Source organism: Manis pentadactyla, chromosome 1 (genome assembly GCF_030020395.1).
Source record: "Manis pentadactyla isolate mManPen7 chromosome 1, mManPen7.hap1, whole genome shotgun sequence".
NCBI classification, from domain to species: domain Eukaryota; kingdom Metazoa; phylum Chordata; class Mammalia; order Pholidota; family Manidae; genus Manis; species Manis pentadactyla.
This window is the reverse complement of record NC_080019.1, coordinates 1,556,843-2,133,558: the sequence shown is the minus strand read 5'-3', so window position 1 is coordinate 2,133,558 and position 576,716 is coordinate 1,556,843. Positions and strand designations below refer to the sequence as shown.

Genomic DNA, 576,716 nt, shown 5'->3' with positions numbered 1-576,716 from the left:
TAGGAACCCTCGATTTTCTCTGCACAGCAGTTGGCCTCAGTTGATTCCCCTTCACTGAGTTGTTGTTTTTTTTCTATCTCATAAATTCTAACATGAGAAGTTTAACTCCAGGGGGGAAAAAAAAAGCCACAACCGATGCCCAGTATTGCTATTTGTGGTGTCACCAATCAGCCATCTCCCCATCACTTGTTCACATAAGATAAAGAACAAGTTCTGTTGATTCCCCCAAGTCCAACCTCTGGCTGTTTTCCTTGGGATCTAGTGGAACACAGGCTCCTCTGCGTCATGACTGCCTCCCCAGGGGAAGCACACCCATTGTTCCATCTCAGAATCTACTAAAGCCTGCGGCTTTTTTTACTAACACTGTGATGTCTGGTATAACATAATAAAAGAGCCACAAATTGTCATTTTACCTTGTGTTCTGTAACTATAATTACTGCCTTTAGGAATCCAGGCCAGCCTTTTCTCAGTTTTCTACCCCTTACTATTTTTAAATGAAGCAATGAACAGTTTTGAGATGAAGGACTTTGAGAGAAGAGTTTTTAAATCACCGATGTGAAGAGGCTATAAATAGCAGCAGCTCTTAAAGAGAAATACAGATGAATGCTCTGCATCTGTGGTCAGGGCACATTTGAAGGTAAGCTTAGAGTACACTCAGGGATGGATTTATATCAAACAGTTTCATTAAAAATTTATTTCCGGGCTTAAAGCCCAACAACAGTAAGAGCAGCTAATAGCTATTGAGTCTATTCCAGGCTATCTATTCAGAACTTGATTGATAAAGAAGAGCAGCAAATTTTGCTACCCCAAAATATGCTTCCTTGGCAAACTGAGTATTTTAAGGTGGTTTTTCTTTTTTAAGAAACCGCAGGGGAGGGGCGGAAGATGGCGGCGTGAGTAGAGCAGCGGAAATCTCCTCCCAAAACAACATATATCTATGAAAATATAACAAAGACAACCCTTCCTAGAATAAAGACCAGAGGACACAGGACAATATCCAGACCACATCCGCACCTGCGAGAACCCAGCGCCTCGCGAAGGGGGTAAGATACAAGCCCCGGCCCCGCGGGAGCCGAGCGCCCCTCCCCCCAGCTCCCGGCGGGAGAAGAGCAGGCAGAGCGGGAGGGAGACGGAGCCCAGGGCTGCCGAACACCCAGCCCCAGCCATCCGGGCCAGAGTGCAGGGCCCTCGATACTGGGAAAACAGGGCAGCAAGAACAGTGAGCAGGCACTGGAGGCTGGGCCACAGAGGACATACGAAAAGCGCGCGACCATTTTTTTTTTTTTTGCTTTTTTGCTGCTTTGTTTTGGCGAGCGCTTTTTGGAAGTCTTAAAGGGACAGGGACCCCAATACTAGGGAAACAGGGCAGAAAGACCGGTGAGCAGAGGCCTGAGGCTGGCACCGGAGAATAAAGAAAGAAAAACGAACGACCACCTTTTTTTTTTTTTTTTTTTTTAATTAAAAACTTTCTTTTTTTTTTTTTAATTAAAAAATTTTTTCTTTTTTTTTTTGTTGGTCGTTGTTTTGTTTTGGCGGGTGCTTTTTGGAAGTCTTAAAGGGGCAGGGCAGGTCACTTAATCCAGAGGTAGGGAATCCGGGATCTCTGGGCACCCTAAACCCTGGGCTGCAGGGAGCAGGGAGGCCCCTTACGGAGATAAATAGCCTCCCAGCACCTCCTGCTCCAACGCGACTCCACCACTTTGGAGCAGCTGCCCGAGCCAGGCCACGCCCACAGCAACAGCGGAGATTAACTCCATAGCAGCCGGGCAGGAAGCAGAAGCCCTGTCTGCGCGCAGCTGCGCAGCACAAGCCACTAGAGGTCGCTGTTCTCCCAGGAGAGGAGGGCCAGAAACCAACAAGAAAGGAAGTTCTTCCAGCCGTCACTCGTCCCAGATCTGCAGACTATTCCTATCACCATGAAAAGGCAAAGCTACAGGCAGACAAAGATCACAGAGACAACACCAGAGAAGGAGACAGACCTAACCAGTCTTCCTGAAAAAGAATTCAAAATAAGAATCATAAACATGCTGACAGAGATGCAGAGAAATACGCAAGAGACATGGGATGAAGTCCAGAAGGAGATCACAGATGCCAGAAAGGAGATCGCAGAAATGAAACAAACTCTGGAAGGGTTTATAAGCAGAATGGATAGAATGCAAGAGGCCATTGATGGAATTGAAATCAGAGAACAGGAACGCATAGAAGCTGACATAGAGAGAGACAAAAGGATCTCCAGGAATGAAACAATATTAAGAGAACGGTGTGACCAATCCAAAAGGAACAATATCCGTATTATAGGGGTCCCAGAAGAAGAAGAGAGAGGAAAAGAGATGGAAAGTATCTTAGAAGAAATAATTGCTGAAAACTTCCCCACACTGGGGGAGGAAGTAATCGAACAGACCACGGAAATACACAGAACCCCCAACAGAAAGGATACAAGAAGGGCAACACCAAGACACATAATAATTAAAATGGCAAAGATCAAGGACAAGGAAAGAGTGCTAAAGGCAGCTAGAGAGAAAAAGGTCACCTATAAAGGGAAACCCATCAGGCTAACGTCAGATTTCTCAACAGAAACCCTACAGGCCAGAAGAGAATGGCATGATATATTTAATACAATGAAACAGAAGGGCCTTGAACCAAGGATACTGTATCCAGCACGACTATCATTCAAATATGACGGTGGGATTAAACAATTCCCAGACAAACAAAAGCTGAGGGAATTTGCTTTCCACAAACCACCTCTACAGAACATCTTACAGGAACTGCTCTAGATGGGAGCACTCCTAGAAAGAGCACAGCACAAAACACACAACATATGAAGAATCGAGGAGGAGGAACAAGAAGGGAGAGAAGAAAAGAATCTCCAGACAGTGTATATAACAGCTCAATAAGCGAGCTAAGTTAGGCAGTAAGATACTAAAGAGGCTAACCTTGAACCTTTGGTAACCACGAATTTAAAGCCTGCAATGGCAATAAGTACATATCTTTCAATAGTCACCCTAAATGTTAATGGGTTGAATGCACCAATCAAAAGACACAGAGTAACAGAATGGATAAAAAAGCAAGACCCATCTATATGCTGCTTACAAGAAACTCACCTCAAACCCAAAGACATGTACAGACTAAAAATCAAGGGATGGAAAAACATATTTCAAGCAAACAACAGTGAGAAGAAAGCAGGGGTTGCAGTACTAATATCAGACAAAATAGACTTCAAAACAAAGAAAGTAACAAGAGATAAAGAAGGACACTACATAATGATAAAGGGCTCAGTCAAACAAGAGGATATAACCATTCTAAATATATATGCACCCAACACAGGAGCACCAGCATATGTGAAACAAATACTAACAGAACTAAAGGGGGATATAGACTGCAATGCATTCATTCTAGGAGACTTCAACACACCACTCACCCCAAAGGATAGATCCACTGAGCAGAAAATAAGTAAGGACACAGAAGCACTGAACAACACAGTAGAGCAGATGGACCTAATAGACATCTGTAGAACTCTACATCCAAAAGCAGCGGGATATACATTCTTCTCAAGTGCACATGGAACATTCTCCAGAATAGACCACATACTAGGCCACAAAAAGAGCCTCAGAAAATTCCAAAAGATTGAAATCCTACCAACCAACTTTTCAGACCACAAAGGCATAAAACTAGAAATAAACTGTACAAAGAAAGCAAAGAGGTTCACAAACACATGGAGGCTTAACAACACGCTCCTAAATAATCAATGGATCAATGACCAAATCAAAATGGAGATCCAGCAACATATTGAAACAAATGACAACAACAACACTAAGCCCCAACTTCTGTGGGACACAGCAAAAGCAGTCTTAAGAGGAAAGTATATAGCAATCCAAGCATATTTAAAAAAGGAAGAGCAATCCCAAATGAATGGTCTAATGTCACAATTATCGAAATTGGAAAAAGAAGAACAGATGAGGCCTAAGGTCAGCAGAAGGAGGGACATAATAAAGATCAGAGAAGAAATAAATAAAATTGAGAAGAATAAAACAATAGCAAAAATCAATGAAACCAAGAGCTGGTTCTTCGAGAAAATAAACAAAATAGATAAGCCTCTAGCCAGACTTATTAAGAAGAAAAGAGAGTCAACACAAATCAACAGTATCAGAAACGAGAAAGGAAAAATCACAACGGACCCCACAGAAATGCAAAGAATTATTGGAGAATACTATGAAAACCTATATGCTAACAAGCTGGGAAACCTAGGAGAAATGGACAACTTCCTAGAAAAATATAACCTTCCAAGATTGACCCAGGAAGAAACAGAAAATCTAAACAGACCAATTACCAGCAACGAAATTGAAGCGGTAATCAAAAAACGACCAAAGAACAAAACCCCCGGGCCAGATGGATTTACCTCAGAATTTTATCAGACATACAGGGAAGACATAATACCCATTCTCCTTAAAGTTTTCCAAAAAATAGAGGAGGAGGGGATACTCCCAAACTCATTCTATGAAGCTAACATCACCCTAATACCAAAACCAGGCAAAGACCCCACCAAAAAAGAAAACTACAGACCAATATCCCTGATGAATGTAGATGCAAAAATACTCAATAAAATATTAGCAAACCGAATTCAAAAATACATCAAAAGGATCATACACCATGACCAAGTGGGATTCATCCCAGGGATGCAAGGATGGTACAACATTCGAAAGTCCATCAACATCATCCACCACATCAACAAAAAGAAAGACAAAAACCACATGATCATCTCCATAGATGTTGAAAAAGCATTTGACAAAGTTCAACATCCATTCATGTTAAAAACTCTCAGCAAAATGGGAATAGAGGGCAAGTACCTCAACATAATAAAGGCCATCTATGATAAACCCACAGCCAACATTATATTGAACAGCGAGAAGCTGAAAGCATTTCTTCTGAGATCGGGAACTAGACAGGGATGCCCACTCTCTCCACTGTTATTTAACATAGTACTGGAGGTCCTAGCCACGGCAATCAGACAAAATAAAGAAATACAAGGAATCCAGATTGGAAAAGAAGAAGTTAAACAGTCGCTATTTGCAGATGACATGATACTGTACATAAAAAACCCTAAAGACTCCACCCCAAAACTACTAGAACTGATATCGGAATACAGCAAAGTTGCAGGATACAAAATCAACATACAGAAATCTGTGGCTTTCCTATATACTAACAATGAACTAACAGAAAGAGAAATCAGGAAAACAACTCAATTCACAATTGCATCAAAAAAAATAAAATACCTAGGAATAAATCTAACCAAAGAAGTGAAAGACTTATACTCAGAAAACTACAAGTCACTCTTAAGAGAAATTAAAGGGGACACTAACAGATGGAAACTCATCCCATGCTTGTGGCTAGGAAGAATTAATATCGTCAAAATGGCCATCCTGCCCAAAGCAATATACAGATTTGATGCAATCCCTATGAAACTACCAGCAACATTCTTCAATGAACTGGAACAAATAATTCAAAAATTCATATGGAAACACCAAAGACCCCGAATAGCCAAAGCAATCCTGAGAAAGAAGAATAAAGTAGGGGGGATCTCACTCCCCAACTTCAAGCTCTACTATAAAGCCACAGTAATCAAGACAATTTGGTACTGGCACAAGAGCAGAGCCACAGACCAATGGAACAGACTAGAGAATCCAGACATTAACCCAGACATATATGGTCAATTAATATTTGATAAAGGAGCCATGGACATACAATGGCGAAATGACAGTCTCTTCAACAGGTGGTGCTGGCAAAACTGGACAGCTACATGTAGGAGAATGAAACTGGACCATTGTCTAACGCCATATACAAAAGTAAACTCAAAATGGATCAAAGACCTGAATGTAAGCCATGAAACCATTAAACTCTTGGAAGAAAACATAGGCATAAACCTCTTAGACATAAACATGAGTGACCTCTTCTTGAACATATCTCCCCGGGCAAGGAAAACAACAGCAAAAATGAACAAGTGGGACTATATTAAGCTGAAAAGCTTCTGTACAGCAAAAGACACCATCAATAGAACAAAAAGGATCCCTACAGTATGGGAGAATATATTTGAAAATGACACATCCGATAAAGGCTTGACGTCCAGAATATATAATGAGCTCACATGCCTCAACAAACAAAAAACAAATAACCCAATTAAAAAATGGGCAGAGGAACTGAACAGACAGTTCTCCAAAAAAGAAATACAGATGGCCAACAGACACATGAAAAGATGCTCCACATCGCTAATTATCAGAGAAATGCAAATTAAAACTACAATGAGGTATCACCTCACACCAGTAAGGATGGCTGCCATCCAAAAGACAAACAACAACAAATGTTGGCGAGGCTGTGGAGAAAGGGGAACCCTCCTACACTGCTGGTGGGAATGTAAGTTAGTTCAACCATTGTGGAAAGCAGTATGGAGGTACATCAAAATGCTCAAAACAGACTTACCATTTGACCCAGGAATTGCACTCCTAGGAATTTACCCTAAGAATGCAGCAATCAAGTTTGAGAAAGACAGATGCACCCCTATGTTTATTGCAGCACTATTTACAATAGCCAAGAATTGGAAGCAACCTAAATGTCCATCAATAGATGAATGGATAAAGAAGATGTGGTACATATACACAATGGAATACTACTCAGCCATAAGAAAAGGGCAAATCCAACCATTTGCAGCAACATGGATGGAGCTGGAGGGTATTATGCTCAGTGAAACAAGCCAAGCAGAGAAAGAGAAATACCAAATGATTTCACTCATCTGTGGAATATAAGAACAAAGGAAAAACTGAAGGAACAAAACAGCAGCAGAATCACAGAACTCAAGAATGGACTAACAGGTACCAAAGGGAAAGGGACTGGGGAGGATGGGTGGGTAGGGAGGGATAAGGGGGGGAGAAGTAGGGGGGTATTAAGATTAACATGCATGGGGGGGCAGGAGAAAAGGGAGGGCTGTACAACACAGAGAAGGCAAGTAGTGATTCTACAACATTTTGCTATGCTGATGGACAGTGACTGTAAAGGGGTTTATAGGGGAGAGCCTAGTAAACATAATATTCGTCGTGTAAGTGTAGATTAGTGATAGAAAAAAAAAAAAAAAAAAAGGGCAGTTTCTGTGTGGTAACCTCCAACGAGTTCTACACAAGGGTATAAAGGGCATATAAAAGTGTAGGCAAAGGGTCTGTTTGTGTTTATACACAGGATCAAAGCCTAATTGGGCTACCCCGAAAATGAACTAAGATACGATATGAAAAAGAACTTCCAACATCTGCACTCTCTGGAAGACTCATGCCAGAAGATGATCATCAAAAAACCCCAACAAAGATCTACGCACTGCTACAGCTGTAGATGCACTCATCCCACCAGTTCCTGGACTTGCCATTGGAATGAGGAAGGAGATATCTAAGCTGGCCTGTGCATACAGTAAAACAACAAAATTGGACTGGATCTATACTGTTGGAACTCAACCAAGAATTTGGAGAAGTGCAAATTGTAGCGCTCCAAAGTCTTACAACTACAAACTATTTACTGTTAAAAGAACATATGGCATGTGAACAATCCCCAGGAATGGGTTGTTTTAATTTGTCTGATTTCTCTCAGACTGTTCAAGTTCAGTTGGACAATATCCACCATATCATAGATTTCACAAATCATTCACAAATGCCTAAGGTGCCTAACTGGTTTTCTTGGTTTCACTGCAGATGGCTGGTAATCACAGATATGCTTTGGTTATGTAACTATACTCCTATTATGTTAATGTGTGTGCGCAATTTAAGTAGTAGCTTAAAACCTATACATGCTGAAGTTACCCTACAAGAAGATATGTCAAAGAAATAATCAATCTTCCCAGGTTTTCTTCCGCCTGCTACTTCTATAGCTTTTCTTCTTCCTTCCTAATTACAACCCTTAAATAGAATTCGTGCCTCATATTGAATTTACCGAGTATCATAATTCTTCCAAGTGGTAAAGATACCTCAAGACAAATGCTGGGCATAGAAGCCACAGGGCATAAATATGCAAAGAAGTAAAAAGCTAACCTTTTCAAACAATAAGGCTTCCCTCTCACTTACCAACTTCACATTTCCCTGTATGGCCCCGGAAGATGACTGGTTAGCCAGAGACGGGTAAGATTCCTCAAGGGAGGAACAACCTAAGACAGGCACAGTTGCAGGGGGGCCATCAGGTGAGAAATTGGGGATCCACAGAGGTGAGGCTTAGAACCTCACCCCCCCTGTTCTGAGAGAAATCTTCTGTATACGTGGATGTTTTATTGCCCTTGTCTAGCTTGGATTAACACATAGTCTACAGGCACACACCTGATCATCTACATTTGCTCTCTTACAACACTAAACTATGTTTTCTACCTTTATCTTGTATCTACCTACCACTTCAGCATTTTATTAAAAATCATAATAATAAAGAGAGAAATGTGGTATCCACATATAAATCAAGTATGAAAACCAAATGAGTATTCATATTTGAACTGACTGTTTATAGTTCATAATGCATGAGCAAAACCGAAAGTTTCTGTGATGACTGCCCTTGTACTGTTCACCATGTAACTTATTCACTATGTAAGAATTTGTTCTCCATGTAAGAACTTGTTTGTTATGCCTCAGAAGATTGGAGACTGACGAAAATTAGGCTTGGGGTGGATTAATGATTGTGCATTGAGCATTGACTCCCCTATACAGAATTTTATTGTTGTTAACAACCATTTGATCAATAAATATGAGAGATGCCCTCACAAAAAAAAAAAAAAAAAAAAAAAAAAGGACAGACTTCCAATGGTAAAATAAATAAGTAACCGGGATGTAATGTATAGCATAAGGAATATAGTCAAGATATTGTAACAGCTTGGTAGGGTGATAGCTGGAACCTAGAATTATGTATATAAATGTTGTACCACCGTGTTGTACACTTGAAACTAATGTAATGTAATACTGTGCGTTAACTACCCTTCAATAAAAAATAATTATTAAAAAAAAAAAAAAACAGGAAACTCTAACTGAATAGATTTTGTTCAAAAAAAAAAAAGAAACCGCAGACAGAAGAAGCTGTGAAGACCTAGTAGAAACCCTTCTGTAAGACATTCACATGTGTAAGGGGAATCTCCATGTGTAAGGGTGTCTCCCTGCGGTGCAGGGAAGGAGGGGGCTACTCTACACCCCTAGGAACTCTGATCGGTGGGGAAGCCAGTGACCTGCATCTGCGCGGGCAGCCTGGCCCCTTGGCTCTGCTGCTCCTGGTCACCCCCCGCGACTGGCTCCCCACCCCCAGCACCCTCTGTGCCTTTAGCTGAAGATGGTGTTTAAGTTCATGTGGGGCATTGCTCAGTTCTCCTGGCTTCTTCCATGGATACAGGAGCTACACATTATTAAACTTCTGTTGGATTTTGTCCTGGTAATCTGTCATGTGTTGATTTTATTCTTAGACCAGCCAGAACCTCAACAGGTAGAGGAAAATGTTTCCTCCCAAATATTGACACCATATTTCATGCTCAAATGATCCCTTGAGGCAAATGTCAAAAATAGTAAGTTGGTTTCCAGAACGAGAGATGGCTCTCGTGAGGGAGAGGCGACGCAGTCACCCGGCTGTCCTGCTCAGTGTCCGCAGGTTCGCGGCTGCCCCTTTGAAAGAGGGACCCATGACAAAGGAGCAGAAGCTGACGTTCGGGGTGTCTGCAGATACCGACAGCGTGCGGCTGCATTTCTTAGAAGCCTCTAAATGAAGACTACAGTCCATGATGGGGGGCGGCACTGAAAACCGAGAGGTTGGACTGCACCCCAGATATCCCTCACCTAGAATGGAGAAGAGGGTGGGACCACACGGGCACACACGGGCACCTCTCAGACGCACCTGCCAGCACCCCCATCCCCACCAGTGGGTGGAGCCGACAGGAGAGGATGGAAACGGCAGCCAGCACAGAACACCCGATACGTCTCCTTGGGGCCCGCGCGACATAATCCACAGGAGGACTCTCGGCATTCGGGGGAGAGAGTGAGGGGTGGGTCTTCTCGTGCAACAGACGGTCATAAGCCCCGAAGAATGAACATCGTTTCTTTTTTGTGATCTGTTCCAGTTACTGTCACTGAAAATCAAATCGCTCCAACCTTTTGGCCAGAATCTCCATCTTCCAGTAATTCACCAAATGACAAACAAAAAGGAGAGAGAAGGGCCCCCGCTACACATTCCCTCCGCCTCCTCGGCCTCCTGGGAAACAAGGAATCATTCTTGGCCACAAACACGTGGACCTACAAGCAAGATGAAGGTATCCCATTGAGGGAGGGGGCACTGTTCAAAAAGGGACACCCCCCACAGCTCCCACAGCAAAACTGGGAGGGTCCCCAGTGCCGCCCGCCGTGCCCCCGGCATTCTTACAAGCAGACAGGCTGAGGGCAGGGTCCTGCAGGGAGGATCCACGTACATGTCAAAAATATTACACTCTTTAAGAGCCAGGGCAGCTGCCTGAAACGTGTGCAGAAAAATGACCAGAAAAAGAAAGAAGCCAGAGAGGAAGGGGCCTGGCTTCAGCTAAAGGGGCAACTTGCCCCCCCAGAGGCCCAGCTCGTGGGAGCCAGGGGATGGGGTGAGAGCGGCTGGAACCCCTCCCCGCGGATGCACCGTGTGGTAGGTGCAAAAGCACAGAGCATTTCTGGGCTGTCAAATAAAGGGCCACCCCCAAAATGCACTGGCTTAAAAGACAACAATTATTTTACTCTCTTTTATGGTTTCCATGGGTCAGGAACTGGGGAATGACTAGACTGGAGGTTCTGGCTGTGGGTCCATCATGCAGGTGCAACCAGACTGCAGTTAGGGCTGGAACAGACAGCGTGGGGCTGGGGCGGCCGGACACTAGCCGGGCATCTCGGTCTCTTCCACAGTCTCAGGCTTCCTCCCCGCAGCCCCACCACGTGGACCAGCTTGGATTTCCTCAGGGACAGGGGCCTCGGGAAAGTCGGACTGGTCACAGGGCAGGGGAGGACTTTCAGGGTCAATATTCCTGAAGGAAAGGCAGAAGCTGCTCCACCTTTTATGACCCAGCCTCAGGAGGCCCGATGGCAACGCTGTCACCATCTATCAGTGAGAGCAGCCCAGGCAGGCTCCCAGGGAAGGGACGCATACGCCCTCTCGGTGGGGCGTGCGGGGCTCCAGCAGAGCCCGAGGGGTGGGGGCACCGCTGTGGCATCCTCGGGTGTACAAGCACCTCCGGGCACCATCGTCACCACCACAGTGATGGCAGCCAAAGACGCCTGAGCTACAAATGAATGAATACACGAACCATGGAGCACATTCCTAAGATTTTCTCAAGAACTCCCCATTTTCCCATACTTACCCTCTTCTTCCACCGTATTAGCTACTTGGTGCTGTACAGAACATTGCTCATAGGTTTTCCTGATTCACCTTTTATTCAACTTGTGTGGCTTCCCTCCATTGTCCAATAGTCTATGTGTAGGGGCCCCCCCGACCCCAGGTTTTGTCCTTGTTCACCCCCTACTCTGTACTTTCCTTGGAAATTTCATCCATGCTTTCCCTCCTGTGGATTTACATACCATTTTTATACAGCTGTCACCAAAATCCATATTACTAGCTCTAACCTTTCTCTTAAACCCAAGATATATATTTCAAACTCAATAGTGAATATTTCTAATCAAATGTTCCAGAAATATTTAACACTCAATATATCCTCCCAATAAGGACTTCTTCTAACTTTCCTTCTTTTGATGTCACCACTACTATAATAATTCAGAAACATATACCCCAAAAAGTTATATAAGACATCTAATCTACTTCATTACCATCACCTTATTTAGTTAATTTCCTTATTATTTCTGTCACTCCAACCACTCATGGATTTATCTTCACCTGGTCATTTCTGCAGCTACCAGAATAGGTAATTTCCTCCTTTCCAATACCCAAGGGATTGTAATTTTCTTTCCAGCAGTTTTTCATGAGTAGGTTTTCCCCATCCAATCCATCCTACATGCTGCAATCAGTTTAAACACATTCTGAGCTTTATAACCACTGGGTAGCATTGCTTCTCAAAGTTCTTCAAGGCCCCACCTCACCTCTAGAACGAAGCGAGTTCCTCAGCAGGACGGCTGTCCTGAAGTTCTGCCTCTGTCTGCCACTCCTCCCTTCACACCATTTATGTTCAACAAAAAAAGTTTACATTTTAGGAACTTACTCCAAATTATTCTCCAACCACTACCTTTGTTTAAATCATTTCTTCCATGTTTTATGCAGCCCCGAAACGTCTACAGGACTCTTACCAATACTGCTACTTCCATTTTAAGTGCCACCTTCTCTGGGACCCCGTCCCTGAAAGAGCCGCCTGGAAGTGATATTTTGAGCTCGCTGCTCATTCGTGTATTTATTTTTAAAACACTCGTTGGGTGCCTTCTCTGCCACGCACTCACCCAGTGCTGAGCATAAGCCTAGAAAGAGGGCCGAAGCTCTGCTTTCCTGGAGCCACATTCTGCTTTGGTTCAGAAGAAAGGAACAGACCGCAAACAAGTAAACAAACCAATAAACAAGATAACTCCCAACACCGAGGCTTGAACAGAGAGAACAGGGTGCTGTGAGAGTGACTGAGTGTGGCTGAGGACTCTGACCGCGGAGGTCAGGGACGACCTCCCAGCTGAGACTGCAGACAGACAGGAAGGGCCGGCTGATGCGAGATCACGGCGCCAAGATCCCGGGCCCGGGGACAAGGAGTGCAAGGGCGGCCCTTAGTCGGGAGGACGTTTACCCTGCCGGGTGGGGAAAACAAAGGCAGAGGAGCTGGAAGGTGACCGCTAGGAGGAGGCCGTGCGGAGTGAGTGGCACGGGCACGTGGCCGGGGCTGCTAGGGCTGCCGGAGCAGTCCTGCACACCGGGTGGGAGCGACTAGGGACATTTATTTTCCAATAGTCCTGAGACCAGGGTGTCCACAGGGCTGACCTTTTCGCAGGCCTCCCTTCTTGGCCTGTCCACGCCGTCCTCTCCCTGCGCCTGCCCTCGGTCGTCCCTCTATGCATGTCTGTGTCCTGATCTCTGCTGATAAGGACACAGACATGCTGGATTAGGACCTACCCACCTCATGTTAACTACATCACATCGCTAAGGCCCCGGCTCCAAACACAGGCATGTTCCGAGGTCCTGGGGGTTGAGACTTCATATGTGAGGCCGCGGGAGGCACAGTTCAGCCTATGCCAACATGGCACATGGACTTGTAAGCCTCTGTAAGGGGTGCAAGTTGTGCTCCAAAGGCTACGAAGCCACAAGATCTGATTTACATTTTCTTTTTTTAAGGAGGACAGGCCTCTGGGTAGGAAGTCGGTTCTAGAGAAGCACAAAATAAAATGTGAAGACTAGTTAGTGGCCTTTGCGGGCACCCGCACAAGAGCTGGTGCAGCTAGTCTGCCTTGACCTCACCTGCGCTGGGACCATCAACGGTGCTGGCAAAACCAAGGAGCATTTCTTCACAACTTTTTTTTCCTTAACAATTTTTTTAAATTGCACTTTATCAAATGTGTAAGAGCAAATTTCAAGATTATGTAAACAATTGGTACCTTAATAAGCATATAAATTTATAGTTTTTGTGAATAACATGCTTCTACACTGTTTAAAGAAGTTTAAATGATCCAGAATGTCCCTTCAATTTCTAAACTGGTAGATTTGAACAACAACAAAAAAAGGATAATTCTTGGAATGTTAAGTCCAAATGTACTTGAGATGTAGTTCTGTGAACATTTTAATTATGTCAAATATCAAAGTGTTAGACCAGGAGTTCAGAGCTAATCTTGAATCAAAATGAATACCTTTCAAGAAGTCTGGAGAGAATCATTATAAACCATTGCTTCAGTCTCTCAGAAAAGAGGCTTTTTACAGGTCTTTAGTTTACCATTGTTGAGCTGCTGAATCTAAAATAGATTCGTCAACCTCATCTCTCATCACGTCAAAGGCTGTGCCTGTTTTTAGACTTGTTTCTTGTCCAAACCATTAAAATAATATTCACAATCACAGGCTTGGAAACATGACTAGTCACACGTTTTAAACCCTTTCATAAGAACAGAGTCCTCCTTCGCCCCCACTTGTACCCTGCCCGCTGATGGTGCTGCGTTCTGAGGAAACCTGCTGTTCTCAGGTGACCAGACTTGTCCTTACCATTAAGGCTTCTCCATTTCTGATTTCATCAGTCAAGAAAATTGAAAGTTTTGTAAAGGTTGAACAAATACAATTATACTAGCAAAAGCTGAAGTTTTCTTGTCATTAATTTCACTGGCCTAAAGAAAGCCTCATACCCAGGAGGTAACTCTAAGCTGAGAAAAAGCAAACATACCAGCTTCTCCTCCCCATGCACCCAGCCACGCCCCAAAGCCCGGGTACAGAACACTGACCTCATCGGTGCACAGGCGTGTCCTGGTGCAGCCACCTACCGCACACTTGTCCCACCTCCATGGAAAGATTAGGCTGATCAGGCAGCCCCCCTCAATAAGAAAAAAACTACAACTGGTCTTGTATCCCTTTATTCCTCAACCCATTTACCTTGCTAGTGGATAGAGTGGACAGTATAAGGCTGTCAGTTAACATGAGCTTTGCCTGTTTTGGTTCGGCTGTGGCCCTGGGGTTCCTCCCACTGTCCCTCACCACCGGTCATTGCTGGTTCTTGGATGCCTGCAGCCCAGAAAACACTCCTACTCGATGCACAACAATCCCAGTCTGAATTCCCGCCCCGGCTCCCCTTCTAAACTGGCCATTGTACTCGTCTTCCTCTCAAGCCATGGGGCGAGTTGTGATGTAAATGAGAGGGAAACTTCTTCGGCCAGAATTCTACACATCACCTACACCGCCCTCACGCCCTGCCTCCCAAATTCCCTAAACTCTTACTTTTTCCAGAGATTCATCCTCACTCTTATGATATTGACATTTGAAAAGGATTTCAGCCCTCTCACCCCATCACATACACATGTAAGGGTGGGACACTTACACCCTCTCTGTGAGTTTTCCAATTTCTATCATGATTGACATTCTCACAATCACCATCCTCTAAGTATTCACCTCACATGGCTTCGTACCACTTCCCTTGTACCTTCGTCACTACGTGTCTTCAACATCTGTTGGGCCTCCCCTCTGAGCAGGTTGAAATATGTACAGTAGACACAGAACCCGTAGCTCCAAAGTCCCTTGAAGACCTGCCTCCGGAAAACTCAACAGCCTTAAACTCTACTCATTATAAACCAACTGGTTAATTCAGTTAAGGGGGGAAGGCATCTATTGGCCCCACTGTTTAGCACCCTGAAATAGAGGGATGGTGATGGTGAAGACCGGGACACGACCATCACTCCTTAGCACACACCAGAAACTGGGGCCAGTTTTTAATTACATTATCTCATTGACTCTTCAAATGATGATATGAAATGATTCCTTCAAACCATTTTACAAATGAGGAGAAGAAGGTTTAGCAAGACTAAGGAACTCGCCAAGTCCCCATAACGAACAGGAGCAGAGGAAGTTGTCAAACTACCCCGGAGGTGAGTCTGAACCTCAAGGCTGTCTTCAGCAACGATGGGGGTGCATGGCGATACCTCAGAGGTCCCCAAGGATAACTTTTCTGAGTGCATTTTCTGGTCTCGGTCCCCCATCTGCCCACTGGTACACAATCCTTAATAACCTCCAGTCTGAGGGAGCTAAGATTGACTAAATCCAGCCTCCTCCAGACAAGAAAAAAGCAGCCTAAATATAGGACACCACTGAGAAGAGCCATTAGTGAATTCTTTCATCAGTGTAAGTTTGCTGAATACATGATTGAGTCAACTGAATGAAACTGATTGGAATTCTCTGCAAGAGTTAATGTACATAATGAAAAATACGCTTGGAATCAAAGAAAAATATCTTCCTCAAATCTGTACTTCTTGTATAGCTTCTCTTCTTCCCAAACACCGAGGGCAGCCTTCTCCTGCAGCCAGGCAGGGGGACAGAGCAGAGGGCTCTGGTCTGTCACACTCCTGTCACCTCCTTCACTACCGGAGGGTCTTGCCTATTCGCTCTTTAGGGGCGACCCTCCTGGCACTGCACAGACGGCCGTGGGCACCACAGGATAGGTTTTGCTGTTGGAGTCCAGTGAAGAGCTGTGAATAATGGTGTGACATGATCCCTTTTCCATTTCAGAAAGACCGGCCGCGCCGTTAGAAGGGCAATGAATCAAGAGGAGAGAGGGCGGAACCAGAACGGGCATCTCTGACCCCCCAAGACCAGGACTCGGGCACAGTTCACTCTGGGATGTGATCCAGGGAATAGGAATAGGGCCACTGGCTAAAGCACAACAGCAAGGGCCAGTCCAGGTCTGTGCTGTGGTGCAGATGGCGACTAAGGGCTCTGATGGCCTCTGGTTACTGGGCAGCTTCCCCAAAGGGGTGTCAACTCCTTTGTACTTCCAATTTCATTCAGGAACCAGCATGGGTTCACTGGACTCCCACAGGACGTCCAAACGGCAGCAGCTGGGATGGCTCAAGGTGGTGAGTAAAAGATCCCTGTGCAGTTGAGGTAAGGAGCTGTCAGACTCCACCTGCGTGCTGCTCGTAGCCTCAGGATGTAGGAGCGAACACTTGGGCACAGTGCATGCAAAACAAGCATTTAAAAAACGGTCAGCACGACCTTCCCCTTGTACTTCTTAGATGTGTATGTGCCCTACACTAAGTCCAGCTCATCACAGTCTTCGGGTTGGTATGTCTACTACCTCTAGGAAAGATTCTAAAAAGTCTTAGTAGGATAACCGGCGATGCTTCCCCCTGCATGCCACCCATTCCCAATCTCCTCACCCTCGGCCAGCACTTTCCCTTCTCAGAGCTGGAGCCCACGATCACCTAACCCTTGACCGTAGTGGCTGCAGTTGGCTGCGTACCGTCATCACTGTGCACGAAGCCACAGACAGACACTGCGTGAATCTGCGAGCTGCTGAAGAAAATCCCTTTTGCTCCCATCGTGCAGCGGCCAACCCTAAATCCTTATGCTAATCGGGACTGACTGCTCCCTTTACCTGTGAAAAGCCCAGCTGGCAGCTATAAATTCTGGCCCTGCAGAGCCCGTATCATCACCTGAAATAAGCAAACGGTGATTTCACTTCCAGTTCCGTGAAACTGCCACACCCACCCACCATCAGGATTTCTAATCCAACAGAATTTGAGACTGCAGAGACCCAACAGATAAGTTCTGACAGTTTGTCACTAGAAGTAATGGTCGAGAAGCCAAAACCTACTTCCTCCCCTTGGACAGAGCACTGCACACCAAACATCCAATACGATGGAAACGGCCTTCCCACACCACATGGGACTGTTTTTGACCTGCACCTGAATTAAGCCACTAACAGACATTCCATTATTTCAGTAGGGCCAGCGCTCCGGTGCTGCTGCATGTGGTCAGGTCAGCGAACCTTATGATTCTGGACCCATCGTCGTACCCCTTCCGGCATCAGAGAGGTCTGAGGCCCTAGTACGTGGGATCCCAAATGGGTAAAGCAGACATTCTGGAAGTCCTCGGATGGTGTTGTTTACAAAGACACATCAGGCAAGGAAGGTAAATTCCAGTGGAAATTAAATGCTGACTCCTCCAGGGGCCAAATGGTCCACCTCAAGGGAAGGTGAGACTGAGGGCTCAGTGCCTGCCTCTGCTGTCAGCAGACCCCACATCCACCAAGGGTAGTCTGGACACTGCTGGACATATTCACAGCCGCCGTCACTGCCGCCACCCCATTCGTGGGGTCCCCAGGCATGCCCTGGGATGGCTAAGGGCAGGGCTGACTCACCTTCACAGGAGGGGCCACCTGTTGTCTTAGCTGTCTGAGTGCTGAGTGCCTCCTCTGTGACAAATGCTCTCAATCACAGATCAGTGTGCTTTGTACCCACTCATTTGGTCCATCCACCTGTCCTGGCTCTAAACTTCCTTATCTTTGATCTTCCCATTTGGTTATTTCAAGCCCTCTGACAAAGCAGGCCAACTGTTGGCTAATGTCCTGGCATCAGTGACCTCCATTTCTCCCATATCTCTGGCTATTTCTCCCTCCATGTAAGGGGAACAACCACGTGCACTGCCTGAAGCTGGTTCCCTGGGAGGGTTTCCATCACTGCTGTCCAGAGTTACTCGTGCACAGCTACAGATCTGAGGCAGCAACTGCTACCGGCATATTGGGCCCACCAATCTACTCCACCTGTAGCTGACCTGAGTGCACCGACGGCAGCTGCAGAAGATGCACCGATGCCACAGGGACAGTGGGTGACGTGGAGTCTGGGCCACCTGCCACACAGTTACCCATGCCCTCCACCCTGCTTGCGTTCATTCCTGAATGTGCCACTTGTTCCAACAACATGCTACTGATACACTGGCCAACTTTACAATGTGGTGGATTGGAAATCACCCAGATAATGATGGACAGCTCCAGCTTCACACTCACTTTAGGTACATGGTCCGGTGGTCAGTCTACTGGGGTTGGCAGGACGTCCAGGGCTGCTTCTTCATATCAAGCAGGACTTCCTTGGGACAGAAGGTGTGGTCCTGCTCCAGAACCTTAACAAATTATGTTCTGACTCACGACACAGCATCCTTATCCATTCTGAGTACCTTTAGCACTGTCAGCTCTGCTGAGTGATACAGTCTGATTGCCTGGACAGCTGTCACCACAACCCTCACTTGCTGAGGGTCACACTCAAACTGGCAGCTTTCTGAGTTACTCAATAAAAGAGAAAGAATATCTTTCCCAAGTCTAGTATGTGCTATGTTCAGAATTCAAACAAGTCCTCCAAACGGTGTGCCTATTTCTTAGTGGTAGGAAGTGCAAGGTCCACCAGCTTGTGCTTTCAAGGCAGTGGCCAGGCGTGGCGCAGACCACTAGACAACTGGAGAGGCCACTGCTCTGGCTAGATCCTGACCCCTCACAGGGTTTATCTCCTGGGCTCCGGCACACAAGCATTTTACTAAGGTTCCCACAGGACTTTCACTTCTTACTCACCAAATCCAAAAAGTACGATGTCATCAATCATACTATGCAAAGTAACACGATATTCTGCAGAATTTTGAGATGATGGAGCTTCCTGAAGACTATATTGTGACAGACTCCTGAGTCCACACTGTGAACGCGTTCTGCTGTCCTTCACATGGAAACACAAACTAATCTGACCTCTTGATCACGAGGCCTGAGAAAATGTATTTGCCAGATGACCTGCCACACTCCACGTGCCAGAGCCCCCATTGCCTGTCGTAGTGAAGATCCTGCGTCCCACACAGTGCTTGCGATCAGACTAGCAGTGGGTCACAGTCACAGGCAGCCATGGCCAGTTGTCATAATCCATTTGATTTTTGCAAAAGCCATCAAATTAATTGAGTGGGGACACAAAAGGAACTTCCTGAGGAACTGTGTAAGGCGTGCTTTAGAACAGTCCTCCCAAACCAGGATGAGGGCAGCATTATCACCAACATCCGTCTGGACTGGCCAAGGGCCGGACAATGGGGTGACTGCTCACATTTCCCGGTGTGCGCATTCCTCAGAATGGGTGAGTGGGCCCTCACTGGCATCTCAAACAGCAGTGGGAGACCGGGGCTTGGGTAGCATGCGGTGCAGGCGGGATGCATGCTTCCAGGTGAGGGCCATGATCGTTGGAGCACAAAGGTCATTCAGGAAGATGTGAGACGAGGCCTAGAAACTGCCCTGGCCAGTCAGTGGGCAGACTGCTGCAATATTTTAGGCATGACTCTATAAAGGTCTGAACTAAGGTAATGGTGGCAGACATGATGAAAAGGAGAGAGTTCCAGATTTCCATGGGGAAGCTGTCAGAGAGGCAGAATGAAACGTGACTAAAATCTCATTTTCCTACGTCTTTGCCTCTGGATTTCAAGATACCCTGTGACAAAATGATTTCTTGGAAAACTCAAAGTTGAGAAATGCCTGTTTATACGTAAGTGGTCTTCCTTCCTGTAAGATTTCCTCATCAAAATCCTTACACCTAGAGATCATCTATGCTACTGAGTTTTGTATCAGAGAGAATAGTTTATGCAGTGGTGTCTGGATCCAAGCAAATTTAATTTGGGCATTTCTGGTTTTTTTCTTTTGCTACATTATAAGACAATGTTCATTAATTAAAGTAGAACTCAAATCAGTGAATAAATAGCTTAAATATAAAAGAAAATCAACCTAACACCTGGCAGAGTGAAAGTAGATGAAAGCTAGCACTAAGGTGGGCTCCTAATTCTTAAGACTATTTTGCAGCCAGGCAATATATATGTCTGGGATTCTCTGGACATGTGGTCCTTTAAAAATCTTTCCTCTCTTTTTAAAAATGTACATCTATCTGTGTTAACTTTCCAAGAATAATTTTAGTGGACTGAAAATCCATGCCTCAGATTTCTGGAGGCCCCAGAAGGATTCCCAAGTAGGTTCCTGCTGTATAATAGCAGTATAAATTAATGATGGGTGGACATCATCCTTTGTGCTAGAAAAAGAGGAAAAGAGAACCTGAAGATGGCAAAACTGGGTCATAAACAACAGTGGAAAAATAAACTTCAGTTGTGCAGTTGTGAAAATCAGCAGTATATATAGGGTGTAGTAGGGAAGATCCATGGAATGCCATAGCTTGTTTTAACAATGTTTCAGGAAAGTTTACTTTAGTCCCTAGGTAACTGTGAACTCATTTCTTATAAGAGAGTTGGAAACAAACTTTCTGAATAATCTTGAGGTGTTCTTACCAATTTCCTTCAAATGGAACAAATTTAAATCACTGGCGATAGTGACAGAAAGAGACTCAGAAATCCTAAACAATTCTCTGAAAAACTGTAGAAATTATAGGTAATCAGAATCTAGTCCTTTTCCCAAAACCACTGGAGATTTGTAACAGTTTTATCAAGCTTTCTATATCAAAGCCAACCATAACTTCTACATCTGAAGAAACATTGCTACAACATAATAAATAATAGCATTGGAGTGAATCGCAGGCTACAACTTGACCTTCCACAAGGAAGCTGAGTCAGTAATGGAGGACTGCACGCTAGGACATGCTTTCTGCATTCTGTTTTGTGTGAAGTGCCAACTATTTTTAATTACAAAAAGGCATACAAAAAATGAACACTTCAGGGAATATAGCTCATAATATTATAGAATCTTTGAATGGTAACAGATGGGAACTCCACTTTTCATGGTGACCATTTAATAACATATAATTGCTGAATCGCTAAATTGTCCATCTGAAACTGATACATATAATACTGTGTAAAAACTACATTTCAACGTAAAAAACTCAAAAAAAAAAGAAGCAAAGACTTGCCCTATGTATATGTTTTTGTCCATTAGCTTTCCTAATGATCACTAAGGAAGGGACCCAATACTGATTAGGTAAAACCATGAGCATTGATTACTTATTATATTCATGATAATTCCAAAACACATTCAATAACCTCTTAAGTTTCCCTTCAAATATTTACAGAGGTACAAAATTCTGTTACACAATTTCTATAATCAAGACAGAGGATATAACTTATAAAACTGCAAAAGGCCAAACTGAATGCCTTCAAATCTGAAGCACAGGATGGCGATGTCTGCAAGAGCAGGGGGCTGCCCTTGCATCTCAGTTCCATCAGGCATCTTTCTCCTCCCCTGAGAAAAGTGCCGAGGCTGACCTCTGCTGCCAGCAGAACAGAGAGCCACAGAGTTCCCAGACTCTAAGGCATGTCCCCTTAAAGTTGCCTTTCTTGCATTAGAAATCCCAAAGCCAGCAGCCTGGCCACAGGGGTCCACGTGTGCAGAGCCAGGGAAGAGAACAGAGGGGTGCTATCAGCGCACACTTCTACCATTTAGTGCCACAAGGTCACATGAGTCCCCTTGGCCAGCAGGCATTTTGCATGACAGGCTAGGATGGTCTTGAAAGGATAGTGCCCTGATAACTGCCTTCAAGATAAGTAAGCGCAGCAGAGTGGGAGCTGGGGGAGGGCCCGGCAGGGCTGCAGGGGAAGGGAGGGCATAAGCAGACAGCCGAGGAGGCCATTTTCTGGGTTGATATGGCAAGCCACCAGTTGTCCCCACAAATGTCTTCTCCCTCATGCTGGACCCAGGGCTGCCAAGCTACAGAGTATATTTCCCAACCTCTTTCCACTAACAGAAACCCCATGACTAAGTTGTCATTGGTACAATGTTAGCAGAAGGAATGGGTGCAACTTCTGCCTCACTTGCTAAAATAAAACTGTTTGCCCTGGATTCACCTCTTTCCTCTCTTCTCTCTCTGAAAACCAGACATGTTGGTGACAGCGTTTGATCACAAAGGCCGGGATGGCGCCCTAGATGATGGTGGGCAATAGATGGAAGGAACTCGGGTCCCCGAATGACCTCATGACGCAGAGATGGACTGTTAAGTGAAAAAGTAGTAGTAAGTCTCTTTTTTATTTAAGTCAGTCTTTCTCAACACTTTTTTTTTCATTGTTGCCCCACTAAGGAGAAAAAATAAATTCAAGTTAAATAATTACATTTTCAACTTCAATGTAATTTAATTTCTTCCTCGTAAGAGAGATTAAGTAGTAAGAAATCTGATTTTGTTGAGCCTCGGAAGGCCACAAACCATTTTAATGACTAAGACCTGTTCCACTCCCCTTCCCCCAAGAACCAGTTCTCACCACTACTGAGAGTGCACATCCGAGCAATCGTGTTTGCACACCTGTGAGAGTCACTTAGCATTGGCCCTCCCTGACCCTGTGAGACCTGTGCCTGCAGAAGTGCTTCGGGGCCTCCCGTGAACCCACTTCTCTGGCCCACGAAAGATGTCCGGTCACGAGGAAGCCCCTGGAGAACCAAGAGGCGACTGTGAAAACACCAGGGAGTCCACGGACTGGCTGGCGGTGTCCCCCGACATGCCCGTGTTGGCGCCCTGACCCCCAGGTTGCTGCATGCAGAGGAATGGTCTGTAGGGATGCGGCCCTAACCCAGGGAGGCTGTCGCCCTCACAAAGAGAGCAAGAGACACCACAGCCGCAGCGGGGAGCGGCCATCTGCCCCCGGGAGGGGGCCCACGGCAGCAGCCAGGCCTCAGGCACCTGGCACCAGCCTGCCGGCCTCCAGGGCGGGAGAAGGCACCCCGCTGTGTGTGAGCACTCAGTCTGGGGCATCCTTAGTTGAATACAGGGGGCCTGGCCACGTTTTCTCTCATGTTTCCTTTTCCCTCAACCACACAGAGGAGGGAGAACCAGGTGGCTGGCGAGCAGGGGAAGTGGAGGCAGACCAGGCCCTAGGCCCACCGAGCAGAGAGGGTGAGGGGCTTTCAGTGGGGTAAGAAAACAAGGGCTGCACTCAGACCGGACTGGACATTTTAAGACTTAAGAAGGAATTAAAAGCTATGGGTTTCACATCAGATGTCACCCAGAGGTGACAATGGGAAATCCACACAGACAGCCGGGGCAAAAGAAAACCGTTTCCCCATCATATTCTTCCAGGTCTGTACAGCCAACAACCTATCCATCCAATACCTAATAAGCAAAGCACGTGGGCTGCAAATATGTAAGAGCAAAGAAAGGACCTTCTTCCACAAACCTTGACTGTTACCAAGTCTGGCCAATCTAACTGTGGTTGCCCTTATCTTAAGTACAAACTTCCTTCCCTTCACAGATGCCCACAAGGAATCTAAAGTCCATTCATGGAGCCGAATTGCTTAACAGACCCATAGCCACTCTGCAAATCCTAAGAGAATTTAGACCTTTGCCACAGGAGTTGGTCTCATTTTAGTCAGAGATTGATTGTCACTCAATAATTAACTAATGAGATTTTCCACCAATAATAAATATTGAAATCTAATACCTCAGAGTGAGAATAGAATTATGGGCAGCATCCTTTAGAATATACCTATATTTTCAAATGTAGGTTTTCAAAATATTGGTAGTTTTTTAAATTTAATTTTAAGAAGCTTTTTTGTGTCTATCAAGTTTCAATGCAAAACCTGTTGTGATTGTTTCCTAACTGCAGGGGGAGAGAGAGTTGCTTTTAAAAAGCACTTTTGAAAAAGTTTTTCTTAAGTTACATAGCAATTTCTTACAAACTGCTGTTAGTCACAGAATTGGACGTGGTTTCCTCCATTTATCGACTGCTCGCTAAAATGTAGATATTATCCTTCCTCTGAAAAGTGCGAGTGGTAAAGAGTAAATAGAATGAAATGTTTAAAGGAAATTTGCTTTTCTTCCCTGGGCCCCACCCCAGCTCTTTCAAACCTCACATCCCAGGTTTAAATGAAAGCAATGGACAGCAAGGAAGGACCATTTTAAAAATAAAGGTTCTAAAAAAGCCAAAAACATCCAACTCAGAAAGCTCATCCACGAAAACACTGGCACCCCAAGCAAGGCTCAGCAGCCCAGAAAGGTAACTAACAACAGAAACTCTGCTCCACCCGCTCCCGGGTGCCCTGGAGCTTCCGTGCCCTTCGATCCTCGCAGTCGAACCCCCGTGCCCTGGGTGGCGGGGACATACGCGTGCCCCCAGCTCCCCCGCTCGTCCTGTGTCTGCGGCCCCCTTCACTGGGGCCCCGGCTGCCCGCAGGCCTCCCCTGTCCGCGGTGGTCAGGGAGCGCGGGTCCCCGGCCCGGGACCCAGGGCAGGCAGGCGCCAGTCTCCCTCCGCCCTGTGCCCCGCTGCCCCAGCACCGCGGTGCCAGCTGGAGCTGTGGTGTCATTTGCGTTTGTTCTGCACGAGGAGAGGCGCCGGACGAAGGGAAGGGGAGGAAACCTGCTGCTCCCGCCGGGGAGCCGCGTCCCGGCCCGGATCCTAGCGGCTCGCTGTGCGCGCTCAGATGCCTGCTGGGGGCGCTGCAGCCCCGATGCCACCGACCCGGCCGCGCAGGCCCCAGGGCGGCTCCAGCCTGGCCCCCGCTGCCTCCGGGGAAGCTGAGCGGCCTCGACCTGCCTGAGTGCCCCTTGCTCAACAGTCCCTCTCCACGGCTAGAGGTCACCGAGCCTCTATCCCGGGTCACTGGGCCGACCTGCCATTTCCACACCAACAGCCTTCCAGAAAGCTCTCCCCAGGGGAATGGACTGACGTACACGCAGGAGAGGCAGGGCGGAGAGGAGGACGGGCCCCAGAGGGCAGCAGGTCCAGGCTCACGCACCCCCCCCGCCAGCCTCGTCGCGCGCTCACTGCCTTTACTCGGACAGATTAGCTGTTACCCTGCCCTGGAAGGTCCTGGAAGCTTCTTTGGCCCATTGCTATTCATCACCAGGAAGAAAAACCACCTTCTTATCCGAAGCCCTTTTCTTCATCACGGCCCACTGGCCATGACTGATGCTGCTTCAAGCAAAGCCGTTGAAACTGCTTACCCTCTAGCAGCCTCGTAGGAAGCGCTGCTGCAGTTAAGATCTGGAGGAAGCCGGACTGTGTCAGGACAACAGGCACCTTCTTCGGACTTGCCTTTACCACCTTTCTGGTACCAGAAGATACAAGACCCTGCTCTCCAGACACCGCAAGTTATCACTGCCATCACGCAGACATCCGGGAGGTAACAGCCCCTCGTGCGGCAATGCTGACATCCATGCACCTTCCCATGGAGATCACACCGCAGGACGAGGGCACGGAGCTCATTTCCATTGTAAATAATAAGCACATTCTTTGTATTTTACTTGTCAGGTCTCTCCATAGAATATTTCTTTAAAGATCTAACAGTATCACTTTATACTTCATTTCCTTTTCCAATGCTGTCCCAATTCCTCTTAAAATGATAAAACACGGTTCGCTAGTTTCCTCAGCAACTGTATTCTTTTAACCATCACATTTGTTTATACAAAGTATTCTGTGATTTTTACCTGAAGATAACAGCTTCCACTACAGCACAGTCACTGTTTCTCTCAACATACTTGCACTTCACAGGAAGATGGAGGCAGTGAAAGGAGAAACACTCGCGGGAGTTTATTAACGTTCAGCAAGTTGGAAATCACTTCTAAGGCGGCCACCTGCACCTGCCCGCAGCCCTATTGCCACACGGCAAGGGTGAGGATCAGGGCGGCACACGCAGGGAAAGAAACCTACAGCAGGAATTACTCGGAAACTAGTCCAAGATGCATGAAGTAAACAATTTAAGAAAACCGTAAATAGACAGCTAGCTAATAGTTATTACATTCAATAATTTAGCATGATATGCATGACGGTTTTGACCTCCAAAATAATTTAGCACCTTGAGCTGAGATTAAATGCAGAACATTAATTTTTCCCTCTGCTTGTCAAGCCAACCAAGAGGCCCATCAGATCCATTTAAATAAAGCCTGCATCATGTAATAATATTAAAGGGAATGAAATATTAATACAGGCCTGTGGTTGAACACTGGCCAAAAGAGCTGAGTGAGGTGCCTTTAATTTATTACCTGAACAACCTGTCTTTGCACCAAAGTAGGAGTTAAAGCACCGGCTAAGGATGATTTTTCATGCTAGAAGATGGGCTCATCTAAGAAAGGTTTCAGATCCTCCAAATGCTGAGAACTTCCAGCATCTCCAAGAAAAGAATCTCATGGCTTCCATCTCAATCGTGTTAATTTGAAGAGATAACAAAGTACAAATACCAGAGATCGGTTGTAATGAAAATGAATCTTTTTTTAAAGGGAAATACTAATTCATTACCTGAGGCTTCATGGCTTCACTCATAATGAAAGTGTATTTGAATCAATGCATCGTTTACACGCCACACACACCATCAGAGCTTCCATCACACACTCTGATTTTCACCCCTGCAGGTTCTGTTTTCTGGGCCATTTTCCAATGAGTGTGTGCTCTGAAGAGTGGAGACTTTCAGTTCATATCCATAAGTATTAAATTCCCATTCTGAAGATGATATCATTGCAAGAACCTCACTTGCTCCATTTAAAACCTAGGAGCGCATGAGTAGGAGGTCATGGGCACAGGAGGAGCGTGAGAAGCATGCACATGCTTTATCCTGTTCAAAGAGTCTCTTTATTGATGTGAAACTCAACAGTCATTCCTTTCACTTAATGAGAAATTTGTGTAACCTTATACTTAAATAAGTTTTAAAATTAATTTTATATACATCAAGCATACTTTTTCCCTACTATGGTGCTACTGTTTCCCATTAGGTCACAAACATGGAAAACCAGAGGCTGCCTCCGTGCCTCCCGCCACCCGCCCCACAGAGCAGAGGCTCGCCGTGAGCCGGCCTCCCCCGCCTTCAGAGAAGCCTCTGCACAAGGGCACCAGGCCTAAGACGGGGGCAGAAACAGTTATCTGGCCCCGGGAAGAGAACCTTTTAAAATTCTAATCAAAGCCCTGAATTCTCCCAACGAGGCAGTTGCTCGGTGACAATCAGACCAGATGCGACATCACAAACCTCAGAGCTGAAGCCGGGCAGCTTACCCCCCGTGGCAGGGAGAGCGGCACAGCGGTGACAAGCGCCTGCCGCAGCTCCAGGGACACCCACGAGGACACTGTAACCAGGCTACAAGGGAGGACATTTAACACCAGTTTGATACAGTTTAGGTTAAAAAAAAAAAAACAATGGGGAAACAGGTTGTTTCTGGGTTACTAATTATTTTAGGACTCTAGAATTTAAACTTGAACTTGGCCTTGAAAAAGGAAATAAAAGAAGATCGAGAGAGCTAATGAATAATTGGCAGAAATAAATTGCTTCTTTCTCTGTTAATTGTACAAACGTAAACACACACTATCCCATGAACATTAAAAAAAAAAGTAAACAGTAACCTAGCTGGAAAAGGAGATTGGAAGACCCCACTTACTCTGTATGTAAGGTACAAAAAATAACAACTTAACTCAGAGGTTTTCATTTAGCAAGAAAGGAGGGAAGACAGAGAAAGGCAGGCAGGAAGAAAAACTGTTCATTGTTTTCTCAATTCTTCAGCATTGTTAGGACCACTAACTGAATTAGGGAATAGCTTACGTACTGTATGAGTCTGTGGTGAGGTCCTATACGCAGTACACATTGTAATAAATAATATTTGTTTCAATTGGTTGATACATAGAGTCACTAAGTTTCTAAGAACTCAAAAAATCCATAGAAGAGAAAGTAGACAAACTTTTTTAACTTACAGAAATATAAGCTCAAGAATTCACTAAGAAATCAGTCTAGGTCCTTGAGTGGGGCAGCAGATACTAAACCCCCACAGTTTTAAATTTTCCTTAGTAAGGAAATTTATCTTTCTAACAGGTGCATTGTTCCAGGAAGTATGTATTCCATCAACAGATTTGAAAAATAACAATTATTTTTCTAAAAGGCAAGTTTAACCTTGGAAATTTTCATTCTAATATTTCACATACTGTTACTTAAATTACCTTACCCTGAGTATAGTTGTCTTAGAAACTATTTCAGCAATAATCTGATGATGGTTAAAGACATTCCACTAGACAATTTAACTAGCTGCCTTGTACACCCTTTGAAATTATTTTTAAAGTGGAGTATTATAGCAATAAAAGAATTTAGAGACCAAAATAAGTATTGTTTTCAAAAAGCTGGCAGAAAGTAAATTGATTGTGAAAAGAAGAAAACATTGCACCAGAAAAACAAAGACTAGGTACTATTGTTTGAAATGAACAAAAACAGTCTGAAAAAAATGAATGAGTTGGGAGGATATGTTTTTAAAAATTAGTAAATCAATCACTATTTTTACTGGGAAAATGTAAACTTACTGTATAATGAAGACTTGATTTTGGTACAACTATACATAATAACAACAGAATTGCAATAAATAAAGAAAAGAAATATGTTCTTTGTTATGCACCAAATGGAGAATAAAGGAATTGAAGACATATTCAACCATTATTTTTAGGTGGGAACTCAAGTTCTGTTTTAAGTGCTTTACATATTGTTGTATCTTTGTGTTCACCACTGCACTTTGAAACAGGTAGATAATGTCATCTCCATGTTAAAATAAGGATATTTCCTGATTTTATACTTGTAAAATAAATAGATAATTCGAATATTCCTAAAGGGTAGTTTACTAAGACTCTGAAAAAAGGCAGATCACAAAGGATTATTTATTTAATTTGTTAACTTGTACCCCTTCTCAAAAATGATTCCAAACAGCATACAAAACACAGGTTTCAGATGTTAATAAATCGCAATAGTATTTTAGAACCATGAAAATAAAATGTAAGCAGACAAATCATAGTAAATTTCCTACAGCAGAAAGAAAGATGTTTAGCAATGAGTTCCTCAGGGGAGACAAATTTTTTTTTCCCAGAATCAAATTCTAAAAAAATGTCTCATATGAGGATTTATATAGGGCACATTAAATAATGTAATGGTGTCAGAGTAAATGAAGGAGCAAATTTCATATGCTCTTTCTTGTTGTGACCTCCATAAAAACTGAGAACATCCCATTACACTTCAGCACAGGGAGGGCGTCTAGAAAGGGCAAAGCTGATCGCCAAGTTCATCACCTTTCAGCCACAGAATCCGACTCAAGGACACAACTTAAAGCCTGCCAAGGAGATGATGTCAATTATTTCCTTGTGATGGTCTTTTCTAATAGATGTTTCATTCAAAGGGGCATTTTTCAAAGGCTGGAATAGGGCAATTTGGGTTTATACTCTTGGATGGCAGCCTAGTAAGCTCCTTGAGTTGGGCTGAGGGACAGACCTGCGTGCTGGAGATACCCCAAGAAGCTGAACCGGTATCTTAACCCTGAAAGCACACCTCCCCGCCCTGCATGGGACGCTGAGCACAGGTGACCCTCTGAGCACAGCTTTCCTCAGGTGGTCGCTTCTGGGTCACTCCTGGGCAGAAGGAACTCTGTGCAAGAAGAGAAACCAATGCTTACAAGCACTAGCAATACTACTTTAACTCAATAAAACGCTTCATTCTCACAACTGCTTTGTATTCAAACACATAAAGCTTAATTAAAATATTTATAGTAACACAATTAGAACTGATCTTTTCTTAAAGATTATTTGGACAATTATGGTTAGGGTTAGGTTTAGAAAAAGAATTAGGGTTATTGTTATTTCCAAGGGTAGCATTGAGATTAGGGCTATGTTCAAACCAAATTCCAGTTTATTTCTGTCTAACATTTTGTATCCTATTTTGAGTAAGCCGTATCATTTCCAATGCTATACTAAAGGGTTCACTAGCATTTAGAAATTTATAAGTTCAGGCAAAAGGAGATCGAATTTAAATAAGTTAGATTGATGACCCTGTGATTGCATCTGCTACATTCTTGAGTAGGAAACAGACATTTCAATTCAATTGCATAGATGTTAACAGGCTGGGGAAAGATGAAGACAGCTAAACAATAAAATCTTTGAAATCCCCAAAGCAGAAAAGACTCTTTTCATGGACTTGGCTCCTGCCCTGGCCAAGCCTCCAAGGAGGCTAGAGGCACTTTCTGAAAACAAGATAGGGGACTGGGGCATGGCGGCACCCCCAAGCTGCTGAACCAGGGCTCCTGCTATTAGGGGCGCGGAAGACTCAACTCTGTGTTACTTCATACTTCCAAAATACACACAACTGTATTTACTTACTTCAAAATCTTCCACATACTCGGAAAATCCTCTTTCCTACTTGCCTTTAGAGTCGAGATAGCTGGTCCACCTACTCTGTGCTCTTGATTGTTTTCCAAGTCAGGAAACTGCTAGGCTGAACATTTAAGACCCGTGTGTCTCCATCAGAAAATAACTCTCTTGTTTGTCCTGCAGCCCCTTAGACATGGGAGCCTAGTTCTTCCCTCGTCTCGCCCCTGAATGAAATCTCGGATAAAGCCCGCAACCTCCTCAGTCACTATTGGGTAACAGACGCCCATTCATGGGCAACCACAGGAATAGAAATGAGTACAGAGTACATCCAGCCCAGTCCAAGGCTCTCAAAGCCTCCGTTCTATTTAACGTTAACGCCTCTTGCCTCTCCCGGGTCGCCAAGCTGGGGAGGCTCTGCTGGGGCTCCGGGCAACTTCTTGTCTGCCTTCCTGCCTCCCTGCTCCGCCCCCAGCTGCTGGGATCTGTGTCCCTCCACGTGTGGAGCAATAGGAGGAAGGGTGAAGGGCTGACGAGCTAGCCTGGGTGGGTTTCCCCAGCCCCCGCAGGGGCCTAAGCTGGCTCCTCTCCTTGGAGGGCACCTGCCCGCGCCGACAGAGACAGTGGTTTCCTCGGGCCAGTGGGCCTGGCCCTCAGAGCCCCGCAAACCAGAAGCAAACCCGCCCCCGGTGGCAGAATCCCCCGAGCAGAGCTCAGCGCGGCTCCAGCGCGGCTCCAGCCCAGCTCCAGCCCAGCTCTGCTCCGGGAGGCTCACGTCTGGCCCCAGAGCAGCGCCCGCAGGCCCGCCACACCGCCCGGGGCTGCTCTGGGCTCTGCCCGTCCTGGGAGGGCCGGAGCCTGGGCCTCGGCCAGCCTCGGAGTCCGCCCGCAGGGCCCCTCCCCACCCATCCAGGGCCCTGCAGCGGGGATGGCCGCCCTCTGGTCCTCCCGTGCCCTCCCCCCGGACCGCAGCGTCCCCAGCATCTCTGCGACATCTCAGCGCCCCGCAGGCTCGGCCTCCTGACGGGACCCTCAGGCCACCGCTCTTGTGTCCTGGAACTTGGCCCTGAGGTCGGCAAAGGCGGTGAACTCCTAGGGCGGGCCCCCTACCCACCCACAGCGGGATGAATGGGCCCAAAGGTTTCTCCACGACATCAGGGCCAAAGGGAAATCCCAGTGGCAGCCCTCCAGGGCACTGGGAATCTAACTGGCAGACCACCCTGGCCCCATCCTCTGTCCTGCAGCAGGGAAAACATGCACACTTCCCTTTCTTTGGTGAACCTATCAGGTTAGCAGTCTCCCAAGGCAGCCGTTCCAGTGGGCCTGTACCTAGTCTAAAAGACCAGGTGAACTACTGCCTAAAACAGCTGGTTCACATCAAAAAAAACCCTTCAGTGTGTATACAACTTACCTCTCAGTTAACCCAGCATTAGCTGTGCAGGATGGGTGAAGTTACCACTGCACATCTGTTTCCTTGATTCCATCTGCTGGGTTCCAGTTACTTCTGACAACTCCAGGGCCATATGGCTGAACATGGCCTCTAGATAAGCTGGCCGTTGCAGTGGGCTGAGGACGCCCAGGGGTACGTTTGGAATGGCATCTTTAGCTACCTTGGGCCAAAAGGACTGTTACTATTCACCACCAAGGGAAAGAAGATCAATAACCTGGGCAGTATGCTGTGAGGGTACCTACTTCAGAACTGTCTGTGGCACTCGGTAAATATGAAGGTTTCCATGCCCACCCCAAAGATACAGAACCAGGATTTCTAGGGATTGAATGCTAGAAAGTACATATAGAAGAAATACTCCAGGAAATTTGTTGTTATGCACACACAGCAAAGTTTGAGAGCCCTAAGGTAAACAACCAACAAAGTAAAAGTCAGAGAAAGTACATTGTTTTTTAAAAAATCACATTTTCTTCAAACCTTTGTTACTGACTTCTTTGCCTGGTGGCCTCCTCTCTCCTTTTACATCTGAGGTTGACTTTAGCAATGAAAAAGCAAACGTCCTGATGAAAGAGGTAGAAGAGGGGGAGAGGGGCGGAAGATGGCGGCGTGAGTAGAGCAGCGGAAATCTCCTCCCAAAACAACATATATCTATGAAAATATAACAAAGACAACCCTTCCTAGAATAAAGACCAGAGGACACAGGACAATATCCAGACCACATCCGCACCTGCGAGAACCCAGCGCCTCGCGAAGGGGGTAAGATACAAGCCCCGGCCCCGCGGGAGCCGAGCGCCCCTCCCCCCAGCTCCCGGCGGGAGAAGAGCAGGCAGAGCAGGAGGGAGACGGAGCCCAGGACTGCCGAGCACCCAGCCCCAGCCATCCGGGCCAGAGTGCAGGGTGCTCGATACTAGGAAAACAGGGCAGCAAGAACAGTGAGCAGGCACTGGAGGCTGGGCGACAGAGGACATAAGAAAAGCGCGCGACCATTTTTTTTTGCTTTTTTGCTTTTTTGCTGCTTTGTTTTGGCGAGTGCTTTTTGGAAGTCTTAAAGGGACAGGGACCCCAATACTAGGGAAACAGGGCAGAAAGACCGGTGAGCAGAGGCCTGAGGCTGGCACCGGAGAATAAAGAAAAACGAACGACCACCTTTTTTTTTTTTAATTAAAAAATTTTTTTTTTTTTAATTAAAAAAATTTTTTTTCTTGTTTTTTTTTTTGTAGTCGTTGTTTTGTTTTGGCGGGTGCTTTTTGGAAGTCTTAAAGGGGCAGGGCGGGTCACTTAATCCAGAGGTAGGGAATCCGGGATCTCTGGGCACTCTAACCCCTGGGCTGCAGGGAGCAGGGAGGCCCCTTACGGAGATAAATAGCCTCCCAGCAGCTCCTGCTCCAACGCGACTCCACCATTTTGGAGTAGCTGCCCGAGCCAGGCCACGCCCACAGCAACAGCGGAGATTAACTCCATAGCAGCCGGGCAGGAAGCAGAAGCCCTGTCTGCGCGCAGCTGCGCAGCACAAGCCACTAGAGGTCGCTGTTCTCCCAGGAGAGGAGGGCCACAAACCAACAAGAAGGGAAGTCCTTCCAGCCGTCACTCGTCCCAGTTCTGCAGACTATTCCTATCACCATGAAAAGGCAAAGCTACAGGCAGACAAAGATCACAGAGACAACACCAGAGAAGGAGACAGACCTAACCAGTCTTCCTGACAAAGAATTCAAAATAAGAATCATAAACATGCTGACAGAGATGCAGAGAAATACGCAAGAAAAATGGGATGAAGTCCGGAAAGAGATCACAGATGCCAGAAAGGAGATCGCAGAAATGAAACAAACTCTGGAAGGGTTTATAAGCAGAATGGATAGAATGCAAGAGGCCATTGATGGAATTGAAATCAGAGAACAGGAACGCATAGAAGCTGACATAGAGAGAGACAAAAGGATCTCCAGGAATGAAACAATATTAAGAGAACTGTGTGACCAATCCAAAAGGAACAATATCCGTATTATAGGGGTACCAGAAGAAGAAGAGAGAGGAAAAGAGATGGAAAGTATCTTGGAAGAAATAATTGCTTAAAACTTCCCCAAACTGGGGGAGGAAATAATCGAACAGACCACGGAAATACACAGAACCCCCAACAGAAAGGATTCAAGGAGGACAACACCAAGACACATAATAATTAAAATGGCAAAGATGAAGGACAAGGAAAGAGTTTTAAAGGCAGCTAGAGAGAAAAAGGTCACCTATAAAAGAAAACCCATCAGGCTAACATCAGACTTCTCGACAGAAACCCTACAGGCTAGAAGAGAATGGCATGATATATTTAATACAGTGAAACAGAAGGGCCTTGAACCAAGGATACTGCATCCAGCACGACTATCATTCAAATATGATGGTGGGATTAAACAATTCCCAGACAAACAAAAGCTGAGGGAATCTGCTTTCCACAAACCACCTCTACAGAACATCTTACAGGGACTGCTCTAGATGGGAGCACTCCTAGAAGGAGCACAGCACAAAACACCCAACATATGAAGAATCGAGGAGGAGGAACAAGAAGGGAGAGAAGAAAAGAATATCCAGACAGTGTATATAACAGCTCAATAAGCGAGCTAAGTTAGGCAGTAAGATACTAAAGAGGCTAACCTTGAACCTTTGGTAACCATGAATTTAAAGCCTGCAATGGCAATAAGTACATATCTTTCAATAGTCACCCTAAATGTTAATGGGTTGAATGCACCAATCAAAAGACACAGAGTAACAGAATGGATAAAAAAGCAAGACCCATCTATATGCTGCTTACAAGAAACTCACCTCAAACCCAAAGACATGTACAGACTAAAAGTCAAGGGATGGAAAAACATATTTCAAGCAAACAACAGTGAGAAGAAAGCAGGGGTTGCAGTACTAATATCAGACAAAATAGACTTCAAAACAAAGAAAGTAACAAGAGATAAAGAAGGACACTACATAATGATAAAGGGCTCAGTCAAACAAGAGGATATAACCATTCTAAATATATATGCACCCAACACAGGAGCACCAGCATATGTGAAACAAATACTAACAGAACTAAAGGGGGATATAGACTGCAATGCATTCATTCTAGGAGACTTCAACACACCACTCACCCCAAAGGATAGATCCACCGGGCAGAAAATAAGTAAGGACACGGAAGCACTGAACAACACAGTAGAGCAGATGGACCTAATAGACATCTACAGAACTCTACATCCAAAAGCAGCAGGATATACATTCTTCTCAACTGCACATGGAACATTCTCCAGAATAGACCACATACTAGGCCACAAAAAGAGCCTCAGAAAATTCCAAAAAATTGAAATCCTACCAACCAACTTTTCAGACCACAAAGGCATAAAACTAGAAATAAACTGTACAAAGAAAGCAAAGAGGCTCACAAACACATGGAGGCTTAACAACACGCTCCTAAATAATCAATGGATCAATGACCAAATCAAAATGGAGATCCAGCAATATATGGAAACAAATGACAACAACAACACTAAGCCCCAACTTCTGTGGGACACAGCAAAAGCAGTCTTAAGAGGAAAGTATATAGCAATCCAAGCATATTTAAAAAAGGAAGAGCAATCCCAAATGAATGGTCTAATGTCACAATTATCGAAATTGGAAAAAGAAGAACAGATGAGGCCTAAGGTCAGCAGAAGGAGGGACATAATAAAGATCAGAGAAGAAATAAATAAAATTGAGAAGAATAAAACAATAGCAAAAATCAATGAAACCAAGAGCTGGTTCTTTGAGAAAATAAACAAAATAGATAAGCCTCTAGCCAGACTTATTAAGAAGAAAAGAGAGTCAACACAAATCAACAGTATCAGAAACGAGAAAGGAAAAATCACAACGGACCCCACGGAAATGCAAAGAATTATTGGAGAATACTATGAAAACCTATATGCTAACAAGCTGGGAAACCTAGGAGAAATGGACAACTTCCTAGAAAAATATAACCTTCCAAGATTGACCCAGGAAGAAACAGAAAATCTAAACAGACCAATTACCAGCAACGAAATTGAAGAGGTAATCAAAAAACTACCAAAGAACAAAACCCCCGGGCCAGATGGATTTACCTCGGAATTTTATCAGACATACAGGGAAGACATAATACCCATTCTCCTTAAAGTTTTCCAAAAAATAGAGGAGGAGGGGATACTCCCAAACTCATTCTATGAAGCTAACATCACCCTAATACCAAAACCAGGCAAAGACCCCACCAAAAAAGAAAACTACAGACAAATATCCCTGATGAACGTAGATGCAAAAATACTCAACAAAATATTAGCAAACCGAATTCAAAAATACATCAAAAGGATCATACACCATGACCAAGTGGGATTCATCCCAGGGATGCAAGGATGGTACAACATTCGAAAGTCCATCAACATCATCCACCACATCAACAAAAAGAAAGACAAAAACCACATGATCATCTCCATAGATGCTGAAAAAGCATTTGACAAAGTTCAACATCGATTCATGTTAAAAACTCTCAGCAAAATGGGAATAGAGGGCAAGTACCTCAACATAATAAAGGCCATCTATGATAAACCCACAGCCAACATTATATTGAACAGCGAGAAGCTGAAAGCATTTCCGCTGAGATCGGGAACTAGACAGGGATGCCCACTCTCTCCACTGTTATTTAACATAGTACTGGAGGTCCTAGCTACGGCAATCAGACAAAATAAAGAAATACAAGGAATCCAGATTGGAAAAGAAGAAGTTAAACAGTCGCTATTTGCAGATGACATGATACTGTACATAAAAAACCCTAAAGACTCCACCCCAAAACTACTAGAACTGATATCGGAATACAGCAAAGTTGCAGGATACAAAATCAACACACAGAAATCTGTGGCTTTCCTATATACTAACAATGAACCAACAGAAAGAGAAATCAGGAAAACAACTCCATTCACAATTGCATCCAAAAAAATAAAATACCTAGGAATGAACCTAACCAAAGAAGTGAAAGACTTATACTCTGAAAACTACAAGTCACTCTTAAGAGAAATTAAAGGGGACACTAACAGATGGAAACTCATCCCATGCTCGTGGCTAGGAAGAATTAATATCGTCAAAATGGCCATCCTGCCCAAAGCAATATACAGATTTGATGCAATCCCTATGAAACTACCAGCAACATTCTTCAATGAACTGGAACAAATAATTCAAAAATTCATATGGAAACACCAAAGACCCCGAATAGCCAAAGCAATCCTGAGAAAGAAGAATAAAGTAGGGGGGATCTCACTCCCCAACTTCAAGCTCTACTATAAAGCCATAGTAATCAAGACAATTTGGTACTGGCACAAGAGCAGAGCCACAGACCAATGGAACAGACTAGAGAATCCAGACATTAACCCAGACATATATGGTCAATTAATATTTGATAAAGGAGCCATGGACATACAATGGCAAAATGACAGTCTCTTCAACAGGTGGTGCTGGCAAAACTGGACAGCTACATGTAGGAGAATGAAACTGGACCATTGTCTAACCCCATATACAAAAGTAAACTCAAAATGGATCAAAGACCTGAATGTAAGCCATGAAACCATTAAACTCTTGGAAGAAAACATAGGCACAAACCTCTTAGACATAAACATGAGTGACCTCTTCTTGAACATATCTCCCCGGGCAAGGAAAACAACAGCAAAAATGAGTAAGTGGGACTATATTAAGCTGAAAAGCTTCTGTACAGCAAAAGACACCATCAATAGAACAAGAAGGATCCCTACAGTATGGGAGAATATATTTGAAAATGACACATCCGATAAAGGCTTGACGTCCAGAATATATAAGGAGCTCTCACGCCTCAACAAACAAAAAACAAATAACCCAATTAAAAAATGGGCAGAGGAACTGAAGAGACAGTTCTCCAAAAAAGAAATACAGATGGCCAACAGACACATGAAAAGATGCTCCACATCACTAATTATCAGAGAAATGCAAATTAAAACTACAATGAGGTATCACCTCACACCAGTAAGGATGGCTGCCATCCAAAAGACAAACAACAACAAATGTTGGCGAGGCTGTGGAGAAAGGGGAACCCTCCTACACTGCTGGTGGGAATGTAAGTTAGTTCAACCATTGTGGAAAGCAGTATGGAGGAACATCAAAATGCTCAAAACAGACTTACCATTTGACCCAGGAATTCCACTCCTAGGAATTTACCCTAAGAATGCAGCAATCAAGTTTGAGAAAGACAGATGCACCCCTATGTTTATCGCAGCACTATTTACAATAGCCAAGAATTGGAAGCAACCTAAATGTCCATCAATAGATGAATGGATAAAGAAGATGTGGTACATATACACAATGGAATACTACTCAGCCATAAGAACAGGGCAAATCCAATCATTTGCAGCAACATGGATGGAGCTGGAGGGTATTATGCTCAGTGAAACAAGCCAAGCGGAGAAAGAGAAATACCAAATGATTTCACTTATCTGTGGAATATAAGAACAAAGGAAAAACTGAAGGAACAAAACAGCAGCAGAATCACAGAACTCAAGAATGGACTAACAGGTACCAAAGGGAAAGGGACTGGGGAGGATGGGTGGGTAGGGAGGGATAAGGGGGGGAGAAGTAGGGGGGTATTAAGATTAACATGCATGGGGGGGTAGGAGAAAAGGGAGGGCTGTACAACACAGAGAAGGCAAGTAGTGATTCTACAACATTTTGCTATGCTGATGGACAGTGACTGTAAAGGGGATTATAGGGGAGAGCCTAGTAAACATAATATTCGTCATGTAAGTGTAGATTAGTGATAGAAAAAAAAAAAGGCAGTTTCTGTGTGGTAACCTCCAACGAGTTCTACACAAGGGTATAAAGGGCATATAAAAGTGTAGGCAAAGGGTCTGTTTGTGTTTATACAGAGGATCAAAGCCTAATTGGGCTACCCTGAAAATGAACTAAGATATGATATGAAAAAGAACTTCCAACATCTGCACTCTCTGGAAGACTCATGCCAGAAGATGATCATCAAAAAACCCTAACAAAGATCCACGCACTGCTACAGCTGTAGATGCACTCATCCCACCAGTTCCTGGACTTGCCATGGGAATGAGGAAGGAGATATCTAAGCTGGCCTGTGCATACAGTAAAACAACAAAATTGGACTGGATCTATACTGTTGGAACTCAACCAAGAATTTGGAGAAGTGCAAATTGTAGCCCTCCAAAGTCTTACAACTACAAACTATTTACTGTTAAAAGAACATATGGCATGTGAACAATCCCCAGGAATGGGTTGTTTTAATTTGTCTGATTTCTCTCAGACTGTTCAAGTTCAGTTGGACAATATCCACCATATCATAGATTTCACAAATCATTCACAAATGCCTAAGGTGCCTAACTGGTTTTCTTGGTTTCACTGCAGATGGCTGGTAATTACAGATATACTTTGGTTATGTAACTATACTCCTATTATGTTAATGTGTGTGTGCAATTTAAGTAGTAGCTTAAAACCTGTACATGCTGAAGTTACTCTACAAGAAGATATATCAAAGAAATAATCAATCTTCCCATGTTTTCTTCCGCCTGCTACTTCTATAGCTTTTCTTCTTCCTTCCTAATTACAACCCTTAAATAGAATTCGTGCCTCATATCAAATTTACCGAGTATCATAATTCTTCCAAGTGGTAAAGATACCTCAAGACAAATGCTGGGCATAGAAGCCACAGGGCATAAATATGCAAAGAAGTAAAAAGCTAACTTTTTCAAACAATAAGGCTTCTCTCTCACTTACCAACTTCACATTTCCCTGTATGGCCCCGGAAGATGACTGGTTAGCCAGAGACGGGTAAGATTCCTCAAGGGAGGAACAACCTAAGACAGGCACAGTCGCAGGGGGGCCATCAGGTGAGAAATTGGGGATCAACAGAGGTGAGGCTTAGAACCTCACCCCCCCGTTGTGAGAGAAATGTTCTGCATACGTGGATGTTTTATTGCCCTTGTCTAGCTTGGATTAACACATAGTCTACAGGCACACACCTGATCATCTACATGTGCTCTCTTACAACACTAAACTATGTTTTCTACCTTTATCTTGTATCTATCTACCACTTCAGCATTTTATTAAAAATAATAATAATAAAGAGAGAAAAGTGGTATCCACATATAAATCAAGTATAAAAACCAAATGAGTATTCATATTTGAACTGACTGTTTAGAGTTCATAATGCATGAGCAAAACCGAAAGTTTCTGTGATGACTGCCCTTGTACTGTTCACTATGTAACTTATTCATTATGTAAGAATTTGTTCTCCATGTAAAAACTTGTTTGTTATGCCTCAGAAGATTGGAGACTGACAAAAATTAGGCTTGGGGTGGATTAATGATTGTGCATTGAGCATTGACTCCCCTATACAGAATTTTATTGTCGTTAACAACCATTTGATCAATAAATATGAGGGATGCCCTCACAAAAAAAAAAAAAAAAAAGGACAGACTTGCAATGGTAAAATAAATTAGTAACCGGGATGTAATGTATAGCATAAGGAATATAGTCAAGATATTGTAACAGCCTGGTAGGGTGATAGCTGGAACCTAGAATTATGTATATAAATGTTCTACCACTGTGTTGTACACTTGAAACTCATGTAATGTAATACTGTGTGTCAACTACCCTTCAATAAAAAATAATTAATAAAAAAAAAAAAAAAAAAAAGAGGTAGAAGAGGGCAGAAGAGGCAAAAATAATGACAACAAAGGTAATATTCCCACTTTAAGGTAAGGTGTTAAAGATGCCACTTACAGGTGTTGAAACAATAAAAAAAAGCATGAACATGTTATTTTAAACAACAAAGCTCATCACAAAGACCTAAAAGTATTGAATAAACATGTCTATTGGCAGGAGCAGCACAGTGTTAAGCTAATTCTACAGTGCGATTTTTTAAATCTCAGATAGGTATATTATTTATAAAAGTGCTTATACTTTTTGAAATAAATTTTACTGAATATACTGGTATACAATAAATTCTAACACTGAGTGTGGCTGATATGAAATCTACCTCAGGCCCCAAGGGTCTGATTCCAGGCTGGTCAGGAGCCTGTCGTGAAACCTCCAGGACCTTCTCACACATTAGGTCCGCAGTGCTTTGCAACGATGTCTGCTTTTGAGCTCTTATTCATAATCTGATTGGTGAAATTGCATTCTTCATCTGTCAGAAAGGGAAGAGAGGATGATAGTTATTCTTTTTTTTTCAGAAAGTCCCTGGAAAGGAGCTCCCTATGCCCGTTAAGTGACGACACTCCACATGAGGCCCCTGACAAGCCCCTGCCGACAGGAGCACAGGATGTGACAGATGGCGCTGTGCCCAGCAGGGCAGGGGCTGAATGTCCCTGGGCACTGCCTGAGTGCAGACAGACCCTGACCACTGGTGGCCTGCGTTTATTTCCACTGACTTCTTTCCCGTGTCTCCAATGAGACAAATGTCACAGCAGCCGGATCCGTCAGAGGCTTTGCATGAAAGACGGATGGCAGCCTTAATTTTTGTGTAAAATGAGGGGAACATAGCAGAGGAAACATTAATTGAGTTCTGACAGGATGCTCAATATTTTTAATTACTTGATTTCATTTAATTTTCACCCTGTGAAGTAGGTATTATTAATTTCACTAATTTATTAGGTAGGGGAGACTGGTATTCAGGGAGGTTAAATAGTTTGACCAAGATCCATTTAGAAAGCAGTAAAGTAAGATTCAACCCTAAGTCTGCCAAAAGTCCACTCAGAGCTACTGGGTACAAGTGGACACGCCGTGGGAATGCTGTCCAGGTCCGGGCCCTCCGCAAGACTGGGGGTCATATGACAGACCGGCACCAAGTGAGGCTCCTCATCAAGACTCAGCAAACGTTCCCTTCTTAAAATACAAGGCCTCCCGCCAGAGTCCCTTGGGGCTGAGCAAGAGGAAACTGTCCCTGTACGTCCTCAGTCCCCACACAGACGCCTCGAGGGCAGTGAAGGCCGGCTGCACCGCAGTGTCTACCCAGCAGGTGCCTCCTATCTGCTGCATGGGAAATGATGGGCAAGATGAGAGGAGATGGTATTGAAGATTCAGTCCATCATCCCAAAGAACAAAGAAATGACTGGGAGTCTAGAAAACAGCAAAAGGGACAGGGCTGGACATTGGACGTGGCCAGCCTGAGGCACTCTGCGGACCCTGCCTCTTCCGAGGGCCACAGGGAAAATCTTCTGTTTCTTTCTTGAGCCAAGTGGCACCACCCAGGAATTCCCAGCCTCATCCTCCTCTTCTTCCTGAGGCCTGACTCCAGACAGGTTACCTGCCAACCTCTGTTCCCCCGCCCACGGGTCTGGCGTAGATCTGTGTCTAAACCCCATGGGGCAGCTTTCAGCCCACCTGTGCAAGAGCCAGGGCATGTGTGCCCCAGGGAATCCCAGCGTCCTCATGGCTGCTGGAGGCGTGGCAACAGTGCTCAGTGGTGGTGTTCGTGGAGGTCGGCGACCTCTGGGCTCTGAGTTCTGCAGGTCCCAACAGGGCCTCAGCCTGAGGTACACACAAGCTCGGTGTGGTCCCAGGACCCCTCCAAGGTCCTTAGCTGATGACCGAAAGCCCTCCAGACAACCCAGTATGCCCAGGACACACCGGAACCTGGTTAATCTGAAATTCACATTCACATAGTTTCTCTACACACACTGAACCCACATACACAGATGCGCATACACCACTACCAGTGAGTGCGGCCAGTCAGTGCAGGATGAAATATCAAAACATATTAAATGTAAGATTGAAAGCAAAATGTCCATTATTTGGAATGGAATTGTCACACTATGGTGAATATTACTTCTGCCCCCCAGTCTTTAATCAAATAAGACATTTTCCACCCCATTTTTCTAAAAGTTTCAGTCAGCTGTTTCTGGGGCACTTTTTACACTGAAATGTAATCCACAGTCTCTGCTATGTCCAACGGCTCCCATTATAACCAGCAGCATCTATGGCTATGGATTCAGGGGCCACACACTTGCAGTTCTGTGCCTTGGGGTCCCTTCCGAGTACCTCCTGGGGTCCCCGTGGCCCCACATGGCTGAGGAATAGAACCAAATCCACTGCGGTCTCAGCAGAATCAGGTGTGATTTTACTTGTCATCTTGAAAAAGCTCAGACCTTGCTTCCAGATTCAACTTTCTCTGCAACTTGGATGCCTGTTTTGTCTGGTTTGCTCTTCAGCAAGTCATCATTTCTCTTACTTAAATGCAAACCCTGCAAAATGCCGGCATGGCTGGACTTTTTTCCTGGCTACATTGGAACAGAGGTCTGCTTTACTGCCCTGATGGGCTCAATCTGCCTTCATGACAGCAAGTGAAGAGTCCCGACCTTTTACGGACAAGAGGGGTTGTTAATGAAAAATAAGCAAGGTGAAGTGTGCAAAGGGTCGTATGAAATTAGTGCATTTTTTTTCCTCTGAATTTTATTCACTGGGCACTTCACTCTTTAAATCAGCAGGTACTTACCTCAGTGTTGGGAAAGCAGTGACTGCACTGTCCAAGGTACTGAACAATTCGCGTTACAAAAGATTTACTGAATCATGCAACCCACTTTACTGGTCAAGATTCCCTTAATTAACAGATGTTGTTTTGTGTTATCAGGATGTTCAAGCTAAAATAAATTCTACAACTTCCCTTGAGGAAATGATAATATAAGCACCTTAATATCACTTTCCCCTTTATTTCCATATTATATATCAACAAATATCACACAAATGATCTGATCTAAATATCTGCCTAGCCTACATGTCTCACCTACCATTTAGTTTCTTTTATATGACATAGAATGTGATTTTCTTGTTATCAAAGAAGAAACAAAAAATTAACTGCCTCCCAGAGAGAAGACACACTTTGATTGCAAAAGAAAAAGAAGCCAAAAAAGAAGAGAACTCTGACCCCTTAACCACATCCACTCAAAGCTCCGCCCTCAGGGGCTGGCAGGACATGGTTAGACCTGTCCTACGCCTCATGTGTTTTGTGTATTTTAATGTAATTTATGTTCAGAAACAAGACAATCCTTCCTCTCAGAATTACAGTGAAAAGGAGGAAGACAAATAGCTCAATTCTAAATAACCATTCACTGTTCTGCTCCCAATCTAGTGATTCTTAACCCAGGGCCTATGGATAGAATTCAGGGGGTCCATGGGCTTGGACTGGAAAATAATACAACTTCATTATTTTAAATGCCTTTAGTGAAATTCAGCATTTAGGAAATTCAGCATATAGGAAAATAGTATTGGTGGCATCAGTCATTTTGTCACACACAGCAGATATATTTTCATATCACAGTACAGTCGTCTCATATCTCAAAATACCATTTTGGTCATGCATATTATTTATGCTCACGCTTAATTTGAAATTGTGGTAGTTGTTAAACCCACTTCTAGATTGTATCCATCTTTCCTGTCTAAAGATGCTTGTGCAACATAGCTGCCAACAATTGGATAATTCCTCAATGTAATTATTCACTTAATAGTGAAATCAAGTACTTGCATATTGATAAGACAATAACTTATTTTCCAGCACTCCACATCTACAATCGTTGTTAGCCAAATTTGGAAGGAGTTGAAAATGTAATGTTAAAGTTTAACAAATCTGGACAGTCAAACTTCAATTCTTAACCCCAGGAGGACAATCAACTTGTGTAACACGAACAGGTCACAGTGCACAAATAGTTAGCCTTCACAGTGATAAACATTTAAAAGGTAACATTGAACTTTAACTGTGCAGAGATACAGTAGTACATATGGAACTATATCACTAACTTGTTTGATCCTTGTGGAAAAGTATTTTAATATAACTGGTCCTTTTCAATCCTATGTACTTCATTTTATGCATTTTAAAGTATCATCCTGGGAAGAGATTCACCGGCTCCACCAGACTGCCCAAAGATGTCTGTATTAGTTCCCTATTAGCACAAATGGAGAGGCTTAATATAACACAGGTTCATTATTTCACAGATCTGGAGGACAGAAGTCCAAAGTGGGTGCCATGAAACTAAAATCAAGGCACCAGGAGGGCTGCGCCCCTGGAAGCTGCAGGAGAGCATCTGTTCCCTGGCCTTACCAGCTTGACAGGTGGCCACGCTGCCCGGCTCATGTCCCGCAGCCAAGCAGCGGCCCTGCTCCAGCGTTTGCTTCCATCGCTGCATCTCCTTCTCTCACCATCCAGCCTCCCTCGCTTTCACTTACTAGGAAACTGGTAGACACACCGGCCACCTGGACAGTCCAAGATGATCTAAATCCCAACTGCAAAGGTAACATACAGGTTCCAGGGCCTAGGCATGGGTATCTGGGGGCTATCTTCTGCCTTCTACAGTGTCCATAACATGCATTCACACGCACACGCACACACACATGCAGGTAAAGCCCCTCTCTCCTACCACCCTGACACTGAAGAGATATCAATGACACTCCACGACCCTAGGAATGTGCCATGCTCTTTGATTTGTCAAAAATGTTATTTAGCTAATAACTACTCCTGAGAATCACAGTCACATGCTAGAATCTAAGGTAAGATAATCAACAAAACCTGTGACACAGCAAGTCTAGAAACTCAGTGGAAAGCGGCCCTGTACACAGATCTAAGACACTGGAAGTCCAGGATGTACACCAGGTGCACCGAATAAGCAAAAGGGTTTCAGGGAGAGCGTCTGTCTCACGTCCCTCTGAGGGATCCATGTGAAAGCTTCTGTGAAGACATGCATGAGCCTGTTTTCCCCAAGAAGAGGACACCTAGACAGTCTGTCCTGAAAGTAAGGTCAAAGCCAGCTGAGAGTAGCAGCATCCAAAAACGAGTTAGAGTTCAATTCCATTCCTTTTCAATTTTATGAAAGTTATTTCAACTTGCCATGCAAGTGGGAAAATTGAAGCCGCGGCCATTCTCTCACACACCTGCTCGAGCTCTTCCTCTTTCTTCTTTGCCAAGCATTGATATGTTTGCTATTCTTAGATGTTTAAAACCCTAGAACAAAATGTGTAAGTACAGCTTCAAGCCTGTAACTGCCTGATGGATTGAAGCCACACTCTTTCCTGCCATGAAATCCTGGCCCCGGAAGGTCTCTGCCACGCCAATCCCTTCTCTTAGGCAGGTGGAAGGGTTTCATGGCAGGAAAGAGTTCTTACTTCTTCAATGTGGAACTGATGGTCCCTGCTGTGTTGTTTTGTGCATATCTGATTCCACGATATGGTTAAAACTGTAGGGTACCGCACATCCTTTTAGAGATTAGTCAATAATAAGCATTCAATAATAAGCATTAACATGAATTATTTTAACCCTGTAATTTGTTTAGATGATTTTAAAGCTCTAAAATATTTGTGAAGATCATAACTTTGCTCTTTTATATGAAAATTACCTTATTATGTGTGTACCTATATATACACATCATGTATGTACACATCATTTCAAAAGGTAAGATTTTTAAAAAAAGAACAAACTGGTAGAAACCTCTCCACTCACTGATATATCTGGTTATAATGCTTTGGCTTGGACAAGCAAAGTTTTCAGAAATTTTTCACCTTGCTTTTTAATTACAAAACTTGGGAAGAATTCATTTTACTCTAGAAAAAAAAAATCCATTATTCTCAGAATAAAATAATTTAATAGGAAAAAAATTCTCCAGATATCCTTAAACACTTTTGTAGTCATGGTTTCTTAATCAAACTTGAAGCTTTCTGGAATCCAACAGACTTTAATAGGCAATTTTTGTCCCTTTCCTCATTTGCATACAAATTCTTTTCTCCTACTTAAATGCCATCAAGTTATCTTAAATTAGTGATGAAGGAGGAAAATAGGAACAGGGGAAGAGTCTAGGAGATAAAATAATATTTAACAAAGGTGGCTGGAGAGCACGCTGGGCCCTGCCCGCTGCGCAGGGGCACTGTGGGCACTCAAGTGACTCGCCCGTAGTTCTCTCCTGCGTGATCTGCATGGTTAGGCCATATTGTGATGATGATTTTGGACAATTTTGCTCCACCAGATTCAACATATGAAATTCAGAGCTTGTTTCTTTCATTATTCTTTACTAGGAGAAAGTGAAAGGATGTGTGAGCCGCTGCTGTGAGGTGCTGGGGGTCAGGAAACCAGAGCCCCCGTCTTAGGTAAACCCCCACCACTCACTAGCTGTGGGGCCTTCAGTGAATCACTGCCTCTGTGGGCCTCAATCACCTCTTCAGGCCCTGCCACCCCTCACCTCCCACCGCCTGCCACATTCCTGATTCTTGGAAATCTTTACAGATGGCATTTTTTTGACTCTACCTATCAGCTATGTTGTTTCTCAAATACTTTAATAAATCTTAAATTTAGAGTGAAGCAGCTGATAATCATTAATGAAACCACCTTTTTGTTAAATGGTCATAAAAAGCATACACAGTAAGATGGGAAATGCAATTCTAGGCACACCTGGAACCAGGTTCCTCATTGGAGGCACATGTGCCCTGGGAAGGCCAGTGAGACTCCGAGAGACATTGCTTTAGGTGAACCTGGGCGTTCCTAGATACAGGGAGAGAAGTCGGCCAGATCCCGCAGACAGGGAGATGGGTAGGTAAAGGGGGGAGAGAACAGGCTGTAGACCCAAGAGGAAGTAAAGGGCCGTGACTGCATGTCTCCACAGGTCGTACTCCTAGCAGCTGCCAAAATGACGCAGGCCTGGTTGGGAGGGAAACTTGTGGGAGTCCTGGGAGGCAGGTCTGTGCCTCCAGACCAGAGATCAGCAAACTTCTAAAAGGGCTAAACAGCGAATATTTTGTGCTTGGTGAGTCCTAGAGTCTGTGTCCTGACAGCTCAACTCCCCATTGTATCATGCAATGTATTGTCAATATGGAAATGAGCCACATGGGTGTGGCTCATGTCTGTTCTAATAAAACTTTATTTTTGGACACTGACATTTGAATTTCATGTAATTTGCATGTTTCACAAAATATTACTTTAATTTTTTTCAATTATATAAAAGTGTAGCATCCGTTGAGTCCATGGGCCACACAGGCCGGCAGCGGCGGCTGTGAGCTGCAGGTCGTGGTCACAGTTTGCCGGCCCTTTTTTCCAGACCAGAGTGAGGGGCAGAAAAAACGAAGCAGCACTTATGTAGGTGACGAGCCAGTGACCCACACCTTCAGCGAGTGTTGGCTGACTTCTCGCTGTCACTGGCTGGGGAAGTCAGGTGCATTAAATCGGATCAAACCCTATGAAACAGCTGAGCTCCGAGGGGCATTCGGAGCACGGGCTGAACAAAGTGGAAGTGCTGATTGGACGTATTAACTGGAACTCTGCAAATAACTCAAAATAACTTTGACCAGTTTGGGGGGAAAAGGAAAGTAGGTTGGTGGACTCAGGATAAGTGAGTCTCCCTGAGGTCACGCACAAGACAGAAGGAAGCACATCTCTACACCTGCAGAAGAGGCCCCGGGCCTTGGCGTTGGTGACAAAGCCTTGAGAGATGGACTCGTCTTCTAAAGTCACACGGGAAGGGATTCCAGGGCGGAGGAAGGGCTTGCGGGCGGGCGCAGAGGCGAGGGTGGGTCAGATGAATCACCGCAGAGAAACGGGGCCGCGGGGGGAAGTGCCGCGGCCGCCCACCCCCTCCCCGGGCGGACTGCGCTCTGAACCCCCCCGCCGGCCGCAGGGCGGGTCGCGTCTGAGGCTCAGGGCCACCTCGGCTGCTCTCGGGGCGCCTGGGACACGGGACCGTGCGGGAGCCCAGAGCCCAGGTCCGCGGAGCTGGGGAGGCCCCCGGAGGAGGAGGCCGGGCCTCTGCCGGAGGCTGGCGCGCGCAGCAACATGGGGAAGCCCCGGGGCGTGGGGCGGCCGGGAGGCCCGGCTGTTTGCTTCCCGCCTGCGCACCTCGCCCACTGCACCTGCACCCCAAGAGAAGGGCCCCGAGGACACCATCAGCGCGAACAGGGGGGCACCCCGGAAACGCGAAGGAGAAGCGGTTTCGGAGCTCGTCATCCTGGGCCTCGCCCTGCGCCCCCCGGACGGCGTCCCCGGGACTGGGTCGGCGCCAGCGGCCGTGGCTCCGGGAGCGGCGGCGCCCTGAGGTCGCGCCAGGAGGGGGGGCATGCGGCCGGAGCCTGGCTCCTCGGCACGTGCCCTGCGGGGCCTAAGGACCCTGGGCTGCGGGTGGGTGAGCCGCGGTCCCACGGGGACGAGTCAGCGGCGGTGCCGGAGGCCAGGCTGCCCCTGAGGCCTGGGCCCGGCCGCCGCCGCAGGTCCCGGCACCGCGCCCGAGGCCCGGGGCTCCCCGGACGGGAGGAGGTGGGGTGGGCGCCGGTCTTGGCCCTGAGGAGGGCGCCTCCCCCGGGGCTGCCGAGGGCCGGGGAGCGGGCGGCGCGGCCCGGACAGGGGCTGAGGGCAGCCCGGGGGGTGCGTGCCGGGCCGGGGAGCGGCCTCCCGGACACCTGCGGGGGGGGAAGGCCGCGGGCCCCGGGCCAGCGAGGAGGACACAACCGGGGCCGTCCGTCCTCCGGCTTCCGATCCTGAACGGCCCGCGAGCTGGGCGGGGAGCCGTCTTTGTCCCCTGGGATCACCCACTAGACACGGCCCGGGAGGGCGGAGGGACGAGGAGGCGCGGCGCCCGGGCCCCAGGTGCAGCCCCGCGGAACGCGGCTCCGGAGGCCCGGGCCTTCCTCGCCCTGGGGGCCGCTGCTGCGGGAAGGCCTGCGGGCGGCACCAGCCCAGGGCTCACGTGTCCCCAGCGCGCTGCGTGGCATCCGGCTCGGAATAGAAAAGAAGATGCAGAAGGACAGGACAGCGTGAGCCCTGTGCCCGCGGGATCCCCCCCCCGGGCAGGGGACGGGCAGTGGACAGGCGCTCGCCGCCCCCGACCCCCGGGTCATCCCAGACGGAGGCGAGGGGCCGTGGGCGTCCTTGTGGGCGACTCCGCAAGTCCTTGGTTCAATGTTTCCCAGCTCCTGGTAGTTCTCTCTACAACGTGCCATCTATATTTTCTCAGCCACATTCTACAAGTAAATATTATGTAAATACCTCTGTCGGGCATAAACTCTGTAACACACACACACACACACACACACACACACACACACACACACACACACACACACACACACACACACACACACACACACACACACACACACACACACACACACACACACACACACACACACACACACACACACACACACTTCCTTTCTCCAAGGAGTGTACGAATGGTTATTGTCAATTACTGTTAAATTATTCAGTATTGTATTATATCAGATACCACTTCCAAACTTATTTCTTAGTCAACCCTCTTAAAGGCTAATTGTAGAGATAAAAACTCTTTTCAGGAAAAAATATCATTGGGAATTTCTAAAGATACAGTAAGATAATATACAAATAACATAGTGGAGGCACGAAGCAATCTTTACTGTTCCCCTTTCATCACCACCATAAGCCTTCGGATTGGTCTGTTTCGGCCTAGAATAGTTAAAACCATGATGACGCGAAGCCTCTTCACCAAACCATTTTAATCTCAAAATAAAACCATAATTCCTTTAGCTACTCTACTAACAAAGAACTGGTTCTCTCTGTAGCCTGACATTACCATCTCACCCATATTCTCTGTTTTACAAGGGCTACATGTTTTGTTGAAAACCAGTCTTTTTCCTAATATTATGTAACTGATCTCTTTTTTTCAGTGTGTTGCTGGCATTCACCAAAACAATAAAAGTGTTTTTACCTGAAGGAGCTGTGATAACTTCTGAACCTTTGCAGAGGCAGTTAATCTTGATAGGAAGAAAAATAAAAGCTAGCTACAGAAAGACAGAAAATGAGAGATCTAGAACACATGACCATTGTGTTGGAAATATCACACAGCCTCTTCCTCCTCCAGCAAGTGAAGTTATCTTCCAAATGAAGGAGAGAAAAATAATGATATAGTATTTATAGTGAATATTTCTTTTCTGTGAAGTAATTGGTAGAGAGCTGGAGAGAAGTAGTAAAAGGGGAATGACAAAAATGACACCACATGTCACTGGACATTCATTCAGTGTAAGGCTGGCACCGTCACTGTGCTGGACCCCAGGACCCTGGGGGACAAACGACCTGCCTGCCAAGGAGCGACTGTCTGTCACACTGGAGAAGACACTTCCCTGTTAGGAGAGCCACCTCCTCGGTGCCTGGCATCCCCGGCCACACCCTTAGACGCCACCTGCTAGCTGGACATCAACAGAAAAATGACCCATCCGTCTTTCAAACCTAATGCATCCAAACCAGCCATTTTCCCTAACACAGAGCAGCTGCTCATGTGCTGCGCCCTCACCTGACAGAACCACTGTCCAGTCCCTCGACACAGAAGACTCCGGGTCAGCTCTGGCCCCTCACTTCCTCTCCCGACCTCTCGTGTGGCTCTGCCTCTCCAACCACAGAAACAGCTGGAGTCCAGTTTCACCTCCCACTTCCTGCCCACTCCCTAAATGAAGTCCTCGTGATCTTGGTGGTGAACGAATGCAAACATTCAGTGCCTCTTCCAATCCCCTCCCTCCCCTAAGTCCTCAGCACCAGCACAAGAGCTGCCTTCCTAAAACATATGAAGATATGATCGTGTCTCACTATCCTACTTGAAAACTCCAGCAGAGACATGTGGCCAGGCTCTCTGAGTGGTACCCAAGCCCCTACAACCCGGCAGAGTTACAGTGCACCCACCACACTCTGTGCACCCACATTCGGAGCTGTGCTGACCTGCATCCTATTTTCCCAAAAGCAGTCTAGATGTTCACACACACCCCGCTTCTCTCACTGGCCCTTGTTCAGAGAACCCCTCTTGCTTACCACAACATCCCCAGACTACACAGGTCTAAAATCTCTGGTTGGAAGCCAGCAGAGTTGTCTTTGGAAAACTAGTCTCTGAAGGAGAAGCAGGTGGGTGGCCATGATGGGGTCAGGTATGAGCAAGGTCTAAGACTGAATGACAGACAAATCTGAATGGGCGAGGACCTTAAAACCTGAGGGAGACAGATCCAAGTGCAAAGCTGGAGAAATTCAGTCAGGAAAAAGCCATGCTTTCTATACCAGGTATTTAATCTATATGTAAAACAGTGATTCTTGGCTCGGTGCTTACTTGGAAGACCCAGGGCCCCTTCTCCAGGTTTTCTCATTAGCACAGGTGTCTCCATAGGCTCGAGTCTGACAGAGACTAAGATTACAGCCCATGCGTGGCAGGTAAACAGGAAATGTCGCTTGCTCAGAAAATAAACTATTTCTCCTAGGTCCACTGGCAGGTTGGTTTCAAATGTTTTTGGTAGCATTTATTTCATAATGTTCTCTCTTTGGCATATTTCCTAACTCAGACTTCTTTTAATGAAAAAAAAATTACTGCCTTGCTAGGGAGAGCTAAAAACAGCACATGCAGTTTTATATAAGCTGGCTTATCCCTGCGTGTCAGGTGACCTTGACCCCTCAGTGAGTAAGCACTAGTTGAACTACCGAGATATTTCCATCCATTATAGTCTCATTTCTTGACTGTCTAGGGTATCTGTAACCAAGAGCCAATTACCACTGTAGTCCATTAATCATCAGTACTGCTTAATGCCAAGAACTGGATGGGAGCTGCCTGCCCTGTTTTACTGAAGTTTCTCCACAAGATGCACATAAACGAATAGCTGGTCCTGTAAGGGGAGACAGTCTTGGATACACTGTGAATAAATTGCACATTGAACCTCATAAAGAGTTTCTTCCAACAAAAAGTGGTATTTCATGTAGTCTACTGTAACTTTTATAAGTTTTTGCAATACAGCATAAATTCAAATATCATATATAATACTTCTAAATCTCACAGAACACATTGGGCCATTCAAAACCATGCAAGATTTTTATAGTATCAAGATATCAGTTATGAAAGTGTTTTTAAAAAGTTGATGTGTGTCAAAAACTGCAGCCTGTAAATGTGACTTGTGAGCCCACAGTTGAAGCCTAATCAATATAAATTATAATTTTTCCAAAATAAATATAACTCCCATATGGAATAATGTTTTTATTTTTAAGGAAACTATGTTTAGTCAAGTATATCCAGAGACTTTTAATACTTTCATAGAGCCCTAGAAGACAGCTTGACACTGGAAAAGGGGCACTCTTTGTTCTAAATGGACCTCACAGGTTAGGAAAACTAATTTACCCAAAAGGGGTAAAAATTATATGACATGGATTTTGGCTCAATAATGAAAAGAATGACCTGTTAGATATCTTAAAACAGAACACAATATCTTGCAAAGAGAAAAAAGTGGGACCAAAAAAATGCAGGGAGGCTGGGCCTTGAGTAGAGGAAGCCACCGTAAATTCCTAGCACAGAAGCTAAAGACTTTTAAGAAAGCAGATACCTAAAATTTAAATTGAGGTGCTGTCCTATAATTTAGTTTTAGGTATTGTCACCTCCACTATTCCAATCTTTAACAACAAAGACTGTTAGCCACAGAACTTCAGGGAAAGGAGACCTGAATGGTGCCCAAACAGGGCAGATTCAGAGAAAGAGACAGCTCATGGAAAGGCAGAATGCTTGATGGAAATGGAGAATTCAGCAGTAACAGCCATTCAGAGCCAGTGGAAATTAAAAGGAAAATATGTTTCCCAGAACTCACAGAGATATTAGGAGTTTAACACAAAATAGAAGATTTAACCCATTTTTCTTTGGATTTCAGAAGACTTCATGAGCCCAGGATATATCTGGGCTACGATTTATTTATCCAGGACTTATTGAGCACCTACTCCGTGCTGGCCATTCTTCCGGGCTTTGGAGCTAAGGGTCAGTGAGTCCAGAATGGCTGGAGGATGGTCAGCAGAGAAGAGGAGGAGGCAGTAAGGCTGGAGAGGTGACGGGGCCGAGTACAGGACCGGGGAGCCACTGGCAGGGCTTGGCTGGTGGGTGGGCATCTCCCAAGTGAGACGGAAAGCCACCGAGCGGTTTGAACGGAGAGTAACATGACCTGACGCATTTTACCAGACTTCTGTCTGAGGTGTTTAAAATGGTCTAAAGGGAGCAGAGGAGGAAACGGGAAGGTCAGTTTGAAGGACAGTGGGAGCCTCCAGGTGTGACACAGGGCAGGGTGGATGTGCTCAGAGGAGGTGGTGAGAAATGATGGCATGGGGATGTGTTCTGAAAGTACAGAGGACAGGATTTGCTGGAAAATCAGAGGTAGGGTGCAAGAGAAAGAAAATCCAAGAAGATTCTAAGGTTTCCAGGCGGAGCAGCAACAAAAGTAGAAATCAATGCAGATTTCCAAGCCAGGGACTTTTTACCCTGATTTGAAACTCTCAGGAGAGACAACTGAAAACGTCCAAGTGGCAACATCAGAACATGCAAGGATTTTTCACCTCCTGTTTGCGTCTCCGTTCTCATCCTGAAACAAAGAAAGCCGAGGTTTCTCCATTTTTAGCCTGCGATTGGTTAAGGCTTAGCTGTTTTTAATAGTATTTGCACTGCAAATGATAACACTTCGTGAGTGTTAAGTATAACATCTTATTTGGATTTTAAATAACTTTTGAGATTTTCATTATTTACAATGTTCTCATTTGGAGGAGTGTACATTTACAAGCTCCTTGGACAGTGATTAAGGTGGCTCTGAAAACATGATCGTAAGTGTGACCGCATGTTAATTCTGGAGGGGGAGAAAGAAAAGGGAAGAGAGAGAACAGGAAACAGGCTATTAGAGTGCGTTTGGCAGGGTAAGACCACCCAAGACATAGTCGTCTCTGGGCCTGTTTTCCATTTTGTAAACTTGCAGGGAAAACCCTCCCACAGGGTTGATGTGAGGAAGTGTCCTACTCACCTACCAAACAAAGGCTTTAAGGAGAGTATTCTGATACTACCAGTGTTTAGGGCATATTGGTACTGAGCAATGAAGTGGAAGGCAGTCACAGGAAAGCCTGTGAGCACCTGCCAGCTTCAACACAACGAGCACTAGAACGCGCTGCTTTTTCGAGACATAGGGCCATTTTTAGCCACGATGAAATCCAACAGCTCCAAGGAGGTGTCCCCAGAATCAGTGGTGCTGGGCCCACCCCCCTGCATGGGGACAGGCGAAGTCTCCATGCAGGTAGCCCAGCCAGTCTGTCCTCCCATCACGAGAAAGGGAGGCCCAACCAGTACCACACAGATCATGGTTCTTGCTGTTCCCGTATTTAGCCACTCCATTCCTTTACCACGTTTGCACAGATCGCCGGTACTTCCTCACAGAGGCTCTTAAACTTCCTTGACTTGCAGACCTGCAGGCAGTCTGGGGAAGTTATGGGCTCTTCTCAAACCCATGTTTTTAAACTCATTAACGTAAAATGCACAAGATTGCAGAGGAAGTCTCTCACTCTGAGATGCCCTTGTAGCCTCTCGCCTAGGGTGGTCCACAGGCAAAGTAATGGTTCACGATGATTTCTTTTCAGGAATCTTAGAAATGCATTTCAAACTATTTACAGGTTAGCTCTCAGTTTTTATGTCAAAAAATGTTGCCCAGAGAAAGATTGTTCATAAGAGGCTTTAAATAAATCAAGAATGAACACAGACTTTGACAATTTTGGCCAGTACAAGGGCATAGTTAAACTGTCTGTGCCTCCCTAACCCTGAAACCGCACTAAGGTTCCGAGCCGCCTCCCAGCCTGTCGCAGTCCACATGGCCAGCACACCTCCTCTGGGGTCAGGATGAGACACATGCCTGCCTGCACACAGGCCGTCATTCTGGACTGCTTTTTCTAGCTACACATTCATGCACACATAGTAATACAATCTGGAATAGCAAGAGTGTAGCCAGGGAATGAGACAGGAGTTTCTGGAGCATTTTCACTCTGCACTAAGGCCTAGCAACCTCCAAGGCTTTCACAAGTTTGAATGTGGAACAACCTGGAACATAGCAGTGGTGCAATATTATTTTTTGAATGATTAACGATGAATGTCTAGCCTTTACTTCAAAGAAGAGATTCATACATTTTACTTTGATATGCAAGTTGTGCCCTCTAGTGAACAAATTCAAACAATCTACTCTTAGAGTTGCTGGTACTCAAAAAAAATAAAAAATAAAAAATTTATATATATATATATATATATATATATATACACAAACACACTGTTCGAACTGTGTTCCATTTCTTACTCAGTTTTTTAAAGAAGCTGACTGAAAGGTGCTGTCTGCAGCTTTCGAGGCAAACACACAGGATGAACAGCCACCTTTGGCACCACAAGGTCTGATAAAGTCCAAATAAGAGTTCAGATTTCTAGGACTGGTATGATCGTGAATTTCACATTTTTCTCAGTTTTGTGGTCTGTCAGATACACACAGAATTACGGGCGGAGAAAGCCCTCCAGCAGAGGGCATGGAAATACAGCAGAAAGTAGGCTTCTCCTGGGCAGTGACTGTCACCTGCAAACAAAAGCGGGAATAAGAACCACCTTCTTCCATGTATTATGAAAATAAAAAAGTCACTTATTTCCCATGGGTGGTCCAGGATGAACTGATCCTCCTACATCCGCAATTATTAACCCCACCACTTAAAGCACTAGGTCGCCCTAACCTAGAATTATCTAAAAACTTTGCTACTTTATAGGGTTTTTTCTTAAAGACTCTAAAACCCCAGTTCTATCTTTTGAGATGGTTTTAATGTGCCCTTTAATTAGAACAAGATGACCTAAATTTTAAATTCTAAAATAAATTATTTTATTACTTTATTCTAAAATAATTACTAAAAGAATTCCCTTCCAATATCTAATCATAGAGCTTTCTGCTTCTTTGTTTTACAATAAAACTAATTACTATCAACTAAATTTTATCAGTGGACCTTCACTAAAACTAAAAAATATTTAAAATTTTTAAATTTCTCAATTCTAAAAAAAAAGTGTTACAGAATTATGGTTGGCATTAAGTTGGGGATTACTTTTTATTAATTCAATGAAAATGTTTACACATATTTTATTTAAAATAGCCACACAGCTGACCCATCCCAGATGCTGTGACATCTACTTTTGCTGGCAAAGATATAAAACAACCCCAAGAGACAGGGTTGGGAGTATTTCAGACTTCCAGACTTTGTAGGAAATGAAAGAAAAGAACTCAGCAATCTGTAATCTGAAGTCATGTAAAATCTAAATTCAGTTTTTCCATAATTTCTGTGTTCCACGTTTTTTCCAATATATTCCAAGAAAATCTTTTTCTAAATATCAAAGAAATTTGTCAGTTCTTGTCAATTTTATGTTTTTATTTGTGCCTCACCGCTTGGAAATGTGTTTCCAAGTGCTTTCCAGAGCACTGGTCATCAATCACAGGCAGGAATGGAAACAGAAATAAATATCAGTGCGCTGAGCTTTTTTAATATCTCCTTGAATATTCACAATGAGCACACTATTCTATCTGGCCTAAATAAATGTCTCACCTTTTAGAGCTTAATAGTTTGCAAAGAACTGCATGCCACATACTATCTCATTTATTCTCACATAACTCCCCCACCCTTGAAGAGGCTAGGTGGGCAATTATCTCTATCCTAAAGGCGGAGATGGGTTCCGAGATACAGAGGCATGCGTCTGGGACTGTGGTAGATCTGCAACAGGACACGGGTCTTGGCATTCCTGCCATTATACATACACGGTGCAAGGTTAGAAAAAGTGGCTGGCAAACACCTTAACAGAAACACAAGTGAAAATCTAACAGCTTCATTCTGGTTTGTTTACACATAGACACACAGACACTATCCAGACAACCAAGAAGCCAAACCAAACAACGGATCTGTCAGTCAGTTCACTACACACACACACACACACACACACTTAAAATGAGAACTAGCACATGTGTAGCAATGTGAAAGGTACACAGATGTACTAATGACACTAACAGCAGGCATTCACCCTAGCACATGGGACGCCCACTCCACAGGTGGAGAGCGAGATAACAACATCCCGTCCCCAGCCCTCTAGAGGATAAGCTCATTTACTCCTGAGAAAGCACCGAGGGCTCCCCGGGAAAGAGCCTGCCTCCCACGCCCTGCAGTCCTGCCACAGGTCCCCCCGCCCAGGCTTCCTTCCCCCGGGGACCAGACCTGAAGCACACGACCTACACTCCGGGAGCCCTCGGGATACTGGCCTGAGTGCTCACCTCACCCAGGAGGTAAAATCAGGCTATTTTAAGGCTTTAGTCCCAAGGAAGCATCCTTTTTGGTGCATAAAATGAAAAACACATAAAGAACCAGCGTAACGGGGAAAGGAGCATAGTCTGACTTCATTCCTGCCAGGAAGGATGCTCTAACTTAGCGTTACAAAGTGGCAAAGTGATGACTGAGGATTTTCTACATTTACAACTTCATTGTCAAGAAAATGCACAGGTGTATCTGCTGTAAATCATGGAACAAGACTGAAAATGAAGGTGGCACGCCCTTTCTGGCACACACAACAGAGAGCCTTCCCTCAAGCTGCAGGAACCATTTGCAAAGCACTTCAAGGCAAGCTAGGGAAGCACGTTTGGAAAACAAAGGACTTTTTAATTGCTGCTGACATGAATGAACTCCCAGAAACAACAGCTGTGTCTTGAGATTACATTACAAGGCATGTGAGCAGGGTACAAAGCATCCCCGTGAAAAGACAAAGCCGAAGAAGCCTTTTATTGTTTCTGAGGAAAACCCCCAAGCTCCGGATGCCTAATTTCAACTCCTGTGGGAGGCAGTGATCATATGTTTACAGAATGAAATTGAGAAACAACCTTCGTATTTACTGTGGTTGATAAAAAACAAAATCCAGGTAGACAGCTTGGGCTGGAGTACGAAACTAGCTGTCAGTTAAAATATTGTCCCAGGAGATTATTGCCTGTCTTTCTAGGCACAGAGTATCTGCCACTGGGTATAAATTATGGACAAAAGAACTCATCTGGAGAAATACTGAGCCAGTCGTACTTCCTGGGTTTATTACTACCCTGAGAGAAATGAGCTTGTGAAATTATAACCACTGAACTACAACCAAGAGCCTTTCAAAGGCAGACCCCAAGGGGAACGTAAGAGAAGGGTAAGCGGGGGAGGAAAACCACGAGTGCTTCCAGGGGCAGAAAAGGGCCGTGGGGCAGGGATTTCGTGAGCTGACCGGATCTGGCCTCAAGGTGACGATCATTATGTCATTCCTGTCATCCTATCACCAGGCAGCCTCAGAGCAGACATTCGAGTCTTCAGGCTGCATCCCCTCCAGAACTGCACATAAACACGGTGAGAGGGTTTCATCGGGGTCTCAGAAGGCTCCGGAAACTAGAAGAGTTCAGAGGTTGAGAAAGCTACACCACCTTCGATCCTCCTTCCTCGGAGAAGCGGGTCCCCCTCCCCGCCTGCAATCCCTGCTGGACTGTGGCCACTTCCACCCACACGGGGCGTCAGGTCGAGGGGCTTCTGCACCGGCGCTCTGCAGCCCCGCGCTGTGTCTGGAGAGCACGGCGGGTGAGAAGCCCAGGCCCCTGCAGAGGGTCCTGAAGGGTCAGCAGCTGCCCGGGAAGGAGGAGAGGCCGAGGATCCTGAGGCCCAGTGCGTGAGCGGAGGAGCCATCTCCGAGCTGATGCTGCCAGCCTGGCCCTTCCAGAACCCCAGCCCTGGAGAAGGGGTAGCGAAGGAGTCGTTGACCAATACTGTGGAAAGTTCACTTCATGCTTTCTGGACCTAACAGGTTTTTACAGCCCAGTCTTTCTTCTGTGGATTCTTCAGAAATTCCTCCTTTTCTGCAGTTCCCTTGATGTGGATCATGCACCCTCATCTGGTTCACATTTCTATTGCCTGATAAAAACCCAACAGGAGTCCACCTCCAGCTCCTGCTGCTGGGCTCCTGTCTCCAGCCAGGCAACTCACTCAGGTAAGATCTAGGACAAGGTGTGCATTTCCTGAGCATAGAGATGATAGACACAGAGTTAGAGATAAGTGAATAATGATAGATACATACATACGCACATAGAGATAGACAGACCCCTTTCTTCCCATAGCTGAATTTCTTCTTTCACCTGACCATGACGATTGAACACCTAACTGGATAATAATGCAGTGCAATTCCACTCCCGAATGTGCACAACTGTGCTTGTATAACCATATAACCCATATAACTGCCTGCACTCTTTTTCTTTCTCACTGCAGAGAAAACATCCCAAAATGTTTTCTTTGCAAATAATAGTTACTTGTACAAAAGGTTACCTGATAACATTTTATAATCTGTACTACGTGGTATTGTGGGTCCAGAGTTAATGTCCATTCAAAAACCACTCTCTAAAGTTGGCTATAAATCAGCCCTTCTCAACTAGCAGTTACCAAAGGGAAAGAAGTTAGGGAGGGAGGGTGGGTGAGAAGGAAGAAGGGGATTAAGGGGCATTATGATTAATACACATAATGTAGGGGGGTCACGGGGAAGGCAGTACAGCACAAAGAAGACAAGTAATGACTCTATAGCATCTTACTACGCTGATGGACAGTGATTGCAATGGGGTATGGGGTGGGGGGACTTGATAATATGGGTGAATGTTGAAACCACAGTGTTGCTCATGTGAAACCTTTGTAAGATTGGGTATCAATGATACCTTAATTTTTAAAAAATTATCCCTTCTCTCATGGTTTTGGTATTTCCAAATCTATAAATTGAGTATATCACTCCAATGACACAAAGATATAATGAAAGGTATCTTCTAATCTCACCTTTCCTAGAACCAGGGCCTCACACAATCTTACTGCAAGCTCTACAGAGAGCTCTGGAGGAAAAAAAACATCTTTTTGTTTCCTGATGATAGCACCCAAGGAAAATAAGTATCAAAAAGTATGTTCTATCTTTCTTACTCAAGCTTTGTTTTTTAAATTATGGAAATAAAAATAAATATTATGCTATTTGCAAGTCATTTGCTGTTTCTCTTCTCAGTATCAAAAATGACAATTTATTTTCATCGCCTGAAACATGATATCTGTATTAGCGGTTTGGAACTTCTTATTTACCTTTTTCATTTATCACAGAACTTCTAACCCAATCCCTAACCTTCCCCAAAGGAAAACACTTGTTACCATTTCATTTCTTCAACTTTGCATTACTCTTCCTTCCTCAAAAATAAACTTATAAGAAAGTGAACTTCCTCAAATTCATTGAAATATGCTACTGGTATTTTGATAGGGATTGCATTGGCCATCTTGACAATATTAATTCTTCCTATCCATGACCATGGGATAGATTTCCATTTATTTGTCTTCTTCAATTTCTTTCATCAGTGTCTTACAGTTTTCAGAACACAGGTCTTTTACCTCCTTGGTTAGGTTTAGTCCTAGGTATTTTAATTCTTTTTGATGCAATTGTAAATGGAATTGTTTTCCTGATTTTTCTTTCTGCTAGTTTGTTGTGAGTATATAGGAATGCAACAGATTTCTGTATATTGATTTTGTTTCCTGCAACTTTTCTGAATCCATTTTATTTTAATAGATTTTTTGGTGGAGTATTTAGGGTTTTCCATATAGTATCATGTAATCTACAAATCATCTTGAGAAAGAATAGCAAAGCTGGGGGCATCATGCTCCCTGACTTCAAGCTATACTACAAAGCTACAGTAATCAAAACAGTAATGGTCCTAGCACAAGATCAGAAACATAGATCAATGGAAGAGAATGGAAAGCCCAGAAATAAGCCCACACATATATGGCCAATGATACAAAGAAGGCAAGAACATATCATGGGGTAAAGATAATCTCTTCAAAAAATGGTGTTGGGAAAACTGAATGGCTACATACAAGAGAATGAGACTGTATTACTCCCTAACACCACACACAAAAGTTAAACTCAAAATGTAGTAAAGACCTAAATATAAGACATGAAACCATAAAACTCTTAGAAAAAATACATGCAGCAATCTCTTGAACATAAGCATGAGAATGGCAACTATTCAAAAGACAAGAAATAACAAGTGTTGGCAAGGATGTGGAGAAAAGGGAACCCTTCTGCACCATTGGTGGAAATGTAAATTGGTGTAACCACTGTGGAAAGCAGTATGGAGGTTCCTCAGAAAATAAAATAAAAACAGAAATACCACACCCAGCAATTCTACTTCTGGGAATCTACTGGAAGAAAACAAAATCAGTAATTCAAAAAGATATGTGCATCCCTATGTTTACTGCAGCATTAGATACAATAGCCAAGGTATGGAGCAACCATATATAAACCATAACCATTGACAAGGTGTGCAACAACAGATGAATGGATAAAGAAGATGTGGTACATATATGCAATGGAATATTACTCAGCCATAAAAAGAAAGAATCCTGCCATTTGAGACAACATGGATGGACCTAAAGGGTACTATCCTAAGTGAAATAAGACAGGAAGACAAAAACAAATACCATATCATTTTCCTTAAATGTGGAATCTAAAGATAAAACAAAATGAATAAAACAACAATAAACTCACAGACACTGAGAAGTGACTAGTAGTTACCATGGGAGTGGGGTTGGGGTGGGCAGGTGAAATAGGTGAAAAAGATAAAAAGGCACAAAAATCTCAATCATAATAAAAATTAGTCACAGAGATTAAAGTATATAGCATTGAGAATATAGTCAATAGTTCTATAACATCTTTCTATGCTTACAGATAGTAACTACACAAGCTGGGATGAGCCTTTAATAACATAGATAGCTGTCAAATCACTATGTTGTATACTTCAAATATAATATTGTATACCAACTATACTTCAATAAAAAAGGGAACTTCCTCAATGTGACATAACTGCCTTTGTGAAAATGCTCAGCATTTGAGGCTTTTCTTATCTTATTCCTTAATCTAATTTGATACTTTCACATCACTATTTCAAATTCTAAAAATACAGGAACTTTACTCCCTTAATGAAATAAAATATTATTCCCTCTATATTCAAGTCAAAAGGGCTGATTTCAATAGCTCTCTTCTAAACTCAATCAACCAAAGTTAAATTTATTTTCTTTTCAATATAATGTGGCAATCAAAGTGTCTAGATATATTGAAATGGTTTGGTAAAACACAATACCTTGACCTGATGGAGTTTACACATTTAAATTCTCTGCAGAAATCTGGAAAAGGGTAACATTATGTTAAATTAAAAACCAGAATATAAAATAGTATCTGCACAATTATTAAAACAGGTTAGATATGGAAAAGAATTTCAAAGGTACTATATAAAAATAAAAACAATTATGTCAATTGATTTTTGACAAGAATGCCAAGACAATTCAATGGGAAAGGATGGTCTTTTCAACAAACTGTACTGAGATAACTGGATTTCCATGTGGTAGTGAATGAGAATGAATCCCTACCTATCATCATACATAAAAATTAACTCAAAATGGATCATAGGTATAAATGTAAGATACAAATCTATAAAACCCTTAGAAGAAAACATAGAAGTAAATCTTTCTGACCTTGACTTAAGAAAATGGTTTCTTGGAATCTTAGGCAAAGTACAAGTGACAAGAGAAAAACAGATAAATTGGACACCATTGAAATTAACTTTTGTGCTGCAAACAATCACAGAATAGGAGAAAACATAAATGTGAGAAGAGACTTTTACTCAGAAAATATGAAGAACACTTACGACTCAATAACAAAAAGACAAGTAACTCAATTTAAAAATGGGCAAAGGATCTAAACTGTTCCTTTTCCAAACGGCCAATAAGCACATGAAAAAAATGCTCCGTGCCACCAGTGTTCAGGGAAAAGCCCATGAAAGGCACACGGAGGCAGCTCTGCTCACCCGCCAGAACGGCTATGATGGGGAGGGCGGACAAGCAGACACAAGGGTCGGGAGAGAATGGAGCCCTCCTGTGAAGCTGATGGGCTGTAAAATGGTGCGGCCACCCTGGGAGACAGCTTGACAGGTTCTCCACATGGTAAACACGGAGATACCAGGAGACCCAGAGATTCCGCTCCTCCATATAATAAACCCAAGGGATAGGAAAACATGTGTCCAGACAAAAAATTACACCAGAATGTTCACAACAGCCTTGTTCCTAACAGCTAAAACGGGAAAAGACCCCGAGTGTGGGCCAGCTGGTGAATATGGATAAACGTGATGCAGCCACACAATGGGATATTATTCAGCAATAAAAGGGAATGAAATGACCAATAAATGCTACAACATGATCAACCTTTAAATCATTCTGTCAATAAAAGAAGCCAGTCTCAAGAGACCACGTATTATCTGACTCCATGTACAGGTAACATCCAGAATATGAAAATCTAGACAGACAGAAAGTGGATAAGCGACTGTCAACGGCCAGGGGCACTGGGACAGAGTGGGAGGGGCCGCAAGTGGCTACAGGGTCTCCTCTGGAGTTAGTTAAATGCTCTATGATTAGATTGTGAAAATATTTGCCCTACGTGAATACGGTATGATCTATACTGTAAGTACTAATGTGCTGTGGTATGAAAGTACTAAAAACGATTGAATTATACAGTATATATTTACAGTATATGAATTATATTTCAATAAAGCTATTTTTTAAAAAGGTGATAGTTTTTTTTTAATGTTCCTTAAAATTTGTTTGTAGAGTCATATATTTTAATACATTAATTATTTGTGGAAATAAAAGTGCACTGGTCATTAACATGTTAGAATTCTACTGATTTTTAATTGCATAATACTGATGATTATATTTAAATTCACGAAAACAAAAATGTAAGAGAAGCCTAAGCCAGGTTTTAGAAATAAATGTGCCAAATGAAAGGAAAACTGAGGACAATAAAAATATGGACTCAGAAAATTGATCACTATTAAAATCCTAAGTAAGACAGTTTAGTGCGTGCACAGTTGGATGGGGCCATGAAAAGCGGCAGCGGAAAAGAGGTGCTAGTATTCAAGTGGCTGCATCCCCGCATAGGCTCTCTGCTTCTGTCCTCAGGACCCCCACAACCACCTCAGCATCATTTTCTTGCATTTTTCCTTCAAGCTTGTCGATCCTCTGTAACCATTTCTGACAGGCAATGATATTCTGACTTTAATACTCTGATTTCTCATCTCTGCATTACCAATGAAATCAGAAGTCAGAGTGTCCAGATGTGGTCTGACCAGCCGAGACCATGAGGGGACTTCACTACTTTGATCTACAAGGGTGTGGCATACATGTCCCCGCTGCCATGTCTCAGATCTGTGTCTGCAGCACTCCTCCCACAAGGAGTCTTCTAACCGGTTACTGCTGGCACATGGGAAAGTAGCTAGCCATTGTCTGTTCATCTGCAGCTGGCCAGGGCACAGGGCTCGGGTAACCTCAGGGCATGAGACCAGGGAAAGAGAAGCCCTGGACACCAGAAACCTTGTAATAAGCTGGGTCCCCCTCTTGAGTGAGGGTTGATGTTTTGCAAGACCTCACATGTTGTTACTCCTGAGCTCGCATGCAAATACCTGGAGAGCAGACAGGTCCCCTAATAGCCCTCCTGAGTGACCTCTCACAGGTGGGAGGAGTGGGTGGGACCAAAAGGACAGGACAGTCACTACAGGCAGAGGGGATGCGTTTCCAGACAGGGAGTACGAGAGGCTGTGACAGAACGACGGCATTTCCGAAGGGAATGACTACACGAGAGCAGGGCCACCGGCCGCTTCATGAATGAACTTGACTAGCTCTGAACATGCTCTTCAGACGACTGCTCACACACACACCTGTCTCAGGGTAGTGACATAATGCTCTGGGAAGACATGGTCACATGACAAAGTCTGCATTTAGTGCCCAGACAGTAACTTCTCGACCCCTTCAGCCAGGGGAGAGCTGCAGGGCATTGCTGCTGACCTGTCGGCAGCCTGGCCAGTCTCTTTCCCTTCAGTTCTATGGCATCCCGTTTGTATACCTGACCTTCTTTACACTGTTTCCTTGTCATGCCATGGCATGCTGCAGGGCCAGACAGCCCTGCACAGAAGTAAAACAACTAAAACCTCAGACGCTGAGGATTCCCACAGCCTGACCATTGACTGGAAAAGGGTATCAGGGCCGGGGGCCGGCGGGGAGCCTCATAGTGCCAGGCCTGGGGAGCCACATCTGTCCTAACAGAGATGTCCACAGGCCAGGGTCAAACCTTCAGCCCCTACACTTTATAGATGAGAAAACTAAAGTCCACAAGGACGAAAATGCTAGTTACCTAGCTAGTTAGCAACAGTTAGTACTAGAATCTGCTCTTCACTTAACATATAGGTTGAATTGTACCTCCCCAAAAAAGATACGGTAAAGCTCCAACCCCCAGGGTCTCAGGATGTGACTGACTGGAAAACAGGGTCATCACAGATGTAACTAGTCGAGGTCACACTGGAATCAGGTGGGCCCCAACCCAGTATCATCAGGTCCTCCTGAGCAGCAGCCGAGTGAGACAGAAACACGAAGGGCGGACGCCTGTGAAGATGCGGGCAGCCTGGGTCGCCCACGCTGTGCAGGCCAAGGAATGCGGAAGGTTGCTGGCAAACACCAGGAGTTTTCTGGAAGCTACAGAGAGGCAAGAAGAGACGCACCTGTTTCAGAGGGAGCACGGTCCTGCCGACACATCGGTCCCACACCAGCATCCAGAGCCATGAGACCACGAATTGCTGTTGCTTGAAGCCGTGTGGGTGTGGCCCTTCCCTGTGGCCCCCTTAGGAAACCAACTCACCCAGCCTCCGACCCCCTCACTCACACTGAGCCCCGGGGACAATGACGAGACTAACAAGCTGCTTCTGAGCAGAATAATCTTGTCTTTGTGATAACAGAAATTATAGAAATAGTACTGCACATATCTGATTACAGCCCCCCTATCTGAACACCCAAAGTTCACAGGCCTGCAAGTGCAAACGCATTTTTTTTCTTTTTCCTTCATGCTGCATTTTAAGTCCTATCAGGACCCGAGGAGGAGGACTCACTGCAGCACTTGACTTAAGGGATAAGGAAGATACTGTTGATGCCCAAACCTGCCCCTTACTATCCAGGAGGACGTCATCAGACAGGAGGCCTTGGGGCTGAGCACTGAGTTCTCAGAACCTTCCCAGACCAACCGGGGAGGCGCTATACGTGTACACCTGTGTGATGAGTCCCCTAGGGTCTCAGGCAGAAGACAGGCACACACCAGCGGTGGCTCGGCTGGCACATGCCCTGGGGTTGCAGAGATCCTAGTGCGAACCATGGCTCTGCTGGGCCCCCATTTGACCTCTCTGATTTTCATTATCTATAAGTGAAGATATTAATATCCATCTTGCTGGATTAATGTAATGAGTACAGACAAAATACTTAAAACATGTGCCCAATGTAGACATATAATAAATTTAGGTCCTCTTGTTATTTTCATTATTGCTTTAGTAAACCGGTCGGTCCTAGACAAAGATATTAGTGGAAAACCTAACTTTGCCCGTGCTGTTGGTTTCTCTCCACCTATGCTGGCTGCATGAAGCAGACACCAGGAGGCCCCACCTGCCGCTGGGTCTGTCTGTCCCAGCAGAGCGCACATTCCTGGGGCCACAGGGGCGGGGCCGACGCTACGTTACAAACACTGCATACTGAGCAGTCAAAAGAGCTGCTGCCTGTTGAATACTTGTCCCAAGGTCACTTTCCTCAGGATTCACCTTCAAAGAGTCATTTAAAATGGGCAAATCAAAGATTCTTGTTCTAAAACACGAATTACTTTTGCTTTACAGGAGCTGCAAGGACAGACTTCATCTAGCTTCACCTGGACTCAATCCTAAAATCAGTCACACTGCACCAGAGCTTTCCAAAACTAATGTTGCATGGATGATATACTTTGCTTTAATCATATTTTAAAATAAGCCAAAGTCCTTTGAATATAGATGACAAGGAATGGGATATTCACACCATCTGGATTTTCTCTTGCCCCAAATTTGCATCCACAGACCCAAGCATGCATTCCCATAGAAGTTCCACTGGCCTGTTTTTAAGTCTGAAATCTCCAAGGAAAGCCCAGGGAACAAGGACTGGAATACCCGGCAACATGGAGCGCGATCAGATAGTCCCCGGGTCTTACTTCCCTTGACACTGTTCCCTCTTCAGGTCCCTTCCCTTCTTGTCTCAACGTACAGCCCTGAGAGGTGCATCATTCTCTGCTCTCTGTACTCGGCCAGTAGAGTCTGTGACATCAGCTCCCTGAGTTTAACAGCCCATCCCCAAGGCTGGAGGGCCACAACACCCAGGCCCACGGAGTCTGCAGGGTATCCTCGCCAGCCGTCAGCAGGCGCCATTCTAGAAACCATGTGGCTTGGCTGCTGCCAAGAGATGACCAGGGACACTGCAGTTACCAAGCCAACAACATTTCTCTAACTCTTTGGTGAAAAACCGTAAGGAAAGGCATTTTCAACAGGAAATGCAGGAAATATTTAAATGCTATATGCTGGCTTGAGATGGTACCATTAATTCATTTTTTGCAAAAGAATAGGCAGTATTGTTCTGAAGGAGAAATGACACTCTTAGTGGAAGCCATCTTCTTGCCCTTAAACTGATTTTATGGATTCCTTATGAAAATATACACCGAGGTAATGTAATGATTATACCTGCACACTTGCAATGCTGGGATTCAAACTGGGGCTGTTCTCCTTAAATTCCCCAGGTTGTCTGTGGTTTGTTTCCTACTGGCAGATAAGTTTTCGTGTTAAGCAGATTTCAGAACCTTCTATGCTGGTCTTGTTATATTAATACTGACATTACCAGACAAGAAAATCATCCAGCTTTGAAAAAGGACTTTTTAACAGTTGTATCATGAAGTGGCTTCCATAAAACTTAAAGACATGGGGAATTTTTAAATGACCTCTCTAAGAAACCCACCCCAAAGTTGCCTCTGTTTATATAGAACAAATATGTCATTTTTTGCAGGCTTCTACTACCTAGAAATCTCAAAGAATTGGTGGTGCCATTGTCTTTTACATTACCCTAGAAATTATCTGTCAGTCTAGTGCCAAGAGGTCGAAATTTGAGCTTATTGAAATTCTCAGCCACTTTCATAACAGGATTTTTATTTGTAACAGTTTGCAAATAATGGTGATAAGAGTGCTAAATTCAGAAAACTGGCAAAACTGAAATACAGTAGGATGAATTACAGTGAATGATGTACACCTGAAGGGTGTGCACATTAAAACAGGAAGGAAGGCACGTGAAGAGTCCACAGAGGATCAGTTTAAAAACCACAGACGACACTGTGATCCCATCCTACATTGCCAGGTATCACATTTTTTTGTGGATTGCAACCTCTTTGAACATTTCACACTTAAAGCTGTGAACGAGTATGCATATTTGAAAAGCCACGGATGCAAATCTAGTACAAGAGAAAATCCAGAGACTGTGAATATTCCTAGTCTTCTATATCCAAAGGAATTTGACTTACTTCAAAATGTGACTAAAGAATCATTCGTGGGGGACAAAAATGGAAAGAGAATAGGGCCCACCAGTTATTTAAGGGGCAAGAGGCAAAGAAATTGAGCCAGAGTTACTGAGAATGTTAAAAAACAAGATAACTGGCCGAGGGGCACGTGAACAGGGGAGCTAAGATGTCAATAAAAATAAATGGGAGTCGGGAAATACCAAAAGGGTATGTAAAAAGAAGCCAGTTAAGGCAGTTACCAAAGGGAAAGGGACTGGGAAGGATGGGAAGGGAGGGATAAGGGGGGGAGGAAGAAAGGGGGCATTACAATTAGCATGTGTAGTGTTGTGGGGAGGTTCAGGGAGGGCTGCGCAACACAGAGAAGACAGGTGGTGATTCTACAGCATTTTGCTACGCTGATGGACAGTGACTGTGGGGGGGGGGAACTTGGTGAACATAGTGTTCTTCATGTAATTGTAGATTAATGATACCAAAATTTAAAAAATTAAAAAATTTAAAAAAAAGAAGCCAGTTAGGTGAAAGGTTCTCCTTTGTCTCTCGGCGTCCGTGCCAGCTCCAAGGGGCAGGAGCTACGAGCGTGCTTCCTTCACTTTGCTTTTCTAATTCTGTCAGACACGGGAGAAGCAGCTAAGCTCCCTTGGAATTACATTTTTATTAATCGCTTTTTAAAACTTGAATTTTTCTCATGAAATGTAACTACTGCCTGTACTGGCTATCATGACATATATGATTTTCTAGAATATCAGCATGATGATAAAGCACTTCATCACACAAGTGTTGTGATTATATTAATAGACTTACAAAACTTGCACGGTCCAGGCTGGATGACATCCCTGATCCGTGGTCAGTCTGGCCATAAAGTCAGGCAATGTTTGCAGGAGTGCTATTACCTGTCCATAATTAAATACCAAGGGATCAGTTTTTAAAAACAGTATGTTCTTACGGATATTTATGTATATGGGGAAAAAAACACAATCTCCATTCTAGCCTGGCAAAAGTCCTAATAATTCACCCATCTCCCACCTGTCTATAAGTCACTGTACAGGTTACAGCTGAAAAAAAATCTGTAACATTTTGTCCTCTCCATCCTTTTAAAACTATACATTGCTTATTTAATGAATCCCCACAGCCTGGCTGAGACCCAGACACCTAGAAGGAAGAGAGGACTTAGGAAAGAGAAAATTACAGCTTTACCCACTAAGAACTTTGCCTAAAAGTGGAAGTTTTTCCAGAGAAGTAAAGGTCCTGAAAAGCAGAAGACAGCCATGCAGCATTTGCTATTGGTACCAGGTCCTCCAGAACGAGCCTGTACGGCCCCCACAGCTCCCCTCCAAATGGGCAGGAGCTGACGCTCGCGGCATGTGACCTACATCAGGCATTGCTTCAAACGCTCTGCCTCCAGTCCTCACAACGCCTCATAAATAGGTTATTTCTAGTGTCCTCATTTTGCAGATGTAGAAACTGAAGCAAAATGGCTAAGTGGCTCACCCAAGGGCACACAGCTGGTAACAGCCAGATCCTAACCTGGGCATTTTGGCTCCAAAGGTCACACTCTTAACATGCTGTTCCCAGGAAAACTGGGACTTTTAGAAACCAGTTTAGTTTAACCGATTCGTTACTAAAAAAAAATCTTAAAGATCACAAGTTAGCTAGACGGAGGATCTTCCAAATAAGGTCCCTGTAAAGGAATAACTCTGAGTGGATAGAAAGGGGGAGGGCCGTTACCATTTAAAACCCTAATACATACACAAATTTCTTCTAAAGGGTGAGTATCCTTAACTCAAACTGGTCAATTAGCTACAGTAAACTTTTTTAAATAAAGAACCATTGTATATAAAGGCTAATAATGGAGAACGATCCATCTGCCATTTTTCAGTCAGACATTTAACCAGTGTTACATAAATTTTCATCAAGGGTTTTATAAATTCGTTCACCAAGGGTTTAAAGGAAGAACTCAGGAAGGATACTGAATTTATTTCCAAATTCAATCCTTTCTGAAGAGCCACATCTCACCCATAGTGTTTTTCATTTACGCCCTCTTCTTGGAACAAGTATTATCTGTTTATAAAACAACTATAAGTAATTTTCCTACAATAAAGATCTTGAATGACCTTGAAACCAACTTACAACTTAGGTCTTGTTCCCAGGTCTCTCCCAAGTGAATCATTCCACACTGATATACAACAGGAAGGAAGGAAGGCTGCCCCACAGAAGCCAAATAACTGCAAGATGGACCTAATTGGGGCCTGCAGTCAAATTAAACCTAAAGGAGCTCCAAGAATAGCAATCCTCTGAACAAGGAACTCGCTGCATTCCCACCGCCTACGGCATGAAGCCAGTGCTCACGGAATAGCAGGACTGCTCTCCCAGGTGTGATTCCCATCACTCTTGTCCTCATTCCCTTCATGCCAAGCAGAGGAAACTCTATAGTTTTCTATACACACCCTGCTTTTTCTCATTTCCAACCTATTTTCACACCATGCCTTCCATTTCAAACATTTTTCCTCAACTCTTTTTTCAAAGTGCAGCTCAAACACAGTTTCTAACACACACACACACAATCTCCCAGCTATTTGTATGTATGATGGTTAATTTAATAAGTCAGTTTGGCTTGGCCATGGTATCCAGTTTTAGGTCAAACACCAGTTTAGATATTGCTATGAAGGAATTTTTTTTAGATGAGATTAACATTTAAATCTGTAGACTTTGAGTAAAACAGATTACACTCCATCATGCAGCCGGGCTTCATCCAATCAGCTGAGACCCTAAAAGAAAAGACTGAGGTCTCCTGGCTCAGGAGTGTGACCTCAGGTCTCCCAGAGTCTCCAGCCCACTGGCTGCCCTGAGGATTTCAGACTCGCCAATTCCCATGACCGTGTGAATTCCTTAGAATACATCTCACTCTGTTGATATATATAAATATGTAAGTTCCGTTTCTCTGGAAAACCCTAGCAAATAGCAAATACAGCATTATGTCTGATTTCCCTAATGGACTGTAAGTCCCTCAAAAGCAATAATCTAAAATGCTTTAAAGATAGAGCATGTTTAATAAATATGAAATGAATGATTAAATGTTTAGTCAATGAATGAATAAACATTTGGTCAATTCCACCTGTGAAATAACTCAATTTTTTTATCTTTCTTGCCTTCACCAGTAGTGTATTTCACACACCCATCCTCTTTACACTATTCGAGGTTCCTAATGGGTGTCCCTGCTTCCAGACTCTCCCAACCCTTGCTCAAGCACACCTTTCACGTTGTCACTTGGGCTTCTCTCCAGATGGCACACACACCGCGGAGCCCCGCAGCAACCCGCCTAGCACCCCTCTGCAGTGCCCACCGCACCCGCTCTGCCCCGGCACCAAGCATCGCCTCACCAGTCTTGCTCACAAAAATGCTCCCAGTGGGTTGCTTGTTTAAAAACAAGTTTTCTGTGTGTATTATCTACCTTATAAGCGTCCAAGGTAACTGAAAAACAAGTGATTTAAAGTTTTCAGCTATTTCCACTTCCAGGAATTGGCCTCTATTATACAGCGCAGAGGAGAGTGCATTTGGGCCACATCTCAGGACCTCCGCCACCTCGGGACCTTCGTCTGCCTGAGAATCGCTTACTTGTCTTTGAAGTTCAGAGGTAAAACTCAACTAGGGAAGCTTCCCTCCTTTCCTCAGCCAGGCAGCTGTTCCTCCATCCTCCACATACACTCTCCGTGTGTTTTGGGGAGAGAGCTGTCTGCCTCTCCAGAATGTGAGGTTCCCCCAGCCTGTGTGCTTTCCTCATTTATCTTGTACCCCCAAACATCTAGCCCAGTGCCCGCGAGAGCCCCGACCTGTCCCTCAACTATCTTTTTATGTTTTGTAGGCAGGCAGAAATGTGATGAAGTCAGCAGCAGCTGACACGGTATAAGGCCAGCTGGTAATTCTGAAACTGGAGCCTCTGGGCTTATGTTTATGCCTGCGGGAGTTCTGAGCATTGTCTGTTTTGCATCTAAGAAGACTGACCGCTGTTGGTCCTACACAAAGTTTAAAATATTGTTTGTGCTGTCATCCAAGAGTAGACCTGAATTTGCCAGGTCAGCGGCTAATATCACCTTTCCTTAGAAGTGCTGGTGTTGAATCTTCTTGTATACGCCTAACTTGTAAGATGGCTGAGCACAAACAAAGCCAGAACAAAGCTGAAACCCCTTGCAGAACGTGGAGCGGCCACTACAATGCAGCTCACAGGCTGCAGGGTATGGTCGGGGTCATCATTTTCACCAAAGAAGCAATTGCTTCCTCTCACTACCCTGACAGAGCTGCACAGGTCTGTAGATGATCGCTGCCCTCAGAACTCTCCATCATGTTTTACATCTGTTCAAGTATGAAAAAAATCAAGTGTGCTTCACAAAAAAGGATCTTAAAAATGAACTTGGCAAGAGCTGCCTTTGATGGAAGATCTTCAATCATGCTCTAGACAAATCAAAAAAATAAAAGGCTGGGGAGTCGGCTGAGGGCAGAATCAGTGCAGAAATGCTAAATGCTACTGTGAATGCTCAGGTCGGGGCAGATCAGGCAGACACAGAGGAAAGCCAGACTTTTGAGAAATTTTTTGCACAACAAGGTCTGTATAAATGAATCCATACTTGAGCACTTATACAGCTTAGATGAATGCTATCTACATTAAAGATGAATAAATACTTTAATCCTATATACAAAAAGAGCTCTAAACTGCCTTCTAGTTCACCTACCTACCTACATGTCTGAAGCTTTCTTTTCCTCTGTCAAACATGCTGAATGCCCGTGACACATTAATCCTTCGTTGACGAGTGCCTGCCCATTTTGTTCATCCACAAAAGTGTATGTGTCACTAGACCCCGTTACAACTTTTTATTAAACATATGTAAACTGATAAAATGAAAGGGGTTCTTTCTCAATTTTTCTTACAGCCAAGAAAAATCAATGGAATCACTTTTTAAAATGCTATTATTTGATGCATGGGTGAGACCACTGCAGCAGTAAGACAGTAATATTAATTCATCAGCCACAGTGCTGGAACACCAAAGGCCAGCCTCCCAGGGCGCCGCCCGGCTGCGAAAGGGGAGGGCTGTGCCTGGGCGCCTCCTCCGGGGGCGCTGCCCCGCCTGAGCGCTAAGTGGGCTCGAACGCCCTTCACCCGTCACATTCCAGGCCTGCTGCGCCGCTCCTGACTCATACTAGGGAGAGACATGCCCTTTCAATTGCCACCTCAAACCTATGCAAAGCCTTCCCTGATGTGCTCTCCAGCCTGGCCTGAGCTCCATCAAAGAAACAGAACTCCAGCTACTTGGCTGACTTTTCACACGGACTCTTGAGAAATCAGAGATGCTTCATGTGCCTGCAACACTCGAGGAAATAAAATAGCTCCACTTGGAGCTGTCTGGATTCACAGCCCTTTCATTTGTATTGATGTCTGGATTCACAACCCTTTCATTTTTAACATAATTTGTCACTTTGATGTCTGGATTCACAGCCCTTTCATTTTTAAAATAATTTGTCACTTTGCTTCCTATTTTATTTCCTCTGGTCTTGATTCAGAGACCAGGATTACTATCTTTTTAACCTCAAATTTTACCAACTATGACAATTCTAAATGTGTCAAAGTATAAAACTAATAACAACTTCATTTATTGGTATATGTGTGTTTTTATATTACGTTTTGGTTTGGTTCAGACTTGAATTTTGGAGGGTGTAGTTTTGAATTTTGGAATTTGTGAGGTTTTTCAATGAAGTGATGTCCATATGATTAAGTTTATAAAAAAAGCTACCTCATTAATATGAATTAATAATGACAGATAGTGTTATTACTGACGTGGAAGACACTGGCAATCCTAATATTTGGGAAAAGTGAGTAGGTGGAATTTCGGTGAGTCTGCACGACAGAAGTGAGCTTGGCCTCCCCATCCCTTCGTGTGACACACAGGAGGAGACGAATAGAGAAGACGCACAGGAAGCAGAGAGGCGCCAATCCCTGTGGCTGCTAAGCTGCCAGGGCTGCTGGAGAAGAGCGCTGAGCTACCGTCCTTGTGCCGCCTGTCCTGGGACAGCAGCAGGAGGGCCAGCGACACAGAGACCCGGGTGAGCAGGCCAGCGGGGGCCGGGCTCAGCCGACAAAGCACCCGGGAGCTGTCACGGAAGCACACACCGACAAACACACCGTGACAGCTCCCGGGTGTCCACGACCGGACCGCTGGCCTGCTTTGTCATCCGGCCCGTTCCCAGGTCACCCAGCTACTGTGCTGGAAACCAAATGTGGCAAATCTGCCTTCCCCGGCTCACAGGCCAGGAAGGAGGCCGAGGAGCAAACAAGACGCCTACACGGGAGGGAGAGGCCCCAGCAGACACAGCCCTGGGGCAGGTTCACCGGCATTTCCTTCTCCCATTTCCGCTGTGGGACTCAGGTGAGGTTCTGGACTGCACTGCGCCCCACACATTCATATGCTGACACCCTACCCCCTGGTGGTGGATTGGAAACAGGGCCCTGGGGAGGGACGTAGGGCCAGCTGAGGTCATGGGGTGGGCGTGACAAGGCCATGTCCTTGGGAGAAGAGACGCCAGAACACACACCCTGCACCGCGTGCGGCACAGCCCCGAGGCACCCGGCCGTAGGCCAGGGAGAGCTCTCACCGGAAACCAGCCTGCTGGCACCTTGGCCTCGGACTCCGGCCACCAGAATGGTGAGAAAATAAATGTCTATTGCTTATGCCCCCAGACCATGGTATTTGTTATGGTACAACCTGGCTAAGACAATGAGTATTCTTTAAAAATTAGAAACGTAATCATGGGAAGGTGCTAGGAAGGAATATTCTCAAGGGCAAACAGAAATCATTCTCAAGGACCATGACAGAGTAAAGAAAAGAGAGACTGTGTATCATAGGGGAGAGCTTCCGACTCCCCGGGACGGGCCACCTCGGGGCCCTCCGGCCTCTAAGGAGGTTTGGGGAGAGGACGCCTCCACTTTAATTGGCTGCTTCCCAGCAACAGGCATGAATGAGCCTACCTGGCTGGACGAGGGAGCCGGCAGACAGGTGGCCTTCCCAGGCACGAACGTCAGAACCAGATCCACCACAGCCAAGGCCACGGTGCCACGCTCGAGGACGACAGCCTCCCGACACCGCCATGGCGCACGAGATGCGATGTCACTGCCTCCTACGCCTACTGACGTGGAGACGGAGGGAATCTGAGCAAATAGCAGCCCCTCTAGACTCCAAAGCTCGGGGTGGGGGGGAGGAAGACTCTTAAGCACAACCAACAGTCTTATCAGTTCTGTGACTTGACAGCTGTGACAGCAGAAAGAAAAAACATGGCCAGAAGGGAGTAACGGTCCACACACACGGAACCAAGACAGGAATTTGGCTCCCTACGAAACACTGACACATTCCTGATAAAAGCCAAGGTGCAGATCACATAAATGGATAGAGTACATTTGTCCAGAGACTCAATAATCTAATCAAAGATGGTAATGAGAGGAAGAAAAAACACTGATTGGGTGAGAAAAGCACAACAGAGTAATCCTGAGATTACTAAGCAGGTGACACAAGGGAACATCAAACAGCAAGTTTCATCTAGTCTGTCTCACATGAAAACTGATCAAACGATGTGCCCGTATTCGCCCTGCACAGAACAACCACAGAGCAGCTGCTTCCTCCTGATGTCGGGGTGCCCGGCCACCCCCCGGAAGACAGACTTGGAACTCAGACTTCCCAAAAGGAGTTGTGGGAGGCGACCGGGCCTCCCAGCCCCGGGGGGTGCCCCATACCACCTAAGGCGTGGGAGTCACACAAATAGGGACGGTCACAAACAGAACACTGAGGTCCCTGCAGGTAAGTCCTAGTTTAGTAAAAGAACCTGAGTGTTCTCTCCGTGGATATGGGAATAGGGCACAGGAAGCCCAATCTGCCAGAAGCTCCAAATTCAGTGTGACGTCAGGGGTCACCGATAGTGACAAAGGTGTCTTGTAATGCTACTGTTTGCTAGATACACATTCACAATATAAAGACAAACCTCCTCAGATAAATAAATCTGGGGCAATTAAGAACAATAATTATACCATATCTAGAGAACCTAACGGAAATAGATTACTATAATTTAAAACAGTACATTATTGTTTTCAGAGCTCATCATTTTAAGTCTAATGAGCAGATCTCCAGGGGTGGGTTTTCCGCAGTCCTGGGCTTCTACTCCCTCCGCACTCCACGTCTCTTCCTCCCACCTGTGAGCAGGGGTGGGGGAGGCCTGGGTCCTGCCAGATCGGGCTTTGCTACTTTACCCTTTTCCACGAGGTCTTCTCTTTTCCCCAGATGCAGGCAGTCTGTCTGTCACAGCACTATTTCTGGTCACTCTTTCAGATTAGCTGTATTTGCTGTATTTTTGTGTTACCTGTGGTTTGGAGAGGAGCTTTCTGCCTCACTTCTCACACTGCCATCTTTTCTTCACAACACATTGTTCATATGCAAAATGACCCAGTGTCAAACATACCCATGCAACTAGGTGAGAAGAATATTGTGAAATCCATTTAATCTCATGGTCTCATTTAATTCATTTAACCTCATAAATTACATACAAGTATGATCACCATTTACTATGAGGAAACCAAATATCAGGGAGGGGAAGACTCATGCCAACAATAAAACAAAAGAAGGAAAGGGGAAGCAGAGAGGGGAGGTAGGGGAGGGGAGGGGAAGAAAGAAGGAAAGAAAAGAAAAGAAGAAGGATCCACAGAGCAGCCAGGATTTGTGATCAGACAATCCCACCCCAGGGCCTGTACTCCCAGCTATGACACCAAGCTGTAGACAGTACAGAGGGCCTCATGAGTAATGAAATGAGGCCATAAGGGCCACTTCAGAAAGCCCACAGGTCAAAGAGAAAAGGTGCCAAGAAGAATGCCAGGAATCCACACAGGTTCCCTCCTTAGAGGCATCACGACAGCCTGCACCCCAAGCACGGCAGACCAGAGGGCACAGCTTGGACATAAGGAGGCAGAACCCGGATGAATTGCCATGGCTTGAGAAGGATGACCAAAATCCAGAAGATTTTCAAATAATGGTCCCCAAGAGTGGCTGAGGCTTCCTCAGGGCTGGACATGAGTACTCTGACGTCCACAGAGACGACACAGCTCGGTAATGCCCCAGCCACAGCCTCTGCTGAGGAGCAGCCCAGCCAGCAGGGCGCTACGCAAGGCCGGGGGAGAGCTGGGAAAACCCAGGGACCACTTCCTCATTCTTCCAGACTCCAGGGGAACACTGGGAAGTCACTGACTGAGAGTCCAATTTGTACACATAAGTATTTTATCACCAGCCTACTAGCAGATACTGTCATCACCACCCTTTGCAGATTCTCTCGTCTGTGACACTCCTGCTAACACCCACTTAGACCCTCCCCTGGAATCCACTCCTGGCACGCCTCCGCTGAACTGCCTCCTACTTACGCTTGTCGATCCACTCCCCACCCAGACCCCAAATGTAGTTTCAAATTCTATCCCTTCTTGAAGTCTTGTATGACAATTGTGGAAATGATTTCTCCCTCCTATGAACTTACTCAAATTAGGGGCTGAGCTCTCAATCTATATTTACACTTGACTTTTTGTTATGTACCTTGTGGGGTGGTTGTAAAAATTAAATTTTATAGTTAAAGTAATTAATGTAAAGTTTTCAGCATAGTTTATGGCATATAGTAAGTGTGCGGTGTTAGCTATTATGATGATTATTTCTGATTTCTTGTCATTATTATATTATTTGATCCTATTGTTAAACTATGAAATTTTATTAATTTCATCATGTATATCCTTTGTCTTTCCAACAGGAATAAAGGTAACATGATATCCAGTTTTTCAAGAACTTCTAACACTGTAATGAACACAGGATGTGCAGCCAGTAAATACTTAGATGGTTAAAAACATGGCAGTAAAATTGTTCACAAATGTTGCCTTTTACACCCTGCAATATCTGAGCCATGCTCAGGTAGTAAAACAGGTGGGCCCTTTTTTATTGAAAGATTTACAGTACAAAGTAGTTGTTAAAATCTCTGTTAAGGCAATAAACTGTCATTCCAAGGAATAACTAGGTGGTCTTAACCCCAAGATCTCATGAGAGCTGTGAATTCTACAGAGAAGACAGTTTATAGCCGACCATCAGCCTGCAGACGTGTCTCCACATAAATTTCAGAAGGCTTGTGTCAGCTCACAAATTTCCGTGTCGGATGTAGTCCTCGGGATTCTAAAACCCCAATGAGGTGGACACATTTAACAATGCACTTATTTGTGTTTCAGAAATATCATTCTGGAAGCAGCTTAGAGAAGATGAATTGTACGTGGAGAGACAAAAACGAGGAGCGCACCGGAACGCCACACAGGGCGGAGGACACTTGCTGAGCAGTGAATCAGGAGCAATGCACATGAGGACCCGGATGTCCGAAATGGGCCCTCTCGGTGCCTTTCCAAGCAGAACCTCACACTCCAGCCCCTTCCTTTAAAAGCATTCTGGCATCTAGTGTCTGTGGGTGCAGTGAGCTCCACCCTCCCAGAGGTCACATGCCTGCTATCACAGACTGTGGTTTTCTCCTAGCTTACAGATTAACTATTATCCTTGGAGTTGATTGTTATTACTCTGGGCATAACTCAGCACTCTGAGAATTTCCATTTGATCTCTCTTCTCCCTTAACATTTTCATCCTAGATTTCTCTTTACTTTTCACTTATTCTTTCCCAGAAGGTAAGATGAAAAATTAATTAACAAACAAACATATGAGTATACTATTCCACTCTGCTAGTGATCAAATAACTTGAGGCATCATTGTTTAGCTGTTTAGCAAAAAATATTGTTACTTTACAAATAACGGCCAATAGTCCCAAAGGTGAAGTAAAGCTGGTAAATGCATATCTGCGGAAGGCAGAGCAAATTGATATAAACACTATGGAAAACAAATCAGAAAAGAACTGTAAGAGCCTCATTCCCCACAAGTGCATGTCCTTTGACCACCTATAGAAAATTATCCTCAAAAAATGATCAAAATGAAGGAAAAATCTCTGCTCACAGAATGTGTTAATTGCAATGCTGTTTAAAACAGGCAAAACATGGCAGCAATCTTAACCATCAGTTGATGACCTGTTGCATAACATAGCACCGTGTGTTTTTCCTTTCTTAGCAACTAAGACATCTCCAAAAACACCTTTCCTATGTAAAGCCTCTAAAGTAAATGGAATCAAGACGAGAAATAAAGCAAAAGCAGAAGGGAAGTTAGTATACAAAATGCACGTGCAGGGTAACTGCTCTTGTTGCACCTGATCCCACACAAAGGTGTAGGGAAAGGAACTGCAGGGCCTGGGCAGGGTCCAGAGACCAATTGGTACTAACCTCTTTCTACCAACTACCCATCATCACCCTTCATATTTATTGCTCATTACTTAAAAATATGATGGCTCAATAAGATTGTAGATGCCAGACAGAAATCCCCATATACCACTGCAGAAGTACAAATATTAAAACTTTTCTAGCGATCTTGAGGAAGAACAAAGCTGGAGGCATCACACCTCCTGGTTTTAGACTATACTGCAGAGCTACAGTAATCAAAACTGCATGGTATCAGTCTAAAACAGGCACACAGACCAATGGAAAATACTGGACAAGGGAGCCAAGAACAGTCAGTGGGGAGAGAATAGTCTCGTCAATGGACAACAGTGCTGGGAAAACTGGACAATCACATGCAGAAGAATGAATCTGGGTGCCTGTCTCATGCCACTCACAAAAATGAACTAGAAATGGACTAAAAGTTTCAATGTAAGACCTGAAACTGTAAAACTCCTGGAAGAAAACATAAGGGGAAATCCCTTGACTTTGGCCTTGACAACTTTTTGGATATGAAAACAAAAGCAAAAATCAACAAGTGGAATGACACCCACTAAAAGCTTCAGCACAGCAAAAGACGCCATCCACAGAACAAAAATGTGGAGGAGAAGAAAGTATTTATAAACCTGATGTATCTGATAAGGGGTTGATCTCCAAATATATAAGAAACACATGCAATACAACTGTAAAAAATAAATAAGAACGTTGATTTAAAATGGACAACAGACCTGAACAGAATTTTTCCTAAGAAGATATACAAATGGCCAACAGCCACATGAAAACATGCTCAACATCACTAATCACCAGGGAAATAAAAATCAAAACCACAGTGAGATATCATCTCAAATCTGTCAGATTGGCTATTTCAAAAAGACAAGAGATAAGTGTTGGTGAGGATGCAGAGTAAGGGACCCTCCTGCACCGAGGCTGGGAATGTCAGCTGGGGCAGCCACTGTGGAAAGCAGCATGGAAGTCCCTAAACATTTTTTAAAAGAACTACCATATGCTCCAGAAGCCCCACTTCTGGGTATGTATCCAAAGGAAGTGAAGTCACTGTCTTGAAGAGAGAGCTGCACACACATGTTCACTATAGCATACTCACAATAGCCATGACATGGAAACAACCTGAATTTCTGGTAGTGGATGAATGAATAAGATGTGGTCATGTGTGTGTGTGTGTGTGAGAGAGAGAGAGAGAGAGAGTGTGTGTGTGCGTATGTGTAATGAAATTATTTCACCACAAAAAAGGAAATCCTGCCATTTTTGACAACACAGTTGCACCTGAGGTCACATGCCAAGTGACATAAGTCAGATGGAGAAAAATAAATACTGTATGATTTCACCTATCTGTGGATCCCAAAAACACTGAACTCACAGAAACAATGATTAGATTGGAGTTGGAAAAACAGGTGAAGGAGGTCCAAAGTACAAACTTCTCGTTATAAGATGTGTAAGTTAGGGGGTCCAAGTACAGCCTGGTGCCTACAGTTAACGAGACTGTTGCATGCTTGCAAGCTGGGAGAGAGCAGAGCCTCCCAGCCCTCACACAGACACAGTCGGCAGCTCTGTGCGGTGATGGCTGTGTAACTAACCTCCTGTGGTAATTATTTCAGTTTATACATATGTCAAAGCACCACATTGTACACCTGAAACTTACACAATGTTAAACGTCAATTATGTCTCAAAAAACCTTGAAAATAAATAAATAAAAGTAGGTCTCTAATGCTGGGAAAACAGACAATTTAGGTTGAAGACGTAGTAACTGACCAAAGAGCAATGTAAACTTGGCACAAGTTTAGAAATTCTAGCCCAAAATCTCTGTCCTTCCTCTTCACGTATATTCATGACAATGTCGTGTGGCAAGTCCTGGCTAAGTGCTGGTGACTGGGAACGTCTGATCGTCACGTTCACCATCAACAACCAGCGGGCTTGCCTGGCCATTGCCTTTCCAGCAGTCTGAGTATTTTCTAAACACTGAGTTCATCCTTGGATTTAAAGTGGATGAAGAAGTCTTTGCAGCAAATGACTCTCTGGCCTTTGAACATGTGAACGCATGCAAATTAAAAACAGGAAAAGTCTAATCTCAAAGCAGTAGCTTCAGTAAAAGTATGGACTTTATGTCTCTCTTGCTGGGAGAACTTCACACTGTGTCTCCAGCAAACTGAAACGGCTTCTCCGTACACCGCGGTGCCTCAGCTTAGTGGAACATCCCGGAATCATTACAGATGGAAAGATAACATTCTTATCTGTTGATTCCTCAGTTTATAATCTTGATTTTTGTTTTTTGGCCTCAGAATTGGTCAAAAAAAATCTGCAACATCCATATGAATTTTTTTTACCTGCTTTATAAAAATCCTGTTAAATAAGTTCTGATCGTCCAGGAAAATTGCCATTCCTCTTTATCCTCTTCAGGGAACTGTTGCCCAGTGGCGCACATCACAATACAACCGTGCGCACCACTGAGGAAGGGAGGCTGAGTTCCCTGAATGGCTACTGTCCACAAAAACTCTATGCGTCCGCATCAAAGCACAAAATGTACTGATTGTGCCAAAAGGCTTCAGGCCAAATAATCTCATTTTGTGGGTGGTGTTTTGAAATCCTACCTTAAAGTCCTTCTACAAGAAGGAAAAAGCTCAATACAGCTCACCCAATTATGGTTACTGTTTTGTGTGAAAATGGTTACTCTTTTACGTGACAATGAGCATTTTGGAGTTCTAAAATAAATATCTTTCCTAGTCACACTGTGTGAGTTCCAGGAAAGAAAGAAAGAAACAGGTATCTGAATCAGTCAATGAGTCAGAAATTATCAGAAACTCATTTCATAATGCCCAGGACCCTTAGAAATCATACAAGGGAACCTCTGTGCCACAGAAGATTTACATATTAAAGTTCATGCTGCAACAAGCATTTCCCTACGATATCAATTTCAAATGACAACCTCAGGTTTTTTGCAACAGCACTTGTCAGAAGATGACATTTCACTTATTATTATTCATTTCATTTATACTAAGGTGTCCTAGCTGGAGACTTTATTGATCCTTGCTCCATCCAATTTTGGTTTTTACAACACAGACAAAAATTGTGTTTGAAAGATAAGTCAGTATTATAATCTACTCACTGATAACACTGTTGACATGACAAAATTATGGCTGGGTAGGCTGCAATACAGAGGAGAGGTGAAAAGAATTCCAGTTTCAGAAGAAAAACGTTGCCTGTATCTAAACTCACATTCTCATTCTGCATGTGTTAGTAGATAATTAATTGATTTTTTTAATGGATCCATGAACCAGAATAAAATATGGCCACATCTTATTTTTTTAATTATAAACAGCTTGAGTGCCACCTTGCCATATTAACAGGAAATCCAGTATTCGTTTATTTCACAAATACTGAGTATCTACAGCATGCCAATCATTGTTCTATGCTTGGGACACATTGAAAAAGATGCACAGGACCCCTGTCTCTGGTCAGCTTCCGTTCTAGTACCTCTGTCTTTGGAGACACACCCTCTCCACACACCCCCAAACCTGACAGCTCTCTCAGTACGAAGGTGAGAATGTCGGGCCAACTTCCACACCCAAGCAAAGGGAATCTGCATTGTTCTGGCAATTCTGTTATGCAATTATTTCTTGCTGGCACATGGTGACTGACACCCCTGGTCCCAGTTCAACAGATGATGTGAATTCTGATTTTGACACTGATCAGCTGGGCTGATATTCATTATGTTGCAACGCAGGCTGTAAGTGGATCTTAAAGGATAGCCCAACTCCTGACTTAGAACAAGCCAGAACAAAGTTCTCTGTTGCCTCAATTCCCTTAACCATCAATCCTCACCTTCCCCAAGGGGTCAAGTCCAGGAGAACTTGGCTTAACATCATCCCTTTGCAGACCTGGAGCCACTACCCTCCCCACTTCTGAGGAACCCACATGGTCAGGGGTCAAGCAGGCGCTCCATCCAGGAAACCCAGAGAGAGTGGGTATGGCTCCCTTAGCAAACAGGAAACACCTCCAGAAGACACCACACCACTCCTGCACCCCCTCACCCACCCGCCAGATACTTGCTCAGGCCCGTCTCCAGCCCCGACTACCTCCAGAAGGACCCTCTGTAGAAGAAGGTGCCTTCGTACCTAAAAGAAAGACAAGATGGCTTTCTGACACTTCTCTCCCAAGAATTCAAGGGAAAACACATGCAGGGAGTGGAACCTTCCGCTGGCCATCCTCTTACATATGTGAGTGAATTATAAAGAACCACAAAAAAACCATCTAAAAATTTTAAACATCCAGAGGATAATGAAAACAGTGACCATGGAAATCACTGTCAATTCCTTTACAAGAACACATTTCCATTAAAACTATTTTAGGAAGAAAATTTACCTGAATTCTGAAATAAACCAGTTTCAAAACCTGTTTGTTTGTTTGGCTTTATTTTTTTCAAAATGCCTTGAAAATTATTTCTACCAACATGGAAAAAAAACAACAAAAGGATGTAATTAAGTATTCTTTGAAAACTGAAGTAGAGTTAACATAAAATATTGGTTTCAGGTGTACAACATAGCAACTTGGCGTTCTGCATACGCTGCTGACTGCTCGCTGTGACGGGTGTAGTCATCGCAGTACTAGTGACGGTGTTCCCCACGCTGTACAAAATCCAGTCATAAAACACATCAGGTCCCAGGGCAAAAGGCTGGGAGGTTCTTTCCTTAAGATTTTCTGCTTAGGACAAGTCACTGACTTGGAAGGTAGGAGAGTGACCCGGCTTTGGCCCCGGAACACCTCAAGCTCGTTTCCTGTAAGTGGCAGTTGGGCCACTTCCCCCCCGAGTCGCCTCCCCTGAGCCCCACGTGCCCCGGGGGCAACACGTGCTTCTGCGCCCTGTGGCTCACCTCCCAGCAGCTTCAAACCACTGGTACTAAATAGCATATTTTTGAGTCATGTAATTCCTCTTCTCTCTCTGACAGGCTCTGAAATATGTGAAGAAGCTTTGAATCCCCCTTATTTTCTCCTTCAAGTATTTTAAATTATTCTCCTGTGACTACTCTCCCATGACCTCCTCCTTTCTGATCCCTTCATATAATAAAATACTGCCACTCTCTTTTGAACATACTTCATTTGTCCATGTGCCTTTTAAAGAATGACACCAATACTCTATTTTTTCCGGAATTTAGACTTCTAAGAATGTTGCTTTGAAAAATAATAGAAAACTTGAGCAAATATTTATCTATCTTAATGTTCATCACACCATTACTGTATTTTTTAAATGACAGGATGCTACAGTGTACCGAATGATAGAAGTTAAAAGCAGGTTAAGGAGGCAACAAAATCGTATTTAAATGTTTACTATATGCTGGCAAGTGAGAGGAAAAAGAAATCATTTTTTAAAATGTACAATAAAGTCATTTGTGTGTACTTATTTCTGTGTGTGTACAAACCAGTTGTTAATAATGGTTCTCTTCAATCAATGGAATTATGATTTTTTACTTGATGTATTTTTCTGTCCTTTCCAGATTTTTTGCAGTGAAAATATGCTGCTTTGCAATAAAATTAATAATGTTATTATCAAAAGAAGGTGCGATTGCTAAAAACTAAAAACAAAAACTGAACGGGTGACCTGACAGACTCACGGAGATGGCTTAGCGCCCCTCCCGCAGGGCCACTCCACTCACGCGGCGTTTCATGCTGACGGTTCTGCAGCCGCCTCACACCACTGATTCGTTCTGAAAACATCCCTCAGGGCCTCGAAAACATTTTCACAAATACTGCTGCTAAGTCTCTTCCATCTTCTTAAACATTAGCTTTGTTGTAACTGATAAAATTTTTATTCTTAAATTAAAAATGAGTGACTCCTCTTACTGCCACCTCATGCTCCCCCCACACCGAGGCTCCACCGTGCCCAGCGGGGGACGCTCAGCCGCAGCCGCCCCAGGACCCGCCCCAGAAGCTGGTCAGGAGGCACCCTGAGTCTGAGGGCGGTGGTCACCCAGCAGTCCAGCAGGTGGGACAGCAGAGCAGGGACCAGTGACAGGGGGCGAGAGCTGAGTGAATCAGAGAGACTGTGAGGAGGCGAAGGGCAACTCAGGCGAGCCTCCCACTGTGATCAGCGCTTGCAACACTTCCCCGTCACCCAGAGGCATGTCTCCATATGCCCAACCAAGTTTTTGAAAACATGGGCCATGCTCCAGTTTCTGCAGAACTTGTAACCAATATGATTTCAATGACTAGGATGGATACACACTTCCCAGATACAGAGATTTTTAAAAATATTCCTGTAGTTTATATGCAGAGCCTACAGTCTGCAGTGGATTCAACACTGCTGGGCAGAGGAACTGTAGCATTGTTTTTCCGCATGAAGTGGTTCCGGAAGTGCTACCTAACTGCAGACAGACAGACCCGACGCTGAATCTGCTTCGATTCACAAAGAGAAGACAACAGTCAATGAGACAGCTAGGCTGGTTTTATCTGGCGTCAAAATGTGTGTGGCTGGCCTCATATGATAAGGCTGTCACTCGCAGCCGTTGCTGAGCTGCAGACAAGGAAGCTCGGGGGTTTGAGGTGTTCCTCCCCACGGATATTCTCTGGCCGGCCATTTCCAGAGTGAAGGGCTCACTCTGAGACTCTCACTGTCAGAGACACAGTCCCAAGGAGGACAAAATGCAATAGGACCCTCCAGCCACTGCCACTTGAACGATCTTGGTGAGGCCATCCAGAACACACAAGGTGAATGCGTGTCCGACATACCTGGCCATGTCCCACTGTAAAACACTGTGTTCTGAAATACCGTATTAATTACATATGTTTTAGTGGTATGATTGTATGTGTTCATAAAACGTGTTTTTTACTCTTATCTTCTGGAATGTTTTTTGCTTGTTTCTGTTTTGTCATGTTTTTAATGTTAAGACTCAACAATAACGAAGCAAAGAAAAAGACACAGCACATAGTATTTATCCCCAGCAAGCTCCTTATAAAGCTTGGTTCGTCTCTCTACCACATTAAGACCACTTTCATCTGATTCTGTCATTTAATTTCCTTATAAATCCTCTTAACTCTGCACCACTCACAAATCTGATGAGTATGTCCTTCATATCTTCATCTAAATCCCTGATAAACATGTTCAAACAGAACATGGGCCAGGACACTTACCAGCAGAAAGATTAACTCCTGGATGTAAGTGTGCAACCAGAAACACATCGAGTCAGCAGGATTATGATCCAGCCCTTAATTCTCACTTCATGTGGAATCATATGATATCAACTACAGACTTTACAGAGGATATTTGACTTTTTCAAGAAATTAAAGTGACCTACTAATTGAAATCAGAGGTCAAATATTTAAGACAGACCTGAGACCAACCGGGAGAGTGAAGAAAGACCTACTGAAACTCGCTTGTTATTTCTGTCCCAAGTAGGCGAACACTTCACCCAAAGAGTCACTTCCTAACCTGACGTTTCCACGGACCCACAGTATTGCTTCTGCTCCACAAACAGGCATCAGACAGAAGGGCCATGCTTACTCATCTCCATTTATTCTGCAATGCTAACCATACCGCTTCATACCTGAGAGTGCCTTTCTCAGGTCAGGATGCTCCTGCCTGAAGAGCAGCTCCGCCACGGCCCACCCATCGCACCAGCACCGGGCAGTCACCGGGGCTTTGTCCCACCTGCTGCAGAGAGAAGCGTGTGTACGGGTCAGCCCACGGACGTGTCATGCTCAAGACCTGCACCCAGCACGGAATCCCCCCGGAACAGAGGAGGATGTGTTAGGCTAAAAATACCTCTAGGCGTAGGCAAGCAGATGCTGCTACTGATGGGCAGCCAGCACTGGAGCTGCTGGTATTAGCTGTGGAGGACTTTGAACGAAGCACAACAATGCGTCCATTTAATACCAATAACAGCGCCTTCCAGGGATGGCTTGCCCAGCTGGGCATCCCCGGCCACAGGCCTTAGGCACCCCATGGCATGTCCACCCCAGGTGAAACGGTCACGACTCCAGACCCCGCAGGGAGTGGACCCGGGCACCGAGAGCCCATCCTCCGCTCACTTCCCTCCTCCTTGGTCAGTCCCCTCCTGCTCTGCCCACACGCTTGCTCCCCTGCCACACGAGGTCCTCATTCTGCTCCTTTTCCTCTCTCAGTACAACTCAAGTGTCCTGGTTCCCCAAAGCATTAGCAACACAAAACGTGTTTATCCTTTTCTAAGGGAGAGAGTGCCTGTGCTTCAGAAAAGCTATCCAGCCTCCACACTGTGGTGCATAAAGAGATCCTTTTTATGTCTTGGGGAATTTCCATTTTCCTGAGATTCCTCTAAATGCACCAGGAACAAAACCTTGTGCCCCTCAATTATAACTCAAAAACCGTTTACCCAGTGCATGAACTCAGTGACCTGTATATATCACATAAGATGCTTTGGATCTAGTGAGGGAAAAGCACTGTGGCTGGAAGTCTAGGCCCGTAACACTGCAGGACGCTTCTCAGAGAAGAGCAAATGCTGCCGCCTGGAAGGCAGCGACGTGCAGGGACCCCAGGAGTCCCTCCTTCACCGGGCAGGCGGCCGGGCAGCAGAGCGGGGGGCTAAGCAGAGACGCGGATTAGCGGGTGGCCGGCACAGACATCAGAGGAGGTCTGGGCATGGTGGGGAGACAGAAAAATCACAAATCCAGGCCAGGTCTCCGCCTGCAATGGGCCGAGCCGAACCCTGGGGCTGAAGCAAGAGCTGGAGAGACGCCTAGTGCTCCCGCATCGGCTCTGCTCCTGCCCGCCTCCCCACCCCCGCCCTGTCCCTGTGGCCAGAGGCGCCGCTGGTGACCCGGGGAGGTGGGACTCTCCTCTCCGCGCACAGGACATGCACGCTGAGGGGTCACAGATCAGGGCGTTCGGGAATGTCTGTAACCATCCCACTTCTTAGCCCGCCCTCTCTTTCTGGATACAGGAAAACCGAATCCGAAAGAGAAAACCAGTTGCTGGATGGGAGCGAGAAGACAAAGCCAGGACGGGGGCCGAGCGGCAGGAGGCCTGTCCTTCCCAGGCCACCCCCCAGGCCCAGGCTTTCCTACCATGGCTGCACTGAACGGGAGCAGTAACAGCTGGTCAAACACGTCCACCCGACATGAATGTAGTCGCCTCTCCAGCTCGCCTCCAGTGGGCACTGTCCTAACAGTGTCCCAGGCCCAGAAAACAAGTGAGCCAGAACCGCCCTTCATGATCCAGCCAGTTCCTGGGAAGGTTACGGCTGCTTTTCCCCTTCTGCCTCCACTGACCAGGGCTGGCTGACACCTCCCTCCACGGGACACTAAACATGAACACGGAAAAGAGGAGCCCCTGCAGGGACAGGCCCAGGGCAGGCTGGCTGCTTTCTGGGCAATTACTAGGAGCACTGCCCACCGATTTCCAAGCCCCTCCAGGTGCCGCACGCTGCACAGAAAATGGTCAGGTGCCGCCTCAAACCCAGACAGCAGCCCTGACACCCAGACCTCAAACCCACGACACCCAGTGAGGAAGCGAACCTGGACACACACCCAGAGCTAAATGCAGACGTAGACTCAGATCTGTTCCCCAGAGGGGCGGTGCCGCCCATTCATGCCCCACTGCCTCCCTGGGCCTGTCTTAGTGCAGGAGAATGGGTGTAAAGGGGCATCTCACCATGAACACTTCACTGTCTCTTCATCAGAGCCCTGCTTCCCTTTAGAATAATTCCACTTATTTTTTATCTTCCAAGTCAGTACATATCGAATCAGTTTAGCAACCACTATAATTTTATTAGCACTTTTATACTCATTTTCACCTAAAATACTTAACATTTCCTCTCAAGTAAGGCTCCCCAATTCTCCAAAGAAGAACTAAGTAATTTGTGTCACCTAAACTCACAAAGCCTCTTAGGGGCTCCCATAGGCCAAAAATACATGTTTACTCTGTACTTCTCCATACACGTCTTTCCATACAGCACAACTCTTACATGGCTTCCATCCAGCCTCTGATTTCCTCTGTGATGCAGTTCAGCCCTACCTACGGACCCCAACTGCCAAACACAGGGTAAAACAACGGCAGTATTCATCTCTTCCAGAGGTATTTGAGAATTACCTCAGACACTCCCGACACCAGGCAAAGCAGTTAGTTCTGGAAACTCGAGGAAAGGAATAAGAAAGGGTGGCTGCCCCCAAGGAGAGTGCTGGCTCCGGGGAGAGGTGGCCCCACTCACAGGGGACGGGTGCTGTGATGAATCCGCAAAGGGTAACGGAAGGAAGGAGTGAGCTAAATCCACGAAGGACACTGAGTTTCAGAGAGGTGGTGACCTTGCGATGAGTGCTGGTGCATGTGTCCCTTTCCGGGCCACCTCCTTAGGCGGCCACCCCCCTTTCCTCCTGCTCACGCCTGTCCTTCCATCCATGTGCAGCGCCGCCGGTATACTCTGTTCTATACTCAGGGGCTCCCTGAGAGGTCTCATCTCCATTTTAACACCACACTGTCTAAACGGACAGCTTCTGTGAGTAACAGCAGTAGTAATGCATGAGTTTCTAAAACACGGACTAAAGAGTGCAAGAAAGCCCAAACTGAAAACCCCATCATCTCAGGACAAGTCCCAGAGTCACCCCGAAAGGTGGGCGTCAGCCCACAGCGGTCTGCTCATGACTCACAGGTAAGGGGGTCACAGGGAAGAGGCAGCCTCCCTGGAAAAGGCTCGTATGCTTTTCTGAACAACAATAGACACACTTCAGACACCTTCTCTTCGCATGGGCACAGCTGCATAGGGGCCAGCATGCAGCAGCTGGTCAGGGACGGAACCCCAAGCAACCACCAGCCAGTCCCACCAAGTACAGCCTGGAAGCACCTGCTGTGCCAAAGAAGCTGCCTCTGCCCTCCCCGCGCGGCCATCCACAGCCACAAGACCCCGGCCTGGAAGGGAGGGTATTTCTCTACTGTTCCTGAGTCCCGGGGTCATCTAGATGCACACTGTTCACATGGGTTAATGCTGTGCTCGCATCGGCAGTTTTAATTTCCACAATATCCTGCATGAAAACTCACTAAGGATATGAGCAAGTCCAAATAGGTCATCCTTCATTTTTAAAATTCTATAATAACAAAATTTATAATATGCATTTCTGTTAGGGCAGCGTCCACTGAAGGTGAGCTGGAGAGGAGACCAAGGTTATTTCATATGAGAATGTGTTTGATCATTTGCCAGCCCCATTAGGACAGCCTGAGGCGTGGGAGGTGGCCTGGTAAGGTGCAGAGGCCATTGTCAAGGAGCTTTTTCCTTGTTTTCTTGTAGAAATTTTATAGTTTCAGGTCTTACATTTAAGTGTTTAATCCATTTCAAGTTAATTTTTGTGAATGGTATAAGACAGGTGTCCAACTCAGTCTTCTGTGGGTGAATATCCAGTTTCCCCAACCCCATTTTCTTAAGAGACTATCTTTCCCCATTAAATATTCTTGGCTCCCTTGACTGTATATGCCGGGTTTTATTTTTGGGCTCTTGGTTTTGTTCCATTGGTCTATTTTCATGCCAATACCATACTGTTCTAATTAGTATAGCTTTGTAGTGTGGTTTGAAATCAGGATGTGGGATGTCTCTGGCTTTTTTATTTTCAATATTGCTTTGGCTATTTAGTCTGTCATTGTTCCATACAAATTAAGGATTTTTTTCTATAAAAATTGCCACTGGAATTTTGAAAGGCATTACACTGACTCTACACATGGGTTTGCATAGTATGGACATTTTAACAATATTCATTATTCTGATCCATGAACACAGGATACCTTTCCATTCATTTGTGTCTTCTTCAATTTCTTTCGTCAAAGTCTTAGTTTTCAAAATACAGATCTTTCACCTCCTTGATTAAATTTATTCCTAAGTATTTTATTGTTTTTGGTGCTATTGTCAGTGGGATTATTTCCTTTCTTTGTGAGATATTTGTTAGTGTATAGAAATGCAATTGATTCATCTATGTTGATTTTGCATCATGTATATTTACTGAATTTATTTATTAGATCTAAGAGTTTTTTGGTGCAGCCTTCACAGTTTTCTATATATACATTCATATCATCTGAAAACAGAGACAATTTTATTTTTTGTTTCCAATTTGAATGTCTTTTTTTTCTTTTTCTTGCCTGTTTACTCTGGCTAGAACTTCCAGTACTATGGTAAACAGGACTGCTAAGAGTGGGCATACTTGTCTTCTTGATCTTTGTAGAAAAGCTTTCAACCTTTCACCACTGAGTATGATGTTATGTGTGGACTTGATAAATATATGACTTTTATTATGTTGAGGAACATTCCTGTTATATCCAATTTGTTAAGAGTTTTTGTAATAAAAAAATAGCAAATGCTTTTGTCAAATGCTTTTCCTGCATCAATATAGATGTTACTTATTTTTCTATTAATGTAATGTATCACCTTTACTGATTTGTTGTATTGAGCCATCCTTGTATCCCAAGGATAAACCCCACTTAATCATGGTTTATGATTCTTTTAATTGTGCTGTTAAATTCAGTGTGCTAGCATTTTGTTGAGAGTTTTTACATCTATATTCATCAGAGGTATTAGCCTGTAATTTTATTTTCTTGTAATGTCCTTATCTGGGTTTCGTATCATGCTAATGCTGTCCTCATAAAATGATTTTTGGAGTGTTCCCTCCTCTTCACTATTTTGGAAGAGTTTGAGAAGTTTTGGCATTAATTCTTCTTTAAATGTTTGGTGGTATTCACCAGGGAAACCATCTTGTCCTGAGATTTTCTTTGTTGGAAGGTTTTTGATTACTGATTCATTCTGCTTACTCATAACTGGTCTGTTCAGATTTTCTATTTATTCATGATTCAGTCTTGGTAGTTTATACTTTCCTAGGAATTTATCAATTTCTTCAAGGTTGTCCAATTTGTTGATGTACAATTGTTCCTAGCAGTCTGTTATGATCCTTTGTATTTTGCTAGTGTCTGTTATAATGTCTCATCTTTCATTTATGATTTTATTTACTTGAGTCTATTTCTCAGTTAAGCTGAAGTTTTGTTAATTTTATCTTTTCAAAGAACCAACTCTTAATTTTGTTAATCTTTGTATTGTTTTCCTATTCTCTATGTCATTTATCTCTGCTTTGATCTTTATTATTTCCTTCCTTCTGCTAACTTTGGGTTTAATTTATTCTTTTTCTACTTACTTTAAGTGTAATGTTAGGTTGCTAACTTGAGATCTTTTTTTTCTTGGGGTATGTATTCACAGCTGTACGGTTTTCTCTTACAACTGCTTTCATTGCATCCCATAAGTGTTGGTATGTTGTGTTCCCTCTTCACTTGTTTCAAGGTATTTTTTATTTCCCTTTTATTTTCTTCTTGGACCCATTTGCTTGCCATTTGCTTAGACTACCTTTCTCCATTCCTTCACTCTCAACCTATGTGTATCCTTAAAATTAAAGTGAGTCTCTCATAGGCAGCATATCATTGGATCTTGCTTTAAATCCATTCAGCCATTCTGTCTTTTATTGGAAATTTCATTTATGCTTAAAATAATTATTGACAGGTAAGGACTTACTATTGTCTTTTAGCTCATTTTTTCTGGTCTGTTCGTAGATCCTTCGTTTCTTCCTTCCCCTCTTACTGTCTCCCTTTGTGATTTGATGACCTTTGGTAGTTTGCTTTCACTCCTTTACCACGATCTTTCATGTGCCTATTACAGGATCTTTTCTTTATAATAAATGTGAGGCTTACATAAAATACCTTTTAGTTGTACAACCTATTCTAAGCTAATAACAACTTAACTTTGATAGCATACAAAAACTTTATACTTTTACTTCTCTCCCCTACACTTTAGGTTATTGGTATTACACTTCACATCCTTTTTATGTTGGGTATCCAATAACAAATTATTGTGTTATGATTATTTTTGATACATTTGTTTTTGAAATTTAAAAAAAATTATATTAAAGTATGGCTGACATATCATATTATTAGTTTCAAACGTACAGCATAGTAATCTGACATTTACATACATTTCAAAATGCTCACCACAATAAGTACAGTTACCATCTGTCACCATTAAAAGTTATTACAGTATTATTGACTATATTCCCTGTGTTGTACTTTCTATCCTGTGACTTATTTCATACCTGGAAGTCTGTACCTCCTAATCCTCTCCATCTATTTCACCTATCCCTTCAGCCCCTTCTGGAAAAGAAGACAGGGCAGCCTGTCTTTTTCCTTGGTCAACAATGAACCCTGCCGACTATCGCCAATTATCTTGCCAATGGGTTTCAGCCCCCAGCAAGTTCACTATGGATTCAATGTGACCAAAGAAATGACAGTAGAATGCTCTTGGGGTGAAAGGGTTTATTACCCTTGTTCTCCCAGCAGTAGGTCGAGCACTAACATCTCTGCCTCCACCCAGAGCACTGGGCAGAGCTCTCTATATAGTGAATAGCTTACTGCCTACGGGTGTGGAAGTGGTAGCCCAGCAACAGGCCAGTTACATCATCAGGTGGTCTAGGTTCAGTGAAGATCCTGGCCATAGGAACCCCAGCTTTCCCCACAGTGCCCCTGAGAGAAAAGGTTGGGGTGTGACTCGAGGTTGCTGAGAACAGAAAACAGGCCAATGATGCTCAAGCGCATACTTACAGCAGGAGAGGTGGGACACCAGATACAGCCCCTGCCATGTACAGATCCCTGAGGGCCTGTGGGTCCCCCTCCTGCTGCAGCAGGACCCTCAGTCCGCCCCATGGGGTCTGACATACAGAACATGGGGCACTTGCCTGAAGGCCACTGATGCACTGATGCAGGCAAGCGGAACAAAGGAGTATTCAGCAAGCTCAGAACAAGGCAAGATATTCCCTCACCCAGCAATAAGCCCAGCACAGGGTGTGCGGGCTCTTTATCTCTTTGCAAAGAACTGTTCCAGGCCCAAGGCCACCCTAAGGCCATGCAGGGGAGAAGCCGTGCATGCCCACCCTTGCCAGAGATAAGCATCCCCCCTTCCCCTAAGGACAATTGCTCCATCTTACTCTGAACCGAAAATCCATCCACCCCGACACAGCCTGCAGCTGCTGCTCAATCCGGCTCCTCTCCTCCCATTACCCACCTTGAGAGAGCTACTGCCTCACCTGCTGACACCTGCTCATCTTCTGCCCACTCCAATCTTTCCTCTGCACCAAACTCGCCACAATATCCAAGTCCAGTTCAGCAATGACATCGAGTCATAAAATCAGAGGAGGACGCTGGTTTGACCTGGAGTGAACGCTGCACATCGGGCACCTGGCCACTCTCCCCTCTCAGCTCCCTCACCCTCGGTGTCTGTGCTGCCACACTGTCCTGCTTCTCTCCCACCTCACTGGTGAGGAGGTGGAAATGGGCCTCTGCTACCATGCTACTCTGCATGGCCCTCACATGTCACGCTTTGAGAGCATTTAGAACCTTAAGGCTCTGTCCTTTCTCTGGCGGAGCTCAATGGATTCTGTTACTCCCAGTATCTTCTGATAAATTCATTAACTGGCTCAGGCATTCCAAAAGTATCTACTGAGCACTCCCTATGGGGCAGGCCCCATGCATGGCGGCAGAGCGACCCCTCTGCACGACTGCCGAAGGCACCGTTCACTAGGAAGTGCAACGCAGCCGCGCTGCTCGGTGGGGCGCACACACAGGCCACCTGCCTTGTGAGCTTTACTGCCATGCAGAAGAAATGCAAACCCAACAAGTGACTGCAGAGGGGCTCACTCATTCCAGCTGGGACAGCACTCCCAAGGACAGGCTGGAAGGTTCCACGCAGAGGGGAGTGTCCAGGACAGAAAACAGCACATGAACGCGGCGAGGCAGGAAGGAGCTTGGTGTCCCTGACTGCTGGCCAGGAGGCCAGTGTACGGGGTGAGAAAGCAGGAAAGAAGGGGGGAGATGTGGGCCTGGCAGAGTGAGCACGGCTAGTCACACAGACCTCAGAGGCCACTTAGAGCATTTTACTCTTGACCTGGAGATTTTATGTGGGATTCCCCTCAGTGGAGAGAAATGTAACCCAATCTGTATTTTTCAAGGTTTCCTTGGCTGCAGTGCATTTATACTGGATATGAGAAGCCTGCTTTAGAGGCTTAGAGAGAAAGACATGGTAGTGACTTACAAGCTGTCAGCAGCAGTTAGAAGTAGACATTTTCAAGATATAATTTTGGGAGGGCTCTTGTTAGACTTTCTGGCTTAATCAACTGGCTACACAGTGGCACTATTTCCTAAGATGAAAAACACTGGGAGAAACACATTTAGGGAAGGCAGTATAGACTGTGTTTAAACAAGTCACTCTGAGATACCTGCAAAGCAGGGATACCTGCAAAGCATATGGATTGGAGATCAGCTGTCCGGCCCTGGAGTTCTGAGGCCAGAGATGGCAGTGTGCCCCCCAGCAGCATCTACTCCACCTCAGAACAATCCCTCCCTGTGTTGTCTTTCTCACTGTAACCCTCTGGTGGTTCTCTTGTCTCTCAGACTATTACATTCTAGGCTCCTTTAGTCACTGGCTATAGGTGGATTGCACAGCATCCCCCCAAAATTCACATCTACGCAGAACTTGTGAGGGTCCCCTTATTTGTAAATGACGTCTTTGCAGATGTAATCAGGTCAAGGTGAGGTTGCACTGAACCAGGGGCTCTAGATGCAATGACTGCTGTCCCTGGAAGGAGAGGGGGACACAGAGTCACACAGAGCAATGCCAGCTGCAAGCCGAGGATGCCCAGCTTGCCAGCAGGCGCCTGAAGCTGGGAAGATGCTCCCCAAAAGCCTGTAGAGGGAGCGTGGGTGTGCTGACATCTTGATTTTGGACCTCTAGCCTCCAGAACATCAAGGGAACAAATTTTAATTGTTTTAAGCTACCCAGTTGTTGCTCATTTATTACGGCAGCCCAAGGAAATCAACACTGCCTCACCCTTGGCTTCTCCCTCTCCACATCGACCCACCCGAACCTTCACCCGGTGTATTCAGAGTCTCCAGTCCACTCGCTTCATCCACTTCCACTCCCAGTGTCTCATGCAAGCCTCTCTCATCTCTCATCTCATTGCTTTATAAACCAGCTAACTGGCCCTACGTGTTTATTTTTGCCCTTCTCCAATCCATTTCCTACTCAGTAACCCGAGTGACCTTTAGAACACAAAGACAAGCATGCCACGCTCTGGAACAGAACACACTCATGTGACCAGGGCTCCATCCAACATCTTCCGTGTGCCAAGGGGCCCCTCCGGACGCCTCGCCAGCCTGCCGCCCTGAGGTGGACCCTCTGCCCCTCTTTGTTCCTCCTCCACTTCAGGCCTGCGGGGACATTTTTAGGCTCCTGATCCTCACCCTGCTTTCTCACCTCTTCTCACCTCATTCTGCTCAGCACTTGTAGTTACATATTTAATACGTAAATTCCACGAGCAGTGACTGCATCTGTCACATTCACTAGACTATCCTCTGGGTCTAACATGTGCCCAGAAAATAAAAAGTGCTAAGTAAACACTTGTTGAAATAATGGCACAGAATGCAGTCAGCTTTCCTCAGGTTACATTACACTAAACCTGATCAGATGCATTTTTCCAGAAGTCCAAGTTTCAACTCAAAATATATTTACATTCAACTCAAAATAGAAGTAAGGTTTGAAAAATTCAATCACACTTACATTATTTCCAGGGGATAAAATATTAATGTTCATTCAGCAAGTCAGAAAATGAATTTTTGCCCATCTGTTTGAAAATTAGGACCTCTCTGCTCCAACATGCTCATTAATCATTACCTCGTGACCTTGTCGTTCAAGCCAAGCCTTAAAGCTGAGCATGCACACATGCACGCTCTGCGAATGCCAGGGGGAACCACAGGACCCGGTGCTTTCTGAGAGGGCACCACTGCCCCTGAGCGTGTGACGGCCGGGAAGAATGACGAGGTGAAGGGGCCAGGGTCTCTAGCCTGACAGGGTCGCCCACTCCAGCCCCCTCCTTCCACTCACGTGCTCCGCACAAACTTCAGCACCAGCTGGCAGCCTAAAAGACAAGTCTGTCTCTGCAAATAAACATGGTCCTGTTTCTTCTCCTTCTCTGCCACCACCGTCTTACCTGCTCATACCACCAAGAAAAATGAACACAAATCCTATTGTACCCTCTCACCCCAATCCATTTGGCACATTCACGATGCCAACGGCCTCCATTCCTTCCCTGCTGTCCTGATGCATGTAAAATAGTAGGACCGCTGTCATTCCTTCCAAACCCACAGCAGCAGCACCCGGTTTGACCTCTGCCCTGGGTCCCCAGCTCCATAAGCCCCCCGCCACCCACCCCCTCGGCCACCAGGGCCCAGGAGCCCTTTTCATCTCTGCCTTCTCCCCTGAGCCCATTTCCAATCCAACAAGCACTATCTTTCACTTCCTGGTCTGCCCATTTCTCTTGATTTCTAGCATTATAACCAATTCTCAGCCAAGATACAGTCCCCTCTCATCTGGATTGTCATAATCATCTGCTTACTGAGCTCAGCCATTTTCACCCCCTCTAATCTATTCTTAACATTGAAGACAGATGTGCTTGTCATTAATCACTCCTAACTCTGCTTTACAAACGTCCACTACTCAGATACTTTACACTTTCCACGTTGTTCTATCATTATTTGTTGATTTTTAGTACCTACTGAATATACACACACATACACTTGCTCATCAATCACAGGAACTGTGCATTGTCTTAGTAAATTCAGTCCACAGTTTGCACTTGGTAAACATTTAATAATTCTTTTTAATATAATAGATTTAGTTTCCTTAAGCTTGAGAGAAATCCTTGTGTAAATCCTTCTAAAGTAGCATTTCTCAGAACACTGAGCTGCCAATTTTATCATTACTAGTATTGTTGATAATCAGCATGAAAACAGCTGACATTTATTAGGCATTTATTGTATGTCAGAGACTGCAAAGTAAACTCGATGCACTTAATATTCATAATAATCCTGTGATGTGGATAGCATTTTGACTTAAAGAGGTTGAGTCACGCGCCCAAGGGCACCCAGAGTGTAGGTGGGAGGCTGATGTGGAGCCGGGCAGTGTGACCCCAAAGCCATGATCGCCCCCTTGGCTGCACCGCCTCCTCTCCCTTTGAAAAAGCCATGGGCTCCCACTTTGGATGTAAACAAACAGCATCTACAGGACCCAAACCTCCTGAAGACAACAAATTTAAGCCCCACACAAAATACAAAGAGGAAAGGAGGAAAGAGGTGTGGAAGGGAGAAAGGAGAGAAATTAAAAAGGGAAGAAGGGAGGAAGAAAGGAAAAAAATGCTGAAGTCCCTTCAGAGTGAACAAAAGCCTGCAGAAACTGGAGGGAACCTGCACTTAGATGAAGAGATTCCCATTTTTATAACTTCCAGCAAAGAACAGGGCAAACCAACCTCCTGTGGGGCAGCTGGCTCCAGGGGAGCACCTTCAGGCTCTGGTCTAAAGAACGAAAGGATGGGGTTCAGGGCGACCATGGGCACTGAGGAGTGAAGGGCAAAATCCCAGAAAGGAGAGAGTCTGCCAGGGGGCATCTCAAGTTCTGTGTGCCGACTCTGCCAAAGTCCCTGGCCCATCCCTGGGCCATGGACGCACAGAGAAAAGGCAAAGCAGCCCAGGTGAAGATAAAAAAGCTCAACTGGCACTTGAAATGCTGCCTGATATATAGAAATGACACTTTGATTCCACCCAAGTTAATTGCCTGGTGAAACAGAAAGCTCAACACTCTTTGGAGGAATATAACAAAATTCAGAGTCTGTATCACATGAATGTTCATCAGTGTAATATTCACAATGCCAAGTAAATTCAAAATTACTCAACATACAAAGAACCAGGAAAATATGACTTAGCCTCAGAAAGACAAAGGGAACTGAGATGACCAGATGCTTGAATTAGCAGAAAAGGATTTGAAAGCAACTATTGTAAGTATGCTACCAACTACTGATGCTTTCCTTGGCCTAGAATGTCCCAGGAAACATGCTTACAATGAATGAAAAGAGTTAATCTCAACAGAAAAAAAAAACAACTTTATATGGAAATTATGAAACTGAAAAATACAATACCTAAAATTAAAAAGGCAGCCCTGCTGGTACAACTTCCTCCCCAGAAAAATTCTCTTTTCATATATATAATAACCCCTTTTCTTTAGTTTCCCTGAAAACTAACTGTAGCTATCTAACAACTCAATTCCTCCTTTCTTGAGTGTTCGGAGCCAGACTCCAGTATTTATGACAGGTACAATCTCCATGGCTTGGTTCCTGCCTTAACCTTATTCCACTACCCTGACCATTATTTCTGTCTAATTGCCCTGCGTCACTACTGTGGTGGTTTTAAAATATGTCCAAATCTCACGACATTCCTTCCTTCAAAAGGTAAAGCCTGATTTTCCTCCCCTTGGGACTGTACTGGACTTTAAGATTCACTTCTAATGAACAGAATATTACAGAAGTGGCAGTGCGATTTCCAAGACTAGTTTGTATAAGGTCATTGCGGCCTCACCCATTCTCTGTTGGGTCATTCAGCCCGAGGGAAGCCAAGCTGTCCGTGTCATGAGGGCATTCGAGCACCTCCACGGAAAAGTCCACATGGAAAGCCACTGAGTCTCTAAGATCAGCCAGCAAAAGGTCTTCTGCCAGTAATCATATGCTATGGGTGAAATCGTGTCCCTCAGGAAGCATACGTTGGAGTCTTAACCCCCAGTACCTAAAAATAGGGTCTTCTTTGCAGATAGAATTTTAACAGAGATAATCAAGTTAAAATAAGATCCTTAAGGTGAGCCCTAATCCAACAGACTGGTGTCCTCGCAAGGAAGGGAAATGTGGACACAGACACACACGTACAGGGAGGATGCGATGTGAAGATGAAGTCAGCGATCAGGGAGATGCAACTACAGGCCAAGGGATGTGAACGGCCTGAGAACCACCGAACTGTAGGCGAGAGGCCCAGGACACACTCGGTCTCACAGCCTCGGAGAGAAGGATCCCGGCCAACGCCTTGTGCTGGCCCAGCAACCCCCAGGACGGGGACGGCATGGTTCTGCATAAGCCACCCGGTCTGGGTGCTCTGCTACAGCGGCCCCAGGACACGCATTTGCTGCATGGACGAGCCCTCTGGAAGCCGACCATCCAGTGCCAGCCAAGCATCGGATGACTGCAGCCCTGGCCAGTACCTTGACGGCCACCAGCTAAGCTGCTCCTGAATTCCTGACCCACGGAAATGATGCTTGATGTTTGAACTGCAGTTATGGATCGAACTGCTAGCCCACCACCAGCACCACATTCAGATGTTGAAGCCTGAACACCACAGTGCCTGCGTTTGGAGCCAGAGCCTTTACAGGGGTCAGCAAGGCTGAGACAGTTAGGATGGGGCCCCAATCCAATATGACTGGCACCCATATAAGAGGATGAGACCTCAGGGAAGTGCACCCTCCAAGAGAAGGCCGTGAGAGGACACAGTCAGGAGGCGGCCCTCTCTGGGCCCAGGAGAGGGGTCTTGGGGGAAACCGAACCTGCCAACGCCTCCATCATGGACTTCCAGCCGCCAGAGCTGGGAGGAAACATTTTTCTGTTGTTTAAGTCACTCAGTCTTTTATGTTTTGTTATAGCAGCCCCAGCAGATTACTACAGCTGCTAAGTTCTGGGATCTCTTTGTCACACAATAGGTAATAATATACTTTCCTACCTCATCCCCAAATAAATGCACATTTTCCATTTCTACTCAGCACCCAAAATTGTCTCAACAGTCTAGCCCCAAAGTATACAAATTAGGAACATCAGCAAAATTTTTTCCAACAACTTCAGTGTTCTGGAGCTTGACTCTCTGACAGATGATGGAAAAGGCTCTGGGATAGACCTGTCAAGTGAGAAGCAAGTCTTCCCAAAGTGACCTCTCACCCTTAAGTGTAAGCAGTAATGGATGGCTATTAGCCTGTGTGTGGCCCTGTGTGGTTGTAGACTATGAGCGTAAGAGGAAGGCGAGGGGCAAAGAACCTTGTGTTTTTAACCCAGCTGAGAACGTCCATCCATCAGAAATAATCACTTACAAATAGTCTTCCCTCTGCTGTCCTTAGCAGTTTGTACCACCTCTGCTATGGATGTTGAATTACATGGAGTTGTTAACCCCACAACAGACAAACACCTGCCCTTCCAGAGCAGCAACTTTGCTCAGTTGTATTTCTAAATCTATTACCATCCCTCACACAGAGTAAGGATTCAGCAAACGTTCTAAGAATGAGTGAATGCAGATACCCAGGCCTGTAACTCTGTCCTCGGGCAGCCCTACACCAAGCCCTCCATGGGCAGCGCTCAGCTGTGACCACGCTCATTCATCTTACTCACACTGAGAACTTTGCTGTTCTTCCTTTTGGAAGGAAAGAACTTCCTTCCCTTGCTCCTGACAAAAAGTCTGGTCTGATTCTCCAGCAGCCAGTTTTCAGCTTCTGATCACCAGGTAAACTCTCCCCAGCTTCACCCTTGCCTGTCTCATTCCACCGCAGTGGCCATGTTCTGCCTCACATCTAAGCACACCGTCAGGGCCACGGGGTGCATTAGCCGGCCCCGGTGGGCCACTTCGCTGCCTCTCCTCCTGGCCTAAATCCTTGCCCAGTGTGCAATCAGCAATCAGCACCCTCAACCGTCTCACCTATCCAACTCCAGGCCCAACAGAAATTTCAGCAAACTGTTTAAGATTGAGAACCCCATCTGAGGACTGGTGGCCTTAAATCTCTTTAGTTCTGGTTCCTTGGATTGTTGGAAAGGGTGGGGGATGAGTTCTGAGGTTTTAAAAATGTCTCTATATAAAAAGTATTTTAAGAGTCACAGACCTGCATGTGAACGTGGTCGCAAAGGCTAGCTAACCTTTCGTGTTTTCTTGGCCCAAAACTCCAAACTTCTTTCACCAAACAGGTTCCTAGTACAAAAGGGAAGAAATTTAAGTTTGTGTTAAGTATCTGCGAGAACCACACTAATGGAGCCAAAAAGTAGCTGACGTTCCCAGTAACATCAATATTTCCGGTTGCATATCATCCTTAACCTTGGTCTGTACCTTATTCAGAGGTATTTAGAGCTTCTAGAGCTAACTTCTGGAAACATTCAGGGGGTAACCCTTTTTAAAACAGACAATCTGAAAAAGATCCTTAATCAATACAGGAATTAACCAAGGGCACAATTTGCCTTAAAGGTTGCCACGTAGTTTTCTCTAGGCAAGAACATTGGGAGGCTGGGTCCTTTAGGTTTGGTAAAAACCTGTTACTATTCATAATAACAGCTAACATGTATGGAGTGCTTTTACAATGTGCAGGCCACGGTGTTGATGTGCTTCATACGGATTCTCTCATTTAATCTTGCGAAAGTCTTGTGAGAAAACAAATGCCCAGAAACATTAAGTGACTCGCCCAAAGAAGCCCAGCTGGTAAATCAGCAGGCGGGGCTCGAACCACCTGAAGCTCTGAGCCCGGAGCTCTGTCGCCCCCTGGGTTTCCAGCGGCTTCCCTGATGACATTGCTTCGCGCCCGCCAGCTGCGGGCGCAGATGCCACGCGGAGTCTCAGCCTTGCCCGGCCAGGACCCACACCGAGCAGGTGACCCCGGCCGGTCTGCATCCAGCAGCCGCCCTTCGGCGGGTGTCAGCACGCACGCGGGGAGTACTCAGTAAATGCTTGGAGTCCGCTAAAAATAAATGGCTCGTTTCCACCCACCTGAGACTAACAAGAAGCTCGCCCTGCCGTCCTCCCTGCTGAGGCTCGCACGGGGATCCCTGCGCTCTCCTTCCCGGGGATTCCGGGAGCAGAAATCAGGGACAGCCCGGGCGGGAGGAGAGACTGTCAGGAGAGAGACGGGTCTCTGCACACACGCCAGCCACACTCGTCGGAAATCCGAGGGGCGCGGGGACGCTGGCCCGCCGGGGCCCTGCGCTGCTTGCAGACGTGCCTCGGCACCCACCCCGGCTCTGAATGCTCGGGGTCGCAGGTGCGACGCGGGGGGGTGCGTCGGGCCGCCGCGGGACCCGGGGCCGCGCCTGCAGGCGTGTCGGGAGAGGGCGGGACTGCACCCGGCGCCGCCGCCCGCGACCGACCCGGGATTCCACGGGCAGCGCTCAGCTGTGACCGCGCTCACTCATCCTAGGCGCGCCGAGACCCTGGCTTCTCTTCCTCCCCGTGCTCCTGACAAAGGCAAGTCTGGTCTGATTCTCCAGCAGTCAGTTTCTGACCGTCAGGTGGACTCCCGCCGCTTCACGCGTGCCTGCCCCTGTCCACCAGCGGCCGTGCTCGGCCTTACACCTCCGAAGCACACCGTCCGCGCCGCGGCCTGCGTTAGCCGGCCCCGCGGCTCTACCCCGGGCGGGCCCCAGGCCGCTGGCGACGCTCTCTCGCCGCCGCTCCGCTGCGAGGTCCAGGGTCGCGCTCGCTCGGACCTGCTCCGAGCACCTGCCCCGCGCGGTAAGAGCCTCGCAGCTGATCCCGGCGGGCTGAGGGGCGGGGCCATGGTGGAGGGGTGGGGCCACGGGGGAGGAAGGCCAAGGGCTGAGGGGCGGGAGGGGCGGGAGGGGCGGGAGGGGCGGGGCCAGGAGAAGGGTGGGTGGAGGGGGCGTGGACCCGGGCTGAAGGGACGGGAGGGATGGGGCGGGGCCACGGGCCGAAGGGGCGGTGGCCGCTGCGAGCTGAGGGCGGGAGGGGCGGGGCTACGGCTGAGGGGCGGGAGGAAGGACGGGCCCACGACAGAGGGGTGGGTGTGAGGGCAGTGGCGGAGAGGCGGGGAGGGAGGACGCGGCCTTGAGCTGGGGGTATGGAGCGGTTGTGCCGACCACGGGCTGAGGGGCGGAGACATAGGCTGAGGACGGGGGGCGCGGCCACAGCTGAGGGACAGTGAGGCGGAGACATTGAATGAGGGGGCGGGCCACGGCTGAGGGGCAGGGGCGGGCCTTAGGGGGCGGAGCGGGAGGGCTGTGGCAGCCACGGGCAGACCGGCGAAGAGGGGCGCGGCCACGGGCCGAGGGGGCGGGAGGGGCGGTGGCCGCCGCAGGGTGACGGCGGGAGGGGCGGGGCTACGGCTGAGGAACGGGGGCGGGGCTGAGGGCCGACGGGGCGGAGCGGTAGGGTGGTGGCGGCCACGGGCTGAGGGAAGGAGGCGGGGACACGACCGAGGGGCCGGGGTGAGGGCGGGGCCACGTGTGAGGGGCGTGGGGAGGGCGGGGCCACGGCTGAGGTTTGGGAGGGCGGTGGCGGAGAGGTGGCGGAGAGGCGGCGGGCTCGGGCCTCCTTTACCGGCGGGCTCTGCGGTGGGCGGTGCGGCGGAGGTGCGTTTCCGGGCCGGCCGGGGTTCGCGCCGTTGGGCTTCCAGTCTCTCACTCCCGCAGGGGCGCAGGCATCGGTCGCAGCCATGAACTACGCGCGCTTCCTCACGGCCACGAGCGCGGCCAGAGAGCCTTCTGCCATTCGCGTCCTGAGTGAGTCCGGGGCCGAGCCCTGAGCACGCGGCAGGGAGGACGGACGGGCGGCCGGCGGCGCGGAGCTGCGCGCGGAGGAGGGCCGCGGCCCCCGTCGCTCCCGGGCCGGGGAGGGCGCCTCAGACCGGCGTCCGACCCCGGGACACGGCTCGTCGGCGGGCCTGCTGACCGGGGCGGGTCTTCAGCGCGGTGTCTTCTCTTCTGTGCCCCGCAGCGGAGATCCTGAGCAGGGCGCCGAGGTCGCTCATCTCCCTGGCCGCGGGGGCCCCGAACCCGAGCACGTTCCCCTTCCAGGCCGCCGTGGTGACCACGCACGACGGGAGGGCCGTGCGGCTGGACGGAGCGCGCATGGCGAGGGCGCTGCAGTACTCGCCCAGCGCCGGGTACGCCCGCGCGGCCGCGGCCCCCTCCCGGGGCGGTGCGCCTCCGTCGGGTCGCTGTCCTGAGCGGCGGCCTAAGGCCCGCTGATAAAGTGACCCGTGCCCTTTGTAACTGGGTGTTCGGCAGTAGGAAGGTCGGAGGAGTCTTCAAAAAGAAGCGAAGGGCAACAGGTGCACTGAACGCCTAGCGCCTCCAGTGCCCGGCAGGGGCTGCGGGGGTCGGAGGCTGCGGGCGGGCAGTGCCCCTGGAGCCTGGAATGGATGAGAGCTGGGCGGGGCAGCAGGTCAGGGGAGCGGACAAGGATCCGGGAAGCGGCGATCTTAAGGCCTGGGGACACTTTCTCGTGATTCTGTTCCCACACTACTTTCAGGCAGCCATGCAAATGCCTTGGATTAAAGTTCAGATTTCTTTAACTTCCTAAAAGCAAGCTGGAATACATATTAAAAGACTTTACTAAGCTGATCTTCTTCCAAAAATGAAGGATAATTTATAGAGGGTCTATATATTACTTTATTAAAGCCACTTCTGTGATCAGAAAGTATATTGAAATATAATACATTATATATATGAATTATATGTTATATATGTAGTATATACATGAATTATACATACAGGCTTTTCTTTCCATGATACAAAGAATTTACAGAGCCTGAACTTCAAGGTAGCGTATAGAAATTTTCCTAAAAACACAGAATCCATTATGCAGTGAGTGCTGGACTGTGAAAGAAAGAACGTAGGCTTTAGAATAAGAAAGGCATAGATTCAGATCTTAGCTCACTTAAAATCACTGGCTGATTGACTTTATGTGAATTTTGAATCTCAAAGTCTGTTGCCTTGCCTTTTAATTAGGAATATTAATATTGGCAAAAGCATGTGAAGATTTTGAACTTGAATTTATAAAGTGCCTGGTATAAAGCTACCATCTAATTACTGTCTCCTATAATTATGGTTTTCACTTCTATAAGTTTGAAAATACATTTTATGGTTTAGAATCCCAGAGCTGTTGTCCTGGCTGAAACAGTTGCAAGTAAAATTGCATAACCCTCCCAGCATCCATTACCCGGCCAGCCAAGGACAGATGGACCTGTGTGTTACGTCTGGCAGCCAAGACGGGCTCTGTAAGGTAAGGCTGAATGCAGAGGGCATCTCACCGTGATCATCAGCTATGTTTGTAAATGCACATGTCACCTCACCACGAGAGATCATGCTGTGCATGTCCTGGTAGCCTTTCTTGTCTTCACCTAGAATTCTCAACAGGAAACTAAAGACATTCACCAACCTGATTTGTCTTAAACCTACATCATGTGGTCAGTGACCCAGAGCTACCAGGCATGAAGACAGATTCCCCTGAAGGGAGTACTCAGCTCCTGCCAGAGGCTTCGTGAGCATTCCTCCTCCTCATGTGGCTCAGAGAAAGGTTCAGGTTGCATCGTGATTTATGCCTAAAACAAAATCTCAGGATGGTTTTTAAGTTTTTCAGAAGGCAGTCCTGCCACTCCTGGGATGAAATGTTACTCATTTGCACGTCTGCTTATGTACACATCTGTGCTTGCTGCTGCTTCTATCTTGGCTTGGCTTGTCCAGATCCATGTGTAATGTTTGTGTCTCTGGCTTCTCTCTGGGCTGGTTCTCATGTTCTCTCTCTCTGCAGAAAGGTGCTCAAGACAGTTTCTTCTTTATCTGCCACAATATCAGTCATATCAAGGAAGGAAAACAGCATACATGGCCACATACATCAATAGCTCACTTACATGCATATTACAGTGGTTTTAGCCGGAATATTTCACTTTGTTCTGCAGGAGAGAGATTATTTTAGGCACCCGTGCTTGTCTACATCTGTTAAACGATACTGCCTGATAACAAACAGCCCTCCTTTTCATTTACAGTATTTGACATTCTCATGTCCCCTAAGTGACATGGAAGATGTACATAATCAGGTTTTCATTTGATCATTTGACAGTACACATGCCACCCATGTACTTTGGTCCTAGGCTGCCCTGGAAAACCCAAATCAACTAGAAGCTTTTCAGAAGGGCATACTGTTTGTCATAACGTGCCAAAAGCCATAAGTACAAGGTGAATGGAACATCCAAGACCAGACTGGAAACAAAATTCAGTCTTCAGTGTCAGTTGCTAATGACAGAATTATTTGTCATGAGATGTAGGTTGTTAAGATGTCAGGAAGGAGAGGCCTGAACTGGGGATCATGAAACATCACAAAGTGAGAAAGGTTTATTCTGTGGCTTATATAAGATGTAGTCACAGCAAATCCTTTGATATAGGTTGGGAAAAATCTATCTATCATCTGGCTCTACTGATGTCAGTGAACATCATACTCTCTGCAAGATCTAAGGTCCATCAAGCCTGTCTTACCTCTAAGTGTCCTTTAATGTCCACCTCCCCATCCTCTCTGGAACACTCCTCTCTGGTTCTCTCAGCACCACATTGGCCCACTTGCCCAGCTTCCTTTGCAGTGTCCTCTACACAGCCATGAGTTACCAGCATTCGAGGCTCAGTCCTTGAACGTCCCCCCTTAATCTGTGCTTCCCCTGGGTGCCTCCATTCACAGCCGTGTGATCGGTCCCAGGCAGTGACTCTCAGGCTCCTGCCAAATGCATTTATCCATCTGGAGCCCTCACGGAGTGTTTCAGAGGCACGTCCAACCAAAGCACCCATCTCCCTCAAAAACGGGCGCTTCTGGTTCTGTGTCTCGGTGAATGGCGTGGCGTCCCATCTCCGGTTCCATAGCCAGAGTCTAGGTGTCGTCCCGGGCCCTCCTCTTCCTCACTCCTCCAGAGCCCACGATCATGTTCCGGTGGATTCGATTTCCTGAACGCCTCTCAGTTCTCTCCAATCCCACCACCATCACCCTCGCCCAGACTATGCTCATCTGTCCCCCGGACTGCACAAAAACTCCCCAAACACTCCGAAGAACTTCCAAGACTTCCCACACATCTCCTCTCATTCCCTCCTGTCAGAGCCCAAAGGATCCCAGCGTGCACCTGTGACACCGTGACCGCCCCTCCCCAGCCCCCCCAAAACTCTTCCCGGCCCCACAGGTGTACGTGACATGGCATGGCCTCTGCCCACTCCTCTTCACACTCCACTGCAGGCCACAAGGTTCTCTCAGTTCCTCAGAATGTGTCTGTTCTCACCTCCAATGCCAACTCTTCGCTTCCTCAGGGAAGCCTTCCAGGAACGCCCAAGTCCCCCCACAATGAGCTCTCATGACATCATGTTTACGCTTGGTAGTGCCCATCACTGTTTTTAGAGATACATTTACTTGAGTAATTATTTGATTAGGGTCTAGCTCACAGCAGACTGGTAGCTCCACCGGGCAAGAGCCATGTTATTATGCTCTTCCTTATGCTCTCCATGCCATACAGAGGCCTGGCTTAACAGTAAATGGTTACTCAGTTTTCAGAGGGAATAAAAGGAAAAAGTGAATTTTAGGAGCCAAAGCAGTTATGTTATTTCTTACCCTAGAACAGAGGTAGCAGACTATTTTGAGAGCCGAATGCAACCCAAATCTGGCCCTCATCTGACCTTTAAATCGAGCTTTGTTGAAAGTTAGCCAGACCCTTTGTTTTACATATTGCCTGTGGCTGTTTTCTCACTATAGAGGCAGGAAAGAGCAGTTGGCACAAAATATGTATCATTTGGCGCTTTACAGAAAATTTGCCAACTCCTACTCCAGAATCCTAGTGGGCTCAAATTAAAAGGGGTTCTCAGAATGGAAACAGTGCTATCCAAGCTAACCTGTGCTTCTTTCCATTAGGTATTTGAAATGATCATTGATCCTGGAGATAATGTCCTCCTAAGTGAACCTGTTTATTCAGGAATACTTCAAATTGTGAGTACACATTTTTAGAAAAGGCAACTCTAAATAAATAAGAAGAAAGCATTGTACCTTTTAGAATTACCTGTCCACTGAAAAATAAAATGGCATCTTTCATCTGTAAACAGGAGAATCTTAAATGATATATGCAATATATATTAAATATACCCTCTTTATACATTTCATTTTACAAAATCTAAATGTATAGGTGATAAAATGAGATTGTGCAAAATTATGTCCTGTGTTCTTAATATTTCACTTAAAATGAGACTTTATTTACAAAAACTTATTTTTTCATTACCATCTTTATTACCATATGCCTAAATATAATCGTGTTATGTGTCAACTTAATATAGCTGTAAACTGATAGGATATAATTAGGACTTTCCTCTCCAGTGTTAAATTAATGGGACCATAGCCTCCAGACTGAGGAAGCTGATATCTGGCTCTGCTGTGCGCCAGTCAGAACACACTGCTGAGAGAATTGGGTGTGTCTGAAGCACAGTAATTTAGGATAGATACATACACAAACTGGAGTACAATCAGACAAGAATAATCCAAGTGACTAGGGGATTGGAAACCATGCCATATGATAAACCAGTATAGGAACTACGACTGTTTTCCCCAATAAGGGAAGGTTACACAGAGACATGACGATTGTCCCCGGATATATAAAAGTTGGCCATGGATTTATTTGTGCATGTCCTTAGGCTGACAGAACTGGAACCAAAGGGCGGAAACTACAGGCAAACAATTTCAGCTCAATGTAAGAACTTTCTAACTGTGAGCCTTACCTGACTCCCTAAGGAGGTGGGAGTTTGTCCCTCACTGCCTGTCATTAAGGAGGTGAACTTACTCCTGATTGACTTCTAACAGAGATGTTGGAAAAGTGGTTCTAGCTTAGAGTAGGGAAATTAAGTGAAGTGACCTTTATGCTTTATTGATTCCAACTTCAGGGATTATCTTTTTTTTTTTTTTTCCCAAATTTAATGTTATCTTTTTAAAAGTCAATATAAAAAGCAATTATAAATTTGAAGATTGGCTTTTCTATTTCTGCAAAAACAGCTACTGGAATTTTGATAGGGATTGTGTAAAATATGTAGATTGCTTTTGTAGTGTTGACAGCTGAACAGTATCAGGCTTCTAAATGATGAATAGGTGATGTCTTTTCCATTTATTTGGGTCTTCTTTAATTTTTTTTCAGCAATGGTTTGTAGTATTTAATGTCTAAGTCTTTCACCTCTTTTATTAGCTTTATTCCCCCAGATATTTTATTCTTTTGGTTGCTATTATAAATGGAATTATTTTCTTAATTTCCTTTTCAGATTGTTCATTTTAATATAAATTTTATCACTCCTTATAAGTATTGAGAAAACATACCTTTCCTTAAAACTGGCCGCCAATCTTCAAATTTATAAGGGATTGCAAGGGGCCCAAACAGCCAACATAATCTTGAAAAAGAACAAAGTTGGAGGACTCCCCCTTCCCAAGTTCACAACGAACTTCAAAGCTACAGTAATCAAAACAGTGTGGTATTGGCATAAGGACAGATATAGAATGTAGAATAGCATTCAAAGTCCAGAAATAAACCCATACATCTGTGGTCAATTGACTTTGACAAGGGAACCAAACCGTTCAATACAGAAAGAAGTCTCATCAACAAATACTTGGTTAATGGATTCTAATTATCAGTTATTTTTTTTAAGTCCTTACATATGGCTATATATGTAAAACCCACAAATGTTTTCACATACCCAAACAGAAACTGTGCCAAGCTCTGAGGAAACATGCTCATCAGTAATGTGTGTTTCATGGCCCAATATTAATTTGTATTTCATGGTAGATGTGTTTTTCTCACTAAGTACCGTTAAGTTTGTCTTAAGTTTGTCTGGATTATTTCTGCTTAGTACATAACTCTGTATTCGAGTGCTAAAAAGAGTGTGGCTTATCCTTTGAAAACTTTTTTTTCTGAGAACATCACTTAATTACTGTTATTTTTTAACTTCTAATTTTTTTCTTTGTGTTGATCCAAGAATAAGAGTCCACAAGATTTTACAAAATTATGTCTATAAGCAAGGCCGCTACTTGGCCATTTCAGCCTTAGCGATTGGTCAAATATGGAAATTCTTCCTTACCCCTTGGTGAACTGCTGCCCCAGTCCCCCCTGGGGCCCCGTCACTGCCCTGGCTCACCTGGCCTCTCCCCTGACACCACCCTGAGCCTCCCAGGGTACAGTCACCGCTGGTGGGGCAGGGGCCCCCGGGCGCTGTTCCAGCCCGCCGCTCTCTCTGATGTACCCATGCTATACTACTGGTTACATACTTTGGATATCACGTCTCCTTAAAACTACTTTATGTATTAGTGTAATAGATGTTTCATATCCTTTATTTAAAAAAATTCATTACTAACCATCTAGTTTATGAATCACTTATATTATGAAGATAATTCAGTCAGAAGACGCTCAGCTATGCCATGTAGCCAACGACCCCAGGGTCTCGGTTTCTCACGCCCACTGTGGGGCGGCCGCAGCCCTGGTCCACACCATTGTCCTCTCCACCCAAGGCGACAGAAGCAGCCTCTCTGGAACGGGTCCAGTCTTAGAGCAGAGGGAAGACCGACAGAGAGAGAACCACAAGCTGGATTTTAAAGCTGCTTTTCAGGGAACAACACATCACTTCTCACAATTTATTGGCCAGAGCAGGACACACGGCCAAGCCTGACAGATAAGAGCAGGAAGCATGATCGTTCCTCTGGCAGCTGCTGGGATATTTTTGAAGGATAATGGGATCTACCGCAGGGCAGTGACAGAATTAGAACGTGCAACCTCAGCCCTCTAGAGTGTAGAGCCGGGAGCACGTTTGTATGTTTAAAGGTGCAAATGGTCACATCTCAGGTAGTGTAAGAAGAACCAGTGACACACGTATTTTGTGATCCCGTCGTCTTTTCATTTGTGCTCAACAGCTGAAACCCCTGGGCTGCAATATCATCAGTGTTTCCAGTGACGAACACGGGATTATCCCAGACTCCCTCCAAGAAATACTGTCCAGATGGAAGCCAGAAGATTCAAAGGACCCCGGGAGAAATACCCCCAAGCTTCTCTACACCGTCCCGAACGGGAACAACCCCACCGGAAACTCGTTAACGGCCGACCGCAAAAAGGCGATCTACGAGGTGCCCGCAGTCCGAGGCGCGGCCGCCGGCTCCGCCCCTGGTCCCTGCGGCTTCTTGGGGGGCCCCGCGCGCGCGCCTGTCTTAGTAGCCTCTTAGGAGGAGATGATCCTTAATAAAGGGAAGTCCTCATGTCAAGTGTCTTAACAAGTTTAAACATAAGGAATTACTACATCCTTTGCTAACTGTGAGATTTTTCTTTTCCTTTAATTGGTATTTTCATTAAAAAAATAGCGTTTTTGCCCTGATGTTAAATTTTCTGAGGTTACTTAATATCTGACCCCAAGTTTGATTTTCATTATATTTTTATTTTCAACTTTCCTCTTTCCTACTCCCTGTCATTTCAGGTTACAAAGAAATTATTTTTTAAAATAAGAGGCAAGCTCCCTTTGTAAGGTCTCTTCTGGGTACCTGACTATGACGCCTAGCTTCTCACCACAAACAGTCTTTAAAAAGTAGCAAACACATATTGAGCAATACAGAAACTTTTGAAAAGACTAATGTCCCTTTGGTAAAGTCGCTTTTACTTACGTAACTATGCTCCTTAGCCAATCACTACAAATAGCTTTTAAAAACACATACCAAACCCATGTTAAACTATATAGAATTTGATCATGTGTGGTGGAATCATAAGATTCCAAACAGTTCCTTTCACTCACTATATATCCTTTTTTCCAAAAGTTTGTCCTGGTCTTTTTCACCCATTCCTCAGCTCTGTCCTGAGTGTTCTTATTCACACCCTCCCCCTAGACAGCCTCGCCCAGTTCTGTGGCTGTAAATGCCAGTCTGTATGATGGCAGTGCCTCTTCCTGAACGCCGGGCGTGTGCGGGCAGTTCTCTGTCCGGCCCCCGTCCGTCTCACAGGCACGCCAGCACTCCTGGGTCTGTGCAGCCCCACCCAACCAGTACAAAGGATTCTGAGTCCCAGTGGTTTTCACTTTAATTATCTCCTAAGAAATGAACTTACTGTTTTAACTTTTCTTCAGGTCGCAAGAAAATACGATTTCCTCATAGTAGAAGATGATCCTTACTACTTTCTCCAGTTCACCAAGGTGAGTGCTGACAGGAGCGCCCGGCACTGTTAGAAGGGCAGCTGCAGGTTACGGCGCTGACCAGATTCCAGCCTGGCTCTGCGTCAGTGATCCGCCTTCTCACTGAAGTTAAATAAATGACTGTGAATTTGCTACCACTTCAGTCTTCAGTGTTTCAGTTTTACCACGGGGTTAGTACCTCGCGCCTCTGGTAGTGCTGCCCCTTCCCGAAGCTACTTACTTCTAAAACAGCAGCCAGCGCTGTGGGCCACGGCCTTGGGCGAACGGAGTGAGCAGGACGGACGGTCTTCTTGGATCTGTCCTAGCTCCGGGCTCCTGCAACACCCCGGGATGGGGTGTGGGTTTCCTCCGGGGCACCGGCTAGAGCCCTTGGTGGCGGCTGACTGGGATGATGTCCAGGGTGATCCGGAAGCGGTGCCCGAGCTGAAGGAGAACATGATGTGTGCTCAGTGCGTGGCGTCCCTTACAGACCTGGGAGAAGGCGTTCCTAAGTACGCCAGCATTTGCCATCCTGTCGTTTAGGGCCTAGATCTTAGCTGCAGAATAATGGGTTTTTAGATTATTTTTCTATGTATGATGCCACTTTTCACAATTGCTGTTTCCTAGTAGGCAGTAGTATTATTGGAAAAGGCTCCCAAGGCCTGATTCCTCAAAATCAAACACTGTCTCTGTTTGTTCTCAGGACAGCAGAGGTACTTGGCTTCAGTCCCCCCCTTTAAATCTATTGCAAACAAACAGAAACGGGATTTTTTTCCTTCGGTTCACCTGGTTATCTTATCTACCCACCTCTCCCCTACCCTCAACAGGACATGATACCCTTTCTTGTATGCATCTATTTTTGAAGTAAATATTGAATCTTTCAGATTGACTAAATTTCTCATCTTTTTTTCATCTTTCCATTTGTTCTGAGGATCAGCATTCTGTCTCTAACCAATCCTGAGTGCTGCTGGCCCTCTTCATTTTGCTCTAATATAAACTAGTTTTTCTTGAATCTTTCCTCATAATCTGTCAATCTTGGATCTCAACCCTTGAAGCAAGAAGGGTCTACTGAGGCATATTGAGTGAATGTGTAAACCCTTCTGTGTGTTGCTGGTAGAAAAGCCATGAAGATAGGCAGATACTAATAAAGAGAACATGCATCTCTGTCCCTTAGTCCATTTTAAAAGTTGAGATTAAGGCAACAGAAGATGGCTGCATTTCTGTTACTCAATCTATGTCTTCTGCATCCTCTACAGGAAGTAATTATATACTCATTAGCAGAATTCTCAAACCAACAGTTGTTTTTTCCCATTTCAAGCCCTGGGCCCCAACATTTCTTTCCATGGACATTGATGGACGTGTCATCAGAGCTGACTCCTTCTCTAAAGTCCTCTCCTCGGGGTAAGGCGCCTCATCTCTGACTTAAGCCTCAATCTAAAAGAGAGAGAGATTGTACCTGAGTACCTTGTAGCCCAAACAACTCATCCAAGATGCTTGCATTCCACTTGCCTTAAAACACCAGTTCAGTCATCAATGTTAATCCAGGCCTTCTGTCCCATTATTCATCTCCAGCAATCAAAGGCACTTGGGCATTGACCTACACTTGTAGTGGGACTGGTCATGTTTTTGTTTCATATATGAAAGAACCTATTTAGAAATGCTTGGACTTGCATTATATTTTAAATGCACACTTGAACTTAAATATGAATTCTAAATAACAGGTGGTTGGTTTTTTTAGAATATTTTAATTGTCTGGGTCCATTTGTCCCATCATAACTGTCTTCCTAATGAAGCTGGTCAGTGACATATATTAGTGTTTATACAGAATTGGTACTATGCCTTTTCTCTTCTTGTGTAGGCTGAGAATTGGGTTCATAACTGGTCCAAAACCCTTGATAGAGAGAGTTGTTTTACACACACAAGTTTCAACAATGCATGCCAGCACTTTCTCACAGGTAAGGTCAATTTAGGAAATAGGAGTTTTTAAAAATTGGATCAGAATAGAAAATAGATGTTGTTAAGGAAGACTGAGTTAGGGTGGCACGGAGGGAAATAAACATCAAATCTCTAGTTCGAGTATTGTACTGAATTAGGAGACCAGATGCTGCCCACATCCTCTCTAAAACACAAACAAGGATTGACTTAACCTAAACTGGTGTCATTTTGCAGAGAATGCCAAACTCCTCAAGAGGTAGGGCATCTTCCTCACCTTGTACCACCAGCATGTAGCCAGGAACTCCACAAAAACTTTGTTGAACTGAACAGGACGGATGCTGGTATTCCACTTGCCTTAAAACACCAATCTGGTCATTAATATTAGCCCAGGATGGAACTGGGCTTGGTGAAGTAATACAACTTCAGCTTCCTTGTCTTAGAATCTATGATGAGAAGTCATCGCTTGCCTTCATGGCCTATGTCCTAGCCTCTCAACAGGACACTGGTCGGGATGTGTTTTAACTAAAATAAAGTTAATATGGAAGAATGTATAAATTTCCTCACAAGCTTTGAGAAATCATTAGATATGTTCCCAGTGCAATCTTGAGAATCAAATCTTAAGGACAGATTTTTGCTACTTAAGATTTCAAAATGAACAGACAAGCTTATTCAGAACAGGTCACTTGTTGGATACTTTACATTCCATGTTTTATCCACATTTTCCCACATTTTTCATATCTGTTACCAGTAAAACTTCACAATAAGCTTCATTTATCACATTTAGAACTTTGATTTTAGATAGTTACTTAATGTATTCAGAGACTTTACTATGTAACTACTGTATGTCGTTTATACTTAGAGAGGCAGTATGCGTGGCACTTAGCAGCGTAGATCTGTAGCTGACAGACTTGATGCAGGCTGTGCGGCCAGATGTGTGACCTCAGGGACGATCACTCAGTCCTTTTGCCTCTCAGTGTCTCACCAGTAAAATAGAATTATAGCCTGCCTAGCAAAGTTATTACAAAGATTAAGCTAGCTGAAATAAATTACCACATTACAATAGTTTCTGGCACATAGCAAGTACTATATAAATAGTTGTTATTGTCATTGTTATTAACATTTATTTTAAATCACTGTGTAAAGCTCGATTCAGATTGCTGTATCTTCTTATAGTGGTTTACACATTTTTGCTTTCACATTTTAGAGGCTGAACCATGACATTTGCTATTGTCTTATCTCTTTCAGGTTCTGGTATCAGAGCTTCTACACCAATGGGGAGAAGAGGGTTTCCTGGCTCATGTAGAGAGGTATTGTGTTTTAGTTTCCTTATTTTACTTAGAAAGGGACTTCCCTGTGTTAATTTTCATTTTTTAATTATTCCACAATAAGAGAAAAAAACACGATGGTAACAAGTTTACCACCAGACAAGTCAGACAAATACACTCTATTCCCTTATCAAGCATTCAACATTTTAATCAAGAGAGAACAGAGATTCTTCAAGACTGGTCTCCAAAGCCTCTTAGTTTCTGCCGTCGCTGCACTAAACACATCCTTCCTGCTGTTTTCTTCTAGAGTGACTGAATTCTATAGGGCCCAGAAGGATGCGCTGCTGGCAGCTGCAGACAGATGGTTAAGTGGTGAGTGCAATGTACGTCCTGTCCGGTGAGAAACACCAACACCCACATGAGTGGGTGATAAACACTGGGCAGTATGATAATTCTGGGGAAAGAAACGAGTCCAGGAGCGTTCTTGTCAAGACAGCGTTACCTGTGAATAATCCCAGAGGTAAGAGTCCGCAGCCCTGGCCCTGTCCTCCTGCTCTGTGTTACCTGTCTGCTGCAAGGCAGCTGTGCTTTCAAGGAGAAAAAGACCAAGTAGTCTAAAAACCAACTGGCATTAACTTGAGTTAAATGACATCTGTACTCAAAAGTTTTAGAGTTATTTCAAAATTTCCCCTAAATAGATTAGGAATTGTCAAGCAATATACTCCTTTTCTAACCAGACTGTATAAAGACAGAATGGCTTCATCTAAGGCAGATCTCTCATTACAGTTTACTTGCTTTCTAATCATTAACCTCATTTATCTAATATATGTTGCTAATTTGATGGGAGGATGGTTTGATTTAATTTCCTATTAAGAAAGTCAAATGAATTCATGGCTTTAACTGTATCATTAAAAATGCATTTGGTATGAACAGTAGTAAACAAAAAATATCAATTCCTTGTTTCTGTCATATCTTGTTTCCTATAAAGTCCTAATAAATGCAGAATTGTCTTTTGATAAGAATACATTTTGTACAGTGGAGTTGAAGACAAAGTTTTAATCAACAGTAAATTAAAAAAAAAAAAGAATAAGAAAATCACAATCATTATCCTCCTTAATTTCTCTATCCTGATGTTCAGTGGAACACAAAGTCTGTAAATGCACCTGGAATTCTTAAATTTTAAGTACTTCTTTTTATAATCAATTACATTCTGATAAAAATGCTAATCCATCAGACTGCTAAACTGTTACATAAATGATAGGATTTATTGAAACACCAGAACCATGTAGGAGCTGAAAAATCCTGTTCTGACGTTGACATGGGCTCAGGTTTGGGTCCAAGGGGAGCAGACCGGGGCCGGGTTTCTCCCACTCCCCTCAGACTGGCCAAGCTGTAAGTACACACGCGCGTTTCCCTCCCTCCCTCCACCTCTCACGCACTTCTTGAAATAAAACTAGAATGTCAGTTTTCAGGACTCATAGAAGTATATGTTTTTCAAATGCTGTCATTGAAGGAACTTTTTTGAAAATACTAGTTTACAGTTACAGATTATGTCATTAAGTAATATATTTGATGTGTCATAAAAGGCTACGGGAGATATGTATTCTCTTCTTTTGTTTGTAGGTTTGGCAGAATGGCACGTTCCTACTGCTGGAATGTTTTTGTGGGTTAAAATTAAGGGCATCAGTGATGTAAAACAACTGATTGAAGAAAAAGCCATTAAAAAAGAGGTAAAAAGGGGGAAGGAAGTTACACTTGTTCTTTAAAGTACTTTCTTAAGTAAAAATGGACAGAGATGTTTATCACTGCCTACCACACAAACTCATGTTTTAAATTAATATATGAAATTTTTGAGTTAAAATATTACTCTTCCGGTCCAGATTAGTGGAAATACAGTCATTCACCTAGGCTACCAGTTATTTAATAACTAAGAGCACAGTCTCCCAAGCCACATTCTGGAGGCTTGGATCCCAGCCCACCCCTTAATGGGGACGTAAAGTGGGATAAGTAACTCTCCCTTTTTCTGTAAAATAGAAATAATAAGAATCCCTCCCTCATAAGGTTACTTTGGTGATTAAATGAGTTAATATTGTATGAAGCACTTAGACTAATACCTGGCACATAGGAAATGCTTGGTATGTATTTCCATCTGTATTTGAAAAAGGGTTTTTTTCCCCCGATGATGAAAGTAAAGCATACTCATGGTAGCAAACTTGGAAAATGCATAAAAATGTAACAAAATAATTGTAAATAGCCCATAATGCCACCACCCAGCTTTTGTGGCCATTTGTGGTGTATTTTCTTGAAGAGCTTGTGTCTATCTAGTATTTAGCTGTGTAATTATTTTACATGGTTAACATGACACAGAAAGTTGGTGTCCTGCTTTCTTCATTTAAAATCGGCCTTCAAGGGTATCTACTAGATTCTTTTCTCCTTTTGTCCTCAAGTCGTAAGTCTTAGATACAGTTCAGGGACATTGATTACCCTGATAAATCTAAATATTGTCATTTGTAGCTTTCATTTACCAAGTAAATTATCCTTTCTCCATTAGTTACGTCCTTTGTCATGTTTGTCAGTCTTTTGTAAACACTAAGATCAGTTTCCAGGTTCAGTCTGTCTTGAAGCAGTAAGTACAGAAGAGCAGACTGTGTGGGTGTAGGCGAAGCTCCGCACCCGTGCCCGAGGCGAGGGGCCGGGGGTCGGGAGAGCCATGTGCTGAGGCCAGACCTGGACACTGACTGCCCGGACTTGGGTGCTGGCCCCCTACCCTGGGAAAGTCACCCACTCTCTCTGACCATCATACTTGAGTGCAGGCAGGCCTCCCGCTTCATTAATTGTTCTAATCCTAGTAACCCTACATAGTAGGTATTTAGTAAACACCAAACTGACTTATTCCAAAAAAACTATTTTAGTATAATAAATCAATTTTATGTTTTAAATGCTTTTCTGTCGATGTCATTATCATCAAGAGCATTTGGTAAGTGGCTGTTTTTATGTATCTCTGAGCTAAGTACTAAAGATACTGTAATTTTTTCAGTCTTCTCCATTTATCCCATATATCCTGTTGCTTGTACTTTTACTTCTAAATCATCTGCAGCTTCATCACCACATCTGCCGCCCCGGTTGGGTCCTCTGGTGAAGAGGCCATTTCCAACCCCTCCTGTCACAGCCCCCTGCTCACAGTACACCCGACCTTCCCACTATCCTGGGAGCGTGACGGCTTCCATTTTTTTGTAATCAGGACCCAAAGACCCACCTTCTGCCTTGACATCTTTTCCCCAGAGCACCCCAGACCGTTTCACGCCCAGCTCATCTTACTTCAGCAGGCAGTGCCCAGGTCTACGCCATGTACTGACGAGCGGTTACCAATGCTTCTGAATATCTCAAGACTCAACCCAATGCAAGTCTATTTCCAACTCACATAAAATTTTCAAAGGTGTGACCTACAGGTGCCTCTGCTCCAAGCACGACTGAGAGCCTGGTTCCTTCCATCGTGCTGTTCTTCAGTCTTCCACACACGGGTTCCATGTGGCTACAAAATGGAAAGAGCACGATGGAGCACACATGAGGTGACCTCTAGGCCTAGACATAGCACGTGCGACCCTCACCCTTTGGTGGTCATGTGGCCACAGGTAACGAGGAAGAATCTGGGGCCAGAGTATGTCTGTGTGCCCAGGACCCAGAGGACGTGGGGCTCGAGCCAGTGGGCCCTCCACCACAGTGGTCACCAGGAGCGGCAGTGTCCCCACCCTCCGCCGTGACACACTTAATAGCTTAATCTGTTTACTTGTTACACGTTTTACCGCCTTTCATTTCTCCAAGTGGACCAATTTCACTCCAGCCTCAGGCCTTTACACTCTGTACCTTCTCCCTAAAATATTCTTCCCCCACTTCCTGCTTGGTCAGCACCTACTTATCTATGGAGTCCCATCTTAAAAGTCATGCCCAATTTTGGTGACTTAAAAATGGTATCTCATTGTTTGAACTTATATTGTATTTCTATTTAGGCTAAACATTTGTTCGTGTTTATTGCCGTTTCTCTTTCCTTTTTAAGCTGTCCTTGGCCCGTCAAAGCCAGAATGTCAGTGTCCTCGGTTTCTGTGCATTCTCTGCATACAGAGCAGGACAGCATTTGTGGTGCTCGCTGTAAACGGTCTCCCAGTTTCTGCACTTTTGTTTACTGTGTGACATACAGTATTTTTATGTAAATTCATTTTTATCTTACAATTTGTCTTAAAACTAAAAAAGCTTTCCCCACTCTGAGATTAGGTTTACCTATATTTTCTTTTAGTTTCCCTTTAATGGTAACTGATTTTCCGTAAACTCTCAGATACTAATAGCTCCTGGGAACGTCTTCTACACCGACAGCTCGGCACCCAGCCCTTACTTCAGAGCGTCCTTCTCCTCGGCGTCTCCAGAACAGATGGGCCAGGTGAGCACCATACTCAGTTCAGACTAACGGGACTATCACGTCTGTTTCTTGGTGCAGCTGTTCATTTTGTGAATTACAGCATTCTTTAATGTCTCCTTGGGTTTCTAAAAAAAAACATATTAGTTGAAAAGTCATGAATCATCATTAGAAGACCCATTTTAATGGCAGTAAATAGGCAAACGCACGACACCAAGTTGGGGTCAGATTTCACCGTCTCCGTGAATAGTTTTCAGGCCATTGAACAGCGCTGGCCGATCACGGGCGTGGTATGCAGAAAACCTCCTCCTCCCCTCAGGAAGCTAACGTGAGCGGGAAGTACACACGCATGACAGCCGTCTCTTTCTCTGGAGAAAACCTATCATAGAGTAATACTCTTAGTGTAGGTTCAGCCAACACAGCAAACCAGAGACGAGCTCCTAAGGACTGTGTGTCTGGAGCCCGAACAGCACAAGGTGAACACTGGGAAGAGCTTACACGCCTCCCTGCAGACGGACTGGCCCTGGGAGGGTCTCTGCCCTTCATTTACCTGCTTTCTCATGTCACTGCATGTTTCTCCTGAGTTAGCACTGCTTCTGTGTATGAATAGAGTTGCGCAGTTGAAATTACAGAATGTAGGTGCAGGTGAGAGATTATATGAAAAAATAAAATGTTTGTATTGTGGGGAAAACAGGAAATGATGTTCTTGGAGGCTGTAAGAATGAAAAGTCATCCTGGGGATCTGGTGTACTTACACCTGCACGTGCCAGGGGACACTGGCAGCGTCCTGCCTCGGCCAGGCTGGTGTTAGACCTGACTGCTCATCGCCGCAGCTCAGCCTAAGGGGGAGGTTCTCACTCGGTTATGGCAGGCTTTTCCCAAGCAGCATCCTGATTTCATTATGTCTTATCTTTATCTTTTTTCTGTTTTAGGCCTTCCAGAGATTAGCCCAACTTATAAAAGAATCTTTATGAAGATATTAAACTTTTCATAGAACCCATGAATTTTTCCCATAAAGTATTTCTATGTTTTAGCAGAAAGAAATGATCATTTTGGTGTTAGACCTACAGCTCGGATTTCACCAAACATGTCATATCTGTAGTAATCAAGGCAACCTTTAAAGTGCCCTTAAGTCCATCAGAATGCCAAAATATATTTATAATCCATTTATACCTTTTGATAAATTTTCAACCTGCAAAAAATTATTTTTACCCTGGATTTTATTGTAAAGAATTCTGTAGTTACTTTATAATTTTCCATAGATTTTCTATGAAAATTTTACAGTAAATCATCTTGAAAATGTACAAAAATAAATACAAAATAGTATATAGTGGGAACTTTTTCTATTTTTAGGAAAGTTTAATGAATGCTTACTGCAAAAATTGTTAGAATTTGACCATTAAGAAGGATTTTCACTGGGAGTACCATAGACATTATGTTATGCCATAGAAATCCCTGTAAAATAAAATTCTGAAACTAAACTTACATAAAGATATCAGACTCATTAATTCTAAGTAAAGAAGAGAGACCCAGGACTTAGAAAAATCTACTACATTGCATTTTCAGAATATTACACAATTTACAGAAGCACATTCTTTTTTCTTACTATTAAGGTATCACTGATATACAATCTTATGAGGGGTCCACACGAGCAACACTGAGGTCACAACACTCGCCCTTATTACCGAGTCCCCCCAGCCCCACCACAGTCACTGTCCCTCGGCGCAGTAGGAGGTACAGAAGTACAATCCTAACAGTATGTGATTCAGACTTCCTACACCCCTTTGAAGTGCCTAGAACATGCTTCGTCATGACTTTTTCCCACCTTATAAGATCTTTATTTTTCCCATCTGATTATAAAATATATACTCAAGTAAAAGGAATAAAATAAAAGCCACCCGCCATCCCACCCCCTGTGATGACTGCTGCCAACATTCATCATCCGTCCTTCTCCGTGTCCTTCTGTGCATATAATACCTGTGATGTGTGACAGAGCAGGACCTCGTCATGACAGAGCCTCGTAAATGCCTCGTATTCATTTGATTTGCTCGGTAATAAATTACCAGTGTTCCGACGGTAATTGTAAAACTGAAAGTTTCTTTAAAGAATTAGGAAGTTTATGTCGCTGTCATTCCATCCTTTGTGTATATAAACATTTCCATCATAGCTATTATTTTCCAGGCATCTGTGTGAGATGTTATACATCTTCCAGCAGAAAAGCTATGTCCATATATTTAACCAATACTTATCGAATGCCCATATTTCCAGGCAGTTCTCAGTGTTTGTGATTCATCAGTGAATAAACATCTTTGTTGTTACGGGGCTGACATTCTAGCATGATAAACATAGTAAACAGGTACCTTGCACACTCTCTTAGGAGGTCAAAGGGCCGCGGGTGGGGCTGGCCGAAGAGGGTGGGGACCCTGGGAAGGCCGCGCTGCGGTTTAGAGAGCGTGGCCTACGCCTCTGCGACGCTGGGCCGAGACCCACAGAGGGAGCTGGCCGCACGGTGCCTGGGGGGCGGCACGGCCCCAGAGCGGGTGCGAGCCTCCTCTGCCCAGGCATGGCCGGCGGACACGTGGCTGCAGCCGGGCAAACAGGAGGGAGAGCGTCGGCGGGAGGCCAGTGGCCAGAGGTCTCCTTGTCCCCCAAGGGCTTCGGCCTCCCCTCGGAGAGCGGCGGGCGCCTAGGGTGACGTCTGCTTTGCTGACCCAACATCCACGGGGCGTGGCAAGTAGCAGGGGGCGAGGCTGGGCTGGAGGCGGCACCTGGGGGTCACCTGCAGGCGCCTTCCAAGCCTTTGGCCCGAGTGCCCACCACCCAGAGCGAAGCGCGGGAGGAGAACCAGAAGCAAACCATCGGGGACAGGCCGCAGGGAAGCGGGGCGAGCCGGCCGGGGTGGGGAGCCCGGGGCTGGGAGGCCGTGGGGACCCGGCCGGGGTGGGGGGCCCGGGGCTGGGAGGCCGTGGGGACCCAGCCGGGGTGGGGGGCCCGGGGCTGGGAGGCCGTGGGGACCCGGCCAAAGGCAGCGCCGGGAGCTGGGAGGCAGGGTGGGACGGATTCAAGAGGGAACCGGGGAAAAGAAACTGCTCACGGCTGCGAACCGCCTGGGGACGTGCATGGAGACACCAGCAGGCGTATCTCGGTCACAAGATGACAGGCGCGGCTTTGTCTCCCCTGCCTTTTTACTATGAGCTGAAATAAACACGGACTCCTTCTATAATAAGTAAAGATGGAATGATGGACATCCCTCTCTGAACACTTCATCCACCGGCCTGCCCTGAGCTCCAAGGGGCTCAGGCCTCAGAAACGGGGACAGACGCCCATTCCCGGGTGTCAGCCTGTTCCCACACATGGCGACAGCCCCCCGCCACCCCAAGGAGCACGTACATGCTGGTCCCGAACTCCAGCTGCCACACAGTTTGAAATTAAATGGTATCCTGACACCTTGAAAATTTTCAATAATTAAAACAGATGTTTACAGAACACTTTCCATGTGGCAAGAACTAGCTAAACACTGCATTTAAACAGATGAGGAGATTGCCAAATGCCTAATTTACACTGTGAGCACTTTACTCAAGACAGCCAGAGACCCTCCCTGTCAACTTGACTGACGAAGCTTGTAACACCTAAATGGTGAGAAAGAACCCTTGGGCTACGCAGCTGCGAAGCTCCATGATAGCCAGGAGAGCCACCTTGTCACCAGGGCTAAATCAGGACATTTTTGAGCACAGCTTCTAGGCAGGGGCTCTGGGTCTTCAGTTGCCAGCCTCTCGCCCGGTAATTAACTTTACTGAACTAATACCCCTCTTGCTCTTCTTTACTGAGGTAATAATAATGATGATCCCCTCTTTCTAGCAAATACAAAGTTAGGTTTAATGAGCACAGGCTGATTGACAGATGAGTAAAGCTGGAGACGCTTCAGATGTTTGGAGGACCCCCAGGGGCATTCCTCTCTGGCATCCAGATGATTTCTGTCATCTTAATGGTGGTGCATTACATTTCTAGTCCCTAGGACTGCAAAGTCTGTCTGCCAATAAAGGAGGTCTTCAAAGTACAAAAGGGGGAAAAAAGATTCAAATGAGGTGCAGGTCCTATTGTTACATGTAGGTGAATCTTCCAGCTATGATGGATGTGGGTAGTAGACGCTTACAAGGCCAGTGACAAGAGTGAAGCTAAGTGCTTTTCATGCATTACTTAATTTAATGCCAAAAACAACTGGAAGCAGAATTATTAGCCCTATTTCACAATTGAGGAGACTGAGATTCTGAGATGGCTTGAGGTATGGCTGACCCCAGGGCCGGGCTCAGGGCAGCCACAGGCTGGGACCCCAGAAGAGGACACAGCAGACGACCAGTCACAGTGCTCAGAAAAAAAGAAGGAGCAAAAGAGTAAAATTCTGCAGGGAGTTTAGCAGCACGTGGGGACCTCTCATCTACAGATGGAGTCTTGGCACACACAGAAAGAAACTTAATTGATCTTAGACTATATCAGACTCAGAAATATACAGCCATAGATTTGTAATGGTCATCAAGGGAAAGAATAAATGTGAAAGGCTTGTAGGAACGAAAACTGTTAGAAAGTTCAAGCTTCAATAATTTGTGACAACCTAGGAAATCTGAAAGGTCTGTATGTAGACGGGCTTCAAATTTTACCATATTCCTGGGCTGTTATGAAAAGTGTCTATTTGAAATGTAAAATGAAGTAACAAGTCTCGACCAGCAGGTGGCAGGCTTACCTCAGTATGATTTCTTCAACAGCTGGCAGAAAGGACTACAGCAAATGTTTGATTCTGACGTTAAAAAATACAAATGTACCTCGTATTTAGCAGTGATTATGAATGTAATATTATTTAATCATGCTTTGTCCCGCAGTGTCATGACTAATGTTAACTAAAATTGCTCGTGCCATTAACAAGGCATACAAGATATTACATGTAGGTATTAAGTAAATTCATCAAGACATTTCTGCACACTAGATACAAAGTATAATTGTAGACCATCCCTAGACATAGTGGGGAGAAAGTAATGTATTTAAGTGTTGATTTTCCCTTTAAGATATTTAATATATTTTGTCTTCCTATGTGAGACCTATATTGCATACTCCTGAAACTTTCATTTAATTCTTTAAAGTTTTAAAAATGTTTTTATTCATTCTAGAGAAACAATAAAATGTATTTTTAACTTTGAGAAAGTTAGTCTGTAGTTGCAATTTTCACAATATTGAAAAGTATTATTTCACACACTATTCAAAATTAAAATGGCAAACCCCAATGGATAATTATGGTTAATTTGTTTACTTTCAAAATACTTCCTGAGTCTAATACACATTTTTCTTTACTGACCTTCTTTACACTGGGACAACCTCTGGCTTCGCTCAGGACTGTGGTAAGTCAATAAGCATGCGCCGCCCTGCAGTGTGTGGGTTCTAAGGAGGAAAAGAGAAGGCCCCTGCTTCAAGCACACAGCCTTGTCAGAGAGGCAAAACCAGTCGAGTCTTAAGGTCTGGGGAACTCGCTAAAACCCCGAAATACATGGTCGCACACACATTCCCAACGCAGTGCAGCATGGCAGCCGCCTTGACTTTGGGGTGAGGCAGGGTCAGCGAGGCACCATTAGCTCAGTTAGTTTCTCAGGACCCCCTCCTCGACAGCCCACCCCCACGCCGCCCCCCAGCCACTCTTCAAAATTCAGGTCATTAAAACTTGTGTATCGGAAAAGTTTCGTGTGCCAACCAAGTATCAGAGTTCCTTTTAATAACAGAGCTGGAACACTCTTAACTACAAACGCCGGGAGTCCATACATGCACGGCGGGGTCACAGGTGCTGTGCGCACTTCAAACGCCAGGTAATAAAAGCTCAGGGGGCAGAACAGACCAAGGTACTGAAGGCTGGGGTGCAGGTCACAAGGGCAGAGTGCGGCGGGGTGCTGGGGGGGCCGTCGACGGGGGCTTCCTGACGGTGGCGACGGAGCCCCGGCCGGGACGGTGGGTGGGGGCTCAGGGGGACGAGGGAAGCCGCTGGGATTGAGGGAGAGCCGTGCGGGGCGTAAAGGGAACTTGATCTGCATGGAACGAATGGAGGGCCCTCTACGAATCAGTGTGTAAAACGCCACGCCCTTTTCTGCCCACTGACCTCACGTGCGAAGCAAGAGGGTGGAATCCAGCGACGTTCCAGGGCCCTTCGGAGCTAAGCCTCGCGGGCTGGGGACCCCCACGCCAGCCGCGCCGAGAGGGCCTAACCGGGTCCCCGCGGAGCTCGCCTGACGTGCTGGCCCCAGGGGCCCGGGAACGTGGCCCGATTCGGAACAGGGTGCTCGCGGGCGTGATGGGGTAGGCGGGATGGGGGTCACCGCCCCGCGAAGGGGCGGCGGGAGGCCGGGAGGCGCCCGGGGCAGGGCCTTCCCGGGCCCCCGGAGGGCGCGGGCCCGCGGACACCCTGAGCTGGGGCCGCAGCCCCGGGAACCACGACCCGGGTGTGTGGTCAAGCCGCCACCCTCGCGGACGAACGGCACCACCCGCATCCGCCACCGACGGCTCCTGCGCACGCCCAGCGAGGGCCTGCGGGCGGACTCGGCGCAGCCGTCACCCTGCAGACCGGGGGGCCGCGGCCGCGGGCACAGGCCGCACCGGGGCAGAGGTCCGGGGAAACCCTCGTCCGCGATCTAGAGCGAGGGCGGCTGCCGGCGGAGGCCCGCGGGACGGCGGCAGGGCCCGGGCCGCCCTGCAGGCCACGTCCCCGCTCGGCCGGCCTCCGCCCGCCTGGAACGGCGCCCCCGGAAGGGCGAGCGGGAGCCGGGCACCGTCCCCGCGCCCAGGACCCTCCGTCTCCACCCTCGGCGCCCATCTCCGCGCTCAGCGGTGACTGACTCAGTGACCGACCCCCTGACCTCAGGAAGGGGCTCGAGGTGACCTAAAGCAGGAGCCCCTGCCCTGCCGACGCGGGCCTGACCACCGCGCACCCCGCTGCCGGGGGACCGTGAGGCTCCCCGGATGCCCGGGGGGCGCGCGCCCATCCTGCCACCCGGGGCACCGGCGTCAGAGGGCACTCAGAGGTAAACTCATTGGTGAAAAAGAGAAAGAGCGGAAAACCAACCGTTCTCATTTCTCATTCTTAGATCCGCTGGTCACATGTCCCTGGAACAGTGTAACTCCACATGCAGGAAAACTCACTTTGTAGGAAATGGTTTCTTTTTACGCTTCTAACTGGTTCTTGTTTACACTCTAAAGGTAATACGACTTCTAAAAAAATAAAAGATACAGAAAAAAAAAACTATAAGAGCCAAACACGTAACAGGAAAACAATAAAAATGAATCTGGTGAATTTTTTTCCTCAAGAGATAACCACTCAAACACTACAACTCCTTACGAGTTTTTCACAGAGAAATGCAATTTGGGGTAAGAGGCAGGGGTGGGGGTGACGGATAGTTTCAGGCTTACTCCCGAGGGATGCTGCAGGGGGCTCCCCAGCTCCGCCCCCCCTGGCGGGGCCCTTATGTCCCCCAGGCTGGAGATACTACATGTGGTTAAATGGCAGGAACACATGGGATCCGCGCTCCCATCATCCCGCTTTTACTCAGAAGTCTGGCAGTGTCACTGCTCCTGTGACCCCCAGAAAGCCACTCCATCGCCAGAGCCCTTGAGTTCTGTCAGGAATAAATCTTGTTACTAAAATAAGCTGTCATGGCCACTGACACTTGGAGCCTAAGCTTGAGTCCACATCCCGGGCGTAAACCCTCACACGGTTTCAGGGTGAACCTCGGCTTTGATCGCCCAGGTCCTGGATGGCACTGACATTAGTGAGGCTGCCACTGAAGGGGTGGCTGGGAAAGGCACAGGGCACTCTGCACATGAACACAAATACTACCCCTTCCATCCAAAACATCCTAAATGATGAATTCCAGACACGTATCGACTTCAGACTACCCACCAGATTAACCGTTTTTCTAATAATGATGACAAGTTGCTCTAATGCACTTCGCCTCGTGCAGTCTCCCTCATGACCACCTTGAAACCTTTGAACCTTCCTAAAACCAGTACAAACTAAGATGAAATCCCAGTCGTAAAGCCTATTTTGGTTTTACTGTCATGCTCTAGTGTACTGAGCCCTGAGAGCAGTAACCGACTGAACAGGCCCCATCAAACAGTTCCAGCTGGTTCAAAGCCTCTCTGCGCCGACCCTGCTCCAGAACGGCCACTGCCTGCAGCTAAGGGACCCTCCAGCCACCTGCCCTGGACTTCCACTTTCCGCTCGCAGGATAAACAATGCTACTTAGAAGACAAAAGGCAGTGAAGCGTCTGACCCAGCATCTGGCCTTTCCCTACATAAGACAGAGAAAATGTGACTACTCACTACATTTAATGCTCATAGTGACAGCGATTAAAATTAAAAAGGTTTAACATTAAAACAGAAGGGAGTAAATCCCAAGGGTGAGCAGGAACCCTGGGACGTCTTCCCGTAACCTCCATCCACCTGGGAATTTGATAAACACTTTCCAGTCCGACGGGGCTGACTGCCCAGACATGTGAGTAGAAACTCTTCTTTCATCCTTCCCTTTGGAAATGTTATATATTAAACAGATCTGTTCAACTGTATGATCAGCGTAAAGCATTTTCTAGAGTGATTTTCACTATATACTAACTTTAGAGCCTAACCAACATGAAAAGCCATGTTCTCAAATACCAACTTGCTTCCAACCAAATAATCATTTTGTTCAGGTGAACGACTGTTTGACACGAGGTCCCTGCCTCTCTTTCTTCAGCCTCCCTCCTAACACAGTCCAGTCCATCTGAAAGCTGTATCGACCACCATCAAGCCCATGCTTATTCGGCAGACATTTAGCAAGTACCCACTACATGTAGGGTAAGACTACAAGAGGCGAGAGGAGTTTTAACTAGTTTGGGAAGATGGGCAATGTAGGTGAAATGCAGCTGGCATGACAAAACAACTTTAGTGTTGTACCAGATAAAAATAAAATCCTTCACTGTTTAGCAAAATTCTTTAGGCTGATTAAAAATGGAAAATCCATTATATTTTTATTGTTGCTGTTATTTATTCTTGCTGTGATCCTGTCACTGACAATTCATTCATCGTGCTAATGTTTTTATTGCTCTTCCACCATAAATAACTCATGGGATAAGAGTCACTCTCCAGTTAATAGCTCTATAAAAAAAAAAAGCCATCCGAGTTCTTTTGCAAATGAATTGTCACTATAAATGATACAATGTTCCTAAGCTTTTAGACAAATCTGGCATATTTACTTTACAATAAATTAAAATGTATGCATTAGACTTATTTTCCGACTTCTTTGCAATAAATCCAAAATATTGCATCCAGTCCATTCTATAACTCACGAGCTACCCAGCTAATTTCTTGTGCTGGCATTAGGAGCAAATCGTACTGAAGCTGCCAGAACATCACCCACTTGTGATCTACGGTCATGAGTCGAGGAGGATGAGGACTGACAGTTCACGCAACAGGTGAAAAACAGTCTCACCCTAAAACTATCAGCATTACTTGCAGACGTTAAAGATACACATCCTGTGTTTTGTTGCCCTTGTCTAGCTTGGATTAATACTTAGTCTATAGGCACACACCTGAACATCTACATTTGCTTTCTTATAGCACTAAACTATGTTTTCTACCTTTATCTTGCATCTACCTACCACTTCAGCATTTTATTAAAAATAATAATAATAATAATAAGGGGCATCTACCTACCACTTCAGCATTTTATTAAAAATAATAATAATAATAATAATAAGGGAGAAATGTGGGATTCACATATAAATCAAGTATAAAAATCAAATGAATATTCATATCTGACCTGATGGTTTATAGTTCATAATGCGTGATCAAAACCGAAAGTTTCTGTGATGACTGCCCTTGCACTGTTCACCATGTAAGAACTTATTCACTATGTAAGAATTTGTTCACCATGTAAGAACTTGTTCGTTATGCTTCAGAACATTGGAGACTGACGAGAATTAGGCTTGGGGTGGATTAATGATTGTGCATTGAGTCCCCTGTACAGAATTTTATTGTTGTTAACAACCATTTGATCAATAAATATGAGAGATGCCCTCTCAAAAAAAAAAAAAAAGATACACATCCTGGTAAAAAGCTGCACTCTAGACAGGACAAGAGTGTGAAGTGAAGATACACAGTCCCTTCTCCAGCTCGTTTCCTGTCACTCTGTCATTCCCCCTCTCAGCCTGTAGGGGAACTTCCCCAACTCCAGGTAGAGCTGAAACCCTGAGGGCCTCCGGGCTTTCCAGGGGCTCCAAGGAGACCCCCAGGGGTGATCCAAAGGATGCCAGGTACCTGTTCCAGGGCAGGGTCAGCACTGGGAACTAGCCAACCATCCACCTGTGCTTGGAGACCTAGAGATGACAGGCCAGAGAGAGTCATTCCAACCCCCACACCAGGCTTCAACCTAGTGCCACCACAAGGGACCGGGAGGTTGGGGGCTGTCAGTACCACACCACCCTCAACCCTGCTGACAGGAGGGGGCCAGGAAACAGCTGGAGCACCCAAAGGTCCCCTGCACCCTGTGCTTTGGGCCTCCAGCCTCTTGGCCCCGAGGTACTGCCTGCAGAGGTCCACTTAGACCTCTGGCGGTGGGGGGGCTTTAGGAGGAGCTGGGGACGCTGAGAAGGGGAAGCCTAAGAAGAGATTTGATGGCACAGCAGCCCCTTGAAGGGGACAATACTGCTTTCTTAACAATTAAATGCGTTTGCAAGTGGGTCTCACAAATACAAAAAAGTTTCATACAAGGTGCTGCCATCAAAAAGCCAGCGATCTTCGAATCATGTGACTTCTACATTCCTGCCTTGCCTGTTCTGTCACATTTCTAATACTCTAGGTTAGATAACTACTACTTAAAGGAAACCTATGCCTGAGCCAGAATCCTACAAGAAACAAGGCAAGCCTACCAGTAAGCATGCGGTCTTTGGGGGCTGCGCTGGAAGCGAGGCCAGTGGGAACACTGTCGGGGGGCCCCAGCCTGCCTCGCACCTGAGACGTGGCTCAGATTCTCCCAGTGGAGACTTGGGCTCCTCATTTTCCCATTAGTCTTCCCATAGACCAGGAAAGGACAGCAGATCACATTCCCAAGGAAAGTGAGTAGTGTAAGAGTAAATACAAGTGAAAATAAGAGACAAGAGACAGAAAGCCAGATAAAGAGCTTTGGAACCCGAGTCCTAGGACAGGACAGAGCTCGTGCCAGCGACCCCGAGCTGTGCCAGAGCGTGCGTGGCGGGGTTGGGAGTGGGTTTTCCTGGGCCAACTGCGCTGGGGCTCTGCTGTAACATGAACGCCTCCAGAACTGCCTTCGGTTCTTGGGCTCCTCCGGCGCCCTCAGGAGCAGGGGCCCGCTGCGAGATGAACTACAGGTTGGTAAATGGCTAGACAGCTCTGTTTCACGTGAACTCATACATACGGTGTCTCTTGTGGGCAATGAGCAATAGTGCACTTTAATGTAATTAAATTGATAATCATGTAACAGTGGAAGGTTCCTGAACACTGGCTGGGTATTCCCCTCGAAGCTTAGTCCATTTCCACTAATTGGTACTACAGACCAAAGTGCACACAGAATCGTAAATCACTGCAATCAATCACAGCAAGACAGATCTGCAGAGCCCTTTCATAGTCCACTCTGTCCTCTCTGTTGTTGCTAGCCAACATGCTTATCAACAATTCTTGGCTGTGCTTCTGAGCCACTTCACTCTGCGTCCCATACTTGTGAGCCACAAATCATAACTTCTATTCTGTGTAAGGAAACTGGTCCGTTTAGTTCACGAATATGTCAAAACATCCCTCAGTTTTTAGGGATGGTTAATTTCAAGACACCTTCAATATAGCTAATAAAACAAAAAGGAAGACTCACTGACATCAATAGCAGAAATGCTATCACATATAATTAATGACAGAAATGCTCTATTGCAACAGAGAACGCTTGAACCATGATGCTGAAAAAAACTGCCCCTAACTATTTCTTAGGAACCTTCTCCGTCAAAATTTTTCATGCATTCTGCCATACACTCATCCACAATTTATTAGCAGTTTGCCTTTTTGCCGGCTGACCCAAATCAGGGTGAAACAGGCTGGTAACAGATCTAAAACACTTCATCAGAGGGAAAAGCAGAATCAGTATCACGCAGACGGAGGCCAAAGTCTGAATGGTATTTCAGACCAACCAAGTGACCGACGGTATTCTTATTTCAAATGCCTGCCTCCAACATACTGCTTGTCGTTCTAACACCAATACCCAGCATGCAGCTCAACCAAGTTTACTGGCAACTATTATGTGCCAGAAACTATACTGGATCAGATTGAAAAGACTACGAAAGGGAAGCAGCAAAGGTTACATGTTCCTGAGAAGCAGGCATGGTCCAAACGGAGAGGCCCTTTCCCTGGGCCTGTAGCTGCAGCTGGGTAATTACACCTGCTTGGGACACACGTGAAGGGAGATGAGGCCTCGGCGGCGATGGACGGAGCAGAAACACAACCAGTCCTGTAATCACCTGCAGGGCAGCATTACCATTTGGGAGGGGCAGGGCAGGGGTCACCCTGCAGGGTCGCACATGTGCAGTGTCTTTTGTGATGGGGAAGAAAGGAGTTTCCGTGGCTAGGAAACGTCACTCCTAGGATTGGCTCCAACCGGAACTGTGACATCACCAACGGTGCCCTTCCCCATGGAGGCAGGTCAGGTGGAGGCCAGGGCCTTCCCGCTCCTGGCTGTGGAGCCCCTCCAAGGCCGGCCTGACAGCTCTCCCTGCTCCATGGGCACCCCACCAGCAGAGGGAGGCCCCAAGAAAGGAAGGAAACATCCATGGGGAGCAGGGCTTCTTAGCATCTCGTGTCCCTCAAATCCTCCAAACGGACACCAGCTCTTTCCGCCTCCTGCCAGGCCAGCATCTTACTTCCCATTCTTGCCCCCCTAAGTCTCCTGAGCCCCCAGAAGGTCTGTAACCCCTTCTCCCTCCCATGGCCACACCTCGGCGCCTCTTCCCAGCCTCTGCCCCCACAGCAGTCCCTGTGATCACACCGAGACTCCTGGTGTCACATTTATCCACAAGAAAAAAAAGAGAAAATAATTTCTCCCCTTCCCTCTTGATTCTGGTTAACAGCTACTTGAGAGAGAGCAGGGCGTGAAGCTCTCCAGCCCAGAACACCCCTCCAGCTCTCCAGGCTGACTTTGCATTTTCCTCCGTGCAGTCCTCGCGATTTTCCTGCCAGGGTCGCCACGGTCGCCGCGAAGCTGCAGAAGCCCACGTGGGCTGGAGAGCGCCGGGGCCTGGGTGCATCCAGTCGGCACTCAGACCCGTCCCGTGGCCACACTCCCGCAGGACACTGCAGGACACGCTAGCCTTCTTCGGGTGTTTGTTTTCCCACCTACCGACCAGCAATTGGTTCGTTTGATTACTTGCGTCCCCTGACCCCAACCTCCTCTGTCATTTGGTAGACAGGTGGTGTTTGGCCCAAGGGTATTATGAACCAGAAGAACAAAACTTCAAGCTGTGCGAGAGAAGAATCCAAGGGAGAAGCCCCTGTGAAGCCAGGTTTCTTACCACGGGGTTCCCTCCTGGACTCCCCCACCCCCCAGCCAGCCTTTCCAGGGCTCTGATCACACCTCTCGCACGCACCAAGCGCCCCTCCTCTGACCTTCCTCTACAGGTATCCCGCCCACCCTTTAGGAAGCCCCTGCACACGGAGGTGAGTGCTAGACCTGTCCCTCTCCTAGCAATAATTCACATCCCTGAGTCACGGCCTGGAGGCGTCCTGGGGGTGGGGGACTCGGCTGCGAAGGCCACGTGTGTCCCAGGCAGTGTCCAGGAGGGCGGGGCCTTGGGGCGGCCTCAAAGGGGCCTCCGGAAAGGGCGTGACGCTGCCAGCTGGGTCCCTGCCCATGCGACCCTTCAAGCGGGGCACCCTGTCCCCGTGAGTCGCAGACACCCCATTTGCTCTCCTGAGTTTTGCACCTGGCTAGCTGGTCAGACCACGCGCATGCGCACCTCTGCCCAGAGGACCACCGCCAAGGCTTGGTCAAAACCCATAATGAGGCGGAAGGATTTTCCTGATTCTGATTCAGACTCCTCGGGAAGCTTCACTCTCCGGCAAGTCACAAGACTTCAGGGAGGGGTGTTTGTTTTCTTTCACTCCTCCCCCGCCCCCACCCCACCCCCGTGCCCTTCCAGACGCCCAGGAACTCGGGGCGCGCACCTCGACCGTCCTCCTCCAGGAAGGGGTGAGGGCAGAGCTTCCGCTGTCCCACTCACGCTGTCAGAGGCTGGGCTCAGGATGGGCACCGGAAGCAGCACCAAGTAGAGCCCTGCGTGGTTCAGCACAAGGGAGACCAAGCCTCCCCACTGGCACCACCCAGACTCTCCAGGCTGTAAACTAAGCTGCAGCTACGGCAGGCACCGACGCGGAGATCACCGTGGCAATGGGCCAGAGCCCCCCACCCCCAGCCACACCCCTCTCTGCAAAAGGGACCAAGATGAGGCCACCTGAAGCTCCGGACTCAAAGCTACTAGTTTTCCACTCAAGTGCGATGTGCAGAGCGCCCTGGGGGGCTTGTTACAACTGCTGCCCCCAGACCACTCCCTTCAGGAGGTCTGGAGGGGTTCATTGTCCCCAGAGGAGGGGGCCCGGGAGCAGGGGATCAGCCCCCTCCACCGCGCCCTCCGCGGTGCTCTCAGCAGACAGTGGGAGCGGGCACAACTGGGGCCCTCGTGTCCACCCTTAAACGGTTAATCTTTCCTGCCTGGGTGCCATACTTTCAACAAAAAAATAAACAAAATCTATCGGAAGGAGTGACCATATAATTAGATGGTTATAACCCCACGGTGGAGGTGGAAGGAAACATGATGATAAGAGAACAATGGAATTTGTGGATTGATCAGCAACACAACGCTGAGCTGTGTGCCCTTACAGACTGATGCAACGAGTGCATCAGGCCAACTCATTCTGAAGCAAAAGGAAATTCACGGGGCCAAGGTCGAATCTGAGACTAAGCTTCCATCACCCAAAAGAGCATAACCATTTAGCATGTCGAATATGATGTGAGTCTGTTCTGGTGTTTTTTCTTTGCATTCTCTTTACAAATTTCAGGAATAATTTTAAAATTTAAGGAACTTTAAATATGACATGGTACATACATCTATCATTCATTTATTAAGTAAAATTGTACTGAAAACAAAAACACACAGATTGCTGAAACAAGCCCTTGCTGTCACACTGCCTACAAAGCAGTGGAGGAGCTGAAGAAAAATAAATCGAGGTCAGGTGTCAATATGGAGACAAGTACACGGCCCACATGAAGTATTCAAGAGGAAGTCACCATGGGGAGGTCGCAGGAGACCTGGCCCCGGCTGGTCCTCGAAGGCCTAACTTTGCCAAGGGGAAAGGGAAGACCAAAGATTCAAAGGAACACGGAGGCGTGGATTTGCACGGCAAGTCGTCTCGACTGGCCAGGATATGGGACACCAGGTTCTGACCCTGGAGTGCCAGGGGACACTGGCTGGGGACTGATTTGGAGAGGGAGATGGGCCAGGGCATGCTTTAACACTGGCCTTTATCCTGAAGGCACTCTGAACCCACTAAGGATTTTTAGCAGATGCACTGAAACGTAATCTGCTTAAAGAGAAGCCTGAAGAGGTACGGAAGGGGGGCGGCAGGGACCACAGAGAGAGGGCCCATCTGCAGGTGGGCCCTGAGGAGGGTAATGTAAGCTGAGCGTCGGGAGTCGGGACATCTAAGGGCAAAGGCAGTGCCAGTGACCAGCTGGATGACGGGGGACACACGGATGGATGAGTCGAGGTTGGCATCCATATCTATGGGGTGCAGAGCTGAGAAGATCGGGGTGCCAGTAACCCAGCTAGGTCGTTCAGGAGGAAGGGCAACCGCAGCTCCTGAGTTGTGTTTGGGACATGATGGGCTCAAGTTTCCGCAGGGTCACAGCAGTTAAGATATTTGGTTACACAAAAGGGTCTGATCAGAGGGAGATCTGGAGAGTATGGTGTGGGGCAAAGATGACATTCACGATATTAACAGCCATGGGGACAAACGGCCAGGCAGACACACTGACCAGTGAGAACAGGTGCGGGCGGACACACAGGATTTGGGCAACTACCCGCGGGCGCAGCCTACGTGCTGACCACCAACCTGAGGACTGAGCTGTGGAGTGGGTGAGACCCTCAGGCAGCGCCAAAGGGAGAAGCGCTACAGGCGGGGCGCGCCAAGGAGAAGGACCTGGGAAGGAGGACCAGCAGCAGTCGGAAGCAGGACGCACCAGGAAGGCCCGAGTCACGGGGCCCGGGGACCAGGAAGCTTCAGAGGCGAGGGCGGCAGTGCGGACGATTGAGAAGATGCCGTATCCACCTTCCCCCGGCCGGGGCGGCCTGGCTGTGAATGGGAACCGGGGCGAACTCCAGAACAGGGCTCAGGCGGTGCCAGCGACAATGGGGTCTCAAAGCTCAAGGACGAAGGTGACCCCAGCACAGATCAGGGTTTGGGGGAAAGCACGCAGGCTTCCCAGGGGCGACTGGTGTCTTTTAAAAGCTCGCAGAAAAAGGAGATTCGCGTGAAAAAAACACGGGCTGAAAAGTTACTGGCGCTCAAGTGTGTTGCCAGGCGAGACACGGTAAAGCTAACGTTCAATGTGATTTCTCACCTCACCTTTGGGGGGAAAATCAGGCTCTGACCCTCGAGCGCCAGCGCTCCCGGCCCCCGGCCCACCCGGAGGCCCCCCGCACGCCCGGCCCACCCCACCCGCAGGCCCCCCGCACGCCCGGCCCACCCCACCCGCAGGCCCCCCACACACGCCCGGCCCACTCGCAGGCCCCCCGCCGCCCAGCCCACCCGGAGGCCCCACACACGCCCGGCCCACCTGGAGGCTCTGCATCGCCTGCGGCGTCGCGGTGGGACCGCGGCCACCTCCACCTCGGGACGCCACCTGCGCCGCCCGAGCATGCTCAGTCCCGTCCCGACCGTCTCTGCGGGCCCAGCCCGGCGCCGGCGTCGAGGGCGCCGCTCCGTTTCGTTTGCCGGCACGCAGAGGAGGAAAGGACCTAGGAGCTGCCTACAGGCGCTCTCCCCGAAAGACCCGGACCCGGAGGCGGAGGGCGGACGGCCGCAGCAGCCGCCAGGGCCGTGCGGTGAAAGTCCACCTTTCCGGGCTTTCGCGACAACGCGAGAAGTGGGCGGTGCGGGAGCAAAAGAGAGGATGGGGCGTGGTCGGAGGCGGGGCCCGGGCTGGGCTAAGGCCGGGGGAGGGGAAACGGCGTGCGGGGCGGGGCCATGGGCGTGACAGGAGAGCGAAAGGGCGGACGGAGCGTGGAAATGGGCGTGGCCAGGGGCGAGCCTCAGGGTTGAAAGAGTGGGTGGGCGTGTTTGGGGCGTGGCCTAGGGAGGGCGGGGCGGAGGAGAATTGGAGGGGAAGGAGCGGGGTCGGGAGAATAGGAGGGCGGGGCCGGGCCTGGTCGCAGATACTCCGGGTCCCCGGAGTCTACGGAAAAAGCCGCTTACACCGCAGGGTCTGGAGACCAACTCCTGCAGGCGTTCGTTTTGAAAACTCATTTTAGAATGACCCATCTTTCTTGTTTAATAAGCACCATATTGTTCATTAGAGAAAACCTAGAAACTACAAATGGAAACAGAAACAAATTAAGCTCCCAGGAACGCCATCCTGCAGACGGCGACGGGGGACCCGCGCGGGCTGCCGACTGGTCAACGGAGTCACGGCGAAGGCCTAACGCGCTTGCCTTCCGGGAGGCCCGCGGCGGAAGGTGCCTCCCCGCCCCCCGGGGCGCTCCTGGAAGCCGGCCCTGCGCGCCCAGCCTCGGCGGGACGCGGCGCCCGGAAAGGTCGCGGTGGGAGCCGGGGGCACCCGCCGGGCAGGCACCAGGCACCCGCTCAAGCCACTCAGCGTCGGGAACAGATGCCGTGGGCGCGGCAACGGCCGCAGCCGTGCGAGGGGGCCACGGGCAGGGAGCGCACCCCGCCTCTGGGGCACCGAACTCAGCACGCTGTGCCCGCCCCGCCCCTGGCCCCGCCCCTATGCGGCTCGCCCCGCGGCTGCCGCGAAAACCCGGCGGCGACGGCGTCCGGCCCCGCCTCCTCGCTGCCCGGCGACCGCACTGGGCATGCTCGGCGCCAGCCGGGCTGCGGCAGGTGGGCAGCCTCGCGCTCCCGGCCCCGCGGCGCAGCCCGCATTGCTGCCCGGCGCCGGCGGAGGCGGCTCCCAGGACGGGCGGCTCGCTGGGCGCGGTGCACGGCAGCTCTCGGGTCGGCCATGGCGAGGGACCCACGGCGGCCACCTGCGTGGCAAGGCAGCTGCAGGTCGGCGGGGCGCCCAGGGCTGGCGGGGGCGGGGGCGCAGGGCGGCTGCGGGGGCGGCAAGGGTCCCCTGGAGGCTGCGGGGGCTCGATGTGCGCGGGGACCCGGGGGGCTGCGCACAACCGTCGCCGAGCTGGCGCCGAGCTTCCCTTCGCGGGGCGCCGGGGCCTTGGGACCGAGGGGAGGCGGCGGCGCGTCCGGGCTCGCGGGCCCCGTGCCTCAGTTTCCCGGACGGGGGCGGTGTGCTGTTCGAGCCCGGAGGCCCCGCGTACGGGGTAGAGCGCGTCCCGGGGCCGCGGGGGCCGCTGGCCGCCGCCTCGCGCCCTCGCTCGGAGTTTGTCGCATCTGACTCGGTAGCGAGTTGACCGGATTGCTTCGTGGCGTGGACCGGGCAGCGGGATTCATCGGCTTAAAAGCCAAAGTAATCGCAAAGCTGATTGAATTGACTTTAAGCTCGACCACTCACCTGCTTTCCTTTCCGGAAAACTTGAGCTTGCAAGTTACAGGATTAATAAAGCCGGTGAGCCGAAGAAGAAGAGGTGTGGGTCCCATCATGGGTGGGGTGTCCCTGTTTCAGGGAGCCTGTCAGCAGGGAAGTTGGGCTACCGGAGCCCCTTTATTTTGTGTTATCTCAGCTTTATATTAAGAACTTGGAAACCTAGCGTTGCAGTAGCGCAATGGTTTTTGTAAAGTTTTCTCACTTTTGTTTCTAGATGAAACACATTTTTTTTCCGTTGTTACTATACTGAACATTGTAAATTGTTCAGGTGAAATGCAAAATGGGAGAATTATTTTCAAAAGAGGGAAAGTTAAATCAACGTAGTTTTGCAGGCATTTTATTTTTACAGAAAATGCAATTTCTAAGTCCCGCTGCGGTTTCTACTGTTGGTTCTTCCTAAAACATTTAATACCATTACCATTTTCAGAGGTGTTGGATTTAATAGGAGCAAACAATCCTTACTATAGGGGAAATAGTTCTACCTCTAAAGCTGTATTCTCAAGCCTGTTCCATAACACGGGGTTCGCTTGTTTCATTTATTAAGCTTATTACAAAACTTTGTTTGCATTCTTGATAGGCCTTAATAGATTTTTGAGGTGCAGTAGCTTTTCACTGATTTGCGAGTAGCCTTCACTGTTTGCTCCTACCTGCGGTGGCTCCAGCTGTAATTCCATATACCCTGGGTGACCTCCCCAAGCGGGCACTAGGCTGAGCCTACACATGACCGAGATTTAATAACAGGAAAGGCTTGAAATGTCCAGTCGATAACAACAATACTAATAACATGATTAATGTTTCTACAGATTAGATGGGCAGCCCTCCATTTCAGCCAAATAGTTCAGTTGGTGGTGTTCATTGCTCCAAAATGTATTCCCAAGTACATTTATAGAAAAATTTGGAACTTTGAAAAAACCGAACCCTAATATTGAGAAATTTGAAGTCTACCATGGAGTGCTTCCTTTCTGCACGAGGAAGGATCCTGCACAGCCAGGCTTGTGTTCTCAGGCCACTTGCCCAGCTGGCAGTCAGCTTCGCACTCTTCCTGACCGAAGGGAAGCAGCAAGGCCTTACTTTCCCCTTTTTAAATGTGAGGTTAAACAATAGGCTGCCTTCTGGATCTAAAAATCCTACTTTCTCAATGTTGGGAAAAATGATGAAATTTAACATAAAGGCATATTCCAACACTGCTTGTGGCTTCAGGAACTCCCTGAGGGAATGGAGTCCCCTGACCTAAAACTATCAAAACCAACAGGATTTAGGTTGAAAAGGGGTTTTATTATTGCTAATAAACATAGCAAAGTAGACTTTGTATTTAAATTAGAAAACAGGTGATCCTGTGCCTTTGTATTCTTTTCAAGTGCTAGGCACCTAAGTTTTGGTTTTATTTCCATGTGTCTGTACAGTATTTCTGTACAGTATTGTTAGTGATGTCAGATATTCAGAGCAAACTATTGCCTTTAAAAAAAGATCTTCCCCCAATGCAAGTGGCCTTAATTTATTCAACTCTCCATTTGGCTTGCAGTTTAAATACTTGAGGCTATTTAATCTTTGCTTAACTTGAACTAACTGTTCTATTTTTCAAGTGCAAGAACTTCCAGATCCTGAGATACCAAATAAATATCGTGGCAAGGTCACTTATAGCCTCTAGCATAGGACAGTCAGATTTGTTCAATGACTGTCATTTTTTTGGAATTCAGAAATCATGCAGATGTCATTTCCCTCGCGTGACATCTGGCCAAGCCCTTGGTGTGCAGCTCGCCAAGCCTGAGAAGACACTTAAAACACTGACAGTGTGTGATCAGCGGCAAATCACATTAAAGTTGACAGTAGTCTTAGGAGCAAACGGTTGACTTTCAGTTTGCTGTAATACTTCCCAAGAATGGTTTAAATTAAAGGATTAAGCTATTGGTTCATTACGTGATAATAACCAGTCAAGAGCTGTCAGAACCAGTTTCTAAGTTCTAATCAAAACTGAAGTCCCGTGAATTTATTGGTCTTGCCTCTGCCTCCACCTGAGGTCCTGGCTCATTAAAAATATCACATTTATTTCTCTTCCCCACCATCTTTTATAGTTGGGTCCCTGAGGCTGCAGAAATGAGTAAGACACAGTCACTCACAGTCTAGTCAGAAAGACACAGTGGAGGACAAACCACAGTGCGGAGTAAGTGGTCCAGGGCCATGTCTGTACACGGGACCAAGGACCAACTGAGAGGGATGAGCCTCTGGAGCTAGAGGAGAAGGGGCCTTGTGCAAATGGGGGCCCTTCCATAGGCTGTTGAGGAATAGGGAGGCAGTCTTCTAAGAGAAGTGGCCCTCCAGGCAGAAGGCACCCTTAATGGTAGTTAGAATAATGCCCTCCCAGATGTTCACTTTGGAACCTCACAGGTGTGATTCAATCGAGGATCTTGAGAAGAGATTATTCTGGATAGTGGACCTCCTACAACCCCAGGGTCCTTACACATGAAAGAGGGAGGGGGTGACCCTGTGAGAAAGACCAGAGTGGCCAGTGCTGGGGTGGGAGGGGTCCCTGAGCCAGGAGTGTGGGCCGGGGCAAGGGAACGGGTATGCCCCTCAAGCGTCCAGAAGGGAGCAGCCCTGCCCCCACCTTGATCGGCCCATTGTGCCCCATGCTGGATTTCCAACCCACAGAACTGAAAGATAATACATTGTGTAAGTCCCTAAGTGTGTGACATGGTGCCCCAGAGAGGAGCCATAGAAAGCCGATACAAGTCTGTCCAGAGAAAGGTTTGGTATTGTGGGAGAATGGACAGGGCAGGGAAAGGGGAAAGTTGTGCTTTCATTGTGATGAACTTGATGTCAGGCAAAGGAGTTTGGATTTCACCCTATTAGATGAACAATGGGAACCCAGCTAAGGACTGTTAAACGGGAACAAACAGTAACGGAATGCTACCAAACGGAGCTTCCTAAAAGCCATGTACGGCTAACTCCCGGGTTTCTCGGGGCAGTTTGTGAAAACGTGTCTAACCAGAGGTGGTCAGTGACAAAATCTGGAACCAGCGTGTTGTGTGATTCAGTTCTCTGAAGTGCTGTGAAATGACATCTGTATGCCTGTGTGAAGTTAACTGCTTAAGGAAACATTTATTCGCTATTTGTAATAAAAGGTCATAGTAAGGCGGAAGGGCCAAGTCACATTGTGACTACTTTGCTTCTGCTCATTTTCCTCTTAGCAGGCAGCTGGGGCCTGGCTGCACACCATCCAGAGAGCCGTGGAATTTAACATCGTTGCCTGAGAATGACATGGTGTCGCTCGGGCCAACTCTGACCAGTCAGGAGCAGCTGCTGGCAGTGTGGTGCGCTTGTGCCGGCTCGGCCGGGAGGCGGCCGCGATCCTCGGCGCCATTTCCCGTGGACTCTGTGGTGGCGGGGGGTGAGGAGCAGCTCTGACACTAGACGGCCTAACTTCTGTGTTTTAAAATTAGAAATCCATTCTTTCCAAACATATCTATTCAGTCTCTCTGATGCATAAGGGCTAATGTCTATCCTGTAAAAACATTCAGTTGGCATCTGTGTGTGTCTAGAAAACCTAAACTGAAGAAATCTCTACATTAGTGTTGAAGAGTGGCTGTGAATGGAAACTCAGCTATGTGTTAGGAAAGTTAGTAAAAGGAAGTACATTTTTTTCAGACAACATGGTAAAGGAAGCCTCGGGCTGGCAAAATCTGATACTAGAAACAGCGGGATGTGATTAAGATTTACCTGAATAAAAACAGAACTGCATATTTATACTGTGTAGCATAGCTTTCTAAGACCCTCACCCACACTTCCCCATGGACTGGTGTAGTGATTATTCTTTTCAACTGTAAAGGACTAGCTCAGTGTAATCCATTCCTTCCTCCTTGAATGTCCTCTGCCCTGGTCTCTGGGGTACGTGCTCCTGGTTGTCTCCATGTTTATTATTTGCTCTTCCCATCTGTGGCTACTGTGTTTATTTTCCCTCACGATGCATCTGCAGCCCGTACAACAGTGTCTCCCAATCCCTGTGTTCAGGTAAGTCTCCCATCCATTCACTCATTATCCATCCATTCATTCAATAGTGATAACCTGAGAGCTTATAATCTAATGGAGGGACAGACATGCAAAAAAGTTATTGCAGTGGAAATAATGAAGTTTTGGGTAAAGGTCACTAGGCGCAGGGTGCGTGGGGCCACATGGAGCCCTGGAGGGCTTTCATGCCAAGGCTGGAGGCTGGGTAGGGGTCGGCAGGTACACAAGGTTATGAAGGGCAGCAGGCCGGCTGGAGATACAGAGGGGCTGCGGGACTACGGGACTGGGGTTCAGAAAGGGTGATGACGGGGGCCTGCGCAGGGGAGGCTCCCGACATGGGGTTGGAGAGGTGGACAGGAGTCGGATCCGGAGGGTCATGTACGTCCTGCCAAGGGCTGTAGTTCCTGTTTCCGACCTGATCTTGCAGAGTCAGCTGACTTCAGCAACACCATGGTGCATGGACCGGGGTCAGGCCAATGAGAGGCGAGTCTGTTAGAGGGGCACAGGGACACACCAAGGAGGCAGTAACTCTGGGCAGGGACAGCTAGGAGGGTCCTAGTTGCCTGTCCTGGGATTGTCTGTGTCCCTGCCACGGAAGTGCAGAGGGCACAGCCCCAGGGGACTGTGGCCCTAGAGCAGTTCTCAGTGCCCCTCCTGCCAGGACTGGCTGTCCCTGCAAGTGCTCAGCCGGAGGCCCCCGAGCCTCCAAGTGGGGAGCCCGCAGCAGACTGAGCGAGGGACGGGGTCAGTGTCTCGTCACGGCGCTCACCCTTTGTAAGGGACGCAGGGAAGAAAGGAGGTCTCAGTCCCGTGGTCCCCCAGCTCCTGCACAGAAGGGTTTGGGGCTTACCCGTGAGCCTGGAGGTGCATCCGTGTGGGGCAGACTTCCCTGATCCCCGCTTAGATGGAAGCGCGTAGAGGCTGGGCTGCAGCTGGCTCTTGGCAATCAGCAGAATCGCAGCAGCTTGCCGGGCAGGCACCAAACACACTCCCCACCCTCTCCTTCGTCAAGGATTCGAGCTGGGCACGGTTGCTGGATCCACCCAAATTTTGAAAAGTATTGCTCTGACGTACAAAATAAAAATAACAGTAATATTACAAATATTAAATAATCGTTTGCTGTTGCCAGCGTTAACCGCTGTGCCCAGGCTGGCCTCTTGCCCACGGATAACTGTGGCAGGTCACAGGAGCCCTGGAGAGGGCCAGCGGACCCGGTTCTGCAAGGGCTCGGGTCACTTGTCGGCAGCGTGGCCTCTGCCTCTGTCACTGTCCATGTAAACAGAACCCACAGCCTGCCCGTGTCATAGGGTCGTGCAAGGCTCGGACGGCGGCGTGTCTGTGGGAGGGTTTTGTGAGCTGTAATTGCTTGTGGAGTGTAGGGACGACGCCGGGCTCTCAGTGAGACGTCAGCTGGAGTTTGAATCATGGTAGCTCTTCTGATCCGTTTTTCCCTAAGATCCAGTTCTTAGTTGAGAGTCTATTAAAGATACTTGGCATGTGTGATCAGAGAAATGCTCATTATGCAATTCCACTTTGCGATAATGGGCTGCCAAAGGAGGAAGAAGGAAGAGCTTTTTTAACTAAGCTCTCCAGTTATTGAGTGTATGTTTCCAACTAGATGAGATTTTATTCTGATGAAAGAAGAAACTCCAGGCGAGCCAGGCTGGACGCCGTGGTCTGAGCAGAGAGGCGGGGAGCAGGGGCGTTTGACATTTTGAAGCGTGAATTAAACAGGCCACCGCGTTATCCCAACAGTGATAAGCACGTGTGTGCCGTGCGCAGGGGGTAGTCCTCTGAGGTTCACTCAGCCCAGCCAGCGGGTGGGCCGGGCCGCAGCCCCGCGCCCCCCTCCCGCCCGCCAAGGAGACCGCTGCTTGAAGAAGCCTTGGCTTATCTCAAAGGCAGCTTTGTGGTAACAAGTAGACAAAGTTACCTAGAATTTCAAAGTGGGATTTGTAGGAAATGCAGGGCAAATGTCAAAGCCCAGGAAGTTAGTGGTGCGTCCGAATGAAAGGGCATACATGATAGCAGCTCACGCAGCAGACACTCAGGTGGGACACTGGCTGTGAGCAAAGCACATTTCTAGACACTGGGGGGCATGACGGCGGGCGATGCCCACAGCCGAGCCCCGCAGGAGTGCACACAGGGTCTCCGTGCCACGAGAAGGCAGGCAGCAGCAGCAGAAAGCAGAGGGCTGGCTCCCCCCGGGATGTGCAGGCAGACAGCCAGGGGTCAGCACCTCAGTGAAGCATCTCCCCAATGTTTCCACGGACACCCCTGGCCACTCTGCCAGACCAGAGGAGAGTTCTGACTCCCTAGTGTGTCCAGGCTTCCAGATATCCATCAGCGCCTGCCTGGCTTCACTGTGGATGTATTAAAGGCGTCAAGACCATCTCAGGAAATGGACTTGAGATGAAATTAAAACAAGATTGACAGTTGGCAGAAGTGCTATAGGTGAGCTGGTGACATAACTATGGGGCTAGAATGAAAACCTGAATCTCCCTATGTGCACAGTCCAGATAAGTGGGGAATATGTTTGCAGAATCAGGATTTTTTTTTAAGGGGAGGAAATGCAAAAAAAAATGGTGGTAGAGACAAGTAGAGGAAGAGCAGCAAGTGGAGCTTCTGAACCAGCTTCAGGCTGAATATGGAACCTGATAATGACAGTGTCAGAGATTAAAGGCAATGCTGAGACAGCACCCCAGCCCTTTCACCTGCACCGTGATGTGTTCTGGGGATGGACTGGGCAGCGTGGACACATCCCCCCCATTTGTGCTCAGTTTCTGGGTTTAGTTTATTCCCTGGACCATCAGATTTCTGAGGAAATCTCTCTCTGATCAGTTGAGGATTTGCATTAATTGGGCCCCAAACTATTTTAGCCTGTTCATTTAGAATGAGAATTCGAAGAAGTTAAATACACACTCACACATCAACAGACTCTTCTAGAAGACAAACTTATGACTGGAAGAGCCCTCACTGCATTTCTTACTGCTGGAACACTTTAAAAATAGCCTTTAGGAAGCCAGGAGATTTTAAGGTAATCCAGGCCCATTGAGGGCATAAGCTTTTTACCCTGACTCCGAGCCGCTCTACTGTGTGACCATGGGTGATTGCTTACCTTCTCTGGGCCTCCCTTTCTCATCTTGAATAAAGAAAACCCTTCATGAAAAGATACCCAAGTTTTTCTAGATGTGATATTCTAGTTATGTGAACAAATATAGACCTGTTTTTATCTTGCCTAGTGATAATTTTATGTGTAGAGGAAAACCTTTAACATAATTCCTTTTGTCCTTTTTTAAACATATTGCTGAGAGCTTTATTTTATATCATTCCTACTTTTAATCAGGAAAACATAGCACGTAGAAAAAAACGTGCTGAAGAGCCAAGAACGGCCTCTTATGATCACGCGCCATCAAAAACACAGACTGCAAAGACGGTGTCTTGAGACACCTTTTTAGGCTTGAGAAACAGTGATCAAAAACATCCATTTTTACAAAGTATGTGCCTTTGGTGTATCAAAAAGTAACAGCGCAGAGTCGTGTAGAGGCCGTAACCCTCATGTGTTGACGGGGCAGGAATGGCCGCAGCTCCTCCCAGAGCACATGAGTCGGAGCCCGCCGGCCGGGCATTCCCAGCAGCCCCACATGGCAGGGCAGGTATTTTGTTCTCCGCTTTCAGTAGTTGGAAACTGTCCTGACACCACACAGTCCGCAAACAAAGGCGTTCCAGGAACACCAGAAGCCTCCTGTCCGCCTGTCCTCATCCCCGCCAACCCGAGTGCCCCCCCCAGCAGTGCTGCCCTGTCACTCTCAGCAGGTGGCTGCTCCTGAAGGGAAGGGCCCTGAGGCCTGTCCCGGGGACCGTCCCCAGCCAGGACTTGGGGCTGCAGTGGAGGATGGGCCTAGACCCGCGGGCCAGGTATGCTCTGCTGGTCCCGCTGAGCAACGTGGGGTGGCTGCGGCCCTTGGGGCAGTTCCCTGAGAGACCACGTCGGGGGGCATCCAGGTGGCAGGCATGCCGCAGACGGTGCTGGGCACTGGCCCCGGGCGTGTGGGCGCCCCTCACCGAGGGCCGCCGGGAAGCCTGCTGCGACTCACCTGGAAGCGGGCGGCCAGGCCTCCCATATGTCCTGCTTCCCGCGCCTCTTTCGGGTCTGCCCACCCCCCTCCTTCCCAGAGCCGTTCATGGCGCCGGTGCCTCCTTCCCTGCTGGCATCTACACCATCAGCCATGCTCTGAGCAGAACTATCTTTCTAAACACAGCCCTGGCCGTGCCGCTTCCCGCCTTGAAAACCGTGGGGCGCCCCCGTCCCTGGTTACGGCGCATTCTCATCATCTGGACCAGCTGCATCCCCCTTCTCTCTACACGCCATCTGGGTGCCTGTTCACATACATGTCCCCTTTTGGGCCAGGCCCTCCCCGGTCACCATTCTTTGGATGTGTTCCTCCTCCTCGGGCCGGCTTCCTGTCCCTGGTGCCAAGCGTCACTTTCCCTGGGAGGTTCTTCCAGGCCCTTCCAGACCACCTGAGCCTCCGCTCCTGTCCCCCAGTGGGTCCCTGACACCTCTCTGATGGGGCAGCTACCACAGTGTCTTGTGTTAACTCTTCTCCCTCCCGGTTAGGTTCTCGGGTGATGGGGAGGGACTGCGTCCCACCTCCACACTCCCCATCCCCAGCAGTGGGCCTAGTGCAGGGAACTTTCCCAGCTAAGTGCACCGATTGGGAATGAAATGACCTGCCTGGGTGTTTCTGAAAGTAGCCTGCAAACGGTGCTCTTGTGTGACTCTCCTGTAGCCGTCCCACTTGCCGTCCAAGTCCAGACGCGCCTTTGCGTGATGAGGGCATCGAGAATTCCTGCAGCGACTTGAGAACGTGACAGAAGAAAGGAGGACAGTAGGAGCCTCCTCCTGTGAGTGGGTGGACTCAGATGAAACCGAGCCGACTGGCTCTTCCGTGGTTCCGTCCTGGACCGCAGTGGTCACTACGGGAACGGCCTTCCGCAGGTTTCCTGACCTCTGAGTCTGGGTCCCCATAATCCACATTCAGACATGATTTTAACTGCCTGAAAACTTAGTACGTGTTTATCTCGAATGAAGTTAGAGGAGAAAATGGGCTGGTGAGAATTTTGTGTTACGATTTTTCCTGAAAATTGTGAAAGAAAATCCTTTAAAAATGCTTGCTGCTTGGAGGTCAGTGACAAGGACCTGCAATCATCCCAGGAGGAGACAGCCTTGCTGCACCAAGATGGTTGGTTCTGCAGGACAAGTGGGGACAAGTGGCAGAAATTTGGGGACAGATGCAGACAGGAGCGTACAGCTCACCACTTTGACCCAACTGTTCTCAGTTGTATGCAAATATAATTTAAGGGACAGAAATGGGTATTTTTCAGTTTTGGAGTTGTGTGTTTGTATGTGTATAAAAAGTTTAAAACTGTCAACAGTGGTTGCCTTTGGAGGGAGGCCTGAAGGCCTGGGACGAGCACAGGACTGAGTATGACTTTCAGTTCTATTTCAGTCCTTACTTTATATACAGCTCTTCCTTGACTTACAGTGGAGTCAGGTCCTGTGTAAGTTGAAAATATCATGCGTCAAAATATGTTTAATATACCTAACTTCCCAAACACCATTGCTTAGCCTAGCTTACCTCAAACATGCTCAGAACTTGGGTTCTGAGAACATGTACATTAGCTCACAATTGGGAAATATCATCTAACACAAAGACTATTTTTAAAGTGCTGAATCTCAAATGCAAAAAAATAAAAAATGCTTGCTGCTTAAAAAAAAGACTGGATAATTTTCATGAATGATAATATGTGAGCAAGAAGTTGCAGAAATATATTCGTAACTGAAATGGTCTCCATTTGCTCCCAGTTTTGAGAAGTGAGCATCTGTGATGCCGAGGGCATTTTAGGGCCCCCATTGCACATGCAGTTGGGATTTCCACTTTGTGCTGCAGGGGTGGAGACCTACCAAGAACGTGTTTTAAACTAGAAGGTAGCCTTCGGGCCTGTGGCATCGTTTATGCACAAATGAAGATAGTGGGGACCCTCACTTTGTTGTGACAAAATCCAGTTGTGTAACTAAAATTACTCATCACAGTTGATGGGAATATGCCAGTATGAACCCTGCCAAGAAGAAACAATAATGTACATTCATTTAGTCCAAAACATCCTTAAACAAGACTCTCTTTTCCTCCCAACTCCAGAAATACATGGTCAATAGTCAAGTTCTATTATAGGTGGAGAAACAAAAATAAAGACTCAACAAAGCAATTTACAAAACGTTTCTAGATACAGTTGCTGGAGGTAGGGAAGGGGTTGAGTTAAAGGACATTTAGTGTTTACTTAAACACTTTCTCTTTTGTTTCATTTATAGGAAATAAAGTATCCTAGGAAAGCCTTCTCAAAGGCCCTGAGCAAACACGTGATGCTTAACAATTTGTCCATTGTAGCTTTCGTTAAGCTCTGGTTTTGGAGTCCATGCCTTTGCTCTTGTATTTTGAAGGACTGCGTTTTATGGGACTTGTGGTTTACTCCTTAATGGCCAGATGCTCTCCCACGTTTCAGTTGTAGTGACTGAACTTTTCACCATGCTGTCTATAAAATCTGAGAAGCTGAACTAAGTGCATTTGTGGAATATTTCCCCGGTGTCCAAAGGGACATGAGGTCTTTGTGTTCTTCTGGCGACCCACCGTGCATTCACCCTTGAACAACTGCCACAGGATCCCACATGAGTGTGGCTGCGTGTGGCACGTGTGTGAGCGTTGCCGTGGGGTCCAGGGTGGAGGAAATACTGCAGAACCGTGCCAGGGTCCCTGCCATCGAGGAGCTCTTTTTGTAATTGAGACATTTCCTCAATACAAACCTGAGAGAAGCACAGGATCACAGCCAGGGAGTTACAGGATGCAGGGCCCTGGAGGGATGAAGGCCTGGGTCTGCGGGCTGTGGGACTCACGGCCGGGGAAGGTGGAACCGAGAGGGGGGCAGTCGACAAAGGTCCACAGCAGGTGTCACAGAGGCCGTGCTCCTTCCACCCGTGCGCCCTGAGCGCGGCTCCTGGGGAGCTGCAGAAGGTGCCTAGGCCTCCTCCCCACCAGACCGAGTGGGCTTACAGAGTTTACAGACGTCACTGAGCTCCCACCCCTCCCCCGGGCCCTGCAGGTGCCCCGTACGTACCAAGTACTTACACAAATCCGACCTGAAAGGGCGCGATATGAGATAAGGTGCGTTCCCACTAAAAACTATTAATTCATTAGTATTAATCAATTAAATGCTTTCTTTTCAAAAACAGATGTTCACAGAGAGTTGTAGAGTGAAAATGCTTTGGCGCACACCACCTGTAAATCACGCGTTGTTTTCTGTGCCTTAGTGACCTCCAGGATGGGAGGGGACTGGGTGCGGGTTCAGGACGCGCTGTCTCGAGCCCAGAGCGCCTCCTCACATTAGACCTGGCGGAGCAGCGGCGTCTCCTGCTCTTTTTTCTGTCCAGGGCCACGTGTTCAAAGTGGGCACCCACCGTGGCTCGCCTTTGGGAGCTGCTCTCGAGTTACGTGTTTTCAGACGCAGGCTGACCTGCCACTTGCCGCGCTCTCCCCGACTGTGAGGAAGTCATGGTGTATTGACCACACATAATATTAGTCCCTGTCTCCCACTTTGTCTTGTCTCTGGTTGTCAACAACACTTGAACATCTCCCTGAATTTGTGTGCTTGAGAATCCCATAGGTTTGCATTTTAGCCGGGTTTTTAACATTTTATAAATATCATTTTAAAAGTCATTTTTGTGTGTATGGGTTTTCTTTCCACAGGTTCTTCATCAGGAATCAGTCCTGTGGATCCAGGACAGCTCTGTCCCACCTCCTGTCCTGATCGGCGAGTCCGACAGAAGATTCCGTTGGCCAGCCGCCTCTGTTGCCTTCCAGAGCAAGCCAAGAAGATGGAAGGATGGAAGAGCTGTCTGCCCGTGTGCTTTCTGCCGTCTGTGCCCTTTGTACTCCTAGTGTCCACTCTAGCCACTGCCAAGAGCGTGGCCAACAGCACTTTAAATGGCCCTGACGTGGCCTTGGGCTCTGTGCCTGTAATCGTCGCCAGAACCGACCACATCATAGTCAAGGAAGGGAACAGTGCCCTGATCAATTGCAGTGTTCACGGCGTCCCTGATCCCCGGTTCAAGTGGTATAATTCCGTCGGCAAGCTGCTGAAGGAAGAGGCGGACGAGAAGGAGAAAGGAGGTAGGCTTTACGGTTTATCGAGGGCCGTGGCTCAGAGGGACCTGGGCGCCAGCGCTCTGACGCTGGTTGCTCTTAGGTCACTTACAGATCAGATCTCATGCTGTCTTCTTTTTCTAAGGCGAGAGAGAGAAATATACATCCTTAAGGATTCAAAGCAGTAATTAATTCACTTTATTCACTCTCTGACTCAGAAGACTAATGGCAGACATTAACGTCTTTTAAAAGGCCTCCTGGAATTGTGTGATATAATGCATACAAAATGTTATAGGGGCAAAAGGAAAATGGATTTTCCCCTCAGTCTGTGTTCCATTCATAATGGGGTTTTGTTCTGTTTCATGGGACTGTCTCGGATTAACTATATAGCGGTTGTTTGTCGTTAAGTGTCAGGGACTGGATTGAAAGCCCACACTTGTTAACAGAACTCTGTGCACATCCTCAGCCACCGGCTTGTGGTCATTCTTTGGGCTTGGAGACCCCGCCTGTGTTTCTAGACTCCTGCAGCCGAGGCCGAGAGGGAGGGAGGACGCGAGGATCACATGGGGCAGCGGGGGAATGCTTCATGTTTAACCAACAAGTTTCTGGCCAAAAGTGTGCCTCACCTCCCTAAGCACGGAGGGTGCTTCAGGAGGGGGCCCAGCCAGAGAGGACTGACCAGGGTGTGAGGTTAGTGCATTTCGTTTTAGATGTGAGAACGAGTCCTCTGAAAACCCAGGCCTGACAAGCTGCCCTGAAGGCATTGCTGTTCACCCTGAGCACTTACTGTGGGATGAAGCGGGGCCGGAGAGAAGGACCCTCGTTGTGCCCTAAGCACGTACCGTGGGGCCCAGAGAGAAGGGCTGTCATTCTGAAGAGCAGCTCCTCTCACTGCTGTGCCCGCCCCACGCTGCAGCCCTTCAACCCCGAACAGTCCTCAGAAGAGCTTCTGCTCCAGGAAATTCTCCATTTAGCATCTCTTTCCCTCCTTTTATCTTGGTCACTCTTAAACAGAATAGAGATGAGGGCCTGGTGCCTCCTTCGGAGCTAGTGAGTGGTGTTCCCTAATAGTGGCGTCGCTGGGTTCAGGCTGCCAGGCGTCCAGCCACCTGGGGTGCAGGCCAGCCCCTCCAGGACGCGCAGCATGATAAAGCTTGTCCTTTCTGTGAAGGGGGCACATTCAGATAATGTTTGTGGCACGTGTGTGTCTGTTTACCCCTGTAGAGAGGAACTCTCCCTACCAAGTAAAATTGTGGGACCACAGAACTTTCCAGTGAGAAGGGACCTGAGGAACAGTGCAGTCCAGATGCCTCTTCGGCTCAGTCTCAAGGCCCTGCTGTCTTCAGTGGCTGTGACTAGGCCCTTCACTCCCGACAGTGCAAGGGGGGCAGTACCAGCCCTACCCCCGGCCCATCTCCATTCCTGCACCACCTTCCTCCCAGGCTGCAGGTCAGAAGGCAGTGACATCACAACTGTGAGGGGCAGTCACCATGGAAACGCACAGGGTCCCTGTGCCTCCTCAGGTCCTTCTGCAGGGCCAGGCCACGGGGGTGCCAGGGAGGCAGTGCCAGGGCACAAGACTCAGGGCCACAGAGGCCCTGCAGCAAAGGTGTGCCCGACACATGGGGTGGGGCACGGCGCTGAAGCCCAGGTCCCGGGCGGAGACACCGCACACGCAGAGGGCGTGCACAAGGGGAGCTCCAAGGTGGCACTTCGGCTCAGAGGCCTTGTGCCGACCTCGCTGGAAGGTCTCGTTAGCGGCTTGCTCAGGGCAGAAGGACCCCTGCCTTGCCTCTGTACCTGGGTGCTTGGGAGGCTGGACTGGGTGGTCGCATTTGCTGTTGGCCCCGTTTGGTGGGTGCTGGGCTCTGTTGGAGCCCCAAGCCCGCGGCTGGTGGAGAGCCTCCAGCTCTGGCAGCTGCCACACCAGAACTCTGCTCTCATCGTGCTTGTGACCAGCAGCCCCTCCGGTAAATCAGCTGTTTCTAAATCTCATAAGGAAAATGCGCTGCAGACTCTTTAAAAGGCCTTACAATAGGCATGAGTACTGGACGTCCCAGCTGAGCTTCTGCATCTAGAATGCCTCGTAACGGTGATTTCAGAACCTCAGTAGCACAGGGCGGTACACACACACTGTGCTGAAGGCCGAGCCAGACACGGGCAGCCGCGGAGGGGGCCCCCGCCATGGAAGAGCCCCTTGTGCGCCGGAGAGGCCGCTGGGGGCCCGCGGAGCAGCCCGAACTCTGTGGGTCTGACCGGGACACGCCCGTATCACAGCCGCAGACGGAGATGGCAGTTTTTAGACCGACAGGCCAGACATGAACAGGGCAGTGTTTCATTCCTAACCCAGCAGAGGTAATTATATACTGTAAAAATGGTGCTGATACACTGGAGCGTTACATAGATACTTCGACTACCACTGATTCAGTGCCTGTACCAAGTTAAGCAGATGATTTCTAATCTACAGTGAGCATGCCGGTTGGGTATTGCTGGCCCTCAGGTGTACGGGTGGCTGGGAAGGGTATGATGGAGCTGGGGTGTGGCCACACTGATATCTGGTCTCCCTCTGAACCTGACCTGCATCTGCTCAGCCCTCAGGGCTCGGACACCAAACAGTGACGGAGAGCCTCTAGCCAGAGTGGGCGCATGAGGCGGCCTTCCTGGGGGAGGAGGCACCGTAGCCGCCTGCAGGGCAGGCAGCATGGGCTGTGGGCTGTGACACGTGTGGCTGCACACACGAATGTGCCGGCGGCCGGGTCATCCTGGGAGCACACTGCCATTCGCTTTGCGGCGGAGAGCCTGGAGAGGAGCGGTCTCGCTGCTTGTTGGCGCTGCAAAGCCGGAGCAGCTGTGACTCTGCAGGCTGCACGGCCCTGGAAAGAACGGGGCTGTCTGCTGCCGTGGGGGGGGTGGCTGCTGGTCCCGCCACAGGATCAGGACAGGCTCGCGCGGCATCTGTTTCTGGAGGAAGGCTTTTTTTTTTTGGTGGTTCACCAAAGGACATATTTGGGGTGGCCCACTAACCATGTTACAGAAATAGCTCAGAACTCAGTAACAGGAATAACCTTGAATGGCCGTGAATGTAGTTTACAGTTTTCCCTTTGCTAGAGGTGAGCAGAAATACGTACCTCAGTAAAAGTATTATGAAGTCCCAGTTAGTTCAGGTACTAATTATCCAGTGTCATTTCACTGTGGCTTTGCACTCTGACTTCAAACCATGTCAATGCATGTTAGCACCTTTGTCGGGTCATAAATAAGCCTTTCAAGAAAGTCAGCTGGTACAGGCCTCTGGAAACACGTCTGGCTTCCCAGCTATTTAAAGTTTGAGATTCTTCCTTAAGGTTAGGTTTTAGACTTTTCCGTGGGTGTGTTTTCCATACTCTTGCAGCATTCTGTCACCCAAAATTATTAAGAATCATCTTTGAAAATAAACCTGCATAGAGTGAACTGAGCTGAAATGCACAAAGTTCACAATTGTCAAACTGCTACCCCAACTTCGTGGACTTCGTTATAACAAATGTTGCATTTAATTTACAACACTGTTGTTTGATCTCTCCACCTTTCAAGTATTCTGAGTAGACTGAGAAATGCCTTTTAACTACTGCAAGGGACTTGTGCCAGCCAAGTATTGAGGCCACAGCGCGCCACCTCCCTGCTCCTCGTGTGCATGTGAGGGGCCAGTTCCCACATTCATTGTGAATGATCCTTTGCCTGGTGATCGGAGGGAAGCAATGCGTTCACTTATGAAAACATTACACTGAATTCCTCCCTTACATTAAATATCTGAGATAAACATAAGGTATTCAAAGGCATTAAACAAAGTTTTGTAATTATGAATATAGTACTGGAAATTCAGGAGAATTGCATGATACTGTTTAAGTTTCTTAACTTTTCTGAACCACAGTTTTCCTATCTGTAAAGCAGAGATAATCCTTTTTTACTCCCAGAGGGGGTTGTGAGTCGTGTATAAACGCAGAGTGTAGGACCTGGCACATTCCAGGCTGGCAGCAAATGGCAGCCACTGTTAGTTGCTGGTCACTCACTGCCCTCTGCCATCCCAGTCGTGGTTTACACATGCTTAAATCCCCGCTTCATGATACAGGGTGTTTTGAAAAGAAAGGAAATAATTTTCTAGGTAATTCTTCTTATTCTCTATCTTAATTTCCCACCCTTCAAAAAGCATTCAATACCCAAAGAAGATATGTTATTTGGAATTTCAGAGTGGTGTGACTGCATGACAGCTTGTTTGGGGTCCTTTCCTCGGTCAGAGCACCCCCCACCCCCTCTGCCAGCACCTCCTCCTACGCACAGAGGGCCACTGGTGTCCAGAGTGCTTCTCTCTGATCTGACCACATACGTGCCTGTGACAAAGCAGATCATGCACAGGAGGAGCATCACATGTGCCAGGCCCAGGGGTGCTCGGCGGGGCCCAGCCCCCAGAGAGGACATTTGGCCGAGTCTGGAGACAATTGGTCACAACAAGGGGAGGAAGAAAGGGCGATTATGCCACTCGCATCTAGTCGGGGGGACTCCAGGGATGCTGTGAAACCCTACAGTGCATGGGGTGACCCTACAGGGACAGTGGTCTAAGCCGCAGAACCACCCCTCAGCCACTAAGACTCACTCCAGACTTGATCTGCAGGCCGGTTGGTGAGCCCATAATGTATTCTCCCATAAAAGTGGTTTAATTTATGTTGCTTTGGTTCATTTTCCAAATTGAGGCCAATTAAGAGCCAGCCTGGTAACTGACGATCATTTGTAGTGTTTCTTTAATGAGCTGTGCTCCATTTGGGACGTGAGCTCAGAATGCATTTGTTGTAACCGTAGCGAGACGCTTCCAGATGGGTCTCAGATACGGCCATGAGCCCAGAGCCCGGGAGTCAGTCACACGTGCTCCGTGCCAGCCGCTCTTGCCCAGGGACTGCCTGCAGCCGACCCTCGTGGACTGACACACACTCGGCACTTCGAAACATTAGGATTACCAGATCAAATTAGCTGGAAGGTCACATGCTTCCTTTGCCAAGAAGAGAAAGACAGTATTATTTATACCTTTAGGTAGAGCAGCTGCAGGCTCTGAAGAGCACAGTCCTTCCAGCCCCGCCTTCCTGAGCTGAAAGCTAAACCCAGTTTCCCCAGGCCGCCTCGGCTCACATGGTGGGGAAACAGCTTGTTAGGGCCCCCCTCGCACTCTCTGAAGAGGCTCCCGGGAGGACTGGTGTTTGCAGCACATGCCTGCTACCACCCAGTCTTTGCCGCAGCGCAGGAGCTGACGTCCGCTGCAGACACCCTGAACGGGTGCAGCCATGCAGTACTGAATCTGTTTTCAGTTACAGTTTGTAAGAAGGCAGGAATCCTCTCTCTGAGGGCCTAGATTTCACATCCTGGAATACTACATATAAACATGCTACATTTATAAAAGTGTGCATTCATTTCGCTCTCATTCAAAGTGTCAATTCAGTGTGATACTCGTGAGTGTTGTGCTTCATTTACTTTTGCATAAATATTTACTGGAATTCTCACTACATGCACATTTTTACTTACATTGGTTTAAGTAAAAATAAGCTACTCGTTTTGGCCAATTGAACTCACCTCCTTGAAAAGCCAGGGGGTATGAAGCTCATATGTAAACCTAAATAAACTTAAATGTGTAAATGGGATTGTGAACCGAGTTTTAACCTTTACATGCCACTTGTTGGGGTACCAGCAAAACCATGCCATCAGTTACACGTACATGGAAAGATACCTCCAAGGAAAACATCCTTGTCTTCTAATAAGTAATTTGAGGGAAATTCTGAGAGATTAGTATTTGGTATAATGTTAATTTTTAATGCTCAGTGAGCCACAGGCACAGCTGGACAGATTGAGGATTTCTGCAGACATGGTGCTGGGAGAAAGCTGCAATCACAGTGTCTGGGCAGGTCACGCCCTCCCTTGCCCGCGGTTCCAGTGGGCACTCACGCAGCTCACGTCCACGCAGCGATCCTGGGCAGAAGGTGGTCGCGCATGTGCGGTTCTGCTCTGGTGCCGTGTGTGGGCTTCACCTTAGGTCGCGGTGCCCACTAGGCTGTAGCCTCCCTGATGCATACAGGTTCAAGGAAGCCGTCCGACGCGCCGGCCCTGCCTGGCTCCCAGCCGGGATACTCGACCCTGATCCGCTGACATGGCATTGTGCCATCTAGGCGACTTCCCGCCCCCGTGCGTGTGGCCCCACGAGGCACGCAGCACCCCCCGTCAGCCCCCTCCGGGCCAGGGACCCAGGTTACCTTCTCCCAGAGGACGTTGGCCAGACAGGGGGAGTTCCAGAACTGTGTCCCCAGGGAGAAACACTTCCTGAAAAGGAAATACCTTTCTCATTACCTTGATTTTCTCACATTCATTAATATTTTCCCAGCCAATTCAGGCTTGCCCTATTTGAAGAGCTTAGCAGGTCCCAGCGTAGGCCAGTGGTTACATTCGCTTTGCCTTGGGCAGATGCTCACACTGGCCTTGCAGAGCGCGGACCCCGGGCCCCCCTCCCCCGGCGCAGCACCTGGCAGCCGCTCTCCCTGATTCTTTCAGCCACACAGCGTGCAGCCGGTGCTTCCCCCGTTTTCTGGTCCTCTGAAAGGTAAAATAGTTTCCAGTTTTCAAAAACCAATCTACTTAAGCGTGACTATGATGTGATGTTCTCTGGTCTGTACACGCACACTATTTGCATTCTTTCCTCTGACTCCTCTGCCCATATCCTTTTCCCATTTTTTTCTATTGGGTCATCTTTATTGATAGGACTTCTTTTTGTTTTATAGTTATTAAGCATTTATCAGATATTCTAGGATTTTCTCCCATTCTGTCATTTGCTTTTAACTTTAGTGGGGCATTTATTACAGTGTAAAAATTTGGTCCATCAGTGTTTTCCTTTACAGTTTCTGGGATTCTTGAGATGCCTAAAAAAGGTCTTCATATCCCAAGTTTACAAAACTGTTTTCATATCCTATTAATCTGATACTTTGAATTTGCTTTGCGGATCTTCAGAGTACTTAGAATGTATTTTTATGGCTCACATAAAAAGTAGGAATTTCACTTTATTTTCTTTCCAGTGAATAGTCCATTGCACAATACTCTCTCCCACTGACTTGAGATGACATCTTCCTTATTTCTAAAATCCCATGCCTGCTGGCCTCTGTCTGGGCCGCCCGGGTTCTCCGCCGGTGTAATGGGAGGGCGCTTGCTCAGGGAGGGGGGGCAGCGTCCTCACTGCGCTGAGAGTGTGGGAGGGGCGGTCTGGGGGCTTCCCAGGCGGAGGAATCCGAGGGCCCGCGGCGCCTCTCAGCAGCGGGGCAAGTCCTGTCGGAGAGGGGCTCCCGCCCTCCCACAGCAGGAACCTGACCTCTGGCCTGCATCCCTCCCGCCCTGTCGCCACCTGCCCCTCTCAGCTTCTCTCATGGGCTGGCTGCAGCGGCACACGCGTCCCCCTTTCGCCCATCTGCCCCACCCCCCGACGCCACACCCCCTGGCCTTAAAAGCCCTTCTTCACCGATGCCCCTGCTGCCACACCTACCTGCCCCTGGGCCTACTCGGTAGTACTGGCTGGCTGTGTGAACGACATACAGGGAGGCCTCTGCCCTGCCGGCCGTGCGGCTGTGTCGTGCGGCACAGCTGGAAGAAGCACGTGCTAGGCTGTCTCTTTGCAGAGGAGGGAGTGTCGCCACGCCCCTTCCAGTCACGTGGGATCCCAAGGGTGGCTCTGCCATCTGGGGTTTCCCGAGGAGGCGGCGAGATCCCGGGCAGCGCAGGTCTCCAGTAGAGAGGTGGCAGCCAGGCCCTGGTGTGGGCACGCGGGCCAGCCTGCTCCCTGTGGCCCTGAGGCCGGCGGGGAGCAGGGGCGTGCCCGTCCGAGCAGGCGCAGGACCCGGAGGAAATACTTAGGCTCCTTCACGTTTTGTTCAAAAAGTGATGGTTGGACACCTGCCTCTTAGTTCCTCCAAGCCATTGCCTGTAGGACGGACTGAGCATCAGCAGCTGCCGTCTGAGGTTTTAATTTGTGCTGAAGTGACTCAGGTTAATGAAGATCAAACATGTAACATTCCCGCTTGGCTGCAGCTCATGCACGGGAGCGGCCCTGCAGGCCCACCTCGTGTGTGTGCACCCTGGGGGGCTCAAGTTGGGACCCTTCCAGAATGAGTCTCAGGGCCAGGCTTCTACAGACCAAGGCAAATGGTGATGAGTGACATGGAGTTGTTCTCAGGGGATCCTGGCCGGGTGGGCCCCATTCGGAGAGCCTTCCTGGCCTGGGCCCAGAGCCGCTGGGGGGAAGGCCCCACCGTGGGATTGGTACTGGCCTCGGAGTCCCCAGGGCAGCGACCATGCACAATGCTTTTCATTCATCAAAGGTCAAGCTGAGGCTGAGAGGAAAGAGTCTTAGTTCCTGGGAAGGAATGAATGCATCAGCCTTAATTACACTTAAGTGATACCATGTTCATCACTCCTAAGGCCAGAATCTTAGCTTTTCTGACATTATAGGCTGTGTGTGTGTGTGTGTGTGTGTGTGTGTGCGTGTGTGCATGTGTGTGTGTGTTTATCTTATAAGGACTCTCTCTGTGATCTGATAACAGAATGTTTCACATTTTCATTTTACCACGTCCTGAGAGGAAGCCTCAGTTGGCATCAATTACCATAATCCATAAATAAATATGTTTGTTTCAAGAGGAATCTAGTAAAGGACTGAAAACTCAAGCCATGTCCTGGTACCCATCCAGATTGGAAACGAGGTGACTTGCAGAGAGGTGATCTCAGTCGTATAACCAGGGAGCGACGGCTCAGATTACGGTCACCGGCCCAGCTGTTTTAGGATCCAACACAGAGATTCATGTCTGTCGTGGTTTTTAGCGAAGCATATACAGTCACTTAACAGAAACATGGCTGGGCTTCAGACTTCAAGAACAACATAAATTACTGAGCAGAGGACATGAAAGATGTTAGTCTAAGAACCCGCTGTCCTGGGCTGAGAAGCCGAATATGCTCCTATGCTTCTAAGTTACATATCTGCTGAACATCTCACAGGCTTCCTCCAAAATGAACCACAGATGTCACCTAATTAGGTTGTCTTTGATTCCACACTATGCCCCTTTTGACAGTGTAACAAGAAACTTCTGGAGTGTCTGAGTTGGTATCTGAATTGAATCCCTTGCGTCCAGGATAAATATATGCAACGGAGGATTAAAAATATGCCTGAAAATAACTATAAAATTCAAGTTCAAAAACATTTTCCAATAGTCCATAGAGGAAAGCATTGGTATGTTGTAACTAATACATATTTTTGCTTTTCATTTTTCTGTAACTTTTGAGGACAGCAGCAGTAAAATCACTGAGTAGTGAGAAGTTGCTTTCATTGCCGTCAGATGCCCGCCCGCCTTGGTTTAGTGTTCGCTGCTCTCCGGCACCCTGGCTCTGCCTGCCTGCCCCGTATTTAAGGGCGATTCCTCCACGGGAGGAGTGGGAGTGGGGGGCAGGAGGCAAGCAAAGCGATCCTAACCCTCCGCCCACAAAGAACCCCATCCTCTCACCCTCTTCTACCTTACTGTCTTACATTCCCCAACAAAGGAAGGTAAATATGAGCCACTACTGTAAGTACAGTCTGGAGTCTCTGGAATCCAGCCCTTCCACATGTGCGACAAGCTTTCCATTAACTTGAGGCTTTTTCCCTGTGGCTGCTGCACTTGTATGACACAGGCAGCTTTTAGGAAAATGAATTGGTAACTTCCCTTGCCTCCTATTATTGTATATCTGATTAAATCTGCAGCTGAGGTATCAAAACTCACACTCAGGGAATGGAAGGAGAGGAAGGCTCCCCTAAATGGGAGAAAATCTCACAGACTGGGAGCTGGGTTTGTCCATTTCAAATGTACACATTCACAAGAGGCCGAGCAGGCACCAGATCTTCCAACCAGTGTCCTGCTCTTGGGGAAATACACTGGCTGGATTGTTAGAAAGGGTTACGCAGGGACAGCAGGAACCACTCTTCACAGATGTTCTTTCAGAAAGCGAGTGATGTGGCAGCATCCAGAGAGGCGCCCTGCCAGACACCCCGGGCACGCAGGAGTGAAGGCCCTCCGCGGCTCACCCCACCGCCCCAGACCCTGGTCACGATGTGCTCACAAGCTCAAGACAGACAAAACATGCCACTGTTGCTTAATTAGAGCTCACTGCCAGAGGGGCAGGATCGGCACAGTGACGGGCACGCAAAGAAAGCTGCCTGTTAAGGTCGCCCATCTCCTGGACAGGCTCCTCAGAGCTCCAGGCACAAGCGCGCCTACTCTGCTCCCTACAGCTCCGAGGGGCTGGACGTGGGCCCTTCTTCCTCCGCAGGACGCTGTAGGGAAGGGAGGGTCTCAGAAAGGCTCTGCCCCAAGACCCAGAAGCAAACCTATTGTGTTTCCCGGGGCCTGTGACCTACAGGTACACAGGCACACTTAGGATCGACCCCAGCTAAGGACTCTCACCCGGTTCAGAACCTCACTCCGGGGACACTGCTACATCCTTTCCACACCAGAGAAAGCACTGCATTTGCCAATGCGCGTTCTCCACGTGGGAGGCGCATTTTGGTGGGTCTGGGACTCATTTGCAAGCCTAACCAGACCGACACTAACTCACACCTGGCCCTGAATCTTCACATTGTTTGCATGTAACATGAAATCGTACGGACAGTTCATTGTGGATTCTCAAGAACAATGGCATAGTTATGTTTTAATTAACAGGTCACACAAGGATAACTTCAACCTGAAATATAAGAAACCTGGGTAAACAATTCTAATGCAATTGATTTACTCAAGGTTTTACGTTGATCCTAAAATACTTAGGTTCTGAGGAGCGTTAGACTCCCCAGAGAGCCTGTCTTCAGGTCCACAGGCAGGTCTACCGGACGCCGCCATGAGGGCTGCCCTGGTGAGAGCACCATGGCCACAGGAGGCTCGTTCCCGCGTCTCCACTGGGGTGTGGACTCGTGCTGTGTGGCCTGGCCATCAGGAGCACAGCCTCTCCAGTTCGAGCTCATCTTCTGGCTCTGTCTCCACACCGGTGGCCTTGAGATGGTGCCTCTGTTTCCTATAATGCGGGACTGGTGTCGGGGCCATGGAGTGGGCGAGGCGGCACATGCCGCCCGGTTCGGACGGGGCTCGGCCGCGGCGGGGCAGTCGCAGCAGTGGGCGGCCTCAGTAGTGGGTGAGCTGGGGGGTCTCCTCGGGGGCACTGCAGCCCTAGCTGAACTCTCTCCTCTTCCCCCCTGACAGGAAAGTGGCAGATGCACGACAGCGGCCTCCTGAACATCACCACGGTGTCTTTCTCGGACCGAGGCAAATACACATGTGTGGCGTGGAACGCCTACGGCGCCGTGAACAACTCGGTGACCCTGAGGGTGGTCTTCACCTCCGGGGACATGGGCGTCTACTACATGGTTATCTGCCTGGCGGCCTTCGCCATCGTCATGGCGCTCAATATCACCCGCCTGTGCATGATGAGCAGCCACCTGAAGAAGACCGAGAAGGCCATCAACGAGTTCTTCCGGACCGAGGGCGCTGAGAAGCTGCAAAAGGCGTTCGAGATCGCCAAGCGGATCCCCATCATCACCTCCGCCAAGACCCTCGAGCTGGCCAAGGTCACCCAGTTCAAGACCATGGAGTTCGCCCGCTACATCGAGGAGCTGGCCCGCAGCGTGCCGCTGCCCCCGCTCATCATGAACTGCAGGACCATCATGGAGGAGATCATGGAGGCGGTGGGGCTGGAGGAGCAGGGCCAGAACTTCGTGCGGCACACCCCCGAGGGCCAGGAGGCTGCGGGCGGGGACGAGGTGTACACCATCCCCAGCTCCCTGCAGAGGAGCGACTCACCCGCCGCCGGCTCGGACACCTCGTCGCTGCACGAGCAGCCCCAGCAGATCGCCATCAAGGTGTCTGTGCACCCACAGGCCCCCCGAGGCCCCGGGGCCGAGCTGGAGGGCGTGCGGTTTGAGGTCAGAGACGGAGAGGAGACGGAGCCCTCAGCTGGCTCCCCAGAAACTGCAGAGCCTTCCACAGAGGTCACATCCACAGAGCTGACCCCCGAAGAGCCCACGCCGGTTGGGGCTTTAGACAGAGTCATGCCGCCCACTCAGCTGGAAGCTCCCGAGCCGGCCGTGGTGCCCGACAGAAACCCCTGCATCATCTATGAGAGCCATGTCTAATGCCAACTCCAAAAAGCTATGCATATCGAGAAAATCAGGGGCTGCCGCTTGTAGTGCGGATGGAGTGCGCACTCGCCACTAACGCCTTACCAGGGGACTCATCCCTCGGGCAGGAGCGATGCCATCTGGAAGGGGACACACCTGCCTGCACTTTATGGGACTCAATTTCCCTGTAGAAAAGATTGCAAGCAACACCAGCCGCAGGGCCGATGATAAGGCACGGAGTGTCTGTCCGTGTGCCGTGAGCTGCAGAGGCCGTTCTCTGCCACACCCTTGGTGGGGGACGCCCTTCAGGCAGAGCACCAGCTGAGCTGCTCTGCGCCACGGGCCCCGTCCGGTGCACACGGCACTGCTTTCCTTTAACAAGTACAGGTCTGCTAACAGCAAATGCGCGTACATGGGTGTGTTGCACTTTCTCAGTTTTATTCTTCCGCTGCCCCTCTCTAATGGAGTAGTTGTTAAATTAGTACTAAGCGCTCATCTCGGTTGAGGCCCCTTTGCCACTTTGTCCGTATTTTCCCCAAGAACATGTACCTCACAGGCTTTTTGGTGTCAGTCACCAGCACAGGGCTGAGACCTCCAAGTCACTTGTTATGTCCAAAGCAGTCATTAGGCTTTTTGTGTGTGTGTGGTGTTTGTTTTTTGTCATTTTCCAGGCTTATTTTCATACATTGCCTTTTTTGTTTCCAATGAAGCTGCTGTCATGAAACTGAGAACAGCTTTGCCCAGGAATAGCACTTTAATAGCCCAATGAAATATGTTTACCCATCTGATTCTGAAAGCTTCTGGTGAGCTTAGCTGAGGTGTGGAGGGAAGTTGGAAAGGGTGGATGTTCCCTTACTATCCATGAAAACTTTCTACATTGGAGTAGCATTGTCCTGTAAAGACTGGTTCTTTACCTAGGAAATGTATTGCTTCCAAAGTCAGGCATTCGATGAATCACTGTAGGGTTAGGATACTGGCTTCCCCGAAGGGCTTGCATGGACCATGTGCCATTGGGTAGATCAGCCACTTGATTTGGAGCAGCAAATAGATGTGTGAAGTTGTGTCACTAGTCTGCCTGTAAAGGCACAGCTGCCTTGTCCCTGCAGGGAGAGTGAGAGGCGAGAGTCACGGCATAGGCAGCTGCGCCGTCAAATTCCACGCTGTGTTGCTGGCTTATCTCTTAGTCTCACAAGAGAGCAGTTACGTGTGAGGCAGAATGACTTCAGAGGAAGAGGACAAACTTGCCATCCAAGGCGCACCCCTTCCCTGACTGCGCCAGTGACCAGCTGTTCAGTGTTGGGCAGGTCTCGGTCTGCCTCCTCCACCCGCTCAGCAGGCCAGGGAAGCCTGAGCGCCATTCAGAAGGTCGCACTCTCACACAGAACCAAACCAATATTGCCATCCTTGCACTTTCTCACAATTACTTTAAAGGTCTCCACTTGCATCTCTGTGTTTGCCTAATATTTCTTATGCTGCTTTACCTCTGCACATAAAGAGGATCAGTTTGAATAATCATAGCATCACTAGGACCACTTACAGCTGAGCTTTAATTGTGGTGAGAGTGAGTGGTGCCATCTCACCGTCACTCAGGAGCAGGGGAGACGTTGACCTTGACGACATACAAGGGTCACGGCCACAGCAGGGGGACTGCGTCCTCAGGGTGGCAGCCACCCGGACCTCGCTCTGTCACTATCTGGGCAAGTGACCTTGGCAGCTCCTTCCCCCTCCCCCGGGAGCTGGTCTTGCCTGGTCGCTAGTCCCTTCTAGCTCAGACATGGTTTTATGGGAAGTCTGTACGCCCCATTGTGAGAGCCAAGCAACACTGGGAGCGAAACGGGAATGTGAGTCTGGGTGCTTTGGCTGTTCGGGCTCACGGCAGGTGGACCCGAGCCCGTGGCCGGGGCAGCGGGTCTGGGTGGCCCTGACGGGTTTCCTCCCTCGCAGGTGACTATGTGGATGGCAATCTGACAAGACCCCCCTGGCCCTGAGTGAATTACCAGCATCTAGTTGGATGTGTCTTGGGTGGCTGTATAAAGAAACTTTTAATAGAGAACAATCAAGAGAAGCCACGACTCCCGTCTGGGTCTCTGGACTAGGGTTTTATGTTGCAGGTGCTGAACACTCTTGTCTGCAGCTCTCAGAATATAAATCTGTCCCCTTGTCATAGAGGTGAACAGATTCTTACCACGCATCAAACCTCAAAGCAGCAGCAGCAGAGGCTTTAGCTCACGTAATGATACTGTGTAAACGTTTCCCCGCTGCATGCAGTTCTCGTTCTACCCAGACCTGTGTGCAGATTTCCACATGGAAATTACAGGAGAGGCATCCATTCTGTTCAGGCATTGAATAGGGATAAAAAGTGTAAATGGGCAGATTTTTTTAAGAAGCAAGAAATACACAATGAAGAATGTTTCCAGATTGGTTTAGCCTCTTTAGACTGGGGAGATTATATAAAGTTTCAAAACTTTTTCCCCTCTTGAAGGCATCCAAAAGCTCTTGATTGAATAATAACTGGCCTAAAAGGAGGCTGGCTTACAATGGAGACTTCCCTTCCAGACATTCTACACACTTCCTGTCTGTCCTACAGCTTCTTTATGAAATGAAAAAGGCTCTCCTGCTAGACTGTGAACTGCAGAAGACCTCGTGACTTTCAGCTAATTTTTCAGATAACTGTTCAGAGTCATAGGAATTCATAGGAGTGTGGCTGGATGTGTGCGTGCACGCGTACACACACACGTCCGACTCATCTGCGTAGTTTTAGAAGCTTCCCACTAAATCCCAAGCCATGTCTTCTGTGTAGTCATTCTCAAAATCACTTTCTGGTTTCAGAGTCATCTGGTCATAGCTCTAGTAATTTTTTTTCTTGAAATTCTGAAAGTGATTCAGATATGTGTGCATATTTAATTCACTTAGATCTGTAAACTTGGATGGTATTTATTCTAAATGGAAAAAAAATTTTATACTGAAAAATCTATGTAATTTATAATGGTTTTGTTTTATATATTATATTTTCATATCTTTAGGGCACATCTATTCTCATCTTTTTGTATATCATACTTGGCGAAAAGAAGCACTGATACTTGACTAACATCTCTAGGAACAAAATGTGCTCATAAGGTATAGAAATGGCTCTGAAATGACCGGAACGTGCTCACCCGCCCAGGTGCTACTTGCCAAGTCACCACATCCAGAGTGATCCGTCCCACGTGCTCACGGGCATCCCTTTGCTCAGAGCTGAGGCTGAGAAAAGGCCTGACATCCCACACAAGGGATTCCAGGATCCCCTTCCCTTGTCTTTATCATTGTTTGTTTCATTCTTGATGGTAGAAGTCTGTGTTGTTTAAACGTCCCTTGGAAGGACAACCATCAGATAAGAAAGCAGCTGGACACAAGACCAAACTGAACTATGGCTGTGTAAATTAGTCAGTGGACTGATAACATGTTTTAAATCTAATGCTTGGATTGTTATTTATTGGTGATGTAGGATCTGCCTAGCTCTCTATGCACCAGGAAGCTGGAAGGCACAAAGAATATTTGCATGTCTTGAGCAAAAACCCTCCAAATGTAGCGGCCAACACCAACCAGCTTTATCTTAGAAACCACCCATCCTGGCCACTGAGGGGCCGTGGTAGGAAGGCAGTCAGACACCTTTTATCCACAGATTGAAGTAATGTATCCATGTTTGAATGCTTAACGGTGGCCCCTGTGGTTCCATAGGATTTCCCCTCGGTGTTTCATGATCTTTCGGATAATTTATTTTATGCTCAGCACAGTTCAACTCCTCTCCTGTACCCATCCTCACATGCCGTTTTGGCAGTCCTGTAAGATTATAATCCTTGTTCTATTCTTGCCTTTTAAACTAAGTTATTGGTACTCTTTAAATGCCTACCAAACCTCACTGCATATTCACGTACATGTTTAGAGCACCTGGTGTCTTCAAGCCATTCATCACTTTTGCATTCACCCACTCATGCAAAAATCCTTCAGTAGAAAACAAAGTTCAATTTCCTAATGACATTTTTAGGATTTCTACAGTGACTTAACAAGTTTGAATTAAGCAAATGAGTGGTGGGGGAAAAATTTTAAACAGACTTGCTCTTGCTTATTATGTTTTCCAAAGGACAAACTGTGTGTTAGGAAAATACCCTGCAGGGGTGATAATGACCTTTGAGATTTTTCAGAGACGTCATTTTTAAGGGGGCTAATACATAGAATACCACAATCAAAATTGAAGCTCTTAGAGACTGTAAAAATAGAAAGCAGATAGTTCTAAGAATATTCTGGCATAGATTATTTTTATTGACCCAGGATTAAAAGCCTTTAAATCTGTCTCTCAGATACCATAGAGCTGCTTACGGTGAGAAAGGACCAAGAAAGATGCTTGCTCTTAGGCTCGGTTTGCTGTATGTATTTCTCGTTCTGGGTGTTCCTTTGTTAAAATCAGAAAATAAGATGAAAAAATTTATCTGGATGGAAATGTCAAGCTGGTGATTTTGTGAACTATAAAACGTTCACTTTTTAAAAATGATTTAAAGATATAAACAAATCACTAATATTTAAGTTGATGTTACTGTAGCAAAAGAATAATTGTTGTCCATCTTGTATTTTGATGCTTTAATAAAGGGTTTGCGCAGGTGTTCGCGCAGGTGTGCGGAATGTATACTGTGTCCCTCCTGGAGGGCATGTCGTTGCGACCTGATTTATTCTTTCCACTGGTTTGAAATCTGTAGTCAGTTCTTATTCCTACCTTTTGCATCTGTGGCTTATCTTAGGGAAAAAGGAAAAAATGAGATACGTTTTATGTGAAACTACCACAAGCTTTTCCAAATTCAGACACCTTAACTCCACCCTGACAAACTTTATAGCAATTTATGTTTATCTATATCAAAAAATAATTTTTAATTTGTAACATCAAGCCTACTGTAAAGAATCCAAAAGACCAGGAAATGCATACCCAGAACATTCCAGGAGAGAAAGCCTGGTAGTGGTTCGCCCACACATCACTGTTTTGTATTTTCCACTCAAAACTCAGGATTATGCACAAAATCTACACACCGTAGTCTACAATGTTCACTTTTACTCTGAACTACCTAAGTTTTGCTCTATTCTCTCTGACATACTGTATTTCAATCACACAAAATCATTTATAGTCATTTACCAACAGTGGGATGTAACATTTCCTGTCATTTTTTTGTATCAAGAGTATTTGGATAAAGCCGGGTAAGGCCTTACGTCTCCTGTCTGTAACAACGACACCGTCTTCCTCCCTGTTGCACCAGCAGTGCTGATAGATGACCCAGAGAACACAAAACACTTTCCCCAAACCCAAAGCAGGCTCTTCAGCCACTGGACTGTGAGCTCAGTGTGGCAGGGGTCACACCCATGTCACCAACTGTGATTCCTCCGGAAACAGGGATTACTGGTTTTAGGAAATGTTAATTAAATGAAAACAATTACGTCTTCTAGCTGATTAGGATTTCTTGGAATTGGATGAAATGTCTTCATTCATAGGCCCAGTGAGGGGCGACAAGTACATTTGAAAGAATCTCTTTGGACCTAACACTACATGCCCAGACTCCCCTATTCTCAGGACTGTGTTTCTGCATAGATTTCTTTTTTCCCAAATCAAATAGAGCTTTACATTTCTTCCCACTGTCTCCTCTTTCACACTTTAATATTTTAAAGGACTGCTTAAAAGTCTCGTGTCCACTTCAGCGCTGTCCTGGTGAGACACTCTCCTACAATTAGAAATCCGCAGTGAATTCAAGAGCAGTTGCGCCCTTGAGAGCCCGTGGGTGTCCTGGCGGCCGGTGCTTCCCGCAAGCACTGCACAGTCGGGACACGCATCCCCTTTCCGCAGAGCAGACACCGGGGGGGTGGGGGGGCCGCCAGCGGCCAATGACCGCTGTCCAGGATGGCCTGGATTTCTGGGGTTCCTTTGCCTCCGAAGAAACAAAACGAAATGCCAGGGGGAGGCGGGCGGGGGAACCCAGGGGCTGCCCCGGGGCCGGGTGGTTCCAGCCAAAGCCGCCAGCTGCCCGTGAGCTTCAGTGCCCCCTCCTTTCCTGAGCGATCTGGACTCCTCTTGCCTGACTGGCTCCCGGGGCCCCAGGCGGCGCTCAGGTCCCGTGCAGGGGCAGCACGTGGGACCCCTGAAGTGAGGGGCTCATTTCCAGGTGGAGAAGGCGGGGGCCGTACACACACCAGGCGCGGCCAAGCGCGTGTGGCCCCCAAGCCCCGGGCCTGCGGCCGGTGCCCGCGTGCGTGTTGCCCGTACAGCGGGGCTGCGGGGGGCGAGGGGCTCCTGCGGGTGGAGGCTGCCCCGCCCGGGGGGTCCGGCTTGCAGCCCCGCGCCTCCCCGCCCCCCGCCCTGGCCCTGCTCTGGGTCACCCCGGGCCCCCGCCGGGTCGGGACTCCTCTGCAGCCTCCTCTGGCTGCGCCCCCTCGCCCCCCGTGGTCCCCGGGGCAGCAGGCGGGCTGGTCTCCGGACTCGGGGCTCTGGGCCTGCACTGCTTCCCTCCGGGGTGACCCGCTTACACGCCGCCTGCCCCGCGCCCCGTCACGCCCGCCGCCCGCCTCCCCACTGCCGGCCCAGGGCGGGCGAGGAGTCGGGGGCGCCCCGACGGCGCCGTGGGCCGGGGCGGAGAGCCCAAGGGCTGGTCTCTGGTGGCAGAACCGCATCGCAACACGACACACACTGGCCCACGATGGACGGATGGCGCAGCGGGCACATCTGCACGCCCCTCACGCCCTCCCCGACGCTGCCCGACGGAAACGTGCCCGGCCCGTCCTTGGCCCAGCACCACCGCCCACCCTGAGGCTCGGCGAGTTCCAGAGGCAGTTGGGGGGGGGTGGCATTCGGAGCTCCGTCCACACGCACTGCTGCCGGGGTCCATCCGCAGCCCCGTCAGGCCCCCCGCAGGGCCTAGGGCCCCACTCCCCGCGACACGGCCCTGGGAGGGGTCTGGGGCCTGCGCTCTCACCGACCCGCGTCCGGCAGCGTGGCCCGGGGCCGTTCTTACCTGATGCCAGGGGGCCCACACTGCAGACCCGCCTTTCCGGTACCTGCAGAGCCTCGAGAGGCCGGCCCTTCGGGGTCATTCACCTGTGGGGCGGCCGTCCTTTTGGGCTCCCTTTGTAAGTCACTTCTGGCTACTTGCTGTATTTCTCTGCTCTCCCCTTGACCTCTTTATCAACACCCGATAAAGGAACCGTTGTTTTAATTTTATGAGAATATTGCACAAATAAAATCTTTGATTTTGCCAATTACCAAGTGTCTACTTTGTACTCTGTCCTAAAACCGACAGACTCAGAACAAATCCCACTGTGTATTTAGTCACATTGTCTTCTTACCCCATAAGCCATAACCTCGTGGAAATGAATAGGGCGTATTTACTGCAGTTTTCCTGATGTACTAACCTGCGGGTCTGCTGCTCTCTTACACTTGTAAATTGAAGCTAAATGAGAGGAGGAAATGAAGGGCGAGGGATGCAGAGAGTAACCCTAGACGTTTCCCAGGACGTCCCCACGCCCGGGTGTCGGCTGCCTTAGCGTTCAGCTGACCAGAGACCCCGAGGCCCAGTGGGATCTCCCTGGTGTGAACCGGACCCACGTAATTGCGCTGCTCGTCATGACACCTGAGCTGCGAGCGAGCCGCAGTCCGCAGCCCTTGGTGACTAGACAGGCCTGCCCAGGGAAGAAACAGGCATTTGTTTCTACAAAAGTATCTGCCAGCCTTCATATCGATGCATCGGACTCATGACTCATTGAAAAATGGTGTTTCTCAGAAAAGCAAAACAACCTTTCTTGTGTAAAGCTCAAATAACCTGCAAAGGAAAGATCAAAAAGTACTTAATTTGGAGAATAATCCTGAAGTATGTATGTTACTCCAGCTCTCTTTCAGCTTAAGAGTATCTCCAAATGGGAAGATTATTTCCTGTTTTGTAGTCAATATGATCTGAATTCATTAAGGAATTCTCCTTCATGTGGTCAGTTGCTGACCAGCAGAACCAAACCACTGCCATTTCTTTCAAAATTTTATTACATTTGAATTAATCAGATGATGATAAACCTCAGACACCCAGAGCAGGATTCAGAAAGAGTCACTCTAGAAATTCAACTTACAGTCAAGGAAATGCTAAGCTCCAAGAAGAACACAGAAATGAACAAGACCTGGTTCCCATCCTCAAGAACTTCCCCTTTTAAGAACATGCGTAAGCTATGTAGGAAATAGCTCCAATAGATGCTTAAAAAGTAATAAATGCCTTCATCGGTGGATGGACTCCTAGTCAAATTCAAGGGAGAAATAGCATAAAACGTTGGAGACATCAGGAGAACTTGTGAAGAAAAAGACCATTGCGACCATCGGTGATGGGGAGTTAGGATTTGAACAGGTAAAGATAAGAGTCGATGTGGGGTGAGGGGTCAAGGCAACAGAGGGCAACCAAGGACCTTCTCTAGGGCCAGAACACCGACTGTAGCGCGCAGGGGCCAGAGGGAGTCTGGCAGCTCAGACGCAGCCGGCATTTCAGACCCGCGACGCCGGCGTGCAGGGTGCGGGCTTGATCCGGGGCAGCAGGGACTCATGGTGGGAAAGAGAGTGAGTGACGGAGCTCAGCCTCGGAAAGATGGAGGCACAGAAAGCGGGAGGCTCTGCACGGCAGTTCAGGAGGCTTTTGATGAGTGTCTGAACTAGGTTAGCGGCGCGAGAACAGAGCAAACGGAAGGAATGTAAGAGATTTCTGAGACGGCATCACTGGGGCTTGGCAACAGGTTGTTTCTGCAGAAAGCAAGTAGGAGGGGCCAGAGATACACCGCAGACTGCGAGTTGGACGACTAAGAACTGTGCTGCCATCAGCAGAGTAGGGGGAGATCTAAAGAAAACAGAGCATTTGGAAAGATTATAGTTATTAACACTGTGATCTTTAACAGTCCTTTTTAGCTGCGTAGGATTGATGCAGCTAAACACATATTTGGCAGAAAGGTTTTCTCTCAGTATATTTGGAATTATTAAATATCTCCTCGTCCTTGGACTCCCTCACAGAGCAAGACTTTAAGAGCCTGCCATGACATAAGAATATTCAGTAGCATTTTGTATACAGAAAATAAAAGACAAATAACTGAATTTTCTAGCATTTAAAAATAGAATCAATAGGCCATCTTCTGTTGGAAATAGAGACACATCATATTTGATAACTTACTTATCTGACTTAATTACTAGAAAGTCATATTATTGTTCAAAATTCCCCAAACCAGCACAGAGTGGGGATTATAAAGACGTAACGGGCGCAGAACTGGACGTGAGGTGCCCTGGTTAGGATGCTGTGCGCTGCCAGGTCGAGGATGCAACTCAGAATGACTTAAGCAACATTAGGATTCTTTTCCTCACGTAAGAAGAGCTCTGGAGGCGGAGGGTGCCTCGGCTCGGTCGACCCCTGGCATCTGAGCCCCAGGTCGTCTCCAGCCTGCAGCTGGCCATCTCTCTGTGGCCCGTCCCCTGGGCTCGCTCGTGGTCTCGGACGCCACGGCCACGGCAGAGCTGTGGGTTCCCGCTTGCCATTTGGAAATAGAAAATGCCAAAGGGCTATTCCTCCTTATCCTTGTTTGTTTGTCCTGTTTTAAGGACAGGAACTCTTTCCCCACGGTATGCTGACAGCCTTTCTCTCGCACCTCGTTTCCCGGGACTGAGCCACGGGCCTGTTGCTCAATTGGTCGCTGGCCTGGGTCAGTCATATCGGGTCCCCTGACCCCAGGGCCACTCTGCCCTGAAATCCACGGCTGTTAACAGGGGCTAAGAGGGCTGAGCAAAATCAGGGTTCTACTAGAAAGGAGAACAGTGGGGATGAGAGGGAGCTGGGGTTGACCCGGGCATCTGCTCTGATCCCAGTGGGGGGTGGGGGGCAGGAGGGGGCCAGGGAGGTGGGCGAGAGAATGAGCAGCTTGAGAGTGGATTCAGAGGGCAGATTTTGTTCTAACATTTTACATCCATAAATTCAGAAATTGAGAACAAGCTGCCCTTATTCTCTGTCCCACTTTCAGAGGACTTTCGTAGCCATAGAAACTAGGACTGATCGGAATGAAGTTCTTGGCCTCTCCAGCCACGGTCACCACTTGGGAGGGAGTCCGTCCCCAGAGAGCTGGGGCTGCCTTTTGGGGGAATGTGAGCGCGAACCCCTCGCGCTGCCAGACCGACAGGGGCTGCAAATGAGCTGCCCTCCGTGAACAGGCTGAGGGAAGAGCTTCGGGGTCTGAAGGGTCCAAACGTCCTCTTGAGAGATGAGGAGGCAGCCATGGGAACAGTGAACAAATCCTCTCCGAGAAGTGGAATCGTTGATTCCTATTGTGAATGACTAATAATCACCAATTTCAGTCACGAGTGGCTAATGACCATTGCGATGTGGCTGCGAATCGGAACACAAGTGCTGCGGCCTTTAGGACTCTGGCGCGTCTCCCACAAGGCACAAGGTCCCATTTACATCCACCTCATGCAAGCAGCCCCTCAGATCAGCCTGTCTCGGGTCTGCTTAGACGCGTCCATCTCAGAGTCATGGAGGTATATTTATCCATGGATCCGATTCTCATTTCCATTTGTCGTGCCTCTGAGGCTTTGCTCACCTGACCAAGGCCAGCTGATGCACACCTCAGGTGTGGGCAAGGTAACTACTGCACCCACAGCTGAGCTCCTGGTACCTCGCGTCCATGCACACAGCACTATGAGCATGTCGGTGTGACGGGCGTGTGCGTGCGCTGACCCGGGCCGATGAGAAAGTCGTGACACATTCTGGCCAAAGTGTCTGGGTCCAAGTGACTGGACACCTGTCCCAGCCGGCAAGGTGACAGAACACACTGTAGCTGCTCCATCGGGCACAGCTCAGACCTGGCCCTGTGAGGGGACAGCTGAGTATCTGGGAGGGGCTCTAATGTCAGGCCTGGGATCATCTGGAGGCTTCTTCACTCACAGGTCGGGAGCTCAGCTAGTGTGACTCAACAGCCACGGACCCACTGAGCATTTCTCTCTCTCTGTGGTCCTGTGGGACCCTCTCCTGATGGGCTCTTCACAAAACCGTGGCACATGCTGGCTCAGGGCTCCGCAAGCAAACGTCCCAGCCTTCCGTGTCACGTCGAGCCACTTCTGCCACGTTCTACTTTTCAGAGCAGCCACAACAAGCCTGCGGGACTCAAGGGGAAGGGGCACAGACTCCACCCCTCTGTGGCAAGGAGGATGTCAGACTCTGCAGCCGTGTTATAAAATCTCTCCGGGTGTCTATTAAACTATGTGCCATGAGGTTGTTCTGGGCTTTGCAGTCTCTACAGCCTGCGTATTCTGCCATTCTCAGAAATTCCCTAAAGAACTCTTTAGTTAAATTTTCCAGAATTTGCCTTAGCTCCTGGCCTCCAACAACACTGGTTGATGCAAAGCAATCTTACCTGAAGGCTTATCCCCCAGATATTCCGTGAAATGTGACGTGTGCGAATGACCCTAGGCTTGGATCACAGCTGACCTCCTCGGCCCTGGGGATCACGGCTGACCTCCTCGGCCCTGGAAGGCGGGCCCTCACCTCAGGGCTGGCTGCACGCAGTCTCCCGACGGCCGAGCTCACCCCACCACGTTCCCTCCTTTATGACCAGCCCGCGTCCAGTCCCTCGTCTCCCCTTGTGTCTTTGTCTACAATCTCATCCCTTTCAGGTACATCCTCCAGCTTGCTCCCAGAAAGGTCTGCCCATCGAGCTACTCTGACCCTGTTGCCCTCCCCCTGAAGCCCTCCTTGCCTGGCCTCCAAGGCCCATGCGGACCTGCCGCCAGCCCGTCTCCCGCCCTCCCGTGCTGCTTCCCTCCCCAGGCTCATCGGTCTCGCCAGGGGGCCTCTCTCCCTCACACCTGCCATCCCACGTCTCCAGTGCAGGAACGACGCACAGCCCGGATCCCAGCGGCTTCCCCCTCCTGCGTGTCTCTGCTCAGGGGAATACCTTTGCTCCCCTTTCTCTTTACCTCCCATGCCGACCTCCCCCTTCAAATCCCGGCTACTGCTGCTCATCCCAGACCGCCTCTCTGGGCGTCTCCCCTCTTTCCTAGTCTGAGTTGGGGCCCCCCTGTTCTGAGTATCTCCGGAGCTGTAGTTAGCATATTGCATCTGTCTGCTGACCTCTCTGCCCTTCGTGGCTGTGAACCTGTGATGATGAGAGACGGACCTTGAGCAACTAGGCTTCCTCCATTTCAGCATTCATATCAGCTCACGGCAAGTAAATTTTGGATAAACAAGTGAAAGAAACAGGCAGTGGGTTTGGTATTCGATTGGATTTGTGCTCATTTACCCCAGACTCCTTTATGATCACATGGACACAGAACACAGTGGAACCACCGAAACCCGTCAGCCTATAAGGTCTTAATGGGGAGAAACAGGATTTAACAACAGTGGCAGAGGGTGTTCAGTAGATGATGCTTCTTCCCATACGGTGACCCCTCTGGACGCCTGGGGGTTTTGAAGCATTGCACTGTCTTTCTCTGAGTCCTTCCCCCATTTCAATGAGATACAACTGATATAAATAGCTCATTGGTTTAAGGTGTACAACATAACGATTGGCTATATGAAATTGATTACCACAATAAGCTTGTCAACACCCATCCCTTCATATAGTTAAAAAATTTTTTCTTGTGATGAAAGCTTTCAAGATCTCCTTTCCTCATAACTTTCAAATACATAACAAAGTACTGGTAACCAGTCACCACGCTGCTCCTCACGTCCCCAAGGCTTATTTGTCTGGTAACTAGAAGTTTGTACATTGCATCCGTCTTACCCCGTTTCCCCACCCTCTACCCTCCCCCGCACCTCTGGAAACCCCACTCCGTTCTTGGATTCTGTCAGTTTGGCTTTTTAGGTTCCATATGTAAGCGAAATCACACAGTGTTCGTCTTCCTCTGTGTGACTTACCTCACTTGCCATAACGTCCACAAGCCCATCTGTGTTGTCCCGAGGAGCAGGAATTCCTTCTTCACTATGGATGAATAATACCCCATTTCTCACATTTCCAAATCCATTCATCCACCAGTGGACACTTAGGCTGCTTCTAGGTCTTGGCCATTGTAAGTAATGCTGCAGTGAACGTGGGCTGCCTGTATCTCTTCGAGATAGTGATTTAGTTTCCTTCAAATACTCAGAAGTAGATTTGGTGGATCATATGCTCATTGTATTTTTAATTTTTGAGGCACCTCCATACTATTTTCCACAGTGGCTGCACCAACTTACACTCCCACCAACAGTGGCCAAGGGCTCCCTCGCCTCCATGTCCTCACCCACACTTGTTACCTCTCGCCTTATCTGATGACGGCCATTCTGACAGGTGTGAGGTGCTGGCTCGCTGTGGGTTGATGGGCGTTTCCCTGATGCTTAGTGATGTGGAGCATCTTTTCATGTGCCTGTTGGCCACCTGGATGTCTTTTTTGGAAAAATGTATTTGGCTCCTCCAACTATTTTTGAATCAGATTGTTTGTTTTTTTCTGTTGAGTTGTATGAGTTCTTTTTATATATTTTGGGTATTAACCCCTTATCAAAGATAAGGTTGGCAAATACATTCTCCCATCTTCTGGGCTGCCTTCCCACTGTGTCGGCGGTGTCCCTGCTGGGCAGAGCTCTGTGGTTTGATGCTGTCCCTCTTCTTTATTTTTGCTTTTGTTGCCTTTCTTTTTGGTGTCAAATCAAATCAAAAAAAAAATTCATAGCCAAGAACAATGTCAAGGAGCTCACTTCCTGTTTTCTTCTAGGAGTTTTGTGGTTTCAGGCCTTAAGTTCAAATCTTTAATCCATTTTGAGTTGATTTTTGTGTGTGGTGTGATGTAGGAATCCCACTTTATTCTTTTGCATGTGGCTGTCCAGTTTTCCCAAAACCATTTATTAAAGAGACTATCTTCTCCCCTTTTTTATATTCTTGGTTCTTTTGCTGTAAATTCCTTGACTATGCAAGCAGGGAAAAGACTTCTCTGAACATCCAGCATTCCCATTCCCTTTTCATTCTGAAGTCATTACCTGGTTTTGTGACCATAGCACCTCGAGTCTATGGGAACCATATCCATATATTTTTGTCTTTTCTCTGAACTCGCATTCTGACTGCCTCAGGTGCCACTACAGCGAAAAAAAATTTCCAGAAATCCCTGCCAGATTCAAGACCTCCATCCATCCTCAGTCTGAAGGCTGCAGAAGCAAGCTGCTCACCAGCACTGTCAAAAGACAATTATTTTTCAGCCCCCTAGGTCCAAGGGCGCTGAAACAGGCAATCGGTTGAAACAACAGAAAATAAAAAGAAGGGATCTAAGAGTATATGCTGGACAGCTCGACTCTTAATGAAATTTGACGTCGAGAGCTGTCATATGCAAAGAGCAACATTTTACAGGAAGGCTCCTGTTTTTAAATCCCTCCTATCTACACAGATCTACTATTTATCAATAGCTTTCCACTTAGATGGCTGCCATATAATGAGTTATAAGAAAAACATATTTGGTGATTCAGATGACCTACTATTCCCCAAGTATATCTGGTCTTTATCCACAGTTCCTGAAAACACTGCAGAGCCTTAAAGGTGAATGGGTGTCCTGTCAGGTTAATGAGAGACTCGTGGAGCCCCTCCCAAGGGCGGGGGGCTGGAGGCTGAATCAGCTAATGGCCAGTGATTTAGCCAATCATGACCATGCAATGAAGGGCTCACAAAAACCCCTGAGAAGCTCATGTCCCCCTTACCGGGCTCCTGCCTCTCTGTCGGAGGGAGCTTCCGTGCTTAGGGGACCAGACGCCTCCACGGCCAAGCCAGGCCCCGAGCCCCATGAGGACAGAAGCTCCTCTGTTTGGGAACCTGCGCTGTGTATCTCCTCACCTGGCTGTTGTATCCTTTATTAAACTGGTGAACATAAGTGTTTTCTTGGGTGCTGTGAGCGGCTGTAGCAGATGAATAGAACCTAAGCTGGAGATGTGGGAACCTCCCATCTGTAACCATAGGTCAGAAGCACAGGGCACTGCCTGGGGCTTGTGATCTGTGTCTGCAGTTGGGGGTGGAGGGCAGCCGTGTAGGACCGAGTCCCTAACCGGGGGAATATGGTGGCGTCTCCACGCAGACAGCGTCAGAATGAGCTGAGTTCTCGGACACGCTGCTGGTGTAGGAGAACTGCTTGGCATTCTGTTTGGGAGACCTCCCACCCACACGCACACACATTGGAATCGGGTCCAGGGACCCAAAAGGAGTAATACTTTTACTGCTGTGTATAATACAATTGAAGCATAAGAAAAGACACAATGGCACAAGTTTTGCCTGGAAACAATATCTTCTTATTACCTTGTACTTCTCAACCATCTTAAGAATCAGTGAACAAATTAACTGTCAGGCATCATGAGTTTCCAGAATATCAGAGGTATACAATATTATCAACCGTGATTCAGGCCATTAATGGGAAATACTGAAAAAGATGCTTTTTTTGATGTCTTTGTGTCTTTGCTTGCCAGTGAAGTAGAAGTGTCAAATATCAGGGAGAAAATGCACTGATTCACCGGACTGAAATCCCTCAGGGGCTGAGACACATTTCCAGTGGTTTCCCACATAACTATTTTAGACCATAGTATTTGTACAGATTGGATTTGTGCCTAATCATACAATCATGTTGTTTCAGCCACCCAGATGCATAGGAGCAAAAATAGTAATTCCATACCAGGTTATTAATAGCTTTCCTGCATGAATCATGTCTAAGATCTATTTGTTTTTAGAAGGGATATCAACATGATCAGATGACAACCAATTTTAATATTTTCTTCCTAGCTTGTGCCCCTATTAGCTGCCCAGTTAGAAATCCTCTCCTGTGAGTGAAGGAGCCTTCCTTAAGCACTGTCAGTTTACCCGTAAAAGAGGAACCTTTAAGAAGTCTGACCTGGTGTGCATGTTATAGTAACAAGCTTTTTAAGTAAAGAACCTTGGTATTAGATGTAGCTACTATTATTTTAGGTCTAGGGTTCTAAAGCGGAAGCCAGTCGCTCAGCAAGATAAGAGATTCTGAAACAGTGATAGTTACATATTACACGAGTATTAGAATCAAAAAAGACAACTTCGTGGTGCATCATGACAATACCCTTTACCAGGGAGCATGAGGCGCTGGGACCATCACGACACAAACGTGGAGTGTGTATTTGTGTATTTAACGGGGGTGATGAGTTGGGAAGTTCTATTTCACTTGATTTTAAATAAGCTTCCAGTTCAGGCAACAATTCTAAACCACCGAAAATCCTTACTATTACTGGACATTGTATAAACAAATTAATTAGAAATGTAGCTAAAATCACAAGTGGTGTTTCATTATTCAGAAGGTGTGAATTGTGTGTTATTTTTTAAAGACGGTATTTGATGTTTTTCCAGACTAACAGTTCAGGTTTAACATGAGTTACTGGACAAATTACCCTTTTATAAAGTAGCTCTGTGAAGAAATCAGGCCAAAGTGAGTCTGTGTGCGTGTGTGTGCACACGTGTGTGTGTGTGTGAGCGCATGTGCAATGTGGGGGCTGGAAGGGGAACACATAATCTGGGTTTTGTCAGTTTTCTGTCTCCCCTTTCATCTCCCCCACTCCTCCCTGATGCCCCGGCTTTTCCTACGTCCTCATGGGGCATTAGACATACACCCGACTCCTACCAGGTCCTACATTCGTGCAGCTGGTCAGCAGGTCTCCACGTGCCACCTGGTCACTTTGTAAACATGATCAAAGAAATACCCCCGACAGTGGAATCTCAGGCAGGTGGTGATGGGAGCTGGGCCGGGCAGGGGTGGTTGGGGGGGATTTTAAATGGGGCTTTGAAGCACCCCTCCGAGGCCCTACGGGTCAGAGTTGAAGAACGTCAACGCCACCACATCATTACTGTTTTTGCCTTTCACAGGCTTTTGCCGGACCGACCCTCACTTAAAACCCTTAAAAGGGATAAGCCGGAAACACTGGCTCATCCTGACCTATCATTCTTCTGTCAATAAAATGTTAATAACCCTAAATAGCTTAGAATGCAATTACTGGAAGCAATGACAAAGCAAAAAGCTCATTCTAGTGACAGATAAAAGTAACGTTTTAAATCAGATCAGATTGAAGCACTGACAATATTTAATAAAATGTTTCTAAGCAACAGGATAGAAGAATCAGAGAGCTTCCATAGAGCTGACATTAACAGAACTAAAAGGAATCCAAAAATAGCCTCATTTTTCTCATAAGCAATTCAGTCTGCAAGGTAAAACAAACTCCTTCCCCAAACTCAACCCACTGAATAATAGTCCCTTTCCAAAGAACGGCCTCGGTCAGCGTGGAATAACCCCGTCAGCAGCCAAGGGTGATGTGTGTGTGACCCCGCAGAGAACGTGCTGAGCGGCAGCGACGTCTCAGCGCCCGGCTATGTGCTAAACGCCTCTTCAAACAGAAAGGAACGCACGCTCTCCCGTTTAGGTATATGCTGTAGGGCCACCTAAGTGCCGGCCTTGTCGTCCCACTGCTAGTGACAGCCTAGCTTTGGGAGCAAGGAACATTTTCTCATGAGAAACTAGACCCAAATGAATGCTTAATAGATGCTGGTCTAGAAAGAGTATGCGATCTTTTCAGGTCACCTTAATGCCACAAAACCAGGAACCCTTTAATACTTGTGGGTCAGTTTTCCCACCACTGTGTCTTTGAAATGACAGCTTAGAAATCACCAAGCATTCTCTTCTGCTTTTCCAAGAGATGAGTACAGGGTGTGTGGACGTCCTTTTTAAATATGTCTGGAGAGAAGGTTTGTGGCATACAAGTGTGTATTCTTGGCTTTTACTCTGAACAACAACAAAAAAGCATGTATTTTCGGCTCAAGAAAGACAAAAAAAGGAGGCCTCTGTTCAGGCTCCTGCTCTGATTGGATGTTTGATTTCTCCATTGCTGCTGCCAGCTGGGTGGACGTAGTAAGGATGGGGGCGTTTGGTGCAATGCATGCACACGTGCTGGGAGAATGGCCTTTAGAGTTGTTTATTTGGCAGTTAAGCACTTTCTAGAAAACCCACCAAAAATGCATATGTTGTGTGTCCACTTAAGCTCACCAGAAATGATCCGTAAGACTAAGGGCACGTGACGTGGCTTCTGCTGAGCTCCAGCCTGTGACTGCACACCACCTGCCGAAACACCTGTCAGCTCTCCCGCGTCATGACGTGATGAAATCATTACACAGATTCTACAACTATGGCTTTTTGAAACCTCCAGTTTCAAAATGATCAACATAGCCTGGTCCAGTCTGTTTTCACGTGTCTGCCTGGTGGACATTTTGGAGACAAACGTTATGTTGATGTTGTTTTCACTGTTATTTATTAGTCCCATAACTTTCTAATATTTCTCAGTGAAAGTGTAAAGTCATCCCAAAGTAAAATGTTTATATTTTTTTATAGAAAGTGAGTAGCACAGCATCCACTTAAAATCACTTCCATAAAACCCTAAATTACGTTGCCAAGTGATCCTATTGTTTTTCTAAGGTGGCCATGGCAGCTTTTAACCCTGGTGCATCCTAGGCTCTATAATAAATCTGCGAGGCAGTTAGAGATGTGAGACTGAAACTCTACCAGGTCAATGTTCTTTTATTCAGCCTCCAACCTAATACTCTGCTGACAGAGCCCCTCCCCGTTGTGATGCTGTGATGGTGTTTCCATGCAGTGCACGGCCTGCACCAGTGCCGCTGGTCCTGATATCGGTGTGTTTACTCGGACGGCATCGCTCCACGTGGCAGAATGTTAGGTTAGCCACAGCTCGTGGCTGGAAAAACAGTGCCAACTTGATGGGGAAATTAAACTACTTTTAAGTACACACTGCATTTTGTCTGTGAGAGTCAAACCACACAGTGGCTTTACGTCACTCCAGATTAGCAGTGAAACATCTCATGCAGGGAAGTCAACTGATTTGGCCAAATGAGGGGCGTGCCTGCAGGTAAATCCTGAGTGGCAGGGCCTGGGGCACCCCCTTGCTGCTGCTGCAGATCTCCATTTAAGAGATTCTGAAGCGGTGCTGAACGATTCACGCTCTCCAGGCACGAAGCTGGGGAGCAGCAAAGATCACTGACCTGAGAAGCAAGAGCATTTTCTTACCAGGCTCAGCCAGTGACCAGTGGCGTGGATGCAGTGTAGACCACGTTTACTGCCCCTGCAGATGCCGGGGGGTTCCCACCTGTCAGACCGAATTCGGGCTCCCAGTGTGGCCTCATTCCAGTCACTGTCCTGCTCCGGCTGTCCCTGGGGTCACCTCAGGGCGGGGAGGTGTCCACACTCTGCAGCCAGGCTGCCTTCCCTGGGCTGCCACTGGCCAGCTGTGTGACCCTGGGCAAGTTATTTAATCTCTCTGGGACCCAATTTCCTAAGCTGCGAATGAGCAACTGTAGCAATAGCAACCTCGCAGGGCTGCGGAGAGGAGAGATGAGCTGGAATTGTGTCCTTAGTAAGGTTCCCGACAGAGTAAGCGCCCTGTGTTTGTTAAAGAAAAAGTAGATGTGCTACTTCTCTCCTCTTTAAACCCCCTGCTCCGCAATGTTTTCCCGGACAAACGTACCTGGCTTAAGAACCAGTGGACAATGGTTGAGTGGCGCTAGCAGTTCGGACACATCGGTGTCCCTGGGGTGTCCAAAAGCAGCAAGCCTGGCTCTGTGACGCTCGGCCCACGTGGCAGCCAGCGCTCGGATCCCTCCTTATAGTTCTGGTTCCCCGTGTGCCGGCCCCTGAGATGCTGTTCCCTCTGAAGAACCACTTCCTGCCCACCCCACTTCTCCCAACAAACTTACGCTCCTCTTTCTGGAGCCTTCCCTGACTCGCAGCTAGTAAGGCATTCTCTTTTCACAGCAGAGAAATTTTTTGTTGTTTTGTGGCCATTGTTTTTTTAATGGCCACAGAATTCTTTGATACCCCATTGAGAGGTGGGGTCTGTGTCCTTTACCCTGCTTTTGGGTGGGCACGTAGCTGCTTCATCCCATGGGGTATCTGGAGGAGCAATAGTGTCTTATAAGGCTGGGTCGTAGCAGGTGATAGGTGCCCACCTTGCTCACTGGAGCGCACGTACCTGGACCCCGGGGCTGCCACACCGCAAGGAAGCCTGGCTCCACGGAGAGGCCATGTGCCCTATCGGCAGTCCTGGTCAACAGTGCCTGCCCAGCTGGTGTCCTGCACATTGTGGAACACAGACAAGCCATCTCTTCTCTGTCTCACGGCGCCCTCTCCAAATGGGTGCTTTACCACTAAGTCCTGAGGTAATTTGTTCCACAGCAAAGTACCTGGAACAATTTTCTAGAATTCCAAAAGACTTTGTATGTATCAACATCAGAGTGCTCTGTAACACTGCAGAACCCGCATCTGTATTTGTCCCATGCCCTGGATTGCAGGGTCCCTAAGGCAGGAGCTCTGCCTCGCTCAGTTTGCATGCCTGGCACCAAATACAGTGTCTGGCACATGAGAGATGCTCAATGTATATTTGCTGAATAAATTATTTCTTGGAGAGTACAGATAAATAAGATTAAATTATAATACAATCATGATATAATTTATATTTATAGTCACCAGAAGGCAATGAATTCTCAAATATGCACTTAATGTGTGTGCGTGCACACGCACATTTTGCGTGCATTCGTTCACCCCAGAGGGCCTGCCCCCATCTCACCAGCTCCTACGTATTGATTGGGACAATCATTCAAAGAGATCCCCTAACTTGGACTAGCTTAGAGAAAGCTTTTATTTCTTCCTGGCCCTAAATCGTGACTGAGCATAAAACTCCCCTCGAAGTCACCCTTGTTCAATTACACAGAACACGATAAAGAGCTGGCCTCTGGCTTCCAGAGCGAGGGGGCAGGTGGTAAGATTCTGAACAGGTTCTTTCACGGGACGTGCACACACCCGTAACGAGCAGAGGCTTGCACATTGTTCTCTTATTTTCATGCCGTTTAAGCAAGCCAAGGAGGGACAGGGTGTTTATTTTCATTGCCAGCTTTCGCTGACTACATATAGGCACGTGCTGTATGCTCACATAGACATGTGATGTGTCTGTGTATTCGCACCAGGTTTCTTCCATCAAGTTGGCAGCTGGGTTTTGGATTCGAGCTGAGAGCTGGAAATGCCTCAGGGGTGCTGTTCACCTGCCCCTCCAGTAGCTGCCTGGGGAAATCTGCCTCATCCCTGCTAAATGCCAAGCAGAGGCTCCGCCTGGCTTCCTTTATTTTGCTGAGTTTGAGGCAAATCTTTGATTCGGCATCTGCGTGCAAACCAATTTTCACCCCTCCTCAAATATCTGTAAGGAGAATTTCGAGAAACCATGTGAGTCAACAGGCAAGTGAAAGGCTGAGATTTAAGTGGCCATCAAGTTTACTCAAAATTGATGTCACGGACTCTGAGCCTGGAATTTATGGAGGGACAGCAGCCTGCAAGCCAGCAGCATAGAAGGTTCTGGGCGGGTGGTGCCTGCCAGACCAAATGAGGAGAGTGGGGGGCCATGGAGAGGGGGCATGCAGGCAGGGCAGCCACCGACCTCTGGGCTCTGGCCCAAAGGAGCCCGTCTTCAGGGCCCGGCCAGTTACACAGAGAAAACCAAATGGGGGTCGGACACTTACTGGGCGCCAGTTAGCTGTGAGCCAGGGATTTTCTAGGCACGTTTCTTGCTGGCCCAGCTTTGCACCAGCCTGGAGGTGAGTAGGTGGGTACCTGTGCACCAGCCTCCCCATTGGGCAGCAGCCTCCTCCGAAGGCTGGGTGCCTCCTCTCCCACCGCTCACTTCCGACACCTGCCCTCCCTTCCCCAGATCGGGGTGTCAGCGAGGAGCTCAGGGCTCCTCCATGTTCCTCATTTTCTTCACTTGTTTTTCTTTCCCAGCTTCAGAAAAACTGCAAGGTTCCATGTTTGATCCAATTTTCCAGTCTCTTGCATCTTCAAATATGACCTTTGAATTGTCCCTTTCCCCTCAGATGATAAATACTTTTAAATCCAGAAATATCCCCATTGACTGCTGTCTCCTCCAAAGATTCTTCAACACCCACTTTGAGAAACCCTGGACCCCTGAGCTGATGTTCAGGGCCTCTAAATATGGCTGAAGGCATTTTCTCAGCCTGATCTTCCCCTTCCCTCTGTCCATACCATATTTTCTACATCTGTCAGATTATTTTCTATTCTCTACCCTAAGCCCCAAACTGCCTGAATGTTTCCACATCTGTGTCTTTGCACTTAAGATATATAGTCTTCCTTCTGCCTTTGCTATCCATTGAGATCTTACATCTCAGCACTGAGACGATACAGTTGATCAACACATATTTTGTATATTACATGTATTATATACTATATACTTCCAATGGAGAAAGCTAGAGAAAAGAAAATGTTTTTTCAAATTGTTGCAAATCTCAAAAAACTTTTCCAGTACATATATTGAAAAAAATCCATGCAGTTCAAACCCATGTTGTTCAAGGCTCAACTGTATATGCAAAACAATGTAAAACTGTGTACCATAGGATTTTATCAACATAGCAGCATGTAAAACCTCATGCATGCTAAGGACTGTATGCTCCATCATTTGCTCCTTACCTAGTTTTCTGTCTTTTATGCACACCCTTATTACACCACCTACCATGTTGTATTCCAGTGTATCTCTTATTCTCTCATTGCACAAGATGATCGTGATTAATATGTGTTGAATCCGTGGCTCCCAGTTTCCCTGGGAATGAAAGTAACTAGCCCTCCTCCCCGCATACCCAGTCCAGGAGCATCTCCATAGACATCGTCATCTTTAAAACGCTGGGAGAAATCTGCTCTGCAGCGCAGAGGAAGCCCAGACATTTCATAGTGAACTGAGGTTTACTTGAGCTGTGAGTGCCCGTGGGGAATGTAAGGAGGAAGTGGGATGGGTTTTATAGTTTGCACTAGACATGCAGTGACAGAGACCCAAGACGTGGGATGCAGAAGGCAGAAACCAGACAGGCCCCTCCTGCTCTGCCTCCCTTCTGCCTGGAATTTTGTTAACCAAACTGTGTTCCACATAAAAAGCCAGCTGGCAGCCACTGTATTTTCTCAGGCTACTATTCAGTGCTTTAAAGATATGTTTTTCTTTATCATCACTTAATGAATCTAACTTTCGAAGACTCTTAGTAGCTGCCTTTTGGCAGAAGAGAGCAGAAAATTCATCTTAAGCATCTCTCAAGAATGGTCACTAAATGATTCATGTAACAGCCCAGCCCAGGCTGGCTCTCAACCTTCCCACGTTCCAGGATCACGTGGAGGGTTTGGGAACACAGACTGCTCACCCCACCCCCAGAGATCCTGATGTACTAGATCTGAGTTGGGGTCCAGGACGTCACATTCCTAGCAGGCACCATCCCAGGGACACTGATGCTGCCTGCCAGGGGGCCTCCCTTTGAGAACCTGCCCCTCTCACGCTGGTCTCCAGGCAGGACAGGAAGGCACGTGATTCTTCCTACGTCCTTCCTCTGGTCTAACAGGGCAGGGTGCCAGGCGGACAGTGTCAACCATACTCAGTCATGCTACATCGAAAGTAACAAAGAGATGGAGGTGTGAAAAAGGGAAGTGAGGAAAGATGTGTTTAGTTGGTAAGAAAGAAAACAAAAAAATAGGTGTTCCATACATTCTACACCAAAATTTACGCTCTGTCAAGGGTAGGGCACACTGTACTTGGAGCTCCTCTGCAAAGGCTTTAAAAATGACCTCATCCACAAAGTCAGTTCGAATCCTCCCAAAATATACTGTCCGTATCCAAACATACTGATGAGAGTTTTCTTCTTGTCCCTTCTGCAGTTTCTTGCAGCTAAAATGATGCTGTTGTGACATTACTGCCAATCCTGGACGTACATTTGATTTTCACAACTCGGGGACATCTGGGATCACTTTGTGCTTTGGGATTCAAACAAATCGGCTCAAAGCTCTGGCTCATATATTCTGGGAAAGCCTCTGGCTCTGCCAGTGTCTCTGTGGGATTCACGGGGTTAGGTTTTTGCCTGGTCATCTCTAGCTACATTTTTCTCTTCTACTCAATTCTAGATCTCTCTGTTTCTTAGTTCTTGAATTTGACCCTTTATCTGCACAGTTTAATCACCCAAGTGGGAAATATGGCTGTCGAACCTGTATTTCTTCCCATTCTTTGTCAAGGCTCCCTTGTATCGTGCGCTCTGCTGAGATCTGTGGGCAACAGTATGGTGTTTCATGACTTCCTAACATAATAAAACTTAAAATTGAATATTAGACAACTATTTTTTTTTCCAGAAGCTTTTTTTTTGTATCATTAATCTACAGTTACATGAGGAACATTATGTTTACTAGGCTCCCCCCATCACCAAGTCCCCCCACAAACCCCATTACAGTCACTGCCCATCAGCGTAGTAAGATGCTATAGAATCACTACTTGTCTTCTCTGTATTTAGTTAACTATTTTTTAAATGTGAAAAAAAGTTGTCAACATGAAAAAATAAAAGGAAGGTGTGGAGCCACAGACAGAGCCTCTTTTTTGAACTCTATCATCCATTTATTCAACAAATATTTATTGAGCAACTACCATGAACCCAGCGCTGTGATGGGCACTCAGGCAGGTGAGACAGAGCCGGGCTGGAGACAGCACATGAGAGGATCGGCCCTGCAGAGCACTGAGGGCATCACCCGTGAGACAGGCCAAGCCCGGGGTAGGGGTTCCTGGAGGCAGTGACCTCCCAGCTGATTCCTGAAGCATGAGATAGGGCAAGCCAGGCGAGGAGGGGGCGGCAGCCGGAGACGGTGCTGTAGAGCCACCGCAGGTGCCAATGGCGAGGGTCCTGAGACACCATGCGAAGGGATTGTTCTCTGACGTGTAATGAGGACCCGGGAGCACGAGACACATCCTCAGTAAATGTTATCCTCTGCTGTTTATGGAATATGGGTAACAGGAAGTCAGTGACGGGTTTTAAGTGGTGCACTAAGTTGGGGAGGCCTGGCTACACAGAGGAAAATGGGCTGCAGAGCTCGGTGTTACGAGCAGGGAGGCGGTGCGGGAGTCACACGGACTCACCGGACCAGACATCACGGCAGCTGGAGTGGAAGAGTGGGAGCAGAGAGGGGAGGGGGGCGGCCGGGCGGCCCCGATCGTGTGGGGCGAAGACAGGGCAGCTGTCGAGGGTGATGCTGAGCCTCCTAGTGGGGCTGATAGATGGTTCGGTGCACTCCCTGAAACAGGGGGCACTGGAGGAAGGGCAGGGGCAGGAGAGAGAGAAATGATGCTTTCTGTTTTTGGAACGTCTGGCTTTGGTGCCCGTGGGACATCCCGGCAGCTGGGCATAGGCTGAACCTAATGAGAAAACCTGGACAAGAGAGGTAACTCTGGAAGCTGGCGGCTGTAGGGAGTAACGACGTCCACGCGCGGGCACGAAACCACCCTGAGAAGGCAAGAGGGCCAAGCCAGGGAAGAACCCTGAGCACGACCCGGGGAACTAAGGTCCCCAGCAAGATCGAGACTCCAGACAAGTGGGGAGGAACCTGGGGGCGCGGGACGGATGCGAGGGAGGCACCGCAGGGAGAGGCCGCCGCCAACTGTGCTGGGAACCCAGGTAGGTGAAGAACTTCTAAAACTCTTTTTATTCCACTCTGCCTTGTGAACCCCATTATTTGCCTTCATGGCAACCCTTTGTTCTAACCATTTTTTCTTGTTCTGGACCGCACCTGTCTCCTTGAGCAGCTCGGATCCCACGGCCAGCCACCTCACACCGTCGCGGCCATTTTTGGCCATTAGGTCTAAATCAATTCAAGTCAAGCAACCTCAGCTAGTCCCGTCTGCAGTTTATTATCCTTTTCTCTCCCTAGTTGCACTTCCCATCCACATCTATGACATTCCCATAGTACCCAATTCAAATATTGACCACTTTCTTTAAAGCTCGATAAGTAACCTCAAATATTGTCCACTTTGTTTAATTCTCAGACCCGATAAGTAACCTCACCTCCTATTTACCAGGAAGATGGGGGTCCATGATCTGAGATTTCTTGGAAATTTTCCTCCTTCACACTTGAAAACTTCTATAATTTTCTCTGATTCCTTCCCTCTGCCTATATAATCAAAATTAAAAAGTCCTCCTCTCCATATCAAATTACATGTGACCTTAGCCCCTATCCACAGTCATTCGGACCTGCCTCTAAAGACGGAAAGGCAGATGGATGGGAAGCAATCCTCCCCCTACTCAGGCCATTGCCTTCCAGCCTGTAAAGAAGCTCAGGTGTTCTGGGGCAGACAGACGGTAGGATGGGCCCTCGCTCCCCGCCTCCACGTGTGCACGGCCTTCTGTGTTCCCTCCCCTTGAGTGTGGGTGGGACCTGTCACTTGCTCTCTGGCAACTGGGAAATAGCAGAGGTGACAGGATGGACATGATTACGTGTATGTGACTAAGGTGCATAATACCTGGCTTGCAAGGATGCCCACTCTTTTGCTTCGAGAAAGAAGTGCAGATTGGGAAACATCACCGGGCTGGGAATGGGCAGAGGTCCCCAGCCAGTAGCCGTCAGACGCGCGGTCCTCATCTAATGGCCAGCAAGGAGCTGAGCACGGCCACAAGCCACTGAAGCCTGGAAGCGGGCCCCGCCCCAGGTGAGCATCAGATGACACTGCAGCCCCCCCGACACCCTGATGGCAGCTCTGTGAGACCCCGACGCGGAGGAGCCGGCTTGGCAATGCCTCGACTCCGGACCGCAGCGGCTGTGAGATAATAACACCCGTGGTTCCAGCCACAAACGTGTGCGGACGCTGGTCCACAGCACTGCGTGGTCTGTATTCTAGTCTAAACCCTAAAAAAGCCCTTCCCTCAACCTCTGCGCTCTCAAACCACCACCATTGTTCTCATTTTCCCCTCCAGCGTTTCTTGGAAGGCAAATAGACTGTAACGGCTACATCCGCATTCCCACCGCCCACTCTGCGGCGAACACAACGGCCTCAAATTCCTGGCCGCGCCTCCTGCTGAACAGTGGAGTCTGTTCCCCCCGCCCTGGGCCTGGCTTGGCCGTGTGGCTGCCTTTCGCTACCGGAATATGGTGGAAATAATGCTATTAAGCCCCAGAGAGTGTGGGACTTAACGAGATCTACGGCTTTGACTTTGGGTGCTGGGAACCTACCTCCCACGCGTGAGAAGCCCAGGGCCGCACGGCGGGCTCAGCCCCGGCTGCTCCCGGCCCCCGGCCCGCCTGGCGAGTGAGCCGGGCGCACGTCCCTGCCTGGGCCCCTTCTAGAAGACGCCGGCCCCCAGAGCCGCAGGCAGAGCCGCGGGGCCCGAGAACCCGCGCTGAGCAAGGGAACCCGCGCCCGTGCGCACCGGGTCGCGCGCTGAAGGGCAGGCGGCGACCAGCACACTCCCTGCGCGGCTCGTCCTCCCCTGCCGAGGCCCTTCCTTCTCTCAGAACTCCGTGGATTTCCCTGGTGCTTTTCCTCCTTCCAGCTCCAGGACGTGGGATGCTGCCGGAGCCCCGCTTCCCTTCAGGACACGGTCTAGGACCCGGCCCCTTCCCCTCCCCCCCTGGACGGAGGAGCCGTGCCCAGAGCTGTGCTTGGCCCTTTCCCTGCGCGTTCCCTGCGGTCTCACCCAACCTCATCGTTCTAAACGCCGCTCTGCAGGTGACGCTCAGAAGCTCGAAGTCTGGAAATGGGCCAGGCAGGCCTTCCATCCTGGACCTGCCGGTTACTAGCCCTGGGACACTGAGGTGGCCTCTGGGGTGGTTGCACCTCCGTTCTCTCCTCTCGTAAGTCTGGGTGAGAACAGCCTCTTGCTGTAGGGATCTGGCTGCGGCCTGCTGCAGAATCAGCCTCTGCCACAGGGCTTTCCACTGCTCACATAAGCAAACCGGGAAGATCTGCACGCACTCTGCAGTCAGTGGGGCAGCCGCTTGGGTCAAAGACAACCGGCTGGGGGGCTCTGGCGTCTGCAGCCCGTGCCGCCCCCACCCTGGGGGCTGACCTGCACGCCAGGGGGAGGCTTCCCGGTAAGCAGCAGCAGGCATCATCCTTATAACTGGTTGTGGCCGCTCTCCAGGGCTCCAGACCCCTCCCACTGGGTATCACCTGCCATCCCCGAACGGGCCGGTGATTCTCCAGGTGCGTTCCAGCCGCAACGCTTCACCTGAGAGCTCATCACAAATGGAGATACGAGCCGCACCCCTGCCACGTGAATCAGCAGCCCCAGGGACGGACCCTGCAACCTGTACTGCAACAACCCCTGCAGGAGGTTCTGACACCGGCGCCTGGGAGGGTTCAGTGAAGGCGGTGGCTTCCCCTGCGCACCCCCCTGCACACTCCCCCAGGTGTGACCCTGACCGCCCCACCGAAGGGTCGCCGGTGCTGTCCTTGCCTCTAGCAGCCTTATTCCCACATCCTCTGCCTCTCGGTTCCCACCTCACCCCCAGAGGTCGGGGCCGGCCAGTTTCCTCCGAACCAGTCCATTTAAAATCCAGTTTGCCTACAACCAATTTCACCAACAGGCATTAAGATAAGCATATTTTATTTAAAGCTAAATAAACTCAGTTTTCAGCCTATTATGGTTTTATCCCCCGCCCCAGAAAGAAGCCAACGGGAAGCGAGGTGGGCCTGGGCTGATCTGAAGCAGGAAGACCGGCGAACAGGAGCCGGACGAGAGGTGCTGGGCCCCCCAAGAACTCAGGGAATTCATCCGATGAAGCCAGGGCCAGACAGGACTCAGGCCATTTGCAGCGGGAGTTCCTCCCACCCGCTCTGGGTCGGGCTGAGCTTGGAACTGGCTCTAGCCAACGCAGGTGAGATGGGCAGAGACACGGGACAAGCATCATGATTAATTTTCCCAAAAAAATGCCAGGATTCGCATAATAAGAACAAGAGGGGCTTATCTTAAGCCTAAGACGCCTTTGACAGAGAGTGGGGAAGTTAGGTTCCCTGGTAAGGAGCCAGTGACTTGCTGTGAGGCGGGGCAGGCAGCGCTGACTGGTGGGTTCCCAGCACTGGGGAGCGGCCACTACCTTGGAGACAAAAGGCTTGTCCTGCAGAATCACCGAGAGGCCTGGCTGTGGACTGTGACAGCACCTCTCAGCGGAGATAGACTTCACCAGGCCGCCCGACAGGCCTGCACCCTCGGACCCTGCCCTTTGTCCCCTTGTTGAAACCCCTGAAAAGGCGGAATTCCGGCCTTTGGGTGCGCCTCCCCCTCTCTGAGGCTGCCCGCACTCCCCTTTCTTGGACTGTGTATTTTCAAAGACCTTCTACTGCTCAACTTACTACCTTGTGTGTCTGTGCTCTCCCAGGGGTGGCTTTATCACTTTGCTGTTTCCTCCTACTTTCCAGACTTTAACCACCATCTTCACTCTCTGTCCCCAACCCCCCTCCCCGATTTACCTGGAGCTGTTCCTCGGCTCCACTCCTGTGCCTCTGCCTTTCCGCTCTTTGCTGCGGGGGGACAAGAATGGAGGGGAACAGCCCCAGTCCCCCAAGTTTCAGAAGCTGTCCGCGTTCCCTGTTTGCCTGACTTCCTCTGAGGAGCCACCTTTCTTATCAGTAGCTTGAAATGGGCGTGTTTGCTAGGAACCTGCTAGAGCTGCAGGTTTTTAAAGTTTGTACAGGTTCAGTCGTGGGTATTCTTTGGGGGACTCTTTTAGGTCAGCGTTTGGTCCCCAGACGCTTCAGGTGGTCTTACGTGGGGGCGGAGAGGTCTCCCTTCCCCTGAGGGTCCCCGGCTGGTGTCAGAACCACCCTGACCCCGGCGATGGGACCTGGGCAGCCCTGTCTCACCCGAGCGCTGAGCGACCCAGGGCCTTCACGGCTGTGGCGGAGGGACAGCCCTGGGCTCGGTGGCCTCTGTCCACGCGGGGACAGCCGGGGGCGGGGGTGAGAGGTGGCAGCAGGGGAGGGCAGTCTGCCAGGTGGACAGCTGTCGTCCGCGGGTTGCACGTGCACAAGGTTTTCCAATGGCGTTAAACCCGCCCACGTGTCCATCACTGGGGACAGACGGACATGTCGCTCCTCATCCTCGTCTTCACGGTCCAGGGCTTTGAGTCCCGTCTACCTGGTGGCATGAAATACATTCCACTGCATTATGTTCTCAGACGTTTTATTTTGAGTAGACTCACCTGCGATTGTTGGTGACAATACAGAGCCCCCAGCGCCTCCCCAGTGTCCCCGAACGGCAGCCTCCTCAATGCCTGGGCACAGAATCCCACCGGGTCCCCGACAGACATGCCCAAGGCCCACCGGACACCCCCTCACTTGAGTATTTACTTCTCGGGTTCAACAGCCCCCCAACGCAGAAGAGCTGAAGGATGGCATGAGGCGGACCCCCAGCTGCCACGTTAGCCTCACCTGCCCTCCAGCCCCCACCCCCACCTCCCAACACCGGCTAATCCATCATCCATTTATATCAGGGCTTGCTTTCCCATTTCAAGAGTGTCGTGCAAATGGAACCATACTGTGCACAGCGCTTGGGGCCTACCATGTCCCGCTCAGCATCCCCCTGAGGGCCGCCAGGCTGTCACGTCGTCGGGGGTCTGTGTCACGGCTGAGCAGGGGTCTGTCACTGAGCAGTGGGTGTACCAGCGTGATTAGCTGCTGGTGGGTTTGGGGAGACCCGGTTGCTTCCAGTTTGGGGCTATTATGAATGAAGCTGCTACAGACATGGATGTACAGGTTTTGTGTAAAGTTTCACGGTAATTTTAAGACAGACTGCCTTGGAAACTCAAGCCACGCACATTTTTGTTAGTTCTGAGGCTGTTTCGGTTTTTCTCTTCTCTGAAATGTCTGTTGCCCATTTTTCTTTCTGGTTACTTTTTCTGTCCTGATTCATGGGAGTCCTTTATAAGTTCTGAATACCAACCCCCTGTCAGTACTATAGGTGGTGAATATCCCCTGGTCAGAGTATGTCTTTGCCCCTCTGGTGTATTTAGATGAACAGAAACTTTAAAATTTAATGTGATCAGAGTAAACACACTTTCCCTTTAATATGCACCTTTTGTGTTCTCTTTAAGAAATGACGCCTCGTCCCAGGGTCATAAAGATAATCAACACAGTCTCCTAAATTTGCAGAGTTTTGCCTTTCCCATTGCAGCCGTTCACCCACCTGGAATCTGATCTGTGTGAGAGATGTCACGCAGAGTCCAACACCATTTTTTGAACATGAATGTCCTGTTGTGTCAAGACCATTTATTGAAAAGTCTGTTCTTGTCCCAGTGACCATATATTGCTCACAAACATTCTTGGGTCTGTTTCTAAGTTCTCTCCACTGGGCAGCAAAAAATGAGAACATGCCCTCTGCATTAGCCCAGAGCCTGGGGCAGGGGCAGAGCAGGACAGGTGTATTTCCTGGTGCCCCCTGCCCCTGGGACTGTGGCTCTTTGGGGCCCTAGCTTTATGCACATGGTGGAAATATCTCTTTCCAGAACCCCTGCCTTTAGAGGGCCTGGGCGCTCTCCACCTTAGGAGGCAGATGATTTAATGAGCACAGTATCCAGAAAAGAGAAATTCGGCAAGACTGCCCCCTTCCCTCTCAGGAGAAATGAATCAGAGGGCACGGCTTCCCCAAAGGAGGCCCAGTGCCTTCCTCAGCAGCTGGGCACCAGCTCTGCCTTCTATCTCAGGGAAGGAGAGACTTCCTATTTAAAGGCCTGGGGAGGATACATTCCGGTGGATTCATATGGGGATGAGAGGTTGTCTCTCTGCTTGTCAGGTTCCAGTCCCTGAAATATCTCCGAGCACAAGGAGCACCCCTCTTACGACCTGGAGGCTGATGCTCCCGGCTGAGCCCGGACGCTCTGCAAACATCGAAGGGCTTCACGAGCCAGGCTCTGTGGCTTAGCGTCCACCCGGCCTGATCCCCGGATACCTTTCCCAGGTCCCTGAAATGTTTCTCTTCCGTTATCAGTCACCAGTCACAGTGTTTGGTGTTCTTTATTTCTCACGAAACCTGGCATTCCTCCATCGGCATTTAAACGGCTGAAGAATACATTCAACAGTGTCAAAGTACAAAGTGTGGAGGCAGCCGGATCCTCCTGACTCCTGCCCACCTCCCCGGACCCCCCACCATGTCCATCACTGTGTCCCACTGAATTCTGTAAAGAGAGAAATTCTGAGAGCTTGTGTGACTTTCACACTACAGCCACGGGGGAAGAGAAGTAAGAGCTTCTCTGTGTTCGTGCTTTTATATCTACAACTGGCCATGCAGCGTGCAGGGGTGGGTGCAAAACAGAGCAGAGCAACGCTTGCCCCTATTTTTCTTGCTGCTTTGCTACTCAGCGGGAGGCCCTTGCGTGCGCCTGCCCATCTCTCTGCCTCTCCACCCTCTCTGCTAAAAATAACTTCCTAAAAGCCTGGTTCCTCTTGCAGGTGTTACACAAGGTTGTTTTTAACGTAATTGGTGTGGAAGGATAATTATGCGGCAGCTATCAAGGTCACTGCGTGGTTGTTCATCATGGCAGAGTATCTGTGGGTGACCGTGTGCCACTGGAGACATGGGGGGCGTCTAATTCAATAAGGAGAAAGAATTTATGAAAGCTCATCCCTGACTTTGATGAAGCAGAGGTCTTAAATGCCATCATAACAGAACTACAGGCCACATTTTTAAACCTACCCCAGAGGAAAGCAAAACAAACAGAGAAATAACTATTAAAAATCTCTGAGCATTTAGGCTATAAATATTAATTGTATCTTTTACTTGTAAGCCCTTTATGATTACAGAGAGATTGCTAATTCATTTGTTCATTTATTTCCCCCAATACCCTTGTGATAAAGGAAAAAAGGCTATTATTTTCTTCTGTTTTCCAAATGGCACAACTATGCCTCAAGGGCCTGAGGCCATGTGGCTGGTGTGTGACAGGGCTTGAACCCGGTCTAGCATTTTCTTCTTATTTGTTAATGACATGCTGTCCATCAAATACAAGGCCAATGGCTTTGTGTGGCTTTTTCCAGTGATCGTGACGTGCACAGGGGCCCTTGTGCAGCCCAGTCGCCTCATGTCCGGTGATGTACGTCGCTGAAAAGGCCAGTCCCTGTGGGGGGTTCAGTCTGTGAATGGGAACGAGGCTACTGTGTTCCACTGGCCGATGTGGGGGTCACACGTGATCTTGATTACGGCAGCACCTGCTTTGAGCAGATTGTATTTTCCAGTTGCTGAAAGAGCTTTATAAGTACCTAACCATGCTCCTGAGATGTATGATACAAATTTTTAACAAAAACAGAAATAAAAGCTCTGACAGAATGGAGACACAGGGCACTTCACTGATGGCAATCGTGATCAAACGTGCTGTGATCTTCTGAGACTGTGGCCTCAGTGGCCTGCCCTGTCCTCAGCGTCATCCACAGTAGCCAGAGAAGGGCTTTACGGCCATCTGTGTGTTTGATGATCCACCGCGGGAGGAAGCGCCGACTTGGAACACCCATAAAAGGACGGCGATCAGTGGAGTGGGGACGGGCTGTGCTCACCCAGGTCCGGAGCAGAGACCCACCGCCTGGGCGGCGTTTGTGCAGCAAGCTCTCTGGGCTTCTGCGTTTCATCTCACTGGACAGGGCAACAGGTCACCATGCGCGTTCCATTCTCACTTGGAATCTTAGTCTGCAGCATCCCCTCTTTTATATGCAGGCTCTACCTGATTCTGGTAGGTATTCTTCCCCATACAGGGGCTGACCAGTCGGGAGGAAATCTATGGGTCTTTAGATAACCTTGATACCCCAGAATGTTCTGGGGTCTGTCCTGAACATTTCCCAAGCCCCTGAACAGGGCTGTAGGTCAGGAGATGCGTGGCAAGGAGGGAGGAAGATCACTGGATAGAACCTCTGAACCGGACACAGGCTTTGGGTGCAAGCTGCTTCTCCCATCTATTTTAATGGTGACTTGATTCTTACAGTGGTTAGGATGGTAGGACTGTGGAGGCAAATGGTTTCCACAGGGAGAGAGTTTAGTTTTAGAAAACTTTGTCAAAATATATTCCTTTGACCTGAGCCTGGGGCTTCCTGTTGACCCCCGAAGACCCCAGCAGGCCGATGTGCCACTCTCACCACTGCCCGAGGGCCTCCAGAAGTCACAGAGGTGCAGACTCAGTCTCATTTTCCTGAAGGCACTGCAGGGGAAGATAGTGGGAACTGTAGAGGGAGGGAAATCGTGGGGAAGACGCTCATGGAGTCGGTGATGTTCCAAAGCAGCTCACGACCTAGGTCACTGCCTCCTGGTCATGACTCTGGAAACAGACACAGTGAAGGACCAAAGCACAGCCTACTTGTTTCAAATTAACAGGCATAACACCACGGACACACGCGAGGCAGGCGCTGCGTGGCCTGCACGGAGCGCTTAGAGGACTCAGTCGTCTAGTCCACGCGAGCTGGACATGCGACGGTCCCACCAGCACTGTGCCGTGACCTCCTTCCCCCAGTGAGGAAAATGATGTTCGGAGACGCTGAAGAACGTGCCTGAGTCACCCTCTGGTAATTCGACAGACTATTACGATCCTGTCTCTTCTTGATTCTAGAGTCCACAGGCTCTCTCACTAGACTTTTGCCAGAGGATGTTTCCTAAGGCGGCTTCTTGGGGATGTGGTGACAGGCAGCCGGTGTAGCAGGAGGAGGCTGAAGCAAGAGTCAGAGCCTCCCTTCCCAGCACAGGCACTCACAGGACACCCGGACCTGAGCGAACCAGGCAGCCCACGGAAACCTCAGACTAAGGTGGGGACAAGAGTATTTTCCCTTCCAACCTGCAGTGGCTGCTGGAAACAGCACATGAAAGAGCACCAGGTGTGTGCACAGGCCCTGAGACCCACAGGCACCGTTGGTGGTGTCAGCGTGGAGCCGGGGGGCTCGGGGCTCCGTGGTGCGGCTGACCCCGCAAGGCACCCTGGCCTGGTGGGGCGTTTCTAGGCATTTCAGGAGGTTCAGAATAAAGGGGCACAGTCTCAGACACTGACACAGTGACTCACGCAGCCACCCCCCCCACAGCCTCTCCCTGATGCGAAGTGGCTGACGGGAGCCGACCTGCATCCGGCAGCGTTGGGTGTCACATTGGGCCTTTCTTGGGACTTCTGTGTCTGTGCGGGAAGCGTGGTCTGCGCTGTCCCGCACACCTGTCGCTGTTTAACTTAAGTTTAACTGAATTAAAATTTCGATTACTGGGTCACACCAGCCACAGTTCACATGGGCCCAGGGGGGGTGGCCCCTGTCCGAGCCACACTCAGCAGCACAGGTCTCGGCCGCGTGCGGAGGCCAGCCCGGCCTCGGTCCTCACCTTCATTACTTGTCTGATACGCTTTGAGTTCATCGTCTTGTACTTGACACGTAAATACGTGCACACCGTGTTAAAAAGGTGATGGTGTTTTCTCAACAAAATACATAGCAAACTGGTACATTATATATGTTAAACATCTTTTTACAGTTCTCATTAAAACATTCCTGAGGCGATATATTTTCATTAAAATTCTGAAAGAGGGCTCCCTCAATGCGCTTAAGAAGAGGCTCCTTATTAAAATCCATTTTTTTCTCACTTTCTTTTGAATCTAGTGGGGCAGGTTCTCTACAGATCTTTGTTGTTCATTAACCTAATTCTATTTTAGACAAACAGGCCAAGTGGACAATTCTGCCGGGTGACCTTGTCATCTAAAACCGTAGCAAAACTCTCTGAGCGGCCGCTGCTCCTTCCCTGGGGTATCCAGCATTTCAAACGGTCACACTGAAGAAAAAGGACAGTAGTTTCTATTCCACTTTTTAAAATGCTGACACAAATATCACTTATTCGTGACCTGAAAATAACCATAACATTCGCCCAGCGCTTCAAGACCAAAAGAATCAAGGTTTAAAATTTTAAGGGTTTTTCACCGGGTTTTTCTCTCTGACCAGCCCACCCCTCCCTGCGCCTTTCCTCCCTGTTTCCCTAATAGCTGTGTTTACTTATCCTTCCTCTGTCCTGTTTCAAAAATAAACCACAGGCACAATGACAGCGCAGTATGGTGAGCTTGGAAAACGGGGAGCTGGCGGGGAGGGGCCTCCGTAACCCACTTCTCCACCACGCTATTAGCACTTTCATCTATTTCCTCTCAAATCTTTTCACATAAATATTGTTTTCATGCTTATTATACTTGTAAAATTATAACATGCAAATGTGTGCTCCTTGTTAAAAAAAATAACATTTCTATTTTTACATTTACCAAAATAAAATCAGTGCTGTGAGTAAGACACTTGTTACTCGTTCCTTCTAAAACTGGGGAAGAGTAGAAGCACCACCCCCTTCAAAAGTGCTGTTGAGCAGATTGGCCGGGTCCAGGCTAAGGTGCCCGGAGGGGGGCTTCCTGCCCAGGGAGGGTCCTGCGGAGCTGGGAGTGGTGCAGAGAAAGCAGGTCCACTCCCACCCTGGCTACGAGAACACAGGTCGGCCACAGACTGTAAGTATTCATTCCGCGTCCCACCGGTTTAGCCGAAATCCCACCGCTTCCTGAGGCGTATGTGGGCTGCGGCTCCAGTCTTAAGAATCCTTAAGAGTTCCAGGGGCCTTTACTCAGCTGAAAGCAGCTAAAGGGAACAGCAGAGGTACCCGTGTCCCCCGCCTCACCTCCTCTGACCTCGCATTGCCCTGACGGGCAGGCAGTCCTTCTGAAGTGGCCCTGGGACCAGGGACGGGCTAGTCCACGCTGCCTCTTCCGAAAGCCACCATCGGTGTGATTCAGCCCCAAACACCCCCAGGCTCTGGGCCCCTCGCGTCCAGATCTCAGATTCCCAGGTAGATTAGAACAGTTCACTTGGGGCCAAGCGTGTACCTTGTACCAACCAGCACGGGGCAGGAGACAGTGTCCCTTGGGACTGTCACAGGGATGGGGGACGGCCTCAGGGCCAGCCAGCCGGTGACCGCAGGGACCAACCACCCCAGCCTCGGGGAAGAACTGCATTTTACCCTGAGCGACACATTTCATCCTAGGTTCTCTCCCCTAGACCTTCCGTCAAGCTAAACGTAAATGTGACGGTCAGGGATCTTGTTTAAAAGGTAGGGAGCCGATACCGGATGCAAATTCTGTTCCGAAGGTGACTGACGTAAGTGTCCCAGGTTCCAAAGGGAGATATTCCTCTTGCCGCCCAAATTCAAGTGCCAGCTGAAGTCACTTTTGGCCATAGGACAGCCATCCTTCTCCCAAAGGCCCCTGGAGTGAGCGGAGGAGCGGCTTCCAGGCCGCTCAGCAGCCAGACGGTGTCTCTCGAGGGACCCGCCGTCGCTGCGCGGAGGTCTGCGCATCTCCACGCCCAGCCCCGGCACTGAAGCCCAATCAAGGACGTGCCCCACCCAGGATTGTTCTGCCACTTCCAAGTACATGTCGCCTTGTTCCTGGAGTCACCGTAGCTTCATGTAAATATGTATACTCCTCGGTCAACAAACAGTCCAGTAACTGGTCCATGTGGGGATTCCCCCAAATGTTTAGTGTTGAAAAGGGGCTAGTCAGGCTGTGACACGACAGAAAACAGTGGGATAGCTGGACAAAAAGAAGGAGACCCAAAGAGGGCCGGGGCCGACGCGTCCTGCCCGGCAGCACCGGCTGCGGCTTGGTGGGGGTGACCGGAAGCTGACTCTGGGGCCACTCCTCACGTTAGTCCCACTTTATGACACGTGAGACGGTGTCACATGAAAGCGATGTCCAAATTAGTAACTTGTTAAATAAGTCTGTTTACAGATACTTTAACCTTAGTAATTAAAATTGATTAATACATTTAACAAAGTTGAAGTTAACTAATAAAGTTAACTCAATAGAGGAAAAAAGTGGGTGGCTCGCGCTCACAGAAGTTGGGAGTCACGAGTCCGCCCCCTTCCTGTGGCGAGCGTGACGTTCTGAGTGGGTCACTGCCATGACGCTTTCTCTTTCTACTTGGCCGCCTGTCTCTCTCTACTTTGCATGTAGAAGTGCCCAATAAATGTTTGTTTCTGAAAGTTTGTACCCCCCTGGGGCGAATGAAATTGTCAGGCAGAACGGGGGCCAAGACTGGACGCAGGCTGGGCGCTTCCTCCGAGGCCTCCCCCTGGGCTGCACCGGCGGTGCCCGCAGGCCGCGCTGCTCTGAGCCCACCCCTCTCCCTCTCCCCCCTGCCCACCGGGAGGCTGCTTCCCCTCCCCTCGCAAGAACTTAGTTTTTCCAGTCTATGACTAATAAAACACGGTTTCCTTGAATCCGGCTGTGGGAAACATTTCGACTAGCAGTCATCTCTGTTTATAAATATTCAATCTGTGAGGAAAGCAAATCTAACAAACCAAGACCTTCCACTGACCACTTAACCAGTTAAGTTACTTAATCATACATAAAGGAGACCATTTACTCCTAAATTTATTGTAAATTCATATAAAAATATACTGCATCAGAGGTTCAGTCTGGTCTGAGGCACAGCGTCTAGCTCTGAAGCTGTGTTTGGGTTGGCCTGCCGCTGGAAGTGTGGTTTTCCTTGGGAGTGATGCTGACTTGAAACTTGATTTTGCTAGATTTTTTTTCTAGCAGTTCTCTTGATGGCTAAGTTCAACTTTTACCTAAATGCCCCAATCGCTGAGTCATAAAGCTGGTACAGTTCAGCAGCTTTTTGTTTTTTCAGACACATGACCGTGCAAAGTGCTGCTTAGCCGTCTCTGTCTGGAGACCGGGTGGCAGGGGCGTCCGAGGCAGAGGCGGGAGCTCTGCCAGCCGACACGCCAGCACCCTGACTGTGCTGACTCGCGGCACGCCGTGTCCCCAGGGATGGCACGATTCCATGTCGGGAGCGAATGAGGCCCCACCGCTGCAGGGGCTTCTCATTGCCCATCTCCTGTCCCCACGGAGCTCTCGAAGCCTTCACCTCCTATTGTGCTTCTGCAGAGAAATTACAACCCGGCGCCAGCACGCTGATCGCCGGCCCAGAGAGGAGCTGTGTTAGGGCCATTCCGGACAGGGCTCCCTCCCTCTTCTCTCCTTCCCATCACCCGGCACCTGCTGCCGCGCTCGGTGCCCATCTCCATCCCCCCTCTCTCGCTAATGCAATTCACACCGACAGGACTGCAGGCTCCTTGGACCTCGGGGTCCCAGTACACAGCTCATAGTCCAGAAGCGCCGCTCCGGGCCACACAGATCTCTCTGTATGAAGCACCTCGGTTCCCACCAAAGAAAAGAGAGAATGGATTCAGGAACATTCGAAGGGCATATTAAAGGATTTTTTGGTTTTGTTTTTTCCTTAGGGTTACAAACAGTATCTTTAAATCATAACCTTCCTGGGTGCTTGATATTTTAGGTCTAAACGTCTCACCCATCTTCTTGAAATAATAAGGCACCCAATCAAAGATAATATAGTCAGAACACATTAGAATTGACAATAACAATGATAATCAGATTTCCCCGTTTATTCTTAGTACAGTGAGGCGGGCACTGGAGCTCTCCTCCCAGCCCTGCGGTACCTGCTGTTTCTCATGATGCATGGACAGCAAACGCAAACTCCCTGCATCCTGTAACTGGTGGAAGGGGGCAGAGAAGCAGAGAAACGTGCGTAGACCAGAGCTGGTCCTCAGGAAGGAGAGACGCTGCCAGTCCACGCCGTCCGCACACGGCCCCTGGCGCCCAGGCCTGCGGTCTGCGCACGGTGGCGCTTCAAGGCAGCTGGCTGGCGCATCCACCCTGCGATCACGTCTGCATTTGCATTTACGCCACACGTGGGCTTCAGGATCCAAATGACTCTTTCGGTTGAGACTTTGGTGAGTCCTCAGCTCAGGAGCCTGAGCACAATGTGATGGGCCGACCAGTAACGCAGTACAGGCAGGGCAGAGGCGTCTCTTTCCCCAGTGGTTCATTCTGTTCTCGGGTAACAGATGGACCAAACTGGTCCCCACAGCTGTCTCTTTCCTCACCGTATCTTTTGCCATTAAATACAGCCAAGCACAAAGAAATGTGCCTTTGTATTTATGACCTGTCGAGTGCGATCAGAGACCACGGCCATTCTGCATCATTATCATCAGCACAACAATTACTTTAGAGAGCCATAATCATACAGATATGTAATGCAGATACTCAGGGAGTCAAATGCAGAAATGTGGCTGTGAGAATTTTATAGAAGCCATCATAAATGTTAAAAATTAACTTACATAAAGGAACAACTTTGTATAGGATATTGTTAGCTCAGTAGGTTTTGCAAAGACAAGAAATTGGTAGAGAGAAAATAAAAAGCCATACCCAGAACCCTGAGGCTTGAAATTCCACAGTCAGAAGTGATCTGTGTTATGTGGGTTTAGGAATCCTCTCCAGTCAGAATATAACTATCTTTGGGTGACAATGTGCATTGAGTCCTGGAGTCAGTAACTATGTGAGGAACTATGTAATTGCATTTATATGGTGAAAAAGAGAAATGGAGAGACATGTTCTGATCGCTTGTTCTTCCTCACTTTCTTGCCTCTGGCATTTCCCTCTCCAGCCAGAAGAGTCCGTCCACCATCTGCCTGCTCTCCAGGGTCCCTGACGCTCTAAGCCGTGGGCCTCTCTCCCCGGGGCCGCCTGCCGACCACCCACCCTGCGAGGACAGAGGCAGGGTCAGCCGCACCGCCTTCGCCACCGCCCGTCCCACACTGCGCAGGACAGTCGGGAAGCCATCACACGGGGAATTTCCTGGGACAGTAGGTGCCGGAGCTTCACCGGACGGCTGACTTACCCGTGGCTTGAGCCAAAGGTAGGAACAGCCATACACTTGTCAACGTCACCTCTGCTGGGCTGGGCCTCTTTACACTTTAAAAATCCAGGGACTGGGATTCAGTGGAGGCAATAGTGACAGGCAGGTACTGGATGCCTAAGAGCCCCGTGGCTGGGTGGGCCGTGCACACCACAGTCCCCGGGGACGGCCACCTGGAGCCCGGCCCAGACACAGGCACACAACCCAGTCCTTATAACCGCACCTACAGGTGAGAAAACCGCTCACCGAGATCACAGAACTGACTGAGTCACGCAAGCGATGGGGAACAGCCAGGTGGGAAACCGGGCTGAGGGCCAACGGCCCCGTCGCAGGCTGCAGAACTCGGCGGGTGGACCGCCTCTAAGGCCTCGGACGCACAGTTAGAGAAGATGAGACCGATTCACGTAAAATGAAGTAGCAATAAAATAATGGTTCGGGTCAAAAGAGAAAATTTGTCACAAGGCCGAACATGATTAGTTGCCAGATGGACCACCAGGCAATAACTGGTACAACCATTTAGAGGGAGACCTGTGGATACTTACAGTCCTGGGCTAACACGCTCCTCGGACGGGGCATTTCTAAATAAGTCCCTAAAACTGGAGGCAGGAGAAACAGAGAATAAGGGGAAAATACGACACTGTTTCTACCATAAAGGGCCTTATGGAGGAAGCCCAGAAGACACCTGTAGATGAGGAAGAATTTCCGAATTCCATGAGAATTATCTGACGTGATTCACTTTCCTGTTGAAAGTTTTTATTTCCGATTTAGCTTAGGCTTTGGAAGCTCAGCATTTAAAATGTGTGAAAGATATTCTTTGACATGAAAATGTAGTCTGTGCTTTGGGATTTTATAACTTAATATAAAATCAGCTTAAAGAGCTGTGGTTTTCAAGAACCTTGGAGGATTTTTTTTAGTTTAGGACTGATACATAGGAGTTGCACTAGAAGAATCTAAATAGTAGCTTCTGGTTTACTTTCAGCACCAACGTGTGATGATCAGAGTGTTAAGTTCCCCCACAGTCCAGTGTGTGGGTGAAAGAGATGCTGACCACTACTGACTTTCTCTTTTAAATCTGCACCACAGATGGTGGTCCTGTGCACTTTTAACTAAGATCAAGTGAAAAGGGGTTTACGAGAAGCAGAGAAACAGATGCCAGACTTCGACCTGGGCTTTGATCACTTCCTACGCCAGAATGTGGCTGTGACCCCAGGGATTTGCTCAGCAAAAACATGTTACAGTCACAGCCAAACTATGTAGCAGAAACAGTGTGCCCCGGCCTGGTTATGTATGACTAGAGAAGGACAAACGTTTTATAATATATATTAATATATAATGAAATGCAATACATACATTATATATTAACATGTTATATATATAAATTTATCTATACTACACATTATATGTATGTTATTGACCTTAGTAGGCCATCATTTTCACATGCACTTAACCCTGAAAACCATCTCTGAAGTAAATGTTATTAGCCTCAATTAACAGATGAGAAGTTAACTCATGGGGTGAAAGGGCTTGTCTGGTAAGTGGCAGAACCACACCGATGCTCACACGTCCCAGCTCTTCCTGGCAGCGCACAGCAAACCCGTGGCAGTGACTGACCCCTTTAGAAATGCTCACGCCCCTCTTCCCGTCTGCTGACCGCCATGGGAGATCCCAGCAGCCCTTCTAAGCCCATGTGACTCCTTCACTCAAGGCACAACGGGCTCCCAGACCCAACTGTGTCCACTGCAGAGTCGAAAGGAACAAAACTGGGGAAAAGCACTGGCTTTCGATTAGCCAGCTGACCTTGACCTCCACCTTCTACTAGCACTGTGACCTTTAGGAAGTTCTTGACCTCTCTGGGCCTCAGTTTCCTCATTTGCTAAGTAGGGGTAACAGGGCCTAGGCCATAGGGCAGTTGTGATCATTAAAGAAGGCGTTGTATACCAAGAGCTTATTAGTGCCTGGAATTTAGTATGTGCTCAATAAAAAAAATGTCAAGGCTGCTGCCCTCAATTGTTCATAAGATATTATACTGAGTGTGTATTACTGATGGAAACATGGAAGGAGAGAATGTGGTAACTACCCTCATAAATGATGTATTTTAGTACCAGTATAATTTTAATCATAAGCTCGTTATTAAAAAATTTCTGAGCAACACCAGTAAATAAATGTATATATTAATTTATAATTTACACGTACGTACTACTGTACTAAAAATTATGCACTTCATAAAATATACCCAATAAGTAACTGTGAAAGAATAAACAATTAAAAGCCCACTGGATTATCTTACACACTCCTAGGAATGCACACAGCCCACTTTGGAAACCATTGTTTTAGACCAAGAGTCAGCAGATTTCTCTGTAAAGGGCCAGACATTAAATATTTAAGATTTTTCAGACCACACAGTCTCTGCTGCATTTTTCTTTGCTTTTTTTTTTTTTTTTATTGAAACAATGCTCTAAAAATGTAAAGCAATTCTTAGCTCCAGGGCCAAACAAAAACAATATATACATTATATTGTGGTGTGTCCATCCTGTTTTAGACCATATACTGTTCTTGAATAGATGATTCCAGACGAAGAACTAGTAAATAAACAAATACCGTCATAAGTACTGTGAACGAAATCAGTTGCCAGATGTGATGAAGAGTAAAGGATAACAGGCCACCTTCAGCTCAGACCCTGAAGGACAGGAAGGCGCGCGTCACGGGAGGGCAGAGGGAACCTGCCGGGCAAGGGTGGGGCCTGTAAGACAAGGTGCTGAGGTGCAGAGGGCTCGTCAAGGACTGCGAGGAAGCGCGCGCCTGGAGCTCGGAGCTAGAACAGGGCAGGGGGCGGGCCGCCGTTTGGGGGCCGGGCGGAAGCCAGCCTTGGAGACTTCTGAAAATGATTTCCTTTAAATAAAGCACTTGAAGCAGAAAGGGAATTGGAGAATATAGAATCAGCAGCTTGTAGGTCTTGGGAATGTGGACCAAGTGAAATAATAACCAGAAGGTGGTGGATCAAGGACTGGCTCCTGCCGTGAAACTGCAAGTCAGGGCGAAGCGAGGGCTTTGATCACGTCCCCAAGCCATTCAGGACAATGATTAACCTGGCAGGCTCTTCACTGCTAGTCAGCCTTGAAATGCAGTCATCACGGAGGCGAAGTTCTGACTTTCCTAACCAAGCCAACCGTGTTTACAACAAAACCCTATATTCCCATGGACTTGTTCTTCAACAGTTTATCCTTTTCAAATTAAAATGGCATTAAGATGCTGGGAAGGCTGCAACAGAAGTGCCCCAGGCAGGGAAACTAAGGGTCTGTAGCACAGAAGGACAGAGGTGGGCGGGAGACAGTAGGAGCATCTTCTGTGCCTCTAGAATCCTGAACCATGTGACCCTCGTACCTATTCAAAGAGCAAATAAAGAAACTTAAATTAAAATTTTGAAGCTGAGTTAATTGTGTGCAGCTCCAGGAAAATGAAACAGTTCTCTAAGAATTCATTTGGGAAATAAATAGCGATTTTGCCATTGCAGTATTTTGAAAACGTGATTGAGATGACCACTTTGCAAAGTATGTGCATATGTGTAACAACAGTATGATACCTAGAAATGAATCAATTATGAAAAACTTTAAGAGAAAATGGAGGAAGGACAGGCAGTGTGTCTAAAGTCGTTACACTTTGGAAAACAATTTGGCATGTCCTCAAAAAGTTAAGAGTTACCATATGATCCCTGCAGTTCTGCTTCTAGGTATCTACCCAGAAGAAAGGAAAACGCATGTTCACATAAAAACTTGCGCATGAATGTTTATCGTAGCATTGTTCATAAAAGCCAAAAGGTGGGAACAACGCAGATGCCTCTCAGCTAGTGAAAGATGGGTGAAACGCAGCATATTCACGCAACGGGATTTTACTGGGCAATGAAATGAGATGTACTGAGAAATGTAAACACTATGCAAGTAAAAACAAACTAAGTTGTGTGGTTCCATTAACATAAATGCCCAGAATTGGCAAATTCACAGCAACAGAAAGTAGATTAGTGGTGGCCTAGGGCTGGTAGGGGAATGAGACCGGGTGGGTATGGAGTTTATTTTAGGGGGGATAAAAATGTCCTAAAATTAAATCGTGGTGATGGTTTCATAACTTAAAATATAAAATATGAATATAAAACACATTGGATTTTACTCTTCACGTGAGTTGTATGGTCTGTGAATTCTATGTTGATAAAGCTGGTTTTTTTTTTTAAGTCAATTTGTAAAGGGCTAAAAAACACCATGTTGTCATCTACGTTAGGCCAATTGCCACGTAAAACAAAAGATAAACAATGTCAATAATGTGGGTAAAATTGCAAAATTTCCAGAATCTCTGGCCTGGCTTTAATCCATCTCCGTATCAACAGGTGTTTACAAGGGGCGGAGAGAAGCTGTTCTCCCCTTAGTCCAGCCAGGAGGGGGAAGAAGGGTGAGCTGGGGAGGGGGGACGCAGCCAGGGAGCAGCGGGGCCGGGCTCTTCGTAAGCAGTACACGGGTTCCTACCACTTCATTTTTTCCCCTTGACTCATTTCACCTTCCAGGTTAATTTTGCCCTGAGCTGGGAACACACTACCCCCATCCGCCTGGAATTACAGATACACGCTTGGATTTATAAAAATGGAAACCAAAGGGAAACTTTTTGTTACAAAAGTTGAGTTTGGGTTTCTTATTCATTAGGCCGGAAGTTAGTCAGTCTAGAAACAGCAGGTTGCCTGCAGTTCTCTCCTCCCCCCACCGCCCTGATTGGGCCAGGCAGCGGGCTGAAGAGGGGAGACGTTTACAGAACTATGAACAGTCCTCAGACCGATGGGAATGCCCGTAGCAAGCACTCTGTACACGCAGACTCAAGCTGCGTGTGCCAGGGCCGCAACTCCCTCCTGCCCCTGAGAGAAGGGCGCGGGTCGGAACGGCAGCAAACCTGCCGGCAGCTCATCTACCCGGGGAGAGGGGAGAGCGGGCAGCCCTGTGTCTTGAGAGCCGGTTCCTGTAAAGTGCCCTCCATTCCTGATGAATTGTTTTCCTGACAAAGATGAACAAGTTTCCTTCTGCAAAATTCCTGCTATTTTACCTTCTATAGTCTTGTTTTGCCAATTTTATAAACTCCTAACATTAGTACTGGAGAGATCCGGATGGTAACTGATAACAGTGTATACTGACCATACTGACTCTTAATCTTGCCATATAAAATAATTCCAAATGAGGTATCGTCTGTGGGCACATTCAAATTCCCTATGAGAAAATCCAGTGGCTATCAAAGAGTCTACTCTTCTCTCTAAAGCTAAATGCTTAAAAACTGGACTCAGTCTTAATTTCATAATTTTATAAGAGCAGGTGTTCTCAAAATAATTTGTGCAAAATATTTTGCAAGCTTTTCAGGCACAGATTTGCAAGTGAAAGCAAATGTATTCAGTTCCTGTTACAAGGTATGGAAGTGTGAAATGGGGAGGAACTTGTTACAAGTGTTGGTAGAAAGCATGTGTTTCCTAATATCGTGAGCCATTAAAAAGTAAGCAATGGCTCACAGTAGCTCTCATGAAGAATAGAATTTGTAATGTACACCTTTAGGCTGGGCCTCTTTCTGACACTCCAGACCCATCGATCCCGCTGCCTGTGAGCCAGCTCCACACGGGGTCTAACAGACACCTCGGCCCCCAAGCCCGCCCCTCAGTCGAGGACAACGCAATTCTTCTGATGCTTAGGTAAAATCTGTGGCAGCAATCTTAACTCTTCTCCTTCCCTCACCCCCTACACCCGGCCTGCGGCAAATCCTCTCAGCTTTACTTTCAGAACATACGCAGAATTTGACTACGGAATGTTCCCCGTGTCTACCACCACCTTCCTAAGCCAAGTGACCGTCAGATCTTCCCTGAACGCCTGCAACAATCTCCAGACAGGCTCGCTCTCACACATAGGGCTGCCCCTGGCCTGTGAGGTGCCTTTGGGCAAGTTAGGAAAATACGTGCTTCTCCAAGACACCCATTTGCATTTGGCAGAATGCTGTAGAAATAAATATATAAAGCCCAGATGCAGACAGTGGCACGACCTCCCTCAGACGAGGCGCCCTGGAGCCAGCAGAGCCCGGTGACAGCACAAGGGCCTTGTCCTCAGCGTGTCACAGTTTTCTCTGCGTGCCCTGTTTCCTGCCAGTTCCCCCAGCAGGGTTCCTGTTGGTAAGGGTGGGGCTTTCTGAGTCTTGTTTGCGTTGTGTCCCAGCACCTGAACAATGCCTGGCACATGACAGGTAATCATCGGATGTGAAGAAAAAGCAACAGAAGATAAGAAGGATCCCATCCCCCAGGCCCCTGGGAACGAGCTGCCGGCAGGATGACCTAAACATTCTCCTGAAATCACTTGGGTAGATGTGTATCTCCAAGTACTCTTCATGTGGAAAGATGATTTGAAGACAGAATTTCTTTGAATTACTAGTACCATTGTAATGAACATTGTCACAAAGAAATTTTTTATGCTGTTAATAATGATAAGCCCAGCTGTGGAGAACAAGGTGAAACAGGAAGAGAACTGGATCGGGAGCTGGATGGCAGGGTGTCAGTACTGGCCAGGGTTCTCCGGAGAACCTGGGCAGGAGGGTGTGTGTGTACAGGTTTATTTTAAGAGGTTGGCTCCTGTGATTGCCGGAGCTGACCGGCAGGCTGCAGACCCAGGGGAGGGGGTGATGCAGCTCATCAGAAGGCAGTCTGACAGTGGAATTCCTTCTTCCTCGTGGGACCCCAGTCTTTCCTAAGGTCTTCAGCTGCTTAGATGAGGCCCGCCCGTGTTCACGGCGGCAATCTGCTTCACTCAAACTCTGCTGATTTAAACGTTAACATGGTTTTAAAAACACCTTCCCAGTGATATCTGGACTGGTGTTTGGCCAAATACCTGGGTGCTGGGACCTAACTAAACTGACATAAAATTCACCGTCACAGCCTCTGAGCCCAGCTTGAGGGGAAGCCTGTTCCATGCTGGGTGGAAATCCAATTGCTCCATAAGGAGAAGAGCAGGGAGAGAGGGTGGACAGATGGGGCCTGGGCCGCCTCTTCGCTGACCTTGAGAAGAGTCCATACTTAGGACCCATAACAAAACTCTACTGCAAGTTTGGAGACTAAGAAAGAAAAGAAGTGTAATAAACAGCCTTATTCACAACTGCTAATAGAAGGGATTGACCTTAGAGCCCAGAAGCCCGCCTGATCCTCAAGCCCCCGCTGAATTCTCAGGCTAGTCCAACCTCCATCTAAGAGTGCCCGCCATGTGCCCACATTGTCAGTCCAGGTCCAGCCCTGTGAGCACCCTCAAATATAAAAATTTTCTCTAGCAATTCAAATTTCTATTTTTACTTATCTTTCCCAGAATGGTTAACAATAGGAATGACTGACAACTCCCCCCAAATAAAACCCCATGTTTTACTCTCCATGTGAAATAAGATGGATCAAATAAAACAAAAACAAGTGCCGTGGGATATTTCTTGACATCTGAGTGATTCATTCTTATGTCACATCCTGGTCCTGGATTTAGTGTTCCTTTCTGGGCCTTCCTCCAAAGTGGCTTGAGGAGATTAAAGCCGCTATTTCTCCAGCCACGATCCAGCGGCAGATCTTACTTCCCATGTACATTAGAATAAGAATCTATCAGACAGCCAGACTGGTAGGTGGAACAAAGCCTCCAGTTCTACGGGGGCCTGTCCCCGCTGAAGGGGTGGCAGTGCAACCAGCCAGCAAGCTAGTGCTCAGGTGTGGCTCCAGAGTCAGACGACTTGGACAGCAAGCCCGCCCCACCTGTTTCTCACTGTGACCTTCGGCACAGTACTGAGCCCCCCGTCTCCTGTTTCTTCAATAGCAAGGGATTATAAAACAGTTATTCCAAGTATTGGATCTATTAATATACAGAAAAATCTTAGAAGAGTATCAGGTACATACGATTTGGCTCAATAAGTTTTAGTTAAAAGTATTACATTGTTAAATGGGGCCTTTAACACCTCCTCCAGCCTCTCTGCTTGGGATGGCTCCTCTATTCAGCCGTCCTTGGGACGGTGTCTAAGTCCATATTCCTTCTGCACCACTCGGAGTGACTATGGGACGGCCTCTCTGAAAGAGGGGACTCCCCCAAAGATGAATTGTCTCTCTGTTCCCAGAGGCAAGAACAAGCAAAACAGAACAAACTCATGTGCATACACACACACACACACACACACACACACACACACACACACACACGCTGCAACCTGAATTTGGTGACATACTCCAGATTCTTAAGGCTCCGTCCTCGCTGAGCCCCTCCTTAAGGAGTCTGGGCTTCTGTCGGAAGGCAATGAGGAGACAGCGCGGAATTTTAAATGAAGTGTGACTGATCGAGCTCGCGTTCTGAAGTCCCACTGGCAGCAGTGTGGCAGACAGACGGGAGGAACTGTTGAGAAAGAGGTCCGAGCACAGGGGCTGTTCCACTCATCCAGACGAGAAACAAGACAAACAAACTCCAAGGCCACACCCACAGAGGCTGTGCCGGACAGCGGCCAACGGCTGACTCACCGACAGACACCACAGTCGGTAGTCACCTGGCTTGGGTGGTGTTGGGACGTGACGCTCATTGCATGGGCACAAACACTTGGCTTCCAGATCTCATATGGAAAAATAGGAGCAAATGTCACCTATTAATTTATCTTGTGCTGAATGCTCATGAGTTGCTTTGACTTTCCAATGGCGATTACCTAAGAATAAAAGCACTGAGAATCGCTGCGCTATGGCGCCTTCCTCTGTCCAGAACCTCCCAGAACCGGCTCTGAGACTCTGGTCAGGCACAGCTGCTCTGAAGGGCCGGCGGAGTGCGGGGCCAGGAGGGCCGAAGGCCACCAAAAAGGGCCATTGCCGCTGTATCCGCAGCACCCCATTTTTAGCCCCTGAGGGCACCAGGGATTAGCAAGACAGCTGCCCTTGAATTGCAGAACAGAATTCAATCTCCACTTATCCTGCTTCCCCTGAAACAAGTACAAAATCAAGGAATCATCTCTTCAGTAATGTGCTGCATTAGCATCATATCTTTTTGGTGCTATTCAAATGGTTTTTAATGAATACTTTCATTAGCTACAGTCTAATTCCTATAGAACAAATAACGGAGGCACGGAGGACAGCCGCTAATTGGGGTGACCGCATATCCCACGTTACAGATGGTGCAAGTAGTGGATGTTCAGCAAGCCCTCAAATTTCAGCCCAGGACCCCACCTCCACCTCCACCTCCACTAGATACTGTTTTCATGAGCAAAAGTTAAGCCAATCCTATGTTTTGAAAGACAAGAAAAGCAGAAGAAAATAAATGTTAAAAACTAGAAAATCCCATAAGAAATAAATAAAATAGGCAAAACTTTTAATTGTCAGTGCCAGAAAAACATTATATTTTTATGCTCACTTTTAGCCAATAATGTTTCATAAAGCATGAAACTCCATGTATAGTATTTTAGTTCAAGAAATTTCTCAGATCAATCGAAATGGAACAATATCCGCATTATAGGGGTACCAGAAGAAGAAGAGAGAGAAAAAGGGAAAGTGTCTTTGAAGAAATAATTGCTGAAAACTTCCCCAAACTAGGGGAGGAAATGGCCTCTCAGACCACAGAGGTACACAGAACTCCCATGACAAGGGATCCAAGGAGGGCAACACCAAGACACATAATAATTAAAATGGCAAAGATCAAAGACAAGGACAAAGTATTAAAGGCAACCAGAGAGAAAAAAAAGGTCACCTACAAAGGAAAACCCATCAGGCTATCATCAGACTTCTCAACAGAAACCCTACAGGCCAGAAGAGAATGGCATGATATACTTAATGCAATGAAACAGAAGGGCCTTGAACCAAGACTACTGTATCCAGCACAATTATCATTTAAATATGAAGGAGGGAATAAACAATTCCCAGACAAGCAAAAGTTGAGGGAATTTGCTTCCCACAAACCACCTCTACAGGGCATCCTACAGGGACTGCTCTAGATGGGAGCACTCCTAGAAAGAGCACAGAACAAAACACCCAACATATGAAGAAGGGAGGAGGAGGAATAAGAAGGGAGAGAAATAAAGAATCTCCAGACAGTGTATATAACAGCTCAATAAGCAAGTTAAGTTAGACAGGAAGATAGTAAAGAAGCTAACCTTGAACCTTTGGTAACCACAAACTTAAAGCCTGCAATGGCAATAAGTACAAACCTTTCAATAATCACCCTAAATGTAAATGGACTGAATGCACCAATCAAAAGACACAGAGTAATAGAATGGATAAAAAAGCAAGACCCAGACATATGCTGCTTACAAGAAACTCATCTCAAACCCAAAGACATGCACAGACTTAAAGTCAAGGGATGGAAAAAGATATTTCATGCAAACAACAGAGAGAAAAAAGCAGGTGTTGCAATACTAGTATCAGACAAAATAGACTTCAAAATAAAGAAAGTAACAAAAGATAAAGAAGGACATTACATAATGATAAAGGGCTCAGTCCAACAAGAGGATATAACCATTATAAATATATATGCACCCAATACAGGAGCACCAACATAAGTGAAACAAATACTAACAGAATTAAAGGAGGAAATAGAATGCAATGCATTCATTCTAGGAGACTTCAACACACCACTCACTCCAAAGGACAGATCCACCAGACAGAAAATAAGTAAGGACATAGAGGCACTGAACAACACACTAGAACAGATGGACCTAATAGACATCTACAGAACTCTACATCCAAAAGCAACAGGATACACATTCTTCTCAAATGCACATGGAACATTCTCCAGAATAGACCACATACTAGGCCACACAAAGAGCCTCAGGAAATTCCAAAAGATTGAAATCCTACCAACCAACTTTTCAGACCACAAAGGCATAAAACCAGAAATAAATTGTACAAAGAAAGCAAAAAGGCTCACAAACACATGGAGGCTTAACAACACGCTCCTAAATAACCAATGGATCAATGACCAAATCAAAATGGAGATCCAGCAATATATGGGAACAAATGACAACAACAACACTAAGCCCCAACTTCTGTGGGACACAGCAAAAGCAGTCTTAAGAGGAAAGTATATAGCAATCCAAGCATATTTAAAGAAGGAAGAACAATCCCAAATGAATGGTCTAATGTCACAATTATCGAATTTGGAAAAAGAAGAACAGATGAGGCCTAAGGTCAGCAGGAGGGACATAATAAAGATCAGAGAAGAAATAAATAAAATTGACAAGAATAAAACAATAGCAAAAATCAATGAAACCAAGAGCTGGTTCTTCGAGAAAATAAACAAAATAGATAAGCCTCTAGCCAGACTTATTAAGAGGAAAAGAGAGTCAACACACATCAACAGTATCAGAAACGAGAAAGGAAAAATCATGACGGACCCCACAGAAATACAAAGAATTATTAGCGAGTGCTATGAAAACCTATATGCTAACAAGCTGGGAAACCTAGGAGAAATGGACAACTTCCTAGAAAAATACAACCTTCCAATACTACCCAGAAAGAAACAGAAAATCTAAACAGACCAATAACCAGCCACGAAATTGAAGTGGTAATAAAAAAACTACCAAAGAACAAAACCCCCGGGCCAGATGGATTTACCTTGGAATTTTATCAGACATACAGGGAAGACATAATACCCATTCTCCTTAAAGTTTTCCAAAAAATAGAAGAGGAGGGGATACTCCCAAACTCATTCTATGAAGCCAACATCACCCTAATACCAAAACCAGGCAAAGACCCCACCAAAAAAGAAAACTACAGACCAATATCCCTGATGAACGTAGATGCAAAAATACTCAACAAAATATTAGCAAACCGAATTCAAAAATACATCAAGAGGATCATACACCATGACCAAGTGGGATTCATCCCAGGGATGCAAGGATGGTACAACATTCGAAAGTCCATCAACATCATCCACCACATCAACAAAAAGAAAGACAAAAACCACATGATCATCTCCATAGATGCTAAAAAAGCATTCGATAAAATTCAGCATCCATTCATGATAAAAACTCTCAACAAAATGGGTACAGAGGGCAAGTACCTCAACATAATAAAGGCCATATATCATAAACCCACAGCCAACATCATACTGAACAGCGAGAAGCTGAAAGCTTTTCCTCTGAGATCGGGAACTAGACAGGGATGACAGGGATGCCCACTCTCCCCACTGCTATTTAACATAGTACTGGAGGTACTAGCCAAGCCAATTAGACAAAACAAAGAAATACAAGGAATCCAGATTGGTAAAGAATAAGTTAAACTGTCACTATTTGCAGATGACATGATATTGTACATAAAAAACCCTAAAGACTCCACTCCAAAACTACTAGAGCTAATATCGGAATTCAGCAAAGTTGCAGGATACAAAATAAACACACAGAAATCTGTGGCTTTCCTATACACTAACAATAAACTCATAGAAAGAGAAATCAGGAAGACAATTCCATTCACAATAGCATCAAAAAGAATAAAATACCTAGGAATAAACCTAACCAAGGAAGTGAAAGACCTATAGCCTGAAAACTACAAGACACTCTTAAGAGAAATTAAAGGGGACACTAACAGATGGAAACTCATCCCATGCTCCTGGCTAGGAAGAATTAATATCATCAAAATGGTCAACCTGCCCAAAGCAATATACAGATTCGATGCAATCCCTATCAAACTACCAACAGCATTCTTCAATGAACTGGAACAAATAGTTCAAAAATTCATATGGAAACACCAAAGACCCCGAATAGCTAAAGCAATCCTGAGAAGGAAGAATAAAGTGGGGGGGATCTCACTCCCCAACTTCAAGCTCTACTACGAAGCCACAGTAATCAAGACAATTTGGTACTGGCACAAGAACAGAGTCACAGACCAATGGAACAGAATAGAGACTCCAAACATTAACCCAAACATATACAGTCAACTAATATTCGATAAAGGGGCCATGGACATACAATGGGGAAATAACAGTCCCTTCAACAGATGGTGCTGGCAAAACTGGACAGCTACATGTAAGAGAATGAGACTGGATCACTGTCTAACCCCATATACAAAAGTAAATTCAAAACGGATCAAAGACTTGAATGTAAGTCATGAAACCATAAAACTCTTAGAAAAAAGCATAGGCAAAAATCTCTTAGACATAAACACGAGTGACCTCTTCTTGAACATATCTCCCTGGGCAAAGGAAACAAACGCAAAAATGAACAAATGGGACTATATCAAGATGAAAAGCTTCTGTACAGCAAAGGACACCATTAATAGAACAAAAAGGAACCCTACAGTATGGGAGAATATATTTATAAATGACAGATCCGATAAAGGGTTGACATCCAAAATATATAAAGAGCTCACACACCTCAACAAACAAAAAGCAAATGATCCAATTAAAAAATGGGCAGAGGAGCTGAATAGACAGTTCTCTAAAGAAGAAATTCAGATGGCCAACAGACACATGAAGAGATGCTCCACATAGCTTGTCATCAGAGAAATGCAAATTAAAACCACAATGAGATATTATCTCACACCAGTAAGGATGGCTACCAACCAAAAGACAAACAACAACAAATGTTGGCGAGGCTGTGGAGAAAGGGGAACCCTCCTACACTGCTGGTGGGAATGTAAATTAGTTCAACCCAAATTGTGGAAAGCAGTATGGAGGTTCCTCAAAATGCTCAAAATAGACTTACCATTTGACCCAGGAATTCCACTGCTAGGAATTTACCCCAAGAATGCAGCACTCCAGTTTGAAAAAGACATATACACCCCTATGTTTATCGCAGCACTATTTACAATAGCCAAGATATGGAAGCAACCTAAAAGTCCATCAGTAGATGAATGGATAAAGAAGATGTGGTACATATACGCAATGGAATATTACTCAGCCATAAGAAGAAAACAAATCCTACCATTTGCAACAACATGGATGGAGCTGGAGGGTACTATGCTCAGTGAAATAAGCCAGGCAGAGAAAGACAAGTACCAAATGATTTCACTCATATGTGGAGTATAAGAACAAAGGAAAACCGAAGGAACAAAACAGCAGCAGAAGCACAGAACCCAAGAATGGACTAACAGTTACCAAAGGAAAAGAAACTGGGGAGGACAGGTGGGAAGGGAGGGATAAGGGCAGGAAAAAAGAAAGGGGACATTACAATTAGCATGTATAATGTGGGGGGCACGGGGAGGGCTCTACAACACAGAGAAGACAAGTAGTGATGTTACAGCATCTTACTATGTTGATGGACAGTGACTGTGAACGGGGATGTGGGGGGGACTTGGTGAAGGGGGGAGCCTAGTAAACATAATGTCCTTCATGTAATTGTAGATTAATGATACCAAAATAAAATTTAAAAAAAAAAGAAATTTCGCAGATCAATTATTTATGAAGCAATGTTTTCTGCAGAAAGCCTGCCCCTCTGTTCTTCTCAGGATCACATCTCCCAAGATTTTCTTTTTATCTTTTGTGCTAAAAGAAAGTAGTAAGTCTTGTGACTAATGTCCCAAGATATAAACTCTCAAATAAACAAACAAAAACTACAGCATTTCAAGATATAAAACATTCTTCAGGAAACAAAATATTAATCTTATTTGGCACACTTATTCCACTGTACTTGGGGCCATAAATCCTGCTTCCCTCATCCCATAGATTTTCTTCATGAGCCTTTTTGTCAATGGACACGTGGTGCTTTAAACACATCGGCCAGGTCTCTGCAACCTCAGTTTCAGTGTTGTCTGCCTGTTTAGGAAAAGTGCACTAAGATGGTTCCTTCTTTTGTTAGATTTCCTTTAAATCTCCCAACTGACACCATCCTCCAGCACAACCGAGAATCAGAGAAAACAGAAGAGCATCTCCGAGGACCTGTGCCTGGCAGGGCTTTGTTCTCAGAAGTGCAAAGACCCAGCGCTGCTCAGGGGTCGACCAGAACTGAGCTGACAGGACACACACACGTGGACTCACACGCACACACACATGCACACCGACCCACATGCTCTTCCCATAAACAACAATAATAAAAAAGGTCACAACATCTCCCCTCCCTAAAAAAAAGATGGCGTTATTTTTAAGAAAAACTGAAGCTTGTATTCTGTTGTCATCTGAGCATCTCACTGAAAGTGGCGTTTCCATCGTACTCATAACTAGGAGGTTCACCACCACCCTGCACTCCTAGTTCAAGAAAAGTCACACAACCGGGTTTAGGCTGGAAAACCCTTCAGAGCTGTGGACAGCAGAGCGCAGATTATCTAAAATCCTAAACCAGCTGAAAATCACAGGCTTCACCTATCGGGCCTCTGCCAGGTGCCAAGCGCTGTACCAGGGGCCTGTACGGGCTCTGCCCAGCCTCGGGCTGCCGAGACAGGTGTGATCAACATGGCTGACAGATGACAAAAGGCCAGGTAAGGCGGTTCAGGAATTTGCCCTCGACAACACAGCCCATCAAGAGGCAGGCCTAGGTTCCATGTCACATCCACGTCAGTCGCATGGTCCACAAACATTTGGTGAGACCCCCATGAGCCAGTCACTGATTAGGACATGAGAACATAGAAGGGGGAGCTTCCATTCCCCGAGGGGGAGACAGCAGACAAGCACATGCGTGTGCAGATGGGTGGACGGATGGGCAGCCGGGGCGTGAGGACCGTCAGAGGGGAGCAGGGCAGACTGAGACGCCGCCGACAGCACAAGGGGTGGCATGGGTGAGCTGCCCGGGGAGGCTTCTCAGGCAAGGTGGTGCCCCGCAGGGCCTGCATGGGGCGGACTGAGGGCCCGGTGGGAGAGAGCCTTCCGGGGGGGGCGAGCAGGGAGGGCGAGGCTTTCTGCGTCTCCCCTGGGAAACACCACCCGTGTTACCAGGAGAAAACTGGGATAGGCTTCCCGAGACACAGCCTACCGTCCCCTCTTCTCTGTAAATAAAACATCCTCACTGCTTTTGGCTTGATTGTTTTCATCACAGAGCAAGATTTAGTCAGATTCACAGTCGTAGCTGCTGCTACCAAATACTCCACAGATTTTGTGAATTTTATTACCATTGAATAATTCAGTCCTCCTATGCTGGAGCCGTCCGACTTCGTTCTGCGGGCGAGCATTTGCCCTCTGGCGAGTATGTGTGATTGATCACATGGAAAAATCTTTTGGAAAAGCCTAGGAAAAGGAAAATCAGCTTCTGCTCTATTTTCCTCCTTTACTCATTCAGCCCCTCCTGTGTGCTGAACACTATTCCAGGAGCCAAAGGTACAGAGTGAACACAGAGGAAAGGCCTCTGCCCCATGGAGTCTGTACTGTGCCAGGTGGGCAGATCAGAGCCCGTAAATAAATGAGAGTACAGACATTCACGGCGGAGACAAGAAGCAGGATGGTACGTGTGACCAGGAATGACCACAACGGGTGTTTTAGCTACCGTGACCCAGGAGGGGGTTTGAACTGAGGCCTGATGATGGGAAGGGGGCCTGGCAGTGCCCGGAGGAAGGTCATTCCAAAAGGCAGCAGAGCTGGTTGAAGCCTCCAAGGGAGGCTCAAGCTCCAAGCATTTGCCCTGAAGGAAATTCTGATGGAAGAAAATACCTACCAAGTCATATCCTGATGAAAAATGTTAATTCAAAGGATAAATGACAAATCCTATGAGCTTCAGAATAAACAGGTTATCTCCTAGGAAAGACGTGCTGAAATGGAAGCTCTCAGAAATGCTAAGAGATGGTGGGGTGACCTTGACTGCCCTCCAGGCCTTTGGTGAGAAGTAGAGCAGCTACACACACACACACACACACACACACACACGCACACGCACACACACGCACACACACACACATGCAGGTTAAAAGGACCGCTCCTCTGTAAGCTCAAAGCAAAGTCAATCTCAGCACAGGAGGACCCAGAAAGTCTCTCTTCTATGCATCCTTTATGAACAAAAATACTCAAGGGAGTAGTCCGGTGAAATAATAAATGAATCAGAAGAAAAACCTCAGGAAATAGGAAGATGTGGTATAAAGGAAAAAGCAATGAGTTAGGATGCCAATAATAAGCTTACTGTTAAGAACAGGTGATGATACGCTTGTAGCATCCGAGCAGCTGCTCAGTAAGGATTCCTGACGAGAACAGACGGTGGTTAAACATTTTAATTTCAAACTGGAAGTAAAAATCCAGATATTTCAACTAAACCTGGACATTGAGAAATCTCTTAGCATTTCTGAGAGCTTCATTTCAATGAAATTCCAAATCAGGAAAAGAAGAACTAAGGAATGGTGCCACCCGCTCATCATTCCAGTGATGGAGGAGATTACACATATAGTTTAAATTTTTGTTTTGCTTGAGAAATATAGTTCCAAAATGACTATTAAAAAATAAGCATATCCAATAGTAGAATATATTTAGAATACTTAACTTCCAGATATCTGGAGAGGGGAAAACAGGAATAAACAAGCATAATAAAAGGGGGAGTCTGTGCATGTGTGGGGAGGAGGCACGTGGAAAATCTCTATACCTGCCCTTCAATGTTGCTGTGAACCTAAAAATGCTCTAAAAACATAGTCTTAAATTTTTTGCATGGAGGCAAAAAATAGATTTTTAATAAAGAAGGCATAATATGTGATTCCAGCTATATGACACTGTGGAAAAGGCAAAACCACAGAGACAATAAAAAGGTCGGCTGTCAGAGGCCAAGGACCAGGGGCAAGGAAGACGGTGGAGCAAGGAAGGTTTTAGAAATGTGGGCTTTTTTGGGAAAAGTACCCTAAGGAGACGAGGTGACATATGCATCTGCCAGAACCATAGATGTACAATACAGAGTGAACCCCAGAATCAACTGTGGACTTTAGTCAATAACAATAATCATATTCACTCATGACCTCTAACATGTGCACCGCACTGCACCCAGTATACTTCATACACGATGTTAAAATTGGGGACACCGTGGGGCACAGGGGAGGAGGAGACGGAGCTTGTGTACTGTCTGCTTGATTTTTCTATAAACATAAGCATGCTCCAAAAGTAAAGTCAACCAATAACAAAGGAAAGAAAGAAAGCATAATAAATCCGGGAAGAGTCAAAGAAAAGAATTAAGGAAGTATTATAACCACACACACACAAAAGCCTAAAATAAGATGATGGAAATAAGTCTAAAAGTTATACCTAAATCAAATTAATATGAGTGAGTAGATTAAATATTACCAAACTCATGGAAGGAGAAAGCAAGCAGCCGTGACTGTGTTAATACCAGAGTAAACTCATGAAACATTAAGTGCTTTGAAAGGACAGTTATTGATGAGTTATTGATAAGAGCCACCGAAGCAGCATAACAATCTTTAACACGTTTGCATTGCATCGAACGGAAAAGCTTGAAGAATGCTAAAGTGTGACATCTACCAACATATTTGGAGATTTTAAGGTTCCTCTCTCAGAATTTGAATGAGCATTCAGAAAACAAACACATGAATAACATAGATAGGAACAACCCAGTTACCATTCTCGACCTACATTAAAGCTATATGTAGAAATTTTCATCAGCAAACATACTTTTTAAAAATTACTTACGTAACATTTATAAAAATTGACCATGCATTAAGCCACAAAGATAATCATAATAATTATGAAAGAAAAAGTAAAAAGCCATAATGAAATGAAGTGGAAATAAACATAATAGGATCAAAAACCTCTAGAAAATATAGATATTCAAATGTATATTATATAGAGAAATTAAAAGTATTTGTATTGGCAATAACAAGATAGATCAAGAGAACTGACCAGCAAGTCAAGACATAGATCAAAATAAAAATGGGAATAAAACAGTGTTTCAAACCAGTTGAAGTAAAAATATTCATTAAATCATGTTTTACAATTTATCATAGCCATCTTGAAGAAATAATTGGATTCTTTCCTCACCCTTCATTCAATAAAATTCCAAATAGATCACCAATTTAAACATCAAAAGAAAAATGATAAAAGAGGAAAAATACAGGAATTTTAAAAATAATCTGAGAATGGGGAAAGCCTTTCCCAGCAAAACAAAACATAGGAAAGATTAAATAGACTGAGAAAACTGATTTAAAATTGTAAATTTCTATAGGAAAAATGCAATAAACAAACCCAAGTAAAATTTTTAAAAACCGGGGAAGAAATATTTATTACATTTATAGTAGGAATGAGTTAATTTCCTTAATATGTGGAAAGCTGTTAAAAAATCCGTAAGTCTGACCAACAAACTCCCGAGGAACATTATCCCGAGGGCGTGATCAGTTCACAGCAACAAAACACAATCACAAGGAAGCTCAATTATAAACCAAATGATAAACCACCTACAATTATAAACCAAAAATAGCAGAATCTAAAATTTAATAGACCAATAAAATTAGATGCTCTTTACTAATTCTGACCACCTCAAACATAAATACACACCATAGAAAACTGCTGGAAAATGTTTCAATTCTCTTTATGATCCCAATACCAAAATCTGATGGATGGCTAAAAAAAAACACACACCAATCTCACTTATAAGCATAAATATAAGAATGTTAACAAATAAAATAAAAACACACTAACACCAAACAGGATTTACTTCCCCAGCGCAGTGATGATTTAATGTTAGGAATCCACAAAGCTCATGACAAAAGTCGTGATCAAATCACATATGACGGAAAGAGATCTGGTATGATTCAGTATCTGTTACTGATTTTTTTTTTAATCTTAATAAATTAAGAGGAAGAAAACACTCTGTCTTGGAGGCTGGTATTTATAAGCGGCCAGGAGCAAATGTCATGATTAACAGTGAGACACAAATGACTTCCTTCCAAAGCAACAAGGGGACAGAACAAGGGGCTTCCGGCCGCTCTCTGCTGGGAGATCCCATTATCTGGAGGCTAAGTTTGTTTCTGTTGTTCGTTATTACTGTTGGCTCTTGTCCATCTGCCTATCATTTGCGGGCCTCCTCCCGATTGTATGCTATTTTATTTGAAAAATTACTTGCAGAAGTAATTTGAGACCAAAATGACGTCACCTTCCTCCAAAGAGAATTTTTGGTGAATTGCTCTTGCAGAGCCCCTGGGGCCCCAGCCGTCTGGGCCACCTCCACCCAAGTAAGGGCTCGGAATTTTGCTGGCCACCCAGATTGCTGGAATCTGGGTCAAAATCCATGCGAGGCTAGATTCTGACTCTCTTTCCTCCAACAGGGGGGGCTCTGAGGCGCTGCCCCACAGGGAGGGGGGTTTACCAGGCCCACACCCCTGGCCTGGACCGCAACCCTTGCCCCACAGGCCCCTGGAAGCACAGCTCACCTCTCTGCCGTCTCCTCGTGATCAGGAAACACTCACTGGGAAAAAGTGGACCCGAACGCCTGACTCGAATTCTGGGATTTTCCCTCTAATTCCTTTTTTTATGTTTTACACAGGATTTTTTAAATTGGCTCAAGAAAGTGATTGGTCTAAATGACTGAGTCTGAAACTTCTAAAGCAGTCTTTTTTTTTTTTTTAATTATTCTATGATCAGAGATTTTCACTGAACTGAAGTAACCAAATATGTCTACTAGCACTGACCCTCGGGTCACTCTATAGGGACCAGTGGTCACTAGTCATTTTTCTTTCTTTTTTCCAGTTTTATTGAGATGTACAGATCTTCCTTGACTTGCGACTGGGGTTACATAGCAATAAACCCATCATAAGTCGAACATATCATTAAGTTAAAAATGCATGTATCACATATAACCTACCGAATAGCATGCTTTAGCCCAGCCCACCTTAAACATGCTCAGAAAACTTACATTAGCCTGGAGCTGGGCAGGATCATCTAGCACAAAGCCTGTTTTACTGTGACGTGTGGAACACGTCATGTGATTCATTGACTACTGTACTAAAAGTGAAAAGCACAATGTGTGTGGGTTGTGAGTGCATCAGATGCTCACCTGTGCGACCACCTGGCTGACGGGAGCTGCACTCGCTGCCCGGCTCAGCATTACAAGAGGATCACACCGCACATCACCAGCTGGGGAAAAGATCAAAATTCAAATTGCTAAGGAGGGTGTCCACTAAATGTCTATTGCTTTCACACCATTACAATGTCAAAAAATTGTTAAGTTGAACCATTGTAAGTCAGGGACCATGTGTGATTGACCTACAGATTTCAAGGTGCACAGCATGACCATCTGACTTACATATACTGTGAAATGATCGCTGCAGAAAAGCCTCGTTAACATCCATCATCTCATTGAGACACAAAAAGAAAAAGGTTTTTTCCTTGTGACGAGAACTCTTAGGCTCTTTCTCAACAGCTTTCAGATAAACGATAGTGTTAACTACTGTCGCCACACTGCACATCATGTGCCCAGGGCTTATGTATCTTACAAGTGGAAATATGTACTTTCTGACCACCTTCATCCAATTCTGCCCCACCACACACCCCACATCTGGTAGCTGTCTGGTATCATTTTTTATATGAGTTTGTGTGTGTGTTCTTTAGATTCTACATATAAGTGAAACAACACAGTATTTTCTTTCTCTGCCTAACTTATTTCACATAGCATAACACCCTGAAGGTCCATAGAAGCAGAAGTCCTATCATTCTGTTCAAGATTTTTCTAAAGGTTCTGACCAATGACATAAGATCAGAAAAAATAAAAATATTGGAAATGAATATATTTGAAATCAAAAAGACAAATATAATTAAAGCATAGCGGCACAAGACACAATAAAAACCTTTTTTAAATCACTTCTTTTCTATTGAAAATCAATTAACAGAAAATGTGATGAAAAACCGAAAAACAAATATAAATGATATAGTGTTTTTTTTATGTGTCAACTGGGCTAAATTAATACCCTCAGTATTAAATCAAACACTAATCTAGGTGTTACTTTGAAGGCATTTTGTAAACATGACTAAAATCCATATTCAGTTGACTTTGAAGTAAGGGAGACTATTTTAGATGATCTGAGGAGCCTCATTCAATCCACTTACAGCCTTAAAAGCAGAATTAAGGTTTCCTAGGAGAAAGAATTCCCTGTGGTCAGTAGTTTCTGTCCAGGCCGAGGAATCCCAGCCTGCCCTTCTTAATAGCCTTATGGATTTGGATGGCCTACCTGGCCTCCACAATTGCATAAACCAATTTTTTATAACAAATCTCTTCATATATACCTCCTACTGGTTCTGCTGCTTTGGTTGAACCCTGACTGATACATTAGCTAAAAAGTATAACAAGATTTGCATGGGACCTCTATGAAGTAAAACGTTGTTACTGAAAGATATAAAAGTAGGTAAGAGACTTCACGAACCTCTGCATTGAAAATTCAAAATATTCCAAAAAACTAATGCAATTAACAATAAGATCCTACCAAGTCTTTTTTGGAGATTTTGACAAGCTCTTCTACATTAAAAACAAAAAATCATGGTGGTGGAGAAATTAACCTACCAAATAGTAAAATATGCCATAAAGTTACAATACTTTTAAGAGTGTAAGGTTACCAGAGGAAGAAGCGAATAGATCAAAGAAGCAGAAAAAGAACTCAGAATCAGACACTGTATAAGTGGGAATTTAGTGTATGGAAGCTCAGATCAGGACGGGAAAGATGGTTGCACCAGTTACCTCATTTTGAGAAACACACCACCTGAAAACAGGTTAAAATAAGAACAATTTGTTCAGCCCACGACTCGGTGCTTCGGCAATATGGCAGGGCCGGAGAAGCCGGGTGGAGGGCTGGGGCTGGGCCAGGCTTGGCCGATCGTCTGGGCTTAATCCTGGGCCCGTGGTGAGCTGGTGGGAGCTGACTGGTGTTGAATGGCTCCACTCATCAGCCTCACGACTCACTGGGAGTAACAGGAGACTGGGCTGCATGTCTTTTATCACCCAGCAAGTTAACCTGGGTTTGTTGATACACCAGCAGAGCTCTGAGTGACGTAACCGGGGAGGCCTCAGGGCACAAGCATTTCCAAGTCTCCACTTGAATCACGTTTGCCACTGTCCCACCAGCCAGAGCACATTTGTGTCCAAGCCCAGAGTCAGTGGGGAGCTGGGATTCAGGGAGATGTGAGCAGATTGGGGCCAGCACTGCAGTCGATCCACCACAATGAATTATTTAGCAAACGATGCTGGGAAAATCGAACCATCTGTGGGGAAAGTAGGTTAGATTCTTATATTACACCAAAATAAATTCCAGATATATTAAAAATTAATATGAAAATGGCCTGATTTTAATAACACAGTTGACAAATGACTGTGGAAAGAATATTTCGAACACATATGGCAATGAATTAGGAGCCATAATATAAAAATAGATCTTAGGAATAAATAAGATACACACTTGTGTTAAAGCAGTGGGGAGAATATAAGACAATTCACAGAAATACAAATAGACATTAATCAAAAGAAAGCATGCCCAACATTAGTAATAATCAAAGAAATACAAATGAAAACAACACCAAAATATCAGTTTCGCCAATTATTTTGCCTGAATTTAATGGGTGCTTAAGAGTATATGGGAAATGGGAATAGATGCACTCATATAACATTAGTTACAATATAAATTGACATGAAGTTTCTAGGAAGGAAAATTAGCACTACGTGTATCAAAAGTATTAATTTGCATGCCCTTTGATTCATATTCAAGTTCTGAATTTATCCAAAAGACAAGTGCAAAAAAGTAGATGAAATACGTGTATATGAAATAATATTTATGCTCTCCTGCACCCCCACTGATGCCGGAGCTGATCTGGGCACTGGTGAAACCGCGCTCTCGTCAGGAAGGGACCGTGAGCCAAGCCGCAGGAAGGTGAGGCTTTTCAACAGAGGCCAGGAGTCACGTTTTTCGAACGGTGCAGGCACAGGTCCACCCTGACCAGACTGTTCATTTATAAATTTGGAAACAATTGCCATGAGGAAAAAAAGACCTCGTAAGTCAAGGTAACAAAGGATCAAACTCGATGACGTTCATGAAATACGTAAAAGATTCATAGATGAGGAGGCAGGGTGGAGGGACAGCCTCCAAGACAGCGATTTCGTTCCGAAGGTGCAGCAACTGCCTCGTGACTCCAGCTCATCCCCAGGTAAGGACGCGGCTCACGGGGGAGCGCCGTCCACCTCTAAAGCTTTCAGGAGGAGGTGTGCAGTGGAGAGGCACAGATCTGGGGACCTCAGCAAGCACCCCAAAGCCCCTTTCTGAAAAACGGGCAAAAGAGTATTCACTTCATAGGACGCTGCGAGGATTCGATGCGACAACATGCAGATGGGGTCTGGAATGCTGCAAATATTTAGCGGCTCTTCTGTGTCCCTCGGCCTCCTCTGGCCACTCCCGCTTCCTTGTTAGGACCCCAGGTGTTCCCATCCTCCCCGCCCTCCAAAGCCTGCTCGAAACTCACCTTCTGAGCAGTGACCCCCCTTCTCATTCAGCGCCCGCCACGTGAGTGACATGCGTGCTCGGACGATGCAGGAAAATCCGCCCCCCTCAGCAGGCGGCACTGAGCCCCCACTCTGCAGCCAGGCCTGGCTTACGTCTCCAGCGGGACCAGAGGTTCCCAGTGTCCCAAGCATTCCTCAGGCCTCTCGTCTTCCCCGCAGCACCGGGGTATCTGCTTTTGGAGATACGTTGTAAACTTAGACTTAAAAAATATGAATAGTTGATCCAGAACGATAAAAGTAAGTTCTTTAAATATACTTTCAGAAGGTGTATTTTGTTTGCAAATTTTTTATGAGAAAATTTTATGTTTTCTGTGAACCTGATGAAAAAGGCAAAAAGAAGGAAGAAGTCAGTTTTCAGTCTGTTCTCAGGAAATGATATCCATATTATGCTCTTCTAATGTTCTTTTTTTTCAATATAATTAAATATTTCTCAAAACATCTCCTATGTGCTCCAGTTCCATGAACTTTGCAGAACTGCCCATAGTCATACTTCAGGTCATGTGCTGGACAGAATGTTTTTGTATAATTGAACAATCAGTATATCTGCTTTTGAAGATATATTGTAAACTTTGACTTTAAAAATATAAATAGTTGATCCAGAATGATGAAAGTTTTTTAAATATACTTTCAGAAGGTGTATTTTGTTTGCAAATTTTTTATGAACAAGAAAATTTTATTTTTTCTATTAACCTGATGAAAAAGACAAAAAGAGCAATCTTGGAATTGTACCAACATTTTAATAATCATTATATAACATCCATATCTCATAGAGAAACAGATTTTGTCCCCTGGCACTAGAATATTTTTATTTATTTATTTTATATCAAAGTATAGTTGACATACAGCATTCTATTAGTTTCAGGTGTACAACACAGTGATCTGACATTTATATATGTTACAAAATGATCACAATAAGTCATCATGACACAAAGTTATTACAATATTATTGAATATATTCCCTATGATGTACTTGATTTAAAACTGGGAGCTTGTACTCTTTATCCCTTTCATCTGTTTCACCCACTTTCACTGCCACCCTCTGGCAGCCACGAGTCTGTTCTCTGTATTTATGGGTCTATTTCTGTTTCACTTGTTTATTTGTTTTGTTTTTTAGATTCCACACATAAGTGAAACCATGTGATATTTGTCCTTCTCTGCCTGGCATATTTCACTTAGCATAGTACCCTCTATTTCCATCCATGTTGTAGCAAATGGCAAGACTTCATTTTTTCAGTGGCTGAGTAGTATTCCATTATGTATACATGCTGCTGCTCCTTTATCCATTCATCTGCTGATGGACACTTACATGTCCTGGCTATTGCAAATAATTCTCCAGTGAACATTGGAGTGCATATATCTTTTCCAATTAGTGTTTTCATTTTCTTCAGATTAATGTACAGAAATGGAATTGCTAGATCATACGGTATTTCTATTTTTAGTTTATTGAGGAATCTCCATACTGCTTTCCACAGTGGCTGTACCAATTGACATTCCCACCAACAGGGCAGGAGGGTTACCTTTTCTCCACATCCTCGCCAGCGCTTGTTATTTCTTGTCTTTTGGATGGTGGCCATTCTAACTCATGTGAGGTGATATCTCACTGTGGGTTTGATTTGCATTTCCCTGATGATTTGCGATGTGGAGCACCTTTTCATGTGCCTGTTGGCCATCTGCATATCTTCTTTGGAAAAATGTTGATTCAGGTCCCCTGTCCATTTTTTAATTCAATTGTTTGGTTTTTTTGGGTGTTGGGTATTCTTTATATAACCTGGATATGAATTCCTTTTTGGATATGTCACTTGAAACGTCTCGTCCCCTCAGCGGCTGCCTCTCCGTGTCGCTGGCGGTCGCCCTCACTGGGCAGAAGCCTTTCAGTTTGATGCAGCCCCGATTGTTTATTTGTGCTTTTGTTGCTCTCACCCAAGGAGACAGAGCCAAAAAAATATCGCCAAGACCAATGTCCAAGAGTTTGCTGCCAGTGGTTTGTTTTGGAGTTTTAAGGCCTCAGATCTTACATCTAGGTTTTTAATCCATTTTGAGTTTATTTTCATATTTGGTGTAAAAAAGTGATCCAGTTTTCCCAGCACCATTTATTAAATTGTCTTTTCCCCTTGTATATTCTTCTGGCATTAGAGTGTTTTTAAATTTATTCTTCATTACCTAGATATTTAAATTTTAGTTTTATACTTTCTGTTCATGCCAAGAATGATCAAGAACGGATGAAGAGTGGATTAAAACCACCAAGGACTACGCCAGAACATTCCACGGTGACCACCCTGAGCTAGCAGGACACAGGCTAGGCATCCACCACCAGGCAGGGAACTGGGTGACACATAAGTAATCGGGTAAGTGATTTCTGAAAGCAAGATCTGGGACAGGGACAGAGGCAAGTCCCTGCTGGGGCACAGGGCTGGGACCGGGCGGGAGAGGAAGGATAGCCTGGAAAAGTACCGCAGTGATTCAAGCCCCATTGCCATTAATTAGTTCAGCATTTATGTTACCAAAAGAAGCGTGTGCAGAGCAGGTAAGTCGTCAGAAATGAGACCAGCTCTGTCTGGATGAACACAGTTATTGTGTGGAATATTCGAGGGGCAAAGACTCCAAAGGAGTTGGGAAGCATTTGGAAATCAGGAAGGATTGTTTAAAAACACACATATATAAGCACAATGGGGATATAGTTGAAATAACCTAGATTTGGCATCAAAAGAGAAAGGCCAAGACCTCACTCTGGTCTTGATATACCCCTGAGGCTTATTTCTTCCTCCATAAAAGGAAGGAAATAATATCTGTGGCATTGCATTGAGAAGAGTGAGTGAGTCTTTGGGAAAACCCTTTATAAACTAGAATGACTACACCCAGTTTGCTTTGGGTTTCTAAATTATCTGCGGCCCATCTTTCCTCCTGCATGGATGGGTCAGGGTGAAGGACAAGAACATTTTACTGGCTCTTGGGGCTGAGAGGTGGACCTTTCCCTGTGAGAAGCTACAGGACTGAAGCTGGACCAACAGGAACGCAGTGAAGTAATTACCTCTGGAGATATGAACCCTATAACCTAGTTATCCATCCTGAAATTTCATTAGGTTTTTAAGCAGCCAGATCAACTTCACGGGTTATGTAGAACTTGCATTCATATACAATTGTAAAAACTTTCCTTTTTCTAAAAGTTACTAATCCTTACTTTAGCTGCTGATATTTAAAACCAGTGTGCAATCTTTTTATTCCTGTTCAAATGCATCCTGTTGACTACACCCCTGGGGTCCAAGCAGCTGAGATCTGGCAGCCTGAGTCTGAGCCACTCTCGTAAACTTACATCATCATGAAAGGCAGCATCTTCCCTAGAGAAGCTTTGAAACAAACTAAATTAACATAGTAAATTAAGTCTGGTAAACACTCCATCCCGGAGAGCCCTCCTGGAGATTCACAAATCTCCAAACCGAAGATTTGAGTTACCAAACCGAAGGCTCTGATGGTCTACAGTAAAGAAATCTAGTTACCTGTGTTCGACCTTGTATTTCCCAATTTTTTGACCATGGAGCACACCTTAGGAAGCTTTGATATTAAAAGGGGACAGGAGAATATGTTGCCATTAAAAAGAATAAGGTAGACTTTCTTGAGCTGACGTGTAAACATCTCCAAGACATATTATTAAGTGAAAAAAAAAGCAAATCCAAGACAGTAAGCATAGTCTAGCTGCATTTTCAGTAAATGAATGAATGAATAAATAAATGAGTAAGTAAGGTATATCGTGCGTGTATGTACATAAACACCAGCTGGAATGATAAATAACTTTGCACCTCTAGTGGTTACATCTGGAAATGGTATAAAAACTGATGGAATGGCCATGAAAAGAGACCTTTTTTGTACTGTATATGTCTCATATTGTCTGAATTCTTTATACTGAGAATGTCTGATAAACTATTAGTTCAAGACACATTTTTAAAATTATTATATGATTGTAGGGTACAACAAATCAGTATGTTAATCAGTGATATATATGCTACATTTGTATATAGTAACTGCCCAAATAGAATCATAGATGCCAAATAAACATACATATGGCCTTCCTACAAAATCAAAATAAAGAATGGTGTTACCTCTGCAGATTCTAAGCCAGTAAAGGGGGCCTTATGAGGTGAGTTGAACACATCTGAAGCATTGTGAAATATAATGCTTCAGTATTCAGATAAAAATATGGGCAATGTGTAGTGTAACTCTCAAAATCTGCCTGATGGACATGAGGTTAAGGTAAACAGAGAACCCCCAAAAATTATTAAAGATTAAAATAAGTATTGAATCTGCCATTTACAACAATTTGGATGGACCTGAAGGGAATTCCGCTCAGTGAAATAAGTCAGAGAAAAACCATACCATACGATTTCACCTACATGTGGAATGTAAAACATAAAACTAATGAGCAAACAGACAAAACAGAACGAGGCTCAGAGACACAGGGAGCAGAAGGCAGGTGCCATGGGGGGGAGGGGGAGGGGGCGAAATGAGTGAGAATGTTTGATATCTTGATCTGGGTGATGGTTACATAGATACACATGTCAAAATGCATCAAGCTGTACACTAAGACTTGGTGCATTTTGTTGTATGTACCTCAGTATTTTTAGAAAATGAGGGCATTGGAGAACAGGGCAAAGAACTGGCTTGCGAGTCAGGTGGCTCTGGGTGCAGATCCAGGCTCCTCCACTTTCTTTTTAAGCCTCAGTTTTCCTCATCTGTAAAATAAGGTTGTTTTAAGACTTAACTGAAAAATAAAGAGTAAAATATCTGGCTCAAATTCTACATTTAACATCTTTTCCTTACAACAGCTTTCTGGATTGCTCTCGGAAGCAGGCTAGAATTCTGAAAAAACTTAAGAGTGTGGTCAGAAATGAAACCAAAAGCTGGGCTTGGAGTCCATCAACAGCCGTTCCAGGTGCCTCGAAGCAATCTCAACACTAACGGCTCAGGGTTCAGCACCCAGCGTGAGGGGAGCAGCCTGAGCCAGGCCCTGGGTGTGGCCGCCGAATCCTCCCCAGGGCAGCTGAGCAGGAACACTAATCCCAACGCAAGTGAAATCAGATCGCAGACCCCCGCCGCAGAGGGTCCTTACTGGGCACAAGGCGCCTTTCGCAGGAACATAATGACAGGAGTGACTACACTGAAAGATGAGACTGAATCTACGGAGGAAGGGCTTGAAGAGAGGGGCTGAGCGGCAGCACGGACTGGTCACAGGCTTGGGGCTTACAGGAGCGCAAGCCAGAAATCATAGGGAAAATACATGATTTCCAGAAAAAGAATAGAATAGATTTTTTTGAGTACTGAAGTTTAAAAAGCAATGACTTCACCTCATTCAGCATCAACTAAAAGGGCGATGTCTTAGGATGGACGGACGTGACCCTTCGTGATTCCATCCGCCTCTGGAATCCTCCTCCAACCGCCAGCTGGTGGGGAGGAGGCAGCGCCCCCGGCGGCTGTGCGGTGCGCTGCATGTGATTTCTGCTCCCAAGGACGGTGGGCCTGGGAGACCTGTGTTCCGGCCGTGCTGCCTGGACCAAGTGGCATGGGGGCCCCCCCTCGTGAGGCTCCTCGGGGTGAGGGGCTGCGCTGCCAGCGATGGCTGCAGGGAGGCAGTCTGGGTACCCATCACCTGGTGGAGGATTTTTCACAGCAAATCTTTAAGCCGTCCAGTCCCACTCACGTACACTCGTGCGCCTGTCGTCTGCAGTCAGAGCTGCCGCGGGGACACATTTTGGCCTCTCCTGGTCTCCCCGGCAGGCTTTTCTCCAAGCCTCCCTGCAGCCCTCGCTGCCTCTGCTGTTGGTAAACGGAATACGGACCCGGGGTGGCTCAGCCCCGCTACGCTCTTTCTCCCGAGGAGCCGACCTCTGGTCTTCCCTGCCTTCCTGCTCACCCTCCATACTCGGTGCCAGGCGTTGGCCTTGGTCCGGGGTGCCAGGATCCAGGGGGCGACATCAGGCTCACCCTAGGGCTCAGTCAGGAGAAACGTTTGGCTTCCTGCTAACCCATACCCTCCAGCCTGACCTTTATTCAAAATAAAAAGGATTTTTTCAGTCTTTACACATTTTTAAAAATGTATCAAATTGTTGAGACACTGCGTGGAGACAGGAGCTCTGCCTGGAAACCTCTCAGAAACCCTAGCGTGCGCCCTCAGCTAGGATGGTCTATTTTCGCCCAGGCCCACATACCCATCCCACAGTCTCAGCCTGATATCTCCGGGTGGCCAAGACATCCATGCCCCCTGCAAGTGTGCAGAAATCTTCACGTCTAAGTGCATTCTCCTGCCCCTAAGAAAGGTTAAGAGGCTCTCGGCGGCTGCTTCCTCAGCAACCACATCTGGCACACCCCATATGGCTGAGATTGAGAAATTCGGTAAGCCGAAACTAAAGACAGGAACACGGGAGAAAAATCCACCGGCCGAGCAGAAGCAAGCAGGTGAATCGTAAGGCCGGCATGTCACCAGTATGCACCCTCCGTTACACCAGCACTGCCTTATTTGACTTCCTCTGGGTGTTTAACTGTAAGATGCAAAGGGCTCGGATGGAGACTAAGTGACTGTGCGCCCCTTTCCACGTCAGAGAATCTCCAGGACTCTGACAAGGAAGGCTGCTGCCTCTCCCATCTGCCTGGCTGCCCGGCAAGAAGGAAAAGAAACTGCATATTGGAGAAAGAAGCTGGGCAGGACGGCAGAGGAATGTGGAGTAAGAACCAGGCTGGTCCGAGGTGCCCCGCAGGCTGTAAAATGCAGTTTAATCAGAGCGCCATTTTCTTCTTGTCAAAATGATTTTGATTTTTGGAATGCACAATTTTTAAATGTGCAAATAAGTTTTAAAAACAGAAAAAAAAGGTTAAGAGACACCCACCTAATTATTAACAACAATTTAAAAATTCTAAATAAATCCCAATGCCAGGTGTTTTCAGCAAACCTACTGTTTTAGATTATCCTCACTACCTCTAAGCTTCAAATACAAGCATTAAATAAAAATTTGACTAAATTTGCTCTGTTTATGAATATAGGCCTAATTAAGTACCTCATGCAAGAAAGCCTCTATTATTTATATCGGGCCTGCAGCAGTCAGGTTTTTTTGCTTTGTTTTATTTTGTTTTTACTTTTTATGATGGCTCCATGGCTGATTCATTACCATCCTCAGGATAAATAACTAAGGAGTTGGTTGGGTTGTTTGTGTTGTGAGGAAAGGCTAAACATTGAACAGTTGGCTGAAAACTGAAAATTTACCATGCAGACAGATAGCAAAGGGTTCCAAATTGCACAAAATCTTGAATTCTAGGTTTAAAAAATAATACACACACATATGTGTGTATGTGTGTGTACAAAAATCACAAAAAGCGCCCTGTAAAAAACTGCAGGTCTAAATTCCACAGCTGAGAAATTAATGTAACAATTTGCCTCAAACCAGTGATAACCTGAGCAGAAACAATAGAAACAAACCCTAAACAGCTCAATAAATCCAAAGCATGTCAGTTTCCCACATTAAAAACAAACCTAGCTAAAAATCGAGGCAAATGTTAAAAACACACAAATGCCACAAAGAAGCAAAATCTACCCTAAGGGAGGGTCAGCAGGTACAACCACAGGAAATCAGTATCTCCAAAAACCCGAAATATTAGCACAAGCTGAGAGACTATACGATTAGTATGTTATAAGTTATTAAAGAAAGGATAATAATAGTCAACACTTATGTATATCAAGATAATAAACTTGATTTGTAGAAATATATAACTGCTGACATCAATGGAGAGGTTAAATGGCTCAGACAGATTCGAAGAAATTAATTAGAATTCAGCACAGAGAAAAGGAAGTTATGAAAAGTATGAGTTTAATAATGTAGAGCATAGAATTGGAAAGATGTATGTGTGTGGAGAGAGAGAGAGATCTTTTTAACTTTGAGTTCCAGAAGAAAAATAACTCAGGACTGAAGAAAGACAAAAGTCCTCAGGTTTAAAGCGCTCTCTGAGTGCAGAACCCTCTTAGACAAATGGTAGTGAGACTCAGTACATCATAGACAAGGGGAAAGCCTTAAAAGAAACAAAAACAGAAGGTAAAAGGCAGATTGCCCACAAAGGTATGAAGCTAGCAACATTCACCCATTTATGTCCTGAAGTTCTAGACCCAGCTAAGCTGTCAATCAAAAATTAGAGTGCATTAATACACATTTCAGAAAAACAAAGTTAACCAAGCAAAATAAAGTTAACCAAATCGAGGGGGGAAAAGACTAGATATATCAGACAAAAAAAATTAGTAGGAAAGGAATGATTAATAACAAGATCAAAATGAAAATTTCAACAAGATATAATAATTCCAAATCTGTGTGGAGTAAGACATAGCTTAAAATTTTTCAAAACAAAAACTCACAGAATTACACAGACACACCAGCAAATCTGCGGACTCAGAAATTTTATACCCCACTCTCAGCAACAGATAATACAAGCAGTCAATAAAGTACATGATGCATAAGAACTGAAAAACATTAAACTAGCAACCCCCAAATAATTCCCCATGGAGAGCAGATGCATTCACTCCCCGCCTTACAAGCACTGTCCTGAGAGAGAACGGAAAACTCACTGACTCCACAGGGACCAGCCAAATGAGGGCAGCTTGCCTCAGAAAAAGTCAGGACCTGAAACCCTGCTGGGGTTTAAGGAACACCCCAAAAAGGAGAGCTGAGAGCCCAGCTTGGCCCTGCGGGGAAAGGGCAGCGGCCATACCACCTGAGAAGGGTGGTCTCGGGCAGCTCCCCACGGACCCCAGGGAACCCAGCTTCCAGGCTCCCAGTGGGTCAGACAGTGTTTACAGGGAGGGCAGTGGCCTCAGGCGGGGAAGCCCCCTCCGGGGGAGGTTGCATGGGACCGTACTGTGCGGCCTGGATACTCGCCAGGCCGGGTGGTCATCCCAGTACGCCAGGAACCTCCTGGGAAGAACCTCCACAGATCACACCAGAGGCCCCCTTCCCATTTCTTTTCCCCTAACCAGACTTGCAGGGATCAAAAGGTTTTCACAAGGTAGAAATTTTAGGGTTTTTTAAATTGAAGTACACTGATATATAATTTTATACTGGTTGCAGGAGTGCACAGTGATCCGAAAGTCACGTACACCCAGGGTGCTCACTGTGGTAAGTGTGAGCACCTGTCACCATAAAAAGTTATGACAATATTAGTGACAGTACGCCCTATGCTGTACCTCATCCCTGTGACTTACTTAGAGATTTTAGCTCTTAGCACACCACGGCCTTCCTCTTTTCTGGTTCACCCATCCAACCTCCTAGAATACCTCACTCTATAGCCAGGAGGAGGCTGATACACTTTCAGAGGACTCTCTAAGCAGGTGTTGAAAATAGCCACTCAATTGGGTTCATTCTGTTGTGAAGGACCCCGAGGACACCAGGAGGTGCAGCAGGTCCTCAGACAGAAGGGAGGAAGGGGCAGGGGTAGAGTCTGGAGGCCCTCCTCCCACACACACACCCACACCCACACCCCACACCCGCCACACACACGTCGTGTGTCTCCACCCACAGGAAATGAGGGCAGAGGGATTAAAGATCTGGTTCAGCCGCACGGACGAGATGAGAACTCCAGGCTCCGGAGCCACTTCTCGTGTCACAGCGCCGGCTCATTTCCTGTTTTCCACTCAAGCTAATCATTACACGAATTTGAAAAACAGTCACCAGGCCCAAGAATGCAAAGCCTGCAGGTAATTAAGGGCTTTGTGTATAAAGGCCAGATGATTACAATCTATGTGAAAACTACTTCCCCATGTGTAAAGTAAATTAGATGTGAGCCTCTGCTATTAAGGTTAATATCATCTTCATTTTGCATTTGGCCGATGATCTGATCAAAACTGCGTCTGGGCGGAGCAGGCTGAAGTCATTTCTGCTGTTTTTGGTTTTAACTTTCCAACAAAAGCCACTACTTGAAATAGCAAGAAATGAATCAATCAATCAATCAACTAATCCAGAAACGATTATTTTTGCCAGAGCCTTAAAATAGATGTTTACTTATAACTTTGGTAATATGTAATGGAAATAAGGTAGCTTTTATGAGAACTAAGGCATTTAACCCTTCCTGTAAAAGGCTAAGCCTAAGGCATCCTGGTCACAGTGGACGGCTTGCTCGGCCATGTCTGCTCCCTGTTCGTTTCTATGCTCTGCAGCAGAGACTGACCAATTTCTGTAAAGGGCCAGATAGTGAGTGTTTTCAGCTCTGTGAGCCACGCAGTCTCTGTGGCTATTACTCACCCTGCCACTCCAACCAGAACGCAGCCGTGGATGGCATGGAAGCCACAGAGCGTGGCTCGGTGTGGCCCGGGGCTGCAGTTTGCCAGCTCTCTGCAGCTCTACAGCACAAACCACATTGCGTGGCACAGCAGGTGGCTTGCCGAGTGAAGTAGAGTCTAAACCAGCTGACAGACATTTTGCATGCAGTTAAATGTACTTAGTCTCTTCATAACGACTTGCTTGTTCGCCTTGTTCCACCAAGGAGAACATGAGCTTTCTGACAATGGGGACAATACTTCATTGATTTAGTATTCTCCCTGAACTTCACCCAGACAACATGTCCGTGAGGAAAGGGACCGCTTACCTGTCAAACCAGTCGGTTCAAGTCCGGGCCTTTCGGCTGATGTGTGACACCGGCCAGGTCGTTGCTCTGAGCCTCCATGTCTTCATCTGTGGTAACAGAGACCATCCGTACCTCGCAGTGAGGATGAAGGGAAATAATTACATAAAGTGCGTGCCATCTGAAGAGCTCACCTCCAGGCCAGAATCTCTGTGTGACCCACAGAAGCGGCTCCAGGCCCGCACAGGACCCTCCCTGCAGGGCCCGTGGAGGGAAGCCCACCTCCCCGCACTGGCCCGAGGACGAGCGAGCCCCGCGCATGCTGGAGGGAGCTGACGCCACAGGCTGAGACACCCCCGCCCGCCGGGCCGGATCACGGGCCGTCCTGACTGCAGGAGTCTCCATGTGAGGGCCGCCTCACCACGCCCCAGGTGCCCCCATAGCCACGAGCAGCTGGGGAAGGAGAAAACAAGGCTGAAGAAAGGAACGGCCCAAACCACGCCCGCGTGCGGGGCCCACGTGAAGAGGACCGAGGCTTTGCAGGGAGCTAACTTCCGGCCTGTGGGTCCAGCCGGGTCCCATGGCAGGAACAATGCAACAGAGCTATTGCACAACCACAGCTCTTCATAATCTCATTAAAATAAAATTTACATCGCAATTTTGCTCCTCTGCGGGCTTTTCTGTATGAATTTTGGAAGAAGACATGCACCAAGAGGAGTGGGTGTGTAACTAGGGCTGTCAGTCAAATGCCCTCACCCTGTCAATCAAAGAGGCACCCCAGCTGGGACACGGTGAAGAGACTGTCCCCTAAAAGCTGGGGGCCCTCGGCTCCCTTGACTCCGCCCTCTCCTCCCTTGGAGTGTTTTTAAATAAAACATTCTGCTTTGCTATTGTGTCTCTGCCTTTCAATTCTCTGTCCCCCAGCCCCCGGCAAACACCATCTGCTTCCTGTCTCTGTGAATCCGATTCCTGCAGGCACATAACAGAAGTGGAACCCTACAGTAGTTGTCTTTCTGTGACCGGCTTACTTCCTTAGCATAATGTCCCCACCGTTATCCACGCTGTGGCCTGTGACAGGCTCTCCTTCCTTTCTGAGGCCGAATGACACCCCGCTGTGCGCGCACCCTGCGTACGCCCTCACCCACCCGCCGGTGCTCGTGCCGCCTCCTCCGTCCGGCTGCCGCGAAGGGCGCTGCTCTGAACGCGGGTGTGCCAGCATCGCTCCAGACCCTGCCTTCACCTCTTCCGGGCATATACCCAGAGGAGGAACTGCTGAATTACATGGCATTGTTTCTGATTTTCCTGGAGGACCACCGCACTGTTTTCCAGCAGCTGCACCGTTTTCTATTCCTACCCACAGTGTGCAGAGCTTGCAGTCTGCACCTGCTCCCAGCATCACCTGTCTCCTGGTTCTTGGTGGTGCCATCCTGATAGGTGTGAGGTGGCATCTCACTGTGGGCCGGCTTTGCGTTTTCCTAACAATTAGTGATGTCGAACATCTTTCCAGGTGCCTGTTGGAAATAGCACAGATTCGCTGTGTATGTTAGCTTGATGTACATATTTTAATTATTTGGAGGTACAGCATGCAAACCTCCACTTGACATCTTGCCTGGAACCCTGTGAATGTCTGGGGCAGGCCTGGTTCCCAAAACCTCCCAAAGCCTTTTCCTGCCTATTAAGTATTGACTGTCTAATAAAGTATTTAGGAAAGCAGCACTTGACAGAGAGAGCTGATTCTATTAAAGACTTAAATTTAGGTAAAGAAGGTAAAACTAAGAAGCGTCTATCCATCTAGCACCAGGCAGTCCCTGGGCCAGCAGCCTCGGCTTCCCCACAGGACCACTAGCCAGCTGCAGGGGATGCCATCAGAATCTGCATCCACCAAGGTCGCCAGGTGGGCTTTGCAGCTTGAGAGGCAGGGGACCCCCTGATCATAAGGTACCCAGAAAGGCTAGAGGGGAACTTAAACGAGCAACACTTTCTGGGCATTGCTGTGAATTAAGAACCGGGCTGAGTGCTTTTGATACATTCTCGTAACAAAAGCGTAGGTGGGTGTACACTTACGGCTGAGAGAACTGAGGCTTCCTTAGAAAGGGTATTTGCCCAACATCACAGCTGGCGAGTGGCAGAGGCAGGATTCAAACTGAGGAAGTCAGAAAATAGGGTCTGGTGAATATCGCATGACATTTCATTGCTTAAAGAAATAAAAGGAACGAATAAACAAATCAGGGTAAGTCACATCACCTGACAGACCCTACCTACCATTGATCTAAATCTTCAGGTGTTCACCTCTTGGGGGGCCTCCGGCTCTCACACTGCCCTCCCGGTGGGGAGGGTGGGGAGTCCTATGTGGGTGTGGCTGCAGGGTCAGGTGAGCCCCGGCCACCTCCCCAGCCCGCTGCCCTCCGGAGCCAGGGTCAGAGGTCACATGCCAAGAAGCAAAGCACGGCAGCGAAAGGGCGTTGGGTCAGTGAGAACAAGCCAGGAGTCGAGCCCAGGGCTGTGGATGCCAGGCGGGCGCACGTGCAGCTCCATCACGAGCCGCCGGAGCGCCTGCCAGGACCGCACCGCTGTGTGTGGCGGGGGCCTCGGGCAGGGCACCAAACCCTAGTGCCCACCAGCCGCACACCGACTCCCGCGCGGAGAGAGCCTCAATCGTCAGCGGTGAAACTTGTGCCAGAAGTAGCCAAATGGGCGGCATGCGTGAGACGCATTGACCTTGGGGAGAGTGGAGCCCGCGGCGGCTCTGGTGCGGGTCTTCCTTCCGCAGACGGGGCGGCCCCGCGCGGCCCCCCAGCACCGCCCCCTCCGTCGGCCCGCGGGAGAACCGCCAGCCGAGGACGACCGGCTGCCTTCCCGGAACCCGCTCTGCCGAGGGTCCCCCTCGCGCTCGTTTCCCCAGAATCCCCACAGCCCTGCAGGGCAGCGGTCGGCCTGGAGGAGGCGGCGGGGCGCCAGCGCTGGGGCACTTCGCACAGCGTGGGGTGGGGGCGCCCCTCCCGGTACCCGGGCCTCCCGCCCCTGCCCGGCCCCCCGCCTGCCGCTTCCCACCTTCCACCCGCATCTGGGTCCTGTTTTTCTGTTCGGCCATTTACGTTTCCAGACTTGTTCAGATGTCGAAAGAAAAGATCAGGCCTTGCGGGGCAGGTTCCGGGCCCCACTCTGGCCCAGCTTTGTCATTTTTCTCAAAAACAGGTAACTCCCCCGCTGCGCCTGTCAGAACCCAACGGGAGGGTCGCCCGTCCCCTCTGCGCCGGCTGCGCGCCCCCGTGGGCGCCGGTCCCCCCTCCCCGCCCAGCGGCGCCCCACCCCGACCGGGAAAGCGGAGAAGGTCCCCGCAGCGTCCCCCCTGGGCGCCTGTCCTCAGCTCTGAGGGCCTGCGCCGCACCTGGGGCTCTGCCAGCCCTCGGCACCCACCCACCTTAGGGGCGGGAGACCCCAGCAGGCTACCCAGCTCCTCCGGGCCCCAGCACCCCTCCATCAAGTGGGTGCTGAAGCCCCGCCCCACAGAGAGCCACGAGGGTGGCAGTAAAGGACGCGGGGAGGTCACTCAGCTCGGCACCTGGCACTGCATGTGCTCAGCTAACCACCGCCTCCGCAGTGCCCCCCAAACGGCCGTTTCTAAGGTCTTGCTTCTGAGAAGCCCCAGAGTTTCGTCCGTATGTTAATAAAGGCCCCCCAGTGCCCGTGCCCGGCGCCCCCCGTGAGGAGTTCCCTGTGAGCTTTTCAGTGATGCCCCCACCTGCTGGCTTTGCCGGGTCCCCACAGACACGCTGCCCTAGAGGCATTAACAGGGTCTCCGGTTCTGCCGCCATCAGCAGCCCCATGCGAATCCATCCCCCACTTACGGGGGACCCCTGAACCTCCTTCCAGGGGGGCTGAATCCTTCACCCCTTAATTGTGACAAGGCTCAGATTACAAAAATGCCCTCTCCGCACCTGCCCTCGGCCTGGCACCGTGAACACCAGCGTCCCCTCTCCTAAAATCCATCTCAGTGCCGCCGCGGGAGACCAAGAGGCGGCAGAGGCCACGGGGGAAGCCACGGGCACCCACTCGGATCCGCCGGCACGCGGGTCGGGGCGGCCGCATCTGCCTTCCCTGCTGCCCTTCCGAGGGTAAGCGCGGTGGCAGAAGGCCCTGCTCTTCCCCTCACCCTGTCAGGGCCACCTGGACAGAGGCAGGGACACCCAGCCCGACTGGTCCTGGGAAGCTCGGAGAGGAGAGAGACGTTCTCTGCAGGTGGTACAAGGGGAAGAGGTTGTCCGCGTAAGAGCTCTGGACGCTGTCCAGGCCGCCCTAAAGATCTCCTTGTTGGCGAGCCTTTATTGATTGGGGCGTCAAAAGTGGAAAATGCTCTTTCTGCATTTATTGATACAATGCAGAAGGAGCCCGAGGCTGTCGGAAGGGAGGCGCTGGCCAGGGCTGTAAGGGCAGCAGGGCTGTGAGGCCAGCAGGGCTGGGGGGCAGCAGGGAAACGGGAGGGCAGGACCAGACCCGCCCTCTCCCCGGGCCAGGAGCATCACACCCACCTCAGGCTCCTCTGTCGGCCTCGGGCCAGGACTCCCTGGTCTGGGGTGAGGAGCTCCTGGAAAAAAGTGGTTCAACTGGTCTAATTTCCCCACAAAAGCCGAGAGAGCCGGAGAGCAGCATGAACAGTCTGAGAACCAGAGCAACTCAGGGGCGTATTAGGCATTTTTCTTGACGAACTTTAAGGAGAGGTTCACTGAATGGGAGGATTTAGATGCCCCTGGGGCAGGACACTGAGACTCACAGCCGACTGAGAGCACGTCGCTCCCCCACACCCACACGGGGCAGTGGCCTCGTGTCTACTGCTCCTCTGCCTGCTTGGCTGCGAGGCATTGCCTCCTGCACAGAGGGGAAGGTCCAGGGCTAAGTGACCAGGAACCGTGACAGCTCTGGAGCGCCCCAGATCCCGTGCACAGCTAACGGGCGGCCCCGGAGGGTGCAGCCTCGCGTTTCCTTCCCTGCAAAGGCCCCTTTCCCGCTGCCCACCTGCCCACCCCTCCCTGCATCCCCATAACAAAGGTGGCGAGGGACGGCCACTGGGGAACTGGCAACCCTCTATTCCACTTGGTGCCAACTTTGCCACTGGTTAAGAATAATACATGTGGTTTATCTTCTGGTAAAAAGTACATTTGAATTCATTGTTTTCTCCAGATTTTAATAATATTCCTTTAGACGATTTTTGTTCAGTACAACCACAGTGGGAATCAGTGGTGGACTGTTTGTGGGACACCTTCGTCGGCTTCTTCTCACAGAGGGAATTTCCTCCAGAGGCGCACGGCCGCATCCCACAGTCTGTCCAGGGTCCGAGACCCCAAGGGCTCTGGGGACGGGAGCTTCTCGTGACGTGGTTGGCAGCGAACGCAATGGCACCTGGAGTCAGACCTGGCCATTCATTTATCCCAACAACATAGTTTTAATGTAAATCCACTTTTCTGCAGGAATAGTAATGCACTTTATTGCCTAATGCTGCCCTAGACCCCATTTTACACACTATCTGGTCCATCGCTCTTCCAAAATCTGAAAACATCTGAATTCTGAAACACATCTGGCCTCACAAGCTTCAGATTAGGAGTTGTGGTCCAGTAAATACTTGTTAAACAAATAAATGAATAAACTAGGGACTATGCTAACCCCGGGCTGCTCTTGAGCAACGCCGGCCTCTGACCCCGGCTGTCATCTCATTAGACTTTCACCCAAAGAGGGAGGGACCCCGAGCTGCTGGCCCGGCCACAGCCCCCTGGGCTCCTCTGTCCACACGGGGACAAGCAGAGCTGAGCCCCAGGCCTCCCCTTGACCGTCACACCGCGGCATCCAGCTGATCTCTCCGCCACTCCCCCACCAAATGTTCTGTGTGAGCATCGGGAATACACAGATGAACGAGACGTCACCTCACCCTCAGAAACTCCCATTCGTACCCAGAGAACTCATGGGGGTCGCCAGAGGTGGGGGTGAGGGTGGGCGAAGCCGGCCAAGAGGACTGAAACGTCAAGCTTCCGGTTATAAAGTCAGTCAGTCCCGGGACGCCGTGCGCAGCACGAGGCCTGCCGCGGACAACACTGTCGGGTGTCCGAGAAAGCTGTTGGGACAGGGAGTCTGAAAGAGCTCATCGGGGAAAAGCACAGTGTGACTCCGCATGGTCGCCACAGTGAGTCTAGCTCTGCACCCCACGGAGAACCCGGAAGCTCCTGTGGCTGCCCAGGCCTCGGTCTCCATATTTGCAAAAACAAAACAAAAAAGATGGAATGAACTCTTCCTTGTCAACATTTGGGGATGGTTGCATGGTTTAGACCAGATGTTGGCCCACCCGTTCCGGCCCGCCGCCTGATTTTGTAAATAAAGTTTTATTGGAACACAGCCACACTCACTTGTTTATGTATTGTCTGTGGCTGCTTATTGAAGAGCTGAGATCTCATGGGCAGCAAAATGTAAAATATCGACTACCTTGTCCTATACAGAGGAAGTCTGCCAATCACTGGTTTAGAGGATTGTTGTATATGTGCAGGAATTTGAATGTAGCATATATATTTAATACCTGGCACAGGAGCCTCCCACACCACTCACACCCCCCGGAGAGGCCTCAGAGCAGTCGAGACGCACCAAGGCGGCGTCAGACATAAATAAACACATGAACATTTGAAAGTAAGCTTGGGGACAGTAGGATGTTACGGTACCTGACAAGGCTGTGCGCCCTGCAGGAAGTGAGACCAAAAAGCGCTTCCGACGGGGACATGCTGCAAAGGGTTTGCACCAAGAAGTCCTCTGTAGGCGTGTGTGTCCACAGAGATCCTTTCTTTTAAATTGAGATAAAATAAAGTGCTCAGCTTTCAGGCACACATTCCAGTGAATTTGCATCCGTGAAAACACCCTCATACCCAGATCAAGGTGTGGACGTTCCCAGGAGGCCCCTCTGAGCCCCCGTCAGGGACTGACCCCTAAAGCATTCTGACCCATGCATGAGTCACGCCAGGTTTATGAGCATCGTATAAATGGAGCAGGCGGTGTGCACTCTTCTGACTGAGAGGGCTCAGGACAAACAGCACGAGCTCAGCTGCCCCTCGCTTGGCTGTGCAGGCAGTCAGAACAACAAAGAAAAGAGCGGAAACTGGGGCAGTGGGTCCACACTGTCTGCCCGGACCTGGCGTGCTGCTTCGAGGTGGAGCCACCAGGCCTCTGCTCTCTTGCCCACGCACGCACCTCCCACATCTCAGGGCAAACGTGACACCATCCTGCCCTCTGAGCTCTGAAGCCCCTGGGGGGGCTCCTCCCTAGGGTCAAATGCCTGCCTGGGCCGTGCCTGCTTGGAATAAACTGCTGCTCGGCCATCTGCCCTCCGAGACCCTGGCAGACCTGCCCAGGCCCGTGCCTCCGCTGAGCCCCTCCAGAGGAAGCTGATCACGGCCTCTGGCAGTCTCAGCACCTGCCACAGTGAAGGTCGGTGTGGCCGGGCACCATTGCCCCACCAAAGGATGCAGCCAGGCACCAGCCCCCATGAGAGGCTATGCTGCCACCTCTGCCCTGCTTGTCACCACCCTCAGACAGCCTGCTGGAGCAGGGGCGTTTGGGCCCACGGGGTCTGGTAACAGGGACATCTCTGCACACTCAGTTCCCAGCCAACCGGAAATCGGCAAAAGAGGCCATCAAGGGACAGACCAACACCCCATGTTCACTTGCTATAATGAATCTTCTGTAATAGCTGCAATTTCTAAAGTACTTTTGAGCATATAAAAAGAACCAATTAAATTATAATAAATGACTCATGGACTCTTATAACAACACTCTCCTAAGATCAATTTAAGTATCTAATGCAGTGGAAAATGAGAGGTTTGCTGGTTGTCCGAGTTATCTATCAGTCAGTTCAAATGCTATCTTTTTTTTTCTTAATTCAGGGAGAACCTTTTCTTTGTAACATTTTTGCTTTGATTTACATTTCTTGCTCTTTCCCTTATTTTCACCTTGTAAATTTTTCTTGCCAGGAGCATTCAATCTGTTTGCAGACCACAGATTTTATAACAGCAAAAAATTTATTTCAGGGAAGAGCCTGAATATATTGTACCAGCTTTTTCTCTGTACTTATTTTGAATTATCCAGAATTGCTGAATATCTTCTATGAAACCTACGGATTTGAACTGTTTGCTTCTTAGAATCATTATAAATGAGGCTTAAGTCTGCTCACTGCTAAAACACTTCTTCACATCTTTTCTTTCTGAGGCGGGTGGGATGCTGAGACTTCCTATTCCTAACTGGGAGGTGGGCAGCAGTCTTAGGGGAGCTGCCTTATTTTGGTTATCTGATGAATAAATGCACATTTTGCTACTCTGAGAGATGCAAGGCATTATTTTGAGTATATGGGTGCAGTGAAATAAATCAGACTTAGACTAACTATAGCATCTTCTTGGAAAGTCTGTTGCAATCAAGAAGAAACTCAGAATGTACAACTTTGAGAACTAGATAATGATAAAATATTCTGTGATGCTGACATCTAAGGTTGAGATACACACAAAATTCCTCCCAGAATTATCCCAGATTCCTTCAGTATTTCCAAATCATGTCTATAAGCATATTTAGTTAGAAAATTTTAACTCAAGTCAGAAGAACTTTCCCTAGAATGGCGATAGTTAAGCAATCTCCTCTTTTCTTAACAGAAACAGGTGTCCAGACATCCACAGACAGGCGGCGAGCTGTTGGAGGACCTAGACAGACGTGGAAGTGAGAATCACAGTTCTGGTATCAGACACGCAGGGTGTGCGTGGGGCTGAAGTAAGCAGCAGTTAGAGTCGACCAACCTCAGTGAGGAAGTACGTGACTTTGGGAAATCTGGGGAGAGGTTTATGGTAAGAGATCGAATGTGTCTTGTCATGATGTGACAGCCAGCAGCCACCAGCTGGGCTCCCCTGTGTTTAGAATGTTTATGTCCTTCCGGCCAGCTCCCCCAGAGCCAGCCTTCTCTGGCTGTACTTCACCAGAAAGCTGACACTGTCACGAGTTCTTCGGGTAGAAGTTCAGAGAACTTGCTTTTCTCTCCATCTTAGAACTGGGCTCCCTCAGGCTGTATCCCCAGGAGCGAGGTGTCCAATAGCTCAGATGTTGCAAAACCAAACCAAAGGTTTCTGGGGGTCATAAGGAGGCTTAGTGGGCAAAGGGTTGAGTCTGCTCAAAAATATGTGGGCTTCCCCAGACACTCCAAAGGGCAAATATCAGGGCAGGACGGGCAGCAAAGCTGAGCGGGGGTCAGCACTGCATGGTCGGCAAGGGCTGGTGGCGAGTCCAGCACCCTGGATAGCTCCCTTCGGGCAATAGGTAGGGCAGCGTGCCTGGGGCCTTTGCACTCCCAGACACGGAGAGTGTGAGATGGGCTCCACCCCGGGAGGCCTGCTTGCTGGTAGGAGTCACACATTAGCCCCACACAGTTCCTGTAGCACACGGAGACTGCCTGTGCCCGCTGCCACAAGCATCGCCCAGCTTTGATCTCTATCAGGTGGGATGGACTCAGGATTCCGTCGGGGTGGCCACGCCCCTGGGGACTGAACAGGTCAGTTTGGGGGGCAGAGTATGTGGGAAATTCATCCCCTCGTGGGTGTATCTTTCCTAGTTGAATAATGGGTCTTTCTAGATTGTCCCTCTGATGCCTTTTATCGCTGTCAGTGATACTGAAAACAGCTGCTACCTGAAGGACCATCATGGACCCACTGACACGAGGACACTGTAACTGAGAATAAGGATTGATCGTGTCCAACAGCACCTTCCTTTCAAAGGGAGGCCTCCAACTGAATGAAAGAGATCAGAGTAATGAAAAGACTCAATGAAATATAAAGGCTATTTTCACTATCTTCTCACCAAAAAAAAAAAAGTCTCTGTTTTAGAGGGACATAGATACAGAAGCCCAAGAAGTGATGGTTCTCTGAACAAGCGTGTCATCTGGGAGCCCGAAGGCTTAGATTCAAATGTATTACAGAGAAGAGATATTCACAGTGATAATTTCAACAGGACCTTTTATGTTACTTTTGTTCTTCTAACAGATTTCTGACTCGACCTGCACTGGCAGGCTACGCGATACAAACTGGATGCTGTGCTCTGGGCCGGACTGTGAGCACCGAGCGCTCGGACCCGGGGGTTCTCGTGACGCCTCTCGCGCAGTAACTGCTTCGTGGAATTTAACTTGGAGACCATGGATTGATCTCTTTGAGGATGCTTGGTTTAAACAGGGTGGTAATTTGCCCAAAAAGTTCTCGAAAAGATGTGAAAGAAAATGCGTTTATGGCTCCCGTAACAAAATGCACAATGAAGAAACAGACGGTCGGCAGCAGCACGTGCCCTTAGTGGCACCTTCACCTCCCATGGGCCTGTTAGAGCTCAAGCCCAGAAGATCCAAGCAGCCTTGGGCTTTGCCCCAAATAGAACAAACTTCAATAAAGGGTGAAAACTGTAATCTTTTGCCTCTGGATTTTTTTTCTCTTTACATTGATTCTGAATCACATCACCAGGTTTGAAACTAAGTGCAAGTGGACAGTCGTACTGGACAATGTATAAATCATCCCCATCTGCGTAAAGCACACAGGATGTACATGCCAGAAATGATAGTAGAGACACTAAACTGATAGTTGCCAAGGAAAGCTCCTTGTATCTCTGCTGCTCATGCTGTTGGGGGGAAGGGGAGGGAAGGCCTTGGGTTTTCTGCAAAGGATTAATTTGGAAAAATCATTTTTTTATCATCATAACTCATTTATATGTTCTCTCACATATATCAACATTCATTGGTTTGCTGATGCAAAGAGCATCAGATCCTTTGGTTTATTTATTATTTAGATATAGCATTCCAAACCAATTTTATGAGTAACTTTTTCAATCGTTTCTACATCTTGATTATTACTCAGTTATAAGAGGTTTATTTTTAAATTTTCTTCTAGGTTCCAACTCTGTTTCCAAGGTAGCTATGTGGAAGTTGGTCACCACAGCCAAACTGCCTCCATGACTGCGGCAAGTGCAACAACCTGGTTTTCTGTGAAAATCATCACCTCACAGCAGTGCTTCTCAAGAGTGGGTCTCAAACGCCTGCACCAAAATCGCCCGGGATGCTCAGCACATGAGCAGACTCCTGGCCAGCGCCCCAAGTGCACGAGATGCATGTTTCTGAGAACAGAGTCTGAGAAGCTGCGTGTTCAGGAAGCTCCCGGGGGACGTGTGTGCACAGCAATGCCTGAGACTCACAGAGATGCTGGCTGGAATCAGCTTCTGCTCCTTCCCATCTCACCACTCGACTCATTCACTAGCACGAACTGAAAAAAGAAAAAGATTTAATTACATTTAAAGTAAAGGTTGTATCATTTTTCCTTTATTTGTTCAACAAATATTCATTGCACGAGCAGTTATAAGCAAGGCATTTGACTGGGCTCCAGGAAACACTCCAGAGAAACACAGAGAAACCAGTGCACAAAAGAGAAATGTTCCCTAGCAGTATGGGGCTAATTCGATCAGGGAAGGAAATCAACAAATAATTTCATAAGTAATTGCTTGATTACAATGTTGACAGGTGCTGCCAAGAAGAAACAGAAGACATTAATGCCAAGAGGAGATGAGCCTGAGAGTTTATTTTTGCAGGGTTGCCTCTGGGAAGGGGCACTCACACAGGGATCTGGAAACTGGGTGGGGGAGAGCATGCCAGGTGGAACCATGCCAGGCTCAAAGGAAGGGAAGAACTGACACAGCAGGAATGCCCCTGCTGCAGTCAGCAGGGCCAGGGCCTTCTGGCCTTTTGAGTCCTGTTGAGGACTTTGGATTTTATCCGGGGATCAATAAGAATCCATGAAAAAGTCTTAAATACCTGATTTTCCAGTGAGCTCTGCAGCAGCATAAATGCAGGAAAGAGGACAGGGCCATCAGAGGGCAGGGAAAGCTCAGGTAGAGTTTTGCCCGATGACAATAGGGCAGAAATAGGAACTATGCAGTAGAAGTAAAGCCTGTAAGTGCAGGTGTTCAAATTATGTGTGATGAAGGCAGGGCCCCAGATCATCTAAAGGACCTTAAAATCGCAACAAGCTAATTTTGCCAATTTTGAAGAGCTCTAACAACGTGTGATTGCCATGTGTAATCAGTGACAGTCATTCATAAGAACAAAACTAAGAACATGAATGGACATCCAAATTGTTTGTCCCATCCCATGCCACGGGACTTTACGTGGTTTGTGGCTCAAACCTTTGCTTCTCAAAGAAGTTAGATTTGGTTGGGCAGCGCTACTCCAATTAACATGTGAATTGTAATCACGGTGAAGTTGAGAAGAACAGCATTTAGATGCTGGAAAGTGTTATTCTACAAAGTAAACACCAGGTTTAAAAGGCAATGTGCTATTTTAAAAGAATCATCAACCACTATTTCAGTAAAAAACACAAAGTGAGTAAGAGTAACTAGAAGGACGTTCCAAAGGAAACATACAATGAAATCACTTTGGAACTCATAATTGTGTCAGTAGGCCAGCCTCTCTCTCTTTATCCTGGTTTGTAAGAAACAACGAAGCCCTGACTTTCTGTTCTCAGCACACTGATAATGTGGTTCGAAACTCTGACTTGGATAATACACTGTAGGAGTTATGCTCACACATTCAGCCATAACTGAGCTTCTCTGCTGATAGAAAGGTGCTCATAACAACCAGACTTCAAGACCAAGCTTCACTGACTTGAACACCACTGAGTCAAAATCTGTGAGAGCCAATCTGATCTGAGGTTTACATTTAATATGCTCACAATCAAAAAGTTTATCAAGCACATTTCTAACATAACCATGATTAGAGCAATGTGTAGAAAAATCTTAAAATATAGAAGAGCTCAATAGCAGTCATGATAAAAGCAATTAATATACTATTCACAAGTGTCAACTCATTAATACAACAGGGCCAGAGTGACCTCTACTGAAGTTCCTAAATATGTGAGAACATTTAGCAAGTTTTTTCTTATAGCCATAGTTAATTGATCATCCAGATAAATTATATATTAATTGATATATAATTAATCACATTGTTATATAATTATGTGTATATTAATGAAATTCATACATATAGACTTTTCATGTATACTACAAATGAGTCATCAATTCTTGAAAAATTGGACAAGAAATATTATTTTTTTTGTTATCCAATAGAAAACTATGTGGGCACAATCGAAATTTTTCTTGTTTATGTTTTAAATATACATACAATGAACTTGTTGACGTTCCGGACTGCAAGCTGTAACACACACACAGATTCTCACACCACCACACAGAGGACGTGAGAGGCTCCACACCCGAAGAATCCCTTCCTCCGGCCCTCGGCGGGCAGACCCGCTCCCCGAAGGCCGGCGGCCTCTGAGCGCACCCACACCTCTGCAGTCTTGCTTTTCTCAGGAAGTCATGTAAACTGGTTCGTATGGTCTGTGATCCTTTGAACCCGGCTCCTTCCACTGCGCACAGGCCCTGAGACTGAGCCACACCCATGAGTGTGCCCCCCTGGTGAGCCCTGGGCACTTTCCAGACCTCGTGCCATCGACACAAACCTCTGCCCACGAGGGACAAACGCAGAAAGTGTGTCAGTTCTGACCAAGGTCTCTGCACTGGCAGCGCCTCCGCCAGGCCCTCCCTCCCAGCGGCAGGGCCACGTGGAGGGCACCCCGGCAGATCTCGGACTGCGAACCTCTCCCTCGCCTGGAGGTTTTCAAGGCCTCCCCGTCGCCTATCAACTCGAGGCCAAACTGCTGCTCAACCGAGTGCTCTCAAAGCGTTCTTCCGGTCTCACCTCCACCGGCCCCCTCGAGCGGCCCACCTTCCAGCCCGTCTGGGCTGTTCATTTGTGCCCGAAACACTGCCAGCCTTGCCCGCTGCGCCTGCTCATTCCCCAGGGACCACCAGCTCCAATGCCGCCTGCCACACGCCACCTTCCCGGATGCCCCCTTCCCCTCCTCAGGGTGGACTTGCTCTCCGGTTCCCGAGCCCGCTGGCCGTGCTCTCCGACGGACGGGCGCTCACATCCCGCCCGAGGCAGAGGAACCCAGCACCTGTCTCAGCCCCGCCTTCTGCCAGCCCGGCCGCTCTCCCACCCCCAGTGCTGCAGGCTCCTCCGGGAAAGGTAAGTCTTTCTCATCTTTGTGGAACACGAGGAACCCAGCGCAGCATCTTCAGCTGTTATTAAAGTGACCCTTAAGGGTCCTACTACAAACAAATGTCTGGCCCTGGAAGTCCCAAGAGAGAAAAATGCAGGTATCTGAAAATCAACTGGGAAAGAAAAAAGGTAATCATGACGATGTTGCCACTGGAAAAATATTCTGCAGCATATTCCTGCTGTGACCATAGGACAGCAATTCCTGAACAACAATTTTAAACTTGGAAAAACGTACCCGTGAACTACGGGTGTTCTGTCTTCTACTAAACACGAGTCCACGCATTTAGGGCCCCTCGTCCCCTTAGAGCCACACACGCCACCTTAACGAGACTGAGCAGTTTTCCTCCCTGGAGTAGTTCAAGCAAGCTGGTTCCTCCGAGGACCAGGCAAACGGGGGCTGCCTTTAGCTTCCACAGCACCACTAAGAGCTGGCTGCCCGCAATAGAGCGAGTCCTCCCCCTCGGATGGCTGCATGCGGACTGTCCCATCTCCCCCGGGCCATTTTTATCTCTTCGTCTTGCATGGTGCCCATAAAACCCTCCCTGGGCAGCCCCCTGATCCTACACCCCTCACGCACTGGGACGCGCTCCATGGAAGGGATAAACTGAATGTATAAACCGCCAGGCAGCAGAACACTTGAAGTCCAGTCCCCACCATGTCCCGTTGCCTAAAGCTCCCTCAGCCCTGCGGGGGCTGCCTCCTCCCTCGGGGTCTCCAGCCCGCTGACGCTCTCAGCAAGGACCAGCCGGCATCTGCGGGGGACGCTTGTCTCACAAAACCACCGACGGCCAGAGCGCTGGGAGAAACGCTTCGGATTCCAGGGCTACCCGTGACCGGGTGCTTGGCCTGGGGGAGTGTCCAGGCTGTCCTGGGCCTGAACCGGCAGGCGGTATGGGATGTGCGAGGCCGTGCCTGCCTCCTGGCTCTGGCCCTGGGGCGCCCCTGCATGACGGAGGGGCGGACGGACAGCCTCTCTGGCCCCGCTCTCCTCCCCCACCCCGTCCTTTCCAGGCAAAGCTGAGCCCCGAGACGAGGCTCTGAGCTCCCCGTCCCATTCTTTGGCCTCTGCTGGAAATGCAACAGTAGCCCTCTGCTCCGATGGCCCACAGAGCAATCTTCACAGTGAGTAATAGGCTGGAAAGGAAAGCGCTATTTCTTTTTGTCCGGTTTTTAATGATTCACATTAGAAAACAGGAAGAAAGCCTCATTAGTATTGCAGACACTCGCCCTCAGTAGCTGCCGATTTCAGTGTTCCCACAGCTTCCCTATCTCAGCTGTTAATGGATAATAAAAATTATTAGACCTTCAATTTATATTCAACAGTCCCTCGGACATATCTGGGCTCTGCAGGAATAACTTTCTCCCCAGCACTCCCGTCTCCCCTGGGGCGGACGGGCCTCTTGGGAAGAGCCACGAACTCCCAAAGTGCCTCTGGGGGGGAAACGTCCACTCGCCACACGCTCCCGCCCGGGGAGGGAGCCCTCAGCCCTTCCCTCCGCTGTGTGCGGGCAGAGCAGAGGGCAGAGCAGAGAGCCCGGGCCGGGGCGGGGCCTGGCCAGGTGGCCCCAGGCAGAAGGCCTCCACCCCCAAGCCTCACAAGCTGCCAAGCCCCACCCGCCCAGGGGACAGGCCCTTCCCCCTACACCCCCGCGGGGCCCAGATCACCTCCTCGCCCAGACCCAGAACTGCTGAGTGAATCTGGAAGCTCAGCCAAAGGTCTGCACCACGAGGGTGTTGAGAGGGAAGCCATCCACGAAGGCCTCCTCTCGGTCGCTGTCTCTCTGTCTCTCTGTCTCCCTCTGTCTCTGTCTCCCTCCCTGTCTCTCAGGAACTCTCAAAGACCTGTCCACAGCAGTTACAGGACAAACTGCTGTATGTCCATCCTCTACAATCCTCTGAGAGTCCTGGTGACACGGAAGCGTTCATAAAGCAAGTTCACCCGTTTTGGTGAAGGAGGCTGTACTCTGCCGAGCGCCTTGAATATACTATCTTGTTTCGTTCTCGTAACTACCACAGTACCGTGAGGAGTTATCATTATCCCCAATTTTAGGGACAACGGCCCTAAAAACAACACTACTACTAATAAAAATAACAGCTAATATTTGCTGAGTAGTTACTCAATTGTCAAGTGCTTTAATGCATTAATTCATTTAATCTTGACAATGATTCTCTGAGGTGGGCGATTCTATTATTATCCCCATTTTATAGAAGAGAAACAAACCAAGCACAGAGAAGCTAAGTAACCTGATGCAGTTCACACGCCCGAGCAGGTCCTCCCAGCCCCCAACCCCGCCGGTCAGTGGGGCCTGGGGAGGAGCTGCAGGCTCAGCGGCTACACGACACAGGACTCCCCGCTAAGCGTGGACTTCAGGGAAACAAGGACGAATTTTTTTACTACATGCATCTCGCATGTACTACCCGGGACAGGATTATCCTAAAAAAATTGTGTTGTTCTAAAATTCAGACTTAATTGAACAGCCTATATTTAAAGTATTTCCAGGATACCTTCTCATATCTGCTGCTGTATTCGAACACGTTTCTAAATTAAAATGATGTCCAGGCCCAGTTCTGGGGCCGGACTTTGGTCACCGCTGAAATTTATAGGCAGCAAGCTCAATGCCACATTCACAACAGAAAACAGAGGACCCTGAGCAGTATGACCGTCAGTTCCTCTTAAAGACTTACTCAAACTCCAGGTCTGGCTCATAAGAAAAATTTTAATATAGACCTGGAGATACATGAAAAAAAAAAAAAAAGGATGAGACCGGGCCATTTGTTTTTCTACTCAGGAATGCCTTTTTGACTTACGAACAACAACACTCAGCTTTCCCAGTATTTAAAGAGCCCCCTGGAGCAGGGCTGGAGGAGCAGCAAGGAGACAGTGCAGTCCCCACGCTTCTCTCGTGACTTACGGGCCGCAGCCCCACCGGGCACCGGGACGATATTTAGGTTCTGCTCACGGGACATGTTTGAATAGTCCCTCGGAACACAGCACAGCCTCCAGATAACTCCAGTACAATAAAGGAATTTTTAAAAAAATCACCAGTTCGAACATTTTTGATGGCTTCTCTTTCAACATCAGATAGTGTCTTCATGAGTCACACGTTTGTGCACCCACACTCGACATTACACAGTGGGTCTGCAGGAAACGAGCATCTCTACAACACTTACTATTTGCTGACGACCATCCCAGATACAGCTGCTCTTTAAACTTAATTGAACAGCCTATATTTAAAGTATTTCCAGGGAACCTTCTCATAGTAAAAGCTGTCCTCTCCCCCTTAGCACAAAACATTTCAGGGAAGAAGAGAATCCTCACGGAATCCTGGTGTTCAACATGGCTAACAGTGCACAGGTCTGGCCCTCTCGAGGGAGGAACCAGTCAGCGCAGGGGTCCAGTGACATGACCCCGTCTGACCTGCCAGTGGTGTAGGATTCACTTACGGAGACGACTCTAAGGGGCGTTCGTATCGGGCTCGCCACTCGGCAGCTCTGTCGTCTTATCTAAGTCACTTACCTTTCTCTCTAAGCCTCAGCGTTCTCACCTCTAAAACGGGAAGAGTAGCCGTGGCAGCCCCTCGGGGCTGTGCGGGATTCACGGGCTGGCCTGTGCAATGGGCTTAGCGCGGAGCCCGGCCTGTGTACACTCAGTGAGCTTTACTGTGTCCTTTTATTTTTGGTCATGTGACGCCAAACAGTGCGCCTGTGGGCCTCTCCCAGCTTCTCCGGAGGACAAGATACTCCTGACCTTGGGCCAGTCCCCGTCCACAGGCCACCCAGCAGGTGACTAGGAGGGCTGCCAGGCGGCTGCCATACAGCTGAATCACAGTTATGAGAACGCACCCATAATCGGATTTCAATGTTCTTAAGAAACCACTTCTCAAGCCACAATTTGCTGGCTTCTCTAGGAGTCCTGATGATTTGCAGATATTTATTCAAATATTTAAAATCTTATAGATAGATCAGCTATTGAAGGAAACAGCAATTTTTTAAAAGAAAAACTTATTCCTCCCTAAGGCTATTTACTATGTATTTAGGAAATAGGTTCATTTTGGAAGGGATTTTCATCTCTGTCAGTTAGTTGAATACTTAAGACTTTTACACACTATTTAAATTGGACTTAAAATTAGATTTTAAGGCAAAAACAATTCTCTGCCTTTAATAACACCATTTAAAATGCAAATTACATTGCAGATAAAAGGAACTGGAATTTTTGTGTCTTAAAAATAAATGGAATTCCGGAGTCAATATCATATAAATAGGTGTCCATCTGGCTAACCTTAGGATTGCCAAATTTCTTCTTTCGATTGTTCATGTTTAACAAGAATTTAAACAGCTCCCTCTTGTGGCCTCAAAGCCACTGGCAATCCAGAGTTTGATCGACTTCTGTCATTTTATTCCCTGCACATTTACTTAATAAATTATATATTGTCTACTTGCTCCAGAGATGGAGAAAGAGAGCAGAAATGGGGGGCTTGGACGAATGCCACTGCCTATGATACAGTCTGTATGGCTGCAGCTGGCTTTAAAGTTTCTGCCTGGAACTGGCGTATAGTGTGCATGCTGCTTCTAAAGCAGGGCTGGATTTCTGCAAAATGAGGGTTGAGCTTTGGCAAAACAGCTCATGAAGTGACTGGCTACCTATGTTGATTGTTGGGCCGCAAGGTGGTCAGAAATCCTGGTACCCGACTCACCTATTTTCAGCTGAAAAGCTCCAGATTGCAAAACTAATGTCTGAGGAATGGGAAGAAGGGAGTAAGATTTTAGATATATTTGAAGACCGTGTTGACAGGATTTGATGAAGAAATGAAAGTAAGGGGTGCGGTAAAGGAAGGTTTAAAGATGACACCCAACACAGCAGAGACAATGAATCATCTACAGCCGTACAGAAAAAGGTGGATGTTGAATGAAAGAGCCCGACACGGAGAGAGAAGCCTGCAGTTTCCACTGCCTCCCCGGAAGCTGCTGCGTGCCCGGCCAGCACCCACTGGTGGCATCTTACACCCCTACGGCCCTCTGTCCTCCAACGTCATGCTGATGAGAACCAACATGGAAAAATCAAAGCCAAAGGTTTCGACAGAGGCGACTGACCCACAAAGTCATGTTTACTTGGATGTTCAAGGAACCGCGTAAGCTCCGGGCAGAACATGATGGGACAGGCTTTTCCAGCATTCTGGCTGGTGTGACACAGTCTGAACATCCTGGTATCCAGGTTGAAGGAGGTGAAGAGCAGAGAACTCATATATTTCTTTGGAAAGACAGAGACGCTCGGTGTGAATATATGACGAAAGACTTGCTGTGCCAGGCAAAACCACGGGAAACATTACTTAGAATTTCCTGCTTATTTATGCCCATTGTATTACAAAGTTTTCAGCTGCTGAGGTTGAAATAAAAATAGATTTTCTGGCCCCAAAGCAGAAAGCTTTTCCTAATCAGGAAAACAAATGCCAGCCTTTTAATTCTTGTCTGAGAGCTAGAATTGGTTTGAATAGGGAGCCTGGGCCTTTCAGCTGCGGAAAACTTGTTTGAATGTGGCAGGTCATCCAGGGACGCTGAGAACCCCATCAGAGGATCTGAGAAGAGGCGGAGAGAACAAACTTCCCATCCCAGACGGGAAAGCAAGTATGAAGAGAACAAGGAGCAAGAGGGCGCTCTGCCGGCTTGATGTGGTCAGTCCTTCCAAAGGCAGACGAGGGGAGAAGGTGTTTAAGCTACTTGTGTTAATGTTCTGACAGTCCTCTCACTGAGCCAGGAATCTCCATCACCTCAGCCTGCCAAGGGGAAACATTACCTTTCCTGTGGCTGGAGGGAGGCTCTTCTGTCTGCTTTAGATGGGGTGTTAAGCTGGCCATTATCAGAGTTTGGTACATTTGTCTCGTGTTTCATTTGGGGCTTCAGGAAAGACAAGCAACTCAGACTGCAAGTCTTCAAGGAGGACATGGGGAGACCCCGCAGGTCAGAGGGACGGGGCCTGCCGCAGCCCCGGTCTACTCGCAACTTTCACAGGCCAGCTCGCGCCTCCTAGACACTTGCTGGTCCGCCGCAGAAGCCCAGGACGGCGGGCCCGAGACGCTGCGGACAGGGAGCCAGGAGCCCCCGCGCCCCGCGGGGCCTGGCGAGGCCTCTGGGCGTCGGTCTCGGCTGAGAAGTCCGGCTGGCTCGCGGTCCTGCTCTCGGCTGCTTCTGCTCTCAGCCTGCACCCAGGGGCCGGTCAGTGCCGGAAATAAACGTCCCACCTCCAGCCCTGACATTTAGAAAAACTGAAGAAGTCTTCAGTGTCAGCGCTCCTCTGGGGGCAGCCGAGGCCCGGGTCAGGATCTCACCGCGCCCGGCCTCTTCTGCTGCACGACCCCCTCCTTCCCCTCTCGACAGGGGGTCCTGGGAGTCCCCCAGACCCGCTCTCCACCGGCCGAGCTCACTCGGACTCCCGGGAGCAGGGCTGGGACGCTGCGACCACCAAACTGGTGTCCTGCCCGCGTGCTTGTCTTCCTAGGTGCAGGGGTGAGGAACGGGAGGCTCTGAGGCCTGACTCCACGGCCTTTCTTTTCTTCGGCGAATTGAAGGGGTGGGATTATGAGAAGTCCCATCTAGGAAAATACTCAGAATCGACTTCTGGTGCTGACAAACCGAGGCAAGCCTCAGCCTACAGTTTAATCTCTGTGGAAACAAGGAACGGGGTCGAATGGCACTGCCCTCTTCCCTGGACGCCGGGCCTGGACGTCCTGTGGCCCACCTCCTGCGACCAGTCAGTCTGGGTGCCTTTTATTCCTGCTTATTAATGAATAGTAAATTACTCAAAGGTACGTAGAAATCAGTGAAAATATTAATTGTGAAACAGATCTATCACAATTTCTCCTTCTTCATCATTTCCACAATGGTAAAAATAAAAGACTAGCTAAGGAAAGCATTTATTTAGTTGAACAACTATACATGAACCCTCCTATGTACCAGAGGAAGCTTAGAGTTGGGGAAAGAAAATGAATAAGGGATATGCTTGCCCTTAAGAAATTTAACAGCTAGTAAAGAGAGACACAACATCTCTTTTTAAAACAAATATTTTGTAGTGCCACCATTATGATTCTGATATAAAATTCATTGGCAATTTATCTCTAAATTCAAAAAACCAAAGTAACACCCTAATTGTAATATAAATGGCAAAATATAATTGATACATTGTTACAATTATAAAATAGAAACAGAAAACAAGCTGTAATTTTTATTAATGCAGTTCAATATGTGGGTCCCAGAAATAATACACACAGTAGCACCTTCCAATAATTGTGGCAACCAAAAACTTCCAGAAATTTCTCCGATGCTGCAAGGAGCTGATCTGCCTTCACTGAAAGCTACTACCTTAACCACTTGAGAAAAGGACATTATTTCTATGTGTTTGAAAGGTTGCATGTACTTCTAACATTGCAAGAATAAGGTTTTGGGCTTATGCATCTTCAAGATAAATAGAACAAGACTAGGCAGGCGCACTATCGTCAAACGACACCCTGCTGTGGGCTGAATGTGTCCCCACAAGTTCACACTGAAACCCTAACGCCCTGTACCTGAGAACGCTGGAGACAGTACCTGAAAGAGGAGAGTTAAAGTGGGGTCAGCGGTCTGGGCTGGTCCAGTACAACGGGGGTCCTTATACGGAGAGGAGACTAGGACACAGAAAACGCAGGCAGTAAGACAACCGTGCAAGGACGTCAGACACGGAGGTCGGCTGCTGGCAAGGAGCGAGGCCTGGGGGGAGGCAGCCCTCCTGACACCTTCATCGGGGACTTCAGCGTCCAGAACTGGAGAAAATCACTTTCTGTTGTGCCAGCCACTCAGTCTGTGAGGTCTGCTGTGCAGCCTGGCAAGCTCACACTCTGAGCTGGGCGCTCAGCGGTTCCTACAGCCTCGCTCCTCTGCCCTGAACCGGTAAAGGTGAGAAGAAAGAAGGAAAAGGTCTGAGAAGGAGCACTGAGTGCAAGCAGAGGGCCGGGGGGGCTGCGAGGGCCTGTGTTTACGGGGTTCTGGCGCCTGCCCCCTCAATGAAGCATTGTGTTCAGTCTTGGGAAAAGGAAGACACGATCTGCATAGAGGAGCCTGTTCGCAGTGACGTCTCTGCCAAAGCAGCAAGAGAGAGCGACTGAGAGCAGAACTCCAGCCGTCAGTCGCCTTCTCAAAATGCGGCGTATGTAGAAACACACAAGGAAAATCGTGCAGGTGTAGCTGCTGGCGAAGGGTTTCCCAGGTCCAGGAAAGTTCACTATGGAGTCCACTAGCGGCAGTGGAAAGCTGTGGGTGAGGAGGGGCCCACACCAAGCTTTATTCTCAGCGGTAGGTCGAGGGCTAGACCCCGGTCCGCCTTGTCTCTGCCCCCGGCTCAGCCTCTCCTCTCCTCTCCTGTTCCCTGCTCCCCTGGCTCTGAGCACCGGGCAGAACTCTTCGTGAAGCGACACCCGCCGCAAGCGCTCACTGCCAACGGGCATGCGGGCCTGCGCCTGTGCGGCGGGCTAAGTGCTACTCATCACCCAGACACAGCGGGTGTCAGGTACGGATCCTGGCTGTGGAACTTCCATTTTCCCTACAGCAAGTAAATGTCTATTTGCATGGTTAGCAAAAGTGTGTTCCAACAAAATGGGAACGAAACGAGGTACACTCGCCGTGTAAGTTGATAAGGATCCATCTGTAAAGCCTTGTTTTTCACGTCTGCATTCTGTTCCTGCACATGTTCATTCTGATGCATTCGTCTGCTGCTGCTCAGACCATTCGACTGCCTTTGCGTTCTGCGTACTTTCACCACCACTGCTGATTCACAATAGGCCTGAGTTTAACAAGTAAAAGATGTCTCTCTTATCATCAGCTTTCCTAAGCATCCTCACTCCTTGTTTCGGAATTGTTGACAGGGCAGCCATGTCTTCCCTAGTATGGATCCGTACCAGCCACATTCCAATGTAAAGGGAGTGCACGGGACTAAACTAATCCCTTCCTCCGGCAGAAACAGGTATAGCAGCAAGAATTGTAAATGCTGCATGAATGGAAGGGAGAAAATGTTTGCTCTGTGCAGTTTTCTTTTTACAGAGGCAGTTAGATATTTATTAAGCCTTTGTTATGTTCTGGGCTCCGCTAACTACTACAGAAATACCCACAAGTGTAACAAAGGACTCTTGCTCCCAAGAAATGATCAGCTATCTGGAAAGACCTTAGCATAAAAGAAGCACTTGTTTATAAAGCAATTAAGTGCTAAACTCTAAGATAGTGATCAGGTCTGCCCTGACTGGGACAACAGAGGCCCGATCAACCCCAAGCACCAAGAGCCAGCTTATTCATTCAACAGGGAACATGGCAGAGAGGCTCACCCAGCCCTGGGATGGCACCTGTGACCAGCAGGTACCTCGGCGGCAAGCACAGAGGCCCACATCCTGGCTCTGGTGTTTTCCCAGCTCTGCTAATGATGTCTGTCAGCGTTCCCAAGGCCTATCCTATTCATGAGCAGTAAAGAGTCTGGAGATGAGGGTGGGAGCTCGGAGGACCCCCACGAGAAGGAAGATGAAACCTGAGTGGGGGCAGTAAACAAATATCCTCCGGCCTGGTTCCTGGCCCCCACAGATAACATCAAGGATGTGTTTGAAACCCAGATACCCAGGGAATAACCACGCGGTCCAGGAAGGCGGTAAAGACAAGAAAAGAGCAGTCTCTGAGAGGCCCTGCCAGCAGCTGGTAGCTCCCACGGGACCTTTCTTATAAGTACAAAGCAGTTTGGCATGGCCTCACCAGCATTTGCGTGCTGACGGGTCACATGGAGGTGTAGCTCAGGCCAACCTGACTCCTACCCCGGCCCTTATGACGCAGGGCTTAGCTCCTGGGACGTCCTCCTGCATTATTTCTGAGTGTTAGGGGATGGGGTCTACATGCACAAACAGCCTCTCAAGTTCTTCCGATTCCTGGGCCCTGCGCCCGTCTGCACTCTCTCCCGACGCCCCAGCCGTGGACGCCCTGGCGGCTCTGGAGTCTGTAGTCGTCGCCGCTCCAGTTGCGCCCTGGTCGTCAGAAGCAGAGCAGATGGTTCACTTCCCTTCTCCAGGTCACCCTTCTTCAATCGGGAATGGACACCGAGCTGCAGGGCCCCTGGGCCGCACGGGGGCCTCCCCTCGCCCAGCCAAGGCGCCCCCAGGAGGGCCCGGGAGACACAGCGAGGCCAGGGGCCGCCCTTGGCGCAGCCGTGTGTCGCGCGCTGCCTGCGGTGGTCACACAGACGGACTCAAAGGCCCCGGGAGGCATGTCAGCGCACTAGCCCATCCGATTACCAGGGCGCACCGCCGGTGAGGTGCCTTGTCGAGCCGCCCTCGGCCCTCCTCTCGGACCCCCCACAGACACACCCTCCTCCCCCAAGTCCCCGGTGAAGACCAGCTCCTTAGGGTGCTGGCTCTGTCTGGGCCTCCGCCGCAAGCATCTTCCAAGGGTTGTTTTTCCCATCATGGCTTAAAAACGGTTCTCTCAAGCCCCAGATGTCAGGCGTTTGGCCATTAACACTCCCTGTACCTTGAGTTTGATTTACACGTCATATTTCCTGGCTGTTCTCTTAGCATCAGTAAGTCATCGCAGGAGGACAGGAAAATCTGGCGTAGGGGCCGCTACTCCGGGATTCCGAACCCCAGCAAGGCTCTCAAGTGGAAAATAACGGCCCGCCAGGGGACAGGAGGGGCACAGGGGAATAGGACTTGCAGAGATGACAAAACAAACATCCTCATTCTAGTTTCTGCCTTTGGCCACTGACCCAGTGGTGGGCAGGGCGCTACAGCCAAGCTGGCATCAGCAATTATTACTCAAGTCTTGCAGATCGGGAGGGGTTGTGGGGGGGATCCCCACCCAGGGCAGGTGCTCTGTAAATTCGTTGGGACCAAAAATAGTTGGGGGTAAAGGGGGGTGCCCCGTGTGTTCTCACGGCGGCCACGGGCGGCTCGCACCCCCGGCTGCTCCCAGGCCTCCCTGGGCCGCTCCGGGCTCTGCTCCCCGGCAGCAGCCTGACCCTCTCGGCGGCGGCTCGCAGTCCCCCCGCGCTCCCCGCCTGCCAAGCTCCCTGCTCCCCGCTGGCCTGGGTCTCCAGGAGCTCAGGGGCTCCGGCTCCGCCCTCCTCAGCCGCCTGCTGCTTCCGGGCACCCAGCACGGGGCGTGGGGGGGAGCGAGGGGGGGGAACACACACTCTGTGGGCGGGTCCCCGGTGACTGGCAGACGGCTGACCAATCACGCACCAGGAACAGAGGGGAGGCGGGAATGGGTGTGTCCTCTCCACGCCTCCCCTGCGCAGGTCATCCCGTGACCGACCACGTGCTGTGTGTGCGGTAAACATCCCATAAACGTGCAAACATGCTCTTATTACACACACGATGGGCACTATTCAGACTAGGGGGAATCCTGGTCAGAAAGTTCCATTTTCCCCACAAGACCCTAGAAACTGAAAGGAAACAAGCCTCCTACTCCCTCCCTGTCTTTGGCAGCCCCCGACATGCATTTTTCCTCCCCAGGCCAACTCCAATGGACGCTGGAGAGGGCACTTAATTTCACATGTAATAATTTGTGGGCTCTGGTCTCAAGTGGACCTCAAGTGTAGCTAATATAAGTAATAAAATCTCAGGGGCTTGCCTGCAAGAGTTATAACCTATGAACAACTGATTTTAACAGCAATTCATTCTGTGACAGATGCTACACTATGACTTCCCTAAAAGCATCCCCCGGAAAAAAAGGACCTCTGTTTGCACTGAATATCATGGCAAATGACAATTACAGCCCAATAGAAACTTTTTAAAAGCAATCTAAGATTTAGAAGAACCGGAACTGTGCCGAGAGCCTGGTAAGCGGGAGTGCCGGCTCCACGTGGTGCTGTAGGCCCGGGGAGCGAAGGCCGGGCATGACTCGGCCTGGCAGCTGCAGGAGACAAGAGGGCTCTGCCACTTGGGGGCAGGGGAGAAGTAGGAGATGCAGACCGGTGCCACCATCCAGCTTCGGTGGGACGGGATTGGGTGGGTGGCCGTACAGGAGCATTTCCTTCCCCTCTGCAAGGAGCGGGTCTTCCTTTCATGGCCTTTGCTTCCCTCTTGATGGCTTTTATCCCCTCCCTGCAGCTGCTTCTAGTTGCTGTTCAACAGGCTAAAGTCAGCACTGTGGCAACCGCATGAAACCATTACATCAGCACCAGGACCCCGGGGTGCAATCAGAATACAACTTTGTTCCCCAGTTTGACCATTCAGATCCACGCTTGTGGCAGGCACTGCCCCTTGCATTTGGATAAAAACTCTTACAGTCACTCTCAAGTAACGAAGTCTTCTGGCAATGTCAAGTTGTTAATAATTAATCTTGATTCAGTGATGATAGGTCTAATCTGTTGCAATAAATTGAAATTTAATCTTCATTAAAAGTTACAGTCTTCCCTCTTGGCTAAGATGCCATGGGGAAATGGGGCTCATTGCTTCTCTCTCCTTGCTGGCCCCCATGCCCACACCTGGGCACCCACTCACTCAGGGGCTTCTGGGACCCCAGGAGTAGAATTCTCCAAACTCCCTTTTACTCCTCCAGACACTTTAATGCCTTCCACCTGAGTAATGGATTAAGAATGGCCAAGTTGGTTTTTGACTGCCCAAATCATCAATTCACTCAACCGGTGAATGAAAACATTCATTTGATTTAATAACAATCTATGGGATGTCTGCTTTACAGAGAGCACGCTGCTGGTTCCTGCATAAGACACACTCCCTACCATCCAGAAATTTTCCTTCTAGTTCAGACGACAAAACATACACAAGTAACCAGACCAAAGGGCCGTTGTCAAAAGACTTAGTGCTAGGAGAAATTAGCAAAGGAAAAGGTCAAATGGGAAGTCAAGAATCAGGGATTCAAAACAACACTGCCCACTGCAGAACCCTGGGGAGAACTTTCCAAAACGGGAGGTGGCATTGGAGGAGGACATAAACAAGGGAACACAGCAAAGAAAGGCAAAGGACGGTCAAAGGATGGGCTGACATGCATCCCATTTTGGTGGAGGGAATCATCTCAGTAGGAGGTCCTGGAAGATGGGTTGGTGGACCAGTGGGGATGTGTGTCCTGTTTGTGTCCTTCAGCCGCCTGCCCCCAACCCATGGTGACCGTCCAGCAAGTTTCCCTTGGGCCTCTCTGTCTGTTACAGCAGCAGGATCTGACCTGGCAGCTCCTGTGAGAGGAGTGCCTGCATTTGCACCGTCCTGTGTGCAGGGGCCTGGGCTGCCCATCACTCTCCTTGTCCATACCCCAGAGGAAAAAAATGCCAGTCAAGGGTCTCCCATAGGCAGCCCACTTTGGATGAATCTTGTGGCACGTTCAGAGGGCGGGATTGTCGGGGGAGACGAGTGAGGGGAGAAATAATACTCAACAGAACCACACAAGGGAAGACAGACCGGGATGACCTAGAGGATGCATCTGTCAAAACTAAGAAGTTAATTTATCTGCTCAGAGAAAAACAATCATTATGATTTTCAGTGAGCTCTCAGGCAGTGACATATAGCCACAAAGATGCCTTTATTTTTTTAAGTGCATATTACCTATTGTTATGTTTGGTGATTTATAAATGATATCCTTGTGAAATGCTGAAGACTAGTGACTTTTTCTTCAAAAATCAACAATTTGAAGTGCCTCCCCTTCATCTCTCCAGTGGGACCACTTCTTCCCCACAGCTAATGTCTAAGATCATTAACATGCATTTAATCCTAAAATACAGTCATGTACATCATGGAAATCTGGCATTTACTGGACTCCCTAGCTACTACTTTTTCTCCCTAAACTAAAAAGAAACAAATAAAATGCTAAGTGCAGCATTAGCAGCTACAGGAGGGTGAGTTAGAACTCAAACCTCGGAGTGAGTGGGGCAGGGTTGGGGGGGGCGCAGCCCTATATGTGATTCCTACAGGGGGTGCTGTGACGTCTGTGAGTGAGGTATAGAGGGAATTCCAAACGCATCAGGCATCGACTAATTTATGTTTTCCATGTGGCTTTTACCATTACTCAAAATAGATATGGTCTCGGATTTTGGATTCTCTTCTCAGGCATTTTCTTTTTAATATAGTATCTTTTGAAACCTTGCTTTTAGTCCCTAAAGAAGAGACCAAATATATATAAACTGCCTCTGTAGGAGATTCAGAGTGAGGTACAGATAAGTTCTGCAATAGGGTATTACATTCAATTTTGTTTCACCTGGAAGTCCGCATAATTTTCTTTTTATAATAGCTATTACCATCCTGTAGACACATGTTAGAAGCACTGGTATAGATTAAAATAAAGATATGCAGAACCTGGCCAGTCAGATTGGGTTATAATAAAAGTCTTTTTGGTTGACAAGAAGAAAAATAGTGGGTAATGCATGATTGTTGGTGTATTTTTCATACATTAGACATCTATCACTTGCATATTGTGAATATGAACTTTTGCTGTGAATTTTTAAATGTCCAAAAGAAATATAAAATAAATAAATTCGAGTTTTCATTTCAAGTCTCATTTTTATGGTATTTCCCACAGAAACATACTGTAGGTTTCCAGATAAGTCTCTGGAATTTTTCCTAGCGAATACTGTCCATGTACCTGGGCTACACACCCTGGCTTCGTATGCCATGTTTGTACATAGTTCTGACCTACTGAAAACTGCAGAGATACAATTCTGAGCCAGAAAAGTACCACTGCAGGGGTTTTCCTCCCACAAACTGCAGTGGAACCCTCCTGCGACTAATTCAGTCCAGCACATTTTCCCGGACCTAAGCCGGAAAGCACAGAAAGGGGTTTCACTGCCGCTGTAGCCATGCTGATGTGCTTTGCATCTAAAGGCCCTGGGAATAAACGGCACTGTGACAAATATGTATTTTCTTACAAAGAGAAAATAAAACCTAAGGAAAGAAGACCAGGGCTCACCTCTACTTAGCAGATGGCGTCTGAAACCATCTCCTTCCATTTCATGACTGTGGTTCCCCTAGAGGAAAGGCCTGGGATCCAGGAGCCATGTCAGCAGTGAGAAAATGCATGTATCTAAAAAAAGGAAAACTGCCTATTTCCATGGCTCAAAGTTCCCAAATGTTAAATGAGAAAACAGAATTTTCCATTTATCCAGAAACAATGCGGCAGGCACTGTAGACTGAGTGTTTGTGCCTCCACCCAACCCTGAGCCCCAAATCCATGTTGAAAACCTACCCCTCAGTGTGATGGTATTGGCAGGTGGGGCCCTAGGGAGGTGATTAGGATCGGTGCCCCTATAGAGGGCGTCCCCCGGCCTCCTCTGCCTCTGAGATTACAGCGAGAGGACGACCTTGGACGAGGGAGAGGATCACAGACACGGGGTCTGCCTACAACCTGGTCCGGGGCACCCAGGCTCCAGAATGGTGAGGAATAAATGTCTGCTGTTTAGATGCTCCCCTGCCTGTGGCGTTCTGTGACAGCAGCCGGGACAGGCCAAGAAACTGGTACCAAGAGTGGGCCCTCCTGTAACAAGTGTGTAGAGATGTGAGAGCAGATTCAGAACCGAGTAACAGCAGAAGCTGGGAGGCTTGTGAGGCGCAGGCAGGAAAAAACACACACCGCCCCAGACAGACCACCGTGGACAGCTCTGGTGGGAGCCCAGGAGAAGAAGGGAGCTGCAGAGACAGCCCGGGTCTTCTGGGAGAGAGTCTCGGTCTTCCCGAGCAGGATTTGGGTGGAGGTTTGGACAGTAAAGGCCATTGTGATGAGATCACAGACGGACAGTGGAGCGAGGGGTCCTTGTTATAACAGGGCAGGAACTTGGCTGCACCACGATCATGCTGTGGTGTTTTGTGGGAGAGAGAACTCGGGAGCAATAAGACTGGGCGTTCAGACGAGGAAGTGTCAAAGTGAAGCACAGCAGGAACGAACGGCCTCCTTCCTCTTGGCTTCTACCGTAAACTGCAGCAAGAGAGGAATGGCTTCAAGGGGCAATCGTTAATCCAAAGGGAAGCGGAACTTAAAGAAAATGTTGGAAAATTCTCAGCCTATCCATATAGGAAAAAATGAGAAAAGCCCATGTGGGAGGGAACACAGAGAACACACCAGACGTGATGAGGAGACCAGTCCGGGGCAGCCGGGTCAGCAGAGCCAGGAGCTGTTCCTCAAGGCGGTGGGGAGACTGGCCAGCCACCCAAACCCAAGCCCCCACCTGCCCTCCTGGGCCTCTCCTCTGCTCACCTCCTGTTACCGCACACAAGATGCCGACGCCAGATCTGCAGGGTTTCCCCACAACCAGCTCTCCACACCTGTGGGGTGTCCTGCACTTTAACTCAGTCTTGACACTGTCTAGCTGGAGATGCATCGGGTCCCACAGGGTGAGGGTCAGTCCCACCAGCTGCTCCCACCCACTTCAGGTGCCTCTGCAAGTCCAGGTGGTCACCTGCACTTCCGACCAACCACCTGTAAATCTGAGGTTCCAGAGACCCCAACTCAGGTTGTTAATTGGATAGAACGGCTCACAGACTCAGGGAAACACCTGACATTTACCAGTTTATAAGGATGCGATGATGGATACGGACGGACAGCCAGGTGAGGAGATGCCCAGGACGAGGGCGGGGAGGGCCCCGAGCGCAGGAGCGTCTGCCCCCTTGGCGGTGGGGTGCACCACCCTCCCAGTGTACGGGTGTGTTCACCCACCTGCAAGGTCCCTGAACCCCCTGCCCCTGGGCCCCCGGGACTTCACGGAGGCTTCCTCCTGTAGATTCCACTGTGACCTCCGAGTCCAGCCCTTCTTGCCTCCTGGGAGAGGCTGAAAGTCCCAAGCTTCCCATCATGGCTGGTCTTACTGGTGACCAGCCCACATCCAGGGCCCACCCAGAGCCACTCAGGGAGCAAGAGATGCTCCTCGTGCTCTCGTTGCTTAGGGACTCACAAGGGTTTTAGGGCCCCTGTGCCAGAACTGGGGCAAAGATCAAGTATGTGTATTTGCTACAACTCCTACCAGCCAAGACCTATTGTCCAAGGCGACGGAAGAATGACTCCAGAGACAAGGAGAGCCTCAGAGCGGCTCGTGGCATCACAGGCCCAGGGTACGGGCCCCGGGGACAGACGGTCTCCAGGCAGGCCCACTGCCTAGCGTGCCTCCCATCATGGCTCTGCCATGCCTGCTGGGCCACGGCAGGCCCTGGTGGAGCTTCTGCCATGCCAGCAAGGCCTGGGAGGTAGCTGCCTCCCCCATCCCTCTAAGGACACCTGCAAAAGCCTCAGGGTCCTGGCAGAGAACCAGCACAGACAGCCCCACAGAACTGAGGCGGTGAACCGCCTCCACGACCCCGGACTGGAGTTGCTGGTACGCAGTTCCACTGTAGGAGAGCCCAGGCACACGACGCCAACCCAGGAGAGCCACGGCATGGGCTGTGCCCAGCACATCGTGGCCAGAGCCACCCCGAGCACTGGGGCCCAAACTTCACACGGCAGAGGTGGGTCCCTGCCCCAGTGTGTCCGGAAGGCAGGCCCTCCACCCCAAAGGACCGAGAGGGAGAACATTAAGTCAAAGATCACTCTCGCACCTATGGGCTGCTGAGGTTGGCCCTGTGGGTGTTTGCCCTTGCTCAGAACCCTTCCTGTCCTGCTTCCCCACTGGGACGGGAGCGTCTGTCTTATGCCTGCACCACTGTATCGTGGAAGCACAGACCCGGCTTCATCTTGCAGGGTCACAGCTGGCCTGGGACGGACCACTCCTGAGGCTCCCCGCACCTAATTTAGGTGCCACCTAGATGATCGGAAATCGGCTGCACCCTTCCCGTAGCTGCACGCATCTCCTGTCTGCATGCCTCCCGGTGCTCAGCTGCCCGGTGCCTGCAGTGCTTCCGGGAACGTCAGCCAGTAACGGCCTAGTGTCAGCTGAGCATGGTCCTTGCGACTCTGCCCTGTTGTGTTTTTGTTATTTCCTGGTAACAACACTACTTGGTCAGAGTTTAGGTCTGATCAACTCTACGACATTCAAGGAATAAAATGACTGGGGCAGATCTTTTAAGGAGACTGATCTGGAGCAATGTGTCTGGAAGGCGGGTGTGTGGCGATGACTCACCGGCTTCCATGCCTCTTCCGTGGGAGTGAGGAGAACACTGACTACGTCTGCAGGACTCCCTGGGAGGCTGTGAGCCCCGGGACACGGCAGCTGGGTCACCTCGCCTCCTCCAGAGCCTGTCCCTGTCCAGTCAGGAGGTTTGCAGGGGCCAGGAGCTCACAGATGGGGTAGGCGTGTGGTGTCAGAGGTGAGCAGGAGAGCGTGTCTGCAGCCCTTTGGTCCGGCCGCCGGTGGGTCCGCCTGCCCAAAACTCCTGCTGACTGCTAACCTGACTCTTCCCACCTCTTCTTCTCCTCTGGACCTACCACAGTCACTAAATCTTTACCCCTAATTAGGTCCCTCATGTTCAACAGTCCCTAACAGGAGTCCTTTCTATAGGACAGGCCAGGAATCTGAAGGCCCTGGGGGCCAGGGTCTGTGGAAGCTGGTGTCACTCTTCAGGGTGGACAACAGCCTTACTCCACTCGTCTCGTCCCCGGTCGGTGGGATGCACGGTTTCCACTCAGAGCCTCGTGAACGGACTCGTCTAGGGCTGTCACTCCTCCCACGCCCTGAACGTGCCCCCTTGCTGAGGGTCTGGCGGCACCCCAAGGCCTGTTATCCTACGTGCACCCCATCTTGGCTTTGATTTGCAGCAGCTCTCAGGACAAATGCAGAAAGAAGTGTTTATTCGAGGGGCTAGATGTGACATCTGTGGTCTTGAAAGCATTTAAAAGATTAGAAATAAATATTTCTTTTAAAAAATTTCTCTCTGCTCAGGAGCTTAAAGTTAGCTGACTACTAGAGTCAGTCAGTCCTCTAAAGAACACATAGGGACATTTATTCCGTTCTCTTTCATTAATGTTTTCACTAACAGCCTCCCACCCAGCCAGTAAGTCTGGTAACTTGTGGCTCTGAGAGATCTGCTTTTCACAGCTGCCGCTATTGCTCTGCGTGTTTTCTAAATCTGCACTGTGGTGAGGATCTTTTTTTCTAACATTTTATGTGATTTAAGAACTTCAAACTAGGCCACCTTAACGTGTCACTTATTTATTTGTCACTGTATAATTCTGGTAGCCTGTGTTTGAATTATCATTCTTTAGAATTCTACAGAATCAGATCCATGTAACTTTTACATATACTTATATAAAACATATATATTTATTGAAATATAAGTGATATACAATATTAGTTTTAGGTGGGCAACATAGTGATCAACAATTACATACATTACAAAATGCTCACCAGGTGGTAAGTGTGGGTACCATCTGTCACCATACCGAGTTATTACACTATTATTGGCTATATTCCCTATGCTGTACATTTCATCCCCATGACTTAGTTTATAATTGGCAGCGTGTACCTCTTGATCCCCTTTGACTGTTTTGCCTTTCTCCCAACCCGCTCCCTTATGGCAATGACCAGTTTGTCCTCTGTATTTTGAGTCTATTCCTGTTTTGTAAAAACATATATTCTAAAATATCATATTATAATTCCTTCAGGGAAAATCAAAGGTTGGGGCAATCACTAATTGTTAGAGTAGCAGTTAGAAGTTAGACAGACCTGAGCAGGTGGGGAGAACGGAGGCGGCTATGCGGCCTCCAGCGGGTCTCCGCCCAGAGGCCACCTTGTTGCCTTTAGACCAGCCCTCTGTGGCTCAGCACAAACCGATGAGCAGCAGACGGGGTCCCCGGGACCTCCCCGACCTTAGAGCGCACGTACCTCCGGAAGGTCTAGCCGCTAACTCCCCGAGGCCCTCATATATGCCCTCATGTCTCATTCAGGCTGTGGTTCGGGCCCCGCTGCAGTGCCCTGAGACACCCGTGGGACGAGCACAGACTCGAGGCTGAAGGGGATGGAACAAGGCGGGTCCAGAGGACAGCGTGAGGATGACAGAAGGGGAGGGGGGAAACCAAGAAGCCCCATCAGACACATGTGAAGCCCGGCCGGCGGCCACCCACCCTGGGGTCAGTTCCTTTGCTTTACGGAATGAAACCCCACGCGGCTGTAACTCCCTGTCGGGCCTCTGGGCTGAATTCTGTCCTTTGAGAAGACAGGAGCCGAGGAATTCCACAATCCACCCCCCGTAACACAATCACTTCTACAGAAGCCCACCGGCACCCTCACCAAGAGAAACACCTATGGCAAAGGACTTTGGTGATAATTATTACCCTCAATTTGAAATTTTCTTTTCAAACAAAAGAAAAATAATCCATATAAATATAATTTTCTCTCCCCAGCAAGGTCAACACATTTGTACAAATCTATGGACATAGTGTAATTAAATTCTGGGGAAACTTCAGTTTGTCACAACTAACTTTTATTTAAAAATAATTATCTTTCAATGACACAAATCTCAAGAGGATCTTTTTAAAGACCAGTTCACTAAAAGAAGACAAAGGACTGGCAAGAAGAGAATTCATGATTTTGAACCACTCCCTCATGCGGGTGTTGGCAGAACGCCCCCAGCCCTATGCTGGCTGACAGATCGGCCCCTGGGCACACAGCGGCCACAGAAAGAGGCGGGCCGCGCCGGAGGGCAGGGGCAGGCTTAACAATGGAGGGGCCGACACAGGAGCCTGTCCCCAGCGGCTGCATGGCCAGATGTCTCCTCCCGCCCTCCAGGATCTTACCGATTATGCAGAGGCTTCATCTGGCTTCAGTCCTGTACCATCCAGAGGGTCTCGACACCACTTCACTGTCTCAAGGCTGTGTCCTCGGGGCAGCTTGTAGTGTGGGGAAGGCAGGCGGAACTCACATTCCAAGGGCGGGGAGGGGTGAGGTGCCTCCGACCGCACAGGTCCAGCTCAAGGGTTAACCGGCCGTCGCATCCTCCTGATGGCCTCCCCCGACATCCTGGCAGACAAGAAGGTAAGTGATAGGAGGCAGCAGAAAATAATTATTGTTGCATATCCTCATTTCCTGTTTTACTGACCATTTGGAAAACAGAGGGCCTAGAGCTCTCTGATTACAAGGGGTCAGAGAATACAGTCAAAAAGATGGAATCCCCAAGTCATTCCACAGGATAAAAATGCCAGTGGCTCTCCGAACTACGGATCTTTCAGTGCAGTTAGAGGGACGCTCCATAACTGCACTAACGGCTGCTGGGACAGTACTGCAGAGTGCTGAGACGACCCTGGCCTGGCAGACTATATGGGTACGAATCCACCTTCCGCACTCACGACCCTGAGCAGCTCACGCAGCCCCTCTGAGTCTTAGTCACCGTATCTGTAACCGTGAGACAGGGACCATGGGATTAGGCATAGTAGGGTGAGGGCCTCTGGAGAAAAAGCAGAGCAAGATAATTCAGTCAGAACAATGAAACAATATGCAAAGAAGTCCCTGCCAAAACTCTGTGTTAAGCATTATGCAAAGTCGGAGTCACACTAATTCTCTAGGGTAAAGATTTGTATACATGACTAGGAATATAGACATTCTTCAGTAAAATCACTTAAAGCTCAAAAGGCCAGGAGCAACTTGGCCTGGAATGTCTGAGTGTTCTGCAGATAAAGAAGGGTATCTCAGCACAAACCATCACTTTATTCTATCAATTACATTATGACAATGTAAAATTTACCTTATCCTGCTAAAAGGCCCAGTTTATTTTAATTGTAACTATGCGCTATTTTCCCTTCTCTACTAAAAGTAGTCTTTCGGTAAGCAACCTCAACTATAAACAACCCAAGCAAACAGACAACAGCCCAGCCCACCTTGAGGGCAGGGCAGGCGGTCTTACAAGTCTGCACTCCTAACCCTTTACCCTTCCTGAAAATCCTCAACCGCACATAAAACCCCTAGACAATGAGTCAACCACGGACTCTCTTGTCCCCTCGTGGCGTGAGCCGGGAGCTCTGTCCTCTCACTTTATCTCAATAAAAGCCTGTCCCTTGCTCTCCTACCTTGAGTGTTTGTGAAGCTCATTCTTCGGCTTCGTGAACAAGAGCCCCAGCATCAAACGGAGACAACAATCCTTGAGGTAGCTACTGTTTCACGAGGATTAAATGAGTCACTATGTCTAAGGCCCGAAGAACAGCGCTCTTGCACAGCTAATGCCGAGGTTGGGAGGGTGAAGCGGCAGAAAGTCCGAGGTCCCTGGCTGCCACGGGAACGGTGGCAAAGCTGGGCAGTGGGGCTGAGACTCACAAACCAGTTGCGATAGGAACTGGCTGGAACTAGACTAAACCAGGATGGTATGCAACTTGACCAGGAATAGACCTCTAACTTCATTAAAATCACAGCCCTCAGCCACAACAGTTTACGTTGTCATGATGACTTCCCAAAGAGACCTAATAAGGAAGAGACCCCCTCTTCCAAGAATCTTTCCTTAGAAACTGTGACTATTCCACCCCCTGCTTTACATACTCATTTACAGTGAAGGCACTAACGAGGCACCAGGAGAGGGCTGCTCTGCCTATGGAGTAGTCCATTCTGCTTTGCTCTATAATCTGTACCTTCCACTTCTTCACGAATTGGCTTCATGCTGTATCTGGACTGCATTTAATTTCTGGCCTGTGTGCAGCCATGAACCCTCCACTGCCATGCAGGCCCAAGGGCTGGGGCCTCCCATGTTCTCCTGTAACATTACTGTATTGTTATGTACCAACCCTGGAACACTTAAGTTGCACTAAATTCTGCCAAAAATTGCTATTCCTGTGGCTATATAAATAAAACAATGATAAATTAAAACACTTACCACTCATTACTTTGTTTCAAGATGGTGGACACTGACACCCTGAAGAAGTATTCCAGATTTGGTCAAACCTACCTGTTCTTTCAAAATCAGTGTGGAATAAATAAGCAAACAGAATGAAAGACATTAACTGTCAAATGTTGAATTAAAATAAAAGTTTCATTCACATTCTATCAAAAATGATGACAAAATCATCTGGACTATTCAGAGCAAAGTTGTAGTTATGAACTTATAATTACGCATAGTAAGTGGAGTTTTTATAGGTCTCATTTGCCAACTGGGTACAATTCAACCGAAGTATATCAATAATACATCCTCCAGTTAACATATCATATTGAAAACATCCACATTCCTCCACTCCTTGTGAAGCATCACTAAAACAAAATTAGAGAGTGTAAAACGGAGTAGGACATAAACCCACAAGACAAAGAGAACAGGAGGAGAGAAAACATAAAAATGTCCACGAGTTTAGTAACCATGTGCTGAGTTGTCTCCCTCCAAAAGATGCATTGACTGTGACCTTATCTGTAAATAGGGTCTATGCCGGAGTGATCAGGATAAAAATGAGGTCAGTGAATTACAGTGGGCCCTCACCTAACGACAGGTGTCCTTCTAAAGAGAGGAAAATTTAGACACAAACAGTTGCACAGGGAGAAGACCTTGCGATGAGAGGCAGAGACTGGGGCGATGCATGTACGGGACGAGGACAGCTAAGGGCTGCCAGCAGGTGCCAGAGCTCAGAGAGGTGGGCCCGCAACACCCCAGAAGGGGCCCCTGTGACTCCAAGAGACTTAACTTTCAATTGCTTTAAGCCACCCAGGTTGTGGTAACCTGTTATGATAGCCCTAGGAAACGGACTGAGCGGTACACATGGGCTAGTGAAAACTCAGCCCAGAGCAAACGGAGCCCCCGAGTGTCGAGTGTGTTCAAAGAAAGACAAAGCCGGGAAGCAGCCTGGTCACAAGTTGCAGAACCTCACAAAGGCTCAGGAATTGGGAACACCATACATTCCAGATGGGGCGAGATGAAAAGAGGTTACAGGCCTGGAAACACTACATCCCTAGACTGCCTCTTCCATCTGAGGAGGCCAGGGGAACGTGCTTATCCTCCAGTCCCAGCCTGGAACCTGTGGAATTACTTCTTTTTGGAGATACTGAACGCGAAGGCCCATGCCACCAGGGATGGCAGCCACGCCTGACGGCAAGGGCGCCATGACAGAACAGTGTTTAAGGGGTGTGAGACCAGACTTAGCCTCCCAGCCTCCCTTCCCCGCTAGGCTCCGAGAAAGCAGTGCCCAAAGCAAGGAATCAGAGGCTCACCCTTTGGAAGAAACAGCTGGGCTCCTGCCCCATCGTCCTATGCCGTGGGCAGCAACTGACCCCTGGTCCCAACCACCGTTTTGGAGCATCACCCTTATTCAGGCATTGCCAGCGAGGCCCACACCGCTGGGAGCACCTCCGGCACAGAATAGAGACCAAAGATAAACAACTGAAAAAAATATCAAAAGAATCAACATCCACGCAGGGTTTGTTAATTTTAAAAATAGAGCTGCCGGTTTTTTACCAGCAAAAAGGGTTTACTTGGGAACAGCAGAGAACTGCAATTCTGCACAAGGTATGGCAGAACGACAAGCACGTGGGAGAACAAAGGCGAGAAGGCTTTCAGAGAGATTGGGGAAGGTTGGGGTTGTTCTAACCAGAAAGCCCTTGGAGGAAACTCCACCTGTCCTGGCTGCTCATTGGCTGAGTTGTGAGCCTCTCTTGCGTGAACTGTTGCGAGGCCCTAAGGGGATGAGCTGGGGAACAGAAACTCTTCCCTTCTCCTACTGGGTGGGAAAGTGGCCAAAATAGTGCTGGTTGTAAGTCGCCCTTCTCTCCTGGGGGGTCTACAATGGGCCCGGAGGGTGGGCGTGAGAGCGCCCCCTGCAGGCCTCCCGCACCACGTCGGCCATGCTTCCCTCCCTCAATTTTCACAGGTTACATAGAAAGCCCTTTTAAAATAAAATCCCGTAATTTGTCTTGAGAGACAAGAGGAGCTACCCGCATGAAAAAAGAACACGATGTTATAAAAAGAGCAGAGATTAAAAAGAGCACTTAGAAATTAAAGTATAATAAATGAATGAAGATGACTTGATAGAATATTTGCCAAATTGAGAAAATTATAAAGTAGAACACAAAGACATAGAAAATTGCGCAGGCAAGAAAACCACCAGTCAAGAAGGCCCAACATCTGGACAATGAATTTCAGAAAAAGAGGAGAGAGACCACGAGGGAGGGGATGGTAGAGAGGGGTATCAACGACGCAATCCCAGGGAAAACTCCCGAACTGAAGAACATGAGTTTCTATACTGAAACCAAGGGCCAGCCCGAGACCCAGGGCGGAAGACGGCCCCGGGAACACGCCCGCCCACACCGCCCGCAGTGAAGGCGCGCTCAGCGACGTCCGGGGGGCGAGGGGGCTGCGGGGGAGCGGCGGCCCCTCCGAGGAGGCAGGAAGCGTGGGGCGGCTTCCCTACGACGGGCCTGGGAGTCGGCACAGCGGGCGACCGGCGCCCCGACAGTCCGACCGAGGCGCCCGCAGGGGACCCGGCCAGGGACGGGCAGGGCGGACGCGCGAGGCCCGGGGACAGCGCCGCGCAGACCGCCCGCCCGCCCCGCGAGGGACCGCGGGCGGTACGCTCCACAGGGAGGGTTGAAGGGTGACGGACGCTCGGGACAGACGCCGCGGCCCTGGAGCAGGCGCAGGGCGCTCGGGCGCGGTGAGACCTGGCAGGAGGCTACGCCCTGCAACCCAAGGCGGGAGGCGCCGGGGACGCTGGAAGACGCGGGAAGCGCGCGCAGGGCCCGGCACGCGGCTGCCGCCGGCTGGGGCTACGCCGCCCGGACAGTGCCCGCAGCAATGCGGGCAGACTAGCCGCCCGAGAGCACGGACGGACCTGCTCTGGGACGCTGCGCCCACGGCCCGGCGCACTCCCGGCCCCGCCCCCTCTGCCCCCGCCGGTCCGCTTCCCCGGCCCGCCCATCACCCCGCGGCCCCGGTGACGGAGTTGGAGGGTCGGGGAGGAGAGACCAGTACTCCGCAAATCAATCTGGGAGACGCAGCGCGGGCTGGGGCCAGGACGCGCCCAGCGTGCCGCCTCCCGCCGCGGGCCCCAGAGTGGGGGGCGGGGCCACCGTGTCGGGAGGGGTGGGGCTACGGCAAGGGAGGGACCACGGTGACGGGAGGGGCGGGGCCTCCCCCATAACAGGCGCTCTCGGGCGGGTTGGCGTCTCCGCTGGTGGCTCTTGACGCCGGAAGCAGGCGGCAAGCTCGGACCCGCGGGTGGGCGGCGCGGCATGGCGGGCTGCGGCGGGCGGCGCAGGCCCGGCGGGCAGGGGCAGCAGGTACTGCGGCGGAGGCCGTGCGGGCCCCGGGGCGCTCCGGGCGGCGGGCGGGCTCACGCGTCCCCCGCCAGGGCCCGGCTCGCGCCGGCCGGGGAGGCAGGCCGGGAGCGCAACCCCCGCGGCGGTACCGCGCGGCGGGCCGGGTGCTGAGATCCGAGGGCGAACAGGCCCCAGGGTGTCCGGGAAGGTTCGGGGCCGCCCCGGTCGGAGCTGCTGCTTGGCGGCGAAGGGAAGCAGGGGGTAGGAAGTGAGTGTGCGGGATGCTTGGGCCCCGCGGGGAGCTGGGCCTGGGAGACTCGGGAGGAGGGGGGACCCGACCACAGAGGCGCCGACGAGCAGAGGGGGAGTCGGAATGTGGATTTTCTCGTGCTTTTATACGGTTTCTGGAATCCTGTAGGCACTGCTGTAGCGATGCGGAGAGTCAGGCGGGAAAGCAGCGGCACGGAGGGACTTTGAGGGTTTTTCTGGCCGTATGCAGACTGGGGAGGGTGAGAGCGTTGGAGGGCTTCGTGCTCTGGCCGTTCTTTATGTCGGGTCATGCTTTCTGGGAACACGAGCGTAGAAAGTGCGGCCTCTGGAGGGGACAGCTGTCCCTGAACTAGTCCGCAGTGGGGCCGAGCTGAAGAAACCCTCCTCCCTCTGAAGCTGTAGTGAACTACTTAGACTGAGTGAGAGCATTGGAAATAAAATGCCAGCACGGCGATCCGTGAACACTGAAGCTAACAAGAGTACATTATGTGCTAGAACCGTTCTGTATAATTTCACGATCACATTCCGCACAGCAGCCTTGTGGTATGGGTACGACATGTCTACGCCCTTTTCGTAGATGAGCAGACAAGGCGCAGAGAGGCCAAGTACTCCCCCAAGTAACAGCTGGGAATCGGAGGTCAGGAGCCAATCCAGGCGACCTGACCATATGCAAAACTGCCTTTCCGGGAGGTAGATTATAAGGCTTTCTTCCTGTCATCTTAAATTTGGGCCAGTCTCTGAATCTAAGCAAAGATGGGAGCGGAAGGGAGGATAGTCAGGACTTGGTCTGTACCTCCTGTTCTCTACTTGGAATTAAAGAAGCACCACGAAGTGGTTGGATCTGTGCCCAGGAGCCAGCCCACCTGGGTTTAAATCCCTGATGTTCCACGTTCTAGTTGGGGACCGAGAGGAGTTAGTTCAGTTTCCTCGTCTGTAAAATGTGGGTAATGGTGTCTAGATCCCCTGTAGTTGTGAGAATTAAATGAGTTACTCCATAGAAAGTGCTTAGAACAGTGACCAGGCACATAGTAAGTGCACAGTCAGTGTTAGCACTTACTGTTCCTGCTGTTTGCTGTTATTACTGACATCCATTTTTGGATCTATATTTCAGCAACCTTTTTCAGATTTTTTATGGCCTCAGGCATGCTGTGATCCTTGGCATAAATTTACCATCCGTGTCTGCCTGGTCCTCTTTTCCGTACTTGTTAACAGTACGGCAAGCACCTGGGAGCCCAGTGCCGACTTGAGGACCGAAGCCCTGAGGGTAGCACTGCACGTGTTCCTCACCTGTCCTCCTGCCGGACTCCCTGCTGTCATCGCCGCTCCCTGCAGCTACCATCCTGAATTTTGTTTTCTCCTGCTGTTTTGTTACAGCTTTATCACCTAGGAGGGCCTGCCTAAACAATATTTGTTTTTGACCTTCGTAAAAGGGCTGTCGTGCTGCACACAATCTTCAAGGACTTTCTCCTCATTCATCATTATATTGAGACGTGCATATTGCTGTGTGTGGCTTTCCTGCTCATTAAGTGTAACAGTCCACTTTTGTGAAAATCCTGAAACTTCCTGCCCGTTCTGCCAGTAGATGTTTTCATTTGCGGTTTTCTGCTAGTACAAACAGCATTTATGAAGAACTCTCTTGTGTGTGTCATCTCGTTGGTAAATACATTGTGTAGGCTTTTAGTGACACAGAGTAACATCAATAAACTGGAGCTTCCTGGAGAAACAGAGGAATAGAAATATGAGAAACATCTAGATTAGGATTTTTCAACCCCGGCCCTGGGGACTTGGGGGCCAGAGCTGTTTGTCAAGGGGGTCTGTCGCATGCAGTGTCCCTGGCATCCGCCTAATGCCAGTAGTGCCCACCCCAGATTTGTGACAAAAAGGTCCCCAACATCACTGAATGTGTCCCCTGGGGTGTAGAACTGCTCCTGTTGTGGGCGGAAAGGAGGAATCAAGAGGCAGGAACTTCATCCAGAAAGAAAGGATCTGGGTTCCTAGAAAGAAAAGCAGATTGCTGCTTACACAACTAAAGATAAGTAAGCCCCAGGTAAGCACTTATCGTTGGAGAAACTTACCAAGTACCTTGGAGGCATTGTGGAACCTAGTGTACTTAGGTAATGAGCCTCTACTGCAGAGATTGCTAGAAGTAAGTTTTGTGACCTAGTCCTGGCATTAAGGATCCTTTTCTGAAGTGATGGTTTTAACTGGCAAATCCTCTTGTATCCAGTAATTTCTGACAGTTTGCTTCTGGTTCTGTCACACAGTCTGTTTAAACAAAGGGTGTGATGATACCCTGCTTACCAAGTAAGGCAAAATCCACCTTTTCCTTATTCCTCTTCTGCTCTTTTACCTCATCTACGTTTTGTTTGTTTTCTGTGTTTCTGTTATCTTAGAGAAATATATGTAAAGACTTGCTGTGTGGGTCCATCTTGACTATGTATTATAAACTGATCTTTTCCTTTTTTCTTTGCCCAAAAGAGTCCCCAGATTTTACTCAGAAATACTATTTACAGAGTTTTAAAGAAAACACGTGTATCTCATAGAGTTGGGTGAACAAAAATGAGCAATATTGTTAAGCAAGGAAAATTATTGGAATTACTTTCAGAGACACAGTTTTTTGTGCCAATTTTCAGTGTGGAAAAACAGTTGATGTGAAGAAGAGTAAATCCTGTAAAGCTGACGTCCCCATTGAGCTTCGAAAAGAAGTAGAAAGTCATTATAAGCTCTCAATGCCGGAAGATTTCTATCACTTCTGGAAGTTCTGTGAGGAGCTTGATCCTGAAAAGCCAGCAGGTGAGTCACTACAGAATCATTCTGCTGCTACCGATGGAAAAGACAGTAGGAAATGGGACCTAGGATCTAAGCGGTCATAGAAAGGAACTCTCAAAGATGTTTCTAGTAAGGATTACATAAAGTGATGCTCTAGTGATATGCCGCTGTCGCCTGTTTATGGGCAAAAGTAAACTATTGAAATGTTCTACCGTGAGGTGGAGAAGCAGTCCCTTTACGCTATAGAAAACTATGAATTGGGCCATATATCAGAACACTTGGGCTGTGCAGTGACTCCTCTGAACAGCATGCCCTCCCTTTAAACTATATATATATATATATATATATATATATATATATATATACACACACGTCTGCTCACAGAGGGCGAAGGTCGTCAGCCCTGTGCACCAGACCACTGACCTTGTCATCTCCAGCGAGTGAGAGGGCTGGTTTAAGGGTCTTGTCACCGTAAGAACTAGTGTATGCTGCCCTGGACTCCAGCCCAGCTGAAGCATCGCCTCCCAGGAAACTGTCTCCATGCCTTTGTTCATGTTTCCTCTTCCGAAGATGTTCTTCCTCTCCGCCCACCTCACATATCCAGGTCCTGCCTGGAAGGTGTCCCTCCCTCGTAGAGGAGCACCGGGGACCCAGCTGATGCTGTGAAAGCGAACGGACTTCATGTCTGTGTGGTTCTGTTTAAAACTCTCCCTCTGACCTGCGCATCTGCCAGGATCAGGGCTGGCCAAGGGGACTGCCAAGGACGCGAGGGAATGGAGAGGGCCATCTGCTGGGGTAGAGTGAAGGGAAAAAGATGTTCCCTGTAAATGCACTTTTTTGTTAAGTGTTTACCTTGATGCACATTATATGTGCCCCTTGGTCCAGGTGTGCTGTGGGCGCTCCGGGCCAACGGCAGCACGCTCACGAGACAAGGCGGGTGAGGGCAGCTCCAGGGTGCCCACAGGAGTACGCACAGTCTTGCTTTGGCCAAACTAAGACACAGTGGGAATGTTTAACATACAGTCAGTCATATATTTAAGAGGAGATCCGGCATAAGTGCCACCTTTTCATTGATTTCCATTGAGTGTTTATAACATCATGTAACTAACGATTTTTTTCTCCTTTGAAGCTTTTTAAAGACAGTTGCTTAGAAATAGTTTACAAATGAAAGGCATTGTTTACTATGCCTCCAGAAAGCCATTGTCTAAATAAACGAATGTCATTTATAGATTCACTTTCTGCAAGCGTTGGACTCAGATTAGTGGGTCCTTATGATATCCTTGCTGGAAAACATAAAATGAAGAAAAGCTCAGCAAGCCTGAATTTTAACCTTCACTGGAGATTTTACTACGACCCCCCTGAGTTCCAGACCATCATTATTGGAGACAACAGAACCCAGTTCCACATGGGGTATTTCAGGTATGGGACCTTCTCTCCTCTGAAGTACAGCTCCCGTCCTCCTGACGCCCACAGGGAGACTCGGGGCCCGCCCAGGCGAAGGGCGCGTGCCCCTCACCGGGGCCCTGGCCAGCCGCCCTTCCTGCTGGGCGGCTCCGTCTCCCCGGGGACGGGTGAACTCTGGGTCCCATCTCACTGGCTTTTCCTCCGTGCATTTTTCTCTTTGGGTTCAGAAGTGCTCTTTCAGCCCAAGAAAGATGTTTTTGAGCTGCCCCTGTGACTTGTCAGCCGTGAGCTCCCGGGGGCGTGGAATTAAGAGTGCGCTCTGGTCCTGCTGTTTATCTGGGTGGCCTTCTGCAGGCCACTAGTGGCTGTGACTTTCCTTGACACGGTTTCCTCTCATAAAAGTGAGGATAATCGTACATACCTAATGGGAATATGAAGAGCATTAAATGGATACATGTAAAATACTGAGAATGTTAAGAAATAGAAGTAGGTTAAGGGAACAAAATAGCTTGTCCACTGGTACGGGTAGAGGTGCTGTCATTTAAAGTGGGGACCGGCTGCAGGTGACAGAGGAAGCAGGGGACTGGGGCCTGGGGCGTGTGCAGTCGGGGGAACGCGTGCGGGGCCGGGAGCCGAGCGCCGTGGAATCCGCTGCCTTTAGTCACTTCACCTCTGTACGGGTTTCCTCAGTTTGAAAATAAAGGGATTTGGTTATGTGTGCAGATGGGACCCTTTCACCTCTTCTGTGTCCTAATCCTGTCCTGTTGCTTTTTTTGTTTTTGCCTTTTTTTTTTTCATAGACTAAAATTCAGGCTAAGATGTCCATGTATGATTTTACCTACTTCATTTGACAGGCCTTCTTCCCTTGTTCTTTGTATTTAGGTATAATAGTAACTGGGTTCTAGAAATCTTAATTTTAGATCCTGTTATGTAAGTTAGATTGATCGTGGATATTCCTAAGAAACTTAAGTTTCAACCTGGCAAATTCGTTGCAGCTTTTTAAAAACATTCAGATATAAATCATTGTTGACTTAAAATTCTGGTTGCCTGTCAGTAAAAATTTAGCTGCCCATTCCATGATTTATTTTATCTTTGGCTTAAACAGGGATTCTCCTGATGAACTTCCTGTGTGTGTCGGTACAAATGAAGCAAAGAAAAGTTGTGTAATTGTTCAAAATGGAGAGAACGTGTTTGCTGCAGTCAAGTAAGAAAATACTCTATCTCAATCCCTCCTATTTATAATACTTCTAGTTTTGTACTGTATCAGTCCATCACTAAGGGGAATTGAAGTAACCCCCAAATTTTATCTACGACATCATTTCTTTGACTTTTGCAGATAATTGTAGGCTTTTGCTATTTTTCACCGAACAATATACCTTTTATAGAAATGCTTTAATGAAAGTATTACTTAATATTTCCTTCATTTATCCAATGGTGAAGCAAAAGATTTTTTTAGCCCTCTTCATTAACACCATCGTTAAGAGTTCATTAAGAACCCGCTGTACATGCCTCACACAGCGATCTGCTGCAGCAAAGCAGGTGCTCGTAAGGCCCTGGGAAGGGCTGCCGGGCCTCCGGGAATGCCAGCTGTGTAGCAGAACTGGCTACCAGGGGGGTTCGCGGCTCGGCCACCCTCAGGAAGCTGGGAAAGGGTGAACTGCTGCGCGAGAGGCCTCAGGACCACACGTCTGCGATGTGATGTGTGCAGTGAAATGGGTGCCCTGCCCTCTGCCCCTCAGCCCCCAAGCGAGAGCCTGGGCACAGATCTTGCAGGTGTCCCTGGTGGGGAGGCAGCCGCACGGCCTCCACCTGGTGTGTCTCCTCCCGTCAGATTTTAGTGAGGTGCTTGAGAGAAGCGAGGTCCCGTGTGGGGCCAGGAGTGCAGAGGGGAAGTGCAGCGTGCTGCCGCGTGGAAGGCCAGTCCGCGCTCTCCCAGCCACGGGCCCGATGCAGAGCCCCTGGGCAGCAGCTGTGCAGCGCACACTGTAGCAGGGTGGGGAATGCGGCCTTCACCACCTTGGGTGTAATAAGAGGTCCCACTTCCTGCGGCCTCTCCTGGTACCCTGCTTAAAGGACTTACTCCTTGCGATTTAGTAGCGTATGTTTGCAGAAGGCAGGACTCAAACGACATCAACCAGTGTATCTAATGGGCAGCGGCACGGGAGGCGCCCAGAGGGCCCTTCCGCTCTTCCGATAGGTACTGTGCTAAGTGAACATTTATGCCCTATCTGAAGAAATTCTGGACAGTTACACAGATATGTGTGTATATTATAGGTCATTTATAAAAACAAAAAATTGGAAAAAAGGGAAAATCAAGTAAGTATAGAATGTCCATACGCTGTAATACCAGGATATTGATTTGTTGATTTGGAAAGATGTTTGATACATTATGTAAAGAGGTCAAATAATAGAATAGGGTAGAATGATTCCATTTTCGAATTATCTAATACAGGAAAAAATCTACATATACTCAGTTTTTAAGTACGTATCTTCAGATAGCAAAATTAGGTATGATTTTTTTTTTCTAAAACAATTGTAGCAACAGCTGTGACCTCACAGACCTCCTAAGGTCTTGGGGACCCCTGGGGGTCCACTGGCCACTCTTTGGTAACTGCTGTAGTTTGTGGCTTCAGGCCGGACTAGACACAGAACCTGCTGGTGGCAAGTCCTCCCTCCGGCACCATGGGGTCCCCACCAGGACCCCACTTCACCACATCCAGAGTGGGACCCAGGAACACTTTCCAAATACACGTTCCAGGTACATGTAAGTGTAGCCCAAAACGATACTTCTTAGTTTTAATTCTTGAGTGTGGAAAACTCACTGCAAGTAAACATTTTAAGTGAATGGACACTCATTTTGATGAATGGTTAATGAATGACTGCTTTGTGCAGAGCCCAAGGCTAACTGAAGTGTGTGGTGCATAGTAAAGGGTGCCAGCAGGCCCTCCGGCCCCCGGTCAGCCTGTTTAAGCTCTGCTCCTCCTGCCCGCCGCCCCGCATCCTGTGCCACCCTGTCTCACTGTGTTGGGTCGTAGGCTTACTGCCATAAACAATGGTTCTCAAACACGAGATTGCGGTAGAGGACTTCTGACTAGTAAGCTGGGTGGTTCCAGTATCCGGTCACACGTGCTGTGCCAGAGAAGTGAGGGCGGTGGGATTGCTCCACCCCAGCCTGCCGGCCAGCTCCTTGTGCGGTTAAGGTGGATGTGTTCCTGGCTGCTCTGCCAGGTGGGCTTGGGGCTGTGAGAAGAGGATGGAGATGGTGGTGGTTGCTGTGTCTGTGGCACTTTAATTGCTAATATCCATGCTACGAACTTGCCAAGTCGGCTCCTCTGTGCTCATCTCCAGGTTGTAAATGGAAGGGCAGCACCCGCTGCAGCCGCTCTGAGCACCTACGGTGCCCGGCCCGGAGCAGACTGCCCTGTGCCGGGAGTCCGGTGGTGGCCGCCCAGGAAGGGATCAGCTTGTACGCCTGGCTGCCTCTGGCGCAGCTGGTGAAGACTTTGCCCTGTTCACAGTAAACCACAAGGGTATTTCTGTAACTGGCATTTGTGTTTGTTCACGTACCTTGAAATCACTTAGGATTGTGACTCTAAACTTAAAAATAGCTTTGCTTTCTGTTCACATTCTCTTAACTTCATCCTAACACAGATCTGAAAGTAACGTTTCTTAAACCTGTTGGCCTTAAGTATTATTTGTTTTCTCTGGCTCTGTCTTAAAAACGCTTTTTGGTGTCTACATACTGTTTTCTTCTGTTTTGCCATACTTCTCCAAAGCAGTACGTCCTATCTTAGTACCAAGTACATAATTAAAAACCTTGGCTATGTCCCAGCTTTTTGAATATCCCTTATGTCGTTACAGTAGACATTAGAGAGATGATACAGACAGAATCGTGTTTGCTGTTTTGTGACTGGCAGCTTTTGGTTAATACTGCTTTTCTCGTCTGAAGAAATATGTCAGCGATTTGGCGAGAACTGTCGGTGGTCGCCTGGAGACCTCCTCTCGCCTGGGATTCGATGTCTTCAGCCCGGTCCGTGTGCTTAGTTGAGTGGCCTGCCTAATAATGAGAGCTCTTACTTCTTTTTCAGATTATTTCTGATGAAAAAACTTAAAGAAGTAACGGACAGGAAGAAAACGAGTCTCTTGAAAGACCTAGATCACAGACTCACAGCGGCAGCCAGCGGCCTGGGTTTTGCCCTGGAGCAGCGGACAGCGAGGATGGCACAGAGGGACAGGAAGGTACGGGTGAGGCCTGTCTGTCTCCAGCCAGTCTGCCGTCCACCGGGGTCTTCCTCTCGGCCCTCCCTGGGCGCGCCTTGCCCTGCTCCCCCACCCTGCGCTCCGCAGGGGCCTCCAGGGCTGCCCGGGGCCCGCCTGGCCGGGGCTGGGGTGGCCCCTGCAGGGCAGCGCACAGCTGAGCACAGGGCACGGTGCCGCCGCCACGGGGGTCGTGTCACGTACACCAGTATTTCCCGCTCTGTTCGTTCACCTGCTCATTTCCTAAGATTGAGGCAGGCAGCTTGGTATGTGACATCCACTTTGACTTCTTTGACTGGTGGCAGTCTGCTGACCAGTGCAAGATATTCGCGGGGTGACCAGGATTGGGTGCCAGCCTCAGAGCAGTGCCCCTCCGGAGGCGGCATGGGGGCAGACCCGTCATTTGCTCCGGTGAGCGCGGGTCCGCAGCCCTCTCCCCTCATGTCTGCGTCTGCTGATGCCTGCAGCCTGAGTGCGGTGTTGTGAACAGCAAATACTTCTGGATTGGGATCCCTTTGGTTTTTCTCTTAAAATTCCAGGGAAGTTAACATACAGGCTGAAAGAATTCTGCTTTAGGGAAAATTAGAAACCTACAGGGGTGTGTTGCACGAGCTCCGCGGGGAAGGACATAGGTTGCTGAATGTGGCCCCGGCTTTCCCTGCCCTGCCCTCTCCCCACGTCCACGGTGCTGCTTCTGAACACTCGGGCCAAAGGCAGGACTGTTGTTCCCCGCCGGCCCGGGTGCCCTCGCTACTGGACGTCCTGCTTCGGCCCCTCCTCTCCCTGCCTCCTCTGCAGGACGCTCCGCTAGGTCAGAGTCGCTCACTGGGCACTGGCCATTCTCTGTCTGTGGGTCTCGAGGCCAGTAGTTCCTCAGAGTGCGCTTTGGAATGAAACTCGTTGCAGTGGGGCATTTTTTACTTACTCTGATTTTTGTGGCCATTTTACATTTCTGTGGCTGGTTTTCATAGGGAGCCTCTCCCACCTTGAGCAGAAGGCAGCATTTCTCGGCTCGTGTGTTCCCGGCTCGCCCTGACCCAAGACTGTCTCCTGCAGACAGCGGCTGTCAGCACAGCCCCCCTCAGAGCTCTACTTCCCTCCATTGGCCATGATTTACTGCAGATGACATGTCCCAGTCTTCCCTGTAACTGTGAATAGATACGATTGGGCTTTAAAATCATGGGTGTGTCTGTCCTGGCCCTGCCCCAAGAAGTTTCTTTGTAGTATTTGTTCTTTTTGCAGAAATAGTCGGTAAAAACATAAAAAAGAACTTAAAGACAACCATGATTTTGCCCTCACAGAGATATGTTCGTGATTCTGTTTCAGATCCTTTGCTGTTATAAGTTTGTCATTTTACTGTTGTGAGAACTTCATTTAATTCATCTTTTTCTAGTCCTGAAAAATTGTTTCACTAGCATATGTGAGTTAGTGACTTTGTCCTTGTGTATGAGCGTAGTACTTCCATTTCTGGCGTAACCGAGCCCACACAGCCCACCGGAAACCAGCGTGTTTGTGCCGACCACATGGAGTGCTCAGGAATGCAGAGTCCCTGCAGTTACCACTCGGCCAGCCAGCAAATCGGCCAAGTAGGCATTATCCTGCTCTGTGGATGGGTAAACCGAGGTTTGCAGAGACTTTGTTCCTTGTCCAGATTGTAAGGGATAGATCTAAGATTTGAGTTCACACTTTTTTTACTTAGCATTCTTCCCACACCTTCCCACTAATTGGCTCTCTGCCTGCCAATTTACTTTTTTATACCTAGACTGCATATTTAAAATGAACATTTACTTAGTGTTGCTGTAAAATGAGGCACATCATTCCGTCTGCCCAACTCTGATGCCTCTGAACATCGCCAACCTTTGGGCAGGGTTTTCCTAAATCTGTAACCCTACTTTTCATAATAAAATCAGGATTCTGATGATCTCATGTTTTGCTAACAATTTATAACTCAATTAGTATAGTTAATCATCTGTGAAAAATGTGAAAATACCTACATACCATGGATTTTGCTGTGGGTCAGTCAGCCTGTGTGGGGAGAAGTCAGAAACTGTATCGCTGTTTTCTTTTTCTTTCTTTCTCAATACTATTTTATGACTTACTTTTTATACTTCAGAATATATTATGGTTATCACCTAATATTGCTAAACTGAAGATCTACCTCAGGGTTTTGAATGGCAGCAGAGCACTGTGCTTATGTTCCAAGTGTGGTTGTTTAAGACTTTTCACAAATAAACAACCCTGCCATGAATAAATAACCTTTTATACCTTTATTTGCACATTTACTTGATTATTTCCTTAAAAGAAATTCCTTGGTGTAGTACTGCCAGGTTGAAAGTGGTTTTGTATGTGTGTTATTTTCTCTGCTTGTCTTTCATTCTGCAGGGTCTCACTTCTTCACAGAACTGCCCTGTGTGAGTTACTAGTTTGCAGGCCCCTCCACAGGGTGCCCGTGTCCTGCCAGCCCCAGATGTTACCAGCCCCTTCAGTCTTTTCCACTCTGAGTATAAGGTGGGGTGTCACTGTTTGAATTGGAATTTCTTGGAAGATAAAGGACTTGGGTTTCCATGTATCTGCTGACCATATGTGTATGGCCAGAACTTTCATATTTTTCTTTCAGGGTTAGAATTAGTCCTTTCTTACTTGTGCTTTAATTTAGGTGTTAGTCTGTCCCTTTACTTAAAGACTCCTTTGTAGTTTAAAGATATTGGTCTTGTGTTGTGATATCGATACATTACAGATGTTTCCCATCAGCTAGTATGTCCTGTTCGCTTTATGTAGTCGAATGTCTAAGTCTTTTCCTTTTCCAACCCAAAATCATTTTTAAAATTTTGTGTTTTCCTATAGTAGTTTTGTGGTTTATTTTTACACTGAATCCTGAAATCCAGCTGCAAATTATTTTGATATGAATAGTAAGATATAAGCTAACTATAACTTCATTTGCTTTTCCCCCCAAAAAAACAATAGTGAGCAGTTGTCTGAGAACTTTGGAATAATCAGTCCCTTTTGTTGCTTTAATAAAAGGTAAGGAGAGAGCATGGTTGTGGAGAAAAACACTAGAGTGGACTCATTATGCGGCAGAGAATGGAGTTGGATTTTGGGGTTATGTCCACTTCTGTCTTGGGGGTTTTCAGTGGACTGCAAAAAGAAGTGCAGTATTTGAAGCAGGTGTTCTGTTAAGGAAAGACCTACAGAGTGTGCCACTAGTGTGAGTAAGAAGGTGCAGCCTGGCAGGGTTGTGGTGGCGGGGACCAGGCCCATGTTTGTCCCTAAAGGTCACCATGGGATAAAAGTTACCTGGTTAGGCATTTGCCTCCATGAAGGGCACCCAAAGCCGGAAGTTTGCAAACAGGCTGGAGTTTTCCAGGTAAAAATGGAGGACCTGAATTTGGCAAGATAGGTGAGAATCCTGTCCTACCAAATCTTCCTGCAAACACTGTTCTTCCCCTTTACGCCCAGTGCCCTCTGTCTAAGGGCGGAGGTGCTCACAAAGAAAAATCAGTGTTCCGGCTTCCCTTCTGTCCGGGGCGCGCTGGGCTTTCCCCGACACAGTCGGTACAAGCTGATTACTTAGTTTAATTACTTCAAATGCTTAGCTTATAGCTGATTTTAAAGGAAAGAAGTACCATTAAGCTTTTGCCTTGGAGTCCACATTTGCTGAAATAAAATGTCCTTGGATGTCACGTTTGGACAGAAGTGCTGAAAGTCCACGTGCTGATTCTGGCAGCTGTTTGGGGTTTGGTTGTCTGTTTACCATGATTAAATTTTACTGTTTTCTTTTACTTAGGTTGTGGCAAAGACCTTTCACAGTGCAGGCATGGTTGTCCCAGTGGATAAGAACGACGTTGGGTATAGAGAGCTTCCGGAAACTGACGGTAACGTGTTTCTGACATGCATGTGTGTGTCTGTGAGTGTGTCTGTATATGCCAGGTGTCCCTCATGCTGAGAAGTGGTGAGTACGTGTGCCTTTGGAGGGACTGTGATGAAGAGCCAGGTGTTAGGGCCAGAAATGCCAGAATTGACACTGGTTTGCAGCTTTTTAACCTTAAGTGAATAATTTGACTGCAGAAGACTTTGTCTTTCTCACCCGTGGAATGACTGATGGGCGAGCAGCTCGGGCGGCAGTGTGGCAGGTGTTTGCTGATAGTGCTTGGCTTTGCAGCTGTTGTTCCACATCAGGGTTGGGGCCTGGATGCCTGCATTTTGAAACGGTTCTAAAGCATCTGTGCTCAAACCTGGCTGTGCAGTCTGCGGCCAGTAGGTCAAGGTGCCTCACAGAAAAGCTGTTCGTGACATAGCTACTTCTGTTGTCCCCTCCACTTCAGAGGTGCTGCGGGGGAGACGAATAGGATGGGCCGCGCAGTGTGGAGCCCCCAGCCACGTGGCTGCAGAGCACCTCAGATGGGGCTGTGCCGCTGAGCCCAATTAGCCATTTTGCTTCATTTCAATCCATTTAAATTTAAAAGCTGAAACAGTGCTAACTTTTTTATATTGGCTACATATTAAGACAGTACTATTTTGGATATATTGGGTTAAATTAAGTATCTTTAAATTATTTTCACATCTGTTTTCTGGGTAGTAGAGAGAATCTGTTGACACGGAGAGCCTGCGTGCTACCTGTTGGCCAGGCTGGTGTGTCCCGTGCCCTCCCTGAAGCCAGAGCGGGCCAGGCCCGGGTGGGGGGTAGTGGGGGCTCTCCCACTGGCTGCCTTCGGCTGCGTCTGATCTTCCCTTCTGCCCCTGGGCCATCTGAAAACTTGAGAGGACAGGACTACTGTCTCATTTGGGAAAGGTTGGGACTGTCTGTCACAGTGACAGCAGTCTGGAAAGCTTAGGGGTGGTGGGTGCTGAATGAGTCCCTTGGAGTAAACGCCACACCCTCCCGGGTTGCGGTTCTCAAGTTTTACGCCCAAGATCATTGCTGTTTACCTCTCCTTTCTCCTGACATTCTGGGTGTTTGGGCCTTCTGTGGTTCAGTCACTTCTGGATGAGAAGTGGCGGCAAAGTACGAAAGGCCCAGGATCTTGCTATTGCCTCACATGTCTGTCAGGAAGTGTGGCTGGCCGGCAGCTTGTCAGTGTGGGACGGTGTCAGCAAGTCAGCCGGCTCGGCCCCCTGCCAGTCCACCTCTGCAGCTTCTTACACAGAACATTTTACCTGGCAAACAAGATACGGTCTAGTGAGCAACTCATAAATGCCATGTTTAGCAGGTCGAGTGACGTGTGCAGTGTTTTCAGCCCTCCCCAGCCTCTCAGGTGGGCCCGCTCCCGTCCTCAGGAGGCGCAGGCTCCCCGGCTGGGCCCTTCTGGCCGCAGAGGGCTCGCCACCAGAGTGATTGCGTAGCTCGTGCCTGGCTTACACTGATGCGACCACTGTGGCTTATTGAGTGTCCAGTTGGTGGTGGTAGCTGGGAAAAAATAAGAGTTAGTATTGAAGCTCCTTCATCGACTATTCTGAGGAGTCAGAAAGGGTTTTGTTTCTGTATAGTTAACTTAAGGCTTCATTTGGATATTCTTTTAAGTTTTGGCTTCTGCTAAGTGAATTTTTGTACAATTTTTTATTGATGGAAAAATCAATGAAGTTTTAAAACATGTTTTTCCTCATTGGTGGTGAGTTGAATCTCTTTATCTCCATTCTTTAGTATTTTTCTAATTTAGTAATTCCTGTAAATTGCTAATTCTTTTCTAACCATATATGAGTTGCCAGTGCTGAAGATAGGAAATATGGTATCAGAAAGTGATAAGCTTTAAATTATCTGCAAACAGAAGAGAGCTGGTCTTCACTCCACGCCACCGCTAAATGATTTGAGGTGCTGTCCGCGGCGCTGTGGGGAGACGGGACCCCAGGGCCTCAGTCAGTCCTCCTCCGTGGTGCAAGGAGGGGCCCAATCTCCATCCTCAAGAAGGCTCTGAAGGAAGCCTACGTGTTCCCTGGTAATGCTCGGCACTGACCCCTCCAAGGGAAGGAAGCTAATGAAGTTTATATAAAGTCATGTAACGTAAAGGTGTCAAACCAGAATCTGTCACTGTTTCCAGGCAGGACCACAGGTAGTAAGTGTGTCCTGCGTGGGACTCATCTGCCGGAGGTGGAAAGGGGGTGGCACACAGTGTGCAGCCTTCCTGGGCTGCCTGGTGTGGCTGGCGGGCGCAGGCATGCTCCTCCTGTGCCAGTTAGAGCCACTGATGGTCCTGTGCTTCGGTGTGTGGTCAGAATCACTCAGACGTCGTGCCTCACACTGTGACTCAGAATCGGTCACTCGTGGGTGTGGTTGTCACGTTGTTTCAATCAGTCCACCCTCCGGCCCAGCAGCCACTATGCCCACAGATGTCTCTTGGCTTGAGTAATTTAACCCATTTTTTCTGACCAGGGACCATCCTCAGGGAAGCGGTGTGTCGGGACAGCCGGCCCACTGGATAATGCTCCCTGCGTAATTCTCGTGTGCTCCTGGGAGCTGGCACATGTCAGCATCCAGAAATGGGAAAAGTGGTGAAAACCAAAACAGGAGTGTCTTTAAGATAAATGTAGATAAATGTTAGAAATGTCTATTCTTACCTCAGATAAGTTTGCCGGGGCCACACTTCCCATCTTTGGTAAAGGTTTAGCTCCGCAGACTTCTGTCTTACATCGTTGCCTCTTCCTGTGTTTCTTTTTTAAATAATTACGGTTGAACAGGGCAAAATTAATAAACTTCATTGTCTGGCCTTTTTTTTTTTAATCCAGCTGCTAAAATAGACTAGCCCAGGGGTGGGCTACTTGTGGTCTCTGTCCCCATATTCTTGTGGGTTTTTTTCCAACCATTTAAAAAATGGTGGAATGTTCTCAGCCTGAGAGCAGTTAGGCACGGGGTGGGCTGGGTCAGGCTGTAGTTTGCCAATTCCTGTACTCGGCTCTTAAAAATCTTTGAAAGCTAACATGAAATGGTGATCGCAGCTACGTCCATTGTGAACTAGTCACTTAGCTAATCTAAGAACTCTGATAGGCCATTTTTATGTTTGAATCTTAAGTAGAAAATTATGAAGCAGCTGTTTAAATTATGTGCCGCAGCTCTAGGAGGAAACCCCAGCTTAGCTTTTACCTTTGAGGGGGTCACAGACCCCTGGTGTCACTCCTTCCAGCCAACCTCCGGAGGATCTGCAGGGCGGTTGCCGAGGCACCAGACGATGAGGAGAGACTGAGGGCCTTCGCTCCTCTCCAGGAAATGACGACGTTCGTGCAGTTCGCTAATGACGAGTGTGACTACGGCATGGGGCTGGAGCTGGGCGTGGACCTCTTCTGTTACGGCTCCCACGTGAGTGAGACCATGCCCTCCTCCCACATACACACGCGCACACTCGTGGATGCGTCTCCAGCACGGGTAGGAGGTTCATTCAGCTTGTCTTTAAAATGAACTTTGTGAAGTGCTTTTAAAGGCACATTTCTAAAAATTTTTTTTATTTGGAGTTCATCCTGTCCTGACAGAGGTGAATAACAAGATAATTTCAGGTTGACACTAGTCACTGAATACCAGACGTACCACAGGACTGTGCCCGTTCATGTGTGGTGCCCCCGCTTTCCCAGGCTCCATCCCACCCTCTGGGGCGGGGAGCGCTCTTGTGTCTGATCCATGGGTGAAGAGCAGAGACCACAGTGCCTGTCTTTCCCGTGGTTCCAGGTCCCCACAGTCACTGCATCCAGACACAGGTCTTCCTGACTCGAGGGCACAGCACCCATAGCACCCTCTTCCCTCCATCGCATCCGTAGGCGTCTTGCCACTGCACGTCACTGTAAGGGCCGCACAGGAAGAGAGAGAGAGACCATGTCCACCCAGCCTTTTATTACACTGCATTGTTAGGACTGTTCTGTCAGCTGTTGCTAATCTCACTGTGTCTGACTTAGAAATTAAACTTTATCCCAGGAGTGCATGTAGAGGAAAAAGTGCATACAGGATTCAGCACTATCTATCATCTCAGCGTCCACTGGGAGTCCGGGATATTCTCCATGGACAAGGGGGCACCACTGTATTTTAAAATGCTTTAATTTATGTTACTTAAAATACAGGAGAGGCCATTTTATCTTTGCTCATTAAATAGGAAAAACCTACCTAACAGTTAAATCTGCTTCCTCGACCACGGTTGCTCCAAAGCATAGTGGCTGTGACACGTCTGGGGCTCACCTGCTTGGCTTTAAGTGGCAGCTTCCCTTCTCAGTAGCTGGGTAGGACCGGCAGCTTCTCCAGCACCTTCGTGTCTGTCTCCTTTCCTGTAGAGTCTGCGCACACACACCACAGACCATTCAGGCACAATGTGACCTGCGGTCTCCTGCGCAGAGAGGGGCTCAGGTTCACACAGGCAGGCTGCCTCCAGACGTGTGCAGACCAGTAGTTCCCACACTGAAGTGCAGAGATCTCCTGAGATGCTGTTGGAATGTAAGTTGTCTGGGAGGAGGCCAGGCACACATCGGAACCACCTGCAGGGCAGTCCAGATCGGTTCCCACCCCATGCCCCTCAGTTTGGGTTTCAGGTGGGTCCTGACCAGTTACCAGGCTGGGCTGATGGCACTGGTGGGGGAGTCTCCCCTGAGGACTCCACCCTGCACCTCACGACTGCCTCGTGTGGCTTTACCACGTGACAGAGCAGTGCCTGGCCCGCCAGCAGACCCAGGCCTGGGCACTGGAGACTGTGACTGGTGTGAGAACAGTGACGTGAGCGCCACAGCACTGGGCACGCTGTGAGCGCCGCCTGGTTACTCCCCAAGAAGTGGCGGCGTGGGTCAGCCTGAGGCCGGCCTGCAGACAGGCCTGTGTGGTGGGAGTCTGGAGAGACGGGGCCACAGCGTCCTTGTGCCTACAGTGCAGACCTTAACTGCTGGAGACACAGTGGAAGAAAAGGGAAGCATTTATAGTTTGGGGCAGAAGAAGTTGGTGAACCTCATCCAGGGGAATAAGGAAGCTCAGGATTTTAACGCGAGTTTCTTCAGGTTACACCGTTAGTCTTACGGCTACAGGACTGCCTCCGGGGCAGAGCGCCAGGTGCCTGGCCTGTCACTGCTCCCAAGGCCCCGAGCAGCTGCGGTGGTCTGGGGCTGCTCTGTGAGCTTTCTCGGTGTTTCTGCTGTTCACCTGGGCTTCTGCTGTATTCTCTGCTTCATGTTATGTTCCTTTATCTTTCAGTATTTTCATAAAGTCGCTGGCCAGCTTTTACCTCTTGCATACAACCTGTTGAAGAGGAATCTCTTTGCAGAAATTATTGAAGACCATCTGGCAAACAGAAATAGAGAGAACATAGACCAGCTTACAGCCTGAGTGCTGCTGGCTGTGGTGCAGAATAGTCTAGAGCGTTGCTGTTAACTTGTGACCTCTTTGTTTTTAAGGAATACAGAAAATAAATTGATAGAAACATTTACTAAAATTTGTATACAACTCCTCTGGCCTGGTTTTTTTCATGTGCACATCAACAGCAGTAGAATCCTCTGAGGGGGAAAGCACAGCATCATGGACCTTTCACAGGACGCCGCCGCCGGGGCCCTGGACCACTCCCCACCGGGCCCTTACTCGGTGGCTCTTCCTCCCTGTGTCTGGGCTAGTTGAGCTGTGCCCCAGGCATGGGACTGGGGGCAGTAGCTGGGGGACCCAACCAAGCCCGGGCACAGCATGGCAGCACCGGCCGCTCGCGGACAGGTGGGGCCCCAGGTGCATTCCTTCAACAGTCGTGTGGCCGGCATGGGAGGCTGGGATGGCCCGGACATAATCAGCACACCATTAGTGCACATGATGAAGGTTTCCACTGCACCTTATTCCACTGGATTCGTAACACAAACCTGTGGATAGCTGAGTGCTAGCAGATTAAGATCCTCCTTAAGCTGACAGTGTCCTTGAAAACAGCAAACCATGAAATGCGGGACAATGAACAGTGAAGTGGGCTACAGAGCCTGAAAGCCTTTTCCCTTTTCTCTGAAGTTTAAGGTAGAGAAGAGCTCGGGTCACCTAGTTCAACCCCCACATCTTGTAGATTGGTTGGACTTATCCCCAGAACATCTGTGCGGCTACTCCAACGGAACTCGCTGTCGGCTGTCAAAGCGACTTGAGGGCCTCTGAAGAAAATGCCCCAAGTGACGTGCAGGAAAAAATTGCGCAAGATTTGGGGAACTATTTTCATACCATGCCCATGAGTTAAGGATTCTTGATTTTCAGACAACAGAAGGTCCTGGGCTTGGGAAACTCATCTCCAGTGCACACTGCCCCTGCCTGCTGGGTCCGGCCCCCACAAGTCTGAGCACAGACCCGTCTGTGCCCAGCCCCCCCTCAGTCCCCTGAGCCCCAGCTTGAGGCCACCCATATTCATCAGACCGCTCGGCACTGTGCACCGCTGCCCACATGGCATCCCCACTTGGAAGACTTTTTTAAAGGCATCATTGATATAGACTCTTGTGAAGTTTTCATATGAACAACACTGTGGTTACTACATTCACCCATATTAATCAAGTCCCCTCAGACCTCACTGTAGTCACTGTCCATCAGTGTAGTAAGATGCTATGGTCACTACTGTGCTACAGTCTTCCCCATGATCCACCCACATCATGTATACTAATCATAGTACCCCTCAATCCCCTTCCTCCCTCCCCACCTGTCCTCCCCCAGCCCTCCCCCCTTTGGTAACCACTAGTCCCTTCTTGGAGTCTGTGCATCTGTTGTTTTGTTCCTTCAGTTTTTGTTCACTGTTAGACTCCAAAAATGAGTGAAATCATTTGGTATTTGTCTTTCTTCACTTGGCTTATTTTACTGAGCATAATACTCTCTAGCTCCATCCATGTTGCTGCAAATGGTAGATCTGTTTTCTTCTCATGGCTGAATGATACTCCATTGTGTGTATGTACCACCTCTTCTCTATCCATTTATCTCCTGATGGACACTTAGGTTGCTTCCATATCTTGGCTATTGTAGTGATGCGATAAACATAGGGGTACATGTCTTTGAATCAGGGATCTTGTTTTCTTTGGATAAATTCCTAGGAGTAGAATTCCTGGATCAAATAGAGTTTCCAGTTGTACTTTTTTGAGGAACCTCCATATTGCTTCCCTCAGTGGTTGGACTAATTTGCATTCCCACCAGCAGTGTAGGAGGGTTCCCCTTTTTCCACATCCTTGCCAGCATTTGTTGTTCCATGTCTTTTGGATGGTGGCCATCCTAACTGGTGTGAGGTGATATCTCATTGTGGTTTTAATTTGCATTTCCCTGATGCTTAGTGATGTGGAGCATCTTTTCATGTGCCTGTTGACCACCTTGAATTTCTTCTTTGGAGAAGTGTCTGTTCATATCCTCCACCCATTTTTTAATAAGGTTATTTGCTTTCTGGGTGTTGAGGTGTGAGTTCCTTATATATTTTGGGTGTTAACCCCTTACCAGATATGTCATTTATGAATATATTCTTCCATACTGTAGGATGGCTACTTTGAAGTCTTAAACGGCATTAAAGCTACTGTCAAACAACAAAATCCCTCTGTTCATGACCCAAACCGATCCTCCCTAGTCTTTGCAGTTCAGGTGCCCATTGCTCCATGGCCACTCAGGCCGACCCCCTGGGAGGCACCCCACTCATCACTCCACATTCAATCCACTGGCAAATCCCGTCCGCTCTGCCTCCCAAACCTGAGGATTCAGCCACATCTACCATCTCCGGTGGGCCCAGTGCGGTGTGAGCCTCTGTCATCTCCCACCCGGATCACCCCAAAGCACCCACCTCCACCCTGCCCCCCACAGTACGTTCCCCACAGGCAAGGGGTTACTCAGATCATGACATCTCCTGTCTCACTCCCCATTTCATTCCAAACAGAAGCCTAGCTCCTCCACCCCCGTCCTCTCCTCAGCTCAACCCCTTTGGTCACTTCCAGCCAGTGACCCGCTGCTGTTCCTTGAGCCTGTCAGGCACCTACCACCTCAGGATGTTTGCATATAGCATCTCCTCCTCTTGGAACATTCTTCTCACAAGATAACGGATCATCCCCTCACTTTCTTCAGTAGGTTCCTGCTCAAACACCCCCAACCTTGATCACCCACTACAAAAAGTGTCCTCCCCATTGTTAATTTTTCTCTGCTAGAATGGGAATTTTTCCTGACTTATGTATGCCTGTAACAGCATGTGGAACAGAGGAATCATTTTTTTTAATTCGCTGGACTAATTTGTGATGATATTCATCAGCATCTGACATACTACAAATCTCATTCCCTACCAGAATGTAAGTGTTAAGAACACAGAACAGAGCCAAGCACACAGTTATTCCACAAATGCTTGACGAATGATCAAATGAATTGAGTGATAAAGGATCTGTCCTCAACTTTCTTCTAAGGGTTTTCCTTTTTACTAGAAGTTCAGTATCGGATGACCACTGAGATCCTGACTAACACTGCAAGTGTCACCACCTCCTTTCAGGCAGTTCTATTTCCAAATGTCCAAGGTAATAAAAAAAAAAAAGTGTAAACTGTTTACGATTTCTCTTTATGCAAATAGCATTTTCTTTCTTCCTTAAAAAAGTTTTGAAAATGAACTGAACTGAAATCTTTCTGCACACCTGCAACTTTCACTTGACAGACAGAGGCTCTGAACTACTGCTGAGACCATGTGTGTGTCCTGCCGCTCAGCCCAGCATCTCTTCTTGTGTTGCCCCAGCCTGTGGAGTCCCGGGGGGCTCTGCCACTGGGGAGCCCTCCCAGCCCAGTGCTGTCCACACCGACCGGGTAGCAGGGAGAGTGGGAGGCTGTCAGACATGTAATCAAAGGCCAGACCACATATTGTTAGATAGATTTTAATCGATTTTCTGATTAATTCATCACAGTGATCACTTTTACTGTGATGATATGCAGCTTTACTACACTAGTATAAATAATAACATAAATACAGCTCTAGGCAACATCACAGATTAACAAACTGAGCGTTCTTCATGAACCATGGCTGAGAACGATGATCAGGAAGAGAAGCTGACACCCTTGCTCATTCTCATCATACCTTTTCAGAAAGGTACTCAAATAAGGCGCTCCACTTGTGGTATCGGCCTGTTAGTTTGCCAGTAAGCCAGGCACATACATTTCATAATCTGTACTATTTCATTGCTTGGTTGAAAAATCAGACACACCTCAACATATCAAAAAGAAAAGTGGAACAGATAGTAACACCAAAGAAAACCACTGGATGCATTAGAGATACAGCACTGCTCCTGCATGTCAGCAGTGAGAAGTACCAGGGGTGGCAATACATCAAGAAGGAAATTAATATCCACCTTGAATATCCACCCTGAAATGTAGTCTCTGAAGCAGGATGGGGCAGAAAGGAAGGCCTGAAATAAAAAAAAGAAACACAGAAAATAAAATCTGAGTTACGTTTAATGTCAGGAAGCTATCTGTAAAGAAACTGGTTTCTCCTTGGAAGGCTTGTAACTCAAGACAAGCAATTAAGTTCTACAACAGCTGATGCGGAGTTTGTGGTCCAGCCGTGCCCTGATGCGCCAGCGCACTTAGCTAGGGAGAAGATACGCAGAGCTGCCACTCCGAGGGCTCACCTGCATGCCCAATGGACTCTGCCCAGGTCAGCAGGAAACCCTGAGGTCAGCCTGAGGCAGGGAACGAGGGCCAAATACTCACTTTAGGCAGATGGCCATACTAAGGATGATGAAATTCCTAAAGTTTTGCTCAATTTCCAATCGTCATTCTAATATGGCTTCATGATCTTGTAAGTCTTCAAGATCGTACAGATCCTATGTGACAGATGCATTAAGAACCAGGAAGTGAAGAATTACTTCCAATATGTAAAACCTGCTCATTGCCAGTTGTTTCAGAAAACATCAGTCAGCAAACATGAATTTCCTACCAAAAGTGCACACTCACAGAATATTTAGGTCACCCTTCAAACAAACAGCCTTTGCCAACAGTGAATTAAGACCATGATTAAGACACATTTCCAAAAACAAAAGTCCCGAACATACACCAGAACATTTTCAGGTCACCCTGCAAAAACGTGCACTGTGGACATTCAAACATCACTGACACTTATGGGTGTAACCCGAAGAGTTAAAGATTAAGTTCACATTAAAATTTTAACTGCTACCTTTGCAATTTTACTGTTTTCATTGGTTTGATTTTTTTTTTTAAGGTTAGCACTATTTAATTTCTGGTTTTAATCAGCAAAGTGATTTGTAGTGTGTTTCAACTTTCCAGTTAATGAATCAAAATGGACATAATCCAGGGGATGGCAGTGAAATCAGAAAAGGTTTATGTACACACTGGATCATAAATAACCACAACCTCTTTTTAAACCCTTGCTCCCACTGTAAACTTTGTTTGTATCTCTATATTTGTAAGTCTGAATTAGTCTATAAAAATCACATTAAAAAGGTAAGTTTAAGAGCGATATTAACTGATCTGTATTTTATAAATTTTAATCCATAAAAATATAAATAAGAATGGTAAATTTTTAAGAAAAGAAATATACATTTAGTGCAAGTTATGAATTACATTTCCTCTTCAGTGTCAGCAGTTAAAGTATCTTGAGGAAAGAAAAAAAAAATGACTGATCTAATTTCAAGAACAAGAAATTCCAGTGTTTAAACATGCAATCAACACCAGACACAGCTGCACAGGGTTCTCCCGTCTCTCCTGTCACAGCGGCAGCCTGGCTCCTTACGCTGAATAGTACTTGTTATCACTATAGTTCTAGAGATAGAAACTTTGCATAAAACCAGCTTCACATTATCCATAGTCTGAGAAGAAAAAAAAACAGAAAGAAGACTGTTTACCCTTCCGGTCGAGTTTCACTGCAGCGTCTGACCCACACCGCACTCCGGGCTTCCCTGCGCATGAGCTCCCGGGGCTGGCGCGACCCCACGGCCAGTGGACCCACACCCTCTGTGATGGCATGAGAGTCACCGTGCATCTCAATGTGAGAAAGGACTGCGGCACACGGGCTCACCAACTCAGGGGGGGCTGCGTTACAGCTCCAGAGGGAGGGAGGGATCAAGGAGCTCCGAGCTCCGAGCTCCAAGACGCAGGGAGGTAATGCTCGGCTGTATGACTCATACCGTAAACAGAACGGCTCTGACACTCAGGGGCAAGGCCGTGCAGTCTTACAGACGGCTCACCTCGAAGGCACCCTCCAGAAGCGGGGCTGGCCATGCGTGTCTGCAGCGGCCGGAGGGCCAGGGCCCCAGGGCCACTGTGAGGCCTGCCAACCACAGCCGCATGCGTCCGGCAGACATGGGCCGATGCGTGGCTCTCTGGTGGGTGTGGACGTGGCGCCTCGTTTCCTTCTCTTGCCGTTCCCTCCCCAAGCAACTGCACTCCACCAGCATTATTTGCAACCTGTGTTGCAAAAGCCTGGCTTTCATACTTCCTTTTTTTTTGTAAAGGAGAAAACAAGTAGATGATTCCCTCAGGTCAAAGAGTTGTGCTATTCAACAAATGAACCTCCTCTTCTGTTTTGTCGCTCTCCTCACCTGTGCAGCTCAGTTGAACATTATTGACGCAGGGTCCTGGTTTGCCGTCTGGGCCATATGGCGCAGGATATCTTTTTTTGTTATAATGCCAAGGAGGCGCCTGAAAGGAATGGACAGAACATTGATATTAAAACGAACAGGAAAGAGAAAGCCCACATCTATAACTAAACCCTTTTGTTGACAGGAATAGAGCAAAGCAAGCAGCTTGATTCTATAATTTCAGGAGTTATTTCATTTGGAAAGAACCATCCTTTGCTATAAAAAGTATTATGGTCAAAATAGGACGATGTCCACTCCACTGAGACTGAGGACTGTGTCCTCAGTGAAGAAGAGCTATTTTGGGTAACGTTTGCCAACAAAAAAGTATCACAAGACGGGAGGATGTGTAACAAAGAAATGAAGCTGATCCCCTCTGCACAGAAAATTCATTCCCATCATGGCAAGAAAGCAGTAAAATGTCTGATGACCAAATCCACTCAACATTCCATGTTTTAAAACCAAAATTAACTTCTAAAAACTGACTCAAGAATTGCCCAGTTGTATGCAGAATCTTCAGGAAAAATGCGTACAATTGAGATAAATGCGTACAAAATGGTCAGCACAGAACTTCAATCCCAAACCTCAGAACCCCAGAGATAAAGGTGTAAGAGCGCCCGAGTTTCTAGTGCACTCATCAATGTTTTCCTTTTTTGATTTTGGCCAAAAAAGTTAGGATACAGCACTTCTGTGAAAGCTTTAGTTGCTCTTGCTCACATTAAAAGGTAGGTGAGACAGACCCTAGCTCATAAAAGATTTTGCAGGTGAAGCAGAGAGAATGATAAGCAGGCACTTATTATTCTGGTTAGTAAGTTTTTCAAAAAGGATGCATGAAACACTTGTGAAATATTAGCATAAACAGGAAACACAGTTGTGTACTTAAGAAAACTGGGACAGGTTTTATATAGGTGGGACAACTGCAGGGCAAAATAATTCCAGGCATTAGCTGCGAAAGCCAGACAATTTTTAAGTTAAAAGGTAATTCAAAATTTATCTTTGGTCATGAAACCACAATGACATAAAGCCAGCCAGTTAAATGCGTATGAACCTGAAAGCTGTTCACAGCATTCCAGAAACGTCATACAGAAGAGGCACACACACAATCTAAAATCTAAGTACAATGTGCTGATGAAATGGCAGGACACACGTCCTTAACACTGCAGTTATGCTGGGTACAACATTAGGGTCACAAACACATACACGTTATACTCTAGAGAGTGTCCCATAAAAAAACCATCTACCTGTCAGCAAGTCTAACACTGCTATGCTCATTAAAATCATGTATGAGCTTAGATTTATCACGAGACTACAAGATTAAGAAACAAAAAAGAAAAAGGGTTGGGTGGTCACGCAGACATCCCAGCCAGTCAGGCACCCTTCTGAGACCGGTATGCCCACTCAGGTAGCGGATGTACTGTGCGCACACCAACACTGCCCCATCAGTTACCCTTCAACTACCAGACTGCTGACAGCTCTAAACTGCAAGCCCCCATTCCGGGGGGTGAGCTAATGTCCAGTCCCTCCTGTGAGTGGGTCTTACACACCCCCCAGTTTGCCTCAGACACTATGGGCTGGAGCGAGGTGGTGGCATGCAGGTGTCAGGGAGGCAGACACCCAAGCCGGTCATGACGCACTTCCCACCCTCTAAGGCGCCTCATGAGGGGACCTGGCGCGTCTAGTCGCCCAGAGCGCCACATGCTGCTCAAGATGATCTAACGTGTTCTTCCTTGTGATGATCCCCAAGACAATCCTGAAACACATCATTTATGCTAATAACTGGGTGAGAAATTAAAAGAGGTTCCAAACATAATGATATAGAATGAGTGAGAAAATTAAAACATGAACTGTAAGAATGCTTTAATGGACTTCAGAAAATTAAAAACAAAAATGGTTTGAAATCCTAGGTCCCATTTGCATAAATTCTACTGACTTTCCTAAGTCACACACTATTATTATAGTATGTCACACTATTATATATATATATATATATATACACTATATACTACATAGTATGTCACACTATTATAAATATTGTTTTCCTTTTTAAATTAAAAATCAAAATTATAAAAGTTCACAATGAGGATGACTGCAAAGAAAAGTACATTAGAGACAATATTAATACAGCTATCAAACTCTTGAAATAGCTTCATTTTCAGTGGTATTTTCTAATTTCTAAGACATCACAACACAGCAGCTATAATTTCAATAATTAAAAGGTAGGACGAGGCTCAGCCTTCACTGCCTATGAGGAGACTTAAGAAATCCCTCGAGTTTTACCATTACTGGAATTAAAATTAAAGGCAATGCACACTAAATAAATAATGCTGACCGATACAAACACCACCTTGTTTCCTAGAGCTGCCCAATGCTACTTCTTTAGTAAGTACTAATGTGTTCATGAATGGGGGTCAAATGACTTTAACTCTGCATTATTCCTACATAATGACTTCTCAGTTATTACATTAGAACATCAAGCAAAATGGTGGACACAAATTCTCACAAGCATACTTCAAGATAGGCTGCTTTTAACAATTAAAATTCTAGTTACCGTAGTCAATGAATTCAGCTACAGTGTGTAGCAATAGAGACAGTAAATGTCAAAATCCTTAAAAAGCTTTATAATCATTAAATGCTGGAAGCCTGCCCAGGAGGCCCCTCAGGGCGACGGGACATGCCCCCCACGACCTGGTTATGTCAGTTTGACTCGTAAACTGCGGCTGAACATTCAGGCTTCTTCAAGAATGTCACCCAGGGACTTGGCTGAGACCAAGTCGCCTTGCCCTGCAGATATCACAAGGCAGCTACTGAGGACCACGCTGGCTGCAGGACCGGGAAAGTGGGGAAGGCAGGGGTAGGAAAGGCAGAAACAAGTGCTCTGCTCTTTCTCATTACTGAAAAAGAATGATGCGCTGATCCCTAAGAACAAAGACACACTGAGCACTTCTCAGACCACGGAACAAGCCCCCCACCACGGAAGCTCAGACACTGTCCCACACAGAGCGAACCTCCCTCAACAGGGTATCCCTGCCCGACTGCACGGGGCAGACAGGCAACAAACCAGACTCACTTCAATTCGAAGCTGGAGTCAGGAAACCCTAACAACTACACAATTCCAGCTTAATTCTTACACACTCTCTTCTGTCTGTCCAGTTACATCTGGTGATTCATTTCAGTTAGTAGATCAGTAAACTTTGCCACAGCTCACAGTACACAAAGAAAATAGTTACAAGTTTATGAAGGACCAAAAGGCAAATTCAGAGGTTTACATGGTAACAGCCCTGAAAAGGAGAAAATATATATACTTTTTTTTTTGCTCATGGAGATGACTGGATAGTAACATGGCCAGGCTCAGGGCTGCTTTACTAATTTCAGTGCAAAATTTGACTCATGTAAAGAACTACTAGCTGTTTTTTGTGGGATAACAAGTAATGATGTGACTTGACAGGGCACTAAATGTCCCATCTCTGTTCTCATTTTCTCCTTGCATCTAAGGTCCTTGACTTGTATCTCTTCCCCCAAATAGTTACTTTCTACCTCTGAGGACACACTATCAACTCTAAAATGTTGACAATTACCCAGAACTTTATACCTTCCACTAAAACCAGAAGATGTGATTTCTTTTCTGGGTTTAAATAATTTAAATGAGAATAAAACACTATTTCTTCAAATACTTCAAAGAAAACAAAGTCCCAAAAGCCACCACCACAAATGATCTATATATTGATATACATATATGTATCTATCTATTTTCCTTGAGGGACAGAAATAAGGAAAATGTTACCAAGGCAATTAAACCTACTCCTTTGGGAAAAGCCACCCTTACCCCAAGCTCTCTTATAAGCAGGCAGCATCAGGATTTTAGAATCCTCCCCACCCCGACCACCCTTGCTATTTTTACACTTTCTTTTAAATGTTTTCCTTTCTGATATCTGTGCTGAAAACCTGGGAATTAATCGGCAAAGTTAAAAGCGTTAATCAACTTTGCGATCATACTTAATCATGACTAGAGAATGACTTTATCACAGATTCATGTCATTTGATATAATAGGACAGACCAAACCAGAAACACAGAATAACCCAATGCAACCAAAAGTTTTCAGCTCAGCTTAGCTTCCAACTGAGCCATTTATGACTAAAAGCGTCCAAGAACCAGTAAAGCTTTATGAAAAGTTATTCCATTTAACGTGTCTTATTAAGTTTTTAAACAATGAAGTTTGGTACCATTATTTCTTAAATTGAACAACACTGAACAAAAGGAAAGTTATTTTTACTACATACATTTCTTCTCCAATCAGCATCTGTGGTATTAATTCCAAACTCCCTGCTCTTAATCAAGAGCTTTATCCTTTTAATGATTTATTTCAGATCACCTAGGGTTATTTTCACAGGTCACAGAGTGAGAACACCAAACATGGATCTAATTCTTTAGCTTTACTATTTCTAATCCTAACCCAATACAATGCAATATGCTACCCAAGAAACTCTAAGCAGTTGGAGAAATCACAAAGAAGAGGTCACATCCTGCCAGTTATTAACAAGCAAGTCAGCAACAAGAGACTGGGTTTTATTATCAGAGAGAGTCTCGATTTCCTCATCTATGATTTGCTAACCACGAAACTGGGCAAACACTACGCCTCTCCAAGCTCCAGCCACCACATTGGTCGAGGAGAGTCTCATACCTACTTGGCAGGGCTGTTATGAAGTAACATGAGCAACATGAAGATATTCAATAGGCCAACTTCCCTCCCTTCTGCTCTTTCCTCCTCTGTCTAGACAGGAGTCATGTGTTTCGCCACCCATGTGCTTTGTACAAAATGTTTTTAAAAAAAAAAAATCTGCTGTGATTCTAACTATTAATTTCGACTAGCTTCAGGCTGTGCAGGGTTAACCATCCAAGTTCCTCCATGACCCAAGGATGCCCTTTGTTTCTCACTTCAGGCCCTTCAGTTCTCAGGTGCCCCAACAGCAACGGGAAGGGACAATCGGGCGTGCATGTGGTGGGACCCAGACCCAGCGGGAGCACCGGGCACGTCTGCCGAGGCCACCTTGGCTCCTCAATCCCCGTGCGTCTGCCCAACAAGCCATCCCGTGACTGTCCTGGAAAAACACTACCAGTCTATGCGTGAAGGGCAGGAAAATAATCAGTCGATACATTTTAAGTACATGAGTGTTTATCTGTCCTTAGCAGTTTAGTGAAAGCTCTGTGGATGGAGAAAGCAGAAAAGCAGAAACAGAGCACTTGCCAAAGGAGGTTTCAGCTAATTTACAAATTTCATTTAATTACATATTATTTTCTTCATTACACAACAAATCAAATAATGGCTGAAATAGCAAATAGCAAAATATCTCAGAAGTTATTATTTATACTCTACAAACAAAGTACTTAGAAGAAAACAGGGTCTGGTCCTATTTCCTGCAGGCTCAGCCCACTGTTCCTCCAGGAGAGCACACGCTAAGTACAGCGCGCGTGGGGAGGTGTTCAGCGCCTCCCTTCCAACATGGAAGCGTACGTGAAGAGCGTCAGTTTGCGTTCTGGCAAGCAGCCAGCACATCTCTACTCTGCCAAGTGTGCACCTGGCTGGCGCTCTGCCATTCAGCATGCACTGGCAGGCCCGCTTCCCCATGGGCACCGACTTTCACTACCTCTGGAACTGCAAACGGGTTCCACTCTAAAGCATCAGTTCTGGAAGGGCGCTGGTATCCAGCCAGACTCACCCGTTGTGAGTGACGAGGCACTGCCTCAGCCCCAGCTTCCGGAAAATGTCCACCACTATCTCCATTGGGGTGTGGTCAGTCACTGTGAAGGGGCTCATGTCCAGAATGCTCCGGAGCTTCAGTGGCCGAGGGCTTTCTGCTGGGAGAGATGGCGTGTGCTGTGCAAAACACACACGTGAGCTGCCCACGATACCTTCCTGTTTTTTTCTGGCACTTTCTGAAAACAGAGAGAAGACCAAATATTAAAAACTGATAGGTTTTGTTTGGTTTGTTTTAAGGACAACCTACTTATTCAGAGATAAAAAGTTAAGTAAATGTATCCCATTACTTTTGGTCGCTGCATTTTTTGCCTATCTTCTTTACCAAGAAGGGAAGAAAATGAAAAGCCACTTAGCAGTTTCTTCCTTCTGACCGAATGAGGACCACCAATACAAATCAACTCTGGGTAAACGAAATACTCTGGTATCACTGTGTTACGGCACCATTTTCTCTGCTGGGGCGGAAGCTATTTCTAACTTTGGGGGACAGGCAGCATTTTGGAATGTGGCCTGTAACACCTGACACGTTCTGAGACCACAGTCCATGACAGGAACCCACCCCCGAGTGACACCTGCCTTTGCCAAGTGTCCCCTGCCCTGCAGTGGAGGTGGGACAAACAGCCCCTGGGGTTTAGCTATTCGTTCTCTTTTCTGATGTTAATTTTCTGGGTGAGTCATGAGCATTAACAGATGGGTTGAAACCTTGGTTAAGCACATAATGGGCACAGACTGATCTTTTGGTTTCATTTGCAAAGGTCTGTTCATTTCCCCTCCAGGGGCTCTGCTTCAAGTGTGTCTGTCCCACGCCTACTCCCACCTTTCAAACCGCTAGACAAGAAGTGGTTAAGGACAAAACACCACAGCAGAGGGACAGAGAGCACAGGAAGGAGGCGGAACCCATGAAATGGAGAGAACACCAATGTAAAAACAAAACTGTCAACTTCACATTTCTACTTTGAGTCAATATGTATGTAAAGCTGTGTACAAACATGGTACTTGTTATATTAAACGTATTTCAAACATGAATTTTGCTACAAAAATATTTAAGCAAAAATGATAAACACCAGTCCTAAAGTGAGAAGCAGATAAATATACGTGGCTCATAAACCCACATTGTGGGACATTCACGCCTTCCGAGCGCCAGGGCCGCCTTTCACTTACTCATTCACATAGGACGGCACTACGTGAAACCAGATGGCCAGTACTCACTGACCCACCTCAGAAGCCTGACAAAAGCACGGCAAAGAAGGAAGCCCACAGCAAATGACACAGAGGAGTCTTGAAAAGTGTTCCTTATGTTGCTTTGAACTCACAGAAGCATCTGGCTAATGACTTACAAATGGTGGCGTGTAAATAACTGTCAGCATGTCTGACAGACCTGAGCTAAAACTAATCCCAATCACCAATCTTAAACATCTTAAAATAACAAATACGTCATCACTGAAAAAATATGCTGGAAGACTGTTTAAATATTAAACACTTGATGATAAAACAATTTCAGAAAATTATAGAAGAAATGTATTGGCCTAATCAATTGGAATGTTCCCTTGCATAAGGCACAAGGCTAGTGGACATGCAGCCTGGCTTAAATCTGTCATATTAACATCATGTTGCACGGACACAGTGTTACTTCAGTCTGTACCACCCGCCAGGGGGTCACTGCAGTGCTGGGCCACCTGCTAGGTTTGCTCTGTTGTGAACAGTGTTTTGAACACCATTCATTCAAAGACCTTTGAAGCAGAAAACATTAACTGTATTAATTTTTGAAAGCAAAAAAAGTCTCCACACTCATAAAGAAGTATTTCAACTAACTAAGCAGGTATAAAGTTTCTTTCAACCACCGTGAAGAGGAACAGGCTAGTCCACTTCTCGCAGCTCACACTACCGCATGGATGGTTTTGAGGCCTGAGGTGGACGCTGCCATGGAAGGGGAAGCCGTTACCAAATTTGCTCTCCTTGGGACACAAGCTCAGGGTCTATCTGAACAAAAGATCTCGTGGGGAGGAGAAACCACTGTCAGGGGGCTGCTCATTGCCAGCTGCTCTGTGTGTCCAATTGCCACATTTCGCACATCAACAGTCTCCCTGTAAGGCCTACAGGACCGATCACACACATAGGAGTGAACAAGTACACTTTTATACCCTGAGGTGGAAACTGGGAAAGATGACTCAATTCACTCTATAAATGTTAAAAATGGTTCATTTTAAACAAATCTATGAAACGTTCAGCCTCACTTATATATCCTGACACAAAAATGCAGGAAAAAACGTCCCTCCATTTGGACTGAATTTGAACACAGGAAGCCATCCTTCACAGCTGGTGGGAGCCTATGGTATAATCATCACTTAGTGCAATTTGAAAATCTTACAAAATTAAAAACACACCTACTTTTTGATCCAGCAATTCCATTTCAGTAATTTTCCTACATTTGTACATAAGACAAAATGCCAAATATATGAGGCAGCAATTTCTGTAATAGTGAAAGATTGGAAACACCTTAAATGTTCATCAATGAAGAATTAATTTAAAAAATTATGATGCAACTGAAAATACTATTTAATAGAATACTATGCCACTGTAAAAAATGGAACGAAGAGCCTCTATACACTGATTTGGGCAGATGTCCAAGAAAACACTGCTTAGTGAAAAAAAAAAAAAAAAAGGTATAGAACTGCATGCCTTAGCACACTACTATTTGTTTAAAAAGAGAAAAAATACATATATACTTACTTATTTAAGAGTAATATCCACAATACAGATGAAAAAATACTCAAGAAAATACTAGCAAACTGAATTCAAAAACACATCAAAAAGATCATACATCATTATGATCAAGTGGGATTTGTTCCAGGGATGCAAGGATGGTACAATATTAGAATATCCATCAACATCATACAACACATTAACAAAAAGGACAAAAATCACAGATCATCTCCATAGATGCTGAAAAAGCATTCAACAAAATTCAACATCCATTCATGATAAAAACTCTCAACAGAATGGGTATAGAGGGCAAGTACCTCAACATAATAAAGGCCATATATGACAAACCCACAGACAACATCATACTTAACAGCAAAAAGGTCAGAACTTTTCCTCTAAGATCGGGAACAAGACAAGGATGCCCACTCTCCCCACTTTAATTCAACATAGTATTGCATGCAACAGGTCCTAGCCACGGCAATCAGACAACACAAAGAAATTAAAGGCATCCAGATTTGTAAGGAAGAAGTTAAGTTAAACAGTCACTGTTTGCAGATGACATGATACTGTACATAAAAACCCTAAAGAATCCACTCCAAAACTACTAGATTAACTGAATTCAGCAAAGGTGCAGGATACAAAATTAACACACAGAAATCTGTTGCATTCCTACATACTAATGAAGAGCAGAAAGAGAAATCAAGAAAACAATTCCATCTACAACTGCATCTAAATGAATAAAATACCTAGGAATAAACCTAACCAAGGAGGTGAAAGACCTATACCCTGAAAACTAAAAGAAACTCATGAGAGAAATTAAAGAAGACACCAATAAATGGAAATACATCCCATGCTCATGGATAGGAAGAATGAATATTGTCAAAATGGACATCCTACCTAATGCAAGCTACAGATTCAATGCAACCCTATCAAAATACCGACAACATTCTTCAACGAACTAGAACAAATAGTTCTAAAATTCATACGGAACCACAAAAGACCCCAAATAGCCAAAGCAATCCTGAGAAGGAAGAATAAATCTGGGGGAATTACGCTCCCCAACTTCGAGCTCTACTACAAAGCCACAGTAATCAAGAAAATTTGTTACTGGCACAAGAACAGACACATACATCAGTGGAATAGAATAGAGTCCAGATATAAACCCACACATATATGGCCAATTAATATACAATAAAGGAGCATGGATATACAATGGGGAAATGACAGCTTCTTCAACAGGTGGTGTTAGCAAAACTGTACAGGACAGCTACATGTAAGAGAATGAAACTGCATTACTGTTTAACTCCATACACAAAGTAAACTCTAAATGGATCAAAGACCTGAATGTAAGTCATGAAACCATAAAACTCTCAAGTAAACATAGGCAAAAATCTCTTGAATATAAAAATGAGCATCTTTTTCCTGAATGCACCTCCTCAGGCAAGGAAAACAAAAGCAAAAATGAACAAGTGGGACTACATCAAACTAAAAAGCTTCTGTACAGCAAAGGACACCGTCAGTAGAACAAAAAGGCATCCTACAGTATGGAAGAATATATTCATAAATGACGTATCTGGTAAGGGGTTAACATCCAAAATATATAAAGAACTCATGCCTCAACACCCAAAAAGCAAATAACCTCATTAAAAAATGGGTGAAGGATATGAACAGACACTTCTCCAAAGAAGAAATTCAGATGCTCAACAGGCACATGAAAAGATGCTCCACATCGCTAAGCATCAGGGAAATGCAAATTAAAACCACAATGAGATATCACCTCACACCAGTTACGATGGCCACCATCCAAAAGACATGGAACAACAAATGCTGGCAAGGATGTGGAGAAAGGGGAACCCTCCTACACTGCTGGTGGGAATGCAAATTAGTTCAACCATTGTGGAAAGCAGTATGGAGGTTCCTCAAAAAACTAAAGCTGGAAATACCATTTGCCCCAGAAATTCCACTCCTAGGAATTTATCCAAAGAAAACAAGATCCCTGATTTAATAAGACATAACCCTTTTACTGCAGCACTATTTAATAGCCAAGACATAGAAACAATCTAGGTGTCCATCAGTAGATGAATGGATAAAGAAGAGGTGGTACATATACACAATGGAATATTATTCAGCTATAAATCATTGGCAACAACATGGATGGAGCTGGAGGATATTACGCTCGCTGAAATAAGCCAGGGGGAGAAAGACAAGTACCAAATGATTTCACGCATTTGTGGAGTATAACAACGAAGCAAAACTGAAGGAAAAGAACAGCAGCAGACTCACAGAACCCAAGAAGGGACTAGCGGTTACCAAAGGGGAGGGCTGGCGGGTGGAGGGGTGGGGAAGGAGGGAGAAGGGGATTGTGGGGTACCATGATTGGTACACGTTGTGTGTGGGGATCACGGGGAAGACAGTGTAGCATAGAGAAAACAAGTAGTGATTCTGTGGCATCTTACTACACTGATGGACAGTGACTGCAATGGGGTGTGGGGGGACTTGATAACATAGGTGAAAGTAGTAACCACAATGTTGCTCATGTGAAACCTTCATAAGATTGTATATCAGTGATACCTTAATAATAAAAAAAGAGTAAATCTATAAATTACCTAAGAAACCAAGAAGACTGCTGCCTACAGAGAGTTCAACTGGTAACTACAAGGTCCTGGGTGAGATTTCCACTACAGATTCCCTTAAATAACACAGGTTTGTACTGCACAGGTCCACTTATATGTAGATTTTTTCAATAAATATATTGGAAAATATTTTGGGACTTGTGACAATTTGAAAAAACATTTTCTTTTCCCTGTGCTACTTTCTTCTAAGAATACAGTATCTAATATGTATAACATACAAGTATGTGTGACCCACTGTCTCTCTCACTTGTAAGGGTTCCTGTCCACAGTGGGCTCTCAGTGGTTCAGGTTTTGGGGAGTCAGGAGCTACAGATTTCTGGCTGCACAGGGAGCTGGTGCCCTATCCCTGTGATGTTCAGGTCAGATGTAATCCCCATATTAAGCACCACCTTAGAATCTAAAGGAATCTGAGGGAAAAGATTCCTATATTTTCAGGAATGTCAGGACAAAATACAACAGACCTATACACTTTTTAACCTGGCATTTGACCAAAAATAAAATTTCAAATTTTCACTTTAACTAGAAATGACAGGTTAATATTATAAACTTAAATCCAAAAACTAAAAAACCAAACCTTGTGAATCTGATATGAAACAAGCCAACTTTATTAAATGCAGAATGTACTCGGCAGGGTGCCCTGGCACTTGCTACTTAAGGCCTTCTATTATAGACTATTATGAATAACAACTAAACAAGGCTTATCTGACTGGGAAAAGAAAGAATTTGAGTGTCTCTGGTAATAATGCGAAATCAGAAGGTAAAACTCTACTTAGTAGGAAAACCACCGCAGAAGCAGAAATTCCTTTCCTAAAAAACAAGACTTCAAGGGATATAAACTGCAACTTTGTCCCCAACAACACAACAAATGAAATTTTACTGCTCTCCTTTCTTCCAGAAATCTACTATATAACTATATCTATCTGCGAAGATACCTAGATTCTAATGTATACAGATAGAGATACAGACAGGTGTGTGTGTGTCTATTTTTTAAGAACAGTACCTATTGCAATGGTCAGGTCTCTTCTGAGTGCAAATCCCACTAGTCTCTGCGATTCCTTTGACATTATGACAGGGAAACCATTGTAGCTGGTTTCGTTGATCATGTTTTCTACATCGTCCACTGTCATATTGTCCTGTGTCAGGACGGCCAAGGGGGGGTCATTCCTTCGAGGCCTCATGACATCGGCAGCCAGGGTGGTATGAGTGAATTCTTCTTTTGCATCCAAGAAAGGGTATCCATTTAACCGGATGTGTGCCTCATAAATGCCTTCCCTCCCGAAGGCATCACCGACCCATTTACTGGTCATCACTGCAGCCATAAGGGGGACAATGTATTCCAGGCCTCCAGTGAGCTCAAAAACAATGACCACCAAGGAGACAGTCATCCGCGTCACGCCACCTGAAAAAGATGAGCATGCTGGTCAGGAGGGACGGGACTCCCACAGTCAGGGGGGATGGGCTTCCCACAGACACTGGTGGGGCTCTGCTCTAGGCTGCTGAGCACGGTGTGAACGTAGGTTGGTGAAAAGGCTTATCATCAAAAACCACCACTGCTCTCTTAGGGCAATTAGCACTATTCTGTAAGACCTGGAGAAACACCAATTTCCTTTACTTAAACACAGAGGACTATTAAAATAATATTTCAAAACCTGTTTACTTCTTCATTCATATAAAAACGACCAGAGCCAACCAACTAAAACAAGTTTGCGTTTCAGTTTCACTGCTGCAGCAAACATGTATTTCACCCTTATTCAAGCTTATTATTCAGTATTACGGAATCTGATGAAGCACATCACAGCTCACTTGTTAAATGTCCATTTACAAATTAAACACCTATGTGGGTAGAATATTAATTCAACACATTTATTTCCTCTCAATCTTTTCAGAACAAGGGAAGTGTTTTGGTGCCTTGTGATCTATATGCTTCCCCCACTGGGAAGTCATTGCTCTGAACTGTCTTCTCTGCACAGACACCCCTGGCCCACGACCCTCCAGCTACTGCCGCACTTGCCCTGTCTTCAGCTATTCATGCTTTATTGCTGTGCTTGTCTCATTTTCCTACTATAAAAAGATTTCAGATAACTCACTCTCGCAGAAAACAGCACACTTAAAACGCAACTCCTCTTCTTGCCTGAAGAGCATCCCACTCCAACTCCAGTGACTCCACAGCGGGGTGCGTTCTTCCCAACAGCCGAGAGTCACTCTGGGCTCCTGCCTTTAATCCCCACACCCAGGCTCTCACCTAGTTCTACCTGATATGCTTGGCAAACTGTCTATCCGTAGGTCCCGTTCTCAATATTCTCACTATTACCAATCTGGTCCAGACCAGCAAGACTTAGTTCCATCATGCTAATCCTATTTCACCTTACCTCCTGGACACCAGGCTCCATCACCTCCCATCCCTTGTCCAAGCCATGTTCCCAGCTTAGCCTGTCCTAAGAACTACTTCCACCATACTGCTCCCTCTGCTCAGAAACCTCCCAGGGTACCATGCGGTTCCTACCGCATGAAGAGGAAGCTCTTCCTTTTTGTTTTTTAACCTAAAAACAGAAAGAAAGACTTGCTGTATACTGTGCAACACACTATGCCCAGCATGTCCTGGTCAGTTTGCAAAGGCTCTTTTTAAAGTGAGCACTTGTTTACTAGGCACTGTGCTAACAACTCTATGTGCATTTATCTCCTTTAACCCTCAAAACAAGCGTAGCAGATAAGTAGTTATTATCTCACTACAAAGATAAGAAAACTTAAAAATCAAGGAAGTTAAGGAACTTTCCCCAAGTCATCAACTCTTGCACAGATCTGACCAATCCCAAATACAAAGTCACCCTCACATAAATCACTGCCTTTTCGGAATCTGGCTCCTTCTTTCCAACGCAACTTCAATACTGTTGGTTTCTTCAAGGCCCTGCCAATACTAATTCACTCCGTCTCCGCTTATTATATCCTTCACCAAACTCCTGTCCCTTACACTAAGTAAAGCTTTCGCTACCCGACCCGCGCGCTCCGACCCCTCCCTCTGGACTGCCATGCTTCTCACACTCGGCACCTTGTGAACAGGCCTGCGGCTCACTGCCGCCCGCTCAGCGCCAGTCCGGTCTCCCCCACTGCAGCGCAGGGCCGTGCTCTCTCTGTGCCGTGCTCACTGCGCCCAGCACAGCACTGACGCAAGGTGGACCCTTAACAAACTGCTACTTGGGTGATAATGAATCTGTCCTTCACTTTCATTTGATATTATACTTTTGAAGATCCACAATTATACAATTTTTACTCACTGAACAAAATAAGTCAAAATACCATCTATTATCAAAGTTCAGTTGACATTTTAAATATCAAAAGAAATAACTGTTTTTCATGTCCAAGAGAATAAATGGACTCAAGTATTTAATGGAGATATTCTGCTTTTCTTTTCACAAAAAGAAGTTACCTTTTTTCACTTTGCTGTAAACGCCCCATCAGTGTAGGGCTGGTAAAGAAATCTCTTCCTAAGGCCGACAACACGCCACCGCAGAGCCCAAGTAAAGCTACTCTGAAGCTCTGATGAGCGAAAGCACAGGAACCCTGCTGCAGCTGCCACAGGTGGGCCGGGATCCTGGACAAGATCCAAACTGAGCCCACGCCATACACAAGGTTTGCCAGTATTAAGGAGACACTAACTATTATTACGTGTTTGCATTAAGTATCCAGAGACGGAAACAGTGAGGACTACACTGCAGGGCAGCCATCACCGACGGGCTGTGGCACTTCTGTGAAAGCACTCCCTCCTCTCCAGCCCGGCCCCAGCACCCCTGCAGGAGGCCTGAGCACAGCCTCACTGCCGCCTTCTCCCAGGTCCTTACCCAAGCACGCAGCAGCGCCCACCATGGCATACAGGCCAGGAGTGATGCAGTCAGCCCCCACCTCACACCACTCCTTGAAGATGAACCAGTCATGGTGGTAGTATGCAAGCTGTTCCACAGCAATGCCTACGATCCTTCCTGCAATCGCTCCGATGGCCATGCTGGGGATGAACAAGCCTGATGGAACCTGGAACACAAACCGAGGGCTGAAGGAGGCAGAGATCCGCCATTGACGTACTTGAAACCCACTGGAACGCTTTTGATTCTTTTCACATTCTGTTTATGCAATGAAGTCCTAGTACAAATAAAACTAGGGCAAAATCTTGTTATGAAAGTACCTTAACAATTCCATGAATTCAGTTACAATGCAACAAACCACATTCTCCAGGCCAAAAAGAAAGTAACCAAGGGTTATTTATCCTTTAGCTCAGGGGTTCCCTAATGCCAGTCCCTAAAAAAATCAGTCCATGGTGAAATGGGGAAAGAAAAAAAAAGGATAGTATGAAGCAGTTTCATAAAACTAAATACATTCAGTTTGAAGTATTAACCTTTAACCAAGATTAGGTCCTTCCTACATTATCTGCTGCTTGTCAAATGATAGAAATGCTATTCCTCTTAAAATGGTACGATGTAAAGTGGGCAATCTTATCAAGTGATATACACGCACACATATATGGATTAATTAAAAGGAGAAAAACATGTATTAAATTTAATGAGAATAATAGGAATAGCAAATACCTTGAGAAAGATCATTTAAAGATTATTAGAAGACCTGTAACTCTGAATTGCTCTGGATATGAAACAAGCTGAGCATAAATCAATGGCACATTAAGGGTGTGTAAGAATCATTAAAAGGACACCCAAACAAAAGGGATCAAAACACGGTTTATACTCTCCTGCTAGTTGGGATCCTTCAGCCGGAGTGGAGGGCAATGTGAGCTTAGCAAAGGCCTGCCAACTGCTTTCTGCAGCTCAGACAAGGCTAAGAAAGCTGAGATTTACAGAAAATCAACTTACTGCAGCAACAGAAGTTCGAACAGCTCCTTTAGCTTGACTTGCTAAGGAAAAAAAGGAGAACTTTGAGGTTTTCTTATTACTTAGTCTGACACCCTGGACAACTAAATACAGCAGATCCAAGGAGAGATTCTATTTCAAAAACTGACTCCATTCCTATTTTGGTGAAATTAAGGGGCTATTCTGCATAATTTACATCTGTGAAAGCACATGATTACCAGTGAATATAACTATTATTACATGAACTACAGGTGCAATAATTTAAAGAACAAGCTGATTCCTCATATACATCATGACAGTCATATAAAAGAATTGTATTTACCGGCAAATCACTAATTAACAAATGTTACTTTCACTTTTATAAGTTCAAAAGAAACAATGTCCCTGGGCATAAGGCCTAGATGCCTTCAGTCCTTCATGGAAAAAGGCTTGGTGTTCACAGACCTGGTAACTTAACCCTGGGTCTGTAGTGTCCTTTGGAGCTAATGCCATATGGAGATATGGGAAGCAGAATGACAGCTCCTCAAAGACATCCATATCCTAAACCCTGTGAATTCACTATGTCACATGGCAAGGAGAACTAGGTCACAGACGGAATCAAGGTGGCTGTCAGTGGACCTAGAACACGAGATTATCCTGCATCACCTGTGTGAGCACAGAGTCATCAGAAAGATTTTTTAAACGTGGAAGAAGGATTTAGATGAGTTAGTGCCAAATGATGAAATAAAAGACTCGACCAGCCATTGACTAGTCTTTGAAGAGGGAAGAAGGGGGGGCATGAGCTCAGGAATGCAGGCGGCCTCTAGGGGCAACAAAAAAATGGACTCTCCCCTAGAAACTCCATAAATTCCTGTGAACACATTGATGAGACCCACTTTGAACTCCTGACCTCCAGAACTATCACAAATGGGTGTGATTTTAGGCCCCTAAGTTTGTGGTGACGTATTACAGCAGCTCTGGGGAACTGATATGTTAGGTCTTGAAACATGACCACAAATCACCTGGCATTCCTCCCCAAAGGGGGTAGTGTCTGGCCCTCCACCTGAACCTGGGTGGGCCTTTGTGACCACCTGGACAAGCGGAGTGCAGCAGGAGACGTGCTGCGCGCCTTCTCCAGCTTGATCAGAGATGCCCCTGGTGCGACACTTGCTGCTGGAGCCCTGAGCTGCCATGCAAAGCAATCTAACCACCTGGAGGTGACCACGCTGGAAAAACCACAGAGTGAGCTGTCCCAGGGGCCCAGAGGTCCAGCCCCCGTATCTGCATCTCCCAGCCCAGGGGCTAGGCGCATGGCAGTCTTTGAGACAAGCAGCCCCAGCCACGTCCCGTGACGACTGAGTGAGAGCACACAAACAGAACGCGCCGGCTGCGTCCTTCCCAAGCCACTGAGCCAACAGAAGAATGAAAGCAGGAGCGCATCTGGGCAGCTCTATCTGGGTGTGACCTGCCACCCAGACACCACGCTCAACAACGTATCCTGAGGAATTACTGTCATTATTCAAAATTAAACCAAAAAGATAGGGAAGAATGTTTTCTGCCTACACGTATTAAACAACCGCCTTCAGATAAAAATTCTCACTCCACATACAAGTTCTGAACTGGCCAGGATGACTCACATGTGCCCTCACACCAGCACTTACCTTGATACCGAAAGTGAACACCGTCATCACAATTTTAAAGATGAGCGCCAAGCACAGCTGCCATATAGCTGAGTATACGCCAAGGCCTGCTGGGCGGTCGGGGATGTCATCAACGATCCTGCTGGCATTCATGTCATTCCTGTAGTCGCACAGAGAGGAGGCCTCCAGGGGGCCGCAGTCCGTGAAGAGCTCCCTGATGAGCTCACTGGTGTTGAGCCTCGTGTACGGGTTCGGGAAGGCGATCACGGCGGTGATGGCCGCCACTGCGATGACCTCCAGGACAGGGTACTTCCCAAACCGGGTGGATTTGCGCCGACGGCACCAGGCAATGTTTGCCCTGATGAAAAAGGCTCCCCACAGCCCTCCAAACACCCCGAGCAGGATGAAGGGGAACAGTTCAAACAGGTACCATGGTGTGTGATACTCCACATAAAATAGGACCAGGCGACTGTTACCAAACGGGTTGATGGATCTCAAAACAAACGCAGCCACCAGGGCAGCAAAGAAAGACCTCCACAGGGTTTTCAGAGGGAAGTAATAGCTGACCTGGGAAAGGAAGGCAGGGGAACCAAGGCTTTGGCTTATACAACACTCCTGACATGACCTGAATGGTGAATAGTACAGTTCTCAATTTTTGCTGCAGCAAGAATTTACATGTAATGGGTTTTAAGTGTGCTGAGAAAAATATCTATGTCTTATTGACTTTTGTTATCTCATGATTACAAATTTACTTATAAATAGACTGCAAGTGCTAATAATTATTTAAAATACCCAGCATATTTTTATTTTCAAAATGAGTGTCATCTCCAATTAAATCATGGTAGTTAAGAATAAATGTACCACCACCAATTCCGGTTAGCTCATGAGGAAGCATTTAAACTGCCTCTCCTATACTGAAGAAAAAGAAGGAAAGAACACAAATGACTGCAAGAGAAAAGTACATTTTAAAACATTCCTAGTCACATTTTTGTATAAATGTGTAAAAAGCCTTATGCGCCAATGAAAATACAAAAAAACTATTCTGCTGAAGAAACTAAAATTACTTTCTTAAACATCAGCAACTGCAACAGAAATGATCACCAGGAGAACTTACAAAGCCAATTAAGGAATTGATTAGACATTTTAAAACAAAAACTGGAGCTATAATTCAGCCTAGAGGGACAGAGCGTTTTAAATGTTTTAATGAGTCAAATTTGTATCTGCTTACTTTTAAGTATGTCAACAAAGTTAAAATTTTAAATAATCACTAATATTTATAAATGAACATCTTATTTCCCCAAGGTAAGAAACACAGCATATTACTTTTTATGTAAGAAGGATTGAAAAATAACTTTATGAACATAAATTTGAAACCTTGACAACAAAGTCTATACCTATTATGCTAGCTGTCAAACTGAAAAGTGCGCCAAAACACACGCGTGGCGGCCGTCATGCATGACCTCAGCCACGGCGCGTCTCTGCCTACCTCCTCCAGGCTGAAGAGGACGCCTCCAATGGGCGCGCCGAAAGCCACGGAGACACCTGCCGCCGAGGCAGCCGACAGCACCTGCGGAAGGGGTGCGGCCGCTATTACCACCTCAGATGCCCCGGCAGCTACCACGCTGCTTGGACTTTTGAAGTGCTGCTTCTGAATTTAACTCACATGCCTCCCTCCTCCCCAAGCAAAGGCAAATATTTATTTCTCCTAAAAAGATTTTTTTTCTCTTCTGCTTTAATTGAAAGGTCATTCATTTATCTGGTCAAAAAATATCTGTGTGAGACATACTAATGTGAGTAGGATGTAAAGGAACAGAGGCAATGAATACAGACAACGCCCAAGAGGTGTATGTAGACGAATGGAGAACGTGCTGGCTGGCTGGGGGAGAGCTGTCTGTCCACCTGTAACAGGGTATCATCCCTCGGATTTCAGAACTACCTGCTCCACCGTTAATTGTTACTCTGCATCAAATCCTAGTAAATATCCTGGCCACTTAAAACCTACCAGGGTTCTCTGTATTTTCACTACCCTAAGTCCCCTGGAAAAACACCACTGCCGGCCTGCAGAGCCTCATCCTGAGAACACAAATAGTGGCCACCTGCAAAGATGCAGTCTCCCGGGCAGAACCCCTGCAGCAGGTAAAGGAGGAGCAGAGCCCACAGACTTCATGGATCCTCTTCCCAGAACCTCGTCTGTCCTGTGGACACTGCCTACTCCCACCAGTGTGCAGCCAGCAACACACATAAATTCAGTGGGCGTTTATGTAACTACTTTTCCAAGAGTCTTTAATTCTTTTGTCTTCCCTCCAGTAAATAGTTGAGCTACCAAAGCACTTCCTCAAATGGTCAATTTTTACATTTCTCAAAAAGAAACTAGAAATAATCAAAATTAAATTATAAATGATTAAAAGCATGTACTCCACAGATAGACTGCTCTTTGGTAAATAAAAATAAACAAGTATTTGTTTTAATTAAAGTGTACATGGCTTCAAGAACATAAACTCTGTTTATCTGGAGGAGGAGAGAGAGCAAATTCAACTCACTATTCTGTTTGCTTCCACTAACAGGACTGCAGACAACACATGTAGCTGAATTTGCTGGCTCTACCTTTACTGTAACAGGCTTTTTCAAAGAGGCGAACACCCGAGCACCTATCACTCACACACATTTAATGTTTGATGCATTATCTACGAAACACGTAATTTAAAAACACCAAGCAACTCTGCACATAGGAAGAAAACCAAAATATGATGCCTTCATATTTCAGCTTTCAACTAACAAGTAAAACTCTAGCTATTTATAGATCAAGGTGACAATGTCATAAACAATACTAATCTGTACAGTGTATACCTTAAAATTTAGGTGTTTTTAATTAACATTTTCTAACAAACCACATTTTGTACTTATAATGACAAATAAAAATCATCCCCAAAATGTCAAGGTACAACAGTGAGTAAAGGAACTGAACTGGGGTGACAGGTGCTACAGTTCCATCTTAGCCACCAACTTCCACACTGGAGTACAGCTTTGTCTGAACACACACAGACGTGTCCACACAGTCACAGAAGGTCACCCCAACACTGTGCTATGTAATCATGGGCAAGTTAGCAGCTTTAAGCCCTAGTTTCCTGTCTATAAATGAGGGTAACCGGGCCAAGTCAATAGGAATTAACTGTGGAATTAAATTTTAACATGCAAGTACGTGCTTGTCACAAAACCAGATACACAGTAAGCAATCAATAGTATTAGCTATTTCTGTTCTATAGGAGAGAATTGGAATCACTATTACTATTCACACATAAAACTGTGACACTCTGAAATGTTCCTTTAGACCACTGACTGCCAATACAAGGACAAATATTTTAGTGCTAAATTAAAATGAACCAGAATTACTTCAATTGAAAAATTAAATAGCTTGATAAAAATATTCTATTTTTTTCCTTATGTCATAAAAAACAGCAGATGAAAGGCCTTGTGCTAGGGCCAGAGACCCCAGGATTCCCCACAATTGATGATATATAAAATATACTTCAAAAACACAAAGAGCTCTGGAACATGTAGGCCTGAAGAATAGACTGGCAAAACAGGAAGGGATTGGGCCCCACAGTCCAAAGCTAATACAGAAGATGGCAGGAGTCCACATTGCTTCTAGAAAATAACCAGAGCAATCTAGAAACATCAGGGGACTCTTTAATACGTACAGTTTAAATGTCTCCTGGAAATCTCAGATGATAAAGGAAACTGCCCTAAACAGGGGAATAAAGGACTCCCACATCTCCTTTAATGCAAATCTCTAGTTTAAACCTCAGGAGGCCCCAGAGGCCCTCAGAACTTTCCCGCAATGCCGCACACTCTCTGCAGATGGCACCCCCTCCCACTGGCATTAGACATGTCATGATTGCCCAATCCTGGAGAAACACTGCAGGCAGGGAATAAAAGCAAAGACACTGCTACAGTTGGGAATCACTTCAGAGGAGGAAAGGCATAAGACAGAGCAAAAACAAACGGCTTGACCTCTGTAAAATCCCATGGAAACCAATGGGCACAGGCAGTCTGCCTGACTTCTCTGAGACAGAGACAGGAGTGCCGTAGGAGCGATGGGCGGGGGGGATTCTGGAGAGACATTACAGATTATTCAAAAAAGGGAAAAGAAGCACGAATAATTCCCAAGCTGAATTTTTAATCTGAAGACAAGAGTTTACCCAAAAAGAGTAAAATGTAATCTTTACACCAGGAAATTCTTCAATGATGTAATAACAGACATTTATCTTTCAAATAAACTACAAAAGACTTACCTCCCTTTTTTTAGCTTCATTTGTGCTATACTTTGGAAAGAGGTAGGAAAAGATATTTCCACAGCAACAGGCAACATGAACCAGAGGACCTTCTTTTCCTAAACTCAGACCCGATGCCACAGCCAGTACTAATGTGATGGTTTTAATCATTAAAGTCCACTTTCCCAAGTAACCTCTGATGATGAATCCACTCAAAATAGTTTTAATCTACAATAGAAAGATTAAGATGGCTTAGTTTACTCTAAAAAATATGAGAAACTAACTTGTTACCCTCCTCTTTTACTCACAAAACCACCTTTCAAATTTTGGCAGACTATGAACAATTCACAATTAATTTTTCAAAAGTTTAACTATTATGCTACATATACTAAATCTGTACCATATTCTAATTCTCTTCCGAAGCAAAGATGGAAGTAGCCCTATCTCATGAATAAAACTGAACTACCAGGGCACGTTAAAGAGAATACAGACCTTAATACTAGGGTTATAATTACAATCAGGAAATGGGAAATCTGAGTATTTCTATTCTAGAAATATAGTACAGCTAAATATACTTCAGACATTCTACATCAGGAATAAAGATAACATTTTTCTATATATCATGAAGGATGAGTGACAAATGCTAAATGCTACATGATATGGTTCCTTATTAAAGATATTCTTAATAAATTCAGCTTGGCAAGAAACACTACAGTTTAGTTTTAAAAAGAAATGCACTTGAAAAATTGGTAACTTATTTAAGACAGAAAATTAGAAAGAGGAAAGAAATGAATTCACATCATGTTCAGCCCTAAGTTTCCTGTACTATATAAATTACTGTTGTTAATTACTAAAATCCCCAAATTTGTATTATTGACATACTAGAATCAAATGTTTATTTTAAAGTGGAAAATGGTCATAAATATTATTTGCCAAATTCAGTAATTATTAACTTATCTAACTAAAAGGCAGTTATAAAAAGAGAACAACTGTATCCAAATCAAGCTAATAGCAAAGGTCAACTAGTCCATCAAAGAACTTTAGGCCAGAAGACATTGTTTTCCAGGTTCTTGGTGTTTAACAAGTCTTCTGATACTTGTTTTGTCACTTGCTAAATCAGTGAAGAGGGAGAAAACCTCCACAGCACATCACAAAACGACTATGAAGAGGACCTCTCGATGTCCACAGTCAGCTTCCATTTTTGAAATTTTCTTCTTCATATTATAAACAAAAAAATATCCCCAGAAAAACTAGTTTTTTCCCCCAAAGGCAAAAAGATAAGCATCATAACAATTAGTAAAATGTTTAATAAAACCAAACACCACATGGCTTACCTCTGGAATCCCAGAGCCACAGGCATATGGAGCAAAGACCTTTACCAGGGAAACGGCAAGAAAGGCAAAACTCAAGGCCCAGAAGATATACATTATGTAGTTCATGATGTAAGAACCAGGACCCTAAAAGGCAAATCATTCAATAGTATGAACTTAATTTACAATGCACCTCTACAGCAAGTGCTTGTCACATAAGGAACTTGGGTGAAACTAGAAAAAGTCTCCTCACTTACATCCACAGTAATAAAAGTTTCATATGAACAAAATACTTAAATAGAATTGAAAACATATTTCTATACATACCAAGGAGATTTAATCTACTTAATGTTTTTCCTAGTTTTTTTCCTGATTCCTAGGCTCTTGTTGCCAAAAGTCTCTGCTGTACTTCAATCTCTGCGCACCCACAAGCCACTCTCTGGAAATTGCTGGTAAACACAGACTTCATTCTCACGGGATTTCATACTGCTGCAATTCACCTGAAGCTCAACTGAGACACAAGACACTGCCTATCTTACCAGAAAAATCTATTCTTTCTAGCTCCAAAACTCATCTCTAAAGAAATTTTTAATATACATCCATATATTTGTATGAAACCACAAAGACCCCTAACAACCAACCAAACCAATCCTGAGAAAGAACAACAAAGCTGGGAGTATTATGTTCCCTGACTTCAAGGTATACTACAAAGCTACAGTAATCAAAACAGTATGGTCTGGCACAAGAACAGATCCCCAGACCAATGGAACAGAACAGAGAGCCCAGACATAAACCCACACATCTATGATCAATTAATATATGATAAATGAACCATGGATATACAATGGGGAAATGAAAGCCTCTTCAACAACTGGTGTTGGGAAAACTGGACAGCTACATGCAAGACAATGAAACTGGCTTACTATCTAACTCCATCCACAAAACTAAACTTGAAATGGGTCAAAGACCTAAATATAAGTCATGAAACCAAAAAATTCACAGAAGAAAATATAGGAAAAAAATCTCTGGAATATAATCATGAGCAACTTTTTTCTGCGTACATCTCCTCAGTCAAGGGAAACAAAACAAAAAATGAACAAGTGAGAGGGACTACATCAAACTAAAAGACTTCTTTTAGTTTGCAAAGGATGTCATCAGAACAAACAGGCATCCTACAGTGTGGGAGAATATATTGCAAATGATTTATCTGATAAGGGGTTAACATCCAAAATATATAAAGAATTCAGGTGGAGCCAAGATGGCGGCGTGAGTAGAGCGGCAGAAATCTCCTCCCAAAACCACATCTATCTATGAAAATATAACAAAGACAACCCTTCCTAGAATAAAGACCAGAGGACACAGGACAACATCCAGACCACATCCACACCTGAGAGAACTCAGCGCCTCCCGAAGAGGGTAAGATACAAGCCCCGGCCCCGCGGGAGCCGAGCGCCCCTCCCCCCAGCTCCCGGCGGGAGAAGAGCAGGCAGAGCGGGAGGGAGACGGAGCCCAGGACTGCCGAGCACCCAGCCCCAGCCATCCGGGCCAGAGCGTAGACACAGTGCATGCGGGGGGTCCTGGTTACTAGGGAAACAGGTCAGCAAGACCGGTGAGCGGGTGCCCGAGGCTGGTGCCGGAGAATAAAGAAAAACGCTCCCCCTCCAACGCGACTCCACCACTTTGGAGCAGCTGCCCGAGCCAGGCCACGCCCACAGCAACAGCGGAGATTAACTCCATAGCAGCCGGACAGGAAGCAGAAACCCTGTCTGCACGCAGCTGCGCAGCACAAGCCACTAGAGGTCGCTGTTCTCCCAGGAGAGGAGGGCCAAAAACCAACAAGAAAGGAAGTCCTTCCAGCCGTCACTCGTCCCAGATCTGCAGACTATTCGTATCACCATGAAAAGGCAAAGCTACAGGCAGACAAAGATCACAGAGACAACACCAGAGAAGGAGACAGACCTAACCAGTCTTCCTGAAAAAGAATTCAAAATAAGAATCATAAACATGCTGACAGAGATTCAGAGAAATACGCAAGAGAAATGGGATGAAGTCCGGAGGGAGATCACAGATGCCAGAAAGGAGATCGCAGAAATGAAACAAACTCTGGAAGGGTTTATAAGCAGAATGGATAGGATGCAAGAGGCCATTGATGGAATTGAAATCAGAGAACAGGAACGCATAGAAGCTGACATAGAGAGAGACAAAAGGATCTCCAGGAATGAAACAATATTAAGAGAACTGTGTGACCAATCCAAAAGGAACAATATCCGTATTATAGGGGTCCCAGAAGAAGAAGAGAGAGGAAAAGGGATGGAAAGTATCTTGGAAGAAATAATTGCTGAAAACTTCCCCAACCTGGGGGAGGAAATAATCAAACAGACCATGGAAATACACAGAACCCGAACAGAAAGGATCCAAGGAGAACAACACCAAGACACATAATAATTAAAATGGCAAAGATCAAGGACAAGGAAAGAGTTTTAAAGGCAGCTAGAGAGAAAAGGGTCACCTATAAAGGAAAATCCATCAGGCTAACATCAGACTTCTCGACAGAAACCCTACAGGCCAGAAGAGAATGGCATGATATATTTAATGCAATGAAACAGAAGGGCCTTGAACCAAGGATACTGTATCCAGCACGACTATCATTTAAATATGATGGCGGGATTAAACAATTCCCAGACAAAAAAGAGGTGAGGGAATTTGCTTCCCACAAACCACCTCTACAGGACATCTTACAGGGACTTCTCTAGATGGGAGCACTCCTAGAAAGAGCACAGAACAAAACACCCAACATATGAAGAATCGAGGAGGAGGAATAAGAAGGGATAGAAGAAAAGAATCTCTAGGCAGTGTATATAACAGCTCAATAAGCGAGCTAAGTTAGGCGGTAAGATACTAAAGAGGCTAACCTTGAACCTTTGGTAACCACGAACTTAAAGCCTGCAATGGCAATAAGTACATATCTTTCAATAGTAACCCTAAATGTAACTGGACTGAATGCACCAATCAAAAGACACAGAGTAATAGAATGGATAAAAAAGCAAGACCCATCTATATGCTGCTTACAAGAAACTCACCTCAAACCCAAAGGCATGTACAGACTAAAAGTCAAGGGATGGAAAAACATATTTCAGGCAAACAACGGCGAGAAGAAAGCAGGGGTTGCAGTACTAATATCAGACAAAATAGACTTCAACACAAAGAAAGTAACAAGATATAAAGAAGGACACTACATAATGATAAAGGGCTCAGTCCAACAAGAGGATATAACCATTCTAAATATATATGCACCCAACACAGGAGCACCAGCATATGTGAAACAAATACTAACAGAACTAAAGGGGGAAATAGACTGCAATGCATTCATTTTAGGAGACTTCAACACACCACTCACCCCAAAGGATAGATCCACCGGGCAGAAAATAAGTAAGGACACAGAAACACTGAACAACACAGTAGAGCAGATGGACCTAATAGACATCTACAGAACTCTACATCCAAAAGCAACAGGATATACATTCTTCTCAAGTGCACATGGAACATTCTCCAGAATAGACCACATACTAGTCCACAAAAAGAGCCTCAGCAAAATCCAAAATATTGAAATTCTACCAACCAATTTTTCAGACCACAAAGGTATAAAAGTAGAAATAAATTCTATGAAGAAAACAAAAAGGCTCACAAACACATGGAGGCTTAAAACATGCTCCTAAATAATCAATGGATCGACGAACCAATTAAAATAGAGATCAAGGAATATATAGAAACAAATGACAACAACAACACAAAGCCCCAACTTCTGTGGGATGCAGCGAAAGCAGTCCTAAGAGGAAAGTATATAGCGATCCAGGCACACTTGAAGAAGGAAGAACAATCCCAAATGAATAGTCTATCACAATTATCGAAATTGGAAAAAGAAGAACAAATGAGGCCTAAAGTCAGCAGAAGGAGGGACATAATAAAGATCTGAGAAGAAATAAACAAAATTGAGAAGAATAAAACAATAGAAAAAATCAATGAAACCAAGAGCTGGTTCTTTGAGAAAATAAACAAAATAGATAAGCCTCTAGCCAAACTTATTAAGAGAATAAGAGAATCAACACAAATCAACAGAATCAGAAATGAGAACGGAAAAATCATGACAGACTCCACAGAAATACAAAGAATTATTAGAGACTACTATGAAAACCTATATGCTAACAAGCTGGAAAACCTAGAAGAAATGGACAACTTCCTAGAAAAATACAACCTTCCAAGACTGACCAAGGAAGAAACACAAAAATTAAACAAACCAATTACGAGCAAAGAAATTGAAATGGTAATCAAAAAACTACCCAAGAACAAAGCACCCGGGCCAGATGGATTTACTTTGGAATTTTATCAGACACACAGAGAAGACATAATACCCATTCTCCTTAAAGTTTTCCAAATAATAGAAGAGGAGGGAATACTCCCAAACTCATTCTATGATGCCAACATCACCCTAGTACCAAAACCAGGCAAAGACCCCACCAAAAAAGAAAATTACAGACCAATATCCCTGATGAATGTAGATGAAAAAATACTTACTAAAATATTAGCAAACCGAATTCAAAAGTATATCAAAGGGATCATACACCATGACCAAGTGGGATTCATCCCAGGAATGCAAGGATGGTACAACATTCGAAAATCCATCAACATCATCCACCACATCAACAAAAAGAAAGACAAAAACCATATGATCATCTCCATAGATGCTGAAAAAGCATTTGACAAAATTCAACATCCATTCATGATAAAAACTCTCAGCAAAATGGGAATAGAGGGCAAGTACCTCAACATAATAAAGGCCATATATCATAAACCCACAGGCAACATTATACTGAACAGCGAGAAGCTGAAAGCTTTTCCTCTGAGATCGGGAACTAGACAGGGATGACAGGGATGCCCACTCTCCCCACTGCTATTTAACATAGTACTGGAGGTCCTAGCCACGGCAATCAGACAAAACAAAGAAATACAAGGAATCCAGATTGGTAAAGAAGTTAAACTGTCACTATTTGCAGATGACATGATATTGTACATAAAAAACCCTAAGGACTCCACCCCAAAACTACTAGAGCTAATATCGGAATACAGCAAAGTTGCAGGATACAAAATTAACACACAGAAATCTGTAGCTTTCCTATACACTATCAATGAACCAATAGAAAGAGAAATCAGGAAAACAATTCCATTCATAATTGCATCAAAAAGAATAAAATACCTAGGAATAAATCTAACCAAAGAAGTGAATGACCTATACTCTGAAAACTACAAGTCACTCTTAAGAGAAATTAAAGGGGACACTAACAAATGGAAACTCATCCCATGCTCGTGGCTAGGAAGAATCAATATCATCAAAATGGCCATCCTGCCCAAAGCAATATACAGATTTGATGCAATCCCTATCAAATTACCAGCAACATTCTTCAATGAACTGGAACAAATAATTCAAAAATTCATATGGAAACACCAAAGACCCCGAATAGCCAAAGCAATCCTGAGAAAGAAGAATAAAGTAGGGGGGATCTCACTCCCCAACTTCAAGCTCTATTATAAAGCCATAGTAATCAAGACAATTTGGTACTGGCACAAGAACAGAGCCACAGACCAGTGGAACAGATTAGAGACTCCAGACATTAACCCAAACATATATGATCAATTAATATTTGATAAAGGAGCCATAGACATACAATGGTGAAATGATAGTCTCTTCAACAGATGGTGCTGGCAAAACTGGACAGCTAGATGTAGGAGAATGAAACTGGACCATTGTCTAACCCCATATACAAAAGTAAACTCAAAATGGATCAAAGACCTGAATGTAAGTCATGAAACCATTAAACTCGTGGAAAAAAACATAGGCAAAAACCTCTTAGACATAAACATTAGTGACCTCTTCTTGAACATATCTCCCCGGGCAAGGAAAACAACAGCAAAAATGAACAAGTGGGACTATATTAAGCTGAAAAGCTTCTGTACAGCAAAAGACACCATCAACAGAACAAAAAGGAACCCTACAGTATGGGAGAATATACTTGTAAATGACAGATCCGATAAAGGCTTGACGTCCAAAATATATAAAGAGCTCACACGCCTCAACAAACAAAAATCAAATCATCCAATTAAAAAATGGGCAGAGGAACTGAACAGACAGTTCTCCAAAAAGGAAATACAGATGGCCAACAGACACATGAAAAGATGCTCCACATCGCTAATTATCAGAGAAATGCAAATTAAAACTACAATGAGGTATCACCTCACACCAGTAAGGATGGCTGCCATCCAAAAGACAAACAACAACAAATGTTGGCGAGGCTGTGGAGAAAGGGGAACCCTCCTACACTGCTGGCGGGAATGTAAATTAGTTCAACCATTGTGGAAAGTAGTATGAAGGTTCATCAAAATGCTCAAAACAGACTTACTATTTGACCCAGGAATCCCACTCCTAGGAATTTACCCTAAGAACGCAGCAATCAAGTATGAGAAAGACAGATGCACCCCTATGTTTATCGCAGCACTATTTACAATAGCCAAGAATTAGAAGCAACCTTAATGTCCATCGGTAGATGAGTGGATAAAGATGTGGTACATATACACAATGGAATACTACTTAGCCATAAGAAGAGGGCAAATCCTACCATTTGCAGCAACATGGATGGGCCTGGAGGGTATTATGCTCAGTGAAATAAGCCAAGCGGAGAAAGACAAATACCAAATGATTTCACCCATCTGTGGAGTATAAGAACAAAGGAAAAACTGAAGGAACAAAACAGCAGCGGAATCACAGAACCCAAGAATGGACTAACAGGTACCAAAGAGAAAGGGACTGGGGAGGATGGGTGGGTAGGGAGGGATAAGGGTGGGGAGAAGTAGGGGGGTATTAAGATTAGCATGCATGGGGGAGTGGGAGAAAGGGGAGGGCTGTACAACACAGAGAAGGCAAGTAGTGATTCAACATTTTGCTATGCTGACGGACAGTGACTATAAAGGGGTTTATAGGGGGGACCTGGTATAGGGGAGAGCCTAGTAAACATAATATTCTTCTTGTAAGTGTAGATTAAAGATAAAATAAATAAATAAATAAATAAATAAAAAGAATTCATACACCAGCCATAAAAAGAAAAGAAATCCTCCCAATTGCAACAACATGGATGGATCTAGAGGTATTATGCTCAGTGAAATATAAAACCAAAGCAAAACAGAAGGAACAAAATAGCAGCAGATTCATGGAGATAATGAGAAGTCACTAGTGGTTACCAAGGGGGAGGAGAGGAGCAGGGGTGGGGGGTGAGGGAGGTGGATAAAAGGGCACAATAATTCGCAACCACAGTATTTGGTCATGGGGACTGCTGAACCACTGTGATGTACATTTGAAACCAACATAAGATTGTATATTTAAGATATTTTAATAAAATAATTATCTCTAGAGATACATCCTCAAGAATGTGATATCTATGAGTTAAAATAATTCAACAAGGAAGTGACTGGAAATACAGATGAAGAGTTGCCAGGAGCTGGTAATTGTTGAAGCTGAGTGTTGGCTCCCTGGGCATTCATGGTACTCTTTTTGACACTTTGGTATTTTGACATTATCCACAGTTTAAAAAAAAAAGAATTCATACACCTCAACACCAAAAAAAACAAATAACCCAATTGCAATATTGGCAGAGGACCTGAACAGACATTTTTCCAAAGAAGAAATATGTATGGCCAACAGGCAAATGAAAAGATGTGCCACATTGCTAATCATCAGGGAAATGCAAATCAAAATGACAATGAGATATCACCTCACACCAGTTAGAATGGCCAATATCCAAAAGATAAGAAATAACAAGTATTGATGAAGATGTGGAGAAATGGAAGCCTTTCATGCACTGTTGGTGGGAATGTCAACTGGTGCAGCCACTGAAAGCAGTATGGAGGTTCCTCAATAACTAAAAACAGAAATACTGTATGACTCAGTAATTCCACTTCTAGGAATTTACCTGAAAAAAAACAAAACAAAAACCCTGATTTTAAAAGATATATGCACTCCTATGTTTACTGCAGCACTATTTACAATAGCCAAGACAAAGAAGCAACCTAAGTGTCCATCAGTGGATGAGTGGATAAAGAACAGGTGGTACATACATACAATGAAATACTATTCAGCCATAAAAATGAAAGAAATCCTGCCATTTGCAGCATGGATGGACGAAGAGGGTATTATGCTCAGTGAAATAAGCCAAGTGGAGTGAGACAAAAACCATGATTTCACTTATTTGTGGTATCTAAAAAAAAAACAAAATGAACAAAGTAGTAGTAGACTCATAGCCAGCGTGAGAAGTGACCGGGGCTTCCCATGGGAGAGGGGATGGGGCGGGTGGGTGGGGAGGGGAAGGGAGATAAAGGGGCACAAAAATTCTCAACCGTAATGTAAGTTGGTCATGGGGATGGAAGTACAGCATAAGAGAATATAGCCAATGATTCTGTAACATCTTCCTGTGTTGATAGATAGTAACTGCACTAGTGGGGGTGAGGATTTAATAATATGGGTAATGGTTGAACCACTGTGCTGTACACTTAAAACCAACGCAAGACTGTATATCAAAGATACTTCAGTAAAAAATACATCTATATACGATCATGTAACTAGGCATTATACAATATTCTAACTTCTAAATAGTCTCCATTATAGAACATCAAGAATAGTAAAATAAACACTGAAGTACTATAATGTCACAAGTAAAAATCTATGGCTTTCTTCAAGACATCTCCCTTTAGAAGGCTTATTTAACTAATTTTTTAATAATTCACATTTCCTGAACAATCATGGTGCAATATATAAGCATTGTTAATAACACTGACTTCGTATTTACCTTTTGTGGTTATACATATCCTATTTCAATTCTTTCCTATGATAAGAAATAGTTTACATCATAATTAAGTAGATTTGTCTGTGGCTATGCAGCTAGTTAACCAATACACGAGCTTCTTGAAACAATACTGACATTTTACTTGCTGCAATGTTTCTTTACATTTTCCACTGCATCCAATTACATTTCTTTCTTTTCCCCTTTAACGCAGTTGAAATCATCCAACATGTGGTTAATTCTACAGTTAAATGAATTGGAGATTCATTTCACTATATCAATTATTAATTCATAAAGAGACAAAGCAAGACCTACCTCTGCCTGACCTATGATTAATTCCGCCCATGTTTTCCACTGCGGACATTTATCCCTCTCTTCGAACGTCGTCTCATTGGACCCCCAGCAGCACTGCTCGTGATTGTACCACAGGGCAGTAAGGCAGATGCCCTCCTTGAGGTCGGTCATCCAGTCGGCAGCAATGTCTATTAATCCAGCCAGTGCCCCTGTGAAAACATACTGGTGATGGTAAAAAACATAGGTCCATTTTGGGGGAGTCAAGAACTGTCAAGTTAAAAGGGTCAAGGAAAGCTGGGGACTTCCTATAAATAAAGGGTCACATAGGGACTAATATTAACATGAATTTAAGACTTTCAAATCTTAGTCATAAATGAGTATGAATTTCTTTTAAAAAACTGTGAATAGCTATTCTTTGTTTGAAATTAAAACTATATCATTCATTGTGATTTTTTAAAAGGTGTTTTCAAGATACTAAAACATTTTCAAAAGACAACTACCTGGCAGGAGTTCCCAAGTCTGGTTACTGAAGTCAGGGTCCAAAACTTATTTAATAGATCTACAAATTACCTTAACCTCATTAAATTTTAATGTCTATTAGAAATAACTGTGAAATTCATAACATTAATGAATTACTGTGACAAATTTTCTGTTTTTTCTTAAATTACAGAAAATCAAATATATCAAGATCATTTTATTGACTGAACACAAAAGAAATACAAAAAATTTATGGTCAAAATCTAGGCTCTTCTTGTTATACAAAAAGGTCAATAGGTCATATACATACTGGCCCCAAAATTCTTGTGCATACCAATTAGAGATATCAGTACTTCCCTCTATTCTCCACATAAATTTAATTTTTTCTCACATCCTTCTGGATATAACCTTCCATGGGGGAAGCTGAAGGTCATTAAAATAGTCCTTAATGTTTGTTTTCTGATCTCCAACTGCCAGTTCTTAAAATCCACACAAAAGGACTTGTGGGCACTCTCTAGCATGGTGGTTAAAAGTGCAGGCTCTTGAGCTAAACTGCCTGAATTTAAAGATTTGCTTGGCCATTTACTCCAAGTACTTAACACTTCTCTATGCTTCAGTCCCCTCATCTGTAAAATGTAAAACAACAGCACTTACACCACAGGATCGTCATGAGGGCTACAAACATGCAAGCTTTCAGAACAGTGCACAACAGGAGGTACTGAATAAAACTGGCTGTTTATGACGCTGATGTTAAAAAGATACTTTATGTTTCACCTGGTCCAAACCATGTATTTTCAGATAGAGAAACTGAGCCCAGAAAGATCAACCAAACTGGACAGACCCTTAAAGTGACAGAGCTAACACACCAGACTCCGAAGCCTCCTGCCTCCCAGTCTTATGTCTAAGAATTTTTTTGAAGAAAAATCCAACAGTACCTGAAAAAAAAAGAAATTATGAGGAGACTATTTATGGTTCTGTGAGTCAAAAAAGGACCGATGACGATCTCCTCACCTGATGCCAGCCCCGTCAACGTCACCACTAGCCACCCCGACCACGCATCATAGAGACTTTTCGCCATTTCCCACGCCGACTCTTTCTTTTTGCTGTTGATCTGAAATTTGAAATGTTTATGCTTCATTTTTCAAACTATAAATAGAAGTCACAATTCTAGAATCCAACAATTTTTCTCAGTTACTATACATGGAACAACATTTTCTAAACTAAAGAATAGGAAAGGTGAGTTCGGGGCAGAACTGTGTCAGACAATTGCTCACCTGTAAGCAGATGACAAGCATTTACTCAGAGTCTGTATTACTAACAAGAAACTCAGAATGTGAGCGCAAACCACACAGAGTCTGACCTAAACTGAAACTGAATCAAATCAAGCTGGTATACATCTTTTATATAAATAGGATATAAAAGAACACAGTATTACAGCTGAAATGACTGTCATCCCCTGGTCATCCTCTGGTGTTAGCAGTTAAGTAGATTACCTTATTCTTTAAAAGGTAAGGTCAGTGAAAGACAGTACCACATTCTAAATGTAGTCACATGAATACAGGGCTGCCACTAACTGTAGGCCTCTAACTGTAGGCCTCTAACTGCAGGTCTGAGAGTTCCAATCCTGTCAGTAGGGTCCAGAGGCTCTCTTTTATCACTGCAGAGGGCAGAAATGTCCTCTACTGATACAGTGGAGGAGACAAGATTAGCAGGATTATAAGAGGTTTGATTTCCAGATCCCACTCTACTAAGACACAAGAAGGCAAGTCTCAGATGTGAGGGCGATTTGGCTGCAACATCCGTCACCCCATTGATTGTCAGGGTTGGTTCGGCTGATACAGCTGGCTAGGTGGATATCCCCTTCCTCCCTCACCGTGCCATGTGCATCCCTCCTGAAGCTGCATGCTCAGCTGAAGAGCATGACCTTCCCCAACAGAGGAAGGCTGTTTTTTCGTCAAGGGTATACGAGGAGCTATGCTCTTCTGCTAGAACTTTCAAATGAGCTCCCAAGAAGGCAAGCCTCTCCTCTCTTAGTAAGAATGCACTTCTAGACCCATCCCTAACTAGTCCAAACCTCCTCCTGTTCTACCAGGATTGCTGCTTCAAACAGCCATATTCTCAGCCTAGGACTTTAGTGCTGACTGTCCCCCAGGAGGGCTACAGTTGGAATGCAATGATCTGGTCTATTTTAAGGCACAGGCTCCTTAAGAAGACTCCATAAGTTCTGGGTTGAATGAGGTAACTTCACTCCTTCTATACCATAAGCTACCTAACACAGGTATTAACTACTCTTTAGTACTGAAGGTAGGTCAGTTCTTTCAAAGATAATCATTAAATCCCCTGTTGCTTTTTACAAGATAGCTGTAATATTTAATAAAATGTGATAATATTAAGTAAAAATTTAGAAATCATCTAAATGTTCATCAATATAGTACTGGTTAAATAAACTGTAGTACATTTAGGTAATGAAAAATTCTGCAGCCATTAAGAAAGAACAAGATATATGCAGTGTTACATGCGTCAGGGGGACACAGGGTAGATCAAAGTGTGTGTAGTATGCTACCATTTATCTAAAAAAGACATGTATATAATATATACATTTTTATTTTAAAAAATAAAGGGATAAACCATAAAACTGAAAATCTAAATCATTACTTTTAAGGAAGGGAGGCAGTAGGTGGAAGGGGCAGGGACTTCAAAACAAAGTAATCTGTGCAACCCTAGTGGGAGAAACATTCTGGACAAAAGGGACTCTAAAAAGAGAAAACACCACAACTTTTCAGTAAGCACACCACCAGTAGCAGTGTTGGCAATATTTTGAAACTGCTGTGTGCGCACTGTGAAGTGAATCGAGGGATCATATGTGGGATGGTGAGATTTTGGGTGTGCCTGCAAGGAGATACAGATTCAAGACTAGAGGTATAGGCTACACATAATGGCCAACCCAGAAGTAATAAATGCCTGTAGAACCCAGCCTGCCTATTTGCCATTTCCCTTCAAAGGAACCAGAGCTCCTGGGAGAGACGGCTGACTCCAGTTTGGTGCAGAAAATGTGTAAGATAAGCTAGGATCGCTTTGTCTTCCCAGAATACATCAGTCTACTAAGGATATGTCAAAGGACATAGGTACCCACCTAAATAAGCCTCTACTAGTCAAAAATTGAACAAGCGTATCAATAGGATAATAATTATGATGATTAAAACACTTAAAATATGCTTATATCCATGAGTGCATGAAGATACAGAAACAAAAATCAAACAAGCAAACAAAAACCTCATTGGTCAACTGTGAGGATGCTAAGGAACCATGATTTCACATTTTCTCCCTTTTCTGTACAATCTGAACTTCAGGGAATCCATATAACTCTTATGGGGAAGGTTTTCTTTATAGAAATATTCAAGCTAATAAAAAAGGAATGACAATTAGATTACCTCCATTTTTCAAATACTGTAAAAATACAAAAATCATATAACATTGATATACTTCAAAATAATTTGGAGTAGGATGGTTAAAGGGTTAATAAGTTCATGGGAGAAGGGAGAAGAAGAATTAGGTAAGTATATGTACTGACAGAGAAAGCTTTTTTTTTTACATGTTTTAAGAACAATAGTAAGAACATCTATGTGTAGAATTCCCCAGCTTTAGAAAAAATTATGCTTATATAAGCATAGATCAAAATGGTATTGACATATCTAAAAAGAGATGACTGATAATGATTAGCTAGGACACTTCATGACTACTTCATACATTATTAGCCTGACACAGTAGTAGTTGGAAATAACCTCTTTAGGTCACTGTGAATATTCTTTTGCCACCACCTCTCCAAGGACTGTGGACCACTTTCATAAATAAGAAAAAAGGGGTGTGTTGTCATTTCTTTAGCTTCAGTTTTCTCTAAAAATTTTAGGAACATCAGTTATTTTTTTAAAATTGTTTAATGAAATGTCAACATTGGGAAGAACCACATTAATAGTGAACAAGTATTTTCCAAATGATCATTATGTGAAGTTATGGTGAACCAATGGATTTTAATAAAAGCTAAAAAGTTCAGAGGCAGTTTCAGGTCCCACACTGCGGCTGCCCTCTAGGAGATGCCACCTGTCACCTGGTGGTGGCAAAAGAATATTCACAGTGACCTAAAGAGGTTATTTCCAACTACTACTGTGTCAGGCTAGATTTTCAATTAAAACAACTCATTACAAAAGACTGAATGAAGGAGCAGGTATGAGAATCCAGCAGTTGTTATTAACCAGCCAATAATGAGATATATAAAAATGTAACACAATGTCATGCCCTCACTAAATACTTTGTTTGGGAAAAAAATTATTTCTCATAAAAATGTATTTTTATGTTAACATGTAAATGGTGTCTGTTACTGTTACGTTTAAATAAACCAGTATTTTTTTTAACTGCTGTTTTGTATCTAATATAGTAAACATCAATTAATATAACCACATACACTAAAGCTCCTTAGGCATCCTCAATAATTTAGTTTTAAAGGGATATGAGATGAAAGTTTGAGAATCATTGGACTGGAACACTGATTTCATGTGTTGTGTCTTAATTTCGGTTATACCCTATTTCTAATGTTTCCAGAAAAGGTAAAATATTGACTGGAGAATCTCAGAAGCAATTGCTTTTCATAAAAAATATAACCTAATTCCAATTTCGGGTTTAATATACATATACATTAATATGAAAGGTTGTAACTAATTTGTATAAGCAGTGGTTTTCATTTACAAGTATATTTCAGACTTCAAAGTTATAAAAGCCCTTGTGAAATTCCTAATTTCATTTTCAAAGAGATTTTCTTTTCTTAAAAACATTTCAATTACATTATACCAGTAAGTCATAATCAACAATAAAAAGGATCCATAGTTGTCCTTTTTTTAGTAAAAGCCAATTCTTGTTTTCACTAGTAATTCACTTAAACATCCAATATGCCCTCTGCAGGACTCAATTTATTGAGAAATATCTCAGAATTTGAAACCGACAATGGAGATAAGACAACAGCAAAACCTCACAGAACTACCTTCTTTTTGAGCACTAAGACTTATGTAGCAAGTCTTCCTTTTTGCTATAGCTGCTGCACTGACCTAAACCTGCTGACTTGCACATCTTGAACTTGGCTTGATATTCTGAACTCCTGTGCATGATTCCCCTTTCCTTCCTATTCTGTTGTCTACTTCGTTGATGTTACACTACATCAAATCCTTTCTGGATACATACATATGTGGTACAAATACACTAAAAAAAAAAAAAAAAAATTACATAAAAAAACCCATATATTACTTACTTACAAGATACTTATAAGATGTAGAGATTTACTAAATGTATTTTAACGTATAACATTTTGGTGGACTGAGACACTGGCAGAAATATATTATTAAATGATTTAATTATGCAGTATATGTAAAAAATGCTGAAGACACATACCCGTCTATGCCTTTCTCTGTCTTTACATTTCTCTCGTACCCAGTCAATAGTATGGAAATCATCGTATGTACCCACACCTGGAATCGGCTCATCAAGAAGGTCCAGCAGGTGTGTAGAACTGTTGACGCTGCCTCCATTTGTCATCGTGTAGTGTGTTCCTACAGAGCAAAAAAGAATGATGAGCCTGTTTTATGAGAGACAATGGTGACTATGTAACTTTCTTAGAAGTTCATTAGTAATTCATAAAGAAATAGTAACACTTAAAATAATTACAATAAAATGAAGGAAAACATTAAGAAAAATTATCCAAAACTTGGAAATAAAGCAAAGAGATTATGGCATATCCTTTCAAACTCATATTAGAGAATCAAAAAAAACCTGCGTAACAGTTTTCTGATGCTCAGAGGAAGACAAAGTTGTTTGAACTACTATGTACTAATGATTACAGCTTAGACTTTGCAAAGTTAGATAATGCCTTATAGAACACTGATAAACTGAAAATTATGACTTTCATCTAGCAGAAATGTAAACGAATTCTGTCTAGTAGACAAATAATCCTTACGGTTGTCATGCTGTGGTTTTTTGTATTCACCCTGTAAGAAAATTCTCTCACTGACTCTGTGTTCTCAGTCTCACATGCCCTCCTCTAAATTAGTCTTGTCATCAAGCTGGGTCCCTCGTTAGACTCAAACAATCTTCGACATGTGCTCACTGTATACTTTACGTAAGTGTAACAGACCTGAAGGCACCAATAAGGACACTGAAAGACAATTCACAAAGAAGAAATACAAATGGCTCTTACATGTGATAAGAAGTTCCAAAAGAAATGCAGATCAAATCTACAATACTGTTTTCCTCTCTCCAATTGGTAAAGGTTTAAAAAGTTGGTTAAAATTTACTCTTCATATTTCTGTGGATTGCTTCCCTTTTGCTTTGAAGTCTCAGACCCCTCCCCTCTTCTCCTTGGTTCTGGATGACATGTATACCTCACTCTCCCTGACTGTCTTTGGAACCCTTGTCTATAGATTCCCCATATATACATATACTTTTTTTCCGCCTGTTAAAAAAATTTTTTAAAATAAACAAACAGTTGGTTAAAGCACTGAGTTAGCAAAGTTTTGGGCCAAGAGGTCCTGCCACAAAATTACTGGTTTAAATATAAACTGGCATAACCCCTTTGGGAAAGCAAACTAAATTTAAAATACAGATGCTCTCCAACCCAACAAATCCACTTCTAGAATTTTCCCGCAGTTATACTTGTATAAACTCATAAATTATGCACAACGAGATTAGAACATCTTACTATTTGCCCTAGACAGAAAGCAGAAGCAAATTAATACCGAAGTGCTTATAATCTAAGAGCAAGTTCAGCAAAAAAGCCAGAGAGCAAACACTTTAGGCTCTGGAAGCCAGAGCCACAACTACTCAACTCCCCATCTTAGCCCAAAGAAGCACAGGCAGTGTGTGGATGGACGGATGTGGCTGTGTTCCAACAATACTGCATTTACAGATCAGGCAGGATTTGGCTTAACCCCAACCTAACATTTACACAGCACGGACCAAAGTCAACCGAAGACATTTATTAAGAATCTTCTATATAAATGGCAATCTAGATAATACAGGAGATACAAAGATAATAGGAGTATTGCCCCTGACTTCAAGGTGCAAGATGGGAGTTCCCAATCCTAAATATACCTTAAAACTAACTTCCAATATCAAAGCACTATAAAACCAATTTTAGTTGTGTTACCTATATTTAATCTGTTATAAAGAAATCTTAAGACTGTAGTATCTAGAACTAGGTGGGATTAATCTAAGAAAACCTCCTGAAGAATATAAATTTTAAAATGAAATAATATGAAATAACTATGCTATGGTTAATGAAAATTACAGCTAACACATTTGATGTTATCAGATATGTTTATACTTAATTTTGGAAAAACTAACATGATATGAATACTGTCTATGAAAGACAGTTCATATTACTGTTAGAAAAAGAGTTTGGAGGAAAGAAAAAAAGCTAGTTGAAAAACACTTAATGGTAATCCACCCAAGAGTAAAAATTACCAGATTTAGAGTCTCCCACTGTTGGTGAAAGTAGACTGACACAACCATTTTGAACAGCTATTTGGAAATATACAAAGTTTCTAATTGATTGTACAAGTACACAAAAACTTAAATATTTTACTGTAACATTATTTGTAATACTGAAAAAGTCAAACGAATAGAATGCCTCATCCACTGATAATTAGTTAAGTAAATCATGTACATACATGCAATGGAATATAATGCAGCAGTTAAAAAGAATGAGGGGATCAAAATATATTGACAATGAAAGTTGGTTACAACTACAGAGTCTTTAAAAGGCCAAGTGCAGGTCGGCACATTCAATATGAAAATTACTTTGCAAAATGTGTTTTGGCTTAGAAATTATGTTCACATGTATGCTTAAATACAGAGAAAGCTGAATTAACAGACATGAAACAGTTTGTTAATAACAGTCACCTCTGGAAAGTACTACTGTTAGGAAAAGCAGAGAATGAACATTCATTTTCCATTTCACCCTTCTAGAGTGACACTGAAAGCTACTTTTCTAAATAGACATACACACTGCATTTTAGTAAGGCTGTGCAAAGGGCCATGAAATTAAGGAAATTCTTTTTTTTAACTTATTTATTAAGGTATCTTGATATACAGTCTTATAAAGGTTTCACATGAGCAACACTGTGGTCGCTACTTTCACTCATATTATCAAGTTCCCCCAACACCTCACTGCAGTCACTGTCCATCAGTGTAGTAAGATGCCACAGAATCACTACCTGTCTTCTCTGTGCTGTACTGCCTTCCCCATGACCCCTCTACATCATATGTGCTAATCATAATGCCCCGAAATTAAGGAAATTCTAATGTATCTGGCCATTATGTAAATGAAAAGCAACAACCACTATCAAAGGCCCAGATTCTAAGCTAAGTAACTTTGGATAAATATTCCTTAAATATTAAATATCTTTATGACACATAGTTTAATAAAGACATAAGCAAAGAAGCATCTGAACTTTTTTAAAACCCTTTTAAAAAACTTAAAAGCTGTACATAATTTCAAATAGTTGATTTTAGCATTAATAACTGACTACAAATTCTATCTTCAAACTGTGTAGTAGGAATATAGATTTTATGTCAAAAATAATAATCTACAAGTGTATCATTTTAATGGAAATTTAATTGATATAGAATATAATCAGTGACACTGTACAAATGTTAAACAAACACTGCAAAAATAAAACACAAGAAACATATTTTATTGTGACTTTTAAGGAATGGAGCAAAATTCCCAGACTACTCTTGCAGTCTGATGATTCTGACTCATTTCATTTTGTTTACAAATAAAAAACTATCATAAATGTTAAGTCATTTCACAAAACTACCATGAGGCAAAACCAGAATCTAAACTTTCCCCCATCACTATAAATAATGCCTACCTTACATCAAGAGATTATCTTAGATTGATAAGAGGTTAGGGGAGGGGGGGATGTACAAGAAGTCACCATGCCATGTTAAGGACTGACATTACTGTTAGGATCTAAGCCAAATCAACTATACTGGAGGTTCCAAGCTTTGCTTTTTGATAATTCAAAGAGGTAGTAGGAACAAGCATTAATACAGCGTGATTAGTATTTCAGACAATGTAATAAACACTGAATATTATACTAAAAAACTGGTTTCTATTTACGTCTACCAGACATGGCAGGGCACTCATCTCACTATTTAACACATTTGAATGTTTGCCTTGGAAAGGTGTAAAACTCCTAAAAGGAGAACAGTGTATCCATTTCAGTGTTCTGGCAGAAGTACTCTAGGAATAAAATAATCATTCTTGGTGGAGGGTTTAAAGGCCCAATCCCTGCAGTGGCCCACGTTCATTTACATAAAATACCTAAAGCTGAAAGTACACTAGCCCTTTCTTCCTTCCTCTACCCTGATTTTATTCAGTTATTTCTACTTCAACAAAGCCAACTGAAAGGCCACAAATTTTCCTAAGAAAAAGCCCTGGAGAATACATACAGAAAGAGCATTTATATACATTGGCAAACTTGAGAATCACCAACTGTTTCCATATGATGGTATTAAATTGGTAATTTAAAAAATGTTTTTGGTGGTAACCGTCCAAAGTGTTGACAGCCTTCTGGTACGATGATAACTGCTAAGTTATTCTGGCCAAAAGTGCATAAACTGAATCTTCTAAGGAGAAACAAAAAAAATTCAAACTGATGGGAAGTCTGCAAAATAAATTTGCATCCTTTAAAAAAAACCGTCAAAGCCATGGAAGAGAAACAATGACCGAGGAGCTGTTCTGATTAAAGGAGACTAAAGAGACAGGACAACTAAATGCAACACATGCTCCGGGATATTTAGGGCCTAGACCAGGAAAAAACGTTCTTTTAATTAAAGGGCATAGTGGCACACGTGCAAACCTGAGATAGTCGGTAGACTGGATAATAGTACTGTATCATATCAAAATTTTCCGGTTTTGAAAACTGTACCATGGCCACATATAAAGGCAGGTCATCTCAAAAGGAAAGACACCCTACAGTATTTAGGGGTCAAAGTGCCTTATGTCTGCATCTCACTCTTACATGATTCAGAAAAAAGAATAAAGTACATATGCACCGTGTGTGTGTGTATAATAGAGTATTTATTTTATATTAGAGAAAAGCATACTCGATAGCGAGAAAAAACCAGACAGAACGAACAAGTGCAGTAAAATGTCAACCTTCCAGGAATCTGGGTGAAGGGCTACAAAGGAATACTTCTTTGCAGTATTTTTCAACATCTCTTAAGTCTGAAATTAAGAAGATTCTTTTAAAAGTCTACTGTATTAAACAAACTTCAAACCCCACCCACCTAGTGCCCTAATCTGGGTAGAGCTGGAGAGACATGGACTACTGATCTTAATTACTGCTCTTCTTTGCAAGAATGAAAAGGAGAATTTCAATACCAGTTAACACACATCATGTCCCCAGCTCCATGATAAGAATTCCCGAGCCATGTGCACCATGAAGATAATAAGCAAACAAAGTATGTATCACTCCAACGACTTACGGACTCAAGCAGAAAGGCAGAACCTGCTCTTCTCATTTTATGAGGCAGCAGAAGCACAGCCCCACAGTAAACATTTCTGTTAGCTGTGTCTCGCCTTCAGTGACTTCCAAACAATTACTCTGCACAAAGTACTCTGGCGTCTAATTTATAAAACAATGTAGTAATTCAGAACATCTGAAAACAACAAAGGTTTCAAGCTCTTTCAACCAGAGGACCCTGCGGATCACTGCTGTGTGTCGGGGGGCTTCTATGCTGTGACCCTTGGAGCTTCTGGGGCTGCGACTACACACGTTGCGGTGGAAGTCAGCCAGAGCAGTTTGTCCCCCCCACAAACTGAAGACCAGTGTGTCTCCTCATGCCTGTTTCCTTCCGCCTGACACAGCAATGGCATCAGAAGAAAGTAGAGGAGCCGGGGGGGAGCACTGGCTGGTCATCTCGGTCTTGGAGAAGCCATAAAAACTGAGATTCACTGTTTCTAAGTTATTTCTGAAAGAAGTCTGGGTCTTCCTTGTTAACTCTTGCTATTAAACTGGCTTGGATAGCAACCAAGATGGATTTTAGTATGAAAGTACAAAGTTTTGCTGAGATAGAACTGCTCAGAGTATTTTTCTGGCTCTGATGAATGTAATTAAATGGAATCACCATGAAGAGAAAGGCAGACATTTCCATCTGGCTTTAACTTCTTTGCTTTGATCCTATCTCTTACTCACCATATTAGGTTATATTGAATGTGAAATCAATTAATACGTATTTTTGTAACTTAAAGTCTGTTATTGCAAAAGGACTGGTAAATAAAATTTAAGGATCAGCTGACTATACATATAAGATTCTAACTTACTTTAGTATGTATGTGACATTTCACATATTTCCTTTTAGTTTGTTCTGCCACACAAGAAAACCTGAGTCGTACAGAGGAGGAGAAACTCTAAACTGGGTACGGAACATTCATTTCTAAAAGGATAATAGATTTGCCTTCATATCCCACATTAGGAGTAATTTTAAAGATATTACGTCTCCTTAAAATCACAGTGTTCTGTAAAAATTCCTAATGTATCATTTATTTGTGTATAGTTCACAGCAGCCTAAGTCTGTATACAGTTTGGCTTATGTATGTTCAAATGAGATGAATACAAATAAATTATGTGTGTGTTAATAAAATTTTAGTCAGCAACAGTATAAGCTATCCAACCTCGCCTTTCAATTTCATCTTACAGGTGATTGAAGCATGTCTTGTAGGTAATGAACAAATTAAAGTTTTCTCACACATGAAGTACACCTCTCTTTCCTGAAATAGTATTTCAAGGGTGGTTAATGAGGAAATTAATAAAGGTGGTGAGGTCACATTTCCCTGATCTTGCCTTTGTGCCCAGTAAAAGCTCTTCTTATAGCTGCATTTTAACACAAAATGACATGATTTACCCTGAGTTTCCCACTTCTCAAAGTATATGTAGCCCTCATTTATTCATCTGTGAAGACAGTAGTAGAGATATACCAAAATACCTTTTGGAAATACTCATCAAGGTACCTTCCAGACCTTGTCCTGTCCACAAATCTTCCTCTACCCATTCAGGGAGGCATCCATTGCCACAGGTAAAGAAATATAGCAGAACACAGAGAACAAGATTTAGAATTGTGGCTTCTGAGTTTTAAATTTAGGCTTCTAAAACCCACAGAAAAGACAAAATCTTAAAAGCCAACAACTGAATTGTAAGTGATGGATTTTTGAGTTTCAAAAGGCTTTGAAAGTAAAAATGCTTGGAGTTTGGCCAATAAGCCATGGATTAAAAAAAGAACACATGAAGAACTAACTCTACATAGCTACATAAGGATTGCCAGGGAAGCAAGGAGACAGAATCGAGCAAATAAGGCAGTTATAATAATTAAACTGGCAATTGGCTTCAGCCTCTAACATTTTTGTAAGAAAAATGAGATTGTACTAGCCATACTGATTTATAAGCTTTTCATTACTTAGCACACTTTCTAAATACTATCTCCTTTCCTAAATGCATATGCACATCATTTTCAGTGCACTGTAGATTACTGTTTAGTTGTTGTGACATACTACAATTTAAACAAACCTTTAGGTTAGTTTGCATTATAAACAGTATGTGCAATGAACATTTGTGTACTGAACCATCCTATTTTCCACTTAATTTAAAATTTTTTTGATTTTTTTCCCTATCCTCATGCTGAGATATTCAATTTTAATAAACAGGTGTATCTCCAAACTTAAAATAACCACATTATCCAGTAACGGTCCTCAGATCAGGATCACTGTTTCTGTAACGGGCCCCTATTGTGTCTGCCCACCTGGCGGCCTCTCCTTCCTTCTGTGACAGACCCTCACTTTCAGGAAGTATCTGCCCCTCGCCGTGGCCATCTTGGTGAGGGTCTCAAGCAAGATCTCCTCCCCAGCTAAGAAAAAGGCACACGACTCATCACCTGTCAGTTGGAATCTATTAATTTTAATGACTGAACTTCAAAAGGATATAGGATAGTTCCTGCTACCCAGACCCCAAGATCCTGGACTGTAAGAAAGTAGCTCCTGAATTTACGACAAGAAAAATAAACTTTTCTGGAGGTCTTACTCCCAGATGCCAGTAACTACCCCCCTACTACCTGATGGCTGAAGAACTGGAGAAGAGATCACTGCCCTTTCAGCGGCCTAGTAAAGAAATAACATGGTCAGACTGTATATTAAGTCACTCTTCAGGTCAAACTCCAGCTCTGTGACCCAGACGAGTTACTGACTACTCTGTCAGAAGCACCTGGTTTTCTCACCTGCTTCTAGGCTATGGCATGTGGACTGGAGATAAAGCACACAAAAAAATCTAATAAAATATGGGACGAATAGTAGGGAGTCAATAAACACAAGCTATCATTTCCACTTAGATATTTTGGCCTTTAACACTTCATCAGGCTGAATTATATTACTCATCTGATACTAAACTTAGCCAATTGTTGTCAAGATTGACAATACGACAGAGGGGGAATAAAGAGTCTTAAAATTTGAGCAATGAGTTCTTATTGTATACTGGGCAAAAATCCTGTAGATTTTTAATAAATAACTTAATTCATTATGCCTGGTATGGACACAAAAGCAAATTTTCTAAAATGTATGACCAATGACCAACCTTCCATAAAAGGGTCATTTTATAATTCAAATATCACCAATACTATCTCAAGTTCAAGTGTCACCAACACTGAAATTCTTCAGCAAGCAGGAAAAACTATCCAATCAATGAGTTGTAACTGACTTGCAGCTTTCTTAGAAAAAGAACTTTGATGAGAGGACTTTTTGCTTTATTTTTAATCTAGACACAGAACTTTATAAAATCACACATGCCTATGTAAACACAAATTCATTATCTACTAATATCTGTAATCTAAACAAGAACAGTTTTAAAATTAACTGTAGGAAAATCAAAACATTAATCATTCATTTTTAAGGAAATATTTTCACCAATAAGAAAAGAGCAGTCTTCTCAACAAATGATGCTGGGACAACTGCCTATCCACATACAAAAAATAAAGTTGGACCCCTATCTCATATCATACATGAAGATTAATTCAGAATGGATCACAGATCTAAATTTAACTAGAACTATAAAACTCTTAAAAGACACCCAGGAGTGAATCCTTGTGACCCTGGGTTAGGCAATGGTTTTGAGGAAACACCACAGCACAACTGACAAAAGAAAAAAACAGGAAACCAGATTGTGTCAGAATTAAAATAAACACCCCCAACTAAACACCAGACACTTGTTACTATCTGGTGTCTAACAATAACCAAAAACAACTAAAATTTACTGAATACCTGCTGTGTGCCACTGTTCTTAGCACATCATATTAGCTTCCTTAATCCTAACAAAAACCCCATGAAATCAGTGTAACTGCCTCCATTTCATTAAGTAGAAAAATAAAGCTCAGAGTTAGGAAATATGCCTAGATGTCACAGCTGGTAAGGAGCGGAACAGGCATTCAAACTCAGAGCAGTTGATTCCAAAAGCACTTCTCACTACTATGCAGTACTGCCTAAAAAAAAAAATTTCACGGCTTGCTTGCTTGTGTATTTTGGAACACGCGGACATGTCTCTCTGAGCAGGCCAAGAACTGCGAGGTGGCGCCTCCTCCCCAAACACGTGTGCATGTGCACCAGCTCTCAGAGCATTCCTGCAGTGCTGCTGTCCCCAGCATGGGCTCTCTTCGCCCTCAGTGCTGTGCCCTGTCCTGTTCGCCTGGCCGTGTCACAGTGAGCACATGCTGCCGTCATCTGGCCGCTCCTTTGCCCCTGAGCGCATGGCCACGCTGTAGCAGAGGTCTGCAACAAGTGACATACCCATTCTCCTCCTCAGGCACCCCAGCCGCATCCCAGGAACAAGAAGCCTACTCCACCCACAGAGCCAACTGCCCCTCCAGGTGTACACTGAGAAATGCGTTTTCAAACTCTTTGGACTGTGCCCCATGGCAGGAAACATCTCTCACTGACACAGTACACACATGTGTACCTAAAACCAAAGTTCAGTATACTTACTATTTGGCATACGCTCTGATATTTTACTTTGTATTTTCTTTCTTTTTAATCTTGGTCACAACCCAATTGATTTCATGACCGACATGTTGAAACCTGCAACTTAACAAAGACTGAACTAAAGAAATATAAACATTAATGAAACTATCTGCTTTCCCATAAATAAAAACCTTTATATTCCCATCGACTAGTCCTCAATATATATTTGCTGAACTGAGCTGAAGATACTTAACTGTTTCAATTTAAACTTAGTTGTAAATTTCAAACACACATCTCCAGCAGCCTAAGTCTTTTCTCAAAGGGGGATGTCCAAGTAATAGTTTTACGTGAAAAAGTAGGTATATATTTATTTGCTAAGACAATTATTACCTCTGGGGTCAATCTCAAAAGATGTAAGAGCAGTGACCCTTGTCATTTTAAGCTCATACTGACTACTGTCCTATCACACACATAAAATACACTTTTTAAAAAATATGGAGGAGGAAGGCAGAAATCTAAAATTCTACATTTTCTCTGACTATCCAGTTTCTTCTGTATATTCAGAGCAGGAAGTCTGGTCCCCAATGTACTTTTTCCTCCTTCTGTAGCCTTACTGGTAAGAAATGGTCATCCTGGCGAGGGAAGGGAAAGTACTTGTTGTAAGTTGATAGTGGAACTTCCAGAATGTCAGCTCCCAAGTGAAAGATTACAAAGGTAATGGCAAGAACAGGGCCTAGTAGTTAGTAGGTGGTCAATGAAATGTCTGCTGGATAAATGAATAAGATATATGAAGTAAGTGCTCTTTAAATCTGTACTGCCAACCAGAGTATTTAAACTGCAAAGGGCTGGAAATCAAACCCAAATCTCAAAGAACTTGACCACAGACGCACAGTCAGCAGCAATGTGTGGCCCGCTGCCAAATTCAGTTTCCTTCTGTTCTATTGACGCCTCAAAATAAAAGTCATGTCCTTAGGTAGAGATGATAAAGTGGATATAACATATCTGTATAATTGGAAACAAGTTCCAAGTTCATTTATTATCTCTGCATGTGAGATGATTTGTATATCACATGAAAGGCAAGAGGAATAAACTGACAGAAATGAAGGTAAATCCATCTTTTGATCCAGTTAAGACTGCAAAGGATTATCGAAACATCACAAGTTAAACATGTTTATGAGAAAGCAAAAACAAACTTCAAGTGAAGTTCCACTACGAGTCTCCTATGGCTTTATGTAGGCATAAAGCAGAGACCTCAATGCTGGGAAAACAGCCACAATTACAAACCTCTGTGGCAGATCTCACATTTTGAGATGCTGATACACAAAGCATATTTGACTTAAAACAAGCCACAAGGTACACTATTAATTATAGTAAAGTATCAGTTATTTTTAGAAAACAGAGCTGCAGACAGTAACCTGAGGCAGATTTTGTTGAAGAGTTTAAATCCAGATACTGTGGGCAAAATAAATTTGAAGACAGTCTTTGTTTTAGCCTATTGTTTTGGACTATAAAGAGTTTCTTACATCAAAGCATCTTTTTTGTTCTTTTAATTTGCAGACACTTAGATGAATTGATTTGTAAGAAGAAATTTTCTAGCTGGCTAAAAGATGAGACATAAGAGAAGTACAGTAAGGGCCTGAATCCAAAACCCATTTTACAAAGACCTACACAAAGTCCATACGGCAGTGAGTGTCATCCATCACCCGGACTTGCAAAGAGAGCAGACAACTGCCAACTACTGATACTCTTGGGAGGGAATAAACACGAGCAAAGCAATTTATTATAATAGGAGCAAAAAAAGCTTTACTTCTAAGCATAATGTCAAGAAATTATTTTAGACAGAAACAAGAAAAGTCTCCAAACTTTTATTTCACAAAGAAGCCAACCTTTTTGTGGCTTAAGACCATTATTAGTCTGGCACTCCGTTCCTCTAGGATCTGGCACTCTTTCCCCCCCACCTGTCTACGCTACCCCTTTACTGACCCACTGATACAACAAAACTTATTGGGGACAGCACACAGGGCATTCGCTACCACCAGAACATCTTCTCATCTGATCCTCCCCCTCCAGGAATGCCAGGTCAAACTCCCTTGCATACCTGAAGACTTGGTCCACTCTGACAACACTTGCCAGGAGGCTGGTTCCTCCCCCGGTCCGGCAGAGTCCCCCATAGTGTGCAGTCCGCTCCATTCATTAGAACCTTATTAACTTCCGTGGGCTTTTCTTTTTTGCGTTTGAACTTGGGAAGCTTCCTGATGCCCCCTCAGACTCAAAAATGCCATGTTATTATAGGGATACATGCAATGAAATGCAGAACACCCCATGATTAGAGCATGAGCCAAATCATTGGGATCTTACACTGACTTTTCTTATTTCTTTACCTCAGTTTTGTCACAGGTAAATGGGATCCCTACTTCACAAGTCGGTGATGAAGATTAAAGTGATTTGTTACACATTAAGTGGACTGATACAACTAAAACAACAGAATCTAGCAAACAGTAAGTTCTGCACCAAGTGTAGCTATTACTAACATCACTATCACTGTCATTCCTCACAGCATCCAGCAATGCCGTTTATATACAAGAGCTCAGAGAGTACTTTGAATGCATAATTCATATTCAAATAACTGCTACAGGTCCTTCACTGCTATTGGTCTCCACATCTCCAGCTCTTGTGTGTCAACCCATGACTACACAAGGTTATAAATTATGGAAACCAAATAACCTCTTACCCATTAACAGGATACTACAGTACAGTCAAGTAAACTTAATAACTAACTGATCTACTGCAAAGATACAATATTACTTTCAAATAACATTGGCTTATATTAATTCTCAGAGGATAAGGAAACCTATTTGGGTTGCCAGGAATGGGACTGATTAAAACCTTAAGCAAGATTTCCAAAAGACTATTTATGAAAATACAATAAAAACAAAAGGCTTATATTTTAGTAATACCTTTATCAGTAACCATGCCTATCTCACATAAGCTTTAGTTCATTACTATTTGCAGATCTTACGCAGAGATGGAGTTGATAATTAAGTTCTGTCAAAGATGGTCAAACCTAACACTAGGAACTGAAATTTCCCAAGCCTAGGTCTTCTGGTTTATCGTGGTCAACAAAGGGGTGTAACAGTTCAGAGAAAACAGTCTGTCTTGTTTTCCAGTTTAATGACTGATGAGCAACACTGTGACACTGGAACACTACTGCTCATTCACGCTGCTTCCTGTCTGAAGAAATCCTTACCAGAAAGGGGATGATGGGAACCCAGGAAAAAGGGGAGCTTATGAACACAGTAAGAAGAGAATTAAAAATAATAACTTTGAGTGGTAAGATTATGAGAAATTTTTATTTTTTAAGCTTTAGTTACTTCTCCAAACGTTCTAAAGTAATACATATATATACATATATACAGAAATTTTATGGAGAGCAACTCTAAGAGAAAGCCAACATGATCTCCATGTAGCTCTTCTCAAAATTTAGCAAAAGAAAGCTTTTACTAAAAACAAGATACTATGGGATATACAATGTTTCAACTGTCCAGAGCTTAAAGTAATGCCTAGCACATACAATGCAACCAATGTAAATATTTGTTGAATATAGTAACACTTTAAAAATCTAATGGAATTTAATACTACAAAAAGTGTTATCAGAATACAAACTCTATTTAAATACAACATGCTAAATATGCTCAGGAAAATCATGATTTCCTTATTTTTACTTCATAAATAGAAGTTTGGGTTAAACCGTACGAGTTCATAATATCATGCATTAATTCAAGATAATGTGGCTCATAAATGAAGTCATCTAGCTATGAGATTTTTTTCTTGAGGTGCACTTTTTTTTCTCAAACAATTGCCAACCTATTTTTAGAATAATCAATTTAAGAAAAACAAAAGAAGGGCAGTTTAATTAACATGTATTCAGTTTTAGGGCGACCGAGGAAGTGTCTGCCAAAGATTTACATCAGTGTTGGGTGCTTTTTCGGTTCACAAACTATTCATGGGTATTTTTTTATGCGAAAAACAACCCTAAATGTTTTTATCATATCAATTTTTACAAAACACCTGTGCATATTAATTAATCACCTGAAACGCATGTTAAATGCACGCATATTAATATGAAAATTCTTTATTGCCATTTTAAAGTGATCTAAAACGCAGGGAGAGCTTTTTAAATTTACTTTGTGGCTAAAAGCTGCGTGGTAATTGGCAGCAGCTGAAATACAATGGCACACCGACGCTGGATTTCTCTGTGCAAACTGAAGGAAATACCTTTAAGCTTTCTCAAGGAAGAAAAACATTATTATTCAGGTGCCAGCCAACACGGCTGCAGCGAGCCGTGAAGGCGGATGGAACCGAGGATCCTCACGCGGGGGATGGGGTCGGGGCCCGACGCGACCCGGGGCGGCGCCCACCGGCGCGGAGCAACAGCCGCCGGCTCCGGGCCCCGCGAGGGCGGCCGGGCCCAACCCGCGCCGGGGGCGGCCCGCAGCGGAGGGCCGGGCCAACCGGGCCCGCGGAGACCAGGGAACGCCGGCCGCGGGCACAGCGACAGGGCCCGGCGCGGGGGCGCGTTACCTCGTCTATGCAGCTCCCTCAAGGGGAGACAGTCTCCTCCCCCGTCATAAGGCGAATAGGGATCGGTGGAGGCGTCCATGGCTGGGATTTTTAAAAATAAGAAAAAGAAAAGCTGGCTAACGGGCGGCACCTGCTCCACGCCTGCCTCAGCAGGCGCGGCAGAGGCCGTACTCGACGAGGGTCAGGGCCGCGCGTCGTCCACCCGGACGCGCTCAGTCGCCAGGCTCATCACGGCGCGTGACGTCACCGGGGGAGACGGCGCAGCCCGGTTGCCAGTGGCTACGGCGTGGCCACGCCCAGGGGCGGGGCCGCGCGCCCAGGTCCCGCCGCGTGCGACGGTGACTCAGCTCCAAGGGGACGGACAGAACCGGTCGGACAGTTCCGAAGTGCTCACAATATAGCTTCTAGAACCGCGGCCGGCACTCCAGGAGGACAATAGAAACATTATTTCTTTCTGATTTTAAGAAAGAGAAAGGACCAAAGCATTTAATCAGAGATGTGGAGAGAGAATTCTGTATGTAGACAATGCTCCTTTTCATTTCCGATGTAGAAAAAGGGGAGCACGTCTAATAAGATTGTCCTTTAATAAGATAAATGCCCTGGTTTGTATACAGTAATGTCATGTGAGTCATCAGGATCGAGAACTGGAACATACCAAAGGCTTCAAGAGACTTGGTTTGAAAAGTTCGTTCCCATTTATCTAAAATGTACTGCAGACTTCTCGTGGATTTAAACTTTAGTAACTAAACAGCTGGAATAGTGTTTTCTCTCACTGATCCCCTTCAGCAGCCTCTTTTCCTTCAAGGAACTAGCTAGTACGACATTATAGCTTTTAAGTAAAACGACACTTATCAACATACTAAGTTAGCTATTGTTTGTGAAACTATGTAAGAAAAAGATTTACTAGGTAGGAGATTTTCCTATCCTATTTTCCTACATTTGTTTCCTACCTCACAGAAATTTTGTGCTTTAACAAAAAGGCTTTTAGTAAAATGTGTATCAAAGTATACTCCAATTGTCTCTTTGCTAGAAATTTCTATGAAATTCAAAAATAACTTTTTGTTTCAAACTATCATTCCAAAAAGCCCCCTGATGCTGATTTAAAATGAGTTCACATTTTTTACAGCTGTGTCTGAGGTGATCATTTTAAACCAGGAGAGTCTCTTAATCGAGCTGTAGGGCTGCAGTGCCACTAAATAAAAACGTGCTATTCATTAGAAGCAATTCCCTAAGACTCCACAGGCTTGGTAAAATTTGTTCTTCTAAGCACTGAATGAGCCATCCTCTAAGGTCCATAACAATTCAAGGCATTTATGTAAGAACTGGGGGCAAGGGAAGGCGTGAGAGGACTCAGACGGCAGTAAGGAGGAAAATGCCACTGTATTTGACTAGTACCTTTTAGATATTTGGAGTCGTTTAATTAGGTTACATAAAGTTTTTATATTTCAAAAAGTTTGAACCTCAGAAAGACAGACCCTCTTATAAAATCCAAGCTGGGATTTGGGGAAAAGGGTCCTAGGAAAGGAATATAGACTAAAATTGCTGTCACAGGGATATTCTATCTAATTCTGGGTCAGGCCATTAACATTAATGATAAAATTGTAGGTGATTTTTCTGTTTTCTGTATTTTTCTAATTTTCTTGGAAATAATGGTTTTAAACAAAGAAAGCTTTGACAAAGAGCTAAGTTTACTAAATTAACGATGTAAATCTGGCCCTTTGGTATGTAAATTCTATTACAAGACAAAAAAATAGACATGGTATTTAAAAGATAATTTAGCTTTTATGAAACTATTTACACTCTTCCATGCCTGTTTATAAAGTGAATGTCTACTCCATGGTCCCCGGTATTGTAGGCACTCTTGTTTTTCCTGGTTTACAGCATGGTCATAAAGGAAAAATGAAAATGACAGCTAAATGACAATAACTAGGAAGGGAAGAATACCTTCCCTATAAAATATACTGACAATGTTGCATTAAGTAATGGTTTTACAGGATAAGTCAAATGTTTGAATTATTTTTAGTTAACAGAAGTTGTGTACATGTAAATGTGTACATATAACGTGTAATACATAAGTTATGTTTTTACAGAGTTAAGTTTAGAAGACACACCAAACTCAACAACTGTTATCACTCAGGAAGGAATGAGATGGAAGGAAGTGTGGGACAGGCTAGTTTTTACTTTAAATAGCTCCACAGAATTTTAAACTTTTAAACAAGTATATTACTTATTTAGTTTTTAGATAAATGTATTACTTTTGCAATAACTTGAAAATTTTTTAAGTTTTAAAAGTAAACAATCTCTTATGCTCTTAGGGCCTGTGGCTTCCACTTTCTCTTGAAGTAAAAGAATTACTACTCAGGCTGAAGTGTTTTCCATTTACACTTTTGAAAATTGGAAGGTGTAGCAAAAGAGGACTTTGACACAGTTTAGGTATTACCAGATTAATAAACTAAATCGCAATTAGAGTGGGGCTGAGTGGAAAGAGAACAAAAGACAAATTCAAGAACTCCTGGGCACACAGATGGGGGAAGGGTACGCTGAGGATGGAACCTCTAAAGAACAGAAACACTAAAGTGGGAGCACAAAAAAGGCCTTAAAAGATTTAAAGGGGGAAGATACTTCTACTTCCTAAAGCACCCTGAATGCTAATCTCAGTTTTATGTGGGGTTCTGAATAAATCACAGCCTCTCTGAGGTGTCAGCCAGGAGGCAGAATAGATGACTATAGTATTATAACAGTATAACTGTACCTATATAGCTAAACAGACAATATGTATAATGACTATGGTATTAAAACATTCAAACATCAGCCCCTCGTAACACACAGGATCCAAGAAATCTACAACATAATGAAGTATTTTTTTTAAATGATGTATATAGCATTAGATCTAATTTAACCAATTCATAGGAAATAAAAGAAACAGAAATGTTAACTGACAGCTCAGGAAACACAATCAGTAAAATGCAAACTAGGAAACAAATAAATAGTAAGAAAAAAAGGGCAAAGGGTAAGGGGGTGTATTACAGAATTAAAGTAAAAAAAAGACTTAGAAGACAATTCAATGTACAGTTTTGGGGAAATGTGAAATAAACAAGATACCTGATTTTAAGAAATTATTTGTATTTTAGATGTAACAGTCTTTATAAGAATTATCTTTTAGAGATACATAATTACATATATATATATACACATACATATATACAAAGAAAAAAGAGGTGCACAGAAGTTAAAATGGTAAAAATGGATTTTATTCACACTATTTCAATAGGGGAAAAGAGACTTCCATATAGACTTGGCTCAATTCCCTATACAACAAGGAAAAGTGGGAATTTACAGCCAAGGAGCAGGGTAGGTGGGGTCAGTGGATGGAAAATTACTGAGAGGAAACATCTGGGGGAAGATGGGACTCTGGCTAAACAGACATAACAGGATTCTTGCTGAAGGCAGGACAGGGTGACCAGATATCATCTGGAAGATGGTGAAGAACTAACGAGACTGTGGGAGGCTGTGGGCAATAAGGGTGTAGGCTTCTGGCTAAACCAATTTGACAGGACTCCTGCCCAAACTGAACAAAACAAAAATGGACACGCAAGTGCAAAGATGAGACCTAGTTGTGAGGAGAATTCAGAGGAGCCTGACTGAAGTTTGATCAAGTAGTGACTCTTTGATCAGTGTGTCTATTTATCTAAAATGATACAACGTTTCATATTTATTTTAAAATAATTAGGAAAAGGGAGTAGATATGAAACAAAAATGGCTGTGAGCTGACAATTATTTAAGCTAAATGGAGAACCAGAAGGTATACAATACACTCCCCTGTATTTCCAAATATTTTAAATTTTCTATAAAAAATTATTTTTAAAGAAATACTTAAGTAAAATCACCTGTATTAGATAAACATTAACAAAAAATATATCCTTTATTCCTCAAACTAAATACATTACTAAATAGAAGTGTCAGATTAAGTGCAGTTAACGATCCATTAAATATAGCTGCTTTATATTTATGTTTAGATATACTATATATGGCATTAAAGTTTAACTTGTGTTTTCAGTTCTCTCTAACCAAAAGAATCAGAAAGAAAAGCAAAGCTTTCTACGTGGACAATCAGTTCAAGCTACAGTTAGCTGCAAAGTCATGCAACACAAAAGAAAGAAAATGTGGGAATTTTTAATTAGAAATGACAAACCAGAAAATAAGCCGAAAAGCAGAATGGTTTTGCAACACTCATACCTCACAGACACAAGACATTTTAGCTGTCAGCATGGTTGTCTGATCACCCAAATTATGTATCATAAAATTAAAAACAAGAAGAGTTTCATAAACATTACACAGTCATCACCTTTTCAAAACCAGAACCAAAAATGGCCAATATTTTTAATGCCTAAGCAATTTCTTTTCAAGGAATTGTCAAATATACTAATGCATGAACACAAGCTGGTCCAAGGACTGAGTGAAAAACTATTTTAAGAGTTCTGAATTTTAGAAATATTGAAATGCAAATATACCAAATTTACATCAAGTATAAATGCACTAAAGGCTCCAATTAAAACATAAACACTACCTAACTGGATTTTAAATATTCAACTATGTGATGGCAAGATTTCCAACTAAAACACATAGATGCAGAAAGGCTGAAAGTAAAAAAGGATTTTAAAAAATGAACATGCAAACTCTAATCTATAGAAAATTGGGGAGATATACAGATATCAAAAGAACAGAAGTATGATTAGAAATAAGGAGACTCACTTCAAAACAGAAGTGGTTCTGTTCACTAGGAAGACACAAACTAATATAGGGAAATAATTAATAGGATGACAGGGAGTATGTAAGTCTACAAATAAAGTGATACATTTTAATGGATCACTATCAATACTTGTAAGAAACAAGCAAGGACAAAAACCAGTAAGGAAATGAAAGATTTCAACAGAAGATTAGCAACTTTACCTAATGGTAGTAAGAGAACACGGCTAACCAAAAACTTGCTATTATGTGCTATTCTAGAGCATATGTGGAACATTTACAAAAATAGACATTTTCTTGGGCCATTACGCAGGTCTCAAAAATTTCAACACATTTTTATTACATAATGTATATTCTCAGATAACAGTGCAATAATGTTACAAGTCAATTTAAGATCTAACCAAAAATTCCCCATGTTTGAAAATTATGAACTACATTTTTACATAACCTATAGGTCAAAATAGATATCATTGTATAAATTAGAAATGATTTTTAATTATTGATAATGATAATAAAGGCTTATGGCATGGAGACAAAAACAGTATCTGGACGGAAATTTAAAGATTTTAAATGTATTTACCTGAAAAGAGACTTAAAATTAAGCTAACCAGCCATTCATTTCACGAAGTTAAAAAAAAAAAAAATACAGCTAAGAAAACCCTAAGAAAGTACAAGGAAATAAGATAGAAGTTAATGAACCAGAAAACACATCCATACTAGAAAAAACAAGAAAGGCAAAACTAGTTCACTGAAAAAACTAACGACTGATAGAACTACATTAATCTACATGATTAATAATAAGGAAAGGGAAGGAAGAGAGGGAGAAGAAAAAGAAATATGAGGCCACAATCAACCATTATCAGGACAAAAGAGGAGACAAAACTACAGAACCTACAGTAAGATTAAAACAATTGTATACCAGTAAAATTTTTAAGTAGAAAGGGCAAATTTTGAGAAAAATACAACTTAATAAATCTATCTAAAAAGAAATAAAAAATCAGAATGCTATAACCATTAAAGAAATTGAAAGATAATTTAAAACCTTCCTACAGAGAGAATTCTAAGCCTAGAATTTCATTAGCAAACTCTACCAAAATTTATGGAAGAAACAATAATGCAAGCCTTATATAAGCCCTTTGAGAGACTAGAAAAGGAAGGCATCATTGACTCACTTGATGAGGGAAGTATAACCCTGACACCAAAACTAATGAGAATAGTATGACAAAAGAAAACAACCTCAGTTATAAATACAGATGCAAAAAAAATACAGACACAAAACATTAGTAAACCAAAACCAGCAATTTACAAAAATAATAATATATTAATGCATCAATGATCAAATTGTGTTTATACAAGGAAATATCTGTAAATCAATTAATGTTTATTAACAGAAAAAAGGAGATATAAATCAGATGATTGTCTCAAAAGATGGAGGGGAAACTATAAATTAAATACCCATGCATGATTTTAAATAGTATGTTCTTAAATCAATGAGGAATAAATGTGAGTCTCCTTTATCTGATAAAAGGTAGCACAGGAAGTCCTGATTAAACTTTATACCTAACCTTTGAGGTGAACACTTCGCAGTGAAACTTCAGGTTCAGAACAAGACAAAAGACACTTGCAATCACCATTTCCATTCAACAGTTTACTAGAATTCCTGATCAGTGCAGTAAAGCCACAGGGGATTGGGTAAAGGAAAGCTACAAAGATTAGAGAGAAACAAAATTGTCATTATTTGCTAACAATATGGTTACATTTTTAAAAGACATCACAAATCACCAAAACAAGGAAGAGTTAAGCAAGGCTGATGCATTTTTAAAAATCAATATTCAAAAACTGAATTTCAAAATATACCAAAAGACAGAATATTAACTTTAAAATAAAAATAACATCAAATAGCAATACACTAGAAAAATACACAGGAATGAATGTAACAAAGAATGAAGGCAAAAGTCAATACTAAAGACTAAAACTTTACTGGAAAACATTAAAAAAGACCCAGATAGAGAAAAGTATACCATGTTCATGAACTGAAAGATTCAAACTGATCTATGGCTTCAATTAAACACCATAAAAAATGCAACAGGCTTTTTAACTGACAAACTACACTAAAATGTACATGGAAATAAAACAGCCCAGGAATATTCAAGACACTCTTTCAGATAAGGTGAGAAGACTTGCTTTACAAGATACTGAGACTGTTTATAAAGTTAAAGTGATTAAAGCAGGGTACTTTTGGCACAATACTAGAAAAATAAACCAATAGTACAGACAGGAAGTCTAAAATCAGACCCTCTTATATATAAGCCTTGCTATATTAGAGGAGGCACTATAGAAAAGTGGGTAAAAATATGGTTTACTTAGTAACTAGCATTGGGACAACTGGTTATAAGGGAAAAAATTTAATACACCCTAATCCATACACATAAATGCACACAAACACAAAAATCTTCAGATGATTATAGACCAAAATGTGAAAGGCAAATAAAAATCTTACAAAATAATGTAGGAAAACACATTCATGACCTCAGGGTAGGGACGTTTTTCATAATCAAAACATAAAAAAGCATAAGCCATACAGCAAAAGATTATTACATAGGATCACATTATGATTAAGAACATTTTTTCATCATTTGTCCATTAGGATAATGCTACAGAATGATTGTATCCCACCAAAGTTTATATGTTGAAGGCCAATCTCCTATGTGATGGTATCTGGGGGAAAAGGGTTACTTTTTGGTAGGTGCTTAGGTAATTCATCTCTCATGAATGGGGTTAGAGTCCTCATAAAAGAGGCTTCAGAGAGCTCCCCACAGGACAAAGCAAAAAGACAGCAGACTATGAACCAGAAGCAGCACTCCCCTCACCAGAGACTGACTTTGCCAGGGCCTTGATCTTAGACTTCCCAGCTTCCAGAACTGTTAGAAATAAGCATTTGTTGTTTAAGCCACCCAGCTCTATTTTTGTTACAGCAGCCCAGACTAAGACAGAGATTAAAACACTATCCATAGGATAAGATATTTTCAACACATATAACAAACAAAATGCTTGTATATAGAAAATAAAGAACTTTCACGTATCTATATGATAGACACGTCAACAGGAAAATGAGCAAATGACTTTAATAAGTACTTTAAAAATTTGTTCAAACAGTTCATTAGCATTAAAAGCTGCTCCCCAACTTCAAGCTCTACTACAAAGCCACAGTAATCGAGACAATTTGATACTGGCACAAGAACAGAGCCACAGACCAGTGGAACAGAATAGAGACTCCAAACACTAACCCAAACATATATGGTCAATTAATATTCGATAAAGGAGCCATGGACACACAATGGGAAAATGACAGTCTCTTCAACAGATGGTGCTGGCAAAACTGGACGGCTACATGTAAGAGAATGAAACTGGATCACTGTCTAACCCCATACACAAAAGTAAATTCGAAATGGATCAAAGACTTGAATGTAAGTCATGAAACCATAAAACTCTTAGAAAAAAAACATAGGCAAAAATCTCTTAGACATAAACATGAGTGACTTCTTCATGAACATTATCTCCCCGGGCAAGGGAAACAAAAGCAAAAATGAACAAGTGGGACTATATCAAGCTGAAAAGCTTCTGTACAGCAAAGGACACCATCAATAGAACAAAAAGGTATCCTACAGTATATACTCATAAATGACAGATCCGATAAAGGGCTGACAACCAAAATATATAAAGAGCTCATGTACCTCAACAAACAAAAAGCAAATAATCCAATTAAAAAATGGGCAGAGGAGCTGAATAGACAGTTCTCTAAAGAATAAATTCAGATGGCCAACAGACACATGAAAAGATGCTCCACATCGCTAATCATCAGAGAAATGCAAATTAAAACCACAATGGGAAATCACCTCACACCAGTAAGGATCGCCACCATCCAAAAGACAAACAACAAGAAATGTTGGCGAGGATGTGGAGAAAGGGGAACCCTCCTACACTGCTGGTGGGAATGTAAATTAGTTCAACCATTGTGGAAAGCAGTATGGAGATTCCTCAAAATGCTCACAATAGAGATACCATTTGACCCAGGAATTCCACTTCTAGGAATTTACCCTAAGAATGCAGCAGCCCAGTTTGAAAAAGACAGATGCACCCCTATGTTTATCGCAGCACTCTTTACCATAGCCAAGAAATGGAAGCAACCTAAGTGTCCATCAGTAGATGAATGTATAAAGAAGATGTGGTACATATACACAATGGAATATTACTCAGCTATAAGAAAAAAACAGATCCTACCATTTGCAACAACATGGATGGAGCTAGAGGGTATTATGCTCAGTGAAATAAGCCAGGTGGAGAGAGACAAGTACCAAATGATTTCACTCATATGTGGAGTATAAGAACAAAGAAAAACTGAAGGAACAAAACAGTAGCATAATCACAGAACCCAAGAATGGACTAACGGTTACCAAAGGGAAAGGGACTGGGGAGGATGGGTGGGAAGGGAGGGATTAAGGGCAGGCAAAAAGAAAGCGGGCATTATGATTAGCATGTGTAATGTTGCGGGGGAGGGGGCACGGGGAGGGCTGTACAACACAAGAGAAGACAAGTAGGGATTCGACAGCATCTTACTACGCTGATGGACAGTGACTGTAATGGGGTTTGTTGGGGGGACTTGGTGAAGGGACTAGAATGTTCTTCAAGTAATTGTAGATTAATGATACCAAAATAAAATAAAAATAAAAAATAAAGTAAATGTGAAATCTCAAAAAAAAAAGAATGTATAGCTAACAAGGTATTGTAGGGAATAGAAAGGGAGAAAAAAGAACAGCTGTGACGAATGGAAAACAAACAGAAATATAGTAGATTTGAACCCAAATATATCAATGATTACATTAAATATAAATGGATTACACATCAATGTAAGATCAATGGGAAAAACAAAACTCACATACATGCTGGGCTCTGGCAGAAGGACAGAGAACTAGTTCAGTGTAACAGAGTAGAGGGCCACAAACAGACCCAAAGAAATACACCCACTTGTTGTTGATGCCATGCAGGCTGGAGAAGGGAGGCTTTTCAATAAATGGTACTGGGTCAGCTTGTTATCCTCATGGGAAAAAAGTGAAAGTGTACCCTTAACTCCCATCACATAGAAAAATTAGTTGCTTTATAAATCTAATTAATCAATAAGTTGAATTATAAATTTGAATGTGAAAGAGACAAAAAAATAAAACTTCTTGGAGAAAACAATATTTTCATAACCTGAGGAATGGTAAGATACCTTAAACACAACACAAAAGGCACAAAGAATAAAGGAAAAGACTGACTGGATTTCATTAGAATTGATGACATCTTTTGATGAAGATTACATTGAGAATGAAAAGACATACCACCAAGTGAGAAAAGATATTTGCAATACATATATCTGACAGAGGACTCATAAACAGAATGGAGGAAGAACTCATAAAAACAGGCAAAAAGACTCAACAGGCACTTCAAAGGAGGCAATCGATAAAGCCAATAAATATACAAAAAAAAGCATTCAATCTCATAAGCCATCAGACAACCATAAATTAAAGCCAGAATGTAAGACTACTGTACCCACACTAAAATAGCCAAAAATTTAAAAACTGTTATTATGAAGTATTGGTGAAGATATGGAGCAACCAGAACTCTCACTGGTAGAATACTGCTGGTAGGCTGTACATTCTACAATCACCTTGAAACTATCCTTGACAGTATCTGGTGGCCCTGAGATCTAAGTATAGTGCCACCTAAGTCATCTAAGAGCTCCATGCCGAAGTATAAATCCCACAGAACTGTGCACACAGTGTGCACTAAAATACATGTACATGAACATGCACAGCAGCATTAATAGTCAAAATCTGAAAGAAAAAAGATAAATATCCAACAACAATGTATGATGGATAAAATAAACTGCAGCATATTTACATAATGGGATAGTATGTAGCAATGAAAATACATTAAATGTTGCTATTTTCAACATAGATGAATCTCAAAATATAAGCAGATGACACCAGACACAAGAGTACACAGTTGACCCTTGAACAACATGAATTTGAATTGCATGGGTCCACTTATACATGGATTTTTTTTCAATAAATATATTGGAAAATTTTTCGCAGATTTGCAACTATTTGAAAAACATTTTCTTTTCTCTGGCTTACTATACTGTAAGAATACAGTATATGACACGTACAAAATACATGTTAATCAACTGTTTATGTTTCGGTAAGGTTTCCAGTCAACAGCAGGCTATCAGTAGTTAAGTTTCTGGAGTCAAAAGCTATAGGCAGATTTTCGACTACATGGAGGTCGGCGTCCCTAACCTCCACATTGTTCAAGGTTCAGCTGTATATGGTATAACTCCACTTATATAAAGTTTAAATACTTGCAAAACTAATCTGTGGTGATAGAAATCAAAATAATAGTTACCTCTGACTCTGGAAGGGGACGAAAGAAGGATTCTGGGGGAACTAGTCATGTTTTATTCCCTGATTGAGTAGTTACAGGAGTGTGTTCATTTTGTAGAAATTCACCAGTTTCCACACTTATGATTTGATGATTGTTGCAATGGCTAATTTTATGTGCCAACTTGACTGGGCTAAGGGATACTCAGAGAACTGGGAAAACGTGATTCCTGTGTGTTTGCGAAGGTCCTTCCAGAAGAGATTAACATCGATGTGGTAGACTGAAAAAAGAAGGTGTCCTTACGAGTCCAAGGACTATTATCCAATCAGCTAAGGATCTGAATAGAACAAAATGGCAGAGAAAGGTGACTCTGCTCTCTGCTTGAACTGAGATGTCTATTTCCTGACCTTGGACATCAGTGCTCCTGGATCTGAGGCCTTGAGACTGAGACTGGGACCTATGCCACCAGCTCCCTACATCTTCAGGCCTTTGGATTTGGACCACCACTACACCACGAGCTTTCCTGGACCTCCAATTTGCAGCTGACAGATTGTGAGCCTTCTCAGCCTCCACACTCATGTATGCTAGTCCCTCATTACTAATCTCTTTCTACATATCCATGTATCTATACACCCCCTACTAGTTTTGTTTTGCTCAGAACTCCAGTTACTTGTATAGCTCTCTGATTATGCATATGCACATTTTAAAGTTTCCTTTGGAGCAGTGAAAGTGGGAACTAGACGGAAGTGGTGGCTGCATGACACTGCGTCTATGCGAAATGCCTCTGAATCACACACTTTTGTGAAGGAAAAAGTGACCACCAACTCAACCTTAGTAAATCAATGTATATACATATTAGTACATATTCATGACTACAAATATTAAGAATTGTAACGCCAAACTTACCAACTGCTGTGTCACCATCTAACAGATTGTCATCCTCAGAAGTCTGAAAGTCCATGATGACACCTGCTCCATCTAAGAGTTCCTCATCACTGCTCGCACTTGTTATACTATTGTAGCTGTTTCTACAGTAGCCTCTACGGAACAGTTGCTCAGACTCCATTTAGCTGTCTGATGACCTGAAGAAAGGGGGAAAACGGTTTTAGCATTTACCAACATATAATAAAATTCACCTAGTTTAACATGACAAAAGGAAACATCTGATCTCCGTATTTTAAAAAAAATACTAAGTTCATCCACTGTAACAACAGTTAACTCTATGATGTTTACTCTTTTGGGATGACTTAGTAATTCTATTCTCACTATACAGCTGTAAAAAAGAATATATTTCTTCAGGGAGTGGTATTAAACAGTATCTAATATCAGTTAAGTTGAAAAAAGTGCAGAGAAGCATTAATAGTATACTGCAATGCATGTACAGGGATTTTTTTCCCCAAAAAAATGGGGACAGAGAAGAGGAAGAAGTACAGAATATAATCACTTATGTATTTACAGCCTATCTCTGGAGGGATTTTAAGAGAAAGTTGCTCCCAGGGAAAAGGAACAATATGACTGAAGTACCAGATCTGAAAGGGAGACTGTCCCTTTTGAATATTTTATCAGATGCAAGTGATAAATAATTCTTAAATACTGTAATTTTTAAAAGTTTAATATTAATTTTGTTCTTTCATCATTTTAAAATTTAAATCTTCAGAGCCCATGACCAAATATCAGCCTTAGAAAATATAAAAGTAACAATTTTTATTTTTTTCAAAGCCGATGCCACCTAAGTTTTTCATTTTCATTGTTCTTACTCCCTGTATTTTAAAAACAGTATTACCCCTAAGTAATTTGATTTTTTTAATACATCAACCTACTTGCTCAGCATCAAAATTAGAGTTCAACATAGGTGTGGTGGACATGAGCAACAGACTTGAAAGGTTCCTGTGAGGGACTTGAAAGCTGTAGTCCTAAGAGCAGTCAAACCAGTAAGTCTTGTAAAACAAGACCTGTTAGATTTAAGTACATACAGAAAACAAAAGACGGATGTAACTAAGTATACTCCAATTCTAGCGCTGGATTCTAATACTGAAGACTTAGAGTGTTTTAAGACAATTTACCATTTGTCACTGAAAAATTTTCTTTCTGCACATAGGAAAAAATCTATAATAATTAAAGTTATTTGTAAAGTTTTCATTCTTCAGAAAAGTAAAATATTATTGATAACTATGTTTAACAGATTTTGATATAAAATTCCTGAATTAAAGACCCCTGTAGAGAAGGTGCAGTTTTGAGAGCTCCTTGAGAGCCTGTCTTTATTCTCAGCATACGGTATAGTGACTGGTACGTGATACATGGATAGTTAAGTGTCCAAATGCCACACTGTCAAGTTATTCAGTTAATGAGGTATAAAAGAGAAATGTATTCAGTTTTTAATAAACAAATCCTCTCTGAAGCAGTATTAATCTGGTCTTGGGAGAATAACTGAAAACTAATACAAAGATTTGCTGCTTTGCAACTTCATTAATGTTTGATGACTACCTCTACCGAAGCCAGCTTAATATACTGAGATTTGATTTTAGCATGTACTAATCAGAGCAACAGTTTTGTATTTAAAGTAAATGTTAAAACAAAACAGTATGAAAATACTGTTCATGTTAAGAACTTTGTGGTGTCCACAGAGGCAATGAAATTAAGTACTGTGGCTCTTGAGTAAATAACCAAAAAGGCTTTTAAAAAAATAAGCATTAACAGATCAAGAATCATTTTTATATTGACATATCAAAGCATGTATGTTAAGATTTTGCAAAGAACACAGACATCCTATTCTTCACTTCTTCATATGATGATACACTAGAAGAGCTTAAATACATGTGATAACACACATTAATGAACATTAGCTACAGACTAAACTGAGAAATCTCACAAAAATAATTAAAACTTTCAGTGTTCTGAACTGAACCAGCAAGTTCCTCCATTTTATATCTATCTAAAAGTCCCTCAAAAAACATTAAGTGGTAATTCACAACTGTTTCAAAATGTTCTAAAGACTTGATTTCACTACCACCTCTGAGCCATGGAGACTCCACACCTTTCTTTATGCCCAGAGCAACCAACTCTACTGCAAACGTTTAATAAACTCAGGTCTGCATGGGCCACTATTTCTATAAATTCAATTAACTTAAAAAGAAAAAGTAAAAACTCCTCTTTCACTAACCCAGAAACCTACAGCGCTATACTGTCTGTTCAACAGTCACCAGCCTTGAAACTATGGCTAGTCCAAACTGAGATGTGCTCTAAAATGAAATACCTACTGCATTTCTAAGACTTAATACAAAAAAAGAACGTCAAATATTTCACAATTAATTTTATATTGATCCCATGTTGAAATAATACTTTAGATGTATATTAGGTTAAATAAAATATATTGTTAAAATTAATCTCACCAATTTTCTTTTTACCTTTCAATGTGGCTGCTGAGAAATTTTAAATTACATTTATGGCTCACATTACCACTGCAAACACTAAGCAATACACCATCAGAACTGGAATGCGGGCGGGGCAGAAACAGGAAGACCCTGGCTATGTGTGGCTAAGGGACCACAGCCTAAGGCAGGCACACGTCACAGCTTCCAAACAAGTTCTACCTCTCTCATTAAGGAGACTGAGTAGGCTGTAGACCACAGCTACGTTTCAAAGTTTCAACCAGCTGGCTGGCTGTCTGTTGAGCTAAACAGAAACACAGGCACAATGTGAGCGAAAAGAAGAAGTGAAAATCCCAAATGTTAGCAACTAGAGAGATGGAAAAAAGTCTCAAGAGCAATGACAGGAGGGAAGTGAAACTCTGACTGACCTAACCATTTGCCTGTAGGGAGTATTGTCATATAAATAATTTAAGAACTATTTATGTGCCAAGATATTAAAGATTAAAATGTGACAATTAATTTAACATAATCACTTATTCATTTACTAATGTTTACAGAATAGCTAATTTCTTTGTAACACAAATTATAAAAAACAGACACGATTTATGATGATTAATAGCATATTTGTAGAAGCCTTACAGCTTTCCGTAAACTTCAGCATAGAGTTGTTACATACTGTACTCAAATGGATGTTGTAATATTTTCCTATAAGTTACAATATATCCATATAATAAAAGACAATACCTAACAATGTCACAGAAGACACAAGAACTACTCTAAGAACTCCGAAAAAAGAACATATCTCACTATAACTATGAAAGCCTTCTTTGGAAGAGACACTCTCAAGTTGGAACCTTAAAAGGTAAATGAGATTTTATGGGAGAAGGGTTAACTGAAACAAAATTACTGGCAAGAATCAAACCGTGGAGCAAGAAGGACACAAAAGTATCTGGAGATGAGTGAGCATACACACAACACAAGCACAGTAAAAGGTTTCACCGTCAATAAGTCTGGGTAATAAAGCATACCCCATCTATAAGTGTAGAGGTAACAGCATAAGATAGGTTCTTGAGAAAACCTGCAGTAACCATTAACTTCATAAATAAAATTTATGAAAAGTTTCTCGAATTTATTGTGACAGGGAATGACCCCTCCAACCCATAATAACATCATGAAACTTAGGTCAGAACATCATAGTAATGAGAAAGACTTTTTCCTGATACAAATTGTGAACACATACAAGATACGACAATAATGAAACCGATTTCCCCAAAAGTAATAGTACTTGATAATTTTGTCCCTTGTTCATCAAGTTAGCTGCATGTCCAAATCGCTGTGCCTTATGTATTTTTCTTAGAACGAGTACCAAGTGGATAACCCCCTAAGGAAGTAGCTGTCTACTCTGAAGAAAATTTCCTAGATTCATAAGAAGTTTTTAAGCCATTAAAAAGTTAAATGCGAAATGATTTTAACAGGGAAAACACACACACACAAATACAAGATTCAGACCATTACAAGGAAGAAAGGTAAACAATAATCCAACAAAAAGATGTTATGAATACTTGCACTGAGACCTAAATAACCTCCATGACTTTACAAGACAGAAACTGTCCAACTACATGTCATAAGGGCAAGAAATGTATTTGTTTAACTTGGTTCCAATCAAAGTTGCAGATACAAGCTCTGCATTTTAGCTTGCAAACGGGCAGTTTCCCCACATGGGTTCATCCTCCATTTTATACTTAACTGAATAACACTTATCTTCAAGAGTCAAAATGAATCATACCTACTATGTTTATACACGAGTGTGCGTATGAAAGAAACACCAAAAAAAAGTTTATTAGAGTGGTAGGATGAAGGTTGTAAAACGATTTTTCAAAGTTTCTGTAATTTTACATTATTTTCATAATTGAAAAATAAGTGAACCTACAGTGCCATATCTTTCATGTCACATCTTCTCTTCTAGCATTTTGACTAGTCCTATCTGCAGTATGGTGAGTGCAGCCACAGAGAGCAACGGCTCTGAAATCACACTGCCAGGCTTCAGCCTCAGTCCTGACACTCTTGAGACCTGGATAGACTGACTGAAAGAAACCCTCTATGCCTGTTTCCACATATGTATAATGGGAAAACAAAATGCTTCACGGTGTTGGTGTGAGAATTGAGATAATCCACAAAAACCACTTAGGAAAGACCGTGAACCATATAATTCATTCAATAAATATTAGCAGTTTTTATAGCCTATTATACATTTTATATCCTTGTTGACAAGTTTGACAAAAAACTTGACAGAAAGTTCTACAAAGCAGAGAGAGTGGCCAAACCCCACAAGATACTGCTCTGATATCTGACTCACTACAGAGATCAAATCTGGCTTCCTGAGAGGTGTTAAGATTATTACCAACATGTCACAACAGGAAACGGAAAGCCTGTCACCAACATGAGCTGGAAAATAGCCAATTCACTAACATAAAACCATAACCTCAGTAAATCTGTCCCCCTGAACTGTATATATCCAAAAACAGGTTAAACATTTACATTCCTAATGAGCTACGTATGACTGAAAACACAGGCTAAAATACAATTTCCAATTAAAGATGTATGCATTCATACTGACTTAAAGTAATCTGACCCGTTTTTCAAACAAAAAATTCAAAGTCTTTGAAGAGTGTACGAGGGAGAAGCAATTTGTGTGGTGCTGCCAACAGCGGCTGTTCGTATTAACTAGAGGTCATAAAAGCATACTAAATTTGAGAACTTATCCGTAGGTCACATGCCCGGTTTTTAGGCCAAACTATGTGACAAGAAAACAGGAGCAGCAGCGCCTTTTAAGATGAAAATCAACAATGTATGAGTTAGCATTTTAACTCCTGTATGTACTCTTGAGATACTGAAGACTCTCAAGTATTTTCTAGTGACTCACAAAGGCACATAACATTGGACAACATCAGTTAAATTATTTCCATACCGACCTCATCACGAAAATAATTTTCTAAATGAGCTCTTTAGGGTGAAGAGCTTTTCTGGAAAGATTCAACAGTCAATGGCACAAGGCACAATGATGCTGCAATATTCAACTGCATGGCTCAAAAAAGTTTAGTATGCAAGAACTGAACTTTCGAATTACCAAAAAAGAAAAAAAAAAGATATGGTTACTGCTGACTCAATTCTTATAAACAAGAATTTTTCTACAGAGGAAACAAGCCTCGGCCTCTAATATGCATAATACATGTGTAATTAACTTCTATGTGCTCCAGTTTTTAAATTAAGCGTATCATACGCAAAATTAATCTCTGAGATTCTAAGGCAGTTTCTGGCTCAAGTTTAAGATCAAAACACAAATGTAACAGACTATGTCTCGATATACACACAAAACTAAAGATAAAAAAACTGAATATTAACTTTAAATGTGGGCAAATTTAGCATAAGTGAATCCCACTGAGTTCGAATTGGTCTTGTCCTAGAGCCCACTCCATTCCATTCAAAGGTCCTACGACAGCTGCTGAGGGCGATCGGTGACACCGTAAACATGTCCGAGGGCGCACTCCTCATCGGGGCGGGTTTATTACCACACAGGTAAATCTGTAAGCGGGCCCAGGATGAGCGCCCTGGCCGCACGGCCGAGCCCAGATCCGTGCATGTGAAGCTCCCGCATCCTTGCTCACAAAATGCAACTCACCTCGTAGCCCAGAGGCATAGTAAAGTCGGGGGCTGCCGCGCGCGCCGCCGCCGGGGTCCACATCTGTGTCCGAGCTCACCCCTGGCTACGAGCGCTCCGACTGAGAGGCCGGGCGCCGCCCGCACGGCCGCGGCTTCAGAGCCCCGGGGCGCCCCCAGCGGCGCCGGACGTGCCGCGGGGCGGACCGGTGTGGTGCGCCCGCGCCCGCGGGAGCGGCATGAAGCTCCGCCCGCTGGCTTCGAGGGCCCCGGCAGCGTCTGCCGGTTAGAAACAACGGTCTCCCTCCTCGCTTCCCCTCTCCGACGCGGCGGCGCACCACACTCGCCGGGCTCCTCACGCGGCCGGCTCCGGGGCGCGGGCGGTCGGGGCCGCGGGCAGGGGCTGCGGGACGGCGCCGCACCGGCAGCCGAGGCAGCGCGAGCCCGACAGGTGCGCCGGCGCGTGACGTCACCACGTTAACGCGAGCAGCCGCTCAGCCCTGGCAGCCCCACCCTCGTCCTCCTGCGCGGGCGGAGCGCGGCGGCGCCTATTGGACGATGCTGGAGCGGTGGGCGGGGCTCTCGGGCTGGGCGGTGCGGCGTAGGGCCTCGGGGGCGGTCGCGGCGGCGCCGCTTGGGCGCTGCGGGAGCGGCGGGCGGGCGGGCCCTGCTCCTGGCGCGGCCCGCGGGGTGGCCGCCTGGGGTGCGGCCTCGGAGGGTGAGCCTCGGCGGAAGCGGCCGCGAGCTTCGTCCCCGCGCGGAGCCGGAGCACTGGCCGCCTCCGCCGCCCAGCCGCGGGCCCACGCACGCGAGGAGAAGCCCGGGGTGCCGGAACGCCGCGTCCCGAGCAGTGCCCGGGGCCTGCCGGGTGGACAGCCGGTAACGGGAGGGTTCCGCACGGCTTGGCTTTGCGTCCCCGCGAACCCCGAGCTGCCGCGGAGCGTGGCGGGGACCTCGGGACTGGGCTGCGGCCCGCCGTTTGCGGGACTCGGGCGAGGGCGCGGGAGGGTGCATGTATCTTTTCAAATCAGGGATTTCGTTTTCTTTGGGTAAATTCCTAGAAGTGGAATTACTGGGTCGTATGGCATTTCTATTTTTAGTTTTTTGAGGAACCTGCATACTGCTTTCCACAGTGGCTGCTCCAGTTTACATTCCCACCAACAGTTTAAGAGGGTTCCCATTTCCCCACATCCTCGCCAACACTTGGTTCTTGTCTTTTGGGTAGTGAGTGTCCGTTCTGCTCCTGTGAGGTGATATCTCATTGTGGTTTTGATTTGCATTTCCATAATGATTAGCGATGTGGAGCATCTTTTCATTTGCCTGTTGTCCATCTGTATTTCTTGGAGAAATGTCTGTTCAGATCCTCCGCCGATTTTTCAACTGAGTTATTTGTTTTTTGGGTGTTGAGGCGTACAAATTCTTCATATATTTTGGATATTAGCTCCTTATCGGGTAAATCGTTTATGAATATATTCTCCCGTACAGTAGGTTGACTTTTTGTTCTGCTGATGGTATCCTTTGTAAGCATTAACAGTCTAGATTCAACTCTCTTTTTAAAATGCATATAACGTATAAAAGGGTTTTTTTTCATCAGGGTAACATTATATTTGTGGTTGCAGGACTGAATTCCCTGTTCTACCACAGGTTGTAGGACCGAGGTCCCTGCTCTCTTTTAGCTGTTGACCAGGAATTGCTCTCAGCTCCCAGAGACCATCCCCAAGTCCTACCCATATGGCACTCTCACAGTATACGTTGTTGTGTCCATAGCTTACCTCTTTAAAGTCAGCAAGGTATTTCTCTTGCTTTCTCTTGAATCTCTGACTTCTTTTAAGGGGCCACTTACATAGGTCCAGCCCACCCACCATAATCTCATTTTTTTACTAACTCAAGATCAATTTTATTGATGTCATCATAGAAGTGAAATCCACAATCTTCACAGCTCAGCCCACACTCAAGGAAATGTTCTTATACCAGGTACTGCATCAGAGCGTGGAAATCTTGGGGCTGTCCCAGTCTACCCTCTGGCCCCTCCTGATACACAGATAAAATACATCCATCGCTTCCCAGTATTCCCAAGGGTCTCATCCCAGTAGAGCATCAGCCTGAAGTCCAAAGTCCAAAATCTCTTCTAAATCAGGTGAGGATGAGTCTCTGGGGTGTAACTCCTTAATTCCTCTTTACCTGTGCACCTGTGAATCTAAACAGCCAAGTTCTCTGCTGCCAAAACTGCCAAAATACACCGGTGTGACGGGCCTAAAGTAACAGTCACAGGCATTCCAGTTCAAGAAGTGGAAGAAAGGAGACAGGGCCATCATTCTCAAATGTGCAGCCACCTGCCACAGGGTCTGAGAGAGTGCCCCTCTCTTCCTGACTGCAGCAGCTGGTTTGAAAGGGTTTTTTGTTTTGGGGGTTTTATTTTGAGAAAAGAAATCCCCTTTGTATTTACCCAAGAGGATTTTATACCTTAGAAGACTTTGTGAACACCAGCTTTTTCAGCTCATACTTCTGTTTCTTGAGAAACAGCTGATTACCTCTCAGACGCGACTCACCATTCACATTCACTTCCTGACTCAGTACCGGCACCAGTCTGGTTTCTTTCAGTGTGACTCCATTTTAGAATCCCCTTTGCCCGCCCTTGTCGCTAGGCCTTCCATAAAAGTATAGCCTTTTATGCAGTAGACTTCCTCAACTCTGAATCTCAAACTAGGCCACTTAGACGACAAACATGAAAAGCTCTTGCTCCCTAATCCTGGGACAATGAGGTCTAGTGACCCAACAGGTCAGTAATCAGAGGGCCACGCAAGTGACCTTGGTAAGATCAAGAAACTCGGTTTCTTGAATTAAAATAAGCTGTACCCTACTATAATGAGTATTCCCAAAACTCTCAATCTGGTTTATTTTGAAAGCCTAAAGATTAAAAAGTCTTCTGAGGACCTGCCAAAATTAGGCATTCTCTCCCTTGTTGCTGGGAAGTCTAAACTGGCATTCTTCTGAGTGCAAAGAGTTGGAAATTATAGGCCGTCAGGCTAAAGAGTTTCCCTCTTTTTTTATTCTTTATACAGTGCTGAGTAGTATCCAGACAGTACTTGCTTTGTTTGTGTGGGAAATGACCTCAGTGCAATGATGCCCTCGAAATATACCACCAGACGAGCTATCCCAGAGATCATGAAAAGAAAGGCTAACACCATAAGAAGAAGGGGGAGAGAAAATGGACACACTTAGGGTAGGGTACACATGGGGTGGGAAGACCATGATTTGGAATCTGTGGTTCCCCAGTGCTCATGTGCGCTCTCTCTCTGGCACATAGCCTTCCTGCTGATGGGGCAGTCACTGAGGACCAGTGCTGGGGTTTGAGCAAGGTTTCGGGATGGGAGGTGCTGAGCCAGGGACCCACTCTGGCTGTCAGACAGATTCAGGGGCAAGCAAGCCCGGCCATGGCCTCAGCTGCCCATTCCTGCAAGTGGCAGGACTGAGACCTGTGAGTGCTGAATAAGTCATGAATATCTAGTGCTAAATAAATATTAGATGTATGATTAGTGTTTCTGAATATTAGTAACTTAACTATCTGTGCCTAGCACATGAGTTTTGTCCGTCCTGGTTATTTCTTCTGGGGCAGAATTGGCTATTGTCAAGCAGTACAGCCACGGGCTTCCACGCTGGTGGTGTGTCCATGGTGGTAATGGGAATGCTCACAAGGCCGTCACACTTCTCATGACTCATTACTTCTGTCAGGTAGAATTCATGGTAATATCCAAGCACAATTTTATTCCACTTGGGACACTGTTGGACAAGTTTCTTAGATCCTTTGTCAGAAAAATGTTGATAAAACAGCAAAAACTTTTCTAAACAAAGTGGAATTTACAAACATATGTTTTCTTCTCTCACTGCAGATACATAGCCTGATTTTGGGAGGCACGTAGATTTTGAGAATAATTGATGAAGTCACAGCCTATTAACAATCACATTTGCTTTCTGTGATCCTCTTGTAAATAAATCCTCAGCCCTTTTATGGTAGTGGATTAGTTCCTATGTGGGGGATTAGCCCAAGGATCTCTTTTAAGAAGGCAAAGTCATGTCTACTTGTACATGTGGCTTTCGGTAACACTGTTCATATTATGCACTTACCTTATCCCTCTGACACGCACAGCCATCCTGCCAGTAGTTCTCCCCTTCTCGATGCTTCAGAACTATGGGGAAAGCCTCAAAAAAATACCCTTGTTTGGCCCCACTCTCAGAAATTCTGTTTAAACTATTCCAGATTTGGACCTGAGCATCCATTTTTTAAAAATATTCCCAGTTAGTGAATGGCTCTCAGTCAGAACCACTGCATCAGACATGGGCAATCAATGTAAACCATGTACTGTGTTATAGGTTGGTGGTAAAATAACAGATTCCATTTGGAGAAAGACCCTTGTAGTTGCTCTGATATTTTGGTTGGAGAATCTGGTGGTGTTGACTAACTTGGGGTTTCACATGGTGAGGACTGTAGCCAGGTCCCTTGAACATTTTTCTTTATGTGGGTACTTCCCACATAATGTGCTGCAATGTGGATACTTCCAGCTTGGTCTCATTCCTCCTTTGCAAGCGTTACAGATGGGATCCTCTTTGGCTTCTTAACTAAATCCTTACTTTAAGGGAGATGGTTCAGAAGAGCTTCCTGGGGCTGAGATCATTCCCATAAGGAGATTTTACAGACTCAGCTGTGAACTTTTCCACACAATAAGAAGAATTTACCAATCAGCCTGATCTTCATACCCTGCAGATCTCTGAACCCTGCTGATCTCCGGACCCTGCTGACCTCTGGACCTTGCTGACCTCCAGACCCTCCCGACCTCCGGACCCTCCCGACCTCCGGACCGTGCTCCTGGAATCTTAAAGCCTAGGAGCTCCTGTTGCTGTATTACTGCTATTGTAACAAATGCCCACCAGGGGGTGGCTTGATAAACAGCACACATTTATTACCTTACAGAGCTGCAGGTTAGGAGGCCAACACAAGCCTCACTGGCTGTGGGGAAGTTGGGGTTCCCATGGCCAGGATCCTCACTGAACTTAAACCACTTGATGATGTAACTGGCCTGTTGCAAGGCCACCGCTTCCACACCCGTAGGCAATAAGCTATTATTGTGCCATATAGAGAGCTCGGCCCAGTGCTCTGGGCAGAGGCAGAGACGCTAGTGCTCGACCTACCGGTGGGAGAACAAGCCGGGTAATAAACCCTTTCGCCCCAAGAACGTTCTACTGTCATTTCTTTGGTCACATTGAATCCATAGCTTGCTTGGGGCTGAAACCCATTGTCAAGACACTGGCTAAAACCAAGATGTTGGCATGTGTAGGGCAGAATCCATTTTGTGTCTTTTGCTCTTCTAAAGGTCACTCAGATTGCCTCCTTCCCCCATCGTCACAGCCAGCCACATGGGGGTCCTCATACCCTATCACTCGGAGCTCTTAGTCACATCTCCCTCCAACTCTGATTCTCTTGCCTTCCCCTTTCACTTTTAAGGACCCTTGAGGTTACTTTGGGCCCACCTGGATAACCTAGGGTCCTCCTCCCATTTTAAAGCCAGCTGATTATCAACTTTAATTCTATTTGTGACCTTAATTCTCCCTTCCCATGTGACCTAATGTATTCACGATTCCAGGGATTGGCAGGGACATCTTTGGGTGGCCATTACTCTGCCTACCACAGGTCTTAGTGTGTATTTTTAAAAGCCCTCAGTGGGGTGGGGGAATTAGGTGAAGGTGGTCAAAAGGCACACACTTCCAGTTCTAAGACGAATAAGTGCTGGGGATGTAATGTGGGACACAGTGACTAGTTAACCCTGTACATTTGTAAGTTGTTAAGAGTAGATCCTAAGAGTTCTCATCACAAGAGGAAAAAAACATCTATTTCTTTTTTATTGGTATGTATGTCAGATGATGGATGTTAACTAAATTTATTGTAATTTCACAATATATGTAAGTCAAGTCATTTTGTGCATCTTAAACTTACAGTGCTGTATGTTAATTATATCTCAGTAAAACGGGAAAACACCAAATCCAAACAAACAAATAGAAGTAAGTAAAAAGCCCTTAGTACATAGGAAGTATTTGGAGGAAGCAAAGTAAGTTATGTGACAAGTCAACTTTTTGTGCTTTAAATTTTTTTTTTTTGGACTGAGCTGAACCACTAACAGCAGCTCTACTCTCCCCAGCCTCCCCCACCACCCAGCGAAACCCTTGAGGCCTTCAGGTGAGGGACAAGTAGGGCAAAGTTCACCCATTCCCACCGGTAGTGTCTGCAGAAACGGACAGGCCCTGCCCGTGAGCCGGGGCGAGATGAGCCACTCCTGCCGCCAGCATTTCTGCCACTTGAGCAGCGCAGCTTGTACAGCGCTATTGTATAGAATTGGCAGGAGTCGCAAAGGGCACTGGGAATCCTATTTCACTTTCTCCTACATTCTTGTCCCCTGGCTCCAGTCAAGGTGTCCAAAGTTTTCCTTAAAGTAAAAAAGAACTGGAAATGAGATGATCTGTCATAACAACTTTAAAAAATACATTAAAAAACAATTTTATAGAGAAATGAATTAGGCTATATAGATCTGCTTCATGTATTTGTGAGTTGTTTCAGAAAAAGAATTTTTTTGCTTGTGTCACATTGGCAAGAGGGAGTGAAAGGAACTAAGATGTTCCATTAGGAGCACAGTGATAGGGTTCTCAGAATTTCTACCTTAGTTTCACCAGCTTCAGGGAAATAGTTGAAAATGACCTTTTCTTGTCCCTTGCAATGTCAAAATATTCAAAATGTCATCAAGAGTGCAAATGTAGGTAATTTCATGTTCTTGGGGGGAAAAGCAAAGGGTTTCAAGTAATTCTTCCCTAAAAATTTCCCTTCTATGCCTCACTGGAATTTTTTTTTAACTTTTCTTTATTGAAGTATAGTTGATATACAGCCTTACTTGGTTTCAAGTATATGACACAGTGGTTCACCAGTTACCCACAATATTAAATCCTCACCCCCACTGCTGCAGTTACTGTCTGTCAACATAGGAAGATGTTACAGAATCATTGGCTATATTCTCCGTGCTGTACTACTGTCTCAATGGCCAACTTACCCTGTGATTGTGAATTTTTGTGCCCCTTTATCCCCCTCACCCTCCCCACCCACCCATCCCAACCCCCCCCCATGGTAACCACCAGTCACTTGTCAGTGGCTGTGAGTCTACTGCTTCTTTGTTCATTTTGTCTTGCTTTCATATTCAACAAATAAGTGAAATCATATGGTATTATTCTTTGGCTTATTTCACTTAGCATAATAGCCTCGAGGTCTATTCCTACTGTTTCAAATGGCAAGATTTCTTTTTTATGGCTGAATAATATTCCATTATGTGTATGTACCACCTCTTCTTTATCCATTCATCTATTGATGGATACTTTGGTTGTTTCTATATCTGGCTATTATAAATAATGTGACAAGAAAAATATGGGTGCATATATATATCTTTTCGAACCAGAGATTTTGTTTTCTTTGGGTAAATTTCTAGAAGTGGAATTACTGGGTTATATGGTATTTCTATTGTTAGTTTTTTGAGGAACCTCCATACTGCTTTCCACCGTGGCTGCACTAATTGATGTTCCCACCAACAGTGTAGGAGGCTTCCATTTTCTCCACATCCTCACCAACACTGTAATTTCTTATCTGCTGTACAGAAGCTTTTTAATTTGATGTATTCCCATTTGTTCATTTTTTATTTTGTTTCTCTTGCCCAAGGAGATGTGTCCAGGAAAAGACTGCCCGTACTTAACATTCAAGAGATTTTTGCCTATGTTTTCTTCTAAGAGTTTTATGGTTTCATGTCTTACGTTTAGGTCTTTAATCCATTTTGAGTTTACTTTTGTGTATGGAGTTAGACAATAATCCAGTTTCATTCTCTTACATGTAGCTGTCCAGTTTTCCCAACACAACAATTGTTGAACAGACTGTATTTTCTCCACTGTATATTCATGGCTCCTTTATCATATATTAATTCACCATATATGTGTGGGTTTATATCTGGGCTGTCTCTTCTGTTCCATTAATCTATGGGTCTGTTCTTGTGCCAGTACCAAAATTGTTTTGATTACAGCTTTGTGGTGGAGCTTGAAGTCAGGCAGTGTAACCAGGAATTGCTTTGTCTATTCAGGGTCTTTTGTGGTTCCATATGAATTTTAGAACTATTTGTTCTAATTCATTGAAAAATGCTATTGGTATTTTGATAGGGATTGCAGTGAATCTGTAAATTGCTTTGGGCAGGATGGCCATTTGACAATATTAATTTTTCCTATCCATGAGCATGGGGTAGATTTCCACTTATTTGTATCTTTAATTTCTCTCATGAGTGTCTTATAGTTCTCAGAGTATAGGCCTTCCACATCATTGGCTAGGTTTATTCCTGGGTATTTTATTCTTTGTGATGCAGCCTTATTGGAACTTAGTGGACTCTGAGCTGTTTCAACCATGTACATCCTCAATGTCAAGATGTGACTCTTTTCAGGCACTGAACAAGTAAGGACTCATGTTTTGCTTTATTTTACCTAGAAACAGTTATTGATCTCCCTTCAGATAGCTGACCTTCCTATGAGCTTTTGCAGGTAACCCAATCCAGAAAGTCAGAAACTCAAGAACTGACTTATGTTTTATCTTTGCATATTAAGTTAGGCCTATCAGATTAAGATTCAGTTATTCATCAGGCTGCTACAGTTTGACTCCCATATATATATATATATAACTTATGGTTAGTTCAGACTAGATAGAGGAGGCTTTTGGGAATGTGACTTAAAACTACAAAGTGCTCTTGTTGATTGTAGAAAGATGGAGCCCTAAATGCAAAAACACTGACTTTTTTTCTCTTGGATTTGAGTATTACATGTCTTCAAGAAACCTGAATTTTATTGAATGCATTTGCTCAAATTTCAGGCTTAAGCCCTTCTTTTCTCCAATCACAAAAGATTGATGGTATGTCAGCATAGTCTGAGCAAAAACGTACACCTACATAAACACATGGTATTTTAATAACTTCACAAAGGGAAAATATTCGGTGCAAGTCTACAACCAACCATGTGGTCTAATTGGTTGTCCTCTTGTGTGTTTCATCTTGCTGTCAGCTTTCTGGAAAGAATGAATAAGCATCCCTGCCTTGAATTTGTCTGTTCCTATCATTTGCAAAATGCTCAATTTACTGTGAACAAATGAATCTTTTTCAGAATATATTCCTGAAAAATCTCTAGTAGAACACTTTAGTAATTTAGCTAGTTCCTTTATGTTTGCCATATTATATACCACTATTAATAAAGGCATAAGGAATTTTCTTTTTTTCTACCAGAAAAGAGGTCCACAAGTATAATTTTATAACCATCTTTTATATACAAGGTCTATTATAATTTAAAAGTTAAGTTAGTGTTGGCATTTTTTTTTCAAAATGGAAATACTGTTATAGTATTTCTAGATTACTAAAACATTATTTTTTTAATTGACAAAATGGGTAAAAGACCAATAGGTAAATTGAAGAGAAATCCATAAATAGATACAAATATAAACAATAAATGTATTGTATGATAAAGTTTATGTTTCAAATCAGTGGAAAAAGGAAATCACATTTAATAAATGATCCTGGCATAACTAGTTTTCCTCCAGAAGAAGGCTAGTCTCCCTATGTCAATCATAAAATAAATTTCAAATGCATTAAATGTATTAAATAATTAAAACACAAGAACATAGACTTTTCAGATAACTTTTGGGGTGAAGGAATATTTGCTTGGCAACATGAGAAACTTAAGGGACAAAAAGACTGACAGATTTGACAACACAAATTTATAAATTCTTATATGGCCAAAGATACCTACAAAATACAAAACATTATTGAGAGACTGATAGGAAATACTTGTTCTGTAGTATGACATAGAGTTAATGTCCATATTTCACAAATGGTAAAACGATAAACAGAAAAGCAGCAAGGGATATAAAAGGCAGATATACTGGAGGAAATTCAAGTTTTTGTGAAACTAAGAGAAGCATCTAGTGGTGGTAGAAATAAAGGTATTGGGAGTGTGAATTTCTTAAACTTCTGAAAAGTAATCCAGCATGTGTAGATAGTCTACAGAGAAGCCCACCACTGATTCCTCCCCTCCTTGAAAACCCTCCCAGGCCTTGAGCGTTGTTTTCAAGAATGTGGCAGAAGTGACTGACACCTTACCTACTCCTGGCAGGAGCCTTTAAAAGGACTGGCAGCTTCTCCTCATTTGAAGCCAGCTGTTAGGAAAGGGGTCTGACTACCCAGGGACTCTAATGTGAGCAACCCAAGCTATCCGGGAAGAGAGGGGAGCGGAGGAGCACCCGGGCCCAGACGTGAAGCCAGCTGCTTGGACCACCCAGGCCGCACAGTAGCCAGCGGAGGGAAGCCAAGCAAGAGACCCTAGTGGAGCGAAAGAACCACCCCACCTGATATTCTGGCCACAAAACTGTGAGGAGTAATACATTGTTTCAGGCCACTACATTTTAGGGTGGTTTGTTATGAAGACATAAATAAAGCATAGGAATACCTATTAGAATGAAAAAAATATGCATGCTTTGGACCCAAACCCACTTTTGGGAATCTTTCAGAAATAACAATGCCACTCTTTGGAAACCCTATCCATGCCCATTGAGTGTGAAATGTTTGGATAGAGTTTGGTACATCCATATCACGGAATCTTGATATTAGTAAGATTTAATCTCTGGAGAGATATTCATGATATACTGTTAAATAGAAAATGCAAGTTGCAAAATCGTGTATATTATCTCATTTTAAGAGATTAAAACTAATATACATGAATACATGTGCATTTATGTTTGAGGAAAAATGTAGATATGTGTGAAACCATTAACCTTGACTTACTGGAGGAGTGAGCACAGGGTGAGTTCTGGAGACGAGACTGAGGGCCTTAACCTTTGTATGCTTGTGTTACTGGGTTGTTGCAAAGAGCAAAGACTTCTGGTTGTTTGAAACAAAAATTCAATGAAATAGTCAAATAAAAAAGAAAGAAACCCGAATACACTCTTAATTGTATAAAGAAAAAATATTAAACTGTACAGACGTATATACTAGACAGGGAAATAATCAGGTAATCCTTGTCACCTGCTTTATTTACTTAACACATCAAGAGCATCTACGTCAATAAAAATGGATCTTGATCACCCTTTTTAATGGTTTCAGAATATTCAATTTTTTAGATATAATTGATTCAATCCCTTATTGCTACACATTTACATTGTTCCTAGTTTTTCTGGTTATAAACAACAGTGACTACTCATGTATATACATCTTTGCCCACTTAGATGTGAAATTGCCATATGCATATTGTTAGCATGCCATCTAACAAAGACTGTAGCAGTTTATATTCCCACTAAGAGTTATGACAGGACCCTAAAGAATTATTTAAAGAGGTGTCTGACTAGCCAGTCTTCATGAAATCAGCAGAGAAGAATGAGACTGGCAACTGGAAAAGTTTTCATGTTGCTTTGTTGTACTAAGGGACGTGGGAAGAACTAGAGTTATTGTGCATTGAAACACCAAATTCCTACTAACCGAGGGTGGGAGGTGGGGTCACAGGAGGTTAGCCTAGAAATGGGAAAATGAAGAATAAGTGTTTTTGCCTGGAGATTCAAGAGATAAACCAAAGCAGATTTTCTCCAGCTTGGCAGGTTGGATGACTTGCAGTGCCATCTTCTGGCAAAGAAGCCAAAAACATTCAATATCCTACTAGGAAAAAGTATTTCTTAAAATCACCACTAAACCGAAGACTCGCAGGGAAGCCCGAGAGGCCCTGGTGTCGGCGTGTCGGGGCGCGGAGAAGGGAGGGGAAAGCGGCTTTCTCTGAAGCGAGGATGTGGGTAGTCCGACCCGCGAGGTCCCTGACGAGCTCTGTGCTCCCCGCGACATGCGCGCCCCAGGCGCAGCGCGGGGCTCAGGCAGCGCACCAGCGCCGTCCTTCCGGAGCCCCACGCTCGGCTCCCGGGGTCACTCCAGGTCAGGCGAGCTGGCCGTGGGGTCACCAGGGCGACCCAGATCTGACCCCTTGTTCCCGAAAAATCTGCATCCATCCGCAGCGGATGCTGTACAGCCATTAGAGGTAGAGATGTAGAAAACCACATTATACTTTTAAAAACTCTACAAGACTTAAAAATACTTTCTTGCTTTAATCATCCAAAATACACTAGAAAAAGACTTGCTTTTTTAAGTAAAATTGCTTTTAAATATGTGGCATTCCTAATAACCCTCAAGTAAAAAAACCAAGAGTCCCTTTCTCTGTGCAGTATGTTCGGGACAAATTTATAATACGCTTTTCTCCAAGGCAGCTTCAGGGAGTTCTCGCCTCAACTCATCTCCGCCTGACCGCGGCTTCAGGCTCCTCGCTTTCCTTTCCTTTCGCGCTTGCGCGGGTCTCCCCGCTGAGAGCTCCCGGCCCCGCCCAGCACCTCCTTCCCACGCCACGCCTCTCCACCCCAGCACCGCCCCGCTGCTCCTAGCCCAGCAACTCCCCTCCTAGCCCCGCCCCGCCCTTCCCAGCACCGCCGCTCCCCTATCAGCCCCGCCCACCGTTCCTTCACGGCCGCCCCTCTGCGCGCCGGCTTCCGCGCGTGACGTCACACAGCGGCGCCGGTGACGCTCCGGCCGCTCCCCCTGGATCTGCGCGTCCTGGGCCGCTGAGGTGCAGTGCTCAGCGCGGACTCCCAAGCAGGTTGTGCGAGGAGCCCAGCATGTGGAAGTGGCGTGCGGGGCAAGAGGGCGTGGCAGGCAGCTAGCTTCCCGGTCCTAGTTGCGTCCCCGGCCCCGAGGCCACTGGCGGCCACCCCTGCCCCAGGAGAGGTGGTAACGCGGCATTCCCCTCTGCGCCGCCGTTTCCCGGGCGGCGTGGCTCTGCCTCCGGGCGTGGCCCGAGGCGGGACGAGCCTGGCGTCTGGTGTGGGGTGCCACGGCCCCTCAGACTGGGCCGTGAGCTGCTGCTGGGGGAACAGCTTGGTTTCTCTCTCAGGACGTCGTTTTGGCGCCCTGCCTCGTGATCCCCGTGGGAGACCCGCCCGGGCTGAGGCTCGTCCGTCCGCACCGTTACTCCGCCTAACGGCCCGCGTCGTGGAGGTGAGCCGCGCCTGGGGGACGCAGACATGCCAAACAGTACAGTCATTGCAGTGAGAAGACCTAGCTTCTGTAGGGACTACGCGGGTGCTCACTTTAAGTGCACGGAAATTATGTCTTCATATCATTAAAATGTTACTTTTCTAGGAAGCAGTAAGTATTACAAAGCAATCCTTGGACGTGATTTTAAAAGCGGTAGTGGTAATGGAATTAAAATAATAATATAAATCTTGGTATGGATGATCATTTACATTGCTTATATGTTGTCTCATATATATATTTTTAATTAAGAAATGAGTAGCAATGAACTAGCCTGTAGTCTTGTATTTCAGTTTCCATAATTTGAAACAATTTCCATATGAAAAGAAGTGAAAGTTCTACTACTTTCAGAGTTCGTCATAACTCTTTTTTATACAGCTCTAATTTTAATTCTCTAAGGTCTACCCCCAAGAAGCAGAACATTTTTTGTTGCCATGTCAGGTTACACCAGAAATATTTATGAAGGATTAAAAGTACCCTTTTCTTATGATACAGCAGTATTGTAGAGATGATGGAGGGGAGCCAAATGTGGAAAGAAGCAGTCCTTTGTTTCTAGTTTAGGTTTTTCTGCAATTAGAGGATACACAGATCTGTATCATTTAAGACTGACCATTGTTCTAAGTGAAAAGTAAGGAGCCTATTTTGTGGGAAAACAGGTTTTTGCAAAGAGGCACCAGTAGGAATTTAGTAAGAGTCATGACTTGGCTACAGGAGTTCTTTGGAGGTCATTTTAATAATACATAGACATGGTATTCCAAGTAAATTTTACTCTGTTTAATCTTCAGTCATGGGTAGGACACCATTTCATGAATATAAATTCTTCCTTTACATGTTGGTAGTTTCCGCTAGGGAAGCTGTTAATTGTTGTTTGAATGTGATTACACGGAACAAACACATTTTGAAAAAAGCCTGACAGTAATCCCATTCTTACTTTTTGCCCCTTTGCGTAGTGAGAAATAAGGCTGGGGCTTTCATCACTGATGATAAATTGATCCTCTCCCACAGTTCGAAATGGTATTTATTATTTTGGGAGGACCATATGTATGGATAGCTGCAGACAGTGACATAAACACTTACTGAAATTTGCTGACATTTCTTTATTAATGTTTCCCACCAGGACAACTTTTTCATCAAATAGCTGAAACAGCTGAAGAGGCTTAATGTTCTAGATCAGTGATAATTTTTCATTCATATATCCTGACATTTTTGACATTTGGTGCACAAAATTTTACTGTGTCAAACATTTATTTGTGGCTCAAAGAAATTCTTAGTAAAATGTGAGGAAAAATGTCTACTTTGACTAGAGTCTAGGATATTTTTCCTGCAAAATATTTGACATACTCGAAAAGAAGAGTTAACGCTGTATAGAGACACTTTGTCAGGGTTAAAAGTTTGGAAATGGGAAACTGTTCAAGGACTTTAACTGGAGAAATTGATTTAGCTAGCATTCTTCCTACCTCTGTTAGTATTTATTATTGTTTATAAATTTTAATTATATCTATTTTTTTGAATAAATACATTATGTAGTTTAAAATTAAGAAGTTACAAAAGAATGGAAAACCTTCCTCAACTACTTAGTTCCCTTCTCTGAAGTCAGTTGATATTACTAGTTTATTGTGTATCCCTTCAGAGATACTGCTTAGATACACAAGCAGTTACATGTGTGTATGTATATGTGTACACACACACACACACACATAAATGTAAACATAAGTATAAAAATACATTTATGTATTTCTTTTTAATACCCAAATGGTAGTGTGCCATCTGTTACTTAGACATTAATCTATATCAATATGAATGTTGCTTCTTTTCAATTGATTTGTATATGGATATTTAAATTTTGCCATTTCAAACAGCATTGCAGAGGATAAACTTTGTACCTGTATCATTTTCATACATTTGGAAATATTTATAGAGTAAATTCCTAGAAATGGAATCACTGGAAGAAAGTGTCAGAACAGTTCATCTTTTCGTAGACACTACTGAATTATTTTATCTTAGTATTTGTATCAGTTTGTATTCTCACCATATTCCATTCCCATATATTTCCCTCCAACATGATACATTAACAAACTTTCTGAATTTGCCATTGTGATGGTTGAAAAATGTTCTCTCTTACAGTTTTTATTGTGGTCAAATATACATAACATAAAACTGATCTCTTGTACTTTTAAATTGTATTTCTCTTTATGGGAGATGGGATACTTTTGCACATTTTAACATCAATTATATTCCTTCTCTAACTTTTAAATTCATATCCTTTGCCCATTTTTCTGTTGAAATTTCTTTTTATCCTATGAATATATGGGAGCTTTTTATTTATTTGAAAAATAAGGTCTTGATAATATGAGCTATATTTATATGTACATAAATATCTATACATATTTTTTCTTTTTCTCACTTGAATTTTGACTTATGCTAGTTTTTGCTGTGCAGAATTGTCATGTGTTCATATTAGTCCCTTGAGGCCTTTTGGGTTTGTGTCACATGAAGCTATCTCACTCTGTAAAAATCACCCTCTTGTGTTTTATTACTATTATGTTTTTATTTTTTGTATTTTATCAACTGGAATTTGTGTGTGTGTCAAGTGAAGAAAATGGATTTAGCTTTTTTTCCCATATTACTATCTACTGGTCCAAATACTATGCATTTATTTCAAAATCCATCTTTTCTGTAACGATTTGATACATTGCTGTGGTCATCTACCAAGTTGTAAAAAATTTTTGGATGTATTTCTGGATGTGTGATTTGCCTATTTGACAGTTACAGCTTTTTATTGCGTCTTGATGTCAAGTAGAACAAATCTTTTTTCATTATTCTTTTTTTTTTTTTCAGTATCTTTCTGGCTATTCTTGCTTTTTTTTCATATTAACTTTCAAATTAGCTTGTCTGATTCACACCCTCACCGTCAACGTTTGTGTTTTTATAAGAGCAGCATTAAATTTAGAGGTTAAGAATTAAAAACTTTCTGATATTAAATCTTCCTATTTTTCTTTCTTCTTTTTTTGGTGTGTGTTTTGTTTTTTATTTGAATATGTTCTACTGGCCCATTTCCGTTACTAAGCCTGTCTTCTCCTGTATTCCATCTGCTGTAAAAACCCATGCAATGAGTTCTTAATTTCAGGTATTTTATATTTTAGTTCTAGAATGTTCATTTAATTTTAAAAAATACTCATTCTTTATTGAAAGTCTCCATCTTTAAAAAAATCATTTTTGTTTATCTTTTCCTCTTATTTTCTTGAATATATTAATCCTATTTATTTAAAGTGCCTGACTGATAACTCCATATTTGACTCATCTGTTAATCTATTGGTTTTTTTTTTTCTTTGGTTTTGGGCAGTGGATTCTCCTCTCTTTACCCATCTGTCAGCCCCACAGTGCCCACTAGTGTAGTAGGCCATGGAGTGCAGTGCAAGGATTCTTGGAGATGCCATCTTGTTAGTGTGGTCCCTTCAAAGAAATTGGCAACTGCATTTTGAGGCATGGCCTAATTGATTAATTTTGTTCTTTCTTGGCAAAAGTCACAGAGTAATGATGGTTGTGAAATAACCTCATTATGTGGTTATTTAATGTAATTTGATTTATATGAAATTTAGTTTTCTAAGATGAGTTTATCTTGGTATTTTTTCTAAATAAGATAGTAATGTAATAAACCTCCACATCTTGGAGAAGCATTAAACTCTGGCTGGTGCCCAGAAAGCTATTAACGTCACGTGCCAGCCGACCAGACTCAGGCTCCAGAGTGTTGGGAGCAACGCGTCTTCCTCAGCTCACAGGGGCTGCTTTAGTGCTACTGTAATAGCTTGTTTCTTATTTCTCTTAAAGTTGCTAAAAACCTTGTCTTTCTTAAAGAGATTTTGAAGTGGAAAATGATTACATTTTCTAAGGTAGATAAGGCTCTTAACCCACAAAATTTCATAAGGCCTAATTATCCCATTGATCTTTACCCCAGGCTGGGTTCTGACCTTTATCCTTACAGGCTCAGAATATAAATTTTTGTCACTTAAGGATATTGGATCATTTTTTTAGAGGCAAAATAAAATTAGATTTAGTATTGATGTATGAAATGAGAACACGGATTTGTTAATTTACAATGAGAAATAAGGTAAACTAACAGAAATTTTAATACAGTCTTCATGACAAGCTGGGTTTCTCCTAGAAGGGAACCATACGTAGAAAGCCTGCTTGTCATGAATGGCAACAGAGAAGAGTGAGTTAGGCGAATTAAATATTTACTAATTTTAGCTTTATGTAGTGAATTCTTTTATCTCCGCAATAAGGGTGATCTTGCCAGTAGGCGAAGCCAGTGGTGCCTTTGGTGACTCTCTCTCCACTTTTCCTTCCTTGTCTCTGCTCCCTTTCACTTTTTAACCTTTCGCTTGCTAGCATATTGTGCTCTGGCATCTGTCCCTACTATCCTCCTGAAATTACTATTGCTAAAGTTACAGTTACTACTGACCTTTATTAAACATCTTGGTACGGTAAGGGTCTAATTATGGTACTAAACCAAAATTAAAATGTTAATAAGTTTGTTTGTTCATATCAAAGTAAACTCTTATATTTAAATAAAATGGAAAGGTAAATAGCATATAAGGAAAAAACATTTTATGACAGAGAAGAGCTAACATTTTCATTAAATAAGAAGCTTTTGTAAATTATTAAAAAGAAGACTATTCCAGTAGAAAATGGACAGAGGACGTGAACAACGAATAGTTCAAAAGACAAGAAATGCAAATGTTCTTATGATTAGCACACATCATGCAGGGATGTTGTGACCTGCTGAGGTGTACTGGAAATTTACAAAAAACACACACAACTAAGACAGACAGACAATGGCTGCAGCCCTGATGTGGCACAGCTCCTTTATTTTTATACTGCCTTTCTCAGTCCTCAGCCACGTGCTATACTTACCTTTCTCTACTCTGGGGGAACAGGCCAGAGCATTCTGTTGATTTCTTAGAATCTGCCCAGTAAGCACGGGCCGTGTTTTCACATGTCCCCAAGGCCGTCCTGTTTGCAGGGTAAGGCATCTTGGCTCATTTGTGAGAACAAGATACGCGCTTGTGGGCAGGTAACTTCCAAGGACTGCATCAGTTGTTTCCAAGCTGGTGCCACGGGTGCTTCCCCATTCTGCGTGCAGACACAGGGGAAGACAAAGGCCGTCCCCTTCAAGGGAGGTCATGGTGAAGGCAGTACAGCACAGAGAAGACAAGTAGTGACTCTAGCATCTTACTGCGCTAATGGACAGTAACTGCAATGGGGTGTGGGGGGGACTTGATAGTATGGGTGAATATTGTAACCACAATGTTGCTCTTGTGAAACCTTCATAAGATTGTATATCAATGATACCTTAATAAAAAAATAAATAAAGTAAAGGCAAGAAAAGAAATACAAATGTTCAATAAATGTGGGAGATTTTTTCAAATTCACTGGTAAGGGAAAGAAATTCGTGTAAAAATGAGACTTGTTTTCCCATCAAATGTAATGAGTAACAGTGCCAACAGTGATACAGTGCTCACTGTTCTCAATACATCACTGAACTAGTGACCCTCTCAGCACACCTGTGAGTCTGTACGATTCTCACACGTTTTACAGGTAAACAATCCAAGCACATAAAGATGAGTGACCTGTTGAAGGTCCTGGAACAAATACATGAGAAAGCCAAGAGTCAAGCCCAGGCTCTCTGACTCTGAGGTTTCACCTGCTTTAACAACTACCTTTACTGCTTCTCAAAGATTTTAATAAATAATAACTGGTGTCAAAAGGAGCAGGCACATTTAGTCACTGCTCCTGAGAATACAGGTTTCTGTAAGACAGTTAAGCAGTATGTTTGAAAGCTTTAGCATGTGCATATTCTTTGAACTTGGAATTTATCCTAAGGAAAGCCTTGTAATAAGTACATAAAAATGTATGTACAGAAATTTTATCTGAAGTTCCTTCATAATAGCAAACACTGTAAATAATTTTAATAACTAATAAGAGATTAGTTACATAACAGGGAAATAGTCTTATTAAGCTAGCATTCTTATTGGAGATAATAAAGTAATGCTGGTAATTAATTCATGTGGGAGGAGTCTGCTGCTCTCTATATACATTAAGTATATACAGTATTTGACTTTCCAGAGCAATGTTATAAAATAGAAATGTGACTGTTTTTCTCTTTTTAGCTATAACGAGGTTGTGTGAGTAAAATTGAGACAATAGCTTATCTAATATACTAGGTTGCATAAGTAAAATGGACATAAAAGCTTATCTAAGTTTCAGTGAAGATTTTAAGTATCCTTTTTTTCAAGTTAAATCACTAAGGAATTAGAATTTGAATTAAACATTAAAATTGTTATAGAAGGCATATTTTTATTTGTCGACTGCTTTTTTTTTTTTATGTCTAGCATATCTGTTAAGATGTCTTAGAAAAAGAACCATGGAGAAGTATGTTAGACTACAGAAGATTGGAGAAGGTTCATTTGGAAAAGCCATTCTTGTTAAATCTACAGAAGATGGCAGACAATATGTTATCAAGGAAATTAACATCTCAAGAGTGAGTATATTTTTCATTTGGTTATTTAAATACTGGTCTGGTTACAAAAGGGCTCATTGTTAGAGAATTAAAAAAACGTGGCAGTGCATGACTTCAAGTGACAGACTGCTGTATTCCCAGAAGGAGCCAGTCTATCCTTTCAGACCTTTTCCTGTGACGTGTGCTTCTGTTTGTGTGTTTAAAGAAATACACCTACTGCTCTGTAGCTTAATCTCGTTTGAAGATCTTAAATGCTTTTACTTGGATTCAACTCATTAACTACTGTCTATGTTTTGTTATTTGGATTTGCTCTATTGGTACCATTACTTTTTAGTTACTCCTATGGCTGGACTTGGAGGTTGTTTACTGAGGGTTTAATGTAATACTTTCTTCCCCACACCCATTTAAGATGTCCAGTAAAGAAAGGGAAGAGTCAAGGAGAGAAGTTGCAGTGTTGGCAAACATGAAGCACCCAAACATCGTCCAGTACAGAGAATCGTTTGAAGGTCAGATACGTTTTGCAAGGGGGTCACAGAACTTGTGAGCTGTATGATGACTTGGATACTTTTCTTGTGGGGAAACTTCTTGGGAATGTGTTCTCAGCAAGTACGATTGACCTTTGAACAACATAGGTGGGAAGTGCAGAGGTCCACTTCTCAGTGGATTTTTTCCAGTAAATATACTGGAAATTTTTGGAGATCTGTGACAATTTGAAAACACATTTCTTTTCCTAGCTTGCTTTATTGTAAGAATAGAGTACATAATACATAAAACATGCAAAATAGGTATTAATTAACTTTATATTATTAATAAGGCTTCTTGTCAACAGTAGGCTATTAATAATTAATTTTTTCAGGAGTCAGAGGTTAGACCTGGATTTTTAACTGTGTGTGGAGTCTGTACCCTAACCCTGCATTGTTCAAGGATCAACTGTACATCATTTTTGCTTCAATACATAATGCGTAGAAGTGTCACTTGACTCCAGGAGAATACTAACACCACACTGTGCCTGTAGAGTTTAATACTGGCTCACTGTTGCTGTGATCACTTAAAAAAAAGCAGTGTGCTACATGCAAGAATTTGGACAAAGCAAGGACAGTAATTCCATCATTTTAAACTAAATTTTTTTGAAGTACTTTCCCTACTGCCATGGAGAAAATGTTCTGATCTGTAGAAAGTATTCCACTCTAGCTTATCCTGTATACCTCATTGTTAAAATACTGAAATATATTGAGAGTTTTTTTAAGGTCTTAAAATGTCATAGTTATATTGCTGTTTTGGAAATATATACCATTATATTTGGTACCACAGGAACTAAGGTAAAGGTAAAGCAGAGCTTCTGTAAAAGAGTTCCGAATGGTTTATTGCCTATTGAGGTCATCCTATTTTTATAAATCCCTATAAATTACAAAACAGAAAGATAATCTATATTGAAAGTACAAGATAGTTTAATGACTATTTTAGGGTCATATCACAACTAGTTTCAGAGTCTGAGTTAGAGCTAAACTATCTTTGTTCCCAGATAAACTTGTTATCTAATAAAGTAGAACATACTTTAAAAAAAATATGGGTCAGATAACACATTATGTCCTAAGATGCTCAGTTTTATCTTACAGTGGCAGTGAAGTGAGGGTGTATGCCTCCTACGAGGAGAATAGTGTAAAATATCAGCCCCTTTCCGTGACCTTGGGTTTCCTTTATCTTTCCCCTAGCATCTGTCTTTCAGTTTCTTTTTTATTTCATCTCCAACATTTTAATATTTCAAGTTAAAAGGTGTGAATGTATATCAACAAATATTCCGGCAGATGTTATGTTGAATGTCTCACACAGAGGCATCTGAATGATTCAGAAGGGATAGATAGCACATTCTCTAATAAGGTTGTTTATTACTGCTATTTAATTCTAAAGGAATAGATGCTCTTGGTAAACATACTCAAAAAGTGTGGACTGCCTGAGCCCTAAATTCTCTGTTCCTCCCACTCCGTCTTCATCCCATTCCCTAGGGGTAAACACTGTTAATAATTCAGTGTCTATTCTTGACTGTATTTTCTTTGCCTCTGTGGAACAAACATGTACATATGACTTTTAACATTAAAATACAAGTGGGATCATAGTATGTGTTTCTGCATCTCATTCTTTTCACTTTATATTCCATGGATCTCTTTCTATTTCATTCTGTATTGATGCACCTCGTTCTTCACAACTGCAATGGGTACCACCTGTTCATCCAGGTTTCTTACTACAGACACTTAGGTTTCGCGTTTTTCACATCGCAGATGGTATTGCACTGAACATCCTTGTACAGGTGTGTGTGTCCCCATTTGGGTGTGTGTGCCCATTAGGGGTGTGTGCACCTGCTCGCAGGTGTGTGCTCCCATCCAGGGGTGTGTGTGCCCTAGCAGTACCTCTGTGGGAGTGGGATTCTTAGGCTAAATGGGCTGGGAGCTCCTGTGACTCACAAGCTCTCAACTCCAACTTAGAAGGCCACCCTAAAATGTATAAGGTGTAACTTTATCTGTTGATTCTATATGTTTGGTCACAGTCCCTATTTCTGCCTTCCTTGAATGTTGTTTTAATCCATGCAGCCCTTTGGACCTCTTGAGTTTCAAAAGAGCTTCTGACAGCTCTGAAATACAAATAATTATTCTCTAAAGTGATTAAAATAACATAATGCAAATTAAATCTGTCAGTTTTAAAAAATAAGCAAGTTGGTTACAAATGGCAGTTATGACATCATTTTGAATGTCTGCCATGAAAGATGAGGAAATTAATGTACTGCAGTTCCTTCCCACTAACTGATTCTTTGTTCACCTTGACATGGTAAAAATAACAATTTATCTTTTGTTCTGAAACTATAATTCTTAGAGTTGTTTCACCTTGGTTCTATATTTGGACTGATTCAATTCTTACTGTTAGTTCTCTTATGCCTTAACAGCCCCTTTCCTTAGTTATTTGAATTCATATCTTGCTTGGCTGGATTTCTTCAATTTTTTTTCATGAAGATCTTATGGATGCTATATTCCCTCAGTGCAATTAATTCTTAAATTTCTGAGAATATCTACTTGGTGCTTTTATATGTGAATAAGTATCTTTGATAACCCTTTACCTCTTAAAAGCACATTGTATCTCCAGCATTGAATGTTTCTGTAGAAAGGTTTGAATCCAGCACAATGCCCTTCCTCTTCATGGAAATAATTTGCTTTATTTTTTCTTTATGTCCAAAGGACTCTTTCATTAGGACTGAAATTCACCAGAATTTGACTTATTATTAATAATCTTGGATATGTTTCTCTTGGAATATTTTGTATCCTTTATGCTTGCAGAGTCTGGTTTTTCTTTGTTGCAAGAATGTTTTCATTTGACTATTTTTTAAAAATCCATATATACTTATAAGGAAAAATGTTCCAAAATTTGTTTGCCAGAAAGTTGTCTTAGCTTTAAACCAGTTCTTTCTTACAAAGTCTCTCATAACACAAGATGTGCTTTCAAAAAATTTTAGTACATTAAATAACAAAATGCTTTAGGGGAAGACTTCACTGAGTTAGTTGTGAGCGCTTGCTTATAAAGGTTGTCAGGCAGAATCAGTTTTAGAAAGAGGCATCAAAGAAATTTGATATGGATGTTATAATTGCAGGTATTAGATACCATTTTAAGTAAGTCTTCTAAAGTCACTTAAAAGGCAGCTATGCATTATGATTAGCATGTATAATGTGGGGAGGGCCGCACAACCCAGAGAAGACAGGTAGTGATTCTATAGCATCTTACTATGCTGAGGGACAGTGACTATAATGGGGTTTGTGGGGGGGACTTGGTGAAGGGGGGAGCCTAGTAAACATGATGTTCTCCATGTAATTGTAGATTAATGATACCAAAATAAAATTTTTTAAAAAAAGGCAGCTCTGCTAGGAAAATCATGCATGTATGTCCTCTAGAATGACTTTTTTGAAGTTCCAATATTATGCATATGGGAATTGGGGATAGAAAAAATTCCAATCACAACATACACGATTTTTAAAGGGCTTTCAATTAATTTAAAAGGAAATAAGGATCATGTGTATTGGAAAAGCTGATAAATGAACCAATAAAAGACATTGATACTGAAGGTAGAGGTGAGAATTTTGGATAAAGTTGTTTTATAATACATGAGAGTAGGGAGAAAACAGTATTTCTAGGTATATAAATATATCATTAGATAAATAAATATTATAATTAGGCATTTCACTGTTTCATCTGCGTCCGTAACATTCATGAATTTAAAAAGTTTTGCTCTTGTCACTGAGAAAGGATTGTCTGTATTAGGGTGTGTCTGGGTATTTGTGTACATGATTTTATTTTCTCTGCTTTTACTCAAATATTGCTCTCTGTTTTTGGTTGTCTGTAGCCAACATCTAATTGCTTTCACTTTTTTGTCTTTACTTTCCAACAGCCTGTGTTTAGCCTCTTGAATTTGTTTTATTTCTTACTGTTTCTTAAGCAGCTTTTGCATCCTTGATGGACTCTGTTCAATGAAGATAGGTCTGGGCATTCTACTTGTTCCCCATTGGTGCAGCCAAAACCTAACTTCTCAATGTTCTTGAAGAAAGCTTTTCTTTGAGGCTAAATTTGGATTGCTTTTTGCTGCAGGTTACACAATTTGACCACTCTCGCTTAAGTGAGAAAGAGTTCATTATCTCCCATAATGGCAAGTCTTAAAGATAAGTAGGCCTGTGACAGGGCGTCTGCGGCTCCCAGCAGCATTACAAGGTCCAGGCTCTCTTTCTCCTCCACCATCCTCAGTATGTAAGTGTTTGAGCCCAGCACTCTTCCCCTTGTCCTACGATGGCTCTGGTAACTGCAGGCACAAGTCTGCGTCTGAAGCCGAGAGAGGGGGCAGGCGGAAGCCCCGCAGTCCCTGGGTGTGTTCCTTTCATCGGGCAAGCGAATGCTTCCTCAGAAGCCACTGTACAGACACCCTCTCAGGTCTTACTGGCTAAAACTGGCTCAGTGATCACCTCTAACTCGGGGACACTGGGAATTAGAAAATCTGGGGGTTTTCAGCTTCTGCAGTGAGAGGTGAGTGTAGAGTCAGCTGTCGGGTCAGCCAACCCATATGACCACTTCGCTGATGGTCATAGCTCCCATCCTATTATTGTTGCCCTGTTAAAACTCTTGGTCACTTTCTCATAAGCACTGAGGCTTTACCAACCTTACAGGCCTTTTGCTCCAGCCTGAAGCAGCCGCTAGGTGGTGGGGCCTGTGGGGTCTGGAGGGTGCTTCTCTGTTGGCATGCGAGCCCCTTGGTGGGATGGTGGCGTCTTGCATTCTGTGTCCCTGTCAACAGATGTTTGAATGGTTGAAGAAATACAGAACAGATTAATGCTTCCCTCATGGAAAAAAGACTACTGTTAACATTTATCCCATGATTCCTAATACATGTTTAAGCAGCAGAAAACATTATAGAATTCATGTACTAAAGCTCAAATGTTTGCTTAAGGATTGCTTCTCCATCCCTTTCTCAGGTCCTGCTTACTGTCTCTGTATGTCTCACATAGACATACACTCACATTAAAAAAAATCTTTGATAGTTTAATTTTTTGATACATGCATATAGTACAAAATTCAAATGTTATATTATCTGTAAAAAGTTTGCCTTCTATTGCTATCTTTGAACCACCTGTTTCCTTTCCTGGAGTTAACCACTGTCACCACTGTCTTGTATCTCCTCTTATAAATATTCTAAGTGTTAATAAGCATGCATAAATGGTGACGTACTCTACACAACTTTTTGCCTTTTTGTTTCTTGTGCTACATAAATGATAACACCCCTTACATTTTTTTTAATAAACAATGAATTGTACAGTTTTCTGGGGGTTTTGTTTTGTTTTTTTTATATTTTTTCATATTGCGATTTCTCACGTGTATTTGGATGATATTTTACATCAATCCTCAAGATTTATACAGATTCTTAATTGACTCAATCACATTAGAAGCAGTCTATCAAAAGGGGTATGATCACCATGAGTAACAAAAACACCACTACAAGGTGCAAGGAGAGAGTCCTGCTGGAGCAAGGCCGTGACGCAGGGTGGTGAGAAGTGGAGACCGGGACAGCCCTTCTTGGAGGTGCAACTGTCTCTGCAGTAAGTGGTGGTACAGGAACTGCCCTTTTTTTTTTTTTTGCTATCACTAATCTACACTTACATGACGAATATTATGTTTACTAGGCTCTCCCCTATACCAGGTCTCCCCTATAAACCCCTTTACAGTCACTGTCCATCAGAATAGCAAAATGTTGTAGAATCACTACTTGCCTTCTCTGTGTTGTACAGCCCTCCCTTTTCTCCTACCCCCCCCATGCATGTTAATCTTAATACCCCCCTACTTCTCCCCCCCTTATCCCTCCCTATCCACCCATCCTCCCCAGTCCCTTTCCCTTCGGTACCTGTTAGTCCATTCTTGAGTTCTGTGATTCTGCTGCTGTTTTGTTCCTTCAGTTTTTCCTTTGTTCTTATATTCCACAGAGAAGTGAAATCATTTGGTATTTCTCTTTCTCCGCTTGGCTTGTTTCACTGAGCATAATACCCTCCAGCTCCATCCATGTTGCTGCAAATGATTGGATTTGCCCTTTTCTTATGGCTGAGTAGTACTCCATTGTGTATATGTACCACATCTTCTTTATCCATTCATCTATTGATGGACATTTAGGTTGCTTCCAATTCTTGGCTATTGTAAATAGTGCTGCAATAAACATAGGGGTGCATCTGTCTTTCTCAAACTTGATTGCTGCGTTCTTAGGGTAAATTCCTAGGAGTGGAATTCCTGGGTCAAATGGTATGTCTGTTTTGAGCATTTTGATGTACCTCCATACTGCTTTCCACAATGGTTGAACTAACTTACATTCCCACCAGCAGTGTAGGAGGGTTCCCCTTTCTCCACAGCCTCGCCAACATTTGTTGTTGTTTGTCTTTTGGATGGCAGCCATCCTTACTGGTGTGAGGTGATACCTCATTGTAGTTTTAATTTGCATTTCTCTGATAATTAGCGATGTGGAGCATCTTTTCATGTGTCTGTTGGCCATCTGTATTTCTTTTTTGGAGAACTGTCTGTTCAGTTCCTCTGCCCATTTTTTAATTGGGTTATTTGTTTTTTGTTTGTTGAGGCGTGAGAGCTCCTTATATATTCTGGACGTCAAGCCTTTATCGGATGTGTCATTTTCAAATATATTCTCCCATACTGTAGGGATCCTTCTTGTTCTATTGATGGTGTCTTTTGCTGTACAGAAGCTTTTCAGCTTAATATAGTCCCACTTACTCATTTTTGCTGTTGTTTTCCTTGCCCGGGGAGATATGTTCAAGAAGAGGTCACTCATGTTTATGTCTAAGAGGTTTTCGCCTATGTTTTCTTCCAGGAGTTTAATGGTTTCATGGCTTACATTCAGGTCTTTGATCCATTTTGAGTTTACTTTTGTATATGGGGTTAGACAATGGTCCAGTTTCATTCTCCTATATGTAGCTGTCCAGTTTTGCCAGCACCACCTGTTGAAGAGACTGTCATTTCGCCATTGTATGTCCATGGCTCCTTTATCAAATATTAATTGACCATATATGTCTGGGTTAATGTCTGGATTCTCTAGTCTGTTCCATTGGTCTGTGGCTCTGCTCTTGTGCCAGTACCAAATTGTCTTGATTACTATGGCTTTATAGTAGAGCTTGAAGTTGGGGAGTGAGATCCCCCCTACTTTATTCTTCTTTCTCAGGATTGCTTTGGCTATTCGGGGTCTTTGGTGTTTCCATATGAATTTTTGAATTATTTGTTCCAGTTCATTGAAGAATGTTGCTGGTAGTTTCATAGGGATTGCATCAAATCTGTATATTGCTTTGGGCAGGATGGCCATTTTAACGATATTAATTCTTCCTAGCCACGAGCATGGGATGAGTTTCCATCTGTTAGTGTCCCCTTTAATTTCTCTTAAGAGTGACTTGTAGTTTTCAGAGTATAAGTCTTTCACTTCTTTGGTTAGGTTTATTCCTAGGTATTTTATTTTTTTTGATGCAATTGTGAATGGAGTTGTTTTCCTGATTTCTCTTTCTGTTGGTTCATTGTTAGTGTATAGGAAAGCCACAGATTTCTGTGTGTTGATTTTGTATCCTGCAACTTTGCTGTATTCCGATATCAGTTCTAGTAGTTTTGGGGTGGAGTCTTTAGGGTTTTTTATGTACAGTATCATGTCATCTGCAAATAGTGACAGTTTAACTTCTTCTTTACCAATCTGGATTCCTTGTATTTCTTTATTTTGTCTGATTGCCGTGGCTAGGACCTCCAGTACTATGTTAAATAACAGTGGAGAGAGTGGGCATCCCTGTCTAGTTCCCGATCTCAGAGGAAATGCTTTCAGCTTCTCGCTGTTCAATATAATGTTAGCTGTGGGTTTATCATAGATGGCCTTTATTATGTTGAGGTACTTGCCCTCTATTCCCATTTTGCTGAGAGTTTTTAACATGAATGGATGTTGAACTTTGTCAAATGCTTTTTCAGCATCTATGGAGATGATCATGTGGTTTTTGTCTTTCTTTTTGTTGATGTGGTGGATGATGTTGATGGACTTTCGAATGTTGTACCATCCTTGCATCCCTGGAATGAATCCCACTTGGTCATGGTGTATGATCCTTTTGATGTATTTTTGAATTCGGTTTGCTAATATTTTGTTGAGTATTTTTGCATCTACGTTCATCAGGGATATTGGTCTGTAGTTTTCTTTTTTGGTGGGGTCTTTGCCTGGTTTTGGTATTAGGGTGATGTTAGCTTCATAGAATGAGTTTGGGAGTATCCCCTCCTCCTCTATTTTTTGGAAAACTTTAAGGAGAATGGGTATTATGTCTTCCCTGTATGTCTGATAAAATTCCGAGGTAAATCCATCTGGCCCGGGGGTTTTGTTCTTTGGTAGTTTTTTGATTACCTCTTCAATTTCGTTGCTGGTAATTGGTCTGTTTAGATTTTCTGTTTCTTCCTGGGTCAATCTTGGAAGGTTATATTTTTCTAGGAAGTTGTCCATTTCTCCTAGGTTTCCCAGCTTGTTAGCATATAGGTTTTCATAGTATTCTCCAATAATTCTTTGCATTTCCGTGGGGTCCGTCGTGATTTTTCCTTTCTCGTTTCTGATACTGTTGATTTGTGTTGACTCTCTTTTCTTCTTAATAAGTCTGGCTAGAGGCTTATCTATTTTGTTTATTTTCTCGAAGAACCAGCTCTTGGTTTCATTGATTTTTGCTATTGTTTTATTCTTCTCAATTTTATTTATTTCTTCTCTGATCTTTATTATGTCCCTCCTTCTGCTGACCTTAGGCCTCATCTGTTCTTCTTTTTCCAATTTCGATAATTGTGACATTAGACCATTCATTTGGGATTGCTCTTCCTTTTTTAAATATGCTTGGATTGCTATATACTTTCCTCTTAAGACTGCTTTTGCTGTGTCCCACAGAAGTTGGGGCTTAGTGTTGTTGTTGTCATTTGTTTCCATATATTGCTGGATCTCCATTTTGATTTGGTCATTGATCCATTGATTATTTAGGAGCGTGTTGTTAAGCCTCCATGTGTTCGTGAGCCTCTTTGCTTTCTTTGTACAGTTTATTTCTAGTTTTATGCCTTTGTGGTCTGAAAAGTTGGTTGGTAGGATTTCAATCTTTTGGAATTTTCTGAGGCTCTTTTTGTGGCCTAGTATGTGGTCTATTCTGGAGAATGTTCCATGTGCACTTGAGAAGAATGTATATCCCGCTGCTTTTGGATGTAGAGTTCTATAGATGTCTATTAGGTCCATCTGCTCTACTGTGTTGTTCAGTGCTTCCGTGTCCTTACTTATTTTCTGCCCAGTGGATCTATCCTTTGGGGTGAGTGGTGTGTTGAAGTCTCCTAGAATGAATGCATTGCAGTCTATATCCCCCTTTAGTTCTGTTAGTATTTGTTTCACATATGCTGGTGCTCCTGTGTTGGGTGCATATATATTTAGAATGGTTATATCCTCTTGTTTGACTGAGCCCTTTATCATTATGTAGTGTCCTTCTTTATCTCTTGTTACTTTCTTTGTTTTGAAGTCTATTTTGTCTGATATTAGTACTGCAACCCCTGCTTTCTTCTCACTGTTGTTTGCTTGAAATATGTTTTTCCATCCCTTGACTTTTAGTCTGTACATGTCTTTGGGTTTGAGGTGAGTTTCTTGTAAGCAGCATATAGATGGGTCTTGCTTTTTTATCCATTCTGTTACTCTGTGTCTTTTGATTGGTGCATTCAACCCATTAACATTTAGGGTGACTATTGAAAGATATGTACTTATTGCCATTGCAGGCTTTAAATTCGTGGTTACCAAAGGTTCAAGGTTAGCCTCTTTAGTATCTTACTGCCTAACTTAGCTCGCTTATTGAGCTGTTATATACACTGTCTGGAGATTCTTTTCTTCTCTCCCTTCTTGTTCCTCCTCCTCGATTCTTCATATGTTGGGTGTTTTGTGCTGTGCTCTTTCTAGGAGTGCTCCCATCTAGAGCAGTCCCTGTAAGATGTTCTGTAGAGGTGGTTTGTGGAAAGCAAATTCCCTCAGCTTTTGTTTGTCTGGGAATTGTTTAATCCCACCGTCATATTTGAATGATAGTCGTGCTGGATACAGTATCCTTGGTTCAAGGCCCTTCTGTTTCATTGTATTAAATATATCATGCCATTCTCTTCTGGCCTGTAGGGTTTCTGTTGAGAAATCTGACGTTAGCCTGCTGGGTTTCCCTTTATAGGTGACCTTTTTCTCTCTAGCTGCCTTTAACACTCTTTCCTTGTCCTTGATCTTTGCCATTTTAATTATTATGTGTCTTGGTGTTGCCCTTCTTGGATCCTTTCTGTTGGGGGTTCTGTGTATTTCCGTGGTCTGTTTGATTACTTCCTCCCCCAGTGTTGGGAAGTTTTCAGCAATTATTTCTTCTAAGATACTTTCCATCTCTTTGCCTCTCTCTTCTTCTTCTGGGACCCCTATAATACGGATATTGCTCCTTTTAGATTGGTCACACAGTTCTCTTAATATTGTTTCATTCTTGGAGATCCTTTTGTCTCTCTCTATGTCAGCTTCCATGCGTTCCTGTTCTCTGATTTCAATTCCATCAATGGCCTCTTGCATTCTATCCATTCTGCTTATAAACCCTTCCAGAGTTTGCTTCATTTCTGCAATCTCCTTTCTGGCATCTGTGATCTCTTTCCGGACTTCATCCCATTTCTCTTGCGTATTTCTCTGCATCTCTGTCAGCATGTTTATGATTCTTATTTTGAATTCTTTGTCAGGAAGACTGGTTAGGTCTGTCTCCTTCTCTGGTGTTGTCTCTGTGATCTTTGTCTGCCTGTAGCTTTGCCTTTTCATGGTGATAGGAATAGTCTGCAGAACTGGGACGAGTGACGGCTGGAAGGACTTCCTTTCTTGTTGGTTTGTGGCCCTCCTCTCCTGGGAGAACAGCGGCCTCTAGTGGCTTGTGCTGCGCAGCTGCGCGCAGACAGGGTTTCTGCTTCCTGCCCGGCTGCTATGGAGTTAATCTCCGCTGTTGCTGTGGGCGTGGCCTGGCTCGGGCAGCTACTCCAAAATGGTGGAGTCGCGTTGGAGCAGGAGCTGCTGGGAGGCTATTTATCTCCGTAAGGGGCCTCCCTGCTCCCTGCAGCCCAGGGGTTAGGGTGCCCAGAGATCCCGGATTCCCTACCTCTGGATTAAGTGGCCCGCCCTGCCCCTTTAAGACTTCCAGAAAGCACCCGCCAAAACAAAACAACGACCACAAAAAAAAACAAGAAAAAAAATTTTTTTAATTAAAAAAAAAAAAAAATTTTTTTTAATTAAAAAAAAAAAAAAAAAGGTGGTCGTTCGTTTTTCTTTATTCTCCGGTGCCAGCCTCAGGCCTCTGCTCACCGGTCTTTCTGCCCTGTTTCCCTAATATCGGGGTCCCTGTCCCTTTAAGACTTCCAAAAAGCGCTCGCCAAAACAAAGCAGCAAAAAAGCAAAAAAAAAAAATGGTCGCGCGCTTTTCTTATGTCCTCTGTCGCCCAGCCTCCAGTGCCTGCTCACTGTTCTTGCTGCCCTGTTTTCCCAGTATCGAGGGCCCTGCACTCTGGCCCGGATGGCTGGGGCTGGGTGTTCGGCAGCCCTGGGCTCCGTCTCCCTCCCGCTCTGCCTGCTCTTCTCCCGCCGGGAGCTGGGGGGAGGGGCGCTCGGCTCCCGCGGGGCCGGGGCTTGTATCTTACCCCCTTCGCGAGGTGCTGGGTTCTCTCAGGTGTGGATGTGGTCTGGATATTGTCCTGTGTCCTCTGGTCTTTATTCTAGGAAGGGTTGTCTTTGTTATATTTTCATAGATATATGTTGTTTTGGGAGGAGATTTCCGCTGCTCTACTCACGCCGCCATCTTCCGCCCCTGTCCAAAATCAAAGTTTTAAGAGAGCAGAGACTCTTATTCACAGTTGCATGCTCACACCATCTATTATTGTATTTGCTACAAGTAATTGATATAGTGGCACATAAATATACAAGTAATTGATATAGTGAATAAAACAAAGCTGAAAAGTAATTATTAGTTGGGAACTAAATCAGTAATCTATCTGACAAATTGATTGAAGACATGATTTTATAGGTGATGTTTAAGGAAATATACCAATTAAATGAAGTCACATATATCTTTCTGCATTTTATCTATATTCCAGAGTTGTATACACGTCAGAGTGGCCACTGCTATCCAAGAGGATGGTGTATTCTTGGTAGAAGAATTGTTAGTGATGAAGTTGTCTGTTAACCCAAGTTACTGTACAATCTATATAACCGTTATGCTCTGATTTGCACTTTGGAGTGGGGTTCTGCTTTTGGTTTCACAGAATGCAATTGCTGCTTTTTAGGAAACCATTAAGTAGTTTAATTTAGCTATGCTTTTGATACACATTTGAAAATGTAATGTTTATATTTTGTAGAAAATGGCTCTCTCTACATAGTGATGGATTATTGTGAAGGCGGGGATCTGTTTAAACGAATTAATGCTCAGAAAGGCATTTTCTTTCAAGAGGATCAGGTGAGTTAGCATGTAGGAGATTGACTCTTATTCCGTATGTTACTAAGAAGTAATTCAAAGTTTGTTTATTTATATATGTTTTGATTTGTAGCTACAAATGATAATTGTAATTACTAGGACAATTGAGTATCATATTCTAATATCTTAGTCACATTTCTGTTCTAATTAGCTCCCACTTTAGTTCCTCATCTCATTTCCTGTCTGTGGTAATACTGTATAGTATATGTTGTATCCCGTGTGTATGTGTGTGTATATATATTTATGTATACCTAAAGATAGATATGTATATTTATGTATGTAACAGTTATTAATTACAACCCATTAATTATTATATACCCTGTCAGTCTGGCTTACTGTTGCCAGAACATGTCTCCCAAAACGGGGCTTTGCCAGGTAGCTCCAGCTCTGGAAACTTAGTGTTGGCAACTGCATTAAGTCTAATTTCTGTTTTGATTTCAAGGATTTCTAAAATAAGACCCTGTCTTACCTAAGCAGTCTACTTTTTTTGACTGTTACTCCCTGATTGTACCCTTTTACATTTATTTAGCAGGTATTTACTGAGCATGCATTCTGTGTTAGGCACTGACACACATTTATACTTCTCATTCTTCTTACGCATTTATTCTATTTCTTTAGCTTTGGTAATACTTTCCCCCAAACTGTCTGTTACTAATATTCTGTTGTTTTTTAAAGCTCAGTTTAAGTCCCAGACTTTCCTTTAGATTTCCCATAAGTACTCTAATTGTCGGTGATCTCCGCCTTCTCTAAATTCCTGTTGTGTTTCTCATTATCGCCCATTCTTAATTTTAACCTCATGCTCTTACAGGGGGTGGTGGAGGGAGCACTGTGCTGAGGGGGTGCTTGTTCTCCTAGTTCTCGTGACCCTGTCAATCAGCATAACTTTCTGTGTTTAATAGATAAGAAATCTAAGAGAAGTTAAATAGCTTGCCCAAAACCACATAGTTGGTGTTTGAACCTATTTCTGGCCAACTTCAGAGTTTCTAAAATTTCTTTTTACAAATTTAAAATAAATTATAAAATGATTTAAAAGTTCAGAAATGGAGAGTCTTCATTCCTCACTGTTCTGTCCCTGAGATTCCCAGTCTTTTGTATCATTGCAGACTCTATTTTTCCTCCTTGCACATGTGTGTATATAATACTGAGGCACCTGTATTCAGAAATGGAATATTATACACACCATGCTCTATCTTGCTTTTGTTACTTAAAAATTATCTTGATCATCTTTACATGTTGGTCCATATAGACCAATTATATTAGCTTTAATAGCTGCATTATATCCCATTCCAGCAAGGCCTGTGGACATTTTATCTCTTTTTATGCTTTTATCTTCATACCATTCTGTTCCTTCCATGGCAGCTGTTCCAGCATCTTTTATAAATATCTCTCTGTATTTTTGCAAAATGGCTGTACTGGCCTCTTCAGTTTTACTCTCCCTGAGGGCTGTGTCTCAGATCCATGCTATGCTATCTGTGCACTTGCCGCCTCTGACTGCTGAATGAGGCTGCGCGGTGTTCCTACAGGCCTGCACGCACTTTCACTGCCCCGTGCACTCTTCTTAATGTACTCTAAATACTTCACAGGAGAGTTTTTCCCCAACACGGCTGTAATTTCCTATAGAACAGATCACACTTTTACTTAGTCATCTCAGGGAAGGACATACTTAGGAAAGGTATGTCTGTGGTAGGAACCAACTTGGCACAACTAATCAGTATCAGCTGATTGATAATACTAGATGGGTGGGAACTTCTAGGTTCCTGGCAGTACCCTGAAACTAATACTAAGGTGAAATCTCAAGTTATATTTTAATTAAGTACAACTAAATAAGGTAATGTCATATTTCTCAAGCTTTTCTTACCTCTTGTTTCCACCATTAAGTCTACTAGACAGAGCACAGAACTTGGAGTAAAAAGCCTTGGGTTTGAATCGTTGTTTTACTTACCAGCTTGGTAATTGTTAACAAGTTGCTTAACTGTTTTGATACTATTTCCTCGTTTGTTAATAAGGATGTTCCTACCAAGTAGCTGACTTCACTACGGTGGTGAAATCAAATAGTAATGTATGCTGCAAGTGCTATTTTTTATTAGAATGTTATCTACTGTGTTCCATTGCTTGCGCTTGTTTTTATTTATTTGTCTCTGTTGAACTTTAAAATGCTTACTATTAAATTTCATAATTTTCTACCATGAAGTATGTTGTTAATCTATATATTTGGTTCTAGTGATGGATAAATAGTCTTAGTACATAATGGTGTGTGTGTATGTACATATTTTTGTATCTTGTCATCCTATAAATTATTATGGAGAACTACATTATATATTTTTATTCATCTCTGAGACTAATTCCACAATAAACCCTAAAATTTGGGAAGTCTTTCTTGCAAGTTAATAGCATTTTTTTCTGCCTTTCAAAATAAGTTTTGTTAGCACAAATAAAGGCATTGTTTATTTTATCCTATTTGAAATGGGAATTATTTAAATAAAAACATTCTAATACTTTCTGGGCTTTGAAGCAGGAAAACAGACCAGAGGCCATTTTTGGTTTAGGCTGCAGGTTAGCATCCATATGAGGTGGTTTTGTCCATTTCTAGAATGGAAGTGGAACAGAAAGTTTGAAATAAGTTGATTCTGCAAACACTCAAGCCTTCTATTTAGTGATACTTCCATCTTTGCGTCTTTATTGGACAAAAATCTAGTCTAAGAAATTACCTAAGTTTAACTTTTAATCAGCAGTAAACAGTGAAATGCATAAATGATGCTTGGAGGCCTTTGCCCACAGAGATATTAAAAGATGTTCTACTGGCTATTTTTGCCTTATTTCCAAGTTTTGGATAAATTTTCCAGGAGTCTCCTCTCTTGAGATGATAAATATTTCCAAATATATATTCTTTCAAAAGAAAGTCTGGTCTCATAAATGTTAGCCCTAATATTTAGGAGCAGTGAGAGTGTAATTAAGCATATAGGCTTCGTTGAGTTTGCTGTGAAAAATCTAGAGCCTTTTAGTATTGAGCAACTACTAAGGCCGCAGAACTGATTTCTGTCCACAAGTGTTTATAGGGAATGTTGGATTTGATTTTTTTAAAAACCTATTATTTGCTCTCTTATAGGAAGGCCAGGAAAACAAGCCCAGTACATTCTCACCAAATTTCACCTGCAGTACCTATAAGTTTGGGTGGTTTGCTCTTTTGTGAGGGTTTACAAATTTGCCAGGGTTTTGATGACCAGCCACCTGTGATCCTGAGACTCATAGTGAATGAAAATCAGTCTCATTTAAATGACACTCCAGGGATGACCTGGATTGTACAATGAATTGTCCAATTACATTGTGGTAAAAAGGGATAGAGATTCTTACTGAACTGATGAAAATCATAATATAGCCCAGAAAAATAAAACTATTTGAATTCTAAATGGGTCAGTGAGAATCAGATAATCATTTTAAGATACTATGTTTCAGTCTGCAAAGTATAGTCTACTAACTAGAAATAGTTTAGAAGAAAAAATGGACTATATATTCATTAAATATAGAAAAAGAGAACATTAAAAATAATACCCATCATATTCTAAACAAACACAATTAAATTGCTTTTAATTCAGTTCATTCAGTCCTAGTAATTCTTCTGCTGGGTCCCTTGGGGCAGTCTGCTTTCATGATATGTGTTAGCTTATGGACTAAAGTCTCAGAAATCTTGACTCAGTCCATTGTTTACTCCAGCAATGTCAGCTCAGAAGTCTGTGCTTGAGTCTATTTTTTGAAGTATCAATGGTTCAGTGTTCCTAGCAGAGTGTTTCCAAAGAGCCTCTGGCCAGCATCACAGAGCAAAGGCCTGTTTGATAATGAGACTGGAAGGCTGTTGTTAATTTATTATAGTAGCCAATAACACAATTAAATAATCTATAGGGACATTTGATAAGGGCATGATGAATATTTCCCTTAAGGGTAAAAATAGGGAAGTCATTGACAGATTTCTAGGACCTTCCAGAAAGCATGCATTTTCTGGAGTGTTTATATTAATGATAACTTACCTACACAAACTTAACCTGGGACCATCTGGGCATCTTTGTAGATCTGACAAGTCTTCTCATGCAACTTTTATAATAATGTTGAGCTGAGTAATACATACCAGGAAAGATAGCCTTGCATTTAAAAGTTTTTTTCTAAATTTAGGATCTAATCCTGAAAGGTAAAAATCTAGAGTGGTCAGAGATTTGGTTGCTTGATTAAGGTAGAGTCTTGGGTGCCTGAAAAGTAATATTTGGTTACCTGTTTAATCAAAGGGACAAAATACTTTTTAAAATGAAGATGGAGAGGATTCTGGGAAGCTGGTGGAGAAGAACGAGTAGGAGTCTGTCCCCCACCTACACAACAATGACAGTGGCCAGTCTGATGGAACTGTTCTGGATCTCTGGAATCTCTTGAAGACTTACAACTTCTAGGGGAATGCTTGGATAGTAAATTGTCGTCAATTTGGGTCAATTTTTCAGCTGTTAGCCAGGGAGCAGGGTTACCCATTCTCCGCCTCCTCACCCAGAGACAACCAGCAAAGCGTGCATCCAGAGCAGCCTACATGTGCCCTGTGGGGGTCTGGGTGGCACAAAGCTCCCTGTGCTCCAAATACCAGCGTCTGTGCTGTGACGCTGGATTGCCACCTCTAGTCGCGGAGGCACCACTAGGAGGTGGGCACCCCTTGCTGTACTTCCTCTGCTGTTGCAAGCCCCAGCCCTCCTGCTGAAGTGACTTCAGGGAATTTAGAAGGTCGGTACTAGTTTTTTCTCCTGCTTCATTTCTTTCTTTTCCCATTTGGACACAGACATTGAAAACTATGACATTCAAAAGCCACCACATATATGAGGGAGATTAGAACATCTCCATGCCTACCCAGAGAAAGACGCAGGACCAGAGAAGACCTGAGATGATTTTAAGTTTGCACCTCGGGATGATATTGGCTCAGAGACAGCACACAACAGTCAGCAAAAACAAAAATAAAACCAGTGAGTCCTGGGGAAGGGGAAGAATCCGTTTCCAGACTTACCACATTATTAGATTCAAATGACTACTTTTCAACAAAATGTCACAAGGCATATGAAAGAACAGGCAAGTGTGGCTTATAAAAAGGAAAAACAAAAAGTCCCTGGGAAAAACCTGATGACAATAGACAAGGACTGAACCTGACTGCCCAAAGATGCTCAGAGAACCGTAGGAGGGCGTGGAAAAAGTCAGGAAGACAGTATATGAACAAAATGGGAGTATTAGTAAGGAGATAGAAAACCTAAAAAGAAACAAAAAAGAAATTCCAGAGCTGAAAAGTAAAATAACTGAAAAGGAAACTCACTAGAGGGCTTGCTTCAAAGGCAGATGTGAACAGAAAGACGAAAGAATCAGTGAACTTGAAACTATAGTGGAAAGTGTAAGAAAGCTACAATAAAGGACAATGGAAATAATATACTGAGTCTGAGGAACAGAAATAAAAAAGATTGAAGAAAAATGACCAGAGCATAGGGGACCTGTGGATCGCCATCAAGCAGACCGGCTTGTGCACTGTGCGGGCCCCAGCAGGAGAGAGTGACAGAGAATATTTGAAGAATTAGTGGCTGAAAACTCCCCAAATTTGATGAAAGACATGAATATAAACATCCTAGAAGTTTAATGAACTCCAAGTAGGAAGACTCAAATAAAGGAACCCATACAAAGGCATACATCAAACTGTTGAAGGACAAAAACAGTCTTGAAATCAGCAACAAAGAAGTCACTGTCACAAGGGAGCCTCAGTAAGAATCTCAGCAGATTCCTGTTAAAAACTTGGAAGGCCAGAAAGCAATGGGCTGATAATATGCAAGTGCTAAAAGAAAAAGACCTATAACAAGAGTCCTGTCTCTGGCAAGCTGCCCTCCAGAAATGAAGGACCTTCCCAGATGAACAAGAGCCGCGGCAAGTTGTTCCTGCCAGACTTGTCCGGAAAGCGGGGCTGCTGGCATCTCCAGACCGAAGTGAAAGGATACCAGCAGTGACATGGCACCGCATGAAGAGATGCAGAGCTCGGTGACGGCAAATACGAGCAGTTGTCGGGGCTCGCACTATTGTAACAGCAGTTTGTAGCTCCGCTTTTTGTTCTTTACATGACTTAGGAGACTAATACATTTTTTAAAGCAATTCTTAGTCTAAAATCTAGTGTTATTATAATTGGTTTATAATTCCACATTTTGTTTTTTACATAATCTGAGAGACTAATGGGGAAGGGATAGGGTGGGTGAAGTAGGTGAAGAGGATAAAGAGGCACAAAACCTTAATCATACAAATTGATCGCAGGGATGGAAGTACAGCGTGGAGAATATAGCCGATAGCTCTGTAACGTTTCCTATGTCGACAGTAACCGCACTATTTGGGGTGAGGATTTAATAATGTAGACAATTATCAAATCATTATGTTGTATATTTGAAACCAATGTAATAGTGTATATCAAGTATACTACAATAAAAAAATTTAAAAAACAAGTGCACTTAAAAAAAATGATCAGTTTATGTTTTGGACACAAAGATGTAAGTGCGTCAAGATGTCATGGCAACTGAAAGGAGAGGGACAGAGATGTAAAGGAGCAGAGTTTTTGTTATTGACGTTTAGTACAAATCCAAATTAGAGTGTTGTGTTTTTAGGATATGAAATGTAATCCCCATGGTAACCACAAAGAAAATAGATATAGAATGTATACAAAAGGAAATGAGAGGTGAATTTAAGTGTTTCACCTCAAAAAATTCACTGAGCACAAAAGAAGACAGTAATGTAGGAAATGAGGGACAGAGTAGTTGTGAGGGATGTGAAAAACGAATGACAGAAGTTAGTCCCTCCACATCAGTCAGCCTTAAAAAGGAGGTTCTGGCATACACTACGTGGATCAACTCTGAAAACATTATGCCAAGTCAAGTGAGCCCCGCAGCAAGATGAATGCTGTGTATCCCCTGATGCGAGGTCCGTCGAGTGCTGAGAACCAGAGAGACAGGAAGTAGAGGGGTGGCTGCCAGGGGCTGGGGGCAGGTCATGGGCAGCTAGGCTGTGATGGGTGTGGGGTCCAGTTCTGCAAGATGAAAAGAATTCCAGAGTTGGATGGGTGGTGATGGTTACACAACAGTCTGAATGTGCTTAAAACCACCGAAGTATGCACTTAAAAGTGATAAAAGATGGTAAATTGTGTGTTCTATACATTTTGCTACAATTAAAAACTGAAAAAAATATACATGAAGGCAATATAATTATATGGATCCTTAGCTCTCTCATAGGTGAGCCACCTTGTTTGAAAAAATAATCAAATGATGAAGTCAGCACAAAGCAGAGAAAATTATTCCAGTAGATGTGGAATATCTGCTTTCTGGGCAAGTTACACAGAAGGTAAATAGTAAATAAGCTCTTATTACCTCTTGTTAGGAGTGCCAAGATCAATTTAGTGTTCATAGAAAGCCAAGTTCTACTTATCCATTAATATTTGGCAGTAAGTTTCTCAAACTTTTTTTTTAATGACTAAACCTATCAAAACTGAGCATACTTGAGTAAAATTTTAGCATATTTTGTTTCACGAAGAAACCCGAGCTTTGGAGCTGAGAAGGTGGATTACAGTGGTTTCAATGCTCCAAGGCTGTGGACAGTAATGAAAGTAACACATACACATGGTGCTGCAGTCCTGACAGGTGTATCATGGTCACCATATGTTGTTTGGCTCAACATTTTACAAATGTTTTCATTTGAAGGCTTTTTGAGCAAGAGAATGCCATTTTCCCAACAGTGTGTTATAAATATTAATATGAACCAATGTGTACAAGGAAGTAAACAGGAAAGATTAGAAACAGTTATAATTCAAGGGCCCTGCCTCTCCCCCAACTCTAACTCGAGGTCATCAAGCCCTGATTCAGTAAGAGTCTGAGTTGGTAGACAGGGAATAAAGATGGAGCCTTTCATTCTCAGACTTATCCTCCTCAGCTTTATTTGTACCTTTCATCCAGATCTAGCTCTGGAATCAGATTCTGTCCAGTTTTTGTTTTCTCACCTCCATGCCGAGGTGGTGGGCCAGAGCCTCACCCGTGGCTCACTCCCTCATCTCTCTCAATGGTCTTTGATAGAGGTCCGCAAGCAGTGGTCTGCCTGCCTGCCGTCTTTGTTCATAGAGTTTCATTAAAACACAGTCATGCTTGCTTGTTTGCATGTAACCTATGGTTACAGTGGCAAACAGACCACATAGCCTGCAAATTCTGAAATACTTACTGTCTGGCCCTGTATAGAATAATTTGCTAACTCCTGGTCTTTGAGCTCTTTAACTTTTTTTTTTTTTTTTTTTTAACAAATTCTGACACCTATCAGGTACATTGTTAGTGCTGAATACATGTTTGTCAAGTCATAAAGGACTACAGGTATGGAAAATCTGCTAATGAAAGACTGTCTGTAAAATGAGGCATAGGTCATCTCCAGGATGTTAGCACTGCAGGTAGACTGCCTAACACAAGATTCCACCGAGCTTAGCTTTAATCTTTTTGTACCTTCTCCTCCCCCCTCCCTGCTTGAATTAATTGTTCTCTTAGTGTACATATTGCTGTTATAAACTAGTGTTTTATTACAGATATTTAAAATATTTCTACCACCATATGAACTCAAAAGTCAGAGAATTGTGTTTCATTTTTCTACTTCCAGTGTCTTATGTGAATATAGAAAGGAACTTAAAAATATTTTGTAGTCCTTAGTAAATATCTATTGAACTGAACTGAGAGGTTTTTTTAAACAGAATTAATTTAAAAATTAATTTTAGGATATTTTAATGTAATATTTGTTCTTTTTTAAGAAAAATACTGAAGAAATGAATAAAATGTAAACCTTGATACCTTTCTTTCTGTCTTCTGAAAATCTACTTCCCTGAGGTCAACACTGAACTGAAAGGTGGCAGTTCTCTGTGCTTCCATCCATCCTGCACAGGCCACATGCTCATACATGAATACACAGAGTTCCCTTGTGGAATAGGCCTAAAAAAAAGAGTATGCTGTGCATACTGTTCTGTAACTTTCTTTTACTCACTTAATAGTATACTTAGAAGCACCATTCTTTTTCAGTGGCTGCATCGTATTTCCAGTACAGTGATACCATGATACACTTAACCAGGCCCCTTGACAGATATATTTAGATGTTCATATGTTTTTGCTGTCATGAATAATGCTGCGGTAAACATCCTTGTACATATCCTTTAGTATTCGTGATACTGTATCTGTAGAATGAATTTGAAATTGCAACTGCTCTTTCAAATGGTATGTGTATTTAACATTTTACAAATAACTGTAATTAACTTTCTCACAAACAAAAAATATGCAAAGATTTATTTCCTCACATTCTGACCAATTGTTTATTATTTAATTTTTCTTAAGTTACAATGGCATGTTGTTTTAATTATTTTTCTTTAATTTGGAGGGAGATGAGTATTTTGTGTAGGTGTTTATTGGCTTGTTTTTCCTCCATCATTTGCCTTTCCAGTCTTTTCTCCAGTTCTTACTCTGGCTATAGCATTTAGATCAGTGACTTGGAAGAATTTCGCATATTAGAGAATTAGCAATCTGTCAATCATGTTGCAGCTATTTTCTCAATAGTAAACCTGATTTTGTTTTCTTGTGCAGATGGTTCGCATTGTATATAGTCACCTTTGTCTTTTTTTCTTGTGATTTAATGGGTTTTGTGTCATGTTTTGAAAGTCCTGCTTCAATCAAAGATTAAAGAAAATTAACCTATGTTTTCTTTTAACATTTTATACTTTAATTTGTTCATATTTAAAGATGTTATCTCCTTGGAATTCCTTTGGTGTTAGGAATGAGATAGAAATTAAGCCTTTTTATTTTCCAGGGGCCAACTCTACTTGAATGTAGGGAAAGAAAAAAGTCAGAGATGTCTTCCAGCTTGCCAGCCTAATTTTATTCCTCATGGTTTTTATTTATATAGAAAAAAGGTATATTTAAAAACAAAGAAAAACCACTCTCCATCATTGTATCATAAAATGTAAAGGATTTCCATTCTTCACTCTGTGGAAGTTTCTATGTTAATGCTGATGTACGAGAGAAGCTTCAGTAGAGCCTCTTGCATTTAAAGTCAATGTGCGCCCTGCATGTAATGTGCCGTTTGGCTTGAATATCTACTCAGTGTTAGTGATGTTAATTATAATGAAATTAAAAATTGTGGCCTACATTTTTTTTTAAGGATTTAGTTTTCCTTAACCCCAAATTTTCCTGAACCCTTTTAGTGGTCAGGGAAAGAGTACTGTGTAATGTTAATTCTATAAGGAATGACAGATCTGATTTTCCCCTAGATTTTGGACTGGTTTGTACAGATATGTTTGGCCTTGAAACACATACACGATAGAAAAATTCTTCACCGAGACATAAAATCACAGGTATGTTTCTTCTGTCACTTCTACATAGATTCTAACTTCCAAATGGATGAGGACATGGGGCCCGCACCGCCCGCGGCCAGAGGTCTTAAGCCCAGTCTGCCCCAGAGGGTCCGCCCTCTCCCTTCTCACCCCTCCCTCCCTGTGACGTGGAAATGCCCCGCAGGCCCGGCCTGTGTGAGCGCTCCTGCCCACTTTCTGCGTCCTCTCCTCCTTGGTTTACTCATTCGTTGTGATGGAAAAAGTCCAGAGAATGTGTTGAAGGTTTTTTTTTTGAGATCTTGTGTATCTGAAGATTACTTTATCCCTTTCTTTTTAATGATAATTTGGATATAAGTTTTAGGTTGGAAATTGTTTTCCTATGCAATTGATTTGCAAATATTTTCTCCAGTTCTCTGGGTTGTCTATTCATTTTCTTGATCATGTCCTTTGCACAAAGGTTTTTAATATTAAAGACAAATGATTTACATTTTCTTTTGTTGCTTGTGTCATTAAGAAACCACTGCCTGACCCAATGGCAGGAAGATTTCCTCCTATGTTTTCCTCTAGGAGTTTTATAGTTTTACTTACTATATTCAGGTCTAGAATCCATTTCGAGTTAATTTTGTGTATGGTGTGAGATAGAGGTCTACATTCATTCTTTAGCATGTGGGTATCCAGTTATCCCAGCATTATTTTTAAATTGGATTCATTTTTATGATAAAAGTTATCAACTCAGAAGTGAACTGTAACAATATTTCTGGGTTTTTTTCCCATCTCTTTTACAGAACATATTTTTAACCAAAGGTGGGACAATACAACTTGGAGATTTTGGAATCGCTAGAGTTCTTAATAGGTAACATAACAGTTTTACACTTTGTTTTGATATAATGTCTTCAGTGAAACTTTAACTCATGATGATGCATATGTGATAATTTATAATAATACATTTAAGTATCTTATGCTTCTCCACTAATTCTCTTTGTGTTGTAGTACTGTAGAGCTGGCTCGCACTTGCATAGGGACCCCGTATTACTTGTCACCTGAAATCTGTGAAAACAAACCTTACAATAACAAAAGGTATTTCAAATGAGATTCATTACATGATATATTCCCTTTACATTTTTCTGTTATACTGTATTTATTAACTGTACTTATTAATGTATACTAAAATCAGTAGTACACATATGTAAATACATTATTTGTGCATATCTACATGTGTGTTTGTACACACTTTAAATATATGATGGGGGAATTGTAAAGAAACTATTTGACTAGCTTGCTGAAGGAACTATAGAAAGAATCACTTAATTATAGTATTTAAGTCATTGAAAATAGAGTGGTTTCTTTGGTCTTTCTCTTTGTAATAGTCCCTATTATATATGCAGTAGTTCAATATAATATTTATTGAACACTTACTAGATGCCAGGCACTATTTTGAATGATTTCTGTGTTAATTAACTTTAATCTTCACAGTAACCTTGTGAGCTGTAGGTAATAGTCATTCCTCCTCTTTACACGGAAGCTGGATTGAGAGCCATAAAGGGACTTCAGAGTCCTGTGCATCTGGCCCCCAAGCCCGAATTCCTCATCACTGAGCTGTTCTGTGGCTAACAGATTGTAGGACATGTGGGCAGGAAGGGAATTCCGCTGCTGAATTCCCATTACCACTCTTTCTAGTGGAAAAATCCCACCCAAGAAACATCGGTCTTAATTTTGGAAGCACTCATAGAAGCCAGAAGGGGAACGTGGCTGGCAGTGATTCATGTATTTATGATCGCTGTTTCCTCCCCACAGCCCCTTTTTTCTTGAGGATGGAGAAGCAGCTGTATTTCAGGCCTGAGCAGTAGAGGCCAAGGACATCACCCTAGCAATATATTTTTTAACCAGTTTAAGTTACAATGATCAGTCTAGTCCATGGGATCTATTACCAGTGGATATTCTAATGGACAGCAGCATTTTCTTTGAGCTGAAGTAATTCTACATTTTAATGCTGTTTCTGTCTGTGGATAAGTAAACTCTGAAAAATGTCAGTCTTTATCATTAAATTAGGAATGGATTTAGTCATCCCTCGGAGAATTTTATATAAAAGTAATTTCGTGGTAAAAATGGTTTAAAAATGTAATGGATGAGCTTCATGAATTATACTTAGACATTCATATTTTTCTCAATGTCTTTTTAAATGTTTTATTAATAGGATCATTAGTCTAATGTTTTTGTTTATATTGTTTAGTTTGTCACACATACAAGTTACTAAATTGCTTGCTTACATTTACATTTTCTCCCACTTGAAACTTGAAATTAAATAGATTTGGGGGATTACAGGTTTTGTACTTGCAGACTTTGTGAGGTTGGGTGAAGATAACCTTAGGATGTTAGTGCTGGACTTGGTTCTTTCCCAGCAGGCCCAGCTTTCAGGACCAGGGCTTTTTGCCTCTGACTGCCGAGGCCACTGTAGCTGCAGACTCTGGGTTTTTCCTTATAAAAATAGAAATAGTCTTTTTTTTTTTTAACTATAAAAATATCTGTTTATTTTAAGGTATAAGAGGAAGAGACCAGGTAAAAAGAAGAAAGTGTATTTAGTCTTTAAATTAGGATAAAGTAATATATATATATTCTCACATAATATTTCAGTTATCACAGGTTTATTTCAAATTTAATTTTAGTAAATTAGTATTGTCTTAATTACAATACATATTTTTTATCTTAATTACAATACAATACACATATTTTTGTTTTGCAAATAACTGAAAGAAGTAGTTGACCTTTGTGAAATAAAATAACTAAATGGAATATCCATAAAGTGACTGATTTTGTTCTCTTAAATATTAAATTTCTTTAATGAAGCTTTAAAATAATTGCTTGGGGGTATAATTTTTTTAATCTGTGAAAGCTGCTTTTGCCACTTGGTTTTGGCAGAAATCTAAGATTTTAAAGGACATGCTTTATAGTACATTTTTGCAAAGCAGTTTTCTGCTGTTTTTGTTCCTTTAAATGAAAGAAATTGTAAGTAAATTCTGATAGAGAAAATTCCTCATTTTTCTCTTTTCTAGTGACATTTGGGCCCTGGGGTGTGTCCTTTATGAGATGTGTACACTTAAACATGCAGTAAGTAGAAGTTTCTGAAATGCTTTAAAAATTATGTCAAAAAGTGCCTATAATAGTTCTGTTTTTTAAATGTCACATACCATCTTTCAGATAACCCTCTGATACTAGAAATTCTTCTCTGTCAGTTTTAAATTTCTCATCTCTAAAGTATAAATTTAAATAGATTTTCCCTTAACATGTATGCATATTATATATTTGTTATTATAACACATATATCATACTTTTTTCTGGAACATTATTTCTAAAGACAGAAATTAATTTACCATCTTTTTATGTTAAATTTATATATGAATTTGATATTTTAGCTTAACAAATTTTATTAGTTTAATTTTAGCAGTTTTTCTCAAAACACCAGATTATTTTGGTTTGGAATTGAAGTTATCTAAAAAATATTTTTTACCTATACATTAAAGAATTTTATCAATTTAAATACACTTTAATTCAAAGTACATAAATATTTACTTTTAAGGCTTTTGAGGTGGCACATAATACACTAAAAGGTGGGGCACTATTGTCCTAAATAGGTTGATTTTTTATCACTTTCCATTTCAAAATCTTGCCATTTGAAAATGCTTCTTCCCCCATTGATTTAGCAATAATGTATTATTACAGAAAACTTAAGAAAATAGGTAAAAATACGAAGATGTGAAGAAATATCAAAAACAATTCTTCTAAACAGCAATGACTACTTGTAATATTTAGTTTCTTTCCAGACTTTCTTTTAGATTAATTTATAAATAGAGTTAAGTTTTTTTTTTTTATCGAAAGTTTGATTATATTGTATAAGCAGTTTTATAGCCTGTTTTTATTGCCTTACATTATTTGGGGGGTATTTTTCTTTGTTGTGTTTTTTCATGGTTGCATACCTTCTGTATTGCCTTAGATTTTCTTTTTTTTTTCTTCCTTTTTTTTTTAGGTGATATCTGCTACAAAATCATATTTTATTTTTTTAAAGTTAACTTATTTTGAACTGTAATTGACATACTAATGTTATATGGATTTCAAATGTATAATACAATGATTCAACAGTTACAAATTTTTCTTAAGCATAGGTTGCCAAAGTGATGTAGTATGGTGTTTATTTCTAAATAATATATATTTGAAGATACATGTTTGAAGGATTAATTTTTCCATGACATAGAGTCATTTTGGATCTACACAGTATATTTTAAAGAATCTTTTCATCTGTATTGTTCTGTCATCATTGCTTCTGTGTTTTGAAATAGTTTATTCTGAAGTGGACACATGAAATTAAGTAATTCACTAAATAACCTTTATGAATAGCTTGTCAGATGAGAGAGAAATGAAAGTGGATTGTAGTGAAGGAATACAATAACATCTTTTTGCATGTAGGATTCCTTCTTAGGTGCCTAGATATTTCTAGACATGTAAAAGGTACTCAAATTTTAATGAACTGAGTGACCTATTTTAATGTATAGGAGAATTCATTGAACAGTGCTCATTTATCCTTGATATAATCACCAATGTCTCACTTATAACATGTTTTGTTTTCCTAGTGTGTATGTTAAGAATGTATTGGCAGTGTACAACTGTTCTATAATATTTTCACAGAGTTGTCAAAAAGCTTAGTTCTACTTACTTCCAAAATGAAATCTTCAGATTTTAAACTGTCCCACCTCCTGTTTGTGTTCATTGGTTGGTTAGAGGGGTTTCTTTGCTTCAGTTAGAGTTTATATTGTGTTTAATCCTAAAGTATACATTCCTATCTATGTGGTTTATATTCTCCTTTGGAATATTTGCTGCATGGCTGATTCCATGGCTTTTGGGACCATTACACTTAAAAATAATAATGAGAAGGAAAGTAATTAGTACTTGTGTTTATTATATTTTCCCTGAACACTTAGTGTTCTGTAGTTAATTTCCTATTCTAGTCACTACATTAAGGGCACCCGAAGGCAGGGCTTAAATGAAGATCATCAGGTTTGTTTGTTTATCATCTTGATTATTGTTAAGTTTTAGAAAATCTTTAGTTAATAACTCTAGTCCATCTTTTGGTGTTTTAAGTAGGTAAAAATTAACCTTACAGTAAGTTATAACACTTTATAAGGACTGATACTCTCTTCAAAATATATTTATAAATAACCAACTGAACCTTGCTCCAAAGAACATATGTTGCTTAAAATACTTGAAAAAGGATCTTATTTCTGTCCTGTATTGATAGGAAAAGAACTATGTCTCATTGCTGATATTCCTATTTTCAATTTATTTACATTCATATGTGTTGATTTATTTTCTGGGTTTCAGTTTGAAGCTGGCAATATGAAAAACCTGGTACTGAAGATAATATCTGGATCCTTTCCACCTGTGTCCTTGCATTATTCTTATGATCTCCGCAGTTTGCTCTCTCAGTTATTTAAAAGAAATCCTAGGAATAGACCATCAGTCAACTCCATATTGGAGAAAGGTTTTATAGCTAAACGCATTGAAAACTTTCTCTCACCTCAGGTATGTTTTCTTTTTTAATTTTATAATTATAATTGAACAGTAGGGCTATGGTGCTTAACTAGGACAAGCCCTCCGATGGGCGGGGAGAGCACATCGACTTTGGGGCAAGTGCCTTTTTCAGACTGTGCTGGGACCACCTGCCTCTCCGGTCTTCTATCACACTTCCCGTCCTGTTTGTCTCTGGGAGGGAAGACATTCCTCCTGTGTTGCCTTTTAACCCGTAACACTTAGCTTCTGGCCTTCTGATCATTGAACATCTGGTAGTTTTTCCCACACCAAGCAGTTCTGTGACACCAGCTGGGTGTCCTGCAATTCAGTTCAGTTCTGACCTGTCTGCGTGGACACAGCATCAGATCCCATGGATTAGGGCTCAGTCCCACCACACTGCCCCCATTGCAGAAGCCACCTGGAAGTCTACCTTGTCGCCGGTGCTTCTGACTGACCAGAGGTTCCTACCACCCCAGCCTTTGGTCTGATTAACTTGCTAGAGCAGCTCACAGAACACAGAAACATTTACTTAATGTTTACCAATTCACTGTAAAGAGTATTATAAAGGGTACAGATGAACAGCATGATGCAGAGGTACACAGGGCAAGGTCTGGAAGGGTGGCAAGTACGGGAGCTTAAGTCCCCTTGTAACTGGGTGCACTACCCTCTGGGCATGTTTGCGAACCCGGAAACTCTCGGAACCCTGTCTTGTTGGTTTTCCACAGAGGCTTTATTATGTCGGCATGATTGACGAGACCATAGGCACTTAGCCATGGTTCAAACTCCAGCCCTGTCCTCCCCTTGAGGGCAGGGGAGTGGGTCAGAGAATCCCAACCCTCCAATCACCTTGCTGGGTTCCTGAGGGGCTTTCCAGAAGTCACCTCCTCAATATAAATCCAGGTGTGGTTGAAAGGGGCTTGTTATGAATAACAGAAGCCACCTTCGTGCTCCCACCATTTAGGAACTGCCAAGGGTTTTATAAGCTGTGAGCCAGGAACTGGGCAAAGACCAAATGTATATTTCTTAGTATGAATCACAATATCACAAAATCACTCCTCTGACTCTAAGGTTTCTGTTGTTCTCCAAATTTTTATTGTGGTAAAATAACTCCAAATTTTTACTGTGGTAAAATACACATAAGATCTGTCATCGTAACCATTTTTGAGTGTATGGTTCGGTGGTATTGAATGCATTTCTAATGCTGGAGATCCATCACCACCTGCACCTCCAACACTGTTCATCTTGTGAGCAAACTCCGTGCCCCTTGGCCCGAAGCTCCTGGGTCCCCCCTGCGGCTCCCGCAGCCGCCATCTGCTCTGTGCCCTCTTGGGTCTCCAGCCAAGACCATCAAATGCTCCTGTGCCTCTCCTGTGAGCAGTGGGGTCGTGAGTGTGTGTGCACCCTGAGGTGGTTGTGAGGATTCTAAGTTATGATGCACGTAAAGTGCTCAATATATTCTGTATGAAACATCGTGTATTGCTTTATTACACTAATGTAAATGTCCTAGTGTAATTTATATGATTATATTCTCTGATGGAAAATGATGGCAAACTGTTGTTCTGTTGGCTTTATGAGTATGTATAATAGATTACTGACTCATGATTTCCCTTCTCGTGCTCACATATAGGTGCATCATAAATATTTGTTGAGCTGAATTAAATTTTTGTTTGGCAAGATTTATGAAAAATTTATATCAAATCAATTAGAATTCAGTTATTGATATGAATATGATCACCTGGAACTGGAATTATTTTGCATTATATGTTTTGTGTGGCTTTTGTTAATTTAAATGATCACTATTAAACTCATCTGTTAATTAGATATCTAGCAAAATCATAATTTTATTACTTTTTTATGCTCACGAGATGAGAGGGAAGTGTTGTATGTCCTCTGGCTTAACAGAACATGTGTGTGAACAAATAATCTTCAGAAAACAGGGATGAGAATTTAACTGTTACTACCAGTCAGCACATTAGTAAGAAAGTCAGTTAAAATTTGGAGGTGAAAGGTTACTTCTATGGGACATAGCAGCAATACTGAAACCTGGGTGTTTTATAAGACCTCCTCTGTTATAAGTAACATTTTCAAGGACAAATTTATGGTACAATATACTACTGTTTTTTAGCAACGACTAGGGAAGAAAGAATGGCTCCATTTAATCTTGCTGATTTTTCTTCTCCCCCATACCAGCAATTAGGACATACAGTCTCAAGGCTGAAGCACTGAACTTCACCTAGCCAGCAGTGAAAAATATATTCTAGCCTGATACATCAAAACTTATATGGAAAGAAAAAAGGACATGTTTAGTATATGCATAGCCCCTCATTGCTAGGTAGACACCGCTTGGATTTCATTCTTCATGACAAATTTTATCTTTTGTTCTTAAGATTTCTCTTCTGCTGTATATCACTTGTTCAGTATTATAATGAGAAAGTTTGTGATACATTTTGTAAGGCTTTAACTTTGGAACAGCTTAGGAGCTTTATTGCATCATTATTATTGGAAACTATTATTTCCAATTTCACTACAATATTCTGTACAGTTTTTTTTTTTAATCCCGTAATTCTGTCAGTGTTGTCAGCCAAGGTGACAGGGCCCAGTTCTCAGTCTTGCATACCCTGAAAACTTCCTTCTGCATGTGGCTTGATAAGTCATGGATAAGCTCTGACTCATTAGGAATAGAGTTGTTGCCCAATAATACTTAAAATAATGTAGCAAATTGGGAGAGAAAATTACTTGCAGGAAAGGATAATGATTTTGTCTTCTCAAAATACGTTCATAAATGCTAGGGAGTAAGTAATGGAATGTTTTACTAATAGTAAAACACACTTGTTAAATTATGTAAGAATATTCAAATATTTATTCAATAACATGTTTATAATTACGTATTGATAAAAGTGAAAACTCATTGGAGAGGCTGAGAAGATTCAGAGTAAAATTGAAATAACTGAGGGGTTAATCTGAAGTAAATAAGGGATATGGATGCTTATACTGGGAGGTCGTTCCAAACAGGAGGTTTTGTGTTAAATTGTTGAGACATAGAACAGGCAAGCGGTATATGGGAGCCTTTGTGGCCATTAGGTTAATTTGAGAATAAAGTTTGTCTGGAGAAGTATTAAAAATAAACTGGTAGGATAGGGGGCGGTTGTCATGAGAGGAAGTTGGTGAAAGGATTACTTGGGCTTAATTAGTCCAGTTTATTTGGCAGTATAATTGTGACTGTAAAAGGAAAAAAAATGTATTCTTATTAAAGAATAGGTTTTTTATTTTGGAAATTTAACATCCTTTCTGTTTCTTCCTCTTTCAAATCTAAGCTTATTGCCGAAGAATTTTGTCTAAAAACATTTTCCAAGTTTGGAGCACAGCCTATACCAGGTAAATGGAATTTAATTTGAATCCTTTCACCTTTTTGCAAATAACCAATATACTAATTAGTAATATCTACTAATTATACTAGAGATATGTGTAGATATAATAAGTTGGGATAATTACAGATAAAAATGCAAAGGAAATGCATTTTTAAATTGCATATATGATAATATATAACACCTTTTTATAACAGAATGTCCATTTCTTGTTGGCCATACATAAATGAAATGTATCTTGAAATCTATCTTATCAAATACTTAGCTGATATTCTGAGAACATTGTCATAGAATATTATAAAATGTCTTAAGTGTAAATTGTTGTGTTAAATACTTTTCTTTGAGAAATACTTAATATTCTGAAAATTTTAAAAACAAACTTAATGTGAAATCAGGCATCTTACCAAGGATAGTTTTCTTCTAAACGAGGCCAGCGGCAGTAGGATGTTTGTGCCGTCGTGGGTATGGTTACAGGCTGTGTATATACCATCCCTTTATGTGAGAGGGGAGTTATTTTTCTCTAGATAGAAGAGTTTCAGAGTGGATTTCTAAAGCCAGTGGAAATTAAGATTTGAAGAGTATATTATTTCTCAGACATTGCTTTGCATGGTCTACCCCATTCTGAGTTTGAGTAAATTAATAAAAATAAATACCATATCATAAAACAGAGCCCACGTAACTTGAAGTGGTGTGACGGTGGGTTCGCAGGGAGGCAGCTGCACTCAGCTCTTCTTAGAGATGCTCAGACCCGCCCTGTCAGTGTGCAGCGGCTGTCAGTCCCTGGGAAGTGAACTCGCTCAGACAGAACTCACACGGGGGCACGTGCACGGCAGGGTCAGCATGTCGCTCCTGGCCGTCAAGTCTCAGGAAAAGTCCGATCTTAATCAAAGCCTCGTTGTTACAAAAGCCAGAAATAATGCACGTCAGCACATCCTTTCCCCATAGGAAAGCTGCGTAGGAAGTAGGAAGTTGTTCTGTTGAGGGAGGAGTTGGGCGGATGAGATGTTTAGCGGCGTGGGGCTGAGGCAGGCATCCTGCCCCTGGTGGGCCCGTGAGGCTCCGTGTGCTCCACCCCCCATACAAAGCTCCGGGGAGCCCTGTCCCTGAGCCCGAGAGACAGTCAAGATCAGGAGGGCAATTCTGCAGCTTCTCTGGGAGCGAATGGGGACTACTCACATCTGTTTTCTGGACATCTTCATTTGTATGCTTTTGTGCCTCTAGCCCCTTTGCCGGCCCAGCGACAGGGTTGTGACTTTGTATATCTGCCTTCTGATTTGATCTTACAGTGGAACTTTCATAATTCCTAACTCCTGTTAGGACACTGTTGGAGTGTGTGTTTGGAAAGCCTTACCCTATCTTCAACACACGTTACTTTTGAATCTCTAAAATGCCAACTAAATGGCTAATATTATTTTTATCTTTATAAATGAACTATTAATCATGTTATATGAATAAATGTCATTATAAAAATTAAAAAGAAAATAAAAATTGCCCCTAATTTTAATACACACTGTCGTATTTGGTGTGCTTTTTCTGTGATAACATATGCATAATCATTGAAAATTGGAGCAGTGTTAGAAACAAAGGTTTGTTTCTTTTAATTCACACTGTCAATGGACATTTTCTAATGCAATTATTCTTTGAGAACTGCATTTAATGTTAGTATTTCATTGTGTACTACCAATTAGATTTTCTTCTTCTTTCCCCTCCTAGAAAGGAAGAATAGTTGTTGAAAGGGGCTGATCTGAATTGATTCAGCACATGATAAAAGCCTGAGAGAGAGAGACCAGGCTGCAAGAGGAAGAGAGCGACTTCTCCTCAGGCTTGGGTGGGGGCTGGATCAGAAGGGCCCCTTAGCAGGTGTGGAAACCGGGAGGGAGGGAGGTCTGGTAGGTAGAGACTATACGCTTTAACTTCCTTTATCATCTTTGAGAGATGTAAGTCATAGATTTACTTCCAGTTTCTTCAGTTTAACTGTTTTTCTTGAATTTTTCATTAAGACGGAACCTGGTTAGACTTCAGCAAGAGTTTAATACATATTGCTGCAGGTATTATCCTCGTGTGTGAATTTTTTGTTTCTCCGATCTCTTTAAAAGCCATTCATAAACATTATTCTTGATAAAGATTGCCCTTCAGAAAGTTTGACCAATTTATATTCTCACCAGCAGTGCATAAAGGAATCCATTTCATGGAACCCTTAAAAGTGTGTTTTCAGTGGGTCTGTCCATATAGACATCATTCAGATTATATATGAAGAAAGTATTAAAGTTGCTCATAGTGATGGAATTAATTAATATTTAACAGTTGCATTTAAAGTTTATGTCCTGATTTTGAAAGTAATTTCTGAAACAGTGAATGTTATTTTTTAAATTTATTTTTAACAGCTTTGAGATAAAATTCATATACCATTCAGTTCACCCATTTAAATCTATGATGCAGTGTTTTTAGTATCTTCACAAATACGTACAATTAGCACCCACAGTCAAAATTAGTGATGTGCTTTTTTTATTTGGGAAATTCCAACATCTTAGAGAAGTGAAGCTCTTTGTTTCTTTCAGAAAAGTGGCTTTAGTGTAAAAGTTCTAATGAAGACCTGCTCAGGAGTGAACAAGATGTTTCATGGAAAGCTCTGAGTGTTGCCAGTGATTGTGAAATTAAAGATTTAATATAAAGAACTCTAAAAAATTCCCTGTGTCTTTTCATACAGCTAAAAGACCAACTTCAGGACAAAGCTTGGCTTCTGTTGTGCCTGCTCAGAAAATTACAAAGCCTGCTGCTAAATATGGAGTACCTTTAACATATAAGAAATTTGGAGATAAAAAATTACATGAAAAGAAACCACTCCAAAAACATAAACAGGTAGGACCATGTTACAAACTGTGTATTAGTAACAAATTCAGTTTGACCCTCTTTTATTTCAACTCAGTTCAGCTATCTTGATATTAATAGGATCGTTTTTATTAAGTCGCTAAAGAATGGTGCTGATCTCTGCTTCACCTGTCTTCTGAAGCTAAGAAGCTTCATAGAAGTCATGAACATTAAGTAGATGTATTAAGTAAAGTAGTTGGTGCTATAAAAAGAAAATGATGTTATAAATGAATTTGCTTTTTTTTTTAATTTTTTTAATTTTGGTATCATTAATCTACAATTACATCAAGAACATTATGTTTACTAGGCTCCCCCCTTCACCAAGTCCCCCCCACATACCCCTTCACAGTCACTGTCCATCTGCCTAGTAAGATGCTGTAAAATCACTACTTGTCTTCTCTGTGTTGCACAGCCCTCCCAGTGCCCCCCACGCACTATACATGCTAATCGTAATGCTCCCTTTCTTTTTCCCCACCCTTGCCCCTCCCTTCCCACCCATCCTCCCCAGTCCCTTTCCCTTTGGTAACTGTTAGTCCATTCTTGGGTTCTGTGATTCTGCTGCTGTTTTGTTCCTTCAGTTTTCCTTTGTTCTTATACTCCACATATGAGTGAAATCATTTGGTACTTGTCTTTCTCTTTTGAACAACCAAACCAGAGCCATTTGTTTCTATGCATAAAACAAGTAAATATCTATGATACACTTGATAAAAATCTGGGAAAACTTTGTATTTGAGAATTCACAATCAAGTAAATAAGTCAAAGTCGTAGAACTGGGAGGAATGTGATCATATACTCTGTTGTATTTCAGATGAGAAAATTAAGGCCTGTAACATTTTGGTGACATGCCAAAGAACACTTAGTTTTAGGAATTTGATATTTTTCTTCACATCAATAGCTGTGTACTTGGACCTATTTTGTTTTGGATTACATATGCACATAATATATATATAATACACACACATACACACACATGTTCAGATACACATGCATATATATGTGTACACACTGCTTTAAGATAAACTTCAGAGTAGGAATGATCAGTTACTGGTTAAAATTTATCATAAAGTAAAAATTATATATCAGTCTTCAAACAAGTTATATAAGTCAACATCTACTTGGGACAGAAAACACAATAATTTGATCAGGAAAGTTTAATATAAATAATTGTTAACTATTTTTCTGAAATTAGCTTAAAGGGGTAAAAAGAACTCTAAAGAATGCAGAAATAGGAGTTACAGGAAGCAGCCACTGTCCTGGTGCTGAGACAGAGCACCCGCAGAAGGGACCCAGTTCGGAAGCTCTCCCAAGCCCAGCCTTGGCTGAGATTCAGACCTTTGTGGGTGTGGAATGGCTGTACCCCCGAAGGTGGAGCTCACGGGAGTGCTGCGAGTTGGGGCTGGCAGATGTGAAGCTGTCCACCGCGGAGCTCATGAGGCTCTCTAGAACCTGCCTACAGAGCCGGCAGACACCCTGGGAAGCTTCTGGGGGGACCGTGAACCTGCTGGGAAGCCTGCTGAGGTGCTGGTGACGATGACTGGACACTGCTGAACTCTGGGTAGTGGCTGGAATGCCGGCTGGGCCACCAGCAAGACTGGGGACCCTGGCCTTAGGGGTGCTACTAAAACTCAGTGGGGAAGCTGGCAGGGACCCTGGCTGGAGGCCCCTGGAGACTCCCCTGGAGGCGAGTGCCATGGGTGCCCGTGTGCTGCAGTAACAAGGAAGAAGCCAGCTGGTCAGGAGAGGCCGTTTCCTGCTGCAGGGTCCCTCCAGCATGGTCTCCTGGCCAGTGCTAGCCATGCCAGCAAGCGCGGGAAATGTTTCTGTGTCCGTCCATCCCCTGGCACAGGAGGACCCGTGAATGTGCAACACGAGTTTTACTTACATGTTTCTGGAATCGCGTTGATTCGGGCCTGAGTGTACCAAACCCGTCGCATCAGTTGACCGTCTTTGCTGTATCGCCACAAGAAGCCAAGGCTCTAGGCTTTCCCTGTTGGCCCGTCTCAGCTGTGCAGGGCTCTGCTCACACCCTGACCTCCTCCTGCTCCCCACACAGCTCCCCCTGCCCCTGGCCACCCCAAAGCCCTCTCACAGGACACAATCAACTGATCCCCATATTCTAAAGTGTGACTGCACCATGTTTTCTGCAAAACCTGGACACACTGTCAGCAGCTCTCCACCATGGCGACTGGTTTCACTCTAGTCCCTTCACGCCACTCAGTCTAGAGGGAGGACAAGGGAGGTGCGTTCCCTGCTCCCTGACCCACCCCCCAAAGCTCCGGGGCTCATGCTGCCAGACTGTGTCACCTGCTATGACCTTCCACGTTAAGGTCACCTGCAGCCCTTCGTGTTCTGAAGAGCTTAATACCTGACTCATTGTCACTTCATAATTATGTCTCACAACTGTCATAATTCTCGATGATTTCAGTATCCAAAAAGATGGTCCTTCCAGTGGTGCATGCTCTTCTCTCTTGATTGTTCTCTTTCCACGGTCTGGTCTCCAGCTCCCCGTGGCGCTCTCGGTTGTGGACATTGCACTGGACTTGCAAGGGACAGAGTCCCTGGCCCTGGCCCCAGTTACAGGCGTCCCACTCCCTGCCCGCTGCCCGTGTCTGGCTCCTCGCTCTGCCTGCAGACGTCTTTGTCCTAGGTGGGGCCATGGATCTCATAGCTTTTTCATTTTCCTTCTCTGAGTTTTTATTTTCCTTTTCTGGCTTAAATTCCATGTTCTCTCATTATAATAATTTCCCAAACCTCAAATCTCTTGCCATTTTTTCCCATTATTAGAAATCACCTAGCTAAAACTTAACATGGTGAACACAGCTGTGTCCTCTTTCTTGCCTGAACGTGGGCAGTGCTCTGTGGTCGGAGAAAACACCTCGTGTACCTGGTCTCCCCTTAAACTATAATCCGCACTGCCAGGCGGGTGTCTCCCGACCACCTGATTGTACTTCCCCCGCCCCTTGACTCTCCCACTTCCTAGATGTTCATTTCTTACCTTCACTTTGTTTTTCATTTTCATTTCAGGCTAATGACCTTCCTATTTCACTGAGAAAGTAGAACCAAGTGGCAGAAAACGGTCCCACACTCGTGACCCCTTCTGCCCGTCGGCCCTGTTTGCTCGCGAATCCCCCGCCTGCCTTCCTGTGGGCGCATCTGTCCCTGTGCCCGTCTAGGGCCCCCCTGCCCCCTCACCACTGAGGGCGCCGCCCCCCGTCGTCCTCTGCTGCGGCGTTACTGTCAGCAACTCTCGGGTCTTCAGTCTTTGGAGAGACCTTGCTCGTCTGCTCTTTCTCTGCTCCCTTTGACAGCAGAGCTCTCCCGAAACCTTGCCTGCCGCCTCCAGCTCTTCTCTCCGCGTTTCCCGCGAGCCTGGTCTGCCCAGGGCCCACTTTGCCAGCACTGTTCTGAAGCAGCTCCGGGCACAGCGTCGGCCCCTCCACGCCGTCGTCCAGGGCCCACTTGTCCTCCCCTCCCCGGCCTCGACACTCGGTGACCTCTCCTTCCTAAGCACCCTGTTCACTGGAATCCCAGCCTTGCGTGCTTCTGGCCCTCCTGCGTGGCCGGCCGCCCTTCCCAGCCTCCTTCCTGGGTTCCCCCTCACGCCCTGACCTCCAAACGCTGAAGCGCCGTAGACGCGGTGCTTGCTGTCTGCCCTCGATGCCGTGGCGCCCTGGGATCCGCAGCATCTGTGCACCGACTCCCAGGTTTATGTCTCCAGCCCGGTTCCCTTGCGGGACTCCAGACGCATATCTGCCCCAGCTTCTCTAATTGGGTTTCCAACAGGCGTCTCAGGACTGACATACATGAGAGAACCCCTAATCCACCCCCTCCCCAGGTGGAGCCTTCTTATTTCAGTAAATGGCGACTCCGCCCCTCCATGACCTCCCAAAAACCTCTGATCACCGTGATCACCCTCTCAGCACCGCAGCCCGCTGACCCTCACGGTCAGATGGCCCCTCCGCCTTCCTGGCCGCCCTCGTCTTCCCGGGGGTGTAATGGTCGTCTCCTGGCGGAGCCCGCCGCCTCCGCACTTAGGTCTTTGCACCTGTTCTTACCGGAGCAGCCTGAGCGCTGCTTCCCAACTGACGGTCAGGAATTGGGCTTCCCCTGCTCCGACCCCGAGAAAAGCGCAGAGTTTTTGTGGCAGCCTAACGCGCCCTCAGCTGCCCCATTACCTCTCCCAGCCCCGTTTTTCTCTCCCCTCTTGCTGCTGTCAGGCTAGCTCTGCCAGGGAACCTCGTTGCCTGCAAGCGTGCCAAACACTTACGTGAACAATGCGTTTCTTCTTGCTCTTCTGTTCCGGAGGCTCTCCCTTGAGAAACTGTGCCGTTTTCTCCCTTCTGGTCTGTGCTCAAAACTCACTGTATGATTAGAGCCATGTCAGATAATGGCCACCCTCTACCCCTGGCCCACAGTTTTTTATTCAGCTTCTTTATTCAGCTTTAGTTTTTTCCACGTTATCACTGTCTAGCATTTCCATTTATTTGCTTATTGCCGGTCCCCTGCGTTACCATGCAGGCCCCATGAGCAGGCGGGCAGTGACCCAGGTGTCAGGGCACGTGGTGAGGTGAGTGTTCCTTGCGTGAGTGCACGTGAGCTGTGACCTGGGTGTCGGCACGTGGTGAGGTCAGCGTTCCCTGCATGAGTGCAGATGGGCTGTGATCCGGGTGTCAGGGCCCTCAGTGTTAATTCTTTCAAAGAATGAATAACAAGCATAAAGTTTAGTAAAACTCTAAAAAGGCCAGTTTACTGTTCTTGGCAAATTTGATTAACTGTTAAGAAATAAAAGCTGAAGAGAAAAAAATGATAATGGCCTACTGTCTTGAGAACACTGAACACTGTGTCTTTATTCCATTAGGTCAACAAAGGATAAAAATAGTTTTAGTAACTATTAGTTACAAAGACAAGTAGTTTACCAAGATGATTATCAATAGTAGTACTAAAGATAGTAAAAATTAATGTTGATTCCTTTAACTTCCTGTGTTAACGCAGATGTTTAAAGATACTTATACCCAGGATTTTTTTATATAGAAAAACATAAAGTCTATTCGTGTAGGTAGTATAGTGCCCTGCCGAATCAGTGACCTGGAGGCCTGCATATCCTGGGCCTGCATTCAGCAACCAGTCCTCCATAATGCCCCTAAATTCTGAGTCTGAGCTTTTTGGGACTTAGCAATAGTTACTGACTGTACTGTGTATGTAGTTTTCTTTGCTCTTTCTTCATTCCATACCCCTCTTCCTCTTTAAATGTTCTTTGTTCCTCTCTCCTCCATGGGTACATGTGGTACTGCACTGTGAGCCCTTGGAGAGGACAAAATTAAGGACCGTATTACTTCTGCCTCAAATCCTATAGTCCAACTAAGAGACAAAAGCCTAATAAAGGGCAAAAGGAGCACTTTGTATGATGAATATTGACGCTATTGGCTTGCAGGTTAGAGAATATAATGTTGGCATTTTGTCCTGGGACACTGCCACATGGGCAGTGGTGGCATTGAGGGTCCTGTTCTGCACTAATCTAAGGGATGTAGGGAACAATGTCTTTTTTTCTAAAGACCTTTCTTATTTCTCCCCTAGTTGTTCCTTTCCCCCCAAAAAAGGCAGGAAAATAATTTATTCCTTATCCTAACTGCTTTAGTACCTCATAGGTATTTCTTAATGCTGTGTTTATTAGACTATCTGCTTTCCAAAGTCAGAGACCATGTTTTATACATTTCATACAAAGTAAATGTCCTGTTGTGTGTTGCCTCGCCAGGAGTGGTGGTTTTGCAAGACCTTGTCTGTGCTTCTCCTTCCTGTTTCAGTGTCGTCCTTTTATCCTTTGCTGCGGAAAGAGGTTCGTCTAGTTTTCAGATCTTTTTCAGAGGGAGACGATCCACATGTAGCTGCAGATCCTTGTGTGTCTGTGGGGGAGGTGAGTTCAGGATCTGGGATCTCCCAGTGCCATCTTGGACACCCTTCCATAAATGTCATTTCAAAAAATCATTCCCTGGATCAAAATTTCTTTGGAAATATGTTTTATTTCTTTTCACGGAGGTCAGTGAAATAGGCAGTTTAATAGGCATACTTCATAGACAATTTTTGAGATCTTTATTTACTCCAGAATGGCATTTTACAAATACAGCCACACATTTGGTATATATATATATATATATATATATATATATATATATATACCAAATCTGTATTCTATCAGGGAATTAAGTCACCCTTGGGGAGAGGTGTGTATTTATCTTTTTTGTCATTAGCTCAATAAGGAATACACACTTAGGTGACCTGTAGAAATACAGTTGTCTTACCTCTTGACCAAGTTTTAGCCTGACTGAATGGAGAGACCAGAACTCTTAGTGAGACTGGGTTACTGATACAAAGAAGGCTCCTCACCTTTGGGTGTAATTGTAGCCAATTGTTTATTTTTTCATACAACTGGTAGAATCAAGTAATATCTTGCTTTTCTTAATGTTTTCCTCATTTTCAATTAATATTTATTCAGTACCCAAGAGCAGCCTGCTGTCGAACTTTCAGATTCCAGTTAATAATATTCTGAATAATAGATACCATTTTATCTAATATTCTGAAAGACAGATAAATTATTCAGATGATAGTACAAAGTACTATGGATTTCAGGTAAAATTGTTGCCCTTAAACATTTTAGGCAAGTAAACATGATTTTCTAAACCAGACCACTGAGAACCAAATACTGATCAGCCTTTGTAGTATCATAGAGCTTACTTAAAAACATCCCACTTAAAGCTAAATTTCTGTGCACAGCAGTGTGAATGTACTTAGTGCCACAGAACTGTACATTAAAAATTTGTTTAAAATGGTAATTATTACTTGTATTTTGCAACAGTAAAAAAACACACACACAAAAAGATGAAAATAAAATACAAACCAAAAAGATAGTAAACATATGTACAAAAAGTTTTTCTGATTTAACAAAGGAGCTAAAGGAAAAAACTAAATGTCCCAAGTTATTTTAAATGTTTTTTTCTTTGGTTTTATATAACTCATAATTTTTTTGAAAAGACTTTTTTTCTCCCATAAAATCGAAAGCATCTTTTACATTCAAATATATATAATAGCTGTTAGGAATTTTTAATTTTCTATCAAGCTTGAAAATGAGAAGTTTATAAAGAAAAACATAACCACTTAGGATATTGTCTATCGCATTTTAATCGCCAAAATTTAAGCTAATGCATGTTATTATCACTCAGCTTTCATAAAAATATTTGCATGTCATAAAAACTTGCTCTGCTCCAGTTGGAAGAATTTGAGGATAGGTTTAAATCTTTAAACGTCTGGCAGAATTCACCAGTGAAGCCAGTCCTGGATTTTTGTTTGTTGGGAAAGTGTTGGTTATTGTGTCAGTCTCCTTTTTAGTGATCAGTCTATTCAGATTTTCTATTTCTTCATGATAAAGATTGTAAATTTCTAGGAATTTATTGATTTCTTCTAGGTTGTCCAGTTTGTTGGGGTATAATCATTCACAGTAGTCTCTAATGGTCCTTTGTATTCCAGTAGTATCAATTATAACTTGTTTCATTTCTATTTTTCTTTCTTTGACCCCTCTTTTTTCTTGGTGAGTCTTGCTAAAGGTTTGTCAATTTTGTTTATCTTTTCAAAGAACCAGCTCTTAGTTTCATTTATCTTTTCTGTTGTCTGTTTTATGTTTATTTCAATTATTTCCCCTCTGATCTTTATTATTTATTTCCTTCCTTCTGCCCACTCTGGGCTTTGTTCTTTTTCTAGTTTCTTTAGGTGTAAAGTTTAACTGTTTATTTAAGATTTCTCTTGTTTCTTGAAGTAAGTGTGTATTGTTATGAACTTCCCTCTTAGAACCGCTTTTTCTGTAGCCCATAGATTTTGGCATGTCATATTTCTCTCTTCATTTGTCTCTAGGTATTTTCTGATTTTGCCTTTGTTTTCTTATATGACCCAGTATGTTGTTTAATCTTCACATATTTGTAGTTTTTCCAGTTTTCTTCTTGTAATTGATTTCTAGTTTCTTGTCATTGTGGTTAGAAAAGATGCTTATTATGATTTCAGCCTTAAATTTATTGAAGTTTGTTTTCTGGCCTAACTTGATTTGTTTTGGAGAATGTTACCTGTGCACTTGAGAAAAATGTGTGTTCTACTGCTTTGGGATGGAATGTTTGTATACATCTATTATGTCCATTCGGTCTCATGTATCATTTAAAGCAGATATTTCCTTATTGACTTTCTAGATGGATAATCTATACATTGATGTAAGTGGGACATTAAAGCCTCATATTATTATTACTATTAATTATTAGTTGTCATCATTTTATTAGTATTATCATTTTCTCCTTTTGTGTCTCTTTATACTTGTTTTATATATTTTGTTCATTGTTTTCTGGATGGTTTTGTTCCTCTCGGTTGTGTTCTTGTTCTCTTTCTCTCTTCCTTTGTGATTTGTTGAGTTTCTTTAGAGTTATGTTTAGATAACTTTCTCTTTTTCTTTTGTGTATTTTTATAAGTTTTGCTTTGTCATTACTGCAAGGTTCACATATATCATCCTATGTATATGAAAGTCTGTGTTAAGTTGATAGCAACTTAAATTTGAATACACTCCAAAACTACATTTTTGTACCCCAATTTATGCACTTGAAGTCACTTTTTATACCTTTTTATTTATTTATCCCTTAACTAATTATTGTAGTTTTAATTAATTATGCTACTTTGTCATTTTAACCTTCTTAGTGACTTTATAAATGATTAATTCACTACCTACTTTGTGTCTTTAACTTATCTAGTAAGATTATTTTTCTTTCAAATATTTTCTTATGATTAGTACCATTTCTTTTTGGCTTAAAGAGTTCTGTTTAATATTTCTTGTAAGGCTGGTTTAGTGGAGATTAACTCCTTTAGCTTTTGCTTGCCTGGAAAACTCTTCTCTCTCCTTCAAATCTGAATGACAACCTGTTGGGTATTCTTGGTTGAAGTTTTTCTTTTCAGCACTTTGACTAAGTCACAACATTCCCTCAAAGTTTCTGCTGAGAAATCTGAGAGCCTAATGGGATTTCCTGGGTATGTCACCAGACAGGCACTTCTCCCAGAGGAGCAGGGGGTGTACCCCACACTGGGCACCCAGCCCCTAGGGTCTGCACCAGAAAGGATACCTGGCTTACAAAACCAATGGGCTAATGTCCAGGAGTCCCAGAGTGCTATAAGAAACTGAGATTTCCCTGCATGGAGGGATCATCTGCAGTCTTGCTCACCAAGAGACCCAATGGAAAAACAGCAGTTTGAAAAGCATCTAGACTGCATGAGGGAAGTGCAAGTCTCACATCTGCTTTAAATGGCCCATGAGACCAGATGGATGTAATAGATGTATACAAAACATTCCATTCCAAAGCAGCAGAATACACATTTTCCTCAAGTACACAAGTAACATTCTCCAAAACAAATCACAAAACAAACTTCAATAAATTTAAGGCTGAAATCATAATAAGCATCTTTCCAAACCACAATACAACATCCACCTGCTCATATGGGAATCTGCTGGAGGGGCAGGAACAGAGAGACACTCCAGGGAGGTGCTGTGCCCTCTCCCCACAGGCGGGTGGTGAGCTCAGACACAGTGCCGTCCTGCCACTTCGCAGGGATGGGCAGGATGACTGGTGGAAATACCTGCTCAGACCGAAGACTGCAGGTGGTTGCAGCGCTGCCCCGCCTCTGGCTGGGAATGCAGGAGAGCTCACAGGGTCTCGAGCACTCCTGTGGCCTGCTGAAGCTATGAGTGCAGGCGGCTGTGACACCCCCCACGCGCCAGCTGCGGTTGCCAGCACAAGCCTGGGTACCACCCCACTGCTGGCCTAGAGCCACTGCGTGTGCAGACAAAGCTCTCCCTCACTGCGGCTGAAGCCACAGGGTGCAGAGAAGACTCTCCTGCTGCCTTTCTGAAGCCGGCAAGTGTGCCCCGTCCACTCCTTTCTCTGGCTATATGAGATTCCTCCCCATGGGTCACTGGTAGGTCTTGGCACACCCTCAACAACGGAGGCATATCAAGAATAAATCAGGTGGTTTAGACAATCACAAATGTTTGAGAGACAACTAAAAGCTAGGACAAGTTTGAACAAGAAGGACCATTACCTACACGAGGCCACTCCTTCCAGACTGGGAGGGGCAGCTCTTTCACCTAATGCCCAGAAGCAAACAGACTTTCCAGCAAAATGAAGGAACAGAAATATGATCCTAATGAAAGAACAAGGCAGAACCTCGGGAAAAGAACTTTATGATATGGAAATAAGTACGGTACCCAATAAAGAATTCAAAGTAACAGTCATAAAGATGCACTCGAGAGAATGGATGAGCAGTGAGAACTTCAAAAGAGACAGAAACCATAAGAAAATACCAAACAGAAGTCATGTAGCTGAAGAACAATTTATTTTGCTCTTCTTTTAAGATTCTTTCCTTATCTGTAACTTTTGAAACTTTAAGTATAACTTGGTGTGGCTCTCTTTGGGTTCATTTTATTTGGAATTCTTTTGGCTTCCTGGGACTGAATGTCTGTTTCCTTCCCTAGGTTAGGGATGTTTTCAGCCATTACTTCTTCAGAGAGTTTCCTGACCCGTTCTGTCTGTATCCTTCTTGGGCCCCTATAATGTGACTGATGTGCTGTTTGATGTGGTTGCAAAGGTCCTAGAGGGCCTGTAAATTATCCTTTTTTTAATTCTTTTTTTTTTTTAGCTGCTCTGTCTGTCCATTGCTTTACCTTCCAACCTGCTGAATCATACTTATACTTTATCTAGGAACAAGACAAGCATGTTTGCTGTGGTTGCTGTTTTTTAATATTATGCCTGAAATCCTAACCAATGCAATTGAAAAGGGGAAGAAAGAAGAAACAAGTTTTAGGAGAGAAAATAGACATTATTTACAGATAATGATACCCAGAAAATCCTAGTGAAGCAGCAGAAAATTATTAATGAATTCAGTTCAGTAAAGTGGCCTGATAAAAGCACAACATGCAAAAATGAATAATCAGAAAACAAAATGGAAATAAATAGTGACAAAGCCCTCCAATCTTCGGAGTAGAGCTAATGGAAAAAGTTACAAGACAACTGAAAGAAAGGGATCAGCATCAGTGGAACAGTGTGTCAGTAAGGAAAACGTGTGGTTACAAAGTAACAGGTAAATCTTGAAAACTGGAACAAGGAAGCAAAATGCAAAAGGATATGTATTGTATAATTTCATTCCTGTAAAACTCAGAAACAGAAAAAATACCAAACTCTACTGTTCAGGAAGGCATATGTAAGTGACAAAACAATAAAGAAAAGCGAGATGGTAATTATACAAGTCAGGGTGGTGGCTACCTCCGTGGTCAAGGTCAGACTTGTGGACTGGCATGGGGAGGACCTCTGGGTATTGCCAATGTCCTCTTTCTTGTCTGTTGTCTGGGGTGGTAGTTACACGGGCGTTTCCTCTGTGTTTGCTGCCCAACTTTTCTGTAGGTGACTTTGTATCACAGTAAAAGCAAAAGGAAAAGAAAAAGAAAGACAGGGATAAGTGGGACAGAGTAGAGAATGCCAGAGCTGACCCATATGTGTGTGAATGTATTACATGATTAATGAGGCATTTCAAACCAATAGTGAAAAAGATGTATTAGCCAATAAATAGCTAGGAGATATGTATTATATAGTTGGATTTTCTAGAGAAAAAAGAAAACAATACCAAATTCATTCCATGAATAAAAAAATGCATTCCACATATAGACCTAAAAATAAAAATCTAGCTATAAATATTTAAAATCTAAATTAAATATCTAAGTATAAAAATGACACTAAGTAGCAGAAGCAAATATAATATTGAAATACTGAGATCTAGAATGTCTTTTTTAGCAAAAACTATATATGCAGATATAAAGGAAAAGATTGACAGATTTAATTATAAATTAAAAACTGTAGTGAAAGATACAGTAAACTACAAGACGATGGGAAAAATATTTGCAGCATCTATAATAGTCTTATTTCCATAATATACAAAGAGCTCCTGAAATTGAACAATCCTAAAATTAGATGAGCAATTAGTGTATACAAAAACAAATATAAATCTCTAATATACTGGAAAGTATTCTTACCCTTACCAAAGAGCAGAAATTCAAGATGATTGATAATATTCAATATATTTGAGGTTGTGGGGAAATGAGTTTTTTGGTGGGGGTATAATTTGATGCAGCCTCTTGGGAAGGCAGTTTTTCTCAACATTTAAATTATATTTTTACTCCATAATTCCATGTCTTTAAAAATACCCTTCTTAAAGACACGCAGTATGGCACAAAAATGCACGCATAAAAGAAGCTTCTTACAGCATAAGGTAGGAAAAAGTGGAACCAGCCCAGTGTCTAACCCTAGAGGAATGATGGTTCAGTGAATTAGTGATGCCCGTGGTCTGGGCTGTTGCCATTGTTAATCTGCCTGCTATGACTCAGAAATGGTGCGGAACGCTGTGAGTAGTAAAAGCATCTTCCATCTAATGGCACTTTTTTATCATATTTATGTGAAAACAGAAAAAGCTAAAATTCGACATATGTACATATGTATGTATTTAAGTGTGTCTGGAAGGACACTTGTGAAAATATTAGTAATGGTTACCTCTGGAGATGGGACATGAAGTAATCTGACTTTTTAGTCTTGTTTGAATTGTATGTAGTGAACATTTATTGTGTAATTAATTTTTTTTTAGAAAAATTTATCTCTTCAGTTTTGGGTTTCTCAATGACCTTCTTCAATAATATTAGAAAACATAAAATTAACATTTGTATCCAAGGACAGACTTTTTACTTGATTGGGGAAGACCTGATTCCAGTTTCTTTGAATGTAATATTTCTCTTTATTTAACAAACAGCATACAAACACTACAGCAGTTCTTTATTTTTAGGGGTAATATATTTGGAGAGTTATGGCAGTATTGGCTTTACCATTTTCTTATTTTACATTTCCATAAACTTGAATAATTCAAGTGGGTACCTCAAAATCCTTATCTAATTTGTAGTTTTACTTTTTGTCCAGGCCCATCAAACTCCATTGAAGAAAGTGAATCGTGTAGAAGAAAGGAGGAAAATGTTTGAGGTATAAAGACATCTGTCTGCTTATTTTAAAGCTTTGCAGAAATAAGTACAAGAAAAGAACAAATCTTATAAAACCTCCAAACCTTTCCTCCTTATTTCTTTCAAGCAAATACCTTTAACTTAATTTTTTTTTTAACCTCCCTGGCATACATCTACCACTGGTGTACTAACCCTCCTGAGGAAACCAGAAAAGGTAGAATTATTACTGATAAAAATGTTCTTTCTTTATTTAAGGAGGCACCAAGAAAGAGAAGGTCGGAATTTACTGAAAAAGAAAAGAAACAAAAGGACCAGGTAGTTTTTTTGTTCTTATTTTTCTTCCCCCACCAAGTTGTAGATGATAATAGCTTCAAGGGCTCTAAGAAGTCAGTTTTTTAAATTGTTACTTGTTAGTTTAATGAAGGCAGAGCAGATGGAAAGGGAGGAAAAGCAGGCGTAGGGATGGCCTGTTTCCCACGGCACATTCCACCTCCCTGCACAATTCCCTTTTTAAAGGAATACCCTGATTTCCATTTTATTACTGAATGTATTTCATGTATTTTATATTAAATACTTGAAGTGGTGTTTTGTTTGTGTCCTTTCCCCACAAGTTGGAGAGAACAAATAGGGCCAGGGAGCAAGGCTGGAGGGACGTGCTAAGCGCCGGAGGAGGTGGTGAAGTGAAGGTAGGCGCTGGATTCCAGCATCATTTTACTGCTGCTGTTTTTCCCCAGCTTCACTTTGCTCTTGGAAGTGTGTATAACTGTCTGTTCTTTTTCCCTGGAGTTCTTCAGCAGCTGTTACGAATTCTTAGTTTTCTTGTGTGTATTTGATATGTAACTTGTATTGATGACTAGTAGGTAACACTGTTAGAATTGCTTAAAACTTTGATGTGAAGGCTGTGAAACATCATTCCTGCCAGAAGGATCTTTTTACTATCAATACAATTTGTCACACCCTTGCCTGAAGCCCTTCTGTGGCTTCATGGAGCCTGAAGGAGTGAGTTTTCAGAAGACCTGCTAACCCGAGTGTCTGTCAGCCTGTCTCCCTCCGTCCCCTCCCCCACTGGGTGCTCCGGTGCCAACCCAGGGCCTGTGTGTCGCTGCCCTTCTGCGCGTGGCCTGCGCAGTCTCTGTCTTTGCCCTCATGTTGCTCTGTCCTCGGTAGCACCCCTCCCTCCCTGCCTGCTCGCTCCCTCCTCCAGCCAGGCAGCAAGGTAACTACTCCCGTCGCCGACTTACTAGGTACGTTAATCCAGACACTTTCTTTGGGTAGATCCAGACTGTGTGACTTTGGGTGAGGTCTTAACTTCTCTGAGTCTTCACTTCTTTATTTAAAAACAAGAAATTTTAAGAACAGTGCCTGGAGCTTGACTGGCAAGGGCTCATATTAACTCCCTTTTCCTTTCTTCTGCCATTCTGAATCCTTCATTTCCTCCTCCACTGTCCTGGCATCCTTTATGTATCTGTGGTAGGCTGAATTCTAAGATGGGCCCCCGAATTCTGGCCGCTGTTTTACCCGCCTTGTATCATTCCCTCCCACTGAGCTCTGGGTGGGCCTGTGGAGTTGCAGGTTGGTAGGCATGGGCAGTGTTGCAGTCATCCTGGCATCCCAATAGCATTTGGTGAGGCTCCTTCAGGGCAGACTTGTGGGGAGAAGAAAGTCAGAGGGACGTGCTTGGCTGGTCTTGTAGAAAGCAAACACCCAGTTCACAGGGCACGGAAGTGCAGGCAGCCTCCAGGAGCTGATAGTGGTCTCTGGCCAGTAACTAGAAAGAAAGCGTGACCGTAGCCATTCCAGCCACAAGGAAATGAACTCTGCCAAGAACCAGTGAGCTGGGAAAAAAGTCCAAGCCTCAGATGAGAATTACAGCCCCGACTGACAGCTTGATTTCGTTGGGTGAGAGCCTGAGCAGGCAGCCCAGTTAGACACACCGGACTCCTGAGCCAGAGAAACCGAGATAATAAATGGTGGGTCTAAAGCTGACAAGTTGGTGGTAGTTTGTTAAACTGCTATAGTGTATTCATTTTTCATGTATGAAAAATGAATACACTATTAATCTGCTGCATTATAACTTTAATTTGTATCATTCATTTGTGAATCCCCTGGCCCGTGCTTGTTAAACTTCGTATTCAGGTACCCAGGAAGGTATTTGTCAGGTTAAATTGATGACCATTCTTATTTGTTTCTTTACCCTAAAAGTTATAAACTGAATAAAACTTGGCTTTGTCTGTTTCATGTAGAAATTTATGTTCTGTGTTGGCTTTCCTGATTTGTTTTTCAGTCTCTTGAGATGAACAAGTTTTTCTATCTGTCTGTCTGTCCATTCATTCATGTATTCATTTACTCATTGATAGACACTCTTAAGAAGGTTTCACATGAAAAGCATTGTGGTTACTACATTCACTCATATTACCAAATCCCCCCACACCCCATTGCAATCACTGTTCATCAGCATAATAAAATGCCACAGAGCCACTACTTGTCTTCTCTTTGCTATACTGCTTTCTCCATTATCCACCCCCCCACAGACTATGTGTGTGAATCAGAATGTCCCTCAATCCCCTTCTCCCTCCCTCCCCATCCACCCTCCCCCACCCCTTCCCTTTGGTAACTGCTAGTCCCTTCTGGTGGTCTGTGAGTTTGCTGCTGTTTTGTTCCTTCAGTTTTGCTTTGCTGTTATACTCCATAAATGAGGAAAATCATTTGGTACTTGTCTTTCTCCACCTGGCTTATTTCACTGAGCATAATACCCTCTAGCTCCATCATGTTGCAAATGGTAGGATTTGTTTTCTTCTTATGGCTGAATAATGTTCCATTGTGTATATGTACCACCTCTTCTTTATCCATTTATCTACTGCTGGACGCTTAGGTTGCTTCCATACCTTGGCTATTGTAAATAGTGCTCCGATAAACAAAGGGGTGCGTATGACTTTTTGAATCAGGGATCTTGTTTTCTCCGGGTAAATTCCTAGGAGTGGAATATCTGGGTCAAATGGTATTTCTATTTTTGAGGAACCTCCATATTGCTTTCCACAATGGTTGAACTAATTTATATTCCTACCAACAGTATAGGAGGGTTCCCCTTTCTCCATATCCTCACCAGCATTTGTTGTTCCATGTCTTTTGGATGTTGGCCATCCTAACTGGTGTGAGGTGATATCTCATTGTGGTTTCAATTTGCATTTCCTTGATAATTAAGGATGTGGAGCATCTTTTCATGTGCTTGTTGGCCATCTTCTGAATTTCTTCTTTGGAAAAGTGTCTGTATCCTCCACCCATTTTTTAATTGGGTTATTTGCTTTTTGGGTGTTGAAGTGTGTGAATTCTTTATGTATTTTGGATGTTAACCCCTTGTCAGATCTGTCATTTATGAGTATGTTCTCCCATACTGTAGGATGCCTTTTTGTTCTCCTGATGGTGCCCTTTGCTGTTACAGAAGCTTTTTAGTTTGATGTAGTCCCATTTGTTCATTTTTGCTTTTGCTTCCCTTGCCTGAGGAGATGTTTTCAGGAAAAAGTTGCTCATGTTTATATTCAAAAGATTTTTGCCTGTTTCCTTCTAAGAGTTTTATGGTTTCATGACTTACATTTAGGTCTTTGATCCATTTCAAGTTTACTTTTGTGTATGGAGTTAGACAATAATCCAGTTTCATTCTCTTACATGTGGCTGTCCAGTTTTGCCGACACCAGTTGCTGAAGAGGCTGTCATTTCCCCGTTGTATATCCATGGCTCCTTTATCGTATATTAATTGACCATGTATGCTTGGGTTTATATCTGGGCTGTGTATTCTGTTCCATTAATCTGTGGGTCTGTTCTTGTGCCAGTACCAAATTTTCTTGATTACTGTGACTTTGTAGTACAACTTAAAGTAAGGGAGTATAATCCCCCCAGCTTTATTCTTTCTTCTCAGGATTGCTTTGGCTATCCGGGTCTTTTGTGGTTCCATATGAATTTTAGAACTGTTTGTTCTAGTCACTGAAGAATGCCATTGGTATTTTGATAGGGATTGCATTCAATCTGTAGATTGTGTGAGGCAGGATAGCCATTTTGACAATATTAATTCTTCCTATCCATGAGCACGAGATGCATTTCCATTTATTGGTGTCTTCTTTAATTTCTCTTATGAGTGTCTTTTAGTTTTCAGGGTATAGGTCTTTCACTTCCTTGGTTAGGTTTATTCCTAGGCATTTTATTCTTTTTTGATACAATTGTGAATGGAATTGTTTTCCTGATTTCTCTTTCTGCTAGTTCATCGTTAGTATATAGGAATGCAACAGATTTCTGTGTATTAATTTTGTATCTTGCAACTTTGCTGAATTGAGTTATTGGGGTGGATTTGTTAGGGTTTTTTATGTACAATATCATGTCCTCTGCAAACAGTGACAGTTTAACTTCTTCCTTACCAATCTGGATGTGTTTTATTTCTTTGTGTTGTCTGATTGCTGTGACTAGGATCTCCAGAACTATATTGAATAAAAGTGGGGATAGTGGACATCCTCATCTCATTCCCAATCTTAGAGGAAAAGCTTTCAGCTTTTTGCTGTTAAGTATGATGTTGGCTGTGGGTTTGTCATATATGGCCATTATTATGTTGAGATACTGCCCTCTATGCCCATTTTATTGAGAGTTTTTATCATGAATGGATATTGAATTTTGTCAAATGCTTTTTCAGCATCTATGGAGATGATCTGTGATTTTTGTCCTTTTTGTTGATGTAGTGGATGATGTTGATGAATTTTCAAATATTGTACCATCCTTGCATCCCTGGAATAAATCCTACTTGATCATGATGGATGATCTTTTTGAAGTATTTTTGAATTCTGTTTGCTAATACTTTGTTGTGCATTTTTGCATTTATGTTTATCAGGGATATTGATGTGTAACTTTCTTTTTTTGTGGTGTCTTTGCTTGCTTTTGGTATTAGACTGATGTTGGCCTCATAGAATGACTTTGGAAGTATTTCCTTCTCCTCTACTTTTTGGAAACCTTTAAGGAGGATGGGTATTAGGTCTTCTCTAAATGTTTGGGAAAATTCAGCAGTGCAGCCATCTGGTACAAGTGTTTTTTTCTTAGGTAGTTTTTTGATTACCAATTCAATTTCATTGCTGGTAATTGGTCTGGATTTGCACAAGTTTTCCATATTACGCATCAGTAATTCAGTAAGAGTCACTTGTTTCTAATTCTGTATTAATGTAGATTTAGTAATATAACTTTATCTTTAAGGTTATATTTTACTATTTTTGTACTGTACCATCAATGAGAAATAGAACTTATTACCTCCTGAATGGTAAGGAGTGACTTAGAATTTGTCCCATTCTTAAAAACTTACCCCAGATCTTAACCAATTGGAAAGCAAAAACTTACCAAAGTGTTGGCTCCCAGATCTTTTCAAGTATTTTATATCTAGTCCATGATTTAGGTTGTGAATTTGGTTATATTTTCTTTTCCCCTTGCATATATCTTCTTTTATGTAATAAGGTATTGTTTTTTTCCTATGGTGTCTAAAGCTGTATTTAATCCCAAAATCCAGTTTTATCACTGTTTGATAACTAATTGAGACAATTTTCCAACAGTATTAAATACTGTGTGCTTAACAGATTTCTGCTTCACTTTATAAATTGCTGTAGTGCTTTCATTGAGGAATAATAAAACAATTTATTTTCTATGACTTAAATTCTATGTCAGTTTCTATACTTATTCCTCATGTAGTTTGTAATATCTAACTTCTTAAGCTTCTTGATTTCTGTGCAGTTGATAAGGACCTGGAGGTTTAATGTAATGGGAATCAAATTAAGGAGAACTTCCAAATAAAGATAAAACAAAACCTGAACATTAAGGGAAATATTTCAAAATTAATACTGTTATCATATACTTCTAAATAGTAAGACATTATTCACAGTATAAATAACTACTGGTCTTTGTTTATTTAATATCTTCAAACTCTGGGATGTTCCGCTTCATCTGTTTTGATGTATCTTCTGGTGAATGTGTGTTTTAGAAAAATTATGGAATAATCCATATTTATCATTTGATCATATGGTGTTCATAATATATAAGAAATGCATCTATTGTTTGAAAATATATGGGAATACTATTCAGTAATAAAAGGAAACAGCCTTTTTATACATACAACATGGATCAATCAAAAACAGTACACTGAATGAAGGAAGCCAGGTGTCAAAAATCTCTTGACTATAAACATAAGCACCTTTTTCCTGAATACATCTCCTCAGGCAAGGGAAACAAAAGCAAAAATGAACAAGTGGGACTACATCAAACTAAAAAGCTTCTGTACAGCAAAGGACACCATCAGCAGAACAAAAATGTATCCTACTGTATGGGAGAATATATTTTTAAATGACTCATCTGATAAGGGTGAATATCCTCGTCCAAAATACACATACCTCAATACCCCAAAAGCAAATTACCCAATTAAAAAATGGGCAGAGGACCTCAACAGACACTTCTCCAAAGAAGAAATTCAGATGGCCAATAGGCACATGAAAAAGTGCTCCACCTTGCTAATTATCAGGGGAATGCAAATTGAAACCACAATGAGATATTACCTCACACCAGTTAGGATGGCCACCATCCAAAAGACAAGGAACAACAAATGCAGGCAAGAATGTGGAGAAAGGGGAACCTTCCTACACTGTTGGTGGGAATGTAAATTAGTTCAACCATTGTGGAAAGCAATATGGACATTCCTCAAGAATAGAAATATCATTTGACCCAGGAATTCCACTCCTAGGAATTTACCTGAAGAAAACAAGATCCCTGATTCAAAAAGACATATGCACCCCTATGTTTATCGCAGCACTATTTACAATAGCCAAGGTATGGTAGCAACCTAAGTGTCCATCAGTAGATAAATGGGTAAAGAAGAGGTGGTACATATACACAAGGGAACATTATTCAGCCATAAGAAGAAAACAAATCCTAACATTTGCAACAACATGATAGAGCTAGAGGGTATTATGCTCAGTGAAATAAGCCAGGTGGAGAAAGACAAGTACCAAATGATTTTCCTCATTTGTGGAGTATAACAGCAAAGCAAAACTGAAGGAACAAAACAGCATCAGAGTCACAGACTCCCAGAAGGGACTAGCAGTTACCAAGGGGAAGGGGTGGGGGAGGGTGGGTGGGATGGAGGGAGGGAGAAGGGGATTAAGAGGCATTATGGTTAGCATACTAATGTGGCAGTGGGTCACGGGGAAGGCAGTACAGCACAGAGAAGAAAAGTAGTGACTCTGTGGCATCTTACTACACTGATGGACAGTGACTGCAATGGGGCGTTGGGAGAACTTGATAATATGGGTGAATGTTGAAACCACAATGTTCGTGTGAAACCTTCATAAGATTGTATATCAATGACACCTTAATTTTAAAAAAAGGAAAGAATGAAACCGGGCATAAGAGTACATACTGTATAATTCCATTTATATGAAATACAGAAAAAGCAAATTGAGTCCATACAGCTGAGAGCAGAACAGTGGCCACGGAAGTGAGGAGGCACAGGCTGCAGAGGAACCCAAGGGAGCTGTTTGTAGCGATGGGCTTGTGAGGATCAACTGTGCTTAATAGTCAGTGAATAAGGCCCCCTTTTGGAAGATAATATTGCTTCAGTATTCTAGTACAGTATCCTCAGTGTTACTTCGAGTACTGGCATCTTCAGAGATGTTTTGCTTTGGCAAACACGCACTTGTGACACGAGACTAAACCTAAGGAGTCATGAGTCTCAGGGTCGCTGCGAACACCTGTTACCAGGATTCTGGTTCTGGCCTTCAGACACACACCTGGCAGGTGTGGGTGGGCATCGCCTTAGTGGGGTTTCCTGCCTCGTCAGCTGTCTCTTTCTACCAACTTCATCTCTTGCCATTCAAACATCTTTAATCAGCTGTCTGTAATTATCTTGAGCTGATTTTTTTAAATCTTGTGCTTTCTTATTTTGTTGTATGCAACTTTCTGTGTCAGGGTGTTAACACAAATTTTACCTCATTTAGGACAATGGTATTTCCTTTTAGTGATGCAAATATTTTTTCTTTGTCTCTCTCCTTAAGATACAAAGACTTCTTCCTTCCAGTGTTCCACTTGGAATTTCTTCTTCTTTACTGTCAGTGTTCTGGCTTCTGTTCATACCACTTGGGAGAAATGGCTTTCAAATGCTGCCCCTCGGCCTCAGCCGCAGCCCGGGTCCCACGCTTGCAGCTGGTGACTTCCTCTCTCAGAAGAGCTCCCACCGCGACCTGGGCGCCTTATGCACGTGCGCACTTTTGCCCTTCTCCTTTCCTGACATCTCTGTTTTCTGACAGTTCTGTGTGGTTATCTGCCTTACCCTTCATCATTCCTGCAGGGAATCCACAGCTCCCTTCGCATGTACTTTTTCGCCCATTGCATCTGTTTGCTCAGGCTGCCTGGCTGGGTGTCCGTGCAGCAGCCGCCTGCTGGTTCCTCGGCCTTGTCTCTCTCTGACTCCTGCTTATTATGCACAATTTGACTTACGGGCCTTCTTAAAACTGTTAGCTTTTAGGAACGCTGCTCCTGCCTGGAAGTTTATACGTGCTTTCTGTTGTTATTTCATGAACTCAGACAGCTGGACTTGATGGCGGCTGCACCAGCCTTGTCGGGCCGAGCACAGGGCCTCCTGTGTGCCTTCCTGCCCCTGCCGACACCCAGATGTATTCATACATTGCACTTTAACACCTTGGTTCATACTTTTCTTATTGAAGTATCATGGATGTGCAATCTTAAACTGGTTTCAAGTATACGACACGGAGGGGTGAGAGTTACCCACATTATTAAATCCTCACCCCCACTGGTGCAGCTTCTGTCTGTCAGCACAGGAGGACGTTACAGAATCGTTGGCTATATTCTCCATGCTGCACTACCATCCCCGTGACCAGCCTACGTTATGACTGAGAATTTTTGTGCCCCTTTATCTCCCTCCTCCTCCCCACCCGGTTCATATTAATCATTTAATCTCTTTATTACATTGCTCTCAAGACTGGGTTGAAAAATATATTCTCTACTGATTTTTTTTACAGATTTGTACTTTTGATAGTTTTTCTGTTTTGTGAGTTTGCTCAGTACTTGTACTTCAGAGGGTGCCTGTGACCACTCATTTACCACAGGCATGAAAGGTTTTTCCAGACTTGTACTTTATTTCCTGACTTGTTTATAAACTGCTTAAGGATAGATAGGATGTTTCACTTAATTTATTTATACCTGGAATATGTTTCAGTGGTTTTTATGTCTGCATTGTTTGTTGAATTAAAGGTTTTGGGTTGTATGAATAATGTATGCAAATGCTTTTGTTAAATATAATTTGAATGTTACAAAAGCAGGCCCAGCTTTACTTATAAGTTATACATATTTAAACTTAATAGAATGGAATCACATAAAATGTATACTAGAAACCTGTTTCAAAACTTAAGACAAGATTTTTCCATATTTACTTGAATTTAGGTGGCATTTTATATTTTTGTTGGTTACATTAAATTATGCTTTACTGTTAGTAACAAAGTATACTGCTCTTTTGGTTGTTAATGGTTACAATATAGTAGAAAAACATTTTGTTTTAGGCTGTATGTTTATGTTCAAATTAGGTAATTGCTTTTTAAAGGTCAAGTGTTGAAATATTTTCTTTTGAGGAGAGCACAGGCCCTCAGACCATGCGAGATAAACATGTGAGAGCTCTTTTGTTTAATTCCTAGGCTCCCTTTTTTGGCAGTGGAGGGGCTGTGGCTCCATCTTCTTTTGCTTCTCGAGGACAATATGAACACTATCATGCTATTTTTGATCAAATGCAGCAACAAAGAGCACAAGATAATGAAGCTAAATGGAAAGGAGAACTATGTAGCCGAAGGCTTCCAGAAAGGTATGTTCTGCAGAAGTTGCTTTTGCTTTGCTTCAGAGAGCAATGAAATTGTTGTGCTTTTATCTACAGAGGGATGCCACCTGGGCGCATCCAGGGTTTACTAACAGGGCTGCAGGTCGCCACCAGTTCCCTGAAGCTGATGCTATTAGAAAAACTTTGAAAAGATTGAAGGCTGTGTCTAACCAAGCCAGTGCAAACAGATTGGACTGTGGTGATCCATACATTCATCCTTGTGTGTAATTTTGTCTTATGTCATGTATAGGTTAGTACCTACACTTTGTGGATATTTTCTCCTCCATTGACTACATAGAATATTTTTTGCCTGCTGGATGCAGTCATTTTTATAGGTGCATATTTGGCCCTTCATTACATGTGGCAAACATGTAGCTCTGCGATACAGCCTAACCTTTTTTGCTTATATCTGTGTTATAGGCTGAACATACTATTTAAAGGAACATGTAATAACTTTAAGCCAATGTATGGTTGCAATAGCTTCGTCCACTTGCTTTAAATAAATCAGACTACATTTAAATGGGATCACACTTTATGCAAAACTCAAAAGCATGCATTTTAGTGTTTCTTTTCCTCATCACCTGGAATGCCACTTCTTTCATTGTTTTGGCTTGTTTTCTCTTCACATTCATCTCTGGTCCTGTTCATCAGTTTTCCTTTTCTTCCATTGAGCTAATACAGTAGCAGTCAGTACTTCTAACTTACACAGTTCTTTTTCCTTAAGTATGCATACACGTTTTCTTAGACATTCCAATTTCTTCTGTAAAATATTCTGGTAAAGGAAGAAGAGATATCATTTTGTGAATATTTGGTTATGTTGTCTTTTCCTTTTCACTCTAAGAAGACATTTGAGTGTAATAAAAATTTTTATGAACCCCCCCACATTGATGATTAAAATGTAGTTGAGCAAAGGTAAATAATTAGAGTAAATATAAATTAATATTATGAATTATATATAATAGCTTAAAGTGTTAAAGCTAATTATAGATTCTCCTTCTGTTGAGAAAAGGAGGCTATATAATCACATATGTGCATATTTGTGACAAAATGGCAAAGAAAATTTTGTGGCTTTTATTCTCCCGTAGTATTGATCTTCTAGCATATAATTTATTAGGCTTTATTTTGTTTTATATTAATTAGATCTTCTAAAATAAATGTGGGTAGTGTAAAGAAAATAGAGAAAACTGTGTTTGCTTCATTACACTGTTCATATTCCAGAATGTTTCTTAGTTTTTCAGTTGAAGTGACAAATAACGGGCTACACTGGGCCATTTGCTCCAACTCCTATTATGACCTTGAAATATTTGCATATATTTATAAAGTGTTGCATTGTCCCCAATGGCTGTGAATCTGTTACGTCTTCCACTCTACCCGCCATTCAGTCTTTCTTTGAGCATCAGATAATTGTTTCACTATTTCAATTTCCAGTTTTTAAACCATTGTAGTTGTGAGATCATTTATCATTTCATTTATATGAGCTGTGGTGGGCTTAGCAGTACTCAAACATACAATATACATTTTTTATGTTATAGTAAAGTTACTGTTTTTGTTGTTGGTGATAGATATTTATTGAACACTTGTTATATACCAAGTTGTATTTATTCATCATGGCAGCCCTTTGAATTAGATACTGTTCTTTTAATAAAGATGAAAAATAGGACTTACAGCAATTTAAAACTGGGGCAGGGGCAGGCAGCTAGTAAATGGTAGAGCTGGGCTTTAAACTAAGTCCATCTGACTGTAGCGTTCAACTCCATAAACACTCTGCCGTGAAGATTTATCAGCTTAAGATACTACTAGTGATCAGACTAAAGAGCTAATGATTTAGCTGGTTATAAAATTTTAAAATATTGAGTGCTTTAAAGAGTAAACATGATACGAAGTTCTAAATGAACTTTCATATATGCCCATTGAATTTATTTTGATTTTATCTGAGGAAAATGAAAAAGGAAAAATTGGTAGAAAACTGAAGATTATCAAGTATTTAATTTTCAAAAGACGGACTTTATAAGCTGGACTGCTTTTCTTCACATTGATCCCAGGCAAGGTTGGACGTCTTAGGAGAAAACTGTGATCACCCTGACCGCAGTATAAATTCACAGAGAATAGATTCTGTCAGGTACATCATGTATTTCTTTTTCGGGTTATCGGCTAGAACTCTGGTTCTCAGACTGTGCTCAGGTGACCTGGAGCATCACAGTGCCTTGGGTATCTTACAGTTTTGAGGGAGACACAGCTGTGTCTGTGGGCAGAGCACAGACTGCTACTCTTAAGTAGTTTGGGCCCAAGTATGTAAAAAATGGAACTGCTTGGTATTTTTGTTGGCCAAGAGGCATTGTGAAAAATTATTTAGATACCCAGGAGAGTATATAAACTTGAGCAATATATTGCTGTTAACATGTCTCAGTGTAGAAAAGGTGGAGAAATATAAAGATTGTTAGGTGGCTTAATAACTGGTTAAAGAATTGTATCTAGAAGATGCTGGTTAGTATTTTAATGTCATCCAAATAAAAAAGTTTCAGAAGCTTGTCCTCCTTAAACAAATCTTGATTTTTAAAGGGGGAGTGTACAAAAAATATTCAAAGGATATAGTTGTCACAGTTCCATGAAGTGGAAAGCAATAGTGAATCTGTTATACGATTGATCAGGAAACAAAATAATTTCAGTAGACCATAGCTATAAACAACTTGATTTAGATAAAATTTAACAGTGATAAATTTGATGTACTTTTTTTTTTAATGTACTTTTAAGTCTGCCAATCTGTCTGGACAAATCAATACACACTTGGAAAAGATTTATAAGTAGCATATACTTAAAAAATTGAACTGATAAGCTCTATTCTCCTTGGATCAGGTCACAGCCCGTAAGTGGGCTGCAGGTCAGGTGGCGGCCTGTGCCCTCCCGCGGCCTGTCTGCCCCCGCACTTGGGGAAGGCGCAGGCGCCTGCACCCCGCTGCTACCTCTGCCCAGAATGCCTTTGCCTGGCTAAGGCCTGCTCTGTTCTGGCCCTGATGTAGGCTGGCAATTATTTACTAGATGTACAAAATAAAATAAAATTGGAGACCTGATTAAGGATTTGCAACTTTTGATTTTGCTGGAGATAAGCTCATTAAAAAGAAAGGATCAGCTCTAAATCCATCCTTTTTACTGTGAAAATAAGTAGGTTGACATAATCTTAGAATACAGATTATCCTTTTGGGGTAAATAAATTTGGACTTGTAAAGATTGTATAGTTGTTTCTTACAATGTTGACAACTCTTGAAAGCCCAGAGGTGGACAAGCGCTAACAGAGAATAAACACCGGCCGGTCCCCGCTGCCGTTCTAAGCCTGGGCTAGTTGGTCTGCCAGGGTGGGTGCTCTCGCGCCCTGAGGTCTGCCTCCCTCTAGTAGAAGCGGCCTTTGCAGAAGGGCCCCGAGGCCCTGAGTCGGGCCTGGTGGTCCCCGGTCGTGCTGTGGAGGCTGCACAGGGAGCCGCTCGGGCACCCTCGTCTCCCCCGCCATCACCTCTGCCTCTGCCACTGTCGTCACCTTAGGTTCTTTTATTCATACACAGTAGTATGGTCACCTTTCAACAACACTTCGCCTCTTTCAGCAAGCATTCATCTCCTGAGGGTGGCTTTACAGCTTTTTTTCTTTTTAGTGTGTTGATTTTGCAGCTTAATATTGAGTAGTCAAATTTATTTCCCTTATTTTCAGATCCTGGTAGAGTATATACTCCAGTGGTTTATATTAGGGAAAAGAAGCAAGTTGTAACCATGCTCATAGATCTGCAGGTTTAACTGTTTGAAAGATTTGCTTCTCTCATGTAAACTTGTAAATGAAAAGGAAAAAGAAAAAAGCCTTCAAACTAGTATAATTATATTTTGCTATAAGAATAAAAATATTCCTAGTTAGTAATCATTGGTAAGGAAAAGATGCAACTACCATCTGTGTGATATTCTCCTACTTCCGTGCTCACTGACAGAGACCCTGGAACCCTTTCCCACTGTCACAGATCAACGGCTTTACTCCTCCATCAACCTTAAGCTGTTGTCTTTGTGCCTCAGTGTTTTGTTTTACTCAAAGGCATTCATTCTTTTTTTTTCTTCTCATTCTTACCTCTCCTTTTAATCCTGTTTTCTTTGCCTAGTTCAGGACTGCTCATGAGTTTCCTATTTTAAAAATACTAGTGGCTAAATACCTTGCCATCTTCCTTACACTTAGTGTTCTTAACCAGATGTTATACCTTTTTTTTTCTCCCTTTTGCTCAGAGAAATAGGAAATACAAAGAAAAGTGACAAGTGGCTCTTCTGCCTTCCTTTCTGCTGGCCGGTGTGATTCAGGTCAGCCTTAGAGAGACTGGAAAGCATAGGGCGGTGTCAGGGAACAACAGGAAATTAGTCTCATCCCTACACAGGCAGTCACTCTGAGAGAAGACTTTGGTCTATTTTCTTGCATTCTTTTTTCATATTTTTCCCCCTGGTTGAGATCAAATCACATGCACAAATTTGTGTATAGTATTTTATAAAATCGATTTTGTATCTGACACTTTTACAATAAAATTTCCCCATGCTGCAAATTGTTTTCAAGGGATTTTTGATATCTGTGTAAGATTCCAGTGTCTGAATTACCATAATTTATATAATAAATCCCCTAGTATAATACGCTGTTTATAACTTTTCATTTTTTTAAATATTTTTGTGCTGTATTTTATTTTTCATTTCTGTAATATAGATTCTTAGAAGGGCAATTACTGGGTTAAAGGAGTTGGTCAGTTCTACTCTTGACAAAGATTCTAGAAAGAAATGCTGCTAAATTTATTAATTAAATTTACTTATTTAGCTAAATTTATTAACTAAATATTACTAAATTTCTTTTTAGAAAAGCTGTACAAATTTATGCTCAACCTACCAGTGTATGACAGTACCCATTTTATTGCCCCTTGGTTTGAAGTAGTTCATGTACATAGTTAGTCTTCCTTCATGGATCACATGACTGAATTTGCCCACTTACTAAAATCCACTTGTGACCCCACAATCACTGCTCCCAGCGCTTTTATGGTCATGCATAGATGTGAGCAGAGCAGCAAAAATCTGAGTTGCTCAATGTACATACCCTGGCTGATGGTGAGCAAGGCAGCCCTTTGCTCTCATTTCAGCACAAACAGCGGGCTTTAAGTTGTCCGCTTAGTACCAACTTGCTTGAATGTTTGCACATTCTGTGGGTGATCCCATCGTTTACAGTGGTCCTCAAGCATAATGCAGAGGTGCTGTCTAGTATCTGTAAGTGCAGGAAGGCTGGGATGTGCTTATGTAGAAAATAATTTGTGTCAGATCAGCTTTGCTGAGGTGTGTTGGACACTTGATGTTATGAATTGACCATACATGTTAAGTAAGCTGTCATTAAATGAGGTTATATGTCAATCCATGGACACAGATGTTGGAACAAAAGGCTGGCGGAGCATGACCCTGTATTTCTCCAACAGATAATATTTGGTTTTCACTGCTTCAGTGTTCCTGTGACTTTGTAGATTGGGGGATATAGTTCTCATCAATGCTATGATTAGTATTGTTTATCTCCCTGTTTTACACACTAAAAATTGAAGCCCTGAATAAATAAGTAATTTTTTGAAGGCCACATAACTTTATCAGTAAAACCAGGAGTTGAAATTGAACAGTTTGGTTCCAAAGTTGACTCACTGAGATGTTGTGCTATATTGACTTCACTGGACTTGAAACAACTTAGGAAGAAAATTAAATAAGCTGGGAAAAGTCAGCCACCATTAAAGAAAGCATGCTTATAGACGCAAGCTCAGAAGAACTGGATGGCTTGTGTGTAGATGAGGAATTGGACTTCTTTATATTCCCACAGTGTTGCGTTACTGTGACGAGGAGAAGCAAGAGACAGGTTTCAGCCCAGCGTGAAGGCTGTTCAGTGGGCGGACCATCATGGGAGTCAAGGAGTGTCCTCAAACTGGAAGCACTAAGCTAGAGGTTTGAAGGCCTATGTGTCAGGGATATTTATAATTAGCTGGGAATGTAGGAGTACTTGGATTCTGTGAGAGGTTGGATTAGTTAATACTCAAGGTCTCCAATTTGAATATTATGATTCTTTTGTACTTTTTAGTGGCCATTGACATGGTAGAACATTTTCTCCACACTGCCATAACTTCTGACTTCTGATTTTCACTCCGACGTGTGAAACATTGTCACTGCTGGTCAGTTCTTTTCCCCAGTCCAGCTGTATCAGACTAAAATCTGTAGTCAGCAAAGTCTTTTTCAAATTCTCTTTTCCTTGTATTGTAGATTGCCCATATTTGTCTGTTCCTTCCTTACAGTATTAATTATTTTTCTTGTCCCATTCTTATCAGTAACTCTGGCCAGTTCATTGCTTCTATCTATGCCTTAACATATCTCTTCCATTAGCCTTTTTAAAAATGACTGCATTTTTTTTTAAGGTATCATTGATATGCACTCTTATGAAGGTTTCACATGAAAAACATTGTGGTTACTATTGTGTTGATGTCATTTTTTTAAAGCAGTTTTAAGTTCACAGCAAAATTAAGTTCACAGAGGAGAAGGTACAGAGATTTCCCATATACTGTCAGTTACAGCTGATAAACTTACATTCAGTTAGCTTTTTAATATTACAATTTCAGCCACATAAGACCATTTTACAAAACTATTGAGTGTCTTTTAACATCTGTTTTAGAGTACTTTTAACTTTTCCAAGTGTCTCTATATATATTGCTTTATTTCATTTGAGTAAAGCTGAGAATAATTCCATTTTGTCAGATGGATATCATAGCATTTAAACAGAGAAGAAAGCTTAATGAAGGAACTGTTGCATCATTTTTCCATCCATTAGCCCTGTACCACCCCAGCTCTTCTACCTAAAACCATATGGACTCTTTCTTCATTTCTCAGTTTATTTCTGCTACCTAGACTGCTATCTATTTTTATGTTGTTTTCACCTCAAAAGTAATCTATTTACAATCATTCTTAAAATTCTTTAATTTCCTCATCAGTAAAGGATTTGAGCCTGTACCCTGCCTACATCTTGCCACTTATTCATGCATTTGTAATAAGGAAAGAATTTACTCCCTTTTTTCTTGTCAGGATAAAAAAGGAGTTTGTCTCAGAATAATTATTTCTTAACCTATTTTAAAGTCTCCATGTTTTACTTTCCAAATTCATAATTTCTTACTATATATTTGTGGTTCATATTATCATTCCTTTACTATTAATCCAGATTACTCTTCTGTGATTTCAGTGGTATGATTTTGGAGTTCAAAAGATAGTATATTAATGTGTCTAAAACAGAGTATGTGCATGTGAATTCTTAATGTTTAGTGAAGAGAATCAATTTTAAGAATGAAATTGCCTATTTTCTTTTTATCCCCATGAGCCTAGCACAAATACATAGTTTGTGCTCAAGTTTAGCAGTTTTACTACTTTTGAGAGAAGAAATAAGACTATGAGTATAGGTTCTTTTCTTTGGTGTATATGATGTAGTAAACAGAAATGCATTTGAAAAATACAGTTTATAGGTTTTGAAACATTACAAGGAGTCATAGACTCATTCAAACTAGTTTCACCCTTTATTCTTTTAATATGGTGTCTTTCTTTGATTGATTTTTGTATGAACCAGTCTTGTATTCCTGCAGCTCTGTTTTATACATCTTTATATCTTCATTACCAGATAGAATACTGGCAAACAGTTAACACTCTAAGTATTTGTTTAATAAAATAAGAAAAGAAATAATGTTAAGCAAAAATCACCACAGTTTTTAAGTTTGTGATTGAAAACAGCCAGTTCTGAAACCCTCCTTTATTTAATCAACTTGAGGAAAGACTATTCAGTGAAGTAAAACTTGTCAATCATATAAATAGAGCAGGTATTACTATATATATATAAATGGTATAAAAATCTGTGCATCAAAGCTATTAAACATTTGACCAGGTTCTTAGTAAAGTAATGCTGTGCCACTGCTGTGTTAACATATGTCAGTTGAAGTTGTTAAGACTAACAAATGTTGAACATAGTACCTTAGGATGGGACCTCAATCATGAAGGAAGTTGATGCATCAGGATACACAGCAGAGCAATCAGCAATTTTGTCTAGTTGCAGATGGTAGTGTAAGCTTCCAGAACCCCCCCAAAAAGACTGACCAGTCAGGCATACAGTTTTGGATTACATGCCTGAGCGTCAGATCCTCTGAAAGTTTATTTGCCCCCCTTAGGCCCAGCCTTATGTAAATGAGGCTTTGGGAGACTAGGATACAGCCTTGCCTGGACACATGGAAGAGGCACGTAGCATGTAGACCAGATGTGCCTCAGAGCTTGGAACGACTGCCGGAGGACGGCACGTGTGCTCCTGAGGCATGAGGAGCTTCAGGCTCATCGTTCTGCACCTAGTCAAGCTGCTGTGGGTTGGGCGATGTACATCTAGATTAAGATGTAGCTCCCCACACATATCTGAGGGTCATGATGAAGAGTCGTTAACCAGCTATGGAGATTATCTAATCCTAGAAAACTCCAGTGAAGGAACTTGAACAAGATACTCTTTTAAGTACCACATTAGGTAAACGAACTTTACTCCAGGACCATTCATAGCTTTGTGGTGAAGCAGATTTTAAGTTGTTGCAGCTTAATTTCAAACTTAAAATATGTTTTATGTTTCAGTTAATAGTTGTTGCCAGATCATATAAAGTAAGTGATTGGGGCATGAAAATCGTAAGTGTTTAAACTTACTGGAAGACAGAAAGGCAATATGTCATATATTTTTCAGAGTATGACTTAGAGTCCTAACGAGTGGCCATGGGAGCTTGTGTGCCTCAGTGACCACAACCCCAGGGCTGGGGCCAGTCGCTCCCATCTTTCTTCCCACCTCTGAAATTAACTGCGGTTGGCACTGTGCTCTGCATTCCCTGGTCCTGTTTTACCTCCCATACTTAGCACGGTAATGGGCACAGTATATATTCAATATTAAATACACGTTGGTTAGTGACATTTTTTTATTTATAGTCTAGGCTCAGGAATGTTTGCATTCCTTTATATTGTCAGAGATATATAGAAAGGTAATTGGGGAAGGTCAAAACAAATAACTGTGCTTTTAGTTTTCTCTCCAAGCTGATTTACTTATTAATACTTGTAATATTCAGGGAATTTAAACAATGCTTTTCACTCTATTTTTTGCACACTCACAGAAATAAACTGCTCATTCTTTTTCAGTTTTGAAATTGCTATTATATGCTTTAATTTTACTTCAGTAATGATTAAACAAGGTTATTATATATTTGATAGAGTTCTGAAATAAACTTAATTACTTGTAAACTGTTGAGATTCTTCTATGATTAGGTATAGCCTGAAATAATTGTATGTGTCCATAAGTAGAATAAATTGAATAAATGAAAGAGAAACCTTGTTAAGATTTGGAGCAGTAGTATAGATTTTACCTCTATTTGAAATACATGTAGGTAGCAGGTGTGAATATATGTGTACCTGTTTTTCATTACAGAGGAAATTCTTACTTCATGTCAGCCTTTCTTTATATTCATTCTGCAACAAAGAAAATATTTAGAATATGTATATATTTTTAATTTTGGGGGATATTTATTGTTGAGAGTTTCTGACTCCCCTGTGTGTACCAATTGCTCAGGCAGAAGGGACAGCAAGCTGTGGAAAGGGCGCGGCAAGTGGAGGAGTTCCTGCAGCGGAAACAAGAGGCGCGGCGGAACAAGGCTCGGGCGGAAGGACATACGGTATGGTGCTTCTTTTTAAAGTTTGAATGTAATAGTATTCAAAGTGAAGTTCTGGAGTAAGGTAGGTATAAGTGAAAAGAATTGTAATCTTTTGCCAACATTTACTCTTTTGCAGAGTATGAAGTTGTGGTATATTTTAACTTGTTAAACGTCTCTTCTGCTATATGTTTTATGCTAAGGGAGAAATTCTATTCTTATTTTGGTTCATCCATTAAGTTCGTAACTGTATCCTTCCTTTAAAAAGAGTAGAGGTGGGTATAGCAACCCAGATATTTACATTAAATAAATATGTTTTTACATTGCTGTGTTTGTTTTTTCCAGTAGGCTTTTGGTTTTAAATACTTTTAAGTAACAAAGAATATTGGGAAAAAATGGGAAATAAACATTTGGATAAATATGTGTAACTATGCACTTTCTCAAAAGCATATTAGAAGCAAAAGTATATTAAAGCCTCCAGTTATGCCAGTTAATTAAGTCACGGATCCAAGAAAATATTGACAGCTCTTAGATAATGATTTCGGCAGTTAAAACTGAATAGTCTTGACACACAGAGATGCACAAATGCCTTTTGACCTTTTGTTCACAAAACTGATGATTATTTCTTCAGCTCAGCACCCCATGAGGTGTCGTGCACACGTATAAAATAGGTTGATTATGTGGTCATACACTTTGAGTAGACATAACATGTCTACTGTAAGTTCATCTGTAGCATCTTTGTGAGTTAATTAATGTAACTATTCCAATCAGGATATTTTTTCTTTGAATTAATATCATAAAAAGATAGTTAAATTTTTTAATGGTCACCCTTCATATTTTTAACATACATCAGTTGATGTTTTTCTAATATTTGGAATTGATCTGTATTTGTATCCTTCCTATAGATAGTAGAGGAAAACCCGCATCTTCCCTTGCTCCATGTCTCCCATGTTAATAGTATCTGGAATTTTAATTTAAAATATTTAAAAATTATTAGACTTATCAAGATTTACAGATCGCTTTCTCAGCATTGTTATATACAGCTGACCATTCTCCCCTGTTTGTTTTTCTTCATGCTGGAGAATATCCTCTGATAATTCTTTGGAGACAAACTTCCAAGATTTGTTGGGACACATGTTTGTCCTCATGCTTAAATGATGATTGTATGGTCTTCTGGTGAATTTGCTTAGCAGCATTTGTATGTCTGAGAAAGTATTTTGCTTTCTTTTCTGAAAAATATTTTTGCTGGGTATAGTATTACAGGTTGAAAGGTTTTTTTCATTCAGTACTTTAAGGATGCCCATCCACTTATTTTTTGGGCATGCCTGTTTCTGACAAGAAGTCTGCTGTCATTCTTATCTTTTTCCTCAATATGGAATGTGTCTTTTTTCTCTGAGACTTTTAATTTTCTCTTTATCACTGGAAGCAGTTTGATTATGATGTCGCTTGGTGTACTTTTCCTTATGTTTATTTTGCTGTGGATTATTGAGCTGCTTGGGTCTGTGGGTTTATAATTTTCATCAAATTTTGAAAAATTTCAGCCAATTTTTCAAAACATTGTTTTTTACTCTTTTTCCTTCTAGGATGCTCAGGACCCATATATTAGACCAGGTGATGCTTTCTCAACAGATCACTGATGCTCTCTTCATTTTTTTTTTCAGTCACTTTCTGTTTCATTTTGGATAGCTTATATTTCTATATTTTCAGGTACATTAACATTTTCTTCTGCTTTTTTTACTTTGCTGTTAATTCTATCTAGACATTGTGTATTTTTCATCTCAGACATTGTATTTTTTGTCTCTTAAGGTTTATTTGGGTCATTTTTATACTTTCTGTGTCTCTATAATAGTTGGGCTTTTTGTCTACCTTCTTGAGAATATGGAATATAATTATAAAGCTGTTCTAGTGACCTTGTCTAGTGATTCTGTTGTCATCATCACTTCTGAGCCTGTTGATTGGTTTTTTTTTTTCTCCTTGTTTGGGTCATCTTTTCCTGCTTTTTACATATTTGGTAACTTACAATTGGATGCCAGGCATTGTGTATTTTATTTTGCATTTAAAAAAATTTTTAATTTGTTGGGGCTTTATTCTGGGATGCTGTTAAGTCACTTGGAAATAGTGAGTCTTCCAAGGCTTGATTCTCTGGGCATCCCCAGTACAGCCTTTAGTCTGGAGCTAATTTGGCCCTGCCGCTGAGGCAGTGCTGAGTGACCCATGCCCTGCGGGTTTGGAGTCCATTCCCCTCTGGCTGTAGGGGGCATGAAATACTCCTGGCCCTGATGAGCCTCGGGTATTGCTGGCGGTGTGAGTTGCCCAGCGGGAGACTCGGAGGAATCCCTCCCTGCCGGTGCCGCCAGTGCCCTCGCCCATGTGGCACTCCGTTCTGAAAACTGTTGTGAGCTCCAGCTCCCCACGCTGGGACTGCCGTTCCTCTAACCTGGGAAACCGCTAGGCTCTTGGGACCCGGTCCTTGTGCCGCAGCCTGGAGTCCTGCCTGGCAGTGAGCTGGGCAGCTGTGGGCCTGCCTCGGTGGTCTGCCTTCTCCCAGGGTCCACATGCCATGGCTGCCTGGTATCCAGAGCCTGAAAACCATCATTTCGTACATTTTGTGCAGACTTTTGGTCATTTAAGATGGAGGGTAGCTCTGGTTCCTGTTCCTGCATCCTGGCTGCAGGTGAAAGTCCTGCAGGGTCGTTTGGCTGGGTAAAGAATGGAAGTTTGGAGTTCTTTCCTGTACCGCCTGGCTGTGCAGGTGGTCGTGTGCTGGGGGCGGCTGGAGGCACTGCTACCTGCTCCTCAGGCCTTCCCGAGCTCTTGCTTCCAGAAGGTCTCCGAGTGCACCTTCTGCAGTAGGACCCTTCTGACACGCCTTTGATTGGGAAGGTCTTACCTGAAACTGATCCTGTGTACTGTCCTTATCTCTGGATCTCTTCTATTCTTGGGACCACCAAGAGTTTTGCTTGTTTTTGAATGCTGATATATATTCACTTAAGACAACAACTTCTCTATTATAAGGTTTTGCAAGGGATGCTATGTTGTCACTCTTAACATCTTGTGATTAGAAATTAGTATTTTCATTTTGTTGTGTTACCATTTTTAAAAAGCATGCTTTAGAGAGCAGCAGTGCCTCTCAACAGTGATTTTTATATGACTTTCCAAGATTCGTTTTGTTAAACTATATAGAATTTCTTCATTCCCTGAATAACTAAGTATGTACATAAAACTTTGCTGTAGAAAGCTGTGGCCAAAAGTGAAAAATTTCTATTTATATAGAGGTGTGTGCATCATATATATACATGTATATATATGTATATATACATATATAGTTTTATTCACTTATTAATAACAAGGCAGTGTGTTAAACACTTTGGGGGTAGTAGGTTAATAACTACAGGTTATTTCTTTAAAGCTTAACAGTCAGTTTGTCTCTAAAGTAATTTATAATCTAATGGTAGACAAGACTATATATAGTAATGTGAGGTAATGAATAAAAGTGAGGGCTGAGGTTTACTGTGGGAAGGGTAAGAGGCCTCACAAATTTTAAGTTCTAGTTGGAAATTTTTTATGATGAGGTGGAGGTGCTATTCAAACTTTGCCACTCTGTGTTAGTTTTCTATTGCTCTGTAACAATTACTATAAACTCAGTGGCCTAGAGGAACACAAGCTTACTGTCGGCTCCCATGGGTCACGACTGGGGCGTGCTTTAGCTGGGCCCTCTGCTCGGGGCCTCCAAGCAGATGGCACTCAGACCTGCTGTGCCCTCCCCTGGAGGCTCGGCTGGAGGAGGTCTTCCTCCCGGCTGCCTCGTGGTGTTGGAGGCACTGACTTCCAAGGAGGACTCCCTTCCTTGCTGCTGTGGGACTGAGGTTTCACATTCTGAGCAGCTTTTGACCAGGCACCACGGTGTTTCGAGAGACCAGGCTCAGGGCTTCGCCATGTGGCCCCTTCACCTCAGCATCCAAGACCTTCTGTGTATCAGACCCCGTGTGCTTCACACGCCCACCGGCAGCACAGAAAACTCTGCTTGTAAAGGGCCTGTGTGATCTCAGGCCCATTGGGTAACCACCTCGTTTAACATAACCTAATTATGGGGGTAAAGCCCATCATATACATTGTCCTGGGGATTATGTGGCTTCCGTACACCTGGTGGAGCTGTGAGGCGTGGCAGGAAGCCTGGGGGGAGTTCTTAAAATTCCCTTCCCACCCTCCCCTTGCCTTTGCTTTAAACACCACCTCGGGGACAGCGGGCCAGCTTAGGTGAAGGAGCTGCATGCTTGACAATACAAGCCACCCAGGCCGCCAAACAAGAACTTTAAAAAATGGTTTATTAAGATGAAATTAAAATTCAACAGAATTCACTATGCTAACTGTATCTTGATGAATATTAACAAATATCATGGCTTAGCACTATTCTGTCATCACTTAAAAGTTTCATCTTACTACAAGAAAAAGTGTTCTAAGTATATGAGATGATGGAAGTTAACTAAGCATACTGTGGTGAGCATGTCTCAGCGTGCACCCATATCAAGTCGGCGTGCTGTACACCTTAAACTGTTAAAGTGTTGCAGGTCAGTCGCGTCTCAGTAGAGCAGGGCCGGGAGTTTCCCTGCGTCCTTCTGCAGCCAGCCTACCACAGCGCCGCCTCCCGTCACCCCGTCTGTCTCCTCTGGAATTTCATATAAGCTTATCAGTCATATGCTATATAGTTTTTTGAGGCCAGAGTGTATCAGTAGTTTGTTCATTTTATTTCTGACTCTCATTCCATTGTGTGGATGTGCAACTGGTTTATTCATTCCTCAGTTAATGGGCACTGTGTAGTTCCCAAAAGAGATGCCTTTAAGCTCACTGGAGTAACTTGAGAAGCAGTTCCACTCATTCTCACGCCTGCCCGTGTGACCACGGCCTGCCCGGCCTGGGAGCCTTCCTGCCGAGCTGGCGCGTCCCTCCTCACCGTGGGCGGCCCAGCCCGTGCCTGTTCTTACACTCATGTTTCTGAACATTGCTGGAGGAAGTTGACGCTGCAGTGGTCAGTGTCCCAGCAGTCGTGGTCTCCGGCCTCCACCAGGCTGCCAGTCCCCCTCGGCGGCCCTCTCATGCCGTCGCGGGCAGCAGCCCCTCCCTGAGCCCTCAGTGGTGGTCCTCACTCTTCTGTCCTCCACCCCTCGGTATGCACATACCCTTACTTTACGGACCAGAGTGGCTGAGAGTCCACGTATCCTCACACCGTCTGCCTCTCTGCTTATAAATGTGTCCATGCTTACACCCAGTCTTTCTTTTCTCTAACCTCAGAAAGGGATATAACTTCCTCTGTTCAAAAGTAATCTTTTGCATTCCGTCCTGTTTGATAATTATAGTACTAATAATTGTTAACCTTTGTCGTTTGTTGGGAGCTTACTGTGTGTCCTTTGCCTGTATGAGCCCAGCGCTCCAAGCAGGGCTCTGAGGTGGATTCTGTTACATTCCCACCTTTCTTCTTGCTGGGGCACAGAGAAATTAAGGTTCTTAGCTGAAGCTTTACAGCCACTGAACAGTAGAGTGAGTGAGTGAGTGAGTGAGTCCCTGTAGTCCGACTTTGGAGCCCACACGTTTCCTTTTCTTCTCTGCCATACTGCTCTGTTTACTTACCGGCCTTCTGTGTTCCAGCCATGGCTTCCTCTCTCCTCTGAGCCTTCCTTCCCTACTGGCACCCTCCCGTCGCTGCAGGTGTGCTCATACTGCCCACACTCCTCCGTGGTCCCGTCCTGCCTCGTCCTCCTCTTTGCAGAGACCCCTCAAAGGAATGAGGCTGCTGCTGGTCAGCGTCCATCATGCGCACAGCTCATCACACCGTCGCCCGAAGCCGGTCAGCAGGAGCCATCCTGCCAGAGTATTTTAGACCTTTATCCTACTTACCTTTCTGTGGCATTTGCTCTCATGAACTGCTACAAAATTTCTTCCCTGCCTTCTGTGATACCATTTAAAAATACCCAATTGAGTAGCATTAAATATATTCACGAACTTTTCCTTCTGCTTGATTTCTGTTTATTTTGCTCTTTTCTAGTCTTTTAAGGTTGAAGCTTAGATGACTGAGTTGAAATCTTCTTTTCCAATACTGGTATTGTGTGCTATATATTTTCCTCACAGCACTGCCTTAGTTACATCCCACTAATTTTGCTGTGTTGTATTTTCATTTTCATTCTGCTCAAAATGTATTCTGATTTCCCTTGAAATATTCTCTTCAGCCCATGGATTACTCAGAAGTGTGTTGTCTAATTTCAAGTACATTTTCCTGTTACTGTTTTCTAGTTTTATTGCACCTTGGTCAGAGAACACACTTTGCAGGAGTTCACCATCCTTTTACGTTTGTTCGGGTTGTGCTTTGATCTGTCTTCATGAATGTCCCATGTGCACTAAAAGAAAGTGTGTCTATTGTTGGGTGGAGTCTGTGTAAGTTGCAGTTCAGTGCAGCTGGTTGGTGGTGTTTTCAGTACCTAATCTGTGCTTCACTTCTGTCTGCGTTATATTCGATGCTGCGGTAAGAGTGTTGAGTCTTCAAATATAATTGTGGATTTGTCTCTTTCTTTCAGTTCTGACAGTTTTTCCTTTCCTTTTCTTTTCCCCCTTTACAGAGAATACACGTTTAGGAATCTTTGGGGGTTTTTTTTGTGAATTGACCCTTTTTATCAAAATGTAATCTCTTCTTGTTCTTGTATTACTTTTCTTTGCAGTGTAACAAATTCCTGCAACTTGGTGAGTTTCAACGACACGCGTGTATCCCCTGACGGCGCCCGCGTCTGGGCAGAGCTCAGCCAGGTGCTCTGCTCAGGGTCTCACTCGGCTGCAGTCAGGGTCACTGGGCCACCTTCTTGCCTGGAGGCCCAGCAAGGGAAGGGTTCTCTGCCAGGCTCACTCATGTTGGCGCATCAGTTCATGTCCTGGGGCTCAGGGAGTGTGGGCCCCAACTACTTGCTGGCTGTTGGCTGGAAGTCTCCCGCCGTTCCTCAAGACCACCTGAGCTTCCTTGCCACGTGGACTTGTCTGACCTGCCTGCACAGTTGAGTGAGCAAGGGGAGTCTCCAGAGGAGTGTGCTAGCCCCAGGGACACGGTCACCGGGAGCGCCAGGCCGTCTGTCAGCACCTTCCCCTGCGCCTGACCCTCCCGGTCCACGTCTAGGCAGTGAGCGAATCCCGTACCTCCGCCTTCTGAATGCCTGTGCCCTTCTCCTCTCATGGTCATCATGCCTGCCCTACTGAGGTCCTTACCTCTCGCTGGTCTTCTCGTCTTTTTACTTCTAATCTTGGATCCTTCTAATGCATCTTTTACTTGAGCTGCCAAATTGATCTTTCTAAAGCAAAATTGAACACATTTTGCTCCTCTGCTTGAAGTTGCTGAGTGGCTCTTCATTGCTTGGAGGGCTGACTGAAACCTCTCTAGCCCAGCGCGTAGCTTCCACCCTCTGGCCCTCTTAGTGCTCTTGGTCCTTCTGATGTATTTTTTCATCCCTTAAACTTTAGCAATACCAGACTATCTGCAGTTCCTTGAAGTGCTGTTTTTAATTTTTACCTGAAATCCATATCCCTTGTCTTATCGGAGAGGTAAGTTCATACCTTTCTGGCCTGGAAACTGTCGAAGAGGACGTAGGAGAGGTTCAGAGGGGAGAGTAAACATGTTTTTAGTGCCACTGACTTGGTTTCCTGCTGTGGAGGAGATGATGAGTAACTATAGAAATAATTTCCATTAATATGAACAAGCATGTTATGTGGTTTACAAAAAGCTTTCTGATTTTTTTGGCCTTCGTTTGTCTTCATAGCAACTTCATAGTATAAACATTGTATTATCACTTAAGAAAATTATTTATACTATGCAACAAATATGTATTATACATCTGTATTATGCAAGGCATTATTAAGGGCTGAAGGCACAGCAGTAAGACATCCCTTCAAAGAGTTTATCAGCTCTAATTAATTAATTGGAAAGGTGAAGTGTGGAGTGGGGAGAGGAGAATGGTGAACAACTCGTGGAGTACTTTGAAAACATTATCAGAAGTCTGTCAGAACAGTAACTCAGTGATGTTCTAAGTCATTAAAACCTTTGTAATGTGTAGGAGTCTGTCCTTAACTCAGCATTGTTGATACTGGAAAAAGATCACTTAAAGTAAATCCAGCTAAAATAGAGATCTGTATTTTGTAGTAGAAAGTGGGAAAAGATTTGATTGGGATTTTACCTTGAAAAATGCAGTAAAAATTCTTTTGTCTTATGTTTATCGGAATTTTGGTTATATTTGCAAGTCTATATTAATTCTGAAAGTAATTAATTTGGGGAGGATTGTAAGTTTTCTGATAGTTGTATAATTAATACTATATGAACTTTATTAAATCCAAGATAGGATCATAAGGCACATTGTTATTTTACATGTGATTAACGGAGAAAAACATGTTGCTAAGTTAACTATGATACAATGCTTTTTATCCCTTGACCTTTTTATTTTATACTTGCTGAAATACCTATTTTATATTTACATTTTTTTATTATATCATTCTTGTGTGTCCATAACAAGGTAAATATGAATGAAATAAATTGGTAAAGGTACTCCTTCCTAAATCAACTTCACATTTGTAATTTCATTTTCCATTCATTTCCTTTAAAATTAAGGCCATTGACATTCACGTTTTCTCAAGTAATATTGTCCTCTATGCCACCAAGTAGAGTTGGGATTTCAACATTTCTTAAAAGAGTGCTATAGTTTTGTCTCTGGGATTTTCTCTAAGGAGTCCCCACCAGCTTACAAGTTTTAATGCTAACTCTTAATTGCTTTTATTGGAGGGAATCAAAGGAATGTTTTTCAGCAACTACTAGGTCTCATAGTTCCTCTTGAACAAATCTGTAAGTGATTTTTTAAATTGAAGCTTTGAGGAGTTTGGTTGTCCATTTATGACAACAAGTAAGAAAAAACTAACAAAATTCATGCATTATTCAGGCAGTAACATGTGTTGTAACTGCTGTCTGGCCAACAATTTATAAGATTATAACAGATTATAAGATGCACCCGATTTCAGAGATGTTAAAATATAAAAAATATTCATAATAGAAATGATGAATACCCTCCATGTATTTTATGTTTTGCTTTTATATTATAAAAGAGCTATTTTTTGCAAAAGTGACTGTGACTTTGGCAGTTTTCCAGATCATTCCTTAATTTTTTAATACTTTAATATATAATGTAATATTTTGAAGGAACAATGTAATTTGTTGCAGTTTTCTTTTATTCACTTATCTAATCCTGTCATATTTGTAGATGATTTTGCATGTGATTTGAACAGTTTTGCAATTATCAGTGTTATTACCTTCATGAAATCCTTCATCTTTTGCCAGATTTGCAATTTCCTTTGTTAGTCAATACACAACATCCAACAATCAAGGAGAGATTGATCAGCATGATGAATGTGCATAGAAACTGGTGTTGAGTGGGGACTAATTTTAGAGTGGTCTCTAATGCACATTTTGGGGCTGTGACAATTTTTCCTTCTCATTGTAACTGCTGAGATCTTTATAATAACTTACCTATGGTACAATACAATGATGGATATTTAAAATAATACAAATTTTTCAATTTTTTTCAAGAAAAAAATCAGCATCTATGATTTAAGAAAGCACTTAATGTTTTCCTTTGCTAATTATCAATGCCAATGATTTGTTTCTACAGTTTGAAAATATATACCCATTTACACTGTGGTTTATCTTTATTATAACTATTCATAAAATCTCCATTTTACTAATAAAGAGAAGCAATATTAGAGAGATTGTAACAGATGCAGGTCTTAAACCTAGTATGTGTTTTCTAATAGTTTAAAAAATCACACCATAAATAACCAAACCTAAGTATTTAAGATTAAGTATTGATTCTTAAAGATTAGTCCTTTGGAGTTGGAAAATTGCTAATTATTATTTGATCAATATATTCTTTTAACTGCTTTGGGAAATCATAATAAATTACAACATTGTTTCTATGGCAAAATGAAATCGAAGTCCCTGACCTACAAATAAGCATTTGGAACATAAATAATTTTTAGGTTGAATTGTAATTCATGGAAACCATAGATTTCAAAATAATTTCATATGCTCATATGTAAATTCAAAGTTTTCCCTTTGAGGTAACTGAAATTTTCAAAAAGTTCAGGTTAGGAAAAACTCCTACAAAGAACACTTTTTGGCCAAGTGGTTTGTTTTCTTCTGAACAGTAGTAACAAAAATTAACTGAAGTAACTGAGAATCTAATCCTGACAATAATTCTCTCACCTGGGGATTATTGTTCCTGAATCAGAGGTTCTGAAACCGGCTCAGTCATCAGTGCTTTCCCCAGGATCACCTGGTGTGACTGGACAGCGGGATCCACTGCCGCCTGACCGAGCCAAGGCACATGAGACGGACAAGCAGACTTTTAGTCACCAGGCTGGCCGGCTGGGAAATGGAGGACTGTTGTCCTTAAGATGCGTTTTAGCTCAAGGTTGATTTCACACTCCTTTTATGCTGGAGGGCAGGGGAATTGAGGGAGCGGGACTTGACAGATAACCCTGGGGCCCCCAGGCCTCAGCGAGGGTCTGAGGGGCCTGAGACGCCCTGCCCTTGGTGGGCTGATGCCCATCAGCACAGGTCTGGTCCAGAAGTCCTGCTCGCTTGAAGGATAAGGATTGTGTCATCTCCCAAGCTGCGGGCAAAGTTATGAGCCAGCTGTGGGCAGAGCCTCAGTCACTCTGGCGAATCTAAAACGGAGTGTGTAAGGCTCGTGGCCTTCAGGTCCTCCCCTTGGTTTGTCTTTGGACTATTTCTGTCTCTGAACTCCAGACGCAAACTAGACAGTGTTGCCCTGTGCATCCCGGTTGTCCTTATCTTGCTCCTGGTGGCCTGCAAGGAGCTGGAGACCCAGATTTTAACTCCTCCAGCCCAGTTACAATAGTATGTCCAGAGCAGGATGCAAGTTCCATGTGTGAATTTGCAAGATTATGCTTTCAACTCTTTTACTATGCTCTCTGTTCCTTTTATTTATTTATTTTTTTTAATAATTATTTTTTATTGAAGGGTAGTTGACGCACAGTATTACATTACATTAGTTTCAAGTGTACAACACAGTGATAAAACATTTATATACATAATTCTAGGTTCCAGCTATCACCCTACCAAGCTGTTACAATATCTTGACTATATTCCTTATGCTATACATTACATCCCGGTTACTTATTTATTTTACCATTGGAAGTCTGTCCTTTTTTTTTTTTTTTTTTTTTGTGAGGGCATCTCTCATATTTATTGATCAAATGGTTGTTAACAACAATAAAATTCTGTATAGGGGAGTCAATGCTCAATGCACAATCATTAATCCACCCCAAGCCTAATTTTCGTCAGTCTCCAATCTTCTGAGGCATAACAAACAAGTTCTTACATGGAGAACAAATTCTTACATAATGAATAAGTTACATGGTGAACAGTACAAGGGCAGTCATCACAGAAACTTTCGGTTTTGCTCATGCATTATGAACTATAAACAGTTCAAATATGAATACTCTTTTGGTTTTTATACTTGATTTATATGTGGATAACACATTTCTCTCTTTATTATTATTATTTTTAATAAAATGCTGAAGTGGTAGGTAGATACAAGATAAAGGTAGAAAACATAGTTTAGTATTGTAAGAGAGCAAATGTAGATGATCAGGTGTGTGCCTGTAGACTATGTGTTAATCCAAGCTAGACGGGCAATAAAACATCCATGTATGCAGAAGATTTCTCTCAGAACAGGGGGGGTGAGGTTCTAAGCCTCACCTCTGTTGATCCCCAATTTCTCACCTGATGGCCCCCCTGCGACTGTGCCTGTCTTAGGTTGTTCCTCCCTTGAGGAATCTTACCCGTCTCTGGCTAACCAGTCATCTTCCGGGGCCATACAGGGACTCTGTTCCTTTTAAAATCCCATATTAGTATTTGCTTTAATTTAGGTAAAACTTGTAGACGTGATACTTTCGCAGAGCAGGGAATAGGCAAACGTTTTCTATAAAAGGCCAGATAGTAAATATTTTAGGCTTTGCAGCCCACATGATGTCTTTTGTAACCTTTTAACTCTGCCCTGGTAGGGAAGGCCTAAAGAAAGGGAGTGGCTGTGTGTTCTAGTAAAACCTTAATTACAAAATCAAGCAGCAGGCGAGATTTGACTACATTATAATTTGCTAATTTGTGTTACAGAGTATCAATAATAAATCAGTTCTTCGACACTAAGTTGTTTATTTTTAAAGGATTATTTTTTTAGTTCTTCTTTAAAAATTACCCCCTTATTATCCTTTTAAAATAAGTTTGGTACATAGAAAGTGGTACACATAATATCTATGTAAATTGTAAAGCAAAAGAGTATACCCAGGAGGTAGAACACTAAGCTCAGCCTATACACTGCTCCCTAATCTGGGGGTTGGCCAGCGTGTTTCTGTGAAGAGCCAGACAGTAAATACTTGGGGCTTCCTGAGCCACAAGGTCTCCGTCACAACAGCTAACTCATATCACAGCACAGCAACCGTGGACTGTGTGTAAATGAGTGAGTAGCTGAATTCTGGTAAAACTTTACTTATGGACACCAGAATTTCAGTCTCGTATAGTTTATATGTGGTAATGAAATATTAATTGTTTCATTTGTGTCCACCATTTAAAAATATGGGAAACCATTCTTAGTTTATGTGCCGTACAAACACAGGTGGTGGTCTGGATTTAGCCCATGAGCCATAGTTTGCCAACCCCTGTCCTAACCTGCTCGTCTATCTTCTCCCAGAGGTAACCATTGTCTTGAATTTCAGATTTATCATTCCTATAAATTTTTAAAATACTTTTTCCCACATATGTATATGTACCTTCAAAGTGTATTGGTTTGTTTTGCTTATTTTTGAGCATTGTAAAAATATACCATACTCTGTAGATTGGGACTTTCTTTTTTCATTCAACATTTTTCTAAAATTCTTCCATGTAGTTGAGTATAGCTGTATAATATTCCATTGTGTGAGTATACCACAGTTAGTTCTCATGACAGCAGGTAGTAGGTTGGTTCCAGTTTTGTTTTGAAAATTCTTGTATATCTTCTGTACACATATATAAGAATTTTTCTTGGTTATTAATTTTCTTCTGTTGAATAACTTAAAGGAAAATCTCTGAATTTTATAAAAAAATGAAGCAGTATTATTTCTCTTGAGAAATATTTCTGTGAACTCATCTTAAATCATTCTGTATTATGCTAATGGAAAATGCCTTTAATAATCTACACTTAAACATTTCATTCATTCTTTCATTCATTCATTTAGTGTTACACAAACACTTAATGCCCGCAGTATATTAGGTTTGGTGTCAGCAAGAGAATTTGATAAGCAGTAAAGTAGATAGACAATTAAACCAACAATTAAGTAATAATAACTTCTATTGAAAGCTTACTATGCCAGACTCCATGTTAAGCAATTACATACAATATCTCTGTATTAGTCTGCTAGGGCTACTTTAACAAAATACACAAACTAAGTGGCATAAACAACAAAAATTTATTATCCCACAGTTCTGGAAGGTATAAGTTCAAAATCAGCATGTCGGCAGGGCTGGTTCCTTGTGAGAGTATAATACTGGTAAAGGGATAGACATACAGATTAATGCAACAGGATGGAGAACCCAAAAATGGATCCACACAAATATGCCCAAGTGATTCTTGACAAAGAAACAAAAGCAATTTAAGAGAGGAGTGATTGCCTTTTCAATATCAGTGCTGGAGAGATTGGATGGACATCCATCCATAGGCAAACATAATAACCTTGACCTAAACCTCCCATTTTATAATCAATTCAAAACAGATCATGCACTTTCTTGTAAAACAAAATCATAAAACTTCTAGAAAAAAATATCATGTCCTAGGACTAGACAAAGAGTTCTTACATCTGACACCAAAAACCTGAACCGTAAGAGGAAAATTTGATAAACTGGAGTTCATCAAAATTTAAACTTTTTGGTCTACATAAGACCCTGTTAGGAAGAAAATACAAATTACAGATTGGGAGAAAATATTTGTAAACCCCATATTCAACAAAGGACTTGTATCTAGAATATAAAGAGTCACCAAACTCAACATTAAAAAAACCAAAGAATCCAGTTAGAAAATAGAACAAAAGACATGCTAAGCATTTCACTGGAGAAGATGGCAAATAAATACACAAAAGGTGTTAAGCATCATTAGCCATTTGGGAAATGCAAATTAAAACTACAATAATGTATCTTACACACCTATCAAAATAGCTAAAACAAAAAATAGTGATAAAAACCAAATGCTGGTGAGGATGTGGAGAACTGTACCACCCACATTGCTGGTAGGAGTGCAGAATGATACAGCCACTCCGCACAATGGTTTTTTAGCCATTTTCAAATTAAAAATGGATTTGCCATACCAATACCAGGTGATTCCCCATTCTTGGGCATCGATCCCAGAGAAGAGAAAACTTAATTTCACTTGGGAACTTGTACTTGCATGTTCTTAGCAACTTTACTCAAACGGCCAAAAACCTGAAACAACTCCAATGTCCCTCAGTAGTCAAAAAACACCTAATGGCAGACCCGTGCCGTGGTGCGCTGCTCAGCAGTGAGGCGGGGCTGGCCACGGCTGTGTGCGTCCATGCCTTGGAAGTAGTACTGAGGGAAGAGCAGTCTCGAAAGGAGGCACACTGTAGGATTCCGTGTATAAATAACTCGTGAGCTGCAGTTACAGATGGAGAGCACATTGCTAGTGGACACTGTCAGGGATGAAGTGTTAGAGTACTGGTACAGTTAAGTATCTTGATTACAGTGATGGTTACAGAAAGCTACACGTGTGATGAAATCACACTGATGCAGTGCATGTATGGTGGTGAAATCTCTGTTGTTTGTACCAGAGCCCATTCAGATTTTGGTAGTGTGCTGTGGTGTTTTGCGAGGTGATAAATTGGGGGAGACTAAAGAAGGGCCCTCGGCACCACCCTGTATACATCACCCTTCTGTGAATCTATAACATTTCAAACTAAAACATTAGAAAAATCACTTCAGAGTAACTCAGCATTTTTTACTCCTCATTCTCAAATCCCGTGAAGGGAAGACGTAGTCTCCAGCCCCGTCCATTAAGCGGCGCTTGGCTCCCGTCCACTGTCCTGTGACTGTGTAGATAGCCCGGGACATCTTCTGAGAGTCCCCTCACCTCCTTGCCTGGCCCTGCCTGTTTCTTGTTTTCCTTCCCCTTCCCTACTCTCTGACCTACGTTCCAAAAGCTCAGGTAAGGACAAGCCAGCACCAAGCTGTCCTTGAAGAGGGGGGAAACCGAGTGGGCAGCCGGCCCCTGCCCCGCGGGAGGCGCAGGCAGAGCTGGCCCCTGCGGTTAGGCGGTCTGCCCGGCAGGCCCACCGAGCAGGCAGTATTTTTACGCCCAGGCCCAGGCGTACAGAAAGTGCCCGTGATTCTGCTGACGGTCAGCAGTAGCGAGGTGGCATTGCAGGCAGGTGAGCTGACGGGTTGCAGAGTCCGTCCCCGCCCTTGCCCCTGGCCATCGGGGTCACGCCTTCCACCGCGCCGACACCCCGGGGTGCTGCGGGGCTGGCTGAGGATGGTGGCCCCACAGCTCACCCGGGGAGGCGCGGCAGGGCTCCCAGGGGTGGCTCTTTGATTTGCGTTTTGCAAGATGAGTAGGTAGCCGTTTTAAGAAGACGGGTGCGATTGTGGCCTAGTCTGCGAACCCCGAGTAGTAGCTGTGGCCGGACGCGGGCTTTGGGGCCGAGCAGGGGCAGCCTGACCTTCCGCTCCACAGGAGGAGGATTGTATTGTGAAGGACTAGCGTGGGGCCTGATGCGAGAGGATGTCAGGAAGGTGATGTGGCTGCACCCTAGAGCGTAGACGGGGGTGTCAGACGAGACGAAGCAGGAGAACCGCGCCAGGGCAGAGACGAAGGGGGTGCGCGATGGGGTTCACAGGACGCGGGATCGGCGACTGGCGGGCAGGAGAAACAGGCAGCCGGCGCTCCCGGCGGGCCGGCGGGGGTGGCTGGTTGTGCCCAGTAACCGAGGTGAGAAACAGGCCACGCAGTAAAAGGAACGATGAAGTCAGGCTTATAAACCGAGCTGGCTTTGTTACGCTGAGAGCAGAGTTGTCCAGATGTCAGCTGCACATGCTCACAAGCCAAAAAGAAGGGCTGTGAGGTTGGTTTAGATCTGGGAACTGGCAACATGTCTTGAAGCCCGGGAATGAGAGGAGAAGGCAGGCCAGAGAATGAGTCTCCAGAAAATACCGGCATCAGCCGTGAGCCAAGGAAGAGAAGAGCCTGTGGAAAACAGTGAAGACGGGACGGGCGCAGGAGAGGGTGCTGCCGTCACACACACTGAAAGAGAAGGGACGTTTTTTTTTTTAAAACGTGAGTTACAGGAATATTGTGAATATTATATAGTCAATTAAGAATAATGGTTTTAAGGGTATTGAATGTGGGAAGAGACTCAGTATTAATATTGAGTAACGCTAATTAACAGTAAGCAAAAAGTCAGAATATCTATAATACAATCTCAATATTGTAAAGTAGACATAAATGTACTCATACATATGCATAGAAAGAGATTTGGAAGGGAATACCCTTAAACTTTAAGTTTCTCAGATGGTAGATATATGAATGACTTATATTTATTTTATAATTCTTCTTTACTAAACATGATTTTTAAGAAAGTAAAAATACTTATGTAAATTAAGTGGATTCAGTCAAAACTAATTTGCAGCAGAAATATTAATAGCCAAATTTGCTCAAAATGGTCCAACTGAAATGTGAACTAGGGATCACTGGTAAATTTATAAAAATATAGGGTGACAGTGGGATCAGAAACCCAATTAGAGGGATTTTAAAAATAAGTTAAAAAAATTTCCTGGGAAGCAGGAAAACCAAAGGTGAAGTATTTGAAAAGTACACTTTCAATAAGCTGATAAAAGACTTACGAAAGTGGGACTGAGGGCTTTTCTAATTGGAAGCATAATTTTCTGCTGAAGGAAGAGAAAGTGGATAACTTGACAATCTGATAATATTTTTTGGAAAGATAAAATTAGTAACTTCTAATGAGATAATTCCAAGTTCGTGATAAACTATGTTAAAGAAAAAAGAGTCAGTTTGTAGTTAGGTGTGATCATTTGCAAGACTAGAATAGGATGTGCCTGAATGTAAAGAATTTGAGCTCAGATATTTTATTTTGTGTGTGTGTATTTAATATTTAGTATTTAGTAAACATATACATGTGAAAATGACTGTCCCTTTACGGAGGAAAACTTGAGTTGGGGTTTAGCTAACTTCCAAAGCAGTTTAAAGAACAGCTAATAAAACGTAGCTGGTCTCTGTCCTGAGTGGCTCTGTTGGGGGTCAGTTGCTTCCTTCTGTCCTCCTGAAGGTTTTGGCTAAGTTGATAGAGGAAAATGCCGGGGTTGGTCGTCAGTGTATCGGAGGTGGTCAGCGTTTGCCAAAAGCGATGAAGTGGCACCTGGATATTCCTGTTAAGATGCTGATGTGGTCTTAGTCATTCCTTAAACTTAGTACATTAAATGATGAACAGGGGATCCTGCAAACGCTGGCAGCTCTGTATGGAGGCAGGCCCAGCTCTTCAAGAGGAGGGAAGCCGAGAAACAAAGAGGAAGAGGTACGCCTCCCGCATGCTCGCTGCCTCCGCCACATCGCCATTTTTTGAGTTTATTGCCTTCCTTTCCTGCATGGTTTCAATTCTTAACAGTTATCTGAGGACTTTGTAGGTCTACAGGGACCTGTTAATATATTTTGACTGACATGCTGTGTCATAATTTTGCCCCATAACTGTTTCAGTATTCTGAGTTCAATTTCTTTTCTTTTGATAAAATTAAACATTTGTAATGTATTTCTTTTCAGAAATAAGTTGATCTAAATTAAACACTTGAAAGCTAATAATACATTTCCATTAACCAGATTTTAAAACTTTTATTTCTTGTGTTCAAATTAACCCTTTTCTTTAAATTAAAAAAATTTTTGCAGTAACAATGTTGATAGTTTTTCTTTTAGATTAAAATGCGCTTTTTTTTCTCCCTGTAGGTTTATCTTGCAAGGCTGAGACAAATAAGACTGCAAAATTTCAATGAGCGCCAGCAGATTAGAGCCAAACTTCGTGGAGAAAAGGCAAGTTGGAAGTCAGTGTTTACAAAAAGTTGAATCCTGTCACAGTGGGTTAGGGCAAAGTGCTGTGCCAGTAATGCAAAGTGAAGTGGATGAAGGCCGTGGAAGTCAAAGACCAGAGAACTGTTCCTAGGGATAGTCAGCCTTAGTTACATGCTTCAAAACTGTAAGACCATTTGTTCCAGAGGAATTCAGGAAAGGAAAATGTTAGTAGCCATGGACAGTACAACATGGTACATTTTATATCGTTCTCCTTTTTATCTTTTTCCCTTTGTCCGTGATTTGATAGTTGTGGAGAGTTTGCCTGCAGCTGTGAGGGAAGATCACAGCGATGCACAGCGCTCCATTTCACATTTTTAGGTGTTGGTTTATTCATATTGTCCTCCACAGAGCTCTGTGCTGAACTGCAGGCTCCTACCTAAGTGCTTTGCTTATCTACTTATTTTGCAGAACGAAACTGATGATTCGGAAGGACAGGAAGGAAGTGAGGGAGCTGACCTGCGGCGTAAGAAAGTGGAAATGCTCAAGGTACAGGCTAGAAGCGATGCAGGTTTTCTTAGAGAAAATTGAGACCCGAGATAGAAGGTTGTGTTCTTAAGTCTCAGGCGGTTAAATCACCTTAATTTTCTGGAGTTAATTTTTCATTCTCCCTTTACGCCTAACTTTTTGGTTTCAGAAAAATAGCGTTTTTCTCTCTCTATTGTCTTACATCTATGCTATATGAGCAGTTTGATGAAACTGTTGCACAAATATGTTAAACCGTCACACAAGTAACCTAACAGAGAAAAAATGGTGACCTTGAAAATGAAAGCTGCAATTGCCCGGGTCTGTGGAGACGGGTGAAGTCGGGGTATAACCATCATAGTTTAGAATCCTTCCATTTGGGTTCCTGTTAGCTGGTCCCTGCGTCCGTCTTCACTCGGCAGGCACAGCGCCGCTGCTGGGCGCAGCCCTGGGCCGGGCCGGGCGGAGTGAGCCGCGCGCACCCACGCCTCCCTGGCCCCCCGGGCCCAGGGGGAGACGGAGGCCTGGGGAGAACCAGGAGCCCCTCGCCCCCCTTGCTGGCGTCCGATCCTGCTGACTGTTCTCATTCGCAGGCCCAGGCGAGCGCGCGCGCCGCGGTGCTGAAGGAGCAGCTGGAGCGCAAGAGAAGGGACGCCTACGAGAGGGAGCGGAGGGTGTGGGGCGAGCAGGTGAGCCCCGCCGCCCAGGGCTCTGGTTCTTGGGGGGCACCCCTGCGGGCTCGGGCCGGCGGCAGAGCCCCCGACTCCGGCGAGGATGCGCGGTCGTCCCCCTGCCACCCCACGCGGCGCACTGTCCTTTATATCTAAGGATGATCTGTGTGAACGTTATGTTGGGGTTTGATTTGGGGCGAGAACCTAATTCATTTGCTCGTCCGTTTTATTTTTTACTATCGTCAAGCCCCAGCACCGCTCGGTGGCCGCCCCTTCCCTCTGCTGCCGCTCTGCAGCCCTGCCTCCAAGACGCTGGAGCGGGACGCCTGTCGCTCTGTCTGTCTGTCTGTCTGTCTGTCCGTCCGTCCCACCGCTGCTGGCTCCTTTCAGTAACTGGGGCCTTAGAGTGTATTCCCTCATGTCCCCTTTACTCTTCTTTTTACATTTGTTTTCCTTAGTTATTTGCTCTCTTTTTCTTTACTGGATATATTTTAGGTAATTTCTGTTGTTGTTAAATCCTGTTGGAATTTTGATGGGTATTACCCTAAATCTACAAATGAACTGAAGAAGCATCATGTTTTTAATAGTCTTTACCAGGAACATACTAAATATCTACATTTACTCATTGTTTCTTTTATATATCTCTTACTCAATTTTGATCATTTTTAACTCATATTTGTTTTATTTCTTACAAAGGTTATTTCTCAATCATTTATAATTTTTTTCTGTTTTTAAAGGTTTTTGATTTCCTAAAGAATATTGCTGATAGTTGGAGAAATTGTTGTTTTTTGCTTATCTCTTATGTGATGGGTTGGTTTGCTATTCTACCAATTTTCAGTTAATGTTCAGGTTTTTTGCAGGCTCCTCTATCATTAGCAAGTAGTCGTGACATATAACAAGAGCTCCTAGGGTTTATTAATTGCTGGAGTTTACTGTGTGCCAGCCACATTATAACCACCGCACCTACATCGCTGTGATGCCTTCACATCTTTACAGAGCAGATACTGAAAGAGTGAAACAGTTGCCACATTTCCAGTAAGTGCGGAGCAGGGATTTGAACTGGGATGAAGTCTTCATTCTTACGCACTTATTTTACCCTGTTTCTCTAAGTTGTCCCTTTTGCTACCATTTTAGTCTTATTGCATCGGCCAGAACTGCCAAGGAGATGTTAAATAATAATAGGGATAATATTTTGTTCCTATTGTCAATGGAAACACTTCAGTTGTTTCTCTATTATGTGTAGTAAAATAGAAAGGAACACAGGACTACAGTTCCCATTAATCTCTAGGCTTTACAATTTTTATCAGAAATGTGTTCTGGAGTTTTTTGAAATGTCTTTTTGTATATCTATGAATACAATTGCGTTTCTTCTCAGTCCACCCATTGGTGCAATAGACAAGGAGATTCTCTTCCTACCAGATGCCATTTAGCTGCGAGAGAATAACGAGTGAAAGAAACTGGGCTCCAGAATCAGATTAAGTCTTGGAGTTTTTTGATGATGCCCTTGTTTTCTCTTCAAAGTGAAATAAGGTTATAACTGCTCTGACTTCGCCATCCTCTGCTAGCTGTGTTTTTCTCTTTGGTTTGAAAAGTGCGGTCACAGTGGCCTCTCACCTCGTTCCCCTTTGCTTTCCTCCCTTCAGACAGCGGGAACAGGCTCGAGTGTGAAACAGTAACGGGCGGCGTATCTGGTCTCCCCGGGAGTGCCTCGTAGGGACCGCCTGCCTCCAGGCCAGGACCTCACCTGGCTCAGGCCATCACGCTGTTCAGGTCGCGTCTTCAGTCCGTGCTCTTTGTTTCAGACAAGGCACAAATAGGGCACGAGAGTGAAACGATCACTGTGCTGACTTACTGGCTCTTCACCAAGAGAAAGTTGCACCAACCAAATTCATCAGAGGTAGAAATAATTCACCTTCGTAGTCGGAGCCAATGATTTCTCTTATTACCCAAATGCCTTTGAAAATCACCCAAATCTTGAAAACAGGGTGAGCCTCCCTTTGGCGGCATACACACGCGGCAGGTGGGGACCAGCCGCTGCTGTTCCCTCGAGGTTTGTATGCTCAGCACATTCCATCCTAGGCTGACTCGCTCGCTGGGGCACAGCCTCTCTCAGGATGAACTGGGGTGAACCCCCTGTGTTCTTTACAGTCAGCTTCCTCTCGGCACACGTGCCACTGCCATCCTTGTGTTCGGCTGCAGTGCCCACCGTGGGCTTTAGGGGCCAGTGCCGTCTGGTTGTAGTGTAGTCTCCAGTAACCCGCTCCAGAGGTCTCCATAGCACGTGACGGTGACTGGGATAGTAGTATGTCCATTAAACAGGATGAACTTAGGCTTACTGTAAATCAGCCATGTTTTTAAAATGTGATCTGTTATGCAGAATTACTTGGGCATCAGAGCATTTGATAATAGCTGCCTGTGTGGCTTTGATTCTGTGATACCTGCAGTCTTCGGGGTCAGCTGCTCACGTCTGTTCCCTTCCGGATGCACACATAGGCCCCGCCTTGGCAGCAGGCCTACATATGTAGCTCACCTGGCACACTGTGCCACCTGTTCACACACCTTGTATATTCCCCGCATGGTAGAACAGTGGCTCTGAGTAGTCATGTTGTGATTGGCACGTGAGAGACTGAGGTAGCATATTTATCAGTGTGAGGTGTTTCCTTTTCTTCAAGTCATGTAGGAACTTCTTCCTTTAGTGATTCAGAATGTTATGCTAACAGCGACTCAAGCCACTTAATCTCAGAGAACACAAGCATGAGCTTTCACATTGTGTCTGTTTTCCAAAATCCACCCTTGGTGGACTGAAACATAGCCCACAAACATCTTTGAATGCGGTCTTAAGTACATCTTGTATAATGGTTTTCTGAAGCACAGCTCCCTAAAAAGGCTTCCTTTTTAGCTTGCTTCCCATTGCCCTGACCCTTCAGCAGGAGCCTGACCCCCGTCCGAGAGTCCAGAGAGACGTGGGCCTGGTCATCCAGTAGCTGCGTGTGGCTGACTGTCACACTTACCCTTTTGCCTTCTTACTCCCGTCGGCACTTGCGCTGACATCCCTGGGCTGCAGTCCTACGCTTGCAGATGGAGCTGTGCTACCTTGATTTTCACTGGAATTGCCCAGTCTGTGTATCTCTTAGCACCAGTCCAGGCCACGTGCCCAGGAGTCTGTTCCTTGGTCAGGCTGCACTGTGCTTTGGGTACGAAGAGTCCCTCCTTCTGCCATGTCTCACTCTTTGTTGTCTGCTTAATTTTTGTCTCTGTCCCATTCTTTGGACCTGCCGTACAGGCCTGTAAGGTCACACATTCCCCAACTCTGGCTACTCAGAATGGTCTTATCCCTAGTCGTGAATCGAGTCTCACCTGTTTAAATAGAGACATCGTGAGGTCAGCTTGGAATCATGCCCCCCGGCCCGGTGTCACTGAACACTGGCAGCGCTTCAGCGCCGTTGGCAAGGTGTGTATATTTGACGTGAAGGGTTCAGGACCATGAGGAGGACCAGGATTCCACGTGTGCCGATGGCCTGTCTCTCAGCTGCTGCTCTGACAACCTGCCCAGCACTGAGCTGACTTTCCTGAGAACAGGAGCTGGAGAGGCCCAGGTCGCGGGGGGGGGGCGGTGGAGGGGGGCGCGGCAAGCCCGCTGGAAGCACCGTCAGGCTCTGTGTTTCAGCGCGTGCGTGGTGTGGACGAGGTCCCGTGCAGCTCAGCCCTGAGCAGGGGCTCTGCATCCTTCTTGCACGACAGCAAGTGTTAGAGCTGTTGTTACCAGGCAGCTGGACCCCTGCACAAGAGCACGGTTCTGTTTCCTCAGGTAACCGGCTGGATCCAGGCGTCTCTCCTTCCAGAAGGCCGCACAGGCCCCCTCACACCCACCCTGCACACTTTGAAGAACATTCACGTACAGCCCAAGAAAAGCACCCTGAAAGTCTTTCTCTACACTATGTAAACTAGAGTAAAGGTTTTTTCCTCTGTATATATTTTCTCTCTTTTAATGGTAGACATTAGTTCTAAAGAGCACACAAATGGCATTTTTGTGACTTCTCATTGACAGACAATACTAGTTTCTAGTATGATACAGCTTTGTATTTCCTCATGCTCCTTCAGAAATACTTCTCTGGTGGCAGCATTAAACTGTGGTAGGAGCCTGGCCTTTGAGGTCCGGCACGCAAGCACCCCATTTTCATTTGGGGGGAAGTGTTTCATGGTGTGCACTTCTGGTAAGACCATCAAAGGGGTCCCGTCTTCTTGTGGCTAGGCTACGGGTAGGTCGTCTAAAGCAGACCTGCTGAACCCACCCCAGGGCTTGAAGCTTGGGAAGAGTATTGCAGGAGTTGAGGTTGGAGTCTGCTTAGCCCAGTGAGAGGCCCTGGTGACGCCATGAGGTGCTCCTTGCCACCTGCGCTGGTCTCTCCCTTCCCTCTGCCCCCCACTTCCTGCCTTCTTCCCGAGTTCCTCTGTGTTTGAACCACAGAACCATAGCTGATTCAACATGAAGAATGCCAAGCTTGGTACCTGGTGAGTAGTGGCACAAATAGATATTTTCATTGGAAAATCTGTGGGCCCTGATATTTCAGAGGTACGCACAGAGGAATTTTGAGTAAGCGTCTGTTTGGTGAATGCATCCTGATACGGTGAGGGAACAGATGAGTCCGAGAACCGGAAGGGCTGACGTTTTGTCTCAGCGCTGCCCATTAGCTGGCCTGTGTGGGGAACTGGCCTCATGTTCGGGCCTTTACTTCCTCCTCTCCTAAATGAAAGGCTTACCTCTGATGTTGCTCTGCCCGAATTGTCTAGAAAAATAGTCTTCATAATGTAAGCACTTAAGTCTAGTTTAATCTACAGAAAATGGATTCAAGTAATTATTTCAAAAGGAAGGCTAATTTAGCATGATCTGGATGTAGGATGGGGGCTTCATCTGTCCATATTTACTCAAAGGACCATTGCTGTCACTCAGGAGTGGTTAACATGGTATTCAAATTAGAGTTCAAACTATTAACTCCCTGAAATGTTAATTATTTGTATGTATGTTGATGCATACCTCAAAAGTATCTTTGATGTAACAAATGGTAAAAACCGTTGCCTTAACTGCCTTAATCTGATTTCTTGGCATGAAGGCCCAGTTTTGTAAATTTTTCTCTTGGACACATTTACTAGTAAAAATTGTACTGTGAAGCAGGACTTTAATATGGAGAGTAATTTTGATGTGTGGTGATAGGATTTTTTCTCCCAAATAATACAGTGTTGCCTTTCTCATCCAGCATGTATATATTGTGAGTAAAATACAGAGGAAGGGTAGACTCAGTTTTTTAGAAGGGTAGCAATGCATTTAAAAATTAAAATCCAGTGAAAAATTGAACTAGGGAAATTCTGTCTTGCTTAGGTCAGAGACTGTATTTTGGGTATGATGAGTTTCGTTGTAATTGTGTTTAATCTTATCTCAGACATTTCATTTCTGTGTCTTTCTGTCTTTGTCCTACTCTTTGGATCGCTCTGCGAGGCTTCCTCTGGTGTGGGGACACTCCTTCTGGCCACCCTGGAATGTTCTTATTCTTAGATAGATGTCCTTTTAAATGCATCGTAGCTATGCTAGTTCAGAAATATTTTTCAGACAGAAATACTTTAATAGTTTTGGTTCTTCAGAGACAAGGTTTTGAGAAGTTAAATACGAATTTGATTAAATTTGGCCATGATGTATCTTTAGGCTATATAAAGTTATGGGTGAAATTGTTTTTACATTCAAAATATGAAGTTAGGTCACTTTATATTTTCCTAGTACATATGAAATCCTTACTAATCATCGTTCAGCATATAGAGGTGAAATAGCATTTGTATTTATCGATGCCTCCGGAGTAGGTAAATGGATTGTTTCTTGTGTTTAGAAGCTTGTCCTCTCTGCTTGGTGAAATTTTTATTTTTGTCATTTGGTGGCACTGCTGTTTAATTTGTCAGCAAATAGTAAAATTGACTCATAACAAGCAGTTTTATGGTGGTAATTAAACATCTTTGTGGGTACATGAGCAGTACAGAAAAGTCTTGAATTTATGAGCCAGGTGATAAAATGTCTAGGAATAAAGCTCCTACAGGAGATTGTTTTTTGACCCTGACTAAGGAAGCTTTTAGGCCAGTGTTTTATTCCTGTTGCAAATACCTGTAAAACTTTGAATTTTGAAAAATGTGCTTAGAGTGAAATACGTATTCTAGACTTAATTGGATGATCGATTCCATGACAAAATTGTTTTGTTTTTGTCTCCTGTGAAACTTTGTTTTCTCAGCTTAATTTTTCTGTTGTTTGTCATATTGGATCAACTTTCTGAACTAAGGACTCAGTCTAATGTTTTCTCTTTTTTGACAATTTAAAAATACATAATTATTTTCTATCTCAAGATTGGTTAACATAGAATAGCCTTAACATTCAGGTAGTAAGTATGTGTCCCTGATGTTTACACAGAAGGCTCAGGTTCTGTGCTAATAACAGGGGGACCCTGTGTGTTACCTTATCTTGTAATGATGTTGCCACACCTCAGTAGTTACTCTGAATCACCTTTATATTTTCAGTAACTGACATCGTTCTGTTATTAAATAATATTAAGAGTATGTTGATTCGCTTGCCTTTGTTCTTCAGTTAGATTTCATGTGTCTGAGTTTCTTTGCTTGTTCATTATTTCAGGTTCTTCTCAGGAGAAAAACTAGCATTTGTTTGATTATGGAACATTAAGTATTTACTACTGAAGGTTGCTGAAGATCATTGTTACAAGGTGCCAGTAACTGTCTTACACATTGGGTCATATACAGACCTGTCATTGGCCATGTTTGTAGCAGCCAGGGCGCTTTTAAATTAATACAGAGTGAAGATTCAGTAGTAATGTGTGAAACATTTTCTTTATTAAAAATATCTGTTGAAGAGGTGAGGCTTAGAACCTCACCCCCCCTGTTTTGAGAGAAATCTTCTGCATCCGTGGATGTTTTATTGCCCTGGTCTAGCTTGGATTAACACATAGTCTACAGGCACACACCTGATCATCTACATTTGCTCTCTTACAACACTAAACTCTGTTTTCTACCTTTATCTTGCATCTACCTACCACTTCAGCATTTTATTAAAAAAAATAATAATAATAATAAAGGGAGAAATGTGGGATCCACATACAAATCAAATATAAAAATCAAACGAATATTCATATTTGACCTGATTGTTTATAGTTCATAATGCGTGATCAAAACCGAAAGTTTCTGTGATGACTGCCCTTGTACTGTTCACCATGTAAGAACTTATTCACTATGTAAGAATTTGTTCTCCATGTAAGAACTTGTTCGTTATGCTTCAGAAGATTGGAGACTGACGAGAATTAGGCTTGGGGTGGATTAATGATTGTGCATTGAGCATTGACTCCCCTATACAGAATTTTATTGTTGTTAACAACCATTTAATCAATAAATATGAGAGATGCCCTCTCAAAAATAGATAAATAAATAAATAAATAAATAAATAAATAAAATAAATAAAAATAAAAATGCTGGAGGCTTCCCAAAGTCCACCTCTTAGAATGAAAAAAAAAAAAACAAAAAACACATCTGTTGATTAAAAGAAAAGATTTGCTTCTGTAGATACAAAGGTGAAAGTATGAGTAGAATTTAATAGAGATAGTCCATATTCTAGCATGACCCTCTACTGTACTGAATTTGATTATCTCTGGTCTCATACCCTGTTTAACTCACAGCACTTCATCAATCAAGAGATTTTTGTTGCTGTTACATTAGGTTTCTCTTAAAGTTAACACAGAAATACCTCTATTTAATATACTTAATGATTTTAGAATATCAAAGCAAGGTAAAGTGTTTTCAATCCCTTTATGTGCCTTTGGCCATTTAAGGATGAATATGTAACTATTTGCTATATAGGCTTTAAAATTTTTTTTAGGCCACGTCTACAATTTCAGAGGGCTGCACCAGTGCCTTGCTTAAGCTGTGTAAGAATTACGTATGCATGTGTGTAGAAGCATTAAAAACAGTATAGAAAATAAAGTGGAGTGAATCTGAGCAGTAGATGTATAGGGGACATATTTTATTTAAGAGTTTCCTTAATGTTCTTATTATAAGCATCCGCCCAATAATTTTGGAAATGTCTTTTACGATAATCTCTATAAGTCTAAGTGAAAATGTATCATAGGTTGGGAAAGGGAGTCGGTGCAGTTCTTTAGCAAAATTGGTTAAATTTATAATCTCGATTAAAGATGGCGGCGTGAGAGGAGAGGCAGAGGCTTCCTCCTAAAACTGGATACAATTAGAAAATTTAATTGGCGCAACTAATCTGAGAGAGCAGCAGGAAAGAGGACGCGTCAGACTGCACACACCTGGAGAAAAGAGCAGACCTCAGCGAACGGGGTAACGTACCAGAGCTGTGGCTCCGCGGGACCCGAGCCCTTCCGCCACCCTAGCTCACCGGCGGGAGGAAGAGAAACCAAGCAGGGAGGGAGTGGAAGGCCTGGGACTGCTGAATACCTGGCTCCGGAGATCTGCGCTGGGAGCACAAACCTACATGTCATGGTGCTTTCATGAGACTCGCATGACTACCGGGTTGGAAAATTAATACAGGCAGAGTTCCTGGGGAGACTGGGATTCCGGCTGCTTGTGGAAAGCAGGGATCCATATCTGGCTGCTCTGGGACAAAAACTTATACCTGTGTGCCCAGCCCACTGGCTCAGGCAGTGGAGACAGGCACAGCAGCCAGGAGGCAGGGAACAGCTCTTTCCTCCCCCCAGTACCGCTCCCCTGCGACCCCCCGACATTACTTCAGGGTCTGAGCAGCTCAAGAGTAGAGCATCTGGACACTAGAGGGCGCCATATACAAACATGAAACGCCAAAGGAACCTGGTCCAGAGTAAAATTGTTGATACAACTCCTGAGAAAGATTTAAATGATATGGACCTCGTGACTCTTCCTGAAAGGGAGTTCAAAATAAAAATAATCAACATCCTAATGGAGGTACGGAAAGACATCCAAGAACTCAGGAATGAATTCAGGCAGGAGATCCAATCATTGAAGAGCACAATGGAGGGTATTAAAAGCAGGTTGGATATGGTGGAGGAGAAAATAAATGAAATAGAAACTAGAGAAGAGAAATACAAAGAAGCTGAGGCACAGAGAGAAAAGAGGATCTCTAAGAATGAAAGAATATTGAGAGAACTGTGTGACCAATCCAAGTGGAACAATATTCACATTATAGGGATACCAGAAGAAGAAGAGAGAGAGAAAGGGATAGAAAGCGTCTGTGAGGAGGTAGTTGCTGAAAACTTCCCCAATCTGGGGAAGGAGATAGTCTCTCAGGCCATGGAGATCCACAGATCTCCCAACACAAGGGACCCAAGGAAGACAACACCAAGACACACAGTAATTCAAATGGGAAAGATCAAGGGTAAGGGCAGACTGTTAAAAGCAGCCAGAGACAGAAATAAGATCACATACAAAGGAAAGCCCATCAGGCTAACATCAGACTTCTAAGCAGAAATCTTACAGGCCAGAAGGGAGTGGCATGATGTATTTAATGCCATGAAGCAGAAGGGCCTGGAACCAAGATTACTTTATCCAGAAGATAATCATTTAAATTTGAAGGATGGATTAAACAATTTCCAGATAAGCAAAAGCTGAGAGAGTTTACCTCCCACAGACCATCTCTGCAGTCTATTTTGGAGGGACTGCTATAGATGGAACTGTTCCTAGGGGTGGATAGCTGTCACCAGAGGTAGTAAAACCACGGTAGGGAGGGTGGAGCAGCTGATTGCGAGGCAAATGCAAAATTAAATTGACTATCCCCAAAGTCAATCAAGGGATAGACAAAAAGTACAGAATGTGATACCTAATATATAAGGAATGTAGGAGGAAGAAAAAGGAGGAGAAACAGAAAAGAACCTTTAGATTATGTTTGTAACAGCATACTAAGTGAGTTAAGTTAGACTCTTAGATAGTAAGGAAAGTAATCTGGAACCTTTGGTAACCACGAATCTAAAGCCTGAAATGGCAATAAGTACATACCTATCGATAATCACCCTAAATGTAAATGGACTGAATGCACCAATCAAAAGACATAGAGTCACTGAATGGATAAAAAAACAAGACCCATCTATATGCTGCTTACAAGAGACTTACCTCAAACCCAAAGACATGCACAGACTAAAAGTCAAGGGATGGAAAAAGATATTTCATGCAAACAATAGGGAGAAAAAGCAGGTGTTGCAGTACTAGTATCAGACAAAAAAAACTTCAAAACAAAGAAAGTAACAAGAGATAAAGAAGGACATTACATAATGATAAAGGGCTCAGTCCAGCAAGAGGATATAACCATTATAAATATATATGCACCCAACACAGGAGCACCAGCATATGTGAAACAAATACTAACAGAACTAAAAGAGGAAACAGACTGCAATGCATTCATTTTAGGAGACTTCAACACACCATTCACTCCAAAGGACAGATCCACCAGACAGAAAATAAGTAAGGACACAGAGGCACTGAACAACACAGTATAGCAGATGGACCTAATAGACATCTATAGAACTCTACATCCAAAAGCAACAGGATACACATTCTTCTTAAGTGCACATGGAACATTCTCCAGAATAGACCACATACTAGGCCACAAAAAGAGCCTCAGTAAATTCAAAAAGATTGAAATTCTACCAACCAACTTTTCAGACCACAAAGGTATAAAACTAGAAATAAATTGCACCAAGAAAGCAAAAAGGCTCACAAACACTTGGAGGCTTAACAACACGCTTCTAAATAGTCAATGGATCAATGACCAAATTAAAATGGAGATCCAGCAATATATGGAAATAAATGACAACAACAACACAAAGCCCCAACTTCTGGGGGACGCAGCAAAATCAGTCTTAAGAGGAAAGTATATAGCAATCCAGACATATTTAAAGAAGGAAGAACAAACCCAAATGAATAGTCTAACATCACAGTTATCACAATTGGAAAAAGAAGAACAAATGAGGCCTAAAGTCAGCAGAAGGAGGGACATAATAAAGATCAGAGAAGAAATAAATAAAATTGAGAAGAATAAAACAATAGAAAAAATCAGTGAAAAAAAGAGCTGGTTCTTTGAGAAAATAAATAAAATAGTTAAGCCTCTAGCCAGACTTATTAAGAGAAAAAGAGAATCAACACACATTAACAGAATCAGAAATGAGGAAGGAAACATCACGATGGACCCAAGAGAAATACAAAGAATTATTAGAGACTACTATGAAAACCTATATGCTAACAAGCTGGGAAACCTAGAAGAAATGGACAACTTCCTAGAAAAATACAACCTTCCAAGACTGACCAAGGAAGAAACACAAAATCTAAACAAACCAATTACCAGCAAAGAAATTGAAGCAGTAATCAAAAAGCTACCCAAGAACAAAACCTCTGAGCCAGATGGATTTACCTCGGAATTTTATCAGACTTACAGAGAAGATATAATACCCATTCTCCTTAAAGTTTTCCAAAAAATAGAAGAGGAGGGAATACTCCCAAACTCATTCTATGAAGCCAACATCAGCCTAATACCAAAACTAGGCAAAGACCCCACCAAAAAAGAAAATTACAGACCAATATCCCTGATGAACTTAGATGCAAAAATACTCAATAAAATATTAGCAAATTGAATTCAAAAATATATCAAAAGGATCATACACCACGACCAAGTGGGATTCATCCCAGGGATGCAAGGATGGTACAACATTCGAAAATCCATCAGCATCATCCACCACATCAACAAAAAGAAAGACAAAAACCACATGATCATCTCCATAGATGCTGAAAAAGCATTCGACAAAATTCAACATCCATTCATGATAAAAACGCTTAGTAAAATGGGTATAGAGGGCAAGTACCTCAACATAATAAAGGCCATATATGATAAACCCAGAGCCACCATCATACTTAACAGCGAGAAGCTGAAAGCTTTTCCTCTGAAATCGGGAACAAGACAGGGATGCCCACTCTCCCCACTGTTATTTAACATCGTACTGGAGGTCCTAGCCATGGCAATTTGACAAAACAAAGAAATACAAGGAATCCAGATTGGTAAAGAAGAAGTTAAACTGTCACTATTTGCAGATGACATGATATTGTACATAAAAATCCCTAAAGACTCCTCTCCAAAACTACTAGAACTGATATCGGAATACAGCAAAGTTGCAGGATACAAAATTAACACACAGAAATCTGTGCCTTTCCTATACACTAACAATGAGCCAGTAGAAAGAGAAATCAGGAAAACAGTTCCATTCACAATTGCATCAAAAAGAATATAATGCCTTGGAATAAACCTAACCAAAGAATTGAAAGACCTATACCCTGAAAACTATAAGACACTCTTAAGAGAAGTTAAAGAGGACACTAACAAATGGAAACTCATCCCATGCTCTTGGCTAGGAAGAATTAATATCAAAATGGCCATCCTGCCCAAAGCAATATACAGATTTGATGCAATCCCTATCAAATTACCAACAACATTCTTCAACAAACTGGAACAAATAGTTCAAAAAATCATATGGAAACACCAAAGACCCCGAATAGCCAAAGCAATCCTGAGAAAGAAGAATAACATGGCGGGGATCTCACTCCCCAACTTCAAGCTCTACTACAAAGCCATAGTAATCAAGACAATTTGGTACTGGCACAAGAACAGAGCTACAGACCAGTGGAACAGATTAGAGACTCCAGACATTAACCCAAATATATATGGTCAATTAATATTCGATAAAGGAGCCATGGACATACAATGGGGAAATGACAGTCTCTTCAACAGATGGTGCTGGCAGAACTGGACAGCTCCATGTAAGAGAACGAAACTGGATCACTGTCTAACCCCATACACAAAAGTAAACTCAAAATGGATCAAAGACCTGAATGTAAGTCATGAAACCATAAAACTCTTAGAAAAAAACATAGGCAAAAATCTCTTGGATGTGAACATTAGCGACTTCTTCATGAATATATCTCCCCAGGCAAGGAAAACCAAAGCAAAAATGAACAAGTGGTACTATATCAAGCTGAAAAGCTTCTGTACAGCAAAGGACACCATCAATAGAACAAAAAGGTATCCTACAGTATGGCAGAATATTTTAATAAATGACAGATCCGATAAAAGCTTGACATCCAAAATATATAAAGAGCTCACGCACCACAACAAACAAAAAGCAAATAATCCAATTAAAAAATGGGCAGAGGATCTGAACAGACAGCTCTCCAAAGAAGAAATTCAGATGGCAAACAGACACAGGAAAAGATGCTCCACATCGCTAGTTATCAGAGAAATTCAAATTAAAACCACAATGAGATATCACCTCACACCAGTAAGGATGGCCACCATCCAAAAGACAAACAACAACAAGTGTTGGCGAGGTTGCGGAGAAAGGGGAACCCTCCTACACTGCTGGTGGGATTGTAAATTAGTTCAACCATTGTGGAAAGCAATATGAAGGTTCCTCAAAATGCTCAAAATAGACTTACCATTTGACCCAGGAATTCCACTTCTAGGAATTTACCCTAAAGATGCAGCACTCCAGTTTGAAAAAGACAGATGCACCCCTATGTTTATCGCAGCAGTATTTACAATAGCCAAGAAATGGAAGCAACCTAAGTGTCCATCAGTAGATGAATGGATAAAGAAGATGTGGTACATAAACACAATGGAATATTATTCAGCCATAAGAAGAAAACAAATCCTATCATTTGCAACAACATGGATGGAGCTAGAGGGTATTATGCTCAGTGAAATAAGCCAGGTGGAGAAAGTCAAGTATCAAATGATTTCACTCATCTGTGGAGTATAAGAACAAAAGAAAAACTGAAGGAGCAAAACAGCAGCAGAATCACAGAACCCAAGAATGGACTAACAGTTACCAAAGGGAAAGGGACTGGGGAGGATGGGTGGGTAGGGAGGGATAAGGGCGGGGAAGAAGAAAGTGGGCATTACGATTAGCATGTATAATGTCAGGGGGGCATGGGGAGGGCTTTGCAACACAGAGAAGACAACTAGTGATTGTACAACATCTTACTATGCTGATGGACAGTGACTGTAATGGGGTTTGTCAGGGGGACTTCGGGTAGGGGAGAGCCTAGTAAACATAATGTTCTTCAAAAAAATAAAAATAAATAAATTTTAAAAAATTTATAATCTCTCTCCTGTTTATTTACAGTTAAATTACTTTTTAATCTTAGGGTTTTTTTCATTTATAACATGTATTTCTGCTTCTTATCTACTGCTGTATCATTAAACCTTATACAATCCTAAAACTTTAAATTCTGATTATGTACAGATGGGAGGTTTCTGTTTTTATTCTGCATTCTAGAGATCAGAAACTTGCTTTGGAAAGTTTATTTCATCAGGAACTAAAACCAGCCTTTAAGTGTTTAAGACAAATAACTATATTTAATGGAAACTAAATAAATGTCTGCTGAACTGTACTAATTACTACCATTTATTAGGCACACAGCTGTGCAATTTACATACATTATCACATTGAATCCCTATAGCAAGGAGACAGTGGTACAGCATTCCTACTTTAGAGAAAGAAAATTTGAAGTTCAGAGAGGTTAAGAACAATGAAAAATCACAGGGCCAGTAAGTGAGTTTGGGGATCTGAGTATAGAGCTGTCCCACTTCAGCTGCGTTTTATGACCTTAGACAATGACGGGCTGTTCAGAGTGGCTGCTCTACAAAGGCTGCTGTCACCAGCCCCCTCCTGGCTTTACATAGTCCTTTCTCTTGACTTTTGTTTTATTTGTTTATCCCTGGGTCATTTAGCACACATTTATCTGCTTTTATTTTTCTGTAACATATTCACTGATTTACATGTCCCCCTTTCTCTTCCAGATTAGGGTCCTTTGAGAGACAGTCTTGTGTCGTCATTGTTTTGTCTTTTCCTTTTTTTTAATTGTGGTTTGAAATTATTGCAGTTAGCTCTGGTCTACAGTATGTTGGGTTTTTACCAGCTTCATTGATGTGACCATCAGATGATATTGTACTGGTGGTACGGTGTGATCACTGGGTCCATGTGCGTACTGTGGGTAATCGCCACGGCAAGTTCTGTCTGCGCATCCGTCGCCTCACGGACCTACCACATGTCACTGGTGGGGGGTGCCCCTCGTCTAGCACGGCGCTGGACACTGGGTTCCTCTTTGAATATGTTGACTAATTCCTATTAGATACTGTGTACTTTTTTCACAGAATTCTCATCAGATTTATTTATTGAAGTAGCAGATATCACTTCTTTAAATGAATTAGCATAAAACAGTTGATAAGTATGTGTGGTAGAGAAGTAATTACTGATTTTAAAAAATGTTAAGATTTGTACATAGAGATTAATTTGTCTCCACGAAATAACATACTTTTCTAAAAATGCTGTTCTTTCTTTAAAATCAATTGGAGCTTGGTTGTATTTCCTTGGAATTCATGGTACCTTTTTTTAATATATGCTATGATAATACAATCATAAAGTTTCAAAATAGAGATATTTATAATAACATCTTAAATATCATAATACTTTTACAACAGTGCCTAACTGTGGATTAAAGCAATATTTTCATCTTTCTCTTCTTTTTTTTAATAAAAACTTGATTTTGTTTATAAACAGTTTTGGGTTATTGGCAAAATCAGAGACAGGTATAGAGATTCTCCACACCCCCAGCCCTGCACACATATATGGCCACCCCATTATCAGCATCCCCACCAGGTGGGACACCTGCTACAGGAGATGGGCCCGCACTGATGTCATCACCCCTGTCATAGTCCACCTGAGGTTTCACTCTTGGTCGTGTAAATTCTGTGGGTGTGCACAAGTGTGGAGTGACTCACAGCCTTCATCACAGCAGCATACGGTCTTCCCACTGCCCTAGGGACCCTCTGGACTCTGCCTGCTCATCGTCCCACAACCCCACTCCTCCGCCAGCCCCTGGCAACCAGACTGGCCGCTAATACTCAGTGACGTACGTTTATGCTTCTTCCATGTCTTTGCTTGGCTTGACAGTCCATTTATTTTTAGCACTGATAATATTCCATATTTGTACCAGATTTTTTGTCCTTTTACCTCCCAAAGGACGTCTTGATTGCTTCAAAGCTTGGCAGTCATGCACAAACTCCTCTAACATCTGTGTGCAGGTTTTTGTGCGGACATAGGTTTTCAGCTCCTTTAAGTAAATACCAAGGAGAGAAATTGCCCTACCTTGTGGGAAGAATTTAGTTTTGTAAGAAGCTGCCAAATTTTCTTCCAAAGTGGCTGCACCAATTTCCTTCCATCCGAAGTGAATGGGAGCTCCTGTGGCTCCACGTCCCGGCAGCATTCGGTGTCGGGGTCTGGCTTGCAGCCGTTGTAGCAGGTGCGCAGTGGTATCGTGTTTCAATCTGCAGTTCCCTCAAGGCATATGATGTGGCGCATCTTTTCATACATTTATTCGCTGGCTGTATATCTTCGCTGATGAGGTGTCTCTTCAGATCTTCAGCCCACTTTTTAATTGGGTTGTTTATTTTCTTACTGTCGAGTTTTAAGAGTTTTTTTTAAACATTTCAGTTGACAGTGCTTTATGTCTTTGTCTTTGCACATGTTTTCTCCAAGTCTTGGCTTGTCTTCTCATTCTCTTGACAGTGGCTTTCACAGAGCAAAAGTTTTCAGTTTAATGAAATCCAGCTTATAAGTTCTCTCTTTCATGGATTGTTCCTTTGGTGTTGTACCTCAAAGGTCTTTGCCAAACTCAAGGTCATCTGAATTTACCTTCTAGGAGTTTCATAGTTTTACATTTTAGTTTAGGTCTGTGATCGATTTTGAGTTATTTTTGTGAAGAGTGTAGGATCTGTCTCTATGTACACTTTTGGGTTTTGCCTATGAATGTCCATTTTTTGAGCACCACTGTTGAAAACACCATCCTTCTCCAGTGAATGGCTTTTGCTCCTTTATTAAAGGTCAGTTTAGTGTATCTGTATGGGTCTCTTTCTGAGCTCTATTCAGTTCCCTTGATCTGTGTGTGTTCTTTCCCCAGTTCTACCCTGTACCTCTATGGTGAGTCTCGAAGGGGGTAGTTCATTCCTTGGACTTTGTTCTTCTGCCTGAGTACTGTGTTAGCTATTTTTCTCTTCTTTTGAACGACATAGATACTGGTATAAAGTGGAAGTCCAGAAGACTAAAATATATGAATTGTATTACTACCTTCTGTTTAGAAAATGCTCAGTAAATACTGTGTTTGAAATACCTACTCACCAGAAATTCTTGCAGACTGGTTTGAGAAGAGGCAGGAGTAGGGAGCAAACTTGCTGCCATGTTCCTGAGCTAACCTGTAAACGTTGTTTCCTTGTATTTGTTAGATGTTCAGAGTCATTTTACACTGTTAATTATCTAAATGGCAAGATAAAAATGAACACATACATCAGTATGACATGGTATTTTTAGTGACACAACTCTTAATACTGGTACCTTTCACTTCTGTCCTCATTTATGTTAGCATTTCTATAATGAGGCTCTTACATTTGGTGATTGATGTTCAGACTTTAAGAAGATTGTTCCAAACTTACAGAAGTTACAGAAGCATTTCTTTTTGAAGTGTAAGTTAATAAATAAAACATTTTTCTTTTCCACCAAATGTTATAATGGATTAAAATTAAAGTAAGAAGACCATATTTAATCTTTTAGAAAACAGTCTGTTTTTTAAGATAATTTCATGAAATGTTGTTAGTGCAGTGGAAGGGAGTTACTTAGTGCAGCTCACATGGGATGGCGTTTGCATGTGAGACCGGAGGTGTCTCTCTGCAGTCACCAGTCTTTGCCCAGAGCCTAGACCATCGCCCTGCACAATGAAATTGAGGAGTGAAAAAGCTGCCTGTGGGTAGAGCAGATCAGCGGTGGTTCATGTATCATCTTATCTCTTCTTGCAAATACAAATTTCCCAATGTGGTGAGATTCTTCATTACAGCTGGTGGCTGAAGGAGCGAAGGGTCCCTTCACACTCGCGCCTTTGGGACAGCAGGGAGCGGGCGGCTCTCCGTCAAGGCGACAGAGGGGATCTGTCATCTCTGTCACTTCAGCTTTGAAAGAAGTGGGTATGGTAAGTTCCCTGAAATTTAGAACTCAAGAAATTATTAAAAGGATTAAATTTACTGAAATTACAATGATTCCTAATGTACCATTAGATATTTCTAGGGAAAAAAATTGCTTCTTAAGATTTTTTGTGTATGTTTACCCTGAATATTGGAGCCTCACCTATTCATAGGTAGCTGTCTAGCACCACCTGGTGGGTAAACGTGTATGAAACGATTCTCTATATTTTTTCTTTAGAAGAATATTGAACAAATAATACATATATAGAAGTGTACTGAAAATAATGCCATGAGCATTTTTATACCTCAGCTCTCACAATTAACAAAGGTTCACTTTAAAAAAGAATAATAATGTCTCTTTGGTACTTAATTAATTCTAGGAACAGAGTCCAAGACATGTTTACCTTTATTTTAAATCTTAGGCATAGCAAATGTTAGAGGACTCAGTATAATTACACTTAATTTTTCAATTATTTCTTTTACCTTCTACTTCTGAATCTCTGTCATCCTGTGTGGATGGTGAAACAGAGAAGCCCACGCAAGTAAGAGTGTAAACTTGGGAGTGTGTCAGGTATCCATGTAAAACGTGAAAACTCTTCTGGGGCTGAGGCAAGTGAACTCCTGTTTCCTAGTTAAAGTTTTTAACTTAATCCGGTGTTTGCAGGCAACACTGACATTGTTGATACACCAGTTATTTACAACCTTGTGTTTATCTTACTAAAACTGAGTGGGAGAATACAAGTCCCTTGGTTGCGCTCAAGGATCCTGCGTGAGAGCGTGACGCTCCTCAGTGGGGTCGGCCTCCTCCTCTCTGGCGATGACTTTGCACGTGCTGCATTGTTCACCCCAACTTTAGGCGCCGCTCTGTGGGTCCCTCCCTGGCACCCAGCCTCCCAGCCCCAGTAGCTGTCCGTCTCTCTCGTTGTAGCAGCTGCTAACTCCCGACCGCTCCACTGGGTAAAACGCTCTTCATCTCCTTTACATGTATTACTTTAAGACTGACCGCTGTGCTCTTCTGTGTGTTCTCAAATATTGTACAATCTTTGTAATCCATGTAACTAAATGGATTTCTTGGTAAATACTGCTTGCTCACGATTTTGAAAATCGCTCTCCCTCCCTCTGAGTCCTCCAGATATGTTTGTTTTGTAGCTTTCTTAACTTCTAATTCCTTCTTTTCACATGTTTAGAAATCCTAGGTGGTCTAGATCATTATGCTTATACTAATCCACAGATAGAATGTATATGATCATTGAACAGAGGATCAGAACTCATTATTGTTACTCTCTTTGCCTAGGGGGAAAAGCCAGTTCTCAATTATGTTTAGTAGTATGGCTTCATAATATTTACATGAAACGTAAGGACAGCCTCAGAATAACACAGCCTATCTTGAATTAACTTCACCCATCAAAATTTCCTCTAATTAAGAGAGTCTATGAATTAATTTTCTTTTTATTTCTACCATTGACTTAAAATTAACAAAATCAGGTGCCAAAGAGAAAGAAAATATAATTAAATATGTGATAAGTAATTCAAAAGTGTGACAAATAATTGAGAATTGGTCCTTCTACTATACATTAAGTCTACTGCTTAATTACATTTAACTATTTCTCCTTGCTGATAATGAAGGAAGCTGTGTTAACATTTTACAGGAGTAAAAAAAAGCACAAGGAACAACTTAATGAAAAGCAGAAAGTAACAAAATTATCAAACTTTTAAGGTAGACTTTTAAGATAACATCATATCTTACTCTGTAACTGTCTTTGTTTAAAGGACAGCGGCTTAACTGATACCCAGGAAACCTCAGAAGAAATGCAGAAGACTAACAATGCTATTTCAGTAGGTACAATTTTCAAATTTTCTGTCAATCATTTTACTTAATCATATACATATTAAAATATAACACTATAACTCTTTCAGAGTAAGCGAGAAATACTGCGTAGATTAAATCAAAATCTTAAAGCTCAAGAAGATGAAAAAGAAAAGCACTCTGGTGTGTGTGAGATAATTGTTCATGAAGCTGCCAAAGAATGTGAGCAAGAAAAATCGGTTTCATCTGATCGGAAGAAATGGGAAGCAGGAGGTCAGCTGGTGATTCCTCTGGGTGGTTTGACATTGGATACGTCCTTCTCTGCAACTGAAAGTACGTATGGAAGTGTTCCTGGCCTCGGGTCTAGCACAAATGGGCACTTGTACCTGGACCCTCTGAAAGGGAGGCCTCTTAGAGGGATTGAGAGAGGCTGGGAGAACTATCCAACCTTAAGAATATCAAGGATGGATTTATTACAAAAGTATGTAGTGTGAGAGAGGAAACTAATGAAGCATATTTAAATTATATTACTTTAACCTTTCTACCATCTGATTAATCTCTTAACCAGGAGTAATTCTTGATGAGAACCAGAGTAGTGAACTTTGACAAAATCTGAGAAAGTTCCCTTAGGCATTTGGCTTTTGAGATCTCACTGATTCATTTATTCAGCAGTATTTACTGAGCACCTATTATTTTATTGCATTGTTCCAGGCGCCAGAGATCAACAGTGAGCTAGCAAAACGTTGTGCTCTTGTGGAGCTTATGTTCTAAAAGGCAGTCTGACTAACAGCTAACTAATACAGTTTTAAGACATTTTTTGATGGACTATTTTCCTAGAATTCTTTCTTGCATTAGAGATAAGCCCAAAGACACCATAGCATTTATTTTCTTATTCAGCAGTTATTTATTGAGTCTCAGTATATACCACAAACTCCTGAGCAGTGAGAAAACAATAATGGTTTAGACACAGGTCCCTCCCCTTAAGGAGCTTAGGGTCTAGTGGAAAGGGAGGCAAGTAGAGAGGCAGTTATACTTGATCAGTGATATGATAGAAGTAATCACAGGCTACTCAGAATGTGTATCAGGGCATCAGTCAGTCTTGGGAGAGCCAGTGGAAATGCCGTGTGCTGCGGGATGGGCAGTCAGCGGAACCGGAAGCCCGGTAGAGTGATTTTAGGCAGAGAATGGCCAGGCCCCAGAGGTGAGGGAGTCTGTGAAGCTCAGGGAGATGGGTTTAATTCAGCATGGATGGCTGAAGGTCAGAATTCAAGACAAAGAAGGTGATCAGGAAGTGGTGGAAAAAGTAAGCAGGGCCAGATCCTAAAGGGTCCGATGCGCAGGCTCCGTCCAACCGCGTGAACGACTGAGTGCGCGGGGAGCCCGACAGGCCAGCAGATGCTTTGCTGCGAGGACCGAGGGTACGTATTTCCGGCTTTGCGAGCCAGGAAGATTGTCGTAACCTCTGCGTCATAGTGTAAAAGCCGCAATAAGACAGTACACAAATGTTTTTGCATGGCTCCGTTTCTAGTAAAATTTTATTTACACTGAAGTTTGAATTTCTTACAATTTTCTTTGTTTCCTTTTTCTTTTCTTAGACTTCTTATTTTTCCACTACTGTCAACAGTGCTCACGATCATTTCCTAGGGCATTGTTATAATAACTTTTAAAGTCTATTGGAGAATTCCAACCTCTTTCTTGTGTCGGTTGTTGGCTTAAACAACAGAGAGAGCCGCCAGTCTTCTCCCGTCAAAGCAAAGACTTTCTGGGTCCTTCTGATGCCAAGTGACTTTGGGTTGTATTCTGGCCCTTTGAATATTCCCTTATGAGACTCTGGGTGTTATTTCAATCCTACGGAGCATATTGAAAACTTAGGGTCTAGTGGAAAGGGAGTAGAGAGGCAGTTATACTTGATCAGTGATGTGATCGTATCGAATTCTTTCTTGCATCGGCCCCAGTTAGGCAGGTTACAAGTGCCCATCTGCCTCTGTGGTTCCAGTTATCAGCCATTTTTCAAAGCCTGCCGGTGTCGCTGTGACCTGTCCAGCACGTATGCCACCCAGTGATGAGGCTGGATTTGTTTTCTATTCCCTTCAATTAAATTTGTAGAAACAAAATATTAATATATTTTATATGTTTTTGTACCTCTCCCAATTATTGCTTAAATAGGGTTTTTTCTCAAATAAAATTTTATAGAAACATCATTTTGATTTTTTTCTATTTTTATATTCCCTAAATCTAGAGTTAATTCATAAATATTTAAAAGGTAATTATAAATCTTTTTAGTTGGTAGTATTAGTTACTTCTGTTCTTTCTATCATTCATCACTCAATCCCGGAAAATATTTTTAAAGCAGCAGCAGCCTTTATGATATAAACCTTTTTCTTTGTGAAGCTCCTGATTGGGTAGAAGACCTTCAGTCTGCCTTATAGTCCCATATCATTTTCATATTCTGTTACTGAAATTTTTTTTGTTCTTTTATTCTTTTTTCTGTAGAACATACAGTGGGTGAGGTTATTAAGTTAGATCCTGGTGGATCTCCAAGAAAAGTCTGGGGAAAAAGTCCTACAGATTCAATTCTGAAGGTACTTGGAGAAGCTGAACTACAACTTCAGACGGAACTATTGGAAAATACATCCACTAGAAATGGTGAGCAGAAACTAGCTGTTTCTCTATGCTAGAAGTTATATTATTAAAAGTCAATTGTATTTTTTAAGGTGTGAGTTTTTTTTAAGTGAATCATTGATGATAGGTTATCTTTTTGTTATAATAGTTTTTAGTTGGAGGGAGAATGGTTGTATTTTTTGAGAAATTGTTTTGAATAGTAGTCTTCTTTTGATCTGGTATAACCTGGATGGGATCTAAAAATAAAGGGAAAAGGAAAGTGTGTATGGGGGAGCCAGAAAAGAACAGTCAGAAAGACATTTTCTGTGAAGAAAGCTATACAAAGAATGCACTGAGTAAGTGGTGTATATGTTAATGTGGGTCTGGATTTGGCTGACCTAAAGGGGTGTGTCGGAGGTATGATGGATGTCATCCCGGGACAGGGGGATGAGATGTTTGGAGGCAGGAAGGAAGCATTATGACGTCCGAGTGCTGTGGGTCCTGGTACTTACCCTTATGCATTAAGAGGAGGGTCTGTGTTTAAGACAGGTGGTTTCAGATTGAACAGCTTGCTCAAATGAGGGGAAGTTGAATATAGTTTTTCTTTTTTTGGAATTTGTGTCTAGGCATTAAGGCATATATATGTCACTTCTGTGTCCTCTCTGCCTCTGCCTCTGTCTCTTTTTCTTTCTCTTTTTCTCTATCTCTCCTTAAAGCTTAGAGTGAAACTCGTATCTGAAACAGAAAAATAACCTGGGAGCGGAGGTTATTCACATTGTGTATAAAGGAATTAACCAGGTGCTGATAATTAGCCAGTGAAATGAATCTTTACCATTACTAAAGTGTAAAAAGTAGGCTGCTGTTCCCTTATTAAGGGTGAATCTCCTAGTCATTAAGCATCCTAGCATTTTCTTTAATAATAAAGGGAAAAACAAAATCTGAATAAAGTAAATGTAATTACTTGTTTGAAAAAAGGGCAAGTACACAACATGTGTATATTTGTAATTAATTTGTTCACACTCTTGTGTCTAGAAACTGCATTTGTATGGCAAACACTAATCAAAACAAAAATATCGATAACTTCATATTCTTGCATCTTAGTCTGAACATATTCTCAAAGTGTCCCAGGCTTTATTCAGGAAAAAAAATGCCTCCAGACTAAGACATTTTTTAAAGTAATGACAAAAATTTCAGATTATTTTATAGTCTGAAAGTCCTGTATATGTCCATCCCTGCTAGAACTATTACTTTTAAAACAAACATCAGATTTCTGATTCATGTAAAATTTTTATTGCTTAAAGATAAGTAATTTGTGTACAATTATGCTTAGTGTAAAAGAAGGGCTTCCTTCTCCATATTCAAATAATCCATCTGCATAGAATTGGTATTGAAAAGTAATTTATTTTATGATTTGTTTTACTTTTTAAAATTCAATTTACCAACTATTTATGGAATGCTTATTAGCTGTGCCTACTATTATGTGTGAGGTGTTAAAGCTGAAAAGAGTGGAAAGGTCATCCTTGCTCTCAGAGGACAGACACAAATGAAAACAAGTAAATGATACGGCATGAAAAGAGCAAGAATAAAAGTTACAGCAATGTTTCCATAGTTGCCTTTTGACTTTATCATTTGTCATTTGTCATCTGCCCCCTTTATCTGTTCCCTAACTGCATTTACTTAGAAGAGTACTCTCTGTGCTAGGATTTTAAGACAAAGAAGTCATACTTGTCACCATCAGGGAAACCATGTGTGGGAAATCTGTTTTGGGAGTGATGTGTGCAGGTCTGTGGAACCACAGATTAAGAGGCTTCTTGTTACCAATGCTGAACAGTTTCATTCATGATAAGGCCATTTAGGGTCAGGGAGAGCCACAGAGAGAACTAGTGATTTTGAGCCAGACCACAGGTGAGAAAAAGAGGGCACTGGGGAAGTAAGGGCGAGCAGAGAATGCCAGGCAGTGCGCGATTGCAGAGTATGCGAAGCACAAAGGTTCATTTAATACTTGTGTGAAAGCAGCTTCGTATTATGGGAAGAGAATGGGCTTCGTTCCGGTTTGGGGCCCGTCACGTGCCCAGTGGACATAGGCAGGCTCCCCTGACTCTGACATTCAGTTTCTCCTTGTGTGGCCTGGAGCTGTTACCAAGGATTGTTGTATAGAGTGAATGTGAAGCACTCTCATGGAACCTGCAGTGTTCTTCAGTCTTCCAACCCTAGTCAGTGTCTCTTTCATCAGTGTGATACTCTTAAGCTCTTCTTGTAAACATTCCTCAGAAGGGCTCATGTGAACTGGACAACCAGACATTGCATGTTCATAATAGTTTGTCTTAGGACTTAATTCAGGTCAGCTTGGCACAATATAAATTCTTGGCTTATACTATCTTTCCTTGAGTGTTGGTAATATATACCCTCTGTTGTATTCTGGCATAAAGTTTAGATGGCAGAAAATCTGGCAACAATCTTATTTTCTTTCCCTTATGACTTGGTCTTTTGCTTGAATACTCAAGGGATATCTTTCTTTCCCTTTACAGTCCAATAGATTTCTTAAAATATACTTTGGTGCTGTATTTATTTTTCTAGTAGGTGGTATGTTTGTTTTAACAGACTTTTATTGTAGAGTAATTTGGGTTCATAACAAAACTGAGAAGAAAGTAGGAAGAGTTTCTATATACACCCCATTCCCCATGCACATCCTTTCCAACCAGCAGCACCTCCCCCCAAAGAGCATTTGTTACAGTAGATGAACCAATATCGACACAATATCATCACCCAGATCCATAGTTTACAGTACAGTTCACTCTTGCTGTTGTACATTCAGTAGATTTTGACAAATATATAGTGATATGTATCTACCATTATATTATAAAGAGCAGCTTACAGCTCTAAAAAATCCCTGTGCTCTGTTTGCTCCTTCCGACCCCCAAACTCCCAGCCATTCATCTCTGCCCTGTCTCCTTAGTTCTGCATTTTCTAGAATGTCATAGTTTTCTAGAATGACAGTATATATATGTTTCATACTAGCTTCTTTCACTTAGTAAAATGCACTTGTTCTCTCCATGTCATTTGTTTACTTGATAGCTCATTTTTTAGTGCTAATATAGCACTAATATTAGCACTTTTTAATAATATTTCATTGTGTGGATGCACCGTGCTTTGTTTATATGTTGACTCAATTTGTTTATATAGGTTATTCCTCTACTGAAGTACATCTTGATTGCTTTCAAGTTTGGTCAATTATGGATAAAATTGCTATAAACATCTGTGTACAGGCTTTTGGATACATATAAGATATCAGTTCATTCGAGAAAATACAAAGGAGCATGATTTCTTGAACATACATAAAGAGTCTGTTTAGTTTTGTAAGAAGCTGCGAAATTTTCTTCCAAAGTGGCTGCACCAATTTCCTTCCATCCGAAGTGAATGGGAGCTCCTGTGGCTCCACGTCCCAGCAGCATTCGGTGTCGGGGTCTGGCTTGCAGCCGTTGTAGCAGGTGCGCAGTGGTATCGTGTTTCAATCTGCAGTTCCCTCAAGGCATATGATGTGAAGCATCTTTTCATACATTTATTCGCTGGCTGTATATCTTCGCTGATGAGGTGTCTATTCAAATCTTAAGCCCACTTTTTAATTGGGTTGTTTGTTTTCTTACTGTCGAGTTTTAAGAGTTTTTAAAAAACATTTCAGTTGACAGTGCTTTGTGTCTTTGCCTTTTGCAGGTGTTTTCTCCCAGTCTATGGTTTGTCTTCTCATTCTCTTGACAGTGTCTTTCCCAGAGGAAAAGTTTTCAGTTTTAATGAAGTCCAGCTTATAAGTTCTCTCTTTCATGAATTGTTCCTTTGGTGTTGTATCTGAAAGGTCTTTGCCAAACCCAAGATCATCTGAATTTACCTTCTAGGAGTTTCATAGTTTTGCATTTTAATTTAGGTCTGTGGTTGATTTTGAGTTATTTTTGTGTAGAGTGTAGTGTCTGTCTCTATGTACATTTTTGGTTTTTGCCTTAAATGTCCATCTGTCCAGCACCATTTGTTGAAAAGGCTGTCCTTCCTCCAGTGAATGGCCTTTTGCTCCTTTATTAAAGATCAGTGTGGCATACTTGTGTGGGACTATTTCTGAGCTCTGTTCAGTTCTATTGATCTGTTTGTCTATTTTTTTCTCCCAAAACCACCCTGTTTTGGTTGCTGTGATTTTAGTAAGTATTAAAATTGGGTAGTGTGTTTCTCAGACTTTGTTCCTCTCCTTCAATATTGTTTTGGCTTTTCTGGGTCTTTTGCTTCTCCACATAAACTTTTAGAATTGGTTGATAGCCACAAAATAACTTGCTGGTACTTTGATTGGGATTTCATTGAATCCGTAGATCAAATTGGGAAGAACTGACATCTTGACAATATTGAGTCATCCTATCCGCATTTATAATTTATATATGATTCTTTGATTTTGTACACTAAGTTTTTACTTTTCCTCATCATGATTTGTCCTATTAACATATGGTCCCCAGTCTTCTCTGTCCCACCATCAATTTAGGAGTTTTCTTTTCTGTTCTTAAGACTACTTCAGAGTCTTCTACTATGTATATTTGGGTTCTTTTACCTTTTTCCAGTGTCTGTCACTTTCTCCTAAATCCTTTCTGTTGCTTCTCTGTTTTTGTTTTGTTTTAGTAAAACTATTTTCTCCTATTCAAATTCCATATTTCTTAAGATATTGTGTGTTGTGCTTGTATGACATTATCTGTATTCTAGAATCCTAATTTTAATATCTTTTTTCTTTTTTCTGTTCTTTACTGAGTACTATCAACTGCCTCATTCCTAAATATTTTCTCATTATAATTTATTTTCTTCTCTTATGTCTTCTATCAATTCTTAATTTTTCTAGTTAATTTTTAAATAGAAGGTTATCATTTTAGTCTTGTAGGTTTTCATTATCTATGGTAGTAGGTCTCAACCAAAGGTGATTTAGCCCACTGAGGGCACTTGGCATTGTCTGGAGACATTTTTGGTTGTCACCTGGGAAAGGGGAAAGGTCCTACAGGTTTATAGTGGGTAGAGACCAAGAAACCTAGCATCGAGGTCGGGAAGCCCTGGTCCATGGGGACATTATTCCATTTCTTACTCTATTTTTTCTTATAACTTTGTACAAAATTCATCAGTAATCCTATTGTGTGACTTATTTTTATGTGAAATTAAACTTCCTAGACTTTTGGCAGGATAGAGTGGATCAAAATAGCTTTCTAATTTAATAGCTTACAGCTTCATCTTATTTTCATGAAGTATTTAAAAATTATGGCCTTGTATAAACCCAGGAGTGAGGGTAGTAGACCAATTTACCAAGCAACTGCAAAATTAAAACAAAAATAGTAAAACCAACTATACACAAAATCAGTTGAGGGTTACAAAAAAAATACAGATTATGACATCTAATACATAAAGTATGGAGAAGGAAGAAGAAAAAAGTAGCAGTTCTAGATTGTGTTTGAAATAGATCATCAATTTAATATAGACTGTTATATAGTTAAGAAGCTATACATAAACCTTATGGTAACCAAAAACCCAAAGCCCATAATAGACACCCAAAATTTTAAAAAGAGAAATCCAATCACAACCTAAAGAAAACCATCAAAAGAGAGAGAGGACCTATAAAAACAGCCAAAACACAATAAAATAGCAATAAGTACATACCTATGAATAATTACCTTAAATGTAAATAGACTGAATGCACCAATCAAAAGACACAGAGTGGCAGAATGGGTAAAGAAGCAAGACCTGTCTGTATGCTGCCTACAAAAGACTCATTTCAGGCCTAAAGACATACACAGATGGAAAGTGAAGGGATGGAAGAAGATATTTCATGCGAATAATAGGGAGAAAAAAGCAGGCATAGCAGTACTTATATCAGACAAAATAGACTTCAAAACAAGTAACAAGACACCAGGGACATTACGTAATGATAAAGGGCTCAGTCCAACTAGGATATAACCATTACGAATATCTTTGCACCCAACGTAGGAGCACCTAAATATGTAAAACAGATACTAACAGAATTAAAGGGGAAAATAGATTGGAACACATTCATTTTAGGAGACTTCAACACATCACTTACATCAATAATAAGATCAGCCAGACAGGAAAAATATCGGAAAGCAGAGGCACTGAACAACACATTAGATCAGATGGACTTAACAGATATCTACAGAACATTGCACCCCAAAGCAGCAGGATACGTGGAACATTTTTCTGAAGTGTACATTGTCCAGAACAGATCACATCCGAGGCCACAAAAAGAGCCTCGATAAATTAAAAAAGAATGAAATTATCCTCAGGAACTTCTCAGACCACAGTGGTATGAAACTAGAAATAAATTACACAAAGAAAACAATAAAACCTACAAACTCGAGAAGGCTAACCAACATGTTTCTAAGTAATAAATGGATCAATGAACAAATAAAAACAGAAATCAAGCAATACATGGAAACAAATGAAAAAAATACAACAGTCCAAAATTTGTGGGAAGCCACAAAAACTGTTCTAAGTGGGAAGTATACAGCAATACAGGCCTATCTCTAGAAACAAGAACTATCCCAAATAACATACAGTTAAGGAAACTAGAAAAAGAACAGTCAAAACCCAAAGTTAGTAGAAGGAGGGACATAATAAAGATTAGAGCAGAAATAAATAAAATAGAGAAGAATAAACAGTAAAAAAATCAATAAAAGCAAGAGCTGGTTCTTTGAGAAAATAAACAAAATAGACCCCCAGTCAGATATATCAAGAAGAAAAGAGAGAGGACACAATCAGAAACAAAACAGGAGTAGCTACAAGGGATACCATAGAAATACAAAGAATCATCAGTGAATTCTATGAAAAAAATATGCCAATAAATAGGACAAACTGGAAGAAATGGACAAATTCCTAGAAAAATATAACCCTCCAGATTGACCCAGGAAGAAACAGAAAATCTGAACAAACCAGTTACCAGCAATGAAATTGAATTGGCAATCAAAAACTACCAATAAATAAAAGTGCAGGACCAGACGACTTCACAGCTGAATTCTGCCAAACATTTGAGGAAGAGTTAGTATCCATCCTTCTCAATGTATTCTAAAAGGGAGAAGAGGAGGAATACTTCCAAACTCATTATATGAGGCCAATATCATTCTAATACCAAAACCAAGAAAGACACTACAAAAAAAGGAAATTATAGACCAATATCCCTGATGAACATAGATGCAGAATTCCTCAACAAATAATCGCAAACCAAATTCAACAATAATGTTAAAAGGATCACCCATCATGACCAAGTGGGATTTATTCCAGGGATGCAAGGATGGTATAATATTTGTAAATCAATCAATAACATATACCACATTGACAAAAAGAAGAATAAAAACCACATGATCATCTCAATAGATGCTGAAAACCCATTTGACAAAATTCAACATCCATTCATGATAAAAACTCTCAACAAAATGGGTATAGAGTGTATGTACTTCAACATAATGAAGGCCATATACAGCAGACCCATAGCTACCATCATACTAATGGTGAAAAGCTGAAACCTTTCCCTCTAAGATTAGGAACAAAACAACAATGTCTACTCTCACCACTTTTATTCAACATAATACTGCAGGTCCTCACCATGGCAATCAGACAACACAAAAAGATAAAAGGCATCCAAATTGTTAAGGAAGAAGTAATACTGGCACTATTTGCAGATGACATGATAGTATATATAGAAAACACTAAAGACTCCACCAAAAAACTATTAGAACTAGTAATTGGATTCAGCAAAGTTGCAGGATATGAAATTCATACACAAAAATCTGTTGTGTGCCTATATACTAACAACAAACTAGTAGAAATAGAAATCAGGAAAACAATTCCATTCATAATTGCATCAAAAAGAATGAAATACCTAGGAATAAACCTAAACAAGGAGGGGAAAGACCTGTATTCTGAAAACTGTAAGACACTCATGAGAGAAAGAAGACACCAATGATGGAAATCTATCCCATGTTCATGAATAAGAAGAATTGATATTGTCAAAATGGCCATCCTGCCCAAAGCAATTTACAGATTCAGTGCAATCCCTATCAAAATACAAACAGCATTCTTCAATGATCTAGAACAAGTAATCCTCAAATTCATATAACCACAAAAGACCCCAAATAGCCAAGTCAATCCTGAGAAGGACAAACAGAGCTGGGGGCATTACACTCCCTGACATCAAGCTCTATTACAAAGCCTACAGTAATCAAAACAGTATGCTTCTGGCACAAGAAAAGACCCATAGATCAATGAAACAGAACAGAAAGCCCAGATACAAACCCATGCATGTATGATCAATTAATATATGATAAAGGAGCCATGAATATACAGTGGGGGAAAGACAACCTCTTCAATAACTGGTGTTGGGAAAACTGGACAGCTACATGCAAGAAAATGAAACTGGGTTACTGCCTAACTCCATCATAATGTAGACTCAGAATGGATCACAGACCTCAGTGTAAGACACAAAGCCATAAAACTCTTGGAGAACATGTAGGCAAAAATCTCTTGAACATAAACATGAGCATTTTTTTTTCTGGATGCATCTCAGGCAAGGGAAACAAAATAAATGAGAAAGTGGGACTACATCAAACTTAAAGGCTTCTGTACAGCAATAGACACCATCAGCAGAACAAAAGGGCAACTTACAGTGTGAGAGAATATATTCATCAACAATTTATCCAATAAGGGGTTAACATCCAAAATATATAAAGGGTTCATATGCTTCAACACCAAAAAAACAAAGAACCCAATTCAAAAATGGGTGGAGGACCTGAATAGACATTTCTCCAAAGAAGAAATACAGATGGCCAACAAGCACTTGTAAAGATGCTCCACATCACTAATCGTCAGGGAAATGCAAATCAAAACCACAATGCACTATCACCCCACTCCTTTTAGAATGGTCACTATCCAAAAGACAAAAAATAACAAATGTTGGTGAGGATGTGGAGAAAAGGGAACCATCCTACACTGTTGTTAGGAATATAATTTGATACAACCGCTGTGGAAAGCAGTATGGAAGTTCCTCAAAACTAAAAATAGAAATACCATTTGACCCAATAATTCCACTTCTAGGAATTTACCTGAAGAAAACAAAATCCTGATTTGAAAAGGTATATGTACCCCTATGTTTAGAGTTTTTTTCTAGTTGTCTTTCTGATACTGCTTCCTAGATTCATTGTATTGTGATGTAGAAAATCACACTATGCATGATTTCTATCCTTTCAAAGTTTTGAAACTTTATTGCCCAACTTATGGTCTATTTTGGTAAATATTTCATATGCACCTGAAAAGAATGTGTATTTAACAATTCATGGGTATAGTAGTATATGTGTATATGCTGTGTCACGTTCAAATGATGTTCAAAGCTTCTATATTTTCCTGATTATTTTTGTCTGCTTGTTACAAGATCTGAGGGAAGAGAGTTAAAAATCACCAAACATACTTGTGAATCTGTCAGTTTTTGCCATTTGTATTTTGAAGCTAAGTTATTTACTGCATACAAATTCAGATTTTTACATTGATTGTTTAGACTGCTGCTTAGATTGTTGCATTGATGCTTTTATACATTTTCCTGTAACATTGACCCCATATTATTTTGATATGTCTATTCTTATCATAATATTACTTCCTTTAATGTCTGCTTTATTTCATGTAACTACACTAGCAAGCATTCTTTTGGTTAATGTTTGCTTGGTGTATCTTTTTCTGGATCTTTTTATTTCAGTTTCTCTACTTTTATTTAAATGTATCTCATCTCAAATCCAGCCTGACAGTCTTTGTCTTTTAATCTATTTAATTTATTTATGTATAATGTCATTATTGTTATTGTTTGATATTTAGTCTATGTACAATCATTCTGTTTGTTTTCTCTTTGTCCCATCTGCTCTTTGTTTATTCTTTTATTCCTTTCATTCCTTTTTCCATTGGATTAATCAAGCACTTCATTTTTCTATTTTTATTTGTTTATTTCTAAATTTTTTGTTGAAGTATAGTTGACATAATATTGTATTAGCTTGAGGTGTACAGCATAGTGATTCAACATTTATATACATTACAAAATGTTCACCACAATAACTATAGTTACCATCTGTCACCAAAGTTATTGCAATATTATTGATTATATTCTGTATGCTGTACTTTTTATCCATGTGACTTACTTATTTTGTAACTGGAAAATTGTACCTCTTAATCCCCTTCACCTATTTCTCCTGTACTTCTACCTCTCTACCCTCTGGCAAACAACAGTTTATTCTCTGTATTTATGTATCTGTTTCTGGTTTTATTGTTTTGTTGTTATTTGTTTTGTTTTTTATATTCCACATATAAATGAATCATGTGGTATTTGTTTTTGTCTGTCTGACTTACTTTGCTTAGCATAATACCCTGTAGGTCTAATCATATTGTCACAAATGGCAAGAGTTCCTTCTTTTTTGGCTGAATAATATTCTATTCTATGGTATAGAATAGAATATATATATGTACACATCTTTATCCATTCATCTATTGATGGACACTTATGTTGCTTCCATATCTTGGCTACTATAAGTAATACTACAATAAACATAGGGGTACCTAGATCTTTTCCAGTTGTTGTTTTCATTTTCTTTGGGTAAATACCCAGAAGTGGAATTAATGAATCATAAAGTGTTTCTATTTTTAGTTTTTTAAGGAACCTACATACTGTTCTCCAGAGTGGCTGCACCAGTTTACATTCTCAAAAATTTGTGCATTAGGAATCCTTGTCTCCACATCCTTTCAAATACTTGTTTTTTTCTTGTCTTTTTGATACTAGCTATACTAGATACCTATGAGTGATATCTCATTGTTTTTTGCATTTTCCTAATGATTAATGATGTTGAGCATCTTTTCACAGCAATCTGTCCCATGTGTCAAAATGCCCAAGGCCATGTAGTCTCCAGGTTGCTCTGGGACTCAGTCACACAGTGTGCACTTCTGATGGGGCTCTCCTGACCTTTTCAAAGGTCAAAGGCAGGCCCCAGACAGGCTACGGCCTACATTGTGTTCTGCCCGAGGCAGGCCGTGCTGCTAGCCAATGCACCTGGGCCAGTGCAAAAGGCAAATGGTCTACAAGGCGCTGCTGAGGCCCCAGCCACAGCCGTCTTCAGTCACATGGACATCCAGCTCTCAGGGCCCTGATGGGTCTGTCTCTCTCAAGGCCTTCATGGCCTTGACTGTCCATTTTGCAGCAGCGGAGGTAAATGCACACATTTCATGCCAGCCCCTCTGATGCCCTTTCGTACCAAATGGCATAAGAGCTTCAGAACTTGTGCCAAGTGCGGAATAAACACTCTCCAGTAGCCTACAAGACCCAAAACCTCTTGCAAAAATACCACATTTATCTGTAAGGTAATCCGACATGAGTGTAACATCACACCCAGTATTAGACGCCCTGTTCCCAAGGGGATTCAGGCTTGTTCCACTCAGCCCCACCCTGCAAATAGTAGATGGGGGAGGGTCCCTGGAAAACCCCGCAGGTTGCAACGAATCATGGAGTGTTCAGCTTCTGTGTCCACCAGCACCAGGACATGCGGTATGTGCACAGGGGACTAATAAATATTCTACATGTGGCCTCTGGTTCCCACCACATCCCCCAAGGTGGGGGCCATGACCCTCCCCTTAGTCAAACCGCGATGCCCAATCATCCTCCGGTGGGGGTGCGGGCCCAGGCGGAGCCTGAGTACTGTCCCCCAGGAAGTCTTGCAGGACACAGGCCGGACATGGGGCCTTGCCTCCGGCTTCTGTGTCCTGGACCTCAGCAGCTGGAACTGCTGCTCTGGCTTTAAGTGGTGCCACAGTTCTAACAATATTCTGTTGGGCTGCCCATCCAGTTTTTCTTTCACTACCCCGGCCTTTATCAAATCAACCCACATCTGTGTCCTCGAGACCTTCGCGGGGCCTTTTGCACCTCTCCTTTCAGTCGTAGCCCTTCCGTGCCCTTATTGTTTTAACCTCCCCGAGATCTGCTAAGTACAAGTAGCCTCACTTATGGGGTGCCCTATGTCGGGGGCAAGAATAGTCACTAGAGACCCAGAGAAAGATGGGGGAGCTGTATGCAGCACCAGATTTCTCATTCCTGTGATGAACAATTCCTCATGGGGGCCCTGGGGGTCCATATCATAGAAGATATTTTTCATGCCCAATTTCCGAAACACCAGTACTGTTTTAACTAAATTGTTTTAAGAAATTAACTAAATTGGTTAATTCAGAACTAGTGCTGGGGACACCTTCTGACAGTGAGCTAGATCTTCAAAAAATGAATGAAAGTGACCTGGGGATCCTCTAGGTAACTACAGTAAGTTGTTCTGAGGTAAATCCATTTTCTCCTGGCATCAATTTTAAGTATGGAGAGTTTCTGAACAACTAAAAGTAACTAACAATTACTAGAAACAAAAACAATTAGTAATTTTAAAATTACCATTCTGACACGTACATATTAGTTTCACAAAAGGGAAAAGTAAATGATATGTTAATCACCCTAGAAATCACTGTGTATAATTAGAACAAGCCTTGGCTATCATTTATCTTAATCATTTATTAATTTCTAACATACAGCAGAGCTTAACCCATAATTACCTGTTGTAAGAACATGCAACTTTTGAACTTTGTTCTAAATGCTATTACAGAAGTCATTTTGAGAACGTAGCGTAACTGTTCTTTTTTATTGTTTCAGAGATTTCTCTTGAAGGAGAGAAGTACAAACCCTCAGTTACTGGGGAAGAAAGAATAACATGTATTTCACTTGAAATGAATCCATCAGCCGCTGTTGGTTCTTCCATTGAGACGGACAGTCCAAAGCCGAGTGAGACACCTCCACATATGTCACTGAAAACAGAGGGAAATTTGGATGGTATGTTCTAATGAGTCAAAATGAGCTGTATTTGATTTAATAATATTTTAATTTCTTCTTTAAAAAAGTGAGTTTATAAGCAAGTCATCAACATATGTATACAATTGACTCTTGAATGATACAGATTTGAACTGCACAGGACCACTTATAGGTAGGCTTTTTTCAATCCTGTGCAAAACTGTAAATGTATTTTCTCTTATGATTTTCTTAATAACATTTTCTTTTTTTATCTTTATTATAAGAATTAGTATATAATATATATACAAAATATGTGTTAATAGAGTTTTTATTTTCTTATTGGTAAGGCTTCCAGTCAACAGTCAGCTATTAGTAATTAAATTATGGAGGAGTTAGAAGTTACATGTGGATGTTTAACTGTGTGTGGGTTCAGCACCCCTAACCCCAGCATTGTTGAAGTGTCACCTGTATATGTTTGGGTGATTCATCTCAAATTAGGTTGATGATTTTTATACATTTAGTTACTAGTCTGGCTCTTTTATTGTTGTGTAACAAATCACCCTAAAACATAGTGTGAAGACAATAGTGATTTTATTATGTCTTGTGGTTTTTTGTGTCAGATACTGATTCTGGGCTTGGCTGACATGATTTTTCAGACCCCCATGCTTCAGTCTGTGGGACCGCCCGTGGTATTCAGCGGCGGTCAGGCAGCTCTACACGCCCAGGAGCCTCCCTACCATCTGGGGAGACGGTGTGAAGGCCACGCCCGGCTGGGCCCCTCTCTGTCCTCACGTGGCCTCTAGGCCATCCTGGGCCCTCCTTCAAGCAGGAGAGTCTGACTCCATGCATAGAGGCCGAGGCGCCCAGACACCTAGGTCAGAGCTGCTTGTGCTCTTAGAAGCCAGCCACAGAACTGGCAGAGCTAACAGACTTACTGGTCCAAGCAGTCACAGGCCAGCTTAGACTCAAAGGCAGGCATACAGAGCCCACCTCTTGAAGACTGTTAAAGAACTTGCAGCCATCATTAATCTGCCATACCCTGCCTTTGACCAAAAATTATTTATGTTCCCCCTACATGCGGCATGCACCCACCCCTTCTCAAAGCCTCATCTTGTTAGGACACTGGCTCCGATTCTAAAGGTGCTGCCCTCACAGCCAGGCCTGTGTAGAGACGAGTTCCCTTGGTCCCAGTTGTTCGAGTAGTTACTCTCGATTGAAGACTTGTAAGTAAAAAAGATAAGTTATTTGCCTTCTATATATCTAACACACACTGGTGAAGCAGGAATAGAGACTCCTTTTCTAAGAAAGGACAGCGTCAGCACCATGCAGTCCCTGGTCCATACGCATTCTGAAAGCTGGCCGGGAGGGGTACCGGCAGCCACAGCCTGTGCCCAGGAGCCGGGGTCCTGCGGGCTCTGTCCCCTGGACTGACTTTCTTTCCCTCTCAGTCCAAACTGGTGCTGCTTCTGCAAGTACAGTTAGTTTCCTTAAGAATTTTGTGTGACTTGAATAAATGATATCGACATTAACTACATTTTACAAAAGCCACTCTTTCTTTCTTTCTTCCTTTTTTTTTTTTTTCTTTTTTTTTTTTTTTTAAATAATTATTTTTTATTGAAGGGTAGTTGACACACAGTATTACATTACATGAGTTTCAAGTGTACAACACAGTGGGAGAACATTTATATACATAATTCTAGGTTCCAGCTATCACCCTACCAGGCTGTTACAATATCTTGACTATATTCCTTATGCTATACATTACATCCCGGTTACTAATTTATTTTACCATTGGAAGTCTGTCCTTTTTTTTTTTTTTTTTGTGAGGGCATCTCTCATATTTATTGATCAAATGGTTGTTAACAACAATAAAATTCTGTATAGGGGAGTCAATGCTCAATGCACAATCATTATTCCACCCCAAGCCTAATTTTTGTCAGTCTCCAATCTTCTGAGGCATAACAAACAAGTTTTTACATGTAGAACAAATTCTTACATAATGAATAAGTTACATAGTGAACAGTACAAGGGCAGTCATCACAGAAACTTTTGGTTTTGCTCATACATTATGAACTATAAACAGTCAGTTCAAATATGAATACTGATTTGGTTTTTATACTTGATTTATATGTGGATACCACATTTCTCTCTTTATTATTATTATTTTTAATAAAATGCTGAAGTGGTAAGTAGATACAAGATAAAGGTAGAAAACATAGTTTAGTGTTGTAAGAGAGCACATGTAGATGATCAGGTGTGTGCCTGTAGACTATGTGTTAATCCAAGCTAGACCAGGGCAATAAAACATCCACGTATGCAGAAGATTTCTCTCAGAACGGGGGGGTGAGGTTCTAAGCCTCACCTCTGTTGATCCCCAATTTCTCACCTGATGGCCCCCCTGCGACTGTGCCTGTCTTAGGTTGTTCCTCCCTTGAGGAATCTTACCCGTCTCTGGCTAACCAGTCATCTTCCGGGGCCATACAGGGAAATGTGAAGTTGGTAAGTGAGAGAGAAGCCTTATTGTTTGAAAAAGTTAGCTTTTTACTTCTTTGCATATTTATGCCCTGTGGCTTCTATGCCCAGCATTTGTCTTGAGGTATCTTTACCACTTGGAAGAATTATGATACTCGGTAAATTTGATATGAGGCACGAATTCTATTTAAGGGTTGTAATTAGGAAGGAAGAAGAAAAGCTATAGAAGTAGCAGGCGGAAGAAAACATGGGAAGATTGATTATTTCTTTGATATATCTTCTTGTAGAGTAACTTCAGCATGTATAGGTTTTAAGCTACTACTTAAATTGCACACACACATTAACATAATAGGAGTATAGTTACATAACCAAAGCATATCTGTAATTACCAGCCATCTGCAGTGAAACCAAGAAAACCAGTTAGGCACCTTAGGCATTTGTGAAAACTTATCTATGATATGGTGGATATTGTCCAAATGAACTTGAACAGTCTGAGAGAAATCAGACAAATTAAAACAACCCATTCCTGGGGACTGTTCACATGCCATATGTTCTTTTAACAATAAATAGTTTGTAGTTGTAAGACTTTGGAGCGCTACAATTTGCACTTCTCCAAATTCTTGGTTGAGTTCCAACAGTATAGATCCAGTCAAATTTGTTGTTTTACTGTATGCACAGGCCAGCTTAGATATCTCCTTCCTCATTCCCATGGCAGGTCCAGGAACTGGTGGGATGAGTGCATCTACAGCTGTAGCAGTGCGTGGATCTTTGTTGGGGTTTTTTGATGATCATCTTCTGGCATGAGTCTTCCAGAGGGTGCAGATGTTGGAAGTTCTTTTTCATATCATATCTTAGTTCATTTTCGGGGTAGCCCAATTAGGCTTTGATCCTCTGTATAAACACAAACAGACCCTTTGCCTACACTTTTATATGCCCTTTATACCCTTGTGTAGAACTCGTTGGAGGTTACCACACAGGAACTGCCCTTTTTTTTTTTTTTTTTTTTTTTTTGCTATCACTAATCTACACTTACATGACGAATATTATGTTTACTAGGCTCTCCCCTATACCAGGTCTCCCCTATAAACCCCTTTACAGTCAGTGTCCATCAGCATAGCAAAATGTTGTAGAATCACTACTTGCCTTCTCTGTGTTGTACAGCCCTCCCTTTTCTCCTACCCCCCCATGCATGTTAATCTTAATACCCCCCTACTTCTCCCCCCCTTATCCCTCCCTACCCACCCATCCTCCCCAGTCCCTTTCCCTTTGGTACCTGTTAGTCCATTCTTGAGTTCTGTGATTCTGGTGCTGTTTTGTTCCTTCAGTTTTTCCTTTGTTCTTATATTCCACAGATAAGTGAAATCATTTGGTATTTCTCTTTCTCCGCTTGGCTTGTTTCACTGAGCATAATACCCTCCAGCTCCATCCATGTTGCTGCAAATGATTGGATTTGCCCTTTTCTTATAGCTGAGTAGTATTCCATTGTGTATATGTACCACATCTTCTTTATCCATTCATCTATTGATGGACATTTAGGTTGCTTCCAATTCTTGGCTATTGTAAATAGTGCTGCAATAAACATAGGGGTGCATCTGTCTTTCTCAAACTTGATTGCTGCATTCTTAGGGTAAATTCCTAGGAGTGCAATTCCTGGGTCAAATGGTAAGTCTGTTTTGAGCATTTTGATGTACCTCCATACTGCTTTCCACAATGGTTGAACTAACTTACATTCCCACCAGCAGTGTAGGAGGGTTCCCCTTTCTCCACAGCCTCGCCAACATTTGTTGTTGTTTGTCTTTTGGATGGCAGCCATCCTTACTGGTGTGAGGTGATACCTCATTGTAGTTTTAATTTGCATTTCTCTGATAATTAGCGATGTGGAGCATCTTTTCATGTGTCTGTTGGCCATCTGTATTTCTTTTTTGGAGAACTGTCTGTTCAGTTCCTCTGCCCATTTTTTAATTGGGTTATTTGTTTTTTGTTTGTTGAGGCGTGAGAGCTCCTTATATATTCTGGACGTCAAGCCTTTATCGGATGTGTCATTTTCAAATATATTCTCCCATACTGTAGGGATCCTTCTTGTTCTATTGATGGTGTATTTTGCTGTACAGAAGCTTTTCAGCTTAATATAGTCCCACTTACTCATTTTTGCTGTTGTTTTCCTTGCCCGGGGAGATATGTTCAAGAAGAGGTCACTCATGTTTATGTCTAAGAGGTTTTCGCCTATGTTTTCTTCCAGGAGTTTAATGGTTTCATGGCTTACATTCAGGTCTTTGATCCATTTTGAGTTTACTTTTGTATATGGGGTTAGACAATGGTCCAGTTTCATTCTCCTACATGTAGCTGTCCAGTTTTGCCAGCACCACCTGTTGAAGAGACTGTCATTTCGCCATTGTATGTCCATGGCTCCTTTATCAAATATTAATTGACCATATATGTCTGGGTTAATGTCTGGATTCTCTAGTCTGTTCCATTGGTCTGTGGCTCTGCTCTTGTGCCAGTACCAAATTGTCTTGATTACTATGGCTTTATAGTAGAGCTTGAAGTTGGGGAGTGAGATCCCCCCTACTTTATTCTTCTTTCTCAGGATTGCTTTGGCTATTCGGGGTCTTTGGTGTTTCCATATGAATTTTTGAATTATTTGTTCCAGTTCATTGAAGAATGTTGCTGGTAGTTTCATAGGGATTGCATCAAATCTGTATATTGCTTTGGGCAGGATGGCCATTTTAACGATATTAATTCTTCCTAGCCACGAGCATGGGATGAGTTTCCATCTGTTAGTGTCCCCTTTAATTTCTCTTAAGAGTGACTTGTAGTTTTCAGAGTATAAGTCTTTCACTTCTTTGGTTAGGTTTATTCCTAGGTATTTTATTTTTTTTGATGCAATTGTGAATGGAGTTGTTTTCCTGATTTCTCTCTCTGTTGGTTCATTGTTAGTATATAGGAAAGCCACAGATTTCTGTGTGTTGATTTTGTATCCTGCAACTTTGCTGTATTCCGATATCAGTTCTAGTAGTTTTGGGGTGGAGTCTTTAGGGTTTTTTATGTACAGTATCATGTCATCTGCAAATAGTGACAGTTTAACTTCTTCTTTACCAATCTGGATTCCTTGTATTTCTTTATTTTGTCTGATTGCCGTGGCTAGGACCTCCAGTACTATGTTAAATAACAGTGGAGAGAGTGGGCATCCCTGTCTAGTTCCCGATCTCAGAGGAAATGCTTTCAGCTTCTCGCTGTTCAATATAATGTTGGCTGTGGGTTTATCATAGATGGCCTTTATTATGTTGAGGTACTTGCCCTCTATTCCCATTTTGCTGAGAGTTTTTAACATGAATGGATGTTGAACTTTGTCAAATGCTTTTTCAGCATCTATGGAGATGATCATGTGGTTTTTGTCTTTCTTTTTGTTGATGTGTTGGATGATGTTGATGGACTTTCGAATGTTGTACCATCCTTGCATCCCTGGAATGAATCCCACTTGGTCATGGTGTATGATCCTTTTGATGTATTTTTGAATTCGGTTTGCTAATATTTTGTTGAGTATTTTTGCATCTACGTTCATCAGGGATATTGGTCTGTAGTTTTCTTTTTTGGTGGGGTCTTTGCCTGGTTTTGGTATTAGGGTGATGTTAGCTTCATAGAATGAGTTTGGGAGTATCCCCTCCTCCTCTATTTTTTGGAAAACTTTAAGGAGAATGGGTATTATGTCTTCCCTGTATGTCTGATAAAATTCCGAGGTAAATCCATCTGGCCCGGGGGTTTTGTTCTTTGGTAGTTTTTTGATTACCTCTTCAATTTCGTTGCTGGTAATTGGTCTGTTTAGATTTTCTGTTTCTTCCTGGGTCAATCTTGGAAGGTTATATTTTTCTAGGAAGTTGTCCATTTCTCCTAGGTTTCCCAGCTTGTTAGCATATAGGTTTTCATAGTATTCTCCAATAATTCTTTGCATTTCCGTGGGGTCCGTCGTGATTTTTCCTTTCTCGTTTCTGATACTGTTGATTTGTGTTGACTCTCTTTTCTTCTTAATAAGTCTGGCTAGAGGCTTATCTATTTTGTTTATTTTCTCGAAGAACCAGCTCTTGGTTTCATTGATTTTTGCTATTGTTTTATTCTTCTCAATTTTATTTATTTCTTCTCTGATCTTTATTATGTCCCTCCTTCTGCTGACCTTAGGCCTCATCTGTTCTTCTTTTTCCAATTTCGATAATTGTGACATTAGACCATTCATTTGGGATTGCTCTTCCTTTTTTAAATATGCTTGGATTGCTATATACTTTCCTCTTAAGACTGCTTTTGCTGTGTCCCACAGAAGTTGGGGCTTAGTGTTGTTGTTGTCATTTGTTTCCATATATTGCTGGATCTCCATTTTGATTTGGTCATTGATCCATTGATTATTTAGGAGCGTGTTGTTAAGCCTCCATGTGTTCGTGAGCCTCTTTGCTTTCTTTGTACAGTTTATTTCTAGTTTTATGCCTTTGTGGTCTGAAAAGTTGGTTGGTAGGATTTCAATCTTTTGGAATTTTCTGAGGCTCTTTTTGTGGCCTAGTATGTGGTCTATTCTGGAGAATGTTCCATGTGCACTTGAGAAGAATGTATATCCCGCTGCTTTTGGATGTAGAGTTCTATAGATGTCTATTAGGTCCATCTGCTCTACTGTGTTGTTCAGTGCTTCCGTGTCCTTACTTATTTTCTGCCCAGTGGATCTATCCTTTGGGGTGAGTGGTGTGTTGAAGTCTCCTAGAATGAATGCATTGCAGTCTATATCCCCCTTTAGTTCTGTTAGTATTTGTTTCACATATGCTGGTGCTCCTGTGTTGGGTGCATATATATTTAGAATGGTTATATCCTCTTGTTTGACTGAGCCCTTTATCATTATGTAGTGTCCTTCTTTATCTCTTGTTACTTTCTTTGTTTTGAAGTCTATTTTGTCTGATATTAGTACTGCAACCCCTGCTTTCTTCTCACTGTTGTTTGCTTGAAATATGTTTTTCCATCCCTTGACTTTTAGTCTGTACATGTCTTTGGGTTTGAGGTGAGTTTCTTGTAAGCAGCATATAGATGGGTCTTGCTTTTTTATCCATTCTGTTACTCTGTGTCTTTTGATTGGTGCATTCAACCCATTAACATTTAGGGTGACTATTGAAAGATATGTACTTATTGCCATTGCAGGCTTTAAATTCGTGGTTACCAAAGGTTCAAGGTTAGCCTCTTTAGTATCTTACTGCCTAACTTAGCTCGCTTATTGAGCTGTTATATACACTGTCTGGAGATTCTTTTCTTCTCTCCCTTCTTGTTCCTCCTCCTCGATTCTTCATATGTTGGGTGTTTTGTGCTGTGCTCTTTCTAGGAGTGCTCCCATCTAGAGCAGTCCCTGTAATATGTTCTGTAGAGGTGGTTTGTGGAAAGCAAATTCCCTCAGCTTTTGTTTGTCTGGGAATTGTTTAATCCCACCGTCATATTTGAATGATAGTCGTGCTGGATACAGTATCCTTGGTTCAAGGCCCTTCTGTTTCATTGTATTAAATATATCATGCCATTCTCTTCTGGCCTGTAGGGTTTCTGTTGAGAAATCTGACGTTAGCCTGATGGGTTTCCCTTTATAGGTGACCTTTTTCTCTCTAGCTGCCTTTAACACTCTTTCCTTGTCCTTGATCTTTGCCATTTTAATTATTATGTGTCTTGGTGTTGCCCTTCTTGGATCCTTTCTGTTGGGGGTTCTGTGTATTTCCGTGGTCTGTTTGATTACTTCCTCCCCCAGTGTGGGGAAGTTTTCAGCAATTATTTCTTCTAAGATACTTTCCATCTCTTTGCCTCTCTCTTCTTCTTCTGGGACCCCTATAATACGGATATTGCTCCTTTTAGATTGGTCACACAGTTCTCTTAATATTGTTTCATTCCTGGAGATCCTTTTGTCTCTCTCTATGTCAGCTTCCATGCGTTCCTGTTCTCTGATTTCAATTCCATCAATGGCCTCTTGCATTCTATCCATTCTGCTTATAAACCCTTCCAGAGTTTGTTTCATTTCTGCGATCTCCTTTCTGGCATCTGTGATCTCTTTCCGGACTTCATCCCATTTTTCTTGCGTATTTCTCTGCATCTCTGTCAGCATGTTTATGATTCTTATTTTGAATTCTTTGTCAGGAAGACTGGTTAGGTCTGTCTCCTTCTCTGGTGTTGTCTCTGTGATCTTTGTCTGCCTGTAGCTTTGCCTTTTCATGGTGATAGGAATAGTCTGCAGAACTGGGACGAGTGATGGCTGGAAGGACTTCCTTTCTTGTTGGTTTGTGGCCCTCCTCTCCTGGGAGAACAGCGGCCTCTAGTGGCTTGTGCTGCGCAGCTGCGCGCAGACAGGGCTTCTGCTTCCTGCCCGGCTGCTATGGAGTTAATCTCCGCTGTTGCTGTGGGCGTGGCCTGGCTCGGGCAGCTACTCCAAAATGGTGGAGTCGCGTTGGAGCAGGAGCTGCTGGGAGGCTATTTATCTCCGTAAGGGGCCTCCCTGCTCCCTGCAGCCCAGGGGTTAGGGTGCCCAGAGATCCCGGATTCCCTACCTCTGGATTAAGTGGCCCGCCCTGCCCCTTTAAGACTTCCAAAAAGCACCCGCCAAAACAAAACAACGACCACAAAAAAAAACAAGAAAAAAAATTTTTTTTTAATTTAAAAAAAAAAAAAAATTTTTTTTAATTAAAAAAAAAAAAGGTGGTCGTTCGTTTTTCTTTATTCTCCGGTGCCAGCCTCAGGCCTCTGCTCACCGGTCTTTCTGCCCTGTTTCCCTAATATTGGGGTCCCTGTCCCTTTAAGACTTCCAAAAAGCGCTCGCCAAAACAAAGCAGCAAAAAAGCAAAAAAAAAAAATGGTCGCGCGCTTTTCTTATGTCCTCTGTCGCCCAGCCTCCAGTGCCTGCTCACTGTTCTTGCTGCCCTGTTTTCCCAGTATCGAGGGCCCTGCACTCTGGCCCGGATGGCTGGGGCTGGGTGTTCGGCAGTCCTGGGCTCCGTCTCCCTCCCGCTCTGCCTGCTCTTCTCCCGCCGGGAGCTGGGGGGAGGGGCGCTCGGCTCCCGCGGGGCCGGGGCTTGTATCTTACCCCCTTCGCGAGGCGCTGGGTTCTCTCAGGTGCAGATGTGGTCTGGATATTGTCCTGTGTCCTCTGGTCTTTATTCTAGGAAGGGTTGTCTTTGTTATATTTTCATAGATATATGTTGTTTTGGGAGGAGATTTCCGCTGCTCTACTCACGCCGCCATCTTCCGCCCCCCCCCCCTTCCTTTTTTTTTGAGACTGGCCATTCTCTACCATAGTTGCCTGTGAGAATGCTGTGAGACAGTGTGCTTCAGAGTCTTAGAAATCCTCTTGTCCAGCAAAAAGAGTCTGGGGAGCGTGCCGTGAAGTCTCCCTAGCCGTAGCAGGTGGTCGTATCGCCACTCACTTGGCTCCCTCATTGCCTTATTGCCCTGAATTAGTGTTTGTCTTGAGGCCAAGTCTTCCCTTGTCAAACTTTTGTTGCTTAGAAGGAATTATCTTGGGCTTTCTCTTCTAAATTCTTATAAGCTGAACAGTTCTTTCTTCAGTGAATCAGTCTGTGAACTTTATCAGAAGCTACTAGAAGAAGCTAGCTGGCACATTGAACATTCTGCTTAGATAATTGGTTAGCTGGATCATTGAATCCATTGTATTTCTGTCATCCTTGTTATCGCAGGTACCAGATTTTCTGCCACCATAAGCAAGAATCCCTTTTGCTCCAGCCTCCAATAATATTTTTTTCTACTAGCCAATCTCTCGCCAACAGTCTTCTTGAAGATTTTTCTAATTCTGCCTGCTGTCTAGTCCCAAAATTAGTGCACGTTCTAGGCTTTTGTTTTGACAGTGCCCCATTTACAGATACGAAGTGCTGTTCCAGTTACCTATTGCTGCAAAACAAATTACTCCCAAACCTTAGTGACTGAAAGTAACTATTTTATTTCATGTCACACTTTGTGGGTCAGGAATTGGGAAGGTTCTTCTCCATGTGGCATTCGCTGCATCACTCAGTGGTATTCAGCTGTCAGCTGGGTGTATACTGGAAGGTGCAAGGTGATGCCTTTTCCATGCCTGGGGTCTTGGCAGGGTTTAGCGGCCTGTCCGGCGGGCTCCTCTCATCTCGGTTTCAGGGCCTTGCCATTTGGTCTTTCTAGGGTAGTTAAACTTCTTTCTTGGTGGCTAAGGCTTCCAGATTCCAGGGTGGCAGCTGCCAGTTCTAAAGACTAGACCTAGACCTGTGCTAGCAACACTTTGGCTGAACCCCATTGGTCGGGCGGTCTCAATGCCAGCCCAAATTCACGGTGAGGAGAAATGGAGCCCCCTCTACATGACGGGAATCAGAGACCTTGCTGTAGATGTGACCATCTTTAATGCACCACAGTGACTTAAACAGTCCTACTCGTTAGAATCATAGTCAGGAGGTGTCTTATGCCTTTTCTATAAACAACAAAACCCTGTTAGAGATCTAATAGAGGCTACATAGCCTAGAGCAAGGGTCAGCAATCTTCTTCTATAAAGAGCCAGATAGTAAATATTTTAGACTTTTTCTGGCAATACAGTCAATAAACCTAGTTTGAAGAATGAGTCATAATGATAGGGCTTGTGGTGATAGTGAAAAATTACTCATTTAAAAAGAAAGGAAGGATTCCCCCCACACACATACTTATCTTGTATGAGTAAACAAAAAAAGCATTTGAATAAATGACAAAAACTTTAAGGATGGGTACAGTGTCAATTATCTTTCTAAGTAAGACAGCTAATTAGAAGCTTTAAAACTAGAGAAGGAAAGAGATTCCAGGAAAAATGAGGGGATATGGTGGCTTAAACCGTATAGTATTGATAATCTGAATTGGAGAGGAAAAAGAGAAGTTAACAAATGAAGAAAGCTCTTATTACTATTTACTTTCAGAAAATATCAGCCAGGTAAAAAAGGAGCCACTGCCAGAAACAGAGGCAGTCCCTTGGCTATTAATTATTTGAGGGTCTAGGAAAGAAGATTTAGCATACTCTGATTATGTTCTTAGTATCATTGTGAAAGCCCAGGTAATAGGTTATTTTTTTCTGTTTTGGTGGTTGAAATATTTTGGTGACTGAACTTTCTTGTCAGTTACTAATGAATTATAGTATTTTCTTATTTCTTAGTCTATTCTCCTACCATATTTCTAACTACAGATGTCATTATTCTTTAAACTAGTTTGTGTATCTTCTTTAAAGTAATTTACAGATACTGAAGTTTCAATGAAAAGGAACTTTTATATAATCATGAAAAACACAGCCTATAAGATTTCTTTTGAGTATTTTTATTGCAGTGAAAATGCAAAAGGAAAAGTCTATCATTTCAGAAACAATGGAAGTAGAGTACACAGTAAGATTAAAGATCTATAGATAAAATATTTAACTTTTTCTGTTACCACTAAAATATCAGCCTACAACTAGATAATGATAATTTATAGAAAATTTATTCAGTTTTCCCTAAACAAATTTTGTTCTAAGACGTGTTTTGTTATATGTGTTTGCTTCTCAGAACCTGACGACTTGGAAACAGAAATTCTGCAAGAACCAAGCAGAGCAAACAAAGACGGCAGCTTGCCGCGCGGGGCCGTCAATGTGTGGGTCAGTGAGACAGAAGGAACGGAAACTGAGTATGTTACCTCTTTCTCCTTGCGTTTCAGACCCTGCTTTCTCTTTGTAATACCTTTTTAACGAAATACTGTAACAACCTAGTTTGCATTATATCTTATTACTGTAATACCTTATAGAAATAATTTAATTTTTTTTACTAGAGATTACATTCATGTGGTTCAGAAATCAATAAGTACATAAAGGTGTACAGTAAAAAGTTTCTTTCCCACCTCTGTTCCCCATCCAGCAATTCCCACTGTTTCCTCCCAGATATTTTTACTATAAACATAAGCAAAAAACAGATACATAGACTTTTTCTCCTTTAAATCATTAATGTAATGTACAGTCATATACAATTTGTATAATGTACACAGTATTTTCCACCTTTTTAATTTTTAGTTAATAATCTGGGAATTTTTTCATATTAATACACAGAGGCTTCGTCTTTTTTTCTTATTTTATGGCTACTTGGTATTCCACCCATTCCATGGATGTACCGCAACTCAGTAAGTCTACATCAGTTGATATGACAAATGATGCTGCAGTGAATCCCTTTTACATTTTGCCTGTAGGTTAGCTACACAGAAGCATAATTTCTGGATCAATTGCATTTTTATAAATTGCATTTGTAATTCAGTTACTCTTCTTCCCAGGAGTTGTACTAATTTACACTCTCAGAAATAATGTATGAAACCTATTTTCCCCACAGCCTTGCCAAACTGTCACTATCAAAAATTTTTTTTTTGCCAATCTGATAGGTAAAAAAATAGTTTGGGGTCTTAGTTTATCTCATTATTGGTAAAGCTGAGCACATCTTTTCAAATGTTTCAGGTTTTTTTGTATTTCCTTTTCTATGAGTTCTCTGTTTATATCTTTGACCCATTTAAAAAATCTGGTGGGTGGTCTTTTATAAATCATCAGTAACTCTAAATATTAGAGATATTTGCCCCAATTGTTATGTGAATTACAATTATATTTTCCTTCTTGACCATATGTATATATATATGTCACTGTTTTTTAGTTTTGTCAGGCAGACCTGTTTTAGGTTGTCTTATTTATTTACCTGTGTTTTGGTAATTAAGAGAACTTTCTTTTTAAGGTTATTAAAGACTTGTTAGTCTTTCCTGGTACTCCTTTTATGTAGGTCTTTTTACATGTAAATCTTTGACCTGTTTGGAATTTACCCTGACGTGTAGATTCAGCCCTTTTTCCAGACGGCTGCCCAGCTGCCCCAGTTCCATTTGTTAAGAAGCCGTATTTCCTGCACAGATTTAAAATGCCCCTTGTAATATGCACTAAATTTTTTAATTATTTGGGTCCTTTCTGGTTTGTTTTCCTGTTTTCATTAGTCTTCATACAGTGTGCTTATATGCACTATTTTAATTAGAATGTAAGATATATTTTCAGATGATTAAGGCTAATTTCCTTTTATTGCTCTTCTTTTTTTGGTTGTGCTGGCTAATATTTCATCTGAATGTAGAATTTATTAAGTGCAGCTTATCTACCCCCAAGGAAAAAAAAAAATCAATTGATATTTTACTGGATGTTAAGTTCATAAATTGCCATAGGGAAAGAATCGATGTGTGTTCTTCCTGTCCAAGGACGTGGTAGGCACCAGTCCAGTCCGTGTGGCACTGGGTTCTTGCCCTCCAGTTGCTCTGCTGAGCGCCTGCCACACAGTAGTGACTGGGGAGAGCAGGTATCCGCTTGTTCTGGACTTGAGCAAAGATGAGTCATTTGTTCACCTTCATTAGGTATGACTACTTTTTAGTTAAGATAGGTTTTCTATTCATATTTTACTTACTAAAAAAAAAGCATTGGATTTTGTTAAATGACTTTTCAACCTCTGGAACGATTCATATAAAAATATTTTTCATTATCTGTTAGTATAATGAATTATATTAATAGATTACTTAATATTGAACCACCCTGCAACTCTAGTTGGCCATGATGTATTATTTTAATGTATTTCTATATTTTAGATTTTTTTGTGTTAATACTTGCAAGAGTCATCTGTAGTCCCTTTGTTAAGGGAAATTGTTGTTGTATTTTGTTAATCATGCTATACTTCTTTCATAGAAATGTAACTGGAAGTTCCTTCCTCTGTCATGGTCTGTAAGGGATTGTCATATGTTTTCTGTGAAGAACCGGGTAGTGAATACTTGGTCTGTGATTCAGCTATTCAAGTCTGCTTTTATTGCAAAAGCAACCAGAGATAACCCATAAACAAATGAGTGTGGCTGTTCCAGTACAGCTTAATGTATAAAAACAGGAGGCTGGCTGCACTTAGACATGGGCTCAGAGATGCACATGCAAGAATGCTTACTGCAGGAGAGTCATAGAAAAAGACTTGAAATTGTTTAAATTAATAAGGAAGTGGCTAAAAATATTGTATACTACATTATGCACAGCATGCAGCATTTAAAAGAAGAACAATTCAGAGAAAAAAGTTCCATTTCTAAAACCATTCAATAAAACAATAAAGACCTCTAAATGTAAAAGAAAATAAAAGGAGGTAACTTAGTAATTAATATCCAAAGTTCATAATAAACATATGCAAATTAATAATAAAAAGACAAAGTCCAGGAGAAAAATTGGGAAGAGTATGAATAGGCTGCTCACAAAGAAAGAAACTCGTATACAACTGTATGATACTTTGTGGATTCTAGGAAGCCAATAACACGAGAAAAAAGAGATCAGATGTTTAAGTTCTTTGACTAACTTTACTCAGGGGAGAACTATGTACAAATGAATGTCACTGCCAGTAAGATTCCTTTCTAAGGAGAGCAGTGAAGAAAAAGCAGGGCAAGCGTCCAAATGTGTTTCAGTGAGCTTCTCCATAAAGTACCATGGAGCTGGGGGAAGCGACAGTAGTTTGGGTGAGGCGTTGGGAGTTGGGTACTTGGGCATCCCGCAAGTGCGCATGTGAATCAGAAGAGCTGACTTGGAGCTCCCCTTGCCAATTGTAATAGTTTAAAATGTGCACATCATGTGATAGACCTTTTACTTTTTGTTATCTCCTCTCAAGGTCATCCACACATGTGCCAAAGATACATATACAAGAATGTTTACTGCAGGAGAGTCAGCAAATAATCTGAAATAGTGTAAATAATTAATAAGGAAGCGGCTGAAAACAAGAAAGTCTGTGCCGCACCGTGGACGGTGTGCGGCACTTACTGGGGTGAGATGGAGCTCCATGTATTGATAGGGAAACACGGCCCAAACACCGAATGATTAATGAAATAAAATGATATTGCATAAAAAGCGGTTGCATACATTAAAATAACACTGTGGTAATTCTGTGTAAAAATTATTATATACTCAAGTGCATATATATTGATATATTTTAAAGGAAATGTATCATAAGGTACCAAACTGATAATCAGTAAAGACAACTGGGATTTGCATGGTTAGGGGAATCTTAAAAGGAGCATTACTTTTTTAAAAATTAAGATAAAATTCGTAGCATTTACCATTTTTGCCATCTTAGAGTGTACGATTCAGTAGCATAGAGCACACGCACAGCGCCGTGCGGCCGTGACCACCGGGTGGTTTCAGATGCGCTCATCACCCCACAAGGAAACCTGTTACTGGTCAAGCAGCCATTCTGTTCCCCCGACCGACCCCCCCAGCTCCTGGCAACCCCTGACCTGCGGTCTGGCTCTGCGGCTTTGCCTAATCTGGGCATTCCGCGTGGAATCACATAGTATGTGGCTCTTTGTACCTGGCTTCTCCCAGTTAGCACAGATTCTCAAAGTCTATCCATGTTGTAGGATGGTGTTTCAATTCTTCATTCTTCGAAATGTCTCAGTAAATCCCACGGCATGAATACGCGCGACCGCGCCGTGTATTTTCGCCCGCCCAGCAGGTGTCAGGAGCAGTGCGTCCGTGGGCACCTGTGCCTGGGTCTTGGGGTCGCAGCTGGGAGTGGGGCGGCTGGCGCTCTGACTCCGTGCTTACCTGCTTGAGAGACCAAGGAGCATTTCACTGGGGATGAAGAAAAGTGCTACTCCTATGATTAGACACAAAGTAACACTTTGAAAAATAAGAGTAGAAAATTACTCAAAATTTAAAATGGGAAAAGTAAAAAATTATTTAAATTTGAGATGGATTATAAAGAAGGAAGAAAACAAAAACTGCTTATAAGCCAAACTCCCAGAAATACATTTTTGGTACCAGTGTTTATTCTTCCAGTGTTTAAATTTTGTTTAAAAAGTATAATACATGAGTTTAATTCCCAGTTGTATTGAGTTTTAAAATAGTGAGTTCTTTATCTTTTGTTCTCAGTGAATTCATTCCTTTAAGACATTTTTGTGCATATCATTCTATTCCTTTTACTGTGCTACACACCATTTTTTTGAAACTTAACACCTTTTAATACAAATTGGTCTGCAAATTACTTTGCTTCCTTAAAAAATTTATCTTGACTGTTGTTCATATCAGTTCATATAGATTTCTGCTTCATTCTAGCAGCGGCATGGCATTTCAAAGTATTGGTATATCATAATCCTTTATATTCTCTGCTATTAAGGGGCATTTGATTGCTTAAAGTAGTTCTCAAACATTAGCAAGCATCAGAATTACTTGGGGATTTATTAAAATATGTTGCTGGGCCTTATCCCCCAAAGCTTCTGATCACAGGTCTGGCGGGGGGCAGCCTCATAACTGCACCCCAACGAGTTTCTGTGCATTGCTGGTGTTCTCAGAGCGCACTTTGGGAACCACCAGTACAAGAAGTGGCCAGGCTGGTTGTTGTGAATGGTTATGATCTGTGAGGGTTTGAACAGGGTCAAAAATAGTGTGCTTATAAGAGAAAGTATATATGCAAGTGAGAAAAAATATTTAGAAGAGGAATCACAGGATGCTAATGAACTCGTGTTCCATTTTTTCTCTATTTGAGAGCGCTTTCCTTTCTAGTGGACTGTTTACTGATGATATCCATCTGCGGCAGGTTGGAAGACAGGGTCACCGTTCAGCAAAATGAAGTTTCTGAAGATGGCATCTCAAGGACTGTGGACCACAGTAGTGAAGTTCAGATAGGTGAGTATCAGCGTCTAATCACTGTCTAAAGCCATCATTGGTCTAATTACTTTCCGGAGGGTTTTTTTAACCTGTTTTATTTGGATGACATATTAATAGAGAGCATTCCTTATCAATCACCTCAATCATTTAAAATATCTAATAGGCATAGAACATTCAATACTTCATTCATAAGTCTAGATTGTAGGCAACATGGGTAATAAAACTTTTTGGTCACTATTTTTATCAAAAGTTCAAAACAAAAAGAATTGCTTGCCAAAACTAAGCCAGTGTGCTAAGGACATTAAATATGTTGTCCTCTTGATTTTAATAGTACTAATTAAGTATAATAAATATAATTTTTCTATCCTATAGGAATAAAGATAGACTGGAAATAAATATGTGTGTCTGAAAGTGTATTTTTTCACATTTCTTTGCATTTGTGTCTACATTTAGAACTTCCATATAATGGAAGTATATAGCAAATTAAATCTGCTTTCTGAAAAATAAAGATTATATATATGTACATATATATTTTGATTTTTGTTTTTCTGATAAGTAGTTTTATGTTGGAATTCGTGTTAAATACTGTGCTTTTTCAATATTACTTAGGACTTCATTTAAATACTGTATAGGCTTATTACATAATCTTTCCTTTATACCCCAGAACCTGGAGTAGATGGTTCTCAGCCCTCTGAGTGTGATGGAGAGAAGTCTGTGCAGCCAGAGCCATTCTTCCACAGAGTGGTTCATTCCGGACACCTGCTCGCAGCCCCGCAGGTCCAGTCAGCTCTCTGCTCACCAGAAGAATCCTTTCCACTTCGATGTCACTCTGATTCACCCCCAAACCACAAAAACAAGAATTCCTTGCTGATTGGACTTTCAACCGGGCTGTTCGATGCAAACAACCCAAAGGTGAGTGTGCTCCTCAGATGGAAAACAGCTTTTATAAAATTGGGTACTGTTTTTCTTTGATAAACAGTGACACTGAGTTTTATTCAGTTAAACACACACACACACACACACACACACACACACACACACACACACACACACACATATCAAAGCAACAAAAATAACAGACAGAATAATTTACCTTTTCTCTTCTGAGATACTGGAAAGAAATTACCCTTGAGAAGTACAACTAGGAAAAAGACCACTTCATCAGCTACCCTTGCAGGATTCTTTTTTTTTTTCCTCTTTTTTTTCTTCATCTTTTTTTATTAGGGTATTATTGATATACACTCTTATGAAGGTTTCACATGAAAAACAATGTGGTTACTATGTTCACCTGTATTATCAAGTCCCCTCCATACCCCATTGCAGTCACTGTCCATCAGTGTAGTGAGATGCCAGAGTCACAAATTGCCTTCTCTGAGCTACACTGTCTTCCCCGGGATCCCCCACACCATGTGCACCAATCATTATACCCCTTAATCCCCTTCTACCCTCCCTCCCCACCCACCCTCCCACACCCCTCCCCTTTGGTAACCGCTAGTCCCTTCTTGGAGTCTGTGAGTCTGCTGCTATTTTGTTCCTTCAGTTTTGCTTTGTTCTTATACTCCACAAATGAGGGAAATCATTTGGTACTTGTCCTTCTCTGCCTGGCTTATTTCACTGAGCATAATACCCTCTAGCTCCATCCATGTTGTTGCGAATGGTAGGATCTGTTTTTTTCTTATGGCTGAGTAATATTCCATTGTGTACATGTACCACCTCTTCTTTATCCATTCATCTACTGATGGACACTTAGGTTGCTTCCATATCTTGGCTATTGTAAATAGTGCTGCAGTAAACATAGGGGTTGTGCAGGATTCTTTTTATAGGGTCGACTTTTATTTGAGCGAAAGATCCCTCTTCCACTATCTCCCTTTTCCACTACCTGATCCAGCTTTCATTTTTAGTATGAAACTAAGCTTAAGAAATATATCTTAAATGGACATAAATGGCATCTTGCCTAATTTGTATGTAGAAATATTGATAGATGTAAAAGTTTTTCAAACCTCTTACCTTTTCTCACTTGCTATTTTTAAAAATATATAACTTTTTTCTTAAGAAATAACATTATCTATAGAAAATTAAAAAATACAAATAAAGACATCATATCATTTTGTTATATTACTTTCCATATATGAAATTTTTATATAACTTTTTATCAAAATAGGATATTATGCATATTCTTTGTGTAACCTACTTTTCTATTTAATATGTATAGTAAAAATACTACAAATACTATATTACAAAAATGGCATTTTATCATGTTGTCAAATATTCTCTCATATCATCTATATTGACAAGAAATTCCATTTTGCTGTATCATAATTTTTTTATCTAACCTATGTCTATTGTTGGCTCTTTAGGTTTCAATTTTTGTTATTATAACTACATATACCTCTATCTTTGTACATATCCACAATTATTTCCATAAAATAAATTTCTGTAAGTAGAATTCAAAAAGCTTTATTGTATATTTCCTGATTTCCTTTCAAGAAACAGCTTATAGTGCCATCAATAGTATGTGAGATCCCATACCCTAAATAGCACCAACTATTATCATTTATTTTTAAATTGTTTGTTTAATGAATGAGCAATGATGTTTCTTTTTAATTTGTATTTCTCTGTTAGTGAGGTTGAACATTTTTCATATATTTAAGCCTGTGTATTGAATTGCCTGAATTCTTTTCTGTGACTTTTTTAAATATGTCATTTTGATATTCAATTTAATTTTCCAATTGGATATGTTGCTATCTTGTATAGTATTTCCTTATGCTTATCTTAAGTGTAGATTGCTAAATTCTCTCACTTGTCTAATAGCTGTCAGAATTTCAAAAATATAAACTACCAGAAGAAATTTATGATCTTTAGATTTAGAGAATAAGGCTTATTGACAGGGCAGACAAGGATCATCATAAGATTCATGTACTTTCTTGTGTAGTAAAGGTGTATGGTGTGTTTATCCCAGAGCTTTTTAATAACTTAGTGCTATAAAGTTAATATTCCTTGCACAATACATGTGATTACTTGGTTTTCTTTCACAACCTTAATTCAGCCTTAGTAGTTCCCTAGAGAGTTACTCCGAATGTAAGCATGGCAAAACAGACTCACAAACAGGACTGTGAGAGGGCAGGAGAAACACTAGAAAATGGAAGCCATCTGCAGCCTTTTAGGGCAAGGACAGGAAGCCATACCTGCCTGTCCCGTAGGTCTCTGAGGTCATGAGAATTCGCCACTGGCCCAAAGAGTAAATCATCAATGCTCGTAATGGTGGCCTTGAGTCACGAAGAAGAGGTAAACGTTATTTATAGGCACTTATATTATCCTTTCACTAAAATAGGATAATTTAACCTCTTACAAAGATTTTTGTCAGAAGCTCATAAGAAATACTCGGGTACACTGCTTGTGTCCTTTCTTCTATTAAATAACATCCTTCCTGTGTTTTGGACTCCAGCCTGTCACCCTCTCAAGGATTCATGCCTTTACTTTTGTCACTTAACCTGTGCCATCCTCTTTCTCCTGTAGCGACCATTTCCTTGACACACGTGTCCCAGTAAGTCCCCTCCTGAGTCGCAGGCGTCTCCTGAGCCTGTGTCCTTTCTGGCTGCCATCCGCATCTCTGCTCCCCTTGTGGATGCCGTGAACATGTGTCGCTGCCATCTTCGCCTCCCTTCGCTTGCTCTGTGAAAGCTGCTCTTGTCAAATTCATCCGTTAACAGTGCATTGCCAACTCTCCCGTCCCTTTCTCTCCCTCACCTTTCTCGACTTTTCTTCTTTAACAGAGTCGATGTCCACCTTACTTTTGCCGTCGTTTTCTCTGTTGGCCTCGTTTATGTCACGCTTGCTGCTCTCCTCGGCACCCAGCAGTCACCCTCGGCTCCTGCACTGGCGGCTGCTCCTCCAGTGGATCTTCTGGAAAGAGTGGGTGCAATGTTCTGTAAATGTCGAGAATTAAGTCACGCTGGTTGGTAGGGGTGTTCAAGTCAGCCTTCTTTATCTTCACGGACTCTGTCCACTCTAACTAGCAGTTGCTGAGAAAAGATTGGAATCCTTAAAACTACACTTGTATTTACCTACTTATCCTTTCAGTCGTGTCCATTTTTGTTCCATGTGTTTTGAAGCTCTGTTACTGAGTGAATAAGAATTTAGAATTGTTATTTACTGTGGTGAAATGACCCTGTTTGATAGTGTTGTCCCTCTTCTATATCCTGGTTTTCTTTCTACTTGTTTATCAATTACTGAAAAAGTACTAAAATGGCCAGTCAGTGGAATGTGAATTAATAATATTTATGTCTTACTGATGAGTTGGCCCCTTTATCATTATGAAATGACTCTCTTAATCCCTGGCTGTATCACCTTGTTCTGAAGTCTGTGTTGTCTGGTTTTAATATAGCCATTCCAGCTTTCTTATGGTTAGTGTTGATATGGTATATGTATTTTACACCCTTTACTTTTACTTAAACTGATTTTACCTGTAAAAAAATTTTTTGCAGCCATCATACACTCAAGCTTGCTTTTTAACCAATCTGACAATCTTTTGAAGTGATTAGACCATTTATGTTTCATGTGTTTTTCAGTACATTGTTGGTATGATGGAGTGTAACCCTACCATTGTGTGATTTGTTTTTGATTTGTCTCATTACTTCTTTGTACCTTTTTACTTTTATTCTCCTTTCTTTTGGATTGTTTTTAGCATTTTGTTTTTTCTGTACTATTTACTTATGTTTTCTTGTTGTCATTCTCGATGTTCATGGTAATCTTTAGATTTCTACAGTCTTCCTTGAAACAACGTTACACCATCTCACAAGAAACATAAGGACCTTACAGCGGTGAACTCGCCCTGCCGCCCGTTCGCCTGCCCTTCGTGGCACTGCTGTCATTATTTTACTTCCACATGTGGGACAGACTCCACAATAAATCATACTGTTTTTGTCTTAAACACTCAACCATCTTTTACAGAAAGTAAAAATCGAGGAAGTCTTTATATTTTCCAACTTACCATTTCTGACGTTCTTCATTCCTTTGTGTAGAATTCAAGTTTCTATCTGGTATTATTTTTTCTTCCACTTTTAAGAACTTCTCTCTTATGCAGCCCTATTGGTGCTGATTTTTTTTTCAGCTTTTGTTTGTTTAAAGCATTTTATTTCACTTTCATTTTGAAAAGGTATTTCCATAGATCTGGAATTATACTGTCTTCTAGGGTGCACTGTTTCTGATAAGAAACTTTAAATACAGTAGCAGCTTTCCTAAAGTAGCTCAGCTTGATAAGGTTGAGAGTATAGCACTTAATGCAGATCGCTGAAGGTACATTCATAATAGGTCAGAGTAAAATAGTTTACAGGTGTGATCTTCTCATGATGAACTTACCGAAGAATAGAGCCCAGTTCACCAAAGGCCCTTCCCTTTAGACCTTCCTCACTTTAGGGGACAGTGAATAAGGGGGGAGAGAAGCCACATGTGTTCCACTGATACTTTTTTCGTATGGGGAGTAGAATGGAAAACTGATCTTTATGAACACTTGAGAATTTCTTTTTATTCTCATAGCAGATGTAGAGTGGGGGGAAGATTATGTTCAGTTCACAAATAGCACATGTGGCTTACGTGTCTTTTGATTTTGCAAAAATATAAATTCTTAGAAAATGTCCATAATTTTTGCCTTTGGTATATGTTCATAGTTTTTACATTTTATATGAAAAATGCTACAGATGAAGAGGTGAGTTGACAGTATTCTTCTCCTTAGAATTTCATGGGAAGTTGTTAGTGCAGTTAGTATGTAATTCATTCACTGTCTTACGTGGTCCTTCTCAGTTCTGAGAAAAAAATAGACCTTCACAAAACAACAAAATCTAAAGGAAGCATGTATTCTTAAAAAATGTTTTAATATTTCCTAAAACATTGCCTTCCTGTTTGATTTTGTAATGGTACCAAGTGCTAGCTGTGTAAATTATGCTGCTAAGAATCTAGAGAAAAGTTAGTCTGACTATGAATGAAGTAAGATCGTGGGTAACATGTTATAGGTGAACAGCTGATTTCAGGGGTATGTCTATGAATATTAAAACAACAGAATATTATTTAAGCAACATGAAAAATGTTGAATCAATTAACTATAAGAGTTCTTATGTAATACCTTTCTGACTGAAGATGAATATCTTTTTTAAAAGTTTAATAGTTTATCAAAGAAGACTGTGGACATAAGGGGTTTTTAATATAGAACAGATAGCTGTTGGATTGACAGGTATTTATACCCATACCGAAAGGAAGGTTTTCAAATTACATACCCCTTGAAATTTCTAACTGTATTATTTTGTTAGGTTATGAAAGTTATTTTAATTAATGGAAGGAATAAACTAGAATAGAGATTATTTTACCAAGACTAAAAACTTATTTCAGTCTAGTTGCATCCTTTTGTATAGTCCCCTTGGATTTCGGTGTATCGTGCATATGTGTTTATTTTTATTGATTAGCATGTATTTGGAGAAATTATTACTGGATGCATATCCTGCATCATGCTAGTTTATAATATACATGGTTCAAAACATTAAAATAATAAGCATAAATTCTCCCGACAGAGGGAAATTCAGCCAAAGAAATACTTCCAGTACATCATGAAGTTTTCTGACAGCAGTCTATCTTTATTCACCCTCTTGTAGTTCATAACCAGTTTTTCCTCTTGAGTGCTATAATGTGTAACTTCTGTTCAAATAATGGAAATCTGTCCTTTTTTATTCTTAGAAAAACAGACTGTACCAATAAAATTGGCGAAGTATATAAATTTTCATTAATATGCTAAACATTGTGTTTTCTTCACAGCCTGCCATCTGGTGTAGGGTTCTTATAAGGGCCTTAGAAATCGTGTTTCCAATATCTCAGATTCCTTTAGGGGTGACTCACCCCTGAGATTTAAGTGTATAGATATTTGTTTCATAGCTCTGTCTGTGCATCACATTCTAATTTTGGAAGGTTGGTGAATAGAGGCAACTCCTGCCATCCCTGGTCTTACCGACACAAATCAAATTTAAACACTTCAACTGTGTTTTTTTCTCAACTCGGTTTGCTGAGTTTCTTCTATGCTGCTGTGAGTGATTCTCTTGTGAACTTCAGGATACCTGTCTTTCCAGGCTTCCCTTCCATTGGGAAGGGGGCTCTGCTCACCATCCGTCGTTGCTCCGGGAAGTGACACAGACTTTTCCTTGCGCTAATTGGAGGTCCTTGATTTCACCTGTGTTGGCTGCCAGCCGCTCCTACAATAAAATGATACAGAGGGCCACCACTTATGTGTGATGGTGCTTACCCATGCTTCAGGCCAACTGACTCCAGAATTTGGGCAAAAACATAGGAGGAGGTTTGGCCATAGGACAGTGAGAGTCTGAGGGAAAATACGGACCATGAGTGAGAAGCAACAAATTGACAGTTTCTGTTGTTGCCTGATCCCTACAGATTTCCAGTTCTTTCTGTGTGCATGACCCAAATGAACCCCTCTCCCTACCTGTAACAGTGACTTAAATGAATCCCTGTATGTTGAAACCAAGCATAATTCATTTAGTTTCCTCACTGCAAAGTATTGAGCTGAAATTCAAAATAACTAGGTTTTAACTTCGGACAAGTCACCTCTGAAGCTTCTACAATAAGTACATGACATATATGTACATACATTTGTATGTAATAGCAAATATTTGTTAGCTCTAATTTTATGATTTTTTTCTATTTCCATTTTTCTTTTTTTTTTAATTGATGTATTGTTGATATACAATCTTACATTGGTTTCAAGTATACAAACAGTGGTTCAACACTTATCCATGTTATTAAATCCTCACCCCCACTAGTGCGGTTACTGTCTGTCATAGGAATGTCATACTACTAACATAGGAAAATGTTACAGAATCATTGGTCATATTCTCCATGCTGTACTACCATCCCCATGACCAACTGATTGTGAATTTTTTTGTGCTTTTATCCCCCTCACTCTCACCCCAAACCATCGCCCATGGTAACCACCAGTCACTTCTCAGTGTCTATGAGTCTACTGCTATTTTGTTCATTTTGTTTTGTTTTTTGTTGTTTTTGTACTCTACAAGTAAGTGAAATCATATGATATTTATCTTTCTCCACCTTCACCAATTTACATTCCCACCAACAGTGTAGGAAGTTTCCCTTTTCTCCACATCCTTAACAACACTGTTATTTCTCATCTTTTGGATAGTGGCCATTCGAACTGGTGTGAGGTGATATCTCATTGTGGTTTTGATTTGCATTTCCCTAATGAATAGTGATGTGGAGCATCTTTTCATATGCCTGCTGGCCATCTGTATTTATTCTTTGGAAAAATGTCTGTTCAGGTCATCTGCCCATTTTTTAGTCAGGTTGTTTTTTTGGTGTTCAGGTGTATGAGTTCTTTATGTATTTTGGATGTTAACCCCTTATGGGATAAATTGTTTACAAATATACTACCCATTCTTTAGGTTGCCTTGTTGTTCTGCTAATGGTGTCCTTTGCTGTACACAAGCTTTTAGTTTGATGGAATCCTACTTGTTCATTTATTTTGTTTCTCTTGCCCAAGGAGAATTGTCCAGGAAAAAATTACTCATGCCTGTGTTCAAGAGATTTTTGCCTGTGTTGTCTTCTAAGAGCTTTATGATTTCATGTCTTACATTTAGGTCTTTGATCCATTTCAAGTTTACTTTTGTATATGAAGTTAGACAGTTTCATTCTTCGCATGTAGCTGTCCAGTTTTCCCAACACTAGTCATTAAAGAGACTCTTTTCCCCATTGTATATTCATGATGCCTTTATCATGTATTAATTGAATATATATGCATGGATTTGTACCTGGGCTCTTTATTCTGTTCCATTGGTCTATGGGTCTGTTGTTGTGCTGGTACCATACTGTTTTGATTACTGTAGCATTATAGTACAGCTTGAAGTCAGGGAGTGTAATCCCCCAGCTTTGTTCTTTCTCAGTATTGCTTTGGCTATTTGGGGTCCTTTCATGGTTCCATATGAATTTGAGGATTATTTGCTGTACTTTATGTAAAATGCGGTTGTTATTTTGATAGGAATTACATTATATCTGTAAATTGCTTTGGGCAGGATGACCATTTTGACAATATTAATTCTTCCTATCCATGAGCATGGGATAGATTTTTCTTTGTCTTCTTTAATTTCTCTTATGAGTGTCTTACAGTTTTCAGAATACAGGTCTTTTACCTCCTTAATTAGGTTTATTCCTAGGTATTTTATTCTTTTTGATGCAATTCTGAATGGAATTGTTTTCCTTATTTCTCTCTCTGCTAGTTCATTGTTATTATGTAAGAACACAACAGATTTCTGTGTATGAATTTCATATCCTGCAACTTTGCTGAATCCAGTTACCAGTTTTTTGGTGGAGTCTTTAGGGGTTTCTATAGTATCATGTCATCTGCAGATAGTACTAGGTTTACGCCTTCCTTACCAATTTGAATGACTTTTATCTCCTGTGTTGTCTGACTGCTGTGGCTAGGACCTGCAGTACTATGTTGAATCAAAGTGGCAAGAGTGGACATCCTTGTCTTATTCCTGATCTTAGAGGAAAGAGTTTTCAGCTTTTTGCCACTAAATATGAAGTTAGCTGTGGGTTTGTCGTATCTTGCCTTCATTATGTTGAAATACATAAGCTTTTTAGTTTGATGTATACTCATTTTGGTGAAAGTTTTTATCATGAATGGATATGAATTTTGTCAGATGTGTTTTCAGCATCTACTGAGATGATGATGTATTTTCTATCCCTTTTTTTGTTAATGTGGTGTATGATATTGATTGAGTTATGAATAGTATACCATCCTTGCATCCCTGGAATAAATCCCACTTGGTCATGATGGATAATCCCTTGTATTTTTGAATTCAGTTTGCTAATATTTTGTTGAGGATTTTTGCATCTATGTTCATCAGGGATGCTGGTCTATAATTTTTGTTTTTTGTGGGATCTTTGGTTTTGGTATTAGAGTGATGCTGCCCTCATAGAATGAGTTGAAAGTATTCCCACCTCTCCTACTTTTTGGAATACTTTAGGAAGGATGGTGTTAGCTCTTTAAATGTTTGGTAGAATTCATCTGTGAAGCCGTCTGGTGTGGACTTTTGTTTGTTGGGAGTTTTCAGGTTGCCAGTTTAATTTTGTTACAAGGAATTGGTCTGTTCAGATTTTCTGTTTCTTCCTGTGTCAGTCTTGGAAGGTGGTATTTTCTAGAAATTTGTCCATGTCTTTTAGGTTGGCAAATTTAGTGGCATATAATTTTTCATAGTATTCTCTAATAATTCTTTGTATTTCTGTGGTATCTGTTGTGATGATTCCATCTTCATTTCTGATTTTGTTTATGTGTGTACTCTCTTTTTTTCTTGTCTGGCTTGGAGTTTGTCTATTTTGTTTATCTTCTTAAAGAACTAGCTCTTGGTTTCATTGATTTTTTTTTCTATTGTTTTATTCTCTTTTATTTATTTCTGCTCTGATCTTTATCCCTCTTTCTACTAACTTTGAGTTTTGTTTGTTCTTCTTTTTCTATTTCCTTAATTGTGTGTTTATTGTTCATTTGAGGTTATTCTTGTTTCTAGAGATAGGCCTGAATTGCTGTGTTGCCCCTTAGAACTGCTTTTGTGGCATCCCACAGATTTTGGACTGTTGAGTTTTTGTTTTCATTCATCTCCAAGTATTGCTTGATTTCTGTTTTGATTTGTTCATAAATCCATTTATTACTTAGAAACATGTTGTTTAGCCTCCTAACATTTGTAGGATTTATTGTTTTTTGTGTGTGTGATTTATTTCTAGTTTCATACCATTGTGGTCTGAGAAGTTGCTGAATACAATTTCATTCTTTTTTAATTTATCAAGACTCTTTTTGTGGCCTTGTATATGATCTGTTCTGGACAACATTCCATGTACACTAAGAAAAATGTGTGTCCTGCTGCTTTTGGGTGGAATGTTCTGTAGATATCCGTTAGGTCTGTCTGATCTAATGTGTTCTTCAGTGCCTTTGTTTCCTTTTCTATCTGGTTGATCTGATTATTGATATAAGTGGTGTGTTAAAGTCTCCTAAAATGAAGGTGTGCAATCTATTTCCATCTTTAATTCTGTTATTATTTGTTTTACATATTTAGGTGCTGCTATGTTGGGTGCAGAGATATTTATAATGGTTATATCCTCTTGTAGGACTGACCAGTTTATCATTATGTAACGTCCTTCTTTGTCTCTTGTTACTTTCTTTGTTTTGAAGTATGTTTTGTCTGATATAAGTACTGCTACTTCTGCTTTTTCTTCCTATTATTTGCATGAAATATCCTCTTCCATCCCTTCACTTTCCATCTGTGTATGTCTTTGGGTCTGAAGTGAGTCAGTCTCTTGTAGGCAGCATATAGATGGGTCTTGTTTCTTTATCCATTCTGCCACTCTGTGTCTTTTGATTAGTGCATTCGGTCCATTTACATTTATGGTAAATTATTGATAGCTATATACTTACTGCCATTTTATTAATTGTTTTCTGGCTGTTTTTATAGCTCTTCTCTGTTCTTTTCTTACTCTCTTATGTTCTTCTCTTGTTATTTGATGATTTTCTTTAGTGTTATGATTGGATTTCTCTTTTTTAATTTTTTGTGTATCTATTATAGGCTTTGGGTTTTTGGTTACAATAAGGTTCAGGGCCTGCTTCCTGACTATATAACAGTCTATATTAAGTTGATGATTGGTCTATTTCAAGCACAATCTTAATGTACTTTTTTCTCCTTCCTCCTCCATACTTTATGTATTAGATGTCATAATCTGCATTTTTTGTGTATCCATTGACTGATTTTATGTATAGTTGGTTTTACTACTTTTGTTTTGATTTAATTTCATACTTGCTTGATAATTAATTGGTTTAACACCTTTACTTTAGGTTTATTTTCACTGCTGAAAACTACTTAGGCTGAAGAAATTTCATTCTACAGAAGTCCCTTTAACAAATCCTGTAATGATGGTTAGTGGTTATAAATTCCTTCATCCTTCGTTTATCTGGGAAATGTGTAATCTCTCCTTCAAATTTGAATGATAATCTTACTGGATAGAGGATTCTTGGTTGAAGGTCCTTCTGTTTCAGTACATTAAATATTTCATGCCAATCCTGTCTGGCCTGTAAAGGTTCTGCTGAGAAGTCTGCTGATAGCTTGATGGGTTTTCCCTTATAAGTAATCTTTTTCTCTCTGCTTTCAAAACTCTCTCCTTATCCTCGATCTTTGCCAGTTTAATTATTATAAATCTTGGTGTTGACTTCCTGGGTTCCTTTTGTTAGGGGCTCTCAGCACTCCCATGACCTTGAATGTCTATTTCCTTCTCCAGATTGGGGAAGTTATCAACAATTATTTACTCAGACTTCCTATCCCTTTGTCTCTTCTTCTGGTTCCCTGTTGCATGAATATTCTTTCAGTTGGAGTTGTCACACAGCTCTCAGCATCCTCTCAGTTTGTGATTCTTTTTTCACTCTGTCCCTCAGCTGTCTGGTGCCCCTGTTCTCTGATTTCTACCTCTACTTGCAGCAGTCTGCTATTCATTCCCTCCATTGTATGTTTCTTTCGGTTACTGTTTCTTCAGCTCTTGTGTCTCTTTGCTGACATCCTCCCTGAGATCTCCAATACTTTTCCACAGATCAGTGAGCATATTTATAACTGTTACTTTGAAATCTTCACCAAGATTGGTGACCTCCATTTCCTTTAGCCCTCTGTCTGATGTCTTATCCTGTAGTTTATTGGGAATATATTCCTCTGCCTCCTCATTTTGTCAGGGTTTCTGTGTTTCCTCCTTTGTATTAGATGGATCAGCTATGCATTGTGGCCTAGAAGGTAATGGCTTTATGAAGGAGGCGTCCTGTGGTGCCCAGGAGCTCAGGGCTCCTTCCTCCCCAGGGCCTGCTTCTCCTTTGCGGTGGAGCCCTGGTCGCAGTTGGTGGGCTGTGGGCGGGCCGCCTTTCTGTCTGTCCACCGGCGATGGTAAAGCTCTGTCTGCCTTGATAGCAGTTCACCTCAGCCGGCCCACTGTAGGCAGAGCAGCTGTACTCTGCTGGGACCACCGTGGGCAGGGCTGCCCTCTGCCTGGGGTGGAGATGGTGGCTGCTGGGTTAACAGGGTGGGCGAGGTGGTCTGGGGTGGGCATGCATTGGCAGGTCACATGGGGTCAGCAGGACACAAGGTTGCCAGCTGGGCGCAGGGATGCACCAGGCAGAAGTGCCGCACCGGCTGGGCTGCCGGTGAGGAGGAAGGAGGCTTCCACAGGTGCCTCGGCAGCTGCACTGAGACAGGGCCAAGAAAGCTGGGCCTGCCAGCCAGGCAGCAAAATCTGACACTGCTGGTCTAGGCAGGTGCACAGGAAGAGTCTCAGGGCCGGCAGTGATGGGGACAGAGCGCATGGGGCCTCTGCAAACACACAGCCTGTTGGGCCAAGGGAGGTCTGGGGAAGTGTTGTCCACCTGTCCTTCCTCTCATGGAGAGAGCTCCATCCAACCCTCGCCCCTCTGGCCCTCCTCCCACCCTGGAAAATCTTTCAAACTGACGCCCGTGTGCTGGGTCTCGGTGGGACCAGTGGAGCATGTCTGTCCTCCACAAGGGTCGGGAGCCTCATTCTCCCGGAGAGCTCCAGCTCTCCCTGCTTTCCAGCCCCACTGATCACCGGAACCCAGTGCAAAGGGGACTCGTCTTCCCAGAGCAGGTCTCCAGGGCCAGGTGCACAGAGTACTGAGCACCCTTCCCCTCCCTGCTCCGTTCCACCTCTTTCCGCTTGTGAGCCGGCGCTGGGGCAGGGCTGGGGTCCTGCTGCATCAGGACTCTGCCACGTCGTCCTCCCCCGTGTGGTCCTCTCCTTCCCCAGGGGCAGGCGGTCTGTCCTGCAGGCTTCAGGCCGCCCTCAGGGTTAGCTGTGTGTGTGTGGGAGGAGGTTTCCACCTTGCCTTCCTATTCTGCCATCTTTTTCCTCCTCCCTCTTTTTTATTCTCTAATTATCTTGCTCCTAATAAGAAATCTATTGAATGTTTTTTAGATGTTGAGGACATGTTCACTCCCAGATCTCTCGAAGCTCTTCAGAACTCTGATGGATGTTCCCACTGTAGGGGATGCACGCCAGGGCAATCTTGAAATAGATGAACTGGAAGATGAGCACATTAAAGAGGAACCTTCTGATTCTGAAGACATGTGAGCATGATGTCATTCATAAATGATGGCACTAACAGAATTTCAAACTTTATGTGTAAATTTTACAGATGTGCCTTACCCAGACCTTCTTAAAAATTATCTGTGGCTGACTTTTCACCACTCCTGTACCTTTTTACAGCACATTTAAAGTACAGTCAGGCCCATTTTGGTATGTATGTGTGCCTCTAATATGATGACTTAGTCTCACTCAAGGAATACAAGAAAACTGTTTCTATTTGTGCTCTTTCTCACCTCTGAGCGTCCAGCACGCTGGCCTGCATATAGCGGGTACTTGATAAACAATGGAGAAGCCAGTGCAGTTGGCAGGCTAAGGACTGCTTCATAGTGTGACGGCACAGGCGACCGGGATGCAGTGGGAACTTGCGAGTCCTCATACTGCGTTCCTCAGGGCTGTGACCAGGAGCGCTGCCTCTCCTGCCATGTGTGATTGCAAACCCTGGTGGAGGTGGGGCAGCAGGGAGCCTTGCTGTTGTTTACATGTGATGTGCATGTGCACATGCATGTGCACTCGTGGAACTTTATCACTTTCACAAAAGTCCTTTCTTGTGGTTCATAGGGAGTCTAGAATCCAGAAGTGAAATTTAACCCCTGCCGGGAGCAGTGAGCAGTGAATCCCAGACAAGATCCTCCCTCACCGTCTCTGATGTCAGTCGCCCCTCTCAGCTCCTCAAACTAACATTACCAGCTTATTGGGGCAATAAAACCAGAGTACTCTGGAATAAATGAGTGTTTGAGAATGTACAATGTAGTCACATCACCAGGAAAATAAGCTATAAAATACTAGAATTTGTATGATTTGTGTGGTGATTTTTTTTTTAATGTAGATTTCTGCATTTCACCTCTGCTTTTCAATAGAAAGAACTTGTTTGTATCTTATCAAAAGCATTGTATCAGTCCCGTGATTTTCTCCTGACAGTACTTGAACCTGGGCTACTGCTTATCTGGTCCATTTACTTTTCTTTTTTGCTTTTGTTAAGCCTTTCCTCTTGCTGCTTAAATTTCTTACCAAATTTTATCTTTACTGCCTCTTTTTTTTTCATTTTTCATAAAGTTCTGCAGTTGGTTTGGTGCCCTCAGATTTGGAGGAAATGTTACCTTTTTATCCTTGTTTTCTCCTGCTTGGCTGTGGTCATGAAGCACTTTTTGTTTTCGTTAAGCCTGTTGGAGAACGTGACCTTTCAGCACCTTTTTGACTGACTAGGCGCTAGCCGAGTTTTTCCTCCAGGTGTTTATAAAACTATCCACTTTTATCTCAGTGAACTATCCCTTATGTGTGGTGTGTGTCCTTTTAATTACTAGTTGATGACTAGATTTTATTTTAAATTTAAGTTAGGAGCTTTTTATATTAATTTAAAAAGCTAAGTTGTTTTTTAAAGTTACTCTGTATCCACATAGGGAAACTTCACTTGACGTTTTCCTTGTTCTTTTTTGGTTCAAAGTTTACTCAAGGTCATAATAATACAAAAGCCTACTAAAAAGTGGGTTCAGGACCAGATTTTAAATTTCCTAAGACCTTTTAGTGCTTATTTCAGAGAATCTTAATCTTCCCATACTTTTCTTACAATGGCAGGCCAGCACCCCTATCATTTACTTTAATAGCATCTGTGGGGAGCATTACTCCTGCAGGCCCGCCACTGGGTCTTACCGACAGATGAGTGGTTGGCATAGTGATGTACGTGGCAGGTGTGCGTGGCGTGTTAGTCTCATTAAGTGTAAGTGCTGCCAGTCAAATGGTCCACAGATCTGATGCCCCCTCATTCTGATTAGATGCTTTGCTTTCCTGTTGCTCCTGCAAAGTGTAGGTGTTTGTGCACATGAATAACAAAATATGGATATTTCTACATTAAAAGATAATTTTCTTTTTCTGTTCATGGAAATTTTATTCAGAGTCTTGCATAATACCATTTGTGTTTTAGCTCTCCAGTATATATTTGTTCATTTGGTTAGAGTCTAAATTTTGAGGTTGGTCTTAATCAGCCCTGTGTCCTATTTGTCATTCTTTTCTGGTAGACAAAATTCTCAATGTGGGTACATAATCCCATTCAGAAGACTTTATATGTCCAAAACCTCAGTTTATTCCCAGTCCACAAACTTTTCCATTTGCCACTTTAGGAGAAAGAAGCAAATCATAAGAGAAATAAAGTTGATGAGTCCTTTTCTTGGGTATCACAGAAGAGGTGAAAACACCTTGATTTGAATCCTCTGCTGTTTATTGACTGGCCTTGAGCAAGTCACTTAAACACTTTTAGTTTTCAGATCTCTGAAGTGAAGTTTGTATAGGTAAATTTAAATAATAGGATAAAATTATTGAATTAATGTACTTAATGAATTAAAGTAGTATATAAATATAAGGTGTTATTTCCATAAATTAATTCATTCCAACATCTGTAATACCATAAAAATAAAATGAATATCCTGAGCCATGCCTTGGAAACATAATTCTCCATGAATATTACTGTGGTTAGTATATTACACAGTAAAGGCTATTTATTAGGTATTTGTAACTCCTGGGGGAATGCACCTTCCCAGCCCAGGATAAAATACCTTTGAAACTGAAATCAAAGAGAGAAATAAAGTGTGAGAGACTCGTTTATTGCTTACAACAGTCATCCACTTCTGCTCGCCCGTGTCTCTCACAACCTGGCTGCAGAAAGGGGCCGGGCGAGAGATTCTGGAAATGCTGTAGTTTTACCCACAGCATTTTAGAAACATCTTCAAGAATAAACATCTAAAGATAAGTGGCTCTTTTGTTCTCTAGATTATTCTGTTAAACTAAACATGTAGCTCCCTCAGTGTTTTCATTTCTAGAGGTTCAGATGCCCAGTGAGTGCTTATGTAGTGTGTTGTCATACATCCACACCAAGATTTCACTGTGTTTCAAAATTACATTAAAGAAAAACATTTGCAAATTAGTATTTGTTTTCAGGCAGTGAAAAACCTCTTTAGCCTGGCCTCTTCGAATGTTGAAACATTCTTTGAAAATTTAAGCAGCAAATACAGTTGATGGTATGTGATTTCCTTTGGCACATCAGGACCATTTTACACAAGTCGTCTTCCAGCTCACGTATTCCAGAATATATGTCATGTGCTATGTTTATTAATTGTACTAATCTCCATTTCCTTTGTTAAATACTAGGTAGGGTTTTTCAGATTTCTTTTTATCCACTCTTAGTACTTTTAAGTAGAAAGGAGTGCATGGCATATTGAGTTGAGGTAAAATTTCAGAACGAGGTAAAGTCTGGTTAATGTGTGATTTGTACATTTCAGTGTGTTTGAAGAATCTGACACAGACCTGCAGGCGCTGCAGGCCTCAATGGAGCAGCTGCTCAGGGAGCGGCCGGGGGATGCGGGCAGCGAGGAGGAGGAGCCGGGGCTGCAGAGCAGGGCCAGGGAGCCGCCCGCCCCCGGGCCCGAGCTGGCGGAGGACGACAACCCCAGCAGCGAGAGCGCCCTGAACGAAGACTGGCACTCAGGTGCACCCGGCGCGGGCCTTTTCCCTCTCAGTGTGTGCAGGTGTTTCCGATCTATTCTTCTAACACCTGATGTGAACCATTTCCAGCTCTAGATTGAAGACCGAAGCACTGTCTGTGTCTCAGACATTATTGTTTTTCTTTCACATAAGTGTGCAAACATGTTACTCCATTTCTTTCTCATTAAATTATGGAAATGCTTTTTTGAAGTATTTTTTGTTGTTATCCTCCATTTCTTCATTTATCTTTCTGCTCATGAAGATAATAATTTAGTGCCTTAGCACTTTGTTTTACAAAGAGTTTCCACGTGAGTGTGACTGACCATCAGGGCTAATGTAACACCAAAAGCAGGTTTTAACTTCAGTATTCTACTTTTAGGTGTGGAAACTATTCTTTGTTCATAGCATCACCCACAAGATGCATAGAAAATTTGTGTTTTTCAGGAACTGTGTTGTGTGTATTTGGGAAGAAGAGCTAATGTATAAGAGAAATTCTTCAGTAATTCTGTCTTTTAGTAGAATTTTCCAAGAATCCTGGACATCTAAGTGACATAAAACATATAGAGCATTTATAGTACTTTCTAGGCACTTTCCTCAAGTTCTCTGATAGGCATGTTAGGTCACCTGCCTTCTGCATGCTTTTTCATGTTTTGGCCCATGTTCAATACCAACTTTTTAAAAATGAGCAGTTAGGGTTCATTGTCCCAATGCAAAACATATAGGTACACTTCTTCCATTTATACTAAACTAGATAACAGGTCTATGAATTTTCTTATTCTGACCTAATTTGCTGTTTGTGTCTATAAAAGATTCCCAAAGTAACTTTCTTATTAAGACAGACAGATTCATATATACATCGATTACCTATGTAAGTGGCACATATTATCACAACAGAAACTGCATATTGAAAGTACAAGGAGTCTACTACAATGACATTATTCACTTGTCATAGAATTTTAGTCTGGTAAGGTAAGAAATCATTTTATTCAGTCATACTTTTTAGTCACAAAATACCTTCTCTGTACTCGTGTTTTTCAGATGACAGTGATGGTGAGATCACTAGTGAATGTGAATGCGATAGTGTCTTTAACCACTTAGAGGAACTGAGACTTCACCTAGAACAGGAAATGGGCTTTGAAAAGTTCTTTGGGGTTTATGAGAAAATAAAGGTAAGTAAATTGTCAGTTAAAACATTTAATTTGAAATATGCCCTTGTTACCAAAAACCAGTCCTTGTCATCAGTCAAATCACAAAACACAATGACAAGGTTTTGAGGAAAGGAAAATAAATTTATTAATTTGCCAGCAAATGAGGGAGTGGCAGGCTCCTGCCTTAAAGAGCCACTGTCCTCCGCAAAGCACAAACAGGGCTTTTAAAGGGGAACTTGTGGGACAGAGGCTGTGGTGTACATGGCCACAGACACATAAAACAGCCACTTGCAAGGATCTCAGCAGACATTCTTGCCCTGATTCAATTGCTTTTTGTTTCTCTTATCGGTTCCTCCTCAGTCCCTGGGATAGGAAGGCTTGGGTTCTGCAAAGTCAGCTTTCTGCATAGTCTCTGAGCCTCAGGCTCAGAGACGGGGGACCAAGGGAAACTGCCCCCTTTTAGGGGTTTACAGGGTTGGGGGCTCCTCAAATTCATTTTCAAGTTAATGTTAGTGTTAAATTTTAAACCCAGAGATTTAAACTTTCCCCTGTTACACTCTGTTTGAATTACTAATGAAATGTCAGTGGTTTTTATAGGTTGAAAGATTTATTGTAAATAATAAATGAAGTTATATTCAGATGTTAATTTATATTGGGTAATCTGGCATAGGCTATTCATGAGGATGAAGATGAAAATATTGAGGTCTGTTCAACAATAGTTCAGAATATTTTGGGAAATGAACATCAGCACCTTTATGCTAAGATTCTTCATTTAGTCATGGCAGATGGAGCCTATCAAGAAGGTAAGATTTCCTCACCTCTTCATATTCTCAGTAAATGCACAAAAACCAAGATGACAAATGTAAATTGACAGCTTATATCACGTGCATTTTGATGAACCATCAGAACCATATCTAGTACTTTTAAACAATTATAAAATTAATCATGTCATATACTTGTACTGATTCTGTCATACACTTTTGTTGACATAAGTGCTTTAACTTTAAGTTAACTTTTTATTTAATTTATAGGTGCATTTGAATGAGAGTTTTTTAAAAGCCTCCCTATTGGACTGCTCTAAAAAATGATAATACTTTCTTATCAAGGATGCAATATTAAACTTTTAGACACATATACTTGAGCAATATTTAAAATTTTTCCTAAATAATACCAAATATAATCTCTTCAATTCAGAGTAAATAGAGTTCATCTATAGTGATTTGAATGTAAACTATTTTTATAGTTGGAAAATATTTACCTATAGGATTACTCAAAATATGTTAGGACTTTTTAAAAGTAACTGAAGTTGAAAATCGTTTTTCCTCTTAAATGTAGTCAAGAGCCCTAAACTTGGAACCAAGAGAACAGTGTATACTCCTGCCTCTGACAAGCTAGTCATGTCACACTGGGTGATTTATTTCATCTAAGTTTAAGTTTCTTTTGCTGTAAAGTAAAGAGATGATCTCCAATATCACGTACTGTGAGTTCTCAAAGTACCTGTGCATGGGTCTGGTGTGCCTGGCAGTTATTTCTGTGGACATCATCTGTGCTTATGTTGTGTACAGTTTCCTGGGAGATGAGACATAAATATATATGAAAGTATAAAACTATATTAAATTTTCACTCTAAAATACTTTTCAGGGCAGCTGGAATTAGAGAAGGGGATGTTGGGCTGTGAAAAATGGAAAGAAGTTTAGTGCTTAACTTGTGGGGAAAACAGTGAACCAGTAATTAACGCATATTAGGATTAAGTGGGCCATACTGGAAACCTCTTGTTGAAAATTATTCTTCATGGTAAGATACTGTAAAATGCTTAAACTACTTGGAAGGATATCAGTGAAGGTTTATGAATGAAAGAACTGACAGTGAAAGAGGTGGTTTATAAAGTTTAATCTGGCAGCAGTATTCTGGTTAACTCGGAAAGTTCTCATGGAGAGTTATTTCCAACCAGGATCGGAATAAGATCTGTCTTGAAGCTACAAACGCACGTCAGAGCCGTCGTGGGTCTGGCCCCAATGCCACCCGATAGAGCAGGTCACATGGACTGCCTGGCCCCCAAGCGCCTGTGTAAGTCATGTGCACACTATACTGTGGTCTCGTTGCTGTGCAATGGCACTGTGTCCAAAAAACCATACATGCCTTATTTTAAAAAATCCTTTTCTTGTGGAGTATAACGAAGCAAACCTGAAGGAACAAAATAGCAGCAGACTCACAGACTCTGAAAAGGGGCTAGTGGTTACCAAAGGGGGTGGGTGGGGAGGGAGGGAGAAGGGGATTGTGGGGTATCACGATTGGAGCACATGGTTTGTCTCGGGTCACGGGGAAGACAGTGTAGCTCAGAGAAGGCAATTTGTGACTCTATCATCTTTCTACACTGATGGACAGTGACTACAATGGGGTATGGGGGGACTCGATCATGTCAAGGGTGAATATAATAACCATGTTGTTTTTCTTGTGAAAGCTTCATAAGAGTATAATCAATGATACCTTAATAAATAAAGAAAATATTTTTAAAAAATCCTTTTCTTGCTGAAAAAAATACTAACCATCATCTGACTTTTCAGTGAGTTGTAATCTTTTGCTGGTAGAGGGTCTTGCCTCAGTGTTAATGGCTACTGACTCATCGAGCAGGGGTGGTGGCTGCTGAAAGCTGGGGTGACTATGGCCATTTCTTAAACTAAGACACTGGTGAACTTGGCCGCATCAGTGCACCCTTCCTTCCACAGACGTCTTCTCTAGAGCGTGTGATGCTGTTTGATAGCATTTTACCCACATGGGAACTTTCAAAACTGGAGTCAATCCTCTCAAACCCTGTCACTGCTTTATCAACTAAGTTTATATAATATTCTAAATCCTTTGTCATCATTTCAATAATCTTCACACATCTTCGCCAGGAGTAGATTCCATCTCAAGAAACCACCTTCTTTGTATGTAAGAAGCAACTTCTCATCTGTTCCAGTTTGATCATGAGATGCAGCAATTCAGTGTCGTCTTCAGCCTCCACTTCTACTTCCAGTTCTTCTGCTGTGTCCACCACGTCTGCAGTGACTTCCTCCACTCAAGGCTTGAACCCCTCCGAGTCATCCATGAGGGTGGGAATCAACTTCTTCCAAACTCCTGTGAATGCTGATATTTTGACCTTCTCCCATGCATCACAAATGTTCCTAATGGCATCTAGAATAATAAATCCTTTTCAGAAGGTTTTTCAATTGACTTTGCCCAGATCCTATGGCAACTGTAGCCTCATGAAATGTATTTTTAAGATAATAAGACTCGAAAGTCAAAACAACTTCTTGATTCATGGGCTGCAGGATGGATATAGTGTGAACAGGCATGAAACCAACACTCATCTCATTGCATGTCTCCACCAGAGCCCTCGGGTGGCCAGGGGCATCGTCAGTGAGCAGTAATATTCTGAAAAGAATTTCAACAGTGGGCTAAAAATATTCAGTAAACTTTGTTGTAAACACACGTGCTGTCATCCAGGCTTTGCTCCATTTATACAACACAGGCAAAGTAGATTTAGCATAATTCTTAAAGGCCCTAGGATTTGGGGAATTTTAACTGGAACATCGGCTTCAGCTGAAAGTCACCACCTGCATTAGCCCCTAAAAAAAGAGTCAGCTTGTCCTTTGAAGTTTTGAAGCCAGGCGTTGACTTCTCCTCTCTAGCTATGAAAGTCCCAGATGGCATCTTCTTCCAATAGAGGCTGTTTCTTCTACACTAAACACCTGTTGTTTAGTGCAGCACCTTCATGAATGATCTTGGCTGGAGCTTCCAGGTTACTTGCTGCGGCTTCTCCATCAGCACCTGCTGCCTTACCTGCACTTTTATGGAGACAGCTCCTTTCCTCAAAGCTCATGAACACCTGGGATGCGAGCAGAGGGGGAGCGCAACACTGCTCAGTCCCTCGGCGCTCAGCCCTCCAGTGGCCGTGAATGGCCAGCACACGTAGGGTGTCTCAGGAGTCCACGGCCACCACCGTGACTATCACGACACTCAAGGGGGCTCTTCTCTAAAGGATGGTTGTCCAAGGACTGTGAAATAACACCACTTTGGAGGAAAAATGGGAGAACTTACATATACCAAAAAATAATAGTTTCTTCAAAGTGGGATATAGGCTTATCCTAATGAAGATGTTCCATCACACAGAATATCTTGAAACTTTTGAAATTTCCCTGATAGTTTATATAACAGGTTCTTTTTTTATATATATACCAAGTTCTTTAGATAGTCCTTGATATAAGCCTTTATTCTGGGAGCATTTAATTTTTTTGTGAAAAGCTTTAAGTTACTTGACACCAAGTTTAGTAAATGAAGTGGTAAGCAAGATAAATAATATGTGGTGTTTTTGTTTTTGAGTATCTCATAATGAAGTAATGAGTTTAATTTTTAAATAAATTTGTAAACTGATTCTAAATATTCTGGACAAGATTTCTAGAATATTTGTCAAAAAATTAATCCTGTTGCTTTAAAAGTAAGATTTCTAGGCTAAAACTGAGGCTTTATAATGTTGGTGCTTAATTTTAGCAAAATAAACTTTTATAAGATGTATTTATATTCCATCTTGTTCAAAGAAGTTTAAGATTGTACGTATACATGTACAAGGTAAAATTAAGCTCAAAGCAAGTATTTGGGAAAGTCAACATACTGGGCAAAATGAGCACAGCAATCTAGTGAAATATAAAGCCAACAATGAAGAAAGAATACATGTTCAAAAGGTCTCTACATTTTGTGAAAATAAATCACGAATTTGCTGATCTTTCTAGCAAAGCAGGAAACCTGATTAATTACATGAGTCAGTGTTTATGAGACAAAACATGTCAGTCACGCAGAAGACAGCTACTTTTGGCCATGAAACAAAGGAAAAATTTTCCACGATTGTCAAAAAAGAGGGCATAATCATGCAGGCGGCTCGAACTTGAATAACACATGGATTCTTTTAAAGGGGAAGATTTTTTTTTTCAGATTCTAAGAATCTAAGTTCACCTCAGTCTAAGTTCACTCAAGTCTTAGTCTTTGAAAATGTGTCGTGCATTATTATAAGATATCTTTTTCCTGAATATTAAAAGATTGTTTTTATTATCATCAAAATAAATCTGTAAACGTAAACATTATCCGGAACTTGTGGATCTCCGATTTGATTGAGAGCTTAGACCCCATTGTGTGAAACCCCGTGAGGGACTGAAAAGCACCGCCGGTGGGTTTTAGAGCACTTGGGTCCCCGGGGCCCTTCCGCGTCCCACGACGTCCTTACTGACCGGCAGGTGTCCCGAGGGTGATTCCTTCCAGCAGGTCTGGGCGGAGTCCCGACCTGGCCCTGTGCGCAGGGTGGCCGCCCGCCCGCCGCCGCCGCCGCACCCTCGCCCCGGCGCAGCTTCCCTGGTGCCCGCGGCGGGGCGCGTGCCGGTCGTGTTGCTGGGCAAGGGCCTGGGGACGCCTCCCGTGCAGGGCTGTGGAGGCCCGCCGAGCCGCGGGGTGCAACTGACGCCCTCTCGGCAGCTGAATGGCTTCCAAAGCGAGTAACAAGGCCGTTTCCCCTCCAAACCCCTGAGCGCCAGCCAGGCCAGCACAGTCCTCAGGCAGCAGCGCCAGGTTTCCCCTCCTTCACCAATGGAAAGGGGAGGGGCCCCGAGGTGCCTGCACCAGGCCTGGTAGCGGTACCGGTCCCTTAACCTAGAAAAAAATGCACAACTATTAAAGCGAAACGCCTACCTTGGAAACCTGTCTAAAAAAAAAACATTACGACTTACTAATATAGCAACTGTCTAAGCTGTTTGTAAAATGTACATTACATTATCTGAATAAGTTAATTTGCTTTTTTGTATTATTGATCATAAGACAGTTAAATGTCAGACATTTAAGTAACTGTTTTAGAGCCCTTCTTACTGGAAATACTTAAACCTGGTTTCACTGTCTACAGCTGCCGTCTTCTAGGCCACACGTAGGAGGTAATAATAAAGTCATGTCATCTGCGTGTGGTACTGACATGCTTTTATTTTCAGGGTTGGGGGAGGGGTTGGGGGAGGTGCTGTGAGAGCGTCCACAGCTGCAGCTGTTGGTAAAATCATGCCGCACAGTCCGTAGCCAGGCACTATGCAGTCAGAAGTCAAGTAGAGCTAGTAAAATGTGTTTTTTTCTTACCCCTAAAATACTCCATAAGGAGAGAGGGCATACACCTGTGGCTAGTGTGGAATCGCCGAGACCACCACGTCATGCAGAGCATTGGTTTTAGCAGCCCAGCCCACAGGAAGCCCATTAAGGAAGTACATACCTCCTTCCACACTCATTTTAGATAAACTTTTGTGCTGTTTATGCAATGAAATTCTGTGTAGTAGTTAAAACAGTAGATTCCATCAATAAATACAGATAAGCCCCCAGATATGGTGAGTTGAATAAATATTACGTGGTACCATTTATATAACGTTTAAAAACAGCTTTATTTAGATGTGCCTTTGTGTAATAAAAGTAAAAATCCATGGGCAGAAAGGCTACACATCAATTTCAGGATAATGATAATACCCCGGGGAAGAAGAGAATGCACTGAGATCAGGAAAGGGTCCTCTCTCTCTGCGACTTGTTTCTCCTTGTAAGTAATCCAAACTAATTCAGCCAAAAGTTAACTCTTCTTAAGTCTAGGTATTAGGTACATGTGTGGTTCATTAGTTTATTCTCTGTACTTTCCCATTTGAAACCTTTTGTAATTGTAAAAAATAAGTGAATTATAGTACAGAGTGATCAGCAGACCATCAGGAGCAGTAAGACGTACGCCACATCAAGTGAGGATCCAGCTAGTTCGGAAGAAATGGAGATGCCGGGGTAGTTCTTCCTAGGGGGCAGGAAACCAGATTCGGATTTTGAAAGATGAATTGGAATTTACCCCACATCAGTATGTGAGAGGGAAGCAAAACACTGTATTAGGGAACTATAACCAATTCAGTGTCACTAAAGCATAAATTACAGGAACAGCTGGGGAGTATCAGCAATGCAAGTAGATTAGGTTGGAAATACTAAAAAGGCCAGATCATGAAGGGCTTTGCAATCCATCTAAGACTCCATCCTGAGGCAGTGGGGAGCTCGCGAAGGGTTTTGATCAGTGCAGGGCTTGAGATGACACGTGTTTTAATGAAAGATCACTCCTGCTGGAATGTAGAAGACAGTAATTAATATGTAAGATTAAATAAGCTGTTTAACTCATTCAACAGTGCTTTTTTAAAATAAAAAAATTGGAAATAACCCTTTTTGTTATTTCATTTAAGATATTTTGTGTGTGAGTAAAAATGGCTAATTTAATTATTCTATATCCATAAAATAGTCTTTTTCAACAAAGTAAAATTTTCATCATATGCAAAAAGTTGAAGGAAATTTGCACTTAACAGCCATATATCCACCACTGAGATTCTGTCATTAACATTTTATATAATCTTGCTTTATCACTTACTTAACCATCTTTAAATCCTCTGTGTCTTAAGGGGAAAAACAAGTCTCAAACTGTATTTTGTTGTAATTTTTAAAAAGATATTTGTATATGCATAAGAAAGCATCTGAAGATTTATGGTTATCTTTGGCTTATAGATGATTTTGTTCCCTACTCTATTCTTTATTGTATTGTCTGCATATTTTATACTGAGCTTGTGGTATTACAACAAAAACTACATTAAAGCTCTTTTCCTTTCGTGTGAAAAAAAATGTTTTTGACCACATAGATACATACAGCTTGATGTGCAGTGAAGTGACTTAAATTTCTTTCTTTTGTCTACAGATAATGACGAATAATCCTCAGAGTATTCTTTAATCCTCACCTGTATGGAAGCATTCACATTTGGCTCCTAAGAATAACAAGCTTCAGTGGGAAATGTAGCAATATTTCATAAATGAAATATCAGGTTTAAGGTGGGCATGCTGAGTTCATGAAGAAAATGGAGAAATATACCATTTTCAACTAAGTTTCTGGCATTTTATCTATTTTATTTTGTTCGTTGAGTTTAGTTACCACCTACAGAATACGTGCTTTATAAGTCATACAGGGAAGGTTTAAGAGGCTGACAGAACTGGTTGTACTCGTTTTGAAGAAGATTTACCGCAGGCGTCAGAGGCTGACTGAAAACTGGACCTACTGGTTTGAAGATTCACCAAGCAGCAAGGTAACTTTCCCTTTCAGCAAAGGCCTTCTGGCTGCAAGAACTGCTCTTGTCGTGGAAGACCTGCTCAGGGCTTTTCAGTCACGGGTTCAAGGGCGACCTTTCTTCTGTCCGGCCGGTGACTTGGTGTCGCCTTGTCACGGGCCCTGTTCAAGTCTTTACATTGTGAAGATGGAAATTTTAGCCTTAAAGTTTGTATTCTGTTCTTTTTCAACCAGTGTGTCTCCTGAACTAGCTCAGTGGAAACAGGCTGTAGAAAGTCTTAGAAATCGTTGAAAATTTTGATTACAAAAGAATGGCAGAATTATATTTCCTAATATTTAAAGTTGGTTAATTGCTTCTGTTTCTCTTTAAGGACCAGAGCCAGGAATATCCTATATAAAAATTAGCCTGTGAATCCTGGTACTGACCCAGTGTATGACGTAGAATTGCCCTTTTTGTTCCTCCCTTTCTCTCATGCTGTGCTTCGAGGCCAGTATGAAACTAAAAAGGAAAAAGGAATTGTTTTTATTTTGACCCTGTGACAGTTCTGGTAACTAGTATTCCAAAGGGAAGAAATGTTTGCCTCTTTTATTTCCATTATGAGAGGCTTTAGTTAAGTCATTTAGATGATGGTCACACAGCTTCAGCTGCAATACGCCAAGTATTACGTTTCATTAGACGTGTCTGAATCCCAGCTGCTTTTAGTAGTAAGAGCAGAATTTTTGAAATTCTGAATACAAAGCAGCCTGATGGGCATAATTTACAATTTGAACGATTAAATCTTATCTTGCAGCACTATCAGTACAATGCTGAATTTGTTACGTATATTATTTCTAACATCCACAACTAAATACTTGATTTTTATATGTTTGTTTATTTTATGGTATTACTATTAAATTTTTATTAACTACCTGAAGTGTACACTGTTGGTTGTCTTTTACTAACACTATTCTCAGTAGAATGCATTTACACAGAGCTGAGAATAATTTCATTTGTTTTACCTGATGACTTCTTTTTTTAATGGAAAAATATTTGAATTCTGCACTTTAATTATCTATGATCCTGAAAGACGAGAATGATTTGACAGGGGGGGGAGGGGGTGGGCAGAGGAGCAATTAATTGCTAATTCTTTTTTTTTGTTTGTTTATATATATATATATATATGTATATATATATTTTGTGAGGGCATCTCTCATATTTATTGATCAAATAGTTGTTAACCACAATAAATTTCTGTATAGGGGGGTCAATACTCAATGCACAATCATTAATCCACCCCAAGCCTAATTTTCGTCAGTCTCCAATCTTCTGATGCATAATGAACAAATTCTTACATGGAGCACAAATTCTTACATAGTGAATAAGTTACATGGTGAACAGTACAAGGGCAGTCATCACAGAAACTTTCGGTTTTGCTCATGCATTATGAACTATACACAGTTCAAATATGAATATTCATTTGATTTTTAAACTTGATTTATATGTGGATACCACATTTCTCTATTATTATTATTTTTAATAAAATGCTGAAGTAGGTAGATACGAGATAAAGGTAGAAAACAGAGTTTAGTGTTTTAAGAGAGCAAATGTAGATGATCAGGTGTGTGCCTGTAGACTATGTGTTAATCCAAGCTAGACGAGGGCAATAAACATCCATGTATGCAGAAGATTTCTCTCAGAACATGAGGGGGGAGGTTCTAAGCCTCACCTCTGCTGCTCCCCATTTTCTCACCACATGGCCCCCTGCGACTGTGCCTGTCTTAGGTTGTTCCTCCCTTGAGGAATCTTACCCGTCTCTGGCTAACCAGTCATCTTCCGGGGTAATTGCTAATTCTTAACTTACTATAGCCATTAGAAAAACAAGTAAGGGTATAATCGTAGAAAAAGTTGTTCAGCCATATTTCAAAAGATGTCATATATACAAGAATAGGGATGACAAGCAGGCTTTGTGCCACCTCCAGTCAATGGGTAGTGAGTGGCTCTGGAGTGTTACTGTGGAAAGGTTGTCTGTGCCAATGGAGAAAAGGGCTATTATTGCTCGGTAAGATCTGTTATAGGTATTGGAGGTTAAGTGTAGGAGCTTCTGTAGATTCGTGGAACATTAGAGCTAGAAAGGGTTATCGGGATAGTTTAGTTACATCTCCGTCTAGCAGGGAAGGCACTGAGCTGTAACGTGAATGAAGTCCTTTGCGTAAGTGGCCACGGTTGGACCAGTTCCAGGTCTCACACTGTGCTATCAGTTGTACAACTCTTTTAAATTTTATTTTCTCTAGAAAGTGAAAAAGAATAGATTCCATAGGAAAAAGTACATTTAGCATTAATGCATTAAGAATTCTATAGAGATTTCCTGTTTTGGGGAATAACACGCTATTCTAATTAGCCTCCCTGATGAAAACAATTTTTAAACACTAAGTAAAGTGGTTTTTCCCCCCTGGACACATACTCTGCCCTTTATCACTTTATTAAGGGTGGATCTTTGAGAATTTGTCTGTGTCTGTATAAAATGTACACCTAAGAACACAGAAGGTGTGAGAAGAGGGATTGCAAGGCCAGAGCCTCAACCCAGAAACCAGCGGGGTGTCGGAGAGGAAAAGGGCACTTCTGACCCAAGACTATGGGCAACACCTCATACTTTGGTGTAGTGGGTCCATGCAGGAAAGGGGGTACAGGGCAGAAACAAGTGCCATCCAAGTTGGAGAATCCTCTAAGACACCCTGCATTAAGGTGGGACTCTAAAAGGTTGCATCCTCACATAAGGGAGAAGAAAGTAAACCCAACCCAAACTCAGGGACTGAAGAGAAAAAATAAGGACAGAAAATTCCTGAGAAGTTGTGGCCACAGACCAGCCTTCAGGTGGTTTTATACCTTTAACGTGAAAATCTGCATGGGCCGGGGAGCTTCGAACTCCAACATAGTTGGAGGGAGTTCCTAATTGGTAGCGTCCCCATGAGCCTCACAGAGGTCATTCCAGTGCCGCTGTGAAGGAAGGCACATTTATTTTCTGTCTTGAAGACTACAGTAAATAAAATTTTAAGAACAAGAAAATAGTATGCAAGAAATCAGGACCATACAAATGGGAGGCAGCAGGAATGGGATCTTCACAGACTTTAGATTCAAAATTATCAGAGATCTATTATGAAACAACTACACTTAACTATATTTTTAAATGGTCAAAGAATTGAAAATATCTTAGGGAAAGAAAAACCAAAAAGTGATGTGAATTTGAAGAACCAAATGGAATTTATCTACATGAAAAATACAGTAAATTTTAAAACTTGGTGGACATGCTTGGCAGCAAACTATACATGGCAGAAAAGAGAAAAAACTGAAAGAATTAGCCATAATATAGCACAGAGAGAGAAAAAGATGGAAAGTGAAGAACAGAAGCTAAGAGAGATTTATTAACAATGTCTAATGTATATTTGATTGGAGTCCTAGAGAAAAAGAAAGAATGGGGTAAAATTACTTGGAGTTTTTTAAAAGGCTGAAAAATTTTCCAAACTATTGGAAGACACCAATCCACAGTTTGAAGAAGCCCTTGAATTTCAAGCAGGATAAAGGAAAGGCATGCATAATGTCTTCACAGTAAAACTGGAAAATCAAAGACAAAACCAACGTCAAAGATAAAAAGGCATTCTAACTTCAAAGGAATTTAAAGGCTGACAGTTTTTCAACAGTAGTAATGAAACAGTGGAATGGTATCTTCAGTGTGCCAAAGGATTGTATTTGTCATAGCAAAAATGTGTTTGATGAATGAAAAAAAATGAATTCTGCCTCCCATTATTGGCCATGAAGAAGTAAAAGGGAGGGGATTTACCTTTCCACCTTTACCAAGTCAAACACTAGGTGAAATACATGAACCAATGCTTTTCAGACAGTGGGCAACAGACAACAAAGGGCAAAGATCCATTACAGAAGTGAAATGAATGAAGCCTTGTGATTGCCCAAGTTTACTGCATAGATATAACACAGGAGCCCGGGGACCCATACAAAACACAGGTTTCCCTAAGTTGAGGAGACAGAACTTAAGAGGAAGCAGCCATAATTTGCAGAGTGGAGTACCACAGAGACCTGCACAGAGCTGCTAGAAAATCCCCAAATAGTTGGGAATGAAACAGATTTCTGAATGACTCATAGATCAAATGAGAAATCACAGCCAAAATTAGAAAATAGTTTTAACTAAATGAAAATTTTAAATGATCCATATCTAAATTTGCACAGAGCTAAATTTAGCAGAGCTTACAGTGAAATTTATAGCACTAAACACATACATTATAAAGAAGCAACTCAATGATTTAACTTCTACCTGACCAATCCAGAGGGAAAAAACAGCAGCAAATTAAACCCAAATTAAGCAGAAACAGGGAAGTAATTTTTTAAAGGCATGGAAATCAATGAAATGTAAACAGAAAATCAGAGAAGCCAAAAGCTAGTTCTTTGGGAACATCAATAAAATTGATAAATCTCTAGAAATACCAGGAGTGAGAAAAGACCTATCACTGCAGATCTAAGAGACATTAAACAATAGGGAAGTAATAAGAATATGCCAATATATTAAACAACTTAGTAAAAATGGCCACATTTCTTAAAAGTCAAAAACTATTAACTTGGGCTGCTGTAGTAAAATACCATAGACTGTGTGCCTTAAATATCGGACATTTATTTTCTCACAGTTCTGGGGCTAGAAGTCCAAGATAAAGGTTCCTGATGATTCGATTTGTGGTGAAAGCTCTCTTCCTGGCTTGCAGAGAACCACATTTTCTCTGTGTCTTCACATGGCCTTTTCTTGGTCTGTGGGATCAGAGACCCCTTCTCCTAGGCACACTGAAGGCTAGGGCTTCAACATACTGACTTGTGGGGACACAACCTTCAGTCCATAACATTACCAGAGCTCTTCCAAGAACACATAAATGTCTGAATGGTCTTATATCTAATTAATGAAATTTAAATTTTAGTTTGAAACATTTCCATAAAAGAAACTTTGGACACAGATGGCTTCAGTGATGAATTATCTCAAACATTTCTGGGAGAAATAATACCAATTCTACACAAGCTGTTCCAAAACACAGGAGTGGAGGGAACATTTTCACACTTTTCTAAGAGCACAGCATTACCTTGTTCTTAAAAAGATTACAAGGTTTATAGATTCATAAATCTCATGAACATAGATGAAAAAATTCTTAAAATTTTAGCAAGTCAAACACACTAACATATAAAAAAGACAATGCATCATAACCAAGTGGATTATATGCCAAGAATGCCAGACAGGTCTTACATTCAAGCTCAGTGTTACTCATCTTGTTAACAGACTCAAAACAAAAAAACCAACCATATGATCATCTCAATAAATGCAGAAAAAACATTTAAGAAAATCAAAGTCTTGGCAAACTAGAAGTAGAAGGAAATCTCTCGAGCTAATAAGGATCAACTTAAAAGAAAAAAAAGAAAGCCACGGCTAATATAACTTATGGTGAAAACAAAGTATTCTTCCTAAATGGAAAAAAAAAAGGATTTCTGCTCTCATAACTTATAGTCTACTTAGTACTGGAGGTTCTAGCCACTGCAGTACTATGGAAAAAGTAAATGCCTACAGATTGAAAGTAAAAACTGTCTCTATTCACAAATGATGTGATTGTCTATATAGAAAATCCTAAGAAAGCTACACAAATACTATGAAAACACAAATGAGAGTTAAGCAAGATTGCAGGATACAAGGTAAAAATTAAAAAACCATTTCTATACACTAGCAGGAAACAGAAATAGACATTTTTAAAATACCAATTATAGAAGCATCAAAAATTGGGAAATAAGAATAAATTTGATGAAAGATGTGCAAGTTCTGTGCACTGAAAACTATAAAACATTGCTGAGAGAAAGATGACCTAAGTGGGCATTTATACCATGTTCATGGATCAAGAGATGCAATATTGTTAAGTAGAAGAAAACATAGGAGAAATATTAGTTACTTTGGATTTGACAGAAGGTCCTTAAACAGACTCTAAAAATACAGACTATAAAATATTTAAAAATTTTGAATTCTTCAAAATTAGAAATTTTACTTTTCAAAGGGCATTATTAAGAAAATGAAAATGCCAACCACAAATCAGAAGATGTTTGCAAAACATATCTGACAAAAATGTTATTTACAGTGTATGAAGAACACATATAACTCAGTAAGACAATCTAGTTTGACAATGGGCAAAACATTTGAACACACAAAAATGAAATAAATGTCAAATAAGCTCATGAAAAAGTTATTATTAGGGAAATGCAAGTGAAAACCACAATGAGATATTACTGTACACACTCTAAAATTATTAAAGACTGTTGAGAATGTGGTGCAGCAAAACTCTTACACCGACAGTGGGTATGGAAAATGATTTAATCATTATGGAAAAGCAAAGTATGTGAATGTTCATACCAAATTAATTCATAATGGTCCATAACCAGAAACAACCCAAATGCCCATCAACACAAAAATGGACAAAATGTGGCATATCTACAAAATAAAATACTTAGCAATAAATACGAATGAACTTTTGATACAGCACACTTGAGTCACAAAAATGTGCTGTGTGAGAAGAATAGAAACAAAGGAGCATGACTATACAATTCCATTTATTCAAAACTAGAAAGTGCTACTCACAATGATAGACTGACGGTTGTCTGGGGCTAGGTAGGGGAAGGCACCGAATAACAGAAGGGGCAAAACAACTCTTTTGGATAGTGGAAGTCTATATTTTTATTGTGAGTTTGGTTACACAAGTGTTTACATTTGCCAAAATTTATTATACTATGCATTTAGATGGTTTCATTCCTTTGTATATGAATTAGACCTCAAGTTCATTTTTGAAAATATATTAGATACACAAAGAAACATTAAAGCGCAACTCATGCTCAAGAAAAAAGGCCACAGTAGTCAATCTCAAGTTTTTGAGGTAATGCATTTAGGAAAGAAGGACTCTTAAGATGGTTACTGTAAATATGTTCAAGGATTTAAAGGAAAATACAGTTGGGATTAATGGATGGGCAGAATTTTTATAGAGAAAAAATTCCAACTTGTTTTATTACTCCATATTACCCTGATACCAAAATTGGACAAATACACTGGGTGGAGGGAGAGGAGGAAAGGAAAGGAAGACAAGACAGAAAGGAAGGGAGAGGAGGTAAAACAAAGCTACACACCAGTATCTCTTGTGAACTTAGCTAAAAAATCCTAATAAAATTTTAGCAAACAAATCCAACAGTGTATAAAAAGAGTTATACACCATGACCAAATGGGATTTATTCCAGGTGTGCAAAGCTGGTTCAATATTCAAAAATTGAACAATGTAATCTATTATGTTAACATGCTAAAAATACTATCAATTCATGATAAAACCTCCTAGAAATTTAGAAATAGGAACTATCTCATCTTGACAAAAAGCATCTATAAAAATCTTGCAACTAGTATCATGTTTAATGGTGAACTATTAAAGACTTTTACCCTAGGATCAGGAACAATGCTCCCACTTATGTCCACACTCACTGATTGTATTTAATATAGTACTGAAAATTCTAGCCACTACAAAACAGCAAGACAAATAAAATGTGTGGGAATTTGAAAGGAAGAAATGCAGAGACAAAATTCCTGGGACTAACAAGTGAGTCCCGCAAACATACAGGATATAAGATCAGTACACAAAAACAAGAAACACAATGCAGAAACTGAAGTCTAAAGAACAATACTATTCATAGTCACTCCAAGGTGAATAAAATACTTTCCAAACCATACATAGGACCAACACAATCTATATCATGAAAATTACAAAATACAGAAACAGAAATCAAAGAAGATGAATAAATGGAGACATAACTGAGTACACAGATCTATCATAGTAGTTACATCAATTTTCCCCAATTGATCTATGAGATTTTTTATCAAAATCCCAGTAAGGATTTTTGGAGAAAGACAAGTGTACTATAAAATTTATGTGCAAAGTCACAGCCTTAGAATACCTAAAACAATATTGACAACAATAAAGTGGAGAGACTAACCTTACCCAAGTTACAGCCTACTATCTAGCTACCGTAATTAAGAGTGTAGTATTGGTAGAGAGAGACACACATAGATCAGTGTAGAACAGAATAGACAAGCCAGAAATAGACCCACGCATACACATTCAACTGATCTTTGGCAAAGGTACAGTTGCAACTCAATGAAGGAAGAATATCCTTTTCAGTAAATTTTGTAGGAGCAAATGGACATCTAAGGAAAAATGAAACTAAACTTGACCTAAACTTCACAACTTATAAAAAAATTAACTCAAAATGGACTTTGGGCTTAAATGTAAAACATAAAACTATAGAATTTTTAGAAAAAAATAGAGAATAAGATCTTTGGGATTTAAGTGTAGGCAAATAATTATTAGACTTGACACCAAAAGAATGATCCATAAAAGGAAAAATTGATTAATTGAACCTCATTAAAATTTAAAACTTAGGCTCTTCAAAAGATCATGTGAAATAGATGAAAAGGCACACACTGGGAAAATATTTACAAACCATATGTCCAACAACAAAGGACTATTATCTACAATAAATGTAAAGAACACTCAAAACTCAACATTAAAATCAATCTAATTAGGAATGGGTAAAAGACACAGATATTTCACCAGAGAGAAGAAATAAATGGCAAATATGCACACGAGAAGCTATTTAAAATCCTTTGCCATCAGGGAAATGCAAATTAAAACCATGAGAAATCACTAAGCACCTATCAGAGTAGCTAAAATAAAAAATAAAGGCAATACCAAATGCTGATGAGGGTACAGAGAAAGTTGATTTCTCATACACTTTTGATGAAATGTAAAATGTTATAGCCACTTTGGAAAACAATTTGGCAGTTCCTATAAAACTAAACATGCAACTACCATATGATGCAAATATCTCAGGTACTTATCAAAGGGACCATTAAAACTTCTATTTTCACAAAAACCTCTACAGAAATGGTCATAGCAGCTTTATTTGTAATAGTCCAAAGCTGTAAACAGCTCAGATGTTCTTAGCAGGTAAAGGGTTAAAAACAATGGTACATCAATACATGGAATACTACTCAGCAATAAAAAGGAACACACTATTGATACACATAACAACTTGGATAAAATCTCCAGAGAATTTTGATTTAAAAAAACCAATTCCAAATGTTCAGATACTGTAATAACTACATTTACATAACATTTTCAAAAATGACACAATTTTAAAATTAAAGAACAGATCAATAGTTGCCAAGAGTTAGGGATGGGCCAGAAGTAGGAAATTGGTATTTACAAAAAGGCATTATGAGGGCTTTTGTGGTGATGGAACTGGTCTTTATGTGACTGATGATAGATTCATGACCATACATGTGATAAACTTGTATAGAACAAAATACATATCCATGTGATAAATTTATATGGAATTAAATACACATAAATGAGTATAAGCAAAATGGGAAATTTGAGTAAGGTGCATGCATTGTATCAATGCCAATATCCTGGTAATGATATAGTACCATAGTTTTGCAAAATATTGGCGTTTGGGGAAACTGGGTAAATGTACACAGGATCTCTTATTTCAACTGCATGTGAATCTACAATTATCTAAAAATTTTCAATTAAAAAAATTTATTATAGCTATATTATATATGTTCAGCAAGGTAAGTATAGCTATAAAAGAAATAAAAGACCCAGTGAAACTTCTGGAGATGAAATCCACAACATATGAGATGAAATAACCATGAATGGAATTAATGGCAGAAAAGGCATTAAAAAGAAAAGATTATTAAATTTGGAAACATAACAGTATTAACTACTCTTCATTGTAACAAAACAGAGAAAATAATTTAAAACACAGCACCTAGGGATCTTTGAAACTCTAGTGAGCTTTGGAATGAATTCAAGTGACCTAATATATGTCTAATTGGACTCTTTGAAAAAGAGAAATGGAAGAGACATAAAAGTATTTGAGAAAATAATGGCTGAAATTTTTCAAAACAAAATTCATAAACACAAAGATTCAAAAAACTCAACAAAACTCATGCACAAGAAACATGGAAATGCTAAACCAAGGAACATTCCAATCAAAATGCACAAAACTCACTGACAAAGAGAAAATTTTAAAAGCAACCACAGAAAGCATTATTTACAAGAGCAAAGATGAGGAAGTGACCCAAGTGCCCATGAAGGTATGGTACATACACACAATGGTATGTCACTCATCCATGAAACAAAATCTTGCCCTTTGTGACAACATGGATGGACTTAGAGGGTATTTGTCATGTTAAGGGAAACAAGCCAGGCAGAGAATACCATATGATTTGGCTTATATGTAGAATCTAAAAAGCAAGCAAAAAAGAAATAGATCCACAAATATAGATAACAGACTTGGTTACCATAGGGAAGAGGGGAGGAAATATGTGATACAGGTGAAGAGGACAAAGTACAACTGCAAATTGTAAATTAAGTTAGACATAGGAATGGAAGTACAGAATTAACCAATAATATTGTAATATCTTGGTATGATAATGGGTAACTACACCTATTGTGGCAAGAATCTAGTAATGTATACAATTATCCAGTGACTATATTGTATATCTGAAACCAATAACTGTATATCAACTTCATTGCTGTAAAAAACAAAAAAAATTTTAAGTAACCAGAATTAGACAACCTAGGAAAATGGACAAATTCCTAGAAAAATGCAACCTTCCAAGATTGACCCAGGAAGAAATAGAAAATATGAACAGACCAATCACCAGCAATGAAATTGAATTCATAATAAAAAAAAAAAACTGCAGGGCCAGATGGCTTCACAGCTGAATTCTACCAAACATTTAAAGAAGAGCTAATACCCATCCTTCTTAGAGTATTCCAAAAAGTAGAAGAGGGGGGAATACTTCTAAACTCATTCTATGAAACCAGCATCACTCTAATACCAAAACCAGACAAAAACACTACAAAAAAAGAAAGTTATAGACCAATATACCCGATGAACATAAATGCAAAAATCCTCAAAAAAATATTAGCAAGCCAAATTCGAAAATACATCTAAAGGATCATCCATCACAACCAAGTGGTATTTATTCCAGGGATGCAAGGATGGTACAATATGCACAAATCAATCAGGTGCTACACCACATTAACAAAAGGATAAAAACCATGTGATCATCTCAGTAGATGCTGAAAAAGCATTTGACAGAATTCAGCATCCATTTATGATAAAAGCTCCCCACAAAATGGGTATGGAGGGAATCACCTCAACATAATAAGACCATATGTGACAAACCCACCGGTAACATCATACTTAATGGTGAAAGCTAAAAGCTTCCTCTCTAAGATCAGGCACCAGACAATGCTGCCCACTCTCACCACTTTTATTCACATTGTCCTGGCCATGGCAATCAGATAAGGTAAAGAGATAGAAGACATCCATATTGGAAAGGATGAAATAAAACTGTCACTATCTGCAGATGACATGATACTATATATAGAAAACCCTAAAGATGCCACCAAAAAATTATTGGAACTAACAACTGGACTCAGCAAAGTTACAGGATACAAAATTAACACACAGAAATCTGTTGCATTCCTATATATTAAAAAATAAATAGTGGAAGGAGAAATCAGGAAAACAACTCCATTTACAATTGCATCAAAAAGAATAAAATACTTAGGAATAAGCCTAACCAAGGAGGTGAAAGACCCATACTCTGAAAACTAAAAGACACTCCAGGGAAATTAAAGAAGACACCTATAAATGGAAACCTATCCCATGTTCATGGATAGGAAGAAGTAATATTGTCAAAAAGGCCCTTCTGTCCAGAGCAATTTACTGAATCAGTGCAATCCCTATCAAAATAGCCAATGGCATTTTTCAATGAACTAGAGCAAATAATCCTAAAATTCATGTAGATTCACAAAAGACCAAATAGCCAAGGCAATCCTGAGAAAGAAGAACAAAGCTGGGGGGCTTATGCTCTCTGACTTCAAGCTATACTACAAAGCCACTGTAATCAAAACAGTATGGTACCAGAAGAAGAAGACCCATGGATCATTGGAAAAGAATGAAGACCCAGATATAACCCATGCATATATGTTCAATTAACATAAGACAAAGGAGTCATGAATATACAGTGAGTCCCAGGGTAATTTTATCAAAGAAAATATCTTTGGGAATGTTTCATAAACTGCAGCTCACTGAAAATGTTAGTGTTTAAAAAAAATTTAAGGCACTAAAGACTTTTGTTTTCTAGGTATAAAATTGAGATTCTGAAGGTCTAGAAAAAAGAATTACTGCCAGCCTGGAACCATGAGGAATTTTCTATCTATCTTTCTAAAAATGTACTATTAGGAGTTGTCACATGTTAAAGCAGACTTCTGGGAGCAGTAACTGTACCTACACAACTTCTTACTGAGTTTTAAAAATTACGAATTCTGCCCCCAGGGAAAAATTACAGATTCTATTTACATGGTGAAAACGAATTTAATGCAAGACACAGTTCCTTAAAATTGTATCTGATATTATGTATTAAGATATTGAAATGTACCTTTAATGGGTTAAAAACAGTTGTAATTATTAAATTTTGCTTAAACCAGAGTCCCCAATAATTAGAAGGGAAGTTGTGTGTAATGCTTTTCATGAAAATTATAGTGATTTTGTAAATTATTCAAAGAAATCACTTTAGAGAATTAATGTGAAACTGTTGGTTTTGTGCTGACAGGATTATAGGCATGTCTTAGCTTCCAAGGTGAATTGTGGAAATTCTAAAACTTGAATATGCCCGGGGGTAGAATGGGCAATGCAGGCTTTCATTTATCAAAGCCTCACTATTAGAGTCCGAATACTTTTTCTCACTGGAGAGGCATGCAGGGCTCTCACATGTACAGTTCACCTCACTGGGGAGTGAGGTCACCATCCTCCATTCCCCAAATGGCTTGAAACATTCATATTGCACAGCCGTGGCCAATGTTACCTGACCGTAAGCCATTGAACTTTCTTGCTAATGTGGACGTGTCTGGCGTCTGCGGCTCCAGGCCTGAACACAGTCATAACCAATTCTGAAGGAATTAGCACTTGCAGAAGTGCACACTCCAGAGGTGTGGCCTGTGAATATAAAACCACCCCCTGTTCTTAACTCACCTCAAGCAAGAAAGTTCTGAGGTGGACACCGTTTCCTGAGGTTACAAGTGAACCCTCTCAACGATGTTAATTTTCTTATCTGGTACTTTACCAGTCTGTACCGTTCATGTGGTTTTACACAAAACGTTATTTTTATCTATTCAGGGTGGTATAGAATTCCAAGAGGGTAATTTTCTATTCTTCTCATTGTTGGCATCTTTCCAAAGTGAAATCAGAACCAAGTGAGCAGGGATGTCCGAATTAAAAGGGATCTGCAACATAATTTTTGAAATAGAACAGGTATTAAAAAGGCCAACATTGAGAAATAAGGCTTATTACCAGCACCGGGTACAGGGCCTGGATACAACAGGCACTCCGGAAATCCCTTCTCTTCATATTTAAATAAAATGGCTTGCGACCTCATTCCAAGCTCTGTGGGAACCCAGCACGCGCTTCCCGGGATTCCCGGGGCGCGCGCACTTCGCCGTCGGCTCCACCTGATCTCCCACTTCGAAGCCGACCCTCACCTCTCTTCTCACAATTGCCTCCTTCCTTCTTGGAGTACCTTTTTCTCCTTCTTTCTTCAACTTGTAAACATTTATGAAATGTCCCATAATCATTGAATATATGTAACTTGCGTAACTTAGAAAGTATAATAGTAAACACCTACATAGCCAGCTTGAGAAACAAACTGTGGTCGTTTTTCATTAAACCCGCTCGCCTCTCCCTGATCACGTGCCTTGTCTCCCATCCAGAAATAAGCATCCTCCCAAGTTTTACCATCTTTTGGATTTTTTTGCTTATATGTTTGTACCTAAAATATATGTTGTATAATTTTGCCTGTTTGAATGTTGCATAAATAACATCATATTGTATTATTCTCCTACAATTGGCTTTTAAAATTTTAAGTTTATATTTATGAGATTCATCCATGTTGATGCAAATAGTCGCTTTCATTCATTCATTTTACCTGCTAAAAAATTCGAATGTGTGAATATGTTAGTGTTCCACTGCCCTAGGAGTGGATATTTGGAATATTTCTAATTCTTTCCCCCTGTGTAAACAGTGATGCTCTTATATTTGTCTCCTGATAGGTCATGTATCAAGAATTCCCACTCAAGAGGAATAGGATTATTGGTTTATATGAATAGTTTGGATTTACATGGTAATTCCAAATTATATTCCAGAGTGTCTGTGCCAATTCGTACATTTACCAGCAATATGACTTCCTACTGTCCTACATCACCAGAACATATTATTATAGTCTAGTGGGTGTTAGGTTGGTTTCCACAGTGGTTTCTGTTTGAATTTCCCTGAGTACCTTTTTATTTTTCCACTGGCCATTAGGTTTTATTTTCTGGCAAATGCCTGTTAAAGTTTCTTATTTTTTTAAGCTTCATTCTTTATCTTGTTGATTTTAAGGAGTAAACATCTTCT

General features: G+C 43.6%; 5 protein-coding genes and 3 long non-coding RNA genes across 36 annotated transcripts; 4 read left to right on the top strand and 4 right to left on the bottom strand.

Annotated features, from left to right (window-relative positions):
• The first annotated feature begins 105,731 nt into the window (after window positions 1-105,731).
• AADAT (aminoadipate aminotransferase) lies at window positions 105,732-123,468 on the top strand. Of its 2 annotated transcripts, XM_036890929.2 has the most exons (13): window positions 105,732-105,951; window positions 106,166-106,334; window positions 107,323-107,455; window positions 110,111-110,185; window positions 113,132-113,341; window positions 114,325-114,390; window positions 115,688-115,770; window positions 116,228-116,324; window positions 117,550-117,611; window positions 117,877-117,941; window positions 119,193-119,299; window positions 121,900-122,001; window positions 122,910-123,468. In XM_036890929.2, the coding sequence occupies exons 1-13, from the start codon at window positions 105,885-105,887 to the stop codon at window positions 122,949-122,951; spliced, it is 1,278 nt and encodes a 425-aa protein (XP_036746824.2). In that variant the 5' UTR covers window positions 105,732-105,884; the 3' UTR covers window positions 122,952-123,468. The 2 variants fall into 2 exon arrangements, with proteins under 2 accessions (XP_036746824.2, XP_036746825.2); XM_036890930.2 differs by lacking the exon at window positions 113,132-113,341.
• On the bottom strand, window positions 107,449-139,290 carry LOC118915292 (uncharacterized). Of its 7 annotated transcripts, none has more exons than XR_008997788.1 (5): window positions 138,867-139,289; window positions 121,845-122,105; window positions 120,991-121,101; window positions 114,306-114,813; window positions 107,449-108,012 (listed from the first exon to the last, which is right to left on the bottom strand). It is a non-coding gene; the product is annotated as an uncharacterized LOC118915292 (long non-coding RNA). The 7 variants fall into 7 exon arrangements; XR_008997799.1 differs by lacking the exon at window positions 107,449-108,012 and adding an exon at window positions 110,177-112,766 and having other exon boundaries at window positions 138,867-139,290; XR_008997795.1 differs by lacking the exon at window positions 107,449-108,012 and having other exon boundaries at window positions 113,626-114,492; window positions 114,611-114,813; window positions 138,867-139,288.
• An 803-nt stretch (window positions 139,291-140,093) lies between these two features.
• On the top strand, window positions 140,094-169,832 carry MFAP3L (microfibril associated protein 3 like). Of its 2 annotated transcripts, none has more exons than XM_036890943.2 (3): window positions 140,094-140,317; window positions 152,621-153,043; window positions 164,281-169,832. In XM_036890943.2, exons 1-3 carry the CDS (start codon window positions 140,122-140,124, stop codon window positions 165,207-165,209), a joined length of 1,548 nt encoding a protein of 515 aa, XP_036746838.2. In that variant the 5' UTR covers window positions 140,094-140,121; the 3' UTR covers window positions 165,210-169,832. The 2 variants fall into 2 exon arrangements, with proteins under 2 accessions (XP_036746838.2, XP_036746839.1); XM_036890944.2 differs by lacking the exon at window positions 140,094-140,317 and adding an exon at window positions 147,041-147,272.
• LOC130683784 (uncharacterized) lies at window positions 153,060-242,527 on the bottom strand. The gene is made up of 3 exons (XR_008997744.1): window positions 240,791-242,527; window positions 226,703-226,782; window positions 153,060-153,156 (listed from the first exon to the last, which is right to left on the bottom strand). It is a non-coding gene; the product is annotated as an uncharacterized LOC130683784 (long non-coding RNA).
• Window positions 242,528-251,030: 8,503 nt separating this feature from the next.
• Window positions 251,031-279,930, bottom strand: LOC118915301 (uncharacterized). 2 transcript variants are annotated; one of them, XR_008997736.1, is made up of 6 exons: window positions 279,350-279,930; window positions 278,947-279,082; window positions 277,631-277,702; window positions 275,873-276,217; window positions 275,571-275,793; window positions 251,031-252,066 (listed from the first exon to the last, which is right to left on the bottom strand). It is a non-coding gene; the product is annotated as an uncharacterized LOC118915301 (long non-coding RNA). The 2 variants fall into 2 exon arrangements; XR_008997733.1 differs by lacking the exon at window positions 275,873-276,217 and having other exon boundaries at window positions 251,559-252,066.
• A 938-nt stretch (window positions 279,931-280,868) lies between these two features.
• Window positions 280,869-299,083, top strand: LOC118915299 (histone PARylation factor 1). Of its 2 annotated transcripts, XM_036890947.2 has the most exons (8): window positions 280,869-281,010; window positions 283,893-284,052; window positions 285,258-285,447; window positions 286,538-286,636; window positions 289,521-289,671; window positions 293,474-293,561; window positions 296,802-296,974; window positions 298,835-299,083. In XM_036890947.2, exons 1-8 carry the CDS (start codon window positions 280,963-280,965, stop codon window positions 298,964-298,966), a joined length of 1,041 nt encoding a protein of 346 aa, XP_036746842.2. In that variant the 5' UTR covers window positions 280,869-280,962; the 3' UTR covers window positions 298,967-299,083. The 2 variants fall into 2 exon arrangements, with proteins under 2 accessions (XP_036746842.2, XP_057358154.1); XM_057502171.1 differs by lacking the exon at window positions 286,538-286,636.
• A 3,364-nt stretch (window positions 299,084-302,447) lies between these two features.
• CLCN3 (chloride voltage-gated channel 3) lies at window positions 302,448-376,256 on the bottom strand. Of its 12 annotated transcripts, none has more exons than XR_008997661.1 (14): window positions 375,811-376,256; window positions 369,670-369,845; window positions 343,407-343,564; window positions 338,982-339,081; window positions 337,515-337,702; window positions 328,342-328,464; window positions 327,029-327,235; window positions 324,223-324,303; window positions 322,758-323,303; window positions 320,104-320,290; window positions 317,263-317,666; window positions 310,894-311,106; window positions 305,143-305,242; window positions 302,448-305,008 (listed from the first exon to the last, which is right to left on the bottom strand). XR_008997661.1 is itself a non-coding variant. In XM_036890914.2 (14 exons), exons 2-13 carry the CDS (start codon window positions 369,827-369,829, stop codon window positions 305,152-305,154), a joined length of 2,457 nt encoding a protein of 818 aa, XP_036746809.2. In that variant the 5' UTR covers window positions 369,830-369,845; window positions 375,811-376,256; the 3' UTR covers window positions 302,448-305,039; window positions 305,143-305,151. The 12 variants fall into 12 exon arrangements, 8 of the variants coding, with proteins under 8 accessions (XP_036746809.2, XP_036746810.2, XP_057357945.1 ...); XR_008997528.1 differs by having other exon boundaries at window positions 302,448-304,410; window positions 304,789-305,242; window positions 310,894-311,110; window positions 317,268-317,666; XR_008997569.1 differs by having other exon boundaries at window positions 302,448-302,991; window positions 304,789-305,242; window positions 310,894-311,110; window positions 317,268-317,666.
• Window positions 376,257-388,439: 12,183 nt separating this feature from the next.
• NEK1 (NIMA related kinase 1) lies at window positions 388,440-563,052 on the top strand. Of its 8 annotated transcripts, XM_057501650.1 has the most exons (34): window positions 388,440-388,520; window positions 388,815-388,918; window positions 395,347-395,495; window positions 395,884-395,980; window positions 408,420-408,517; window positions 418,854-418,937; window positions 419,702-419,769; window positions 419,907-419,993; window positions 421,967-422,021; window positions 424,287-424,487; window positions 427,790-427,850; window positions 430,548-430,699; window positions 443,737-443,796; window positions 444,030-444,089; window positions 444,386-444,460; window positions 453,491-453,654; window positions 463,307-463,409; window positions 480,969-481,052; window positions 481,475-481,558; window positions 482,006-482,083; window positions 482,653-482,748; window positions 500,689-500,820; window positions 502,583-502,648; window positions 502,730-502,952; window positions 505,113-505,265; window positions 517,951-518,127; window positions 530,094-530,211; window positions 535,092-535,231; window positions 535,878-536,125; window positions 549,230-549,381; window positions 552,670-552,875; window positions 553,910-554,040; window positions 554,690-554,822; window positions 561,782-563,052. In XM_057501650.1, exons 3-34 carry the CDS (start codon window positions 395,379-395,381, stop codon window positions 561,793-561,795), a joined length of 3,717 nt encoding a protein of 1,238 aa, XP_057357633.1. In that variant the 5' UTR covers window positions 388,440-388,520; window positions 388,815-388,918; window positions 395,347-395,378; the 3' UTR covers window positions 561,796-563,052. The 8 variants fall into 8 exon arrangements, with proteins under 8 accessions (XP_057357633.1, XP_036746830.2, XP_057357605.1 ...); XM_036890935.2 differs by having other exon boundaries at window positions 388,444-388,918; window positions 535,143-535,231; XM_057501622.1 differs by having other exon boundaries at window positions 388,444-388,918.
• Window positions 563,053-576,716: the final 13,664 nt, after the last annotated feature.

Bases quoted from the DNA above. Each gene is read 5' to 3' on its own strand.
- CLCN3 (XM_036890913.2), bottom strand. From the start codon at position 369,829: ATGGAGTCTGAGCAACTGTTCCGTAGAGGCTACTGTAGAAACAGCTAC. The intron at 337,703-338,981 runs GTGAGGAGATCG...ATGTTTTCACAG, and splicing joins GTTGACGGGGCTGGCATCAG to GGGCACTGGCTGGATTAATA. The intron at 305,243-310,893 runs GTGAGTCTGGCT...CATTCCTTTCAG, and splicing joins TGCCTCGTCACTCACAACGG to GCGCCTCCTTGGCATTATAA.
- AADAT (XM_036890929.2), top strand. From the start codon at position 105,885: ATGAACTACGCGCGCTTCCTCACGGCCACGAGCGCGGCCAGAGAGCCT. The intron at 105,952-106,165 runs GTGAGTCCGGGG...TGTGCCCCGCAG, and splicing joins TTCTGCCATTCGCGTCCTGA to CGGAGATCCTGAGCAGGGCG. The intron at 122,002-122,909 runs GTGAGCACCATA...TTTCTGTTTTAG, and splicing joins CTCCAGAACAGATGGGCCAG to GCCTTCCAGAGATTAGCCCA.
- NEK1 (XM_057501650.1), top strand. From the start codon at position 395,379: ATGGAGAAGTATGTTAGACTACAGAAGATTGGAGAAGGTTCATTTGGA. The intron at 444,461-453,490 runs GTAGGCGCTGGA...TTTAATTCCTAG, and splicing joins GAGGAGGTGGTGAAGTGAAG to GCTCCCTTTTTTGGCAGTGG. The intron at 481,053-481,474 runs GTACGCCTCCCG...TTCTCCCTGTAG, and splicing joins CGAGAAACAAAGAGGAAGAG to GTTTATCTTGCAAGGCTGAG.
- LOC118915299 (XM_036890947.2), top strand. From the start codon at position 280,963: ATGGCGGGCTGCGGCGGGCGGCGCAGGCCCGGCGGGCAGGGGCAGCAG. The intron at 281,011-283,892 runs GTACTGCGGCGG...GCCAATTTTCAG, and splicing joins CCGGCGGGCAGGGGCAGCAG to TGTGGAAAAACAGTTGATGT. The intron at 285,448-286,537 runs GTATGGGACCTT...TGGCTTAAACAG, and splicing joins TTCCACATGGGGTATTTCAG to GGATTCTCCTGATGAACTTC.
- MFAP3L (XM_036890943.2), top strand. From the start codon at position 140,122: ATGCTCGGCGCCAGCCGGGCTGCGGCAGGTGGGCAGCCTCGCGCTCCC. The intron at 140,318-152,620 runs GTCGGCGGGGCG...TTCTTTCCACAG, and splicing joins GCGTGGCAAGGCAGCTGCAG to GTTCTTCATCAGGAATCAGT. The intron at 153,044-164,280 runs GTAGGCTTTACG...CCCCCCTGACAG, and splicing joins GGACGAGAAGGAGAAAGGAG to GAAAGTGGCAGATGCACGAC.